General features: G+C 43.9%; 1 protein-coding gene and 1 pseudogene across 1 annotated transcript; both read left to right on the top strand.

The window, feature by feature from the left end:
* Positions 1–194,795: 194,795 nt before the first annotated feature.
* Positions 194,796–575,738, top strand: LOC126471320 (protein sickie-like). Its single transcript, XM_050099442.1, has 3 exons — positions 194,796–194,923; positions 429,460–429,577; positions 575,677–575,738. The coding sequence occupies exons 1-3, from the start codon at positions 194,846–194,848 to the stop codon at positions 575,736–575,738; spliced, it is 258 nt and encodes an 85-aa protein (XP_049955399.1). The 5' UTR covers positions 194,796–194,845.
* On the top strand, positions 341,263–341,380 carry LOC126471823 (5S ribosomal RNA; annotated as a pseudogene).
* Positions 575,739–576,716: the final 978 nt, after the last annotated feature.

The following is a 576,716-nucleotide window of genomic DNA, read 5'->3' as shown; positions in this document are numbered from 1 at the left end:
ACAGCCAAGCACGTTCGAAACACACTCATCGTCATAAAAAGAGCTGCATCCAGAGGGAACCGACCGATCTACTGCACACTTGGTGTGTGTGTTGCACATCATCAGCTATGCCAACGATTACTTTTGCGCGGTCTGCCTGTTGCCCTGCAGATTGGCAGTGGATCATCCTTAGGGATGAGTCGCGCTTCTACTTTGGACGCGGTCGCGGCCTCGGTAAGCGTGGGCAGAGCCGCGACATCGTACCCGTCGGTTGATACAAGAGGGCCCCAAACGGCCGTGCTGGCCAATGTGACAATGGGTAGCATCAACTGAACGTGCACTGTGCCCAGGAGACAGCAGGTTGCCCAGCTAGATGAGTCCGAGAAGGACCGCATCGTGGGCTGCAGAAAGCTGGCTGGTCCTATCTTCGTATGACACGCTACACCTGCCTTATGGGCGCCACCACTGTCCGTTCTTTGTGCCAATGGATACAGGAAAGCACGCATACACGAGATGTAGAATCTGGAGGTCTGACACGAATCATAAAGATCCAATGGTAATGTTAGTGCCATTTAGCGAGCTGTGCCGCCTTCTGTGCAACATTCCGTAGGTGCTAGCAGCAATGGCAGGCAGTTGCGTGACACAGGGCTCGCCGCGCCTACCGTTACGACGCCAGCCACTCACACCCCGACAGCAAAATTGGTTCAAATGGCTCTGAGCACTATGGGACTTAACATCTGAGGTCATGAGTCCCCTATAACTTAGAACTACTTAAACCTAATTAACCTAAAGGCATCACACACATCCATGCCCGAGGCAGGATTAGAACCTGCGACCGGTGCGGTCGCGCGTTTCCAGACTATAGCGCCTAGAACGGCTCGGCCACTCCAGCTGCCCCCGACAGCATCTCGCCCATCTCGCCATATCCAACCGCGGATATGTTGCCCTGCAGTCTGGCAACGGGTCATCTTTAGGGATGAGTTCTGCTTCTGCCTTGGAGGCAACGACCACCAGGGCCGTGTCTAGAAGCGCAGTAAAGAGCACCACGGAAAGTGGTTTATGGTCTCCAATCACACGTCCCGCTAGCCTGCTGTGGTAGTGTGGGGAGCGATAAACTAGGGTGCCCGTTCACAGTCAGTTATCATAATATGCTCCATTTCAGCCGCATTGTGCCGGCCGTTGTGACCGAGCGGTTCTAAGCGCTTCAGTCCGGAACTGCGCTGCTGTTACCGTCGCAGGTTCGAATCTTTCCTCGGGCATGGATATGTGTGATGTCCTTAGGTTAGTTAGGTTTAAGTAGTTCCAAGTCTAGGGGACTGATGACCTCAGATGTTAAGTCCCGTAGTGCTCAGGGCCATTTTTTTCGAGCCGCATTGTACGTGGAGGAGGTCCTGCAACCGGCGGCTCTTCCATTCGTTAACGCTCACGCCCATGCCCTATTTCATCAGGACAACGCGCCTCCTCAATCTGCTGCCACCTCCTGAATGTGCCTTGGCGCTGTGGGTACTCTGCCATGGCTAGCTGCATCACCTGATCTCTTCCGGAGAGGGAAATTGTAGGGTGTCACTGAGCGTGTTATCAGGACCCCACCTCCACCAAAAAATGGTTCAAATGGCTCTGAGCACTATGGGACTTAACATCTGAGGTCACCAGTCCCCTAGAACTTAGAACTAATTAAACCTAACTAACCTAAGGACATCACACACATCAATGCCCACCTCCATCCACCAATCTGCAGAAACTGTGCTCTCAGGTGCGAACGGCATGGAATGGAGTGTCGCAGGACTACATCTGAGGCCTTTACAACTCTATGCGGTGGCGACAGGTCGTTTGCATTCACAACCGTGGAGACATGACGCCATACGTACGTTCTGTGGTCGTGTAGCGCAATAAATGTTGGTTCTTCAACGTGGAAAGCGTAATAATTTCGTATGTGATATACTATTTGTCTGCCTGCCAACAATGGTCGCAATCTGCCTTGTCCTTCTCCTTTATCGTAATCACTATACAAGACTCTTCCTTTGCAGATAAACTATATGAAATCAATGAAAGGATGGTGAGCAGAATAAACCAATGTAAAATTTAAGTTATTTTCGAAAGTCAGTGAAAGTGCTACGCGTTCAAAGATGAAGCTTGATTTATGTACTGGGTTTTATTTTATTACAATACTTTATGTTTTTGACACTACATGCATTGAAATCTCAAAATAATAATAAATCGTGCAAATAAACTTGACGAACTGAAACTTTGCTGCTCGATGGTGGCCTCTGTGTCACACGTCAAATCGAAAAATTCTACGCCGTTGTGGTACCGAACGAGGTGGCGCACTGCTAAGATACGGGAGGCCGGTCGTTCAACACCTCGTCTGGCCAGCCTGATTTAGGTTTTCGTAGTTTATCTTAATCGCTCGATGAAAATTCGATGATGGTTTCTTTGGAAAGGACATGACAGATTTCCTTCTCCATCCTTCCTAATCCGAGCTTGTGCTGCGTCTCTAATGACCTCGTCGACGAAGCGACTTTAAACTATAGCTTTCCTTTCCATCTATGCTGCTCCTAAGATAGTGTGTGCTGTGTTGCTACTGGATTGTAAAGAAGTGTAAAGATGCCTCGTGGACTGGCGAACAGGAATTACTGACATGAGTAGAGTGTGTAGTGGAATTTAGTGACGGGATATTACGGAATAGCCGGCCGTGGTGGCCTAGCGGTTCTAGGCGCTTCAGTCCGGAACCGCGTGACTGCTACGGTCGCAGGTTCGAATCCTGCCTCGGGCATGGATGTGTGTGATGTCCTTAGGGCAGTTAGGTTTAAGTAGTTCTAATTTCTAGCGGACTGGTGACCTCAGATGTTAAATCCCATAATGCTCAGAGCCATTTGAACCATTTTTTTTATTACAGAATAATTCTATTTAAGGTGTTCTAGTTCCTAAATATTGAGATATCAGATCAAAACACACAAAAATGTTTGTGATTACTTGCTGGCAAAAGTTGAAGACTGAACTGGGCTGATCACAACAGAAGAAAACACTAATACGATGTAGCGTCTATCGAAAATATTCTGTATGCTAGTGATTTCATGACAACGACAAACATTCATGTACAAGGTGATGCAGTTGGTAACACCATCGACCGGTACTCAGGAGGAACAGAGTTCTACTCAGCTTCCTGCTACAGAGGCAAAAACGGTTCAAATGGCTCTGAGCACTATGGGACTTAACATCTGAGGTCATCAGTCCCCTAGAACTTAGAACTACTTAAACGCAACTAACCTAAGGAAATCTCACACATCCACGGCCGAGGCAGGATTCGAACCTGCGACCGTAGCGGTCGCGCGGTTCCAGACTGAAGCGCCAAGAACCGCTCGGCCACACCGGCCGGCCGCTACAGGAGCAAAAGTTCTCCCCAAAGTACTTCATAGGAACGTTAAGATGGTTCCTTTCTACAGGCAGCGAGTAATCTTTTCTGATTTGAGATAATGATCTGTTTCTAATGACTTAGACGTTGGCGAAACGTTGAGCGCCAATGTTCCTTCGGCCAACATTTGTGTAACTGTATCGAAGTCCAACTTCGAGCAGACAAGCTAAAGGACTGGTACCTTATTTAAGGACAATAACGGCGATTTTTAATTGTTTCTAGCTGATATTCGAGTTTTCATGATCATCATCAGACAACAGCCGTCTATCATAGTCATAGATCATAGTATGTAAGTAAACAAACATTAGAAACACCCATAAATTTTGTAACAGCAACATCTTAAACGAAACCCTGAATAGAATCACTAAACAAAGGACATGGCCGTAACCTCGAGGGGATTTTAAGCATTATACGCTGCTGGAATCGAGAGAATTCTTGATTAACCACGATATTGTTCCTATTTTTGGATCTCCGGTTATACATTTTCAGTTTTGCTATGCTATACTACTCTGAAGAGCCAAAGAAACTGATACACCTGCCTGATATCGTGTACGTCTCACGCGAGCACGCAAAAGTGCCGCAACACGGCGTGCCAGGGACTCGAATAATGTCTGAGAAGTTGTGCTGGAGGGAACTGACACCATGAATCCTGCAGGGCTGTCCATAAATCTGTAAGAGTACGAGGGGGTGTAGATCTCTTCCGAACAGCACATTGCAAGACATCCCAGACATGCTAACAATGTTCATGTCTGGGGGGTTTGTCGGCCAACGGAAGTGTTTAAATTCAGAAGAGTATTCCTGGAACCACTCTGTAACAATTCTGGGCGTGTGGGGTGTCGCATTGTACTGCTGGAATTGACCAGGTCCGTCGGATAGCACAATGGACACGAATGGATGCAGGTGATCAGACAGGATGCTTACTTACGTGTTACCTGTCAGAGTCGTATCTAGACATATCAGGGGGTCCCTTATCACTCCAATTGCACACGCCCCACACCATCACAGAGCCTAGACGAGCTTGACCAGTCCCCTGCTGACATCCAGGATCCATGGATTCATGAGGTTGTCTCCATACCTGTACACGTCCATCCGCTTGCTACAAGTTGAAATGAGATTCGTCCGACCAGGCAACATGTTTCCAGTCATCAGTAGTCCAACGTCGGTGTTGATGGACCCAGACGAGGCATAAAGCTTTGTGTCGTGCAGTCATCAAGGGTACAGGAGTGGGCCTTAGGCTCCGAAAGCCCATACTGGTGATGTTCCGTTAAATGGTTCGCACGCTGACACTTGTTGACGGCCCAGCATTAAAATCTGCAGCAATTTGCGGAAGAGTTGGACTTCTGTCACGTTGAGCTATTCTCTTCAGTCGTCGTCCGTCCCGTTCTTGCAAGATCTTTTTCCGACCGCAACTGTTTTGGAAATTTGATATTTTAGCGGATTCCTGACGTTCACGGTACACTCGTGAAATGGGCGTACGTACCACTTCATCGCTACCTCGCAGATGCTGTGACCCATCGCTCGTGCGTCGACTGTAACATCATGTTCAAACTCACTTAAATCTTGGGAACCTGCCACTGCAGCGGCAGTAAGCGATCTAACAACTGCTCCAGACCCTTGTTATCTTCTATAGACGTTCCAGACCGCAGCGCCGTATTTTGATTGTTTACATATCTCTGTATTTGAATACGCATGCCAATACCAGTTTCTTTGGTGCTTCAGTGCAGTGATAATCATCGTTTGTGCCTCGATTTGTTGACTATTTACCTGATGTATCGTTAGCTGTAATGTGGACTGTGCAAATAGTCACAGTCTCACAACAGTACATTAAGCTCTACACTACAAGCAGAATCTTGGACATGCCAGGCAAGCCAGATTGCAGTTAGGAACTGTGTTAGCATAATTTGCCATTGTGACGAACTGTATTGTACAAGCTGTAAGAAAACTGTGTTTACAAATTGAGAGAGTTATAAGAGGAGGTAAAAGGAAACACTTTTTACTAAGATTTACGTCACAGTTGCATATTTTATTACAGGTGACTAGTTTCGAATACTTTCGCTCACTTTCAAACCATTACCTACAATTTCAATAAAAACATGAAATACAAATTCCTTAATTCCTTACTTCATAAATAAGTTTGGAACATTATGTATGCACAGATTACAGTAGTGCAATTCATGTTACGAGATACCGAATTTGTGACGTTCGACTGCACACAATGTCGACAGAATAAATATCTGATTCCTTCGTACATCCGATCTGTGTGTCAAATGTGATATAATTCTATTGGTACATGCAAAATTCGATAGGGGTGCTTAGTTGTTTATACATTAAAGTTTGGCAGGAACCCTCAGTTGTTTATTATGTATTCATACGCCCTGTCTCTCCATGGATTACAGTATGAAAGCTAAGTACATAGATATTGTATTCATAAACGTCGCTGACATTGTCGCATTATTTTATAAATTATTGGTATCTACGGTTAGCAGCTGACTGCTTCACTGAATCATTCATTTTAAAAAGAGCAAACAAATTATTCAACTTAAATTCGCACTGTTCATTTTTTTGTTCTTTTTAAAAAGATCTATGATTCAATAAACCATTCTGCTGATGACTGTGCACACCAGTAATTTATAAAATAATGCGATAATGTCTGAGTTCTTCTATCAATAGAATATGTATTAATTTAGTTTTAACATTATAAGTTCTGGAGAGACAAAACATATGAGTACATAATGAGCAACTGAAGGCGCTTATCAAATTTTAATTTATTTTACTCATTATATGTGCCTGACTTTGTACTCTTTTCCAAGATATTTGGCTGTAACATCTCTAACACAAAGCTCAGGTGTGCAATTTAGGTATTTGAAAGCTTCGTCCACATTATGGGACATTTGTACGAAATATGGGGCAATACGCTGTTTATTATTAACAATGGAACATTTACAAAAGGAGAACACGCAAAAGGCGTGATGTTCGATTTATACGTATCTCTTAAGAAAGATAGTATCAATTAAGACAGGTGTATAGTTGTTGCAGTAGGCAATCAATATTATAGTAACTATCTATGAAGATTTTGTATGCATATAATCTTCCCCAACCTGAATCACTATCCATAAATTTCTTTCTGGGTTGCTGAGCACGACACGTAACTTAAACCAGTGTTTGGGAAACTTATAATAGGGACCAAGTCCTTAGCTCATTTTGTAATATGATGAGGACAACAAACCAGGAGAATTTTACGGAATTGTAAGATAGTTGTTAGACAGTGGGACGACTGAGAGTGGATTCACTATAGAATGAAACTATAACATTTGTGTGCTATTAGACATTGTAACATTTGTGTGCTATTAGACATTGATAACAGAACGGTATTAAAATCACTGTTGCAGAAATTTCCTTGGAGGCATTGAAATAACGAATGTTAGTTCACTGTTCACCGTGTTTACTACTAAAAAGTTTCACTGTGGGCTAGTCGATTCGTATACTGTGTTCAGGTGATGAAAAATCGTCTTTTCCTCTTCGTAGTGCCAGAAAAACAGTATATTTACACCGTGATGGTTCTTTATTACAGATAAGTTTCCCGCAGTCGTATCTTCGACGTGAAATTGACTGGTACAGGATATAACTACTGAGTCGCCTCAGTATGTATGGAGTGTCTCCTGACGCAGGTTCAAAATGGTTCAAATGGCTCTGAGCACTATGGGACTCAACTTCTGAGGTCGTCAGTCCCCCAGAGCTTAGAACTACTTAAACCTAACTAACCTAAGGACATCACACACATTCATGCCCGAGGTAGGATTCGAACCAGCGACCGTAGCGCCTGACGCAGGAAGTAATTTTGTGGTAAGCACGTCTAAGTGGCTGATCTTACGTCGTCAACTTCTGCATGATCGACATTAGGTATATTTCTTACCTCACTTAAGTTCTGTGCAATGAAGGGGTTGTTACTCCTCAAAAAACTTTCCGGTACTTAATTACAAGTATGGCCTCTAACATTGAAACCATACTCTCCTGTACGTATGCCTCGTTCCACCTTATTTGTACATCAGTAATATTACCTTGTAAGTTTGTCCCCGTTGTTCAAAATAACCCTGTATAAATTACGCCAAGCACCCGGAAGAAGGCTCGCATTCGGGTAGTGCAAGTCTTAGATCCTATTCGGCCATCTCGACCTAGATTTCTCATTGTTCCTTGAGTGAATAGTTTGCTTTATGTTGACACGAGCGATTCCTCTTCCCAGCCTTCTACTTCTTAATGCCGCCTACAGAACATAACACTCTCCTGTTTCTCCTGTTCCTCCTCCTCCTCCAGATATAGACTACCAAACACTTCTGGTCAAACAAGGCCTCGAAAACAGCTGCATAGCCACTTCTTGGACAGGTCTTGTAATGCGCATAGAAGCTGCCTTCTGCCTTCACTACTTTCAGCTATGAGCTACAGCCTCGAATGCAGTCGCAGCATGACCAAGCTCACTCCAGAGAGCAACGGAAACGCGCGTCGCTAAGTTGGTCGCGTAGTTTGTATTTCGTCGTGCCGTATCGATACACGTGTCTCCACAATAGAAAACCGCTAAACCTGACTCGAGGAACAAACAAAAAAGAGTGGAGAAGGGAAAAAGGAGGAAGAGGAATGACAGAGGAAGTCTAATTCGGTCCGTCACGTCCGGTGCGAGTGTCTGGCAAGACTTCAACTGGCGGCGGTCTCGCCCGTTGGTTTATCCAGCCGCTCGCCGGCTGGAGTGCCACTCCTCCAGACGGCCACGAAAGCAAATCAATCAGGCGCCGCTTGAGTCGCCACACTGATACTAGTCGACTCGACGGCTGGCCAACATAAACCTCCCAACAATTTAGCTTCACTGACCTGGTACAGCTTGGTCCCCCCCGCAGCCGAGACATGCGTAGCACCCTAAATCAAGTGCAGGGGATACTAAGATAAGGTTGAAAGGATAGATCTAACTTCACACCGACGACGAAAGAATTAGAAACAACTCGCAAACTGGAAGTAGTCAAAGACAGAACAGGAAATCGACCGTATCATTTTCGGAGGAAACACACCTACATACTGCTTTAGACGTTTTGATAAAAAACGTGGCCGGCCGGAGTGGCCGAGCGGTTAAAGGCGCTACAGTCTGAAACCGCACGACCGCTACGGTCGCAGGTTCGAATCCTGCCTCGGGCATGGATGTGAGTGATGTCCTTAGATTAGTTGGGTTTAAGTAGTTCTAAGTTCTAGGGGACTTATGACCACAGCAGTTGAGTCCCATAGTGCTCAGAGTCATTTGAACCATTTGAACTATAAAAAACGTGAAAAACCTTAATCTGAGGGTAATGCGGGGATCTGCACCCCACTGCTCCCAAATGAGTCCATTGTCTTACCCAGTGCGCCATATTGCTCATTCAGTGGATACCATGGTAACGGGAGGTGTGGTGTTCAGGAAGTTTCCGGTACTCATTAAAAGGAATGCTTGTCTGACTGGGGAGTTCCGCTTTTGTTGTATTATTTTCAGTCGCATTTCGTCATAGGTTACATATTTCATTAATAAGAATCTCTCACCAAAAAATAAAATTGACAATTTTTAAGGCAGGAAATAAGACTTGAAACTTCCTGGCAGATTATAACTGTGTGCCGGACCGAGACTCGAACTCGGTCCCGAGTTCGAGTCTCGGTCCGGCACACAGCTTTAATCTGCCAGGAAGTTTCATATCAGCGCACACTCCGCTGCAGAGTAAAAGTCTCATTCTGGAAACATCCCCCCGGCTGTGGCTAAGCCATGTATCCGCAATATCCTTTCTTCCAGGAGTGCTAGTTCTGCAAGGTTCGCAGGAGAGCTTCTGTGAAGTTTGGAAAGTAGGTAAAGAGCTACTGGCGGAAGTAAATCTGTGAGAACGGAGCGTGAGTCGTGCTTGGGTAGCTCAGATGGTAGAGCACTTGTCGGCGAAAGGCAAAGGTCGCGAGATCGAGTCTCGGTCCGGCACACAGTTTTAATCTGCCAGGAAGTTTCGTATCAGCGCACACTTCGCTGCAGAGTGAAAGTCTTATTCTGGAAACATCCCCCAGGCTGTGGGTAACCCATGTCTCCGCAATAATCTTTCTTCCAGGAGTGCTAGTTCTGCAAGGTTCGCAGGAGTGCTTCTGTGAAGTTTGGAAAGTAGGTGACGTGGTACTGTTGGAAGTAAAGCTGTGAGAACGGGGCGTGAGTCGTTCTTGGGTAGCTCATATGGTAGAGCACTTGCCCGCGAAAGGCAAAGGTCCAGAGATCGAGTCACGGTCCGGCACACAGTTTTAATCTGCCAGGAAGTTTCATATCAGCGCACACTCCGCTGCAGAGTGAAAGTCTCATTCTGAAGAGGATAAGACTTGTTTGTCACAAAAAGTGCATGTCTTCATTCAAAAGTCAGTTAGCTATACACTTGCTGTGACTGATGAAAATAACATGGAAATTCAATACTATCTTTCGCAGAAAGATCACGATCAGGTGGTTAGCCGTTCTCTTTCTCTAGCGTGTTATAAAGTGCCCTAATGGGTACCTGCATCATGTGAAAGACTGTGTAGAGTGCGTGTGTAGCGTAGTGTAAAAAAGAGGGTGAACTCGGAGCCTACGCCTCTCAAGAATAACAAAAGAGGCCACCAAGGTTACCGTTACTCCCCGAAATGCTGTGTACATGCTTGAGATTTAATCTAGGACATTGGAGATATTTCTTGGAATCAACTACCTCTGGGCGAGGGGCATCGGCCGTCGTAGTACGATGCATCAGATACCGCGGCAACGGAAGGAAATCTTCCGCAAAATAACCACTCAGTTCGACCACTTCGGTCTTCAATTTTATGAGTTTGTCAACAAGTCTTTCGTGAAACTCAAGTTCCAGCTATATACTCTTTGCAAACTATTCACCTCGCATCAGTTTCTTGAGAAAATCAAGTAACTAATAGTCAGCAAGAGATATGTATGAACTTTAGGGAGTATGTACAAGGTTTCCACATCCATCCGCATTGATTTCTGCCGCTATGGCATGAACAGCGTGGAGACCAAGTCTATCGTTTTAACGAGTAACTCCATAACTTCCTGCAAGTATCTCTCATACACTCCTGGAAATGGAAAAAAGAACACATTGACACCGGTGTGTCAGACCCACCATACTTGCTCCGGACACTGCGAGAGGGCTGTACAAGCAATGATCACACGCACGGCACAGCGGACACACCAGGAACCGCGGTGTTGGCCGTCGAATGGCGCTAGCTGCGCAGCATTTGTGCACCGCCGCCGTCAGTGTCAGCCAGTTTGCCGTGGCATACGGGGCTCCATCGCAGTCTTTAACACTGGTAGCATGCCGCGACAGCGTGGACGTGAACCGTATGTGCAGTTGACGGACTTTGAGCGAGGGCGTATAGTGGGCATGCGGGAGGCCGGGTGGACGTACCGCCGAATTGCTCAACACGTGGGGCGTGAGGTCTCCACAGTATATCGATGTTGTCGCCAGTGGTCGGCGGAAGGTGCACGTGCCCGTCGACCTGGGAACGGACCGCAGCGACGCACGGATGCACGCCAAGAACGTAGGATCCTACGCAGTGCCGTAGGGGACCGCACCGCCACTTCCCAGCAAATTAGGGACACTGTTGCTCCTGGGGTATCGGCGAGGACCATTCGCAACCGTCTCCCTGAAGCTGGGCTACGGTCCCGCACACCGTTAGGCCGTCTTCCGCTCAAGCCCCAACATCGTGCAGCCCGCCTCCAGTGGTGTCGCGACAGGCGTGAATGGAGGGACGAATGGAGACGTGTCGTCTTCAGCGATGAGAGTCGCTTCTGCCTTGGTGCCAATGATGGTCGTATGCGTGTTTGGCGCCGTGCAGGTGAGCGCCACAATCAGGACTGCATACGACCGAGGCACACAGGGCCAACACCCGGCATCATGGTGTGGGGAGCGATCTCCTACACTGGCTGTACACCACTGGTGATCGTCGAGGGGACACTGAATAGTGCACGGTACATCCAAACCGTCATCGAACCCATCGTTCTACCATTCCTAGACCGGCAAGGGAACGTGCTGTTCCAACAGGACAATGCACGTCCGCATGTATCCCGTGCCACCCAACGTGCTCTAGAAGGTGTACGTCAACTACCCTGGCCAGCAAGAACTCCGGATCTGTCCCCCATTGAGCATGTTTGGGACTGGATGAAGCGTCGTCTCACGCGGTCTGCACGTCCAGCCCGAACGCTGGTCCAACTGAGGCGCCAGGTGGAAATGGCATGGCAAGCCGTTCCACAGGACTACATCCAGCATCTCTACGATCGTCTCCATGGGAAAATAGCAGCCTGCATTGCTGCGAAAGGTGGATATACACTGTACTAGTGCCGACATTGTGCATGCTCTGTTGCCTGTGTCTATGTGCCTGTGGTTCTGTCAGTGTGATCATGTGATGTATCTGACCCCAGGAATGTGTCAATAAAGTTTCCCCTTCCTGGGACAATGAATTCACGGTGTTCTTATTTCAATTTCCAGGAGTGTATTTACGTCAAGGAAGCGCACGGTTTCCTCAATAAAAATACGCCCGTATGTCTGCATTAGATAGTTTAACCATTCCAGGTTCATGTCCGTCAGTGAGATTCACATCAAAGCAACCGTGAATCAGAATGTGCGACAGCAAGACTAACAGAGGTACGGACTACGCACTTAGTAACGAGTGGAGCGATAGAGTCTACGGAGAAATGGTGCTCCGGAGAGTTAACATCGTCGGCGTCACTGTAATGTCTGTTCACACGGATGTACATCAACTGCTTTCCTGAAAATGACAGTGCATGGTATTAATGAATTCTTGGAATTTTATACCGGTCTGATGCAATAAATTCACAGAAAACATTGCACAGCGGAAGACTTCGTCGTTGTAGGCGACACCAACTTTCAGTAGCAGGCTGCTTCCACATTTCTAGATTTCCGGAAGGCGTTTGGCACAGTGGCCTACAGCAGGTTGTTAACGAAGATCCAAGCATACGGAATGGGTTCTCAGATATGTCAGTGGCTCAAAGACTCTGTGATGAGAGCCCAAAACGTTGTCCTGCTAGTTTCACCAGAGACAAGATCATCGTCCCAGGTGCCCCTGGGATGTGTGAAAGGATCGTTCTTGCTATGTATGTACACTATGTGATCAAAAGTATTCGGCAACTCTTACATAGTGAGGAATTGGCCACTAGACGTCACGATAGGCAGGCACGCCAGTATAAAAGGCGACGGGGACTATTTTGTTATCAAGAAGAAAAGAGTTTCTAGATAACAGAACGCAGCATGTCATTCTCAATGGAGAGAAGTCTTCCGAAGTAAGAGTGATTTCAGGTGTGCCGTAGGGGAGTGTAGCAGGACCGTTGCTACTCACAATACGCATAAATGACCTTGAGGATAACATCGGAAGTTCACTGAGGCTTTTTGCGGATGATGCTGTGGTATATCGAGAGGTTGTAACAATGGAAAATTGTACTGAAATGCAGGAGGATCTGCAGCGAAGTGACGCATGGTGCAGGGAATGGCAATTGAATCTCAATGTAGACAAGTGTAATGTGCTGCGAATACATAGAAAGAAAGATCCCTTATCATTTAGCTACAATATAGCAGGTCAGCATCTGGGAACAGTTAATTCCATAAATTACCTGGGAGTAGGCATTAGGAGTGATTTAAAACGGAATGATCATATAAAGTTGATCGTGGGTGAAGCAGATGCCAGACTGACATTCATAGGAAGAATCCTAAGGAAATGCAATCCGAAAACAAAGGAAGTAGGTTACAGTACACTTGTTCGCCCACTGCTTGAATATTGCTCACCAGTGTGGGATCAGTACCAGATAGGGTTGATAGAAGAGATAGAGAAAATCCAACGGAGAGCAGCGCGCTTCGTTACAGGATCATTTAGTAATCACGAAAGCGTTACGGAGATGATAGATAAATTCCAGTGGAAGACTCTGCAGGAGAGAAGCTCAGTAGCTCGGTACGGGCTTTTGTTGAAGTTTCGAGAACATACCTTCACCGAGGAGTCAAGCAGTATATTGCTCCCTCCTACGTATATCTCGCGAAGAGACCACGAGGATAAAATCAGAGAGATTAGAGCCCACACAGAGGCATAGCGACAATCTTTCTTTCCACGAACAATACGAGACTGTAATAGAAGGGAGAACCAATAGAGGTACTCAATGTACCCTCCGCCAAACACAGTCAGGTGGCTTGCTGAGTATGGATGTAGATGTAGATGTAGAATGGGTCCATCAGCAGAGCCAAGTGGCTTCGAACATTGATCAGTCATTGGATGCTACCTGTGTAACAGATCCATCAGGGATATTTCAAACGTGCTCAGACTGCCCAAATCGACTGTTGGTAATGTGATTGTGAAATTGTAACGCGAAGAGACAACCACAGCTGAACCAAGTCCAGGCTGACGTCATGCGTTGACGGACAGGACCCGTATGGAACTGTGTGGTTGTAAAAAATCGCATGAAATCAGCGGAAACAATCACCCGCGAGTTCCAAGGTGCTGCTGGCAGCCAGCTGGCACAAAGACTGTGCGTGGGAAGTTAAGAAGAATGGCCTACAATGGTGGAGCGGCTCCTCATCGGCCACACATTTTTGTAGTCAGTGCTAAGCGAAGCTTCACAACGTAGACGACTGGAATCGAGTGATTTGGTGTGTTGTATCACACTATACTCTGTGGCAATCCGAAGGAAGGCAGCGCCTTGCCGCAGTGGATACACAGGTTCCCATCAGATCACCGAAGATAAGCGCTGTCGGGCGTGAACGGCACTTGGATGGGTGACCATCCGGGCCGCCGTGCGCTGTTGCCATTTTTCGTGGTACACTCAGCCTCGTGATGCCGACCGAATAGTAGCGGCTCCGGTCAAAGAAAACCATCATAACGACCGGGAGAGTGTGTGCTGACCACACGCCCTTCCTATCTGCATCCTCATCTGAGTATGACACGGCGGTCCCGATGAGCTACTTGTGGCCTGAAGACGGAGTTCCAATCGGATGGAAGGACTTAGGTTTGACGAATGCCTGGAGAACGTTACCTGCCTTCATGTTTAGTGCCAACTGTGAAGTACAGAGGAGGCGATGTTACGGTATGTGGATGCTCTTCATCGTTACGCATAAGAAAACGCTGAATGCGGAAGAATATGAACACAATTTACAGCGTTGTGTACTGTGAATAGTGGAGGAATAGTTCGAAGACCAATGCTGTCTGTATCAGCATGACAGTCCTCTCTGTCATGAAGTAGCATTTGTGAGGCAATGGCAACATTCTTGAAGTCGATTTGCCTGCTCAGATTGCTGACCTGAAACCAACTGAACACTTTCGGGATGAGTTAGAAGGTCCAGCTCCCTACGGACTCCCTTCAGATCCCAGCGTTGAGCGTCACTACCTTCTCTTGATTTGGCTGTTGAGAAAGAATTGAGATGCCATTCCTCCAGACATTCAGATACCTTATTGAAAGTGTCCCTAGCAGAATTCAAGCAGTCATAAAGGCGAAGGGTGGATACTACCCACATTAATGTCCACTAGTAGGTGCCCGGATATTTTTGATGATATGGTGTGTGGTTTAGGCATAACTTCTATTTGATGCGATGAATGGCAGCTTGCTGTAGAAGTAGAAAAACCTAAGCTGAGCAGGTGAGTTGGAAAAACAATCTTGTAACCTTCCGATACAGTATTAGTGTTGTGCTGCTTGTCACAGTCACGTCGATTAAATACATAGACGTTGCGTTGCAAAGTTATATGAAATGAAATGAGCACTTAAGGCCGGTAGTAGGGAAGGCAAAATGCCCAAGCCGGTTTATTGATAGAATTCTAGGTAAGTTTGTAACACTTACATCGATTAGGAGTAGGTTTGTTTATGTAACTGTGTATCTGCAGTTTATGAAGTGTGCATTCTGTGTTGTTTCAACTCCTTGATGTATGGCAAGAAAATTAGGGTTTTGTAATGTATATATGAACAAAGTAAAAAATATATTGAAATTTTAAATTATTATAATACGAATATTTTATAAAGAAAGTATGTTTGTTAAAAGCTGGTTCATGATTAGGGCACTTGTATTTTTAACATGTGAACGCTGTAGGGAAGTCCCTCCGCAACGAAAGAGGCACGGCGCTATGTAAAAGGTGGGTTTGGCGGTCGAACTGAGCGGCTACTTTGTGTGAAACGCACGCAGTGTACGGCTAGCCTTAGCACGGTCCACCTCGACGGTGCTGAGAGAGGCAATTGGAAGCTGCATTAGAAGGGATTTGCCTCGGATGTGGATCTGGCTATTATTTGGTGTTCACGGAATAATGGAATGGCTGTAATATGTTGAAAATCCGACGCCAAGAAGAGATCGTATATAAGAGCATTCGCACACCAAGAACCGAGAGTACAGTTACCCGCGATTTCGCATGCCACTAATGTTCGCCACTGCTTCACAGACTTCATACATTCAGATAAGTAATGTATATGAGCATGAACCAGTTAATTTGTGTGTTGTTTCAATAATAATCACATAAAGCGTCAATTCGTGTTCGAAACCACAACTTCAATCCTGATCACGAACCTACGCAGAGTCCTCACCTAAGTGCTACTAAAACCGAGTATCCTGATTCAAATGAACAATTCTTGTATTCACGTGTTTAAAAGTAATTTTTTGTCTTAAGTAAAAGGAGTAGCAAAAGTTAAAGTAAGAATAACAATTGGATACTTTATTAATGAACTACTCCAAGTGAAAATGGTAAGGTACGAAATTTACGTACAATAACTCAAAGCTTAATTAAGAGGAAAGTGAAAACCTTAGTTATTTATTTTTATTTACACGGCAGGACCAAATTGAGGACCAAATCTCCGAGGTCATGGAATATGTCAGTACATTAAATTATAACATAAAAGTAATAGCAGATAAAAATAAAATATTTGTGAACCAGAAAAATGTCAGTCCTTAAGTTTAAGTAAACGCAATCAACAAAACAACAAGAATCAGCCTAATTTTTCAAGGAAATCCTCGATAGAGTAGAAAGAGTGACCCATTGTAAGTAGGCTGTTTAGGTTTTTATGTTGGTAACGCCACGTAGCGCTCTGTATGAAAATCACCGACGGTGCTGTGTGCAGTCAGTGGCTGATTTGCATTGTTGGAATATTGCTATTGTAGTGTTGGGCAGTTGGATGTGAACAGCGCGTAGTGTTGCGCAGTTGGAGGTGAGCCGCCAGCGGTTGTGGATGTGGGGAGAGAGATGGCGGAGTTTTGAGAGCGGATGATCTGGACGTGTGTCCATCAGAGACAGTAGATTTGTAAGACTGGATGTCATGAACTGATATATATATTATGACTTTTGAACACTATTAAGGTAAATACATTGTTTGTTCTCTATCAAAATCTTTCATTTGCTAACTATGCCTATCAGTAGTTAGTGCCTTCAGTAGTTAGAATCTTTTATTTAGCTGGCAGTATTGGCGCTCGCTGTATTGCAGTAGTTCGAGTAACGAAGATTTTTGTGAGGTAAGTGATTCATGAAAGATATAGGTTATTGTTAGTCAGGGCCTGTCTTTTGTAGAGATTATTGAAAGTCAGATTGCGTTGCGCTAAAAATATTGTGTGTCAGTTTAGTGTTGATCAGAATAGGTAAAGAGCAAAATGTCTGAGTACGTTCAGTTCTGCTCAGCTGTTTGAAAATCAAATAATGTAAGGGGTTTACTAGCACAGTAATTCATTAATTTTTCTAAGGGGAGGTTTCACCATGAGGAAACTCCTTAGTTACGATTTGAAAGCGCGTGGATTACTGCTAAGATTTTTGAATTCGAGTGATAGCTTATTGAAAATGGATGCAGCAGTATACTGCACAGCTTTCTGCACAAGAGTTAAGGAAGTCCAGTACAAATGCAAGTTTGATTTCTGCCGAGCATTAACTGAGTAAAAGCTGCTTATTCTTAGGAATAAACTAATATTGTTAACAAGAAATGACAGTAAGGAATATATATATTGAGAGGTCAGTGTCAAAATACCGAGACTTGTAAACAGAGGGCACCAAGAGGTTCGTGAACTTACACCACTTATTGCCCGAACCGCCCGTTTCTGAGCCAAAAATATCTTTTTGCAATGGCAAGAAAAGTAGACTAATTTTCATTCGAACAATCATTCACTTCAGATACTCCTCGAATAGTAAAAATTGCAGCATTAAGTCTTCGAACAAGATCCTGAATGTGGGCTTTCCGCAACAATTTACTATCTATCTCAGCACCTAGCAATCTGACTGCTCAGTTTCACTAACCATATGCCCTTTCTGTGAAATTAAAACATCAGGTTTTGTTGAATTGTGTGTTAGAAACTGTAAAAACTGAGTCTTACTGTGATTTAGCGTTAGTTTATTTTCTGCAAGCCATGAACTTAGGTCATGAACGCTATTTGAAATTGGGTCAATGTTGCACACAACATGCTTTACTACCAAGCTTGTATCATCAGCAAACAGAAATATTTTAGAGTTACCCATAATACTAGAGGGCATATCATTTATATCAATAAGGAACAGGTGTGGTCCCAACACTGATTCCTGGAGCACCCCACAATTTTACCAACCGCCCCCCCCCCCCCCCTCAGACCCCACATCACAGCCATTCTCGACACTGTGAATAATGACCTTTTGTTGTCTGTTGGTGAAGTAAGAGGTGAACCAGTTGTGAGCTACTCCCAGTATTCCATAGTGGTCCAACTTCTGGAGAAATATTTTGTAATTAAAACAACCAAATGACTTAGTTAAATCAAAAAAATATGCCTAGCGTTAGAAACCTTTTGTTTAACCCGTCAGAGAAAATAGAATACAGCATTCTCAGTTGTTAAACGACTTCTATAGCCGACCTGTACATTTGATGGCAAATCGTGTGATATAAAATGATCAATTATCCTCACATACACAGCCTTTTTAATAACTTTAGCAAACACTGCTGGCATAGAAATTGTCTACATATTCTTTTCCCCCTTTTTATAAGGCGCTTTACTACTGAGTACTTTAATCATCCAGGAAACTGACCATTCCTAAAGGAAAAATTACACATATGGCTAAATACAGGGCTAACTTGTGCACCAAAGTACTTTACTGATCTGCTAGGCACTCCATAATATTTAAAAGCTAAAAACACAAAAGTGAAGATGGATACGCTTTTGCTAAATTATCCTTAGTTTATCATAAAATATAGTTTTGTAGGATTACTGTGCAAGATTGTATAAATATTATTGGCAAGAATACCTGCTTCACTGGTGATTAAAGTGCAAGTACATACATATCATTAATGAACAGATTTACAGTAGTACTGTTGGAAGTGAGCTTATGAACATTTTCCAAGATAGTGTAGTTTTGGTACACATCATGAATGATTCCTTTTGAAGTTAATTAAATCCAGCGTTGTATTATATTACCTTGCAAAGTAATTTAAGTGAATCATTAGCTTTTAGAGTTAGTTTTTATTATTGCAATAATCAAAAATCCTTGGCTAGTGAAACTATACCAGTTTATGGGCCCCCCATCATACTCTCCACCTATTAAGAAAAAATTTAACTATTACTGTTAGTAACGAAAACTGCTGTATGCAGAGGAGCTTAAACAGTGTATTTAAGATGTTTTTCGTCTTTATTTGTGTTTTTCATGTCAGTCGGGATACAACCCCTCATGTCCAAAATTAGTTCTGCACTTCATGCAGTGATGTTTCATTATTTGATTAAGTAATGGTCTTGAGTGTGGCTGTCATAGTAGGAGCTCGGTGCAATTTTGCTCCCCATAATTTACTGGTATGTGTGTTATTGGTAACTACTGCTACACACAGTACAGAGTGCCCTGTGTCAGTTTGTGGTTTGTGGTTTGTGGGATTAAAGGGACCAGACTGCTATGGTCATCGGTCTGTGTCAGTTTGTATCCTGTTCACTATTCAAAGGGAAATCTCAACAAAAGTGACTTAAGTAATTAATATCCAATTTTATCAATTATATATTTCCAAATTAATGTACATAATTAGGCTGGTGACTGTTAATTTTTTTCATTCATTTATGATTTTACCACTTCTGTTAAATACCAAGGTTAAACCCATTTGGTTTTTCTGTTAACTTTACAAAATTCGAAATTATAGTCCCATACTCTTTTCCATTAGACTCACGCACGGTCGAACTTTGAAATCCTGTCAGAGGGTAACATTAGCGTGTTTCACAGCAGGTTATTGTTATAAGTTCAGCTCATCTGTAAAGAAAAGCAGATACAGAACTATTGTAAATCTATCCGTGAATAGTAGTCAGATATATGGGATCCCCACCAGGTCGCATTAATAAGCAATTCAGAAGCGTGCTGCTGGATTTATAGCCGGTAGGTTCGATCAACACGTAAATATTAAGGAAAACGAAAATGCTCACTGAACTCAAATGGGAATCCCTGGAGGGAAGACGACGTTCTTTTTCGGGAAACATTATTTAGAAAATTTAGAGAACCGGAGTTTGCAAATGGCTGCAGAAGGATTCTACTGCCACCAACGTACATCTCGCATAAGGACCATGAACACAAGATAAGGGAAATTAGGACTTGTACAGAAGCATATAGACAGCCATTTTTTCTTCCCTCCATTTGTGAGTGGAACAGAAAGAGGGGATGACTAGTACTGGTTGTGGCACCCTTCACCAAGCACCGTATGGTGGCTTTCGGAGTATGTAGGGGTTGACAATTATTGAACTATATGAAATAAAACCGTCATAACTTCTGAACGGTTTGCGTTACGCCGTTCAAATGTTCAAATGTGTGTGAATTCCTAAAGGACCAAACTGCATAGGTCATCGGTCCCTAGCGTGGTGGTGCAGTGGTTAGCACACTGGATTCGCATTCGGGAGGACGACGGTTCAAACCCGCGTCCGGCCATCCTGATTTAGGTTTTCCGTGATTTCCCTAAATCACTCCAGGCAAATGCCGGGATGGTTCCTTTGAAAGGGCACGGCCGACTTCCTTCCCCGTCCTTCCTTAATCCGACGAGACCGATGACCTCGCTGTTTGGTCTCTTCCCCCAAACAATCCAATCCAATCCTAGACTTTCACACTACTTAAACTAACTTGTGCTAAGAACAACACACACACCCATTCCCGATGGAGGTTACGCCTATCAAACTGCACGGGTGGCACCGGGGCAAAATGGAAATTAGTGTGGTTTGGTTTAGCGAAGAACCCACTTTCATTTGGATGGGTTCGTCAATAAGCAAAACTGGCGCATTTGGGGGACTGAGAATCGACATTTCGCGATCTAGAAGTCTCTTCACCCTCAACGGCTGACTATGTGGTGTGCAATGTCCAGTTACGGAGATATTCCCTGATGGCATGGTGGCTGACTATGTGGTGTGCAATGTCCAGTTACGGAATAACTGGTGCGATATTCCCTGATGGCATGGTGAATACCGAATGGTACGTGAAGGTTTTGGAAGATGATTTCATCCCCATTATCTAAAGTGGCCCCGATTTCGACAAGCTGTGGTTCATGCAAGACGGAGCTCGACTCGATCGTAGCAGGAGAGTGTTTGATGTCCTAGAAGAGCACTTTGGGAACCGCATTGTGGCTCTGGGATACCTAGAGGCCACTAGCATCGGCCTCGATTGGCCGACATATTCTCCGCATCTGAACACACGCGACTTCTTTTTGTGGGGCTACATTAAAGACAAGGTGTATAGCAATAGCCCCAAAACCATTGCTGATTTGAAAACAGCCACTCAGGAGGTCATCGACAGCATCGATGTTCCGACACTTCAGCGGGTCATACAGAATTTTCGTATTCGTCTGCGCCACATCATCGCCAGTGATGGCAGGCATATCGAACATGTCATAACCTAAATCCGAATATCAATAGTGACGTATACATGTTGAATAAAGTGTGTACACGCCGTAGATTGTAACTAATTTGCGTTTTCTTTCACATAGTTCAATAATTGTATCCCGACACCCCCATATGTTTTTCATATTAGGTGCATTATGCTGCCACCTACTGCAAGGTACCCCGTATCAGCGACCTCAGTAGTCATTGGACGTCGTAAGAGAGCAGAATGGGCCGCTCCGCGAAACTCACGGACTTCGAAAGTGGTCAGGTGACTGGGTGTCACTTGTGTCATACGCGAGGTTTCCACACTCCTAAAGATCCCTAGGTCCTCTGTTTCCGATGTGATAGTGAAGTGGAAACGTGAAGGGAAACATACAGTGCAAAAGCGTACAGGCCGACCTCGTCTGTTGACTGACAGAGACTGATGACAGGTGAAGAGGGACGTAATGTGTAATGGGCAGACATGTATCCAGACCATCACACTGCAATTCCAAACTGCATCAGGATCCACTGCAAGTATTATGACAGTTAGGCGGGAGGTGAGAAAACTTGGATTTCGTGGTCGAGCGGCTGATCATAAACCACACATCGCGCCGGGGAATGCCAAACGACGCCTCGCTCGGTGTAAGGAGCGTAAACATTGGACGACTGAACAATGGAAAAACGTTGTGTGGAGTAACGAATCGCGGTACACAATGTGGCGATCCGATGGCAGGGTGTGGCTATGACGAATGCCCAGTGAACGGCATCTGCCAGCGTGAGCAGTGCGAACAGTAAAATTCGGAGGCGGTGTGTTATGGTGTAGTCGTGTTTTTCATGGGGGGGGCTTGCATCCCTTGTTGTTTTGCGTGACACTATCACAGCACAAGCCTACGCTGATGTTTTAAGCACCTTCTTGCTTCCCACTGTTGAAGAGAAATTCGGGGATGGTGATTGCATCTTAACACGATCGAGCACCTGTTCACAATGCATGGCCTGTGGCGGAGTGGTTACACGGCAATAACATCCCGTAATGGACTGGCCTCCACAGAGTCCTGACCTGACTCCTATGGAACACCTTTGGAATGTTTTGGAACGCCGACTTCGTACCAGGCCTCAGCGACCGACATCGATACCTCTCCTCACCGCAGCACTCCGTGAAGAATGGGCTGCCATTCCTCAAGAAACCTTCTCGCACCTGATTGAACGTATGCCTATGAGAGTGGAAGCTGTCATCAACGCTAAGGGAGGGCCAACACCATTCTGAATTCCAGTATTATCGATGGAGGGCGCCACGACCTTGTAAGTCATTTTCAGCCAGGTGTCCAGGTACTTTTGATCACATAATGTAGCTACAGATGTAGCAATTTTTCCATGTTTAAATTGGTTTGTCCACCTCTTTCGACTATTTCAAGCCATAAGCGTGCTGCAGTCGGCGATGATGATTTGCGGAGGAAACTGCTTGCTCCAAAAATTTTTCAGTCATTTATACAGTGCATGGCGGAGGGAATTTTCTACCAATGTTAACAATTTTGTGCCATACTCCGTTCCCGTATTGCACGAGGGAAAAATGACCGTATGTCTGACTTTGAACTCGCTTTAATCTACCTTATTCTAATATAAGTTCCCCGATGATCTCTGTTATGTTTTAATATGGGTTGTACCGTCCTGTTAAGATCCTAGAAGCAGATGTAAGAATATCTCAGAAGTGTCTGAGGACCAATTTCATAAGGACCGCATACCCTGGAACGTTACTGCACAATTGGTTACAGAAGGTCATTTTATACGATTTCCGTAACAAATTCACTGAATTTCCCCAGAATTGCCCTAACAAATGTAAGTCTTTGATTCTGTTTCCCTGCAACTGACATCACCTGATTGCTTCCTTTCATACTGCTTTATAGTTACCTACACTATTTGGGGAATGGCAGTCCATTCTTCCTCAGCAGCCAAAACCAGTGAAGTCAGTGTCGTTGGACGCTGGGATCTCAATACTAATTCGATCTTCTAACTCAAAGATGTTCCATTGGGCTAGTTTATTTCAGGAATATTATTGTCCACAAACAAATGCCTCACAGATGCTGCTTTACGACAAGGTTCTCTGCCATGCTGATACAACCAATCGTCTCCGAACTATTGCTCAAATGTACACAGAACACAATTTCGTCAAATGTGTTCATATTTTTCCACATTTACGTTATCTTGAGCTTAACAGTGGAACCACACCCTACTCACTGGAAACACACCCATACCGTAACACCATCTCCTCCATACTTCGCTACCGGCACTACACGTGATGGTTGGTAATGTTCTCCAGACATTCGCCAAACCCATACCATTCCATCGACTTGTCAAATGATACATCCTGGTTCAACAGTCATAAATCACCCGCTTCCAGTCGTCCAGTGTTCAGCAGTGTGCCGGCCGGGGCGGCCGAGCGGTTCTAGGCGCTACAGTCTGGACCCACACGACCGCTACGGTCGCAGGTTCGAATCCTGCCTCGGGCATGGATGTATGTGATGTCCTTAGGTTAGTTAGGTTTAAGTAGTTCTAAGTTCTAGGGGACTGATGACCTTAGAAGTTAAGTCCCATAGTGCTCAGAGCCATTTTTTTCCAGCAGTGTCGCTCTTTACACTATCTGGAGCGTTGCTTAGCGCTGACTACAGAAATGTGTGGCTTATGATGAGCTGCTGGATCACTGCAGCCCATTCTTTTCGACTGCCTACTCACGGTCATTGTGCTAGGAGACTGCTGGCAACACTTTGGTAGTCAAGAGTCATTCCTCCCGTTGATTTCATGCGGTTTTTTACAACCACCCTGCGCAGTGCTCGACGTTCACTGTGTTTCATTACATGGAGTCTGCCTGGTCTTGGTTTAGATGCGTTGCTCCTTCGCGTTTCCACTTTACAGTTACGTCACCAATAGTCGTCTTGTACAACTTTAGAAACTTTGAACTATCCCTGACGTATTTGTTACTCAGATGACCAGTCCACCATCGAAATCACTGAGGCCACTTGACAGACCCGTTCTGCTGTTATTGCTTTTCTGCTGACAACACAATGTTATGTTATGTTATGCTAGCCGGGGACCTAGAAACGACGGAGAGGCTCCGCCACCGCCGCAGCCGCAGTGGTCCACAACCCCACGACGACTACCTCAGTCCACTTCACCCCTCCTCCGCCCCTCATCGAACCCAGGGTTATTGTGCGGTTCGGCCCCCGGTGGACCCCCCCCCCCCCCCCCCCCCCCCCCAGGGAACGTCTCACAGACGAGTGTTTGCGTGGTAGAGTAATGGCGGTGTACGCGTACGTGGAGAACTTGTTTGCGCACCAATCGCTGACATAGTGTAGCTGAGGCGGAATAAGGGGAACCAGCCCGCATTTGCCGAGGCAGATGGAAAATCGCCTAAAAACCATCCACAGACTGGCCGGCTCACCGGACCTCGACACAAATCCGCCGGGCGGATTCGTACCGGGGACCAGGCGCTCCTTCCCGCACGGAAAGCCGTGCATTAGACCGCACGGCCAACCGGGCGGGTCATTGACAACACAATACTCTCCACCTAATTTTAGAATTGCGGGTCCGTGTCTCGTGACGTATATTACTCAGTTCCTCATTACATTGTGGTGTCCGTATACTTTTGATCACATACTGTATATAAATTTGAAGGATATGACATTCTCCAAAAGATTACCGATAATTTTTTGATATTGTCACGTAGAGGAAGGTGTAAGTAGATGAAAGTTCACTTAACGAAGGTTTATTCAGCACTTGCACATACAAGAGAGACGCGCGGGATTAGCCGAGTGATCTAAGGCGCTGCAGTCGTGGACTGTGCGGCTGGTCCCGGCGGAGGTTCGAGTCCTCCCTCGGGTATGGGTGTGTGTGTGTGTTTGTCTTTAGGATAATTTAGGTTAAGTAGTGTGTAAGCTTAGGGACTGATGACCTTAGCAGTTAAGTCCCATAAGATTTCACACACATTTGAACAACATTCAAGAGCGCGGAACGAACTGCCTCCGGCCAGAACACATACGGTATGTATAGAGCTACACAACATTCCAGTACAATGATTCTTGCCATTTGTGGATACTTCTAGAATGTACTCGAACCGAATGTAGAAATTAAAATTTTTCAGTTCGCGTTTGAACTCACGACCCTCCATGCAACAATCTAGTATCATAACCACTACACTACGACGATTGCGCTAGTAGGCTTCTTCTGCGACAGTATAAAGCTCTCAGGTTTCTTCTCTTATACGGGCTGTAATTAGTATACGTGCAGATATTTCTGTTCTTGACTGAGGATGGTGTACTGAACAACATTACGCCAGTATTAAGAAAATTTGTAGACTTGTAATTATAGCTATTACAAGTAGTATATTTTTTATGTTTGGTAATACTTCCATATACATGTGGGACAAACATATTTTCCCTGGGCAGCAGATCAGGTGTCGAAGTGTGGACTCGTGGACGCAAAGCGGTCAATCTATACTGAAACGCATAGTCCACTTAAAGGTAGTTATTTCAAATGGGGCTTAACTTCCGACGTCATCAGTCCCCTAGAACTTAGAACTACTTAAACCTAACTAACCTACGGACCTCACACGCATCGATGGCCGAAGCAGGATTCGAACCTGCGACCGTAGCGGTCGCGCGGTTCCAGACTGTAGCGGCTAGAACCGGTCGGCCACGCCGGCTGGCAGGTAGTTAGTGCCAGGCAGAAAATATCAATTCGTAACACTTGTGATGTTGTTGTGGGAAAACTGTTCGATGCAAAGAAAAAACAACCATCTCCATGATGTACACTGAAGCACAAAACAAACTACTATAGGCATGAATATGCAAATACAGATATATGTAAACAGGTGGAATAGAGTGCTGCGGTCGGCAACATCTATATAAGACAACAAGTGTCTGGCGCAGATGTTATATTCGTTACTGCTGCTACAGTGGTAGGTTATCAAGATTTAAATGAGTTTGGACGTGGTGTTATAGTCGGCGCACGGGCTATGGGACACAGAATCTCCGAGGCAGCGATGAAATGGGGATTTTCCCGTACTACAATTTCACGCGTGTACCGTGAATATCGGAAATCCGGTAAAACATCAAATCTCCGACATCGCTTTGCTCAGAAAAAGATCCTGCAAGAACAGGACGAACGATGACTGAAGAGAATCATTCAAAGTGATATAATTGCAAGCCTTCCGCAAATTGCTTCAGATTTCAATGCTGGGCCGTCAACAAGTGTCAGCGTGCGAAGCCTTCAACGACACATCATCAGTGTGGGCTTTCGGAGCCGAAGGCCACTCGTGTACCCTTGATGACTGCACGACACCAACATTTACGCATCGCCTCGGCTCGTCGACACCGACATTGGACTGTTGATGATTGAAAACATGTTGCCTGGTCGGACGAGTCTAGTTTCAAATTATATCGATCGGATGGGCGTGTACGGGTATGGAGACAACCTCATGAATCCGTGGACCCTGCACAGGCACTGTTCAATTTGGTGGAGGCTCTGTAATAGTATGGGGCGTGTGCAGTCGTAGTGATTGGGGCCCCTGATACGCCTAGATACGAATGATAGATGACACGTATGTATGCATCTTGTCTGGTCACCTGCGTCCATTCATGCCCATTGTGCATTCCGACGGACTTGGTTCAATTCCAGCACGACAATGCGACACCCCACACGTCCAGAATTGCTACATAGTGGCTCCAGGAACATTCTTCTGAGTTTAAACACTTCCGTTAGCCGCCAAACTCCCCAAACATGAACATTATTGAGGATATTTGGGGTGCCTTGCAATGAGCTGTTCAGAAGAGATCTCAACCCCTTCGTACTCTTACGGAATTATGGACAGCCATGCAGGACTCATGGTGTCAGATCCCTCCAGCACTACTTCAGACATTATGCGAGTCCATGCCACGTCGTGTTGCAGCATTTCTGCGTGCTCACGGGGTCCCTACGGGATGTTAGGCAGCTGTACCAATATCTTTGGCTCTTCGCTGTACTAAAGTACCACATATAAAAATATCTGCACTATAGTCCTATATAGCATTTGTTTGTATTTATGTACAAAAAGTATAAATACTGTCTAAGCGTTTACTTAGCAATCGTGCAGTGACGATATTTTCCAGTACACACAACATCCTCAGCAAACTGAGAGCCATGGTGATATTATCTGAGAAATCATTTACATATTTTGAAAGTATTTGCGGTCCCTTTCTGCTTCCTTTGGCCACATCCGATGAAGGTTAGCTGTGTAACACAACGCACTATTTTCTATGAAAAAGAAATGAACCAGTCATACTCTTGAGTAGGCACTCTGTTTAATCGTGTCTTCATTACCACTTGACTACGTCATGCTGCGTGTAACAGTGTGTGTGAAGAAATCCAGAACAACTCAGATGATAATTCCATAGAATTGCACCTACGGTCAAAACCAAATAAAGGCAGATAATTCCAGTAACAAAGAGAAAGAATCTTATATAAGGTCATCCACTGATCGTGACCGGGCCAAGTATCTCACGAAATAAGCGTCAAACGAAAAAACTACAAAGAACGAAAATTGTCTAGTTTGAAGGGGGAAACCAGATGCCGCTATGGTTGGCCCGCTAGATGGCACTGACATAGGTCAAACGGATATTAACTGAGTTTTTTTAAATAGGAACCCCCATTTTTATTACATATTCGTGTAGTGCGTAAAGAAATATGAATGTTTTAGCTGGACCACTTTCTTCGCTTTGTGATAGATGGCCGTGTGGTTCTAGGCGCTACAGTCTGGAACCGAGCGACCGCTACGGTCGCAGGTTCGAATCCTGCCTCGGGCATGGATGTGTGTGATGTCCTTAGGTTAGTTAGGTTTAATTAGTTCTAAGTTCTAGGCGACTGATGACCTCAGCAGTTAAGTCGCATAGTGCTCAGAGCCATTTTTTGTGATAGATGGCGCTGTAATAGTCACAAACATATGGCTAACAATTTTAGACGAACAGTTGGTAACAGGGAGGTTTTTTAAATTAAAATACAGAACGTAGGTACGTTTGAACATTTTATTTCGATTGTTCCAATGTGATAGATGTACCTTTGTGAACTTATCATTTCTGAGAACGCATGCTGTTGCAGAGTGATTATCTGTAAATATCACATTAATGCAATAAATGCTCAAAGTGATGTCCGTCAACCTCAATGCATTTGGCAATACGTGTAACGACATTCCTCTCAACAGCGAGTAGTTCGCCTTCCGTAATGTTCGCACATGCATTGACAATGCTCTGACGCATGTTGTCAGACGTTGTCGGTGGATCACGATAGCAAATATCCTTCAACTTTGCCCACAGAAATAAATCCGGGGACGTCAGATCCGGTGAACGTGCGGGCCATGGTATGGTGCTTCGACGACCAATCCACCTGTCATTAAATGTGCTGTTCAATACCGCTCCAACCGCACGCGAACTATGTGCCGGACATCCATCATGTCGGAAGTACCGGATGATCAAAAAGTCAGTATAAATTTGAAAACTTAATAAACCAAGGAATAATGTTGATGGAGAGGTAAAAATTGACACATATGCTTGGAATGACATGGGGTTTTATTAGTGTAACAACTATAACGGCTTCTGACATCAAATGTAACAGTTGTGTTACTAAATGTGATAGTTCTGTCACTCAATGTAACTGGGTTTTCTCTTTTGATGCTGTCAATTGTCAGGATGAGCATTCTAAAGCATTCTGTCAGGGTGAAAATATTAAATAAATTAACTTTTCTCTCTTAACAACATGTGGGCAGGGTGGGTTCTTCCTTGGCTCGGGTATGAGGTCGAATGAAACATCATTTTTACATAAGATAACTTTTATTGAAAGTTTCGTTCAACTGTATCTTACTGGGACGTTCTGGTTCGGAGAGCGGCAGCCGTGTCGTTTGCGTAGCCTTCTGCTGTGGCAGCGGCGGCGGCGGCGGCGGCGGCGGCGTCTGATTACGCGTAGCGGTGTGTATCTCGTGTCGCCGTCTCGCCCAGCTGACCGGAGACGCGCAGCGCGAGGTGGCCCGTTTAATTATTGCGAGCGACGTCGTGCATCGGATGGTGATACCTTGAATGTGGCGTCCCAGTGTTTCTCTTCTCTAAGCGGCCGCGTGTGTTGTGCGTCGACCAGCGGAGCGGCGCGGCGGGGGATGGCCAGTGTCCCGAACTCGAACCACGGACTCCCGCTTGCCAGTCTTCGGCTGTCAGGTCTTCATCCCAGCTCACAGGTGACTGCTGAGGTGAGGCCGTCTCCTTCCCGTCCTCACGAGTCACCCGGGTACGTAAAAATCAGATTTCCAATACCTTTTAACATCTGTCTTCTGGCGCCGCGGCTCCTGCTTGCTATTCCATTACAGCGGCGGACTTGGTGCGTCTGTGCATGATGCAGTCTCTTCTTGCATGACGGTCTTCAGCACCGAAACTGACTGAAAACTACTGCTACTCTTCTTTTCTTCCTTCGTCTCTCGTCTTCGTCTCCGCCCCCGTCTCCGTCTTCGTCTTCGTCCCCGTCTTCATCTGTCTTCCTCTGTCTTCATCCGTCTTCAACTGTCGTCATCTGTCTTCCTCTGTCGGGCCCACCGCGTCTCGCGTATTTATTCACTTCAGTTCACTGGAGGTGAACGACTTCACGGCCATTGCTTCTTCTGTCACGTTGAAAAGCTTCTCGAAGAATCTTCTTGACCTGGGTCATTGGCTCTTGGAATGTAGGCGGGGGCCTCTGATCGCATGTGACGACTGAGAAACACGTGAGCCGGTCATTGCCTCTTCCGTCACGTCGAAAAGCTTCTCGAAGAATCTTCTTGACGTCGGTCATTGGCTCTTGGAATGTAGGCGAGGGCCTTTGCTCACATGCGACAACTGAGAAACACGTGAGCCGGTCGGGCGATGCCCTGACGGCTGAATCGACAGCGCCCGCTTATGTGGAACTGCTGACTTCATGGTCATTGTCTCTTCTGCTGTTCTGCCCACTGAATGCGAGTATGTAACTCTCTAAACTAAACCAAGTTTTCCATTTATATTCTAATTTCTAGTTCACTTTGATTTCACTAATTTATTTACTTAAGTACCACTCAACATTCCTCCACCCTTCGGAGAAATTCGCCCTCGAATTTACCACTCAACATTCCTCCACTCTTCACACGGAAAAAGCACAAGCACTGAAAACTCTCGACTTAGAAGATTACACACGCTTCGAGAATACCTTATCACTTTACAAAAGCACTGTACGGTCATGAATCACATAGTTCTTACATAAATGGTTGTAATAAGTGTAACAAATCTTGATGACAATGAACAAACAAAAAATAGATTTTGCACTTAGAAAATTACAGAGCAACAGCTGTTTAATCTACCCTATACTAATGCAAGAATATCTATTCTACAGTATTGTTTATGTTAACAAGAGACTGTTTAATAAAGAATGAAGTACAATAAACAAAATTAATACACTAATGCTCAAAAGTAACTACTGAAGTACACCAGTTAAGAATGTGGTATCCAGTTAACAGGGATTTGATCAAGTGTCATATTATGATTTGGCTTATTTTTTCGTCTTAAATAAAAGGAAACTGTACAAAGCAGAAACACCAACACAAAGGTTCCAGATGTACCCGTTCCTAGCATTATAATTTTAGTTTTGCGTTCACCTTTTAATTTTAAGACATGTTGCATCATAACATTGGCATCAATTTTGACTTGCTGTGAGTTTATGAACATATCTAATGACTTCAGAAGGGAACTGTCAAGGGAGTCATTGAGGTAGGATAGGTTTTATGTAGGAAATGCTTGCATGGCGTTTTCTGAAAAAAGCAAACAACATGGTTATGAACCTACCAACCTAGTAAAAACAAAAATAAAGAAAAGAGGAAATACATTGTTTACTACAAGATCTACATGTTTCTACGTTCAAGACCATTATCATGTATTAATTATTCACATTTGTATATTATCCACAGTCTACTAAGATTCCACTAGGACATTCGCACTCTTGGTCGAAGATTGTATGGTGCCATGTCTGTATGTTGTGCTGGCGTGGCCACTCTTTTTCCTTTACGGGAACTTCCTCCACCCTTCGGAAAAGCAGATACTATTGTTGAAGGAATTACATCTGGAGCCCCCTTAAAAGGTTTTAAACGACTTGCATGGACAATGGTAGTTCGGGTGGGCAGTTGCAATTTAATGTTGACTGCTGACGTGATCTCAATAATTTGATAAGGACCTCTGTAGTTTGTTACATATTTCTTCGTTTTTCCTTTCGCTATGTAAGGAGCTGAAAGCATAACCCACTGACCGATTTTGTAATTTGGATATTTAGCTTGGGTATTACCTAATCTTTCCTGTCGTTCAAAAGCCTTTGTATTAGATTTTTGAACCTTTTTCCATACATCCTTCATCATTCGACTGAAATCTCTTACTGTTTCTCCGACTTTTCCGTTTTTCTGCCTGATTACATCAAAAGGGGACGGCATTTTTTTCCCATAGACCACTTCATAAGGTGACATTCCAGTTGCTTCATGCGTTTTGGCGTTGTATACCGACACGATTATTGGTAAATACGTATCCCAATTAGAATGTTGCTCGTTAATATAATAACTAAGCATCTTGCCAATTGTCCGATGAACTCTTTCTGTGCGCCCGTTGCACTGAGGGTGTAATGGAGTTGTTCGTAATTTGCGTATTCATATATCTTTACGTACTACACGAATATGTAATAAAAATGGGGGTTCCTATTTAAAAAAACGCAGTTGATATTCGTTTGACCTGTGGCAGCGCCGGCCGCGGTGGCCGAGCGGTTCTAGGCGCTTCTGTCTGGAACCGCGCGACTGCTATGGTCGCAGGTTCGAATCCTGCCTCGGGCGTTGATGTGTGTGATGTCCTTAGGTTAGTTAGGTTTAGGTAGTTCTAAGTTCTAGGGGACTGATGACCTCAGATGTTGAGTTCCATAGTGTTCAGAGCCATTTGAACCATTTTGAACCTGTGGCAGCACCATCTAGCGGGCCAATCATAGCGCCATCTGGTTTCCCCCTTCAAGCTAGACGAGTTTCGTTCCTTGTAGTTTTTTAGTTTCATGCTTATTTCGTGAGATATTTGGCCCGGTCACTATCAACTGACCGCCCTGTAGTATCGGATTACAGAATTCTTGATAAACTTATGCAGCCTGACACATCGTGTGACTGGGGGAACTACTCTGAAGTAAAAATATAATGGATCGAATCTGTGAACCACAGGCCAGTAGGCGAAAGGAGGTTTTAGATTTGTTGGACGAATTCTGGCAAAGCAAGATGCGTCTGTTTAGAAAACAGCATACGAGACGCTAAAGCATCCTATTCTAGAGTTCTGTTCCAGCGTTTGTGGACCTTATCATGCACTCGTGACAGCAGACATCGATGCATTTGAGAGACGCACTACGAAACCCGTAACAGGTGACCACGACCACAGCAAATTGTAACACAGGTGCTCAGGTAACCTTTGCGAATCTCTGGAAGAAAGGCAACACTGTTGTCTCAAAACGCTGCTCGGTGAATCAAGAGAACTAATATTCGAGGTAGTGTCTGCAGTCTCCGATGTTACCTCAAGCCTGGGGACCTAGGGAATTAGCCGACCGGGGTTGCCGAGCGGTTCTAGGCGCTACAGTCTGGAACCGCGCGACCGCTACGGTCGCAGGTTCGAATCCTGCCTCGGGCATGGATGTGTGTGACGTCCTTAGGTTAGTTAGGTTTAAGTAGTTCTAAGTTCTGGGGGACTGATGACTTCAACAGGTAAGTCCCATAGTGCTCAGAGCCATTTGCACGTAGAGAATTAGATCAGAATGATTAAAACTCGTACGAAGGTTTGAGATGTCCAATTTTCCATGCGCGAAAGGAGCAGAATAATACGTGAACGATGCGCTTTCCACTAGGACTATTGATATTTTTAAAAATTACAGGAATTCGATATACCGATATTCAAAAAAGTCATTGTCGGCCCTCGACGTATTGAAAAAAAATTATTGATATATCGACGGAAGAAAATATCGACGTGCCGGCCAATACCATATCGGCTGCACATTGTAAATATGCTGCCGGGCCGGCCGCGGTGGTCTAGCGGTTCTAGGCGCTCAGTCCGGAGCCGCGCGACTGCTACGGTCGCAGGTTCGAATCCTGTTTCGGGCATGGATGTGTGTGATGTCCTTAGGTTAGTTAGGTTTAAGTAGTTCTAAGTTCTAGGGGACTGATGACCATAGATATTAAGTCCCATAGTGCTCAGAGCCATTTGAACCATTTTATGCTGCCGGTTTTAGAGCTGTATATTTAAGTATTGATTTATTATTACATGTTCTGTACATCAACAAGCTAACAGCCTGCTTATCCCCCTCAGAGCAAGAATTGAAAGGAAAACGACGGATTTTCACGCTTGACGATAACCACCTTGCTAAAAATGGTAACTGCAGGTAAGTAGCACTATAAAGGGTTTCCGTTGGGGCCGTGTTTTGTTTCGTCACATATCAGATTTGTCTGGAACACTTCATGTCGACTTCCCTGTTTTTTGATTTCTGCAAACGCTAGCGACCTAGCAAGTGTAGTGTCAGAATTGCGTGGTGAAGTGAAATGTTGCAGTTTCTGTTCGTAGCGCCGAATACGTCAGCATTTTCCCTGACACGTCATTGCCCACCGCAGAGACCAATCTCGTCATGTACATTTTTGTTCATCAATTTCAGCAGCTGTTTTCGAATAACGCCAGCGTGAAGAAATAGCACTAGCTGCGTTAAAAAGTGTTTTTAACTCAACTGGTGTGCTGTTCCTTCACATCGGTTATCTTGTTATTCCATTCACACCGCCAGCCTCCCCCCCCCCCCCCCCACCCCCCACCCCTCACCTTCGTCTACAGTTGCTTCTCACAGTCAAAGAAAAAGACTGGACGTGATGAAAGCTCAAAAAGTAGTAAGATACTTCACACAGTGAAAGTAAAAGCGGCACCCAATATGCCCTCGATATCGATATATCGGTAACAGTAATATAGCCGGTACATATCGATACAACTCACGTAAAGATATCGATATACTATCAACAGCCATACTCTCCAGCATGTGTTTTGCACAGTCGATTGCGCAGCATGTGCGTAGATGTGCAGCAGGCTCTGAGGTTGAAATTTCTCGAAGTGGTCCAGGTCTATAACTCCGTGCATGCTTGAGCTCTCGGATGTGGGCTTTTTTTTATAATTTATTGCTCAGAGCCTCGACTTCTCTGATAGACAGGCTTGTCTTCAACTGCATAGCGTGTGTTGCACTACCACAGCCCGCCGGGTTGAGGGAGCGCGCTGTGGTCGCATCTTCCGGGGCTCTCCTAGGTCTTCCCGCACAGCTCGAGTTTCCGAGCCGTTGCTTCTTCCTGCAGCTGCGGTCGTACCAACTGCGCCAACACACGTTGTGTCTACCCCAATTCTGTTTTCACATTACTGTTGCATGCTCAGTTCAAATCAGTGAAACAAGTACAGCAAAAATATAAGCAGGGTTAGGACAAGATACGGAAACACCGCGAGAAATGCGCCCTGGAACAAAATGCGGGTGCTAGCCAAACGAGCAAGTTGCACTGTTGTATTTGACCACGAACGACATCTGTGCAGTATCCTCGATACGTTACAAGTGTCGATCGTGGTCAGAACAGTGCTCTATGTAGCTATGAGTGCAGTATGTTGGATCTAGATGAAGTCGAACTGGGCGAATTGTTGGTCCTCGTATGGCGGATACTTACGCAACGGAGGTAGCCGTAGTGTTTCGTGCTTCAAGAGGCACCGCGTCGAACACTTATTCTGCATCTAGTGAAAGCAGAAAAACACCATCCGCTAAGTCGCAAAGCGGACGAAATTGTATATTGAGTGATTGTGGCAGACGATTATTGAAGAGGATTTGAGGAAAAATAACAGGACGACAGCCACAGAAGTCACTTCAGAACTGAATGTCGTACTCGCGCATCCTGTCAGCAACAAAACAACACCAAAGCATCATAAGCAGGAAATGGCAGAGCGAGCTGAAATTCCAAATCCGCTCACCAGTGATGCAAATGCCCGTAACAGGAAAATGTTCTGTCGAGGCTAGACTGTGGAGCAACGGAAGAACTTCACTTGGTCGGATGAGTCAGCTTTCACACTGTTTCACATTTCTGACAGAGTTTACGTCCTAAGAGTTAAAAAATGGCGTGGCATAGGTCATGATTTGGGCAGCCATATCGTGTTATTCCATGGTAACTCAGTAACGTCGCATTACTGGCGTGAATTATGTGACCATTTTGGGTGATTAGGCCAACCCATGGTACAATGCTTGTTTCTCATAGGTGATGCTGCTTTCCAACATACAGGGTCGCTCCTCGCATCGTCCAGGACTGGTTTTGTGAGCACGAAGATGAACTGTCGTATCTCTCCTGGCAACAACAGTCAACATATATCCATATTATTGAGGCTTTAGGGTCTATTTTGGAGAGAAGATTACGAGATCGCTATACGCCTCCATCATCGTTATCCGAACTTGCCACTATTTTGCAGGAAGAATGGTATAAAATTCTTTTGAAAACCATACTGCGCCAATGTTTAAGCATTCCGAGACAACTGGAAGCTGTTTTGGTTGCCATGGGGTTTCGTAAACCGTATTAGGTGTGATAATCCGCTGTGTTTTTAATGTTTCCAAATTTTTGTCCATCCCATGTAGAATTAGACTTAGTTCATCCAGTGCTAAATTGGGCAACAAATTTCTACCAGCGAACTCGATCACTTGCCATGTTTCCAGATTCTTGCCAGTTCATACCCACGCAGTAAGTCCTTTGCAAAATTTCGTTACCAGTTGTTACGAGATCTTCCTCTACTTTTGTAATCGTCCGTTGGTTTTCACGGTAATGGTGATTTGGAAACTGTTCTATCTTTCCTGCGTAGAGCATACCCCGCAAGCGTTATTGTTTTTCAGTAACTATTTTGTGCAGGACGCGTAGACCGCTTCTCAGAACTTCGTCATTTGAAACGTGGTCGGCATAACTAGAATTTCAAAATTCGTCTCATATATCTTTGATGAAAGACATTGAGTTTTTGTGCTGAATTTGATGACATTTTCCAGCTCTCACATCGGTATATGACCATCGTTAGGACGATAGAGGAGTGCAGCGGATGCTTCGTCGACATACTTATGGAGTCAAATTTCCATATGGACCACATTCGATGTAATACTGCAGACGCTTTCCGAATTCTACTACTGATATCTGCACCTACATCTCCGTTAATACAGTATGGCTGGCGAGATGAAATCTGTCGCCGGCCGGGGTGGCCGAGCGGTTCTAGGCGCTACAGTCTGGAACCGCGTGACGCTACGGTCGCAGGTTCGAATCCTGCCTCCGGCATGGATGTGTGTGATGTCCTTAGGTTATTTATGTTTAAGTAGTTCTAAGTTCTAGGGGACTGATGACCTCAGAAGTCCCACAGTGCTCAGAGCCATTTTTGAAATCTGTCAACATTTTGTATTACCTGCTATTGCACTATAATTTGAGTAGATAATCAAGTCGAAAAAAAATTCTCACTCTCAAGAGACATCACGTTAACACCGTGCAACACCGGCTCTAGCTGTTAACGAAGGTAGGACAATATGGAATAAGTTGACTGATGTGTGAGTGGCAGAAAGACTACTTAAATAGTAGAACTCAGTATGTTGTCCTCGACGGCGTGTGTTCATCAGAGACAAGAGTATTGAGAGGAGTGCCCCAGGGAAGTGTGATAGGACCGCTGTTGTTCTCTCTATACATAAATGATTTGGCTGACAGGGTGGGCAGTAATCTGCGGTTGTTTGCTGATGACGCCGTGGTGTGAGATAAGGTGTCGAAGTTGAGTGATTGTAGGAAGATACATTGCGACTTAGACGAAATTTATTCCCTAGATGTGGGAAAACGTAAGTTAAAGCGGACTAGTAGGAAAAACAAACCAGTAATGTTCGGATATAGCATTAGTAATGTACAGACACTTCGTTTAAATTGAAACTACCTTTTTAATTATTTTTATTAAACACTGACCTACAGAAGTTTCTCTGACATAGACAACTCAGACTTAACCTATTTATTTATTACCCAAAATGTACAAGCCCAACGCAGTCTGACTGCTATACATTGACAACATGAAACTTCCTGGCAGATTAAAACTGTGTGCCGGACCGAGACTCGAACTCGGGACCTTCGAGTCTCGGTCCGGCACACAGTTTTAATCTGGCAGGAAGTTTCATATCAGCGCACACTCCGCTGCAGAGTGAATATCTCATTCTGGAAACATTGGCAACATGACTTCCCATAATTAACACAAAAGTATGACCCAGAATTGCAAGAAATCCTAACAATAATACAAATCCAAAAAATATGAGATTAAAGAAATATGAAGCTACCTCCAACTCTGTTGATTGCCTAAACTCATTTCAATCACGAATCCCAACAATGCAAACCCCATTCTTTTTCATAAGTCACTTATCTCACAGAAATTCTTCTTAACACGAACTGCAGTAATTACAGCAAGTAGCAACTACAGCCAGCTAAATAAAAAGATTCTAACTACTGTAGACTTTAACTACTAGGAGCCACACGGTTAACGAAAGCAAGATTTTGTTGAAGAGTAAACGATGCATTTAGTAAATTTTACCTTATTCATGTGGCAGCCAAATCCAAAAATTATATACACTCCTGGAAATGGAAAAAAGAACACATTGACACTGGTGTGTCAGACCCACCATACTTGCTCCGGACACTGCGAGAGGGCTGTACAAGCAATGATCACACGCACGGCACAGCGGACACACCAGGAACCGCGGTGTTGGCCGTCGAATGGCGCTAGCTGCGCAGCATTTGTGCACCGCCGCCGTCAGTGTCAGCCAGTTTGCCGTGGCATACGGAGCTCCATCGCAGTCTTTAACACTGGTAGCATGCCGCGACAGCGTGGACGTGAACCGTATGTGCAGTTGACGGACTTTGAGCGAGGGCGTATAGTGGGCATGCAGGAGGCCGGGTGGACGTACCGCCGAATTGCTCAACACGTGGGGCGTGAGGTCTCCACAGTACATCGATGTTGTCGCCAGTGGTCGGCGGAAGGTGCACGTGCCCGTCGACCTGGGACCAGACCGCAGCGACGCACGGATGCACGCCAAGACCGTAGGATCCTACGCAGTGCCGTATGGGACCGCACCGCCACTTCCCAGCAAATTAGGGACACTGTTGCTCCTGGGGTATCGGCGAGGACCATTCGCAACCGTCTCCATGAAGCTGGGCTACGGTCCCGCACACCGTTAGGCCGTCTTCCGCTCACGCCCCAACATCGTGCAGCCCGCCTCCAGTGGTGTCGCGACAGGCGTGAATGGAGGGACGAATGGAGACGTGTCGTCTTCAGCGATGAGAGTCGCTTCTGCCTTGGTGCCAGTGATGGTCGTATGCGTGTTTGGCGCCGTGCAGGTGAGCGCCACAATCAGGACTGCATACGACCGAGGCACACAGGGCCAACACCCGGCATCATGGTGTGAGGAGCGATCTCCTACACTGGCCGTACACCACTGGTGATCGTCGAGGGGACACTGAATAGTGCACGGTACATCCAAACCGTCATCGAACCCATCGTTCTACCATTCCTAGACCGGCAAGGGAACTTGCTGTTCCAACAGGACAATGCACGTCCGCATGTATCCCGTGCCACCCAACGTGCTCTAGAAGGTGTAAGTCAACTACCCTGGCTAGCAAGATCTCCGGATCTGTCCCCCATTGAGCATGTTTGGGACTGGATGAAGCGTCGTCTCACGCGGTCTGCACGTCCAGCACGAACGCTGGTCCAACTGAGGCGCCAGGTGGAAATGGCATGGCAAGCCGTTCCACAGGACTACATCCAGCATCTCTACGATCGTCTCCATGGGAGAATAGCAGCCTGCATTGCTGCGAAAGGTGGATATACACTGTACTAGTGCCGACATTGTGCATGCTCTGTTGCCTGTGTCTATGTGCCTGTGGTTCTGTCAGTGTGATCATGTGATGTATCTGATCCCAGGAATGTGTCAATAAAGTTTCCCCTTCCTGGGACAATGAATTCACGGTGTTCTTATTTCAATTTCCAGGAGTGTAGTTGTCGATAATTCCACTGCCCTAACATTGTCAACCAAGCATCCATCTTCATACATTTCTTTGCGTATTTTCTTATAAACACATCATTTCATCTCACTTTATAATGCATGTCCTACCAACACAGAGTCTCCACTAAGATGATTACATGTAATGTCCATACACGTCCCTATACACTCACTAACTGCAAATCCGTCCAACCACAGAATTTATTTTCGAGGGCGCAGAGCGCTCTCAGCGATATTAACACAGTCTATAGCACTGTCAACATTACAAACAGGCTACTTACATAGCCCCCTTACTCCCATCAAAAAATTTTACAAAGTGTTTTGAGCAGTGGCCAAGGCTAAGTTGTTAAAATTTTTATATTAACAGTATCAAATAGAGCAGACGCACGCAAAGGTTAAGTAGTACGCTGTTGGTCCATAAAGTAAATTCTCTTCACAGTCTCTAAAGACAGTCCTAATAATTCATCAGAAGAGAACTCTACTCCAGTTTTACGCACAAAACCTGAGCAGTGTATGAAAATGGACAAGTAAGCAGTGCACAACTGTGCAGTCTTGAAGAAGTAGCGTTGTTTCCCCCACAGAAACACAGTGCTGACTCTTGACATATAGTTTTGAAATGGTATCGTAAGATTGGTAATGGGCCACAACAGAGCAGCCCCACAGCAGTATCAGTCGAAGTCTTGAAGGATATTGATAGAATTGGTGGGTCACCACAGAGCAGACCCACTGTTGTGTTAGTAGCGATTATGATAGTAGTGGGCCACCAAAGGTGCAGACTCACTGCAGTCCTTGTAGAGATTGCCAGCAGCCATCCGTTGCAACTGTGCAGGTGCACAATCACAATTGAAGAATCTTGAGGATAGCATAGAAAGTCTGTGAGCCACCACTTTTTAGTCGGCATTGATGCGTATTAGAAATCCCTGAGCCACCACATGTGCACTCACTAGCTTTTTTTTTGTGATGTCCTTTACAACTAGCGATGATGTTAACCAGTCCCTTGCTGAATTATCAGCACACGTGCAAGCACAGACACAATCATATAGTCTCTGAGATTTGATACATACAGTATGATCAACAGACAAATTTGCGCACTAAAAAGAATCCCTACTATTTACCTAACTTGGAGAACTGTGTCTGTAAAATTACAATTTCATAGCATAAGAATACGATTAGAAATGTAAAGAAAACATCATTATTGTCAAGAACATGATAATACAAATAACATTATAGTAAAGAACATGATTATACAAATAACATTTATAGTAATACAGGCTTTACAAAATGAACAGAAATAAGCATATACACTCCTGGAAATTGAAATAAGAACACCGTGAATTCATTGTCCCAGGAAGGGGAAACTTTATTGACACATTCCTGGGGTCAGATACATCACATGATCACACTGACAGAACCACAGGCACATAGACACAGGCAACAGAGCATGCACAATGTCGGCACTAGTACAGTGTATATCCACCTTTCGCAGCAATGCAGGCTGCTATTCTTCCATGGAGACGATCGTAGAGATGATGGATGTAGTCCTGTGGAACGGCTTGCCATGCCATTTCCACCTGGCGCCTCAGTTGGACCAGCGTTCGTGCTGGACGTGCAGACCGCGTGAGACGACGCTTCATCCAGTCCCAAACATGCTCAATGGGGGACAGATCCGGAGATTTTGCTGGCCAGGGTAGTTGACTTACACCTTCTAGAGCACGTTGGGTGGCACGGGATACATGCGGACGTGCATTGTCCTGTTGGAACAGCAAGTTCCCTTGCCGGTCTCGGAATGGTAGAACGATGGGTTCGATGACGGTTTGGATGTACCGTGCACTATTCAGTGTCCCCTCGACGATCACCAGTGGTGTACGGCCAGTGTAGGAGATCGCTCCCCACACCATGATGCCGGGTGTTGGCCCTGTGTGCCTCGGTCGTATGCAGTCCTGATTGTGGCGCTCACCTGCACGGCGCCAAACACGCATACGACCATCATTGGCACCAAGGCAGAAGCGCCTCTCATCGCTGAAGACGACACGTCTCCATTCGTCCCTCCATTCACGCCTGTCGCGACACCACTGGAGGCGGGCTGCACAATGTTGGGGCGTGAGCGGAAGACGGCCTAACGGTGTGCGGGACCGTAGCCCAGCTTCATGGAGACGGTTGCGAATGGTCCTCGCCGATACCCCAGGAGCAACAGTGTCCCTAATTTGCTGGGAAGTGGCGGTGCGGTCCCCTACGGCACTGCATAGGATCCTACGGTCTTGGCGTGCATCCGTGCGTCGCTGCGGTCCGGTCCCAGGTCGACGGGCACATGCACCTTCCGCCGACCACTGGCGACAACATCGATGTACTGTGGAGATCTCACGCCCCACGTGTTGAGCAATTCGGCAGTACGTCCACCCGGCCTCCTGCATGCCCACTATATGCCCTCGCTCAAAGTCCGTCAACTGCACATACGGTTCACGTCCACGCTGTCGCGGCATGCTACCAGTGTTAAAGACTGCGATGGAGCTCCGTATGCCACGGCAAACTGGCTGACACTGACGGCGGCGGTGCACAAATGCTGCGCAGCTAGCGCCATTCGACGGCCAACACCGCGGTTCCTGGTGTGTCCGCTGTGCCGTGCGTGTGATCATTGCTCGTACAGCCCTCTCGCAGTGTCCGTAGCAAGTATGGTGGGTCTGACACACCGATGTCAATGTGTTCTTTTTTCCATTTCCAGGAGTGTATATGAGTATTACAGCAATTATGACATAAGTAAATAAATGAAGAACGAGAATATCAGCAGAAAAAATGGTTCAATTGGCTCTGAGCACTATGGGACTTAACATCTGAGGTCATCAGTCCCCTAGACTTAGAACTACTTAAACCTAACTAACGTAAGGACATCACACACATCCATGCCCGAGGTAGGATTCGAGTCTGCGACCGTAGCGGTCGCGCGGTTCCAGACTGAAGCGCCTAGAACCGCTTGGCCACACCGGCCGGCATCAGCGGAAACTTTAACTTGAGACATAAATATTAAAAGAAAACGTAACAGAATAAATAATGTCAGAACATGGTAAAGAACATGGTACAAAAACAGAGATTAGGTTTGAGGATAATAGTATTCCTCATTATAGTGAATGCAGCCTAATATTAGAAGGAAAAAATTCTACAAAATTTATTTTATCAGGTAACCACAAATGGATAGGAAGAACACAAGACGCAAGGTTACAAATAAACATATCGGAATAGCACAAAATGAAAGGACAGGATCTGTTTTCAAGTGTAAATGTGTCAAAGTGTAAGTGTAACATTTGATACTGCAATACTTGTGGTGTGCGTTTTATACCTCTGTTTCATTTTTCTCTTTTCAATAATATCCATCATGCTCGTACCTCCTTTACCTCCAGACCTTTTCCTTATAGCTTCTCAACGCACTCTTCCCAACTCATCACAATTCATTTTCTTATATAGCACACAAACTCTTAAGCTAACTTAACTCTACTGAGCTCAGATACATAAAATAGAGAATGAGGCAATGCAGCAACACAAAAAATTAACACAAACACCAACGATAAAAATGCGAATTGGCAAAGCAAGTAGCAGCATATTTAAATTAGCAAAGCAAATGCTACATTACTACTAATATAAGGCAATATGCAGCAAACAAGAAAAATAAATCAGTCGTAAAACTGGCTTAGCACAGTAGTACAAAGTAAAATTCAGTAGGACATTGCCAAACAAATAGCAGCAGCAAATTTAATAACTCATACCTAAACATGACAAAGCACAAGTAGAAAAAATATTACAGTAAAGACAGCAATGCACATAAGGGAAATATATGAGTAAGCTTACAATAGCATGTGTGCATCTGTGATCATCAAAACTGTGCAAAGCGCCTGCACAAGGAACAAGATCGATGCTATCTCCCATGTGAAATGCAGTGGTTCTATGTCACATCTTAACATTAAAGTGGTGCACCACAACAACTTAGTCTAAAAAAAAAAAAATTACCAAGTTCTTGAAAAGAAAATTATGTATGCAGTTCCTGTTACTAGTCCCTTCCCCTTCCTATTGTTCTTTCCTTTCCAAGCGCTCTTTTTTAAGAATGTGCATCATAAAATTATTATTTAATGGATCTGTTGACAGAAAGCGTTCACATTAGCATATGTATTAAATTTTATTTTATAAAATCAATGCTGCAGCGCAGCCAGAAACCAGATATCAAATAAAATAAGCAAGTATCTACAAAGAAAAGGATAAAAACACCATTCAATAGCCATGTGGAATTTCATAAGACAGCAGAAATTCTCTCAACTCTCGTAGAGAGACACTTGTATTAATCAGGTGTGTAAACATGAGAATATTTCTCATCAATTCATAAGCAATTCAGTAAGCAGCACAAAGTTCAAACTCCAAAGTGTAATCATATGTTTACAGGTACTGATGATATGTCGTGTTTCTGGTGTTTTCTGCAAAGAAATGTCAATAGCGAGGTCAATGGCATCTATTTTCTACATCTATGCGAGCGCTTGCGGGGGTGCGTGGAGCTTTAAAGTGGCTGAAGCGGCACCTGTAAAGTTGAAAGGCATCACAACAATGGGTATATTTCAAGGCGACTAGCGCGCAGCCAAGCACAGCAGAGCATTACGTCAAGGTCACATATACTCTTTACCAAAATATTTAGGACAGCAGTTTCAGCTACAATGATAGTTTCATACAAATAAAGAAATTTCACAGTTTGAAAAATTACAGGAGAAGTGTGTAGAAACGAAATCTCATCAAAAACAGTGTCCAAAAACTTCCGTCAGCATTGTGGTACTCGCATTCACATATATACTCATTTTTCATAAATCTTAAAATACAATTCTTGGTTTCCAACATTCTTTTCCACAAACAAGAGTCCCTAACTCCTATTCGTTATTCATTGGCTTATTACACATATACTTATTCTTTGACACTTCTTCAATATTTCATCATAATAAATACATAGTATAATCATATTCCTCATATAGCATCACCTTATTGATCATAACCATATCTCAACATTATAATACACATCGTCGTCGTAATAATATCATCAAAACACATCATTCAAATCTCAAAAGCGTCATAGCTTCCTCTAAAAAAATCTCTTGCTCGTTTGACTAGTGTCATCTACCTCAAACGTACTTCAAAAATCATGAGCCCATACAATACACATCACTCAAAGCTCTCGCAGTATAGCAATGGTTCCGAGAATATATGTGAACAGTTCTCAAAATGCAGACAAAGTACAATTTCATAAATGCAAAGTAATCCAACTTTGTAATTACATAGATATTTCATTTCTCTCTGTTAAATGACCAAATAGCTGTGTAATTCTGTGCTAGAGAAATATGGTACCGATGTGTAAAACTGTATAAGGAAATACCACATTAGCTAGGGATCCTTGCGCTTGCCACTCGCAGGGTACACAAAATAGGCGTACCCCCTTGAGGAATAATGTAATTGTACCTCAAATCTTACAGATTAAAACTGCAGAATTAAATATATCACCGAAAACCTTCTCTGTGTCATTCTAGTTCAAAAATATTTCTAATTATGTTTCAATTACAAAAAGTAATGACTCAAATGCTTGTCATATAGCACTGAACTGTACTTCTTGCTGTAAGAAAATTTCTGTCATCGCTTAGCGGTAAAAATGTGGCAAGTGTCGTAGTTATCGTCGTTCATAAGCAAAGGTCTCCAAAATCAATGTACTTACCTTGTCATGTACGAAGGCAAAGTGCTATCCGTATAAATGTAGTTATTACGTTCGTTGCCGTGACCTTGAAAGTACTGTACTGTAACGTATTGTTTTGTTACGAAAATAACTGTCTCACTGTAGCAATGCCACGAAAGTTATTATCAAAACGCGTTTTACTTTCCAGAAGAACGTCGAAAATCTGTGCAGACATAAAACAGATACAGCGTAAAAGCAATAATGAAAACTGTGTCACTCATTAGTAGCGTCGTAATATACTCGTGTAGCTGTCAAAGAAACCAAATGCTGTCTCATCTGAGACCTCTAAGAAAGTATTTTTAATTAAAAGTGTCTTTTCAAGTAAACCAAAATGTTGCAGTAAATCATCATTAGCAGTATATGTTCCAAGAGTGTGAGCGTTATAGTCGTGACGTAATCGTGCAACTGACAAGCGAAAATGTACTCACAATAAGACTATGTCGTCTGTTCCCAATAAAAGTGTACTCGTAAAATTACTGTCTTAATATGTTTTATAGGTTCTTGGCTGGATAGTTATCTTCAAAACATCGCTGCATGTTAACAGTTTCTAAATGTGATAAAGCGTAATAGTAACTTGAAGTGAAAAATTTTATAGCAAAGACTGAGTCAGAGAGCAAATAATTTCTCAATGGACGGTTTTATGAGAAATGTGGCGTAATCCTTTACTCTTCTTATTAAGCAGAGTTTCGGCTTCAAAGCAATTATGAAGCGGTATACGTCGGATCCTGTAAGGTCCATTGTAAATCAGAATGAATTTGTGACTCAAATGTTTCTTCTGATCAATGTGTAGTTTCTTTGCATTTGTCTTGCCTGCAGCAGAATTTATATATTTATGTATATCAATTATGTCTTTATGTCGAAGGTAACGCGTACTCGGAAAAAGTAAAAGCTCTCCGAGTCTCTTCGGTGGTTCCTCATTCTTCAGTACAAGAATAGGTGGTAAAGCAGTGGGGTCATCAGGCATTTCATTTAGTACATTTTGAAATAAGTGTAAGTATCAGTCCCAATACTGATGTTGCTTGTGATAATAAAGTCTGCAGGGCTTGTTAAATTCTTTCATAATGCGTTCAGACGGTTACAATGTGGAGAGTACAATGAAATAAAAACAGGCTTGATTTCGCAATTCTGAAGCATGCGTGACCAAAGAGCAGAAATGAATTGTGGTCCGTTATGTGAAATGACACTGTCAACGTGTCCAATGTCACGTAAGAAATTTTTAACAAAGGCGTTGACTAAAAAAGGTCCAGTGGCTTTACGTAACGGTGTGAAAGAAACAAATTTTGAAGTAAGTTCAACAGCGGTGAAAATGTACGAAAATCCATTCAATGTTTTAACAAGGCGTCCAGAAAATCAACTGCAGCTAATTCTTTTAATCTAGTAGGATTAATAAGAAACAATGGAGCACGATGTGAGATGATAGACGGTTTAGCCTTTTGAAAAAGTTTGCAAATAGACAGAACTCTCCAAATTATCTTTTCCTTATTACTAAAATAACAAGTCGTCCGAAGTATAAGGGAACATTTTCGTGGACCAAAATGTGTGTAGCTGAAATGAATGTACCAGTTGAGCTTCTTAACGAAATCTTCAGGAATACGAAGTACCTATAGTTTGTCATTGACAGTTCAAAGTTTGAAAAGTATGTTTTTTTAACCAGATAATAATGACGAATCTGTGTGTGTGTCTTTTCATGCCATTTACTTTTAATATCATTTCAAATTGGAGCCTTGTCTTGCTCATGAGTAATGTCCTTTTAAGATGCAATGACGAAGTTTTCAAAAGCATCTTTCTGAATGTAATGAATACCGAAATTTTTCTCAAGGTTGGCTTCTGTCTTGCTTTTCTCAAGGCCAGTCGGTGCACGTGAAAACGCGTCGGCAATAATGTTTTCCGTGCAAGGAATATAGACTATTGTGAAACGGAATTCTTGCAGAAATAATGCCCAACGTTTCAGCCCGTCATGATTTAATTTTGAGGACGTAAGAAACTGCAATGCTCGATGGTCACTATAAAATTTTACATGTTTGCCAGAAAGAAAGAAAGAAACGAAATTTGTCAAATGTCTTCGTCAAGCATAGATTGTATTTCTGTTTTAACACGGTGCCTATAATGTGTCGGAATTATGTATGGTCTGACGAAAAATTCTGCATGCTCACGAACACGAAATTTATACTTTTCGCATCATGCGATTGTCCGTGTCGATGCCCAGTTCTTGGAAAAGTCCCCAAAAAGTTCCACAATATTATGTCGTAAGTGTTCAGGCAGTTTAATTAAGTAAATGTGAATGAGTTCTGAGGAGCTGTATGGGTTTCACAGCTACTAATTTTTGTGTAACATATCTTCAAAACATATTACAGGGATGGAAAATTCGTACTGTTCGAAATGCTTCATCATTATGACACTTTGTTTTAGTCGATCTTGTGTAGCTTGAGACCAATATGCAGAAGGAAGGCATGATAAAAATCTCCTTCACTGTGACGGTCGCGAATAACCGATCGCATTCTTACGGCGGGTTCATTTTCTAAATAGCCACACATAAATTCTAATCTATGCTCTAATGACCAATTAGGAGGAAAACAATGAGAAAATTGATGAAGCCAAGGATGTGGATGTATGTCATTTTTAGAATTATTGAATGTTTTAAGTTATGCATTGTGATTAAGAGCTTGTAGTCAAAGTCATCGTGTCGGCGAGTCGAAAATCAGACATTGTTACGTCGTGTTGGTGGTTCCATCCTTTCAAAATCTCCGAAATACCACGTATTATTACCGTGTGACTTTTCCGTATTTCTAAATCGCTCTTCACCTGTCGCAACGCGAGTATCCTCTGATATATGTAATTCTTGTATCATCTATGCCAACTGATCTTGTACTTCCCGCATTTCTCTTTTGTGTTGCCTATTAATTAGTTTCTGACTCTGTTTAAATTTCCTAATTTCCTCGTACTCCTCTGTGTCAGTAAAGGCTACCGGTCTTGTATCATTCAAATCATCCTCTACCTTCGTAGATAAATTTGTTTACTGATCTCAAAGTTCGGGTACTTTTTCCGGTAATGTGCTGATTTCCTCCGTGTTTTTCTGAACCAAGTTTTAAAGTGTCCATTTGTGTCGTAATCGTATCTATTGTGTCCTTTAAGTTTTCGTGATTTTTTTCAAGTTGCGCAACCGTATCGGTAGAAGCAACAGAGCCAATTTTAGCCTGCAAGGTGTCATGACTTTGGTGTACAATGATCTGCAGTTCCTTTATGGCTGCTTCATGTCGTGAAAAAATAGGCTAAAAATGCTCACTAATTTCGTCAATTGTGTCTAACTTTTGAAGTTGTTGCTGTGTCTCTTTATCATTTTGTTCCATTCCATATAACTTTTGAAGCTTTTGGTCTGTTTGATCAAATTTTTGAATTAATTGCAATAACAATGCATTAGTGACTGAAACATGTTCCTTTGTGTTTTTCGTCAATGCGTTTGTACCGGAAACATTCGTATTTTGAAAAGCAGAGAGTGTGTCTTGACTTAATTGAGAAAAGCGTGTTAATGCAAAACCCAAATCTACGGTATTTGCAAGATTTTGTTCTGTTATTCCGCTTTCCTGACGCGAGTTGTTACCGACCGATCGATCGTCAACAGTTGTCTGCCCACTGATTGTTTCAGTTTCTACCCCGTTATTTACTGCCTGGTCCCTATGCACTGGTAGCAAATTATTGTCTTGAACATTTGTCAATTCGTTATAGTTGGTGCTAATAAGCTATACTTGTCGTCAATGTCATTTCTCAATTTGCTTTGCAGCCTGGTTTTAAGCTTTTCACTCCCCATGATTATCACACTATTTTACACAATAACACACAAAAAAATTTGAAAAGCAATAATAAGAGGAAACACTAAAATAGCACTAAAATAGTAAATATCTAATTAGTTGCAAAAGCGACTGCGAGATACTTAGTGCAAACCCACATGAACACCACAAATACATTGCTCATGACAATACAGTAGAGAAATAAGAAACTACAACTACAAAGGAAATTCCATACATACAATTACACGCTTGCAGTAAACAATAACTAATTTCTAATCATGCACTAATTATTCAAACTACAAGGAAATCAGAAGATTACAGTGAAGTATCATCTGCTAAGGGTCGACAGGGGAAACTATCTCTTTAGTTATTTTTATTAAACACTGATCTACAGAGGTTTCCCTGACAAAGAAAACTCAGACTTAACCTATTCATTTACTACCCACAATATACAAGCCCAACAAAATCTGACTGCTATACATTGACAACGTGACTTTCAATAATTAACACAAAAGTATGGACCTGAATTGCAAGAAATCATAACAATAATAAAATCCAAAAAATATAAAAAGGAAATAAATATGAAACTACCTCCAACTCTGTTAATTGCCTAAACTCATTTCAGTCACGAATCCCAACAATGCAAACCCCATTCTTTTTCATAAGTCACTTAACTCACAGAAAATCCTCTTAACACGAACTACAGCAATTACAGCAAGTAGCAGCTACAGCCTGCTAAATAAAAAGATTCTAACTACTGTAGCCTCTAACTACTAGGAGGCATATGGTTAGCGAAAGATAGATTTTGTTGACGAGCAAACAATGTATTTAGAAAATTTTACCTTATTCATGTGACATCCAGTTCCAAAAATGATATAGTTGTCAATAATTCCACTATCAACCAAACATCCATCGCCGGCCGGAGTGGCCGAGCAGTTCTAGGCGCTGCAGTCTGGAACCGCGCTGCTGTTACGGTCGCAGGTTCGAGTCCTGCATCGGGCATGGATGTGTGTGCTGTCCCTAGGTTAGTTAGGTTTAAGTAGTTCTAAGTTCTAGGGGACTGATGACCTCAGAAGTTAAGTTCCATAGTGCTCAGAGCCATTTGAGCCAAACATCCATCTTTATACATTTCCTTGCGTATTTTCTTATAAACACATCATTTCATCTCACTTTACAATGCACGTCCTACCAACAAAAAGTCTCCACTAATAATAACATGTCCTTACTCTTCCCTATCCTCTCGCCAGCTGCTAGTTCGTCCAACCACAGAATTTGTTGCCGAGGGCGCAGAGCGTTGTCAGCGATATTAACACAGTTTATAAAAAATGTTCAAATGTGTGTGAAATCTTATGGGATTCAACTGCTAAGGTCATTAGTCCCTAACCTTACACACTACTTAACCTAAATTATCCTAAGGACAAACACACACACCCATGCCCAAGGGAGGACTCGAACCTCCGGTGGGACCAGCCACACAGTCCATGACTGCAGCGCCAGACCGCTCGGCTAATCCCGCGCGGCACAGTTTATAGCGCTGCCAACATACAAACAGGCTACTTACAAAATACCTGGACGTAACGTTGCAAAGCGATATGAAATGGAATGAGAGTGTGAGGACTGCGGTAGGGAAGGCGAATGGTTGACTTCGTTTTATTGGGAGAATTCGAGGAAAGTGTGGATCATCTGTAATTGAGACCGCATATATGACGCTGATGTGACTAGTTGGATACTACTCGAGTGTTTGCGATCCATACCAGGTCGGATTGAACGAGCACGTCGAGGGAATTCAGAGGCGGGCAGCTAGATTTCTTACCGGTAGGTTCGAGCAAAACTTGAGTGTTACGTAGATGCTTCGGGATCACAACTGGGAATCCCTGGACGAAAGGCGACATTCTTTTCAAAGAACACTATTGAGAAAACTGAGAGAACCGATATTGTAAGCAACTTGCCGAATGATTGTACTGCCGCCAACATACACTGCACGTAAGAACCACGAAGATAAGATACGAGGAATTAGGGCTCATACGGATGCATATAGATGCTCGTTTTTCACTCGCTCTATTTGCGAGGAAAGGAAATGACTAGTAGTGATACATAGTAGTCTTGCCCACACACCATACGGTGGCTTACGGAATATCTATGTAGATGTAGATACAGCCTGGATAATGACCTCAATTCGGCAAGAAAGAGTGTTCACAAGTTTTTCCAGTCATTCCATATCCAACTGAAGCCAGTAGTTGATAATTACATGCCTCATAGCTGTCAAAGTGCGGTGATGCTGATTGCTATATTTCACACGTTGTTTAAAATAGTACCAGATATTTCCTATGGGTGTGTTGATAATTATTACTTTGGGACCGTGTCATCACAACTGAATAACAGACATTCTTTCGCCTTTATTCTATGCAGGGCATCTTCAGTGCGTGGAATACGTATATTATTTGTTTATACTTTGTAGTTTGCATTAGGAACCTTGTATGCGTAGGTTATAAACAGTTATGGCCCTTTTTCCTTATCTATGACGTAGTAATAATTTAAAGTTCTACTTACAGATGTCGTTAATGTTGATCTACAAGTTGTGTTCTACTTCCTTTATTGCATCTGTTGTCCTTATGATAACTACCATTTGGAATTTCCTTTTCACACTTTACAGCAGCAGGAGGTGAACACTTGCTCTGATGTTTGTTTTGGATGGTGTTGCCAGCTGTCGACTGTTATTGCCAACTACTGAACGTCATTTTGTCATATATATACACTGAAGAGCGAAATAACTGGGCCGCGCGGCATTAGACGACCGGTCTCGGGCACTGCAGTCATGGACTGTGCGGCTGGTCCCGGCGGAGGTTCGAGTCCTCCCTCGGGCATGGATGTGTGTGTTTGTCGTTAGGATAATTTAGGTTAAGTAGTGTGTAAGCTTAGGGACTGATGACCTTAGCAGTTAAGTCCCATAAGATTTCGCACACATTTTTTGAAATAAACTGGTACACCTGCCTAATATCGTGTAGGGTGCTCGCAAGCACTCAGAAGTGCCGCAACACGATGTGGCAGTGACTCGACTAATGTCTGAAGTACTGCTGGAGGGAAATGACACCAAGCATCCTGCAGGGCTGTCCATAAATTTGTAAGATTACGAGAGGGTGGAGATCTCTTCAGAACAGCACGTTGCAGGGCATCCCAGATATTCTCAATAATGTTGATGTCTGGCGATTTTGTTGGCCAAACTCAGAGGAGTGTTCCTGTAGCAATTCTGGACGTGTGGGGTGTCGCATTGCCTTCTGGAATTGCCCAAGTCAGTCGGAATGCACAATGGACATAAATGGATGCAGGTGATCATACTGGATGCTTAGGTACGTGTCATCTGTCAGAGTCTTATCAGGGGTCCCATATCACTCCAACTGCACATGTCCCACACCATTACAGAGCCTCCACCAGTTTGAACAGTCCTCCGCTAACATGCAGTTTCCATGGATTCATGATATTGTCTCCACACCCGTATGCGTCTCTCCCCTCGAAACAATTTGAAGCGAGACTCGTCCGAGCAGGCAACATGTGTCCAGTCATCAATAGTCCAACGTCGGTGTTGATGGACTCAGTCGAGGCGTAATGCTTTGTGTCGGAGTCATCAAGGGTACACGAGTGGGCTTACAGCTCTGAAAGTCCATATCGATGATGTTTTGTTGAATGGCTCGTACGCTGAAGTTGTTGATGGCCCAGCATTGGAATCTGCAGCAATTTGCGGAAGGGTTGCACTTCTGTCACGTTGAACGATAATCTTCAGTCGTCGTTGGTGCCGTTCTTGCAGGCTCTTTCCCCGCCACAGCGATGTCGGAGATTTGATGTTTTACTGGATTCTGATATTCACAGTACACTTGTGAAATGGTCGTAACAGAAAATCCCCATTTCCCTTAAATCTTCACAACCTGCCATTGCAGCAGCAGTAACCGATCTAACAGCCGCACCAGGCACTTGCTTTATATAGGTGTTGCCGAACGCAGTGCCATATTCTTACATATCTCTGTATTTGAGTACGCATGCCCATACCAGTTTCTTTGGCGCTATTGTGTGTGTGTGTGTGTGTGTGTGTGTGTGTGTGTGTGTGTGTGTGTGTGTGTGTAAGAGAGAGAGAGAGAGAGAAAATGCATTTACTTTAATATTGTTGCATGCACAAATGGAATGTTCTTTATCTTATCATTTTTATTAAGTTCACTAGGAGTCTGTACTGACGTGTGTCTCATCATTTATCACCTGTTTGTTCCCTCGATGGCTTTATAGATGTGGTAGTTTTCCTGCATTTGTATAAGGCATTTGTTGGGATTGTTTATTCTAATTATTTTCATACCTTGTTCCATGTTTGTAAGATGGTAGCTGAGGTGTTTTAAGTTTTCTGCAAATTTTTTATGGGATTGAGATTGAGTGATATAACACACTAGTCGAGGTGCGATGGGGTACATGTGTGCTCGTGATACGAGGAAGTTAGGCTTTCTGCCCCGTGAATATGATTTTTGTCATCTTGGAGATGTAGAAGAAAGGTGCTGTATGGTAGGAAGCTGGTGCTGAGTGGAAGGATACTGGGCCAGAATTTTACTAACTCATTTCCTAAAAACACAAACCAATTTATTAAAACATAGAAAATAATGCAAGACAATCTGAGCACTACCCCGGAATTAATTAAATTAATTTCCAACAACACAACTGTGTTAGGTATTACATAACATTCAGAAAAGACTGAATGAAATTTAAAGAAATATTTTTTGAGAACAGCATTAAGTTAAAAGAAATTGGTAGATGCTTAACATGGAGGTCAAATCAGATAACAAGCCTATAAAATTAACCTGCACGTTACACATTACATGTTTCAAAACCGTATAGAAAATAGCTAATAGGTCGTTAAAATCAGCCATACACTATCACGTGACTGTTTGCAGATAATCAGGAGGAAGACCACTAGTTTCAAGCAAGCAGAATAACCTGGCAACATTAAATTCAAATTTTGATACAAGTGGGAGTTACAGAGCCAAGCAACTTCCTATCTTCACTTAAATGTGGATAGCGATCGACACTAGAAAGTTAGACACTCTCAGTTAAGACATTTATTGTACTCAGGCCTCTTTAGCTGGACTCACAAAATGAACAACAGATACATCAAGCTATCTGGTAACACACAAGCCACTAATTAACAGTTTGCTTTTGTATATACACTGAAGCGCGAAAGAAACCTCTATAGGCATGCATATTCAAATACAGAGATATGTAAACAGGCGGAATAGAGCGCTGTGGTCGGCAACACCTACACTCCTGGAAATGGAAAAAAGAACACACTGACACCGGTGTGTCAGACCCACCATACTTGCTCCGGACACTGCGAGAGGGCTGTACAAGCAATGATCACACGCACGGCACAGCGGACACACCAGGAACCGCGGTGTTGGCCGTCGAATGGCGCTAGCTGCGCAGCATTTGTGCACCGCCGCCGTCAGTGTCAGCCAGTTTGCCGTGGCATACGGAGCTCCATCGCAGTCTTTAACACTGGTAGCATGCCGCGACAGCGTGGACGTGAACCGTATGTGCAGTTGACGGACTTTGAGCGAGGGCGTATAGTGGGCATGCGGGAGGCCCGGTGGACGTACCGCCGAATTGCTCAACACGTGGGGCGTGAGGTCTCCACAGTACATCGATGTTGTCGCCAGTGGTCGGAGGAAGGTGCACGTGCCCGTCGACCTGGGACCGGACCGCAGCGACGCACGGATGCACGCCAAGACCGTAGGATCCTACGCAGTGCCGTATGGGACCGCACCGCCACTTCCCAGCAAATTAGGGACACTGTTGCTCCTGGGGTATCGGCGAGGACCATTCGCAACCGTCTCCATGAAGCTGGGCTACGGTCCCGCACACCGTTAGGCCGTCTTCCGCTCACGCCCCAACATCGTGCAGCCCGCCTCCAGTGGTGTCGCGATCAGGCGTGAATGGAGGGACGAATGGAGACGTGTCGTCTTCAGCGATGAGAGTCGCTTCTGCCTTGGTGCCAATGATGGTCGTATGCGTGTTTGGCGCCGTGCAGGTGAGCGCCACAATCAGGACTGCATACGACCGAGGCACACAGGGCCAACACCCGGCATCATGGTGTGAGGAGCGATCTCCTACACTGGCCGTACACCACTGGTGATCGTCGAGGGGACACTGAATAGTGCACGGTACATCCAAACCGTCATCGAACCCATCGTTCTACCATTCCTAGACCGGCAAGGGAACTTGCTGTTCCAACAGGACAATGCACGTCCGCATGTATCCCGTGCCACACAACGTGCTCTAGAAGGTGTAAGTCAACTACCCTGGCCAGCAAGATCTCCGGATCTGTCCCCCATTGAGCATGTTTGGGACTGAATGAAGCGTCGTCTCACGTGGTCTGCACGTCCAGCACGAACGCTGGTCCAACTGAGGCGCCAGGTGGAAATGGCATGGCAAGCCGTTCCACAGGACTACATCCAGCATCTCTACGATCGTCTCCATGGGAGAATAGCAGCCTGCATTGCTGCGAAAGGTGGATATACACTGTACTAGTGCCGACATTGTGCATGCTCTGTTGCCTGTGTGTATGTGCCTGTGGTTCTGTCAGTGTGATCATGTGATGTATCTGACCCCACGAATGTGTCAATCAAGTTTCTCCTTCCTGGGACAATGAATTCACGGTGTTCTTATTTCAATTTCCAGGAGTGTATATAAGATAATAAGTGTATGGCTCAATTGTTAGATCGGTTACTGCTGCTACAATGGTAGGTTATCAAGATTTAAGTAAGTGTGAAAGTGGTGTTACAGTCGGCGCACGAGCGATGGGACACAGAATCTCCGAGGTAGCGATGAAGTGAGGATTTTCCCGTACGATCATTTCACGAGTGTCCCGCGAATATTAGGAATCCGGTAAAACATCAACTCTTCGACATCGCTGTGGCCGGAAAAAGATCCTGCAAGGAAGAGAGCAACGACGACTGAAGATTATCGTTCAACGTGACAGAAGTGCAACCCTTCCGCAAATTGCTGCAGATTTCAGTAGAGGGCCGTCAACAAGTGTCAGCGTGAGAACCATTCAACGAAACATCATCGATATGGACTTTCGGAGCCGAATGCCCTCTCGTGTACCCTTGATGACTGTACGCCTGAGCCCATCAGTACCGACACTGGACTGTTGATGACCGGAAACATGTTACCTGGTCGAACGAGTCTCCTTTCAAATTGTATCGAAAGAATGGACGTGTACGGGTATGGAGACAACCTCATGAATCCATGGACCCTGGGTGTCAGCAGGGGACTTTTCAATCTGGTGGAGGCTCTATAATTATGTGGGTCGTGTGGAGGTGGAGTGATATGGAACCCCTGATACATCTAGATACGACTCTGACAGGTGATACGCACGTAAGCATCCTGTCTGATCACCTGCATCCATTCATGTCAATTGTGCATTCCGACGGACTTGGGCAATTCCAACAGGACAATGTGACACCTCACAAGGCCAAAATTCCTACAGAGTGGCACCAGAACACTATTCTGTGTTTAAACACTTCTGCTGGCCACCAAACTGCCCAGATATGAACATTGTTGAGGATGTGATTCTTTAGTTTCTCCCGGCATATTTGATAATCAAAATATCCACGGGTGTACTGCCGGTCTACAGTGTCCAACGGGCACAGTATTTCGGCGATCATACATGTCGCCATCATCAGGTGAACTGACGGACTGAGCTCCTGTGAACGTGCCGGTACGGAGATCCGTACGCTATGGCTGCTCAGGGAGAACTGGGTTCGGTCGCGGCGGCGGCCGATTTAAATACCCTCCGCCCGTGGCGCACTCCCTCCGCCGTCCGCGCCCCGCGCCACGGTCGCGCGGTGGAACAGATTGCGACGGCGTCTGAGATGACGTCGGTGTAATGGCTCTGTCCGCCGTGGTCGTCACAACTATACGTTTGCTCGATTTACTCTTGATTAACCCAATCGCTGGTTCCCAAGCCTTGCTAAGATTATAGCCACAGTCACGGTTTATGAGGTCGTCATTGGTGCGAATTTCGATGGCCTCTCTAACAACGCTGTCCCAGTATCTCGACGTCTGTACCAGAATCCTCGTGCGTTCATACTCCATAGCGTGATTTTACGACAAACAATGTTCAGCGACCGACGACTTGCTCGGATACATCAGTCGAGTGTGCCTCTGGTGTTCACGGCACCGATCCTCGACGGTACACATCGTCTGACCAATATACGACTTGCCACATTGACACGGAATCTGGTACACGCCGGCCTTCCTCAAACCGAGGTCATCTTTGGCGCTACCCACCAGTGCACAAGTTTTATTCGGAGGACAAAACACAGTTCAGACCCGGTGTTTCTTCCAAATGCGGGCGATTTTCCCCGAGAGTGCGCCTGTATATCGAATAAACGCAGTGCCTACCTCCTCCCTCCTGATTTCATCCATCTCCACAGGTTTAGCTGTAGTGGTTGGGCGGAGAGCACGTTGAATCTGCCACTCTGAGTATCCATTTTTTCGAAATACAGTTCTCAGATGTTACAATTCCTGAGGTAGACTCTCTGCGTCAGAGATAATGCGCGCCCTATGTACTAGAGTTTTAAGTACCCCATTCCTCTGTGAAGGGTGGTGGCAGCTGTCTGCGTGCAAATACAGATCAGTGTGCGTTGTCTTCCGATACACCCCATGACCTAGGGTGCCGTCAGCCCTTCTCTTGACCAAGACGTCAAGGAAAGGTAATTTACCCTCCGTTTCAGTCTCCATAGTGAATTTGATGTTGGGGTGTATGGAGTTTAGATGTGTAAGGAAGTCAAGGAGTTTATCCATACTATGTGGCCAGATGACGAACGTGTCGTCCACGTAACGGAAAAAGCAAGTAGGTTTCCATTCGGATGACGACAGGGCTTCCTCCTCGAAGTTCTCCATGTACAAATTCGCTACCACCGATGAGAGTGGGCTACCCATGGCGACTCCCTCCGTTTGTTCGTAGTATTCTCCATTAAAAAGAAAATACGTGGAAGTCAAGACATGCCTAAAAAGCTCAGTGGTCTTCTCGTCAAACTTCTGACTAATAAATTCTAGTGACTCTCGCAGGGTTACCCTCGTTTACGACGTCAAAACTCACCATGATATCTGACTCATCCAACCCGAAGCTATCAAGGCGTTTAACAAAATCCACGGAATTACGGATGTGATGTGGGCATTTACCCACATAAGGACTTAATATTCCCGTCAGGTATTTGGTCAACAAATATGTAGGTGCCCTGATGTTGCTGACAATGGGGCGTAATGGTCTTTGTGAACCTTCGGAAGTCCATATAGTCTAGACGGTACCGGACCTTGGGGTAACAATTTCTTAGCGTCACCCTCCGGTAAATCTGCGTCCTTGAGAAGCGACCTCGTCTTGTTCTCCACCTTCTTTGTAGGGTCAGCGCTGATCTTCCGGTAGGAATCGTCATTTAGCAGGCTCTGCATCTTATCAGTGTAGTCCTTATGGGAGACAACAACTGTAGCATTGCCTTTGTCTGCCGGTAAGACAACAATTTCAGAGCGCTCCCTCAGATCACGAATGTCCGCCCTCTCTTTACGGGTGATATTTGACTTCATCGGCTTGGATTTCGTCAACGCACGACAAGTTTCACGACGTATTTCCTCAGCTGATTCAGGCGGAAGTCGAGCAGCAACCTGTTAAACAGCACTAACAGTTTCTGCGACCGGAGTGAACTTGGGGGTGGGAGCGAAGTTGAGACCTTTCTGTAAAACCGAGACCGCATCATCACTCAACACCATGCCACTCAAATTGATGACAGTCTTGCACGGAACCTGCAGAGATGGTTTGTCAAGGAGACGTGAGAACTTAGCTGTTTGACGTCCCGTTGCCTTCTTATGGGCGGAATCAGCTGCGACCCAGGTGACACCATCAATCCAATTCCAGGAAAAAGAAGTGAAATTACTAGCCAGTTGCAAATGTAGTTTGAGTAATTCCTGTGAGATAAACTCAAGGCTCCGGCGGGTGAATTGCACTCTCTCACGTACCAGTGCGAGGCTGGCTCGTTTCTTGATTCTCTTAGCTGCTGCAGAATCGATGTTATGCATAACCTTAGCAAAATTTGGAACAACATTCTCGGAACGACATCTCTTTAGAAAGGCAAGAGTACTTAGCAAACGACATCTACGGTGGCGCAACTTTTCAAATTTCTTCATGCTGCGGTACATCTCCTCCCCGTAAAGGTGTATGATATGATACTTGAGTTTCTCCCGGCGTATTTGATAATCAAAATATCCACGGGTGTACTGCCGGTCTACAGTGTCCAACGGGCACAGTATTTCGGCGATCATACATGTCGCCATCATCAGGTGAACTGACGGACAACGGGTGTAGACCAAATCGTAGCTCACGTTGGCACATGTGGCGCTTACCGTGGTCCTGAACAATGGATAATCATCCGCCGAAATAAAAAGATGGCTAAGACCTCGACGTAAAAATCATAGTGAAGTGCAGACGTCAGCGAAATCCACAAATTTCCTGCAATTTATTGAAGACGTAGCTGACCGCATAGTGAAAACCTTGAGTAAACGGAATATTACCATAACATACAAACCGACCTGAAAGTTACACGAACGTATAAGATCGGCCCAAAACGTTGCAAACCACTAGAAAAAAGCTGGACTATACAGTATGTGGGTATTATAAAAAGAACTGTGGAAAAAGGATGCATCAGAACAAAGGCAACTGTAGAAAGCGAGAAACAGATAGATCAGCTATTGTGGAACACGCATTGCAGCCAGGAGTCCATCTGATCAGTCTTCTTGAGACTCAGGTCCTGGCTGCCACGAGCGAGTGCTACGATAAACTATACAGAGAAGCTATTGAACAAGTCCGTAACGGTAATCGAAAGCACGAGTGTGTGAAAATGCTGTACGGGTTCCAGTGCTGAAGATCTGTACTTGTCTTCCACCGTCGAGCTATAACAGTTGATCACGACAGCAACCGACAACGTACAATTCCGCTTAGTTTTGAAGACATGTGACGCAATACCTCTGTGCCACTGCACGCAGAAACGATATTATACTGCAGTCAGTAGAGAGCAGGTGCGCGAATCGGGCCCTCATAGAAGTTACAACCTCCTTCCCACAAAGGTAGCCTGCGCAGATGGAGACTATACGTTGTAGTAAGTAATGTCGTAATACTCCTAAGTGTGACATTTCCCGCCGTGAAAGTTTACGTTTAACAACGGGTAGTGTGTAAGCTTAGGGACTGATGACCTTAGCAGTTAAGTCCCATAAGATTTCACACACATGTGAACATGTGACAAAAAAGGCGAAGTACGGAGAAAACGTGGTTGGGTGTCACTATAACTTCGTACATGTACACACCTTCTGCAAGTATGTTAATGATTAGAGTTGCGATTCTCAGTGTCAGATCCACTATGTAATCAAAAGTATCCGGACACCCCCAAAAACATACGTTTTTCATATGAGGTGCATTGTACTGCCACCTACTGCCAGGTACTCCATATCAGCGACCTCAGTAGTCAATAGACATCGTGAGAGACCAGAATCGGGTGCCCCGCGGAACTCACGGTCTTCGAACGTAGTAAGGTGATTGTGTCATACATCTGTACGCGAGATTTCCGCACTTCTAAACATCCCTAGATCCACTGTTTACGATGTGATAGTGAAGTGGAAACGTGAAGGGACACGTACAGCACAAAAGCGTACAGGCGTATCTCGTCTGTTGACTGACAGAGACCGCCGACAGTTGAAGAGGGTCGTAATGTGTAATAGGCAGACATCTATTCAGACCATCACGCAGGAATTCCAAATTTCATCAGGATCCAACTGCACGTACTATGACAGTTAGGCGAGAGGTGAGAAAACTTGGGCTTTCCGGTCGAGCGGCTGCTCATAAGCCACACATTACGCCGGTAAATGCCAAACGACGCTTCGCTTGGTGTAAGGAGCGTAAACATTGGACGACTGAACAATGGAAAAACTTTGTGTGGACTGACGAATCACGGTACACAATATGCCGACCGGATGGCAGGGTGTGGGTATGGCGAATGCCCGGTGAACGTCATCTGCCATCGTGTGTAGCGCCAACAATAAAATTCGGAGGAGGTGGTGTTATGGTGTTGTGCGTTTTTTTCATGGAGGGGGCTGGCACGCAACGTTTTTTTGCGTGGCACTATCACTGCACAGGCCTACATTGATCTTTTAAGCACCTTCTTGCTTCCCACTGTTGTAAAGCAATTCGGTGATGGCGATTGCATCTTTCAACACAATCCAGCACCTGTTCATAATGTACGGCCCGCGGCGGAGCGGTTCCACCACAATAACATCCCTTTAATGGACTGGCCTGCACAGAGTTCTGTCCTGAATCCTATAGAACACCTTTGTTATGTTTTGGAACGCTAACTTCGTGCCAGGCCTCACCAATCGACATCGATACTTCTCCTCAATGCAGCACTGCGTGAATAATGGGCTGCCATTCCCCAAGAAACCTTCCAGCACCTGACTGAACGTATGCCTGTGAGAGTGGAAGCCGTCATCAGGGCTTAGGGTGGGCCAACACCATAGTGAATTTCAGCATTACCGATGGAGGACGCTGCGAATTTGTAAGTCATTTTCAGACAGGTGTCCGAATACTTTTGAACACATAATGTATGTTACCTCGCATACGACAGTATCGTGGTTACATTTCCCAAGAGGGCAATGCTTGTCTACACGTCACACGTGCCTCTATAAACTGTCTGCGCGATGTTGGGAAACTTACGTGTCCTGCAACATCCGCAGATCTATACCCAGCAGAACATGTGTGGGACCAGCATGGACGTCAATTCTGCCCCAGGGCCAGTATCGAGGAATTCGAGGTCCAGTTACAACAGTTGTGGGCGCAGAAGGTAGAACTGCTTTATGACGGCCTCCGCCGGCCGCTGTGGCCGAGCGGTTCTAGGCGCTTCAGTGTCGAACCGCGTGACCGCTACGGTCGCAGGTTCGAATCCTGGCATAGATGTGTGTAATATCCGTAGGTTAGTTAAGTTTACGTAGTTCTAAGTTCTAGGGGACTGATGACCTCAGATGTTAAGTCCCATAGTGCTCAGAGCCATTTGAACCATTTTTATGACGGCCTCCCAACCAAACCAGTGCATGCAGAGGGGGTGCAGCGTCACATTGACAGAGGGGCTCATCCTGCCAAGTGGTTTTTAAACTTGACTTGATTTTGTAATCACTGAAATAACATCACATATCCTCTGAAACGGTGAAGTTTCATTTCGTTTCCTCCTCCCCCCCCCCCCCCTCACCGGTCTGCCAGGCTCCTTCCCTTATGGGTGGGTCACATTCAGGCAGTGTATATTTACTCAGGATCCTTCCGATAAATCTCTGCCTGACGTGAGCCTTCGCCAAGACTGAATATACTGCGCCGTTGCACCTTAAATAGCTTCTCACGGGTTCTCTTACATTCTTTTCGGTTGCTACTTCCTCCGTCACTATTTTCGTATCGTGTGGTCTACCGATATCTGGTATATTCATCTAGTTACGTGCACTACAGTATATTTATCAACAAGTACTGCTTCATATTGTAACATATTTCTGACAATGTGACGTCGGTTACTCCAGTGTTTGTATGCGAACAGCCCATGTAATGTTGTACGCCAGATAATTTGAACACAGGGTGTCCCAGGAGAAATGGTCAATATTTAGAGGTATGACAGCAACGATAATACGAAGCAAATACATTTAATAAACATGAGCTCTAAGATGAAAACCTCAAGAACTATCAGCTCTTCTTCATCTCCGATATTGTGGAACAAATGTTTTCTACTGCAAGCTCCTTGTTACCATATTTTGGGAGGAGGTAGTAAGGACCAAAGCAAGGAAAAAAGTTCAGTAAACATGAGCTCTAAAATGTATACTATAAGATCTATGAGTACTTGTTCAGCAGAATAACTGTTTTTCACAGTAGCGAAGATGAACAAGTGTTCGTATCTCTTAAAGTACGCAATTTAGAGCCGACGTTTACAACAATTTTTTTGATTCGAATGATCGATCCTGTCATATCCCTGAATATTGACCGTTCCTCCTGCAGTATCCTGTATATCGCCAACAGCAACGATCCCATCACACATCCTGGACGTACGCTGGGGGCTACATTAACTTCAAACAGTGGCCCCCCTGCTGAGAACTATGCCACTCGAAGAGTTCTAGAAGGCTACTGAGTTGTATGTATCCACATGAGGAATTAACGTAGGAAAATATGTAGACGCTAGCTTTTTCGCCCTGCGTGGGAGGTTTCCATTCATTAACATTGGTCATGAAAGCTGTACAAATAGATCCTGGAAAGGAACCTTTGTGTTAAAGGAAGAGAATGCAAGAAAAAAAAGAGAACTAGAGAATTTTTTGTAAACTAATGACCCATCGTTGTGGGAAATTTTCGTTACTTGTAAAAATCGCTTAGAGAACGTAGAATAGACTACTTCGTAACGTGAGGTGTGAAATGCGTCCGTGTGTCGTATACACGAAAGCGCTCTCTCTCTCCATCTCAAACCAATGCAGTGTTAAGTCGGCTGCAGTGTAGACGATTTACATACAGTAGCCAATCAGCGCTGGGCAGGCAGACGGGCCGATAAGAGGAACGAAAGCGAGTGAAAGTCTCGGCCGCTGGATACAATGGCCGGTCCCATTACCTAGTGTTAGACACACACAATAGCACGACCGATGCTTCGATTCACTGTATGATTCTACAAACAGAGTCGATGTATAGGCCGCGCCTACAACTGCAATTCGACTTCAACAATATGTACTACTGGCCATTAAAATTTCTACACCGCGAAGATGACGTGCTACAGACGCGAAATTTAACCGACAGGAAGAAGATGCTGTGATATGCAAATGATTAGCTTTTCAGAGCATTCACACAAGGTTGGCGCCGGTGGCGACACCTACAACGTGCTGACATCAGGAAAGTTTCCAACCGATTTCTCATACACAAACAGCAGTTGACCGGCGTTGCCTGGTGAAACGGATTGTAGCCTATCTTGATTGCTGTTTATCGTATCGCGACATTGCTGCTCGCATTGGTCGAGATCCCATGACAGTTAGCAGAATATGGAATCGGTGGGTTCAGGAGGGTAATACGGAACGCCGTGCTGGATCCCAACGGCCTCGTATCGCTAGCAGCCGAGATGACAGGCATCTTATCCGCATGGCTGTAACGGATCGTGCAGCCTCGTCGCTATCCCTGAGTCAACAGATGGGGACATTTTCAAGACGACAACCATCTGCACGAACAGTTCGACGACGTTTGCAGCAGCATGGACTACCAGCTCGGAGACCATGGCTGCGGTTACCATTGACGCTGCATCCCAGACAGGAGCGCCTGCGATGGTGTACTCAACGACGAACCTGGGTGCACGAATGGCAAAACGTCATTTTTTCGGATGAATCCAGGTTCTGTTTACAGCATCATGATGGTCGCATCTGTGTTTGGCGACATCGCGGTGAACGCACCTTGGAAGCGTGTATTCGTCATCGCCATACTGGCGTATCACCCGGCGTGATGGTACGGGCCTTTCTGGATACAGAAAATGTTCTCCAGATCTCTCACCAATTGAAAACGTGTGGTCAATGGTGGCCGAGCAACTGGTTCGTCACAATACGGCAGTCACTACTCTTGATGAACTGTGGTATCGTGTTGAAGCTACGTGGGCAGCTGTACCTGTACACGTCATACAAACTCTGTTTGACTCAATTCCCAGTCGTATCAAGGCCGTTATTACGGCCAGAGGTGTTTGTTTTGGGTACTGATTTCTCAAGATCTATGCACCCAAACTGCGTGAAAATGTAATCACATGTCAGTTCTAGTGTAATATATTTGTCCAATGAATATCCGTTTATCATCTGCATTTCTTCTTGTTGTAGCAATTTTAATGGTCAGTAGTGTAGTTACTTTCGCAAATACCTGAAGACTCCGTTTATCAGAGTTCTATGTATTCTAACTCTATCTGAAATGCTTCTTAACATAAAAAAGAGGTTTGTTTTTAAGCAACGTAAGACTTGCATCCAGGATCTCTCGCGATGAAACACTTATAAGTTTAAATGTAGAATAGACTACTACGTTCTGTTTTACATGAACTTCTACAGCCCGCATCTCGTGGTCGTGCGGTAGCGTTCTCGCTTCCCACGCCCGGGTTCCCGGGTTCGATTCCCGGCGGGGTCAGGGATTTTCTCTGCCTCGTGATGGCTGGGTGTTGTGTGCTGTCCTTAGGTTAGTTAGGCTTAAGTAGTTCTAAGTTCTAGGGGACTGATGACCATAGATGTTAAGTCCCATAGTGCTCAGAGCCATTTGAACCATTTGAACTTCTACATATACACTCCACGAGCCACAGTGAAGTGCCTGTCATAAACAACTTAGCCTTTTACCAAATGGTTAGGTTCCTTCCCGTTCCAGTTAACTTATGGAGCTGCTCTGAGTGTGCTGTAATGAGTCTATTATAACCTTCGATGTCTATACGCGAGCGATACGTAAGCGGATAAAGAATATCTCTTCATTGCTCATTTCCAATACTGATTCTGGAAACTTTGTATGTAGGGTTTCGCGGGATGACTGGCTTCTCTCTTCAGGTATCTACCAATTCATATATTTTGCATTTCCGTGACGCTCTCTGGTCAGTCAAACGAACCTGTGACTTATTGTGCCACCCTTGAATGTACACGTTTGCAATATATTTAGCAAATTGGCCGTACGCTGAAATCTACCAAATGTGGAAGATGCTGTTGGTTTACTGGAAAAGAGCATTTCAGACAGGTAATGAAGTATATGGAAACAGTAACGTTGTGCAATAAGCGATAAACTCAGCTGGTCGATACATACGGGTGTTGGATAAAAATGTGGAAACACCAAAAACACGACATATTACCATACCGTTCAGGAAATCAGTTGCCATTCTAAGTAGCTTCCAGTTGTCTCGGAATGGATAAATACAGGTCTTGAACGGTTTTCAAGGGAAAGCTGTGCCATTTCTCCAAAAAAACTGTGGCAAGCTCAGGTAACGATGACGGAGGCTCATAGCGATCGTGCACGCTTTCTCCAAAGTACCACAAAGGCTCCATAATACTGAGATATGGTGACTAGAGTTGCCACGGTAGAGGCAACAATTCATCCTCGTGCTCACAAACAGCAGTCCTGGACGATGCGATCAGCATGAAAAGATGTCCTGTCTACTTGGAACATAGCATCACCACTGGTGAAAGAACGTAGGGTGAAAATGATCACCCAAAATGGTCACATAATCCTTGGCAGTAATGAGACCTTGCAGAGTAACCGTGGAGCCCATGGAATACCACGGTATGGCTGCCCATATCATCACACGAACTCCGCCATGTTTCACTCTTGGAACGTAAACTCGGCGAGAAGTTGGAAACAATGTGAAACAATATACACTACTGGCCATTAAAACTGCTACACCAAGAAGAAATGAAGATGATAAACGGGTATTCATTGGACAAATATATTATACTAGAACTGACATGTGATTACATTTTCACCCAATTTGGGTGCATAGATCCTGAGAAATCAGTACCCAGAACAACCACCTCTGGCCGTAATAACGGCCTTGATACGCCTGGGCATTGAGGCAAACAGAGCTTGGATGGCGTGAACAGGTACAGCTGTCCATGCAGCTTCAACACGATACCGCAGTTCATCAAGAGTAGTGACTGGCTTATTGTGACGAGCCAGTTGCTCGGCCACCATTCACCAGACGTTTTCAGTTGGTGAGAGATTTGGAGAATGTGCTGGCCAGGGTAGCAGTCGAACATTTTCTGTATCCAGAAAGGCCCGTACAGGACCTGCTACATGCGGTCGTGCATTATCCTGCTGAATTGTAGGGTTTGCAGGGATCGAATGAAGGGTAGAGCCACAGGTCGTAACACATCTGAAATGTAACGTCCACTGTTCAAAGTGCCGTCAATGCGAACAAGAGGTGACCGAGACGTGTAACCAATGGCACCCCATACCATCACTCTGGGTGATACGCCAGTATGGCGATGACGAATACACGCTTCCAAGGTGCGTTCACCGCGATGTCGTCAAACACGGATGCGACCATCATGATGCTGTAAAAAGAACCTGGATTCATGCGAAAAAATGACGTTTTCCATTCGTGCACCCAGATTCGTCGTTGAGTACACCATCGCAGGCGCTCCTGTCTGTGATGCAGCGTCAACGGTAACCGCAGCCATGGTCTCCGAGCTGGTAGTCCATGCTGCTGCAAACGTCGTCGAACTGTTCGTGCAGATGGTTGTTGTCTTGCAAATGTCCCCATGTATTGACTAAGGGATCGAGACGTGGCTGCACGATCCGTTACAGCGATGCGGATAAGATGCCCGTCATCTCGACTGCTAGTGATACGAGGTCGTTGGGATCCAGCACGACGTTCCGTACTACCCTCCTGAACCGACCGATTCCATATTCTGCTAACAGTCATTGGATCTCGACCTCCGCGAGCAGCATTGTCGCGATACGATAAACCGCAATCGCGTTAGGCTACAATCCGACCTTTATCAAAGTCGGAAACGTGATGGTACGCATTTCTCCTCTTTACACGAGGCATCACAACAACGTTTCACCCGGCAACGCCGGTCAACTGCTGTTTGTATATGAGAAATCGGTTGGAAACGTTTCTCATGTCAGCACGTTGGAGGTGTCGCCACCGGCGCCAACCTTGAGTGAATGCTGTGAAAAGCTAATCATTTGCGTATCACAGCATCTTCTTCCTGTCGATTAAATTTCGCGTCTGTAGCACGTCATCTTCGTGGTGTAGCAATTTTAATGGCCATAGTGTATAAGAACGTTGGCTTCCGCGGCCGGTGTCACAGTGATTAAAATTCTACTGGGTATTATGCCGCGTCATTGCTAAAGACTAACAATAATGTGGTGTGCGTACTGTAAGACCTTCGGTACACACCATCAGATTATTTGACTTGTCGCTCTAACGAAGTAGGCGAGTGTCAACAATATGTCTCGTGGTCTTCTTGTGGCGTGTTTATCTTCGGCCGTTAGGTCAGACGATAGAAATGCCACTTGCACGCTTAGAGTAGCAGATTGACGGTGACCAACTTTAAACAGAACTTGATTAATTTTCACACATATTTATTAAAATAATAAAAATCATAAACCTTACTTAACTTGATTCTGGATGATACTTACAATTGACAATATGAAGTTCCTTTGGTCTTGGTACGTTAATCTTGTTCTCACATATCTCTGATACTTGACAAAGTGTCTATTCATTTATCTTCATGGCTATGTACAGGAATATGCCTAATCTTATTAGGCGCAGACTGAAACTTGACTATAGACTGGTACAGACAAATGCAGACTAATGCAGACTGGTATGGACTGGTGCAGACAAATGCAGACTGATGCAGACTGACTAATCGGAGGTCTGTACACTCATTATAGTACCTCGAGCGTTCAGGTATCACTGCGCGAGTGTGATCCGCGAGGAGAAAAGGTTCTACGTTAGCAGAAATCTCATTGGCTGCGTTACATATCAATACGTGGATCGGCGGAAGCAGAATTTGGTCCGTCTGTAAGACAGCGCCATCTCGTAGTGCGGAGACGGACGAGCGCTGCGCCTGCGCCGTTGTGCTTAGCGAGGCGCGCTCTATTGGGAAAGTTGTGTACGCGCTGACTACGCGGAACTATGTACACAACAAGTAATAATAAACTAAAACCGACGTTTCGGCCGAATTGCAACGGCCTTCCGCAGGGCACGACTGGTTTTGCATGGGGATAGGTGCTTCTATTTATTACAGACTATCGATGTCTGACGTTGTAGTCTATGAAGCTCCAGCCATGCATTATTGAGGGAGAGGATACAACACCTCCGGAGCTTCATACCCTACTACAACAGGCAACTGCACAGCATGCATTTATGGCTGTCAACTACGTTATCAGCGAAAGACTGGGATAACATAGACCGAATAACCCACAACCAGGCCTGCATGGAGGAGGACTTTGTCAGCAGTCAACAGAAAAAGAAATTTGAAGAGCTAACGGGAAATAATCACCACTCACAGTTAAGTCTGTATGCAGCTCGCACCGTGGTTAACATCTCGACACACATCATCAGTGAGGCAGCGTTCTGTCCAAAGGGTTAAACTTCGCAGTTATGCTCTCAAAGATTCCCACAGACGAGATCATTTAATCTGTGGAGGCGTCACTCCACCAAGTACCACGTGTTAAAGTAGAAAAGATAAGGCAGGAAACTGTAAGAATTTTACAAACAGCAAAACCACCCAAAGCTAATATCACACGTGAAGAAAGACAGGCCATAAAGGAGTTCACCAATAACAAGGATATTGTGGTCCTATATGCTGACAAAGGAAACGCTACGGCTCTGATGGACACTTCTGAATATCAAAAGAAAATGGACGAACTGCTAAGCGATCCCATTTACAGAGTACTAAGGAGTGGCCCGACGGCGAGGATAGGCAGAAATACGAAGGCCCTCGTAAAGGACTCGAGAATTGATCCTGACACAGCCAAGAGACTAATCACCAAGGTGCCTGCTCCTCGTAGAATCTACGGAGTACCTAAGCTCCATAAGGAGGGTTATCCGCTGAGGCCCATAGTCAACGGAATAGATTCACCTACGTATTATGTTGCGAAACATTTGGCACCTATGTTACGCCGTCTTGTGAGACAAACAGACTCCTATGTGAAAGACTCTTCGCACTTCATAGAACCGATTAGGGAACAGCGAATAAAGCCATCAGACATGGTCAGTTTTGACATGAAGTCTCTCTTCACTAACATACCTATTGAGGAGACTATGCGCACAGGATCGGATCCCTCCAGATATCTGCGATCTGGTGCGCTCATGCCTGTCATCTACCTACTTCACCTGGCGGGGAAAATATTACGAACAGTTAGATGGAGTGGCAATGGGTTCCCCGCTCTCTCCTGTAGGTGCGTACATCTTCATGGAAGCCTTTGAGCAAACTGCCCTAGCTTCTGCTCCGTTACGTACTGGTTGTTGGCTACGATATGTGGACGAAACATTTGTTATCTGGCCTCTCGGTGAAGCAGAACTGGGAAACTTCCTTCAGCACTTAAATAGCCTGCACAAAAATACAGGGTGTTTCAAAAATGACCGGTATATTTGAAACGGCAATAAAAACTAAACGAGCAGCGATAGAAATACATCGTTTGTTGCAATATGCTTGGGACAACAGTACATTTTCAGGCAGACAAACTTTCGAAATTACAGTAGTTACAATTTTCAACAACAGATGGCGCTGCGGTCTGGGAAACTCTATAGTACGATATTTTCCACATATCCACCATGCGTAGCAATAATATGGCGTAGTCTCTGAATGAAATTACCCGAAACCTTTGACAACGTGTCTGGCGGAATGGCTTCACATGCAGATGAGATGTACTGCTTCAGCTGTTCAATTGTTTCTGGATTCTGGCGGTACACCTGGTCTTTCAAGTGTCCCCACAGAAAGAAGTCACAAGGGTTCATGTCTGGCGAATAGGGAGGCCAGTCCACGCCGCCTGCTGTATGTTTCGGATAGCCCAAAGCAATCACACGATCATCGAAATATTCATTCAGGAAATTAAAGACGTCGGCCGTGCGATGTGGCCGGGCACCATCTTGCATAAACCGCGAGGTGTTCGCAGTGTCGTCTAAGGCAGTTTGTACCGCCACAAATTCACGAAGAATGTCCAGATAGCGTGATGCAGTAATCGTTTCGGATCTGAAAAATGGGCCAATGATTCCTTTGGAAGAAATGGCGGCCCAGACCAGTACTTTTTGAGGATGCAGGGACGATGGGACTGCAACATGGGGCTTTTCGGTTCCCCATATGCGCCAGTTCTGTTTATTGACGAAGCCGTCCAGGTAAAAATAAGCTTCGTCAGTAAACCAAATGCTGCCCACATGCATATCGCCGTCATCAATCCTGTGCACAATATCGTTAGCGAATGTCTCTCGTGCAGCAATGGTAGCGGCGCTGAGGGGTTGCCGCGTTTGAATTTCGTATGGATAGAGGTGTAAACTCTGGCGCATGAGACGATACGTGGACGTTGGCGTCATTTGGACCGCAGCTGCAACACGGCGAACGGAAACCCGAGGCCGCTGTTGGATCACCTGCTGCACTAGCTGCGCGTTGCCCTCTGTGGTTGCCGTACGTGGTCGCCCTACCTTTCCAGCACGTTCATCCGTCACGTTCCCAGTCCGTTGAAATTTTTCAAACAGATCCTTTATTGTATCGCTTTTCGGTCCTTTGGTTACATTAAACCTCCGTTGAAAACTTCGTCTTGTTGCAACAACACTGTGTTCTAGGCGGTGGAATTCCAACACCAGAAAAATCCTCTGTTCTAAGGAATAAACTATGTTGTCTACAGCACACTTGCACGTTGTGAACAGCACACGCTTACAGCAGAAAGACGACGTACAGAATGGCGCACCCACAGATTGCGTTGTCTTCTATCTCTTTCACATCACTTGCAGCGCCATCTGTTGTTGAAAATTGTAACTACTGTAATTTCGAAAGTTTGTCCGCCTGAAAATGTACTGTTGTCCCAAGCATATTGCAACAAACGGTGTATTTCTATCGCTGCTCGTTTAGTTTTTATTGCCGTTTCAAATATACCGGTCATTTTTGAAACACCCTGTATAAAGTTCACACATGAGGCTGAAAACAATGGTACCTTGCCATTTCTGGATGTGGAAGTATACAGAGTTGCCGAAGGTAAACTGGGACACAAAGTGCACCGGAGACCAACGCACACTAATCGGTGCCTGAAAGGCGGAGAGCCACCACCACCCAGCTCAAAAGTATTCTGTTCTGCATACGTTAACTGCCCGAGCCTACCGGATAAGCGATGAAAATAACATCAAAGAAGAATTAAAGGAGCTACAACACACGTTTCGTGCCAATGGCTATGATGACAACATCATAAGAAATGTAGCTAAAACCAAAGGGAGCACAACACGAGAAGAAGGCAAAGAAGAGAAGCTTCCACTGGTACACTTACCATATGTAAAAGGCGTCAGTGAACGGCCAGGCAACGTCCTCCGCCGACGAGGTTTCAAACCGATTTTTCGAAGCAGCCACAGGATCCAGGAAATGATAGGTTCCACCAAGGATGTAGTCAACAACCTTAACATTGCAGCTGTTTACGAACTACGGTGTGAGTGCGGAGCTGCTTACATAGGAGAAACAGGGTGACCTGTCAGCTTACGACTAACAAAACACTAACGCTATGTACGATTACAACAGCATAATAAATCGGCGATAGCGGAACAGCACCGAGACTGTGGACAACCTATCAGGTTCCAGGAAGCCCGAGTACTCGCGAAAGAATCGTGGATGCGAGAACGCAAAATACGGGAGGCGATAGAAATTATTAAGCAGCCTGACAACATCAACAGAGAAGATGGCTACAAACTCCCGGTGTCCTGGCTGCCGGCCATCCCAGTTCAACGGGCCGCGAGCAGTCGCGGGGCAGAAGCTACACGGGACACGGACTATCTGCACAAACAGCTGTAGAGCAACTGTCAGTCCACTTCCGCGCACACCAGGAGGAAAACTTGCCGACCAGAAGCCGAATACTGATTGGCGGACTGCTACCAATCGTTGACGACATAGACATCCACAAATAGCCTCTTTCCTTCCATCTTCCCTTACGTCATGACTAGCCAATCATATTAGAGGGCCAATTAAAAGTTTTACAACAGTGACGTCAGACATCGATAGTCTGTAATAAATAGAAGCACATATCCCCATGCAGAACCAGCCGTGCCCTGAGGAAGGCCGTTGCAATTCGGCTGAAACCTCGGTTTTAGTTTATTATTATTGTTAGTTTTTAGCAATGACGTGGCATAATACCCAGAAGAATTTTAATCATTGTGAAACAAGTCTCGTCCTACCAAAAACTTCCTCCTATTGCTCCACTGTCTAGGCATTATACGTTGGACACCACGTTTTCGTGTTACAGGCATTTGCATCGCAGATAGCTGGTTTTGGAATACCAGCTTACCCTGCAATTCCCTGCTTATGGAACTCCCATTATGTCGTTTTGGTGCCTCTTGAAACACCGAACACTTCTGCTCCCTTGGCTACGGAAGCACACATCACACGAGCACCAACAATTTGCTACGTGCAGGCGTGGCTAGCACCTGCACTTATGTCGAAGCGCGCATTTCTCGGGGTGTTTCCATATTTTTGTCCAACCCCCATATTGCGAAGTGATCGCGCAATGAGTGGGTGGTCGAAGACGTGAAACAACTGAAAAACACGTTTCTCCTCTCTGCTCGTTTTCCAGTCTCTGAACGACAGAATTCGATAAATGGTAGACCTCAGAATGGAGTGACGAAAACTGACGGTGAATACTCGTTACGAATGGACAAGCAGATCATTAATCATTTGGAGCGCTCCTCGTTACAGTGAAAGTGTATGCTGTCAAAGGACCAAGGATCGTGCGATATTTTCTGCGTAAGGGGCATATCCGTAGAAGAAGCAACACGATTGTGGCTTAATGACCAGTGGTAGACCTTTCAGTCGGACGCCTCTTCACCGACTTCTGTGTTCCAGTTATCCAACCTACAGTTCAACGTGGAATCTGGAACATATGTCATGTCGTTCCTGGCGACTCGTCACACCATTTGGAGGTGAAGTGTAGACCAAAGTGAGACTGAATATTTCTGCGATGCTGTTGCAGGCACGCGCTTTATCGCCAGAACGCCAGGGCCGACGCACCACGGACGTTTACATGTCCACCTTCAACGTCCACATCAAATATCTGTCTGTTACAGCCAGCTCACAACAACATGTTTTCGTCAGTAACCAATAAACTTCTATTCTTTAAAGAATGGCACTCCGATTTATAAAACACCTTCAAACGTCTGATTACTATACAAATGAGTTAATGTGTTAAGCACCAGGTGTAGAAGTATGAAACCGGAATTTGGTTGCAATAATTACACTATGTTGTTTGAAACATTGTGCCGTACTTTCTACATGGCCGTCTGAATGGCCACCTGTTCAAATGGTTCAAATGGCTCTGAGCACTATGGGACTTAACTTCTGAGGTCATCAGTTCCCTAGAACTTAGAACTACTTAAACCTAACTAACCTAAGGACATCACACACACCCATAACGGAGGCAGGATTCGAGCCTGCGACCATAGCGGTCGTGCGGTTCCAGACTGTAGCGCCTAGAACCGCTCGGTCACATCGGCCGGCTGGCCACCTGTACTTGAGGTTCGTGCAAAGAGTTTTACCTGAGATGTTGGAGAACATACCCTTGGCTGTTTGTGAGAGGATATGGATACAAGATGACGGTGCACCGCCTCACTTCAGTGTGGATGTTTGCAACCATCTCAGTGCTGTATATCCTGGTCGCTAGACTGGAAGGGGAGGTCCTACTGCATGGCGTGCAAAGTCACCTGATCTGAATCCCCTTGACTATTTCCTATGGAGATATTTAAAGTCACATGTGTACGAGATCCGAGTGGTATACGAAGATGGAATTAGTTGCCAGAATTGTAGCTGCCTGTGATGTGATTCGAAGCACTCCAGGGATATTTGTTAGGACGCGCCAGAGTTTTGTTCACCGATGACATGCTTGCATTGAGGTTGAAAGCTATGGGAAAGGGGCAGAAAGTGGGAAAATAGGTTCCACATGAACTGAATGAAAGACAGCACCAAATCGAAAGACCACTTGTGAAATGCTGCTCGCCAGATACAAAAGAAAGTCGTTTCTTCACATCCACTGCAAGACCAAGTCGCTTTGGAAAGAAGACAATGCTCAGTGTTTGGTGGGATTGGAAGGGTTTCATCTACTATGTGCTGCTAAAACCTGGTGATACCGTTAATTATGATCGCTACCAACAGAAATTGATCGATTTAAATCGAGTATTACGTGAAAAACGACCGGAATGTGGAAAAAGGCAACACAGAGTCATATTGCTCCGCGATAACGTTCCATCAACTCCTCTTAAAAATCGGGTGTGTGGGTGGTCCTCATGTTGCCAGGGCCCTCGTTTCTTCTTCCCAGTGAACCAGTCCCCCGCATTCGTCCATCGACAGAAGTAAACACACGTCGTGACGGATGATGCCTGTTAGGAGATCGTTCCCTGTACAGCCTTTCAGCAGCCAGAGCATTGCAATGTGCTTCCCTATGCACAAGATGCATGTCAGTGAGTTTTGCGGGACTGTACTGGTACTGTTCCATCGTATTGTACTGCACGTCTCTGAATTGCATAGAGTAATGAATGGGTCTGTCGTTAATTCATAGCACGTCCTGTCATGGGACATTGTAAATACGATACAACAGAGCCACCTTATGGACAATTAAAGTACACAAAACCTGCAGCATGATTTCCTAGTAATCAATCTCGTCCTCCTTGTATCCTTGCAGGAAATAAAGAATTTACACGTAAATCAACAGCACAGTAAATGGAAACTTGTACTAATGTTAGCTATGAACAAGCTGGAAAACAGTAATGCTAGACAAAGTGGTAGACAAGTTTATATGCATATCTCCTTAAGTTGGTTTCTTGGACCCCAGGTTCTCTATCTCAAATTGTTCAGTGGAGCATTCTCCAAGTCCTGTTAAATTTTTGAACGCTCTTACGGAAACACCCTGTAGAATGAACTTTCATCATTGATGTGTTTGAAAATTTTGTAGTAATTCTTCACCTCACCAAGCAGCATATTAGGTGGTAAGAAGACTATTCATCACATTCTACGCTATAAAAATATAATCTATGTTATTTATAGGCTAGTAATGCTTTTTGTTGCACTTGATTTAGGCCATCTCGAGGTTATGTTCAAAAACGAATTTTCGAAGAAAGCTGCAACGTATACCGATTGTAATTATTGTTCCACGGTTCTCGAAAGTGTTAGCAAATCGTATTTTCATATCAACTACTAAATAATACCGAAATCGAATCATAATCCTCCAAAATACAATATATAACGCACAAAACAGCAAAAGACAAACGAACTGATGAAGCACCATTTTAGCCGCACGTGATAGCCGCGCGGTCTACGGGGCCTTGTCACGGTTCGCGCGGCTGCCCCCGTCGGAGGTTCGAGTCCTCCCTCGGGCATGGGTGTGTGTGTTGTCCTTAGCGTAAGTTAGTTTAAGTTAGATTAAGTAGTGTGTAAGCCTGGGGACCGATGACCTCAGCAGTTTGGTTCCACAGAAACTTACCACAAATTTCAAAAAAAGCGTCATTTTAGGGTGAAGAAGGGGTTCTGACAAAGTCTTTATTATACTGAATCACCCGAACTGCATTTTTTCACAGTATGCAAATTTAACTTTATGATGATCCGAATAGGGGATGTGAACATGTCAAAAGACAACGGTGGACCGGGAAAGAGAGAAAAAATAGATATCTCGAAAATATGATCTTTACACCAAAATAAAATTATTTAACAAAAAAGACAACGATCTCGAGTACAAAACACACACAGGTTGCTCTGCATAAAAATTGCATTGTTTTTTAAAATACCTAAGATTTCGAGTATAGGCAAATGTGGCAGTACTATGACAACTTAACTGCTCTATAATATTTTAAAAATGTTCACGTGGCTTGTATAATGGCTCTACTCATTAAACTTACATGTTAAGCAGCACTTGGCGAAGACTACTAAGATTTCTGTACACCGCTTTGCAATGGACAGTTGACCCCCAGATTAGATATTTTCACATCTAAATAATCTCTATTACTTATCAAAATACATGTGACTTACTTACTGGTGTTACTGATATAACTTCCAGATTACACATCGAGCTTAATTAGATCTTTGTACCATGCACTAAAGATACAAAAATTCATAAAAATTGGTTCTATAGTATTATAAAACTCAAGTGGGTACTACTTCTGATATTACTTACAGCTGAAAGTGCACTTATCGACGAGAATAAGTAAGCAATGTTATGCCCAGACCTAAGTTTGTCAAAAACTCGTCTTACTTTGGCCAAAAACCAATATCATGCCAGGATGTTAACTTCATCTTGCAGTACAAAATATTCATTATCTTCTGCTGATAATTGTAAATCTTGCTGTCACACAGTGGAAACTACATGACACTTCAATGAAATAGCATACTGAAAAATACTAGTAATATACATTTTTATGGGTAAGAAACAAGGATCGTTATGCTTGCAGTTGTCCACTTTCAAAATCAGCGAAACATTTAAGTGACTCCCATGGAGAGTAATAACTTTACACTGGAGGGTGGGGGGGGGGGGGGGGACAAAAGTCATTGGATCGCGCCGGCCCTCCTTCAGCCCGGTGTAGTGCAGCAACTTGACTTGGCATCGACATCAACAAGTCATTGGAAGTCCACTGCAGAAATATTGAGCCAAGCTGCCTCTATTGCAGACCATATTTGCGAAAGTGTTGCCGGTGCAGGATTTTATGCTCGAACTGACCTCTCGATCATATCCCATAAATGTTTGAAGCGTGGCCAAATCATTCACTCAAACTGTCCAGAATGTTCTTCAGACTAGCCACGAACAAATGTGGTCTGGTGACATGGCGGATTCTCATCGATAAAAACTCCATCATTGTTTGGGAACATGAATTCCATGAATGGCCGCAAATCGTCTCCAAATAGCCGAACATAACCATTTCCTGTCAATGACCCTGTCCAGTCCATGTCAACACAGCCCACACCAATATGGACCCACCACTAGCTTCACAGTGCCTTATTAACAACTTGGTCTGCGCTACACTCGAATCCTACCATCAGCTCTTACCAACTGAAATCAGGCCTCATCTGACCAGGCCAGAGTTTTCCAGTAGTCTAGGGTCGACCGAGATGGTCATGAGCCCATGAGAGGCGTTGCAGTGATGTCATGCTGTTACCACAGACACTTGCATCACTTGTCTGCTGTCATAGCCCATTAACGCCAGATTTCGCCACACTGTCATAACGAATACTTTCGTGGTATATCCCACATTGATTTCTGTTGTTATTTCACACAATGTTGCTTGTCTGTTAACACTTACAAATCCACACAAATGCCGCTGCTCTCAGTCTTTAAGTGAAGGGCAGTGGCTACTGCATTGCCTGTGATGAGAGGTAATGCCTAACATGTGCTATTCTCAGCACACTCTTGAATTCAATATCGATTTCCGAAATGTAATTCCCCAAGCGTCTAGCTCCAACTACCACTCTGCGTTCAATGTCTGTTAATTCCCATCGTGAAGGCATAATCACATGAATCATCTGAGTGCAAATGACAGCTCCACTAATGCACTGCCCATTTATATCTTGTGTATGTGATACTACCGCCATCTGTATATGTACATACCGCTATCCCATGACATTTGCACCTCAGGGTATGTTGTAGTACAAAACGTTGTCACGTTCTGCTATGCAAAGTGGAGACTACATAACACTTCACCTCATATATATTCGTCATTTTACAACAAAATCGTAACAAATGCATCGTTGTGTTAAAAAAACAAACATGGGTTCTAGATACTGTGTTTAGCCTGGTCTGTTTTCTTTCCAATGCGGAGGTGGGAAGCAAATGAAAACAAGTTTTGTTGTTAAAGTGATTTATTGATTTATAGGTATACATGTACGGAAACAAAACAACAACATTATTTACTGAGTAGGGTAATGATGGTCAGTTTACAGGGTAGGGCAATGATGGTCAGTTTACAGCGTGGAGCAATGACTGATAGTGAACACCTGGAGTAATAATGGTAAATTCACAGGGTGAACAATGATGATCATAATTCAGGTTTGAACAATGATGGTCAGATTATAGTGTGGGCTAATGTTGATCTGTTTACAGGGTGGGGCAATGAGGGTCCTTTCACAGTGTGGCTGCCACTACTCCGCATATTGTTGGGGAAATGTTTGTCAGTTGACATAAAGGGACTACCATTACCTCGAATGCAATTGAGGCCATAATGGTCAGTTCATATTTTGATCACTATTACCCTAAATGCATTGTTTTATTCAGAAATTAAGAAAAATAATGTAAAAGTACGTGTCAGTTACTACAACAAAAATAATATTCCGATACCAGAAGCTGAGAGTGTATATGTCATAACCTGACAATATGTGTCAGCTGCTAGATCTAAAATACCACATTATCCCAAGTATCAAACAAAGTTGCAACAAACTACTCCATACATCAGCAATGTTACTCATAAATGTAACAAACTGCCCCATACATCATCAGTGACACACTAAATTCTAACACTTTGCCCCACGCATCACCAGCTAATCAAGTTGACACTTTCTTCAGCAAGATGCGACTTCTTCCAGCAAACAAAAGTGATCAGTCAGCATGTTAACACCAATAGATGAAAGCAAATCAAGACTTTTTTATTGTCAACGATAAGTCTAATCCTGCTCATTAATCACTTTGCTTGTTAGAACAAGTATCAACTCGCTGGAACAAGTATCAACTTGCTGGAACAAGTCTTAACTTCTTTAGTCGGTTAAGTGTGGAGCAATTTATTTCAATTTTGTGTAACAGTGGTGATGTATGCTTGTCAGAACAAGTATCAACTCGCTGGAACAAGTATCAACTTGCTGGAACAAGTCTTAACTTCTTTAGTCGGTAAAGTGTGGTGCAATTTGTTTCAATTTTGTGTAACAGTGGTGATGTATGGGACAATTTGTTACAATTTTAGCCACAAGCTATTGATAAGTTTTAAGTTTTCATAACTTTTTCTCGAAAAATTAATGCCAAGTAAATCCACATCTTCACATCTGATAACAAATTCAACACATTAGTGCTAAGAAAAAGCCAATATTACGTTTCCGAAAGACGTGAAGTTCCACAAAACTATCATTGGTACTGTGTGTCCTCATCACACTAGTAAGGAGCCGAGCTCGCATTCCATTGAAAAGCGGTTCAAATACCCTATTTGGTCATCCAGATTTAAGTTTCCTAAGATTTCCATAAATCGTATAAAACAAGGGCCAGGATGGTTCTATTCGGAAATTCACATCTGAATTATTTACTAATAACCACATCGTCAATGAGACATTAAATCCTAATCTTTTTTCCCTTCTTTTATTATCTGTGTGTAGCTTCAGAGAGGAATTAATCTGCAAAGTTGCAGATCTGAAATCCATCATGTATTTACGAGTAGGTTTCATGATGGTCTCATGAGCTGCTTCTACTTCACTGAGTGATTATTTAACCTTAAAAGGAAGAAAAGAAAACCCCATGATCAGGCTCGGAGGATCACGTGATTGTCGACCGACAGCCATGTCATCTTCAGATACTCATTATTGTATGCGCTATGGAGGGACATAGGCTGCGCACACCGCACTCCCAGCCGTTGTCGTGATTTAGACCTTGGAACTGCTACCTCTGAAACAGGTAACTCCTCAACTGGCATCACGAGGCTGACTGCATCCTGATATTTAACCATTAATTTCGCTAAATACTGTTAATCACAATTGGTATAAGAAGTTCAGGAAATGTTACAATTTTTGTGATTATGATTTAGCCATCTGGTCATACATATGATGATTTTAAAGTTCTCATCATTATTCTAAATCAGTCACTCAGTACAAATGTGTTAATGGTTTCTTATGTACCTCCGTAAAAGAAATCTTCGAGTCATAACGACAAAAGTCAAGTCCTTTGATAAGAAATAGTTTCTATTTTCTTATTGCTAATCCATTGGAAACGATAAATCGATAAAAACAGTTATGTGCTCTACTGTTATCACTCATACTGGCAATTTTTTCATATTTTTTGTTTAATTGTTTTAGTAGGCAAGGCACAATTTCATTTCCACATACTCCATTCAAAGTTTCATCTCACGTCTAGTGTGGCGCTAAAGGAATGCCGAAATGTAAACAAGATAGCTGGTGGAGTGTAAAGTATCTCAGAGCTGGTCTCTCAATGAAGCACTTCCCTGCTTGCGTTGTGTACATAAATACTGCTCGTTATCCTTCAATACCACTGCTCATTTTATGGTTCACTCCAGTCGTGCTGATGTTTGTATCACAGTAAATGTGGTGTCACCGCCAGACACCACACTTGCTAGGTGGTAGCCTTTAAATCGGCCGCGGTCCGTTAGTATACGTCGGACCCGCGTGTCGCCACTATCAGTGATTGCAGACCGAGCGCCGCCACACGGCAGGTCTAGAGAGACTTGCTAGCACTCGCCCCAGTGGTACAGCCGACTTTGCTAGCGATGGTTCACTGACAAAATACGCTCTCATTTGCCGAGACGATAGTTAGCATAGCCTTCAGCTACGTCATTTGCTACGACCTAGCAAGGCGCCATTAACAGTTACTATTGATGCTGTAAAACATGTACCGTCAAGAGCGATGTTCACCATTTATGGATTAAAGTTAAGTATTCCACGGCTACGTCCTTTTTTGTTAGTCTCATTTCCTTGACCTGTTCCAGATCTCACGCCAGCCTGCATGAGCTAAAACGCGTGTCTTTCGGCTTCCTCTCATGGTGGGTTGGCTGTCTTGCCAATCCACAACATTTGGCGACGAGGCCAATTCGCGTTCGTAACCATACTGCCCTGATTTACTTGTGTAATGGCTTCGCCACAATCTCCAGATGTAGTGTCCGAATTTTATCGCTTACTGAACCAGCAGACGCAGGCCTTACTGGATGCCCTTGGACAGCTCGTCCAGGGTCAACGTGCAATGCCAAACGATGCAGCGGCCGCCGCTCCACCGCTCACGCAGCCACAACACGCAGTTGCACTAACTTTTCGACCTTTTGATGCTGCACTGGAAAGCTGGACGGAGTGGTCACACCAATTTGGATTCCATCTCGCCGCCTACAGAATTCAAGGTAATGAGCGGCAGCCTTTTCTCCTTTCCTCCGTAGGCGTCCAAACGTACCGTGTGATAGTCAAATTATTTCCCCAACGCGATGTAGCAACTCTGTCTTATGAAGAAATTTTGTCTGCATTAGATGCATATTTCAAAGAATCAGTCAATGTAGTTGCGAAAAGGTATACCTTCTTTCGTACAAAACGTACGGCAGGTCAGACTAATAGGGAGTGGGTTGCAACCTTGCAAGGCCTTACTAGGGATTGTGCTTTTGAGTGTCAATGTGGACTCCCTTATTCAGATACTATGGTACGTGATGCAATTGCACAGAACGTTTCTGATGTTCGTATACGGGAACAGAATTTGAAACTAGTCAATCCCTCCCTTCAACAAGTGATGGACATATTGGATCGACAGGACACACTTGACTTTGCTCAGGAATCATTTGAAACTTCGCCACCCGTGTGTCAGGTTAACCAGCCCGCCGGGCGACCTGCAGGGAACAGTAAACAGTCCTCGCGCCCGGCCGTGCCAAAGCTGCCTGGCTCTCAGCCACATGTCCCGCGCCGGCAAGCAAATGCAGTGAAATCATGCCTGCGGTGTGCTACTAGACATTCGCGTGAGAATTGCCCATCACGCCAAGCTATTTGCTTTTTCTGTAATAAAAAAGGACATGTTCAGAGTGTTTGCCAGAAAAAGCTCAGATCAGACACTCACAACCATTCCAGGCCCTTTGCTTTGCGCTGAAATCGAACCAAGGATACTCAGGCTCGTGAAACTTCGCCCATGGAAATTCATGTAGTTCATTCCACACCGCCCAGTGCCACTCTCTCTAACAGTGACTGTGTTCGTCCCACAAAAAGTGTGCGTCGACATCGCTGGAACTCCCGTTAAGTCGCAAGTGATTTTGTACCAGTGTCAGTTCACGTTGCCCAAGACAGTCGCTCTTGTCGTCAGCAGGACAATAAACTTTTTGTAGATTTGGACATTAACGGCAAAGTGATACTGTTCCAGCTCGATACCGGAGCTGCAGTTTCACTGATCAATCACAACACGTACAAACAGCTGGGCACACCTCCGTTGCGTGCCGCAAATGTTAAGTAGTTATTCAGGACAAGCGATCCCTGTGTTAGGACAGTGCAGCCTTCTTGAAACATACAAAGGACAAACAAAACTTGTGTCATTTTACGTTCTTCTTCTGCAGTGAACTTGTTTGGTTTCGATTTATTTCAGTTGTTTAACTTGTCTATAGTCAATCAGGTCCTATCAGTGAACCAGACTGTGCCTTCAGACAGTGTTTCTCGTCTATGTGAAAAGTTTGCAGACATTTTTGCACCGGGCCTTGGTTGCGCTAAGAACTATAAAGCACATTTGGAACTGAAAGTAAACGCGCAACCGAAATTTTTCAGAGCGCGCAATGTTCCCCATGCATTGCATGATGAGGTCGCAAAAACATTACACGAATTGGAATCACAAGGTGTAATTGAACGTGTGCAGGATTCTCTCTGGGCATCACCCTCAGTAATTTTGCAAAAACCTTCTGGAAATTTGAGACTTTGCGTGGACTTCAAGGCAACAGTGAATCCACAACTAGTGATTGCAACTTTTCCTTTACCCCGCCCGGAAGATCTTTTTGACAAACTGTGCCCGGGTAAATATTTTTCGAAGTTGGACCTAGCAGATGCGTACTTGCAAATACCAGTGGACGAAGAATCCCAGCGCGTTTTGGTGGTTAACACGCATCTTGGTTTGTATCGCTTCCAACGACTGCCATTCGGGTGTGCATCCGCCCCTGCATTGTTTCAGCAATATCTACAAACTGTTTGTGTGTCGGTCCCTACTGCAGCAAACTATCTGGACGATATTGTGATCTCCGGAAACATGGACGAAGAACATTTAGTCAATCTCAGAACATTATTTCAGGTCTTGCGACAAAATGGTCTTCGCTTGCGGAAAGACAAATGTGTGTTTTTTGCTCGTGACTTACACTACCTGGGACATGTACTCAATGCCCAAGGCATACATCCTAGTCCCGAGCACCTCCGTGCCATACGAGACTTGCCTTCGCCGCAGAATTTGAAGCAGCTACAGAGTGTGCTGGGAAAAATTAATTATTATAACAAATATGTGCCGCATGCCTCTTCCATTTCAGCTCCGCTTCATCGCTTACGCCGTAAAGGTGTTCCGTTCGTCTGGACGACGGAATGCGAACGCGCCTTTCGCCAGTTGAAATCGGCGTTGCTTTCCAATACTTGCCTTACGCCATTCGATCCCCGGAAGCCCCTTTTGTTGATGGTGGATGCATCGGATTTCGGGATCGGTGCTGTGCTTGCGCACAAAGATGGTTCGCACGATGGCCCTATTGCCTTTGCGTCCAAATTGCTCTCGTCTGCGCAAAGACATTATTCACAGATCGAGAAAGAAGCATTGGCTCTCGTATTTGGTGTTACAAAGTTTCATGATTTCTTGTATGGTCATCAATTTACCATCATCACAGACCACAAACCTTTGACATCGCTTTTTCATCCGACCAAGCCTGTACCTCCACGTACAGCGCAGAAATTCATTCACTGGTCTATTTTCATCTCGCAGTACCGCTACGATATCTTGTATCGGTCCACTGCTAAGCACGGAAACGCCGATGCGTTGTCCCGTTTGCCTGTTGCTCAGGATAGAGCATTCGATTCCTCCGATCTTGCTTGCATGTTCATTGATTCGGAAACCGATGACGTGGTCGAATCGTTTCCGATTGATTTTCTTCGTGTAGCTACAGCCACAGCTGCCGACCCTGTCCTTGCTACCGTTCTGCGTTTTGTTGCTACGAAATGGCCCTTGTCAAAGTCACGGATCGGGGATCCGTTGGTTCGCCGATTTTTTGCTCACAAGGAGAGACTTTTTGTACGACGTAGTGTTTTGCTGTTGCGTTCTGATAATGATCAGTCCAGGGTCGTGGTCCCACGTTCGTTACAGTCCTCTATCTTACGGCTTCTCCACCAAGGACATTGGGGTATATTGAGAACGAAACAACTTGCTCGTCAGCACTGTACTTGGTTCGGAATCGATGTTGCGATTATGGTGTGTGCCGAACAACAATCAGCACCACCGCGGAAATTCTTTGCGTGGCCAAAAGCCACTACCCCTTGGCAAGGCTTACACATAGATTTTGCTGGTCCATTCTGGAAAGCTCGATGATTAGTTGTGGTAGATTCATTCAGTAATTTTCCTTTTGTTGTCCGGATGTCTTCCACGACGTCATCTGCCACCATCCAAGCGTTATCTGCTATCTTTTGCATTGAAGGTCTTTCGCAGACTATTGTTTCCGACAATGGCCCACAATTCATGTCCGCAGAATTTCAGTCATTCTGCAAGGCCAATGCTATTCAACATCTGACATACGCGCCGTTTTCGCCTCAGTCAAACGGTGCCGCTGAACGATTGGTCCGGACTTTCAAGTCACAGATGTTGAAGTTAAAAGAGTCGCATTCTCGGGAGGACGCGTTATTGCTCTTTTTGTCCTCGTATCGCTCTCAGCCCCGAGATGGTCGCTCGCCGGCTGAGTTGCCCCACGGTCGTCCTCATCGAACCTTGATCTCTTTGCTACATCCGCCGCATCAGGTTCCTGTGCAGCGGCAGACACCTGCTTTTGCCCCAGGCGACGTTGTCTACTACCGCAACTATCGAGGTTCACGGCGTTGGCTCGAAGGGCGCATTCTTCGCTGCCCCGGCCGCGCTATGTATCTGGTTTTGGGGGCCTCTGGTGAGGTGCGCCGGCATCTCAACCAGCTGCGTCTCTGTCGTCGCATGGGATCTGCCGCTCGCCGTCTGCTTTCAGCGACGGCGCCGTCCGGTCAGCGCCCTGGGGACCCATCTACTGGCTCGCCTCAGCCCCAGGTGTTACCGACGCTGCCTTCCATTTTGTCACATGGCGAAGCGCCGCAGCCTGTTCTCCCGCCGGCGACGCCCGCAGTGGACGCGTCGCTGCAACCGCCGGGCGCCTCCCTGGGTCTCGCGCCGCCGATCGCTTCCCGTGACCAGTTGTCCTCCGACATGGAACTCTTGCCCGCTCCGGACCATATGTCGTCTTCGCCCGCCGGGTGCCCCGGCCCGATGGAGGTCGACCCTTCGGCCCCTCCTGTCTCTCTACGGGCGCATACACCGCAAGTTGGCGTGCACCCTGGAGCAGGATTTCAGGCGTTTCCTAGCTCCCCTCGGTCCGAATGGCAGGGTGCGGGTGGCACAGCCTCGCCTGCAGTTAGGCTCCACACCTTGTCGCATACGTCAACATGGGGTCCTCCCCACGGCGGGCGGAAGCCTTATGCCACAACCGTCCGCCGATTTGCGGGGGAGGAATGTGGTGCCACCGCCAGACACCATACTTGCTAGGTGGTAGCCTTTAAATCGGCCGCGGTCCGTTAGTATACGTCGGACCAGCGTGTCGCCACTATCAGTGATTGCAGACCGAACGCCGCCACACGGCAGGTCTAGAGAGACTTCCTAGCACTCGCCCCAGTGGTACAGCCGACTTTGCTAGCGATGGTTCACTGACAAAATACGCTCTCATTTGCCGAGACGATAGTTAGCATAGCCTTCAGCTACGTCATTTGCTACGACCTAGCAAGGCGCCATTAACAGTTACTATTGATGCTGTAAAACATGTACCGTCAAGAGCGATGTTCACCATTTATGGATTAAAGTTAAGTATTCTACAGCTACGTCCTTTTTTGTTAGTCTCATTTCCTTGACCTGTTCCAGATCTCACTCCAGCCTGCGCGAGCTAAAACGCGTGCCTTTCGGCTTCCTCTCATGGTGGGTTGGCTGTCTTGCCAATCCACAACAGTAAACTTGGAGAACATTGAGATCTGTGTAACGGGCGTCCTACCGAGGACGAGAAAGTGGACGCCTCGCTCTGTAGTCTAACATGGCGCACACCAGTGTTTTGTTTTCCTCAAGAGTCAGATACATGGGCTACCAGTGCTAAAACAAAAACGATAGGACAGTTGAACCTTTATTAGTCCTGTGTAAATGCAATACAGCAACACAACTCTATTGAAAACTAATGCTAAAAATCACTTCATCTAAATCTCCATCTACATGGTTCCTCTGCAGTTCAACCTTAGGAGTTTGACTGAGGGCTCACAGAGCCACTTTAACACTATTTCGCGACAGTTCCACTGTCGAACAGCACGCAGGAAAAATGAACGCACAAATCTTTCTATGCGAGCTCTGATTGCTCTTACTTTATAATTATCATTTCTCACTGTGTTGGTGGGAGTCAAGAAAATGTTGTCATTGGGAAGAGAGAGTTGGTGATTCAAATTTCGAGACAATATCAGCTGCAACGAAAAAGTCTTTGTTTTAATGATTGCATCGCGCTTATCATATCCATGACACTCTTTGTTGTATTAGCAACAATTTACAATCTTTTGTTAATAAAAATTTTATATTACTTTATTGTAGTGATAAGGTAGTGAATAGCCATAATTCAGTATTTACTTGCACTGTTCTGTCCTTAACTCTGGTTTAGTCCTGAATGCCGTGAAGAATAACTACAATCACGTGTAGAGTGTCTAGTTTGGCTCTTCTTGGTGCTGGCCATAGACAGTGTCGTCATGTTGTCTTGAGATACTGTTGATTTAGTGTGTTACTGTGTTGATATTGTACGAAAGGAGCCGTCTGACTGCTTATATTTCCGTTTGGTGGATGGATGTCCGCTCGTGGGAACTATCTGAGTAATGTGTGGCAGAAGCATAAAATATGAACTCCACAAGCGCCCTCTCTGGAGGCTGGCCTTAAGTGAGCTGTGCCTGTGTACCAGCCAGCTTGACACTCTTGTATGTATAGGTGTATTCCGCTTTTTTTAAAGGACGCAGCCGTCTACGAGGACGTGCTGAAAAGTAACGCTTCCGAATTTTTATGCGGAAACTCTTGAGGGTTTTTAAATACTAAAAACATTGTTAACATTCTACATCTTTATTCTTCGTGTCTACATACTTATTTCTCAATCGTCACCCTGGCGACGAGCACACTTTGCCCAACGAGAGACTTTGCTCTGAGCACTATGGGACTCAACTGCTGAGGTCATTAGTCCCCTAGAACTTAGAACTAGTTAAACCTAACTAACCTAAGGACATCACAAACAACCATGCCCGAGGCAGGATTCGAACCTGCGACCGTAGCGGTCTTGCGGTTCCAGACTGCAGCGCCTTTAACCGCACGGCCACTTCGGCCGGCCAACGAGAGACAAGTTTGTTGATAATGTCAATGTAGAATGTTTGACTTTGTTGACGGAACCACAAAGCTTCATCATTATCAAACTGATGTCCTCAAAGGGTTCTTCAAGTGTTGGAAAGAGATGAAAATTGGATGAGGCCAAGTCGGGACTGTGTGGAGGAGGATGATCGGTGACAGTGAACCCAAAATGTCGGATTTTTGCATATGTCGCAGCGCTCGTGTGTGGTCTGTCATTATCATGCTGAAGGAGAGGATTCTCCATATATGGACGAATTCGTGCTTTCAGTTTTCTGAGGGTCTCTCACACACGGACACTGTTTTGCGTCACACGCTACAGTGCGGAGCTCTCTGGCGTCCGACGGTTGTAACTTGCGCCAGTGAAGCGGGAAAGCTGATCAAGTAGGAGGCATCACATGAAGCACCTCAACTGCAATTGACAAAAGAATAAAAGAATTACGAGGCATTACTTTTCAGCACGCCATCGGGTAACCTGTTTAGCCACAATACAAAACGAGCTCCCCTACTTCGAATATTTCGACGTCCTCCGTCAGTTCTACCTGTCTGTGATCCAACAGTACTCCAGAAAACGATGGACAAGCGTAGTGTAGATAGACTCTTTAGTAAATTTATTACATTTTCTATGTGTTCCGTCCATAAAACATGGTTTCTGGTTAGCCTTCCCCAGAACATTTTCTATATAATAGTTCACATTTATGTTAACCATAATTATGTTCACTAAGTACGTAGTGAACCAACAACTGTTAATTTTGTGTAATTTATTGTGTACCTGAAGCACAATAAATTTTGTTCAGTACTCGTGTAGAGGACTTCACACGTTTTACACTTCTGGCCATTAAAATTGCTACACCACGAAAATGACGTGCTACAGACGCGAAATTTAACCGACAGGAAGAGGATGCTGTGATATGCAAATGATTAGCTTTTCAGAGCATTCACACAAGGTTGGCGCCGGTGGCGACACCTACAACGTGCTGACATCAGGAAAGTTTCCAACCGATTTCTCATACACAAACAGCAGTAGACCAGCGTGGTCTGCTGAAACGTTGTTGTGATACCTCGTGTAAGGAAGAGGAATGCGTCCCATCCCGTATCCGACTTTGATAAACGTCGGATTGTAGCCTATCGCGATTGCGGTTTATCGTATCGCGACATTGCTGCTCGCGTTGATCGAGAGCCAATAACTGTTAGCAGAATATGGAATCGGTCGGTTCAGGAGGGTAGTACGGAACGTCGTGCTGGATCCCAACGACCTCGTATCACTAGCAGTCGAGATGACAGGCATCTTATCCGCATTGCTGTAACGGATCGTGCAGCCACGTCTCGATCCCTTAGTCAACAGATGGGGACATTTGCAAGACAACAATCATCTGCACGAACAGTTCGACGGCGTTTGCAGCGCATGGACTATCAACTCGGAGACCATGGCTGCGGTTACCCTTGACGCTGCATCACAGACAGGAGCGCCTGCGATGGTGTACCCAACGACGAACCTGGGTGCACGAATGGCGAAACGTCATTTCTTCGGATGAATCTAAGTTCTGTCGCATCATGATGGTCGCGTCCGTGTTTGGCGACATCGCAGAAAACGCACAATGGAAGCGTGTATTCGTCATCGCCATACTGGCGTATGACCAGGCGTGATGGTATGGGGTGCCATTGGTTACACGTCTCGGTCACCTCTTGTTCGCATTGACGGCACTTTGAACAGTGGACGTTACATTTCAGATGTGTTACGACCCGTGGCTCTATCCTTCATTCGATCCTGCGAAACCCTACATTTCAGCAGGATAATGCACGACCAAATGTTGCAGGTCCTGTACGGGCATTTCTGGATACAGAAAATGTTCGACTGCTGCCCTGGCCAGCACATTCTCCAAATCTCTCACCAATTGAAAACGTCTGGTGAATGGTGGCCGAGCAACTGGCTCGTCACAATACGTCAGTCACTACTCTTGATGAACTCTGGTATCGTGTTGAAGCTGCATGGGCAGCTGTACCTGTACACGCCATCCAAGCTCTGTTTGACTCAATGCCCAGGCGTATCAAGGTCGTTATTACGGCCATACGTGGTTGTTCTGGGTACTGATTTCTCAGGATCTACGCACCCAAATTGCGTGAAAATGTAATCACATGTCATTTGTCCAATGAATACCCGTTTATCATCTGCATTTCTTCTTGGTGTAGCAATTTTAATGGCCAGTAGTGTATTGTGTAAAGCCAATTCCCACTTTTCACACCAATCACATATCTTGATCTGATGATGACTTTAATAAATAAACTATGATCGACAGCATCACCTGCAGACAATCTAACGAGGAACCCCTTGATGCGAAGTTGGAGGTTAAATCTTTCGTAAGACTCATTTGAAAGTGCTGTGTTAACAATAATGGTATGAAAAATATTAACTGCTAATGATTCACTATGTGCATCAGGATGGCGAAAGAAAATGAATGTCCGCGAAGTGTAGGGATCAGCCTTCTACGGCATGTTTGTATTACACTTCAGAAAATGTTCATCGTCGACATTCAAGAAATGTTCGAAACAAATCATTAACTTAAACCATGAACACTGAATGAAAAATGGGGCGCCACAGTGATTACAAAAGTTCGCATAAGATCGAAAGCGGACTTTTCGGGAATTATCAACCCCACAGGACGTTCAGCTAGGTACCTAACTCTTAAAGAATGCATATAGAATCATACTGGTGTAACGGGGTGATGAGAACTGATGGAATGTATGGCATGGACCGAAAGCGAAACAGTCTGTCGTGCAGCTTATCGTGAAACTGGCTGTACTTTAAGGCGTAGCAGCATGTAGTGCTGTAATATGTAGTATAGGCACTGAAAAAGAAACATCCATAGGCTTAATTTGTCCAATGGCTCCAAGCAGTATGAACTGCAACGTCATGTACTTTTCAGGAAGGATAGTTTGCTCTAAAGGCGTATGATATTTATATGCAGACCAGATATCAAGCAAAAGCGAGGTATTTTCACCAGCTATTGGCCAAAAGCGGTGACGGTACCATAGTTGTAGTTCTCTTACGCCCATTTTGCCACCCTTACCTGCTGTGCCATAAATAGTCCCTACTGCTCTTTCAAGATCACGCACACGAGAAAGAATCGTGAGAGATAAGAGCACCTCCAATTTCTCGCAGCACAATAAATAGCTTTCCTGCCAATTTGCCATCCAGATTAACTGTTGGCATAATTGTATACGAATTCGTTAAGGCGTTGATGATAGTTGATCTTGGCACGACTCTCTCAGTACTTCTAATTTCCAGAATTACTTTCAAATGCATTTCCTCTTCAAATTCTGTCTCTATGCTGTTCATTTTTGGAACACAACCTACGACCAGCTTAGAGACAGAAGTGATGACACTTTCTGCAGGACCTGAGCATCATTTTGCAGGACAATGCTCAAGCACGTACAGTGCAAGCTGATACTGATTTGTTTGGCTGATGGCGCTGCTAAGTGCTATACCACCTACTACACTCCCTTGACTTAAGCCCTCGTAAGTTCAACTCGATTTCTAAACTGAAGGAAACACTTCACGGCATTCGCTTCAGTACTTCTACAAATTTGCCGGGCAATCGACCGCACCGCTCGAACTGTCAACACAACTGGCGCTGCTAAGAGTATCCTACGACTTCCAAATCGCTGGCAACAGGTTACACACAATGCTGGTGACTACTCGGAAGGTCAGTAAAACTTTGAAACACGTATCTGTTTTGTACGAGCTGTAAATAAATAGTTGCCACTATTAAAGTTCCAACACTCCTACTTTTATAATTTGAACCACACGTAAGGTGTAAAATCTTTTTCCCTTTTATCTCTAATTCCGCTAGTAAACGTGCGTCAGAATGAGATCGAGAACGGAGCACCCCTGCGCTTAGCTTCTACAAAGAAGAGAAGGGCATATTGCACGTTTCTTACGTGCGAGCCCTAAGACTTGGTCTGATTGACATCGGTCAGTTGTCAGTGTAATGCTACGCATAATCAGTGGAAATAGCCTTCCTGATACGTAACAGTCCTTAGTGTTGCACATTACTAATGCTCCAATAACTTGCGGGAATGCAGCCGGATAGCCTGCCGCGGTGTTCTAGCGGTTCTAGGCGCTCGGTCCGGAACCGCGGGACAGCTACGGTCGCAGGTTCGAATCCCGCCTCGAGCATGGATGTGTGTGATGTCCTTAGGTTAGTTAGGTTTAATTAGTTCTAAGTTCTAGGCGACTGATGACCTCAGAGGTTAAGTCGCACAGTGCTCAGAGCCATTTGAACCATTTTTTTGCAGCCGGATACCACGCCTGCCGAAGGGTTAAATTTCCTTGCAAGGCTCTCCCTCGTTGAATTTGCGCTCTGAAGGTGACAGGATGTTCATCTGTCGAAATATCAGCGATTGATGAAGACATCACCAGGCTGCATTCCCGTAGGTTGCCTAGATATTTCGTAGACCGGGAGAAACTCAAGTTTAACATTCGTAACGCCCTATATCATTCTTCGTAAATGTGATATCCTATTCTTCTGTCACATCTACTGGCTAGTGAATGAGGCATCGAGAGAAGAGTTGTTCATATCCCTGTTCGGTCATCCGGGATTGTATTTCCGTGGTGTCCCTAAATCACGTAAGGCAAGTGTCGGGATAGTTACTTTCAAAAGAATACGGCCCATTCCCTTCCCTATCCTTCTCCAGTCCGAGCTTAAACTCCGTCGCTAATGACCTCGCCGTCGACGGGATGTTAAATCCTAATCTTCCTTCCTTCAGTTTCGTAAATAGAGCAGTTTGTATTTAAACGGCAACTCACGACTCTGTATTAGGCCTGTTCACCTTATGAGGACAGATGACGAAGAAAATCTCCTCGATCTGACATGTCGGTGATCCTCACTGTATAAAGACAAGAATGTGGCAGTATGGATGCTAGAGCTATTTTTAGCGAAGTTCTCCATTCCCCGGGTAAAGTCGGGGGCGCAGGAATGCAAGCCATTTGTGCAGAGCGAGGGTCCGCCAGCTGCGCGTCATCTGTTCGCGCCGCCGTTAACCGCAGACGCGGCTGCCGCCGAAAGAAAACTTGCGACAGCCGCTTCACTCCATCCTGCTCTTTCGCCCTTCCCTCGATTCTAAATAGTAAAGCTTTTCCTAGTCGTATGTTTTCGCTAATAAATAACGAGTACTCAACGCGAGTCGAAGTACTGATTCGGTATCCCTAATATACACATCAACAAAACTTTCGCATCAACTCCGTATGTTTTGCAGGTGTGTTACTATTGTGACTGATTCTGTACCGATTGCAACGTCATCTCTGACGCTGTTCGTAAACGTACATACAATTACGAAGAGCACTACTTAAGAGTCGAGCGCCGAAATTGAATGGATTGCAGCATTTCAGCTGAAAGTGAAGCAAAAATAGAAACGCATTAGAAAGATCTGTGAAACAGTGAACATCCATCATGCCGCGAAGGTCAGTTATTGCGTCCGCATAATCACGGTACCCGTAGAAAGCTTGTCGACGAGCGAAGTTGCTCTTGCGTCAAAATGATGTGGTGCGGTTCAATTGACAAATAGTGGTGAGGACGGCATAAGACATGAACACTCGACATGTGCACAGAATGATCGATATCTACGACTTATGAGCCAAACAACCGTGGGCTGAGTGCTCCAGAACTGAATTCGGGTTTAGAAGATGCTACACGATGTCATCTATCGCATCAAACTGTTAGAAGACGATAGCACGATGCGAATCTCCATTTCCGAGAACCATAGCGAACACCACTTCGTACAGCACAACATCATGGACTATGTTATAGGTGAGTAGGAAACTGCGTGTAACGCACGCCCAGGGATTAGCGCCAGGTAGTGTTTACTGACGATATTCAGATTTTTTGGCACCCTGATAACCGCAGACAACGTTTTTGGAGACAACTCGGTGATGTCGATCGCCTTCAACACTGTGTCCCAGCCGGCCGTAGTGGCCGTGCGGTTCAAGGCGCTACAGCCTGGAGCCGAGCGACCGCTACGGTCGCAGGTTCGAATCCTGCCTCGGGCATGGACGTGTGTGATGTTCTTAGGTTAGTTAGGTTTAATTAGTTCTAAGTTCTAGGCGACTGATGACCTCAGAAGTTAAGTCGCATAGTGCCAGAGCCATTTTGGAACTGTGTCCCACATGTACAACAAGGCGATGGTGGAGTGATGTTCTAGGATGGCATTATGTGGGGCCACCGTAACCCACTCATGTTTGTTGTGGGCAGTCTCTCAGCTGTATGGTACAGGGACGAGTGTCTGCAACCAATAGGGGGACCTTATCGCCAACATATTGGTAGCAATTTCATATTGATGGATGATAACTCAGCTACCCATCGTGCTATTTTCGTGAACACAGTGATTCAGCACGCTAGAATTACCAGAATGTAGTGCCCTGTCTGTTCCCCGGACATGAAACCAATCGGACGTGTGTCGGATCGATTGAAGCGTTCTGTTTTTGGACATCTACAACTACCACGTACTCTGAGGGACTTGCGCGGAATCGCCATTGAAGAGTGGGGTAGTTTGCATCAGGGCTGACTTGACGATCTCATCGATGGTATGCCTCTACGGAACGAAACCTGCATTCGAGCTGCGGAACGTTCCACCACGTACTGACACTACTCAGGAGCACTGTGAGAAAGCCCTCATGGGAAACAAACGATTTTGTCGTTATACAGCTCTTTTATTAATATCTGGTCATATGAAAACATCGCAAATGATTATACACGCATGCCTAAGTTCCAATTTTTGTTTTATGTGCCATGAATGTCGAAATAAAGTAGTGACTTCAAACTTTTGTAGATGTGTATACGATGAGTTATACAATCCTTCCCCGATACTCACCTAATCGATAGTTTTCTTTTCCAATTCGTTGAATTCAGAAACATGTTGTTACTGTCGCGTATATGTTCCCACCATGACTAGCTAGTGAACTTAAGAGTGCGAGATAGGTTAATGCATGGCTATGACATGGTATTCATCGTGCCAAACGATTATTCAAAGCTTGTATCTAGCTCCTTGTTGTATCCTGTAAAAAGCCACAGAATTGGTAAGACAACTGCAACGTAGTTTTTAGGTAAAGGTCTTAATGAATCAGTTTGGTAACATCACATAATATACGTGGAATATACACTCCTGGAAATTGAAATAAGAACACCGTGAATTCATTGTCCCAGGAAGGGGAAACTTTATAGACACATTCCTGGGGTCAGGTACATCACATGATCACACTGACAGACCCACAGGCACATAGACACAGGCAACAGAGCATGCACAATGTCGGCACTAGTACAGTGTATATCCGCCTTTCGCAGCAATGCAGGCTGCTATTCTCCCATGGAGACGATCGTAGAGATGCTGGATGTAGTCCTGTGGAACGGCTTGCCATGCCATTTCCACCTGGCGCCTCAGTTGGACCAGCGTTCGTGCTGGACGTGCAGACCGCGTGAGACGACGCTTCATCCAGTCCCAAACATGCTCAATGGGGGACAGATCCGGAGATCTTGCTGGCCAGGGTAGTTGACTTACACCTTCTAGAGCACGTTGGGTGGCACGGGATACATGCGGACGTGCATTGTCCTGTTGGAACAGCAAGTTCCCTTGCCGGTCTAGGAATGGTAGAACGATGGGTTCGATGACGGTTTAGATGTACCGTGCACTATTCAGTGTCCCCTCGACGGTCACCAGTGGTGTACGGCCAGTGTAGGAGATCGCTCCCCACACCATGATGCCGGGTGTTGGCCCTGTGTGCCTCGGTCGTATGCAGTCCTGATTGTGGCGCTCACCTGCACGGCGCCAAACACGCATACGACCATCATTGGCACCAAGGCAGAAGCGACTCTCATCGCTGAAGACGACACGTCTCCATTCGTCCCTCCATTCACGCCTGCCGCGACACCACTAGAGGCGGGCTGCACGATGTTGGGGCGTGAGCGGAAGACGGCCTAACGGTGTGCGGGACCGTAGCCCAGCTTCATGGAGACGGTTGCGTATGGTCCTCGCCGATACCCCAGGAGCAACAGTGTCCCTAATTTGCTGGGAAGTGGCGGTGCGGTCCCCTACGGCACTGCGTAGGATCCTACGGTCTTGGCGTACATCCGTGCGTCGCTGCGGTCCGGTCCCAGGTCGACGGGCACGTGCACCTTCCGCCGACCACTGGCGACAACATCGATGTACTGTGGAGACCTCACGCCCCACGTGTTGAGCAATTCGGCGGTACGTCCACCCGGCCTCCCGCATGCCCACTATACGCCCTCGCTCAAAGTCCGTCAACTGCACATACGGTTCACGTCCACGCTGTCGCGGCATGCTACCAGTGTTAAAGACTGCGATGGAGCTCCGTATGCCACGGCAAACTGGCTGACACTGACGGCGGCGGTGCACAAATGCTGCGCAGCTAGCGCCATTCGACGGCCAACACCGCGGTTCCTGGTGTGTCCGCTGTGCCGTGCGTGTGATCATTGCTTGTACAGCCCTCTCGCAGTGTCCGGAGCAAGTATGGTGGGTCTGACACACCGGTGTCAATGTGTTCTTTTTTCCATTTCCAGGAGTGTATAAACAACGACGTTTTGGACCAAGTGTTTTTGTAAGTACTTGAGAAATATGTCGTGGTGCAAGCAGAAGGACTTGCCGAGGATCAGAAAGACATGCCGAAAGTAAAAAGTATAGCCGGTCGCGGTGGCCGAGCGGTTCTAGGCGCTTCAGTCCGAAACTACGCGACTGTTACGGTCGCAGGTTCGAATCCTGCCTCGGGCATGGATGTGTGTGATGTCCTTAGGTTAGTTAGGTTTAAGTAGTTATAAGTTCTAGATGACTGTTGACCTCAGATGTTAAGTCCGATAATGCTCAGAGCCACTTAAAAAGTATAGCCTGTACGTATTGCTTCGGTTCTTATGGTACAGCATACATACAGCTAGTGTTTGTTTATTCATTTGCTATCACATCTATCTTTTGCCACTACAGCAAAAGCAATCTGTACAACTACAACTAAAATCATATAAATGACAGAAGGAGAATAAATATTATCTTAATTAGATAATAACATAAATTCTAACTAAAAAAACTGACTTTCTTACAAATGCAAATTATAATCTGAATGTGGGTATCAGCCCACAGTATGTTCGTTTTGCCAGTGCATTGTTTCATATTCTTGTGCTCTGTAACACGTGCTTCTGGTTCCCAGACGGATTACCTGTTATTATATACGATATATCTCCTTGTTACACGGAGTGAACATTAATAAAACCGACAAACTGCAGGGACGGATTCCTGAGTGAAAATGGACGAAAAAAAATCCTATGAACATGTATCCGGAAATATACCGTTGTCACTTTAAACGTCACTGACGATTCACAGCTGGTCTGATCACTTTCCGTGTGTTCCTTGTGTGTTGCATGGTGTGTGATTGACACAGCGTACTGTAAGCAGCAGAATGGTCCGATATTCATGTCGAGAATAAGTAGGGATGATATTGGTGTACGGCAAAGCAGATGGAAACGGCCGAGAGAAAGCACTGCTGTATCAAAACAAGTAACCTCACAGACACCAACCACATCACATAACGTTTCAAGCCACTTTTGAGCGTTTATGGGATCATGGGTCCTTTCAGACAGGCGAACGTGTAGGGAAACGTTGGAGTGGTGTACACCAGATTTGGAGGACCCGGTTCTACAGGATTTTGAGATGAACCCTAATATAAGCTCCAGGCAAGTGGCCCCTCAACATGGTGTAAGCCGGAGTACGATTATGTGTATCCTGCATGACGACCGCTACTAAATGGCTCTGAGCGCTATGGGACTTAACATCTGAGGTCATCACTCCCCTAGAACTTAGAACCACTTAAACATAACTAACCTAAGGACAGCACACACATCCATGCCCGAGGCAGGATTCGAACCAGCGACCGTAGCGGTCGCGCGGTTCCAGACTGTAGCGCCTAGAACCGCTTTGCCACAGCGGCCGGCACGACTGCTACCATCCCTATTACCTGCAGTCCCATGGAGGCCACTTTGAACGTCTATTGCGACGTGGATGCGATGCATCTCTGTACTCTGTTCCGGAACGACTTGTTGTCATTGCATGCACATTTTACATTTCCAATACATATGTTCATGGGACCTTTTTTCCTCCATTTCCAGTTGGGAATCTGTCTCTACAGTTTGTTGGTTTTATTAATGTTCACCCTGTTCAATCGTCGCAAAAAACTGAGCTGTCGTCAACCAGAAGATTGGTTTGAACCGTACAGTGCTTTTCTAAGCATTTATCTATTGGAAGAGCTATGCTCTTGCCTTCCCCCGATCTTAGAACTGACTTATCAAGCCAGTTGTGTGAAGACCTACAGTACACGTGACAGCTCATCATTTTTCACATTAATAAACACTGCCGGAGGTGAAAGAAGTCATCCGGCCGCCTGCTGCAGGTCTTTTTATTTGATGCTACTTCGACGAACTGCGCATCGATGAACGCGGGTTGAAATGATTTGCCGGCCATTGTAACCGAGCTGTTCTAGGCGCTTCAGCCTGGAACCGCGCGACCGCTACGGTCGCAGGTTCGAATCCTGCCTCGGGCATGAATGTGTGTGATGTCCTTAGGTTAGTTAGGTTTAAGTAGTTCTAAGTTCTAGGGGACTGATGACCTCAGATGTTAAGTCCCATAGAGCTCAGAGCCATTTGAACCATTTTTGAAATGATTTGGACAGCGTAAACACCCAGTCCCCGAGCGAGGGCAATAGGCGACGCGCCCGGGAATAGAACTGGGGACTCCGCGATCTAGTGTCAGCGACGCTGACCCCTAGACTACGAGCTGCGGACGAAAGAACTGATGAGTGACATAAAAATTGTAGAACTGACCGGGGATTGAGCCCGTGACCCCTGTATCCACGGTGTGTGTCACTTTATTATTCAGCAATCGAGACACACCTATTGTGATGTATTACAAAAATTGCCTGGCAAATTATGTGAGCTAACATGTCTTGATACCAGCACGGGTGTTGCCTCCAGCTAGAGGCGCCTTCACGCGCCTTACGCGCTATTCTTGCAAGCTGCTTCCAAACTATTACATTGTTCTCCTGTTTCTATGTTTCATCCGAAACGTGTATGGAGCGACAACCTGGAATGGCCATCAAGGAATTCTCCGTTTACCCACGCCTATATAGATGCGCGAATATTATGTCTACTGCTCTATTGCACCTTACTACCTACAGCTTATACACTTATGAGCCAAAATCTTATGACCACCTGCTTAATAGCTTGTTTGTTCGTCTTTGAACGAATACATCACTCATCCTGCGTATCAGTGTTCCGACAGTTTGTTCCTAGGTTTGTCGAGGTAAGTGACATCAGATATCTGCGTACAGGTCATGTAAAAATGGTTCAAATGCCTATGAGCACTATGGGATTTAACATCTGAGGTCACCAGTACCCTAGAACTTAGAACTACTTAAACCTAACTAACCTAAGGACATCACACACATCCATGCTCAAGCCAGGATTCGAACCTGCGTCCGTAGCGGTCGCGCGGTTCCAGACTGAAGCGCCTAGAACCGCTCGGCCACAGCGGCCGGCTACAGGTCATGTAATTCGCGTAAATAACGCACCGCTGATTTGCGTATGCGGTGATGGCGCCCGATAGCGACCCAGATGGGTTTCATAGGACTTACATCTGGCGAGTTTGGTTGCTGAGACGTCAGCATGAGTTCATTATAACGCTCGTAAAATCACTGTAGCACGGTTCTGGCTTCGAGACACGGACAACTATACCGCTGAAAGATGACATCGCCGTCGGGGAAGACATCAGTCATAAAGAGATGCAGGTGGTTCGCAGCTGTCAACGTGTCTTCGATTACTGCCACGGGTGCCATGCAAGTACAGGAAATGCCTCGCATAGCATAATACCGTAATACCAGCCAGCGTCCATGGTCCGCTGCATGTTTCGAGCCGCCGTTTTCCTCGATTATGGCGACCTAGTGTAGCAAAAGTGTGATTCACCCGAAGAGCAGACAAGTTTCCATTGATCGACGGTCGAATCCCGATGGTCCCGTGCCCACTGCTATCGTAACTGACGATGTCATTGTGTCATATTGTGAACACGTAAGGGTGGTCTGCTGCGGAGCTCCATGTTCAACTATGTACAATGAACAGTGTGCTCCAAAACACCTGTGTGTGCACCAGCATTGTGCTCTTTCGGCAGAGATGTCACAGATCACCATCTATCCTACTTTATAGGGCAGACAAGCCTCAGAACCCCACGTTATGTGAAGAGTCGTAGACGTCCAACCATTTAGGGACTACTGGTAGTTTCACTGCCCTTCTCCCTGTTTCCATAGATGCTCTCGACAGTAGCACATGAACATTCGACCAGCTTCGCCGTTTTCGAGATACTCGTTCACAGTCTCTGTGTAATAAAATAATAAGCTGACCTTTCTCAGGGTCTTTTATCTCAATGGATTTCTCCATCTGCAGCCCATATCTTCGCTAGGGTGATCCCCGGCCGTTTCTGCTCCGCTTACATACTTTTGTTACCGCGTCAGGTGCCCACAACGCGCTGGGCGGTGGTCATAATGTTTTTACTTATCAGTGTATACTACTCTGAATTAAAGTTAAAAATGCTTTTCCGTGCAATGTTTTCCTTGTTACTTACAATTTACAGGTACGAGTTACCAGCGGATCCCCTTTGCAGTTTCATGGTTGATGTACGATATATGTACATAGTCTGGTTGGTTGGTTTGAGGGATAAAGGGACCGAACTACAGGGCCGTCAGTCCTTTGTTCCAGACGCAAACAAGGCTCAGGCTAAAACAACTCCCAAAGTACGTTTGGGAAATGAAAAGGGGGAAAATGAATGCGGAACCACACCTACAAAGAAAACGAATGGTACAAGCAAAAAACGGGGAAAACATACACCATAAGGAAAAGTATAAGATTGTATTAAAACCATAGAGCAGATGGTCTGGGCTGGCTGATCACAAGAATAAAAGAGGATGAGCCTGCCACTCTGCAACGCATTAAAATGTTCACCCCAAAGGGACACATGAATGGAAAAGAGAAACACCAAGACAAACAAATGCAAAGAAAATGTGTCAAAGACTTAAAATTGAGGGAGGGTGGAGGCCCCAGAGAGAAGGCCAAATGCCCACTCTTAGATGGCACAATAAAAACCTCCTTCACGAACAAAATGTAAAACTAAATCTACCATTGAGGCGTTGTCACCCAACACCAAAGGTAGGGTGCCGGGAAGGCTGAAAGTTCGCCACAGAGCAGCTATTACGTGTACTCAGAGCGTGCCATTCAGTATCCCAGATTGGTGGCCTGTTTGGCCAGGCAGTCAGCAAGTTCATTGCCCGGTATCCTGACATGGCCTGGTGTCCAAATGAAGGTCACTCAGCGTCCACTGGTGCAGAGGGCATAAATAGACTCCTGGATTAACAGTACCAAAGGATGTCTAGGGAAGCACTGGTCGAGAGCTTGTAGTTGCTTAAGGAGTCACTACAAATTATGAAGGACTCACCAGAGCAGGAGCGGATGTGATAGAGAGCGCAATAGATGGCAAGCAATTCTGCAGTGAAAATTCTGCAGCCATCCAGCAAGGAGCGTTGTTCATTATGGTCAATGTGGGCCTAAGCGTAGCCAACAAGACCGTCAACCAGTGATCCATCGGTGTAGATTATTTCTGAGCCCTCAAACTGGCCAAGAAGACAGGTAAAATGCCACCAGAGGGCCTCAGGTGGAACTGAGCTTCTGGGGCCTTGCAATAGGTCCAGCCATAGCCGTGGCCGAGGCATGGACCATAGAGGGGTACACAAGTGGGCCTGCAGGAAAGGTGGTAAGGGGGGAGGATACGGACAACGAAGAGAAGCCCAGTTCTAGGCCGCCGTTGCGGGAGATGGACAGCTGTGTTGGGGAAAAGCATACGGTCATTTGGGTGGCGAGGCGAACTATGTATGTGGGTGGTATAATTTGCGAGCAATAGCTGCCGCCAGAGCTGCATTGGAGGAACGCCAGCTTCCACAAGTAGGCTGTTCACAGGGCTAGATCTGAAGGCACCAGTTGCGAGGCGAACTCCACAGTGGTGGACGGGATCTAGCAGACTCAGTGTAGAGGGGGCTGCCAAACCATATACCACGCTCCTGTAATCGATACGGGACTGTACGAGGGCTTGGTACAGCAGCAGCAATGTTTGACGATCAGCACCCCAGTCGGTGTGGCTCAGGCATTGAATAAGATTAAGGTGCCGCCAGCACTTGTCCTTAAGCTGATGAAGATGGGGAAGCCAACTTAAGTGGGCATCGAATACCAGTCCCAGAAAGCGGTAAGTCTCCACTACATCTAGTAGTTGGACATCGAGGTAAAGTTCTGGATGGGGGTGGACGGTATGACGACGACAAAAGTGTATCACGTAAGTTTTGGTGGACGAAAACTGAAAGCTGTGAGTGAGGTTCAAATGGCTCTGAGCACTAGAACTTAGAACTACTTAAACCTAACTAACCTAAGGACATCACACACATCCATGCCCGAGGCGGGATTAGAACCTGCGACCGTAGCGGCCACACGGTTCCAGACCGTAGCGCCTAGAACCGCACGGCCACCCGGCCGGCCGTGAGTGAGGACCCACGACTGCGCCTTCCATATAGCTCCCTGCAGACCACGTTCAGCTGCAACAGTAGAAGCGAAGCAGAGCGAAATACAAAAATCATCAGCATATTTGAGGGGAGATACTGACGATCCCAATGTTAATGCGAGACCATTGTCGACAATTAGAAAGAATGGGACACTCGGGACAGAGCCCTGCGGGACGCCATTCTCCTGCATTTGGGAAGCACCAACACGAACTCTGAAAGTGAGGTGTGACAAAAAGTTGTGTATAAAAATCGGGAGTGGGCCTTGGAGACCCCACTCACGCAGAGTAGCGAGGATGTGGTGTCGCCAAGTGGTATCGTAGACCTTCGTGAGATCGAAAAAGATGACAATAAGGTATTATCGCCGCGAAAATGCTGATCGAATGGCAGACTCCAGGTACACCAAGGTGTCGATGGTGGAGCGTCCATGGCAAAAACCGCCCTGGGATGGAGCCAGAAGGTCCTGAGACTCAAGGAGCCAACACAACCACCGGCTCACCATATATTCAAGCAGCTTGCACAGAATGTTGGCGAGGCTGATGGGGCGATAGCTGTCAACATCTAGTGTGTTCTTCCGGGCTTTGGGACTGGAATGATTACACTTTCCCGCCATTGCGATGGTAATTCGCCATCGCTCCGAATGCGAGCATAATGCTCAGCAAGATGCTCTGCAATTACGTCGGGATCGGCAGATACAGCTCCATTTTTGAAAATTCCAGGTACACCTGCTGGGTTCGGATAGCCATAAAGTCGGCGGAGCTTGCTCCAATCCTGGGAAGGGGAGGCTCGTGTGCTAACGGTGGAGACAAAGCGTTCCCAACACTCCTGCTTCCTTCGTCTGATGAGGAGGCGAACCTGCGCTCGGAGCCGTTTGAAGGCAATCAGGTTCTCCAGGGAGGGGTGGAGCTTATGACGTTGGAGGGCCCATCCACGGTCTCTAATGGCCACAGCGATTTCCAGCGACCACCAAGGCACGGAATTCCGCTGGGAGCAACAGGAGGAACGAGGGATTACTGACTTGGCTGTGGCAACAGAGGTATTAGTGACGACATGGAGCACTTCATCGATGGTGGCATGCAACGGATACTCAATGTTGGTAGCGGATGTGAAAGTGTTCCAGTCAGCCCTGTGAAGAATCCACCTGGGCAACTGTCATGACGAGGGAAGCTGCGGTAGGGATAGGAAGAGTGGAAAGTGGTCACTACCACACAGGTTGTCATGTTTTCTCCAGTGGATAGATGAGAGAAGGCCAGGACTGCAAACCAAGGGATCAATGGCCGAATATGTGCCATGTGCCACACTGAAATGGGTGGGGGCTCCTGTATTTAGGAGGCAAAGGTCGAGGTAAGTTAGAAGGTCCTCAACATCTTAGCCATGGCCGTAAGCCTTGGCTCCACCCCATAAAGGGTTCTGGTCGTTAAGATCACCAAGAAGGAGGAAAGGTGGAGGGAGTTGCGAAATGAGTGCAGCCAAAACGTGGGGTGGTGCTTCGTCATCTGGAGGTATGTAGGCATTACAGATGGTAATTTCCTGCATTGTCCTCACTCTGACAGCCACAGCTTCTAAAGGTGTTTGAAGGGGCACAGGTTCACTACAGGCAGAGGTAAGGAAGAAAATACATATTCCAGCTGACAGTCTGTCACAGGCAGGACGATTTTTGTAGTACCTCTGGTAGCCACAAAGGGTGGGGGTGGACGTTGTGGGAAACCAGGTCTCCTGAAGGATAATGCAAGAAGCAGGTGTACAGCTTAGACGTTGATGTAACTCAGCCAGGTGGGAGAAAAAACTGCCGCAGTTCCACTGGAGAATGATGCTTTCTGTCGTCTGGTGTGGCATGGAGTGACCAAGGAGGCAAATTAGGCCTCAGCGTCACCTGTCGCCACTGGTTGCGTGTTCACATCCAGTATCATGGCATCTGAGGCGTCAGCGAGAGCTAGATCCTCAGGACATGCCAGAATCTCCACCTCATCCTCGGACGCAGAGCATTGGGAGAGTGCTGGTGTAGGGGGCACTGGAGGCTCCCCTTTCTTGGCGAACTTTTTCTTTGAAGTGTTGCCCTCTCGCCGCTCCTTAGGGGCTTTCTGGGAGGGCTTCTCAGAAGTAGCTTCAGGGTCAGAGGGAGACCATGAAGTCCTTCGACCAGCACCCAGTGGCTCTTTCCACCACTGGCTGGTGTCCACTGGGGGGCCTGTGGAGGTTAGAGTCCCAAGGGACTTCTTCCGCATTAGAGGAGCTGGAGGAGGCCGTTGCTTCTCCGGCTGGGAGAAGGGGACAAATGTCCCGGCATTCTGGAGAGTGATGGTCCAAAATTAGAAGCTTTGGGAGCAACAGAAGACGACATGCCCCCAGACAACTGGATGGGGGAGGGAGATGGGCGGCCCTGAGGGCCCACTGGAGCAACCTTAGAGGATGGGCATAACGGTGTCAGTGATGGCGACGCCGTCACAGTGGCAGCATAAGAAGATAGCATGGGCACAGGGTTTAGTCTTTTGTATTTGAGTTTAGCCTCGTGATAAGATAGCCTGTCCTGAGTCTTGTTCTCCACAATTTTGCGTTCATTTTGGAGTTCTGAGCAGTCCGGTGAGCAGGGGGACTGATGTTGTCCACAGCTCACACAGGTGGGAGGCGGCACACATAGAGTATTCGGAGGCAGCAAACGTCTGCAGTCTCTACATGTGGCACTGGAAGGGCACCAGGAGGACATGTGCCTGAATTTCCAGCACTTGCAGCACCACATAGGGGAAGGGACATAGAGGTTGACGTCACATCGGTACACCATAACCTTGACCTTTTGAGGTAATGAATCACCCTCATAGGGTCCCCTGTAAACGTGCCGGACGATATTGACACCCCTCCGTTCTAAATTGGCACGTAGCTCGTCATCGGACTGTAACGTCTACAGTGGGGTGGTCAATATGCCATCTGGGCGGTCGAACAATGGGTCAATGTTATTTTCGCAGATGAGTCCCGATTTCATCTGGACAGTGATTCTTGATGGATTCGCATCTCGAAGGAACGTGGAACACGATTACGGGACCCAAACATTGTGGAAAGAGATCGATATCTAAGAGGATGGCTGACGGTGTGGGCGGGGATTATGTTTACCACTCGAAGCCCTCTTCATCAAATTGGCAAGATTTAACTGCTGTCAGGTATCGTGACGAGATCTTGGGGCCTCATCTGCGGTTGTTGTGAGGTGCTGTGGACCCAGACTTCGTATTGATGGACGATAATGTTCGACCTCATAGAGCACAGGTAGTTGACGTTTTCTTGGAAACGGAACATATTGCACGCATGGCGTGGCCTGCTCGCTCTCTAGATCTGAATCCCTTAGAGCAAGTCTGGGTTGCACCAGCGAGACTGCTTGCATCGCGTCAACATCCACCAACCACTCTCCAAGACTGCGAGCAGCTTTGCAGCAAGAATGGGCGTTACTGCCTCTTCATGAGACTGATAATGACATTCACAGCATGTCCCGTCGTTTTCAGGCCTGTAATGCTGCCAGTGGTGATCACACACCATAATGAGCACATTAACCAGTTGTCGGAATGTGTGTGTATATCCGTTAAGTTAGAAAAAACGAAGAAAATTTTTGTCTGTCGTTACGCTTGTTGCAGTTGTTTACTTTCTGTATTCTTTACATTGTTTCTACTTTCCTGTCATCTGTTTATAATATTTTGCGTCAAAATAAACGCAAACTTGCACTTTCTGTTTGTTGCCTTAATTGTGGCCACCATTGTTTATAAACTGTGTTTTTTCTGTGTAGCCATTTTCAGATGAATTTTATTTGCTATTGACTGCGCAATTTAAGATTGTGTGTATTGATCAAATAAGGATAACTGCTAAGTAGTACAACAGTTTTAGGGACTTACAGACCCATCATACACACGCTGATAGTTGACGCTACGTCTATAATAGTTTGAAACGGAGCGTAAGTGCAGGTGCTCCTCCCGCACCTATCACGCTGTTACTTCGTTTACGAGCACCTACATGCCTACAGCAAAGCAAGGTGGTCACGATATTATCGCACTTGGCCTCGTGTGGCAGTTACCGGAAGCACACGATGACATTACAGTAAACACGTACAGTGGTGGCTAAAGAGAACACATCGCACTGTTAATGATATAAAGTCAGTTGTACATATACTGTCAAGTGATTCAGCGTGTCCTCGTGAAATATCATGATAAAAACTCACGATAACCCGACCGAAGCACCCTCACTTCCGAGAGCAATAATGTTGTGGTCGACTAATAACAGCGTTCAGCCTTCTCATATTTCATCAAAATTAGTGATGAAAAGAGCATGCAACGGATATTTTATAACTGACGCGTGGCCAGACAGTACTCATTAAATACACATCAAAAATTTTCGGTCTATGGTCATCGACTTCGACTCGCTGCTTTCATTTCGTACCTCCCACCCACAGTAAAAGGACGATTCAAGGAAACCACTGCACTGCATTTAGAACAGTTCAAGCATTGATGCAAAATTCGGTATTGATTTTCCTTTGGTTAGCAACCAATAAATGCAGCATCCATTTTACACAAACCTTTATCACAGGTAATTTTTCGTATAGAAGGACCAGTACTCTTTCTAGGGAAATGCCAAAGGCAAGAGCTACTTTATACGCCTGTAATACCTAATTGTCCAACTACATATTGTGCACTTTCGTGATATTTTTATCATGCGCTCGTACTGTACGTTAGCGTGTATCGTTATGGACGTGGACAAGTATCTGAGTGGGTTCACAGGTATGTGGAAACACGACGCCTGATTAAGATGCACTTCATGTCTTGTGTAAAGTGCACTGACAAAAAATTGCCCGTCTGTTGAACTGAATTTTAATACGCTTGTATCGAAGTTTTGTTGCAAAGTGTAGGAAATTCTTTTAGAACTTGCCTCCCTGCTTAGGCTTGCGAACAGCCATACAATGAAGCGTCAAAGAAACTGGTATAGGCATGCGTATCTCAAATACGGAGATATGTAAACCGGCAGAATACGGCGCTGCTATCGGCAACGCCTATATGACAACAAATGTCTGGCGCAGTTGTTAGATCGGTTACTACTGCTACAATGGTAGGTTATCAAGATTTAAGTGAGTTTGAATATGGTGTTAAAATCGCGGACGAGCGAAGGTACACAGCATCTCCGGCGTAGAGATGAAGTGGTGATCTTCCCGTACGACCATTTCACGTGTGTACCGTGAATATCAGGAATCAGGTAAAACATTAAATCTCCGACATCGCAGCGGCCACAAATAGTCCAGCAAGAACGGGACCAACGACGACTAAAGAGAATCGTTCAACGTGAGAGAAGTGCAACCCTTCCGCAAACTGCTGCAGATTTCAATGCTGGACCATCAACAAGTGTCAGCGTGCTAACCATTCAACGAAACATTATCGATATGGGCTTTCGGAGCCGAAGGCCCACTCGTGTACGTTTGATGACTGCACGACATAAAGCTTTACGCCTCGCATGGGTCCGTCAATACTGACATTGGACTGTTGATGACTGGAAACATGTTGCCTGGTCGGACGAGTCTTGTTACAAATTAACTCGAGCGGATGGGTGTGTACGGGTATGGAGACAACCTTATGAATCAATGGACCCTACATGTCAACAGGGGACTGTTCAAGCTGGTGGAGGCTTTATAACGGTGTGGGGCATGTGCAGTTGGAGTGATATGGAATCCTTGATACGTCTAGATACGACTGTGACAGGTGACGCGTACGTAAGCATCCTGTCCGATCACCTGCACCCCTTCATGTCCATTGTGCATTCCGACGGACTTGGGTAATTCCAGCAGGACAATGCGACACCTCACATGTCCAGAATTGCTACAAAGTGGTTCCAGGAACAATGTTCTGAGTTTAAATACTTTCGCTGGCCACCAAACTCCCCGGACATGAACATTATTGAGCGTATCTGGGATCCCTTGCAAGGTGCTGTTCAGAAGAGATCTTCACCCCATCGTACTCTTACGGATTTATGGACAGCCCTGCAGGGTTCATGGTGTCAGTTCCCTCCAGCACTACTTCAGACATTAGTCGACTCCATGCTACATCGTGCTGCACGATATTAGGCAGGTGTACCAGTTTCTTTGCTCTTCAGTGTAGAAACGGTCTACAGAACTGCAGGTGATTAATAAAAATATCACCTGACAGGCATATTGGCTGTTTTCGATAAGCTCAGGCGTGAAATAAAAGGAAAAACTTAGGCCCACTGTCTTTTGCTATGGCAATCTACATATCGTAACACAGAGTCATCATCAGGGCTTCATTGTCGTGCGGGTGCGTTTATTGTGATGTTGACACGCCAGTAACACGTAACTCTTTAGTTGATTTCTTTTCTACATCTACATACAGATTCCGCAGGTCACCGTATGCTGTGTGGGGGAGGATAATTTGGACTACTACTAATCATTTCCTTTCCTATTCCACTAGAAAATAGTAAGAAGGAGAAACGCCCGCTTATGTGCCTCCGTACAGGCTCTAATTTCTCTTTTCTTTTCTTCGTGATCTTTGGGCGAAATGGACATAGGCGTCAGTAGAATCGTTCTGCAGTCAGCTAAAACTTTCGATTCACTAAATTTTCGCAACAGTGTTCCTCGAAAAGTAAGTCACCTTCCCTCCAGGGATTCCCACTTTAGCGCACGAAGCGTCTCCGTAATACTCGCCTGTTGATGGAACCTACCGGTAACAAGTCTAGCAGCCAACCTCTGAATTGCTTAAGTTTCTTCCTTCAGTCCCGTCTGGTGGAGATCCCAAACACTCGAGCAGTTCTCAATAATGGGTCACACTATTGTCCTACGCCCGGCCTCCTTAACGCTGAAACAGAGTTTCCTAAATCTCTTTCTGTAAACCGAAGTCAGCCATTCACCTTCCCTCCACTGTCCTTACGCGCTCGTTCCATTTCATTTCGGTTTGCAACGTTACACCTAGGAAGCTAATCGACATAACTGTGTCAAGCAGTGCACTACTAATGCTGTATTCGAACATCACAGATTTTTTTTTTTCATAATTCTCTACATTAACTCATAGTTTTCTACATTCACAGCAAGCTGCCATTCATCACACTAAGTCACTCAACAAAGACAGCTTACCGTACACCACAGCATCATCGGAAAACATCCGCAGATTGCTGCTCACCCCGTCCATCGGATCATTTATGAATACGGAGAATAAGAGCAGTCCTACCACATTTTCCTGGGGCACTTCGGACGTTTCTCTTGTCTCTGATAAACACTCGCCGTTGGTTACAACGTACTGGGTTCTACGCTCGAGCACCATAGATACTGGTATAGACGTGCGTATTCAAATTCAGAGATATGTAAACAGGCAAATGCGGCACAACAAGAGACTCGCGCAGTCGTTAGATCGGTTACTGCTGCTACAATGGCACGTTATCAAGATGTGAGTTTGAAAGTGGTGTTATAGTCGGCGCGTGACCGATGGGACACAGAATCTCCGAGGTAGCGTTGAAGTGGGGATTTTCCCGTGCGACCATTTCATGAGTGTTCAAATGGTTCAAATGGCTCTGAGCATTATGCGACTTAACTTCTGAGGTCATCAGTCGCCTAGAAAAAAATGGCTCTGAGCACTATGGGACTTAACATCTATGGTCATCAGTCCCCTAGAACTTAGAACTAATTAAACCTAACTAACCTAAGGACATCACACACATCCATGCCCGAGGCAGGATTCGAACCTGCGACCGTAGCGGTCACCCAGTTCCAGACTGAAGCGCCTTTAACCGCACTGCCACACCGGCCGGCTTTTCATGAGTGTACCGTGAACATTAGGAATCCGGTAAAACATCGCATCCCCGACATCGCTGCTTCCGCAAAAAGATCCTCCAAGAGCGGACCAACGACGACTGAAGAGAACTCGAGTTTAAACACTTCCGCTGGTCACCAAACACCCCAGACATGAACATTATTGACCATATTTAGGATGCCTTGCAAGGCAGCCTATTTTCTGCGTGCTCGCGATGGTCCTACACGTTATTTGGCAGGTGTATCAGTTTCTTTGGCTCTTCAGTGTTTTATTTAAGAAGTCTTCGCGTCATTCACGGATCTGGTTATCCATTTCGTATGATCGTACCTTCGTTAACAGTCTTCATTCGGCCAATGGGTGAAATGCTATTTGAAAATCTAGAAATATGGAATCTGCCTGTTGACCTTCATCCACAGTTCGCAGGATATTGTGTCACACGAGCGATTCTATCTAAATCTGTGCTGATTTGTGGGCAGAAGCTCTCCTGTCTCAAGAAAATATATTATATTGGAACTGAGAATATGTTCAAGAATTCTGCAGCAAATCGATGTTGAGGATATTTTTCCATAATTTTGTTGGTCCGCTCTTTTGCTCTTCTGCAGGAGTTACTTGCGCTTTTTCCAGTCGCTTCGGACTTCGCACTATGCGAGGGATTCGCGATTAATGCAAGCTAAGTAATGGACCAATGCTGTAGAGTACTCTTCGTAAAACCGAACTGGGATTTCATCCGGACCTGCCGACTTATTTGTTTTCAACTTTTTCAGCTGCTTCTCTACGCCATGGACGCCTATTACTATGTCCTCCACACGAGAGTCTGTGCAACGATCAAACGACAGTATATTTGTACGATCCTTCTGTGTGAACGTTTTCTTAAATGCGAAATTTAACATTTTCCTCTTTCGTTTTGCTATCTTTCACTGCCACAGCAGACCGGTCAACGAGCGATTTAGCGATTTTACGTAGCATCAGAATTTTCCCGAGATGTTTTGCTAGGGTATTACGGTGGAAGTTGTATGCTTCGTGTACCGGACTTTTACAAACGCACAAATTACTGCTAACTTTTGCCTGTCGTCATTTGCGCCTTCTTTTTTGAACCGATAGTGACACAATCTCTGCTTCCTCAGCAATTTCAGATTTCTGTTATTAAATCACGATGTGTCTTTCCTCCCTTAATCCACTTACGTTGCACATACTCCTCTAGAGCGCGATTTACAATCCGTTTATACTTTTCCCGTAATCCCTGTACGTCCATCATGCTGGAAACAAATGATGTCCATTCATTTTGTAAGTGGGTTGCTAATAACTGCTTATCTGTTCTTTCTGGAAAAAATACCCTCCTAGCCTTCTTAATGGATTTATTAACTTCACTAACCATCATCGCTATGATGACAGCACGATCACTAATTCATGTCTCTGTACTGACACCGTCGGTAAGGTCAGGCCTGTTTGAAGCTACAAGGTCTGAAAGATTTCCATTGCATGCCAGCTGTCCAACTAGCTGCTCAAGTCAGTTTTCGGAAAAGTGTTCAAAAGTACTTCATAAGGCTGCCTGTCCGTAGCACCTGCCCTGAATCCACAGACGTTCCAATTTGTATTCGATAGACTAAAGTCGCCTCCAACTACTATTACATGATCTGGCTATCCACGCTACTGATCGTAGACTTCCTTTTAAAACTGTCATGGCCGAATCTGGTGGTCTGAAGAAACATCCGATAGTTAACTGAGTTTACCTTCACAGACTGTGAGAGACTTCGCAGACTGAGTTTCGATCTCGATAGACACAATATGTTTGTCTGTTGCAGTGAACACTCCCCCTCGTATGGTGTTTAATTTGTCCCTTTGATATAAATACTGGTTCTTGCAGACCCACGGCTCATTCTTTTTTCGGTATCCGAAATTAAAATACAAATTTAGCCAACAGTTTACACGAATATTTAACAGACAATGATGTAAGGTTTTAGTTCTTTAAAGTGACAGATGTTGACAAAAACATAAAATACTGACTAAAATGAATTAAATTGTGGCATTAAACTTGCTTGCTGCATCTCCATCACCCGGATTACCCAGTCCAACAGCGCTAGTACTCATTAAGCCTAGTAGCGTTCCTGTCTTCTTGTCATGTTTGATGGCTGGTTTACTACCCCCTCCTGTTAAGAGAATTTCTTTCTTTTCATTCGTTATTTCCTTTTCAATTTTTTTCTTTATGTATACTTATTCCTTAAATTTTTTGCAGATCTTTTGGTGCCACTCAGAGCTTGTAACAATTCACCCATTTCATTCCAGTTTTGCTTCTCTCTCATACGCTACAGCATCGGTTTTCTCATTGTCAATTATGTGACGGTTCTCCTCTACAATTTTAAGTAGAATTTCTTCTTCCTTAGGAGAAAAATTAGCCTGCCTTATCCTCTGTTTACAATTCGCTGTTGTATCAAATAGCGTACGCGATGGATTTCCTTCATAGAAATTTTCAAAAATTAAAACAAATGATATACGATAATCTACAGGGTGATTTTTTCAACAGCGCACAAACTCTAGGGACTGATCGATGAGAAGATATGTAACAAAAAAGGTCTAATGAACTTATGTCCGGAAATGCGTGGTTTCCATGCTAGAGGTCATTTATTCACCCATACATTGTTACAATGACTGCGGTCTAACCATACAGCCACAGATACAGTACATATTGAAAATGGTTTCCATGTGCCACAACGCATGCGTGTGCGCCCAGTACCTTATGTTGTGCCTCACACGTTCACATCAGCCAGCCCGCATCCGAAAAGTGTCAAAGGCAGCATGAATAGCGCTGCTCCAGTGTCTCCACATCTGGAATGGGCTCTGCTTACACGATACTTCTGAGATGACCCCATAACCAGAAATCGCATGGGTTGAGATCCGATGGACGAGCAGGCCATGCAACTTGATCCACTCGTCTGATCCATCGACCAGGAAAGACACGATTGAGATGCGCCCGTACGTTAACGGCGAAGTGGGCTAGAGCACCATCATGTGGCAGCCACATAACGCTTCCTCCGCAGACACATAATGCTTCCTCCAACAAGGGGGGGGGGGGGGAGGAGGGGGCAAAGGCACCTGCAAGAAACGTCGATAGTTCCGGCCTGTTAGGCGAAGTGTAAGGTAGACTGGTCCCAAAATACCGTCGCCAGTTATCCCGGCTCACACATTCCGGCTGCACCGATGCTGTGATTCGCTGTCACCATACATACCATGAAGATTCTGCATACTATCCCATAGATGACTTATGAAAGTTGAAGATAGCACTGCGCGTAAAGCTGGCCTCATCTGTGAATGGGCTGGATGACACAAATCCTGGAATCGTGGTTACCTAGTGAAGAAATCAGTGACAAAACTGCTTCCAATGTGGAAAGTCTGTCGCTAGTAAGCCCTGCACACGCTGTAAGCGATAAGGGTAGTAACAATTGTCATGGATAAGGTTCCACACCGTCGTCTGACCCCCCTCCCCCCCCCCCCCCCCCCGCCCCACCATTCGATTCGCAGAGAGGGAAATCAGACCCCATACAAAGTAAAAACGCTTCGTCTGTCAAAATTTTGGCAATAAGTTGCTGACATATTGGTAACAAAGTTCCTGAATTTACTGTCCCCCAGGAAAGCTGTCGGACTCCAATTATTCTCGGAACGGAGATCTGGCTAAATCACGAAGCAGAAATCTCTGAAATATTTTGCCTCACTGAGATCAATAATTAGCTTATAACAAACTATCGTTATTGAAATGACGGAGGAACATCCTGGTTACCTGCATACCTAAAGTGTATTACGAGACCGGAACTAACAATTGAAGGTAGGCCTAAAAACAGGAAAATAGAGGATGTAAATAAAGACACATTGCACAGCAGAAATGTGTTCTTTACGGAAGAAAGAAAGCGCACTTAAGAGAACTATGAATGATAAAGAGAGAGAAACGAGTGGGAAAGAGAAATCGTGAGTGAGAGCAGTTGGAATATGAAAGGAAAAAAATTCGAAAAAAAGGACACATATTTGTAAATTAATATTACATTTTACATTGTTATTGCATATTACTGCGTTTAATCTTTTGAATAAAATGTGTCAGAAGAGATGACAAAATGATTTTCTGTTGTAGCCAAATATGTTTTCACAGTTGTGCGAAATAATCGTCAGTCAGCCTGCTGAATGCCGTCTACAATTGCTCAAGCATCAACTTCGGAAGTTTCTAACGGGGTATTTGCCTGTAGAGGAAGCACATCTTCTCCTTATTTCTGATCTATATTTTGTAATACAGCACAAGAAACAATAATAGTCATGGTTGCTTGTAATTTAACTCCCAAGCCTAGCGATAACAGTGGCAGTCTTAGCTTCCAAACACCGAAACACCTTCCTGTTATATTTCTGGTACGAATGTAAGATTCATTACTGAGCCTTTGCTTTGTTCGTGAGGAAAACAGTTGGTGTCTTTAAATAAGTTTTCAAGGGATATGCACTGCCGCCTAATATCCACGATCCCTTATAGTCTCCTCTTCCGCACTGTGCCCTTACCCTACCGTAAGGTGGCTGTAATTTCGCACCTTACAAGCACTTATCTACGTACTTTAGCATGATTTACATTCGGAATTAGGAATCATTTGATAGGTTGTACATCATACAAATGAATATTTAAATAAGGCTGACATTGTCACGTACACCTTGTAAATGGTTGTTTACGCTTGTTGCATGAAAGGTTATGGATTGTTTTTATTATGAAAATGGCGTAATGAATGATTGTCTATACTAGCAGAGGTTGGAACGATAGTGGAAATGAAACGGCAGGCGTAACTCAGGTCCTGGGTGGAAAAGCCTGCACAGGTGTGTTGTTCCTGCTTAACATAGGAAGTAGCCAAGACGGACGGTCGTGTCACCTGAGTGCTGAAGCCAAATACAGCTGCGGCCGGCTGGCCAGTATTATAGCGAGGCCCAAAGGATAACAGGATAATACTTCGGAAACTCTGAAAATCTTGGACCCAGCAGAGGGGAACAAGGAAGCGTTACTTCGGAAATCACACAGGCTGGGCTATTTACGAGGATTTTTACTCTGAGAAGCGTACCATTGTATGAATTCCCAATAAACGAGTATAGGTATTTCCTTGCAAACGTCCTGCGCTGGATTGCGAAAGACTAAGATATGGTTGGTCGACATTCCGAAGAATCTGTAGAGAATATTCTGTGGTTTCGAGAATATGATTCGCCTTCTGCAGTAGCGAGGGAGGGGAGTCGAGCTTTGCTGGGAAGCCAGCGGTGGAGAGAAAGAGGCCTTCCGTATTGAACACCCGTGTTCGTCGGTCGCTCAGTATGAGCTTCTATCGATACAGGCGGACTTGCTGCCTTTTCTATCAGTATATTTTATAGTTAGTGAATGGAGCTGCATTCAATGATTAGGTGCACTTCTTCTGTCTATACTCACGTTGAGACGTTATCTGAATTCCGTTCTTGTGGCTGGGAGTTCGCGTTTCTTGTCTGCAGAACACAGAGACGAAAAGACAGTACTAGATTACACTAGTCAGAGGACCGCCTTTTGCCGTCCTAGTGTTTGAATGAGTTTTTTTTATTTTTATTTTATGGATGGAGTTCTTCCATCGTCGCAGACATGTACGAGAACCATCACTCCGACGCACCGGACGCAGTACATACGGTGATATTGCTAACTGCTTCGCCTTATTAGGGCTATAAAGCTAAACAGCTGTGATCACGTAACTTTTAATCTACTGAGGTTGCACACCACTGTAGATCATCTTTGAAAGTAGTGTCTTTAGTGTTTGATACGTAGATGACGTCAGTCATCTCGCGTTATTTATATTAGATCATGTAGCCATAAAAAGGGGCAGATTTTGGCAATTGATCAGTAGTATTAGTTAGGAAATTTATTTGTATCTCTTTATGTCCATTGGACATTGATATATAAACATTAGAGATACTTAAAGGGATTTTAATCTACAATAAGTGTATAAGCAGAAACAGCATTTATTTTTTTTTGCAGTTACTAGTTCCCTTAATCATTCATTTATGTTTATATTGTAATTTGTATGCCAAAGAGCAAGAAGGAGGAAATAATATTACCATTAAGAAATCCTAAGATTTGCTTCAGGGGGTAGTCAGACAGGGCCAAATCTTCATTTTCGCGTTCAGTATTTTCCGATGCGCACACTCATTTTTACACTTGCCTGGAGTAGCAGGATATGGCTTACCCTACCAGGATCCTACTTATAGTCTTTTGATAGTAGTCATAAAGTGGTTTGACACCTCGGAAATCAACAAAAAAAATGTTTTTCCCCATTTATAATGTTTAGGTGTTACTGATAGTGATGACCAGCTTGCGTGTGTAGTTTGCAGTGGTAAAGTCATGCGATAACATTCAAAATAATATTTGTGTATTTTATTGCATTTCTTTTTAGAAGCGTTGCGCTTCAGCCCCTGGCTGCAATTTATTGATATTTATGTTATGTCCTTTGAAGTTGTATTTTTTTGTGTTGTAACGGCACTGCTCGTTCACGACGCTGCCATTAGTTTAGCTTCTTTGTTGTAGATATTTTATCTTACCTGCCCGTTACATAATAAATGTGGTTAGCGTAAATTGTGTGTACTTTTAAGAGAGAACTGTTATCAGGGATTACTCCATCATAACGAGTGCGTAAGCGCGCTTAGTAGCACAACAGATCACTAGTTATAACAATATAGAAATGGCAGAGACACAGGGTAGTCAAGAAAGCCTATGGGATGGGAAAGAGTTAGCTTTGTCAGCAGCACAAGGCACAGGTGAGGAGAATACCGATCCAAGGGAACTTTTTGAGGATGACAGACACAGTCAAGCCCGTGGTGGGCGATCTGATAGCGAAGATGAGGAACAGAGACACACTGAGGCAATAGTAAACATATGGGACTACTATGTAGGGAGTCCAAGTGAATACGGAGCAACTAAGAATCGTGGTACATCGCCGTCAGTGATATCGTCACGAGGCAACATGTAATGGGGGCGAGGTGATGACTTTCTTGCATACCAAGAAATTGGTAGTCAGACAGGGCCAAATCTTCATTTTCGCGTTCTGTATTTTCCGTTGCGCACATTCATTTCTACACCTGCCTGGAGTAGCATCTTGGATTACTATTCATGAAAACGTCACTATCATGTGCTAAAGCGGGCCATCTTGGCACAATTTCAGTGATACATGGTTTTCCATTGATCAGTACTTGTTCTGTTATAGAAAAATAACCTTTTGTATTCCTAAACATTTCGGTTTGGTCGTATCCAGATGATTGAATTCTTACATAGGTTTAATCTAATGCACCCGAAATCTTACAAAATTTTGGAGTACGAAAGAAGTTTAGTTCAGTATTTTACGTTTCGTCCTCAGTTTCCGGAAGTTTATGTACTCTTTTGCCAATCTTGCAACAGCATTGCTTGCTGTTTTTACTACATGAGTAGCGGCTGCTGTGCTATCCCCTATGACATCACCAAGTCCAGTTAATTTGCTTCCTAGAGCATAAAATCATAAGGTTAGAAGTAGTTGGTCCATCGGTGATACAAGATTATTCCTGAAATGGAAATGTAATGCACGGTCTCAGGTTTATCAAGTATTCATTACCATTTAAAGAAACAGCATAGAAGAGCCAAAGAGAGCAATTAAAATTATAGTTCACAAAAAGAATTTACCTTTGTGATTATGCTGAATTTGATCACATAAAACGCCAAGGAGTAAGCCAGCAGTTGCTTTTGCTACCCAGAATCGCTTAAAGAAGTCCTGACTTCCTAAAGTTTCATAATAGTTTGTTGTGGTTGTCACTACTTTAGATCTCCAAGTATGTATCAAAATTTGACCGTCATCGCTATCGTAAGAGTCACTTTCAAGGAAATAAATGTAATTCCTTTTTTTCATCTGGCACGTGAGTTTAACGTGTGCCTCCGTTAAGAATGTACTGGAAGAGAATGCCACAGTAAAGATAACTACTGGTTATAGAGTAGTTTACGGATAGATGTCTCTTAACTAGACATTGTAAAAACAAATTATCGGTAAAGTTCTCGTGAAACTCAGCGTGAACAGTTTACTGGTGATGGACTGACTTCATTATGAAAACGGCGTAATGAACGATTGCCTGTACTTGCAGAGTTTGGAACGCCAGTGGAAATGAAACGGCAGGCGTAACTCAGGGCCTGGGTAGAAAAGCCCGCACGGGTGTGTTGTTCCTGCTTAACACAGGAAGTAGTCCAAGACGGACAGTCGGGACACCTGAGTGCTGAAGCACAATACAGAGGAGGCTAGCCGCTGTTGTAGCGAGGCCAGAAGAATAATCGGATAATACACTACTGGCCATTAAAATTGCTACACCACGAAGATGACGTGCTACAGACGCGAAATTTAACCGACAGGAAGAAGATGCTGTCATATGCAAATGATTAGCTTTTCAGAGCATTCACACAAGGTTGGCGCCGGTGACGACACCTACAACGTGCTTACATGAGGAAAGTTTCCAACCGATTTCTCATACACAAACAGCAGTTGACCGGCGTTGCCTGGTGAAACGTTGTTTAAATGCCTCGTGTAACGAGGAGAAATGCGTACCATCACGTTTCGGACTTTCATAAAGGTCGGATTGTAGCCTATCGCGATTGCGGTTTATCGTATCGTGACATTGCTGCTCGCGTTGGTCGAGATCCAATGACTGTTAGCACAATATGGAATCGGTGGGTTCAGGAGGGTAATACGGAACGCCGTGCTGGATCCCAACGGCCTCGTATCACTAGCAATCGAGATGACAGGCATCTTACCCGCATGGCTGTAACGGATCGTGCAGCCACGTCTCGATCCCAGAGTCAACAGATGGGGACTTTCGCAAGACAACAACCATCTCCACGAACAGTTCGACGACGTTTGCAGCAGCATGGACTATCAGCTCGGAGACCATGGCTGCGGTTACCCTTGACGCTGCATCACAGACAGGAGCGCCTGCGATGGTGTACTCAACGACGAACCTGGGTGCACGAAAGGTAAAAACGTCATTTTTTTTTCGCATGAATCCAGGTTCTGTTTACAGCATCATGATGGTCGCATCCGTGTTTGGCGACATCGAGGTGAACGCACATAGGAAGCGTGCATTTGTCATCGCCATACTGGCGTATCACCCGGCCTGATGGGATGGGGTGCCATTGGTTACAAGTCTCGGTCACCTCTTGTTCGCATTGACGGCACATTGAACAGTGGACGTTACATTTCAGATGTGTTACGACCCGTGGTTCTACCCTTCATTCGATCTCTGCGAAACCCTACATTTAAGCAGGATAATGCACGACCGCATGTTGCAGGTCCTGTACGGGCCTTTCTGGATACAGAAAATGTTCGACTGTTGCCCTGGCCAGCACATTCTCCAGATCTCTCACCAACTGAAAACGTCTGGTCAATGGTGGCCGAGCAACTGGCTCGTCACAATACGCCAGTCACTACGCCATCCAAGCTCTGTTTGACTCAATGCCCAGGCGTATCAAGGCGGTTATTACAGCCAGAGGTGGGTGTTCTGAGTACTGATTTGTCAGGATCTAAGCACCCAAACTGCGTGAAAATGTAATCACATGTTAGTTGTAGTATAATAAATTTGTCCAATGAATACCCGTTTATCATGTGCATTTCTTCTTGGTGTAGCAATTTTAATGGCCAGTAGTGTAGATATTTCATGGGCACGACTGTCTGGGTAGCTTAACAGCCTTCTTTTTAGAAATTGGAAATGGTCAACCTGGAAATATTAGATCTCCCTGTAAATGAGGGGCTATGGTTCCGTCTAGGAAGATTTTTTTGACCAAACATAGCCATGATTGTTGTGAGAACGACGCCTTCCTAGTTTAAATTCTCCTTTTCTCAACCAAAAGACATTTGAAGTCGCTGGTTGGCTCCTATCAGGATATGCAAAGTAGGTGCTTGCTCCTTCAGCGTGAGAATTCTGGTGCTGTGTCTGGATTGGCTACCAGGCCAACAGAACAATGAAGAGGGGATGAAGGCTTTTACGACCGGATGGTACTGTTGTTGTTAATTCTTCCGGGTTATATAGCCGTGGTCCATGGAATACTTCTATTCCTAACGTTTCGTCCAGTACTACGTTGGACATCCTCAGAGGTATGGCTGGTCCTGTTGAGTCCTGCCGGCAGAACTCAACAGGACCAGCCATACCTCTGAGGATGTCCAACGTAGTACTGGACGAAACGTTAGGAATAGAAGTATTCCATGGACCACGGCTATATAACCCGGAAGAATTATCAACAACAATGAAGAGGGGAGATTGAATGAGTTGAGGATAGTTCGACTGGTTTGTGCAATGTGAGGGCGGTTTCGTTTTTGCTAATTTCGCTTCCCGTACTGAGGCTTGGTGCAAACTGGTGGCCATTTTTTGCCTTCTTCATCTTCTGGTCCTCCTCTGGTGGAGAACTTCAGGTCTTTCCCTAGTGGGTGAGGTTTGTAGTTTGTATCTTGTGGTGGACTAAGAACCAGTGGCAAATTCCAGCTGTACTGACAATGGAACTGCAAATCATTTTGGACATATCATGTGTCATGAGGGTGGACTCATTGGTCCTGAGTTGGGCTTCTGACGTTTGACAATTCCAGCACGCAGTGTTGTGCCTGTGAGCCAAATTGGTTTTGCCAGACCAGCGAGCGGGTGCCCCTAACACTGAAATCTGCCAGGATTTCAGGGCTCTGATAGGGAAGATTCCTGCAGTCTGACAATCAGAACGCCAGACTGCATAGTTTGCAGATTTTCGTGGAGGCGTCAGAACATTACAGCTGCCGCAGCACACTGCTGGTCGCCCACAGCGCGCCGTTTATTGTTGCCGCCTGAATCATAGCGAAAGGGTAAAATACTGCTGCACCGGCGTACGATTGTTAAACGATATTCAGCTCCCTGCTTACAGGTGAACCGTAGTTTGTGGTATACTTGGTCCTGGCTGATTGCATTGATTATAGTTGGGCCTCCCAGTGGATTCAAGGAAACAAAATGAGATTGCATTGTAAAAATGATTAATTCAGGGGAAAATCTGTATAGCTTCCACACCCAACGTATACTTTGCCAGCCAAACACCATTCCTTTCATTATTTGTATTTATCATTTTTGTGTTAGATTTATCAGCTAGTTGTAGTTACAAAAGGATCAATAAAACTTGTCATTATTTTGTACACCACTGTTCTCATTCATACTCCCTCAATTATTCACCGCTTTTATTTTATGGTGGTTGTACGTGGGTACACTAGAAATTTAAGGTTCAGTCTCATTAAATCAATTAATTAGTTTATTAATTTGAGTTCTTAAAGTGACCGCAGGCATAAGCATCAAAACTGCCATGAATAAATTCACTAATTTCATATATACAAATTAAATGTGTAGCCCCCGATGTGAAGGTTATTGAGAAGATAATACTTTTCTTCATGTTAAGACAATAACACTTAGCGTCACTCAGACAGATATTTACGATTAAAGCAAACTACGGCTTGGAAGTCATACAACAATATCCATTATACACAACTTTGATCCATTACACGTAATGGATGTTGTTGTATGCCTTATGTGGATGATTTGAAAATCTAGTGAAAAGGTCCGAAATTAGTCATCATCAGTTCAAATGGTTCAAAAGGCTCCGAGCACTACGGGACTTAACATCTGAGGTCATCAGTACCCTAGAACTTAGAACTACTTATACCTAACTAACCCAAGGACATCACACACATCCATGCCCGAGGCAGGATTCGAACCTGCGACCGTAGCAGCAGCGCGGTTCCGGACTGAAGCGCCTAGAACCGCTCGGCCACCGCGGCCGGCAGTCATCATCAGTTAATAAAGACAAAGTCCTATGATGTATGTGTGTGTATGTGTGTGTGTGTGTGTGTGTGTGTGTGTGTGTGTGTGTGTGTGTGTGTGTTATAGAAATCATCATCATAACCTGTAATGTTACTGGGTTGTGTTTATACAGAATGAACATATTGCGTCTGACGTGTCGATAAACTGCACTAAGTGATCGCACTGGGCGAAATATAATAATGCTAACATACTGAAAGGAACATGTACATTAGGGGAAAGTTTTATTTCAAAAATGGTTCAAATGGCTCTGAGCACTATGAGACTCAACTGCTGTGGTCATAAGTCCCCTAGAACTTAGAACTACTTAAACCTAACTAACCTAAGGACATCACACACATCCATGCCCGAGGCAGGATTCGAACCTGCGACCGTAGCGGTCGTGCGGTTCCAGACTGTAGCGCCTTTAACCGCTCGGCCACTCCGGCCGGCAAAGTTTTATTTAGGATTGATCTCGATTTAATCAGTGTGTTACGTTTTGTTAGAAAATAGCTTTAACTGACATAACTAGACACAAAGAAATACTCATTTTCTTTTCTTTCTGTTACTTATTGTGGACTACGTAACAATTATTCTATAGACGCTGCTGGCTGATCTTCTTTTGTCTCTCCTTAGAGTATAATAAGTTCAGAATCGCATACGAAAGATACTGAGTTCTTTGTTCCCGTAAAAGAATGAACGGACGTCACGGACCGAATGAAGTTTAATAATTGTCCGCAATACAATATCTCAGTTGGAATAGCTGCACGACATTGTTCTCCGCTGCACGTCAGCTTATGAATACCGCTTTCTGGCGGCAGCAACTGCAATGGCGATTTCCCGCTGCATTCATTGAATCGAAACTGTGTAGCTGGAAGGTAATCCTCCAATGTCTTGATCATCTGGAGAGGGTAGGGAAGGCTTGTAGTCCATTCATAAAGAAGACTGTAATGATCTCGAATTATCAATACAAGTTTACCCGAAGGCTACTAACCACCAAGAGCCCAATCTGTATAAGGATATAACTTCAGCAACAAAATTTCAGAGGTTTATCAGTAATATTTTATGGATGATATGGTGTAAGGAACGTTTGGTCACCGATGACTCGTTACAGAATAACTGCATTTCGTTTGATTTCTTATACTCATGTTTCTTTGTATCCGCTTTACTCTCAACATTTCTGCACAACAGTGAAAATGTCGACTGTATGCGCCGTGTGAAAAAAAGACTGTCAGATTCACTCACGATATTTGCTGTTGCCGTCAACATCGCTCACTTTACTCTTCGCTCTCAAGCTTGCATTCAGTATTGTCAGGTTCAGTCTCGTTTTTAGGTAATCAGTGTTGGATTTACATTAACAGTACATGCTGCAGAATGTATAAGTTTTCTGTTGAAGAGTTCGCCGATATGCATCTCGTGTATGGTTTCATTGGATGCAGTGGAACAGCGGCGCAACGACATTGTGTTAAGCTGTTCCCGCAGCGAGTGTTGTTGCTTGTGTTTTGTGTTGTACGTTTTGCTGATACCATATTACAGACTTCTACGCTATTATAAATTTATTTTCATATAAAATAAAGTACATGGGTTAACAAACCGAATAAATCATAATTACAATATTACTCTGTAATGAGCCGCTGAAGACAAAGTTCCTTTATACCAAAATACTCAGAAAATACCCTTGAACAACCTCATAATTTTTGTCGATGGAGTTCGAGTTCATCCTGAACACGTAGCAAGTTAACCCTTTCGCAGTTAAAATTTGTTTTACATATATTTCAAAAATCAATGATGACACTTTGTCATCCGCTAGGATCATTACAACACTTTCACTACCAAAAATATTTTTAAATTGATCAGTTTTGAAAATCTGTGTGGTGGGACACCGGTGTCCAGGGTTTCATGTGAACCTAGGATTTTCAAGAATAAATTTTTGTTTGTGGAGTGATGTTATCCGAACGGCAAATATGGATAAAACTCTAAGAAGTCAATAGAAAAATACGATGCTTTTCATGACAAAAGCATGAAAATCGCACAAAAATTTTCAACATAAAACTTCAATATGGTTTTGACATATCATATATATCAGAGTTTTCTATATTCTATAAAGTTTACTGTCCAATACGCTTCCCAGTAAATACAAATTTGAAACACTACTACATTCCTACGTAATTCTGGTGGTTTGTACATAATTTGTATTTAGTGGGAAGCGTATTGGACAGTAAACTTTATAGAATACTTTTTATTACATAGTGTAGATTAAAAAATTGGTGTTACCAGGATTTGAACCGTGCCTCTACCTCGACCCTCTAGCAAATAGCGAAAGCTAACCACTTTTTTTTATCTCATTTTGTTCGTTATTGTTCGTTGCATTTGTTTTGAGTGGATGTCCCATGACACCCGTTCAAGTTCGTTGTTGATCGACGCACTCAGTTTTTTTATTACAGGGTGCAGATAATCCTCTGACCGAACACGATTTTTTTAAATCTCGTTTTGTTCTTTATTTTTAGTTGCATTTGTTCGTGGAGGACGTCCCATGACACCCGTTGATGAATATTGTTGATCCGTTTACTCAGTTTTTTTATTAGAGGGGGCAGCTAACAGTCAGCCACTTCGCACATCAGTTACATTGTAGACGCGTAAAACTTCTCTTGCGATTTTTCGGAATTGCCAGAGTGTTGCGCCTTACTACTTTCACATTATGTTGTTTCAAATGGCTCAAATGGCTCTGAGCACTATGGGACTTAACATCTGAGGTCATCAGTCCCCTAGAACTTAGAACTACTTAAACCTAACTAACCTAAGGACATCACACACATCCATGCCCGAGGCAGGATTCGAACCTGCGACCGTAGCGGTCGCGCGGTTCCAGACTGAAGCGCCTAGAACCGCTCAACAACAGCGGCCAGTTACGTTGTTTCAATGGCCTACTAAGAGTTTGAAGTAAATCCGTGATCCCAACGTCAGTTGCGGCTCCATTTTAATCGCACACTGTGATGCACCTGTTATTCGTACGACTGCAGAAGTGCACTTGCCGGAATTCAGGAACATGTACTCTCTTCTGACAATTCGCCTCGCCTGTTGCACAGTGAACGTGAGACGAACAGGTTAACATACTTTCTGAAGTCCCTACGTAACTAAGTAATTATCTGACTATAAATGTAACCACGTTCCTTCATACTGTGGGGAATATTGGTGGAAATAGATGTCGGTTGTTGGGTTCTCGAAAATTTAAAATATTAACAAATATTCGCTTCATTTTTAATCTTGCCAGTGTCAGTGCTCACTTGATGGTAGCAATGTTGAATACAAACAGTGGTGTTAAGACACAGACAATTTGTACAAGTAAAATGAAAGTTTCACCAGTATAGAAGCGATATTTGTATCTGTCTTCACACCCAGAATTTTGTCTTTTAAGCTTCGCTGCAAGAGTAAAATATCGTTAATTGAAGATGATTGTGTGACCTAAGCCACTCCCGACAAATAACATAGACAGTACGGCAGATTTTTTCGGAATGCAATGACCTTTTTTTAAAATTGTTACCATTAGCTTAAAAATGCCTTCTGAAAGAAATTACGAGCTTGCAATCGAAACTCATTATTACACAAGGTTTGGCAGGAGGAATGGTCAGTATGCAGGGATGTGACAATAACGATCATACGAAGCAAAAAATGTCGAGTAAACGTGGGCCCTAAAATTCATGCCTTAAGAGCTATGAGTAATTCTTCATCTTAGATACTATGAAACAAATCTCTTTGACTGCATGTTATTTGCTTTCCATATTTTGAGGGCATGTAACATGGACCGACACAAGAGAAAAACTGTCAAGTATACATGAGTTCCAAAATACATCCATTAAGAGCTACGAGCATTGCTCATCTTCAGTACTGTGAAACATATATCTTATACTGTGTAGAGAATATTTGAGAATTGTGCAGTAATACGGTACATGCAGGTGTTTGTAGGAAAAAATGTGCTTCGGAGCGTCAACACAAGCGGAAAGAAGCTGTGCGGAGCTGGCCGGGGCATCTCTCTTCTGTGACAACCGCCAATCAATGCGCCGGCAGCTTTCACGCAATGCGTTGCTGTCGCACGCGCACATACACACACACACACACACACACACACACACACACACAGCTGGCGTCACGCCCACAGCTTGTTATTCAATGAAATCTATATCCTGACCAAAAGCAGACTGATTAGGGGAAGTGTGGGAGGAAGGTTAGCTTGATGTAACCAATCCAAATTCTTGCCGACGGGAGTAAGCAGAAAAAAGTCGAAATAAGTGTGAGGAGAGTTACCCTAGCACCGGTCAGTGAATATAGGTCAGTTACGGCCGTACATAATATCACGAAGTAGGTCAAAGTCCTCTGTCTATAGGCACGTTAGTCGTGATGGCACAGAGACGAATGACAATAAAGTGATGAATTTCTCCCGAAATTGTTTCAACGATGACGATCATGACACGACTTCAACTTCTAATTGCCACACGCGTAAGGAAAGTAAGAACTCATTAACTCATGTCATTCGCGACGTGGAGGAAGTCTTCAAAACTGACACCATTTTGGCGGATTTCGTGTCAGGTGTCTTAAGTGTAGCTGTCTGCTGTAGGTGACTATAGCAAGAGCGTGTTTACCATAGAGCCTTGGGGTCTACGGAACTTAGCGTTTCTCACCCGATGGACGGATCACGAGCAACAGTGTCACAATTTTTTGTGAAATCCAAAACAGTGTTTAGTTTGTTTGCTTTATGACAGGTTCCGATCTATGAGGGCATGCTGAAAAGTAATGCCTCGGAATATTTTATTTGAAAACTGGTAAAGACTTTCAAATAAAACAAACTTTATTAACATTCTACATCTTTATTCTTTATGTCTACATATTTATTTCTCAACATAGTCGCCCTGGGAACGAACACATTTTTCCCAACGAGTGACCAGTTCCTGATACCGCCACTGTAGAATTTTAGACGTTATTGACGGACCAGTAGACGTTTTTACCGGACCACAACTTCACCTCTGCTTGCACCGCTTCACCACTATCAAACTGAAGTTCTCGATGGGGTTCTTTAAGTTCGGAAACAGATGACAATCGGACGTAGCTAAGTCAGGACTGTAAGGAGGATGATCGATGACAGTGACCCCAAGGCGTTGGATTGTTGCAAATGTCGTAGTGCTCATATATGTTCTGGCATTGTTATGGTGAAGGAGAGGGTGTTCCATGTATAGACGAACTCTTCGAATTCATGTTTTCAGTTTTCTGAGGGTCCAGTGATACCTTGCAGAGTTTGTGGTGGTGCCTTTAGGTATGAATTCCAAATGAATCACGCCTTGAACATCCCAGAAAACTGTTAGCATGACTTTGCCTGCTCATGGCATGATCTTGCACTTTTTTGACGTCGGTAATCGTTTGTGGGGGAACTCCACTGATGCCCTCTTGTTATCGGGGTCAAAATGGTGAACCTAGCCTTCATCACCTGTCACAACGTTATTAAGAAACTCATCACCCTCACTCTCAAAATGAAAAAAAAAGCAAAATAAATTGTTGACAGATGTTCAATCTCCTCTATTTCTGATCGGTATTGAACATTCCATGCACCCACCGTGCGCATATTTTTCTGTATTGCAGGTCTGCAACGACGGCCTGCATTCTCTCTCCTGATATGCTACACTTATTTGGGGGCTATGTCTGTGTTATCCGACGATTTTTTTCTGTTGGGTCTCGTCGGTCGCTCACTCGGAGCTTTTTTTTTTTTTTTCTTTATTGCGATTTTAAAACCTGTACAAACAGGCAGGCTGGCAGCAGCATTCTATGCTGCTCTTCAGCCGTAGAATAGACAATGAGAAAAAAACATAAGGAGTACACATAATTTACATAATGGCAGGTAATAAAACAGGAGACACATAAATACAAAACCACGGAGCCGTTCACACTCGACGATAATCCACACTACAAACTGTTGACACGATGCACAAACACTGATGATTTGGATGGCACATGTGAACGATGGAGCGGAACGGTGAACACTAAACACAAGACACGACGGCACACACGAGGAATGGATGGCAATGATCTCCAGCGCGCAAATGTCCACGTAATGTGTGTGAGTCCGGGGACCTGTCAAGAGGGGAAGCATGGTGAGGGGGAGGGAGAGGGGAGAGCAAAGATGCCAATGGCAGAGGAGATGGGAGGAGGAGTGGAGGGACGGGGGTAGGGGAAGCCCGGGTGAAGAGGGGTGGAGGAAGGGGGGATGGAGGGAAAAGGTGAGAGAAGGGAGGGAGGGTGCCCAAAGGAAAAAACACAGGAAGTGGGAGGGGAGGATCGAAGTTGGTAGGAGGGGTAGATGGAGGGGAAGAGGACATCATCAGGGAGGGGGAGCTGGTGGAAGCCACCTTGGGAGAGGGTAAGGAGGGTGGGAGATGGAGAGCAGGTGGGACGTGGAGATACAGGTGTGGCAGCAGATGGGGATGGGAGAGGATGGGTGAGACAAGCGGGTGAGAAGGATCGAGTTTATTGGAGGTGTAGAGGATCCGTATCTGTTCGAGGAAAAGGAGGAGGTGGGGGAACAGAATTAGGTCATACAGGATCCATGTGGGAGAGGGTAGACGGATGCGATAGGCGAGGTGGAGAGTATGGCGTTCAAGGATCTGAAGGGATTTGTAAAAGGTAGGGGGGGGGGGCGGAGATCCAGGCAGGATGGGCGTAACAGAGGATAGGGTGGATGAGGGATTTATAGGTGTGGAGTATGGTGGAGGGGTCCAGACCCCACATACGGCCGGAGAGGAGCTTAAGGAGATGGAGTCGGGAGTGTGCCTTGGCTTGGATTGTCTGGAGATGGGGGGTTCAGGAGAGGCGACGGTCGACGGTGACGCCAAGGTACTTAAGGGTTGGGGTGAGGGCGATAGGACGGCCATAGATGGTTAGATAGAAATCGAGGAGGTGGAAGGAAGTGGTGGTTTTGCCTACAATGATCGCCTTGCGTTTGGAGGGATTGACCTTAAGCAATCACTGGTTGCACCAAGCGGTGAACCGGTCAAGATGGGATTGGAGAAGGTGTTGGGAACGCTGCAGGGTGGGGGCAAGGGCAAGGAAGGCGGTGTCATTGGCAAACTGGAGAAGGTGGATGAGGGGTGATGGCGGCGGCATGTCCAACGTATACAAAAGGTACAGAAGGGGGAGAGGACGGAGCCTTGGGGCACACCGGCGAAGGGAAAAAAGGTGTAGGAATCCGTGTTATGGATGGTGACGTAGGAAGGACGTTGGGAGAGAAAGGAGCCGATCAGACGGACGTAGTTAATAGGAAGGGCAAGGTTTGGAGCTTGAAGAGGAGACACAGCCATAGGCACCTTCGGGGTCCAGGGAGAGGAAGATAGCGGAGCGACAGGAATTAAGCTGTTCAGAAAGGAGATGAGTGAGGTGTAGGAGAAGGTCATCAGAAGAGAAGGACTGCCAAAAGCCACACTGGGTAATGGGAAGGAGGCAGTGCTGGTGGAGATGCTGGTGGATGCGGCGGGTAAGGATGGATTCCAGGACCTTGCTGAAGACTGAGGTAAGGCTGATGGGACAGTAGGAGGAGATGGCAGATGGCGGTTTACTGGGTTTAAGGAACATCAAGATATGGGAAGTTTTCCACAGGTAGGGGTAGTAGCCAGTGGACAGGAGTACATTGTTGAGCCTGGCCAGGGTGGAGAGGAAAGAGACAGGAGCTTCACGAAGGTGACAGTAGGTGACACGATCGTGACCAGGAGCGGTGTTGCGTTTTGTGCGGAGTGTAGCAATGAGATCCTGTGTAGTGACAGAGGCATTGAGTTCTGTGTTCCATGTTGTCCAAGTACTGGAAACCAGGTGCGAGGGGGGGGACAGAGGTGTCAGTTCGATCGCGGACATCCGGGAAGAGGGAGTAGTCGAACTGGGGATCGTCGGGGATGGAAAAGACATCGGAGAGGTAGGAGGCAAAGTGATTGGCCTTACTAAGTGTGTCAGGGAAGTGGTGATCATCATGGAGAAGAGGATAGTAGGGGGAGGGTTTAGTTCTGGTAAGGCGACGGACAGCTGACCAGAACTTGGACGAGTTTATAGGAAGGGTATCATTTAAACGGGTGCATGTCTGTCGCCAGTCCCGGCGTTTCTTAGCTGCGAGCAAGTTTCGGATTGGTCGCTGGAGTTGCCAGTGGCGTCGTAGTGTGTCCGGGTCACGCGTGTGGAGGAAGGCATGGGAGAGACAGCGAGATTCACGGAGGAGGAGGATGGCCGGTGGGGATAAGGAAGGACGGCGGGGGTGGATGGCAGCAGTAGGGACGTGGGCCTCTAAGGCCTCAGACAAGGTCTGCTGGAAAAAGGAGGCGGCATGGGTAATATCATCAGGGTGGTGGTAGGTGAAGGGGTGGCTATCAACCTGGGTGGAGAGGGTATCCCGGTAGGCATGCCAGTTGGCACAGGAATAATCATGGACATACTTTGGGGGAGGGTCATTACGAGGGTTGGAGCGAGGGCGACGACCGTCTGAAATGGTGAGGAGGACAGGGAGATGGTAGCTACCAATGGGGTCCAGGACATCCACCGCTATGCGGCCAAGGAGGTTAGGGGAGGAGAGGATGACATCGAGAGTGGAGTTGGATTCGGGGTAGGTGTGCTGGGGAATGGGACGAGGTCGCTTGGAGGGAGGAGAGGAACCAATGCCACTGCCGTAACTGGGTGGTGGAATGACTATGGATGTTGAGGTCGACGGTGATCACGTAGGAGGAGAAGGTACAGTCAGTGTGGAAGAGGAAGTCGAAAGGAATAGGAGCGTTAGGGCGGACATAGATGGCAGCGCAGGTGATGGTAAGGCTGGAGAAGAAGAGACTAAGGATTAGGTGTTCGGTGGGGTCGGGCAGGAGAGGTTGGAGCCGAACCGGGATCTGGCAGTGGTGACCAATGGCAACTCCGCCACGCGCTATCGGGAAGAGATTATCGGAGCGGTGTAGGAGGTAGGGCGAAGTGTGGATGGTGTGGTGGGTTTGGAGGAAAGTTTCATTTAGGAGGAAGGCATCCACGCGGTGGGTGGCAAGGGTGTGCAGGAAGAGGTTCTTGTTGGCGGGAAGGGAGCGGATGTTGTTGAACAGGATATGGTACTGTCGCACCATGACAAGGATTTAAACGGGGGTGTCGTGACGGGAAAAGGTGAAATGGGCCTGGTTGTGGGAGTAGGTGGCATACATTTTAAGGTGGAAGACGGAACGTGCAGCGAGGGATATCTGCTGGAGGGTGTGGGGGCGTTGGAAAGGGTGGATATTTTGGAGTACGATGGTAAGGAATCTGATGATGTCCTCAGCGGTAGGGGGGGGGGGGACGAAGGGAATTGCCAGGAGGAGTGGGGGCGTCCAGAGGGCGGACAGGGACGGTGAGTTCAGGAGTGGTAGGAGGGGGTCGGGCCTTACACTTTTGGGAGTATGTAGGATGAGGGAGGTTACAAGTGTTACAGAAGGGAGGGGACTGTAGGTTGGGGCACTGCCGGAGGAAGTGTGTTTGCTTACAGTGCAGGCAGGTGGGGGCCTTGCGGCACTCAGATGTTGGGTGTGCGTTGTACCGCAAGCACCTCTGGCAGCGGAGGGATTGAGGAGGGGAACGGGAGGGGTCGACCTTGTAACGTTGGTTAAAGAGGAGGGCACCCTCCTTCAGGAGACGGTCTATGGAGGGGGCGTGTTCGGAAAAAACCCGCATAAGGCGGGTGGGGCCGGCGGAGTTGTGAATGTGGCGAACTGCACGCACCTCCAGATAGGGATGCGCCTTGAGCTCCGCCAACACCTCCTCCTCCGTGATCGTCGGACTAAGCCGTCCACTCGGAGCTCTGTCACAGACGTTGAGGTTACCGCCACCATTTCCTTCATTACGAGCATGAAAGACGCAACGTCAGACACTACTGATGTCGATACAATCATTCCCGCTCACAGCTTTCATTCTTCTACGGATTTCAATTGGAGGCACGTTTTCTGCAGTTAGAAACTCGATTACATCACGCTTACTCGACAGCATAGTTACGTTACACACCGGCATGTTACACTATACAATTCGGAGCCCCCTAGTGCCAGAGGCTTGCAACTTTAGTCAGCGAAGTAAGAAAGTCGACTGACTAGTATGCATCTGTGTGCTTCAATAGTTTAGTTTCTTGAGTTTCTGTGTGTTAATTTAATAATTAATAGCCACATTTCTCGCGTTTTCGTTTACGTCGGAAAGTAAACCAATTTTGTGATGTATTACAAGTTCCTAATCAGGGGCGAATTATTTAGTTTCACCTGAGTGATTCGGTAGTTAGGTTTTTGAATCTCCGCTTATTAATTTAGTTTATTAGACACAATTCCTGCTTTTTCGTCAGCGTCTACAGTATAGTTCCACAACACATGTCGATAGTTCGTTTATCAGGGTAGTTTAGTTTTCCATGACCTTTAGTATGGATAGGGACTGTGATTCTTGTGCGCGGATGCGAGCTGAGTTAGTGCCACTCAGCTCCAGGCTGTGATGGCTTCGGTTACACAGCTTGAGGCTGCAGTGGATGGGCAAGACTGTTGTGGGCCGGGAGTTGGGATCCAACGGACGGTCTTTGGATCGCTTTCGTAACACATTTTATGCCAATCACATGGAAGAAGACGATTTCTCAATTTGCGCATGCACGTTCCTTTCTGACATTCTCACAGCCAGCTGTCGGCGCCACCTCAGTTTACCTGAGAGCCCACGGCCCACCGAACGTTGACTGGAGTGAGGAAGCACGCTTCTGACGTTTGAGCTAAGTACAGCTATTGACATGGTACACACGTACCGTTTATTTTAGATTTTATGCGATTCTTTTGCCCTTTTGGGCGTTCTGTATTAATGTTGGACCATGCCTCTTTAGGCAGTTTGTAGTTTTAGTGTCTTCCAAAGAAGGCGTGGTTATCCGCGCCGAAACCTAGGTAAACATCTGGTTTTTATTTGCAGTGGAGGCGGATTCTTTATAATCAATGGAATATTTTTGTTTTGTACGTTCACTCATGTCAGAATTTGCTACTAATTATGATACGCTCTGTATATCTTTGTGTGGGAGAATTGGCCTTTTTTAGGGTTCCGCAACTCAAAAACACAACCCTTGTAGGATCAGTTTTGTTGTCCGTCTATCTGGCCGTCTGTTAAGACTCCTTTTTCTCTGGGGGTTCGAAGATGTAATCAAGTTGAACTTTATGTCAAATACTAACGTCTACGGTCTCTTAGCGGTGTACAAAATTTAAACTCCTAAATCGATGCAACAAAAATCTACGGCCATTTGTCACGTATTTTGATACATAATTAAGTTTGTAAGGAACCCTGAGAATGCGAGTACAACTCACACTTGTCCGTTTTTTAAATAACAGTCTGTTGTTTGTCATTGGAACAACTGAACGTCCTACATGACTGTAAAAGTGCACACGTTGTTCAGTATTTCAGCAGTGACATATGACAGATGCTGACAACTGAAGGAGTGTTTCAATGGCATCAGTCTGTGGTAAATCTGGTGGACATACTTCGCAGTAACCGACGCAGAATAAATTATTTAGAGCTTCATTGAGCTCTGTGAGTTACGCATTTCAGTTCGTCTCTCTGTGACTGTCTAAAAATCCACAGAATCCGCAACCTTGGGCGTACTGTTTTTCAGAAAAAGACTCATGTACCGTCGGTCTCGAACCCGCTCTATACAACACCTGATAAAAAGTCAGGACAACTATTATTGGACTTTAATATGGGGTGTGTCCACCCTTCGCTTTTATGACGGCTCGAAATCTGTTGAGGACACTTCCAGTGAAGTTGTAAGGTGGCTATATTTTCGCACCTTACAAGAACTCATCCACATACTTTGCCGTGATGTACAAACATAATTAGGTATCATGTGATAGGTTGTACATCGTATATATGAATATATAAAGGAGACTGACACTATCAAGTACATCTTGTAAATAATTGTTAACGCTTATTGCATGAAAGGTGATGGAGTGTCTTATTATAAAAACGGAGTAATGAATGCCTATGTGAGTAGAGGTTGGAATACCAGTGGAGATGAAATGGCAGGCAGAACTCAAGCTCTGGGTGGAAGGCCCGCACACCTATTGGTCCTGCTTAAAAACAGGAAGTAGCTAGATGGACGTCGTGGCACCTGACCTCTGGAGCACAATAGAGTGACGGCCGGCCGCAGTTGTAGTAGGGGCCGGAAGGATAACCAGATAATACTTCCGAATGCTGAAAATCTTGGACGCAGCAGACAGGAACAATGATTCGGCACCTCGGAAACCACGCAGGCTGGGGTTATTTCCAAGGATTTTTACTCGGAAGCGTACCATTGTAAGAGTATAGGTTTTTCCTCGTAAACGTTCCGCGCTGGATGACAAAAGACTAAAATATGGTTGGTCGGCGTTCGGAGGAATCTGTAGAGAGTGAGAATATTCCGTGGTTTCGGGAATATGATTCGTTTTCGGAATTACGATGGTGGGGAGCCGAGCCTTGCTGGGAAGCCAGCGCTGGAGAGACGAGGTCTTCCATTGTAAGCGCCCGTGCGTGACAGTCGCTCGATATCAGCTTTGTTGATACAGACGAATTTGCTGTCTTTGCTCTCAGTTAGGCACTGCACTATTGCGAACCTATACGATTCTGGAATTCACCTCCTTGTTGGAAATCGTCGTTGAGTAGGCAACATTCAGTAATTGAGAGCAGTCCATTTGCCTATACTTAAGTTGAGATGTTATCTGAACTCCGTCCTTGTGGCTGGGAGTCCGCGTTTTTCGTCTGCAGAACACAGAGAGGAGAAGACAGTATTAGATTATATTATTCAGAGGGCCGGCTTCTGCCGTCCTAGTGTTTGAAAGAGTTTTTATTTTGTGGCTGGAGTTCTTCCATCGACGAAGACGTGTACAACAACCAGCACGACAACGCACCAGACGCAGTACATACGGTGATGTCGCACATTTCTTCGGCGTATTAGGGCTATAAAAGCTAAACAGCTGTGATTACGTTAGTTTATTTCCACTGAGGTTCCCCACCACCGTAGATCATCTTTGTAAGTAGTGTTTTCTAGTGTTTGGTACGTAGATGATGTCAGTCATTTCGCGTTATTGACATTAGACCGCACAGTCATAATAAGGGGCAGAGTTGGGCAACTGATTAGTAATTTTACTTAGGAAATGTAAAATTCGTAATATAAAGGTTTTTTTTTAATCTACAATAAATATACAGGGTGCTACAAAAAGGTACGGCCAAAGTTTCAGGAAACATTCCTCACACACAAATAAAGAAAAGATGTTATGTGGACATGTGTCCGGAAACACTTAATTTCTATGTTAGAGCTCACTTTAGTTTCGTCAGTATGTACTGTACTTCCTCAATTCACCGCCAGTTGGCCCAATTGAAGGAAGGTAATGTTGACTTCGGTGCTTGTGTTGACATGCGACTCATTGCTCTAACAGTACTAGCATCAAGCACATCAGTACGTAGCATCAACAGGTTAGTGTTCATCACGAACGTGGTTTCTCAGTCAGTGCAATGTTTACAAATGCAGAGTTGGCAGATGCCCATTTGATGTATGGATTAGCACGGGGCAATAGCCGTGGCGCGGTACGTTTGTATCGAGACATATTTCCAGAACGAAGGTGTCCATACAGGAAGACGTTCGAAGCAATTGATCGGCGTCTTAGGGAGCACATTCCAGCCTATGACTCGCGACTGGGGAAGACCTAGAACGATGAGGACACCTGCAATGGACGAGGCAATTCTTCGTGCAGTTGACGATAACCCTAATGTCAGCGTCAGAGAAGTTGCTGCTGTACAAGGTAACGTTGACCACGTCACGGTATGGAGACTGTTATGGGAGAACCAGTTGTATCCGTATCATATACAGCGTGTGCAGGCACTATCAGCAGCTGATTGGCCTCCACGGGTACACTTCTGCGAATGGTTCATCCAACAATGTGTCAATCCTCATTTCAGTGCAAATGTTTTTTTTAAGGATGAGGCTTCATTCCAACGTGATCAAATTGTAAATTGTGCAGTCAAGTCATCAACACAGATTTTCTGTGAACGTTTGCGCGGGCATTGTTGGTAATGTCTTGATTGGGCCCCATGTTCTTCCACCTACGCTCAATGGGGCACGTTATCATGATTTCATACGGGATACTCTACCTGTGCTGCTAGAACATGTGCCTTTACAAGAACGACACAACATGTGGTTCATGCACGATGGAGCTCCTGCACATTTCAGTCGAAGTGTTCGTACGCTTCTCAACAACTGATTCGGTGACCGATGGATTGGTAGAGGCGGGCCAATTCCATGGCCTCCACGCTCTTCTGACCTCACCCTCTTGACTTTCATTTATCGGGGCATTTGAAAGCTCTTGTCTACGCAACCCCGGTACCAATTGTGGACGGCTGTGATACAATACGCCATTCTCCAGGGCTGCATAAGCGCATCAGGGATTCCATGCGACGGAGAGTGGATGCACGTATCCTCACTAACGGAAGACATTTTGAACATTTCCTGTAACAAAGCGTTTGAAGTAACGCTGGTACGTTCTGTTGCTGTGTGTTTCCATTCCATGATTAATGTGATTTGAAGAGAAGTAATAAAATGAGCTCTAACATGGAAAGTAAGCCTTTCCGGACACATGTCCACATAACATATTTTCTTTCTTTGTGTGTGAGGAATGTTTCCTGAAAGTTTGGCCGTACCTTTTTGTAACACCCTGTATAAGCAGGAACAACGTTTGTCATTTAGTAGGATTAGTTGCCTTCATCATTCATTTATGTTTAGGTTGTAATTTATAGAATTAAGAGATCCTAAGACCTGCCTGAGGGGGTAGTCAGACAGGGCCAAATCTTCATTTTAACGTTTATTATTCTCCGTTGCGCACATTCAGTTTACACCCGCGTGGAGTAGCATCTTAGAAAATGTCTGAATGTCTGTGGAGGAATGACAGACAATTCTGCCTCAAGAGACGAAACCAGAGAAAGTACTGATGATGGACAGTGGAGTTTGGAGCAAAGTCGACGATCTAACTCACTATAGAGGTGTTCCATAGGGTTCAGGCCGGGTATGTCGGCGTCCATTTCAGGAATGTTATTACTGACTAGCTCACAGGAACTAAATGGTTCAAATGGCTCTGAGCACTATGGGACTTAACATCTGAGGTCATCAGTCCCCTAGAACTTAGAACTACTTAAACCTAACTAACCTAAGGACATCACACACATCCATGCCCGAGGCAGGATTCGAACCTGCGACCTTAGCGGTCGCGCGGTTCCAGACTGAAGCGCGTAGAACCGCTCGGTCACAGGAACTGCTGTGTGACAGGATGCATTGTCACGCTGATACAGTCAGCCATCGTCTCCGAACTGCTCCTCTACCGTACGCAGTAAACGATGTTGTAAAATGCGTTCATATCGTCCACATTTAGCCTTCTATTAAGCACAGTAAGCTGACGATCCCCTAACCACGAAAGACATCCCCACACTATAACATCATCTACACGTTCTGTAGCCATTCACCAAACCCAAACAATTCCATCGGTTTGTCACAGGTTGCGGAGTGATTAATCACTCCAAACTGCTAGTTTCGAATCGTCAACCGTCCAGTGGCGTCGCTCTTTATACCGCCTCGACCACTGTATCCCATTCGTTTTAACTCCCTACGCACAGTCATTATGCTAGCTGAACTCCTGGTAGCACTTTGGAAATCGCCAGTGATTCCTTTCGCTGATTTCACGCTATTTTTTACAACTGCCCACTGCAATGCTCGACGGTCCCTGTCTCGGTTTATCTGTGGTTGTTCCTTCGCGTTTCCAGTTCATAATGAGAGGCACCCACTTGCCTTTCTCATACTGTGGCATCAAGCAGTCAGGCCTGCAAGATGAGTGGTTTGCCAAGCGAGTGGAATCTTCCTTAATTTATCGAGCAACATGAATTCTCGTATCTTACTATTTAGTTACAAATTATCCTCCTGTATGAATAATACGCAACGGAAACACGCATCTGACTATCAGTGATTTATAGAACTCTGACTGTACACTACGCACTGGCAATACCACATTTACCTTTTGTCTTTGATTTAACGGCTTTTATAGAAATTCGGGACATTACGATAACATACAATTTAATGAAAAAGGCCACCAATCTCTTTCTTTTCACTATTTGATTTATTCCTAAACACACAAATTCTACAACCTACAACAAAATCACATGAGAAACTCCGCCCAGTGGGCATGGCTTTACATTAGTGAATCTCTATACTATGGTCTCGTAATCTATTTACCGCAACAGTGCACTCCCTGGATCGGATGGTGGATCTTTTATTATACCTCACACTTCGCCTCTCACAATAATCCTCACGAAACTTTCCTCCAGATCGAGCGATACAGAAGGAACAGGCATACCCACAAATCTTTCGAAACTACCTTGCTACTCCCATGCAAAACACACATACCCAAATTACAAGACATACACAACACAACAATATGAAATATTACACAAAGAACGGTTACAACTTCATCACTTTCCGCTTTCCCACTTCAATCAATATTTATCCCAGTTTCACACGACACTGCCCCACTTTGTAATTCTACTTTCCTACTGTGAACTCTGGAGATAAACGCACGTCTTCCTGTGCAATGCAAGCCAAGTGTCGTTGCTGGAAAAACGGCCGACTCACCTTGATTCTCTCTCAGAGTTTAAATTTAGCGTCACACGGAATGATATTTCTTAAATACTTCAACTTATGATACACACGCTATTTCTTAAATATTTCAGCTTATTGTACACACGCTATTAATTCTTAGATATTTCAGCTTATTGTACACACGCTATTAATTCTTAAATATTTCAGCTTAAGCTCACGGAAGTATCTCAACTTATAACTACACGTGGGCTCTTTGTGACCGTTGGTTTACTACAATCCCCTTAAAATTACCTGCCTCACTTTGTAATTTTCCCCACAAAAGGTCCTGTGAAAGAGAAATTATTAATTCTAACTACGCTTAAATATTCCACATCCATACCATGCCTCCACTCTTTCATTACGGAGCACAACAAAAAAAACAGGTCTTTACAGCAGAAGGTTCAGCGGCAGAGTGCTGAAACATGGCCGTATTCTGATTCTCTCGCACCTCTCTCGAAGTGGGAGAAGCACCCTGCTACCTTATTGGTCAGCCACATTTCAGACGCTCAAAGCTCTGGTAACTTCCATCTCTTTGGTCTCACCAAAGGTAGCCAAAGGATCGACTCAAAGATGATCATATATTCCGATTCACCATCTGTGGTTAGCAGACGACCATACATTCATTCCTTTCACAGATCTCACCAAACTGGATGTAGGGATTTATTTTGAGGGAGTGCACATGTGATCAATTAAATAAATAAATTGTCATTCTTTCCCACACTGGTATCCGGCTTCGCTGTATTAATTGAAATTGAGTTACTTTTACACAAAAAATGTGTTGTTCTGACAAGAATTTCGTACCTATTTTCAATGTTGGGCGGTACTGTACCCTTTCAATAATATCATCATAAACAGTCGACTTGAGGGAATCGTTACTAGGGTGACATCCAGCGACTAGTCGACGTTCGAAGTCACTGAGCTTCTTTTTATACTGGCAGATCCGCCTCTGTGAAATCTAGTGTTCAATTCCTCACTACACAGCGGTGTCCCGATACTTTTTGTCGATTAGTGTATTTCAGTCCATCGAAGATGCTTCGGAATAAATCGAGTCGAAAAACGTACGGCAGAAAGTGAGTTGCGACTATTGCCCGAAGTGACACTAGCTTAGAGCTGCAAGTGCCGGTGTGCAGAACAAATGTGATTTTCAGAGTGAAAGCGTCGCAGTAGTTCGGCCTGTCCCCTCCGGCAGAGGCCCGTCGACACGTCGCTTTCCTTTGACTGGTGACGAGGAAAATTTTCCGTGTCGCCGCCCTTTAAGCCGGCGGGGATTTCACGGTTGATCGTTGTGGTGGCTTCTGCTTTAAGGGACCTTGCTCCCTTAAAGAAGAGCGCAGCCGGGGGTTGAAAATACCGAGGCTGGCCCGCGGGAACAGCTGTACTTTTTCACAACAGCCAAGTGAAGTATTCGGCATCTTTTGGCACGTCTATTTCCGAGGCACTTCATTCACATCATTAGCCACATAACGGAATGCGTACACTTTGTGTTGACGAATAGCATGCATCCTGTCTGCAGTCATTCAGACGTAAATACCGACCGATTGGATGTTGTTGTTGTGGTCTTTAGTCCGGAGAGTGGTTCCGTGTGGTTCTCCACGCCAGTCTGTCCTGTACAAGCCTTAGTATCTGCATAAGTGCTGAAACATACATCCGTATGAATCTGATTGCTGTAATCAAACCTTGGTCTCCCTCCGCAATTTTTGTCTCCCACACTTTTATCCATTACCGAGCTGACGATTCCTCGATGCCCCAACATGTATGCTGTCGGCCGATCCCAACTTTTATCCAAGTCTTTTCGTCCACTGTCCGATTCAGTACCCCACATCAGTTATCCGATACCCTCCTCCGTAGCCAAGGTCGCTAACGCGAGGCTGTGCGGTGCCGCTCGACACAAGGTAAGACGGTTCGAATCTTGGTAATGGATGAAATTTTCACTCAGTATTTGGCCGACGGGAGAAGGAGAGATGGTGACGTAAAGTTCATGATCACCTGTCCTTGTGTCAATATCCTAGATTAAATTCTGTACCTCTCCTCAATGTCTCATGAAGTGATGGCATGCGACACTGCTGATGGCGACCTGTCCGTCAGATTGGGACATAACGCTTGGGGGGCACCTTGGTGCTATTCGAGAGGAGTAAGATACGGCCGGCCGGTGTGGCCGAGAGGTTCTAGGCGCTTCAGTCTGAAACCGCGCGACCGCTACGGTCGCAGGTTCGAGTCCTGCCTCGGGCATGGATGTGTGTGATGTTCTTAGGTTAGTTAGATTTAAGTAGTTCTATGTTTCCTTCGTTAGTCGACTCGACTGAATCGAGTGGCTGTACTTTCCCATGTAGCACGCGCCTCGGCGTTATCGTATTGTATACGTTTCTGTCTGGCACATAGATAGCTAACACATACATACGAGAAAAGTCGCGGCCATTTTAGTGATCTCGATACCTTATTCTGTCTGGCATTTGTTCGAGAAAAGTCACGAATATTCTACTGTTTCCTTCGATACGTAGCGTTATAAATACGCCGAATAAGAAGCTAGTTTAGATTCGGGAGTAGAAATATTAAAACTGAAGAATGAGTAAGTAAAAAGTTCTAGTTATAGCAAGTGCAAGTGTGAAGATTAGTCAAGAGTGAGAGTGATCAGTTGATTGTGAAGTATTAGTAATAGTAGTTCACATTAATTTCTCAGTAAAAATGTTGTTATGAGACTCGCAAAAATATTTTTACTAATAACATAACAATAGTTTCCCATAAAAGTTCCACATACATAAATATCCGGATGACGTCATCATTGGAAACTCGCCCTTATGTTATACGTTGTAAGGTACATATTGCCTTGTCGCTTTCACAGTAGGTAATTGTTCACACTCCATAGAAGTGTGGAAGCGAACATTCTGGCAGCGAATGTTCTCGAAACAACCGAGCCACATATATAAGGGAAGCACAGTCGCTGCTAGGTAGTCAGAGCTACAATCGTCGCGATAACTTGGAAGTGATAAAAAGTGAACAACTGCGATTATTGGTTATTACCACGGACTTCAGTCAGTGTTCAAGTGGTTCAAATAGCTCTGAGCACTATGGGACTTAACATCTGAGGTCATCAGTCCCCTAGAACTTAGAACTACTTAAAGCTAACTACCTAAGGACATCACACACATCCATGCCCGAGGCAGGATTCGAACCTGCGACCATAGCAGCCGCGCGGTTCCAGACTGAAGGGCCTAGAACCGCTCCGCCACACCGGCCGGCTCAATCAGTGTTGTGCTTAGTGGTATTAGAAATACGTGGAGTGTGATCGTATGTGTTTTGGTGCTAAGTGTACTAGCGTTGCATTTTTCAGTGTGAATAAAGTGTTTATTCGAGAATAACTGGCATTCAGCATTTAAGGAAGGGAACCACAATTGTAAATTTTTTATATCAGGAGATGGCATTGTCTTGTATATGTGTATAATCAGTTTAAATAAAACTTTCTTAAACTTGGCATGTGACTTGATTATTTTTTATTACGGTAAAAGTAAAGATAGCTCGAGATATCTTTAGCGCCCCCTCCTTGAGGTTTTTCTGAATCCGCCACTGCTGTCACTATGACTGCAAAAGACTAAAAGTTCAACATGTGCAAAGTAAAAATCAGAAATCAGACATTCTAGAAAACTATGCCATAATGAGGTATATCTGTAGAGTGGAGCTACAGGAAATAAATCGCTTTGGAATTGGACAGCCCATGTGAACAGTGTGATAGTGTATCAGTTCGTTGTGACGACATGTGGGAGCTAAAGATTAAGGATCGTACAGAAAAATTATCACGGACACATGGTCAAACAGATTTTCGTACAAAGCAGGTAGTTTGTTTTACATTGCAATTAACATGTACGAGGGAGGATCGGAAAGTAACGCACAATAATTTTTTCTCCCCTGGTATTGCAGCTGAATGTTGAAATTTCACGACGATATACCGGGTGGTCAAAAAGTAAGTATAAATTTGAAAACTTACTAAACCACGGAATAATGTAGATAGAGAGGTAAAAATTGACACACATGCTTGGAATGACATGGGGTTTTATTATACCCACAAAAAAGTATTGCTAGACGCGTGAAAGATCTCTTACTCCCATCATTTGGTGATGATCGTGTGCTCAGCCGCCACTTTCGTCATGCTTGGCCTCCCATGTCCCCAGACCTCAGTCCGTGCGATTATTGGCTTTGGGCTTACCTGAAGTCGCAAGTGTATCGTGATCGACCAACATCTCTAGGGATGCTCAAAGACAACATCCGACGCCAATGCCTCACCACAACTCGGGACATTCTTTACAGTGCTGTTCACAACATTATTCCTCGACTACAGCTATTGTTGAGGAATGATGGTGGACATATTGAGCATTTCCTGTAAAGAACATCATCTTTGCTTTGTCTTACTTTGTTATGCTAATCATTGCAATTCTGATCATATGAAGCGCCATCTGTGGGACATTTTTGAACTTTTGTATTTTTTTGGTTGTAATAAAACCCATGTCATTCCAAACATGTGTGTCAATTTGTACCTCTCTATCTACATTATTCCGTGATTTATTCGGTTTTCAAATTTATACTGACTCTTTGATCACCCGGTACTTTGAAGTCTGTGCTACAGAGGGTATTTTGTTTTCATGTGCAGCCCTACCGAGAGAAGCCTGAACTACGAAACAAACATGGCGCGCATGTTACTGTCGTCAACTTCTGAATAGCAGCGAAGTGTTGTTCGATATTTCTGGACCAAAGGACATAACCCGAGTGAAATTCACAGGGACATGCGTGGCGTGTTTGGGGACGACTGTATGGACCGTAGCAATGTCTTAAGGTGGCGTGCATGCTTCCAAGAGGACAGCCACGGACCTACGATATTTCCGAACCGGGACAAAAACTTGATAGTGGCGCCCTCCCTCCATCGAGGGTCATAATATAAAAAAAAAAAACAGTTTTCAAAAATATGTTCACTTTGCAGCGCACGTCTTTCTGAAGTGTTTAATACATAACACATATATGCCTGAAGAAATGTAAGACATGTTATTTGGTTGTAAGTTGGCTATAATTTCGCACCTTACAAGCACTCGTCTACATATTTTGCCGTGATTTACAACCGGAATTAGGTATCATTTGGTAGGTTGTACATCGTATATAGGAATATTGAAAGAAGACTGACATTGTCACGTACACCTTGCAAATAGGTGTTAACGCTTATTGCATGAACGGTTACGGGGTGTCTTTATTTTCAAAATGGCGTAGTGAATGATTGTCTATACTAGTAGAGGTTGGAACGCCAGTGGAAATGAAACGGCAGGCGTAACACAAGCCCTGGATGGAAAAGCCCGCACAGGTGTGATGGTCCTGCTTCACACAGGAAGTAGCCAAGACGTACGGGAAGGTCGGGGCACCTGAGCGGTGCAACACAATACAGCGACGGCCAGCCGATGTTGTAGCAGGGGCCGGAAGGATAACCGGAGAATACTTGGGAAACTCTGAACATCTTGGACGCAGCAGAGAGGAACGAGGAAGCGTTACCTCGAAAATTTAGGCTGGCTTATTTCCGAGGACTTTTACTCTGAAAAACGTACCATTGTATGAGTATAGGTATTTCCTCGCAAACTTTCTGCACTGGACGACAAAAGAGTAAAATATGGTTGGTCGGCGTTCAGAAGAATCTGTAGAGAGGGAGAATATTCTGTGGTTTCGAGAATATGATTCGTCTTCTGCAGTAACGAGGGAGGGTAGCTGGGCTTTGCTGGGAAGCCAGCGGTGGAGAGACGAGGTCTTCTGTTTTAAGCGCCCATGTTTGACGGTCGCTCAGTATCAACTTTTAGTGATACAGACGGACTTGCTGTCTTTGCTCTCAGGAGATTTTATAGTTAGTGAACGGTTAGGCACTGTACTGTTGCAAACTTATACGATTCTGGACTTCGCCTCCGCGTAGGGAGTCGTCATTAAGTACGCTGCATTCAGTGATTAAGTGCACTTCTTCTGTCTGTACTCACGTTGAGAAGTTATCTGAATTCCGTACTTGTGGCTGGAAGTTCGCCTCTCTTGTCTGTAGAACACAGAGACGATAAGACAGTATTAGATTATACTATTCAGAGGACGGCCTTCTGCCGTCCTAGTGTTTGAATAAGTGTTGTTTTATATTTTGTGGTTAGAGTTCTTTCGACGTCTCAGACGTGTACGAGAACCATCACTCAAACGCACTGCACGCAGTACATACGGTGAAATTGCTAATTGCTTCGGCTTATTAGGGCTATAAAGCTAAACAGCTGTGATCACGTAAATTTTATTTGCACTGGGGTTGCACACCACTGTAGATCATCTTTGAAAGTAGTGTCTTCTAGTGTTCGGTATGAAAGTGATGTCAGTCATCTCAAGTTATTTATATTAGATCGCGTATCCATAGAAGAGGTCAGATTTGGGCAACTGATCACTACTCATCTTAGTTAGGAAATCCATTTGTATGTCTTTATGTCCGTTGGACATTGATGTATAAACACTTGTAATTGTATAAAGTGGTTTCTAACCTACAATAACATATAAGAAGAAACAACATTGATCATTTAGTAGTTGCTGGAGTAGCATCTTGGATGGTCTAAAGTGTGCCAAAGTGCAGTGCCACGCTTCTTCACACAGCATTCTTCTATTGCGCGTCACTGTACTCCGTCCTATGGAATTCAAACGTGTGTATTTTGTAATGGAACCCGTCAACCCTATATTCAGGACAGTGGAAATTAAAATGTCCTGTGGTGCCTCTCCTGCTCCCAGTCAGCCGGTTTGACATCCTACCTCACTTTAAAAAAAAAAAAAAAAAAAAAAAAAAAAAAAAAAAAAAACTCGCAATTAATACTGGGTGGGATTATTTGTGACTGGGAGAATAAAAACTGTTCAGAAAATCTGCACTCTTTATTGCCCATTAGCTGAGAACTTCCTCTTTTGTGTGACATAAAATTAAATATAGGAAACATAAAACCAGTAAAGACAAGAGACAAACAAGACAGTTCACATTTCTTCAATCCTTAGGTCCGAGCATTTTTTCTCTCTAACCTTGCTACAGCTTTACAAGGCCAAGATTTCCTTTCTGCGAAAGAATCTATTACCTCATCAAAGTTCGTTGAACATTAGATTCGTTCAGAAATAAACTTAGAATGTGTTAAAAAATGTTGAAAAACAAACTGTGATGCGTTTCAAAATTATATGAATAATCGATAGACCAACGTGCGCGAAATGCTAGACGCTTTGTGACATAAAGGCTTTTCCTTCAAGAATATGAATTTGGCGCCTCCCCCCCCCCCCCCCCCTCCCCCGCTCGCTAGATCAGGGCTTGCAGCAGGGCAGTGTGCAATGTGACCCTAGTGATTCGCTACGCTCTGGGCTACAGCTGCAACCCCGCAGAATGTCACTCATTGAGACAAAAATTTTGAACGACTAGCGTGTGCAGCTGCGAAACTTACAGCAGCAGTAGTTCAACATTTCCTGTGGTGCGATGTATGATATTATTCATGACACGCTAAAATTTCGTAAATTCAGTGCTCTTTGGGTGCCTAAGAACCTGACTTACACTACCGGGACCTGTAAATAATGACTAACTTGGATCACTTAACGTGTTACGCCGCCGAAGCGTGTGATTTTTTTAAAATGGAATCGTCACCGGTCATGTATCGTGGGCATACAACTACACGCCCGAAACCAACCAGACCTCCATGGAGTGGAAATATGCTGGTTCCCCAGTACGAAAAAGTCTCAGAGTGACTCAGTCTGCTAGGAAACTGCTTGTGACTATGTTGTGCGATATGCGTGATGTGTTATTGGTTGACTTTGCTGGACACACTACCACTGGCAATGCTGCAGCCTACATTAAGACTTTGGTTAAGTTGCGTCGTACACTCCGTGACCAAAATCACAAAGTTAATGCTGACTGTGTCAGACTGCTTCATGATAATGCTCGCCCCCATTTTGCTGTAACTGTTCGTGGGAAAATCGCCAAATTGGGTGGGAGGTGCTCCAGCATCCGCCATACCTTCCGGACCTTGCACCGTCGGACTTCCATCTGTTTGGTCCGATTAAGAAAGTCCTGGACGGCCAACGCTTTGCGACAGATGCAGAAGTGAAATTAGCAGTCCGCAGATGGCTATACTCCAACCAAACAGGCTTCTACGAACAGGGTGTATTGAAACTGGTACCACGATGGGAAAAATTTATTGAGAACGTTGGTGGCTGTAGAGGAGTAGGTAAGAGATGTAAGTTCATTTGTGATTTTTTTTGTTTCGTTACTTATTAAACTCTTTTGTAATAAAATTTTTGTGCGTTACTTTCCGACCTACATTCGTATTTCCCATTTATTTATCAGCATAATCTTTGTCAGGAGCGAAAGCTTCATCTTGCAACATCTCTACTTTAAGAGGTGGTTGTAAAAGCCATAGTGTTCATGTGAGAGTTGCATGTGGACGTGAACAACGTCAGGCCCACGTTGATAGAATTCTAATTACTTACCTTGCATCTTCTTAAGTTGACGTCCCTCTCTCAGAAGATCACACATAGTTATAGCTGACACTGGAATTGTTATGGGAAATGTGCAAGTCTGTGTTTCCAATAATAAAAAAATGTTCAAATGTGTGTGAAATCTTATGGGACTTAACTGCTAAGGTCATCAGTCCCTAAGTTTAGATACTACTTAACCTAAATTATCCTAAGGACAAACACACACACACTCATGCCCGAGGGAGGACTCGAACCTCCGCTGGGACCAGCCGCACAGTCCACGACTGCAGCGCCCTAGACTGCTCGGCTAATCCTGCGCGGCTTCCAATAATAAGTACGTAAATTCCTTTAAGGGATGCTATTAATTTATTCAACGTTGCAATGCTTGCCATAACACTGATCATAATTGTATTGTATTGTATGTTAACCGGGGACCTAGAAACGACGCAGAGGCTCCGTCCCTGCCGCAGCCGCAGTGGTCCACAACCCCACGACGACTACCGCAGTCCACTTCACCCCTCCGCTGCCCCACACCGAACCCAGGGTTATTGTGAGGTTCGGCCCCCAGTGGACCCCCCAGGGAACGTCTCACACCAGACGAATGTAACCCCTATGTTTGCGTGGTAGAGTTATGGTGGTGTACGCGTGTGTGGAGAACTTGTTTCCGCAGCAATCGCCGACATAGTGTAACTGAGGCGGAATAAGGGGAACCAGCCCGCATTCGCCGAGGCAGATGGAAAACCGCCTAAAAACCATCCACAGACTGGCCGGTTCACCGGACCTCGACACAAATCCGCCGAGAGGATTTGTGCCGGGGACCAGGCGCTCCTACCCGCCCGGAAAACTGATCGTAATACTATCATCAATGATTACACAACATTATACTTTTAGGTGAGTGACTGCTTCGCTCGACCTTGTAATCGGAACGCAGGTCACGAACTTAAAATTATTAACCGGAATACATATCACAGTCTAATAACACTGTATCATTAATAAACATCGCAAGTAATTAACGCACGTCTAGTCACGTTGCAAACTTCCGAAATCAGTGCCTTTGCACTCACGACAGCTCTTGTCGTTAGGTGCCACCCAAGTTCCCAATACCCACAGTGGAGAGTCCATCTTGTTCTTTTGACCAATTAGAAGCTAGAAAAAGCAGCGCTACCGCATAAGGCCATTCTACGATCAGCCAATGAGACGTGGAGATACTGCCCCATATGAATCTTACGAACACGACGCCAATAACACGGCTTAAGACACACTGCACAATATTACGGCTTGCCGTGGAGCAATTAACCGCAAAGGTTCCAGTCAGGCCACGACAGAGAGCTTAAATTAAATTTGTCGTTTATGAGTATCATGCTTTTGCTCTGAAATATGTATATGCGTAATTAAAATACTGAAACGAAGTAAAGCCAACTGACAGACTTCTGTAGAGGTAACGGTTGTACACTGTCAGCAGAGATGTACAGTAGACGTAACGCGTAAGCGCCCCAGCGGTTGTACACTGTCAGCAGAGATGTACAGTAGACGTAACGCGTAAGCGCCCCAGCGCGGTAAGATGAATCTAGCCAGCATTGTTCTCTATGGGCAGAGAAAACATGGGCGCGATAGAAACCATGTCTGGCCGTCTCAAACAATTAGTGTACGCTGGATGCTTGATCGAAACTGGTTCCTTTGGCAGCTGGTCAGCAGTTTTATTAGTGTCACCGTCCGCTATAAAGTGTAATGTCCGAAGTTGCGTGCGTGTGTGTGTGTGTGTGTGTGTGTGTGTGTGTGTGTGTGTGTGTGTGTGTGCGAGTGAATGCGTGCGTGTGTATGTGTGCGTGTGGAAAATTTGGAAATTTGTGGTAAGGCCTTATGGGACCAAACTGCTGAACTCATCGGTCCCTAAGCTTACGCACTACTTAATCTAACTTAACCTAACTTACGCTAAGGACAACACACACACACACACACACACACACACACACACACACACACACACACACACGCCCGATGGAGGGCTCGAACCTCCGAAGCGGGTGTGCGTGTGGAGTACCCTCAAACCGGAGCACCGACCGAGTAACCGATTGCTGGCAGAAAAGGGACTTTTTATAGTGCGAGTTGTTTAGTCTCTAGGTACAGCTCGGAACAAGCTGAGGCTTTCGCAGAAGATGAAAAAGGAAATTGTAGTGCCGAACCACCGTCGATGAGGCAGTTTGTAAACTGAAGCCATCACGTTTCATCAGGTGAACGCATCATTTATGCATTCAACGTGGGTGTCAGCACAGTATTCTTCTGTTATACGTAGTGTATTTCGCTCTGTAGAATTCGAATGTATATATTTGCGCCAGTGATTCTCTTACGTGAAACAAAGGACTATTGATATCGATACTTCCTCTGCTGCTATCGACGTGCATTGTTTTGATCGCTGATTTTGTTTGCTCTCTGTTCGGAAAGGCTTGCAGTGTGGTGTTGTGAATTTCGAAACGATTTACATTGGGTTGTGTTGTTTTGTGTTCGTTTGTGGAATATTATCGCACAAGATGCCTAGAACTCGTTGCCTCAACCGTAAACAATGTCACCACGGCAACAGATACACAGTAAATGGTGCTGCGACAAATTTTACACCAGTGGCTCAAGAATGCAACCTCTAATAACCGGCAAACAAACCACCGCCGAATGCTTCAAGAAGGAAACTTGTTTTTTGGTGCTATTGAAAATGGATGCGGTGAATCTGAATGTTTGTGTAATATTATTATTGATGTTAACATACTGTCACAGTTAATATTGGACAACGTTATGTGCAAACATTGCTTTGGTGTGCAGTGTGTTTCTGTGGTGGAAGGTGATAGTGCCAGGAAAGGCCTTGCTACGATCTTATCTCTGATATGCAGCAAATGTAACGTTGGCATCTAAAATCGTAAACAAAGTTTATGATGTGAATTTGAGGGTAGCGTATGGCATATGCTATATTGGTAGGGGACAGAAGGCAGTACGAACACTTCGTGTAATGATGAATCTTCCACCTCCTCCAGCTAAATCTGAGAAATATTATGGCTTACTGCTTGGGGCTGTAAAAGAGTGAGAAGTGCTGCATAAGAATCTATTATCGAAAATGATGGTGACAGGGACATAGTGCCCGCTTTTGATGGTACCTGGCAAAAAAGAGGGCACACTTCATTGAATGGTGTTATTACAACAATATCTGTTGACACTGGTAAAGTACTAGATGTTGAAGTGTTGAGAAAATTGCGTCACAGTTGTGTAAAGGGATTTAAAAAAAATGTGTGTGAAATCTTATGGGACTTAACTGCTAAGGTTATCAGTCCCTAAACTTACACACTCCTTAACCTAAACTAGCCTAAGGACAAACGCACACACCATGCCCGAGGGAGGACTCGAACCTCCGCCGGGACCAGCCGCACAGTCCATGACAGCAGCGCCTCAGACCACTCGGCTAACCTCGCGCGGCAAGGGATTTCAGATCACGAATGTAATATGAACTATAAAGGCTCAAGTGGAGGTATGGAAGCGCAGGGAGTTGTCAGCTTGTTTACCAGATCTATTGCCTCCCGTGGCCTGCATTATATGAGGTACCTTGGTGATAGTAAAGCTTTCCTTGAGGTTCAGAAATGTGCTCCATATGGAGCTGAGACTATTGTGCAGAAGTTAGAATGTGTGGGAGATGCACAGAAAAGACTTGGCACTAAAATTAGAAGGCTGATACAAGATATTTCAGGAAAAAATTATCTGATGGGAAGGAAATAAAAGGGAGAGGGCGACTGACAAATGCAGAAATTGACAAGCTACAGACATATTATGGCTTGGCAATAAGAAGAAACATAGGGGACTTGAAAAATATGAAGCAAGCAGTTTGGGCCTTATACTTCCACAAAATGTCCGTAGACATTAACCCTGTTCACAACTTGTGCCGAAAAGGAAGTGAATCATGGTGTGGCTACCAAAGGTCGATTGCTGGTGGTGAAGCGTATCATCGCAGGAATTCTCTACCAACTGCTGTAATGGAAGCTACCAAACCTATATTCAGGGCCCTTGTAAATGAAAACTTATTGAAGAACTGTCTTCATGGCTGTACCCAAAACCCAAATGAATGTTTTAACCAGTGTGAACGGGAAAGACTGTCAAAAACCATTTTTGTGGGAAGAAATGCACTTGCTATTGGTGTTCATGATGCAGTTTCTTGTTTTAATGATGGTGTGCGAAACAAGAAATATGTTTTAGAGAAGATGAGAATTAAGCCCGGAGTGAACTGCATCAAAGCTATATGACAGAGAACGTGTAGTGAAAGCAGACAAATCATTTATGGAGGTGATAAAATCTAGAAGAGTGCATCACAGGAATGCGGAAGAAAACTGATTTACAACATGAAAAAGAACCTGCTTATGGTGCTGGACAGTTTTAAAGAAATGCCAAATACAAGCAGACACTTTAACGGCCATTTTCCGAAAAACACAAGTTTCTGTATTTAGGTAAACGTAACATCCGAAATATATATCCTATTACTTTCAAACTGGGTATGCTTATTAAACACAAACTCCTTAATGCAAAACTTCAGAATCCAAGTTGTGGTAAAAATTGAGATAATAACTATAAAATTCGTGTTTTTTTCTAAACATGAAATTTAAAATGTAGCGGCTCATTCATTTTTTTTCATAAATTAAATAAATTCTAGAGTTTCGTACACCTGTAAGTACAGTTTGTTTACTGTGCAAAATTCATCGAAGAATCTCTCTTACTTATGAAGAAAAGTGTACCTATAGCAACAAACGCAACCAATAGAAAGTCAAAAAATGATGAAATTTCACATGAAAAAACAATTTTATTTTGTTATGTTTTTGAACTTCCACTTCTATGAGTATGAATCCTGAATCTTGCCTGATCATAAGACAAAGTTTCACGAATTTATTTGCAAAAGTATAGACAGTGGAAATTAAAATGTCCTGTGGTGCCTTTCCTGCTCCAAGTCGGTCCGTTTGACGTCCTACCCTTCTTAATAGTATCAGGCGTGAATCCTTTGTTTGTAGAGAGCACATCATAATAAAGAGCGAAAACTGGCATAGGTAAATGTACACAATCACAGAACTAAAAATTTTGCAGTAGACACGGCTCCAAGTGGTTTTACGAGCCACCACTGACTTCAATGTCAGCAGCTCGTGGGTTTGTGGTTCGCGTTGCTGACTCTTTATCGCGGGCCCCCGGGTTCGATTCCAGATCGGCTCGGGAATTTCCTCCGCTCAGAACTGGGTGTGTGCGTTGTCCTTATCGTCACCTTCGTCGCCGCGAATGTCGCCGATGTGGTGTCAATTAAAAAGGTTTGTACCAGGCTGCGAAGTCCCCAGAAGGGAACTCCCGGCCAAATATGCCATACGCACATTTCACTGATTTCAGTACGAAGTGTTGTCCTAGTAAGTACAAATATATTTGAAATGTAAATTTTTCTGTTAAATCTTACACTGAAGGCTTTCACGACCGGAAGTCATAGTTGCTAACGAATCTTCCGGTCTGTATGACGGTGGTCGAAGGAACTTTTAGGTTCCTGAAGTTTCGTCCAGAGCTGCGCTAGACGTCTTCGGAGGTACTCCTGGCGACACTGAGTCTTGCCGACTCACGAGTCAGAGGTCGGAGAACGACATACATACTGTGTTGAGCGGACGTGGTCGAGTTTACACGTGATCAGCAGAGCCTCGTCGGTGAACTTTTATGGGAAGAATGTGTGGTCCAATTAGACGATCGCCTACTGCCTCTAGCTACATATTGACTGTGAAGTGTAACTGATGAGGTGGCTCTTCAACTGGATTTGCGGTTACATCAAATTTCAGCTCAATTAGATGGGGACTTAATCGAAAACCTTATATTTTAAATACATGGTGGCTATAATTAGACTTTTGCTACTTGAGTCAGTATAGACGCTAAACTATTTACCTTATGGGTATTATATATTTATTTGCTATTTTCTTTAGTCAGTTATCTAGATACAAGAACAGACCAAATGTTGCACAGGAATTGGCATGAATATAGCAAATAATATTCTAATATCATTTCAAATTTGTTAGTATGGCTACTCAACTCTATAGGGTTGATGTTCAGACTGTGCACTGCAGGATTTGCGTTGTTAGGAATTTAGTACCAACACTTGCCGTTGGGCACCGGTACTGATTTCAGCCGACAAACGGCTGAAACACAAGCATCAGTGTGCATTACCGTTGTAGACAGTCAGCATGGATCTGGACAAGGTGAGAAGTGATTTTCTCGTAAAGCTATTTCATCAACACGACAGCAACAGCACTGCTGCTCTTCGTGAGTATTGACGCACTAAAGGAATACTGAGAGGTCCTCTTTCCAATTAACTGTCGATTTTGGCCATCAGGGTCACCAGGTTTCAAGCGCTGTGATTTCTGGCTGCGGGGTTACCTGATGGACAGGGTTTGTCAACGGGCACCAATACACATTGGAGATTGAAGACGAGATAGCGAGGGAGGTAGCCAACATCCCACCTGAGATGTTTCGGGCAGTAGTAGAGCAATTTCTGGTACGGTTCCCGGCCGTCGTGGATGCATGTGGTCGTCATGTTTAGCAACGTTTGTAACCTGGAACGTAAACATGACACGCAATTAACAAATGTTACCCTTTCACGTGGAGATTAAGCTCTGTTTCTTTCAATGGTTTATTCGATAATTCTCTGCCATATGCCCTTACAAATATTTCCACAAAGTTTCATTGTCCTACAAGTCACTCGGGTCTCGTGGAAGCCCTCTCAAGAAGCGAAAGTTCAATTACTAGGTTGGTTCATAAGTTTGTAACGTTTTTCAAAGAAAAAAAATGGTTCAAATGGTTCTGAGCACTATGGGACTTAACATCTGAGGTCATCAGTCCCCTAGAACTTGGAACTACTTAAACCTAACTAACCTAAGGACATCACACACATCCATGACCGAGGCATGGCCCCTAGAACCGCTGTGCCACCCGGCCGGCTGTAACGTTTTGCCATAAATATAACAGATACACATAACGGAGATTTTAGTCGTCAATAATATATTCTCCTCCACTATGTACAACAGTCTGCCAGCGCTCGTATAACTTTTCGATACTGTGACTGTACAAATCACGCGGTTCTGGGGCGATGAACTCGTCGAGCATTGTTCGGAGAGCATTTTCATCCGGAAAGGAAGTCCCTTGGAGGTTGTTCGATAGAAAACGGGAAAGGTGAATATCTGAGGGCACGAGATCAGGCGAATGAGGTGGGTATGAAGTGACTTCCCAACGCAGCTCCTGTATAATGTTGTTCGTCAGTCTAGCAGAATGCGGGCAGGCGTTATCGTGAAGTGGCTTCACTTCACGCAGCCTTCCTGCTCATTGTTGCCGAACTGCGTCTACAAGACGTCTCAGTTGTTGACCGTAAATGTCAATAATGATAATAACACTCTGGGGAAGCAATTCGTAGTACACCACATCCTCGCTGTTCCACCATATGCGTAACATTCTCTTATGTGGATGCGCGAAGGTTTTTGTAGGGTGAATTGCTGCTTTGTTCGGGCTCAGTCATTCCTTTCTTTTCCTTATGTTAGAATAAAAACACCATTTCTCGTGACCGGTGACGATACAGGATAGGAATGGTTGGTGTTGTTCACGAGCCAATTAATGACGAGCAAGCAGAGCTGCACATACGACCACCTACCGATCTTTGTGATTTTGGCTTAAAAGCATGCGGTACCCGTACATCCGATTTCTGAACCTTCCTCATTGCATGCAAATGTCACGCGGTGGTGGAATGATCACAGTTCATCATATTTGCCAGTTCTCGAGCACACTGATGTGGACCATTGTGGATTAATACGTTGAAACGGTAGTCATCAAACCCTGAAGGTCTTCGTGAACGTGGAGAGTCGCTAAGGTCAAAATGGTTATCTTGAAACCAGAAAACCATTTTGTTGCCGTACTCTGTCCAGTGACATTATCCCCACACACGGCGCAAATATTTCTGGCTGCCTCCACTGCTGTCGTCCCTCTATTGAACTCAACAGAAGAACATGTCGGAAATGTTCCGATTCCTCCAATTGACACTCCATTTTCTACCGTCCACAGATCCACTCACTATCTCCAGATGACAAAATGACAATATGTAAATTCAAATAGCAACAGTGAAGTACAAATAAAAAGTGACAATCGAGAAATAAACCTGTAGCAATCCGCATAACAACATGCAAAACAAAAACCCTACGAGTGCAGTACATGACCTCAGTTCATGGCCTGTAGAAAATAAACTAACGTTAAATCACAGTAAGACTCAGTTTTTACAGTTTCTAACACACAATTCAACAAAACCTGACGTTTCAATTTCACAGAACGGGCATATGAGTAGTGAAACTGAACAGTTCAAATTTCTAGGTGTTCAAATAGATAGTAAGCTGTCGTGGAAAGCCCACGTTCAGGATCTTGTTGAAAGACTTAGTACTGCCATTTTTACTATTCGAACGGTATCAAAAGTGAGTGATACTTCGACACGAAAATTAGTCTACTTTGCTTATTTTCTTTCGCTTATGTCGTATGGTATTATGTTTTGGGGTAACTCTTCCCATTCTACAAGGATATTTTTGGCTCAGAAACGGGCGGTTCGGGCAATAAGTGGTGTAAGCTCACGAACCTCTTGCCGACCTCTGATCACGAGTCTGGCTATTTTGACATTCGCCTCTCAATATGTATATTCCTTACTGTCGTTTCTTGTTACCAATATTAGTTTATTCCCAAGAATAAGCAACTTTCACTCGGTTAATACTCGGCAGAAATCAAACCTGCATTTGGATCGGTCTTCCTTAACTCTTGTGCAAAAAGGTGTGCAGTATACTGCTGCATCCATTTCAAATAAGCTGCCACTCGAATGCAAAAATCTTAGCAGTAATCCACGCGCTTTCAAATCGAAACTGAAGAGTTTCCTCATGGGTCACTCCTTCTATTCTGTCGGAGAGTTCCTAGAAAAATTAAGCTGATTTATTGTAATGCTGATTGCGTTTACTTAAACTTATGGACAGAATTTTTTCAGGTTCATGAACATTTATTTTTATCTGTTATTACTTTTATGTTGTAATTTCATGTACTGACACGTTGCATGACCTTGGAGATTTGCTCCTCAATTTGGTCCTACGGAACTTGACGTGTAAATAAATAAATAAATAAATAAATAACTTGTGAGCCACCTTGAACGTTTGTACTAACCAGGGACAATATTTTATGCTGAGGGCAGTAGCGGCTCGTAACCCCACATTCGCAGTTACCTCGCAAACTGCTCGGTTGTTAACCCATTTTTGTTAAAAAGATTTTGTTTCTTCTATCACATACTTTCTTCCATGTCACTATTAATTATGATATGTGTCACCAATAAATGTTATACTTAAGTATTTCATTCGCATCTGAATACGGCGGAATATTTAATTCAGACACGGAAAATAGCGAAATGTGATAGAAACGACCAAAAAATGAACGTAAAGATATGTTTTGTTCACTTACAACTATCTCCGTCACTCAAATGCAGCCGAGAACAATACCGGGGCACAGAGCGGCAAATTGCGTGAGCCAGTGTGATGACAAGCAAATTACCAAGGCAGGGGTGAAACCATGTTTGCTCATGGGCCGCAGTCTATTTGCAAAGGATATCCAATTACCACCGCAAAGCCTCGCGCCGTCCTAGGGGGCAAACGCAGATACTGCTGCCCTGAAATGACCAAACGGCTGCTCTGTGCTGAGCACGCAGGTGGCAAGATATGCAGGACTATGCACAATTATTCGTCCGCATTAATACCGGAAGCAGGGAATACCGAGACAAATACATACACGAACGGAACAACTGTGTGAGGCACTTACTGTGCACTTTTTTCCACAACTGAAGAACTACATAAAAATACCCTCACAAAAACATCACACGATCAGTCCCCACAACTAAATTTCCCTCTCCCCATACTGCACAACATTCACTCCATATGCCTTTCCACAACAACCCCTCTCTCTCTCTCTCCCTCCCTCCCTCCCTCCCTCCCTCCCTCTCTCTCTCTCTCTCTCTCTCTCTCTCTCTCTCTCTCTCTCTCTCTCTCTCTCTCTCCTCTCTTCCCTTCTCTCCCTCCCAAATCTGAACACACAAAACATACATCAACACACACACACACACACACAAACACCATAAACGCCAGCAACGCTTTCTCACCTGCGCACCTCACCCAGACAAACATGCCATGAAACAAATGAATACTACACAGCCACAAGAACACGCAATGGCGGTGCGTACACTGTACAAGTTCAAAAAATCGCAGAAAATGTCTGTGAAACGACAGAAGTGGTAGAAATCAGCGTGTTACCACACCACAAACAAAGGACACCAACAGCAGAACATCAAAGCCATAAGTAACACGCAAAATAATGCGATACATACCAATTTTTGTTCGGTAATGCATAATAAAAAAAATAAAAATTAGTTTTGCTGTTAGCATATGACAAGTTATAGATTGTGTAGCAGACTCACAGCTATCAACATAAACATTCAATAGCTTGATGTAAGGTATGTAAACTAATGCATACATCCACTTTTTTCCCAAAAAAAACTATAAAACCAGAACTTTAGACATATTGTAATAAACAACATACACTGCATCATCTCAACTGCGAACTATAAACAAATCATGTATAATACACACATCAAAAAAAGTTTTGCATCACCTCGGATCCGAGAGTTCCAGAACCTGTACAGATAACTGGAATAGAGGTCAACATAAATACCATTTCCGCCCTTTTTATTGCTCAAGAAATCAACACATTGCGTGTTGTACCACCATACAGCGAGACCTTCAGGGTTGGTGGTCCTGATTGCTGTACACACCGGTACCTCTAATACCCAGTAGCACGTCCTCTTGCATTGATGCATGCCTGTATTCGTCGTTGCATACTATCCGCAAATTCATCAAGACACTGTTGGAGCCGATTGTCCCACTCCTCAACGGCGATTCGGTGTAGATCCCTCAGAGTGGTTGGCGGATCACGTCGTCCATAAACAGAACTTTTCAATCTATCTCAGGCTTGTTCGATAGGGTTCATGACTGTAGAACATGCTGGCCACTCTAGTCGAGCGATATCGTTATCCTGAAGTAAGTCATTCACAAGATGTGAACGATGGGGGCGCGAATTGTTGTCCGTGAAGACGAGTGCCGCCGGCCGAAGTGGCCGTGCGGTTAAAGGCGCTGCAGTATGGAACCGCAAGACCGCTACAGCCGCAAGTTCGAATCCTGCCTCGGGCATGGATGTTTGTGATGTCCTTAGGTTAGTTAGGTTTAACTAGTTCTAAGTTCTAGAGGACTAATGACCTCAGCAGTTGAGTCCCATAGTGCTCAGAGCCATTTGAACCAAGACGAGTGCCTCACCAATATCCTGCCGATATGGTTGCACTATCGGTTGGAGGATGCCATTCATGTGTCGTACAGCCGTTATGGGGTCTTTCATGACCACCAGCGCCGTACGTCAACCGCACATAATGCCACCCCAAAACAGCAGGGAACCTCCACCTTGCTGCACTCGCTGGACAGTGGGACTAAGGCGTTCAGCCTGACCGGGTTGCCTCCAAACACGTCTCTGATGATTGTCTGGTTGAAGGCACATGCGAAACTCATCGGTGAAGAGAACGTGATGCCAATCCTGACAGGTTCATCCGGCATGTTGTTGGGCCCATCTGTACCGTGCTGCATGCTGTCGTGGTTGCAAAGATGGACCTCGCCGTGGACGTCGGGAGTGAAGTTGCGCATCATGCAGCCTACAGCGCACAGTTTGAGTCATGGTCTAACGCTTTGAGAAGTATAAATGTCAATCCATATTGATGTTTTACCGACCAGATTCGTCTGATCTGAACCCGACAGAGCACTTCTGGGATCTAGGCGTAGACGTCTGGCGTCGCATACCTCCGGAAACCTACCAAGCACATAAGACGCAGAATCACTTCTGTATTGCGTTCCAATGGGGGATCAATACGCTGTTAAGCAGGTGGACACAATATTTTGGCTCATTAGTGTTTTTAACAATCAACCACACCTGCTCGTACATCTCTTTGCTTTACTGGTGACTTGAAGCAGAACTCTGTCCTGACCGCTTTCCTGTACCTCCTCAACACTGCAGACATTACCAGACCTTCATCCTCACCTATCTCTCGCAGTACCTTGTCGACACATCATACTTAGCTCCGTACCACGCCAGACCTCCCTCCAGCGCTACATAAATCCGTTAGATAAGCTCTGTAACACATGGAAGTTACAAATTACTTTAAAGAAACGCCAAGTTTCCATATTTGGAGGCACCATTCTACTATCTGCCACCCCGATTTCCGCCTCTCTTTCTACAGCCAACTCTCTCACTAACACAGTCAAGTACTTAGGACTAATCCTAGACAGGGAACGCACCTGGAATGTACAGCTCCTCACCGTCCAAAAGAAAACCTCAGACTGGATAATATTTAAGACAGGTACCAGCATGTGTTTACATCTTTCTATCATTATCTTTACCTACAAAAGCACCATTTGTCCATTCTAAACAAATGCCGGCGTTGAGTATATCTCCACTAGTCGTGAACTGTATATACAAATTTAAATCCTTGGGAGACAAGCACTTCTTTTCTGCATCCGCCTGCCTTCCTTAATCTGAGTGCTATTCAGTCTCATCCAATTCCCACAGTTTCTTTATTGCTGTAGCCATAGAATGAAATAAATTAACCGCAAAATGCGCTCCCAACAGTGCATATCCTGCCTTATAATCACCAGCTGAAGTAAGACGTTGCGCCAGTACCTCCATATTCCACCTTCTGTGCACCTCCATGCCTTGTCCATCCAATCCAGCCGTAATATCGAAGGACTCCCACTCCTAAGGAACGTAATGTGGCCAACGTATATCCATTCTACCAGCCATAGTTAGCCATGGTCGACGCTAACTCTGCCTTTGTTTAGCCTTTCGCTAATTTCTCAGCTTCTTCCCCTTCCCCCTTTCCAAAATCACTGTCAGATGCCTTTTGCTCCTTTTAATCTCCATCATGAATATGATCGTTTAATAATGTTCTTTCGGGTATTCAGCCGAGTAGTTGGTTCCACAGTCTGGTCGGAGACCAGGCAGCGAATACGCATAAGAACACGGCTCGTAGCTCGTGCAGACGGCTAGTTAAGTTGTCCAAATATTGATCATAAAATTGAATCAACAACACAGCTGAAAACCCGGACGTACACCATTAACCAATCACGGCGAAGAAACCGGAGGGATCACAATATTATCGCTCATACACAGTCATCACACACCATTGTCAATATCGTCTCCCCGACGTACCGAGTAAAATCATCCACGTACAGAAATTTTAAAATTTTACAAAATTTTATTGATTTAGACAAAATTATTTATTTATGCATAATATTTAACTCACAGTTGTAACCTCATTTGTTTAATTATCTCTGGCTAAAGAATGGATTTTGTCCCGCTGCCAACTCACCCCTTGGTGTGGAATTGAAATGACAGTAAATAAATAAAACTCAGAGGTGTTAGAGAACTTGTATAGACGAGATGTAGAACTTATCTCCGACACGATGGAGCACCATCCCACCTTAGGATGCCGTGAGGATCATTCGACAGTTGTATGGGTCGTCGGATCTGGCCACCGAGCAGCCAGACTTCTCACGAATGGTTTTCTCTGTCCGAGCGTATATCAAGCAGCACATCCGTGCAAAACGAAGAGGGTCTCGTTAGGAGAACAGTCGCCGTTGTTGGTGCCACACACTAATTTACAGGAGTTCACAACACACCCAACAGTTAATTTTTCGATGCTTTATTGAATTATTTGGGACATGTGATCGCACATTCGATAGTATACTGTACTTCTCACAAATTATCACACTATGTAACGTCACTGTTTCTAACATACAGGGTATCTACACTACTAACCATCAAAATTGGTACACAACGAAGATGACGTGCTACAGACGCGAAATTTAACCGACAGGAAAAAGATGCTGTGATATGCAAATGATTAGCTTTTCAGAGCATTCACACAAGGTTGGTGGCGGTGGCGACACCTACAACGTGCTGACATGAGGAAAGTTTCCAACCGATTTCTCATACACAAACAGCAATTGACCGGCGTTGCCTGGTGAAACGAGGTTGTGATGCCTCGTGTAAGGAGGGGAAATGCGTACCATCACGTTTCCGACTTTCATAAAGGTCGGATTGTAGCCTATCGCGATTGCGGTTTATCGTATCGCGACATTGTTGTTCGCGTTGGTCGAGATCCAATGACTGTTAGCAGAATATGGAATTGGTCGGTTCAGGAGGGTAATACGAAACGCCGTGTTGGATCCCAACGGCCTCGTATCACTAGCAGTCGAGATGACAGGCATCTTATCCGCATCGCTGTAACGGATCGTGCAGCCACGTCTCGATCCCTGAGTCAACAGATGGGGACGTTTGCAAGACAACAACTATCTGCACGAACAGTTCGACGAGGTTTGCAGCAGACGGACTATCAGCTCGGAGACTATGGCTGCGGTTATCCTTGACGCTACATCACAGACAGGAGCGCCTGCGATGGTGTACTCAACGACGAACCTGGGTGCACGAATGGCAAAACGTCATCTTTTAGGATGAACCCAGGTTCTGTTTACAGCATCACGGTGGTCGCATCCGTGTTTGGCAACGTCGCAGTGAACGCACATTGGAAGCGTGTATTCGTCATCGCCATACTGACGTATCACCCGGCGTGATGGTATGGGGTGCCATTGGTTACACGTCTCGGTCACCTCTTGTTCGCATTGACGGCACGTTGAACAGTGGACGTTACATTTCAGATGTGTTACGACACGTGGATCTAGCCTTCATTCGATCCCTGTGAAACCCTACATTTCAGCAGGATAATGCACGACCGCATGTTGCAGGTCCTGTACGGGCCTTTCTGGATACACAAAATGTTCGACTGCTGCCCTGGCCAGCACATTCTCCAGATCTCTCACAAATTGAAAACGTCTGGTCTATGGTGGCCGTCACAATACGCCAGTCACTACTCTAGATGAACTGTGGTATCGTGTTGAAGCTGCATGGGCAGCTGTACCTGTACACGCCACCCAAGCTGTGTTTGACTCAATACCAAGGCGTATCAAGGCCGTTATTACGGCCAGAGGTGGTTGTTCTGGGTACTGATTTCTCAGGATCCATGCACCCAAATTGCGTTAAAATGTAATCACATGTCAGTTCTACTATAATATATTTGTCCAATGAATACCCGTTTATCATCTGCATTTCTTGTTGGTGTAGCAATTTTAATGGCCAGTAGTGTATAAAGCCCTGCTATCATCTGCAAACGTCATAACTCAGAAACTATTAGAAATAGAGAATCGTGGTTTATTGTAAAATGTTTAGTAACTCTCGAAGATTTTTTCTTTCTCCTTTGCTATAGTTCTGGCTTGGTGCGCAGCAAAATGGTGACAGAAAAGGTGAAGTCGTAATGTGTCATCTGGTATGCAGACTCCAAATCTCTGATAACGCTACTCCGGAATTATTACGCCAATATGGAAAGACACCTCCAGCAAAAATCAGTATAATGAAGTGGTTCAAAAACTTATGTCGGCAGTGATTACCCGGGAAAGTACCTGTTTTCAGATGAAGCAACGTTCCGCATTTCTGGACATGTGAATCGCCACAATATTAGGATTTAGGGCTCCTAAATCCAGCGTAACACACATGAGCACATCCATGATAGCCAGAAAGTTAATGTTTTCTGCTGTATAATGCACGATGCAGTGATAGGCCCATCTTTCTTCGCATAGGAAACCACTACGGAAAATTTTTATGTGGACATGATCGAACAGTCCCTGCTACCACAGATCGAAGAGCTGCAGCTGTTCATCGTCTTCCAGCATGATAGTACACCCCCGCATTAAAGTTTGAGAGTTGGATTGGTCGTGATCAATCCAACCCATTACCTCCCCGCTCTCCAGATGTTGCAGCATTACACTTGTTTTGTAGGGTTACGTCAAGAATCGTGTGTACCCAACACAGTCAGTGACTTTGCTCTCCTTCGTGCACAAATCACTAAAGCAACCAGAAATGTTGATGCTGGAATGCTAACCTGTACATGGGCAGAACTCGATTATCACCTTGCTACTCTACGAGCGACGATTGGGGGCACACATTAAAATTCTGACGTAACAGAAAAAATCTTTGAAAGCTGCTAAACGTTTTAAATAAACTAAGAAAGTTTCCAAATAATCATTTTTTAAATGACAGCGAGACTTTATGGACGCCCTGCGTTTGTAAATGTACATTATTGGCAAGTTGAAACTTTGTGTGTCGTACGAGGCCTGGACACCCCCACCCTTTTTACGGTCCGAGTCGAAGTTTCAAGCAGACACTTTCTGGATATTGCAAACGTTCACTGTTGGGGATACTCTGTTCTAGAACAAAACTATGTCATTTCTGTAATATCCTTGTGTCTCCGGTTGAATCACATAATACTGGAAAACAGTATTCTCAAGATTTGTGATGGAAATACTAACCTATTTTCATTATGGAGTGATTCTGGCGCAGCTTTTCAGACTGAAAAATTGAAACCAACAAAGAACGCAATGGAGAGGCAGAGGTATCCTCATGGTTCTTATGACAGCCAAAATGGTATGTAGTGAATCCAGTGAGTGCAGTGTGTGCAGCGACTTGCGATGAGATGTGAAAAAAATTTTAATATTATTTTTGGTGTCCACTAGACCTGTAAGTAATTATACGCCAGCATGAGAGGTTTCAATTACGATTTACTGGTGTTTTTAATTGGATTGTGTAGTGTTACTGTATAATAGTCTGATGATGAATGAGTAACTAACGAACTCTATATTATGTCCTCTCTCACATGAGTGCTAGTGTAACAGCACTGTGATCGAGGTTGTGTGGAGTTAACAGGTATGAAAACTAGCGGCGAGTTTAAGGTTTGAGTCAGTAAGTGAGGCGTGTCGGGAAGTCAATGCGTAGCACACAGCCCAGGGTGGGCACAGATCCGAGTTCGGCTCCTAGTCGGGTAGACGTATTTTCATTGTCCCAAAATCTGGTTGCAGCGTTTACTTGGTTCAAAATGGTTCAAATGGCTCTGAGCACTATGGGACTCAACATCTGAGGTCATCAGTCCCCTAGAACTTAGAACTACTTAAACCTAACTAACCTAAGGACATCACACACATCCATGCCCTAGGCAAGATTCGAACCTGCGACCGTAGCGATCGCGCGGTTCCAGACTGAAGCACCTAGAACCACTCGTCCACAACGGCCGGCCAGCGTTTACTCTGCTAAAGAGGAAATATATGTCGTCTTAACGTTGTAATGTTTCCTAGCATCACAAGTGTGTGATTCTATAACCATACCATCCTTTTCAAGACCTGTCAACTGCAGTTAATAAAGGCTTCATTTTTTAAGAAAAAGATGAAGACGTGATTATCCCTGCATCTCCGTGCATAAACAGTTACAACAATATCCACGAACCGCTGAGTACAAAACGTTCCTAAAACTTTGTTTAGACGCCTTGAACTATTTAAAAACTATTGGAGTGTCCACAAGGGCTGGATCACGAACAGTGTGGAAGTTACTTAAGTAAACTGAAAGTTTTTCAAGTGGCAGTAAAAGCCTGTGCTTTTTACTTCAGAACTATTGGTGCCAGTTTTACGATACTGTATAAAATAGATCATCAGAAAAAAACAGAGGCTCATTAATATGAAATCTTTCTGTGTCAGGTACTGAAATTAATCTGCTTTTCCTTATATGAAATTTCGTCACAAAATGTACATCGGCTCATTTTAAATAATCTCGATGGTTTCATCAAAATACTGGTGGATAAAAGAATTACGAAAGAAATTCAAACTCATTCGTATACTTTTGGAAGGCGTTGTTTTGCTGCCTTTGGTAATTTATGAAATTTTAGTTGCGCCTTCGCTGCGAGAGGCACACTGTGTATTTACAGAAACTCAAATCCACGGTCCTCCGGCATGGAACACGTAACAGTGGATGGCTGTGGTCCGCGGAAGACTTAGCCCGTTTCCATTAGAGAGGATTGTGAAACAGCCAATCTCCAGACGTCGCTTTCCGGGATCGTAAGAAGGGACAGGTTCTTCCCTCAGGGCGACGGTGTTCCCACTACATCAGCGTCACTACAAATAGAAACGCCGTGTTCCCTCTTGTGTAGGCAACCCACCAGACCGGAAATAGAAGCCGCTAATACAAACATCTGCCAATTATGTGTATACAAACAACTGGCAATCAAACAGATACAAACTACTCTGTTTTAATGTATTTCACACATACAGCTGTGTTTACGAGGTCGTTAACCGGTAAGTTGGGTGCTTGTGTGTGTGTGTGTGTGTGTGTGTGTGTGTGTGTAGCATCCAACAAGGCAACGAAAGCAAGTCCCAGCAACTAGGGGTACCGTGAGCGCAAGACTCGATAAAAACGAACGACGAACCGCCTTGTTTCCGAGTCTTTCACCTCGTTGAAATGTCCGTGAAATATTTGTGAAAATCATTTATTCTTTGTGTGAAACTTAATTTCCTTATTGTTGAATCGAATAGTGAAAGGAATGAGTAATTTTTGTTACAACCTCCAAGATTTGTAGTAGCATGGTACTGAGGATGAATGATATGACACAGAGTGTAACAAATACTGTATCGAAGTAACCTCGTGTTCAAAATAGTCTCTAAAAAGCTCGATATCGACAGGTCGTTAAACATAATCATCCCTAAATTTTATTCTTTCACGTCCGAAAACAAAGAACTTGCTTCATTTCCAGTAACTTCACGGCAGTCTGGATATTAACTCCTACTAATACTTGTAATATGGTGTTGAAGCAGATTCAGAAGGATGTAGGTTGCAGTAGGTACTGGGAGATGAAAAAGCTTGCACAGGATAGAGTAGCATGGAGAGCTGCATCAAACCAGTCTCAGGACTGAAGACCACAACAACAACAATGGTGTTGAAGGGACACGTAGTTGTTAACAAGTGAAACATAAATCTGCTCTCAAAGTACGATTGAGTTACTGCACAAGTTTAGTGTGATCTCAAATCAGATAAAATCATCTAGTAAGAAACCTCAAGTTTTCAAATAGAAGTTGACATCTTTCTCTTCGGAAAATATATTATTTGCAAGTAAAGTTCTCGTACCGCTTTTTCCTAAACCATTGCAGGTAATTCCCCGTAAGTCAAATGCCACCACCAATATTCTGAATTTCCAAAAAAACTGTTCATTATTAGAAGCAAATTTGATTACACATTGTTGGGGTATTTTATTATAGAATATTACTAGCACAACAGTTGGTAGGTATGATACTGTTTATAACGTGTGAATATTGGTGAAAAAAGGATCAGTTGTGAATGTTCCAGACGAAATGCAAAACTTTAACATCAGTTGTTTTTCTTTAGTTGTTCCGTTCCTTTTACGAGAGGGTGCTGAAAAGTAATACCTCCGAATGTCTTATGTTATAACTTGTAAACTTTTTTAAATAAAACAAACGTTATTCACATTCTGCATCTTTATTTTTTATGTCTACAGATTTATTTCTCAACATGGTCATCCTGGCTATGAACGTATTTCTACCAAAGAGAAAACAGTTTGTTAATACTATCGCTGTAAAATATTAGACTTTGTTGACGGAGCCACAACCACATCTCTGCTTGCACCGTTTCTTCACTATCAAAGTGAAGTCCTCGAAAGTGTTCTTTAACTTTAAGAAGCAGATGAAAACCGGATGTGGCCAAACCGTGACTTTATGGAAGATGATCGATGACAGTGAACACAAGCGTCGGATTGTTGCAGATTTCACATCGCTTATATGTAGTCTGGTATTGTGATGCTGAAGGAGAGGGTGCTGCACGTAAGCACGAAGTCTTCGAATTCGTGCTTTCTGTTTTCTAAGGGTCTCTCAGGCACCGACATAGTTATGTTACACACCGCCGCGTTACACGCTATAATTCGGAGCCCTCTAGAAGCACAGGTTGCAATTTGCGTAAGCGAAGCGGGAATTTTTTTTTCTTTTATTGATTTTCGGTTTCCCCCCATCTGGGGAGGGGCGGACTGACAGCAGCTTGGTACGCTGCTCTACAGCCGAGAGAAAAGTTAAACAAACAATGGTGAGAGAACAATCAATATAAAAAGGCGATAAAACGGTGAATTTGTTAATAACAGTAAAATGGCGGAAAGTTGCGGAACTTAAAAGTACAAAAACACGGCGTTAACGATGCAGAGGAAGATACACAGGAAGGTGACATGCACAATTAAAAAACACGGAGACAGTCTGGTTTCTGTTTGCACGAGATAAAAACACAATTAGCGACAGTATGGTGGCTGTTCACAACACTGACACGGGATGCACAACACTAAACATTCACTTAAGACAGCACTGTAGAGGCGACACAGCGAAAGATGGGGGGAGGGGGGGGAGGACCCGGATCGATGAAGGGAAAAAAGGGGGGAGGAGAGGAAAGGAAAAAAAAGGGGGAGCCGATGGAGGGAGGGGACATAGAAAAAAGGGGGGGCTGGGTGGACGCGAGAAGGAGTGGGAAAGGCAGTGGAGGGGAGAGCAGCAGGACTCGGGTGAGAGAAGGGAGGCAGAGAGAGGGTAGGCAGGGAGAAAACAGGATGGAAGGGGGGGAAGGGAGTCTGGGAAAAGGACAGAGGAAGGGGGGGGGGCAGGTGAGAATCAGAGTTGATAGGTGGGATAAATGGAGGGAGAGAGGGCATCATCTGGAGGGGGAATCGACGGAAGCCACCTGGGAAAAGGAGATGGAGGGTGTAAAGGTGGAGGGTAGGGGGGGGGGGGACAACAGTGAAGGTACGGCAGAGGGCGGGGTTTGGAGAGGAGAGGACAACCAGGGGATGAGGGGGATCAAGGTGGCGGGAGGTGTAGAGGATGCAGATATGTTTGAGGAATATGAGCAGATGGGGGAAATGAATCAGGTCATAGAGGATCCATGTGGCAGATGGGAGGCATACAGAAGGCAAGGCAGAGTGCATGGCGCTTGAGGATCTGGAGGGACTTATAGAATTTGTGGAGGATGGTAGAGGCATTCAAACCCCATGTTCGGCCAGAGAGGAGTTGGAGGAGTTGGAGGCAGTTGTGGGCTTTGGATTGTATAGAGCGGAGATGAGGGATCCAGATGAGGTGACTGTCAATGGTGAGGACAAGGTAGGTGAGGGTGGGGGAGAGGTGGACAGGACAGGTGCAGATGGTAAGGGAGAAATCAAGGAGCCAGAAGGGGCGAGTGGTACGACCTATGATGATTTCCTGGGTCTTGGAAGGATTGATTTTCAGGAGCCACTGGTTACACCATGTGGCAAAAGGGTCAAGGTTATTCTGGAGAAGGCGTTGAGACCGTTGAAGGGTAGGAGCGAGGGCAAGGAAGGTAGTGTCATCGGCATACTGCAGGAGGTGTACTGGAAGGGGGGGGGGGGGGGGGTTCGGGCATATCTGCCATATACAGGAGGTAGAGAAGAGGGGAGAGGACAGAACCCTGGGGCACACCCACAGAGGGGTAGCACGTGCGGGAATAGGCGTTATGGATGGTAACATAGGAAGGGCGGTGGGAGAGGAAGGAGGCAATCAGACAGACATAGTTGACAGGAAGGTCCCAGGTCTGGAGTTCAAACAGGAGATGGGGATACCAGACACCATCCTAGGCTGTTTTAAGGTCGAGGGGGACAAAAATGGCGGAGGGACGGGCGTTAAGCTGAAGGAGAGGAGATGAGTGAGGTGTAGAAGTTGGTCATCAGCAGAGAAGGAAGGTCGAAAGCCACATTGAGTATTAGGAGGAGGTGGTGTCGGTCGAAGCGTGAAAGTCGACTGGTTACTATGCATGACATGTAATACCTCAAGCGATATTGAGAGCAAAATAAAAAATTTAGGGGTATTACTTTTCAGCACACCCTCATAATGTCAATTTAGTTTACGTACTCTGTAATGCCCAATTATATCATGTTTGCGGCCGTAGTGGTCGTGCGGTTCTGGGCGCTACAGTCTGGAGCCGAGCGACCGCTACGGTCGCAGGTTCGAATCCTGCCTCGGGCATGGATGTGTGTGATGTCCTTAGGTTAGTTAGGTTTAATTAGTTCTAAGTTCTAGGCGACTGATGACCTCAGACGTTAAGTCGCATAGTGCTCAGAGCCATATCATGTTTGTAAGTATTCCTAAATTCTAATAAAAAAAGATTCCGCTGCACAAATCTAGTGCACTGTGTTTACAACCACGCGATTTCCAGATTTTCGTTGGGGTGATCTCTCTTCTAATCATTTCCAAGTGCAGAAATATTATTATAAGCCAGTCCTTGATGCCAGTAGAAAGAAACTTGTGGCCGATCTTGATAACAGCAAAAATTATGACTATGTACTTTAAAACGACATGTGATGACAATCTAACGTAAAAAGATATCATATGCGTAGTGTAACAGGCAGTGTGTTACTGAGTAGAATCTTTTTCACTTCTCTCCTGCGTGCTGCAGAGCTGTATCGTTAAATCGCTGGTTCGGCCACTTTACTGAAAACAGGAATAGAGACGTGTGTTTTGTTATCATACGCGGCAGTTAACGTGCTGCCAGTTAATGTCGAGTGTTCTCAAGGGTCCGCGTCGCAGGTTCATTAAACGCAAAAAACGCGATTCGCCAAAATTGTGTCTTATGCCATAGTTGCGATTTTAGCCCCCAGTAGATGATTACAAGATAAAAGTTGAAATAACATCATACCTGCTTTGTGAGTGCGTTCTCAATTCGTGGACGTAACGTCTACCGTTATTTTCACTCAGTCATTAAAGTACTGAAAAATATGTCACACACTGTGACATCCAGAAAACTGTCTTCGTAAAGAAAGAAGTTACCGACTGCTGTGACGATAATGAAGATATACGAGTAAGAATTGATCACCAAAGGAGCGAACAAACAAGATAAAAATAATCGAGAGGCGGACGTGTTGACTCGGCGCCAGAGACGGATTCCTCGCTGCTAAGTGAGGCGTCCTTCTGGTGGCTAACAAAAGTATACACTCCGTCGCCTGCACTGCTCTCCGGACTAAGTGTAACTGTTTACAAACTACAGCCGTATACTTCTTCGTGTAACAGACAAATGAAGCTCATAATTTCATAATGCTAGCTCCAGTTCCTTCCCGGAAGAACGTTTCCAGTAATTCTCATGCCGTAAGTCGCTTTAGTGGGTTAGAAGAGACAGATTGTGTGTGTACAACCACATTTCTGGCATTAATGTTTTTCTTTCACCAGATGGTACAGCGACTGTGATACTTGAATTGTATTGGGCGGCAGATTGTTTCAATAATTCGTACAGCCAACCTGTTTTACGTTTTTTATGATTTTGCCCCAATCACTTGAGGGAAATTCCTGAACGGTCTGTTTACAAGACCACGGTCGAATCCCGTCCATGTCCTGCAGTTCATTATCAGTCTATCATGACCTAGATATTGTCGGAAGCTCTCATATTTCTATTTTATTATTTCTTGCGTAGTTTTATTGCTTCGTCTCCACTTACGTTAGTAAAAACAGGAATTGGCTGTTGTGTAACTTAAACCAAAGGACAACTAGCACTATTACGAGCTGAATGCATTCACAATGTAAAATGTTTGTGTAAAAGTTACTTAACGTTTTCTTCATCTAAATTTCAGCTGAACTGTTAAAATTTCTAAGCACCTTACCCCACGATGAATTTATTTTGCGGGCGTGCAGTAAATGAAGAAAATACGCTGTGTACTTTTTCAACACGAGGAAGGATCAAAACTGTCGGAGGTCAGACATCAGAAAATGCTTAACTTCTGGCCAAACACATATCAAATGCGAACGAATACAAAATAGTAATGCCGTTAATAATTAATACGATGCAGTGTTCCTTCGGATATGCATGCATGTCTGAACGAACACTGCATCATACTTCTTAATAACACAGGGACTGCTGTTTCATATTTATTCACCAATACCAGGTCCTCGACTCTCAATAAATATGTCCTTATTTGATGGAAATATACATTACTTCCGAGTGCACATTGTGACACATGCAAGTTTGGGTCTGGTCGTGATTTGTGCTCGGACGGCCGAAAGGGTTAAGCTGTAAATCGGGAAATCCGGCTTCGAGCCACACTCCAACACAAATTTTCATTGTCGTCATTTCAAAATACAACCATAGATGGTTCACATTCGCAACTGCGAATGCATATCCACTGCATGTCAACCGGTCTGTAATTGAGGAGCTCATAGGTTCAACAGGCTTTAAGCACTCTGATGCAATTGGTGGTGTAATACACGTGATAGTGCTGTATTGTCGAAAACTGACATGGTGAGACCGTGGCTGTGTGCAATTAATGTATGTTAATTCTTACAAAGAAGAAAACAACAACTAGCCACTATTAATACTGCTATTTATTTAGGTAAATAGTGCCGTTACATGTTTCGAACTGGCAAGTTCATCATCAGACGGCTGTTCACGTGATTTTCAAGATACACTTTACATTATCGTACGATAATGTAAAGTGTATCTTGCAAATCATATGAACAGCCGTCTGATGATGAACTTGCCAGTTCGAAACCGGTAACGGCGCTATTTACCTAAATAAATAGCGGTATTAATAGTGGCTGGTTGCTGTTTTCTTCTTTGTAAGAATCAACCTACATTACACGTGATAGTGCTGTCAGAGGAATTTCAGGTTTTCCCTCTGCGTGTTTTGTAGATCTCTAAATGTTATAAGTAAACACGTTTCACGTATTGTCAATACTTCTAATTGGCATGTAAGGTAGAACATCACTTCATCGTTTACATTTTTCAAGGGTTTCTTTTACCGTGCGCAAATTTGTTAATCTGGACACTGGAGTTGTTGAATCTACAGCATAATCAGCCTTTCATTTCTATTATGGATTCATAATTTTCCAGCAGTATACGAGACAGCGATGTCATTTCTTGACAGATGCCGAAATAGTCTACCTACGTTCAGTGTGCAGACTTGTTTATACCTCTATCAGCTCGATCGAAACCTAATACTGAAATGTGTTCTTTTTGTCACTACACCCCTGCACGCAACACAATAAAAGTATATAGTTTATGGGTTGTTGTTGTGGTCTTCAGTCCTGAGACTGGTTTGTTGCAGCTCCCCATGCTACTCTATCCTGTGCAAGCTTCTTCATCTCCCAGTACCTACTGGAACCTACATCCTTCTGAATCTGCTTAGTGTATTCATCTCTTGGTCTCCCTCTACGATTTTTACCCTCCACGCTGCCCTCCAATACTAAATTGGTGATCCCTCGATGCCTCAAAACATGTCCTACCAACCGATCCCTTCTTCTAGTCAAGTTGTGCCACAAACTTCTCTTCTCCCCAATCCTATTCAATACCTCCTCATTAGTTACGTGATCTACCCACCTTATCTTCAGCATTCTTCTGTAGCACCACGTTTCGAAAGCTTCTATTCTCTTCTTGTCCAAACTAGTTATCGTCCATGTTTCACTTCCATACATGGCTACACTCCATACAAATACTTTCAGAAACGACTTCCTAACACTTACATCTATACTCGATGTTAACAAATTTCTCTTCTTCAGAAACGATTTCCTTGCCATTGCCAGTCTACATTTCATATCCTCTCTACTTCGACCATCATCAGTTATTTTACTCCCTAAATAGCAAAACTCCTTTACTACTTTAAGTGTCTTATTTCCTAATCTAATTCCCGCAGCATCACCCGATTTAATTTGACTACATTCCATAATCCTCGTTTTGGTTTTGTTGATGTTCATCTTATATCCTCCTTTCAAGACACTGTCCATTGCGTTCAACTGCTCTTCCAAGTCCTTTGCTGTCTCTGACAGAATTACAATGTCATCGGCAAACCTCAAAGTTTTTATTTCTTCTCCATGAATTTTAATACCTACTCCGAATTTTTCTTTTGTTTCCTTTACTGCTTGCTCAATATACAGATTGAATAACATCGGGGAGGGGCTACAACCCTGTCTCACTCCTTTCCCAACCATTGCTTCCCTTTCATGCCCCTCGACTCTTATAACTGCCATCTGGTTTCTGTACAAATTGTAAATAGCCTTTCGCTCCCTGTATTTTACCCCTGCCACCTTCAGAATTTGAAAGAGAGTATTCCAGTTAACATTGTCAAAAGCTTTCTCTAAGTCTACAAATGCTAGAAACGTAGGTTTGCCTTGTCTTAATCTTTCTTCTAAGGTAAGTCGTAAGGTTAGTATTGCCTCACGTGTTCCAACATTTCTACGGAATCCAAACTGATCTTCCCCGAGGTCCGCTTCTACCAGTTTTTCCATTCGTCTGTAAAGAATTCGCGTTAGTATTTTGCAGCTGTGACTTATTAAACTGATATTTCGGTAATTTTCACATCTGTCAACACCTGCTTTCTTTGGGATTGGACTTACTATATTCTTCTTGAAGTCTGAGGGTATTTCGCCTGTCTCATACATCTTGCTCACCAGATGGTAGAGTTTTGTCATGACTGGCTCTCCCAAGGCCACCAGTAGTTCTAATGGAATGTTGTCTACTCCCGGGGCCTTGTTTCGACTCAGGTCTTTCAGTGCTCTGTCAAACTCTTCACGCAGTATCTTATATCCCATTTCGTCTTCATCTACATCCTCTTCCATTTCCATAATATTGTCCTCAAGTACATCGCCCTTGTATAAACCCTCTATATACTCCTTCCACCTTTCTGCCTTCCCTTCTTTGCTTAGAACTGGGTTGCCATCTGAGCTCTTGATATTCATACAAGTGGTTCTCTTCTCTCCAAAGGTCTCTCTAATTTTCCTGGAGGCAGTATCTATCTTACCCCTAGTGAGACAAGCCTCTACATCCTTACATTTGTCCTCTAGCCATCCCTGCTTAGCCATTTCGCACTTCCTGTCGATCTCATTTTTGAGACGTTTGTATTCCTTTTTGCCTGCTTCATTCACTGCATTTTTATATTTTCTTCTTTCATCAATTAAATTCAATATTTCTTCTGTTACCCAAGGATTTCTATTAGCCCTCGTCTTTTTACTTACTTGATCGTCTGCTGCCTTCACTACTTCATCCCTCAGAGCTACCCATTCTTCTTCTACTGTATTTCTTTCCCCCATTCCTGTCAATTGTTCCCTTACGCTCTCCCCGAAACTCTCTACAACCTCTGGTTCTTTCAGTTTCTCCAGGTCCCATCTCATTAAATTCCCACCTTTTTTTCAGTTTCTTCAGTTTCAATCTGCAGTTCATAACCAATAGATTGTGGTCAGAATCAACATCTGCCCCTGGAAATGTCTTACAATTTATCTGCCCCTGGAAATGTCTTACAATTTAAAACCTGGTTCCTAAATCTCTGTCTTACCATTATATAATCTATCTGATACCTTTTAGTATCTCCAGGATTCTTCCAGGTATACAACCTTCTTTTATGATTCTTGATCCAAGTGTTAGCTATGATTAAGTTATGCTCTGTGCAAAATTCTACAAGGCGGCTTCCTCTTTCATTTCTTCCCCCCAATCCATATTCACCTACTATGTTTCCTTCTCTCCCTTTTCCTACTGACGAATTCCAGTCACCCATGACTATTAAATTTTCGTCTCCCTTCACTACCTGAATAATTTCTTTTATCTAGTCATACATTTCATCAATTTCTTCATCATCTGCAGAGCTAGTTGGCATATAAACTTGTACTACTGTAGTAGGCATGGGCTTTGTGTCTATCTTGGCCACAATAATGCGTTCACTATGCTGTTTGTAGTAGCTAACCCGCACTCCTATTTTTCTATTCATTATTAAACCTACCCCTGCATTACCTCTATTTGATTTTGTATTTATAACCCTGTAATCACCTGACCAAAAGTCTTGTTCCTCCTGCCACCGAACTTCACTAATTCCCACTACATCTAACTTTAACCTATCCATTTCCCTTTTTAAATTTTCTAACCTACCTGCCCGATTAAGGGATCTGACATTCCACGCTCCGATCCGTAGAACGCCAGTTTTCTTTCTCCTGATAACGACGTCCTCCTGAGTAGTCCCCGCCCAGAGATCCGAATGGGGGACTATTTTACCTCCGGAATATTTTACCCGAGAGGACGCCATCATCATTTAATCATACAGTAAAGCTGCATGTCCTCGGGAAAAATTACGGCTGTAGTTTCCCCTTGCTTTCAGCCGTTCGCAGTACCAGCACAGCAAGGCCGTTTTGGTTAATGTTACAAGGCCAGATCAGTCAATCATCCAGACCGTTCCCCTGCAACTACTGAAAAGGCTGCTGCCCCTCTTCAGGAACCACATGTTTGTCTGGCCTCTCAACAGATACCCCTCCGTTGTGGTTGCACCTACAGTACGGCCATCTGTATTGCTGAGGCACGCAAGCCTCCCCACCAACGGCAAGGTCCATGGTTCAGGGGGGGGGGGGGAGGAGGAGTTTATGGGTACATCACGAAATTTGGAAACTAAGTCTCTTTTTGCATTTACCAAAGGTAAACGTTATTCGATCTGTGATTAACTTAAGGATATGGTAATCCTGTACAGGATGTTTCAAAAAGGGCTATACAACTTTAAAAATTCATATAAGTTTATTGAAAGAAGATATAGGGCTGGGTTTAGTGTTATTTTGTTGTGAAACACATCAAGTTTTTTTACCTTAAAACTGTATGTGGCTTCCGTTGGTTATCCCATCAGAAGTCAATTTCTTCCCAAACTCGTTGTAGAAATTGCAGGTGTAACTTGCTCAGTGGCGGTGTAAATTCTTGCTTTAAGATCAAGTAGAGAAGCCAGCACGGGAGGTACACAAACGATATCTTTGATGAATCCCCATAAAAAAAAGGTTCAATTGGAGCATCACGGCCAATCCATTGACCTGTAAAGCGGTCACCGAGAAAATCCCGGACGTCAGCCAGCTAGTGCACCAACTTGGATGAAGTAAGCATTTCGTTCTCGGTCATCTTCATCGATCTGTGGTATCAAAAATTGTTGTAACATATCCAGGTTCACTATCCCGTCGGTGGTTCTCTCTCGCAAAAAAAAGGGGCCGTACACTTTGTTCTTGCTCAGTGCACAAGAAACTTTCAGTTTAGGTCTATCATGAACATGTTGCAATGTTTGATGTGGATTTTCACTGTCCGAAGTCTTACAGTTATGTGTGTTAACCTTGCCACTTAAGTGAAATGTCGACTTGTCAGAAAAGATGATTTTGTCCAAGAAATATTCAGCCTCATGTAATCGAATTAACATACCCGCACAGAAGTGCTTGCAAGCAATTTTATCAGTGTCTTTTATTGCTTGTACGTTCGTCAATCTGTATGTTTCAAACGCAAACTGTTTGTCAACACACTCCAAACAGTCGTATGTGGGATTGACAGTTCGCGAGATGCACGCCGGGTCGATTTCGTAGGGCTGTTGACAAAACGCTCAACGACGTCGTCAGATGTGTTTGGACGACCTAATGATTTCCCACGTCTTACCGAGCACCCTGTTTCTACAAAACATTTATGCCACTCATAAACTGTAGGCCTAATAGGAGGATCCTTATGGTACTCTGAACTGTTGTCTCTGACTTCGATTCTTCAAACCAAAACACACAGCTAGCACGCTGCGATCCTGCTAAGACAGCCATCTTTAACCCAACTGCCGCTAGAGGTCCTTACGGTGCGATTCGGCATTAGCGAACTACGCGAGACAAAACTAGATATATTTCCCTACAGATTGACACTACAATCACCTCTGTAGGTGCTACGAATTAATTTATATGAATTTTCAATGTTGTAAAGTTCTTTTTCAAACATATTGTTCATTTTTACATCTGTGTGAGTCTAACTCCTCGCTGGACGTTTGATCATATTGCATCCTTATTCACCACTTAGGCATGAAACGAAAAGAGGTAAGGCTGTTTGAATACGCCGGTATTTATGAATACTCTGTTTAATACGAGATTCATTAAACTTGTTTAGCGTTAAGTGAAGAAATCACCTAAAATTAAACGACATAAAGTCATAGGTATTTCATACTCCTTCTGTCTTACGGCCTATGTTGTAAGGTATGTCATATCCAGTACCCACATTCCCAGAACGACAGTACCACAGACCTCTCGGTTGTAACATATACGCTATATGATCAAAACTATCCGGACACCCAAAAAAAACATGTTTTTCATATTAGGTGCATTTTGCTGCCACCTGCTGCCAGGTACTCCATATCAGCGACCTCAGTAGTCATTAGACATCGTGAGAGAACAGAATGGGGCGCTACGCGGAACCCACGGACTTCGAACGTGGTCAGATGATTCGATGTCACTTGTGTCATACGTCTGTAAGCGAGATTTCCACACTCCCAAACATCCATAGGTCCACTGTTTCCGATGTGTTAGTGAACTAGAAACGTGAAGGGACACCTACAGCACAAATGTGTACAGGCCGTCCTCGTCTGTTGACTGACAGAGACCGCCGACAGTTGAAAAGGGTCGCAATGTATAATAGGCAGACATCCATCCAGACCATCCAACAGGAATTCCAAACTGCATCAGGATCCACTGCAGGTACTACGCCAGTTAGGCGGGAGGTGAGAAAACTTGGATTTCATGGTCGAGCGGCTGCTCATAAGCCACACATCACGCCGGTAAATGCCAAACGACGCCTCTCTTGGTGTAAGGAGCGTAAACATTGGACGATTTAACAGTGCAAAAACATTATGTGGAGTGACGAATTACAGTACAGAATGTGGCGATCCATGGCAGGGTGTGGGTATGGCGAATTCCCGGTGAACGTCATCTGCTAGCGTGTGTAGTGCCAACAGTAAAATTCGGAGGCGGTAGTGTTATGTTGTGATCGTGTTTTTCATGGAAGGGGCTTGTGCACCCCTTGCTGTTTTGTGTGGCACTATCACAGCACAGGCCTAAATTGATGTTTTAAGCACCTTCTACCTTCCACTGTTGAAGAGTAATTCGGAGATGTGCGATTGTATCTTTCAACACGATCGAGCACCTATTCATAATGCACGGCTTGTGGTGGAGTGGTTACACGTCAATAACATCCATATAATGGACTGGCCTGCACAGAGTCCTGACCGGAATCCTACAGAACACCTTTGGGATGTTCTGGAACGCCGACTTCGTCCCAGGCCTCACCGACCGACATCGACACCTCGCCTCAGTGCAGCACTCCGTGAAGAATAGACTGCCATTCCCCAAGAAACCTTCCAGCACCTGATTGAACGTGTGCGTGCGAAGTGGAAGTTGTCATCAAGGCTAAGGATGGGCCAACACCATTCTGAATTCCAGCATTACCGATGGAGGGCGTCACGAACTTGTAAGTCATTTTCAGCCAGGTGTCCGGATACTTTTGATCACATAGTGTACCTGATTCTACTGCTAGCTCACTGCACATGATATTGCCCTGCATCTGCAGTTTGTTATTAACCTGACCAAATTTGAAAACCCAGATACGTCCCCGATTAAACGTGTGTGGGACCAAATTGGACGTCAACTCTGTCCCAATCTGGGATATCGAGGACCACCTACGGAAGTTGTAGGACGGCTTATCTCGGGAGGGGATACACCGGCATTATAATATTATTCCCAACAGCATTATTGCTTGAATCCGGGCCAGACTCGTGGGTGCGACGTCATTCCAAGTGGGATCCTACCTATAACTTCTTTGTAAAGTTCATTCGATTTTGTAAACACTGAGATAACTTCCCGTGCCCTCTCAATCCGTGAAGTTTCATGTCATTTCCTCCTACCTTTGTTGGCGCTTCACTTCTTTTTGTGACGCAGCGTATAAAACAAGAAATCTTACATTTCAGACGTTGGCAAGTTAATCTAAATTTGAAATCTAGGCTTTCTTGTTACATAATTTAAAATATTAAGGAAATAGACTTATATCTGCACAGTCTTATTCATCAACACTCTACATTTATTTATGATGTATCGCCAATATGATGTTTTTTTTCGTAAATTTTGGCGCGCCATAGGAAATGAAGCTCTTACACTTCTAGACGAAAATGAACCACATCACTTTGTACCGGGGGAGGCACCTAAAACGAGACACCTAAAACAGGACACACAATATATATACAGAAATAGTGAACAGATCGATATGGGGTTTTCTATCCGTTTCCTGGCTTAAGGAGGACTGTCGTACCTGAAGGATAGTGAACCTAGAAACACGTGATGTTTCCTGTTCAGTGTTTTAATCTAGTGACTGATTCGAGACTCTTACGAAGGAACGTGCTCTGGAAATCGATACAAGCAATTTCCGCCATTTTCAACTGTTTTGTTGCTGAGAGACATGAAGTTGTGTTTTGAGCAAAATATTACGAGATCTCCCTTTTTATGTGCTTTACAATACACTAAGGTCCTCTTCTGTAGCTGAGTAATCAATGTAGATGGCTGCAATGCAGAGGACCCCAGTTCGATTCCCCGTACTGCCAACGAGTGAGAGGACTGGTTCGCGGCGCATACAGCCTCGTGATGCGAAATGAGCTGCTACATGACTGAGAAGAAGTGGCTCAAAGGTGTGGAAAGTGGCGAAATGGCCGAGAGAGGGGTGTGCCGACTACATGCCCTCTATACCACATCCACATGATGTTGAATGGCAGAGAACGACATGGCTGTGTGTGGGTACCGATGGTCTCGCCAGGGACGGGACAAGGAGTTCGTTTTTTATAAAAATAATGTGTTAAAACTATTTGGAGGATATTTTTAAATCTTCAGTTACAGAAATATATGCCGAAACAAAATTCTGTGAATTTTCAAAACTACACTACTGGCCATTAATACTGCTGCACCACGAAGATGACGTGCTACAGAAGCGAAATTTTACCGACAGGAAGAAGATGCTGTGATATGCAAAAGTTTAGCTTTTCAGAGAATTCACACAAGGTTGCCGCCGGTGGCGACACCTACAACGTGCTGACGTGAGGAAAGTTTCCAACCGATTTCTCATACACAAACAGCAGCTGACCGGCTTTGCCTGGTGAAACGTTGTTGTGATGACTCGTGTAAGGAGGAGAAATGCGTACCATCACGTTTCCGACTTTCATAAAGGTCGGATTGTAGCCTATCGCGATTGTGGTTTATCGTATCGCGACACTGCAGCTCGCGGTGATCGAGATAGAATGACTGTTTTGCAGAATATGGAATCGGTGGGTTCAGGAGGGTAAAACGGAACGCCGTGCTGAATCCCAACGGCCTCGTATTACTAACAGTCGAGATGACAGGCATCTTATCCGCATCGCTGTAACGGATCGTGCAGCCACGTCTCGATCCCTGAGTCAACAGATGGGGACGTTTGCAAGACAACAACCATCTGCACGAACAGTTCGACGACGTTTGCAGCAGCATGGACTATCAGCTCGGAGACCATGGCTGCGGTTACAAATGGCTCTGAGCACTATAGGACTTAACATCTATGGTCATCAGTCCCCACTGCGGTTACCCTTGACCGTGTATCACAGACAGGAGCGCCTGCGATCGTGTACTCAACGACGAACCTGGGTGCACGAATGGCAAAACGTCATTTTTTCGGATGAATCCAGATTCTGTTTACAGCATCATGATGGTCGCATCCGTGTTTGGCGGTGAACGCACATTGGAAGCGCGTATTCGTCATCGCCGTACTGGCGTATCACCCGGCGTGATGGTATGGGGTGCCATTGGTTACACGTCTCGGTCACCTCTTGTTCGCATTGACGGCACTTTGAACAGTGGCATTACATTTCAGATGTGTTACGACCTGTGGCTCTACTCTTCATTCGATCCCTGCGAAACCATACATTTCAGCTGGATAATGCACGACCGCATGTTGCAGGTCCTGTACGGGCCTTTCTGGATACACAAAATGTTCGACTTCTGCCTGGCCAGCATATTCTCCAGATCTCTCACCAATTGAAATCGTCTGGTCAATGGTGGCCGAGCAACTGGCTCGTCACAATACGCCAGTCACTACTCTTGATGAACTGTGGTATCGTGCTGAAGCTGCATGGGCAGCTGTACCTGTACACGCCAACCAAGCCGCGTTTGACTCAATGCCCAGGCGTATCAAGGCCGTTATTACGACCAGAGGTGGTTGTTCTGGGTACTGATTTCTCAGGATCTATGCACCCAAACTGCGTGAAAATATAATCACATGTCAGTTCTAGTATAATATATTTGTCCAATGAATACCCGTTTAATATCTGCATTTCTTGTTGGTGTAGCAATTTTAATAGCCAGTAGTGTAAATGGCTTGATGCGGCATTTTAGACTCTCAAGCAATTTTACAACATTTTAGCACTTCAGTGTATTTTAATTTGTTTGACTGTTCCTTTCAGTATGTGTAATTATTTTACCTGTGGATGCTCTACTTATAAGATCGTGTGCTTTTCTTAAGTTTTTCTGGCTTACATGCTTAAAATCAAATGTTGAAGATATTAACTCATTCGTGAAGTAATCAGACTTTTAAAGCTGTTTTATAAATCTGAGCTGGATTCTTCAGAGACTCGGGGGGTTACTGGTCAACTCTTCCTCGAGAACTAGGATGCCACTTCGCTTCATGTCTCTAAACGTGTAACGTGACACATTGTTCCCTTCGCTACGATTGTAGTTGATATTCCGTTTCGATAGCGAACTTTTAATTCGTTTCTCATAATGCGGTTTGTTTGTTGGATATTTTTCGCCCGAGCGGGAAGGGTAATTGGCTGCGGTTGCGTGTGTGCCGAGCTGCGCAGCTGCCGACTGCACGCGCGCCCCGTGACGGCCAGTTCCGCTCGGCTAGTTACAAATGGCACCGCGCGCCGCGCTGCCTCTCCCTCCTGTAGCCGGCTATGCTCGCAGCTTCGGAAAGCAACCAATGGAAAAACAGACCTCGCGTGCGATGCCACTGCCGCGGCTACTGTGCCACTAATCGTGCAGCCGCATCGTTGTCCGCACTCTCCACTACAGTCTCGTTAAGCAACTATTTCTTTTCCTCGATTTATAAACTGCACTGGTGCCCAAAATTAAAGCAACAATCACAAATTCTGACAAGTGGTTCATTTGTTCGGTATGGGTTGTGACCACCTATGGCAGCAATACAGGATTGACGACGGCGACGGGTCATACTATGAACGATGTCATCAGTCTCATGTGGCGGCAATAACGCCCATTCTTCCTGCAGAACTGTTTGCAACTCGTAGAGAATGGTTGGTGAATGATGGCGTGATGCAAGCCGTCTTCCTAGTGCATCCCAGACATGCTCTATGGGATTCAAATTGGGAGAGCGAGCAGGCCACGCCATGCGTGCAAAATCTTCCGTTTTCAAGAAAACATCAACCACGCACTATGACGTCTAGCATTATTGTCCATCAGTACGAAGTGTGGTTCCACAGCATCTTGTGACAACCGCACATGAGGTCCGAAGATCTCGACACAGTTCCTGACAGCAATTAAACCTTGCCGATTCAAATGGCTCTGAGCACTATGGGACTTAACATCTCTGGTCATCAGTCACCTAGAACTTAGAACTAATTAAACCTAACTAACCTAAGGACATCACACACATCCATGCCCGAGGCAGAATTCGAACCTGCGACCGTAGCAGTCGCGCGGTTCCGGACTGAGCGCCTGAACCGCTAGACCACCGCGGCCGGCTTTGCCGATTCACCCGTACAATTTCACGAAGAGGTGTTCGAACTGGCAGCACAATCCCTGAATCCCTGACAACACCAGCCGGCCGGAGTGGCCGTGCGGTTCTAGGCGCTACAGTCTGGAGCCGGGCGAGCGCTACGGTCGCAGGTTCGAATCCTGCCTCGGGCATGGATGTGTATGATGTCCTTAGATTAGTTAGGTTTAATTAGTTCTAAGTTCTAGGCGACTAATGACCTCAGAAGCTAAGTCGCATAGTGCTCAGAGCCATTTGAACCATTTTGAACCTGACAACACCGTTACGGATGCTCATCGATATCGGTCTGTTCCTACAATGTTTAGGTCCCGAAATCGTCTTCCTTCAGACGTGAATCCGCCGAGAATCACTCTCTAGACGAAATCGGGACTCATCGGTGTGAAGGGACTGGGATCAAGAGGAAAAGGTGTAATACCTGCACAGAAAAAAAGACTGACAAAATATTTTTACAAAATGTGTCAGAAGCCTATCTGTTTGATACACATTGAACCTTTTTGCTCTGAATGCTGAAAAATTCCGCATTTGTTACCACAGTCAAAAAGTGACGATGAAACAAATGAATGAGTTGTAATATCATTGTTGTTCTGCTCCAGTGTCATAATAGCCTTTCCGTAAAGATAATTGGCTTTTGTAATGTGTTTTATTAGTGAATTATAATAAAGAAGCAAATGAAAATGCGACGTTTTTATCATTTGTTACCAAAGCCCAACACTGACGATAAGAAATCTGATTGACGAATATTTCAACTGCAGTTGTGCTCGTATGTCATCTTTGTCTTTCTTTAACTATATTTGGCACCTATAATATGTTTTGTGAACAGAATTTAATAAATGATCACGTGAATATACGGTGTGATCAATCTGATACACCGCGCCCGACAGAAGGTTAAGCCATCGGACCACATCAATTTGCGACTGTCCTGCTTTCTTTCTTTCCATGGCCTTCCACCGTAGAGATTCTGGTAGGCGTCTTCTCTGTGCCATACTGCACTGTCTATGACTGTGTACACAGCGACTGCGGATGAGGGACTACCCGTCAAACACTACCCTGTTTGATAGGTGCCCTGGCGTCATAGTTGACATTATTGTCCGTTGACCGGAATGCCATCTTCCGTGCAGAACATGATCTTATTGACATCTGTTGACAGTTTGCGTGACTATATCGGGAATTAGACACAGAACTGGAAAATAGCGGTTTGTTGCTTTAATTTTGGACACCAGTCTACAAGTCTTTAAGGTTCAGCCACATTGATATTTAATTACACAGACGCGTTTGGCTTTTTATTTTAAGGAGGTCTCCAGAAGGTGTTTTCAAATATCACTCGAGTTTGGTTTTTCAAATATTAATTGTAGATTTAAAATATTTCTCACCTTGTTTTTTTACGTAAAACGAGAGAGCGCTTTAGTGAATATTGGGCTACCTGACGACTTTCTTGTTTTCTCTCCAGGTTCCACAGGCTGAAATCTTAAGGGGACATGCCCCTCAACGGGCTGCATTTTTAGCATTATCACACCCTCATTGTGCAAGTGGTCTATAAATGAGAGATAGCTCAAACACACAATTAAGGTCATTAGTCAAAGCATTTCCCTAAAAATCATTGAGATATTTATTATATATACTTGTTTTGTAAATAAAACTGCCTTTTCCTGCTGCTAGTTACTTTATTTATCCCATACGCGTTTCGCATTCTCCTGTTCTAAGGCAACATCAGTGGGAACTATAACTATACAGTTTTTTTAGTTATAGATTATCAAACAGTTCACTTCACTACACGCCATCCAAGCTCTGTTTGACTCAATGCCCAGGCGTATCAAGGCCATTATTACGGCCAGAGGTGGTTGTTCTGGGTATTGATTTCTCAGGATCTATGAGCCCAAATTGCGTGAAAATGTAATCACATGTCAGTTCTAGTATAATATATTTGTCCAATGAATACGCGTTTATCGTCTGCATTTCTTCTTGGTGTAGCAATTTTAATGGCCAGTAGTGTAGATGCGACAATACGGAGCAGACGATTTCGTCTAGATGTTGTGACACTCCTGCCCTCTTAGAGGTGTCCTCAGCAACTTCGCCACAGCGTGTATTACGAATCGAAACTTGGAGACATACTCTGTCAAGTCAGATGTGTCATTTTTCTGTATGTCTTGTAATTTTCACACAGCCGCCTTCTGAAACCCTAGCAGCAATTCTGAATAACCCTCTGGTCAGACTGCACTAGGTCTCCAATGAGTAGTGCGTGTGTGTGCGTGTGTGTGTGTGTGTGTGTGTGTGTGTGTGTGTGTGTGTCACACGTTTGTGAAATGCATATGCTCCAAAGACTGGTTACTTTGCACTCAAATGTCATCACGTATTGTAGACCAGGTACTGTATATTCATGTTTGACAAGTCCAGTGTAGTTTTTACACACAAATGTATTATAAAAAATGGTTCAAATGGCTCTGAGCACTATGGGACTCAACTGCTGAGGTCATTAGTCCCCTAGAACTTAGAACTAGTTAAACCTAACTAACCTAAGGACATACAAACATCCATGCCCGAGGCAGGATTCGAACCTGCGACCGTAGCGGCCTTGCGGTTCCAGACTGCAGCGCCTTTAACCGCACGGCCACTTCGGCCGGCAATGTATTATACAGTATATACACGGTGTAACGGGTATAAGTGCAGATGTTTCTACTGGTGACTGAGACGATGTGCTGAACAATACTACATCAGTATTTACGTCATTTGCAAACTGATAATTATAGCCATTACAAGTCGCAGGTTTTTAGGTTGGTTAGTACCTCCAGGAGCAAGCCATTAGTGATTGTTTTCCCCTGGGCAGCACGCCAGGTGTTGAAGTATATACGCCTGGACGCAAAATACTTAGTCTACACTGACAGGTGTAGTCCACTTAGCGGTGTGGTTACGACCATGCAGAATACATAAGGTAGTAATGCGTCTGATTTGTTTGTGGGAAGACTGGTCGACACAAAGACAAATGGTTCAAATGGCTCTGAGCACTATGGGACTTAACTTCTGAGGTCATCAGTCCCCTAGAACTTAGAACTACTTAAACCTACCTAACCTAAGGACATAACAAACATCCATGCCCGAGGCAGGATTCGAACCTGCGACCGTAGCGGTCGCGCGGTTCCAGACTGTAGCGCCTAGAATCGCTCGGCCACTTGGGCCGGCAACACAGAGACAAAATAACCAACACGCTTATGTGTGTACATATGAAACTACCTTATATAAATAGATCTGCATTCATACCCGTTACACCACCTCTTTTGAGCCTTTGAAAATGGCGTAAGCCGAAATGTATAAGGCGGAATAAAATCAATAAACACAGTGATCGAGATTAACATAAGTTTTTCGGTGCATTAAAAATTTCAGCAAAATCTCATAGAGCATTTATGCATTTTTCTGCTGACGTCGGGCTGTCAAGAAACTTTTGATCAAATTCTGTGTGTGGCGGAACGGGGATTCGGGGCCAAAAGGAAATGAGAGAAGAATTTTTTTGACCACTTGTTAATGTTTCTACTCTCTCTTAATACCGTCCGCATCTGTAGCTGAGTACTTTGCTTGGCTGACCGCCATGCAGAGGACACGGGCTCAATTTCCGGTTCTACAGGGAGTTTTCCTTGCTGGGAGGACTGGAATGGGGTCCAATCAGTCTTCTGATTTCATCTGATGAGCTACTTGAATGATAAGTAATGGCTCCAATGTCTCCAAAGCTGTCAACGGCCGGAAGAGGGTGTGGCGGCACCACGTCCCTTCGTATCGCATTTAGATAACCCCATTTGTTGGGGGTGACATGGCGGTCGGCTTACCTAGATTGGCCCATCTGAGGCCAAAACGCGGGAGTTTACTTCTTTATATTAATAGAAACAGCGAGTTTCTTGTCATATTCACATCATTATTTCGATGGGATTTGTTTTCTACCGTTGTTGGGTGTGTTTGGTACTTTTTAGCAAATTTGACAGTTTTCCTTACTGCTGCTATACATACCTCTAGTTCTACGTATTGAAATATAAATGAAACATCTGCCTCAATTATTAGTTTTTGGATGCATTTTGGATTGATCTCTCTGTTTAGTATGCTGGTCTTTTGAAAAGGGTAGTGATTTTATATATTTTTATGTTATTGTCTACCACATTTTTTCTTCTTGTTGCTGTGTTTTCTTTCTCTTATCGTTGGTTATGCCTGTCTGGAGTAGTACTGTTGTGTTTCCTGCTTTACCTGCTTTACAGTTTTTTTGTTTCGTTTCGGGTCTGGGTTACCATTATACCCCTTGTCACTATGTCACCTCTTTTCAACTGAATGTGTAACCAACAATGTGGAATCACGCCGCGTATCTAAACTATATACAAAACGTGAAATATCGACGTCTCATACACTCGCAGTCAATTTTTTCAACTGGTACACACCCTGATCCACTTTTTAACAATGCTGTTGTTAATTGTTCACCAAACTCACAGAAGATTACTACTGCCTTTTCCACCCATTAGACACAAGGGTGTGGAACACATTGTTTCACAGTTTTGCTCCCGTTGTAGGAGAACAGTAAAGGAGAAACTGTTTATATAATTTCTACCCAACGTCCACTTCATGTCCTAGCAATTTGTAAGCTTAATTTAGAAACACCCTATCTGTAAGCATATAGTTATTAGATGGCAACTGATTTGAAATTGTATTGACGATAGTCGAAAGGTGACATCTTTTATGACCACTGTGAAGATTCCGTGCACATGATTTCCTGGATTTTCTCCTAGACACATCTTCATCTACATACCTACTCCACAAGCCACCATATCGTGCATGGCGGAAGGTACCTATGGCCAACACAACGCTGTGTTGGTATCGGGATCAGCAACTCAATATATTTGTAATTTACTAAATAAGGTTTCTGTCAGTTTTACATATAATATTTTTTATTAGTGACTAGTCTCAAACGTTTTCGTTTATTCTCTCACCATTACCTGCATTCGTAATGTTTGACTGTAGATAATAGATTTGTTTTTACTTCAGATCAGTATAACAAATGTCATTTGATTGTATTATGCTTGTCTTAGTAGTCAAAATTCGAGAAATGCCTTAATTATTTATACAAAACATTTTCTTCTCATCTGCATTAACTTTTTTCTGCGTGAAGAGCAAGGTGACATAGAAATTCTGTGTAAGTTATCCTGCAACCTCCTACAATAACATAATGACGACACTTTACCGTACGCTACAGCGACTAACAAAGAAAACGAATAATTTAAGGAACTTTCGTTTCGTCGTAGTTCCCTCAAACATCAATGGCTTTGCGACATTTTAATGTCTTGGTGAAATAAAATTGGTTCAGATATGCAGATTAAGGAAACAGTTCCAATTTCAAACTTAGTGCAACTCGTCCTATGCGTCAGATCGTTTATGTATATAGAGATAAAGAGTGGTCCAGTCATACTTTCCTGACAGTATCCTTGTCTCTGATGGGCATTCGCCGCCTAGGACAACGTACTGGGCACTATTACAGAGAACGTCTTGAGGCACTCACATATCTGAGAATCTTTTTCGGTTCCTCCATATTTTAATGTCCTCAGCAAAATAAAATTTGTCCAATTGTGCAAATTAAGCAATTGTTACAACTTCAAACATATAATCTGATTAAAATATTAATCCAGTATGCGAATTGTTTAGGTTTGGGAACAAAAAATAATCAATGGAATGCGAATATGCCGGCCGGTGTGGCCGAGCGGTTCTAGGCGCTACAGTCTGGAACCGCGCGCAGGTTCGAATCCTGCCTCGGGCATGGATGTGTGTGTGATGTCCTTGGGTTAGTTACGTTTAATTAGTTCTAAGTTCTAGGGGACTGATGACATCAGAAGTTAAGTCCCATAGTGCTCAGAGCCATTTGAACCATTTTTGAATCCGAGTATGTAGACAAGGAAGTACTTCTAAGAGAGTGTCGTGCAGTTTTGAGCGAATGATTAGTGGAGAGTGTGAGGAGGCCTTACACCGCAATGGAAGCAGATTTTCTTTTTAACATGAAGCTGATGTTACGCCTGGAGAGCATTCTCCAGTTCGTACGGAATTAGTCTGTAAACTTCACGGTGATCATGCGGACCATGTGGCGGTAATCTGTGAGTACCACACCGTGAGAATAACAGGAGACGGTGGCTATAAAGAGACTTACTTTCCGAAGATAGTAGTATTTTGGCCACATCCATGTCATCTCTACATTAGGATGAGTAGTTTTAGAGCTCCTCATTGTTTAGGCTAAATTCAAGGCTCGCTGTGATACTTAACAAAGTATGTATGCAACTTCCGAACAGGTTAGCTTACTATGAACAGAGACATTGGCTGACGCATTGACATTCGTTTTCTACTGTCAGAATCTGAAGGAGAATGTACAAAACCCAGCAGCCCTCGAACGTTGTGTCTGGCACATTTTAGGACGCATACCTGCAGTAACAACATAAATATTTGAGTGTGTGAGTGACTACCATAAAGAATAATATAAACTGCAAACAAGGGCTGTGGATGAAAACAGGTAACTTCTTGTAGTACATCAACTTCCATTCTACTTTAAAGACTAATAGCGGTCGCGTTTGGACTGTCTATGAGGAGAAATCGAAAGTATATAAAGAGAAAGTCGCATTATCAAGCTACTGTTTGGACACACTCATCTCGTTCTGGTGCAAACACTTCATGTCGACACTACACGATAATGAAGCTCGTGTTATTTCACTCCGAACGCTCAGCGAGCGAAACGCAAATGAGTGTTTTCCATAAACAAACACATTGTCGTCCCCTCTCCGTCGATTTCACAGACTGGGTCTCATTATTCAGAGACTCTAATGTTTTGGAACCCCCGTACTAATTCTAATGCTCTACCGCGCTAGCACCCCTCATGTCCACTCGGTACACTCACTGCATGTGCAAATATACCGAGTGGCCAGCATATGCGAAGCAGAAATCGTTTCTTACAGAGCGGAAGGAACAAAAAATTTAATTTACATTGTTGTATTCTTCAGTTACTAGTACAGATGTTCATACAGTTATGTCAAAACGTTTCCCAACTCAACGTCAACTTTAAAAGGAGAAGAAAAAAGTTGTCTTATAGCTACAAGAAACTACAAACTACCTTTTTGGTGATATTCTGTTTCAGAGACGTTGGTGCTAGTATTCAGTACCACACAGAATTGTGTCCTAATTGGTCAAGTACTTTTTACTGTTGCTGGTTTCTTTGGGCAATGCAGAGTAGGGAACGCATAGACATAGTTGCTGGTTCAAAGCAAAAGTCAGCAGTAATCGAAGAGTACATACAGCTGCAATTGTTTCAGCATTACTCGAATCTAATGTGTTCCTGGACCTATAATATTACTCGACAAAGCGAGCTGTGGCGTCATCCGTAAAATGGTTAGGTACAGTCACATCCCAATTCAAAATAGTGCACGTCGATACCTGGCAGTGACATCGGGAAAATATATCCGCGAACAGGTGAGACAGCTTTCCCTTTATTTCACGCAGTTTGTTTAGAACAGAAAATAGAAATGTTTAAATGCGAACATTTTAGGTTAGACTTTACCGTGACTGTTATTGACATTAAATGAAACAACACGTTTACTCTTACCAGTAACTGTTTATTTATCTCCACGACGCGTTTGCATGGTTTAAACCTGCATCATCAGGTGGATTTACTGTTGTGACTTGGCAAGACAGCCAAGCCACTATGAGATAGCCGAAAGGCACGCGTTTAAGCTCACGCAGGCTGGCGTGAGGTCTCGAACAGTTAAAGGAGTTGAGTCTAGTAAAAAAAGTACGTAGCTTCTGAAACACTTAACTTTAATCCATAATTGGTGAACATCGGTCTGACGGTACATGCATCACAAGATAAATAGCAAATGATAATGGCGCCTTGCTAGGTCGTAGCAAATGACGTAGCTGAGGGCTATGCTAACTATCGTCTCGGCAAATGAGAACGTAATTTGTCAGTGAACCATCGCTAGCAAAGTTGGCTGTACAACTGGGGCGAATGCTAGGAAGTCTCTCTAGACCTGCCGTGTGGCGGCGCTCGGTCTGCAATCACTGATAGTGGCGACACGCGGGTCCGACGTATACTACCGGACCGAGGCCGATTTAAAGGCTACCACCTAGCAAGTGTGGTGTCTGGCGGTGACACCACATTTACATTTGTTAGTATGACGTGTGTGTGTGTGTGTGTGTTGTGTTACGACTTTTTGGAGGAACTTATGGCACTGTCTAGTGGAGAAACAAAACACTATTTCAGAACATGATTTTGGGTTTCTTTTGACAAAAATTGAACGTATATTTGGCTCTGGCTCTGAGAACTATGGGACTTAACATCCATGGTCAGCAGTCCCCTAGAACTTAGAACTACTTAAACCTGACTAACCTAAGGACATCACTCATCACGAGGCAGAGAAAATCCCGAACCCCGCCGGGAATCGAACCCGGGAACCCGGTCGCGGGAAACGAGAACGCTACCGCACGACCACGAGCTGCGGACTAAACGTATATTTACCGTTAGATATACGTTCAGTTTTTGTCAAAAGAAGTCATTCAGTTTGAAGCCACCTTGGCAACTTTCGCGGCAATGTAGATGTGCCAAAATAATCGGGACAACACGAACACCTAGTCCCAGAGCGAAGAAGATCTCCGCGCCGGCCGCCAATCGAACCCGGGTCCCGCCATCCTGGAGGCAGCGGCACTAATCGCTAGACCACGAGTTTGAGGAAACTACTCCTGCTAATACTCTGGAGATGAAACAGAAGTGCTGAAATGGAGCAGCAATGTAAGGTTTCGTCAAAGTCTGCGCTTGTTACTACCCAGAACTTGAGATGTTTACATATATTTTCCTTGCATTTATTTTGGTTGGCACCTGTGTTCTGAGCAGTGCGTACTGGACTCTTATTCTGGATTTCCCGTGTTTATATCACCATCCGATCGTCCAGATTTAGCTTTTCAGTATCGTAAAGACATTTTAGGGGAATGGGAAAGTACATCTTACAATGGGACTGCCGGATGCTGTGACCGAGCGGTTCTAGCCGCTGCAGTCCGGAACCGCGCTGCTGCTACTGTCGCAGGTTCGAATCCTACCTCGGGCATGGATGTGTGTGATGTCCCTAGGTTAGTTAGGTTTAAGTAGTTCTAAGTCTAGGGGACTGATGGTCTCAGATGTGAAGTCCCATAGTGCTCAGAGCCATTTGAACCATTTGACAAGGGGACTGCGCCGACTCGGCATGTCGCCTAAATTTATGGCTAAGCCGGAAATGAAAGTGACAGGAAGTAGGAGCTCCAAATCGCCACGTGTTAAAAAAATACAATTTTTGCGAGAGTCGGCTGAAGCGTAATGCATTTATGTTAGCATAGTTTTCAGACAGCGGTTGGCACAGGGCGAAGTGTACAGAACGGTAACCCGAAGACTGTGGGATTGAGTCCCTATGCAGAAGGTTTATTTTTATTTTCAGTTTTTACGTTGCTTTCACTGGAAATAAACCGAGATAATCTTCAGAATATTACATTTGATGTGATGAAACCGTATAGCCACGAGAAAAAATTTCTTGTGTTCATTGATTCGTAGAGAGGACAAACAAACCCGTAGTAACACGATGAGATTTTTCAAGATGAGTAAGGAGTGCCATCGTACAGCAATACAGTGATTCCCCTAAATGCGTTCTACTAGTGCAACCCTGAGACATCTGTTTTTATAGTCAGCTTAAGAATTTCACCAAAAAGCTCCAAAACAGCTCTTATCTCGTGGAGAGGTAAAAAGAAATCACATCCCGAGAAAACTGCATTAAAGTAAAGTTCGCTGTATGTCACCAGCTACCCTCGCCAATATTTGGCGGAATGATCAGTTCGCGTGGTATGCAGCCAAACTATGTGACGAGAGAGAACCTTTTATGTATGTAAACCAAATTTGTTTTTGTTTAGAAATTTTAAAACTACCAGTAATTGTAAAAATGTGGCGTTCATAACGTGTGCAGGATGCACAGAAAATGACTGCTTCCCCTGTTTTTACGATGAATATTACCCCAACACGTGTAAATCATCAACTGTAAAGTAATGAAGGTATACAATTTTGTACACAATATTCTCGTATGAACCTTACAATTCGCCGGCCGCGGTGGCCGTGCGGTTCTAGGCGCTGCAGTCCGGAACCGCGGGACTGCTACGGTCGAAGGTTCGAATCCTGCCTCGGGCATGGATGTGTGTGATGTCCTTAGGTTAGTTAGGTTTAAGTAGTTCTAAGTTCTAGGGGACTTCTGACTTAAGATGTTAAGTCCCATAGTGCTCAGAGCCATTTGAACCATTTGAACCTTACAATTCCTTCCTGGGTATTTATTTACAAAACAAAATTTTCTTTTGGCTTCCCTTGTCATGCTACTTACGAAAATATTGACAAATACAATATTCTGATAACTATTTCGGTTTATTCGCAGTACAAATAACGCAGAAACTGAAAACTTAAAAACAAAATGTCCCTACGTAGGGACTAGATCCCACTACCCTCTGCTCACCGTTCTGTATTGTTTCCGCTTCTTCACCCGTCCACTGTTAAGCTGCGGTAACATCAATGGCTCACGCTGCGTCCTACTTGCGCCATAACTGCTATTTTTTTCTAAACGCTTAGACATCTGGTGCTCCCAATTCTGACAATTTCATTCCTGGCCACGCCCTGCATACGCCCTAAATAAAATCGGCGATGACGAGTAGGTGCGGTCCCATTGTCAGTCGATCAAACAGTAACTATAAGCCGGCCGCGGTGGTCTCGCGGTTCTAGGCGCGCAGTCCGGAACCGCGTGGCTGCTACGGTCGCAGGTTCGAATCCTGCCTCGGGCATGGATGTGTGTGATGTCCTTAGGTTAGTTAGGTTTAAGTAGTTCTAAGTTCTAGGGGACTGCTGACCGCAGATGTTAAGTCCCATAGTGCTCAGAGCCATTTGAACCATTTTTTTAGTAACTATAATGTCTTTGCTTTCTATCGTAACACGTGTTTCGTTTGGAGCGCCTCTGCATCTACATGACTATTCTACGTTCGCAATCAAGTGCCTGCCAGAGGGTTCATCGAATCACCTCCTGCTAAGGAATATTCGCTCACCTGGAAATGTAACATTTTTGTTTCTGTTGTCAGCTGCTCTTCTTGTCGCACGTCACCAGAGAGGTGACGGAAGGGAGAGAGAATTAATGGGGTAGTGGAGAAATGGAGGGGTAAGTCGGAGGTCGTGAGTGACATTTACCCGCCAATCGCGTCCTGCGCGCATTTGGTTACCGCGTTTCTGCGATAGTAATGACTAACCATCCAGGCATTCATTTACACGGATGAGGGCTCTACCCGAGGCTATCTTCTCACCCTGCCGCGAAAATTGCCTCTTTACGCGTTACGCTGTATGATCGAGTCGTCTGTCTGCAGAGCTCGATTAGGAACAGCCGGTCCCCGTCAGCTGCGGGACGAGACTGTTTTGGCGAAAGCGCGGCGCCGTATCGTTGCCGCCCCTCCAAGTGCGCGTCGTTCGATCGGAACCGGCGTCCCTACACAGAAGCAGACGACGCTTCACTCCTTATCGCGCCGTTTTTTTCACACCCGCCTTTCTCCACCGAGAGGGGGCGAAAGATTAAGAAACGTTTCATTTGCGGCACCACCTCGGGGTTATTTGTGTGTAGACGGCGGCAATAGTCGGAACACGTGTGTGTTCCTATGTTTAGAGAGGGGGAGGGGGAGGGGCGGGCGGCGCGGTGCGCATGCGCTTCCGGTAATTCCTGGGCCGGCGGCGGGCGCCGCGCCTCGTGATTCAGAGTCGCAGTCACGTGTCTCCCGAGCCACATCGATTTGTGTGTGGAGTCCGCGGCGCGCTACCTGTACAAGTTGAAACATGTGCTATGGCCGGGTGTATACGGGCCGTCTCGAGAGCACCAGATGACCAGCATGACCTGCGGACGCAGAAACCCATCGTGCAGGTACGTCCGTCCGGCTGCTGGACACTTCCCTGCTCCGCTCCGCCGTCAGGTGGCGCGCTGCTTGCGAATGACAACATGCGCCCACGCCTACTTGCGCTGTCAAATGCTCCCGCAGCACGACAATGCCCGGGGTTCTTACGCTCACTCTGCTTTCGAAAGTCGTGTGTCAGTACTTGTATATAAGCACACGTGCCACGAAGTACCTTCCACCTGTCGTGATCAACAATATCGCCACAGGAAAATCCAGAAAAAAATACATTCGTGTTCGCTGTATTAGATCTCGAAATGAAAGGTATCGTTGTTTATTTTATTTTAGTGATAAGTGAACTTGAGCAATGATAAATCATTGCGAGATTCCCTCGCAGTCTGTTATTGTACTGTGGTATAACAAAAGTTACAAGTGCCTGGTGTCGATTCAGCGTCGCAAACAATTTTCCCCATGACGCGTAACTTTTCAGCGCATCATTGTCACACTGTGCCAGTTAGATTAGATTAGTTTTTCGTTCCATAGATCCGTGTTGAGGAGATCCTCGTGGATGTGGAACATGTCACTTTTTTTTAAGCTGAAATAACAATACTAATAGTATGAATATATACAATACATCATTTGTTTCTATTAAAAAATTCGTCAGTGGAGTAGAAGGAGTTGGCTCCTTTTAAACTGATCTTTATTTGTAACTAAATTTTTTATGTTTGCTGGCAAATTATTGAAGATGAGTGTTCCTGAGTAGTGGACCCCTTTTTGAACTAAAGTGCTTCTAAGTCCTTGTGCAGATCACTTTTGTTCCTGGTATTGTATGTATGAACTGAGCTGTTTGTTGGAAAAAGAGGTATATTATTTAGGACAAATTTCATTAAGGAGTAAATATACTGAGAGGCAGTAGTTAGTATACCCAGTTCTTTGGAGAGGTTTCTACAGGACGTCCGTGAATTTACTCCACAAATAATACGTATTACGCGCTTTTGGACTCTGAAAACTTTTGTTTGACTTGAAGAGTTACCCCAAAATATTATACCATATGACATTATGGAATGAAAGTAGGCAAAGTATGCAAGCTTTTTCACTTTCATGTAGCCTATGTCTGCTAACACTCTAATTGCAAATACAGATTTGTTAAGGCGTTTCTGCAGTTCTGTGGTGTGCTCCTCCCAACTGAATTTATCATCAAGTTGTAATCCCAGGAATTTAAGACTGTTTCGGAATTACACTGGACCGGCGCTGTTAACTTGAGGCAGCAATCTGTTATATACTTGCAAGCAAACGCGAACATTTCGTCATTCTAAAATACTGCATGCGGCTGTCCAGTCTACGATCATCTGATTATAGGCCCATTTCAGACTTCCGTTGATGTTGAAAGATATGTCTCATTTGATTTGTGTACGTTTTCATTATCACGCAACGATTGTCTCAAAATAGTTTACAAACACATTTCGGCATGAGGGCTTTCATACTTCCAGCGCAATGTTTTATTTTCAGCTTGTAATAAGACACTCAACAACGTTTAACATCCACGTCAATGTAACTGTGCTGGCGTTGTGTTTTTCAGTTTCTGTACGCTTGTTTCTTGAAGATGTTTTCTTTATTTGTATTTTTCTAGAAATTGCCATACGTACAAGTGAATTTACTTTACACATTGAGTGCTTCAGCCATGCTGCAAGAGATAATAACGGAGCTCAAAGTCTTAGTGTTAGCTGTTTTCCTGCCTTATATGAGGGCATTTTCTCAATGCAAAATTCATTACTCCTATTATTATTATTATTATTATTATTGTTCTTATTGTCTGACATTTTATCAGCAGTAAGATCACGAGGCGAATGATGTAACTTAAAACTATCAGAGGGATACATTACCCTTCGTTTGTCGTACGATAGATTATGGATAAGGCATACAGTTTTGAACATGCTGTCTTTCACTAATCGTGTGTAAGTCTCAACGGAGAAATTACACGTCCAGCCGGTCGCAAAGAACTTTTAATGCAATTGACCTAGGTTTCGACATGTCTAAGGATGTTTTCATGAGAATGAAATTTTAACAACCGTAAAGTTACATTGCGAGAATAGTCAAAGTTTCGATCAGACATACTCAGGTGAAAAGTTAACATCAGACTCATGGATAAGGCGTAGCATAATACTGTGAAGCACATCAGTTTTATATAGCTAGTCGTTTATGACTGTGTATGTTTACTAGGTATAATTTGAAACAGAAACTGCAGCAATCCTTAATTTTGTGGTAAAAATTGTTTTTAATAATACATCCATCTACTGAATGCAAGAAACTGCCACAGAAACGAAAAAAATCTTCTCCCCGTTATTAGTACAGGTTACAACGAACATCACACCTATATTACATCTACTTTACATTAGTGTGATGTCGACTGGCAAATCACTGTGGCCCCATCTGCTTGCGATATGTGGCTATTGCTTTGAAATGAAAAATTTAGAAATATAACATAGATGAGACTTATATTGAGAACAGTGCGAAGATTTTTCATGATAGAACGAGTAAGTGGTCACTGAAATGACATTCATGTTCTTCGATTGATTTTTATCTGAGTCAACAAAGTCATTCTGATCGATGTTTATTGCGTTAAACTACCCTCTGTTTCTGATTAGGCTTACCAGTCACACATTTTCCATTCCAGAGAACGACTTTATCATGGTACCAGTCTTTAGCGTGGAATGTACATATTTCGTGTCTTTAATTTCGCTTATTGTAAAGACTAATTCCCTTGTTCGTAATTGATGTGGTGCGCGCCCACAGAGGTGTCGGGAATTGTTCACCTAGGCCTTGGCACTGTCAAACGCACAGAAGGAAATCAATAGAACCGAAACGTGACTGGACTGCTAATAGTGTTTCGGCAACTTCAGTGCGTTGCCCTTAGCTCGTGCGATCAGCGCCCGAACTTTCCTGTGAGCGCATCCTTTCGTCGCATTGTGCAGTACTGTTCGGTAAAAGCTGTCACAGTGTTTTATGTACCCTGCGAATTCGTAGTAAAATTTATTTCTTATATCTATTAATGAACAGCTCCTCCTGCAAGTTTTCTTCCTATTTATCTTGCGCTTGTGGATCTGCGTAGACAGTGTACTGAGAACGCAGATCTTTCGCATTCAGGTTGAAGCATTGTTCCTTTCTTTCCTTTCCATGACACGGACCTAGACATTCTGCATCACTGCTTCTTACCAAACTTCCAGTTTTAACACAAATATAACAAATATACGAGAATATAATAGATACCTTCTCGATAATCAGCTCTTTGTGGTTGACTCTTCCGATATTCAAGAGCTCAAAGTGTTCTTAGATCAGTTTTACAATGAACGAAAAATAAACATTTTTGTAGTTTATATTTACGGAATGTGCAGCTTTCAGAATTGCATAAAAAGATCGCACTTAAAAACTGTTCTTGTCTCTTAAAGTACGTTATGCCAAATGACACACATATGTGAACTATCGTGAAATGTAAACATCATCGAGTATGTTCGCAGTAAAAGTGATTTTATTTAATTTTAATTATTTTTCTCCTTGGCCCTCAGTTATGGAGTTCTTGTAAAAATGATATTATTTTAGTTAACTTCAGACCAGCTCATGAAAAAAGTGAAGTGTAATTCGTTTCTGGCAAACATAATAATAATCATAATGTCAGAACATGTTATTTGTCATGACAGCTATGACATCAGTTGCTCCAAATATCAGTATTTCATGACATCTGATAAAGTTTGTAACACAAGTATATCAGACAGGTAGCGTCTGTGTTTATTAAACCCTCCTGGTTACAGGGTGTCTGTACTACATATAAAAGGTTTCGGGACCAGACCATCACAGTAACCTTACTGCTTAGTGATAAAAACAACAATTCTGCTTATCGTGTTCCAGCAGATACCGAAATTTAAATACATGTTCACCCTATCGTTCAGAAACATCAGTGCCGTAATGTGACTAACAATGACAGGGGTTTTAAGGCAGCAAGTATTTATTGGGCTCCTTAGTTTCATCCCAAGGAAGCGTATTGTTACATATAAACATAAACGATTTATCGTATAAGTGCAGCAGCACTCTCAAACTATTCGATTATAGTGTTGTATACAAGAAAGTGCAGTAAATGGATAGTTATTAGCAAACGCAGAACGACTTTTTTAGTATATAGACTTGGTGTTTTGAATGGCAGCTCACTTCAAATGTTGACAAATGCAAGATAGTGTCTTAACTGTCAGGAGGAGTCAGATCATATTCGAATACAATTTAGTGGAAAAGTTGCGAGGTTGTCACGTCAGAGGGGTAATACAAGCAATATGAAATGGAGCGAACACGTGATATCACTAACAGAGAGACACTGGTTACACGAGGGGATTCTGTGAAATCACAATGATAAGGAAACTACTTACAGGAAGCTACAATGACCGATTGTAGAGTAATGCTCCATCGTTTGGAATTCTTATAAAACAGACTTAGAAGAAATTCATGGGAGCGCTGTTAGCATTGTGCAGACTCGATAAAACTCGTGTGAAAATGTAACGAAGATTATCAAGGAATTTAAAGCAGGGATCATGTTGTTCTCGCGAAACCCTCTTAGGTAAATTTAGAAAATCGATATTGTGCTGCGTCCAATGGACAATGAAACTGAATGGAAAAGTTTTTCGTAATTTCATGGCAACGTAATCTAAACAACAAAGACGGCATTATAATTCGGCGCAAATGAAATCTGGTAGTTTTAGTTTAACCACACAGTACACATCTCATAGTTTTCACGAGAGTAAGATGAGAGAGGTTAGCGCACATACAGGCGTACGCATCTTTCCAACGAAAATGAAATAGGAGTATCTCCAGCTGTGTGCTGTATAATGCCTCGGCAAGTACGTGTATAGCTGCGAAACTCGCGTAGTGATTGGAGTTTTAGTACGAGAATTATTACAACAATAGTCACCGTCTACACCGTGAGCATTAAAGACCTGAAGCAAGTAGCGAAACCATGGCTCGTTTGTGGGTGTATAATTCAGAACAGGGCTGGTGGTGGTTGGTGACACTGTTCACAGTCCATGTTGTTGTTGTTGTGGTCGTCTTCAGTCCAGAGACTGGTTTGATGCAGCTCTCCATGCTACTCTATCCTGTGCAAGCTTCTTCATCTCCCAGTACCTACTGCAACCTACATCCTTCTGAATCTGTTTAGTGTATTCATCTCTTGGCCTCTCTCTACGATTTTTACCTTCCACGCTGCCCTCCAATACTAAATTGGTGATCCCTTGATGCCTCGGAATACGCCCCACCAACCGATCCCTTCTAGTCAAGTTGTGCCACAAATTTCTCATCTCTCCAATTCTATTCAATACCTCCTCATTAGTTATGTGACCTACCCACCTAATCTTCAACATTCTTCTGTAGCACCACATTTCGAAAGTTTCTATTCTCTTCTTGTCTAAACTATTTATCGTCCACATTTCACTTCCATGCATGGCTACACTCCATACAAATACTTTCAGAAACGACTTCCTAACACTTAAATCTATACTCGATGTTAACAAATTTCTTTTCTTCAGAAACGCTTTCCTTGCCATTGCCAGTCTACATTTTATATCCTCTCTACTTCGACCATCATCAGTTATTTTGCTCCCCAAATAGCAAAACTCATTTACTATTTTAAGCATCTCATTTCCTAATCTAATTCCCGCAGCATCACCCGATTTAATTCGACTACATTCCATTATCCTCGTTTTGTTTTTGTTGATGTTCATCTTATATCCTCCTTTCAAGACACTGTCCATTCCGTTCAGCTGCTCTTCCAGGTCCCTTTCTGTCTCTGACAGAATTACAATGTCATCGGCGAACCTCAAAGTTTTTATTTCTTCTCCATGGATTTTAATCCCTACTCCATTTTTTTTTGTTTCCTTTACTGCTTGCTCAATATACAGATTGAATAACATCGGGGATAGGCTAAAACCCTGCCTCACTCCCTTCCCAACCAGTGCTTCCCTTTCATGTACCTCAACTCTTATAACTGCCATCTGGTTTCTGTAAAAATTGTAAATAGCCTTTCGCTCCCTGTATTTTACCCCTGCCACCTTCAGAATTTGAAAGAGTATTCCAGTCAACATTGTCAAAAGCTTTCTCTAAGTCTACAAATGCTAGAAACGTAGGTTTGCCGCCGGGCGGGGTGGTCGAGCGGTTCTAGGCGCTACAGTGTGGAACCGCGCGACTGCTACGGTCGCAGGTTCGAATCCTGCCTAGGGCATGGATGTGTGTGATGTCCTTAGGTTAGTTAGGTTTAAGTAGTTCTAAGTTCTAGGGGACTGATGACCTCAGAAGTTAAGTCCCGTAGTGCTCAGAGCCATTTGAACTGTAGATTTGCCTTTCCTTAATCTATTTTCTAAGATATGTCTTAGGGCCAGTATTGCCTCATGTGTTCCAACATTTCTACGGAATCCAAACTGATCTTCCCGGAGGTCGGCTTCTACCAGTTTTTCTCCATAATTGCTGAGAAATCAGTGAGAAGGATTGACATGATGATTACATTCCTTTACCAAAATCTCGAGCTGCCATCCACCTCAAGTGGTTGAAATCCAGAAACTTTCGATCGAGTACTCAGTAGCCATAGGGATCTTTCCTTGGTGGGAGGGCAGGTACGCTTCATGTAGCTGTTCCAAGCTGAAGAAACCCGACAACGCTCAGGAGAGAGGAGTGCTGACCACATGCCTCTCCATACCGTAACCAATGACGCCATTGGCGAAGGTTGGATGGCACGGCGGTCGGCGGGCACGACTGGCCCGTTTACGGCTAGAATGCGGAACTTTGTTGTTTTTTACTCAGTGACGCAGTCAAGGAGTGACTACTGAATATGGTGAGAGCGAGGGCCCCAGCCGTCAGATTATGTTTTCGCTCAGCGAAAACGTGTAGATACGATTCGTCGATTGTTCCATAGAACCATATTAAGGAGAGCCTCTTGGATGCCGAACATTCAGACAAACAGAGTAAACCGGATATTTCTCCTACGTATCGGATTTTGTTTGCGATGGGAAACAAACCTAATCTATCCGTCGATTCTGGGCGTCGCATGATGGACGTGATAAGCGCGATTTGCTTGAGATTATGAAACGTCCCCATAGAAAAATCATGAATTACTCTGCTGGTAAACTTCTACGTTATTTGATACAAAGACAGCTGAGTAAAACTGAACGTACTCAGACATTTCTCTCTTTACTTATTCTGATCATCACTAAACTGACACACAATATTTTTTTTAGCGCAACGCAATCTGACTTTCAATAATCCCTACAAAAGAATGGCCCTGACTAACAATAACCTAATCCTTTCATGAGTCATTTACCTCACAAAAATCTTCGTTACTCGAACTACTGCAATACAGCGAGAGCCAATACTGCCAGCTAAATAAACGATTCTAACTACTGAAGGCACTAACTACAGATAGGCATAGTTAGCAAATGAAAAATTTTGATAGATAACAAACAATGTATTTACCTTAATAATGTTCAAAAGTCATCATATATATATATCTATCAATTCATAACATCCATCTTTACAAATTTCCTTTTTCTGGCGGACACACGTCCGGATCATCCGCTTAAAGTGACCTCTCAGAACTCTGGCATTTCTTTCTCCACATCCACAACTGCTGGCGGCTCACCTTCAACTGCCCAACGCTACGCGCTGTTCACATCCAACTGCCCAACACTACACAAGCGAATATTCCAACAATGAGTCCCACCACCCACAGACTGCACGCAACACAGTCAGCGATTTTCATACAGAGCGCTACGTGGCGTTACCAACATAAAAACCTAAACAGCCTACTTACACTGACTACAGCTACACGTTGCAAAAACGTAATTGCAGATATCTGCCGAAACACCAGAAAAAATATGCCTGACGACTCTTGGGAAACACACCTCTTATATGGTGTTCCAGGAGGAATGGTCAGCATTCAGGAATATGATAGGAACGATCATTCGAGGCTCTAAAATGCACACCTTAAAAGGTATGAGCACTTCTGCATCTTCGATATTGTGAAACAAATCTCTTCTACTGCAAGCTCTTTGCTTTCCATGTTTTTAGAGGGGTTAGTATAGAATAAAGCAAGGAAAAACTGTCCACTAAACAAGGGTTCTAAAGTGCGTACCTTAAGAACTATGAGCACTTGTTGACCTTCACTACTGTGCAACGCATCTCCTCTACTGAACATGTACTCATATCTCTTAAGGGATACATTTTAGAGTCCACGTATGCTAGACTCTTTTGCTCCAAATGATCGTTCCAGTCATATGCCTGAATACTGACCGTTCCTCCTGGGACACGCTTTGGACAACCCATTTTACACAAGAAAGAATTCGCTTGGATGTCACGTTTCTCCCACAGAAGCTTAACGATATTGTCCTCGAGGATGTGAAAGAAGTCGGCAAAACTGAAACTCATTTTCATATTAACAAAACAGTCGTTATTTAAATACAGAGAACATCATAACTGACAGCTAAAACTGACATGGGTGAAACATACAAGAAAACATGTAAAAACATTCCAATGGATCGGCAAACGAGCCTTTTGAGAGATAATTGGGAATGTACGGTTACGAGTCGCCAATGACTTCAATATAAAATATTATCCTAGTTAGAACAAATGTACGAGGGCGTACTGCGAAATAATGACTTCGAATCTTGTATGCAAAAACGCTTACAGTTTTTTAAACAAAATAAACGTTATTAACATTCTGCATTTTTATTCTTCATGCCTACATATTTATTTCTGAACATAGTCACCCTGGTGACGAACACATTTCTCCCAACGAGAGGCCAGTTTGTTGATACGACCACTGTAGAATGTTTGACTACGTTGGCAGAGCCACAATCTCACCAACTGCTTGCGCCACTTCTTCACTATCAAAGAAAAGTTCTCGAAGGTGTTCTTTAAGTTTTCGGAACAGATGAAAATCCGATGGGGGCCAGTCGGGACTATATCAAGGATGATTGATGAGAGTGAACCCATGGTTTCGGATTGTTACCGATTTCGCAGCGCTCGGTTTGCTCTGGAATTGTCATGCTGTAAGAGAGGGTGCTACGTGTGTAGACGTACTCTTCGGATTCGAATATAGCACGCTGTTTCTCCTGCATCAACATGGTCACGTTAGACATGCTACACTACTGGCCATTAAAATTGCTGCACCAAGAAGAGATGCAGATAATAAACGGGTATTCATTGGACAAATATATTATACTAGAACTGATATGTGATAACATTTTCACGCAATTTTGGTGCATAGATCTTGAGAAATCAGTACCCAGAACAACCAACTCTGGCCGTAATAAGGGCCTTGATACGTCTGGGCATTGAGTCAAACAGAGCTTGGATAGCGTGTACAGGTACACCTGCCCATGCAGCTTCAACACGATACCACATTTCATTAAGAGTAGTGACTGGCGTATTGTGACGAGCCAGTTACTCGGCCACCATTGACCAGACGTTTTCAGTTGGTGAGAGACCTGGCGAATGTGCTGGCCAGGGCAGCAGTCGAACATTTTCTGTATCCAGAAAGGCCCGTACAGAACATGCAGCACGCGGTCGTGCATTATCCTGCTGAAATGTAGGGATTCACAGGGATCGAATGAAGGGTAGAGCCACGGGTGGTAACACATCTGAAATGTAACGTCCACTGTTCAAAGTGCCGTCAATGCGAACAAGAGGTGACCGAGACATGTAACCAATGGCACCCCATACTATCACGCCAGGTGATACGCCAGTATAGCGATGACGAATATACGCTTCCAATGTGCGTTCACCGCGATGTCGTCAAACACGGATGCCACCATCATGATGCTGTGAACAGAACCTGGATTCATCCGAAAAGATGACGTTTTGCCAATCGTGCACCCAGGTTCGTCTTTGAGCACACCATCGCAGGCGCTCCTGTCTGTGATGCAGCGTCATGGGTAACCACACCCATGGTCTCCGAGCTGGTAGTCCATGCTGCTGCAAACGTTGTCGAACTGTTCGTGCACATAGTTGTTGTCTTGCATACTTCCCCATCTGTTGACTCAGGGATCGAGACGTGACTGCACGATCCGTTACAGCCATAGGCTACAATCCGACATTTATCAAAGTCGGAAACGTGATGGTACGCCTTACACGAGGCATCACAACAACTTTTCACCAGGCAACGCCGGTCAACTGCTGTTTGTGTATGAGAAATCATTTGGAAACTTTCCTCATGTCAGCACTTTGTAGGTGTCGCCACCGGCGCCAACCTTGTGCGAAGGCTCTGAAAAAGCTGATCATTTGTATATCACAGCACCTTCTTTCTGTCGATTAAATTTCGCGTCTGTAGCACGTCATCTTCGTGGTGTAGCAATTTTAATGGCCAGTAGTGTACAATTCGGAGCCCTCTAGCGGCACAGGGTTACAAATATGTAGATGTGAAGAATAAAGATGTAGAATGTTAATAACGTTTATTTTGTTTAAAAATACTTTGAGAGTTTTCTGATTAAAAAATCGAAGATATTATTTTTCAGCACACTTTCGTATTTGAAGTACACCCTCTTATTTAAGTCCCTGTCTAATTAGTTTCAAATTCCACCCGTATTCCTGGCGCAGCATTCGGAAAAATGAGGCATGCATAATCTAATGGGGAAATCGAATAATTTGCTGCCGATGTAAGACGACGTCTAATTATCCTGACTGGATAGATCGAGAAATGTCTAACCCTAATTCTCCAAGATCACCTGACCTCAGTGCTTTGGATTTTTCTATCTGAGGTCATCTCAAAAGTGAAGCGCACCGCACTCCTGGATGATGTTGAAGATCTGCGGCAGCGGACTGTACAGGCTTGGCAAGCTTTACAATATGATCCGGTGGTGTTTGGAAGGCGAGGACGACACGTGTAAGAGCTTCTTTAATAGGCATACTACACTAAACTAGTGTTGTATTAGGTTAAGGTAGGCCATGAGTGAAATTTGAGCCCAATTAGATGAAAACTTAATCGAAGAGTCTGCAGTGTAAATATATTTGTACAAAATAGGACAATATTTCATAGTGAAGTCAGTGACCGCTTGTAACCGCACATTCGCAATTCTCTCGTATAGGGATGCGTATTTACTGGAACATTTTTGCTTCAATTATCGTATCCTTTCCCCGTGTCAGCTTTCGTGACATTAATTGTGATATAACTTGTGTATGCACAGTACAGAATGTGAAATAATTCAGATGGCTCTGTGCACTATGGGACTTAACATCTATGGTCATCAGTCCCCTAGAACTTAGAACTACTTAAACCTAACTAACCTAAGGACATCACACAACACCCAGTCATCACGAGGCAGAGAAAATCCCTGACCCCGCTGGGAATCGAACCCGGGAACCCGGGTGTGGGAAGCGAGAACGCTACCGCACGACCACGAGCTGCGGACTGTGAAATAATTCCTGGGGTATTGCAGACCATCATCTAAAAGTGAAAGATTTACATTGTTTACTTATAGTAATCATATTACCGTACTAAAAATGTGCAAATTATGAATATTACGTAACACTCACATTGCATGATGGTAACTATATACATGGTGTCCCGTTTATCTTGACCACCCTAATCAACTGTTTGTCCAGATGCAAATTACAAAATATTTCAAGCAAATATTCTTTAGCCGTGAGGCGGACATCAATCAGCATGATTGCTTTGTTGTAGCTTTGTTTTTTTACAAACACATGAACAGCAGTATGACTTTTTTAATTGGCACCCTGTATTTTTATTCGGTAATTCATTTCCTCTCCTAAAGACCTATTCAAAAATGTATCACAGTGTACCATTCACTGAAACGCCACGTTATTAATTACATAACACAACACTGACTTTGAGCCTGGGATCACAAACTCGCCCACTTGCTGGAGTTGTCAGAAAACAAATGAAAACCAATTAAAAACGTAACACAAAATTGGCTTTGGCTCTCCTGTACCATTGGCCAGGAGTAGAGCATTCAAATGTGCTCAAAGTGGTGACCCTGGACACAGATACACTGGTGCACTCGTTGAATGAAAGAATTATTTACTGCTTCCACTTATGCCTGCTGAAGAGAATTACAAGCAAACACGATACATTCCTGCATGTCCTCCGGAGTTTTTGGAATATCGCGATGGACAACATCTTTAATACATCCCCAAAGAAATAAGTCCAGAGGATTTAAATGAAGAGACCTAGCAGGCCAAGTAACTGTTCCTCCTCCAATCCATCTAGCAGGATACCTTCGGTTCAAGACACGACGTGCACACACGGCATTATGTGCTGGACATCCATCGTGTTGATACCACATAAGCATTCTGGTTCTTAGCGGCACTTCATCCAGAAGAGGTGGAAGAATTCATCTGAGGAAGTTGGCATACACTGCGCCGTTTAGACTACCATTAACGAAATAAGGGTCAATAATAGCAGTACCAAGCATCCCACACCAGATGTTAAACCCTCCATTGACGCTGATGTTCCACCTGTCTAAGCCATCGTGGGTTGTCGCTGGACCAATAATGCATGTATTTACCTGTCCGTTGTTTGAGAAGGAACATTCAGCGGTAAATAGAACATTGGAGAAGAAGTTCGGCTGGTGAGGATTTGCTGTGTGCCTACTGACAGAACTGTACACGATTCTGGAAATCATTTCCATGCAATTCTTGATGTAGGTGTACATGGTGAAAAAAATGGTTCAAATGGCTCTGAGCACTATGGGACTCAACCGCTGAGGTTATTAGTCCCCTACAACTTAGAACTAGTTAAACCTAACTAACCTAAGGACATCACAAACATCCATGCCCGAGGCAGGATTCGAACCTGCAACAGTAGCGGTCTTGCGGTTCCAGACTGCAGCGCCTTTAACCGCACGGCCACTTCGGCCGGTCGTACATGGTGAGGATGGAACCGGTGACGTGTAAGAATACGATGTACACTGATTTTGAGAATGCCAATCTCGTGTTCAAGCTATCTGTGCTCACGTGTGGATTCATAACAACGGAAGCGAGAACAGTAACTTCGGCAGCTTCGTTTTGCGAGTGTTACGACGACTGCCTTGTCGTCGGTTGAAACTTCCCGTTTCCTGTAGAGTCGCAACAAGACGAGAAAACATCCTCGGGAAGGTGGGTTCTTTTCAGTACATCGCTCTCTGTACAGTTCCGCTACCTGCGTAGCATTTCGCCTCCCTTCAAAAACAATAAAAGAAACGTTATGCCGATGCAGTTCGTAGGAAGGACTGCCTTTACTGTATGCCTACTCTACACAACAGTATTTAAAAGGACTAAACTACTGTCCTAAATGTACCCCTACATAAGAAAACAGTATTGCAATTACTGTTCTGCTAACTTACATTCCCCATAGATGGATAGCATTTCTACCTTCTTTTTGTTGGTGTACATTCTACTCACACAACTCTTCAACTGACGATGGTTGACGGAATGACAGGTGTGCATTCTACTTATCTTTACATTTGTCCTATGTCAACGTCGGTCGTGGATGTGTTCCATTGCCCCGACTACCTGCGCAAAGTACTGGGAGCGTCAACGTCAATGTTGTGTTATGTAATCAATAACGTAGTGTTTCAGTGAATGGTATACTGTGATACATTTTTGAGGAGGTCTTTAGGAGAGGAAATGAATTACCGAATAAAAAATACAGGGTGCCATTAATAAAGTAATTCCGCTTTTCATATCTTTGTACAAAACAAAGCTACAACGAAGGCAATCATACTGATTTATGTCCCCCTGACGGCTAAAGAACATTTGCTTGAAACACTTTGTGATTTGCATCTGGACAAACAGTTATTTAGGGTGGTCAAGATAAATGTGACACCTTGTATATATCAGTTAATACTGTTACGAAACTGTATCCCAGCTCGATGACAAATGACAGCTTAGTAAATGGCTCCTTTGTATAAAGATATTTTCTTCCTGTTAGCGTGATTCTGTTTCAATAATTCAACGGTTATGACACTTGTTTCACAATTATCAAGAACGTCACATCTCTGCGTTCTACCCTTCGCCCGCTCTCATCTGACACTCATTGACTATGTAGTTTTAAAGGTTTTGCTGTTTCAAAAATGGTTCAAATGGCTCTGAGCACTATCGGACTTAACAGCTGAGGTTATCAGTCCCCTAGTCCGCCCCAGTAGCTGAGTGGTCAGCGTGACGGATTGCCGTCCTCTGGGCCCGGGTTCGATTCCCGGCTGGGTCGGAGATTTTCTCCGCTCAGGGACTGGGTGTTGTGTTGTGTTCATCATCATTTCATCCCCATCCGGCGTGCAGGTCGCCCAATGTGGCGCCGAATGTAATAAGACCTGCGATATGGCGGCCGGACCTGCCCCGCGAGGGGCCTCCCGGCCAATGACGCCAAACGCTCATCATCATCATCATCATCATCAGTCCCCTAGAACTTAGAACTACTTAAACCTAACTAACCTAAGGACATCACACACATCCATGCCCGAGGCAGGATTCGAACCTGCGACCGTAGCGGTCGCGCGGTTCCAGACTGAAGCGCCTAGAACCGCTCGGGCACACTGGCCGGCTTTGCTGTTTCCACTATCGAATCAAAGATTAGTATTACTTTTACGTCGATAATTAGTTAACATCTGGCGATAGTCTCGTAAACTGACTTATTATAACAGGATAAATAAATACGGTAGGACATTCATTGTTTGTGCTTTCGCCCGCATCTCGTGGTCGTGCGGTAGCGTTCTCGCTTCCCACGCCCGGGTTCCCGGGTTCGATTCCCGGCGGGGTCAGGGATTTTCTCTGCCTCGTGATGGCTGGGTGTTGTGTGCTGTCCTTAGGTCAGTTAGGTTTAAGTGGTTCTAAGTTCTAGGGGACTGATGACCATAGATGTTAAGTCCCATAGTGCTCAGAGCCATTTGAACCATTTTTTGTTTGTGCTTTCAATCATAAAATTTTTTTGCAATATGACTGCCACTAGAAGCGGCAAATTATGGGGATCAGTTTCCACGCTAAAGTAAAGTCCTTCCCAATCGAGGCAGGTATCTACAAAAGTAGTTGAAGTTACGTACTTGTATATACAATAAGCGTCGCCGTTATTGTTATGTGTTATTTCGCATCTGACCGGAAATTACTTTGTAAGTCAACCTCATAATTATGGTGCCAAAAACAAAGACAAACAGCGTTGTCGCTGTAACATGTGGTAATAATGAGGTTGACGAAGTCGGCCAGATAGAATAAGGCTGATTATGATATTTTGCTGCTGTCTTTTGTCCGTTATCAGTATCCAATTGGCGACTAATTTCAGGTGAGCAATGACAAGCGAAGACACAAAAGGTGTGTTTGTAGCACTGAAATGGAAATGCTTCTGCATCATTTGGAGTTTTGTTCGGTGCTTAATTAGAGTTCACGTTGGGCATTTTTCGGAGTTCTGTCTGCGCTATACGAATTGTGCACTGTATTATTTTGTAATAAATCTGCTAAAAAAACCATGAATTTGGAAAGAGGATTGAGGAAAGAGACAGATCTGTAGTTTAGCCCAAGTTTTTTAGATGGTGGTGTCGTTGTCTGTTGGCAAAGCAAAAAAATGTGGTATCAGAGGGAGCTTGGCTACTAGTACTGGGCAGTTTAGTTATTCAGAAAAGCATATTGCGAAATTGTGCTTAGGTTTACATATGAGATGATGGTTTAAATTGTCGTCGTCAGCGTCCCAGTGTTCCATATTTCTGTGCTATATAGTTGCAACTGGTTCCTTGTAGCCATTTTCTCAATTATAACTGACGCCGCGAAATCGTCGTTACATCATAGTATGAAAATTTAGCTTCAACTCATCTTCACGAATCGTCGCCTACCAGTTGCATTCACACTGGCTACTTCAAACTAACTGTTAACGCAACGCTATGCGTTCTCTTCATTCCTCAAGCTTTGCTATGCCTCGAGACCTCTGTGAAATACACACGTAATAATACTTCGCCGGCCGTTGTGACTGAGCGGTTCTAGGCCCTTCAGTCTGGAACCGCGCTGCTGCTACGGTCGCAGGTTCGAATCTTGCCTCGGGCATGGATGTGTGTGCTGTCCTTAGTTTAGTTAGGTTTAAGTAGTTCTAAGTCTAGGGGACTGATGACCACAGATGTTAACTCCCATAATGCTCAGAGTCATTTGAAAAAATAATACTTCCATTGTTTTTTAAGCTTTGTCTGATTATTAGAGTATTACATGCGAATGTTGTTGCAGACCACTCGCACTATTAGAACAGCCACATATGCTCTAAACGTAATGCTAAATTCAGTTTTATCTTTATACGCGACAATAGTTGTGGTAATAGTATCGCCATGTTTTTGAAGCTTATGACATATATTTTTCTATGGTTTCAAGCAAACAGCGAATGGATAAGATTACATAAATTGGTTTTTGACGTCTACTATCCCTTCCAAGAAATGAAATTTACTTTGTTATCTATCATTCTCCTTTTTCAGACTTTAGATGTAGACCGACAATTAGAATCGTGTTCCTGACGATGAGACCACCACTGTAACATGTTGGTCCATGCACTATAGTGTGTGAGAAAGCATATTATCCGGTGCTCAGTCCAAGTAAAGAATTTAGTAATGGGCATTACTCCACTTCGCGAAGATTACAAATGATAAGAAGTGTAAATATTTTAGTACTGTGTGCTCGTAGTTCTAATTGTCCAACGTAAGTGGCTGCACAGGCCGCAGTACAACACTTGGTTCGAATATGAATCGTTTCTCCTTGCACTCTTTTTCTATTTGGCACGCTGTACAGTTTACACTGTAGCGGTCTGCGAGCACTCAGTGTTTCGTGCAGACCGTGAAATGGGGCGCTACTTGGCTGGGTACTGTGCCAGCCTTATATATGCTGGACTCCTGCAGTCGGCCATCCGACCGCTAAACACGATCAGGCTCGCTTAATTGCTAGCAGTACCGCTAATCCCGCAGCCATCGACACGGAGCCGCCATTGACTCCCGCAGCTGAATCGAACGCGCCACGCGAGATGAAGCGTACTCGTATAATCCGCTTTATTTTACAAATCCACCAAGCGGAGCCCCTGCGACAACAACGTCGATTCACACGCTGCTGATTAACGTGGCGTGTAAAGGCCGGCGATGAGACGGCCCTAAAGCGGATCGAATTCCAGGCTGTGGCTTGCGTGACCGGAGCGTAGGCCTGGGAATTGCGAAACCACGTTACCTGCGCTGCTAAGACTCGCACTGGCTAGTTGACTGGCACATATAACCACAAAAAAGAAATTGTCTTTCCGATAACTATAAACATCCGAGTGAATTTAAGAACAATGTGTTTTATTATTGATGTTTGCTCCTTGTCTGTAGTCACAATTTTAAGACGTTTGCAAAAACTGCAAACAACAGTTTATATAAGATACCAAAAAGCTGGTCGCGGTGGCCGAGCGGTTCTAGGCGCTTCAGTCCGGAACCGCGCTGCTGCTACGGTCGCAGGTTCGAATCCTGCGCCGGCCAGAGTGGCCGAGCGGTTCTAGGCGCTATAGTCTGGAACCACGTGACCGCTACGGTCGCAGGTTCGAATCCTGCCTCGGGCATGGATGTGTGTGATGATCTTAGGTTAGTTAGGTTTAAGTAGTTCTAAGTCTAGGGGACTGATGACCTCAGATGTTAAGTCCTATAGTGCTTAGAGCCATTTGATTTTTGATACCGAGAAACGACAAATACTTTCCAGGGAAGGTACTGCGCTAAAATATTGCGAAAAGATCCCTTGTTCCCTTGCCGTGAAAGTAGATGTCAAGCAAAGGGTAATTTTTAATGTTGCGTAATAAATATAGCTTCTTTCGAAGCTTGCTTGTATTCTGTCCACAATGCAGACACTCAAGACTGTACGAATTTAACTTTCCCATGCCCTAGCCTTCGGAGACAGAGAACACACTGTCGAGCGCCCAAAACGCGCTACCGTGTAGGATTGGGTGGTCTGTTTTTTTTTACTTTTTTAATTTTTTTGTTTTTTTTTTTTTATTCGTGTTCCACACTCCCTAGTTTCTTCCATTTTGTTTTAAGGAGAATTTTGAGATCTATTCTGTTGAAACTGAAGACGAGGAACCCATGCCGCAACGGTCGAGAGGTTGCGTCATGTCACTCCGCGTTGTTTATTATTACTTGTGCGTGTGCTTGACTGCTATCATTCTTCAGAGTCAAATGTTCACTCAGCAGCGGAGTGTACGTTGATATGAAACTGCCTGGCAGATTAAAACGTTGTGCCGGAGCGGGACTCGAACTTGGGACCTTTGCTTTTTGTCGGCAATTCTTCTACCGAATAAGCTACTCACGCATGACCCACAACCCTTCCTCATAGCTTCACTTCTGCCAGTACTTCATCTCCTACCTTCCAAACTAGACGGAAGCTTTCCTGCGAAACTAGCGGGACAAGGTTCAAATGGCTCTAAATGCTATGGGACTTAACACCTGAGGTCATCAGTCCCCTTGACTTAGAACTACTTAAACCTAACTAACCTAAGGACATCACAAACATCCATGCCCGACGCAGGATTGGAACCTGCGACTGTAGCAGCAGTGGGACTAGGATTCCTGGAAGAATGGATATTCCGGATAGATGACGTGTGTTTCCAGAATGAAATTTTTACTGTACAGGGGTGTGAAGAGTTCAATTCAGTCAAGAGTTTGGACATGTTGAAAAAGTGAAGCATAGATTTAATTTCTTAAATAATAGTCCTTTTTCTAAAGATTCAGACACGACGTACCTTCGTGCCAAAGAGGCTATGAAAAACCTTAAGGTGACATGATATGTTGAAGCTGAAGTTAATGGAAGATATAAATGGACTGTTAACAGCCGATAGCAGTGAGGAACACGTTTAAGTGGCAATAAGCAACACATCTGACACGAAGCAGTTTCTCGACCACTGCGTCACCGGTTCCTCGTTTTCAATTTCAACAAAAAAGGTCTTAAAATTCTTCTTAAAACAAAAGGAAAGAATCTGCGGGGTGTGCGTGAAGAAACACGAAATGCGAAAAAATAAGGACCGCTGTAGTATAGGATACAGCGAAATATATAACGCAGTTATTTCGAGAGATATTTCTGCTACAGTTCATGAGATTAGATGCCTACTGAATGTTCTATGACCAACAGCTGGTTAACAACATTGTCTTGATGGGAAGATGAAAACGTCCCGTTGACAATGAGGTCATTAGTGACGGAGCACTAGCTTGGATGCAGAAGGATGGCAAAGGAAAACTACTGTGTTCTTTTCAAAGGAACCAACCCAGCATTTGCCTTAAGCGATTTAGGGGAACCACGGGAAATCTAAATCTGCATGACCGGACGAGGACTTGAACCTCGATATTCCCCAATGTGAATCCACTGTCGTAGCACTACGTCACTTCACTCGATTCTTGATGAGATATTTTAGCAGATTACGAACTAGTATTTGCCAGGACGACAATTCTAAACGAAGCCGTCCATTGGCCGATAAATCCGTCAGGGTTTCGTCAGTGAAAAACACCTTGGAAGCTTATGCTCGCATTAGCTCAATGATAGTACATGTTCATGTTTTTTTCCTTACAGCTGTTTCTTTTTCTCTTTTTCAAGTAATAATCACCCCATTTGCATGTAGTTTGTCTTATGTCCTATATTTTAATACGAACTAGAAGTACTTTGTCTGAAAAGAAATCCAGCTTTCAATAATTCCCCGCCGTTTCCATGAGAAAGCATATTAGTGTGATCTTACTTGGGAATAAATTAATCCTTAATATTATTGTTAATTCTGTTCCAGTTGACATTTCGAAAGCAATCCCGTTATTAATACATCTTTTTCAATTTGTAGCACTTTCAAGATTTTGGAGGCAAAACGATATAACTCAGATCTACAAAAGCTTTTGTTATTAAATTTTGCACGATGTAGCGGTAAATGTTGTTGTCATGGTTACATGTAAACCAGTGTTGCATGGATAATACAAATGAGCTATAAGGAGCAGGTTGATCTTTGTCATACTTGCTGAGACCTAAAACTGAGAGACTGGTGGAGAAACGTCCTACACAGGTGCAAAATTTAAGAAAATTACCACGGAGAAGCAGGGAACTAAAATTTTGTTCAGCTGATGTCCGTAGATCGTTTTCTGCACGGAAGATGAACGGACAACCAAGCCAGCGATGACGCCAGTGAATCCATCAAACGGTGTAATATTTGCCGTGTAGTCCCACATCCACAATCGCTGTGTACACCATCACAAACGGTGCATTGTGGGATGGAGGAGACGCCTACCCGATTCTTTGCGGTTGAAGTCCATAGGGAGAATGGAAGCAAGACAGTCGCAAACTGATGTGGTCCGATGGCTTAATGTGAATAGTTCTGTTGTTTCTCGGTTGTGGCGACAGTGTATAGAGACTGAAACTGTATCTCGAAGACCAGGGCAGGGCCGAGCAAATGTGACATCAGAGAGAGGGGATCCTTATCTGACTGCAAGGGCACGACGGTACAGCCTTAGTACTGCATGGCAACTGGCATCTGAAGTCGCAGCATCCACTGGACGTGTTGTATCGAGGCAAACGGTTTACAGAAGGCCTTTATTGTCGGAGAACTGCTATATGGGTATCTCTGACGTGTCTTCATAGAAGGGAACGTCTATAGCGGAGCTGTCAACATGGCAGCCGGACCTCGAACAGTGGGCCAATTTTCTTTTCACAGTTGAGTGGCGATTTGGCCTGGAGAGTGATTCTTAACGGACTCGCATCCGGAATCAACGTGGAACACGATCTCCGGACCCAAACATTGTGGAAAGAGACCGATATCGAGGTGGGATCGATATTAGTCTGGGCAGGGATTATATTGACCACTCGAACATCTCTTCATGAAATTGTACGGGTGAATCGCCAAGGTTTAACTGCTGTCAGGTATCTTGGGACCTCATGTACGGTTGTTGCAAGTTGCTGTGGGACCAGACTTCGTATTAATGGACGATAATGCTCCACCTCATAGAGCACGGGTGGTTGATGTGTCCTTGGAAATGGAAGATACTGCACGCATGTCCTACTCGCTCTCCCTATTTGAATCCCATAGAGCATGTCTGGTATGCACTAGGGCAGGGCTTAACAACTGGCCGGTTTTGAGGGCGAGTACTCGCGTCTGCTCAAGCACGTGCTCGCGAGCAGGTGCAAGGTCGCGGGGAAGGGAGGGAGGGGAAATGCGCGCGCACTTATGAATAGGACCGCAGCGTGCCTATTGAATTCGCGCCGACTGTGTAACGTTAAAAGTACTACGATCAGCTCTAACAGTCACTTCGCTGGTTAAGAATCATGTCAAGTCGCCGTTGTGTAACCCCAACCATGCTTTCGTAGTTCAACCCCCATTGGGAGGAATTGTATCTGTTTACAGAAAAAGATGGTGTTGCAAAATGTTTTGTATGTCACAAAACGCTGAATTCTTTTAGGAAATTTAATTTGCAGCGACATTATATGTCGTACCACGCGAAAGACTACGGAAGTGGAAAATGTGATGGACCAGATCGTGCACAGGAAGTTATTAAACTTAAAAGGAAGCTATCCGAAGAAGATGTGGATGACGAAGAAAGATCAACTGAGGCAGCTCTCAGAGTGAGCTACAAAATTGCTTTGTTTTTAGCAAAATCCCTGCGCCGCTTCACTGATGGCGATTTAATAAAAGATGTTTGGTAGTTGCAGTGGAACATTTGTGTCCATCTCAAGTTGAACAGTTTCGGATTGTGCCATTATCTGACATGACCATTATGCGTCGCATACAGGACAAGGCAGACGACGTCCAGAGCCAGCTTGCAAATATCTATAAAGACTTTATGGCGTATTCTCTAGCTCTGGACGAAAGTGTTGATATCACTGGAACAGCGCAGCTTTCCATATTTATTAGAGGTGTTAATAGAGATCTTCAGGTGAGGAAGGAGCTCCTCGATGTAGTAGCCATGAAGAACACTACAATCGGAGGTGATATTTTAAGTAATGTTGAAGAAAGTCTTGAAAATATAGGATTGTCGTGGAATTCTTTAGTTTCAGTGTCTACAGACGGTGCACCAGCGATGACAGGGAAAAAATTAGGTTTCGTTACGCTGTTGAAGGAGAAAATGCAAAAACTGACCGTGCCGAATGAAATAAGGGGCGTTCACTGTGTGATCCACCAGGAAAACTTATGTGCAAAGAGTATCACTCTAAAAATGTGATGAGTGTTGTTGTTCGTACAACCAATTATATAAGGAAGCATGGGCTACAACACAGACAGTTTAAAAGCTTTCTTGAGGATGTAGAAAGCCAGTATGGTAGCCTGCCTTATTACAACGAGGTCCGCTGGCTTAGTCGTGGCGAATTATTAAATCGAATTTTTGCCTATTAGATGAGATAAATATGTTCATGGAAATAAATAACATGTGTGTTCCTGAATTGAAAGAGCTTTCATGGAAATGTGATCTCGCATTCTTAGCAGATTTAACTAGCCATCTGAATGCTTTGAACATTTCACTACAAGGCAAAGATCTGCTAATTACTCATTTCATAGATCGAATACGAGCTTTTAAAATGAAATTGACACTTTGGGTGAGTCAGCTGGAAACAGGAAATCTAGCTCATTTTCCTAAATTATCATCCATGCAAGATGTTCACAAAGACTGTGAACGTTATTCACATAGTTTAGTTGCCCTTATGGAAGAATTTGATCAACGCTTTCAAGATCTGAGAGCACTAGTGATTTTGATCTGTTCTCCTCTCCATATTCAGCGAATATTGAAGAGATTCATCCTGAGCTGCAACAAGAAATTATTGACCTGCTGTGTGACAGAGAATACAGAGACAAATTTCAGAACAACAAAAACATTTTGGAATTTTACAGACACTTCCCTCAGGATAGATTTCCTCATTTGCACAAACTGGCGGCTACAATAATATCAATGTTCGGTTCCACGTATGTTTGTGAATAACTGTACTCTGCAATGAAATGTAACAAGACGCGCCTGAGAAACGCATTGTCTGATCGAAATTTAAACTGCACGCTGCGCCTAACGATGCACAAGAACAATTACTCCGAACACAGACGCAATTGTAAAGGCAAAAAGTACAAGATAACAGAGAATCCCACACTTCAGTGACACCTTTTGTTGTGTAACAGTTCAGAAATTAATACGAATGTAGAGGCATATACTAAGCTAGTAAAATTATGTGGCATGTGTACATTCTCCTTTATTTGTTTCATTTGTCGCAGTAATAATTCGTGAGTGATATCCCTGCAGGTGGCCGCGGATTTACATTGACTGGCGGCAGCTGTTGTGTGCCCCACGTGACTCTCCCCACTCTCCGCTCTGGTCCGGTAGTGGGGGTAGTGTGCTCGCGCTGCTCCGTGCTCGCGCCTTGCTGCTCACAGCTTGCTCCGCGAGCACGTATGTTGTGAAGCCCTGCACTAGGGAGACGGAATGTATCACATCAGCATCCACAAACCACTCTCCAACACTTACGAGTAGATCAGCAGGAAAGACGGGAGTTATTGCCTCAACATGACATCATTCACAGCATGCCCGTCATTGCCGGGCCTGTATTGTTGCCAGAGGTGGTCACACCCCATGCTGAACACATTAATCAGTTATCGGAATGTGCGTTCAAATCCATTAAGTTGGAAAAAACGTAGGACAATTTTGTCTACCGTTATGCATGTGCAGTTGTTTATGTTCTTTATTTTTTACATTGTTTCTACTTTACTATCACCTTTTTACACTGTTTTCTTGAAAAATAAACGCAGCCTTGCGAAATTTCCATTTTTTGCTTTTATTTTGTATATCAGCATATTAAAACAGCTTCTTTCTCAGTTACATCCTGACTTAGGAACTTAATTCCGGTACCTATTGTGCGTGCGAGTTATACTTAACGAGGCTCTGTAATGAAGAATCTATTGTACACTGCTGAGCAACTTAATTAGAGGTAGCTGTCATGCTGCGGACATAGACGGACTGTAGCTGCCATGTTGGGTACAAAGCGCACCTGTCGGCTTGACGAATAGGTTAGTTAAGTGGGACATGTGACATGATGTTACAGGTAACCATCTGCACGTGCAGGACGGTCAGCACACAGGATCTCAAAAATACTTGATCGGAGGCAGACTTACCGCTGTATACGTAGAGAGTGAGAAACAAAGTTTAGAATGTAATATGATGTCGGCAATGTGGTCATTAGAAATGACATATTAGCACGTTAGGAGAATATTGTTGGGAAGCATTCGATCTGGACCTATTGAACGAATTGTCCTAAAAATAGCTGGAAGTGATTTACGGAAGTCAGAAAATGCGTAGATCGAGGATTTGTCTCCGCTCCTCTTGTGTCTATGATAAGAAACACGCATATGGAATTTCATCTAGAAGACGTGCACCTCGGTTGAGGTGAAACGAGCAACAATAATCACAAGTCAGAAGTTGTGTTTATCTAGTTCTAATTGTTACAATAAACCAGTGTGGCATAGTGGCTCAGACTCTGGGACGAACTGTGCTGAAATTTGTATCCCGCCATACTGACTTAGCTTTTCTGTCGTTTCCGTTGGAGGAACATGGGTGGAATGTAGTTTAACGTTTCCTAACGAGTTAGTATATCATCTCTAATGACCACTGTGTCGACGTGAAATTACATTCTAAGCTTTATTTCTTCCTCTCTACGTGCTTCATGGTAAGGCTGCCCCTGATAAGTGCTTTGAGATCTTGTGTGTTGACCAACCTGTACGTGGCAGATGGCCATCTGGTAACATCAAAGCCGTATGCCCCAGTCAGGTAGTAGCCTATTCATCAAGTTCACAGATGCGCTCTGTGCCCAATATGGCAGCTGCATGCAATCTACAGCATGAAATTAGAATTAACTTTTTAATACCGTCAACTGCTGACGGGCGTTGATATATATCAACGGGGACAGGTGAAAATGTGTGCCCCTACCGGGACTCGAACCCGGGATCTCCTGCTTACATGGCAGATGCTCTATCCGTCTGAGCCACCGAGGGCACAGAGAATAGCGCGACTGCAGGGACTATCTCGCGCACGACTCCCGCGAGACCCACATTCTCACCTTGATGTCCACACACTACATTCGTAGTGTCCCACCCCAACACACTCATTACTCAGGGAAGACATTCTTACCAAGTCCCGTAAGAGTTAGGGGAATGTGTGTGCATCCGCACAGAAGGAGAAGGTCACGGCCGGTATTACCAGAACTATATACTATATGTATATGGTGTCTGTTCTTTCGGACACCATATCAATATACTATAACCTCCACCATGTCCCTCCTAAGACACATCAGGTACACTTTCTCTGATGTTTCGTGCTTGCAATGTGTAGCTGGAGTCAGCCCAAACAAAAACTGCTCAGCACGTATTTCTTTCGACGCCCGATGTCGACGGAAATCTTCGGTTTATTTACTGACATACACAAAATGATTTGTGTGCATTCAACAGAGATGTTCCAAATTAGGTTCTTCTTTTTCTTTTTCTTAAGAGGTGGAGCCCCTCCACGCCCACACCGGCATGATGGCCAACTCAAAAGGTCTACTGCCGTCTCTGTATAAGGGTTAGTTTTCACTAAAGTGAGGTGTTGCAGGATGTGGATACTGCGATGTCTGAATACGTATGGTTAAGGGTAACCATCAATACGCGCTCATCTGGAGATAGATTGGGTCGACAGTCGAACGAAGGGCAGCGGTTTGAAGGGCTGAGGGGGGAAAAAGTGCCAAGGCAAGAGCCAAGGGGGTAAACACCTGCAATAGTTAGGTCGGGTAGCAAAAGCAGTAGCGGATGTCCTGCTGCCTGCGACAGGTCATGCATGGGTAGGCTTTGTTAGTAGTGCGTATCATGCATGTCGATACCTTTGACGTCGTGCGGTGCTGTTACTCGGCGGCTGCCGCTGGTGCTGGTGTCGATCTCTCGGTCAGCGTCAGTATACCTGTAACACTTAGGTTCATCATCGTTTTGTGTCCCACAGGTCATATATCAGATGCACAGCGTAAGGCGATTTGTTTGTGCGTCAGTGTGCGAGCTCGTCGGTTTCACTGCGGTATCCTTTTGGTCGGCTTTAATGGCAGCTGGCATATCCAGTCAACGTTGCTGATATGCAGGGACTTGCCGACGTTTGTTGCTTGTTGGTATATGTTAGCTTGCCATAGGTGGTTATGCCCTAGCTAGTAGTGTCTTTGGCCGCTTATGCTTCCACCTATGGTTGTGATCATAGTTTCCCAGAGTAAGGATGAAAGGATTGTTCGAGTGTCTCGAGTTCCTGTATAGTCGGATGGCGTGTTTTTTGAATACTTCCCAAATTATGGCAGTGCGATAGTTTTTTGTCGACATGTGTTAACAGGGACAATAAAACGCGAAGTAGCAGCAGCGACGGCATCGTCCTGGCCCCCGTTGATTGTTACCAGCAGCGCTGCTCAGTCGCTGCTGGAATACTGGTTATACTGTTTTACTGTCCCCGTTAATACATATCGATAAAATGAACACCGCACTAAACTACTTTGGCACAACTCAATCGAATTGACAAATAAAATTCCTCTTTAATAATCGCTTTGTTTAAAGTAGGAAACAATTCCGACAACAGCGGGCCTCGCATTAAAGACGTGACGAACCATATATATACATATATATATATATATATATATATATATATATATATATATATATATATATATATATATATGGACCACCCTATATATATATATATATATATATATATATATATATATATATATATATATATAGGGTGGTCCATTGATAGTGACCGGGCCAAATATCTCATGAAATAAGCATCAAACGAAAAAACTACAAAGAACGAAACTCGTCTAGCTTGAAGGGGGATACCAGATGGCGCTATCGTTGGCCCGCTAGATGGCGCTGCCATAGGCCAAACGGATATCAGCTGCCCCCCCTTTTTTATTACATATTCGAGTAGTACGTAAAGAAATATGAATGTTTTAGTTAGACCACTTTTTTCGCTTTGTGATAGATGGAGCTGTAATAGTCACAAACGTATAAGTACGTGGTATCACGTAACATTCCGCCAGTGCGGACGGTTTTTGCTTCGTGATACATTACCCGTGTTAAAATGGACCGTTTACCAATTGCGGAAAAGGTCGTTATTGTGTTGATGTATGGCTATTGTGATCAAAATGCCCAACGGGCGTGTGCTATGTATGCTGCTCGGTATCCTGGACGACATCATCCAAGTGTCCGGACCGTTCGCCGGATAGTTACGTTATTTAAGGAAACAGGAAGTTTTCAGCCACATGTGAAACGTCAGCCACGACCTGCAACAAATGATGATGCCCAAGTAGGTGTTTTAGCTACTGTCGCGGCTAATCTGCACATCAGTAGCAGACAAATTGCGCGAGAATCGGGAATCTCAAAAACGTCGGTGTTGAGAATGCTACATCAACATCGATTGCACCCGTACCATATTTCTATGCACCAAGAATTGCATGGCGACGACTTTGAACGTCGTGTACAGTTCTGCCACTGGGCACAAGAGAAATTACGGGACGATGACAGATTTTTTTGGACGCGTTCTTTTTAGCGACGAAGCGTCATTCACCAACAGCGGTACCCTAAACCGGCATAATATGCACTATTGGGCAACGAAAAATCCACGATGGCTGCGACAAGTGGAACATTAGCGACCTTGGCGGGTTAATGTATGGTGCGGCGTTATGGGAGGAAAAAAAAATTCCCCCCCCCCCATTTTATCGATGGCAATCTAAATGGTGCAATGTATGCTGTTTTCCTACGTAATGTTCTACCGATGTTACTACAAGATGTTTCACTGCATGACAGAATGGCGATGTACTTCCAACATGATGGATGTCAAACACATAGGTCCCGTGCGGTTGAAGCGGTATTGAATAGCATATTTCATGACAGGTGGATTGGTCGTCGAAGCACCATACCATGGCCCGCACGTTCACCGGATCTGACATCCCCGGATTTCTTTCTGTGGGGAAAGTTGAACGATATTTGCTATCGTGATCCACCGACAACGCCTGACAACATGCATCAGCGCATTGTCAATGCATGTGCGAACATTACAGAAGGCGAAGTACTCGCTGTTTAGAGGAATGTCGTTACACGTATTGCCAAATGCATTGAGGTTGACGGACGTCATTTTGAGCATTTAATACATTAATGTAGTATTTAGAGGTAATCACGCTGTAAAAGCATGCGTTCTCATAAATGATAAGTCCACAAATGTACACGTAGCACATTGGAACAACCGAAATAAAATGTTGAAACGTACCTACGTTCTGTATTTTAATTTAAAAAACCTACCTGTTACCAAGTGTCCGCAGCTCGTGGTCGTGCGGTAGCGGTCTCGCTTCCCACGCCCGGGTTCCCGGGTTCGATTCCCGGCGGGGTCAGGGATTTTCTCTGCCTCGTGATGACTGGGTGTTGTGTGCTGTCCTTAGGTTAGTTAGGTTTAACTAGTTCTAAGTTCTAGGGGACTGATGACCATAGATGTTAAGTCCCATAGTGCTCAGAGCCATTTGAACCATTTTTTTTTTGTTACCAAGTGTTCGTCTAAAATTGTGAGCGATATATTTGTGACTATCACAAAGCAAAAAAAGTGGTCCAACAAAAACATTCATATTTATTTACGTGCAACGTGAATATGTAATAAAAAAGGGGGTTCCTATTTTAAAAAACGCAGTTGATATTCGTTTGACCTATGGCAGCGCCATCTGGTTTCCCCCTTCAAGCAAGACGAGTTTCGTTATATATATACATACATATATATATATATATATATATATATATATATATATATATATATATATATATATTCTTAGCAAGTCACTGCATAATACATGGATACATGGCAGAGGGCACTTATATTTTATTCGTAACTGGAGTGAGGAAAGAACGGCTGTATACTCACCTAAAAGCCTTAATTTCTCTTATCCTGTTTTCATGACCTTTAAGAGGACAGTTTACTTAGAATAATATTGCTCTTTTTATCTCTATCTATAGAAGATTTCCATTTAAGTTTCCTGAGCATCTCTGTTAAATATTCACGTCGACTTTAGCGATCTGTTACCGGACAACGCGTCTATGAATTCGTACGATGTCTGCTGTTCGGCTAAGTACACATTTGTATGCTAAATCATGCGATTGTCTATAAGGCACTGTAGAGGGACTGTTTATAGACATGTAGCTAGAAAATGTATACAGACCGTCTAGATACTTTGTCTCGTGTGCACACTCGAATGCCTTGTTCGTCGATATTTGCTAAATATGGGTGACCTTGTTGGGATCTGGGCTTGTGCAGTAATAATAACGGATCGTGAGAAAAGTCGAAAGAGTAGACATTGGTTGAAACATGAACTGTTTGCGGAGGGGCCTCGTTTCGACTGTAGTTTTCTTTCGACTTTAAAGTAAAAGACAGTATGTTTTTTTCAACATCACTCACTGATACTTAATATTTTTTGGCCAGCACTTACATAATCAGCTTTTTCTTGTTGCGGTTTTTATATTCGGAATGACTAGCTTCCTACAAACATGATGCTGTGTGAAAATCTTCAGTCAGCTACAACATTTTTACCGTTGGTGGCCACATCATGGTAAGTGATGTTTAAAAATGATAAAAACAAGAATAATGAAAACCGTCGCAAAGAGAATAACTGGAAGCCATGTACACGAAACCCCCACGCTACCAAATGTTGCGCAATATTTTCTAAGAATTGTCTCATGTCTCCGATTTCAAATAGGAGTAAAAAATTCTGCGGTTTTGCTGCAAAAGCGAGCCTATAGACAAGAAACGTCTCTGACTGTCTATATACAAAATCTCTGTCTAGAAACAAAATTCGCTCGATTTTCTACACTAGTCGGTACAAGGCCTAAGCACCCCAGCACTAGCGTCTTGGATAGGATTTCGCAATAAACCTAAGTCCTACCTTCGTTTTACCTGCTACTGATTTCACGTGTTTGTTTTGTTTCATATCACTTCGAAGCTTTGCTCATAGATAACTGAACAATGTGACTGGTTCCAGACGCTTGACGCGTTTCTTTTACTCGGGTACTATTGAGTCCTTTCGCCGTGTTATAGGTATTATTTTGCACTAATTCATAATAAAGAGAGCCACCATTCAGCACCCCAAGTAGATATACTTTCTAACTTTTTTCTGAATTTCCTAACAATCATTGGCTTACAATGCTTTCCTATGGAAAATATCATCTTCAGCAAACAATGTGAGAGAACTCAAAACCTTTTCTAATAAATCATTTATTTGTATTGTGAACATTAGTGGTTCTCTTAATCTTTCTTGGATCAAACGATGTTACACTCGTCTCTGTTGAGCCTTCGCTGTCCAGTGTAATGTACTGGTTTGTAGCGTGCAAAACCTCATTGAGCCCATCATGTATTTCAGATGACAGATATACTATCTTATTTTAGCTATGAGCCTACTACCAACTTCCCTCCTTTACCGAATCAAATATTCCTTGATGCCTCAGCATGTGTCTTGTCAACCTGTTGCTTCTTTTTGTAAAGTATGGCCATAAAGCTCTTTTCTGCCTAATTCGATTTATCATCTCTTCATTAGTTACCCATTATAATCGTCTAATCTTCACCATTCTTTTGCAACACCAGATCTCAAATGCTTTTATTCTCTTCTTGTCTGTAGAATTCATAGTTCAAATGGCTCTGAGCACTACGGGACTTAACATCTGAGGTCATCAGTCCCCTAGAACTTAGAGCTAATTAAACCTAACTAACCTAAGGACAACACACACATCCATGCCCAGGCAGGATTCGAACCTGCGACCGTACACCCTTCCCCCCCCCCCCCCCCCCCCCGGCCGGCAGAATTAATAGTCCACGCGTTTCACTTACAAATAAGGATGCACTCAGACAAATAATTTCAGAAAGGGCTTTCTAGCACACAAATTTATACAAAATTTTGACATATTTCTCTTTTCCAGAAAATCCTTTCTTTCTATTGTCACTCTGCGTTTTATAATACCTCACTTTAGTCAGGATCAGCTATTTTGGTACCTAAATGTCAAAACTCTTCTAAAACTCTTTGTATCCCATTACTTAATCTATTTCCCTCAGCATCATCTTATTTAATTCGTCTTTATTCCATTAGTTTTGCTTTAGCTTTGTTGGTGTTCAGCTTGTAACCTCTTTTAAGGAACGATCTATTTCGCTCAGTTGATCTAAGTGATTTGCCGACTCTGGCAGAATTACTATGTCATCACAAACCTTATGGTTTCCTTTACTCCTTGCTTATTGTAAAGATTGAATTGCAACGGGGTAAGCTACAACCGTGCCTCACTCACTTCTCAACTGTTGCTTCCTTATTGTACCCTTCGCCTCTTCTAGCTGCAGTCTGGTATTTGTACGAGTTGTAGATAATGTTCCGATCCGTGTGTTTTATTCCGATAGCTTCAGCATTTCCGGTCAATACTATCAAAAGCTTTTTCTAAGTCTAAAAGTGGTATAAACACAGGTTTGCATTTTTAAATATATTTTCTGCAAGAAGTCACAAGGTCAGCATTGACTCGTATATTCCTACATTTCCCCGGAACACAATTTAATCTTCCCCCAGGTCAGCATATATTAGTTATTCCATTCTGCACTAGATAATTCGTATTTGTGTTTTAAGCATATGACAAATTCAACCTCGTACTGTGGCCCGTTGTGGGCAATGATCGCATAATTGCCCCTACGCCGCAGTTCAATTGAGGCCCTCATAAAAGAGTTGAATACGTTCATGCACACAGTAAAAATCCAATGGACGCTCGAACTATCAAAAGAACTAGCCTGGACTGACAAGTTGCGATAAATGTTGGTACGCGTTGGCGATAGGAGAAATAAGCAGCGAGAAACATGGTACAGCGCAGATCAAACGCGACGTCTTTGCGTGGACTTGAACGTCCGCAGAAATTTATGCAAGAGGGGATAAGATTCTAAAACTGCCATTTTTTATGTCAGAAAACTTGAAAAAATTATGTCATTTACCAACAAAAATAAGCAGCAAAAATTTCACTAATTAATAATTCTCAAAGCGAAGAAACAGCATATGCCACCATTGCTTTCTTACAAAACTACACCACATCTGATAATGTTAATGGATTTTATTACATTATTTTCATGCCTTTTACTTTTTAAAAGTTGAGTGACGTAATTAATGATTAATGAAATGTGTCTTGGAAGCTAAATTTTTTAAGATATTTGGGTAAAATGTAAGCCAGACCATCGTTCGACGAAATGTATGTGCGAAAACCTTTACACAGTCACACATTTCCCTGCGCAGTCAACTCTTAACAGCCTAAGATTGAACCAAAATGAGTCTCTTCCCCCTCCCCCTCCATTTTGACAAATTACTGGGCGGGCATGGCAACTTGACAGCTGAATACGTAATTCTGTGACTGTGTCCTATGCCATGTTGCGCCCCTTTGAGTTCGAGAACATACCATTTCTTGCGGTGGATATATTTTTGACCTTGATTTTTCATACCTTTTTGATTCCTCCTAGCGCAGAAAATGTTATTTTTGATTTAGATTGAAGCATTCTGGTCCATAGATGAGGTAAGGATGAACACACTTACAGTATAGCAAGATTGTCTTTTTCAGAGTTCCGGCTGAAAAATTGAATGTGGCCTCAGCAAAAAGTGACAGGTCTTCTTTCACCAGGGACAAATGGTAAAGTACTGTTGCGATTAAGGGCTGCAGTAGGCTGAGGGGGTGTACTTGTGGGAATCGGGGAAAGGAACTGGGTAGGCATCCTGCAGCGATGTTTATTTTGTACTGAGAACAGGAGATGAAATTTGCAAGCCAGTGTTGGAATGATCCCCCTCCGGACCTCGATAAGGACTCTCTGAGAAAGGGACAGAGAGTAGTTTGGGGACAGTATTTTAGCAATTTTCTGTGAATCGTCACATCCTCCTTGAATGCAAGACCACCACTCCGAAACCACCACTGCGCTGAAGAAAACGTATAATTCCCCGTGAACAACCTGTGTTAGAATTCTGTACCCCATATTCCAAAAGCGGACACGCTGAAAAATATTTTCCCTGTTAAGCATCGGACTGGAGATCTGTACGTTCAGTTCGTCAATGTACCACGCTGTCGTTCCAAAGCTGTCCGAGTGGTCCGACGAACGTTCTACCGACCTGAGAAAACTTGCGTGGCCCTTGAGGTCTTATTCTACATTTTAAACATTAATACTTGAACTGCGTCTGCCTTGGAAACTGATTCGAACGCTATCCGTAAGTTATGGGCGGCTTTTCGTGGATCACCGATCAGCATGGCACCATATTGATTGCTCACTCGATGCCAGTCAGACTCGCCGTTGTCATCACAGTAAGAGACTACGCTACGCAATATGCTCACTCGATGCCAGTCAGACTCGCCGTTGTCATCACAGTAAGAGACTACGCTACGCAATAATACACTACTGGCCATTACAGTTGCTACACCAAGAAGAAATGCAGATGATAAACCGGTATTCATTGGACAAATATATGATACTAGAGCTGACATGTGATTACATTTTCACGCAATTTGGGTGCATAGATCCTGAGAAATCAGTACCCAGAACAACCACCTCTGGCCGTAATAACGGCCTTGATACGCCGGGGCATTGAGTCAAACAGAGCTTGGATGGCGTGTAAAGGTACAGCTGCCCATGCAGCTTCAACACGATACCACAGTTCATCCAGAATAGTGACTGGTGTATTGTAAAGAGCCAGTTGCTCGGCCACGATTGGTCAGACGTTTTCAATTGGTGAGAGATCTGGAGAATGTGCAGGCCAGGGCAGCAGTCGAACATTTTCTGTATCCACAATATGCGGTAGTGCATTATCGTGCTGAAATGTAGGGTTTCACAGGGATCGAATGAAGGGTAGAGCCACGGGTCGTAACACATCTGAAATGTAATGTCCACTGTTCAAAGTGCTGTCAATGCGAACAAGAGGTGACCGAGACGTGTAACCAATGGCACCCCATATCATCACGGCGGATGATACGCCAGTATGGTGATGACGAATACACACTTCCAATGTGCGTTCACCGCGGTGTCGCCAAACACGGATGCGACCATCATGATGCTGTAAACAGAACTTGGATTCATCCGAAAAGATGACGTTTCGTCATTTGTGCACCCAGGTTCGTCGTTGAGTACACCATCGCAGGCGCTCCTGTCTGTGATGCAGCGTTAAGGGTAACCGCAGCCATGGTCTCCGAGCTGATAGTCCATGCTGCTGCAAACGTCGTCGAACTGTTCGTGCAGATGGTTGTTGTCTTGCAAACGTCCCCATCTGTTGACTCAGGGATCAAGACGTGACTGCACGATCCGTTATAGCCATGCGGATAAGATGCCTGTCATCTCGACTGCTAGTGATACGAGGCCGTTGGGATTCAGCACGGCGTTCCGTATTACCCTCCTGAACCCACCGATTCCATATTCTACTAACAGTCATTGGATCTCGACCAACGCGAGCAGCAATGTCGCGATACGATAAACCGCCATCACGATAGGCTACAATCCGACCTTTACCAAAGTCGGAAACGTGATGATACGCATTTCTCCTCCTTACACGACGAATCACAACGTTTCACCAGGCAACGCCGGTCAACTGCTGTTTGTGTATGAGAAATCGGTTGGAAACTTTTCTCATGTCAGCACGTTGTAGGTGTCGCCACCGGCGCCAAGCTTGTGCGAATGCTCTGAAAAGCTAATCATTTGCATATCACAGCATCTTCTTCCTATCGGTTAAATTTCGCGTCTGTAGCACGTCATCTTCGTGGGGTAGCAATTGTAATGGCCAGTAGTGTAAGTTGTTAGTTGTTGTTGTGGTCTTCAGTCCTGAGACTGGTTAGATGCAGCTCTCCATGCTACTCTATCCTGTGCAAGCTTTTTCATCTCCCAGTACCTACTGCAACCTACATCCTTCTGAATCTGCTTAGTGTATTCATCTCTTGGTCTCCCTCTACGATTTTTACCCTCCACGCTGCCCTCAAATACTAAATTGGTGATCCCTTGATGCCTCAGAACATGTCCTACCAACCGATCCCTTCTTCTGGTCAAGTTGCGCCACAAACTTCTCTTCTCCCCAATCCTATTCAATACTTCCTCATTAGTTATGTGATCTACCCATCTAATCTTCAGCATTCTTCTGTAGCACCACATTTCGAAAGCTTCTATTCTCTTCTTGTCCAAACTATTTATCGTCCATGTTTCACTTCCATACATGGCTACACTCCATACAAATCTAATTTCAGAAATGACTTCCTGACACTTAAATCAATACTGGATGTTAACAAATTTCTCTTCTTCAGAAACGCTTTCCTTGCCATTGCCAGCCTACATTTTATATCCTCTCTACTTCGACCATCATCAGTTATTTTGCTCCCCAAATAGCAAAACTCCTTTACTACTTTAAGTGCCTCATTTCCTAATCTAATTCCCTCAGCATCACCCGATTTAATTAGACTACATTCCATTATCCTTGTTTTGCTTTTGTTGATGTTCATCTTATATCCTCCTTTCAAGACACTGTCCATTCCATTCAACTGCTCTTCCAAGTCCTTTGCTGTCTCTGACAGAATTACAATGTCATCGGCGAACCTCAAAGTTTTTATTTCTTCTCCATGAATTTTAATACCTACTCCGAATTTTTCTTTTGTTTCCTTTACTGCTTGCTCAATATACAGATTGAACAACATCTGGGAGAGGCTACAACCCTGTCTTACTCCCTTCCCAACCACTGCTTCCCTTTCATGTCCCTCGACTCTTGTAACTGCCATCTGGTTTCTGTACAAATTGTAAATAGCCTTTCGCTCCCTGTATTTTACCCCTGCCACCTTTAGAATTTGAAAGAGAGTATTCCAGTCAACATTGTCAAAAGCTTTCTCTAAGTCTACAAATGCTAGAAACGTAGGTTTGCCTTTCCTTAATCTTTCTTCTAAGATAAGTCGTAAGGTCAGTATTGCCTCACGTGTTCCAGTGTTTCTACGGAATCCAAACTGATCTTCCCCGAGGTTGGCTTCTACTAGTTTTTCCATTCGTCTGTAAAGAATTCGTGTTAGTACTTTGCAGCTGTGACTTATTAAGCTGATAGTTCGGTAATTTTCACATCTGTCAACACCTGCTTTCTTTGGGATTGGAATTATTATATTCTTCTCGAAGTCTGAGGGTATTTCGCCTGTCTCATACATCTTCCTCACCAGATGGTAGAGTTTTGTCAGGACTGGCTCTCCCACGGCCATCAGTAGTTCCAATGGAATATTGTCTACTCCGGGGGCTTTGTTTCGACTCAGGTCTTTCAGTGCTCTGTCAAACTCTTCACGCAGTATCATATCTCCCATTTGATCTTCATCTACGTCCTCTTCCATTTCCATAATATTGTCCTCAAGTACATCGCCCTTGTATAGACCCTCTATATACTCCTTCCACCTTTCTGCTTTCCCTTCTTTGCTTAGAACTGGGTTTCCATCTGAGCTCTTAATATTGATACAAGTCGTTCTCTTATCTCCAAAGGTCTCTTTAATTTTCCTGTAGGCGGTATCTATCTTACCCCTAGTGAGGTAGGCCTCTACATCCTTACATTTGTCCTCTAGCCATCCCTGCTTAGCCATTTTGCACTTCCTGTCGATCTCATTTTTGAGACGTTTGTATTCCTTTTTGCCTGTTTCACTTACTGCATTTTTATATTTTCTCCTTTCATCAATTAAATTCAATATTTCTTCTGTTACCCAAGGATTTCTACTAGCCCTCGTCTTTTTACCTACTTGATCCTCTGCTGCCTTCACTACTTCATCCCTCAAAGCTACCCATTCTTCTTCTAGTGTATTTATTTCCCCCATTCCTGTCAATTGCTCCCTTATGCTCTCCCTGAATCTCTGTACAACCTCTGATTCTTTTAGTTTATCCAGGTCCCATCTCCTTAAATTCCCACCTTTTTGCAGTTTCTTCAGTTTTAATCTACAGGTCATAACCAATAGATTGTGGTCAGAGTCCACATCTGCCCCTGGAAATGTCTTACAATTTAAAACCTGGTTCCTAAATCTCTGTCTTACCATTATATAATCTATCTGATACCTTTTAGTATCTCCAGGGTTCTTCCATGTATACAACCTTCTTTCATGGTTCTTGAACCAAGTGTTAGCTACGATTAAGTTATGCTCTGTGCAAAATTCTACAAGGCGGCTTCCTCTTTCATTTCTGTCCCCCAATCCATATTCACCTACTATGTTTCCTTCTCTCCCTTTTCCTACACTCGAATTCCAGTCACCCATGACTATTAAATTTTCGTCTCCCTTCACAATCTGAATAATTTCTTTTATTTCATCATACATTTCTTCAATTTCTTCGTCATCTGCAGAGCTAGTTGGCATATAAACTTGTACTACTGTAGTAGGTGTGGGCTTCGTATCTATCTTGGCCACAATAATGCGTTCACTATGCTGTTTGTAGTAGCTTACCCGCATTCCTATTTTCCTATTCATTATTAAACCTACTCCTGCATTACCCCTATTTGATTTTGTGTTTATAACCCTGTAGTCACCTGTCCAGAAGTCTTGTTCCTCCTGCCACCGAACTTCACTAATTCCCACTATATCTAACTTCAACCTATCCATTTCCCTTTTTAAATTTTCTAACCTACCTGCCCGATTAAGGGATCTGACATTCCACGCTCCGATCCGTAGAACGCCAGTTTTCTTTCTCCTGATAACGACATCCTCTTGAGTAGTCCCCGCCCGGAGATCCGAATGGGGGACTATTTTACCTCCGGAATATTTTACCCAAGAGGACGCCATCATCATGTAATCATACAGTAAAGCTGCATGCCCTCGGGAAAAATTACGGCTGTAGTTTCCCCTTGCTTTCAGCCGTTCGCAGTACCAGCACAGCAAGGCCGTTTTGGTTATTGTTACAAGGCCAGATCAGTCAATCATCCAGACTGTTGCCCTTGCAACTACTGAAAAGGCTGCTGCCCCTCTTCAGGAACCACACGTTTGTCTGGCCTCTCAACAGATACCCCTCCGTTGTGGTTGCACCTACGGTACGGCTATCTGTATCGCTGAGGCACGCAAGCCTCCCCACCAACGGCAAGGTCCATGGTTCATGGGGAGGAAGTTATAAGTTATATATATAACTTATATATATATATATATATATATATATATATAAATATAAGTTATAAGTCGTAATTCAATTTTTCGCTAGTGTCAGTAATACAGGGCGTCCATAATTAAGTTCCAGTTTAAAAATGTTATAGAGAGAACCACTGCTCAGAATGACGTCAGATTTGAACAGCATATTATTGACGTGGGGGAACCGTCAAGGAACGAAAAATAGTTTAAGGAAAATTTGATTGATAGATGGCGCTGTAGGCGTCAGAATATGCAGACCAACAGACGCGCGGTATACAGCTGTTCCTCGGTTTGCGACTGAGACGCCGAACGTGGCTATCTCCATGAAGGATCGTGTGCTGCCGCTAAAGCTCATTTATAAGGACACTGATTGTGCGCCAGGAGCCCTGAAGGAGCTCCGGACACTCAAGGGTGTGAAGAAAGGCATTGGTCCAATGTCTGCTAAGGGTCTGGACAAAATGATTACAAAATTGGAAAAGACAGGTTCTTTTGAAGTACAGTATGGCAGAGGAAGGAAAGCAGTTGATGCGACGTCTGTCGAAGATGTGACTACAACATTGCACGAGGGCTCGAGCAGTGGTGTGCGAACATGCAGTGCACGGGGAATTCCAGAAAGTTGGACATGCCTGCGAGCACGGTACATGAAATCCTACGAAACATCCATCCAAAATCATCGATGTTCAGGAGCTGCTTCCTCCCGATCAGCCAGCAACACAAACTATCGCTCTGGAATTTCTTGCTAACATGGAAGTGGACAATGAATGATAATGGAACAATCTGTGGGCATGTCAATTCACAGAACTGTAGAATATTGGCGACGGAAAATCAGCGCGCAAATCAACCAGTACCGCTAAATACTGCAAAGGCTACTGTGTGGTGCGGGTTGACGGCATCGTTTATCGTAGGGCCGCATTTTTTCGAGGAGTTGAGTCCTGCGGGTCGTTACCTGTACCATAACCGGTAAACGCTATGAGAGCCTTTCGCGCACCAACGTCATTCCAATCGTGCACAGGCGTGGATGTGTGGTGTGAGTAGGATGATTTTTATGCAAAATGCTCCTCTGCGCATAGCACAGCCAATGAAGCGGCTGCTGCAGAAGTATTTTGGAAACGTCAGAATTATCGGCCGTCATTTCCCTACAGACTGGCCGTCCAGGTCAACTGATGTTAATCGCGTGAGTTTGGCTGTGGGGGGGGTCTCTGAAAGATGTGTTCAGTGCTCCAACTACGAATGTAGCTGAACTGGAGGCACACATTGCGCACCGCATTCTGAAAGGGACTCTCGAGACACTCCGATCTGTTGTGGAACATGCTCTTTCTCGATTTCAAAAATGGTTCAAATGGCTCTGAGCACTATGCGACTTAACTTCTGAGGTCATCAGTCGCCTAGAACTTAGAACTAATTAAACCTAACTAACCTAAGGACATCACACACATCCATTCCCGAGGCAGGATTCGAACCTGCGACCGTAACGGTCGCTCGGTTCCAGACTGTAGCACCTAGAACCGCACGGCCACTTCGGCCGGCTTCTCGGTTTCAACTTACGGCAGAAAACGGTTGACAGCATATTGAACATGTCTTGCGCCAGTCTCACTACAATTTGAAACCGATGTCATTTTGCATTTGATGTGGTTTTTGGACCCAGAACAATTAAAAACCGATTTCATTTTGCTTTTTGTGCCGTTTTTGGCCCCAGGACAATTGAAAATTGATTTTTCCCATCAGGTGTGGTACGATCATACCGTGGTGAATGGGCTTACCGAACAGTGCCACAACTGTTGACTGCCGAACTTGTGCAGTCATGCACTTTGAACAGGTGTAATGTACAACTCAAATCATGATAGTTTCTGAGAAGCTCATACATTCACTACGGCAAGTGATCATACTTCTTTTTGCAAGTACAGACAAAGAAATACTCTATCACCCTGTTTCTGCTGATTACGCTCGCCGCAATTATTCACCGACAGGCATGCGGAATTCTATCGTCATGCGAATGGTGGCAGGGGTAAAATACAGGGAGCGAAAGGCTATTTACAATTTGTACAGAAACCAGATGGCAGTTATAAGAGTCGAGGGACATGAAAGGGAAGCAGTGGTTGGGAAGGGAGTAAGACAGGGTTGTAGCCTCTCCCAGATGTTGTTCAATCTGTATATTGAGCAAGCAGTAAAGGAAACAAAAGAAAAATTCGGAGTAGGTATTAAAATTCATGGAGAAGAAATAAAAACTTTGAGGTTCGCCGATGACATTGTAATTCTGTCAGAGACAGCAAAGGACTTGGAAGAGCAGTTGAATGGAATGGACAGTGTCTTGAAAGGAGGATATAAGATGAACATCAACAAAAGCAAAACAAGGATAATGGAATGTAGTCTAATTAAGTCAGGTGATGCTGAGGGAATTAGATTAGGAAATGAGGCACTTAAAGTAGTAAAGGAGTTTTGCTATTTGGGGAGCAAAATAACTGATGATGGTCGAAGTAGAGAGGATATAAAATGTAGGCTGGCAATGGCAAGGAAAGCGTTTCTGAAGAAGAGAAATTTGTTAACATCCAGTATTGATTTAAGTGTCAGGAAGTCATTTCTGAAAGTATTCGTATGGAGTGTAGCCATGTATGGAAGTGAAACATGGACGATAAATAGTTTGGACAAGGAGAGAATAGAAGCTTTCGAAATGTGGTGCTACAGAAGAATGCTGAAGATTAGATGGGTAGATCACATAACTAATGAGGAAGTATTGAATAGGATTGGGGAGAAGAGAAGTTTGTGGCACAACTTGACCAGAAGAAGGGATCGGTTGGTAGGACATGTTCTGAGGCATCAAGGGATGACCAATTTTGTATTGGAGGGCAGCGTGGAGGGTAAAAATCGTAGAGGGAGACCAAGAGATGAATACACTAAACAGATTCAGAAGGATGTAGGTTGCAGTAGGTACTGGGAGATGAAAAAGCTTGCACAGGATAGAGTAGCATGGAGAGCTGCATCAAACCAGTCTCAGGACTGAAGACCACAACAACAACAACAGCGAATGGCTCTGAAGTAGAGCACAGAAGGTCACACTGTAGTTCTACTAACTCCACACCCCATTCATCTGCCACGATGCACGCGACTGCCGTCGAAAACATACGTGACTCTCCCAAAATGTTAAGCTCAGTCTTATGCCCCATTATTTCTTCCTGCCAAACAGGAAAGCACACCAATATAAGAAAATGCCACCCAATGGGGATGTTCCATCAGGCACACAAAATCTCACCAAGACAATGCGTCGAGATAAAAGACTAACCAAATTACAATACACCCTTCTACTTCTAAAAAAACTGATGCTTCAACTCCGTCTCCATGATGCATGATGTCACTGATAAATTTACCAATGACTCGATTTCGTGCCCAGCAACTAGCCTCGCCTCTACACTAGTTGTGAAGCTGATATCATGACATGTACCTACAATGCGTTGTGTAGGTTGTAAATAAAGGCAATTTCTCAATTGAAATAACTAAGATTTAGTTACTTAGCAATTTTATCTTATGATATAACAACAAACAGGTTTCGATTAAAGCCGAGTACCCCACACAGAACAATATAGATATTAAAATATGCAATGCTACAATATTCTTTTTTGAGGAGATTTTAAATGCTGTTAAATAACATCTTTCCACCACAAAAATTATAGTGACGTCTATACTTCGATAGATAAAACAGTTCCGAATATTAATCAGATGGAAATACACGCACCTCTTTGCACGCTATCATTTGCAAGAAACCTCGTTTCGATGTCTTGAACAGTTATGAAATACGACGGGTGTTACGACCATATGATTCAAGTTTCGCATGGCCAGAAAACTGAGTGCAATACTGGCAACCCTCCCGTAAATACACACTGAAGAGCCGAAGAAACTGGTACACCCGCGTAGTATAGTGTAGGACCCCCACGACCACGCAGACGTGCCGCAACACGACATGGCATGGGCCCGACTGATGTCTGAAGTAGTGCTGGAGGGAACTGATACCATGAATCCTGCGGGGCTACCCATAAATCCGTTAGATTTCGACGGGATGGAGATCTCTTCTGAACAGCACGTTGCAAGGCATCCCAGATATGATCAATATTGTTCATGTCCGGGGAGGTTGGTGACCATCCGAAGTGTTTAAACCTAAAAGAGCGTTACTGGATCCACTCTGTAGCAATTCTCGAAGTATGGGGTGTCGCATTGTCCTGGTGGAATTACCCAAGTCCGTCGTAATCCACAATGGACATGAATGGATGCAGGTGACCAGACAGGATGCATATGTACGTGTCACCTGTCAGAGTCGTATATAGACGTATATCACTCCAACTGCACACGCCCCACACCATTACAGAGCCTCCACCAACTTGAACAGTCCTCTGTTGACATACAGATTCCATGGATTCATGAGGTTGTCTCCCTATCTGTGCACGTCCACCCGTTCGATATAGTTTGAAACGAGACTCGTCCGACCAGGGAACGTGTTTCCAGTCATCAACAGTCCAATTTCTGTGTTGATGGGCCCAGGCGAGGCGTAAAGTTTTGTGTCGTGCAGTCATCAAGGGTACACGAGTGGGCCTTCAGCTCAGAAGGCCCATATTGATGTTTCGTTGAATGGTTCGTATACTGACACTTCTTGATGGCTCGGCATTGAAATCTGCAACAGTTTGCGGAAGGGTTGCACTTCTGTCACGTTGAACGGTTCTCTTCAACCGTCGTAGGTCCCGTTCCTGCAGGATCTTTTTCTGGCCTCAGCGAAGTCGGAGATTTGATGTTTTACCGGATTCCTGATATTCAGGGTACACTCGTGAAATGGTCGTGCAGGAAAATTCCCTCTTCATCGCTACCTCGGAGATGCCGTGTCCTATCGCTCGTGCGCCGACTATAACACCACGTTCAAACTCTCTTAAATCTTGATAACCTTCCATTGTAGCAGCAGCAACCGATCTAACAACTGCGCCAGACACTTGTTATTTTATATAGGCGTTGCCGACCGCAGCGCCTCATTCTGCTTGTTTACATATCTCTGTATTTGAATAGGGATACCCATAACAGTTTCATGGGCGCTTGAGTGTAAAGACCAATGTCTTGAGAACAGTTATATATATCATTCTGCTCTCAGCTTTATATACAATTTCGATAGGTTATCTACATTTCATGCGCTGCAATCAACGATGTGAAACGAACCATAGGCAAAGTATATGCAAAAATCTTAAAATATCGTGCAATACTTTACTTTATTTGATGTAGGATAGTAAGTAAGAGAATATAAAGAAAAGAAATTCAGTTCTTGAATGAGTGATATCATGCTGCATGATGTGAAAGCATCAAATTTTTTCGCAAAATAGTTTTCTTAAAATCGGATGATAAGTATTTTATTAGCGGCCCACATGTCCGCTCAACTTCGTCGCTGAAAGTTCGTGAACGGAATCAACAAATGTGGAGCGAAAAAGTTATTGTTGTGGTTCCCATCCAATTATTTATTTATTTAATCGTGTCCAAGCTATAGACAACTCACATATTACATATACACACAAATACAAATACAATACACATGTGTATAAGTAAAACAAACCCAAAATGGGGAGTCACATTACAATATAGACAAACATAGTATATATATCATATCACGTCCCGCCAAAATTCAGCGCATTTAACTGCCACTGCCGTAGCGTTTGCCAGATCTTCTTTCCTGCACACTTCCCCCACGTTGCTGCATTCCAGGAGGTGGTCCATTGTTTGGGTCTGTCCGCACTGGCACGTGTCCGTCCCGTCTCGGTATCCCCATTTACACATATTTACGTTGCATCTGCCCACCCCAGTTAGTAGGTGGTTGAGGGTTCTCTATAATGGCCATTTTAGTTCATTTCCAGAGGCCAATTGTTCGTTGGGTGAGATTAGAGGTGCCTGGTCTCCCGTAGGCAGTGTTGCTTGCCATTTTGACAATCTGGCCTTTTGTTTTGAGGTTTCGAGCGGTTGAACTGAGGTGAGGAAACTCCGTCTTGATTTTAGACGTGTGTGGGGGGGTTTGTCCGAAGAGAGGATGGCGCTGGTCGCGCAGCTGCTTGAGGCGCTCTGCTTCGCTTGCTATAGCTCGTCTGATGTTGTGTGGAGCTATGCCACTAAGCAAATAAAGTTGGCTAACCGGGGTGGGTCTTAGGCATCCCGTGATTACGCGACAGGCATCGTTCAGCAGAGGATCCACTCGTTTCGCATGCGCTGATCTTTCCCAAACTGGGGCAGCGTATTCAGCAACCGAATAGCAGAGTGCAAGTGCCGACGTACGTAAAGTATGTGGGTCGGCACCCCATTTTGTGGAGGTGAGCTTACTCAGGAGGTTATTTCTTGTTGATAGTTTGCCCCTGACCTTGTCTACATGATGTCTGTAAGTAAGTGTGCGATCAAGGGTGACGCCTAAATAACAAGGAGTGCTGCTGAACGCGATCCGTTGGTTGTTCCACGTGATGTTTAGGGTATGTTTGGCGTCTCGGTTTCGAAGATGGAATAGGCAGGATAATGTTTTTGCTGCGTTCGGGCGTAGGCAGTTGGCTTCGTAGTATGGCGTTAGACCGTTGAGGGCATTCGTAAGGCTAATTTCTATGTCGTTAAAGTTCCGACCCTGCACGGCTATTGCAAGATCATCCGCGTAAGCAAAGCTCCTAGTCCCTGGTGCGAATGGTTGATCATTCACATATGTGTTGAAAAGAGTGGGTGCGAGGACACTGCCTTGGGGTAGTCCATTTTTCTGGATACGCCATCGGCTTCGCTGCCCTCCTAGGTTTACGATGAACCGTCTGTTGCTGAGAAGAGTTGATATAATTTGTATCAGCCCGAAATCATTAGTCATAGCGTATATTTTAGTGAGCAGCAGTTTGTGATTTACAGTGTCGAATGCGGATGAGAGGTCGACAAGTACGGCTCCAGTAATTAGACGGTTCTCGTACCCATGCTCTATAAACTGGGTAAGATTCAAGACCTGTCCAGTGCAAGTTTTCCCAGGGCGAAACCCCGCCTGTTCCGGAATTATCTGATGATCAATATTAGGCACAAGTCGATTCAGCAGCATGCGCTCGAACACCTTGTACAAGCAGCAAAGTAATGTTACCGGTCTGAAATTTTTTGGCTCGTCTGATGGTTTGCCGGGATTTGGAATGGCTATGACCTTGCCCTTTCTCCAGATTTGCGGGATGTTGTTTAGCCGGATACAGGTATTGAAAAGTAGGAGCAGCCAGTTTTTCGTGTACTCGCCAAATTTAAGGATCTGTTCATTCCTAAGGTCGTCTAGCCCTGCTGCTTTGCCAGGTTTCAGAGATTTAAGTGCGGACTCTAGCTCTTCGATGGTAAATGGACTGCTGTAGTAGTTCGTGTCACTTTCACCACTTCTTATTGGGATGGTTTTTGCTGGAGTCTTCGTTTTCCCATTAAGAACGAGTTGGTGCGCTATTTGGTTGGCTGTTACTCTTGGTGCTTCCGTTTACTGCTTAGGGTAATTATTTAGCTTCTTAATTGTCTTCCAGGCAATCCGGCTAGAATGTTTCATGTCTACACTTTCAATTAGATGTTGCCATTCTTCTCGGCGCTTCTCGATTAGCTGGTCGGTAAGTGCATTTGCAAGTTCAAGAGTTTCTTCAGAGAATGGGTTCTCCTCATACTTTTCCTTATATGCATCGTATAGTTGCCGGCTGTCTTTCGTTAGGCCCGATACAAAATCCGTTCTGCAGCCCCTAGGGATAGACTTTCTTGATACATTCTGGACGATTTCTATGAACTTATCGTAGTTGCTGGGTGTTGGTTCTAGAGTTTGCAGCTTTTCGTCGATTCCAATTGCGTAACCTTCCCAGTTTGCCCTCTTGAAATTAAATCTTCGTCGAAATGGAATCCGCACTGGCACCACTGCTGAAGTAACTGAGTTTGATGGGTCTATGTTGGGAGTGTGGAGTAGGACCCAGGACATCTTTCACGCACTCAGTTACCAAGTTCTCGCTGACGAAGACGAGGTCAGGGTTGTATCCCCTCTGCCACCTGCCGCTGTTAAAAGATCTGCCGCTGTTAAAAGATGGGGGGAGTTTGGCGTCGTGTATGAGACAGAGTGATTCAGCATCTGCCCATGTCTCCACCTTGAGTCCGTCTTCATTAGATTCATTGTATCCCCAGCGTGTATGGTGATTATTGAAGTCACCCATTACAATACTGCCCGTGGGAAGGGGAATATTGCGTGGCAGGTCATATTCGAATGGCATATTTGGAGGCTTATATATTGATGTTATTGTCATATGATTAGTCTCAACTCTGAGAAGTTCAATGTTGTTTTTGTCTGAAAGTTGAAACCCGTCGTAGGCTACTCCCTCTCGTATGAAAATTGCACTTCCGTATTGATCGTCAGGCCGTTCGATTGCCAGTTTCATGCCCGCAATTTTAGGTCTATTGCTGTTTTGGCCTCGGTGCGTTTCCTGTAGGCATAGGACGTGACATTCGTTCGATCTGCACAAATCAGCCAGTATATCCTGTTTGGCAGGTGATAATCCCTCCACATTTATGGAGATGATAGTCAAACGTGGTCTTAAGAAGGACCGATTATGAGAGTCGTCATGCATTTTGTTCTTTCTTGTAATGGCTTGGTGGTAGCAGAATCAGCAGGACTACAAGTAGTCCTCCCAGGGCCGCGACGTGGACGCTTCTGCCCATCCAGTGTCAGTATATGAGAGCAGTATCACTGATAGACTCTTCCTTTCCTTGAGTTATTACGGCTGTGAACATACGTAGGAAAGTAGGTTTATGGAAGAGTAACAATAAAAGAACACAAAGTTACTGAGATGAATCGAAAGTGACACTTCGCTTTCGTCATAGGCTTCTATTATCCTACTAAAAACTCCAGGAAAGATGTAATTTTTAGGTGTGAAACAATATTGATATACACGTGTGTTAATCTGTCAGTGATTCATTTCTAGAGGAGTTTCAAAGCGAAAAATGTAAGCTATTAGAGTAACTGTATTTATTTCGTATCGGGAGCGGTGAAACCCAGAGAAGCAGACAATATCGTCACGCCCAGCCCTCCTGGAATATTAAGCATAGGTGAGCCGGCCTGAGCGACAGAACCAGTTCACAGGTAGCGGCTTCCAGGCGCTGGTAGCTGTATAGGGCGACTACCAAGCCACGCTCTGCACGGAATGCAGTGAGCACGTTTGTAGCAGTCAAAGGATTAATGAACACATTGCTGTTGGGATCCGCACTGTTGTTACCCTCCAGTTACTGAATCGCCCTAATGTTAACAAAAGCCATGCGAAATTGCCTGGTGCGTTTCAGAATGTATTGCTACATTATTTAGTTAATGAACTGAATCTGTAACAACTATTCGCCTGTCATCCTGCTTCTACCACATGAAACAAATGAGCGTCCGCAGTGGCCGAGTGGTTTAGGCGCTTCAGTCTGAAACCGCGCGACCGCCACGGTCGCAGGTTCGAATTCTGCCTCGGGCATGGATGTGTGTGATGTCCTTAGGTTGGTTAGGTTTAAGTAGTTCTAAGTTCTAGGGGACTGAAGACCTCAGATGTTAAGTACCATAGTGCTCAGAGCCATTTGAACCATGTTTTGAAAAAAATGACTACAAAGACATCATAGAGACATTAAAAAAAATTCCGAAATGTTGGTAGTTCTTGAAGTTGTTTTCTTAATCAAAATTAAGACCAAGTATTCTCCTGCTATTGTACACTCCTGGAAATTGAAATAAGAACACCGTGAATTCATTGTCCCAGGAAGGGGAAACTTTATTGACACATTCCTGGGGTCAGATACATCACATGATCACACTGACAGAACCACAGGCACATAGACACAGGCAACAGAGCATGCACAATGTCGGCACTAGTACAGTGTATATCCACCTTTCGCAGCAATGCAGGCTGCTATTCTCCCATGGAGACGATCGTAGAGATGCTGGATGTAGTCCTGTGGAACGGCTTGCCATGCCATTTCCACCTGGCGCCTCAGTTGGACCAGCGTTCGTGCTGGACGTGCAGACCGCGTGAGACGACGCTTCATCCAGTCCCAAACATGCTCAATGGGGGACAGATCCGGAGATCTTGCTGGCCAGGGTAGTTGACTTACACCTTCTAGAGCACGTTGGGTGGCACGGGATACATGCGGACGTGCATTGTCCTGTTGGAACAGCAAGTTCCCTTGCCGGTCTAGGAATGGTAGAACGATGGGTTCGATGACGGTTTGGATGTACCGTGCACTATTCAGTGTCCCCTCGACGATCACCAGTGGTGTACGGCCAGTGTAGGAGATCGCTCCCCACACCATGATGCCGGGTGTTGGCCCTGTGTGCCTCGGTCGTATGCAGTTCTGATTGTGGCGCTCACCTGCACGGCGCCAAACACGCATACGACCATCATTGGCACCAAGGCAGAAGCGACTCTCATCGCTGAAGACGACACGTCTCCATTCGTCCCTCCATTCACGCCTGTCGCGGCACCACTGGAGGCGGGCTGCACGATGTTGGGGCGTGAGCGGAAGACGGCCTAACGGTGTGCGGGACCGTAGCCCAGCTTCATGGAGACGGTTGCGAATGGTCCTCGCCGATACCCCAGGAGCAACAGTGTCCCTAATTTGCTGGGAAGTGGCGGTGCGGTCCCCTACGGCACTGCGTAGGATCCTACGGTCTTGGCGTGCATCCGTGCGTCGCTGCGGTCCGGTCCCAGGTCGACGGGCACGTGCACCTTCCGCCGACCACTGGCGACAACATCGATGTACTGTGGAGACCTCACGCCCCACGTGTTGAGCAATTCGGCGGTACGTCCACCCGGCCTCCCGCATGCCCACTATACGCCGTCGCTCAAAGTCCGTCAACTGCACATACGGTTCACGTCCACGCTGTCGCGGCATGCTACCAGTGTTAAAGACTGCGATGGAGCTCCGTATGCCACGGCAAACTGGCTGACACTGACGGCGGCGGTGCACAAATGCTGCGCAGCTAGCGCCATTCGACGGCCAACACCGCGGTTCCTGGTGTGTCCGCTGTGCCTTGCGTGTGATCATTGCTTGTACAGCCCTCTCGCAGTGTCCGGAGCAAGTATGGTGGGTCTGACACACCGGTGTCAATGTGTTCTTTTGTCCATTTCCAGGAGTGTATAAGTGATAGACGTTCACTCCTGTCAATAATGGGACTGTATCTTTATATTTTTTTCGACACTTCGACATAGTTGCGAAGACGTATTAGCGTTTTGTAGCTCCATTTATGTCACACCGGAGATTATCCAGTGAGAATGCCCACAACCTATGGAGCACGCAATTCCAAGTAGTGAGTACTGTTGCTGGGTGTACACAGGTAATCCTCGTTCTTCCCACAGTAGGCCGTTAAGTTCAAAATGGTTCAAATGGCTCTGAGTACTATGGGACTTAACATCTGTGGTCATCAGTCCCCTAGAACTTAGAACTACTTAAACCTAACTATCCTAATGACATCACACACATACATGCCCGAGGCAGGATTCGAACCTGCGACCGTAGCAGTCGCTCGGTTCCGGACTGCGCGCCTAGAACCTCTAGACCACCGCGGTCGGCGGCCGTTAAGTGATTCATTCAATTTTTCGTACGTAGGAAACGAAAATACATGTTAAGATTGCCCCTGTACTCTTTTGTCACTGTAATTTCAGTTTTTATTAAAACTTCTGCAATGACTGGATGAGTAAAGTTGTTATTGCCTGGTGTTTCTTACGACTTTCTATCTTGTATCTCCGCAATTTATCTATGGGTAACGTCTCCTTATTGTAAGCCTCATTTGTTTGATAACAGGTACTGCGACATTTCAGTTTCTTTCTTCTTCTTGTTTTTCTAGTATTGCTCTCCAGAAGTGCTTCGTGTCACCATCCGTGTGTGCAGTGCTGATTGGCACATTAAATGCAGCAGAAGAACGGCAATGGAAGTAGTAAGATATGCGGGAAAGAAATAGTTTACGTATTCCCAAGCAAAAACAAGGGTACGTTTTTACGAGGTTAGCGATAGAAAGTAGGCTGACAAAATATGAAACAAATGCATAGCCGAATGCTAATTGCGTTAGTACACTAGCAAAGCTCTTAAGAAATTCGATGTATACTACGCTGCTAAAAGCATTAATACAGATAGCGCAGAACTGCCCTGTTTTATATGGTAATCCACAAATCAAGTCGACCAGCGAACACATTCGAATATACATTCGAATTAGCTTAATGATTCTTATTCAGTTTTTCTCTTTTTTAAATTCGTTATCCATTCAATAGATTGAGAATTATGGAAGCATATGATTTGAGAAAGATTCAGTATTTAATCAAAAAGCTGGGGGAGATAATTCAGCTTAGTAAGAGCGATAATAAACTAACTGTGAACTACCTCAACACGGAACAGCAATCATTAAGCCTTGAGGAGGATAATGCCGACTATCTGTACCACAAATTCAGGGATATAACAGGCCACGTGCTAGATATGGTTTCTTTTCATTGGAGACAGTGATGAATACGTAGTACCCACCATCATTCAATAAAAATATTGCAAACTTACAGCGAAAGTAGAGGCAGCTGCATACTACTTTCAAACGCCGAATTCTTGCTGGCAAACAAAATCTGAAAACAGGGCTGAAAAAGCGTGAGAACTGCTGTGAAACAAGTGTTTACTGAATTCGAAACAAGATGTTACCTGTCACGATGGCACTGAAATAGGTGAGTAAATGATACTTAAATACTAACTGTCGTCTTTCGAAATTACTACGGGGTAGACCGTTACGGCACAATGTCTACGTTGGTTCAAAAATGTCTCTGTGCACTATGGTACTTAACATCTGAGGTCATCAGTGCCCTAGAACTTAGAACTACTTAAACCTAACTAACCTAAGGACATCACACACATCCATACGAGGCAAGATTCGAACCTGCGACCGTAGCAGTCGCGCGGTTCCGGACGGAAGCGCCTAGAACCGCTCGGCCACCGCGGCCGGCTGCGTCTACGTTGGGCTGTACATGGATGCTAGAATAACAGATTAGGAACATTTGAGCAGATTACTGAAAATCCACTGAAAACGCTCGATTGAGGAAACACCGCTGAACCACATGAGGCCGCCTTACAGTCTACATATATTATGCAGAATAACTGCCCCTGTTTCTAGTTAACAGCCTATCGTTGGTCACTGAAACACTCGGGCATCCCATATTTCTGGAAAAGGACGCAGGCCATCCAGTGTATAAGATAAGAAGGATCACACGCCAGCTTAGCAAAACTAATCGCCTATGTCACTGATGTTAACTTCCCTTAGAATTGTGGATCTTATTTTGTGCATCCATATGATTACGTCTGTAGTTTTAAGGATGGTCGCAGTGACGCGTAAATGGTGAGAAATCCCCTTGTGTACGGTAGCCATCATCATGAATTGGACTTGTCATTCATGCTCTGTTCGTCAGTCATTCACCATGAAGTATCGGTAGAAGCAGCAACAGAGACCATCTTCTGCCCCCAGGCACAATAAAAATAACAAGGAAACTGTCACATCCCAATTAATAAGTATTGAGAATTGTTAAGCATTATTAACCTACCTATTTCTCTTACTGCTCATTAGTATTGATACTGGTAAGAAATGAGGACTGCTATGCTTTCGGCTACCAAGTTTCGGCTACTTTTCAAGTTCAACCTACTACCCACCTTTTACCAATGAAGCGGGATCTTTTTTACGAAACGTGGTCACTGTAAGGAATGGGTCCTTGCATTATTAGTGCGTTAAAACAATGGACTACACACTGTGATGGCATTATAATGGTGCCTTAGATAAGTCTGACATTATAAGATTATAGTAGCCTTGTAAATAATTGTGGAAAATAAAAAAATCCAAATAGGAATGTATCTACAGAAAAGTATGTATGTTAGAAAACACACACACACACACACACACACACACACACACACACAAGACTAGCTAAATTATAGTAATATCACATGCTTAAACAATGTCCCATACTTGTGACATTACCACCACCACTGGGTATAGGACTGGAATGATGGATGTATGCACTTTGACTGAAATAAGCAAAAAAAAAAAAAAATACGTTTCATGATCGTAAACAATTAACTCTCTCGTCTCATACCATGAACAACAGGAGGCGTATATGCAATCTGCTGTGGGACCAGATATGCGTTTCTTCTTCTTTGCACTGATCACCAAAGGCAGCATACACCAGTCTAATCAGTCTAATTACAACACTTATACAAGGAGTTGCTTCCACCTTAGTGATCTACTGATTGGGAATTATTATTAACATTCCATCACCACCCTGGTACACACACATACACACACACACACACACACACACACACACACACACACACACACACACACACATACACACACCACATGGAAAAGTTCGCTGCAGACACTTAAAAAAAGATGAAACTCTCGCATATTAACAGCATAATTATTCCGTATATGATCGATCTGCAGTCTATTATAGTATTCCTAGAATGTCTCTATTAACCATAGATAAGTGTGTCATCTCGCTTTTATACTGCACTGTAATCCTATTTGATAGCATGTGTCCATCATTTACGTATTATTGAAACATGTTACATTTATAGCAAAAAAATGGTTCAAATGGCTCTGAGCACTATGGGACTTAACATCTGTGGTCATCAGTCCCCTAGAACTTAGAACTACTTAAACCTAACTAATCTAAGGACTTCACACACATCCATGCTCGAGGCAGGATTCGAACCTGCGACCGTAGCAGTCGCGCGGTTCCGGACTGAAGCGCCTGGAACCGCTCGGCCACAACAGCCGGCACATTTATAGCAGTCACTGCACAAGCGCAGATATTACAGCTAGCGGTCACACATCATCAATCTCAAGTGTTTGCAAGCACAGAAGCATATAGATTTATTTTTTCAGTTTTAATAATAATTTTTATCATTTCCACCTGCCAACATACATCGCGAGGTATCAAATGCAAAATACAGATTTCCAGTATTCGCTTAACAATATATCCTCTCATCATTAGTGCGTTGTATAGTAATCTCTCTCAATTTAAGCTAGTAATAACTATGCATTTGTAAATAACATCTGTACATACACAGAGTAAAGGGACAAAATAATGTGATTACCTGCTACAACAGTGCTAAGGTGATGTGGAAGACTATGTTTCATGTCGTCGTTACACAGCAACAGTACTCCAATTTATGTTCCTATACAATGCACAAATACCGCCACCATTGTCAGGGACCTCGAGTAGGCCGCTAGCCTGTCTCTCATTTAAGTTTCCAAATGCTGACACTATTACAGCAATCCCACAAGTGTACTATCACAAGCAGCCTAGATGTTTTCTGTAGGGCATGCTACGGAGAAAGACAACAGGTTTAGTAGATAACCCTAGTGTGTATACAAAAAATATGGCACATAACACTGGCATACCACCTGATGGTATGTGGTGGACAGTACATCAGACATTTGTAAATATTTTTGTAGTATATGTAATCAACTTACACATTAAATAATTAAGATTATAGATGGACAGAACACAAATCTTCCTTTGGCACATGTTATCAACTTTTAACCCAATAACACTGTGTATAGAAGTAAAGCTTCCACCTCTTAGAATCATTACCAACTAGCACTGATACTTCCTTCGAACATGATATGACTCATTTACCTTTTCCATCTGTACCTAAACAGTGCTTGCTCTTCCTCAGAAGTCTAAAAGAAATAACTTAGACACATATGCTACCTAAAGCTTTTCTTGGATGATGCAGCTGGCTATATGAGGCGTGCTCTGACAGTGAAATGTGCAACACCTGCATACCCCTATACAGCATGTGATGGAAAGTATATTAACCCCCATCCATGCTCCATTCATGTGGAAAGAGTGATTTTGGTAAACCTCAATATTAGCACTAATTCCTTGTTTCGATCAATTTACGAGACATATGCAGGAGAAGGTAATCCATTACCTGGAATGTACTCTCTAGAGTTCTCTGTAGTTAACATGCCTGTGATGCATGATGCCTCCCTCTAGTATCTGTCACAAAAGTTACGTCACGCCAAGTAAACGAAATAGTGTTTCAGGTCTTCAGTTAATATGGATCATTAAGGTCTCAGGCTGACTTAAGAAATCGGTCCAATAGGTGCTTTGTAGGCTGCTTCATTCGCGGGTAAGCCAAGAATCTGCTTTTCCTACTATTTGTCTTGGGTGGACATTACACTTTATGTAGATTCAGATGGCTACTGCTAGATATTTTACAGTTGTTAATACCAACAGTGATTTATTACCAATAGTGTAATAGAACAGTAGTGAGTCACTCTGCCTATTTATTTGCAGGTCATTTGCACATGTTGAATATCTCAAAGAATATGTTCTTGTTAAACAAAATCATATCAGCTAAGTCTTTATTAGTACATCTGGTTCCACAACATTCAGTTGCATCATCAGATACACCTGAACAGAAAAAGAGAGATTGAAGGAAAAATTTTAAAAATTTTGACAAGAGGTCAAGTGAAATCAGTACATAACTTTCATGATACTTTAATGCTAAATGTACGAAACGGACAATAACCCTCAAGGGCACTGGGCACACAATAAGCAGAATACTTTCACTCAAAGTATCTACTGAAAAAGTAGAGATTACAGGAGCCCCCATCACTCCGTCATGTTGTTTTAAAATCTCCGTTAAGGGCGGTAGTCAAAATAAGAGTGGCGAAGTGAAGGAAAACACCATGGAAAATGATAGTTTCCTCGCTCTTACAGTAGCTCTGCATTGTGTGTTGCCACCTTGTGGTAAGATGATGTTGTATTAAGCAATAACAGTCTATGATTGCTACACTTAGCAATGTACAATGAAGGCTGCTTATTTGATCATTGCTCTGTAGAACTGTTATATCTGGCTTTCATTATTCTCGCCATTAAAACTATATTCTTAGAGATGTAGGGCACGTGCATATAAATAGGCAAAATAACCCACAACTGTTCTATTATGTTATTGGTGAAAAATCACTGGTGGCATTAACAACTGTAAAATACCTAAGAATAACTTGTCTGAATCGTCCTTAAGTATAATGGCCATATAAGACAAATAACAGGAAAAGCGGATGGTTGACTGAGGGAAATTTTATCCATGAAAGAAGGGGGATTCAAACACTTATTCAACCGATTTTTAGTATTTCTCGTCAGTCTGGGTCCTTACCACATCATATTAAAAGGAGATCTGATACACTACTTTGCGTACTTGGTGTGTCTCTTATAATAGATGCTACAAAAGATGCATTGTACGTTACAGAGATGTTAATTACTGAGAACTCTAGAGAGTGCTTTCAGGTAATAGCTTACCTCCTCCCGTATGTCTTGCAAATTGACTGGTACAAGGAATTAGAGCTAATACAGAGATCTACTGAACACGATTCTTTCCACACGATTAGAGCATGGATAGGGGTTAATATACTCTACACCACATGCTGTAAGGTGGCATGTGGGTATTACACATCTGATCTTCAGTGCACTGCTCATACAGCCAATTGTGTCACTCAGCAAAACCTTTAGATAACATATATGCTATGTTATTTATTTGATACTGCAGAGGGTGTGCAAGCGTGCATTTGGTACAGACAGGTGAGGTAAGTCAATCGTATCCTTCTCTAAGGAAGAATCCTTCCTAGCTGATTAGGATTCCAAGAGGAGGAAATTTTACTTCTATATGCAGGAATATTGGGTGTCAAAGGAAGATGTGTGTTCTGCCTGCAACGTAATTTTAATTACTTAACTTGGAAATTGGTTACATAGACTAAAACACTATTTACAAATGTCAGATGTACTGTCCTTCCTATGTTATGATATGGCATGCCAGTGTTACATCTCTCATGCTTGGTATAGACACTGGTATAGTCTCGGAATGCTGATGTCTCTGCTGCATGGAATCCCATTTAAGTTCATGAAAAATATGTAGAGGCTGCTTGTCATAATACGCTAGTGGGCTATAGAACTCTGATCACTGCAATAGTGTTAGCAATTGGGAACTTAAATGAGAGACAGGCTAATGCCCTATTGAAAGTCCCTGTCCTTGGAGGTAGTATTTGTGGATTGTATAGGAACATAAGATAGGGTATTGCTGGTATGGAATGAAGACATAGAACATAGTCTTGAGTGCCACCTCAGCACTGTTATAGCAGGTAATCACATTCTTTTGTTCCATTTATACTGCGTGTTTACAGATGTTACTTAGAAATGCATAGTTATTACTAACTCAAATTGAGAGAAAGTATTATACAGTGCACTGTTGACAAGAGGACATACTGTTAATGAAATGGTAAAAATGTATGTTAAGTATCTGATTCCATTTTATACCCCTCCACCTATGTTGAGGGTGGATGTAAAAAAAATTGTTATTGAAAATGAAAATGAAAATCTATATGCTTCTGCGCATGCAAGCACTTGATACTGATGATGTTTGAACACTAACTGTAATATCTAAGCTTGTGCCGTGACTGCTATAAATATAACCTGTTAAAATAATGGCTAAACGACGTGAACACATGCTGTTAAATAGGATCACACTACAATATAAAAAAGAGATGACATCACTCATCTATACCTAATAGAGACATTCTAGGACCATTGTAATACCGGGTGGTTATATGGTTCAAATTGCTCTGAGCACTATGGGACTTAACTTCTGACGTCATCAGTCGCCTAGAACTCAGAACTACTTAAACCTAACCAACCTAAGGACATCACACTCATCCATGCTCCAGGCAGGAGTCGAACCTGCGACCGTAGCGCCTAGAACCACTCGCCTCCCCCCCCCCCCCCCCCCCCGGCCGGGCCGGGTGGTTATAATTAAACTTTCCCTATTTAACACATTATAACACAAACTAATTACCGCACGAGTACCAAACGTGGTAGCATTAATGTCCAGAGTATGGGGTGCATGACTTCCTTGCGTCACAGCGCCACCGTCCGGTTCCAAATATGGCCTCCAGGTGTCATTATCAGTCATCGTGATTCATAATCTCACACACCTGTACTTGTTAACGTCTCAACATGAGCTAGGACAAAAGGAGCAGCGCATTATTGTTGAAGCTCTGTTTTCAAAACAACAGTAATGCTGCAGCTACACTTCGAGAATATCACTGGCTGAAAGGATTACGGAAGGGTCTTCTTTCTCCACCTGCTGTGCGGAGCATGAAGAAGAAGTTCAAATCAACTGGAGAACTGGGCGTCGCTCCGGGAAGAGGCTGATGACCGGTTGCACCACAGGTGGTTGATGAAATCATTGTTGGTATGGCAGACAACGCTGCGCGCAAATCCCGATCGTCAGTTTAGTGGGCGCGATGTGTCGCGACGGTTGAACTCCTATGATCCACTATACGGAAGGTGCTTCGAAGCATTCTCAAATGGTATCGCTCGTGAAATTCACCTCCTTCTCCGAAACACATTTGGAAACGATCGAATTATGAACCTATCGTTTACAAATGCTTGTCCAGCATGATCGCCTGAACTCACTCCCTGTGATTTCTAGTTACCTGAAGGACAGTGTTTACCAGGGGAACATTCACACATGTGCTGACCTGAAGTGCAGCATATCAAGAGAGGTAGCCAGCATAACTACGGACATGCTTCGTTCTGCTGTGCAGAATGCAATCCTGCCTTTTCGGACTCTTCTGGACACTGATGGGCGCCAATTGAACCCTTTTGTGGCTGTAATGGTAGCGGTATATAATGGTATGATGTACCGTAGCAGCACATTAAAAGTGCAAAGCAGCACATTTTAATTGATTTTTCTGCATTATGTCTCCTCCCCACGTCCTTGACATTAATGTTACCGAGTTTGGTCCTCGTATGGAAGTTAGTTTCCGTTTTATAACGTGTTAAACAGGGAAAGTTTAATTACAACCACCTGGTAGATCACAAAAAAAACAATTTTCAGTATTAATTAATAGTTTTTGGCCCGCTGAAAACATAATATAATTTTTATCTGGCACTAACTCTCGGCATACGGATAGACGCAGACAATATCGCAGATTTTTGCACTTAATTTTTCACGTGAAAGTGGCTTATTTAGTTTCATAATCGAAAAAGGTCTTTCACACAAATATGTCGACCGAAATATTGCAGCACTTGTGCAACCTTATTTTGGAGACTTCGAAATCTACCTGAAAAAAGCAATGTAGACATCCTGGGCAGTTTTAACGTAAAAAGATTTTTAATTTTAAACTGGAATTACCTTGCAAGTCACTCAGTTACATCTGCACATGCACACGAGTGCTTTCAACAATGAATTCTTCAAACCTCGCACTTTCTTTGATACCAGTGAGCTTAGTGAACTAGATCGTCTTTGTCAGAATATGTCCCTTCTACAATGCGGTTTTCGCTTTAAACCCATTCCCATCAAACCAGATAGAAGTTACCTTGCAATGTCTTACTAAGGGCAGTGTGCAGTAAAGTACGCTTAAAACGCGTAGTCTACGATTCATTCCAGAAGTTGTAATTTTCGTTTCTGCACTCCTTTTTCTTTCACAAATTCAACGATAGCGAGTTTTAAATCATTCCAGGCATGCTCCTTGGCTTAACCAATGTACTTTGCATTAGTATATGAAGTATCCATACTCTTCGTTCTGTTCCACTCAAAACTGTTGCAACTCACTGTTGTACTGCTGAAACACCAGTTTCTTCACGTTCTCCCTGCCAGAAAATTTAGCACAACGTGCTTCTTGATATACAGAACAATGAATCCTGTCTGTCGACCGTTGTAATTTTTTGTTCTTTCATTGTCATCTAAAACTTTAAATTTTTTATGTTTGGTACTATGATGTCGTTTCACCCCAACAATTACAGAGGAATATCACTGCTGGATATAACGTACAAGATTCTTTCTAAAGTCCTTTTGAACAGGGCAGAGCCGCAATTGGATCCGCAAATCGGGGAATACCAGGGAGGTTTTAGAAAGGGTAGATCATGTTCGGAACAAATACTAAACCTCAAAAACATCCTGGCTTACCAAAAATCAAGGGCAAAGACATACGTAATCTCCTTCATTGATTTCAAAAAAGCATATGATTCGATTGATAGAGAATCTCTGTTATCAGTCCTGGAAAAAATGGGTTTGGATAAGAAAACAACTAATATTATAAAAGCGACCCTTACGAATACATTTTCGAAAGTTAAATTTATGGGCGAACTATTGGAACCCTTTGAAATAAAAACGGGAGTGCGACAGGGTGATGGGCTCTCACCGTTGCTGTTCAATTGTGCTCTTGAGAAAGTAGTCAGAGAATGGAACACAAATATTAAGAGTGGTATAAGACTGGGTTGCAAAAAGAAGAACCTTAAAGTAAATTGCATTGCTTTTGCAGATGATATGGCCCTGTTTGCTGAAACAATGGAAGAAGCACGGGAGAAACAAGCAGCTAAAATTGGTCTTCACATCTCCTCTGAAAAAACTAAGATATTGACAAACATCAAGCACTCATGTAAATACCTCAAAGTTCAAGAACAGAAGATTGAAATAGTAAAAGAATTCAAATATCTCGGAGAATGGATTACTTGGAATGCTGGGGAAAGCAAAGCAATGGAATCCAGAAAAAATAAACTTGAATTGGCCTTCCAACTAACAAAAAGTACATACAACAAAAAATCCCTTTCATGGGGGTCCAAAATTACACATTACAAGACAGTGATTAAGCCAGAAGCACTGTATGCAGCAGAAACACTTAACATGAATTTCAAAGGCCAAATGGAGAAACTTGAGATAAAGGAAAGAAAAATTTTAAGAAAAATCATTGGGCCAAAATTTCAAGACAATAAGATTATATACATTAAAAATGAAACTCTCTACAAGAAAATTGAAAAACTTTCAGATTCTATGCGAAAAAGGAGAATAAATTTTTATGGTCATCTTCTCAGAATGAATTCCAACAGATTAACTAAACAAATCTTTGACTTCTTCCGTAACCGAAAAACGAAGCCCAACTGGTTTAAAGAAACTGAGAAAGACCTAGTGGAATTAAATATTTCAGAAAATTCACTTATTGATCGAACTGCTAAATTAATTACTAAAGATGAAAACATAAGGTTCCAAGACAAATCCACACAAAAGTCCAAATCCTTCATCTCGGAAGAAGAGAGGAGAAGAAGATCAGAAAGAATGAAGAAATACTGGGCCCTAAGAAAAGAACAACGCACAAAGAAATGATTGATCCAGCGTACCCCAAAGAGGGTGAAACGAAAGAAGAAGAAAGATGTCGTTTCGTAGCAAGTAAGCAGCATCCATCCCTTATGCAAACTGAAAATTCCTCTCCCTCCCTTCTGTCATTCTCATTCATTTTAAACGATTATAGCGATAGATCGCTAGGCTGTCTCTTTCTCTGCAAACAGCCACTGGCCGGCCGCGGTGGTCTCGCGGTTCTAGGCGCGCAGTCCGGAACCGCGCGACTGCTACGGTCGCAGGTTCGAATCCTGCCTCGGGCATGGATGTGTGTGATGTCCTTAGGTTAGTTAGGTTTAAGTAGTTCTAAGTTCTAGGGGACTGATGACCACAGCTGTTAAGTCCCATAGTGCTCAGAGCCATTTTTGAAACAGCCACTGGACCTGTGAACGTCCTGCATACCCCGAACAAATATTGATGGTTAAACAGCGCTGGCACCACGATTCTTACGAATTCGGAGTTGTGGCGACCGCAGAATGCCGCACCGCAAAGCTAAATGAAATGTCGCGCTGTTCCGAGTACGTCCGAGAAGGACCGAGCAAAGCCGAATGACAGCTGTTGGTTGGTTGGTTGGTTGGTTGGTTGTTTTGGGGAAGGAGACCAGACAGCGTGGTCATCGGTCTCATCGGATTAGGGAAGGATGGGGAAGGAAGTCGGCCGTGCCCTTTCAAGAGGAACCATCCCGGCATTTGCCTGGAGTGATTTAGGGAAGTCACGGAAAACCTAAATCAGGATGGCCGGACGCGGGATTGAACCGTCGTCCTCCCGAATGCGAGTCCAGTGTCTAACCACTGCGCCACCTCGCTCGGTGTGTGTTTCTCTGTAAAACACCCTATAGACCAATGTAGGAGAGTAGTCATCATCGTCACTGAGTGGGCGAAACGTCCCTGTCACATGAGTCTTGTAGTAACTGACTGGTCTTCCAATGATTCTGCGAACATAAAGAAGTAGAAAGAGAATGCATCATTACTTCCCAGTAACATGCGTCCTGTAATTGTTGAACGCCGGCCGCGGTGGCCGTGCGGTTCTGGCGCTGCAGTCCGGAACCGCGAGGCTGCTACGGTCGCAGGTTCGAATCCTGCCTCGGGCATGGGTGTGTGTGATGTCCTTAGGTTAGTTAGGTTTAAGTAGTTCTAGGGGACTTATGACCTAAGATGTAGAGTCCCATAGTGCTCAGAGCCATTTGAACCATTAATTGTTGAACCTTGAGATTGTGCGAAGACTAACCTTGTTCTAACTCTTAACACATCCTGGGGGGGATCCGCTTCGAGTATGTATATTTTTCTTCTAGAACTTCCTCGTTGAGCGTTTGGGTGCTGACGATTTGAAGAGTGATAAGGTCAGTGTCATTCCTGACACCGCTGAAAAGTACATTTCTTTTTCCAAAACAAGCAAGCCAAGAATATCGCTCCACTTCCTGGATTCACTTCGCTTCATGCCTGAGTCTCTTGATAAACTTGCTGAGACAGTGCGTCAGGAGGAATACATGTCACCAGAGCAGCAGATCCTGATGATGCAGACTATCAACTTATGGAGAAAAAGAAGGTCTTGTGATAAGAATACCTTGATTCAACGAAGAGACTTCACGAAACAGCCAGCCGGTATGGCCGAGCGGTTCTAGGCGCTTCAGTCTGGAACCGCGCGACCGCTACGGTCGCAGGTTCGAATCCTGCCTCGGGCATGGATGTGTGTGATGTCCTTAGGTTAGTTAGGTTTAAGTAGTTCTAAGTTCTAGGGGACTGATGACCTCAGATATTAAGTCCCGTAGTGCTCAGAGCCATTTCACGAAACAACATTGCCTGACATAACCGAATTCTCCAGTAAATCTACAAACACAATCGATGTGGAATATGAGTTTGCAGTGAATGTTTGGTAAGACTTCGACATCCATGATTTATACATGACCATTGATGTATACTTGCTCTCAGATATTTTCGAGAAATTGTGGAGGGAATGCCTGGACACATACTGTCTGGAGCCTGCCTTCTGTTTCACCATACTAGTGCTTTTGTGGCACATAATGTGAAGAACACATACCAGCGTGAAACTGTTGACTGACTACTCTTCTTAGAATGTGAGATTCGCATGCGACTTTGCCAGTGCATTCACAGGTATGTCAAAGCGAATAAATAGTTAGTGAACGAGGAGAAGTACAGGCCATCTGATGATTTAACTTACATCGTTTATTTGGATGTAAACAACCTCTACAGTTACATCATGCAGTAAAGTCTACCATTTGGAGTATTTCAATGTCTCACTGAGGAGAAAATCATCAAATTGAAGGAAAAGATCCATGATGTGGCTGTGGTTGCTTGTGAGGAATATGTTCCGGATGTAGAACAGGCGTATTCCGCCCATTTGCATGATGAGCACAGTGATGTGCTACTGTGCCTGGAGCGCCTAATCCCATAATATGGTTCCAGCCAGAAACTATTCATAATGCTGGGAAAAAGCAGCGATATATTCTGCACTATGGAGACCTCCAGCAAAGACTCAGGATGTGGCTGGAATATACACACATTAAAAAAAGTTTTGCATCAACGCGGTTCCGAGAGTTCCGGAACCTGTACAGAAAATTGGAATAGAGACCGACATAAACATCATTTCTGTCCTTTTTGTTGCTCATGAAAACCACACATTGCAAGTTGTACCACCATACAGTGAGACTTTCAGAGGTGGTGGTCCAGATTGCTGTACACGCCGGTATCTCTAATACCCACTAGCACGTCCTCTTTCATGGCATACTATCCACACGTTCATCAAGGTATTGTTGGTCCAGTTTTTCCCACTCCTCAACGGCGATTCGGCGTAGATCCCTCAGACTCGTTGGTGGGTCAAAAAATGGCTCTGAGCACTATGGGACTCAACTGCTGAGGTCATTAGTCCCCTAGAACTTAGAACTAGTTAAACCTAACTAACCTAAGGACATCACAAACATCCATGCCCGAGGCAGGATTCGAACCTGCGACCGTAGCGGTCTTGCGGTTCCAGACTGCAGCGCCTTTAACCGCACGGCCACTTCGGCCGGCCGTTGGTGGGTCACGTCGTCCATAAAAGCCATTTTCAGTCTATCCCGGATATCTACGATTGGGTTCATATCTGGAGTACATGCTGGCCACTGTAGTCGAGTGATGTTGTTATCCTGAAGGAAGTCATTCACAAGATGTGCACGATGGGGGTGCGAATTGTCGTCCATGAAGACGAATGCCTCGCCAATATGCTGCCGATGTGGTTGCACTGTCGGTCGGAGGACGGCATGCACGTATCGTACAGCCGTTATGACGCCTTCCATGACCACCAGCGGCGTACGTCGGCCCCACATAATGCCACCCCAAAACAGCAGGGAACCGTCATCTTGCTGCACTCGCTGCACAGTGTGTCTAAGGCGTTCAACCTGACCGGGTTGCCTCGAAACACGTCTCCAACGATTGTCTGGTTGAAGGCATATGCGACACTCGTCGGTGAAGAGAACGTGATGCCAATCCTGAGCGATCCATTCGACATGTTGTTGGGCCCATCTGTACCGCGCTGCATGAAGTCGTGGTTGCAGATATGGACCTCGCCATGGACGTCGGGATTTAAGTTGGGCATCATGCAGCCTATTGCACACAGTTTGAGTCGTAACACGACGTCCGCCACGCTGGGTAGCCGTACGGTCTGGAACGCCTAGCCGTAGTTCGCGTGGCTCCCTCTGTAGGAGGTTCGAGTCCTCCCTGGGGCATGGGTGTGTGTGTTGCCCTTAGTGTAGGTTAGTTTAAGTTAGATTAAGTAGTGTGTAAGCCTATGGACCGATCACCGTAGCAGTTTGGTCTCATAGAAACTTACCACAAATTACCACCACACGACGTCCTGTGGCTGCTCGAAAAGCATTATACAACAAGGTGTCGTTGCTGCCACGGTTCTTCCGAGCCATAATCCGTAGGTAGCGGTCATCGACTGCAGTAGTAGCCCTTGGGCGGCCTAAACGAGGTATGTCATCGACAGCCGGCCGCTGGTGGCCGAGCGGGTCTAGGCGCTTTAGTCTGGAACCACGCGACCGCTACGGTCGCAGGCTCGAATCCTGCCTCGGGCATGGGTGTGTGTGATGTCCTTAGGTTAGTTAGGTTTAAGTAGTTCTCAGTTCTAGGGGACTGGTGACCTGAGATGTTAAGTCCCATAGTGCTCAGAGCCATTTGAACCATTTTATGTCATCGACAGTTGCTGTCTCTCTGTATCTCCTCCATTTCCGAACAACATCGCTTTGGTTCACTCCGAGACACCTGGACATTTCCCTTCTTGAGAGCCCTTCTTGGCACAAAGTAACAATGCGGGCGCGATCGAACCGCGGTGTTGACCGTCTGGGAATGGTTGAACTACAGACAATACGTGTCGTGTACCTTCTTCCTGTTAGAATGACTGGAACTGATCGGCTAATAGGTGCTGCTCATGCATGGTTCTTTACATCTTTGGTCAGGTTTAGTGACATCTCTGAACAGTTAAAGGGACTGTGTCTGTGATACAATATCCACAGTCAACGTCTATCTTCAGGAGTACTGGTAACCTGGTTGATGCAAAACTTTTTTTGATGTGTGTATAAGTACCACTCATGGTACGTTCTTCAAACAGTGTTGCTGATTGAAGGACTACTTCGCTGTAAACACCGAAATGAGGACTCTTAGGACATGTGATTGTGAAAAAGATTTTTACTGGTTAATAAACAATTTAATTTTCGGGAAAAGCATGGAGAATGTTAGCGAATACCCCAACATTTATTTAGTTTACCAGTGTATAAATGTTTTGGAGCAAGAAATTACGTCGTTAGATCAGACGTTAAAGGGGTCATCCATCTTCAGTAAAGGACTAGTCACAGCCGTTACAGCGCCAACCATGACCACCAGCGGCGTACGTTGGCCACCCAAAACAGCAAGGACCACCTTGCTGCGACAATCATCGGTGAAGAGAACGTGATGCCAATCCTGAGCGGTCTATTCGGTAGTGCAGTTCACGAAGCCTGTCTATATCGGTATATGCGTTCTGTAGCTATCCAAACTCCACATGTACCGATTCTATTATGAGGTGGCAAACCCAAACTTGTCAATCTCAAACTACTTTATATGGATAGAGATAGAAATATCTACTGGGTGAAATGCCGTGATCCACACAAAGTAATTAGACACAACCATGAAGAATTCGACATGTCTGGATATGCATCCGATAATCCTTTTGGAATAACACCAAAAAACAAGAATATTACCAGCCTGATGAAAGAGATGGCGAATGGTTCGTAGTTTTTGGGGCTCAGATCGAAAATGTACGCATACCGCATAGACGCATTTGCAACCCAGAGGCGGTCTAAGGGTGTGCATCGTGCAGCCCCAAAGCCTCTCACGATTGAGGATTGCAAGTGGTACATGCTCCAGGGTGGTGTTGCAGCTTCACGTATTGTGCACCAGGTAATGTTTCAATCACGAGCCTATGAATTACTTAGTGCACTGCAGCTAAAAGGTCCATCATGTCATGACAACAAATGGCTCACCTGTCAGTGTTTATCAGTTGATAAATTGGGGTTTGTAATAAAGTTCAGACCTAGTAAGTCTGAATACTGTGTAGACAGTAATTACCGTTGCAGTTGCCCCGTTAATTGTCCGAAATGGATGAGGGAGAAACCAGCTGGTATTATTACTAAGAATTTTTCGGCACATAGCGAGCTAAGAGTTGTGTAGTACAGGTGCAGGTGTGCTGTCAACGCAAGACAATCAGGAGCAGCACGCGCCGCTCTCCCCACGCCAGAATTCGCTTCTGGAGTTTTCCGTGCAGTCTGTTGCTTGGGGTATCGAGCGCCGCGCGGCAGGGGGAGCTGCCCCATCTGCCTCAGGGAACGCGTGTAATGTGATTAATACGCCTGCGGACAAAAAAGGTCACCACGTTATTTACCGTCCGCCTAATCATTACTTAACACACTCGATTCCAGAGTTATTTTACACTTTTGATGCGCAAATTAAAGGACATTCGGTTGGAGGTATGCAGTTCACAGCCTGCCACTTTGTGTTGAAATGCGCGCATCACATCAGTCTCCCGCATCCCTCTCCCCTCCCCCCCCCCCCATTCATATCCTCTCTCTGTCTCACTCCCTGTCTTGTTCTCCCCCTGCCTCTCTTGCAGCTTCCGTTCCGCCCATACATATACCGCATTTCCCTTATGTTGCACCGTGCCTTCCCAGCTAATGGTATCATTTGTTGTAATTATGGACACCGAAAACAAGCACTTTCCGGAAGGGACGTAATGGAAAGTGTCAGCATTAAATATTGAAACGCATTAACTTTGTTGGCACGATAAATGCTGTGCAAAACCGTAACATAAATTGAAAAAAATCTTGATTTATATCAGTCCATAACTGCGAAAGTGTTGCCGGTGCAGGATATTGTGCACGAACTGATCTCTCGATTATGTCCAATGAATGTTCGATGGGATTCATGTCAGGCGATTTGGTTAGCCAAATCGTTCGCTGGAATTCTCCAGAATGTTCTTCAAGCCAATCGCGAACAATTGTGGCCCGGTGAAACGGTGCATTGACACTCATAAAAATTCCATCGCTCTTTGGCTGCAAATGGTCTCCAAGTAGCCGAACATAACCATTTCCAGTCAATGATCTGTTCAGTTGGACCAGTCTATTTCATGCAAACACAGCCCACACCATTATGGAGCCACCATCAGGATGCACAGTGCCTTGTTGACACTCGAACCCTAACATCAGCTCTTACCAACTGAATCGGGATTCATCGGTCGTCTCGAGTCCAGCCGATATGGTCATGAGCTCAGGAGAGACGCTATAGGCGATGTCGTGCTGTTAGCAAAGGCATTCGCGTCGGTCGTGTACTGCCTTAGCTCATTAGCACCAAAATTTCTCCGCACTGTCGTAACGGATACGTTCTTCGTAAGTCCCATGTCGATTTCTGCGGTTATTTCACGTAGTGTTGCTTCTGTATTAAGACTAACAACTCCACGCAAACGCCGCTCCTCTTGGTCGTCAAGTGAAGGCTGTCGCCCACTGTATTGTCCTTGGTGAGAGGTAATGTCTGAAATTACTATTCTCTGCACAGTCTTGAAGCTGTGGATCTCGGAATATTGAGTTCCCTAACGATTTCCGAAATGAAACGTCTCCACCTACCATTCTGGGTTCAAAGTCTGTTAACTACCGCCATGCGGCCATAATCACGTCGGAAACTATTTCACGTGAGTCATTTGAGTACAAATGACAGCTACGCCAATGCACTGCTCCTTTTATACCTTGAGTACTTGCGTACGTGATACTACCGCCATCGTTATATGTGCATATTGCTATCGTATCACTTTTTTCACTTCAGTATACTATATAGGTCTCAGAATGGCTCCTTTAGGTAGCCCTTTAGTTGCGATATCTGGGCCAAAGACTGTGTTACGTTGTTGTCATGTATAAAGTGTTCTTTCGGACCGAACTGCTTAGATACAGTGGATAGTATTTCAAAAAATGGTTCAAATGGCTCTCAGCACTATGGGACTTAACATCTATGGTCATCAGTCCCCTAGAACTTAGAACTACCTAAACCTAACTAACCTAAGGACAACACACAACACCCAGCCATCACGAGGCAGAGAAAATCCCTGACCCCGCCGGGAATCGAACCCGGGAACCCGGGCGCGGGAAGCGAGAACGCTACCGCACGACCACGAGATGCGGGCGGATAGTATTTCTGGTAGCGCTATAATACGAAATTTTTGAATCAGGAATGTTATCTGCACGTTGCCATACGTTCCAGTTGCATCGAGGAATGCCGCTGTCAGATATCCTTGTACCAATTTAGCATCCTGATGATAACAATATGATCGGAGACGGAGAGCAGGCTAGTATTAGGGAAGGATAGGGTCTGGATCGCGGGGTCCCGGGTTCGATTTTGGGACGGGTTGGAGATTTTCTCCGCCCGGAGACTTGGTGTTTCTGTTGTCCTCATCATTTTATCATAATTCGGGAAAGGTGGCGAGACTGGACAGTGTAAAGATTGGGAATTTGTACGGGCGCTAATAACCACGTATTTGAGCGCCCCATAAACCAAATGTCGTCATCATCAAGAATAGAGTAGGAAATAGTCCTACCGTTTCCAAGGAACCATGCTGGCATTTTGCCTTCGTCGATTTAGGTAAATCGCTGGAATTCTAAAGTTTGATGGCAATACAGGGATTTGAGCCACCACACTCGCGAATTCGAGTACAGTATGTTAACCAATACTCTTCCTCGCTTGGTCCGTTACAGAAATAGAAATCCATATTGAATAAAAGATAATGATGTTTGCTTTTGCGTTTAATTTAGGTATACTTTGCTAGTAACATGAGTAGTAAAACACTAATATGATCACTTTCATACAGCGTAAGCCCCTTTACTATTTCACAATTATTAAGTGGCCGTCATGTAGCCGTACATATAAACAAATTTTGAATATTAAACCTGTACACAAACTTACTGCACGTCATTAAGATTGAAATTGTTCCAGTAATTTATGGAATTAACTAACTAATTAACCGTGGAATGTCAATACCAGGTGTGATGTCTCTCGTGGGAATGCGAAATGTCCGACGGTTTCCCATACTACAGATCAGGCCATTGATCAAAGATTGCGTTAACGCCTCTCATGGTGATGCTACATCCCCATGTTAGTCAGTAATTGATCGCGTTGGTGAATTTAGGGCTTAAGTCCTTCATCCATGAGTGTCCAGTGATTATTCAATCGGATTTAATTCCGGAGAGCAAAGTAGTTACTCTAGACGTCTAATATCCTCAAGGTGCTGGTTGTCGTCCATTGTGTGCTCTGGCATTATCATTCATCAGATGGAACCCTCGGCCATATCAATCACTAAAAACTACGTACAATCATTACAGGAACCCATGACTACGGACCACAGCCGTCACAATAACGTTGGGCAACACATGCAATAGGCGAACGTGTTGCTAACAAGATGCTGCTCAAAACCAGAAAGCTACCGCTCCCATATCGATCCCTTTCTGCAATACTGACTAGACTGTAACCGTCCTAGAGTCTTGCGGGAAGTCCAACTGGCGAAAATCACTTTACTGACTAAACTGCAGGTAATCTTTTAGCAGGGCTCTACCGTATTGTTTCTGGTTCCATTCACGGTGGGCAGAACACCACGTTTACCTACCCGTATAGTATCTTTGTGTGACGGAATGCATCTGGAGGCTCGCCAAGCAAACAGAACAACCTCTCGAAGTCGATAATACACTACGTGGCAGGATATTCGAGTATGTGTCACCCTTACTGCCGACAGGTATCTGCCCTGATTTGACACACTCGGATGGAAGGCAAGGTAACGTCATGGCACTAGTTTGTGGCACTCAGTTGACCTCGCTCATACTGCTGATGACTTTTCCTTCGTGCCAGATTCTCATCCACCACTATGAAATGACGCTGTACTTCACGTTAATTCCTGCTTTATATCGCCCTGACATTGACCGACTTTTAATCTGTGAATCATCTGCTCAGTGCAGTGTTACGTAAATGTTTTCGTTGTGCCATTCCACTTCCGTACCACGTAAATACAGTTCGCGAAATGCGAAGCACTAAACCTCTGCCTACACGGAATAAGTTGTCTTATACTGGTGTGTCATATAGTCCTATTCACATGTTTCCGTGTTATCCCACCGCAGTTCAGCTTGTACAACGAAACAATGGTGCAATGTTGTTTTCTTTCGTATAACTCAGAGATACCTTAACATATGGACACTATAATTTACCTTATTAACGAGAACGGTTCTTACTGGGGAAACAGATCCGCAAGAAACAAGACATTCATTAACAGTGAAAGCTCAACATCTTCATTTAATGTCACATTATAACGCCATAAGATACTTGAGACTGTTGACGGATGATGCTGTCGTAAATAGACACGTCACAACGCAAGAGAATTGTAGCGAAATACAGGAAGAGCTGCAAAGTATCGACGTTTGGGGCGCAGGCTGGTAGTTGACTCTGAACATGAACAAATACAACAGGTTGCGCCCAAATAGGCGGAAATCTTCGCTGTTGTGCAGTTGCACAGTTACAGAACAAACACTGAAAGCAGTTACATGCATTACATATGGGCATATGCGAACCAACGATTTATTTATTTGCTTATTGCTTGTTTAACCTGACCGGATTAGGGTCTTAAGGGCCTCTCTTACATCTAACCAGGAACAATACATACCTAAGTTATTAGAAAACCGTTCCAATAATAATAATAATAATAATAATAATAACAATAACTGACACTGATAATAATAATAATAATAATAATAATAAAAGGCACTTAGAATGATACAGATTATATTAGCACATTTTAAGCTCCGTTTCGTATTATGAGAAGCAGAATGGATAAAGGAAAAGGAAAAGATTGAAATAACAGTGACAGTGGCTTTTAGGAAAGAACGGAATATAAATAGAGAACTCTGCCAACAAGACATAGGGAAAAGTTGTATGGGAGTGAGCTGCACAGAATGTGGGAGAGATGTCTATTGCCATGAAAGATAGACTATTACTTGTTTTTTGAAGTTTGGAAGGAATAGAATTAAAAACAGCCGACCAGTTGCAAAGGATAATGTAATCTTTACCTAGGTTTCGATAGATTTAAATCTATCTTCTTCAGAAGGCGGCCTGAGTACAATGAACACCGTAAAAAGGTATGAAACATAAGTAAAGAATAGAGTTTAATATATATTAGGAGAATCTTGTATTACAAAATATGAGAAGGATTCCTGGTACTTACAGTATTACATTAACATGGAGTGATATGTCATTGTCGTTTTTACAAACATCTGCATAGCTCCATTAGTCCTAATAAAATATAGCCCTGAGAATAGGGTTTGTCAGACAAATAAAAATAAGTACATGGAAGTTGGAGAGCGCATAAGCGACTGGGTAAAATCGGCCAGCGTAGTAGCACTGCAGCCAGGGCAGGTGGCGCTCAGGTCGCGAACTATGTACCGATTGGCGTACTGAAGCAACATGTAAAATATCCATATTAATTGCGTCCTTAGATAGAGTGACAATAAGTAAAAGGAAAGCATTTAACACTCCCGTTATGACATTGTGGGAGCCTTAGGAACAATAACGTAGATACATACATCAAAAAGGCAGGTGGCGCTTACGCTATAAGTTACATGCAGTGCCATATACAGCCAGAATATAAAAGTTATATTATCATATTAGTGAAGCACATAGATCGTATATAAATCAAAACTTTAAGAATAATCAGTAATGGCTCTTAACACATAAATTACGAAACCTGGTCAACAATCCAGTTAATATACATTCTCAGGGAGCCAAGGTTTTAGAATAAGAGAAAATCACATGAGGGCCGATGTAGTGGCAGCCATACATCGTGAGAATACCACATTACATAAAAGGTAGTGAGCTTAAAGATTTGAAAGTGCATTATAGCTTCCTGAGGAAATAGACCACTGAAGTTATCAACATTAATGTTATATAATAAACAGTACGGGTTTAAAACCTTCGAAGAATTGTCTACAGGCAAGGTTCAACTGATCGTTCAGTATGTTACCGTCTTTGAGCTCTAGATGTTTAAAAATAAATAACTCTTCCCACAGATCTAGTATCCGTCCTTTGACTTGTCTGTGTAGGATAACCGTGTCTTCTAACTGTTTGGGCGTATGGCCTGCTATCAAGAGGCGTTCAGCGAAAGTAGAGTTGTGAATATTCGCTCCTTTTTTACCTAATAGATGTTCTTTATATCGTGTTTTCACAGCTCTGCCTGTTTGACCAATATACACTCCTGGAAATTGAAATAAGAACACCGTGAATTCATTGTCCCAGGAAGGGGAAACTTTATTGACACATTCCTGTGGTCAGATACATCACATGATCACACTGACAGAACCACAGGCACATAGACACAGGCAACAGAGCATGCACAATGTCGGCACTAGTACAGTGTATATCCACCTTTCGCAGCAATGCAGGCTGCTATTCTCCCATGGAGACGATCGTAGAGATGCTGGATGTAGTCCTGTGGAACGGCTTGCCATGCCATTTCCACCTGGCGCCTCAGTTGGACCAGCGTTCGTGCTGGACGTGCAGACCGCGTGAGACGACGCTTCATCCAGTCCCAAACATGCTCAATGGGGGACAGATCTGGAGATCTTGCTGGCCAGGGTAGTTGACTTACACCTTCTAGAGCACGTTGGGTGGCACGGGATACATGCGGACGTGCATTGTCCTGTTGGAACAGCAAGTTCCCTTGCCGGTCTAGGAATGGTAGAACGATGGGTTCGATGACGGTTTGGATGTACCGTGCACTATTCAGTGTCCCCTCGACAATCACCAGCGGTGTACGGCCAGTGTAGGAGATCGCTCCCCACACCATGATGCCGGGTGTTGGCCCTGTGTGCCTCGGTCGTATGCAGTCCTGATTGTGGCGCTCACCTGCACGGCGCCAAACACGCATACGACCATCATTGGCACCAAGGCAGAAGCGACTCTCATCGCTGAAGACGACACGTCTCCATTCGTCCCTCCATTCACGCCTGTCGCGACACCACTGGAGGCGGGCTGCACGATGTTGGGGCGTGAGCGGAAGACGGCCTAACGGTGTGCGGGACCGTAGCCCAGCTTCATGGAGACGGTTGCGAATGGTCCTCGCCGATACCCCAGGAGCAACAGTGTCCCTAATTTGCTGGGAAGTGGCGGTGCGGTCCCCTACGGCACTGCGTAGGATCCTACGGTCTTGGCGTGCATCCGTGCGTCGCTGCGGTCCGGTCCCAGGTCGACGGGCACGTGCACCTTCCGCCGACCACTGGCGACAACATCGATGTACTGTGGAGACCTCACGCCCCACGTGTTGAGCAATTCGGCGGTACGTCCACCCGGCCTCCCGCATGCCCACTATACGCCCTCGCTCAAAGTCCGTCAACTGCACATACGGTTCACGTCCACGCTGTCGCGGCATGCTACCAGTGTTAAAGACTGCGATGGAGCTCCGTATGCCACGGCAAACTGGCTGACACTGACGGCGGCGGTGCACAAATGCTGCGCAGCTAGCGCCATTCGACGGCCAACACCGCGGTTCCTGGTGTGTCCGCTGTGCCGTGCGTGTGATCATTGCTTGTACAGCCCTCTCGCAGTGTCCGGAGCAAGTATGGTGGGTCTGACACACCGGTGTCAATGTGTTCTTTTTTCCATTTCCAGTAGTGTAGTATGAGGGGCAGTTATTACAGGTTAGTATGTAAATACCTGAATTAGAAAACCAATCGCTGGCAATCTCTACTGACTGTATAAGATTTCTTTTTAAACTGTTATCTGTAGAGAAGGAGACATTACAGTTATATTTTTTATTTAGAAGACGTTTAATCCTATATGATATGTTACCCAAGAAAGGGATGGAAAAAAATTTTTTAGTTTCGGTGGTATCTGTGGGGAGGTTATTGCTCAAAGTCGAACAATTTTGAGAAATTTTCTTATTGAGCAGGTAATCGATCATATTCTGGTTGTACCCATTATTAACAGCGATTGCTTTGATGACATTCAATTCCTTCAGTTGATCCGCAGGTGATAAAGGGGTGGTTACCATTCGGTGAATGGCCTAATGAAAAAACGCCAGTTTATGAGATTTTGGATGAGTTGAGTCAGCAGGAATGACATTATCTGAATATGTTTCTTTGCGGAAGATATTGAAATGGAAGGTATTATCTTGTATGGAAATTGTTAAATCGAGAAAATTAAGTTCACGTTTATCATTTTGAAGTTCTTTTGTGAAGGAAATTCATCTCAAGTGACAAACGCTACAAGAGAGGGATTGTGCGTCACGACGTGGTTTACTCCTGAAATTCCAAGAGCGTGCGTTCCTCTAACATTCGGCCAATATTTTGCTTCCTCGTACACATATCTCGCACGAACACCATGAAGGAAAAATTAGAGGCCGCGCGGTTAGAGGCGCCATGTCACAGATTGCGCGGCCCTTCCCGCCGGAGGTTCGAGTCCTCCCTCGGGCATGGGTGTGTGTGTTCTTAGTTTAAGTAGTGTGTAAGTCTAGGGACCGATAACCTCAGAGTTTGGTCCCTTAGGAATTCACACACATTTGCACATTTTGAAAAATTAGAGAGATTCGCGTTCACGCAGGGGCTTACCAGCAGTTCTCGCGCCCCTTTAGCAACTGGAACAGAAAAGAAGGGAGGCCGCAGTGGTACACAAAGTACGCTCCACCGCACCCAATAAGGTGGCTTGTGGACTATAGGTGCAGATGTAGAAATACGTGTAGTTATAGTATTCTAGTTAATAGAGGTAGTGCAATGCGCTTGAGAAGACGAATTGAATATCTTTTGACTACGGGATCGGTCATTTGTCAATGGAATCAGTTAACTATATAGCAGTATTTATCCATAGTGAATTAAGGTGTAACAACGATATAAATCTAGTTGTGGTGAAGGCAGGTCGTATACAGTCGTAACAAGAATCCTGAACAAATATAATTCATCGTCGCAAGAGACTGTTTACAAAATACTTGTCGACAAAATCCTGGTATTGTTGTACGGACTGAGACATTTGCCAGGTTGTAGGTTAACGAAACAATTGCTGATGATACGAAGAAGAGCTACGCAACTCGTCTTTGCTCTCCTGCGCCAGCGGAAGGACGTCACAGAAATATTCAGTGGAATCCACCACAAGAAAACCGTTATGCGTTGGCCAGAGCCTCGCTGTCTAAACTCCAAGTTTCTACATTCTAGTATATGTAGAGAATCATATTACTTTCTCCAACTTAAGTCCCAAGGATAAAATTGGAAATTATGGTGCCGCGCGGGATTAGCCGAGCAGTCTAAGGAGCTGGAGTCATGGACTGTGCGGTTGCTCCCGGCGGAGGTTCGAGTCCTCCCTCGGGCATGGGTGTGTGTTTTCTCCTTAGGATAATTTAGGTTAAGTAGTGTGTAAGCTTAGGGACTGATGACCTTAGCAGTTAAGTCCCATAAGATTTCACACACATTTGAACATTTTTGAAAAAATGGTGTTCACAGAAGATAGTGACGATTGTTGCACCTATAATCCGCGAATGGAAAACGAAAGAGGAAAATTATTCTGGTTTATAACGCACCCTTTGTCACTTTTCGCACGGTGTCTGCGGAGTACGGATCTTGATGCAGACGCAGATTATTTGTCTTCTAAATCGCAGTTGACAACCTGTTGCCTGTCTACTAGCGGTTGATTGAATGATTCCCTCTATTACATATATTTCTTTCCATCCTGCACTCCATAAAATATCAGTCACTGTTCACTCCTGTAATTCGCGGGATTTGTATGCGGCACATTATTGTGAAAATCGAGTTAATTGCCTTTCAAAATCCAATTTCCCTCTAAGATTCTCGAGCGGCTTATTTGCGGTTCTCCAAAGTGATTTCGTCTGTGGTGCGGCTAACTGATGAGATAACAGTCACTAATGATGCGAACTATTTTTAAATTTCTCAGTTCCACAGTTTGGAAGCAACGTCTCTTCAGCTCTGGAAAAGTTTACACGTTTTTAGGAATATTTACAAAGACAGTAGACATTCTTTTACTCGTCGATCGAAGCATGTTAGAAGTCTAGAAATTGTTTAAAATAATCTTCCTTTAGAGCGAGTTTAATCTTGTGGGAAAAGGAAATGTGTGTTGGAGCAAAACCTGGCAAATACAGTGGATGTTCGCTCACGCAAGCTGACTTTGAAGCTGAAAACTGCCTTACAGACAAGGCCCAGTGTGCGGGGTCCTTGTCACGCAACACATACCAGCTGTTGGCCGCTCCTCTGTGGCAGTTCTTGCCTGGAGCGGCGAATGGAAGCCAACAGATATTGTATTACAACTAATATTACTCGGTGCCATGCTGCCATCAGGAACTAATTGGCCGATGTACTAGAGCTTGATTAGACAGTTTTTAAGCAATTTTTATTGTTTTAGTGCAGGAATTTGATAGCCTAACTATAGACTTTTGAGGAGATGATGGTCTATTTGGCAATTTTTTCTTTGGGCCGGACCAGTAACACCAGGTTTTATCTTCACTTCCAGTTCGTTGCAATGTCACAAATTTGATGAACTCTGTGTGTGAAATTTGGGCACTATACATTGTTTTCTGTGGCCTAGTGATACTGAATACACCATAAATCTGAAGTCAGTTTTCTCTTCTGAAAACTTTTGGTGAGTTTTATTTGGCCGTTTTCTTGGAAAAAGGAACCTCGACATTAAGAAGCTCAGCGATTATTCATTTCTTCTTGGCTATCAAATACCAACTTTCTTCATGTATGCATCCCTCCAGAATAAAACATGGCTTCTGGAGAAACATGCTTCTTAAAGGGATTACCTTTCCTCTCAAGAAGTTGGAAAAAGAAGATCACATGTCCACGTCTGTTGCAATGTCTTATAATTTGCAGCACAATTTCACCGTATCTGTTTGCTTTACAATTCTACGTTTCACATGTTACAGACGCGAGCCCTTCACTTTCGTGCTGCCGCTTCGAGTCTTTCGCACTAAAACGCTAGATAGTTTTATCTGCAGTTAGAATGTGCACAACTATATTAATGATAGCTGCGTTTGTGACAGCATATTAATCTATTAAAACACGATATAACTAATCACTGCCGGCCGGGTTGGCCGAGCGGTTCTAGGCGCTTCAGTCTGGAACCGAGTGACCGCTACGGTCGCAGGTTCGAATCCTGCCTCGGGCATGGATGTGTGTGATGTCCTTAGGTTAGTTAGGTTTAATTAGTTCTAAGTTCTAGGCGACTGATGACCTCAGAAGTTAAGTCGCGTAGTGCTCAGAGCCATTTGATCCATTTTTGAACTAATCACTAAATTGTATTTTTACTAGCCATCACACATTTCGGTGACTTAGAACCATCTTCCTGTAATAAACTTAAGATTTTAGTTCATCAGCATGGCTCCCATGAATGTGACGCATTTAGATATGCTGCAGTACTGTCATGAAACCGTCAAGTAGGTTTGTCGTTGGTAAGGAAAGTGAAAGTTTTCCATGTGTTAGAAAAGAGCACCTCGGCTGTGGACGAGACTTTCTAGAAACAATTCTACGATCAATCCAGAAATACTATTCGAGAATGTAACATTATCAGAGAGGGGACAGCACATCTGCAATCGGCCGGCCGAAGTGGCCGTGCGGTTAAAGGCGCTGCAGTCTGGAACCGCAAGACCGCTACGGTCGCAGGTTCGAATCCTGCCTCGGGCATGGATGTTTGTGATGTCCTTAGGTTAGTCAGGTTTAACTAGTTCTAAGTTCTAGGGGACTAATGACCTCAGCAGTTGAGTCCCTTAGTGCTCAGAGCCATTTGAACCATCTGCAATCTACCGATCCTGTTTATCTTACGTTTTGTTACTGTCAGTAAGGAATCTTCCTCTTCCCGTGTGGCTGGAAATGTTGGCTGTTGTCACAATGTCATATCTACAGTGGTCGTCGTCCAAGTTAGCATTATGGCGAAATAACAGCGCTGGTCGTGCGTCCTCCGCTAGATCACGCAAACAAACTTTTACAAGAAAAATATTCTAGTTCTTTACAATATCACATCATCATCTACACTGACACTCGGAGAAACTTACCTCGAACCTAGCAAAGAGTGTTCCGTGGAATCAATAAGATCCTCTGCTGTTACTGTTGTTACGTTAAATGACGAGCGACAGATCATTTTAGAAATGCATGTTGTAATTAATGGATGATATAGCTTTGACAAACGACGAATAATATCGGGCGGCATGTATCCGAGTGAAAAGTCTTTTCTACAGAACGAAGCAGCCGAGCGGATAGCGTCGTCTACACGTTGTGAGTAGCACAGAAAGTAAAAAAGAAGTCAATTTATTATAAGGGGTACTCACATGGAAACGAGACAGACGGAACAGAAATAAGTAAACTGTTTATTATTCCAAAAGTAATCTCCATATGTGTGTGTGTGTGTGTGTGTGTGTGTGTGTGTGTGTGTGTGTGTGTGTGTGTGTGTGTTTGGTCTTGAGTCCAAAGACTGGTTTGATGCAGCTCTACATGCGACTCTATCCTGTGAAAGCCTCTTCAACTCCGAGTAACTCCTGCAACCTACATCATTCTGAATCTGCTCATTGTCTCCTTTTACGGTTTCTACCCTCCACGTTTCTCTCCAGTACGACATTGATGATCCCTTGATGCCTCAAGACGTGTCCTACCAACCGATCCCTTCTTCTAGTCAAATTGTTCCGCAAATTCCTTTTCTCCCCTGTTCTGTTCAGTACCTCCTCATTAGTTACGTGATCTATCCCTCTAATCTTCAGAATTCTTCTGCAGCACCACGTTTCAAAAGCTTCTCTTCTTGTGTAAACTGTCAATCGTCCATGTTTCACATCCATACATGGCTGCACTCCATACAAATACTTTCAGAAAAGACTTCCTGACACTTAAATCTATACTCGATGTTAATAAATTTCTCTTCTTCAGAAACGCTTTCCTTGCCATCGCCAGTCTACATTTTATATGCTCTGTACTTCGACCATCATCAGTTATTTTGCTGCCCAAGTAGCAAAACTCGTCTACTACTTTAAGTATCTCATTTTCTAATCTAATTCCCTCAGCATCACCTGATTTAATTCGACTACATTCCATTATCCTCGTTTTGGTTTTGTTGATGTTCATCAAATATCCTTCTTTCAAGACACTGTCCATTCCGTTAAGTTGTTCCTTAAAGCCCTTTACTGTCTTTGAGAGAGTTACAACGTCATCGGCGAACCTCAAGCTTTTTCTTTCTTCTCCCTGGATTTTCATTCTTACTCCAAATTTTGTCCTTGGGATCCTTTAATGCTTTTTCAATATACAGACTGAGTAACATTGGTGGTAGGCTATAACCCCGTCTCACTCCCTTCCCAACCACTGCTTCTCTTTCATGCCCCTCGACTCTTATAACTGCCATCTGCTTTTTGTACACATTGTAAATAGCCTTTTGCTCCCTGTATTATTTTACCTCTGCCACCTTCAGAATTTGAAAGAGAGTATTCCAGTCAACATTGTCAAAAGCTTTCTCTAATTCTACACATGCCATAAACGTAGGTTTGCCTTCCCTTAACCTAGCTTCTAAAATAAGTCGTAGGGTTAGTATTGCCTCGCGTGTTCCTTCATTTCTACAGGATCCAATCTGATCTTCCCCAAGGTCGGCTTCTACCAGTTTTTCCGTTCGCCTGTAAAGAATTTGTGTTAGTATTTTGCAACCGTGACTTATTAAACTGATAGTTCGGTAATTTTCACATCTGTCAGCGGCTGCTTTCTTTGGGATTGGAATTATTATATTCTTCGTGAAGTCTGAGGCTATTTCGCCGATCTCATACATCTTGCCCTCCAGATGGAAGAGGTTGGTCATGGCTGGCTCTCCCAAGGCTATCACTAGTGCTAACGGAATATTGTCTACTGCTGCCGCCTTGTTTCTGCTTAGGTCTTTCAGTGCATAACTGACAATAAATTTGCCCCACTGTGAGACAAGACGGCCAGTGTCTTCAAGGAACTACGGAACTATGATTGTACCCAGGCGTACACCTGGCCATCCGAAGCAAATCGACAGCACGAATGTCTTTCCTCAGGGCTCCAAAAGTATGTAAATCGCATGGGGAGAGATCGTTACTGCATAGAGGATGTGTAAGAGGCTTTCCAGCGAAATGTCTGCAAAACTAATACTGAACTACGTCCGAACAGGTCTCAGAAGGTACCGACTGACCGCCGTATCATCGTCAGACGATAGGCGTCACTAGATGCGTGTATAGAGGGGCATGTAGTCAACACACCACTCTCCCAGCCGTTGTCAGTTTTCGTGACCAGAGCTGCTACTTGTTAATCAAGTAGGTCCTCAATTGGCCTCACAGGGGTTGGGTGCACCCCTCTTGCCAGCAGCACTAGGCAGACACATACTGTCATCCGTCCAAGTGCTAGCCAAGCCAGACAGCACTTAACTTCGGTGATCTGAAAGTAAACGGTGTTACCACTGCGGCAAGGCCGTCGGCGAAACCTCTGCAGCATAGTCGATAAAACCTTGGCAACATGTGGGCTGGCATTGTCCTGGAACGGAGCAATGCCGTCCATCAACCCGCTGTTCATAGACTTTCTGGAACACGGCGCCACAATTAACGCACGGCGGTACGCAGGCACCTTTGCAAAAATCGAAGCGCGCCATCAAACCCAAACGCCCAGCAATGTTGACGGACAGCATTATTCTGTTGCAAGATTATACCCGCCCACATTTTGCCAAAGTTGTTTCGCCTACGCTGCAGACGTTCCGCTGGGAAGCCCTTATACATCCCCCACACAGTCCCGATCTGTCCCCATACGATTTCCATATTTTTGGGGCCGTGAAGAAAGACATTTGCTTCGGACGAAGTGATGCACGTCTGGGTACAATCATGATTCCGTAGACAACCGCAAACATTTTTGCTTGAAGACATCAGCCGTATGTCTCACAGTGGGGTGCATGTTTTAACAGTTACAAAGATTACTTTGAAATAACAGTTTACTTTTTTCCATCTATCTCTTCATTTGACTACGCCTTATATGTTACTGTATCAGTCTGGGAGACACTTGAGCGATAGTCCATTTGAATACCGGTTATCAGCGTCCCTAGTGCAGCTACATCGGAGCGTACTTAGTTTGTATTTCTGTGTCTCTAGTTCTCGGAAGTAACAAGAGATTTCTGCCTCTCTGGCTACGAGCGCAGTTTATAATGCAGTAATATCTACATCTACATCCATACTCCGCAAGCTACCTGACGGTGTGTGGCGGGGGGTACTTTGAGTACCTCTATCGGTTCTCCCTTCTATTCCAGTCTTGTATTGTTCGTGGAAAGAAAGATTGTCGGTATGCCTCTGTGTGGGCTCTAATCTCTCTGATTTTATCCTCATGGTCTCTTCGCGAGGTGTACGTAGGAGGGAGCAGTATAATGCTTGACTCCTCGGTGAAGGTATGTTCTCGAAACTTCAACAAAAGCCCGTACCGAGCTACTGAGCGTCTCTCCTGCAAAGTCTTCCACTGGAGTCTATCTATAATCTCCGTAACGCTTTCGCGATTACTAAATGATCATGTAACGAAGCGCGCTGCTCTCCGTTGGATCTTCTCTATATCTTCTATCAACCCTATCTGGTACGGATCCCACACTGCTGAGCAGTATTCAAGCAGTGGGCGAACAAGCGTACTGCAACCTACTTCCTTTGTTTTCGGATTGCATTTTCTTAGTATTCTTCCAATGAATCTCAGTCTGGCATCTGCTTTACCGACAATCAACTTCATATGATCATTCCATTTTAAATCACTCCTAATGCGTACTCGCAGATAATTTGTGGAATTAACTGCTTCCAGTTGCTGCCCTGCTATATTGTAACTAAATAATAAAGGAGCTTTTTTTTCTATGCATTCGCAGCACATTACACTTGTCTACATCGAGATTCAATTGCCATTCCCTGCACCATGCGTCAATTCGTTGCAGATCTTCCTGCATTTTAGTACAATTTTCCATTGTTACAACCTCTCGATATACCACAGCATCATCCGCAAAAAGCCTCAGTGAACTTCCGATGTTATCCACAAGGTCATTTATGTATATTGTGAATAGCAACGGTACTACGACACTCCCCTGCGGCACACCTGAAGTCACTCTTACTTCGGAAGACTTCTCTCCATTGAGAATGACATGCTGCGTTCTGTTATCTAGGAACTCTTCAAATTAATCACACAATTGGTCTGATAGTCCATATGCCCTTACTTTGTTCACATATTGGAGTAGGTGGTACTTTGTTCATATATTATCCGATCAAAAGTATCCGGACACTCATTCTTAATGCGAAACTAAGCACTAGCTATCACGAAAGAGGACCGATCACTATAAAAGGAGGCGGGGAGTATTGTGTTGCCAGTAGAGAAACATTAGCAGCAGAATGGGCCGACCAGGAGATGTCAGTGACATCGAACATGTAGTAGTCATTGGATGCCACCTGTGTAATAAATCGTTCATTGACATTTCAACCCTTTTAAAGTTGCGCATGTCGACCGTTCGTGGTGTGATTGTGAAATGGAAACGCGAAGGAGCAACCACAGCTAAACCATGACCAGACCTCATGCACGGACGGACAGGGACCGTCACGTTTAGCGGGAAGTGGTTGTAACAATCACATTAAATCAGCAAAAGGAATCAGTCGTGAGTTCCAAAGTGCTAGCAGCAGACGATGGTCGAGCGGCATCTCGTATGCTACACATTTTTGTCATCAGTGCTAAGCGACGCTTGAGGTGGTGTATAGAGCTGTCCAGTGGATGATTGGAAACGTGTAATTTGGAGTGATGAATCACGTTATATCGTGCGGCAATCTGATGGAACGGTTTGGGATTGACGAATGGGTGGAGAATGTTACCTGCCGTCATGTGTAGTGCCAACACTGTAGTATGGAGTAGGTGGTGTTACGATGTAGAGTATTTTTGTTCTAGGGTGTGGTCGCTTTATTGCCCTTCAGGATATGCTAAATGTGGAAGGATACGAATACACTCAACACACTTTACAGTATTGTGTACTGCTTGCAGACAGGAACAGCTCTGAGAAGATGATGATTTGTATAAGCATGATAAAGTACCCTGTCGTATAACAGCATCTGTGAAGCAATGATTTGCGCACAATAACATACGTGATATGGAGTAGTCTGCCCAGAGTCCCAACCAGTCAGGTAGCTGAGTGGTCAGCGTGACGGATTGTCAGTTCTCTGGGCCCGTGTTCGATTTCCGCCTGCGTCAGGGAATTTTCTCCGCCCAGGGTCTGGGTCTTGAGCTGTCCTCATCATCAGCCTCTCATCCTCATCGACTGCAGGTCTCCGAAGTGGCGTCAAATTGAAAGGCCGGCACCCGGCGAACGGTCTCCCCGACGGGGGCCCCTAGCCGTACGATTAAATAAATAAATAAAGTCCCGACCTGAACACAGTGGAACATTTTTGGAAGGATTTAAAACGTCGACATCGCTCTAGACCTCAGCGTCCAACATCATTAACTATCGTTTCTTGAGGAAGAATGGGCTGTCGTTTCTCCACAGACATCCAGACACCTCTTGAAAGGACTCCTGCAGAGTTCAAGTCATCAGAAAGGCGAAGGGTGGACACACACAATATTAACGTCCACTAATAGGTGTCCAGATACTTTTGATCAGATAGTGCTCATTCTGTATAATGTAGAGATGTAGGTACAGGCAGTTTATCATGTTTGCTCAATGTATGATTTGATAAGTGAAATGTAGTAGGTGCTGTTGACAGACACTCGTTCACGGAGCAATACACAGCAGAAGCGGCGGCGAGGAGAGCATGGCACATGGCAGCCCGTATCCGGCAAAGGTGCGGGAGCGCCCCCAGCCTCGAGCTGAAATGGCAACGTCGGGCCCGGCGGAAATTGTCTCGAGCCATGGCGACTCCTTAGCCGCACCCCGCTCCTCCCACGCTGCCGCTTCTTTCTGATTACACTTCACGACAAGGCCTTCATAAGAAGTGCGCCATTCTGTGAGAGGGCTGCCACGACTCATCAGTGAAGTTTAGGGAATATTGTCGTAACTAATTCCTTTCGTTTTCTGATATTTCGTCCGTTAATCGTCCAGTTATCTTTTGAGTCGAAATGCTGACAGTACAATCTGCTTGCCCGGTTCATTTCACTGTAGACAGCTCCACAACGAGTGTGCCTCATACACTAACAGCTGCAGAGGTATACCTTGAATGCACCGCCCCCCCCCCCCCCACCCCTTCCACATGCACATGGACCTCTTGCTCACAAACCCTGTCCAGAAGTTTAGGCAATATCAGGGATAGTTGAATGCTAAACACGCGAATTCCGTACACTATCGAATTTGCAGTCACCATCACGCTTTCGCAAACCCTTCGCCAGATGAATTTTGATAACTTCTTTGATAAGCAGACCTTATAAGAACAATGTCGATGGCAGTACTGAGACGCTGTCGTGTTCCATAGGGTGCCCCGGCTCACTGACACACTATTCGCGTTCTCTGATTTGTCAAGCTGTAGCAGGCTGGTGTAATGTAAGGGTTCCACTTCATTTTGTAGAATAGTTCGTGTCGTATGTCTGACGTGTGACAGTCGACACGCATTCGTGACTGTGGACCATGCCCCGAAGAAGTAGCAGGTCGTTCTTCACGCAACCGTCTTCAGTGCTAGGCGGAAGATTACTTTAACAAATGTCAGACATATTTTAAAATAAAAACTCGCTACTTAGCAAAATCGTGTCGTTGAAACTGTCTTTAACATGGACTTCTTATGTGTGCGTATGATACGAACATTGTATTTATAATAGCTGTAAGTTATAATATCACTGATGTCCAAAATTAAAGCAACAAAAAGCTATTTCCCCGTCTTGTGTCTAATTCACTGTATAACCTTACAAAATATCAACAGATGTCCGTACAATCGTGTTCTTCACGGAAAAGGCGTTCCGGTCAACGGACTGCCACGCCAACGATGACCTATCAAATGGGGTAATGTCTGCCGGACAGCCCCACATCCACAATCTCTGTGTATACACTCACAGATGGTGTAGTATGGGGCAAAGAAGACGTCTACCAGACGCTCTGCGGTGGAGGGCCATAAGAACAACGGAAGCAGGATAATCGCAAACTGATGTGGCCCGATGAGTTAATGTGAATTGTTCTGTTGTTTATCGGATGTGGCGACAGTTTATAGACGCCTAAATAGTATTCCGAAGACCAGGGCAGGACCGACCACATGTGAAATCAAAAAAAAGGACCGTTATTTGTACATAAGGGCACGACGGCACCGCCTTAGTACTGCACAGCAACTGGCATCTGACCTCGTAGCATCCACTGGACGTGCTGTATCGAGGCAAATGGTGCACGGAAGACTTCTGCAGAGTAGCCTTTACTGTCAGAGACCTACTGTATGTGTACCGCTGGTGCGTCTTCACAGAAGTGAACGTTTAGAATGGAGTCGTCAATACGCCACCTGGACGGTGAACAGTGGGCCAATGTTCTTTTCGCAGATGAGTCCCGATTTGTTCTGCAGAGTGATTCTCGAAGCATTCGCATCTGGAGGGAACGTGGAACACGATTTCGGGACCCAAAAACTGTGTAAAGAGGCCAATATCGAGGAGAATACTTAATGGTGTGAGGAGGGATTATGTTGACAACTCGAACACCTCTTCATGAAACTGTCATGTATCTCGACGAGATCTTGGGACCTCATGTGCGGTTGTTGCGAGCTGGTATTGGCCCAGACCTCGTACTGGTGAACGATAATGCTCGACCTCATAGAGCACGGATGGTTGATGTTCTCTTGGAAACGGGAGATACTGCATGCATGGCGTAGCGTGCTCGCTCTCCCGCTTTGAATCCCATAGAGCATTTTTGGGACGAACGTGAGATACAGGTTGCATCACGTCAGCATCCGCCTATCACCCTCCAAGACTTGTGAGCAGCTGTGCAGGAAGAATGGGCGTTATTGCCTCAACGTGAGACTGATGACATTACTCACAGCATACCCCGTCGTTGTCGATCCTGTATTGCTGCAAGAATTGGTCACGTCCCGTGCTGAGCGCATTAACCAGTTGCTGGAATGTGTGTGTGCAAATCCGTTAAGTTGGAAAAAAACGAAGAACATTTTTGTCTACCGTTATGCTCGTTATAGTTGTTAACATACTGTGTTCTTTACAATGTTTCTACTTTACTGCCACCTTTTTACACTGTTTTGTGGCAAAATAAATGCAACCTTGCAAAATTTCCGTTTGTTGCTTTAATTTCGGACATCATTGTATTATAGAGGTCTGGCTTTGCTAAATAATTATTTTTGTTCTTTATCCCAAACCAGTTTCAAAGCAGTTTCGTAACTGTCAGTGAGTATTCCTTGTTTTCTAATCTGATGCATTGTTCGAGAGTTGTATGTTGTAAGAAATCGGATATGATTTCCTTAAAGTTAATTAAAAATTTTTTTAAACGTATTCTTATTAGAAATTGAGTGTTATAAGGCGTTATGAAGGAAATCTGGCCAGAAAATTAAATTTTAAAATTGGTAATAGAAATTCGAATGATCCGAAAACGAGAAATCTGGAAAATTACAAATTTCTTTGGTTACTGTTTATATTGAAAAAAATGCCTGATTTTTTAAGGTCTGCCAGCTGAAATGTCATATGTAAAATCATTCACGGAATTAATGTTCTACATAGTCCTTTGAACATACCTCGTTTCCGAGGAAAAACTGTTCCATATTGTTATTTAAACTTTAAATTAGGAACTCTGAAATTCAAATTTTCTCATTAAAATAAGCAGAAAAGTTAATTAATTCTAGATGAGACATTTAATATGAATAAATTAGTGTTCAATGACCAGAAAAGGCATCACAGAAACTTTAACTGTTGACGAAATGTGAGAAACTATTTTCCAAAATATAGTTTTAGTGAGTGCATGTTTTTGTCCTACATATGATTCTCTAATAGCACACAGCGATGAACAACTGCGATGAAATATATTTGACGAGTAAAATAAAAGGAAAAGTAGTAGTGTTATACAATGCCGGATCACTAAGAATACATTTTAGTAGTAACCATGGACACAAAGAATCAGCTATATCCACAAGAATTATGGCAACTCGAAACTAAAATTTTTGTTGTTGGCAATACCGTGACAGCAAACTGCCGCAGTAATTGACTGTATATGATGAGTGCAAAAACCTCAGAACAGGTTATGCAGAGCAATTAAGCATTGTGTCCGGCGACAGGAAGTTAATTATAGCTAACTTAACCCGAGGCTATTGTGTTGCGTGGCGCATTTCCGGGTACAGAGCGGCATCCGCTGCAGCAGTCCCGTCCAGTTCCGCACGCCCCCTCTCACCCACCCCTCGACTTGCCGGATGATTAATTGAGTTGCAGAGAGGCCTTGTAGTATTTTAAGAGCTATTTCTTCCGAATTATGACCTGTTTCTATGGCGTAAAGCGTAGATTCTTAGCACCCTAGACAGGGAGTTAAGTTTGACCCTGATCGAATCATCGCGGAGCAGTGAAGGCCATTAATCTAGTACAGTTGTTCCCAACCTATCTTAGACCACTACCCCTGAGTCCAATCAGATATTAGCTAGTATCCCCGCCCTCTTCCCCCCCCCCCCTCATCTGTTGCCACCGGTCTCCCCCACATTATCACAGTTAATACCAACCTTACCACCTAACTAAACTGTAGTATGAAACACTTTTATTTTGAAAGTGATAAAAGATGAATGATATTAGTTTCTGAGTGTGTGTGTGTGTGTGTGTGTGTGTGTGTGAGAGAGAGAGAGCTTCTTCTCAGAAAAAGCCGAGCGGTTCTAGGCGCTACGGTCTGGAACCGCGCGACCGCTACGGTCGCAGGTTCGAATACTGCCTCGGGCATGGTTGTGTGTGATGTCCTTACGTTAATTAGGTTAAAGTAGTTCTAAGTTCTAGGGGACTGATGACCTCAGATGTTAAGTCCCATAATGCTCAGAGCCATTTGAACCATTTGCAACCCCATTTAAAATCAAATAAATTCAAATGGGTGCACTATACTTCGTAAATCACTTCATTGCTGCAATCCTTACTTCTGAACTGGCAGAAATTGGCCGACTTCAGGCTGTTAATGCTTTGTGTCTAACCACTTTAATAATAATAACAATAATAATAAAACTGTGTACAATACTATAGTAGCCCTCATGTAGTTAGAGTTGTGCCGTGTTGTCAATTAATTCATTTATCTGTTTCGAGTCGAGTAATGAAGCAATTTCTGGACTAGTGCAGGTACTATCTACAACTTGGAGAAGACATTTTCTTGAGATATTTAGCATTTGTTACGTATATGTCTCACTTTTATCATCAGCGATGTACGGGACAAAGCACAACGTATGTGTGTAGTGGGCGGACTATGTAAGGAACCTGTAACTTCCACCGCATTAATACTAGTAATTGAGAAAAAATAATTACTGATAACTTATATAACCATTGTTAACGTCTTACGAAATTGTGATAATATTAGGTCTACAACTTTGCTTCCGCCGTTTTGCAATAGACGGCAGTAGCGGCAAGTGGGGTTCGGGTGGTTGGTCATAGGTGTAATATAATAAGCTTAGGCATCTGTAAACATGATGCCATAAAAAATGGTTCAAATGGCTCTGAGCACTATGGGACTTAACATCTGAGGTCATCAGTCCCCTAAAACTTAGAGCTACTTAAACCTAATCAACCAAAGAACATCACACTCATCCATGCCCGAGGCAGGGTTCGAACCTGCGACCGTAGCGGTCGCGCGGTTCCAGACTGAAGCGCCTAGAACCGCTGTGGCACATCGGCCGGCTAATGCCATAAAAATATTAGTCGATTTGTGATTGCATCATAAGGCTATTCTCGATTAAGTACGTCAACTTACGTACCCATTTCTCGCCATTTGCGGGAAGTTTCACTTTTCTGCTTTAACATTAAGAAATCTGCGGCTGTGGCTCTTAAAATGCTGGGTAAGACCAATGGTGAGGGAACTATTAGTGGAAGAATATGCAGAGAATGTTTTCAACGCCTTAACAACGGTGATTTTGATGTCGAAGACCGGCATGGTGGGGAAGACAGAACGTTTTCGTAGCTACTGAAACATACTAAGACAGTCTCAGGACATCATTATCGAAAGCAATTGATGCGTTCGAGCCCAGCAGTTAAACACAAACACAATACAGCGATAGACACGTAAAGGTAATTTTGCAGCAGATCAGTGCTCGACCCCGTGTCGCAAAACCCGTCGCAAAATATACCTGGAAACGTTGAAATGAGAAGTCCTACCCCTCCCGCCGTGTTCTCCATACGTTGCTCTCTCTGACTATTATCTTTTGCGATCAGTGGCATACAGGCTGGCTGACCAGCACTTCCGATCATACGAACAAGTGCAAAATTGAACCGATTCATGGATCGCCAGAAAATACGCCCAGTTCTTCCGCCACGGGATTCGTATGCTATTCGGAAGATGGGAGAATGTAGTGGCCAACGATGGGCAATACAATGAATCATAATTTTTTTGTAAGTTTTTCACAATAAAGCCCCGAACTTCGAGAAAAAACGGCGAAAGCAAAGTTGTAGACCTAGTAGTAATGATCTTTTGAAAATAATTTAGTTTAGTGACTGAAACAGAATCGGATGGTTTAGTTTTTACCTCTCAGAAAATTTCATTTTACCTCTCATGAGGTAATTACCCACAGGTTCGGAACCAGTAATCTAGTAATCGCCCAGGCAACATACCGCCTTAAGAGCAAGAGCGACATGCAAATGTTAAAGAAACTCTAGTGGGAGGCAGTACAAGGAATGTGTTGCGCAGCGCGGAGATTCTAACATACAAAATCTCAGTACTAGTCAAGAAATAGAACTTCTTCAGACATACATCTCGCATAGCGACAGAGATAGTAGCACTGGAGAAATACGGTCTGCATAGAGAGCTGCTGCCAACTTTCCTTCCCTCGTACCATTTATGAATGGAATAGGGAAAGAGGTAAATGATTATGGTACACTATTTACCCACCAGCTCTCAAGAGAAGAATGTGTGGTCATTTAGTTTTCGGCGTATAAATGTTAATGTAGACGTAGAATTCGTTTCCTCGCACACGTTTCTGTGAATGCATAACAGCTTCCAAATCTGTGTTCCAGAAACGCAAATAGTATACCGAAAAAGTGTATTTGTTTTGCAGACAGATGGCGTATCCTACTTTCGTCTACTTAGTTAAAGACTACTTCATGGAGCAGTCAGGTCATCCGGCAAGCATAAGATGCACGATGAGCAAAGATTCATCATATATGACCCTTTAAATGAAATCTGATGAATCCAGAAAGAAAGAACGTTCCATACTAGTGTACCTCTTATAATCAGAGAGGCGATCCCTTAAAAAAAATAGTGTTAGATGGTACATGTACAAACATATTTTATCCCCTTTAGGATCACAAATAGACAAGTGTGGGTACCAGCAAAATATTTATTACAGTAGGAAGTTAAGTATATGGCCTACTTCTGAGGCCCTTGTAGCTATGTACTATCTTTCCAATCCGTTGTGCAAATAAGGTTGCCGTGGCGTACTAGTTGTCAAATACCTTATGCAAATATGGTTGCTATCTGTTTTTCAAAAAATGTAGTGATGATTTTCCGCAGCTCTTGGTTTGAAATAAGAGCGCTGCCTTGCCAAACGTGTGTTCACTTCCAGTCAAAAATAAAGGTCGTTCGGTCCCATGTTCCAACTGTGACAAAGATGGGTAAACTACGCCCCACGAAACTGAAGGCCGAACAAGACCAGATATTATTGTAAAGTATATCAACATCTGAGAATAAAATACTAGGTACGCAGATAATTCCATTTCAGGTTGGTCATTTATGTGATTTTGATGCAACGGCTTTAATGATGAGTAATGGTTCAAATGGCTCTGAGCACCGTGGGACTTAACATCTGAGGTCATCAGTCCCCTAGAACTTAGAACTACTTAAACCTAACTAACCTAAGGACATCACACACATCCATGCCCGAGGCAGGATTCGAACCTGTGACCGTAGCGGTCGCGCGGTTCCAGACTGAAGCGCCTAGAGCCGCTCGGCCACTCTGGCCCGCGATGAGTAATGAAGGTCAATTTTTATTCCAATGTTGTTGCTGGGGACATTGCTATTCTTTCGTCGTTATGACTTATTATATATGACGAATTTCTTTAGAGTTTATATGGCGGAAAATCGTAATTAATGGTGACTGCTATTATACACTGGTATGCAGAACTTAAAGACGAAAGTAGCTTTCGCACGATGTGTCATTGCCAAGTAACATAGCTCGATGAAACTTGGACCACTCATTTCTTTGTGTGGTCCAAGTTTCATCGGGCAGTGTTACTTGGCAGTGATATATCATGCGAAAGCTACTTTCGTCTTTAAGTTCTGCATACCACTGCATAATAGTAATCACCATTATTGTTACAGAACAGTACACCGATCAAGGTGGCGCAGTGGTTAGCACACTGTACTCGCATTCGGGAGGTTGACTGATCAAACCCACGTCCGGCCATCCTGATTTATGTTTTCTGTGATTTCCCTAAATCGCTTCAGGCAAATGCTGGGACGGTTCCTTGGAAAGGGCACGACCGAGACCGATGACCTCGCTGTTTGGTCCCTTGCCCCACATCAACCAACCAATCAACAGTCCAGTACAGTACTGAAGGTAAATGAAAGAAATACGCTATGGAAAGAACTGAAATGACACTTTTATTCATAGACAATAATTACAATGAAGTCATCGCGATTCATGATGGTCCTTGAGACATTACAAAAGGATGTACATGATTCGTAATACGGAATGTAATCACCACGCCATTACGCTGGCCTGGGTGGCCGAGCGGTTCTAGGCGCTACAGTCTGGAACCGCGCGACCACTACGGTCCCAGGTTCGAATCCTGCCTCGGGCATGGACGTGTGTGATGTCCTTAGGTTAGTTAGGTTTAAGTAGTTCTAAGTTCTAGGGGACTGATGACCTCAGATGTTAAGTTCCACAGTGGTCAGAGCCATTTGAACCATGCCATTACACCTAGACCACCAAAATGATAAATAATCGGAAGTGTTGCTGGGTGCATTATGTGTTCTCATCCCTCGCAATAGGAGGGTACGACCAGCATTGTCGAACACGATCATTTTGTTGGTGCATGTCTTGTGGTGTGGGGAGGCATAATGTTGCATCGGCGTACTGACCTCCAAATCTACGAACACGGTGTACTCACTGGTCAACGTTATAGTCACACTGTATACCGTCCCAATGTGCGCCTTTTCAGGGGTGCATTCGGTCCTGACTTCCTTTTCAAGGATGACAATGCGTGACCGCATCGAACATTGCAGGTGGAGGAGATATTGGAACGAGAGGATATTCGCCGAACGAACTGGCCTGCCCGTTCACCGACTTAAATCCCATCGATCACATGTGATCTGCGTTGGGAAGACGTATTGCAGTACTTCCACATACACCAACGACCATCGAGCGGTTGTAAACTGCGCTGGTAGAGGAATGGAACGCCCTTCCACCTATCAACTTTTAAAGTCATTGTGGTAAAAACAAATTACAAAAATGTTCAAATGTGTGTGAAATCTTATGGGACTGCTGAGGTCATCAGTCCCTAAGCTTACACACTACTTAACCTAAATTATCCTAAGGACAAACACACACACACACCCATGCCCTAGGGAGGACTCGAACCTCCGCCGGGACCAGCCACACAGTCCATGACTGCAGCGCACCGACCGCTCGGCTAATCCCGCGCGGTAACAAACTACATAAAACTGAATAGTGCAAACAGAAACAATAGCAAAAGGAAACCATGGCGGGCAAGAGGACTAAAGGGGAGAAGAATGGGGGTAGAGGGATGGAGGAAAGCGGAGGGATGGAGAAGATGTTAGTGGGGGAGGGCAGATGATGGTAAACCGTGTGTAACTCTTAAATACAACGTATCTGAAAAACTGTGAACATTAAACCTCTAGAAATGGGAATAACATACGAACCATTAGCATTAACAGGCGAGGAAGTTGCACATCCTATAGTCATATTAGCTCTATACTATTTTTCACTGAAAACTACCGATTAAATTTATAAAATTTTTAAGAAATCGCAGGCATTTCCTAACAAGGTTGCTTCCCTCCCATCTACGACTGGCCTTATCGCATTTATTTCCTTATAAACTTTAATTTGAGCTGTCAGTTTGGGTCCACCAGGGTTCATTACTAAAAGAACCAATGCCTCTCTAGGTGAGAGAATTTCACTATGTGACTTTAGTTTTCCTATTCACTTTTTTTTAATGTCATTCGTGGGATCCATGTCGACACTGTCCGTCCCATTTCCTTGGAAAAAAACTTTAAAGTTTCGACAATAATAGAGTTGTGGTGCAGACGGTTCCCAATGGAATTACACATCAGTTAGCATATTCTGTGTTAAGGGAGCGCGAATATGTTCGCATGCCAAAATGTTTGGTGAGTAAGGCGACACGAGGGCTGAGGCAGCTTGTTCTCCAATTTTCAGTCGGTCTTTTAAAGAGGAACATATTTGTCTTTTTTTTATTTTATTTTATTTTATTTTTTTATTTTGCTCCGACAGGAGCATCTTCCCGCTGGTTCTTATATTCACATGACATTTTCAACCTAAAATACAAAATAGTTATTAAAATGAGAGACCGTATAAAGTAAGGAAAAGCTAGACATCTGTACTGTCGAAATCTCCCTGCACAACGACAGTACCGAAAAATTAAGTCTACCAGTGGACTGAAACTTGTCCCAGTTTCTGCAGTAGCCCTCGTTATTTCTACGATCCAAATTATTCCTACAACTCCCTTGTATTAGAAAATACTACAGACGCTAATCCAAAAATGCAATGAATTAAATACGAAATATTATAGCTCTTCCCGTTAAGGTTGTATTCAGCTAGCTCTACTTGTAAACAGATGTTTCGCAATTCACATTACGCTTTAAAGCAGTCTCTCTTCTGAACGAAGTGAAAATGAGCGTAAGGAGAGCAATAAGACAATCTTTCAATGACTTTGAAGGTAAAATTTTGTCAATCGATCTGAGTAAAAACCCTATGAGGTTCTGGTCTTAGATACGATTAATAAGCGGCTCGAAATCCTCAGTTCATTCACTCAGTGACCATACTGGCACCGAAACGGAAAATAACACAGAGAAGGCCAAAAAACTGAAATCGTTCTACCGAAATTGTTTCACCACGGAACAATATAACACGAAGCCTTCTTTCAGTCATCTTCAGATGAGCAGACGACTACTGAAGAGCCCATGGTCATTCACGGTGTTTATGCCAAATCTCGCGCATGCGAAATATACTGGTGTTTTCGGCGCATACGTCAGATGATGACATATCGTGGTAGAACGTCGACAGGGTCCGCCTGAACACCCAAAAATTATTAGGAAAAGGATCGTTATTGTATACAGTGCGTGTAAATATTCTAGTAGAAAGCGCCGAAAGCTCTTTAAGACTGTTCGCAGATGATGCGGTTGCCTAAAAGAAAGTAGGAACGCTAGTAAGACAGAGTCGATTTGAGGAATCACTGTAGATGAATGGTGCAGTTTCCTGCAGTTGACCCTGAACGTGAGTAAATATAGCATATTGCACATACGTAGGAAAAGATATCCACTACTGTACAACTACACTATTGATGGCAAACCGTTGGAAACAGTGTCCATCGTAAAATGTCTATGAATAACTACCGAGCGGGACATTATGTGTAGTGACCAAAACAAACAGTAGGAAAAGCAGATACCAGACTGAGATTCGTAGGAAGAATCTTAAGGAAATGCAACTTATCAATGAAGGAAATGGCTTATAAGGCGCTTACTCGGCCAATTCCTGAGTATTGTTCATCAATATGGGATCCTTACCAGGTAGGTCTGACAGAAGAATAGCGAAGATCCAACAAACGTTTGGCGCGTTTCGTCACGGGATCGTTTAGTCGGCGCGAGAACGTTAGCGAGATGCTCAACAAACTCCAGTGGCAGACCTCACAAAAGAGGCGCAGTGCATCACGGAGAGGTTTACTATTGAAATTTAGCGAGAATAATTTCCTTGAAGGTTCGGAGAACATATTACTTCTTCCTACAAACATCTCACGAAATGACCACGACGATAAAATTCGAATAATTAGAGCCAATACAGAGGCTTACCGACAATCTTTCTTCCCTCGCAGCATTCGCGAGCGGAACATGGTAGGTGGGGGGGGATCAATTAGTGGTACCAGAAGTACCCTCCACCAAATTCCGCTAGGTGGCTCGAGGATTTTAATGTAGATGTTCCATAAACTACATACAGTGCGCTGTCGTTTGTTATACATCATCCGTCCAAAACGTTCCGAGACTGATTTTGTTCCTGGCGTATTAGCAACGTCAGCGCAGTACACGGTAACTATAGTGGCAGCTTGAACTGGAAACAGTATGTGCGAACATGCAGTGTTAAGTAGTGGATGTGCGACCGTTGTTTTCAAAACATTGTTGTGACACAAATCGCAATGTAGCAGAATCTCTAAATGAAGTGTTCAAGATATTCTACAGAATGTTCTGAAGAAGAAAAAAGTGTTTGCCAAGTGTGTTCCGTACTCCTGGACTCTCGAATAAAAGCAACGAACCGTGGACGCCTGGTGCGATTTCACCGAAGTGCAAAAATCAGAAAAAAAATCATCTGGAGTGACGAGACTTAGTGTTATCAATACGAACCTTCCTCATATCTACGAAGTGCAGAATGACTCTCTGATGATTCACCAAGACTGAGGAAGTGCGAATGTGAGACAGTTTCACAAGACTGCATGAACTTTCTGTGCTTTGAACTAAAGTGAGGGGAGGCTATGAAGAACACCTGAAGCATTAAAGCCACCATATTAACGAATATCTATATTCTATTAATCTAGTCTCGAAAATTTTTGGTTTGACGAGGTAGCGCCTTTTCGCCTTCTTTCCGCCAGGAGGCTTGCAATTTAACTCTGACTTCCATTATAAGTTTAAGTAAACAACACAAACTGCAAAGTCTTAAAGCTAGTGAAAAGCAGACGATTGAGCATTAGAATGAAGATGATTTAGCGAGCGACTGGGAAAAAAGCAGCAGTGTCTAGAATTTAATTATCGTGGTACACGTTACATTCTCATTCCCTCTTTCTCTCGGGTCCACACACACACACACACACACACACACACACACACACACACACACACAAGTATGAAGCATATTTGCTCACACATTAAAAGTGAAAGGACAAGAGGGGACAGGAGACGGGCGGGGCGATGGCGGAAGGGTGAGTAGAGCAATTATCAAATATAAGACCTGGTTGCTGCGGTGGCAGGGGTGGAACGGAGAGGCAGTTCTCTGCAGTTTGTGTCAGAGGGAGAATCCATATTTTAAATGACGTTGACGATGTTGCAAGTATCTAAGTTCTTACGACCGCACAGAGTTAAGGAATATCACTGTTACTCACAGAGACATACTGTCAACAGCCATTCCCGTTTTGCAGTTGCTCCGACCGTAATTATTCTTACGTAGAAGATAGGACAGTGTCTATAGCGCGTCCTCATAATTACTACGTCTGCACTGTGTATGGAAATATCGTTTAGTTCGATTGGTACTACATCAGTCTTACAGTTCTTCTCTCCTTAGAGTCCGTGTGGCGCAAGATTTTGAATTGCCCCTGCATTGCTTCTTTCTCCCTCATCCTTAGCGTCCAAGCCGATTCTGAAGAAGGAGCCTGAGGCCCCAAAATTTGCAGGTTATGGAATTTGTTGCCCGATTAATTTTGTGTTCTATTTCTAACGTGAGTTTCAGATTCTTCGTGGACAGAAACGCGATTATTGGGAGAACACCATACACTGGTAGTGTGCAATATCCATGCTGGCGTTGATAGTCGGTTAAGGAGAGTTGTAAAAGTCGATGTGTTCATAACTATAGATAATTCTGGCAAAGGTGTGTCTAAACAAGAGACAGTTTAGTGTGTATCCGGCTGATCTCTCTATATGTCTGTAAACCCGTAGCCGGCCGAAGTGGCCGTGCGGTTAAAGGCGCTGCAGTCTGGAACCGCAAGACCGCTACGGTCGCAGGTTCGAATCCTGCCTCGGGCATGGATGTTTGTGATGTCCTTAGGTTAGTTAGGTTTAACTAGTTCTGAGTTCTAGGGGACTAATGACCTCAGCAGTTGAGTCCCATAGTGCTCAGAGCCATTTGAACCTGTAAACCCGTCGAACAATCCTGCTGTGTTCTATGCCTGTAGTCATTCTTAATTCTTTGAGCTATTTCACTGATGACGGTGTCTCTTCTCATATCCAATGCTTAAATGGTCACGTGTTGAATTCCACTACCGAAGTTGCTGCCATGGAAGACAGAGACGGATGACACAAATGTCTGAGTGTCTTCTGGCATTAAGTCATCTGCCAAGCTATAAAAAGTTCTGCCGGTTCTTTTGAGGTACAGTAGCATTCTTTTCAAGGAAGATTAGGGTTTAATGTCCCATCGACGACCGCGACGTGTTTGGTGAGGGAACACAAGCTCGGAATTTGCCGATGTCCGTTTTCAAAGCAATATTTGTGGCATTTACCTTAACAATTTGACTACCAATGGGACGTATGTGTCCTACGATAGGTGTTCAGAGAACCGACAGGAATTTGTTGCATGACAAACTGCCTGTTGGCTTCTGTCTCGGGTTCTTCGGCCGACGTTCGTCTGATGACTTTTTCTGACGTTTCGCCAGCACGAGCGGCTGGCATTGTCAAAGCTTCACCCTCCATTGCTGGTGGCGGACTGAAACCACCAGCAGTGGAGGATGAAACTCTGACAATGCTAGCCACTCGTGCTGGCGAAACATCCAGAAATCATCAGAGACAGAATCCAACAAGTAGTTTGTCAACAAGTGTCCACGAAAACCTTAATAATTTTGAATTTGTTGCTTGTTTTTCTATGTATGTATGTGTGTATGAGTGTCCCACTACTAGTAGTTAACAGAATTCTTATAAATACAGATAGCACCTGTGGGTTGTGCTGTCCTAAAGTTTCTTTGGTAACTGTCGTCGACTTATTGTCACATCGAATTAGTTCGCATCTGCAGATAAGCAACCCAGTTTCCTGATTCACAAAGCGGGTTTCCTTCGCGCCTTCCCGGAAACATCGCATCAACGACTTGCACATACGAACTGACGCTTTCCACATCACAAAAAAAAGCCCGTATTGAGAACCTGTAGTGTCAGTTACTAACTTAGGATGCTCTGTCCACTGATGTGTGTCTGTTTTCAATATGTCTTGTATTTCTGCTCAGTCGTCTTCTGAAACACTGAGGGTAATTACAAATAATCCTGTATGTTCTATCCCCACCCCCATTTGAAAACGAAACGGCCGTAAACATGCTTTTCATACTGCTACTCCTGATTAAGGCATTAACTGAAATAGCCTTACATTAATGTTGCTACTCACCATATAGCGGAAATGCTGAGTCGCACATAAGCATCAATAAAAAGACTCAAAAAAAGCTTTCAGCAAAACAGGCCTTCATCAGAATAGATAACACACACACACACACACACACACACACACACACACACACACACACACACACACACACACACACGCAAACGCAACTCAAACACATGACCACAGTCTCTGGCTGTCAAGTCCTTAAGCTGTGTGTGTGTTGCCTGTTCTGATGAAGGCCTGTTTGGCCGAAAGCTTGGTTTGACAGTCTTTTTGTTGTGCCTTTCTGCGACCCAGAATCTCCGCTATATGGTGAGTAGTAACTTCCCTTTTCACAATATTCTCATTATTCCATCCTGGATTTTCCACACATCAATGTGTTTGAAGTAAAATTGGTAGTCAAGGGGTTACGGGGTTTAGGAAAATGTACGAGTAAATTAGTCTCGTTGCACGGGACATGAACCGTCGTCCTGCGGAATGCGATTCCAGCGTGCCAATCAAAAGCCAGCTCAGTCGATCGGGTTGTATATTACTAAACTGCTAATTCGGTTCATGGTCAAGGCGCGCTGTTCCAGTTGAAGGTTGCCTAGCTAATGATTTCCAGGGCCAACAAAAATTTGATTTACTATCTTTACTATAATTATTTACCGAATTCAGAAATTTTAGATGTTGACATAATCTTCTCATTGACACAGATAATCTAATGTTAAACATTTAACAAAATAAGACTAGTATTACAATTAGAGCCGACCGGGGTGGCCGAGCGGTTCTAGGCGCTACAGTCTGGAACCGCGCGACCGCTACGGTCGCAGGTTCGAATCCTGCCTCGGGCATGGGTGTGTGTGATGTCCTTAGGTTAGTTAGGTTTAAGTAGTTCTAAGTTCTAGGGGACTTATGATCTCAGAAGTTATGTCCCATAGTGCTCAGAGCCATTTGAACCATTTTGAACAGTTAGAAACTGTGTGTCTCTTGAAACATCTTAACTCACGGCACACAGAGACCTAGACTATAGGTCTGTTCATCAATTATTTGACAATGAGAGCTCTGCGAACTGATGAAAGGGATAAGTTTATCGCTTACTACACTCCTGGAAATTGAAATAAGAACACCATGAATTCATTGTCCCAGGAAGGGGAAACTTTATTGACACATTCCTGGGGTCAGATACATCACATGATCACACTGACAGAACCATAGGCACATAGACACAGGCAACAGAGCATGCACAATGTCGGCACTAGTACAGTGTATATCCACCTTTCGCAGCAATGCAGGCTGCTAACCTCCCATGGAGACGATCGTAGAGATGCTGGATGTAGTCCTGTGGAACGGCTTGCCATGCCATTTCCACCTGGCACCTCAGTTGGACCAGCGTTCGTGCTGGACGTGCAGACCGCGTGAGACGACGCTTCATCCAGTCCCAAACATGCTCAATGGGGGACAGATCCGGAGATCTTGCTGGCCAGGGTAGTTGACGTACACCTTCTAGAGCACGTTGGGTGGCACGGGATACATGCGGACGTGCATTGTCCTGTTGGAACAGCAAGTTCCCTTGCCGGTCTAGGAATGGTAGAACGATGGGTTCGATGACGGTTTGGATGTACCGTGCACTATTCAGTGTCCCCTCGACGATCACCAGTGGTGTACGGCCAGTGTAGGAGATCGCTCCCCACACCATGATGCCGGGTGTTGGCCCTGTGTGCCTCGGTCGTATGCAGTCCTGATTGTGGCGCTCACCTGCACGGCGCCAAACACTCATACGACCATCATTGGCACCAAGGCAGAAGCGACTCTCATCGCTGAAGACGACACGTCTCCATTCGTCCCTCCATTCACGCCTGTCGCGACACCACTGGAGGCGGGCTGCACGATGTTGAGGCGTGAGCGGAAGACGGCCTAACGGTGTGCGGGACCGTAGCCCAGCTTCATGGAGACGGTTGCGAATGGTCCTCGCCGATACCCCAGGAGCAACAGTGTCCCTAATTTGCTGGGAAGTGGCGGTGCGGTCCCCTACGGCACTGCGTAGGATCCTACGGTCTTGGCGTGCATCCGTGCGTCGCTGCGGTCCGGTCCCAGGTCGACGGGCACGTGTACCTTCCGCCGACCACTGGCGACAACATCGATGTACTGTGGAGACCTCACGCCCCACGTGTTGAGCAATTCGGCGGTACGTCCACCCGGCCTCCCGCATGCCCACTATACGCCCTCGCTCAAAGTCCGTCAACTGCACATACGGTTCACGTCCACGCTGTCGCGGCATGCTACCAGTGTTAAAGACTGCGATGGAGCTCCGTATGCCACGGCAAACTGGCTGACACTGACGGCGGTGGTGCACAAATGCTGCGCAGCTAGCGCCATTCGACGGCCAACACCGCGGTTCCTGTTGTGTCCGCTGTGCCGTGCGTGTGATCATTGCTTGTACAGCCCTCTCGCAGTGTCCGGAGCAAGTATGGTGGGTCTGACACACCGGTGTCAATGTGTTCTTTTTTCCATTTCCAGGAGTGTATATTTTCGGTTTTCATGCAGTACAACTGTAGCGTCAGAAATGACGTTTTAATTTATTACTTCTGTACCACAGACTCAATGCGCAAATTATTTTTCAGACAGTGTCCGCATACAACACTGAAAGCACCTGCAAATTTATATCATTGTACGACACGTAGTTCAGGAGATACATCATAAACATTCAGTTGCGTGGAAGACTGACTTCTGTTAAAAACGAAGCGCAAATAAGCCACACCATACATGTCCAGTGTTCGGTAATGAGAGCACTTATCGACTTCAAAGAAATTTTAAACCTAATTTCAAACCTTTTCTAAGCTTTTTCTCGCTTACATGCTTAAAGTCAAATACTTAACACATTAAAATTCATGTGAAACGTAATTAGAAGTGTGAAGCAGCCGTTTTATACATTGGAGATCGATTCTTTATAGACTCGGAAGTTTACTGGTGGTTGTGTGAAAGTGTAATCTACAGTTGTACCGTAACTTGGTATTGTTTTGTATTTTGTTACATGACTTTTAAGATATCTCAAAACATTTTTATTTTCGACGATCGGCTGCACGAAACTGTAGTTGTACATAACAATCAAACGACACGGTTCCGTTCAGTTTGTAAGTGCTGAGCGTTTCCGCTGTCGGCAGTTGTCCCTCGAAACGATTGTTAGGGACAGTCGATAGAGGGCGCGCTTTAGCGTTGCCGCTAAGTTATTTTGTCTCCCAGGAAATACACAGTGGTCCACAATATTTAGACTCGGATAGGATCAACAAACAACGGGCTGCACGTTGCGCGGAGCTCAGGGGCGAGGGCGGCGAGAGGATATCGATTGCAAGACGCCGCCTGCTTGCCGGCTTCCGGCACTTCCGCCACCTATGCTCTCCATTTGTTCTGAACTCCAAACACTGACCGCTTACTCCAACAAAGACTTAGTTACTCTTCTCTGGTCCTGCTTGGAAATGTAGCCATCCGCCCCACGCTCTTTTTTCTGGCACAAATACTCAGACGAAGAAATTGTTGCTATGTTGTACAAGACTTGTGCTCTCGATGGTGAAATAAAAAAATAAGTAACGGAGTAAATTTAAGCAGATATGCTCGCCGAAGAAGATCGCAAGACAATTTCTGCTTTCGGTAATGTTATAATACTAGTCCCATACTCAGGAAACGAGCGCCGCATCTGAGGTCATCAGTCCCCTAGAACTTAGAACTACTTAAACCTAACTAACCTAAGGGCATCGCATACATCCATGCCCGAGGCAGGATTCGAAACTGCGACTGTAGCGGTCGCGCAGTTCCAGACTGTAGCTCCTAGAACCGCTCGGCCACCCCGGCCGGCCCGTTGACTTCCTCAGACCTATTATGGCGTGTCAGTTGTGTATCCCTGTTGCATGGATGACTGTGATGAGTGTTTGTACAGTGTAGTGTTGGGTCTGTCTTGTTTTGGATGAAGGGAATGGAGGGGGTAAAACCTGGTGCCGGAACATAGCGCACTCCTCTCGAAAAGCACCACGGGGGCCACCCAGAGTAACGTCCCCATCCGCCTAGCGGATCTCCATCAACAGTGTCACATGCTCTCACTTTATGAGACACTGCAAATGAGTTTGGAATTTTATTCAGGATATTGGCACAAAGACTGGTCATCAGAGCCTTTACCCCACCTTCTCTACCGAGCGAGGTGGCGCAGTGGTTAGCACACTGGACTCGCATTCGGGAGGACGACGGTTCAATCCCGTCTCCAGCCATCCTGATTTAGGTTTTCCGTGATTTCCCTAAATCTTTTCAGGCAAATGTCGGGATGGTTCCTTTGAAAGGGCACGGCCGATTTCCTTCCCAATCCTTCCCTAACCCGAGCTTGCGCTCCGTCTCTAATGACCTCGTTGTCGACGGGACGTTAAACACTAACCACCACCACCACCACCTTCTCTCCTCCCCATGCCGGTCAAATACTGGCAGTGAAAATGTCACCCTCCTCCAGTATTCGAACCCGCTTACCTCTGAGTCGATGATCACTGCACAGGCATGTGATAGCGGCCTCGGCTACGGAGGCACGCTTATTGATATATTACGCTAGCAAAAATTATGGATAAAGAAATAAGTAAGATCGAAATTAATAATTAAGGACGATCGTCACGGAAAAGGACAATAGGCGTGATAACTTTCACTGTGTCGGATTTTCCGTATAACTGGCACCTCTTCTACAGCCTGCTGGAATAATGGGGGGGGGGGGGGGGAGGGGAAGGGGTGATTAAAAAGAAAAAAAACGCACAAGTAGTTCCAGTCTTTCAGGAAGGTCACAGGGCAGACCTGTAGGACTACAAAGTTAACTCATAACTCACTGGCGGCTTTTTTTTTTTTTTTTTTTTTTTTTTTTTTTTTTTTTTTTTTTTTTTGCAGAGTTGTGGAACATATTTTGTTCTCGCGCGTATGATCAAGTTTCACGAGACTGTACTACACCTCTGTAGGAATCAAAATGGATACTACAAGCTGATGCATGAAACTCAGTTTGCTTTGTTCATTCACGACAACGGGAAGGCTACAGATAGGGAAGTACAGGGTGATGCCGTGTTTCTGTACTTCTGGAAAGCCTTCAACACCATCCTCATACCACGCGACCGCTACAGTCGCAGGTTCGAATTCTGCCTCGGGCATGGATGTGTGTGACGTCCTTAGGTTAGTTAGGTTTAAGTAGTTCTAAGTTCTAGGGGACTGATGACCTCAGATGTTAAGTCCCATAGTGCTGAGAGCCATTTGAACCATTTTTTGATTCGCCATTCGCCTCTGCTCCGCTTATGTACTTTTCTTATCGGGTCGTTTACTCCAACGCCACCAGGCGAATTTAGTCTCTCGGTGGGCAATGGTCATAATGTTTTTGGCTCATCCTGTATGTGCTGATGGAATACTGCAACGTCTCTACGACTAGAACGAAGTCTCTCTCTCTCTATCTCTCTCTCTCTCTCTCTCTCTCTCTCTCTCTCTCTCTCTCTCTCTCTCTCTTCCCCCCCCCCCCCCTCTCTCCCCCTCTCTCTCTCTGCGGGAACAGGCCTTGGCTCGGCAGGCTCAACAGTACCAAACGACCTCCATGGCATCCTCAACTGTTAGGAGCCACTGGATGCTGATATGGAGGGGCATGTGGTCAGCATACCGCTCTCCCGGCTGTTGGCAGTTTTCGTAACCGGAGGCGCTACTTCTCAGTCAGATAGCTCCTCAGTTGGCCTCACAAGGTCCTGACTGCACTCCTGTTGCCAACAGTGCTCGGCAGACACAGATGGTAACCCATCCAAGTGCTAGTCAAGCCCGACAGCGCTTAACTTCGGTGATATGACGGGAACCGATGTTACTACTGCGGCAAGGCCGTTGGCAGAACGAAGATTACGAACCAAAAGTAACTTTTGACGTCTTTCGTAATTGCGAAGACATCTCCATAAATGAAAGTAGTGTCTGTAGTATCTAGTGGAAGTGCTGCTAGCCCGTTACTGTTCATGACACATGCAAATTTTATGGTAGACAACGTTTTCAACTCTCTGAGAGTGTCCGCAGACATTGGTGATAAATGTAGAGATGTAATATTATTAGAAAATTGAAATTTCCTGGCAGATTAAAACTGTGTGACGGATTGACACTCGAACTCGGGACCTTTGCCTTTCGCGACTGAAATACCCAGCCACAACTCACGACCCGACCCGACGGGACGTGAGTCGTGCTTGCTTAACTCAATCAGTAGAGTGCTTGCCAGAGAGAGGCAAAGGTCCGGAGTTCGAGTCTCTGTTCGCCACACAGTTTTACTCTGCCAGGAAGCTTCACATCGGGGCAAACTCCGTTGTAGAGTAAAACGTTCAATCATTAAAAATTTTTTAAGAAATGTAGGAAGCCTACGAGAAAAAAATGAACCGTGGCATTATCGAAATAACGGTTTTTTAATTTAGTGTTCCTTGTGCAAGGCGCCATCCACAGTAAAAAGAAATCAACACAAAAAACCGTTGGAATCTTTTTACACCGTTCTAAAATTTCAATGTCACATTCGTTTTGGTCAGCATTGTCAGAAACGTGGTACCCATCGTGCACAATTTCTCGCCTAATGTCATTTAAGTAAACTCAAAATGCCATAATCAGAAGAGCTGGACCTGGGATCTAAGCCGGCCAGGGTGGCCGAGCGGTTCTAGGCGCTACAGTCTGGATCCGCTACGGTCGAAGGTTCGAATGCTGCCTCGGGCATGGATGTGTGTGATGTCCTTAGGTTAGTTAGGTTTAAGTAGTTCTAAGTTCTAGGGGACTGATGACCTCAGAAGTTAAGTCCCATAGTGCTCAGTGCCATTTGAACCATTTTTTTTTTATCTAAACTTCGCTGCTCCTAAAAACATGTTCAGTGTTGCAAGAAATGCACCACTTCCCCATGAGAAAACGATTATTGTTAATGACCATAACGGAAAGAAATAGATTAACGTCTTACCGATTTCCACCACTAACGAAGTGGGAAGGCATGAGAACATGCGGTATTGATGTCTGGAGTACTGCGCCCCTCTCTGGACGCTGGCCAGCACACTGCAGACGGTTGTGAAGGGCGCCGTACGGCGAGGACGGCTTTGTCCTGTAGACAGGCGTTGAGTATTTCAGTGATCGTGCGTCGCCTTCAGTCTCACTCGCCGTCTATCCGGCCAGAACGTGCTACTCACACCAAATCACACTTACAATTAATTTGATGCGCACAGTCGAGTCAAATTTTATAACCGCCTTTTACAGATGACGCGCTATTCATTAACATGCAAAATGCCTTACCGTGGGAGAGCACAAATAACGCGTCGCGATAGGACACTTGTACACATATCTCTCATAGCTACGAGGGGAAGGTGAAAAGTGCTCGCTTTAGATGTGAAAGCTGTTTCGACATAATTCCCTTTTAGAGCAATGTATTTCATCCGACATTATTCAAATGTGTAGATTACATAGACGAACTGCGATTCTAGAAGACAGGCATATTACTCATCTATGTGTCCATAGCCACTTAGTGGACCCAAAAAGATCTGTACAAATTACTATACATGTCGATAATAAGTGGCTATCAGAGAGCGCCAATCTAGAGACTGTGAGCTTCCAGTTACTCCGGTTACATTTGTAAACTCAGGAACCATTGTATTACTCTGTTGTTGTTGTTGTTGTTGTTGTCTTCAGTCCTGAGACTGGTTTGATGCAGCTCTCCATGCTACTCTATCCTGTGCAAGCTTCTTCATCTCCGAGTATTTACTGTAACCTACATCCTTCTGTATTACTCTGATGAAGCAATTTTATTTTTTACATTCAGGCCCTTTCTCATATATTTTTTTTATAGTGTAGGACTCTTACGTTGAATCCGACAGTTATTGTTTTATCCTTCGCAAGGTAATCAGTCTAAATAACCCCTTTTACATCCTAAAAAAGCAGCAAAAACCTTGCAAGATGAAAACGCAAACAATGGAAATTATCGCTTTACCATGCCAAACCTTGGCAACTGATGAAAACGACTTTACCTTTTTCGAAGCCGGGCATCCCTCTTCCATCATGAACTATTGCAAGAAAGTAGTCCTTATACACTCCTGGAAATTGAAATAAGAACACCGTGAATTCATTGTCCCAGGAAGGGGAAACTTTATTGACACATTCCTGGGGTCAGATACATCACATGACCACACTGACAGAACCACAGGCACATAGACACAGTCAACAGAGCATGCACAATGTCGCCACTAGTACAGTGTATATCCACCTTTCGCAGCAATGCAGGCTGCTATTCTCCCATGGAGACGATCGTAGAGATCCTGGATGTAGTCCTGTGGAACGGCTTGCCATGCCATTTCCACCTGGCGCCTCAGTTGGACCAGCGTTCGTGCTGGACGTGCAGACCGCGTGAGACGACGCTTCATCCAGTCCCAAACATGCTCAATGGGGGACAGATCCGGAGATCTTGCTGGCCAGGGTAGTTGACTTACACCTTCTAGAGCACGTTGGGTGGCACGGGATACATGCGGACGTGCATTGTCCTGTTGGAACAGCAAGTTCCCTTGCCGGTCTAGGAATGGTAGAACGATGGGTTCGATGACGGTTTAGATGTACCGTGCACTATTCAGTGTCCCCTCGACGATCACCAGTGGTGTACGGCCAGTGTAGGAGATCGCTCCCCACCCCATGATGCCGGGTGTTGGCCCTGTGTGCCTCGGTCGTATGCAGTCCTGATTGTGGCGCTCACCTGCACGGCGCCAAACACGCATACGACCATCATTGGCACCAAGGCAGAAGCGACTCTCATCGCTGAAGACGACACGTCTCCATTCGTCCCTCCATTCACGCCTGTCGCGACACCACTGGAGGCGGGCTGCACGATGTTGGGGCGTGAGCGGAAGACGGCCTAACGGTGTGCGGGACCGTAGCCCAGCTTCATGGAGACGGTTGCGAATGGTCCTCGCCGATACCCCAGGAGCAACAGTGTCCCTAATTTGCTGGGAAGTGGCGGTGCGGTCCCCTACGGCACTGCGTAGGATCCTACGGTCTTGGCGTGCATCCGTGCGTCGCTGCGGTCCGGTCCCAGGTCGACGGGCACGTGCACCTTCCGCCGACCACTGGCGACAACATCGATGTACTGTGGAGACCTCACGCCCCACGTGTTGAGCAATTCGGCGGTACGTCCACCCGGCCTCCCGCATGCCCACTATACGCCCTCGCTCAAAGTCCGTCAACTGCACATACGGTTCACGTCCACGCTGTCGCGGCATGCTACCAGTGTTAAAGACTGCGATGGAGCTCCGTATGCCACGGCAAACTGGCTGACACTGACGGCGGCGGTGCACAAATGCTGCGCAGCTAGCGCCATTCGACGACCAGCACCGCGGTTCCTGGTGTGTCCGCTGTGCCGTGCGTGTGATCATTGCTTGTACAGCCCTCTCGCAGTGTCCGGAGCAAGTATGGTGGGTCTGACACTCCGGTGTCAATGTGTTCTTTTTTCCATTTCCAGGAGTGTATTTCCCGATGATTTTCGGTTTTCAGGCAGCTTCATTTACCTTACTGTTTTTCATTTTTGTCGTAGTAAGTCACATGAAAAAATTAACAGCAAAAGTTAGTTAAGGGGAGGTTTACTGTGTTTGGCCCGAAAAAGCATGTTCTTTGAGAATTTTTTCTCGAGATGTGTTATAGATATCAATGTCAAATTTGATCAAAATGTTTATTGATATTGGCTCTATAAACTGAAATTTTTTCGACCGGAAATGTAGAAGAGCAAAGACGGAAATGCCGTCGGAACGAAACAAAATTTCGATGTAGACCTCCACGCGCGGTATGTCACAGGTCAGCCGGCTCATATGAAATCAAAATTGAGTTGACGTTAGCGAAGTATATAAGATTCTTTGGGAATCGTACCTCGCTTAAATTATTTGGACCATAGGAAACAAAATGGCGACCATTTGAAAAAAAAATAGGGTTTTTTTATCGATTTTTCGACATCGTCGGCCAAGTAAAAATATTTGTAGTTGATGGATCGGAATAAAAGTGGTACAACTCCTAGACAGAATCATGCCAATCGGTTTCGTAGATTTGAAGTTACCATACCGCGCGATAAAAAAAAATCATTTCGAGAAAAACGCATTTGAAGTTTTGACGACATATAAATGCAATATTATGCAACGTACGTTCAATTTGCTATTCCGGGTCCATAAACTAGTTCTTCCTCTTCTCATAGTGGTCGTTCTGCTCGATCTGGGTCATCCTGCGCTGCTCCAGAGCCGCTCGTACGACCGGCGACAAGCGGTTTTCGGCCGCTTGAATCTGGTGGTCGTCCGAATGCTGGGCGAACTGCGTCGAATAGAGTCCCAGGGTGACGTCCATCGTTGTCATGGTCTTCAGAATTGCTGAATACCCTTCGTTGAAGCTGCGCACTGCCAGGAAAGTCGCAATCTCCACAGTCTTCGCACAAGAATGCAAATGCTTGGGGGCTAACTTCCAAACACACGCGTTCAAACTTTCATTTGAATTTTGTGTGTTTCCTCCCAAGCACCGGTACAATAACTCGTCCTCCGAAAAGGCCTCGTAGATCGGATGAATCACTTTTTGAACTTCTTTGGAGACCGGCTGATCGTGTTGATGTTCGTCTAGATGTCCGGTAGCGCCGGCCGTTGTGGCCGAGCGGTTCTAGAAGCTTCAGTCTGGAACTGCGCGACCACTACGGTCGCAGGTTCGAATTCTGCCTCGGGCATGGATGTATGTGATGTCCTTAGGTTAGTTAGGTTTAAGTAGTTCTAAGTTCTAGGGGACTGATGACCTCAGATGTTAAGTCCCATAGTACACAGAGCCATTTGTCCCGTAGCCTCTGCAGTGCGCCACTTGCAACAACTAGTTTCCCCAGCCGGACAATTTTGGTGTTCTGGGTGGTCATCTGTTGAACACTCGTGGAAATACGTTGCCCAAGTTGCTTACTCCATCTGTTCCACCGAATTGGAATGCCGTCGGATTGCCAAGCCGTAGTACTTCGTAAGCTCCTTGATAACTTTATCAGTAAGCTTCCCTTGTCCTTTTCCTCCGATGCCTTTGTTTTGTTTCTTCGCATTTCTAAGCCGCGTGCCCATTCTTTCCTCTACGTGTCCTACGCATTCTTTCTCCTCGATGATCACATCTGGGTACGGATTCAAATCAAGGAGGCCTTTGAAAGTTTTTGTATCACCGTCTCCAATATCGTACTTGCACTTCACGCCGAATAACTCTTCCGAACGACAAAATATCTCCTTCACGGCGTCGACGTCCATTTTGCACGCGCTTCCTGAATGATTCGCAAGGCATTGTTCTTCATCAGACTCCTACTATTTTTCATACTCCGCAGGTCTAGTGACGTTCTCTTATCACAACAACCCTGAGAGAACGATGACTTTACTTGACAATCTAATACTTTCTTGGAATATTTGCCGATTAGCGAAGTTATTCCGAGCAATGAGGATAAGCCACGCTCCTTCCATGATCCATCGCCTGAGGCTGATAAATGAGTTTGTTCCTGACCCGTCTGTCCGTTTAGCCCAACTTCCTCAGATACTACTCTCGTCCTAACGACCTCAAATACAGCCTTCGCAGCAACGTACACATTTTCCAGGCAATTGTAGTACAGAGTAGTAGAGAAGCCAACTGACACATCCACGAGCCTACAAAATAAGTTCACGCCGCGCATACCTTGTCCTAACAGACGCATAACGAACGTAAGGCGAGGATTCACTTCATACGACTGGTTCACCGACGGAGATGATTTGAAATGACGTACGGGACACTTGCATCGTATAGTCAGCTTGAAACCAAGGCCTCGTTCACTGGTCCGCGAGAATTTGACGTCACCGTTACAGGTCTTGCACTTAAATATTGTTGATAAAAAGTTGAAGACTGCCGAAAAGTCCAGCATCACGTAGGAAAATCCAGGATCAATCTCGAGGGCATCGTAGTCAGCGAATTTCAGCTTTTTCGCGGATGTGCTCGCGAACGTAGTCTCGTGCTCAGCCGTGTGCTGGTTCCCTTTGAATTTCCATGGCCTCTCAATCCAGCTACGGTCTCTCCAGGGTTTTCGCGGCCTTTTTGTCGCACACGTGTGCTCGTTTACACGCCGGGAACACAGACTAATCTGATCCAAGAAGCGAATCTTACGTAGGAATCTATATCGCAATATTTACCGACGGTCGGTAAATGAAGTAGACACGCAACGCCATCTAGCGATCGCTAGAGTCCGTTTTAGTCAAGGGCACATACGAGGCTGAGTGAAATGAAAATCTTAAATTTGTAATAACAAATAGAAATTTCGCGCCGTTATCCTGTAAGTTGGTAAGCGTGCTGCGAACAGCGTGCAGAATGGCCTCTAGGTGGAAGCATATTGCAGATGCACTCATACCGTCGCAGTATCAGTATAAAGATGGCCACCCCACTTGCGACTTGCACAAGGGAAGAACAGCGTTCTGTTATTCGGTTTTCATCGACGAATAAAGGTTCAGTACGGTGATGCATGTTTGTCACAGCAGCAAGTCTACGAATGGAGGAGGAAGTTCGCAAATGGTGTGACTTCAGTGGAAGATGCTCCTCGTCCAGGTCAGGCACAACGAGTTGTGACTCCACAGAACAATGCAGCAGTTGAAGCGATAGTGAAGGAAAACCGCCGAGTGACACTGAATGACACTGAAGCATGTTTACAGATTAGTCATGGGTCAGCACACCACATTGTGCATGATGTGCTCCAATTTCACAAAGTGTCTGCAAGATGGGTGCCACTGCAGCTGACTCCTGAAATGAGAGAAAGACGTGTTGATGCTTGTGAAGAACTTCCTCGGCGCTTTGAACCGTTACTGGGGGCTAAAACTGGGTTCACTTCCACCAACCGGAAACGAAGAGAGCGAGCAAGGAATTACGCCATTCCTCATCACCAAAACCAATGAAGTTTCGAACAGAACCATCAGCAGGGAAGGTTATGCTGACTCTCTTTTGGGACGAATAAGGCGTCATTTTGGAGCATTACATGCCTAGAGGGACCACTGTCACCAGTGCATGATACACAGATCTCCTAAAAAATCATCTGCGGCCTGCAATCAAATCAAAGCGACGTGGATTGCTGTCAGCAGGTGTCCTTTTGCATCGTGACAATGCAAGGCCCCACACTGCCCATACAACAGTTGCAACAATCACAGACCTGCATTTTGAGTGTCTTCCTTATCCACCATACTCACCAGACCTTGCCCCAAGTGATTTCCGTATGTTTGGACCACTCAAAGACGCAATGGGAGGAAAGAAGTTCCGTTCTGATGAAGAGGTGCGCCACGACGTGCATGAGTGGTTGCGCGGACTACCAAAATAATTTTTTTCTAAAGGAATTTATGTACTTTGTAAGCGCTGGAGGACTTGCATTGAGCTTGGGGGAGATTATGTTGAAAAGTGTTACAGCTTTGTACCTCTTCTGCACAATAAATAATATTTAAAAAAATATTTAAGGTTTTCATTTGACTCACCCTCATAGAATAGTGTTTTGCGGCTACAAAGTCGAAATTCCCGAAAAAAACTGGTGCATGAAAAAGGCCGATTTCAGGCAGCTGCATTTTTTGCTAAACCGCATTCGGAAAGACCGTTTCAGGGGTGGATTCTAAACACTTTTATGGATCCAAAAATGCAATTTTAAAAAATCGAATTTTTGAACCAAAAGATAACCTCCCCTCAATCGCACAGAAAACTCTATTAAAGCAGTCGTCTACAAGAATGCTCTTCATGTTTGACTTTGACGTTCCATTCCTTTTATTTGGCGATGAGGGTGAGGCATTTAACGTAGATGTGGCAGTATTTGAATACTGATGCTCTGTCAAGAGCAAATCGGCCTTAACACTTCGCTACTCATAATGCTTAGTAAGTGAGGGTATGTCTGCATTGACTTCCTCCTCCTCCTCCTCCTCCTCCTCCTCCTCCTCCTCCTTCTTCCTTCTCTTATTCTTCTTCTTTTTCTTTTCGTGTTGACCGTCTAAGGACCACGTTAATTCCCGTCAGATTCGTTTCTTCTGGTCTTTCTCCTCGTCCAGTACCCCTTCATTTTCATACTTCGCATCCTTCTTCGCTCTTCTGCCCACGATGATTTTGTTAAGGGTCTAGCACCGTCCTCGAAACCTGTGAAATCCTGAACTTTTTATTTAAAAAAGCCTGTTGTATATCTCCAGCTCCTGTACGCTTATGCCGCCATGCGTGGCCGCGCGGTTTGAGGCGCCATGTACGGATTGCGACCTCTCCCGCTGGAGGTTCGTTGTGTGTGTTGTTATTAGTATAAGTTAATTTAAGTAGTGTGTACATCTAGGGACCGATGACCTCAGCAGTTTCCTATCTTAGGAATTCACACACATTTGAACATTTTGTACGCTTATTCCTTCCACATCCCTTTGTATCTGTTGGGTTCTCTTGTTCGCCAGAAACTTGTTTGTTTACTGTTTTAATCTCCCCTGGTCCATTCTAAGGATATGTCCGGAGAAAACGCTCCTTCTTTTCGTGATGATGTCCGAGATTATCTTGGTATACAGCTCTTGGTTCGCTCGTTTTCTAAACTGAGTATCTTCTGTTCGCCGAGGTCCCAGTATGCTCCTGAAAATCTTTGGTTCCACCAATTATAGTCTCTTAAGTACTCATGTTTTCACTAGGTTTAGAGTTCCTGCTGCGTCTAAGACTTCAAGTCGGATCACTGTCTTACAGTGTCTCAATTTTACATTGATCTAAATATTCTTCTTATTGTAGGTGTTGATAGTTAGTTTTTGTGCTAAATTCATTTTGCTTATTCGTGTTCCCTTTGACTTTTCCTGTCAGCGCAATTTCTATTCATCCTCCCAGGTATTTAAATTTCTCCATCTTCTGCATTTTCCCTCCTATTGTTGGTAGACTGGTTTGATTTTCTAAACGAAATGTTTTTGACCCAGAACTATTTCCGCTGACAAACTATTTTCCAACTTTAACAGCTCACTGCCACAAATGTGGCTAGGTTTAATGCTTCCTGTCAGTCAAAATTATGGTTACGCTGACAATAAGCGCCAAGTAAATTAGATACATTTTAAAAAGCATCGCGGGAAAAATGCCACCTAGTGCAAAGCATAGTGCCAATATTACACAACTGCTGTCTTCGGATTCATGTTTTGACTCTAAAACAAGGCTAACATTAAATTTTGCATTGTGTGGTAAAAACTTTCGTTTTCACGTGTCTTGTTTCTTTATCGTTTAAATGAGTTTTTATATGCCTAACAGTTGGAAATTTTCCTGCTTCCTTTACTTAAGCACGTCGACAGTTATATGTTTCAGATGATGACTGGATAGACAGTAATTCACGCGCCACATGATCATATTACTCGACACTATCTCACTTTTGGAGCCTATAATGTTTTTAGCGTGTATTATTCCTATGAACAGCGTTGATCCTCTATGAGATCGAAATGCTTTTTGCGAAGGATGATGATCGCGGTGCGCCTTGAATGCGAGTCAGTGTAAGACAGTGTGACACCGACGCCAAGATTTAATTGAAATAAGTGTGTGTGTATTTCGACTGTTACTTTAAAATACTAGACATAATAAGTGTCGAATTCACATGTTTGAAACATATCAAGTGGTATTATCAATAAATAGTAAGATTTTACGTCGTATATGGTGCAATTAACTTCACCTGACAACCTATATCCAAAATGTGGCATAACGCCCGAACGGACGATAGTGAGGTGCAAAGTCTGCTGTTATACTAATGTCACTGAGACAAAAATGCAAGATTAAATCGTAAAAAATACACTAGTAAAATTTTTTTGAATTATTCACTAAGCCAATAATATATCTGTCTAGAGCTATTTACGGTTGCAGTGCACGGAGTTTATACAGTGAATGTTAAAACTATTTAAGCACCCACATGTTTCTGCTTTGAAACTTGTTCAGGGGTACCAACAAGAATTTGACTCATGATTCAATACATATTTACTAACAATTTGGAAATTCGTGGTGCGGACTTATGGGACCAAGCTGCTGAGGTGCCGGCCGAAGTGGCCGTGCGGTTAAAGGCGCTCCAGTCTGGAACCGCAAGACCGCTACGGTCGCAGGTTCGAATCCTGCCTCGGGCATGGATGTTTGTGATGTCCTTAGGTTAGTTAGGTTTAACTAGTTCTCAGTTCTAGGGGACTAATGACCTCAGCAGTTGAGTCCCATAGTGCTCAGAGCCATTTGAACCATTTTTTTGCTGCTGAGGTCATCGGTCCCTAACCCTACACACTACTTAATCTAACATAAACTAACATACGCTATGGACAACACACACACACCCATGCCCGAGGGAGGACTCGAACCTCCGACGGGGGGAGCCGCACGGACCATGACAAGGCCCCCTAGACCGCGCGGCTACCCCGTGCGGCAATTTACTAACAATTCCATTTGGTAATAAATATAGAATTTAAATAAAAGTAAAAAAGAAAGTTACTGATAACGACATTTTAACCAGAGATCCTACACACACAGCTACCGGCGTCTAAACGAATTCTCACGAAATGTTTTCTTCTTTAGAAGTTTGTCGTACTCCTTTAGGAAATTGAGGTCTGGGCACTGACTTTCAAATCCTGTAAGTATAAAGAAAATCAATGGCGCCGGTCCATAAGGTCATCTTCTTAGATGGTAGCTCATATTTACACTTAGGGCCGTAAAATTTATACAAACGGCTGTCTCATAAAAATACAAAACATACAGAGTGCACAACAAATCCGAAAATAAGTAAACTACAACACCGACTTTCACAAGTCTTGAAAACGATGTTCCAACACCGGAAAAGCATTACGGACGTACGAATCGAGAGATTGCTACGCACGAAACATCGCGTCGAAGGTGCCTAGCCAATCACGTGCGGTCTCACGTGTGGTTTCTCTCTCTCTCTCTCTCTCTCTCTCTCTCTCTCTCTCTCTCTCTCTCTCTCTGTATATAGGGTATCTTACCATCACGAGACGGAATACCGACTGGTGGCGGCCACGTGATGCTGTAACGAATGTCTGCAAGCGGAAAATGGATCAGAGACGAACGGGGAATCTAAGGTGACGATACGGGCCACAAATGGGGAAATCCACTGACGTAAGCGGCTTCCACAAGAAGCAGATCGTTATGGTGGAGAATATCACTCTATTCAGAATGAAATTTTCGCTCTGGAATGGAGTGTGCGCTGATAAGAAACTTCCTGGCAGATTAAAAACGGTGTGCCGGATCGAGACTCGAACTCGGGAACTTTGTGGGCCGCGGGCAAGTGCTCTACCGACTGAACTACCCAAGAACGAATCAGGACACTTCGTCGCAGCTTTACTCCGCCAATACCTCTTCTCCTATTTTCATTACTATCGCTGTATATATCATACATTGCTATTGAGAGAAATTACAAAACCAGAACATTAGAAAACACGATCTTCTGACTGGCATTGTGTGCCCCACCACGAATTCCTTTTGTGTGGCAACAACCTCTTCATCTTAGACTAGCACTTGCAACCTACGTCCACAGTTAATTGCTGGATACATTCTAATCTCTGCCTTCCTTTGCAGTTTTTACCCTCTACAGCTACGTCTAGCACCATCGAAGATATTCCATAATATCTTAACGGATGTCCGACCATTATGTGCCTTCTTCTAATCAGTGTTTTTCATATATTCCTTTCCTCGCCAGTTCTGCGGAGAACCTCCTCATTCCTTACCTTACCAGTCCACCTAATTTTCAAAATTCTTTCGTAGCACTGTATCTCAAATGCTTCGATCCTTTTCTTTTCCGGTTTTCCCACAGTTCATGCTTTACTACCGTACAATGTTGTGCTCCAAACGCACATTCTCAGAAATTTCTTTCTCGAATTGATGTCTGTGTTTGATACTAGCAGACTTCTCTTGGCCAGGAATGCCCTTTTTGCCAGTGCTAGTTTGCTATTGTACCGATTTCAAACCCTACTGTGAGTTAGCAAAAGAAATTAGGACATAAATAAGAACTTTTAAAAAAATATCTTTTATCTGTTTATTGTCTATAAACATACATTTCTAATAAACATGAAACGAATTTTAATTGAAGTGTAGTTAGTAATGAATTACAAATGAAAGAACAGATTTTTTTGTCGGACTTATTAACTTGAGAAGGATAACAGACTTTTTTGTCATCAACACGTTCTTCAATGTTGGGAGAGTAGACAGTAGCTGCTATTCGAATACAGTTGTCGAAGTGTTCATCAATCAATATGTTTCCTTACATGTTTTTTTATAAACTTCTTACTGGGAAAAGAAACCTTACTCAGATATAGCGAGTTGAACATTACTTTCATTTCGAGAAGTACCTGGACCAAAATTGGGTACTTTTCTGTAGGAACAAGAGGCCAAATATTTTCAGACGTTGAAGGAAGCCATTCTAAAAAATCATTTTGAAAATCAGTCAGTTCCAACTCTACTGCAGTATTGTCTTCTTGCAAATCAAAATACTCCGTGACACAAGTGGTGAACACTTCAGCATTAGCCCCTATAAACGGCGATTTCACAAACTGTGTAACGATTGAAATGCTTTAGAAATCTTGGAAGCTTTTTTTGAACTGCCTTGTCAAATCTAAAGGAACTTCAACATATTGTTTGCTGGCATGCGGCCCGATAACCTGAAGTGATGCTCTGGGATACCATTGCTTTTCATAGCAGCACCCCTTTGCTTGTCATCTGCGGCAGCCTTACAGCATAGCGCTACGTCGACGATATTCAGCGCCCAGTTTTGTTGCCCTTCATGGCAAGCCATCATGGGCTTACATTTCAGCAAGATAATGCCCACCCTCACACGAATAAAGTTTCTACTGCTTGTCTTCGTACTGGTCAAATCCTATCTTGGCCAGCATTTTCGCTGGCTCTGTCTGCACGGTTTACGAGTAATCATTACGCCTTTTGAGTCACAGTAAAGCATATCACACAACGACATAAAGTCGAATTTCGTAAGTACTCGGTTTCTGTGGTCGTCATCACCACGACTAGAGCTAAACGCCAACAAAATCCATCACGGAACCACTTCACGCCAACGTAATAATCAACAGCTCTTTTATTAACACTGGGAGGTAGCCGTTGCGTAGTCTTACCAACCACGAAGACTTCTCTTAGAAACTGTATCTAAGGCATTAATTTCAAAGTGAGGTACAGACAAGCAACATTTGGAATGATTGTGGCAATTAATGTTGCCTAATCTGGTGAAATAAGTCCCAGACGAATGGTGGTGTGGGTCGGTCGAGTACATGGTCTATGGTTAGCTGAAACAGCTGTCTAGGTCAGTCCAATCAAGAATGAATTTCTTCACGAATGAATGAATCGACTCAGTTAATTCCATCTGAAATTCTCGGCCAATTTCGGTTTAAAATGTGCGGAAATTCCTGTTGAACATCGCAGATTATTCCCGTTTCACCCCCTTTAGTTCAGATAGGTGACAGCGCATCACGTAACCTTCAAAATGGCGGCTATAACGGAGGTGCGTTCCAACCAGAGCTGTCATTTAGTTCCTTTTGGCTGAAAACCAGAGTATCGCGATATTCATAGGCGCTTGCAGAATGTCTACAGAGACCTGGCAGTAAACAAAAGCACGGTGAGTCGTTGGGAGAGCTGTCCCTCATCATCGCAACAAGGACGCGCAAACCTGTCTGATCTCCTGTTTACCGGCCGGCCGCACACATCTGTGACTCTTGCAGTGTTGGAACGTGCGGACACTCTCATTCGAAGTGACTGACGAATCACAGTCAAACACCTCGTTGCTCAAAACATGGCTCTGAGCACTATATAATTAACATCTGAGGTCATCATTCCCCTAGAACTTAGAGCAACTTAAACCTAACTAACCTAAGGACATCACACACATCCATGCCCGAGGCAGGATTCGAACCTGCGACCGTAGCAGTCGTGCGGTTCCGGACTGAAGCGCCTAGAACCGCTAGGCCACCGCTGCCGGCCTTCCTTGCTCAACTGGACGTCTCTTTCGACAGTGTTTTGCCACACTCGTCCAACAGATGGGGTACTCAAAGATGTGTGCCCGCTGGGATCTTCGCCGCCTAACTAAAGATCATAAAGAGCTTTCATCTGTTTGACTCAATGAAGGATGGCCAAAATAGTGAGGAATAATATGGTGTACTGGAATCTTCAACAAAACCAACCTTTTTTTTCGCCAGAATCGTGTTGCATTATTTATTTAATGCCCCTCGTATTTTAACAGACATCACTATAGCTCTGTTCCTGTGAACAATCATTCCGTGGTTATTGTTGTTTTCGTCTTAGTGTTATATCGTTTCGTGTTAACACTCCTCGTTTCTTTGATCCTCAGTTGCACTTCCTCCCCTTCTGGTAAATGCTACTCTCTCTGCGACGTCCTGTCGGTTTCATCTATTACATTTCCATGTCTCCCCAACAGACAGAATTCTAACTCGTGTTTTGACCCTTCAGCACATCACACAGTATTCAATCCCTGAGTATTTCGTTTATACTTTTGGCACTTGACGTGCACCATCTTTCTTTTTTAGGTGTAGCTGTGTATCGCACACATTATGATGGTCTGTGACCGGATATGTAGATGTCGTTCATCTGTAATCTTTCCTTGTTGTTAGAAAATACTTCGTAAACATGCCTTCCAGTATCGCTGGTGCCCCATTTTTCTTGACGCTCTCTCACTAATTTGTTTTTTGTTTGTTTTTTTAATTTCTAATTTGCTGTCAGTAAAAAGTCCTGAAGTGTCACGGACCTGCTCTCTGCGTAGTCTCTAAAGTTGGTACGCCGCTCTTCTATAATTTACGATGTAATCAGTGGGCCATATCCCTAAAAATACTATGAGAACATCTGCTGGGGTTGCACGGTGGAGCCGTGTATGATGTAGCAAGGCCCTTCTCTTTGCCCATTGTGACAGCTTCTTAGTGCTCCAACAGTAGTTACTTGTTCCACAATGACAGCGAGACTGTAATCGTGATATATTCTGATCAGCTACAAAGGCAGTGAAATCTTTTTGTACTATATTTATGACAATGGTAAGGCTTTTGGTGCTGATGTTTTAAGTTTGGGCTAGGAAGCTTTACTTTTCATCTTACATAATGCCTAAACACCTATATGTTTCTACTCTTCTGACAGCCTCTCGCCCGATCCTCATCGCAGATTTTTCCATCATATTTATAGTCGCCCTTTAGTAGTATATGACCATTTTGCTAGCAGCAAGTTTTAGTTTACCTTTAAGACACCATTTCTACAGTGTTTCCATTGCAGTCTTTACCCCCTGTCCCGTCTGTGCTGAAGATCGCCCTGTCACGACTAGAAGCAGGTCCGTATAAGCTACACATCCTGTTACTTCTGGCGCCGCTGTCATTGTTTGTAACAGGGGCGCTCTATGCCGAGATACCAAAATATGAATCCCAAAATAGAGTCTTGTCGACATTCTTTCGTTATTGATTTCTACATTGTCTTACCCGAGCAAGAAAATCAGTGTTGGAAAATCGTTATACTAAACGTATTCGTTTAAAAGGTGACTATGGTTTTAAAAAAAGAACAGAATATTATCTCTTATGTATTGAAACTTCCTGGTAGATTAAAACTGTGTGCCGGACCGCGACTCGAACTCGGGACCTTTGTCTATCGCGGGCATGTGCTCTACCATCTGAGCTACCCAAGCACGACTCAAGCCCCGTCCTCACAGCTTTAATTCCGCCAGTACCTCGTCTCCTACCTTCCAAACTTCACAGAAGCTCTCCTGTGAACTTTGCTGAACTAGCACTCTTAAAAGAAAGGATATTGCGAAGACATGGCGTAGCAATAGCCTGGGGGATGTTTCGATTCTGGAAAGGTCCCGAGTTCGAGTCTCGGTCCGACACACAGTTTTAATCTGCCAGGAAGTATCATATCAGTGCACACTCCACTTCAGAATGAAAATCTCATTTGGGAAACATCCCCCCGGCTGTGGCTAAGGCATGTCTTCGCAATCGCCCTTCTTCCAGGAGTGCTAGTTCTGCAAGCTTCGCAGAAGAGCTTCTGTAAAGTTTGGAAGGTAGGAGACGAGATACTGACAAAAGTAAAGCTGTGAGTACCGGGCGTGAGTCGTGCTTCGGTAGCTCAGATGGTAGAGCACTTGCCCGCGATAGGCAAAGTTCCCGAGTTCGACTCTCGGTCCGGCACACGGTTTTAATCTGCCAGGAAGTTTCATATCCGCACACACTCCGCTGCAGAGTGAGAATCTCATTCTCTTATGTTTTCTTTGTCACGCCAATAACTCTCCGATTGTCCTTTGTAGTTCCGTACCATCACCTGAGTCTCCCATCTGACGGTAAGTGTGATTCTTAGCGGACTGTAAAGTGACCGAAAGAAATAGGATTTTTTTTTTAGGTGGAGGGGTTGGTCTGTGGTATAGGGACGTGCACCCCACGTGGACAGGGAAAGGGTGGGCGCGAGGGTTGTCAACATGCAGGAGAGTCCGGAGGGTTGGCAAGATGATGGGGGCCCTCCGCGCTGTAATTGACCAATAACCCTAGCCACTTAACGTCGCCTTAAAACACCCAGAGTGCGCCGTTTCAAATGTTATTAGTTTCCAATTGCCTGCTTCGTGGCAAATAAAAAGCACTCGTAGGTTCGATTGCGTGGCTCAAATGGACAAAAACTTGTCGTCAACGGTCATTGTAATTTGCGAAATACAACCGGTATTGAGAGCAAATAACGAAGACAGTTCCACGTAATCTTTGTCGTCAAACTCTGCAAAGAAGTGGAAAATAGTGCTACTAAATATTCTAACATTCTGTACGTGAAAGAAATTTTCGACCAACGATTGTAAAACAAAATACAAGTGTGGAAAGGAGGAAATGGAAGAAAAAAAAAGAAAAATTCTGTGCCTGAGACGATAATAAATACACAACCTGCGCAAAAGAACTGTTTCAGATCTAACAATTCAAGTGACAAGCTGATGTTAGAACACGCATTTAAATATGCCTTGAGTTGTCATTAATTACCAGAATAACTCAGCTTTATTTACTGTTAGTGAGGAAGCAGCTGGGAATAACATTAAGCGCTCGACATATTTATTTCTGCCTGTTACTTAAAGAAATCCTCACTGTCTTAAAATATATCGTCGGTGAGTTTTCTGTACATTTTTTGTGGAGACTGTCTTCCGCTGCAACTGTTATAATATTTTTTTCCGTTAATTTGTTTTATACTTTTAAAGTTCTTGTAACATGTACGTAATACCTTTATTGACAAAGCATCTTCAGCGGTCATGTGTAAACAACACTAGTGCATAGTAATCGTAGTTCTTTTCATTCTTCATGACTTGGAAAAATGTTGATTACGAAATTCGTATTCTGCAAAAACGTCCAGCGTTTTCTAAACAAATTTTTTGAAAACATCTAACTTTCATTTCGTTGGAAACAGACGCTGGTTTCGTGCTGCTTCTGAAAGCACTAAGTGAAGCTATAGAATAAGTGCAGTATAACTGCTTCTTGATAGAATGTAATGAAAATTTCGCCTTGGAATAAAATTACATATACTGTTAGACCAGGCTTTACTCTGCACTGAATTTCTCTGCACTGGACTCTTGCATCGGTGTGGGACACAACTGTGAACGAGCATTTAGTATTAGAGGAAAAGGTATGGGACTTGGGCTGGATGAAAGGAATGGACCTTTGGTGTGGTCTGTTTACAAAGGCGGTAAATCACAATGCACAAATTACCGAGGATAAGCCTGTTAAATTTCTGTTACAAACTGTTGGCTAAAATTATAAACGAGAGATTGATACCAGTTGCAGACGTACAATATGGTTTTAGAAAAGGCAGCAGATCACATCCTAACTGTCTTTTTACTTTGGCACAATCAACTAAGAGATGAAGAGAATTTAGAATACCACCTCATCATGTTTTTATCGAATATGGAAATGCGTTTGAGAAGATTAAAAGAAATGCGAGTTCTAGCACATCTGATTACTGCAGTTCAGTTATAATACAAAAACAATAAAAGGAGGATCTTTACTGTAAGGAATGGGAGAGAATCTGTCGATATTAACCAAGGAGTCAGACAAGCCAGCTCTCTGTTCCCCACACTTTTCAATTTTTATGTTAACCACACATTTCATAAATGGTGGATACATTAAACTACACATTAAGAAGTGATAATTTTAATTTCACGACGCTGAAGAACAGCTTAATAGGAGAATCTGAAGGAGAGATTCAAATTGCAGTACATAAGTCAAATTGCCGCGAAGTACGGAATGAGAACTTCGACAGCTACAACAAATGCGATGGCATTTCAAGTATTGGGACCCATAAGAGCCAAAATTGTTATAGATGGTCAAGTAACTGAAAAACTAAGAGAGTTTTAATGTCTAGGCTACAATTTTAAGTTTCCGAAGTCAGACTCCAATAATATGAAGACCTTGTATGTGGTAGCCTCCACAAAGAGTCTCTGATCTGCGAAATGTCCGTAATGAAGTGGAGTGAAAACAACTTCTATTAACTCGTCTCTGCCTCTAACATTGCAAGAATAACACCAAGGATACGGTACAGATTGTAAAGAAAGCAGATTCCCTATGTGGTATACTAATGATATCAAAAAACTTTTAAAAAATCATATCAGTTAAACAGCAACTGCTCCACGGAAAGCCCAAAGTAAAGCGTAAAAATGCTACCAGCGATACACACATTTGGCTGTCAAACAACCAATGTTTAAGGACCATTTGCATCTTATTCTTTTGCAAAAACTCTCTCTCTCTCTCTTTATCTCTCTCTCTTGCTCTCTTTCTCTATGAAGGGTTCTGCAACACGCACAGAAACGAGGGTATACAGACACTTTTTGTCAAGACATGACAGGACGTAACGGAAGCCTGTACGTTAATTCTGTCCTACAATGTTAGTTCTGGAAGTAAAGTGAAGTAATAGTGGGTGTCATAAGTCTACCAGGAAATTTCGTTGCAGAGTTCAGTTCACTGTAGAGTGACTGTTCTATTGTCCCGTACACAGACGTATGACTAGACACCAAACACCAAAACGCTCCCAGTGTAAACCAGCAATACTGATAATAAATAGGAAGGTTTTACTAAAGAAAAGCGTTAGGAACAGAAAAATAAGAATAAATACAAAATTGGAAAAGCCAATAACATTATTCTGAAAGTAGATTGAACGATTTTAAAGCGTTTACGCACTAACGTCTCTCCGCCTTTACGAATGGCAGATTGTATCCAGATGGTGACTAAGCTGTTTGTATGCGACCTTCGCCGCTGGCAGCGCCGACAGAATTATAATCAACCACTTTTGTCTTAACCGAAGGACATTACTGCTGGCTCCTTTTTTATTTTCTTCCTGTTCAGCTTCAGGTTTTCTGCAAAGTCTTCCTTCTGTGCTGCAGCTTTCATTCCGAGACCAACCAGACGTTCGTCATTGGTCGATCCTGTCGTATTTTAAAACGTTTTAATCGATTTTCCACACTCCCAACCGCTTAACACTTAGCCTACGGCTGAAGTAATATTACGGCGCCTGCGGGAAATGGGAATATGCGGCGGACGTAGTATTACGTCCCGCCAGTTATTATGACTTTTTGCGGTGTCAAACGTATATTTACGCTTCCTGTCGGGTCTGTAGGCTTCGTAGTTTTTGCTTGATTTTAGCAGCAACGTCACTGGAAAAATTCGACGTTTTTGAAACCTTTTTCTTGTCACCTAGGCGTTAACCGACGTACAAATTCTCCCTACTTTTTCCTTTTGTGAGATTTTATGTTGATTTTGTGTTCAAAATTTGCAGTGAAGAGGAGAGACGTCTGGAGAAAATGATCTGCCAAGTCCTTGACAAGTCTGCAGGTGATGAGAGCGAACTATCTGATGACGATTCAGATTATACTTTGATCGTATTATTTTCGCAAATTGTGTTGTTATGAAGGATTTTCCTGCAGGCAAATCAGAAAATGAGTCCGAGCATATAATTCCAGAGAGTGTAATGTTGGACTATGTATCTCTTCATGTTTCAATTCGTATCCCACTGTACTACACTATTAACGCTAACTTTTTCTTTGTTCTTGTGTTTTGTGTGTTTCTTCAGATTAAAATTGGCTGTAAAAGAAATGTAAAAAGAAAGATCAGTTGTTTGCTTACTGGGGTATATACAGAGTGACAATTATTGAACTATGTGAAATGAAATCGTCATAACCTCTGAACGGTTTGCGTTAGCACGTTCAAACTGCACGCTTGGCCGCGGGGCATGATGGGAATTAGTATGCACATGTTAGCGACAAAGCCCACTTTCATTTGGGTGGGTTCGTCAATAAGCAAAATAGGCGCATTTCGGGGACTGAGAATCCGCATATCGCGATCGAGAAGTCTCTTCACCCTCAACGGGTGACTGTGTGGTGTGCAGTGCCCAGTCACGAAATAATCGGTGTGATATTCCTTGATGGCGCGGTGACTACCGAGCGGAATATGATTTCATCCTCATTATCCAAAGTGACCCAGGAATTAATGGAAAATAAGTTGTGATAGGTAAAATCAACGCTTCAGCTATAGCGTTCCTCCATCCAGTCACAGGAACGGGACGAATTGGTACTGACCTATCTCCGGTTAAGGCGTTGTCCTCTGAGAGATTGCTTTCTACTCCAGCGAGAGATCCACCGGTTGATATTGCATGTTACGAATGCATTTCAGTACGCCACATTTTAGGGAGTGAATTTTATGTTCTGACGATGAGAGAGTGTGATAATTGTTAAAATATTGTGAATTGCCTAAAATCAGTCCTGAACTATTAGGTCGTAGGTTTTAGTGTGTTTAGGAGTGGACTTTGCATACATTTGTAGTACAGTAATCAGTAAGGCACATGAATGCTCTGTTGTGTTTTAGTCTCTTCTCTGGATATTTGCTTGCTTGCATACTTTTACCTGGTTTCAAGAACTTACATAATCAAAGCTTTTATTCGTAAAGAGAGGATAAAGGACACACACAGACACAAAAACACACACGCGCGCGCACACACACGCACACGCGCGCGCACACACACACACACACACACACACACACACACACACACACACACACACACACACACACAAAGAGAGAGAGAAAGGATATTACAGAGCGTTCCAAAACTATTTAATTAGAAACTTTTTACGATGTACCTTCTTAATAACATTCGTCCCTAAATATTTTAGTCCTAACACTTGACGATCTAAATGTCGGACGCCCAGTAATTTCCTTTCATCGTTAACGTTATTGATTCACGGCTACCAAAGACGTGTCATGCACGGGCGTTGCCTTATATGAGATATTAATAGGAGAACGGAAATAATACCCAGGATGACGTAAAATTCATTTCACACTTATCCAGTTATACAGAAAAATTTGTGCAAAATAATAATAATAATAATAATAATAATAATAATAATAATCTGAGGTCATCAGTCCCCTAGAACTTAGAACTACTTAAACCTAACTAACCTAAGGACATCACACACATCCATGCTCGAGGCAGGATTCGAACCTGCGACCGTAGCGGTGCTGTAATAGAAGTTTAATATATTTTGTTGTTCCATTTTCAAATGATAGCATTCACTTTATGTGTGTAGCATTTTTTTAAGCTACAAAACTTAATAAGGAAAAGCAAAATTTTTTCCAAATGTGAAAAACTGCTTCTACGTACAATATGGTCATGAACCTAGCAGCAAAATATTCTGTTCAAATTTAAAAATTTGCAATCGATAAAATGTTGTCAATAATGTATTTAATAGCCTTTGTATTACATTATTAATCTGTTACACACCAATAATCAGTAAGTGAAATCAAATTAAGAAGAAGTATTATCAAAAAACGCTTACACTTTAAAAACGTTCTCAAGTAGAAGGTGCTGCCAACTAACACAAATTTCAATTTTCAAGACAGAGAATATTGTTAAGACATTAAAGAATCTCAGTTCATTTGCAAACTCACATGTTAGAAGACCTTCTTCCATTTCAAGGTACAAGATGGTGCATGAACGACGAAGTATGGTTTAACCGTTCACACTATTCTTAAAAATATACCAAATTTCACTCACCATAAAACTCTCTAACTGAAGATTTAACAATATTTACAAAATAGCTTTAATATGTTACATGTAAAACTCGCAATATTTAGAAACGCTGCTCGAAACACAACCTCATATTGTAGCGTTGCTCTTGGGGGGCGAAAGAAAGAGAATTGTTATTTTATATTTTTTTGAAAAGTGTCGAAATAGTGAATATTTTGGTGGGCCACTTGGCAACAGAATCAGGGACTGATTACACTATTATAATAACATACGTTGAGCATTAAATACCTGAATAAGTGCAGCAAAGTGTTTTATTTGAGATCGTCCGGAAGAAACATTATCATTTCTGTGCATTTTTATAATCACGATGTAGTCATACCCGGAACAACACTAAGGGACCAGAAGATTTATAGACTTTAGAAGAAATGCAACACTACACAATTAAAAAAAGAGTTTATTCAGAAATAATAGGAAAACGATAATGTTCCTTGTGCCTGATGCTGCGTTCGGCCCATCAGCGTGATCGTAATTTCTGGTGATGAACTAACGCAAAATAATTATCATTGAAGTAAATAAGGAGATGGAAATCATCAAGGTTAATTTACTAAAATAAGCACACTTATCTTTAACACACTTTTTTTTGGTGCTACGTACCTTTTCATATTAAATTACAACAGATGACCATTGTGGTTAAATACTTTATACATAACAGTTAAAATGCCCTCTTGATGCTGTTTGTTCGTAATCAGTTACAAGAAACTACATGTTTTCTGAATGTAAAAATAACAATTAGCACATTTATTGAATATTTTCACATAAAATATAAAATACCTATGCGGAACTCAGCAAGTCCGCGTCCGCCTTTCATAGAATACAAACAGTAAAAGGGGAGGCGCCCAATGCCTCATTTGTCTTGAAACAACAGAATTCTTTTTTATATCATTAATCGGTACATGTACAGTCGTAAAGTATCCGAACGACCTGAATTGCATTTCGCCTGATTCGCATGCAGCCCACATAATGCAGCTGTCTAGCAGGTCCTCTAATCGCTCCATGGTACGGTCGTTTGACCATTGAAAATGGTTCCAACAAGTCACCACTAGAAAACACTACTCTGTATCGCAATAAATCAAGATGTAAAGTAATACTACGATACTACAAATATCAGGGAACACCTTATCACAGATAAGACTGTCCTTAAGGCTTGTAAGCTCACATTTATTACAATAAATGACATACCTGAAACGTTACCACTCTCATTATTACGTCAGATAGGTAATGCACGTAGTAAGTTCGTCGTATTCATGATTTGCTCTTCAAAGTAACATACCGTATTATTATTTAATAACACAAAATGACATTAAAAATTTAAGTTATTCACGAGCAGCTAGTTGAGAAGATGTATGTACTTCATATGACACGACGAACCGTCTCGTTCTGCATATGGATTCAAACCCAGGTCATGCAGACTAAACAAAGATTTCGTGACTGACGGAAACTAACAGTCATTCCTGATTAGGAATACAGAGAGTGATATACTTCGATTTTAGACAGTATCAATTAGCAAATACCAACTTTAAGTTACATAACGCAAACATTTGTAACGGACGCGAATTCCTACCCAGCACCTATTGTCCCTGTTAACGAACTACCAGAGATGTTAAATATTGCTTCTTAGCAAGTCACTTACTTGAAATGCCGTGAGGTAAAGCTTTGTGTTGGACAGGGATTCGAACCCAGAACGTAATCGGATAGATATCGAAGCACAATCAACAGTGAAATATTGCATTTTCTCGGCAGTAGCTAGATGTTTTAACTGAAATGACGAGACGAAACATTAATTTTTTCCCTCCCAGGACTCCAACCCGGCACCTATCGCTGTTGTATTCTAGAGAAAACGAACGTTAAATATAGGTTTGTTGCACCAGCAGCGACATGTGAGCATGTTTGAACTAGAACTAATATGACGAAGAGTTCAGTGCTGACTGGGAATAGAGCTCCACACATATCGTTGATGACTACACACAAAGATAAGTCAGCTATCGAATTTTTCTCCATCAGCAGCTCGGAATAACATCTTGAACTTACACTGATCTCGCAAATAGTTCTGTGTCTCACTGGGAATAAAAACCGTCAAATATCGTTAGTGTTGACAACGAATGAAAATACATTAAACATCGAAATTATTATCCACCAGCGGATGGGTGTTCTCATGGTAGAGCTTGATAATACATAATGAAATCTTTAGTGCCGGGCCAGGATTCGAACCCATTAACGCGCAGTATGTGGAGATGTTGAGGAATCTGCAGTTTTGAACAAACGACAAATTGTAGTCGACTTGTATTGTCACGAAGGGAACAAATTCCGCGTTAAGGGCAGTCTGAGTTGCATTCCCAGTTCAGAACCGATTTTATCGACATACAGAAACTCAGATAAAAGATGGAATAAGTGTCCTGTGATCCTACATAGCGTTTGTTTCGTCACTAGAAATAAATAACTAGTATAAGAAACGTCACTGGTGATACAGTTTCTACATGTCGCCACTCCAGACTTTATTGTGGTTCAACCTAACGTCTACTTGGTAGAGAAGGAATATCATTTTTAATGTGAATTTCAGACCACAATGCCATTATATCTTCTTCACATGGTGTAGCCAGAAAAGAATGGAATCTGTCTCTTCCTATCTAAAATCACTGACTGATGTTGGAACCGAACCCAGACCATAGATTTATGAACCTCTCATCAGCCCAACAGACCACCAAAACCTCTTCTGAGTGCCTCATTTTTCTATCATAGCGCCGTTGTGCCACACTGGCTGAGAATTGTGACACACAGGCTCCCTGTATCAATTTGCAGCATGCTCAGTAAATTCATTTGCTTGGTTGACCGAATCACCATGAACTAGCTGCCTCGGCTACCCAGTGCATACATTCAACTTTATTTTGTAATCACCAAAATAAAATCACGTAACTGCCACCAACGCAGAACTGCCAACAGTGTAGGATGCAGAAATTTAAATAGGAAGTGTTCCTTTCCACTTGAGGTACTCTATTGCGCTATCTGTTTGTTGAAAACGTCGTGCAGTGCAAAAGAAAAGGTTTAACTGTTTGTCTCTCGTAAGTATTGACCTGGCGATATGCATTATCCCACAGCGCTGTGGAATGCAGAAGTTCTGGACGAGTTCTTGTTGACTTCAGGAGCTTTTATAGCTACGTGTCAGCTAGTAGCGTAATGGTAAGTGCGGGAGTTCGAGTACGTTCACTGCCATATTTTTTAAAACGCAATTCTGTCCGCCCCGGTAGCTGAATGGTCAGCGTGACAGACTGTCAATCCTAAGGGCCCGGGTTCGATTCCCGGCTGGGTCGGAAATTTTCTCCGCTCAGGGACTGGGTGTTGTGTTGTCCTAATCATTATCATTTCATCCCCATCGACGCGCAGGTCGCCGAAGTGGCGTCAAATCGAAAGACCTGCACCAGGCGAACGGTCTACCCGACGGGAGGCCCTAGCCACACGACATTTCCATTTCCAAAACGCAATTCTGCTGTCTGCTAAAGTTATCATTCTAATGGAACTTGTAACATAATTCCCTTCACTTCTCAACCCAAAATAGTCGTTTGTGGAAAAAGGACTAACTTCTGCGACATTTTGTTCATTTCAGGGTTAACAGACAGCCAGACAGTAGATGCATCTCGAAACTCTTGTATTATGTATGGGTAGAGCGCATCGTGCCAAAATACGTCGGAAAAGTATTTTCTACATTAGCTGTCGTCTGGTAGTGGCATTTTATTCTTTTTCAAACCTTGTTTGACAGCTTTAACTCAGAACGAAATTAAATTCCTTTAGCTACGACAATGTTTAAATAAATCGTCTTAACGGCACTAAATCGTGGTTTGTGAATCGTTTACCCGCCGTACCCTGCCGCATTTCGCTGGCTGGAAGGCAAAAAGCTTACTGACAAATTTCACAGAAGGAAAAGAGGGACGAAATGTCTCCCACTGGAAGGTCATGTTGTTTTATTTAAATGATTACAAAATCAGGTAAAACGAACAGTCAGGTTGTCAGTATAAGAACATTACTGTTGTCAGTATGATGTTGCACTGCCCAGGGCCTGTAATGATAAAGGGCCCGTTTAGGTCAGGCATATTGTATATATAAGTGACAGAGAGAGCACCACTAAATTCTAATCCGTATGCATTGCATACACACATAAATTGTTACAGTGTACTTATGGAGCCCAATGAGTGAATTGCGTATTTTCCGGTGAGAAAGAGCACTGGTAAACAGTCTTCGCTACATTAGGTTACTTTAAACTGGTGTCACTCTGAGCTAGAATTTTTGGTCAGCGACTAAGTGTAAGGTCAATGAGTCGGATGCGAGTTTTGCAACTGTGAAATACTTTCCTACATTATAGAAGCGAATGTTAAATTTGAACTAATATTGTGAAAATTTTGTACTTGGATAGCTTAGAATGAAAATCTTTCTGTTTATTGCAAAGGAAAACAATTGATTTTCTAAAACATTGTCTGTCATACACAACTTTAAACAGGTCATGTCGACCAAATCATATGGAAGAACTGACAGCGACGTATATCGGAAGGCAGTAGATTTCTTGCCTTTTGGTTTGGCAGTACTCGATAGCCATTTCTAGGCGCAAGTAAATGAAGAAAGGCAGCGCGTTTTTGTTATCAAGTAACGTCTTCGTCAATTACTTTAGTTTTAATGTAATCTACGAGTAATTACTGATGTTTGATATTAACATGAAAAAGATTCCGTAGACAGGGAGAGAACCGAGTTGGGTTCGTATTTCTGTCACAGAACTTCACATCATGCACTTAATCTTTAAATGCATGCACACTTTGTTACTTCAGAATAGAGGTATATCAGACATCTTTCGTGGTTAATTAACAGGGACGAAAGGGTCTTGACAGAAGTCCCAGTGTATTACAAAAATTGTCGTGTTTTATTTTCAAGTTCAGATTTGGTTACTGGTATTGGCAAAAACTTCGGTAATTCATGACTCTTCACGGCTAGTCATCAATAAGATATGATTAGATTACATTACATTATATTAATTCTTGTTTCATAGGTCATGAATACGATATTTCGTAATGATGTGGAACATGTCATTTTAATGAAAGATTTCTTTACATACCATTATTCAATTTCTTTACCATTTTTACTCTCTCTCTCTCTCTCATTCTTTTTGATTTTTAGCTCTCTCTCTCTCTCTGTCAAACACACACACAGACACACACACACACACACACACACACACACACACACACACACACACACACACACACACACACACATACATACACACACACACAATCTTTTTTTTCATTTGTTTATTGTGCTCGACTATCGGCGAGGCACGAAAGCGTCTGTGAATGAATTTTGAGTTTTGAGTACACTTACGAAAGAAATATAAAAACAACTATGAGAGGTACTGATTTATGATGCTTAGTTTGCAGTCAGTTCTGAGTATTATTAGTAACTACGCTCCAGTCCCTAAACTTAGTTACAGAAATGCGAATCAGACGCATTACGTATTCCAAGCCGTTGCAGCCGCGACTTGGAGACACCAGCTATGGTCACTTCCCAGCCCACTGTAGGATCACATCGGTTCGTCTTCTTCCTGCTGGTATTGTAACGGAGATTTGGCAACAAGGCAATGTATGTTTGGCAACTCTGTGATCGACGAGTTACTTCCTGGTGTGCACTGAATTAAGCCTCAAAGTTCACTTGATTTTACCTGTCATTTCCATTGAATAATCTGAGTTATTATCGCTTGAGGTGTAACAAAAGATTGTAAATTTACGGTTTTCTGCCCTGTAAAGTCGTTGCACGTGGAAATCGCAACCAATCTCGTCCCTCAAATAGTGGTTTACGAGTTCTAGCCACTATTGGCCTCGTAAGAGGAAGCTCAGGCACATACTTCTTCGCCAGCGCAATGGTAACGTGCTGATCTGTGAAAAAGCGTCTGTTACGGTTCGCTGTTCCAGTCTCACTGAGTCTGGCGTTTTTATACCTTCCGTGAAAGAGCTACAAACAGCCAGATCAAACATCGATAAGGAAATCGCAAGAAAATACTTTCGGCTCATAGTGCAATGGCGAAAAACTTACAATGCTGCACAACAGGTAACGTCTCTTTCCGCTGCTAACAAGCAAATTTTGGGTTTCTAGGAATACATAACTTTATTTATGAAATGCCACATTTGCATACCTCTAGAGTATGACACAGCATAACAATTAAACAAAGACCCAATCAAAATCTAAGTGAGTAGTATTTTACCAATTCGTGACGACAGAGGCTCGCTTGTGTACAGATACTCAGTTTTATTAAAACAGACTTTCGTCGTAAGGTTATCGTGGGTAGTTTTATTTCATTTTTTATAATACAATTCACAGTTTTCGTAAGGTTTCCTTTAATGTTGTTAAAACAATAGTAAACATGAGAGAGAAATTAATCATCAACGATATATGCGAATTCTCTGATGCTATCTATAACAGTCTGACAATGCACATGCAGCTTATTGATTACATGCATGTAGAAAACTTGTTCTGAGTTAAAGCTGTCAAACAAGGTATGAAAAAGAATAAAATGCCACTACCAGACGACAGCTAATGTAGAAAATACTTTTCCGACGTATTTTGGCACGATGCGCTCTACCCATACATAATACAAAAGTTTCGAGATGCATCTACTGTCTGGCTGTCTGTTAACCCTGAAATGAACAAAATGTCGCAGAAGTTAGCCCTTTTTCCACAAACGACTATTTTGGGTTGAGAAGTGAAGGGAATTATGTTACAAGTTCCATTAGAATGATAACTTTAGCAGACAGCAGAATTGCGTTTTAAAAAATTTGGCAGTGAACGTACTCGAACTCGCGACACTTACCATTACGCTACTAGCTGACACGTAGCTATAAAAGCTCCTGAAGTCAACAAGAACTCGTCCAGAACTTCTGCATTCCACAGCGCTGTGGGATAATGCATATCGCCAGGTCAATACTTACGAGAGACAAACAGTTAAACCTTTTCTTTTGCACTGCACGACGTTTTCAACAAACAGATAGCGCAATAGAGTACCTCAAGTGGAAAGGAACACTTCCTATTTAAATTTCTGCATCCTACACTGTTGGCAGTTCTGCGTTGGTGGCAGTTACGTGATTTTATTTTGGTGATTACAAAATAAAGTTGAATGTATGCACTGGGTAGCCGAGGCAGCTAGTTCATGGTGATTCGGTCAACCAAGCAAATGAATTTACTGAGCATGCTGCAAATTGATACAGGGAGCCTGTGTGTCACAATTCTCAGCCAGTGTGGCACAACGGCGCTATGATAGCAAAATGAGCCAATCAGAAGAGGATTTGGTGGTCTGTTGGGCTGATGAGAGGTTCATAAATCTATGGTCTGGGTTCGGTTCCAACATCAGTCTACACCATGTGAAGAAGATATAATGGCATTGTGGTCTGAAATTCACATTAAAAATGATATTCCTTCTCTACCAAGTAGACGTTAGGTTGAACCACAATAAAGTCTGGAGTGGCGACATGTAGAAACTGTATCACCAGTGACGTTTCTTATACTAGTTATTTATTTCTAGTGACGAAACAAACGCTATGTAGGATCACAGGACACTTATTCCATCTTTTATCTGAGCTTCTGTATGTCGATAAAATCGGTTCTGAACTGGGAATGCAACTCAGACTGCCCTTAACGCGGAATTTGTTCCCTTCGTGACAATACAAGTCGACTACAATTTGTCGTTTGTTCAAAACTGCAGATTCCTCAACATCTCCACATACTGCGCGTTAATGGGTTCGAATCCTGGCCCGGCACTAAAGATTTCATTATGTATTATCAAGCTCTACCATGAGAACACCCATCTGCTGGTGGATAATAATTTCGATGTTTAATGTATTTTCATTCGTTGTCAACACTAACGATATTTGACGGTTTTTATTCCCAGTGAGACACAGAACTATTTGCGAGATCAGTGTAAGTTCAAGATGTTATTCCGAGCTGCTGATGGAGAAAAATTCGATAGCTGACTTATCTTTGTGTGTAGTCATCAACGATATGTGTGGAGCTCTATTCCCAGTCAGCACTGAACTCTTCGTCATATTAGTTCTAGTTCAAACATGCTCACATGTCGCTGCTGGTGCAACAAACCTATATTTAACGTTCGTTTTCTCTAGAATACAACAGCGATAGGTGCCGGGTTGGAGTCCTGGGAGGGAAAAAATTAATGTTTCGTCTCGTCATTTCAGTTAAAACATCTAGCTACTGCCGAGAAAATGCAATATTTCACTGTTGATTGTGCTTCGATATCTATCCGATTACGTTCTGGGTTCGAATCCCTGTCCAACACAAAGCTTTACCTCACGGCATTTCAAGTAAGTGACTTGCTAAGAAGCAATATTTAACATCTCTCATAGTTCGTTAACAGGGACAATAGGTGCTGGGTAGGAATTCGCGTCCGTTAAAAATGTTTGCGTTATGTAACTTAAAGTTGGTATTTGCTAATTGATACTGTCTAAAATCGAAGTATATCACTCTCTGTATGCCTAATCAGGAATGACTGTTAGTTTCCGTCAGTCACGAAATCTTTGTTTAGTCTGCATGACCTGGGTTTGAATCCATATGCAGAACGAGACGGTTCGTCGTGTCATATGAAGTACATACATCTTCTCAACTAGCTGCTCGTGAATAACTTAAATTTTTAATGTCATTTTGTGTTAAATAATAATACGGTATGTTACTTTGAAGAGCAAATCATGAATACGACGAACTTACTACTTGCATTACCTATCTGACGTAATAATGAGAGTGGTAACATTTCAGGTATGTCATTTATTGTAATAAATGTGAGCTTACAAGCCTTAAGGACAGTCTTATCTGTGATAAGGTGTTCCCTGATATTTGTAGTATCGTAGTATTACTTTACATCTTGATTTATTGCGATACAGAGTAGTGTTTTCTAGTGGTGACTTGTAGGAACCATTTTCAATGGTCAAAAGACTGTACCATGGAGCGATTAGAGGACCTGCTAGACAGCTGCGTTATGTGGGTTGCATGCGAATCAGGCGAAATGCAAATCAGGTTGTTCGGACACTTTTGAGCATGACTGTACATAGAGATTTATAGGCACCGCGCAAGAACGGCAAAGATAAAGAATAACAAGTTCTGTCGGTGTTATGCGATGGTTCATTTCTTTTAGTTTACAATTGTTCGATAACTTTAGGCAATCAGGCGTTTACTATTGAGCGTATATTAATGTTTGTGAGGCGAAAATTACTAATATTACAATATCCCACAACAACAGGGACAGTAGAAAATGCCGGAAACTGCGATTCCTAGTGCTTCCTACATGTGATCCGAAAATTGGTCACTAGTTGGAACACCGACCAGGAAACATCGTGTGCTCTTAGGTACACTATCCTCTAGGTACAACGCTCTCCCCTATCGTTGACGATTATGAAACAAGAAGAGACCCTGAACATGAAATAACATGAAAAATGTGAAATCGTCTGTTTTCTGCTTAGCTAAGTACGAAGTTACTTTTCTTTCGCCCTGTACATTAATGTACCGAATATTAAATTAGGGTAAACTTACCCGAAACGGCTTAAACTGCGGTACAAACCACATTTTGAACACAATATTCTAGCAAAAAGACTGTCAGTGTGCTCAGTTAATTCGGCCAATAATACGCTGCAGTTTTAGGTATTTAATGTAAGACGGAAAGTGTCTCGCTGTACATGCACTTCTGATAACTTGTTTCGTAACACATGTACTTTTCAGCGTAGAATTGAGCAAAGTCTATAGCTACATATTCATAGACAAGATGGCATTAGCCCTCTTTACGGCAGAAGTATAGGTAGTTGGTTTCAGAATCATAGTGGACCAAGTAGGTTGATTTTCGGAGAGGGAACCAAACAGCGAGGTCATCCGTCCCATCGGATTAGGAAACGATGGCGAAGGAAGTCGGCCGTGCCCTTTCAAAGGAACCATCCCGGCATTCGCCTGAAGTGATTTACAGAAAACCTAAATCAGGATGAAATTAGAATTATATTAATACCCTCAGCTGCTCACGGGCGTCGATATATATCAACGGGGACAGGTGAAAATGTGTGTCCCGACCGGGACTCGAACCCGGGATCTGCTTACATGGCAGATGCTCTGTCCATCTGAGCCACCGAGGGCACAGAGCATAGTGCGACACAGCGGGCCGGGGTGGCCGAGCGCTCCTAGGCGCTACAGTCTGGAACCGCGCGACCGTTACGGTCGCAGGTTCGAATCCTGCCTCGGGCATGGATGTGTGTGATGTCCTTAGGTTAGTTAGGTTTAAGTAGTTCTAAGTTCTAGGGGACTGATGACCTCAGAAGTTAAGTCCCATAGTGCTCAGAGCCATTTTCAACGAACTCCGTTCTTCGTTTCGAGGCATTACTCTAGGAAGATGGCATCATGATGTACTTTATCAGTCCAAAAGCCAAGTAGTGCAAAGAAAAAAATTGTTTAATGACACCTGCCATACGTGCCGCCAATACGTTATGCATACTTCAAAAACATTCTAGTAAAGTTGAACACACATTCCAGAGATGTAACTACGCAGAGGATAATGATGACATTGACTATAATGTTAAGAAATACTTTAATACGGGAGGTCTGTATGTTAATGTAATAATAAACAATTATTTTTATATTTTGTGAGATAAAACCAGTGTTGAAAATAAATCTTTTGTCAAATAAATGTTTCAAATGGCTCTGAGCACTATGGGAGTCAACTTCTGAGGTCATTAGTCCCTTAGAACTTAGATCTAGTTAAACCTAACTAACCTAAGGACATCACACACGTCCATGCCCGAGGCAGGATTCGAACCTGCAACCGTAGCGGTTTCGTGGTTCCAGACTGCAGCGCCTAGAACCACTCGGCCACTTCTTTTGTCAGATACTTCCCTAAAAGTTTCAGAGGGAAAATGAACCAAGTTTCGTGCATCGTTAAATGTTATTCTTCTAAGCAATAATTGTAACGGTTTAGTGGATATAAGCGTGATAGTCCAGTTAGTCCATCTCCGTAGCTGATTAGCCAGTGCGATTGAGTGCTATGCAGAAGACCCACGTACTGCCGGCGATTTTCCCTTGGTGGAAAGACTGGAACGAGGTGCACTCAGCACCGTGGGGCGACTTGAGGAGCTACGTGATCCAGTAGTAGCAGTTCCAGGTTGCCAAAAGTGAGAAGTGGCATTGGTATTTAGTTGAATCGACTAACTTTAAACATTTGTGATTTAGGCCCTATCGTGTTACCGAAATTTAACAGCTGGGAGAGCAGTACGCAGACCCCACACCCTTCCATACCGCATCCAGTTACGCCAGAGGATGATACGGCGGTCGGTCGATACCGACGGATCTGCCAGGGCATGTCGATGAAGTTTACGAATAACCCTGCTGATCACTTACCGAGCATAATTAAGCACTGGAAACGAGTTAAATCACATGATAAACTAATTCAAGTGCCCCAACTTTTCAGTTATTTATCTCAAAATTTATGTTGATAGACTTAGTCCACTCCAATAATGAACCCTCCAATTACTGCGTTATTCCACAATAACATGTATCGTTTCTGCTGGTATTTGTATGATCTACACTATAGGGGCATTGAATACCAGGCAATAGGTTTTAAGCCTTTAGTATCTGAAAGCTGTCGTGAAGCAAATGCACGAAAATGGTCACTGTGTGTCAGAAGTACGGGGAGAAACGCGGGTTGCAGCTCACAGAAAAAGGGCACAGCAGCCTCTCGCCCTTACCGGATCGATTGTTTCATCCACTTAGTTGGTGCCAGATCCTCCCCCTATTTTCCTCCTTACTATCGGTCCTTATTGGACAACTGTAATTTTTTCCCAATGTCATTAGGGTGTTCGACGCTTGGAGGTCTCCTCTCCCAAAGCCTCAATTTCTTTTATATCCAAAGAGCACGCGCGTGTACACAGCAGAGAAATTGCGATGTCAGGCGTGAGCACACACCTGCATGTAACTCATTCAAAATGTGAACTGCAATGCAGAAACCCATAAGTGTGTTAGACGCAATAAGTGACGAGTATATAAATGTCCGTTTTCCTGATTAATTTTCACATATGCTGGTTGTAATATTGATGAAGGTATACTTGTCTTAAAACCTTCTTAATAACTTACGGACTACGGTGTTAGAGGTCACGTGGTTCCGTCTTTAGGTGGAGACTCTTTCTAATTAGAGTTCACTGTTTTCTTCTGCAAATATAAAACAACCAAACAATGGAACGATGATTAATTTCACGAATATATAAACGGAATTTAACTACTGAACATTCATCTACATACACATGATTACTCTGCAGTTCACACTTAAATGTTTGCAGAGGGTTCGTAGAATTACTATCAGACTATTTCTTGACCGTTTCGCTCACGAATATCACGTGGGAATAGTGAACACCTAAAACTGCCCGTGCGAGCTGTGATTTCACTAATTTTATTACGATGGTCATTTCTCCATATTTAGGTGGCATCAGCGAAATGTTTTCGCGTTCTAAGGAGCAAGATGGTGATTGAAATTTCGTGAAAGGATGTTACCGCAACGAAAAAAATAGTTTTCTTTATTTTTACCACCCCAAATCGCGTAATATGTACATGATACTCTCTGGCCGACTTTCCGTCAAACTTGCGTGGTAAACATACCATTCCGTGCGGCAGTGTTCCATAAGAGTGTGGACATGCGCAGTTTAGGCAGCCTCCTTGACAGATTTGTTGCATCTGCCAATAAAACGCAATCTTAGGTTACCTTCTCCGCAACTTCTTCTGTGTTATGGTTCCAATTCAAGTTGTTCATAACTGTAACTCCATTGGTACTTAGTTGAATCGGCACCCTTTTAACTTTTGTGATATAGAGTATATCATGTTAACGAAATTTAACAATTTTTGTATGAATGTGGAGGACCTCACACTCGTTATTGATTAGAGTCAGTTGTCACTTTTCGCGCAATACAGATTTCTTATCTAAATCATGTTGCAATTGGTTTTGTCTTATAACTTTACTGGGCGGTAAACGGCAGCATCATTTGTAAACAACGTAAGAGATCTGCTCAAGTTGTTTACTGAATCGTTTATATAGATTAAGAACAGCAGAGGACCTCTTCCAAGTGCCGTGTGGTTTCTGTACAACACGTAAATAGCCTTTCGTTCCCTGTATTTTACCGCTGCTACCCTCACAATTTGAGAGTATTCCAGTCAACTTAATCAAAAGCTTTCTCTATGTCTACAAATGCTATACACGAAGTTTTTGCCTTTCCGTAACCTATCTTCTAAGAGAAGTCGTAACGTCAGTATTACCTCACGTATTCCTACATTTCTCCGTAATCGAAACTAGTCTTCCCCACGGTCGGCTTCAGCCAGTTTTTCCATTCTTCTGTAAAGAATTTGTGTTAGTATTTTGCAACTATGTCTTATTAAACTGTATGCTTAACTAAGAGGACCCTGCCATTTTACTTTAACTCACATTTTTATGTTGACTTTGTACTTTTATATTTGCTGCTGGCTGTATTTTCAATGTTGCCTGTACTCAAATACATAAATAAACAAATAAATAAATAACTACCTAATAACACTGTCTCACAAAGCACTCCAGTGCAGATAACGGACGTCTTTTAGAAATTGGAAATGTGCTCCGCCGTTAAGATGTGCTCACCCAATGCCGATTTTCCATCATGGCCGAGTCTTACGTTGCGTATACACCTTGTGATCAAAAGTGTCCGGACACCTGGCTGAAAATGACTTACAAGTTCGTGGCCCCCTCCATCGGCAATGCTGGAATTCAACATAGTGTTGGCCCACCCTTACTCCTGATGACAGCTTCTACTCTCGCAGGCATACGTTCAATCAGGTGCTGGAAGGGTTCTTGGGGAATGGCAGCCCATTCTTCACGGACTGCTACACTGAGGAGAGGAATCGATGTCGCTCGACGTAGCCTGGCACGAAGTCGGCGTTCCAAAACGTCCCAAAGGCGTTCTATAGGATTCAGGTGAGGACTCTGTGCAGGCTAGTCCATTACAGAGATGTTATTGCCGTGTAACCACTCCGCAACAGGCAGTACATTATGAACAGCTGCTCGATCGTGTTGAAAGATGCAATCGCCATCCCCGAATTGCTCTTCAACAGTGGGAAGCAAGAAGCTGCTTAAAACATCAATGTAGGCCTGTGCTGTGATAGTGCCATGCAAAACAACAAGGGGTGCAAGCCTCCTCCAAGAAAAAGACGACCGCACCGTAACACCACCGCCTCCGAATTTTGCTTTTGGCACTACATACGCTGGCAGATGACGTTTACGGGGCATTCGCCATACCCACACGCTGCCATCGGATCGTCATTTTGTGTACCTTGATTCGTCACTCCACACAACGTTTTTCCACTGTTCAATCGTCCAATGTTTATGCTCCTTACACCAAGCGAGGCGTCGTGTGGCATTTACCGGCGTGATGTGTGGCTTATGAGCAGCCGCTCGACCATGAAATCCCAGTTTTCTCACTTCCCACCTAACTGTCAAAGTATTTGCAGTGGATCCGTATGCAGTTTGGAATACCTGTGTGATGGTCTGGATAGACGTCTTCATATTACACCTTACGACCCTCTTAAACTGTCGGCGGTCTCTGTCAGTCAATAGACGAGGTCGGCCAGTACGCTCTTGTGCTGTACGTGTTCCTTCACGTTTCCACATCATTATCACATCGGAAAAAGTAGGCCTAGGTATATTTAGGAGTGTGAAAATCTCGTGTACAGACGTATGACACAAGTGAAACCCAATCACCTGACCACGCTCGAAGTCCATGAGTTCCGCGGAGCGCCCCATTCTGCTCTCACGATGTCTAATGACTACTGAGGTCGCTGATATGGAGTACCTGGCAGTAGGTGGAAGTACAATGCACCTAATACGAAAAAATGCATGTTTTTGGAGGTGTCCGAATACTTTTGATCACATAGTGTATGTTCAGTGCAGCGTACGGTGTTTCAGGCTAATGTATTGCTTGCCGCTCACGCAAGGAAATCGATGTAGTTCAGATATTCCAAGACCAAGGTTATCTTTCACGCTGCCTAAAAGATGCCTTATTTTTGTAATTGGTCAAAAGATACGGTTGATTCTTTTCTTCTTTCGAGCTCGGTCGATTCCTGCACGTTGGCGATACACCTATTGTTAAAATACAATGACACACGCAACGTAGTTCACACAGGCAGAGCGCACACCCTTTCTTCCCTTAGGCAACTGCTGACTGTGGCTATACGAAGGGCATCGGGCCACAGAATTAAAATACGAGGGCGTGCTGAAAAATAATGCCTTCGAATTTTTAATGTGGAAACTTTTAAAGCTTTTAAAATAAAACAAGCGTTATTAACGTTCTACATCTCTATTCTTCATGTCTACATATTTCCGGCCCTCTTGCGCTAAAAGGGCTCCGAATTGTATCGTGAAACATGGCGGTGTCTAACGTAACTATGTCGGTGCATGTAAACAAAGTATTGTAATCGAGTTTTGAATTAGAAGAGTACGCGCACACATGGGGCACCTTCGCCTTCAACATGAGAATGCCAGACCACACACGAGACCTGCGACGTCTGTAACAATCCGACACCTTGGGTTCACTGTCATCGATCATCCGCAATACAGTCCCGACTTGGCCACATTCGTTTTATATCTGTTTCAAAAATTTAAAGAACACCTTCGAGGGCTTCACTTTGATAGTGATGAAGCAGTGCAAGCAAAGGTGGGGTTGTGGCTCCGACAACAAAGCCAAACGTTCTACAGTGACACTATCAACAAACTGGTCTCCTGTTAGGAAAAATATGTTTGTCACAAGGGTGACTATGTTCAGAGATGAATATGACGACTAAAGATGTAGAATCTTATTAACGTTTGTTTCATTTAAAAAGCTTTAAGAGTTTCCACATAAAAATTTCGGAGGTATTACTTTTCAGCACGCCCTCGTAGAACAAATTTTCCAACTGATTAATAGAGCTGACCCAGTGTTAGAATATTAAGCTAGGAAAGAGAGATGCGTAGGAAGAACGAGTGTCTATAAGCCTTCTGATTGTCCCGCCTCGTTCATTTCGTCGTAAAGATTTCGAGACTAGATTAATAAAAAAATAGACACACGTTAATATAGTGGTTTTAATGCTTCAGGACTCCTACATAGTCTCCTATCACTTAAGTACAACGCACAGAACAACCATATGAAACTGCCAGAGAAGTCCTTCTTTGGGATGTTGTTCAACTCGTGCGTCACATAGGCTGGCACATCGGTTATGTCGTCAAGTCATTGACCGTGTGTGTGAATTCTAGCACTTTGTTGTTGTGTGATAGGTTCATACTGGTAACGGTAAGTCTCGATACCCATGATGACTTTTTTTCCGGAATAGAATTTTCCAAATTTTTCATTTCAGTCAAGTCGCGGCAGGCATCCACGTCACCGATTCTTTTTTCCCTGGCTGTTCACAGCTGGCAGTTTATTATACTTCAAGCTGCTACCGTAGTTACTTCACTGACGCCGCTTACACTTACACGCCAGGAATAAATCAGTCTCGGAACTTTTTCGAAGGACGGTGCATGTGGAAGAAAGGAATACGTTGACTGACTTTTCCTGGAACGGACGCTCTCCGAATTTTATTTAACAGGAAATATTTCCGTGACGTTCAACGCCTCAGTAGTAGCATTTTCCTCTGACCACTTCGGTAAAGCTCTCAAGTTTACTGGAATCCGCGACAAGACGCGACTTTCTTTGACTCTCCTCTACTAATTCTAAACTGTAAGGGTCACCAATTTAAAGCTATAATGAAGTATCGGGCGAATCAGTATTTACTAAACTACTTCTTTTGTCGATGAATTATTGTCCTTAGTATAGTTTGTATGAATATCAATCAGTCTGGCATAAGCTTTTCTTACGACTACTTTGATGTTAACGTTCCACGTTAGGTAGTTCCTCACGGATGCTTCTAAATATTTTGTAGTTGTTATTCCTTCCAGTGATTTATTCCCAATAGTGTAATCGTACATTAATTGGCTTCTTCGCATAATTAAGCAGAATACGTTATGTTTATTTACATTGAGCGTCAGTGCCCGTTCCTGCAACAGTCGTTCGTTTTCTTGGGTTCCACGTCGGGGTAATTTCTTTTATGTGCTGAGATATTCAGGCAACTAAGTTTTTTCAACGGGATAATAAACTTATAAATATACTAAACTAAACTCCGTACTTGCAGTGGATCCTGATGCAGTCTGGAATTTCTGTGTGATGGTCTAGACAGATGTCTGCCTATTACACATTACTACCCTCTTCAACTGTCGGCGGTCTCTGTCAGTCAATAGACGAGATCGGCCTGTACGCTTTTGTGCTGTACGTGTCCCTTCACGTTTCTACTTCATTATCACATTGGAAACAGTTAATCTAGGAATGTTTAGGAGTGTGAAAATCTTGCGTACGGATGTATGGCACAAGTGACAACCTATCACCTGACCACTTTTCAAATCTGTGAGTTCCGCGTAGCACCCCACTCTGCTCTCTCATGATGTCTAATGACTACTGAGGTCGCTGATATGGCAGCCTGGCAGTAGGTGGCAGCACAATGAAACTAATATGAAAAACGTATGTTTTTCGGCGTGTCCGAATACTTTCGATAAGATAGTGTAATTTCCAATGAAACTTATTGCAGGAAGAGGGAAGGAAGTTTTAAATGTGAAGTATACATCCGTGTATACCTTCAGTTTGCGCTAGTATTTCGACTACTTATTTGAGCCTCTGTTCCCTGCATATCGGTACGATTTAATCGTTAGGTGTTTTCCTTGATTTAACGAAGGCTTTTGACTGTGTTGACCACAAAATATTACTGCAGAATTTGGACCATTATGGAGTAAGGGGAGTAGCTTACAATTGGTTCGCCTCTTACTTTAAGAACAGAAAGCAGAAGGTAATTCTCCGCAATATTGAGAATGGTAGTGATGTTCAGTCCCAATGGGGCACTGTTAAGTGGGGCGTTCCCCAAGGGTCGGTGCTGGGGCCACTGCTGTTTCTTATTTATATAAATAATATGCCTTCTAGTATTACAGGTGATTCAAAAATATTTCTGTTTGCTGATGACACCAGCTTGATAGTGAAGGATCTTGTGTGTAATATTGAAACGGTATCAAATAATGTAGTTCATGAAATAAGTTCGTGGCTTGTGGAAAATAATTTGATGCTAAATCACAGTAAGACTCAGTTTTTACAGTTTCTAACTCACAATTCAACAAGAACCGATTTTTTTGATCAGACAGAATGGGCATATTATAAGCGAGACGGAACAGTTGAAGTTCCTAGGCGTTCGGATAGATAGTAAGCTGTTGTGGAAAGCCCATGTTCAGGATCTTGTTTAGATACTAAATGCTGCTCTATTTACCATTAGAACAGTATCTGAAATAAGTGACACTTCAACACGAAAAGTAGTCTACTTCGAATATTTTCATACGCTTATGTCGTATGGTATTATTTTTTGGGGTAATTCTTCTGATTCAAAAAGGGTATTTTTGGCTCAAAAACGGGCTGTTCGAGCTATATGTGGTGTAAGTTCGAGAACCTCTTGTCGACCCCTATTCAATAGTCTGGGAATTCTGACATTGCCCTCACAGTATATATTTTCTTTAATGTCGTCTCTTGTTGTCAATATTAGCCTATTCTCAAGAGTTGGCAGCTTTCACTCAGTTAATACTAGGCAGAAATCCAATCTGCATGTGGAATGCACTTCCTTGACTCTTGTGCAGAAAGGAGTGCAGTATTCTGCTGCATCCATTTTCAATAACCTACCACAAGAACTCAAAAATCTTAGCAGTAGCCCAAACTCTTTTAAGTCTAAACTGAAGAGTTTCCTCATGGCTCACTCCTTCTATTCTGTCGAGGAGCTCCTGGAAGAGCTAAAATATTAAGCAAATTCCAGTGTTACATTGTTGATTTTCTTTATTTAAACTTACGACTTGTCACCTGAATATGTTTTTTTATATTTCATTTTATCTGTTTCTAATATCGTGTTATAATTTCATGTATTGACTCGTTTCATGACCATGGAGACTTCCCCTTAATTTGGTCCCACGGAACAATAAATAAAAAAATAAATAAAAAATAAAAGTATGCGTAAGTAATGCAGTGTGCTTTAAAATGTGACATGTAGCTTATCCTGTAAACACAGTAAAGAGCAGGTTCCGTAAAAAACATGTGTATTTTAGATTTTCAGTGTTGCTCGGGTATCCGTGCAGTGTCGGGTCAACATTAACTCGGTTTATGCGAAGGCCGCTGTATGTCCAAAGATCCTATATCTGCATCAAATTCTGCAAACCAATGTGAAGAGGGATCTTCCCATTGCAGCAGTTATTGAGGCTGGTTCTCATTCCGTCCGCGTATGCGGCAAAGACAAAACGATTGCTTAAAGGCTTCTGTGGGCGCTGTAATTAGCCCTATCTTGTGTTCGCGATCACTATGGGAGCGGTACGTAGGGGGTTGTAGTACATTCCTAGATTCATCACTTAAAACTGGTTCTGATAACTGTAAGTAGGCTTTCACGGGATTGTTTGGGTATCTTCTCCAAGCATTTGCCATTTCATTTTTCTCAAAATATCCGTGACGCTCTTTCCTGGATGAAACAAACATGTGACCATTTGTGTTACCCTTCTGTGCAGTCCTGTTAGTCCTATTTGGTAAGGATCCCACACACTTCAGCTGTATTCGAAGAGGGGTCGTACCAGTGTTTTTGAAGTAATTCCTTTTGTAAACTCATTGCATTTCCCTAGTATTCTATCAATAAACTGAAGTATCTCATGTGCGCTACCTGCGACTGTGCCTGTGTGATCATTCCATTTCATATACCTAGAAATTGTTACTCCCAGGTATTTGTATGACCTGACCGATTGGAAATGTGACTCAGTGATATTGCAGTCATAGGTTACAACATGCTTTTAGTATTGTGAAGTGCAAAATTTTACGTTTCTGATTATTTAAAGCAACCTGCCAATATTCGCACCACTTCGAAATCTGGATGTTTGTGCAGCTGTTTACAGACACTACTACGTTATACGCCAACGGCCTTGCCGCTGTGGTAACACCGGTTCCCATCGGATCACCGAAGTTAAGCACTGTCGGTCTGGGCTAGCACTTCGATGGGTGACCATCCGGTCTGCCGAGCGCTGTTGGCAAGCCGGCTGCACTCAGCCCTTATGAGGCAAAACTGAGGAGCTACTTGATTGAAAGGTACCTTCTCCGGTCTTGGAAACTGACATACGGCCGGGAGAGTGGTGTGCTGACCACATGTCCCTGCATATCCGCATCTGGTGACGCCTGTGGGTGAGGATGACACGGCGGCCGGTCGGTACCGTTGGGCCTTCGAAGGCCTTTTCGGACGGACTACGTTTTAGATTGATGAGACAAAACATTATCACCACTTGCTGAATAGCTTGTTTTTCCGTCTTTGGAACAAAATGCGTCGCACATTCTGCATGGCAGGGATCCTACAGTTTGTTGGTAGGTTTGTGGAGGTGTGTGGCATTAGATGTCTACGCACATGTCATGTAATTCGCGTAAATGACGGGCCGGTGATTTGCATACGCGATGTTGGCGTCCGATAGCGACGCAGATGGGTTCCGTAAGATTTACATCAGGCGAATTGTCGCGGAAACATCAACGTGAGTTCACTATAATGCTCCTCCAGCAACTGTAGCACAATTCTGGCTCCGAGACTGCTGAAAGATGACATTGCCATCGCGGAAGACATCAAGCATGAAGGATTCAGGGTTTCGTAGCTGTCAGCGTGTCTTCGATTACTACCACAGAACTTGTGTAAGAGCAAAATACTGTCTCCCATAGCATAATATTGCTTCCATCAGCCTGAGTCTGTGGCGCGCTGCACGTTTCGAGCCGCCGTTCACCTCGATGATAGCGTTTCTGAAGACAACCATCAACCTAATGTAGCAAAAATATGATTCACCCGAAGAGCCGACAAGTTTCCATTGATCGACGGTCGAATCCCGATGGTCCAGTGACCACTGCAATCGTAATTGATAATGTCGTTGGGTCAACATGTGAACACTTAGGGGTGGTCTGCTGCAGAGCTCCATGTTCAACGATGTAAGTGTGCCCCGAAACACTTGTGTGTGTACCAGCATTGTGCTCTTTCGGCAGAAATGCCACAGATCACCATCTAACGTACTGTTCTGTGAAGAGTCGTGGACGTCGAACCATTTAGCGTCTAGTGGTAGTTTCACTGTTCTTCTACCTCGTTCCGTAGATGCTCACGACAGTTCCACGTGAAAATTCGACCATATTCGCCGTTTTCGATATACTCGTTCACAGTCTCTGGCTAATAATAATCTGACCTTTGTTCATAAATGGTTCAAATGGCTCTGAGCACTATGGGACTTAACATCTATGGTCATCAGTCCCCTAGAACTTAGAACTACTTAAACGCCCGCATCTCGTGGTCGTGCGGTAGCGTTCTCGCTTCCCACGCCCGGGTTCCCGGGTTCGATTCCCGGCGGGGTCAGGGATTTTCTCTACCTCGTGATGGCTGGGTGTTGTGTGCTGTCCTTAGGTTAGTTAGGTTTAAGTAGTTCTAAGTTCTAGGGGACTTATGACCACAGCAGTTGAGTCCCATAGTGCTCAGAGCCATTTGAACCATTGAACTACTTAAACCTAACTAACCTAAGGACAGCACACAACAACCAGTCATCACAATCTGACCTTTGTCAAAGTCGCTTAGCTCAGTGGATTTCCCCATTTCCAGCCCATATCTTCGCTAGGGTGGTCCCCGGCGGTGTCTGCTCCGCTTACAAACCGGATGATCAAAAAGTCAGTATAAATTTGAAAACTTACTAAACCACGGAATAATGTAGATAGAGAGGTAAACATTGACACACATGCTTGGAATGACAAGGGGTTTTAGTAGAACCAAAAAACAACAAAGTTCACAAAATGTCCGACAGATGGCGCTGGGCAGCAAAACTTCAGTCACTGCGCATGACAATCGTGTATAAAAGGAGCTGTAATGAGAGAGAGAATCAGATGCGTCAGCAGTCGCAGCATGTTGACGTTACCTGAAAAGGCGCTTTTAGTGAAGGTGTATTACCAAAAGGGGGAATGTGCTAGTTCAGCGTTACGATCCTATCGCCATAGGAAGGGGATTCGAATGGGTAAAGGTCCGTTGACAAATGCAGCTGTGGCGAGAATGATTTCGAAGTTCGAAGCCACGGGTTGTTGAGAAAATAGACCCCGTAGTGGCCGACCGAGCACAAGGCGTAATGCTGCTGCGACAGTTCAGGAAGAAATGGAGACTGTAGAGGGTTCGTCTATGCACGGGGAAGTCAGCGCTCATGCACTCGCACGCCGCACCGGCATTCCATACACTACTATTTGGTTGGCACTGAGGCGTACCCTCCGATGCTATCCGTTCAAAATCCATCGGCATCATGAACCGTTACCTGGCGATTTAGTGAAGCGAAGGGCATTTGCGGTGTGAGCGTTTCACAAGGTGGCGGAAGATGACGATTGGTTGAGTAACGTGTTGTGGACCGACGAAGCTCATTTCGCGCTCCGAGGGTCTGTTGACGCCCACAACTGCAGAATTTGGGCTACCGAAAATCCTAGAACTGTCGTGGAAGCTCCATTGCACGACGAGAAAGTCACGGTATGAGTTGGATTTACCACATCTACCGTTATCGGGCCTTTTTTCTTCGAGGAAATGCGTGATTCTGGTTTTGTAACTGCTACCGTGACGGGTGAGAGGTACGCCGATATGTTACAGAATCGCATCATCCTCAGCCTGGCTGATAAACACCTGCGGGAACGTACGATGTTTATGCAGGATGGCGCTCCACCCCATATTGCCAGACGCGTGAAAGATCTCTTGCGCGCGTCGTTTGGTGATCGTGTGCTCAGCCGCCACTTTCGTCATGCTTGGCCTCCCAGGTCCCCAGACCTCAGTCCGTGCGATTATTGGCTTTGGGGTTACCTGAAGTCGCAAGTGTATCGCGATCGACCGACATCTCTAGGGATGCTGAAAGACAACATCCGACGCTAATGTGTCACCATAACTCTGTACATGCTTTACAGTGCTGTTCACTACATTATTCCTCGACTACAGCTATTGTTGAGGAATGATGGTGGACATATTGAGCATTTCCTGTAGAGATCATCATCTTTGCTTTGCCTTACTTTGTTATGCTAATTATTGCTATTCTGATCAGATGAAGCGCCATCTGTCGGACATTTTTTGAACTTGTGTATTTTTTTTGGTTCTAATAAAACCCCATGTCATTCCAAACATGTGCGTCAATTTGTACCTCTCTGACCACATTATTCCGTGATTTATTCATTTTTCAAATTTATACTGACTTTTTGATCATCCGGTGCTTTTGTTACCGCGTCATGTGCCTGCAAAGCCGACAGGTGGCATCCAACGTCGAGGCTGACAGTGGTGCTAATGCTTTGGCTTATCAGTACAGATAACTGCATCATCTGCGAAAAGTATGAGATTACTATTGATGTTCTCTGTAATGTCAATAATATAAAACATGAACAGCAAGGCTCCCTAGACACCTCCCAGGGGCACACCCGAAGTTTCTTCTGCATCTGTCGATGACGTTCATCTAAAACTAGAAACAGCAGTATGAATGCTGTACGTAACGGATGATATTACTTTCGACAAAATTCCACGACAAGGCGGCAAACTGTTTTCGCTGGAAGCGGAGAGCAGTATGCTTCTATAACCACGACAGCGAAGAGTGCAAGCGGTGCACGTGAAGAAAGGCGGGAGGGAAATGGCTTCATTACCCGGAGCAAACAGGAAATTGCTTGTCAGTAGGATCGCCGACTAGAAGGTGATTAATTACCTCGATAAAGAAAAGTTGCCGGTGTGTGTGTTTGTGTATGTGTGGTTGGGTGGCGGCCAGAGAATGGTGTTTGTGTTGAGCGACTCTTGCACTTGGCGCTCCTGTGAAGGAACAGAGCGGGCTAGGGGCGCCTCGCGCGTTATGCCTACAGTGCGAGCGCGTGGGGACGCTAGCTTTGATGTGCAACAAAGCACGTCCAATTAGCGACGCCACGCACTTGAATTTTAAACGTCGCCGTGAGACGCGCCTGTGATGTGCTGCCGGAAATTGGAAACTCGCCTCCTGAAAAGCGCCGCATTTCCCTCCATGTAGCGGAGTCCGGCGCTGCCTCCAGCGTGTCGCCGAGGGGTGACACGTGCGCTGCCCAGAATACCCCACTGTGCGGGGAACATGACGTCTAACTAGTCGCAACGCCATGTAGCATTTTCATCTCTCGTCTCATTTCCTCTTCTGTAGTGCCCGTAGCGTCGGAAATGTTTTTATCTCGGAACAGGTTCTTGTCAAATACATACGCGTTAAAACTCAGTAGAACTTTTCATAACCCTTATTCTGTCATCGGGCGCGATACTCAGGAATGATGGAGAAAGATCCAATAATCCCCCTACTCAAATTCTGAAACTTGCCCCTTAGGTAAAATAGTACGAGAATGTTGCAGGGGCTTCAAAAAGGAAGTTACACACTGTTGTGTTGGCAGAAGAGCCAACACCGTGGTACTAGTGGAGGCCGAAATGCACGCGTTTTAGCTCACGCAGGCTGGCGTGAGGAGGGAAGGACTATACTGACGTGAGGTCTGTAACATGACAAGGAATTAGGATTCAGAAAGCGGACGTAATTAGTTTGATACTTAACTTTAATCCATTAATGATGAACGTCGCTCTTGACGGTACATGATTCACAATATTATCTGTTCAGATTATAGTAACTGAATATGGTGCCTTGCTAGGTCGTAGCAAATGACGTAGCTGAAGGCTATGCTCAACTGTCGTCTCTGCAAATGAGAGCGTATGTAGACAGTGAACCATCGCTAGCAAAGTCGGCTGTACAACTGGGGTGAGTGCTAGGGAGTCTCTCTAGACTAGACTTGCTGTGTGGCGGCGCTCGGTCTGCAATCACTAATAGTGGCGACATGCGGGTCCGACGTATACTAACGGACCGCTGCCGATTTAAAGGCTACCACCTATCAAGTGTGGTGTCTGGCGGTGACACCACACACACCGTAATGGCAGTCCAAGTAACTTCAATTGAATGCTGCAATACACTTCAAAGAGACACAATACATGACTGCTTTACAATGTAGTCAGTAAATCTCTGTGAACAACAGTCAGAACGTTCTACCAATCGTCCAATTCCTCGGTGACAGAGATCTGCTCATTGGTGACAGTCATTCGACAATCGCTTGCGACGGCGCGGTTCCTTTCGTCCTTTTACCTGCACCTACCTGTGAAATCGTTGCAGCAGATCGCCGGTGGGGAAAATGGTTCAAATGGCTCTGAGCACTATGGGACTCAACTGCTGAGGTCATTAGTCCCCTAGAACTTAGAACTAGTTAAACCTAACTAACCTAAGGACAGCACAAACATCCATGCCCGAGGCAGGATTCGAACCTGCGACCGTAGCGGTCCTGCGGTTCCAGACTGCAGCGCCTTTAACCGCACGGCCACTTCGGGCCGGTGGGGAAGCTGAGCAGAAACCTAGCGTACTGCAACTCGCACCAGGCTGCATACAACGTAACTATTCCAAGAATCGGATAAAGGTCTTAATTTTGAATGAAAGGTGGAGTACTGGCAAAACTTCGGTATATTCTGAACCTTGAGAATTACACGCTCACTGCCAAGCCCCTGCTAATCTTAGCCCAGTCATGCACATAACTCTTTCATTCACGTTAGCAAGTTTATGGTAACGTATTTCCCTAAATCTGAACAGCTACTAAGCACGGATTGTTCTTAATGAAAATGATCGTCATACTATTAAGTGTGTCGGTGTCCATTACACTCACGTTCTTAGTCTCCGATCTGACCAATATGCCACTCGGAATTACTGTCTTTTCTCATACACAAAATTACTTAAAAATCCTTACTTTCTAAAAAAACACGCCGAAATAAATATGCCTTCACTTTAAACCACTTTTGAAACATGTAGCACAACAAAAAACAGCAAATTATAACTTCCTTCGGAGCTTATACTACACACGAGCATACCATTGAAAGGCTAGGCTCCGACTCTTAGACTGCTGTAAGCATTCTGTATCTCGAAGAGAAAAGACGCGCGAAGAATACTCCGTTCTGATTGGTCAGTTTTCTTTAAGGCCAATAGAGAAACATTATTCTCCCGCGTTAGTCCGCGCTTTTCATGAGTAACCAATAAAAAAATAACACACTTTCGAACTGTACCTTTTCCCGAAATAAACATTTAACATTCTGATATTTTGTTTATACTTTACGTTGTCAACTATTTTCATTTGCTCTGGAATTAGTTTTCCTTTTATCATAAACTTACTTAACATACTATGATACAAAATTCCCCATCGTCTGCATTCACACTATCTTAAAATTTTCTCACGCCAGTTCTTAAAGCGTTTATCAGTAGAACAATGATCTACATATTTACTTTAGACCACATTCACACATCATTCACACTACTAAAAGCAAAAACTGTACAAACATGAGCAACCAAAAAAACCTTCAAGAAATAAACAGAACAATACACAAAAACATTTTCTTGACCTGTTTCTTGCATGTCGCTGTGGACTACTTCCACTAGCAGATGAAAATTAGAACTACGTACTCGACTAAATCCCCTTCAGATCATCTGTCACTGTGCACGCATGAGTCATTCTCCCGATACACAGGCTCTAGACGGGAGCGATGTAAGATGCCACGCCTCACGCTGTGTGAACGTCCTCGTCGTTGGAAAATCTCTTTCCCTCAGATATTCTTGCATCTTGCTGGAAACATGAAGTACAATATCTGGACTTCGCGATCAGCATCACACACATCCGTTCAAATGGTTCAAATGGCTCTAAGCACTATGAGACTTAACATCTGACGTCATCAGTCCCCTAGACTTAGAACTACTTAAGCCTGACTAACCTAAGGATATCACACACATCCGTGTCCGAAGCAGGATTCGAACCTGCGACCGTAGCAACAGCGCGGTTCCGGACTGAAGCGCCTAGAACCGCTAGGGCCTCACGTCTGTGCGGCCTTGGTCAAATGTTGGTACCATTTCACTGTAGCTGGACACGACATTGCATTTGTTCCACAAACCCCAAGAATTTCATGCTGAATAAGTCTGCAGCTTAGACATTTTGCTCACAAGACTCGTACTGCCCCGCGAAATTCAACGATGGAGTACTTTTCCAGATGCCACACCATTTCATTCACGCATTGTACTGCACCTGTTATCCGTACTGCAGCAGAGCTGTGTCAGCAGGACCTCAGACCATGTACTCTCTCCTGACAATGCACCACTCTTATTGCGCAAAGGTCTTAAAGTGGGACAATATGTCTAATTTACTTTCTGAAGTCCCTAGCTTAATAGGCAGACGAGTCCTATGCGATTTGGAGAAAGACAAATGACAGCGAAATTTTTCATTTTCGTTTTAACTCTTTGTTGGAACAGGCTCACCATTACATTTACATTTCTTGTGAGTGGTGTGAGAAGAATAGAAATAGATTCCTACATTTGGTCGAATAATGACAGTTCTGGTTTCGTATCAAAAAGTAACAAGAAAACCGCAAACGACATAAACTCACCCACGACTAAATCGCCCAATGGTGAAATGGACATATTACAGTGACTGAGGTGTGTTTCGTGTAAAGTTTAAATGTGACTGTTGACTTAAAAGTATGGTTCAAATGGATCTGAGCACTACGGGACTCAACTGCTGAGGTCATAAGTCCCCTAGAACTTATAGCTACTTAAACCTAACTAACCTAAGGACATCACACACATCCATGCCCGAGGCACGATTCGAACCTGCGACCGTAGCGGTCGCGCGGTTCCAGACTGTAGCGCCTAGAACCACTTAAAAGTATATTCTGAATAAACGTACTTGGCATTAATCATGACCCATGAAACAATTAGGATGGAAGAAATATACTAGCACAGACAAAGAGAGCATTCTTCGCCAAAGAAGTCCAATGAAATCAAACATAGAGCTCCATATAAATTTCGGAGAATGTACATCTGGAACACAGCATTGTACTGAAGTAAATTATGGATATAGTTGGGCTCTACCAAAACTACAGTTCGGTAGTTTTGGTACAGCACATAAATGACGTAGTAAATGGTAGGATTGCCGGTAGTATTGGTAGAACTGTAGGGAAAGAAACGTAAATGAACATGTAAGAGAGACAGTGGGAGCCGACGATATATCATTGGTTTTTAATTTGTTTGTTTTGCACATAATTAGAACCACACCTCATTCAGTTAGACCATTGTGTATTTTATATCCTTACAGAACGTAAATTGCATTTTATAAGTAATAAAAATCAGTTGATCGCATAATTTCTGCGCTTTCGTGCAGCCAAAGCAATTACTTTTGATGCAAGTACTGTTTACAAGAACAAACATAATATATATATACAATTATTGTTGTTATTTTGTACTCAACAGAACATTCTTAATCGTAATCAAAGGCAAGAGTTTTCTGTTGTTATTGATACATGTAAAAGTTGTTTATGAATTACAGAAACATGTTTTATGTAAGTTCGACGTATTATTGAAGCGACGTTTGATATATTTTTGTGTTTTTTTACCTCTTTGTTGAGGAAATTGCCTTTCCTAGCGCTACATCACAAATCTGTATTGTTTCCTTTATTTGTACTACAACAGTCCTCTGTTTCACGTTACAGATCAACAATTTTTGAATAAAATCTTAATTAAACATTGACAATTTCAGTTTTGCTACAAATACTGTTTATTCTTAAGTAACAGATAGGAGGATAACTACGTAGGTTACGCGCCCTTTTTATGTATCCTCACTCAGTTTATAAATAGATTTTTAGAAGAATTTAGTAAGACACTGACAGCATACATAAAGAAATCAACTGACTTAATGTACAGGTAATGCAGGTCGATCTTAACTGACCATCGCTACCCTTGCTTATGGCTATTTACGGTAGCTGACGGCAGTTTAACAACTCTAATTGTGGGCTATGGGAAAACTAGAAAAGAAAGTAGTCGAAGCGTTTGAGATGTGGTGCTACAGAAGGATGTTGAAAATTAGGTGGACTCGTAAGGCAATAAATGAGGAGGCTCTTTGCAGACTCGACGAGGAAAGGAAAATATGGAAAACACTGACAAGAAGAAGGGACAGGATATGTTTTAAAGAGAAAAAAACTGCAGAGGAAAACAGAGATTCGAATATATCCAACAAATAATTAAAGACGTCTCGTGTAGGTGCTACTTTCAGACGAAGAAGTTGGCACAGAAGGAAAGTCATGGAGAACCACATCAAACCAGTTAGACGACTAAAAAGAAAGGAAGTCGTGGAGAACCACAGCAAACCAGTTAGACGACTAAAGCCCAAATAAAAACTTTCTTTCTTTAAACACTTTTTCGCCATCCTTCTGTCAGTCTGGGCATTTAAGATAATGGTTTATCTTTTGCGAAGTTTTTAATAAAAACGTATCAGTCTCTTAGGCTCTACATTGCTACAGTTCTACAATATGACTTGCAGACGTATTGTGGGGAGTGGCCGTGCAAAAAACAGAGGTCTGCTGCTAGTTGTGGAGTTCGGTCACTGACGGTAGGAACAGCTTTGAACAAGATGTGAATTCGAGTGTTGCAGGCACTGGATCTGTGTTTACATGGCGACATCCCACAGATTACACAGGCTTCGCACAAAACTGCAGAACAGACTACTCCTGAACACGATAAGATCACTTAGCTTGGACGCAATTGGGTATCTACGGGGTGTCTAAAACGTGCCCGTAGCCCTCTTTACTCTTTACAATAAATAGTTGTTTTACTGGTATCCCTGGTTTGAAGCTGAGGTTCAAAAAATGGTTCAAATGGCTCTAAGCACTATGGGACTTAACATCTGAGGTCATCAGTCCCCTAGACTTAGAACTACTGAAACCTAACTAACGTAAGAACATCACACACATCCATACCCGAGGTAGTATTCGAACCAAGGCATCGCGTTGTTGAGAAAGAGAAGTGTACGAATGTTTAGTGCTGGCCATTATTTCGACTCCACATCAGGATGGATTTCTCCTACACGCCGATCAGGGGCCGGAAGCTGGTGTAGTAAAACGCCGAAACTAGTCGCATACATAAATTACGTTCAAAATATAGACGGGTGAAGGTGTTTTTCATTTTATATTTTAAAAGCATTTTTGTCAGTAATGCGTTTCTCCAGCATTGCACTGTTTCAGTTGCTAAGCGGTGGCTGATATGAGTGGACACAGTTCCCATTATTGCGAAGCGATTATTGATATGAGTGTGGGTTCACGAACATCTATAGACATCCTAAACAACGACAGATATAACGATTGCATTTATAGATCGCTTTGATAAGGTCCGCCTCGTACATCAACCCTACTTCATTTTAAGAAATAAGATTTTGTTTCAGCCAGTGTGAAAGACAGCTAGCGTAGTGGGGCAAGGAAAAACGAGGACAAACGTTTGCCGTCGTCGTTCAGTCAACTGACCAACCGTTAAAGGAAGCCATTCGTACAATAGCAGTGAAAAGCCGCATTAAAAATATTTACATCTATATCTACATCTACATCGATACTCTGCAACTCACACTTAAGTGCCTAGCAGAATGTTCATCGAACTACCTTCACAGTAATTCTATATTATTTCATCCTAGAACAGCGCGCTTGAAAAACGACCACCTGTATCCTTCCGTGCGATCTCTGAGTTCCCTTATTTTATTATGATGATCGTTCCTCCCTATGTAGGTCGGCGTCAACAAAATACACACATCAAAATAACTTTGCATCACCTCGGTTCCGAGAGTTCCGGAACCTATACAGGAAATTTGAACAGAGATCAACATAAACATCATTTCCGCCATTTTTATTGCTCATGAAAACCACACATTGCATATTGTACCACCATACAGCGAGACCTTTAGAGGTGGTGGTCCAGATTGCTGTACACACCGGTACCTCTAATACCCAGTAGCACGTCCTCTTACATTGATGCATGCCTGTATTCGTCGTGGCATACTATCCACAAGTTCATCGAGGCACTGTTGGTCCAGATTGTCCCACTCCTCAACGGCGATTCGGCGTAGATCCCTCAGAGTGGTTGGTGGGTTACGTCGTACATAAACAGCCTTTTTCAATATATCCCAGGCATGTTCGATAGGGTTCGTGTCTTAAGAACATTCTGGCCATTCTAGTAGAGTGATGTCGTTATCCTGAAGGAAGCCATTCAGAAGATGTGCACGATGGGAACGCGAATTGTCGTCCACGAAGACGAATGCCTCGCCAATATGCTGCCGATATGGTTGCACTATCGGTCGGAGGATGGCATTCACGTATCGTACAGCTGTTACGACGCCTTCCATGGACACCAGCGGCGTACGTCGGCTCCACATAATGCCACCCCAAAAAAGCAGGGAGTCTTCACCTTGCTGCACTCGCTGGACAGTGTGTCTAAGGTGTTTAGCCTGACCGGGTTGCCTCCAAACACTTCTCCGACGATTGTCTGGTTGAAGGCATATGCGACATTCATCAGTGAAGAGAACGTGATGCCAATCCTGAGCGGTCCATTCGGCATGTTGTTGGGCCCATCTAAACCACGCTGCATGATGTCGTGGTTGCAAATATGGACCTCGCCATGGACGTCGGTAGTGAAGTTGCGCATTATGCAGCCTATGCGCACAGTTTGAGTCGTAACACGACGTCCTGTGGCTGCACGAAAAACATTATTCAACATTGTGTCGCTGCTGTCAGGGTTCCTCTGAGCCATTATCCGTAGGTGGCAGTCATCCACTGCAGTAGTAGCCCTTGGGCGGCCTGAGTGAGGCATGTCATCGACAGTTCCTGTCTCTCTGTATCTCCTCCGTGTCGCAACAACATCGCTTTGGTTCACTCCAAGACGCCTGGACACTTCCCTTGTTGAGAGCCATTCCTGGCACAAAGTAACAATGCGGACGCGTTCGAACCGCGGTACTGACAGTCTAGGCATGTTTGAACTACAGACAACACGAGCCGTGCACCTCCTTCCTGGTGGAATGACTGTAACTGATCGGCTGTCGGACCCCCTCCGTCTATTAGTCGCTGCTCATGCATGGTTGTTTACATCTTGGCGTGGGTTTAGTGACATTTCTGAACAATCAAAGGGACTTTGTCTGTGATACAATATCCACAGTCAACGTCTATCTTCAGAAGTTCTGGGAACTGGGGTGATGCGTGAGTCACGCCCGGTACTCACAGGTTTACTCCTGTCAGTATCTCGTCTCCTACCTTCCAAACTTTACAGAAGCTCTCCTGCAAACCTTGCAGAACTAGCACTCCTGAAAGAAAGGATACTGCGGAGACATGGCTTAGCCACAGCCTGGGGGAGGTTTGCAGAATGAGATTTTCACTCTGCAGCGGAGTGTGCGCTGAGATGAAACTTCCTGGCAGATTGTAAAGCTGTGAGTACCGTGCGTGAGTCGTGTTTCGGTAGCTCAGATGGTAGAGCACTTGCCCGCGAAAGGCAAAGGTCCCGAGTTCGAGTCTCGATCGGGCACACAGTTTTAATCTGCCAGGAAGTTTCATATCAGCGCACACTCCGCTGCAGAGTGAAAATCTCATTCTAGCAAGTAGTATGTTACTTGACTCATCTTGGAACGTGCCGCCGGCCGATGTGACTGAGCGGTTCTAGGCGCTTCAGTCTGGAACCGCGCGACCGCTACGGTCGCAGGTTCGAATCCAGCGTCGGGCATGGATGTGTGTGATGTCCTTAGGTTAGTTAGGTGTAAGTAGTTCTAAGTCCTAGGGAACTGATGACCTCAGATGTTAACTCCCATAGTGCTCAGAGCTATTTGAACCATATTTGGAACGTGGCCACTCGGAATTTGAATTATAAGACTCTCCCTGACGCATAACACCTCGCTTGTAGCATCTTCGGCTGGAACAGGCTGAGCGTCTCTGTGACGTTCTCGCACTGACTAAGTCTGTCCGTTAAGAAACGTGCTGTTCTTCTCAGGCACAACTGTATTTCCTGTATTAAACCTACTTATTAAGTGTCTCACACTTGGGGCAGTAGCGTAGAAATGGTTGAACAATGAGTTCTGTAGGACACCGTCTTCCATGCTTAAACTACACTTTCTTAGGAATCTTCCGATAAATCTGAGTCTGACATCTTTCTTCTTCACGAATAGATTTGGAAAAGTGGAAATTTATGGTAAGGATTATGGGACCAAACTGCTGAGGTCATAGGTCCCTAGGCTTACACACTACTTAATCTAACTTAAACTAACTTACGCTGAGGACAACACACATATCCATGCCCGAGGGAGGATTCGGACCTCCGACGGGGGGAGCTTCGCGAGCCGCGACAAGGCGCCTCAGACCGCACGGCTACCCCGTGCAGCCAAATAGATTTTAGTGGTCTTCCCACCTGAAAGCAATTTATGTGGCTCTTGAGCACTATGGGACTTAACTTCTGAGGTCATCAGTCCCCTAGAACTTAGAACTACTTAAACCTAACTAACCTAAGGACATCACACACAACCATGCCCGAGACAGGATTCGAACCTGCGACCGTAGCGTTCGCGCGGTTCCAGACTGTAGCGCCTAGAACCGCTCGGCCACTCCGGCCGGCAGAATTTATATGCTGCGTTTATAAAGCACCCGCTACTTTCACAACCTACATTTTCTTGTTCTTTACTGCTTTCCAGAACGTATTAGAAAGTTTAATTTTAACAGAGAAGAAACAACACATTGTCTGATGCTGACTAGAGAAGGATTCTTCCACTAAAATGGAGAAATTGATCTGACAAGTAGCAGATACACGGTCCAGTCACATTAATGTGACAGCTGTCTATGTTCACCATCAACGTGCAATAATCACTCACTGACGGCAGATGGCAGCAGTAGCAGTTGTGTCGTCGGGACGTGGAAAACAGTGCAGGTATTGTCGCAGTGCAAAACGGAGCGATCTATTTGACGTCTAAACGGGCCAAGGGTGGATGCATTTCCGAAACGACTAAGTTTGTAAACTGTACGCGTGCCGCCGTGGTCATCATACACCGTGCATGGCAGAAGGGCGCTATCCAAAACCGGCGCCGAGGCAACTGTGTTTCACCAAGGGATATACATGACGGGTGAACGACGGCTGCGGCGGGGGAACAGACGTGCAACTGACAGTCGAAATGAACCGAGGTGCTAGCAACAGTATCTCCTCAAGACAGTTCAACGACCGTTGCTGCGTATGGGCATCCGGAGCAGGTGCCTGTTTCATGCGCCCATGTTGACTGCTGTTCACCGGCGACGAAGGCTGGAACTGACACGCCAGTATGGCAACTGGACCCCACTGAGTGTCGACAGGTGCCCCATTCAAATGAACGACTATTGTGCTCCATCCGGAAGATGGCCTAAAACGTCTGAAAGGAAACACAAGAGCCGGAGGACGGAGCTTTAGGGTCCGGGGAATATTTTTACTACAGCTACATCCATACTCCGCAAGCCACCTCACGGTGTGTGGCGGAGGGTACCTTGAGTACCTCTATCGGTTCTCTCTTCTATTCCAGTCTCGTATTGTTCGTGGAAAGAAGGATTGTCAGTATGCCTCTGTGTGGGCTCTAATCTCTCTGATTTTATCCTCATGGTCTCTTCGCGAGATATACATAGGAGGGAGCAATATACTGCTTGACTCCTCGGTGGAGGTATGTTCTCGAAACTTCAACAAAAGTCCGTACCGAGCTACTGACCGTCTCTCCTGCAGAGTCTTCCACTGGAGTTTATCTATCATCTCCGTAACGCTTTCGCGATTACTGAATGATCCTGTAAAGAAGCGCGCTGCTCTCCGTTGGATCTTCACTATCTCTTCTATCGACCCTATCTGGTACGGATACCACACTGGTGAGCAGTATTCAAGCAGTGGGCGAACAAGTGTACTGTAACCTACTTCCTTTGTTTTCTGATTGCATTTCCTTAGGATTCTTCCAATGAATCTCAATCTGGCATCTGCTTTACCGACGATCAACTTTATATGATCATTCCATTTTAAATCACTCCTAATGCGTACTCCCAGATAATTTATGGAATTAACTGCTTGCAGTTGCTGACCTGCTATATTGTAGCTAAATGATAAGGGATCTTTCTTTCTATGTATTCGCAGCACATTACACTTGTCTACATTGAGATTCAATCGCCATTCCCTGCTCATGTGTCAATTCGTTGCAGATCCTCCTGCATTTCAGTACAATTTTCCATTGTTACAACCTCTCGATATACCACAGCATCATCTGCAAAAAGCCTCAGTGAACTTCAGATGTTATCCACAAGGTCATTTATGTACATTGTGAATAGCAGCGGTCCTGCGACACTCCCCTGCGGCACACCTGAAATCACTCTTACTTCGGAAGACTTCTTTCCGTTGAGAATGACATACTGCGTTCTGTTATCTAGGAACTCTTCAATCCAATCACATAATTGGTGTGATAGTCCATATGCTCTTACTTTGTTCATTAAACGACTGTGGGGAACTGTATCGAACGCCTTGCGGAAGCCAAGAAACACGGCATCTACCTGAGAACCCATGTCTATGGCCCTCTGAGTCTCGTGGACGAATAGCGCCATTCCCCGAGTGGCCTCGTCGTTCTGGAAGACACAGTGGATCATCACATGTATGCATCTGTCCTTCGGGGCCATGGCCGCCCCTACATGCAGTTGGTTTTTCCTCTGTACGATGGTATCTACCAGCAGTTCAATCCAACGTGTCACACAGCTCTCAGTGTACGTGCATGGTGCGAAGAGCACCAGGATGGGTTTACCGTACTCCCCAAGCCACCAGACTACCCGCCCGGATTTAAAGCCAGTCGTGAATCTGTGGGACCACTTCGATCGGGCTGTATGCGTCATGAGTCCTCAACCGGGAAATCTAGCGCAGCTGGCCAAGGCACTGGAGTCGGCATGTCTCCACATTCGTATCCTTGGTACCCTCCAGAACCTCGATGACTTTTTCTGTGTGTCTCGCGCTGAAAAAGGTGGTTATTCGGGCATTTGACAAGTGTTCATATTTATGTGACTGGACAGTGTAGTTGTTATACAGGGTGATAAGTATTTAAACCGACAAACTCTGGGAGGTTGTAGGGGACATAAAAACAAATATTTTCCCCTAATGTCATTTTTTCCTATGGGGATTATTTAAACCGGTGGAGGCCGTATTACGCTCTTCAGTTGTTATAGGCCGTATTACGCTCTTCAGTTGTTATAGGCCGTATTACGCTCTTCAGTTGTTATAGGCTGTATTACGATCTTCAGTTGTTACAGGCCGTATTACGATCTTTAGTTGTTAGATGGCGTATTACGCTCTTCAGTTGTAAACAACTGCTGTGCACCAGTGTTCTAGCGCATTGTCTCTGTTTACTAATGGAGCGATACACCTGGAGTGAGTACACTGATATAGTTGGTGCGTACTACATAGCGCACCACAACAGACGAGCTGCAGAGCGGGTTTATCAACAACAATACCCTAATCGCCGTATCCCGCATCATACGACCTTTGCTGCTGTGTACCACTGTCTGCGTGAGACCGGGTCATTCAGCAGATTACCTGGACAGGGACGCCGTCGCACGGTAAGAACGCTGCAATTTGAGGAAACTGTCTTGTAGCATGTGGAGCGGAGCGGGATCCTTCAATTAGCACTCGTGCAATTGCATGTAACGTGGTGACGAATCAGACGAATGTAAGAACAGTCCTTCGAGAGCCATTGTTACTTCCATTTCACTTACAGCGTCTCCACAACCTGGAACCAGTTGATTATCCACCCAGAGCACAGATTTCGCAGTGGTACCTGGAACAGTGTGAAATGCATCCTACATTTCCATCCTCTGTGTTGTTTTCCGATGAAGCAACGTTCGGGCGTGATGGATTCTTCAAGATGCACAATTCGCATATTTGGAGTGAGGATAACCCACATGCCACAAAAAGCGCTCATCAAGTGCGGTTCTTCGTTAATGTGTGGGTCGGTGTTGTTGGGGACTATTTAATTGGGCCGTATCTGCTACCTAGGCATGTGCGTCGATTCCTGGACCGACGGTTCCCAGAAACGTGGATTGGTAGAGGTGGTCCTGTACAATGGCCTGCTCGATCCCCAGAAATGTCCCCTCTGGACTTTTTTGTGTGGGGAGAGATGCGCAACCTTGTTTACGCAAGTCCTGTTGCATCAGAAGAGGATCTGGTTGCCCAGATAGTAGAAGCAGCAGGAACAATTCAGGATACTCCTGGGGTTTTTGCCCGCGTCAGACAGAACGTGATGCGGCGGAGTAACCTCTGCTTACGTGGCAATAGAGGCATTTTTGAAAAGCTACTGTAATTGAAATTGGGTTGTGTTAATGTGTTGTCTCTTGGTCATAAAAAATGGAAAAGTGTTTGTTGGTTTAATTAATTTGCCGCCAGAGAAATCTTCCTCTACCGGTTTAAATACTATTCATAGGAAAAAATGACATTAGGAAAAAATATTTGTTTTGATGTCCCCTACAACCTCCCAGAGTTTGTCGGTTTAAATACTTTTCACCCTGTAGATTATGATGAAACCCGAAAAAATACGTCATACTTAGGTAACGCACTGTGACATGAATAAGTGCAGAAAGCTGCAGTGGGCGTGCCCGTCATGCTGGGAATGAGGCTAGAGCGGTTTCCCCAGCAGACGCTGGCTGCAGACAGCTTCCAGGAAGCGCTGGCAGCGGCACAGGAACAAAAATATCAGAAGTCTGTCCGCGTCACCTTCCCCGTAAGCGAGTCACCGCAGCCAACAGCAACACACGCCGGCTCTGCCTCTAGGCTGTGCGTGTGTGTATTACGCGTCACGCAGCCGCAGCCGCCGTTGGCCGAACAATAACTCCCACGCGCGCGCTGCGCCCACGTGGCCACACAGTGAGCTGCAAGCTGCGCACGTGCCCTCGTGCCCCATTTGACAGGTACCCTGCTCGTTTCGTGACCTGTGCCTACTTTGCAGTATAGCATCGACCCATTCAATTCCGCTCCCCTGTACAATATCCCATTCATGCAATACGCATGCGTAATTTAATATAACCCACTGTAAAGAATGGCTCAGTAATCATCCATATAAGGCACGTAAACACAACGCCAACGAATGACAGCCAATAGCTTTGTTGGACGAGATATGCTTCATTTGTACGGGCGGCAAATGGGAGCCAACGCAGCGGTTGGCCTTGGTTGCGGTTCGGTCTGCCGGCAGTAACATCAAAGCGTTGATGTGGATGCCGGGTCGAATGTTCGTTGGTTCAGTAGCGCTAGGACGGGTGTGTATTTAAGTTTTTCAGGACAGCCGCAAGTCGATCTATGCTTTATTGTTCGGTTTCGCTTTTAAATTTAACAAGATCAATATCAGAAACTCTGGAGTTTACAGTGAAGGTATGGTAGCTGGCTGTTAAATTAAAAAGCGAAACCGATCAGTAAAACACACGAGTGCGACTTGTGGTTGCCATGAAAAACATAAACAGTCGCTGTTTACCTTGCAGGAAATACTGGAGTATGGAGTGGAATATGGAGAGAGCATTAAAGCTGATAGTGTTTTATAGTGAACTACAATGTTTATGGACCCCTACGAATTGTGATTATAAAAACAAATTGAAAATATTATAGGTTTGGAGGGAAGTAAGTGGGCCATTAGAAAGAAATTTGTTCGTTGCCGTTCTTTTTTGACACATTAACCCCGTGAACTACAAAGAGAAACAAACAAAAGTGGGAGTGACCATGTGACCATTAATCTTTCTTCTTCAAGTACAGCTCTCCTAAAAGCGGTGTCATCTTTGGAGATTTTAAGGCCTACACTCTTCAAAAACAATTCGAAATCTGTAGTTTTCATACGGAAAAATATGAAATTGCCCATATTCCAATTCAGCTTTAAGGAAGGCACTAATTTTGTCCACCTTAGCGCTCCCTACGTTTTGAAAGAGAGGTTGACCACCAGCGCCGTCTCATCTTTTTCTGATAATCAGTTTCTTCCAGTAAAATAAATGCTGTACATGTGAATGACTGCTAGATTCTCTTCTTCCATCATAATATCGGCAGGTGAAATAGTAAGTAAAACGGTTGTTGATAACAATAACACAGCGGGAGCAACGTCGGCAAGTTGTCAGAGCCAGTTGCGATTCCAAATGGCCGAATCCCCTGGCCCGAAGCCCTTCGTTTGGTTAGGATGAGAAGCCGAACGCCAAAACATTCGCGACCAACGTTCGGTCGAACCCAGTGTCTATCGTTCGTTGGTCTTCGCTGGCCTAGTGTGTACGCGCCATAAGTAAATCTCAGCCAACGAAGCGGTTGGCTGTCGTTCGTTGGCCTTCTTTGGCCTAGTGTGTACGCGCCTTAAATGCGATGACCGTTTTAATTCATTTCCGTTTGATCCCGTACCTAATGACATCGCCATAGACGGGACGTCGAAACCCAGTCTTTCTTCCTCCTTAAGCTTCGGGAAATTGGGGTTAAAATTTCCGACGTGAGAACTATTGACAGAGATGAACCTCGCGATTTCACATGTTTAGATGGACAAGTGCGCATACAGTCATTCGCCGAACAGATTATCCGACAGCCGTTCTTGGGCGTGCTTTCCGCTCACGCTAAGTAATAGTAAGGGGCGTGCCCTGTTTTCCTTTGTATAAACGAAAAAGAAAGAAAAACAGAAGGTGCACAACCATTCTCATAGTCCTTTCTTATACTGTCATTTGAAAACTCTTTCAGTGATTTTAAATATAGCATGGGCTTCTTTTCTATACTCTCAATTTTAAAAAATCTGTGTTATTGGTGACAAATATAGTCTTTCGGACACCTTCAACAAAATTTGTGACCTTCCGTTTTGATTGTGAAAACTTGATGCCAGATCGACTGCTCAGTCAAGTTTATGCGCCCATAGGGCCACGTACATGGGGGTGTGGTTAATAGTTGTCCAATCAAAAGACGATAGATCAGGTTTTACCTTTTTTCTGTAAAGCTACACCACTTTTCTGTTGACCTAATATTGCGACAAATTTATGATCATCACCACTATAACGTATTGTTTTCTCACATGGACCGTAACTAACCAGTTGTTCAACGTAAGGTTGCATGTATGCGCTTGGCCTTAAAATGATAGTATAATCGGTGTTGCATCACTGTACATAATAACGAAACAATGACACGAGGTGTCATAAAAAACTGTGTGCGATCCTCTGGACGAACAGTCCGGGACGGCAAAGCTGGCTAGTAGTATCGTCACGTGTCTGTTGATCTGACAGAAATGTGTGAAAGAAGTGAATCGGAAGACGCTCTCGGAGCAGTGTCGCTGCCTCCTTGGGCGGGTTCCTACGTCGTTATTGCGTTTTGGTTTTAACTGAACCATTACCACTGTCAGTCCCCTCTAGTTCCTATATATGAGTGTATTAAATTATGTACAGTTGATACGCCTGTGAAAATAAGATGGGGTGACCAGTTGATCCATTAGCCAAAAGAGACTGTACGCATGCACATAGTCTTTTCTCAGTGCCTAGGTAAGAATGTAACGTAACGCCATCTGTATCAAACTTTCGTGCATTAAGAGGGGATGAACGGAAAAGTAAAATTTATTTAAAAAATCGTTACAGCCATTTTTATTAATGTACAAATCTAAAATTTTGCATGTGTAAAGCAAAAGATCTGTGTTTTAACGGAAAAATATAATAAAATATGTAGGATTACTATTTCGCCATAAATTTGAATTTTGAATTTTTTTATTGTCTTTTATACAAAAAGCCATAACTCAAATTCTAAACATGCAATTAATATGAATATTTTACTGTAGTGTCCTGAGAATGTTATAAGACCACTGAACTACAGTTATTAATTTATAGTACAAATTGCATCATTAACAGAGTTTTTAATTTTGCACATCAAAAATTAACTTTTTTTCTACATACAATCATCTAAAAATCAGAATGTATTTGCAGGATCTCGCATTTTTTAGTTCCACAGAGACAGTAACACGCTGCGAAGAGTTCCTGAAAATTTCATAGCATTAGACCACATGCTTTTTGAGAAAAGGCTTCTAATGACGTAAAAAATGTAAAACAGAGAAAATGAGGTTCACAGATTTTCTTCTCATACTTCCACATGTAATAAGCTTACTTCAATTTTAAAATCTTCCATACTGATACTCCCCATCCTCCAGGTTTCTCTTCTCTCCTCTTCGAACCTGCCTGGCCTGTACTTGCAGGTTAGCTGTTAGCTTTCTTGACCCAGCTCTCGTCGATGGTGTAAAATGTTTTTGTTGTAAACACACCAGAATCTATACCGAGTCTCTTCAGCACTTCAATTCTGTCATTACTTCCGTTAGTGTAACATAAAACTGCATCATAGACACCTATTTGAGTACTTCAAGTCCACAGAATGTGTTTTTTGAGCATCTAATCTACATTAAATTACTGAGGCTTTCATTTGCATTTTGTGTCTTTCCGTGAAGGCACTTCCTCAATTTTATGTGAATACGTCTCGTTTCTGTTATTGAACTTACACCAATCGTCTTTTTTGTTGGCAAACCGATTTCCATGAAACCTCCGTTTCCTAAACAGTGTTTTTCCACCACCCTTTATGCATAAATCTTGACTTCCACGTGTAAAGGTTTGCGAATTCAACCTTCCACCTACTAATATGTGTTAGTATTGTCAAAACGTAAGTAAACCACATGCAAGAAAGTATTCAGGCAAAGATATAGATGACATCCAAAGATATGGAAAGAAAATAGCCTTCACACCGACAAGGATTCCGCTGAAGCAAGCAGTTTCCCAAATGTCGGAAAAGGTGGGAGTGGTCGCCAGTGCAGAGTTAATCAGTTTAACAGTTTAAAGGCATTTATAAAGCTGCTATCACGCTAAAATTCACACACAAAATATATTAAACTGTGTAGATCAAGAAAATAATATTTTTGAAAAATCGATTTTTTTGGACCAAAATCCATTACATTACATTACATCCTCCACCCCCCTTCTTCACAATGATGTTGAAACGTATCGATAAAGCAGTGATTTATTTATGCAGAAACAGAGTATTAGTTAGTGAGTCAGATGTTTCTTAGCTCATATTCACGGCAAATGCTCCAGACCTCTGCAATCTCTGCTTTCAGCTGTCGAGGGAGAATGGGCTGCCACTCCTCGGCAGACATTCACACATCTCATAGGTAGTGCCTCGGAACACTTTAAGCCGTCATAAAGACGAAGAGTCGAAATACCCCATATTATTGTCCAATAATGGATGTCTACGTACTTTTGATCAGATATTGTATTTATCCACTTATGAAATTTGTTGCCAGTAGTTCATTTGAATTTGAGAGTAATGGAGTCTTACACAAATACAGTGCTAAAGGGAAAATGATTTGCAGGGCCCTGTAGCTCTGTTACAGATATGATAGAAATATATATCCACAAAACTCTTTAATAAGCAGTGAAATACAACACATACGCTATCTACCAGCTAAAATAAACATTAGACACGAAGAGGAAGTGTTTTCTGATACAGATATTTGTCTTTCCTTCTACACTGTTTAGGAAGATCTCAAGAGCAAAAACATAATCAGTTACAGATAGGTAAATCGAAAACATGTAGCAACATACATATGATGGACTTTGAGCCATACTTGCTGTACCGGTGGCGTGGTGCAGTGGTGCAGTTCGGTTCTCACTGCAGCCATTTTTTTTTTTTTCATTTTATTTTATTCCTCGCTATGTTAAACTATTAATTACAAAATTTAAATATATTTTAACAGTTCATTGTACATACGTAAAGTTCATATATTCAATTTAGTTATGATTACTACCCCTGCAAGTCGAAAGGCCACATGTCGTGGTAAAATAGGCTAGTATACGAGGAAATTTAGTATGAAAGCGTATGAAAAAAGTTAGATTTGGAGGTGTGATGTACGCGATGCACTGTTCTGCTTTCCGTGTTTGTTATCCGAGAATGATGATGCATGACTTACAGTGGAAGTGAAAGATTTAGGACATATTGGTAAATTAATAATAATAATATAAAAAACCATAGCGAAAGTCATGAACACAGAAACAGCATACTTTGTCTTAGAGCTTTAGGTAAAGCTAATCTCACAACAATATTAAGTCATAATATTTTCGTAATATTGTAACACAATGGTAAAACTTCACGAGCCACCACTGGGCTTACCTGCAAATAAACAACTAAGTTTCTTTACTCTAATCACTGTCTCTCCCACTTACCTATCGCTAAAAGTATGTGAAACTATTTAATGAGCATTTGTCGCCAAGTTTAAAATTTTTGAAATAATTGTCCTCTACTATAGCCTTACGACCGTAGCAGTGGTAATATAGCTGATTTTCCACATGAAAATCTGCTGCACGATTTTCCCAACGACTTTCATTACAGTAGGAATTTTAAAAAATCTCAGGACATACCTACAGCACTATTACCACTATTACTTTCACGTGGACGTAAAAGAAAAAATCAGTCCTAGAACAATGAGAAGACTTACAAACATGGCAACAATGAACCGTAAACTTATTTCTACAGACATGCGCCATTAACTGAAAGGTTCTGGTGTTGAAGTTTCACCTGTGACAGTGAGGAGGAGGCTGTTTGAATGTGGTTTAAAGGCATGCCGACCAAGGGAAAAACAGAAAATCACACCTACCATGAAAACCAAAAGATTGCAGTGGGCTAAACAACTTCAGGAGTGGGCAAGTGAGGACTGGGATAAGGTATGTGCAATGACATGGTAAATTAAGTGGGTCGAATCTCTAAAGTTAGGAGTTTTGGCTTGAAATTGTGATGTTTCATTGATACTGAAGAAATGCACATTTGAATTTTGGTACTGTTGAGGTCTCCTATGCTACTATTCTCAACGTTTGTAACTTGCAATTTTGTACACATGCTTCAGGTATGCTTCAGTGATGAATCTGTATTCACTGTGATGGAAGAAAGCAGCCAGTATGTTCGTCGCAGACCTGGAGAACAGTTCAAAGCTGAGTGTGTGCAGCAATGTGTGAAACATCCAACTTCCGTTATGGTCTGGAGTATGATGTCCGTGAAAGGTCTTGGCAGATTACACATTGTTCATTGTTGAAGGGACAATGAGGCAAGAAAAATATAAGGAAATCCTTGAAAAGGATCTTCCCCCCTCCCTCCCTCCCCCCCCCCCCGTAAATGAGTGGTTTCCTAATAAAGGTGCAATTTTTATGCATGATGGGGCACCTTGCCACAATGCCAAAAGTGTTTCCATGTACTTGGAAGAAAAGCAACTGAAAGTGTTACCCTGGCCAGCGAATAGGCCGATATGAACCCAATTGAAAATGTATGGGCTATTGTGAAACAGAGGATAAGGAAATTTACAATAACCACCAAACAAGATCTCGTGGAGAAACTAGAGGAAACCTAGTACCATGACAATGATGTTAAAATGTCATGTGAACAATAAATAAAAACTACGTCAAACAGGGTAAAAATGTTGAATAAGAACAAAGACATGCATATGAAGTATTGACGGTAGAAATATAATATGTATGTGGATGTAAATGTGTAACAAATGTAAAGATTTGGAAAAAATGTCTTTAGTCTAATAATTTGAACACGTCTGTAAGTGCTGATATTTACACTCCTGGAAATGGAAAAAAGAACACATTGACACCGGTGTGTCAGACCCACCATACTTGCTCCGGACACTGCGAGAGGGCTGTACAAGCAATGATCACACGCACGGCACAGCGGACACACCAGGAACCGCGGTGTTGGCCGTCGAATGGCGCTAGCTGCGCAGCATTTGTGCACCGCCGCCGTCAGTGTCAGCCAGTTTGCCGTGGCATACGGAGCTCCATCGCAGTCTTTAACACTGGTAGCATGCCGCGACAGCGTGGACGTGAACCGTATGTGCAGTTGACGGACTTTGAGCGAGGGCGTATAGTGGGCATGCGGGAAGCCGGGTGGACGTACCGCCGAATTGCTCAACACGTGGGGCGTGAGGTCTCCACAGTACATCGATGTTGTCGCCAGTGGTCGGCGGAAGGTGCACGTGCCCGTCGACCTGGGACCGGACCGCAGCGACGCACGGATGCACGCCAAGACCGTAGGATCCTACGCAGTGCCGTAGGGGACCGCACCGCCACTTCCCAGCAAATTAGGGACACTGTTGCTCCTGGGGTATCGGCGAGGACTATTCGCAACCGTCTCCATGAAGCTGGGCTACGATCCCGCACACCGTTAGGCCGTCTTCTGCTCACGCCCCAACATCGTGCAGCCCGCCTCCAGTGGTGTCGCGACAGGCGTGAATGGAGGGACGATGGAGACGTGTCGTCTTCAGCGATGAGAGTCGCTTCTGCCTTGGTGCCAATGATGGTCGTATGCGTGTTTGGCGCCGTGCAGGTGAGCGCCACAATCAGGACTGCATACGACCGAAGCTCACAGGGCCAACACCCGGCATCATGGTGTGGGGAGCGATCTCCTACACTGGCCGTACACCACTGGTGATCGTCGAGGGGACACTGAATAGTGCACGGTACATCCAAACCGTCATCGAACCCATCGTTCTACCATTCCTAGACCGGCAAGGGAACTTGCTGTTCCAACAGGACAATGCACGTCCGCATGTATCCCGTGCCACGCAACGTGCTCTAGAAGGTGTAAGTCAACTACCCTGGCCAGCAAGATCTCCGGATCTGTCCCCCATTGAGCATGTTTGGGACTGGATGAAGCGTCGTCTCACGCGGTCTGCACGTCCAGCACGAACGCTTTTCCAACTGAGGCGCCAGGTGGAAATGGCATGGCAAGCCGTTCCACAGGACTACATCCAGCATCTCTACGATCGTCTCCAAGGGAGAATAGCAGCCTGCATTGCTGCGAAAGGTGGATATACACTGTACTAGTGCCGACATTGTGCATGCTCTGTTGCCTGTGTCTGTGTGCCTGTGGTTCTGTCAGTGTGATCATGTGATGTATCTGACCCCAGTAATGTGTCAATAAAGTTTCCCCTTCCTGGGACAATGAATTCACGGTGTTCTTATTTCAATTTCCAGGAGTGTATATTGGTGACTGAGGACGGTGTCTGAATGACATTACATCGGTATTTACGTCACTTTCAGGCTAATTATTATAGGCATTACAAATCGTATGCTTGTAAATCGGGCAGTACCTCCAAGTATATGTGACAAAAGCAAGCCATTAATGCTTATTTTCTGCTGGACAGCTGGTCAGGTGTTGAATTGTGGACGCGTGGACACAAAATAGCTGGTCTACACCGACAGGAGTAGTCCACTTTGTGGTGTAGTAACGACTGTGCAGAACATATTACGTAGTAAATTATATGACGTGTTTGTGGGAAGACTGTTCGACGCCGAGAAAGACGTGTTGAGGTACCACATATAAAAGAATCTCCACTTACGCTCCTTACATCCCGCATGTAATTAAAGTTCTGAAAGTTAAATATATTACTTCAGCGTTAATTGTGGAGTTCTTTTTCAGTAGAAATTCACTCCAGTTACACGGTGAAGGATATGAAATTTAAAGTACAAAATCTTATTATAACGAGGACGTACCAAACTATAATTCGCAGTATGCAGATATGAACTGAGAAAGACTATGAAAACGTAGACCGCAGCACAAAATGACCGATAGAACTAGCCGCCATTGTACAGGTTTCATCAGCCAATTTTATGGTTTCATTGGCCCTCCTAGCGCCCAAAGTGATATGGAGATGAAGAGTATCCAGTCTTTCGATATAGCTTTCACCCCCATAAAGTGCTTCTCTACTGACAAGACGTCGGCAGCTCATGGTCTAGTGGCTAGCGTTGCTGCCTCTGGATCACGGGGTCCCGGGTTCGATTCCTGGCCAGGTTGGGGATTTTCTCCGCCCGTGGACTAGGTGTTTGTCGTATCCTCATAATTTCATAATCATCCTCCTCATCATTCGTGACAGTGACTGGGGTGGACTGAGAAAAAATGGGATTTTGTACGGGCGCTGACGTCCACGCCGTTGAGCGCTCCACAAACCAAACATCATCATTATCCTCCTCATCTACTGACAACACAATACTGACCAGCACGTTTTATACTGGCGGGTTCGCCACTCGTGAGGGCTGGTGATCAATTCCGCATCACGTAGAGGCGTCCGGATACTTAGGATCAGATAGTGTACACTACTACGAGATGGTTAAGGCTGTAATTGAAGTACTTAACTGCTTAAACGTATGCCGGCACGATGCGCGTGTGTGAAACCAAAACGCAGTTCTGATTACTCTGTTTTACGTATACTCAATCTTTTGCCTAAGGGTGGAGTTACACTATAATCTCTAAGGGGCAACTGAATTAAAATTTACAAAATTTGTTAATCCTTGGTTTCAATCAACGCAAAATTTCCAGTTTTTCTTGTGGGAGAAGTCCTTCACATTCTGTGAGATCTACATTACGGATTTTCCGGTTTGAATTTCACCTCTGTACATCTGTACATTGTTTTTTGTTCTCTTACGTCGAAGGTGGGCTTCAAGCTTTGTTGTCTTAGAAGAAAACGGCAGATGGGAGCTTTTAACGACCCTTCGAAAGGGAAGAATGTCGACAGCGCCCTTAGAAAAAAGAAAAAAATCCTGTCATTTACCTTAACCGATTTAGGGAAACCATGGAGCCAGTTGTTGTGGCCGAGCGGTTCTAGGCGCTTCAGTCCGGAACCGCGCTGCTGCTACGATCGCAGGTTCGAATCGTGCCTCGGGCATGGATGTGTGTGATGTCCTTAGGTTAGTTAGGTTTAAGGAGTTCTAAGTTCTAGGGGACTGATGACCTCAGATGTTAAGTCCCATAGTGCTCAGAGCCATTTTTGTGAAACCACGGATAACTTAAATCTTGATGGCCGGACGGTGACTTGAACCGCTTCCTGCCGACTGCGAGCTCAGTCACTCACTACAACGTCACCTAACTCGGGTGGTTGCCTTAAATACAGAATTTAGGTGCGCCGAACAAAAACTGCATTCATGTCGGCTACAAATTAAACAAAAGTATTTACAATTCCATGGTTGTTAATATGCTGTTCGTACCTAAATTTTATCGTACAAACTGTTTGGTAGCATATTTACAGAGCCACACATTTCTGTTCATGAGGAGCATTCTTGTAATACAGTGGCATATCTCAAGGTCACGGTATCGAACAATATGAGCAGAGCCTGACGAGTACGAAGAAAAAAAGGAAAAGGAACCTGAGAAAAAGAACCTAGCGCAGTCGATAGAAGAACCACGGCAGAATGGAAAAAGGAGCGTTCCATTTCCGCGCGTCGTTCCGAAATATTGAGTGTGCATTGCTTTGTGCGCCACGCAGCGAGGAGTGGTGCATTCGATATCGGCGGACCGTCGCGGAGGAAGCGACGGGAACACAATGGCTGCAGCCACCGCCCACGCCGTCCCACGCCACTCTCTGCAGCTTACACGCCCATTCATACTGCCCAGCCACAGTTACAGCTAGTTTTTGACTCGGGCCAGAGAAGATCAGCAGTAACACACTGGCCTCCAGTGTGGAGAATCGCCATATCGTGTGCCTAAACACGTTCTGATTTGCTTACCAAACTCACTGGTGATGCAAACGTTAGGCACTGATGGATAATCTACCATTTATCGCATTCTCGCATACTGAATACCGAGGATGTTTCAGCAATTTGAAAGAAATTTTTCGACTTATCACTTTACGCTATACATCCGAGAGTATATGCGATGGTAAGGTATAATTTTTTTGACCTAGATGGGGAGACTTTGTTTCAATATTGTACTGTACGTCACGTTTTCTCGGTTAATTAGTTCTGTTCTTGAAGTAAGAACCTGGGACGTACGAAAAATACCCACTACCTCTTCAGTACACTTAAAACATTTTCCAGACACAATTTTCTGTAGATTATGGAATAGGTTGAATTCACAGGGTGCCACATAAAGAGCGTTCACTTTTCCTGCGTGGTGCATTTTTAATCCTCGAAACGAGACCACAAATTCGAGTTTCTTAACCAGAAGAAACTATCACCAAAGCGATTTCCTATTAAGCTAGACAAATATCAGTCTGTTTTTCATTTATAAAACTTCTGACAAATCTCGCTCAGTTTCAACTTAGTTACTTAAGTTGGAACGGAGACGATATACAATCAGTTTGGCTCACTTATATCTAGTGGGAGACAAACATTCTCTACACTAACCAAAAATTGCAAAGTCAAACGACACCCAGTTCATGCGATTCATTTAGCGTGTTCAAATGTAAGTATATTTTAAATAATTACCTTCTGCGGGACTCACAATATTCCAAAGAGGTTACAAAGCAACAGAGTTCAAATACTTCCTTGACAAAAGAAGAATCTTTACTAAGCCACTTCATTATTTTACAAATCAATCCAGAAATAATTTGCGTTAAATTGTGCAATTAATAATATGAATTTTAAGTATGCCATAATTTCAAATTTCAAATATTTCTAAAACTAAATTAATTTTTAACCGTTAGTACACATCGATTGTAACAAAGTAATTTCTTTTTATACATTTTTAACCTGAAATATAATACATTGTATACAAAATCAAATGAAATTCTTTCAGTGAAACTGCCGAGAATGTTCACGTATACAAGAATCTACAGTAAACATGGTATCGGTTATTTCTATAAGAAAAAAGGCTAGTGTTAGAGGAGGATGTCCCACTACAACACCATAGCATGTATGAGTTCCGTCTTTTCTTTGTTGTTTACTTTTGTATTGTGCCTGTCTTCGTTAGTGTCCTACGCTGTTCAAACGGGTAAATGGTCTATGAAACGATCCGTGATGTGTGCTTGTGTGCGTTAGGTCTGGACCATCCGTCTCTGACCACGCCAGCGCTTCATATTCCCAGTTAGGATGGTTGCAGCTAGACACGTTACGTGGCTTCCGTACCGTGTATCTACTTTATCGACTCCTCTGTATGTATCTACGACAATAAAAGCTCAAGGACCTCTTATCTCATCATAAGTCGAACACAATGCCTCACTTATCTACACTCCTGGAAATTGAAATAAGAACACCATGAATTCATTGTCCCAGGAAGGGGAACCTTTATTGACACATTCCTGGGGTCAGATACATCACATGATCACACTGACAGAACCACCGGCACATAGACATAGGCAACAGAGCATGCACAATGTCGGCACTAGTACAGTGTATATCCACCTTTTGCAGCAATGCAGGCTGCTATTCTCCCATGGAGACGATCGTAGAGATGCTGGATGTAGTCCTGTGGAATGGCTTGCCATGCCATTTCCACCTGGCGCCTCAGTTGGACCAGCGTTCGTGCTGGACGTGCAGACCGCGTGAGACGACGCTTCATCCAGTCCCAAACATGCTCAATGGGGGACAGATCCGGAGATCTTGCTGGCCAGGGTAGTTGACTTACACTTTCTAGAGCACGTTGGGTGGTACGGGATACATGCGGACGTGCATTGTCCTGTTGGAACAGCAAGTTCCCTTGCCGGTCTAGGAATGGTAGAACGATGGGTTCGATGACGGTTTGGATGTACCGTGCACTATTCAGTGCCCCCTCGACGATCACCAGTGGTGTACGGCCAGTGTAGGAGATCGCTCCCCACACCATGATGCCGGGTGTTGGCCCTGTGTGCCTCGGTCGTATGCAGTCCTGATTGTGGCGCTCACCTGCACGGCGCCAAACACGCATACGACCATCATTGGCACCAAGGCAGAAGCGACTCTCATCGCTGAAGACGACACGTCTCCATTCGTCCCTCCATTCACGCCTGTCGCGACACCACTGGAGGCGGGCTGCACGATGTTGGGGCGTGAGCAGAAGACGGCCTAACGGTGTGCGGGATCGTAGCCCAGCTTCATGGAGACGGTTGCGAATGGTCCTCGCCGATACCCCAGGAGCAACAGTGTCCCTAATTTGCTGGGAAGTGGCGGTGCGGTCCCCTACGGCACTGCGTAGGATCCTACGGTCTTGGCGTGCATCCGTGCGTCGCTGCGGTCCGGTCCCAGGTCGACGGGCACGTGCACCTTCCGCCGACCACTGGCGACAACATCGATGTACTGTGGAGACCTCACGCCCCACGTGTTGAGCAATTCGGCGGTACGTCCACCCGGCCTCCCGCATGCCCACTATACGCCCTCGCTCAAAGTCCGTCAACTGCACATACGGTTCACGTCCACGCTGTCGTGGCATGCTACCAGTGTTAGAGACTGCGATGGAGCTCCGTATGCCAGGCAAACTGGCTGACACTGACGGCGGCGGTGCACAAGTGCTGCGCAGCTAGCGCCATTCGATGGCCAACACCGCGGTTCCTGGTGTGTCCGCTGTACCGTGCGTGTGATCATTGCTTGTACAGCGCTCTCGCAGTGTCCGGAGCAAGTATGGTGGGTCTGACACACCGGTGTCAATGTGTTCTTTTTTCCATTTCCAGGAGTGTATTATCCTAACTGTGCCCATTCATAAAATAAAAAATTTCGTAAACACCTCCCCTGTTACTGCTCTTCCCATTCGAAACAGCTACCCTGGACTCTACACACAATTCCATGCACTGTTGAATTTAAAGAAAGCGTTCTTTTGTCAATCTCATAACTTTTCCCCAAAAAAGTGTACTGTCTGTTTCCGCCTGTCAAACAGTAAAGTAAATACTTCCATCTTCTCCCAGTCGTACGTCATTCACCTTTCGTTCCAGACTCAGTCAAGCCACTTCCTTTCCTCCTCGCTTTATTATTCCATTTTGTCACGTTCCTCTTTCTCTCCCCATCTGTGAAGCCTATTGCTATCAGTTACTCAGTTCAGAACTACACTATGTGATCAAAAGTATCTGGACACCTGGCTGAAAATGACTTACAAGTTCGTGGCGCCCTCCATAGGTAACGCTGGAATTCAATATGGTGTTGTCCCACCGTTAGCCTTGATGGCAGCTTCTACTCTCGCAGGCATATGTTCAATTAGGTGCTGGAAGGTTTCTTGGGAAATGGCAGCCCATTCTTCACGGAGTGCTGACCTGAGGAGAGATATCGATGTCGGTCAGCGTGGCTTGGCACGACGTCGGCGTTCCAAAACATTCCAAAGGGTTCTGTAGGATTCAGATCAGGACTCTGTGCAGGCCAGTCCATTGCAGCGATGTTATTGTCGTGTATCCACTGCGCCATGGGACGTGCATTATGAACAGGTACTCGATCGTGTTGAAAGATGCAATCGCCATCCACGAATTGCTCTTCAACGGTGGGAAGCAAGAAAGTGCTTAAAACATCAATGTACGTCTGTCCTGTGATAGTGCCGCGCAAAACAACAAGGGGTGCAAGCCCCCTCCATGAAAAACACGACCACACCGTAACACCACCGCCTTCGAATTTTACTGTTGGCACTACACACGCTGGCAGATGACGTTCACCGGGCATTCTCCATACCCACAGCCTGCCGTCGGATCGCCACTTTGTGTACCGCGATTCGTCGCTCCACGCAATGTTTTTCCACTGTTCAATCGTCCAATATTTACGCTCCTTACACCAAGCGAGGTGACATTTACTGGCGTGATGGGTGGCTTATGAGCAGCCACTCTACCACGAAATCCAAGTTTTCTCACCTCCCGCCTAACTGTCATAGTACTTGCAGTGGATGCTGATTCAGTTTGGAATTCCTGTGTGATGGTCTCGGTAGATGTCTGCCTATTACATATTGCGACCCTCTTCAACTGTCGGCGGTCTCTGTCAGTCAAGCCGGTCACTAGCAGAGCGGTTCTAGGCGCTTCTGTCTGGAACCGCGCTGCTGCTACGGTCGCAGGTTCGAATCCTGCCTGTGATGTCTTTAGGTTGGTTAGGTTTAAGTAGTTCTAAGTCTAGGGGACTGATGACATCAGATGTTTACTCCCATAGTGCTTAGAGCCATTTGAACCATTTTCTCTCAGTCAACAGACAAGGTCGACCTGCACGCTTCTGTGCTGTACGTGTCCATTCACGCTTCCACTTCACTATCACATCGGAAACAGAGGACCTAGGGATGTGTAGCAGTATGGAAATCTCGCGTACAAACGTATGACACATGTGACACCCAATCACATGACTACGTTTGAAGCCCGTGACTTCCGCGGAGCGCCCCATTCTGCTCTCCCACGATGTCTAACGACTACTGAGGTCGCTGATATGGAGTACCTGGCAGTTGGTGGCAGCACAATGCACCCAATGTGAAAAACGTAAGTTTTTGGGGGTGTCCGGATACTTTTGATCACATCGTGTACCTGGCTCCAATGTGTCAGTTGTCCTACTTTTCCTGAGCTATCATAAACTAGGCTTTCTCTACTGTAGCTACTACTGCTTTTCCCGAATTATACGTGTTTTATTCCATCTTAAATATACAGGGGTACGACAAAAGTACGGAAAGAGCGCGAGAAATGAATGCTTGATCGTAAACACAGATGGAAGCCAAGCCTGCAGGTTGCGCTGCTATAACTGACCGCAGATGGCACCTGTGCGATGTCCTTAATACATTGCAAATATCAGTCGTGGACAGAACAGTGTTCTGTGTGGTTGTGACTGCATTATGTCTAAGCTAAGTGATTCCAAATGAAGGGAAATTGTTGATGCTCGTATGGTGGTTTATTCAGTTACCAAGAGAGTCAAAGTGTTTGGTGTTATGGTGGGTGCTTCTATTGCCAAAGTAGCCGAAGTGTTCGGTGTTTCAGGACGTATCCTAGCGAAGATTTGTACCGGGAAAAAGGGAGGAATATCGGGCAAAAACGTGTGTTGAGCGATCCTGGCGGACGGTCATTGAAACTGGCTGAGACGAAAAATGAAGAGGACGACAGATGAGGAAGTACTTCCAGAACTGAATGTCTCACTCGTGAACCCTTTCAGCGCAAAACAACACGAAGCGAGCTCCGTAAACGGAGAAATGGAGGGCGAGCTGGAATCCTAAAAACACTGAGTGATGGAATCGCCCGTAACAGGAAAACGTGGCGACGAAGCCATTAAAGCCTGACTATGGAGCAATGGAAGAGTGTCATTTGGGTTGGGTTGATTTGGGGGTCATCGGTTTCATCGGATTACGGAGGATGGGGAAGGACGTCGGCCGTGCCCTGTCAAAGGAGCAATTTAAGGAAATCACGGAAAACCTAAATTAGGATGGTCGGACGCGGGATTGAACCTTCGTCCTCCCGACTGCGAATCCAGTATGCTAACCATTGCGCCACCTCGCTCGGTGAGTGTTATTTGGTTGGGTGAGTCCAGTTTCACACTGTTCCCAACTTCTGGCCGAGTTTAGGTCCCACGAGTGAAACATAATGGCAGTTCGGTGATGATGTGGGCAGCTATATCGTAGTATTCCGTTTGCCCCCGAGATTGCATTTTTGCCAAGGATTATGTGATCATTTTGGATGATCAGGTCTATCCGACGGTACGATGTTTTTTCCCCAATGGTGATGCTGTGTTCGGAGATAACAGGACCCATGTTCACACAGCTCACATCGTCCAACCCTGGTTTTGTGAGCACATGGATGAATTTTCACATCTACCCTGGCCACCACAGTCACCAGACCTCAGTACTACACTACCGGCCTTTAAAATTGCTACGCCACGAAGATGACGTGCTACAGACGCGAAATTTAACCGACAGGAAGAAGATGCTGTGATATGCAAATGATTAGCTTTTCAGAGCATTCACACAAGGTTGGCGTCGGTGGCGACACCTACAACGGGCTGACAGGAGCAAAGTTTCCAAGAGAATTCTTATACACAAACAGCAGTTGACCGGCGTTGCCTGGTGAAACGTTGTTGTGATGCCTCGTGTAAGGAGGAGAACTGCGTACCATCACGTTTCCGACTTTGATAGAGGTCGGATTGTAGACTATCTCGATTGCGGTTTATCGTATCGCGACATTGCTGCTCGCGTTGGTCGAGATCCAATGACTGTTAGCAGAATATGGAATCGGTGGATTCAGGAGGGTAATACGGAACGCCGTGCTGGATGCCAACGGCCTGGTATCAGTAGCAGTCGAGATGACAGGCATCTTATTCGCATGGCTGTAACGGATCGTGCAGCCACGTCTCGATCCCTGATTCAACAGATGGGGACGTTTGCAAGACAACAACCATCTGCACGAACAGTTCGACGACGTTTGCAGCAGCATGGACTATCAGCTCGGAGACCATGGCTGCAGTTACCCTTGATGCTGCATCAGAGACAGGAGCGCCTGCGATGGTGTACTCAACGACGAACCTGGCTGCACGAATGGCAAAACGTCATTATTTCGGATGAATCCAGGTTCTGTTTACAGCATCATAATGGTCTCATCCGTGTTTGGTGACATCGCGGTGAACGCACATTGGAAGCGTGTATTCGTCATCGCCATACTGGCCTATCACCTGGCGTAATGATATGGGTTGCCATTGGTTACACGTCTCGGTCACCTCTTGTTCGCATTGACGGCACTGTGAACAGTGGACGTTACATTTCAGATGTGTTACGACCCGTGGCTCTACCCTTCATTCGATCCCTGCGAAACCCTACATTTCAGCAGGATAATGCACGACCGCATGTTGCTGGTCCTGTACGGGCGTTTCTGGATACAGAAAATGTTCGACTGCTGCCCTGGCCAGCACATTCTCCAGATCTCTCACCAATTGAAAACGTCTGGTCAATGGTGGCCGAGCAACTGGCTCGTCACAATGCGCCAGTCACTACTCTTGATGAACTGTGGTATCGTGTTGAAGCTGCATGGGCAGCTGTACCTGTACACGCCATCCAAGCTCTGTTTGACTCAATGCCCAGGCGTATGAAGGCCGTTATTACGGCCAGAAGTGGTTGTTCTGGGTACTGATTTCTCAGGATCTATGCACCCAAAATGCGTGTAAATGTAATCACATGTCATTTCTCGTATAATATATTTGTCCAATAAATACCCGTTTATCATTCGCATTTCTTCTTGGTGTAGCAATTTTAATGGCAAGTACTATATTTAGTCACTGTGGTCTGCTTTGGAGAGAAGGGTGCGTGATCGATATTCCCCTCCAACATCATTACGTGAACTTTCCATTATTTTGCAGGAAGAATGATATACGATTCCTTTGAAAACCATACAGGACCTGCATTTACTCATTCCTAGACCACTGGAAGCTTCCAGTCGTCTAGGAATGGTAACTGCTTTCGTATACCTTGTTCGACGTGGTGATGTATTGTGTTTGTGGTTTTGCATGTTTTTGTCCACCCCCGTAAATATTTTATGTTTTATGGATACCATGTAAAAAATGGAGACCACCAGGATAGATGTAACGGAGGCCCTGTAGTGCTAATCTTACCAGAATCACTACTAAATAAATAAAAATATAGTGCCCGTGAGCTCCCCATCACTGCAGTCTTGTCCAGCGCGCTTTACACTCAAGCAGAAGTACTTTATGGGTCATCTGTTAATGCACCAGTTCGTACTTTAATGCCTTACATTTTGCTATTTCCAAATCACGTTTGTGGGTATCATCTTTGCCTGATTAAAGAGTATCCTTTTTCTTTTCTTCACAGTGCAGACCTGTTCGCACATATTTTACGCTTAGTTTTTCCATTGACTTGCCTAATTCCTCCATTATCGTTTCACTCTTGCGAGGTAATCAGCAAGATAAGGCTTTTCTGCAGCGCCTAAAAAACTTGGTCGTAACGTTTGCAGCATGTGAGATCGACTTGGTCTTTTCTTGACGCAGGGCTGTCGAGTACCGTTCACAGCCTTGATGCTGCTTCATTTGTGGTGTAAACGGGAGGACCCATTTCTAACCCGTAGCAAAAGGTCTTCGCAAAAATTCAGTTCAGTTCCTTTTAAAACGGTATGTGTATTGCTGAGAAATCCGTTTTCGCGTTTGCTTCTGATCAGCTTTGAACAAATGTTGCATCCATAATGCAGAAATCTTCCTCATTGTCGGTAATTCATGCAGAGTGTACCGTACTCTATCTTCTGATTCACATATAATTGCCACTCTTGCGTTACCACATTGTTTTTGACGTAGGCCAGGTTGAAGAAAAGAATGTGACATTTTAATTCAGTTATCGATTTCTTCATTGTTCACATTGAAAGAGCAAGCTCGATATAAGCCATCATCTACTAATAATTGCCAACAAAGTGTCAAAACAAACAATTAATAACGATGTGGTATTCTAGTTAATATATATGAGCGAAACATACCTACGAAGAGAACTTCATAAATTACATCATGGTTGTTTATGAATGTAAAATTATTTATTTGAACAACTGACTATCACAGTTTGGACCGTGTGGACATTATGAAGTGGTATATCTGTGGTTCAGCACAGGTAAAAATGTAAAAATATCTTACATGTATACATGTTGTCGTCACATCCGAATGTTTGGTCTTTAATGTTACCTTTGTTAACATCTTTTTCGTGAATCAGTTCGGATCACAACTCGCTTGCACGATACACTGTGTAGACGACTAGTGATTTGACGTAAAAGATGCTAACAACGGTAACATCAAAGACCCAACATAGGGATGTAACGACGACATGTATCCACGCCAGTTGTTCTTTAGATTTTGACATATTGTATCTTTTCTTCTTTATAAAACTCTGGGTGTGTAGTGTAGAGCGTATGTACACGAAACTAATCACAGAAAAATGCGATTACTTGAACCCTGTATTGTGCAGTCGAGTGAACAGTGGTGTGTCGCCTCAATAATACGCCAAAGTAAAACCACTGAAATTTAAATGTCAAATGAACTACTAAATTTTGTATGAATGAATTATCTGAATTACTTTAATAAGGGTCCACTGCTGATTTACGTAGCTAACATGCGACATAGAACTCGTAATTCGAAAAATGTTTCACACACGGATATATCACAGTGTCGACCGAAATGTATTTTCTATAATAAGAAAATAACTTCCAAACTGAATGTAAGCTATCTGATCTAATCACTGATTAACCGTCTAATAGCACTGTTCGTTATGTATGGTGTAGCTGTATGAGTATGGTCCTGATCTAGTCTTGCACTTACCTCCGTATAGTAAAAAATTTTTCTCTCGAAATTGGAATACAGCAGTGCGGACTCAAGCAACATTGTATTTCTTGCATGGACATAATTCTTGGTCCTAATGCTCTACAAAATGATTTTTTTAAACCGTTTTATAGCAAAGAATTACTTTATAACTTCAATGTAAAGATCGTGAACAGTATTTACCTGATACAAAAATGACTTTTTTTAGAAACAGTTCTAACAGGTTGATTATTCAAAAAAATTACTTTACACAAAAGGTTATCTACCAAAAATAAATTGTTCTTTCACAGAATGTATGTGTGAGGGAGGAGAACTAACTTCCCTAGCTTTGAGCAATCCATGAGATATGTTTCAACCACATTTCGGTACGACAATTACTTTTGCAACAGAGTGCTACGACGTGTAAGTATGCAGAACTGTGAATTTACCTTAAATCAGTTCTTCACACAACTCTTTTCAAAATTAGTAAATACTCTCATCATTGTCTGATTCAATCATTTCCAACAAATCTATATTCCATATTTAGCCGCGCAATTCCAGATAAAAATTCTCTGACCGTTTAGTTCCGCGACTGCTTCCCAACACAGCTCGACTGATAAATAGTGCTCTCCCTGTGAGTACCTACTGCCAGAGACGGTGTAACAACACAACCAAATATTGTGGATCAACATGGGTTGCTCTCAGACATGTGCATATAGATATGTGAAAGCAAGAAGTTAACAATTTTGTAATAGCCAAGATGACTTGCATCCTCACTGTATGCTAAAGCACAACTATACCACTTGCTAACGATCACACCGTCTAAAATAAATAAAAGGCGACCATGATGTCATTTACACAATTTTACATGACTGTGATGCCCAACTACAACATGTTACGATTACTTTAATAAGCTGTGTAAACAAATAAGTTTCTTATAGAAGTTCATACTTGACTTAGGTTATTGCTCAATATATACCAGCGAAAAATGTCGTTAATATCATTGTTTCCTCTACGTCATACCGAGAATTTTTCGTCTTTGTCTTGTAAATCCCTTAGGTTCTAGTCATCACGATAACGTGTAACTCCAGATAGGACAGGATTCAGCTGTAACAGAAGCAAAAGTAAGTCATCAACCACCTCGTTTTTTACAAGTAAATAGTACATTTTTCTTGACGCTGTCTCTTAATTAATGGTGTTTGAACTCCATTAAATCTCTCCGTTCTGTGAAGAGCTCTGGGCAAAAACAAAGAAAGCGGTAGTTAACAGTAATTATTACGACAACTTGACCCCCGGGGCTTCGAGGGATGTTGACTGCAGAGCCAGCGTTCACTTAGGGCGCTCCCCGGCCCGTCAGAACCCGCTGGAAGGCTGGAGTACTTCTGGCTTTGCAGCCATCATATTCAGCTACTACAAGCTCTTCTTAGAGCAGTTGAGAAGGCAGCTGTGGTACGATACGTAATGTGGTGTGAGGTACCGGTGACAGATGGTTTATTCTGTACATGTACAGTGAGAAAGACCGCCTAAATTCTGGTCCTTCTCCGCGGTTGGCTGCTGCGTTCGGAAGTAGCGCGTCAAAATCACAAACTTCTGTTATTAATATTACAAAAGCTAATCAGTGTATTTACTTGCATTTCATGTTAAAGCATCTCTCAATAGCAGGCTATTATTCCATTGTTTCACAAGTGTTAATAACCAGCAGACTAATAAACAACTGCTAAACAGAAAGGCAGGCCAACAACTTCGGAGATTTTTGGATCGCGCCTTACTTGAATGGCGGGCGAAGTGGTTCGGCTATAAGATAAGAGCTGGTTCGACGGTCTCTGAGGACACACATGTTGTCTGCCGTGGTCGGTATAAATTAAGACTTAATTAGCAATGTCTAGTTTGTAAATAAAAGCTGATTGGATAGTCCGGTATCGGTTGAGAACTTAATTAGCAATCTCGGATTATTTGGACATGTAACTGAAAATGATGGGATGGTAACTACGCAGTTAATTGTTGTTTATTTTCTACGAACGTGTGAAAAACTGAAATGATTTGTGATCCATGAAGTGGAATATAATTGTGCAGTTTCTCGTATTCTGTTAACAAAAAGCGAGTGGCATCCCGTATAAACAAACTAATTGGAAATTTTATTGTTCAAACAATTCCTCGCTAAGAGATTATTACAGGCTCAAGATAACGTATTCAGGACCTACGTACTGTTTTCTGCGCAGGGGCAACACCTATAGAACACTGCAGGTTGGTGAACATTAATTATAACTTCCGCATTCCACTCAGGGCAGTGGAAGCAAATAGGCACGTCGCGTGTACTGCAATCTTAGTACAAACGATATCAGTGACACGTCATCTGTGGTAACACGGAGGAGATATGAAGGAGAGAAATTTTCGAGGGAAGAGTTTTATCACACGCACGTATATATCACCCTCTCTCTCTTTCAACACGCCGTAAGCTGACAACATATCCCCACCCAAAAAAGGAGACGATGAAACGCCTTTTGTAGCTTTCTAAACGAAATAGTTTTGGATGGAAACAAGGCGAAGAATAATTTATTTTCTTGGATTAACAATGTTTTATCTTAATATAAATGCGTATGGTAAGGAAAAAACGCATTATGTTGTATACATAGTGTTATGTATGAGGCGGAACTATGGGCCTCATGGGAAAAGGGTGACCCAGCTGAATTTGACTCTTAGTCTGATCACGAGGTGTGGCCATTAATTGCACGCGTTGATCATGTAGGTTGGCGTGAGGATCAATGAACTATACTTGACGGGATGTATCTGGAACATCTTAGGTGATTAGAAAGTTAGTAGACAGGAATACAATTATATATAGGGTTATTACAAATGATTGAAGCGATTTCACAGCTCTACAATAACTTTATTATTTGAGATATTTTCACAATGCTTTGCACACACATACAAAAACTCAAAAAGTTTTTTTAGGCATTCACTAATGTTCGATATGTGCCCCTTTAGTGATTCGGCAGACATCAAGCCGATAATCAAGTTCCTCCCACACTCGGCGCAGCATGTCCCCATCAATGAGTTCGAAAGCATCGTTGATTCGAGCTCGCAGTTCTGGCACGTTTCTTCGTAGAGGAGGTTTAAACACTGAATCTTTCACATAACCCCACAGAAAGAAATCGCATGGGGCTAAGTCGGGAGAGCGTGGAGGCCATGACATGAATTGTTGATCATGATCTCCACCACGACCGATCCATCGGTTTTCCAATCTCCTGTTTAAGAAATGCTTCTGCTTTAGCCTTTTCCGTAAGATTTTCCAAACCGTCGGCTGTGGTACGTTTAGCTCCCTGCTTGCTTTATTTGTCGACTTCCGCGGGCTACGCGTGAAACTTGCCCGCACGCGTTCAACCGTTTCATCGCTCACTGCAGGCCGACCCGTTGATTTCCCCTTACAGAGGCATCCAGAAGCTTTAAACTGCGCATACCATCGCCGAATGGAGTTAGCAGTTGGTGGATCTTTGTTGAACTTCGTCCTGAAGTGTTGTTGCACTGTTATGATTGACTGATTTGAGTGCATTTCAAGCACGACATGCGCTTTCTCGGCTCCTGTCGCCATTTTGTCTCACTGCGCTCTCGAGCGCTCTGGCAGCAGAAACCTGAAGTGCGGCTTCAGCCGAACAAAACTTTAAGAGTTTTTCTACGTATCTGTAGTGTGTCGTGACCATAGGTCAATGAATGGAGCTACAGTGAATTTATGAAATCGCTTCAATCATTTGTAATAGCCCTGTACTTAGCATTAATTCAGCATCAGCGGTGAACGTCGACCTTGACTTTGTACAATAACATTTACAAGTGCAGTTATAGACTGAACTGCGAATACGTCTTTACAATTCTAATTGCTTCACACATATAGATCAGTTGTCAATGCATAAACTGTAAGTGGCGGCTGGCTATGTCGTAACTGCTGACTTAGCTGAAAGCTATGATAACTAACGTCTCTGCACATGATTTCTGAAGCTATAACAAGTGAACCATTCCTATTAAAGTCGTCTGTAGAACTGGCCAGTGCGCTAGCTCGTCTCGTAAGACCAGCCGAGTGGCGGCGCTCGGTCTTCTAGAGTCAACAGTGGCGACTCGCGGGTCCGGTGTGTACTGACGGACCGCGGCCGATTTGAAGCCTACAAACTAGCAAGTGTGGTGCTTTGCGATGACACCACACATAGTACCAGTATGCAGAAAGTACCAGGTTACTAGCTTTTATTGTTTCAGGAGGTGCAAACATGTGTCGCAACAGCACCACTGAAATAATTGCATGCCACTCTTGAACATACACTCCTGGAAATTGAAATAAGAACACCGTGAATTCATTGTCCCAGAAAGGGGAAACTTTATTGACACATTCCTGGGGTCAGATACATCACATGATCACACTGACAGAACCACAGGCACATAGACACAGGCAACAGAGCATGCACAATGTCGGCACTAGTACAGTGTATATCCACCTTTCGCAGCAATGCAGGCTGCTATTCTCCCATGGAGACGATCGTAGAGATGCTGGATGTAGTCCTGTGGAACTGCTTGCCATGCCATTTCCACCTGGCGCCTCAGTTGGACCAGCGTTCGTGCTGGACGTGCAGACCGCGTGAGACGACGCTTCATCCAGTCCCAAACATGCTCAATGGGGGACAGATCCGGAGATCTTGCTGGCCAGGGTAGTTGACTTACACCTTCTAGAGCACGTTGGGTGGCACGGGATACATGCGGACGTGCATTGTCCTGTTGGAACAGCAAGTTCCCTTGCCGGTCTAGGAATGGTAGAACGATGGGTTCGATGACGGTTTGGATGTACCGTGCACTATTCAGTGTCCCCTCGACGATCACCAGTGGTGTACGGCCAGTGTAGGAGATCGCTCCCCACACCATGATGCCGGGTGTTGGCCCTGTGTGCCTCGGTCGTATGCAGTGCTGATTGTGGCGCTCACCTGCACGGCGCCAAACACGCATACGACCATCATTGGCACCAAGGCAGAAGCGACTCTCATCGCTGAAGACGACACGTCTCCATTCGTCCCTCCATTCACGCCTGTCGCGACACCACTGGAGGCGGGCTGCACGATGTTGGGGCGTGAGCGGAAGACGGCCTAACGGTGTGCGGGACCGTAGCCCAGCTTCATGGAGACGGTTGCGAATGGTCCTCGCCGATACCCCAGGAGCAACAGTGTCCCTAATTTGCTGGGAAGTGGCGGTGCGGTCCCCTACGGCACTGCGTAGGATCCCACGGTCTTGGCGTGCATCCGTGCGTCTCTGCGGTCCGGTCCCAGGTCGACGGGCACGTGCACCTTCCGCCGACCACTGGCGACAACATCGATGTACTGTGGAGACCTCACGCCCCACGTGTTGAGCAATTCGGCGGTACGTCCACCCGGCCTCCAGCATGCCCACTATACGCCCTCGCTCAAAGTCCGTCAACTGCACATACGGTTCACGTCCACGCTGTCGCGGCATGCTACCAGTGTTAAAGACTGCGATGGAGCTCCGTATGCCACGGCAAACTGGCTGACACTGACGGCGGCGGTGCACAAATGCTGCGCAGCTAGCGCCATTCGACGGCCAACACCGCGGTTCCTGGTGTGTCCGCTGTGCCGTGCGTGTGATCATTGCTTGTACAGCCCTCTCGCAGTGTCCGGAGCAAGTATGGTGGGTCTGACACACCGGTGTCAATGTGTTCTTTTTTCCATTTCCAGGAGTGTATTTCCTCCAATGAGACATAGTAGCCAAGAAAATGATAATCTCTTTGTAGCAATTTGCATCTGTTCGCATACGGCACAGTGGAATACATGATGTAACATGACAAGAAAACTGTTACGAAATTCCGAAAGACTGAGGGCGTAAATAAATGTAATGTTGTTGTTGTGCTCTTCAGTTCGAAGATTGGTGTGATGTATCTCGTGCAGGCGTCTCCATCTCTGCGTAACTATTGCAAAATACACTGACGGAAAAAAATTCTCAACGCTAAGAAGGAGCTGTGCGACGTTAGCGAAAGTTGGTAGGCATATTTCGACATCTGAGGGTTGATGTCTATTCAAATTTCGAACCAGTCGCATAAGAGTGGCGCTAGTGGTGGCACTATGAGGATGAAAATCAGGTTTGCTTCAAATAGGCGCTGTAACGGTCGTGAGCGTTTCTTACCTTTCAGATTGGAAGTGGTGAGTTCGTATTAATCAAGATTGCCTTTAAAGCGACAAAGACGCTGTTATCAACACCTCGCTGAGTTTGAACCTGGTCGTGTAATAGGGCCACTAGAATGTGCATATTCCTTCTACGATACTGCAGAAAGACTTGCCGGGAAAGTAGCCACTGCGCATGATTACTGGCAGCGGTGGTCACGAGAATGTACGAGCACAAGAGGATTGGTCTGTGTGTGGCCACGTAGCACTAGCGAGAGGAACAAGCGTCGTGTTCGGCGTGGGGCTCTAGCACATCGTACTTCATCCGCAGCAGCGATTTCAGCAGCAGTTGGCACCACAGTGGCACAACGAACTGTTACAAATTGGTTATTTCAAGGACAGCTCCGAGTCAGGTGCCCTGTAGCGTGCATTCCACTGACGCCAAAACGCCGCCATTTGCGACTACAGTGGTGTGAAGCGAGAGCTTATTGGAGGGCAGGGTTGCGGACTGTTGTGTTTTCTGATGAAAGCTACACTACTGGCCATTAAAATTGCTACACCAAGAAGAAATGCAGATGATAAACGGGTATTCATTGGACAAATATATTATACTAGAACTGACATGTGATTACATTTTCACGCAATTTGGGTGCATAGATCCTGAGAAATCAGTACCCAGAACAATTACTTCTGGCCGTAATAACGGCCTTGATATGCCTGGGCATTGAGTCACACAGAGCTTGGATGGCGTGTACGGGTACAGCTGCCCATGCAGCTTCAACACGATACCACAGTTCATCAAGAGTAGTGACTGGCGTATTGTGACGAGCCAGTTGCTCGGCCATCATTGACCAGACGTTTTCAGTTGGTGAGAGAATTGGAGAATCTGTTGGCCAGGGCAGCAGTCGAACATTTTCTGTATCCAGAAAGGCCCGTACAGGACCTGCAACATGCGGTCGTGCATTATCCTGCTGAAATGTAGGGTTTCACAGTGATCGAATGAAGGGTATAGCCACGGGTCATAACACATCTGAAATGTAACGTCCACTGTTCAAAGTGCCGTCAATGCAAACAAGAGTGGACCGAGACGTGTAACCAATGGCACCCCGTACCATCACGCCGGGTGATACGCCAGCATGGTGATGACGAATACACGCTTCCAATGTGCGTTCACCGCGATGTCGCCAAACACGGATGAGACCATCATCATGCTGTAAACAGAAGCTAGATTCATCCGAAAAAATGACGTTTTGCCATTCGTGCACCGAGGTTCGTCGTTGAGTACACGATCGCAGGCGCTCCTGTCTGTGATACATGGTCAAGGGTAACTGCAGCCATGGTCTCCGAGCTGATAGTCCATGCTGCTGCAAACGTCGTCGAACTGTTCGTGCAGATGGTTGTTGTCTTGCAAACGTCCCCATCTGTTGACTCAGGGATGGATAAACCGCAATCGCGATAGGCTACAATCCGACCTTTATCAAATTCGGAAACGTGATGGTACGCATTTCTCGTCCTTACACGAGGCATCACAACAACGTTTCACTAGGTATCAGAAATCGGTTGGAAACTTTCCTCATGTCAGCACGTTGTAGGTGTCGCCACCGGCGCCAACCTAGTGTGAATGCTCTGAAAAGCTAATCATTTGCATATCACAGCATCTTCCTCCTGTCGGTTAAATTTCACGTATGTAGCACGTCATCTTCGTGGTGTAGTAATTTTAATGGCTAGTAGTGTAGTTCTGCCTCAGTGCCAGTGTTGGGCGTTTGTTGGTTAGAAGGAGACCAGTTGAGGATATGCAGCCAACGCATCTGCGCTCTAGACACACTGGACCTACACCTGGAGTTATGGTCTGGGGTGCGGTTTCGTATGACAGCTGGTCTAGCGGCTTTCTGACGCCCCGTGACTGCAAATTTGTACGTCAATCTGGTGGTTCAACCTGTTATGCTGCCATTCTTGAAGAGCATTCCAGAGGATGTTTTCCAAAAGAATAACGCTCGCCAACATATCGCTGTTGTAGCCCAGTTCAGAGTGACGACATGTTGTCTTGGCCTGCTCGATCCCCAGATCTGTCTCCAATCGAGTACACACGGGACATCATTTGACGTCAACTCCAGCGTCATCCGCAAACAGCTTTAACCGTCCTTGTATTGACCGACCAAGTGCAACAAGCATGGAGTTCCATCCCACAAACTGACATCCGGCACCTGTATAACATAATGCATGCACGTTTGCATGCTTGCATTCAACATTCTGGCAGTTACTCCGGTTATTAATGTACCAGCATTTCACATTGGCAATTGCTTATCTTGTGCTTACATTAACCTGTGATCTTGCAATATTAATCACTTAAATATGTTATCAAGCAAATATATTCCCGAAATTCCACTACTCTACATAAATTGTTTTTTGGCGTTGCGACTTTTTCCCCCTCAGTGTATGTCAGTATATACCCGCTTGTTGTAGTCGGGCCTTATCATATAATGAACCGTAAGCAGACGAAAGGCCTAGTATTATTAGATTATACAATCAGCGGTCATTTATTGGAATGTTACAACCGACCGGTATCTGTGAGTACCTGACCGGAGCATTTTAAGGCTGAACGACGTCGTAAATCTAGATTAGTTTTATCAAAGTAGTCCCAAGGAAAATTAATCTGGCCACGATTGCGACCACTTTAAACTCTTATTCAACTAATTATTGAATTTTATTCGTCGGTTGGAACACTTGTCATGTCAGGTTAACCGAAGAGATAGAGACGATTCAAATAAATGGTCATGGATTTGTTTAGTCAGAACGAGAGCGTCGCAGAAATGCTTAACAACATAGCAGTGGGGGACGCTACGAGAAAGACCATGTGCAGCACGGAGAGCCCACGTTCCAATAAAGGTCAAGAAACGTATTACTTAATCCGCGAAACGACAGGAGAAATGTAAATGTCGTGTGACTAGGGCCTCCCATCCGTTCGCCGGGTGCAAGTCTATCGATTTGACGCCACTTTGGCGACTTGCGCGTCGATGGGGATGAAATGATGACGATTAGGACAACCCAACACCCAGTCCCTGAACGGAGAAATATCTCCTTCCCAGCCGGGAATCGAACCCGGGCCCTTAGTATTGACATTCTGTCGCGCTGACCACTTTTTTGTTTGGTTTTCTTTTGTTTTTTTATAGCGCTCCTTTTTTTAGGCTGATCACTTCTTTTTTAGTAAAAAATAAAATAAAAATAAAAACGCGGTTCCTCCGCTTTATGGTCCAACAATGCGACCACTAATTTTTTTTTCTTTTTTTTTGTGGAACAGGAAGGCAGGGTAAACAATCTTTATTCATACACTTGTGCTGTGAAAAGTATCGAGACAGCAAAAACAATTTGGAAACGATAAAATCAACGTAAAGACCGCCCTCTTATTGTTTTTTATTTATTTATTTTCTTTTTTAACATGAACAAAGTAAATGACAATCCTAGTACCGGGCGGAAGTGAAAATGAAGTTATCATCTGCATCACAATCCCTGCAGCACGCGGTGTCGCATCATAAATCTGGCAGAAAGCCATATAATCTTGACCATTTCTGCCATTGTGGGCGGCATGTATGTCTCCTGCGCCGACCATTCGGAGGACCATTATCTGAGGCGGTTTCGGTGTTTACCATCGTTTTTTTTTTCCCACGTTAACATACTCGTAATCCAGTCATAACTGGCGCCAATAGGTAGGGGCCAGTTTTCTTCTCAGTGTGCAATATGCCAATTTATTTGAACCGCGCAGTACTGTCTCTAGTCATTCTGCTGCAGGAGTCTTCTCATTTCTGGGACACCCCAGCTGTCGGGCGGACTGTAAAAAAAACTTCCTAAAAAATTGGAAAAGTAAGTCCTGTATTTCGTATGATTCCGTATGAGCTCGTGTTGTTCTTGTAAATACATCCAATAATCCATCACGGACTTAATATCGTACGAATACAAATATTTCGTCGCATGTCCAGCGATCCAATTGACCGTATACGTCTTTTGTTTGGCAAAAAAGGTCTTGTCCGGTAGAAAAAGTACATCCGATGTGATTTGTGTGTAGTTAGTGCGCCGAAGGAAGGCCAGTATTCGACGCGTCAGCATCCAGGCGACCCTCGCTACGTCACACACTAAACCATGTTCTTCCGTTGCTAACAGTCCACAGTTTGTGAAAAGAGGAGAATCGACCATATGAATTGTATGTAATCGACTCCTGGTCACAAGTTTACGGTTTATAAGAATATATCACATCGATCTCGCTGCTGTTGACAGTAATGGAGTATGCACTGCACACCAAATGTGGTTCCACGTTCTCTACGGGTATTTGAATTCCATTATGTTGCGGCCATGGTGATCCACCAAGCACCTATAGATCTCCCGAGTCGTGGGTATTCTCGTCGAAGGTACTTTCAGACGAACATAACTATAATCAATAAGAAATGAGGCAATGTGTGCAAGAGAAGGCGAAATGTTGCCCACCGCTAACGGGGGTTCGTACGAAGGCGGAACAAATACTTCTGTCAGAGCTGACGTTATGGTATGATTTCGTTGTTGCCAATTTCGTATCATCGCTCGCATGTAAAGCGCCAAAGCTTTGTTTCGCACGTTTGTGAGGTTGAGGCCATCGTTCCGGAACTGTAGCGTTAACGTGTCATATTTGATCTTAAATAACATCCCAGTACTAACATAATAACCAAAGGCAGCCATGAGGCGGTCTGCAATACCCTTCGGTATTGGTAGGATCTCCGATAAATGGGGCAGTCGTGACGCTGTATGAACGTTGGTGTATGCCACACGTTGGATCATGGCAAAGGCTCTCAGTGAGTTGTTGCGTATCGTCAGACGAACATTCTGCAGAAGCCGCCGTGAACTCGCCGCCGCTGACCGCTGTAGTGAACGGGTAAATGTGATCCCCAGACATCTCAGCGATTCCACCGTCTGAAACGGTCCCGGTACGTCTTCCAGACCCCGTCCAATGTGCATAATTTTTGATTTCGTCATGTTAACGACACTGCCTGCCGCCGTCCCGTATGAGTCTGGATGTTCAACATCCACTCAGCTACCGGGGGCGGACGACAACAGGAGATAAGGTAGCTGATTCAGGTACACTGCGCCGGCCGAAGTGGCCGTGCGGTTAAAGGCGCTGCAGTCTGGAACCGCAAGACCGCCACGGTCGCAGGTTCGAATCCTGCCTCGGGCATGGATGTTTGTGATGTCCTTAGGTTAGTTAGGTTTCACTAGTTCTAAGTTCTAGGGGACTAATGACCTTAGCAGTTGAGTCCCATAGTGCTCAGAGCCATTTTCAGGTACACTGCACTGTCTAACCAAACGTGTCTGGGCATCCCTATGCAATGCGGAATTGACCACTGTCACGAGGGGCAGGCCCGCCAGTATAAAATGAGGCAGAGAATATTGTGTTGTCACTAGAGAAGCAATAACAACAGAACAGGTGGATCAGGAGAACTCAGTAACTTAGAACGTGGGGTAGTCATTCGATATCTCTTGAGTAAACGATCCATCAAGTACATTTCAACCATTTCTAAAGCTGCCCAAGTCGACTGCACGTCATGAGAGTGTGAAGTGGGAACGTAAAGGATCAGCCACTGCTAAACCAAGACCAGTAAGACCTCATGTACTGACGGACGGGGACAACTGAGCGATTTGGAGGTTGGTTACAAAAAATCACTCGTGAGTTCCAAAGTGGTACGCTCTAGCCCAATGACTGTGCGCTCAGAGTTAAAAATAATGTGGTTCAATGGTCGAGTAGCTCCTCATAATCAACACTGTTGTGTTGGCAGAAGAGCCAACACCGTGTTACTAGGGGAGGCCGAAATGCACGCGTTTTAGCTCACGCAGGCTGGCGTGACGAGGGAAGGACTATACTGACGTGAGGTCTGGAACATGACAAGGAATTAGAAATCAGAAAGCGGACGTAATTAGTTTGATACTTAACTTTAATCCATTAATGATGAACGTCGCTCTTGACGGTACATGAGTCACAATATTATCTGTTCAGAAGACATATAGTAACTGAATATGGCGCCTTGCTAGGTCGTAGCAAATGACGTAGTTGAAGGCTATGCTCAACTGTCGTCTCGGCAAATGAGAGCGTATGTAGACAGTGAACCATCGCTAGCAAAGTCGGCTGTACAACTGGGGCGAGTGCTAGGGAGTCTCTCTAGACTAGACCTGCCGTGTGGCGACGCTCGGTCTGCAAGCACTGATAGTGGCGACACGCGGGTCCGACGTATACTAAAGGACCGCGGCCGATTTAAAGGCTACCACCTAGCAAGTGTGGTGTCTGGCGGTGACACCACAAACACATTCCTGCAGTCAGTGCTAACGTAAGCTTGAGATGGTGTAAAGAGCGATGCCACTCGACACTAGATGACTGATATAGAGTACTGAAACACGCTATACCCTGTGTCAATCTGACTGCTGGGTTTGGGTTAGGGGAATCCGTGGAGAACGTTACATGCTACCATGTGTAGTGCCAAGAATGAAGTACAGTAGAGGTGGTGTTAAGGTAAGGGGCCGGCCGCGGTGGTCTAGCGGTTCTAGGCGCGCAGTCCGGAACCGCGCGACGGCTACGGTCGCAGGTTCGAATCCTGCCTCGGGCATGGATGTGTGTGATGTCTTTAGGTTGGATAGGTTTAAGTAGTTCTAAGTTCTAGGGGACTGATGACCACAGATGTTAAGTCCCATAGTGCTCAGAGCCATTTTTTAAGGTAAGGGGGTGTTTTTCGTGGTTATGGTGTGGTATCCTTATTGCACTTAAGAAAACGCTGAATGTGGAGAGATATGAACTCATTTTACAGCATTGTGTACTATGTACAGTACAGGAACACGCTGGAGACGGTGGTATCACCACAACAATGCACCCTGCCATAAAGAACATTTGTGAGGCAATGGTTTGTAGATCATAACATTCCTGATATGGACTGCCCTGACCAGAGGCCCGACCTGCACCGAATGGAATACGTGTGGAATGAGTTGTAATGTGTACTTCGCTCCAGATCGCAGCTCCAACATCATCACCTTCTCTGCTTTCGGCTCTTCAGAAAGAATGGGCTGCCACTACTCCACAGATATTCAGACACTTCACTGAAGGTGTCCGCAATAGATTTCAAGCTGCCACAAAGCCAACAGGTGTCCGAATACTTTCCAGCAATGTACGTACCATCTGCCAAATACCGCATGATAGCTAACGAACTACTACAGATGTACAGTGTTGGTAGAAAGAGATTTCCCGTAAGGTGCAGTTCGGGAGCGCTAAAAAAGACGCAGTACGTCATTAAATTATGGCTTTTAGGAGACTTTTTCCATTCCAGTTGATGAGAAGGTTCCCAAATTCTAAAAGTTTTTTTTTCATTCCAGTTTCCGTAGTCATATATTTTTTAAAAGACAATTCCATTTCCCTTCCGGCCTTACGTATGGTCACTGACATAATCACTGTCGACATTGCGGATCAACCCGGGTTGAGTAACGTTCTGTACGACGTATTATACGTTTTTATGTTTACATATGTATAACTCAGCCGTAGTATTTTTTTTTAAATTATGACAAATATGTAACGTTATTCTCGCTTGTGTTTACTACAACAGCGGTCACGTATTAAAATGACAAATGTACACTGATCATCCAGAACATTATGACGACAGACCTACTATCGATCTAAACTCGTCCAGGCGATAGCAGCGTCACCTGGCGAGAAATCACTGCTTGTCAGACACACGCACGGTGTATGCCGTATCAGTGAGCTTGCTGTCCGAGTGTAGAATAGGGGCGGCCGGAGTGGCCGGGCGGTTCTAGGCGCTTCAGTCTGGAACCGCGCGACCGCTACGGTCGCAGGTTCGAATCCTGTCTCGGGCATGGGTGTGTGTGATGTCCTTAGGTGAGTTAGGTTTAAGTAGTTCTAAGTTCTAGGGGACTGATGACCTCAGAAGTTAAGTCCCATAGTGCTCAGAGCCATTTGAACCATTTTGTAGAATGGAGAAGGCGCTCGATCTACATGACTTTGTCGTGTGTCGTGTATTCGAGGAGTGCTGTGGCGAGTGTCCTCTACACGTGGCGAAACCAAGGTGATACCACGACGGGCTGCGAATTGTGGCGGCGACGACCCATGCATGTGTCAATGTTAACACCACGACACAGACAACTACGACTGAAATGGTCATGTGACCATCAGCACTGGACGTTGGCGCAGTGGCAAAGCGTTGCATGGTCTGATGAATCCCGATACCTTCTTCATCATGCCTATGGGGCTGCGTGAATCCGTCGTCTTCAAGGGGACCAGCTCCTTGACACCTGTACTGCGGGATGGAGACAAGCTGGCGGCGGCTGCATTATGCTCTAATGAACATTCACGTGGGGAACCATGGGTTCCAGTGGAGCTCGTGCAAGATACCATGACGGCCAAGGAGTATCGCACAGTGGTTGCAGACCATCATAACGATCATGTTTCCCGACGGTTGTGGCATTTTTCAACAAGATAATGCGCTACGTCACAAGGCCGAGAGTTTGATGGCGGGGTTCGAGGAACACAGTGGAGAGTTCCAGTTGATGTACAGGCCCCCCAGCTCTCCAGATCTGAACCCGGTCGAACACATCTAGTATGTGATTGAATGTGATCGTGGCGTCAGTGCTCATCGGCCCTCCCCCCCTCCCTCCCCCCTCTGGCATGTACGGGAATTATGTGGCTAGTGTGTGCAAATGTGGCGCCAACTCCTTACAGCGACCTACCAACGCCTCATTGCTTCCGTGCCCTGACGCGTCGCCGCTCTTATCCGTGCCATAGGTGGACCTACCGGCTATTAAGAAGGTGGTTATAATGTTCTGGCTGGTCTGTGTATAGTTTTGTCGACAACCTGAAGTTTTAATAATCTCTTCCTGAATTTGATTGCTTTTTAAAGTTCTTGTTTCTGTTGCTTGTCCAATATACGAGGGATGTAGAATAAAGGGTGGAACTGAATTTTTTTCCTTCCGTTAAGTGCCTGCTTGCAACATCTGTACGCGCGCCGTTAAAGGATGTACTGTACTCTAATCCTGGGGTTCTCAAACTTTTCTCGTCGCGGTGCCCCTTCTGAAGCATAACTTATTTTACCCTCCTCCAACCTACTTTTCTTCTTCAGCATTCTTAAAATAAACACTTTCTTCCTTAGAAAGATATTACTATCTCGAGCTCGAAGTGATGCGTTAAGACCATTTAGTTTCTTAAGAATTTGACCAAGTAGCACAGTTTTAGAAGCCATTTTTCATCCAGAAACAGAACCACGATCGTAGTACTGCTGTTCAGTGGGAAAAGACGAAGTTGTTGCTTCAATGATGACCGATGACCTCAGCAGTTTGGTCCCTTAGAAATTCACACGCATTTGAACATCCAAAAAGGACGTAAACACGAGTAAAAATGCACGTGGTTCAAAAAGCGGAAATTTTCATGATTTGCGTATTCATTGTGATGCGTGTGCTTGAATTTATGAAGAAAGCAGACCCAGAATTCATTGTATCTCCAAAACAGCAACCCCCAGATCCCCTTCCAGCTGCGGTAGATATCAGTACCTCGTGTTGATTAATGCCATTGCGGAAAATGTTAACGCAACAAGTAAGCTGATACTAAGGGTATTAACACGTCCATTGACCTTCTTGCCCAATGGAGATAATCATTTCGAATCTGCACCCAGAAATTTTCGAGAGACTTCGATTTTAATTCATTTCGAAATATTCTGTCACTTGAGAGTTCTCTTAGCTCATCATGTTCTACTGTTGATAAAAGCCTGGTTAGTGGGTGTTTGATAGTATCGAATGGATTGTGGACCTAGTCGTAATTAGATGAAGGTTCTGGAAATTTATCCTCGAATTGTTGACGAAGGTTTTCGAGATGTACTATGCCTACTCTACTATTTGCCTACATCCAACTCATTTTCCTTCACGAAATCATTCAGACAAAACAACATCTCGCAGTTACCCTTCTCCATCTGTGGACTTTAGTCTTCTCTTAAAATAAGCGCTTTCTCCCTTAGAAAGATGATATTAATATTTCGGGCTCGAAGTGATGCGTTAAGATCATTTATTTTCTTAAGAATTTGGCCAAGTAGGACAGTTTTAGAAGCCATATTTCATCCAGAAACAGAACCACGAGCGTAGTACTGCTGTTCAGTGGGAAAAGACGAAGTTCTTCCTTCAACTCCACAACGCGATGAAGAACTTTACCACGAGATGTCCAACGTACCCGGGTGCAATGAAAAGAAGCTAATCGTGAGTAGAACGCATCTCCTCGTAAAGAACGGTAAGTAGCCTACTGTTTAAAGCTCGTGCTTTCACAAAATTTACACCACTGATGGCATCATTCAGCTCTTTATCATGCAGTGTGTGAATTTTAGACAAGGAGAAACAGCACACTCTCTTGGCATGAACCCCTTTTCAGTTTCACTAAATGCTGCCGCACCATCAGTGCATGTAGCAACACAATTCGTCCATAAGAAACGTAATTCACAAGAATTAAAATATCTTCATCTCTAGTCCTCCATTTAAGAGCTTCACTAAATAGAAAGTCCTCGTGCATTATATTTTCATAACAGTAGCGTACAAAAATACTAAGCTGAGAGAGATTTCCGATATAAGTACTGTCACCAAGTTGTAGGGAGAATTTTGGGCTATCACGAAGACGCAGTACTAATTAATTTTTCACGCCATCGCCTATCGCACCAGTACGACCACCATGACACATCTGATAGTGGTATTGACATCAGACTCTTGCCAAATCTTTCAACACGCATTTTGACGGCTGCAGAAAGATATAATTTATCGCCAGTAATGTGTGGTGATTTGTCTTTAGCACGTAAGTAGGATATGTCTTGAATGCTCGCAGGGCATTCTTAGGAACTGGTACCAGTTTTTTGAGGATCTGACGTTTCCTTTTAGTTGTTGCTCATGACGCTAAAATATTCGATGGGTTTACTCATATGGTTTGGATGTTTTGCCTGCAGGTGTCTTATTAGTTTTATACTTAGTTTTATACTCTTCGAGCTGTCGTGTACATTGTGGTCTTCCTCGTTATTCTAAAGAATGCTTGTAAAGCCTCATGCCAGATAATTAAGTTGATATTTACGCACTTTGGGTTTTACGTTCAGAAATAACGTTGCTGATAGAAACATAGGAAAACGCGTAAGAAGGATGTACTTTGATTAAATTCACATCTTTTATTAGAACTGCATATTTTCGGAGGAGAAGACACTCGGTGAATCACTACCATGGGAACTCTTATTACCACTGCGAATCTGCTCTTATCCATAGGAATGGCGGAACTCGTATCACTTCATTTTAAATGTGGTTAAACACGTACGAGTATTCAACTTATACCTAACTTATTATCTTCGAACTAACTTGGGAAGTCTGGCTAAAATTGAGTGGACAGTCATAACGGATGTATCAATCTACAGGGTGACAATTATTGAACTATTTAAAATAAAATCGTCATAGCTTCTGAACGGTTTGCGTTAGGACGTTCAAACTGCATGGTTGGCCGCGGGGCATGATGGGAATGCGTGAGTATGCGCATGCATGTTTTTAGTTTAGCGACGAAGAACACTTTCACTTGGATAGGCTCATCAATAAACAAAATTGGCGCACTTGGGGGACTGAGACTCTGCATTTCGCGACCGAGAAGTCTCTTCACACTCTACGGGTGACTGTATGGTGTGCAATGTCCAGTCAAGGAATAATCGGTGCGATATTCCTTGATGGCATGGTGACTACCTAACGATACGTGAAGGTTTTGGAAGATGATTGCATCAAAAGTGACCCTGATTTCGCTATACGTGGATCATGCAAGACGGAGCTCGACCCCATCGAAGTAGGAGAGTGTCTTATGTCCTGGAGGAGCACTTTGTGGACTGTATTCTGGCTCTGGGGTACCCAGAGGCCACTGGCATGGGGCTCGATTGGCCGCCATATTCTCTGCATCTGAGCACTTGCGACTCCTTTGTATGGCACTATATTAAAGATAAGGTGTACAGCAATAACCTCAAAACCATTGCTGAGATGAAAACAGCCATTAAGGAGGCCATCGACAGCATCGATGTTGCGACACTTCAGCGGGTCATGCACAATTTCGCTATTCGTCTGCGTCACATCTTCGCCAATAATGACAGGCATATCGACAATGTCATAATCTAAATCCGAATATCTGTAGTGACGTTTACGTGTTGAATAAAGTGTGTGCAAATGGTTCAAATAGCTCTGGGCAGTATGGGACTTAACTTCTGAGGTCATAAGTCCCCTAGAACTTAGAACTAGTTAAACCTAACTAATCTAAGGACATCACACACATCCATGCACGAGGCAGGATTCGAACCTGCGACCGTAGCGGTCGCGCGGTTTCAGACTGTAGCGCCTAGAACCGCTCGGCCACCCCGGCCCGCAAGTGTGTGCAAGCCGTAGTTTGTAACTAATTTACTTTTTTTCATATAGTTCAATAGCTGTGACTCTTTATTATAGTAGTCAACGTTGCGAAGAAGTGGCATCTCATTATCAAGCGGCTTATTGTCATCAGTGGTTGTCAAGCGCTTGGTAAGTAGCTACCGTATTTTAACGGATTATAAGATGCTGCCGACTATAAGACACACTTTAATTTTAAGCACTTTTTAAAAAAATAATATTTTTACTATTTGTGCTATTAGACTGCAAAATCAGACTAAATAAAGCATTCTTAGTTTATAAAACCGAATAGACCTTTAAAATCTATGAAACTCGTCATCTGAACTTTCTTTTTCTTCTTCATCTTCTTCGTCGTCATCGTTGTCCTTTCCATATGTAAGATGGCCTTCACAGCCATCGAGAGCGTTACTTACGGCGCACTTCGTGAAAGATTTGACTATAATGTCTTCTCTCACTCTAGACCACGACTGTTTTATACAATGCTATACTTGTTTGATTGTAGGTCGTCTTAAAGCTCCCTTCGGCGTGAATTCATGTTGGGTTTCATCCATAATCGATTTGTTCCATTCCTTTCTCATATACACTATAAATGATTTATTTATCGAGACATCAAGAGGTTGCAATTGTGAAGTAAGTCGTCCTGGAGTAACGGCAAGCTCTGTATTCCTTTGTCTCAGTTTCTCTTTCACAGAATTTTTCAAATGACTGCTAGACTGATACAGCACAATACGCAGGACAATTCGATACGCTACACGTCCAGAGTTGTTACAGAGTGGCCCCACGAACATTCTTCTGAGTTTAAACTCTTCCGCTGGTCACCAAACTCCACAGACGTCAACATTATTGAGCATATCTGGGATACTTTGCAACGTGCTGTTCAGAAGAGATTTCCACCCCCTTGTACTTTTACTGATTCATGGACAGCCCTGCAGGATTCATGGTGACAATTCCCTCCAGCACTACTTCTGACATTAGTCGAGTCTATGCCACGTCCTGTTGCGGCACTTCTGCATGCTTGCGGGAGCCCTAGACGATATTAGGCATGTGTACCAGTTTCTTTCGTTCTTCAGTGTGAAAGAACATATGTAGTTGTCTATGGTGTGTGTACGGTGGATACCGTGACACCTTACTCCATAGCAAATGCAGGCTCGCGTCGATGTGTGCGTCATTTGGAAACAATGTGTTAAGTACGATGGCGATGCTTGTTGGCAAAACGTCATCACTGCTGTGGTCTACAGTTATGACCCAGAGATGAAGCGGAGCAGCACAGAATGGATGCAACATTGTCAACCCCCACCACAAAAGGGACGAGTCCATAATTCAGCCAGTAAGGCCACAGTTTACACCTTTTTTCATTACCAGTTTCAAGACACACTACAGTCACTGCAGATCACTCTAAGAACGTCCTGAAGCAACTGATAAAGGATCACATCGCCGAGAAACGAAGGAACCTCACTGGACAATCTGAGATTCATCACGACATTGCCAGGCCACATGTTGCTAATGCTGTTATCGAGATTCTGGCACAAAAACGTGTCTCTACGTTGCTCCATTCACCTTCCTGTTCCGATCTGGCTCCCTGTGACTTTTTCTTAGCTCGACGGTCAAAAATGGACTTTAGAGACGTAGGTTCGACAAGGAGACCAAGGCAGTGAAAGCTTTGGAGGCGACCCTGAAGAGAATATCAAGGAATAGCTTGCTGTACGTCTTCTGGGAATGGCAAACGAGGTGGGACAGGTGCATTGCATAGTCTGTATGAGTGACTTTTTACAATAAATTGTTGTATGGGTATTAATGTCAGTCTTTATTGAGCACCCCTCGTACAGATAGGATAACTTTTCAGGCAGTTTACAACCCTGCCTCACTCCCTTCTTAATTCCTGCTTCCCTATCGTATCCTCTCACTCTCATAACTACAGACTGGATCTGTAAAAGTTGTAGATCAAATCCTTCTATTGAAGAACGTCCACTCTTAATTTTCATTTAATAGTATCTCGCAATAGGTGTTAAAATACAGGGTCCCCCTCGAAACGCTTAACATTTCGTAAATGGTTCTTGATATCGAAACACAGTTCTCGTCAAATTATAGTAAATGAAGGGGCTACTATTTCTTCTTATGTTTGACCTTCATAACCATTTTATTTGTCAATATGTTGAAACAATTTCCGGTTTTTCAAGAATAACTATGTTCTGATATGACGGTATTCTGTAACTCTTGTCATGAGAGCTATAGTTATGTAACGCTTCTAAGTGCTTCAAAACACACATTTTCCCAAATAAACACCAAATATGTTAAATTGTGAAGCCAAAGTTAGGTGGTGCAGCACGATTCAACTTCGTTTTTTTAAGCAGTTTACGTAGCACAAAAGTTAATATGCCCACAAAAATACAACAAGAAACCGATGCGATATTTATTAAACCACACAACCCACTTCAGTCCCAAACCCTGCCAATTATGTATTTTCAGTTAATGTTTGGACTGCTGTTAATAACTCATCTGATTTTGTGGGCTGATATGTTTCTGTGGCTAAATGCAAATTTATGTCTTCGAAGAATACTAGCGGCTGCACTTTGTCTTTCGTCAAGCTGTAATAGAATGGTTAGGTGCCCCGTGTGTACTATCCAATATGTTTAAGTCAATGATGTAGGGAAAACTTAATAATTTTTTACCAGAACACCATGGAAAAGTAATTGCATAAAATATAGGAATTTAACAGAGTATGTAGTTTAGTTTACTCCAATATCTCATTACCACAAGTACACAAAGTATTATTGCCAATTCCTGTCGTAAACGTCTGCAGCCATAAAATGTGCTAGACGGCGTTTATGATCCACGTGAGAGATTGCCTTCGTCGGAGGATTCGGGAAAGTTACCCCGAAATGCCTTCCACGTACGAGCTGCCCTCCTTACGGCTATACTATCGCGATAGTGGCAGTGCTTCACCCTCTCGTAGTGACACATGCAGAATTTTTAATGAGTAAGAAGTAATAATGTAAAGTACATTGACGAGAAAAATATTTTCGATACATGACTACTAAATTTCATAACTCTGGCACAAGGTGGCGTGCCATCGGACTTTAAAACAAAAATACTCTTCACCTTAATTTCGTGTGATTCACTATTAGCAAGAAAACCTCTGATAAAATACGAGAAACGGCAACGCTGCGGAATGAGGAGCCACGTACGGCGAAGAAAAATAACTTTATTACAGAAACGGAAGTAGATCAGTGAACGTGGATTTGTAACATAGGATGTCCGTATCGTGTTTTGAAGCTGCTACAAGAACCCATCTGATACTGTTTAACTTGGTAACACTCCTCCAGTCAGTCATGGCTACCGTTAGTACCAATATGTGGTGAAATGATCGATCTGACATTATTCAGCATTCAATGGTAAGTATCTTCCCACATGGAAACCGTTTTGGCACCTATTGTAAAGTAATGCAAATACTTTCAGTGTTTTTCACCGTATTTTGCTACAATTTTTGGTTATAATAAATTAATGTAAATACTTTCAGTGTTTTTCATTGTATTGTACTATAATATTTTGTTTATAATATTAGTGACCTTTCTAATAACAGACATTTCTGTTTGTCACGAATGAAGAGTGATGGACAATGACTTAAAATTCCATATCGAAATTAATTCATACGTATTTCTAATTAAACGTAAATGCAGTACACCAAAACATTTGTGACATTAAAACTCGAACTTTTTGGTAGTAAGAGCTATAAAACATATGTTATCGTAGATTTTCTTGAAAACGATAGATCGTACCTCATATCACATTCTGGAAAAAGGTTTTTTTTGAAGGACCATTGTAATATGGTGAATAGCTTGGACGTGAATTTCGAATACATACACATCAGACTTAATGTTGGTCATCAAGTGACTAACAGCGCACTATAATAATATTGAAACTACATGGCACTATCTCATAGAACCTTGAAAAAGTTGCTTTTAGAGATATTAGAAACTTAAGCGTCACACATTTATGGTAGAAGGACGTCACTGAGGCGTAACGAAAGTTACCAACAAATAACGCGATTGGCAAGACTCAGTAAAATGATTTTTAGTCAGACTCATTGCTAATGAGCATCTAGTCAGTTCCCTCCTGTTCACAGTAGCCACACGACCATCTAGAGGAACTGCCTGATCCTATATGTAGGATGAAAACTACAGGCTACTCGACGCAATGAACACACCAATCGCTGCTTTGCAATGTGATACACATCCCAGTAAAAGTTCACCTGCAAATTCTTCATTGGTCCCACAGTCATAAATAAATTACGCCCAGGAAAGCACCCAAAGGTTATTATTAATAGAATATCCGTACTGTCTTTAAATATTCCTCTTTGATATCAAAGTGTCATTTCATTTATTGTTTAAATACCTCAAAGTGAGTTATTAATTAGTCTTGTAAAGGGTATTTCAGATGACGTTCAGAGTAGATAATTTTGAGCGTATAAAAATAATTAAATTATATCTTCAGTAGTTTCATACAGATTCACCATCTAGTATACTCAAGTGTTTGACTTTGTTTGATTGCTATTTATCAATGTTAAGTGCATTATTTGTAGCTGAACGTAATTAATGTAAATTAGCTTTCAAACTTCGGAAGTATGAGAAATTCATCAGTACAACACATGACATCCTCTGGTTAGGTAAAACCAGGGAAAGATGTCCGCCATTGTTTCTTCGCAGTGGCCCTATTCCCATTGTGGCAGACCCTTTGTGCGGAAGTGTTCTCCAGATAGGGTGAAACATCGAGTGACACTGAGCATTTGGATCGCGCGAGGAGGTGTGACTAGATAGCGTAATGGTAAGGTTAAACCCCTGTTTCTGGATACAGTTTCACTTGTCACTGTAGATAGCAAGCAGAAAGCTTAGCCTGATTTGCAGCTAGAAAAAGAACCACGGATCATTAATCACCGCGGATATCGAAAGATCTGCGTGTAAAGTCGTCCTTTTCTATGATGGAATAAGATGAACGAAACTTAAAATTTAACGCAGTCGTTTAGCTTATGGCTACTAAAAGTATTTATTGCGACTCAAATTTCGACGTTTTATTATTTTCAAGCGTACCGAAAACAAGCAGCAACAGAACGTTAAAACTGAAAACATAACTGATACACAACTAGGATGTTAAAGCCCGTTCCACGACTTTAAGTCGTGACCAAGTGTCTGTATGCACATGGTGAAAATCACGCGCATGTGCACGCGCAAGCGTGGCGTGTGGAGTTTGGTCAATTCTAAAATCGCGCGTGGCGTGTGCGCGGCGTGTGCGCGGCGTGTGCGCGGCGTGTACATTAGTTCCAGCAATGTTTCGTGCCAAAACCAAACGCGTATTATTATCGCTACTACAGCAGCAGGTACTGCAGCTATGAACACGAACCTACATAGAAGAAAACTTGGAACTTGGGTCAAAGAGTACACGTATTGTCAGAATCACGGTTCTTTGATTAAAGAGTTGCGAGAGAATTACCCAGATGACTATTAAAACCATTTAGGAGTTGACAGTGAGACATTCGATATATTATTGGACATCGTCAAAGATAAAATCATCCGGAGGGACACAGTGATGGTTGGTTGGTTTGGGGGAATGAAGCAACGAGATCATTGGTCTCATCGGAATAGGGAAGAATGGGGAAGGAAATCGGCCGTGCCCTTTCAAAGGAACCATCCATCTACATCTACATCTACGTGATTAATCTGCTATTCATAATAAAGTACCTGGCAGAGGATTCAATGAACCACTTTCATGCTGTCTCTCTACCGTCCCACTCTCGAACGGCACGCGGGAAAAACGAGCACTTAAATTTTTCCGTGCGAGCCCTGATTTCTCTTATTTTATCGTAATGATCATTTCTCCCTATGTATGTGGGTGCTAACAGAATGTTTTTGCAATCGGAGGAGAAAACTGGTGATTGAAATTTCATGATAAGATCCCGTCGCAACGAAAAACGCCTTTGTTTTAATGATTGCCACTCCAATTCACGTATCATGTCTGTGACACTATCTCCCCTATTTCGTGATAATACAAAACGAACTGCCCTTATTTGTACTTTTTCGATGTCATCCGTCAGTCCCACCTGATGCGGATCCCACACCACACAGCAGTACTCTAGAATAGGGCGGACAAGCGTAGTGTAAGCAGTATCTTTGGTAGACCTGTCGCACGTTCAAAGTGTTCTGCCAATGAATCGCAGTCTTTGTTTTGCTCTACCCACAATATTATCTATGTGATCGTTCCAATTTATGTTATTTGTAATTTTAATCCTTAAGTATTTAGTTGAATTTACAGCCCTCAGATTTGTGTGACTTTTCGCGTAATCGTAATTTAGCTGATTTCTTTTAGTACTCATGTGAATAACTTCGCACTTTTCTTTATTCAGGATCAATTGCCACTTTTCGCACCATACAGATATCTTATCTAAATCATTTTGCAAGTCGTTTTGATCATCTGATGACTTTACAAGACGGTAAATGACAGCATCATCTGCAAACAATCTAAGACGGCTACTCAGATTGTCTCCTATGTCGTTAATATACAGCAGGAACAATAGGCGGCCTATAACACTTCCTTGGGGGACGCCGGATATTACTTCTGTTTTACTCGATGACTTTCCGTCTATTACTACGAACTGTGACCTTTCTGACAGGAAATCACGAATCCAGTCGCACAACTGAAGCGTTACTCCGTAGGCACGCAGTTTGATTAGAAGACGCTTGTGAGGAACGGTGTCGAAAGCCTTCTGGAAGTCTAAAAATATGGAATCAATTTGACATCCCCTGTCGATAGCACTTATTACTTCATGAGTATAATGAGTTAGTTGTGTTTCACAAGAACGATATTTTCTGAATCCGTGCTGACAATTTGTCAATAAATCGTTTTCTTCGAGGTACTTCATAATGTTCGAATACAGTATATGTTCTAAAACCCTACTGCAAATCGACGTTAGTGATATATGCCTGTAATTCAGCGGATTACTCCTACTTCCCTTTTCGGTTATTGGTGTGACTTGAGCAGTTTTCCAGTCTTTAGGTACGTATCTTCCTGTGAGCGAGTGGTTGTATATAATTGCTAAATATTGAGCTATTTTATCAGCATACTCTGAGAGGAACCTGACTGGTATACAATCTGGACCGGAGGCCTTGCCTTTATTAAGTGATTTAAGCTGCTTTGTTACACGAAGGATATCTACTTCTATGTTTCTCATCGTGGCAGTTGTTCTTGATTGGAATTCAGGAATACTTACTTCGTCTTCTTTGGTGAAGGAGTTTCGGAAAACCGTGTTTAATAACTCTGCTTTAGTGGCACTCATCAGTGACTTCACCGTTGTTATCGCGCAGTGAAAGTATTGATTGTGCTTGCCACTGGTGTGCTTTATGTATGACCAGAATCTCTTTGGGTTTTCTGCCAGATTTCGAAACAGAATTCCGTTGTGGAAATTATTAAAAGCATCTCGCATTGAAGTACGCGCCATATTTCGAACTTCTGTAATACTTTGCCCGGCATGACTTAGCGATGATAAAATTTTGGAAATTTGTGGTAAGGTCTTATGGGACCAAACTACTGAGGTCATCCATCCCTGTAGTAATGAGGAAGAGCATTTCTGCAGAGGACCGTCTTATAGCTACTTTCAGATTTTCAGCAACAGGTCGATCTGTGGAAGATTTAAAATTTATCACAGGAATTTCCGCATCGTCGCTGTCTAATATAAAACCAGAGACATTAAAAGCATTTTATGGTGCGCTACAGCCAGAGGTTATCAAGGTAAACAATTATAAGCGCTTGTTATGATATTGATGATATTATTTACGAAATTGATGATAATTACATAGAAAAAACTCCAAAAGCATGCAATTTTTAGCGAAGTTATTACTCAAAAACTACAAAAAAATCTTGTCACCTTATTACCCTGTGGTCATACATTTACCATGTTGGTCGTCTAGTACTGTGAGACCTTGTACATGTAGATGGAGACGGGGAAAAAGGTGTTGAAGCATGGTATTGCGCTGCAACATTCTGCTATTACATACATTTTTCTCACAGAACTCATTCTATGCAGTCAAAGTTTTCAGTAAACCTAGCTTCAGCAATGAATTAATTAAAGATTCAGCATATACTGCCTGTATAGTGTCCATCCGTTGTAATTTCTTAACTACATTAATTCCAGTAGCTTCAAGTTCGTTCAGAACATCTCTTCCGATCTACTGCAGAGCACTGGTGCGTGTTTTCATCGTATCAAATGTAACTGATATATTACGCTTTTTTTTCTTTTTTTTTATGAACATATGTGTGTAGGTTCTGTTTCTTGTTGTTCTGCCTGTAAAATCAGAAATATTACATTACTTTTTTTGCTTCAGAGAGGCAAAAGAGGAATGGATGGACATTGCCAAAGGATTTGAAGAGACATTAGGTAGAAAACGTATACCATCTCACTCTGTAGCACATTATTCCAACTACAAGAATTTCTAAAGCGTCGTTTTAAACGCTTTGGTAAATGCAAATTACGAGTTCTTATATACTGATGTAAGGAAAATTGGAAGAGTGTTTGATGGCGGAATTCTTGAGCGCACAGAATTCTTTCACGCTCTGAAGTAGGAACGATCAAATTTGCCACGTAACGATGAAACAATAATTTTTTGGATGATGAACCTTTTTCATTTAAATAAAACTTTTTAAAACCTTCTTCTCAACGAGAATTAGGTCACGAGGTAGAATTTTTAACTACAAATTATCACGTACTCGAAATGTCGTGGCAAATGTTCTTGGTGTAATTTCGAGTTCTGCATGCACCAGTCAGCATGAATGGCGAAAAATTAAAACTATGTCATTTTGGCCATCTGCGCGTTGCCAGTTTCTTTACGTAGACAAAGTAACGGATACATTTCTGCTACAGCATTGGGCAGGGAAATACATCGTGGACTGCACTTTACGCAACGGTAACTGGCGAAGAGTTGCGGTGGAGCTGCCTATTTTGCAATCTACAGTTTCAAGAAATCCATCTATACGAGCAAAAGACAGTTGAGAAGTTTATAAGATGTTTTTTGTTTCAGAAGGAAGGATACCCAGGCAGGAAGCCACCTTACATGTTAGAAGAGCCTAAAATGAGTGCCGGCCGGGGTGGACGAGCGGTTCTAGGCGCTACAGTCTGGAACTGCGCAACCGCTACGGTCGCAGGTTCGAATCCTGCCTCGGGCATGGATGTGTGTGATGTCCTTAGGTTAGTTAGGTTTAAGTAGTTCTAAGTTCTAGGGGACTGATGACCTTAGAAGTTAGGTCCCATAGTGCTCAGAGCCATTTAAACCTAAAATGTTTCTCATTATACAAGAGACTGTATAGTACAAGGTACAATGTTCTTCTAATGTACTGTAGGAAAGTCTATTGTTATAAAAAGCACTCCAGTTGCCTTACTCTAACTATATAAATACACAGCTGTTTACTTAGCTTTTCACGTTGTCATTCAGTGTGTTGACTATCGCCATCCATTGTACCCTCGTTGACCTCGTCATCGTCAATTCCACTGTCATCATCCTCCCAGATAGAGAGAACTTCATCCACACCCACAGAAACATCCGCATTCGAACTGCTCCCAGTTGGCAGCACTTAATCGACAGTAAATAACAGCAATTCGCAATTCGTAGTACCACAAAGTTGGTACATACATGTCATCGAGAGACCTTCCACTACTCTTACTGCCACACTTTTCTTCAGTTGAAATGAATCCGTAAGGTGTTTTTTTTTCTTTTTTTTTCTTTTTCCAACAAAGTCGCGGTTCGCTTCGGGGAAAACTGCTCGGCAAAGCGCAACCATATATCATACGTTTCAGTTTTTAAATTCTTATTTATACAGAGTGAATATTAATAAAACCGCCAAATGTAGGGTCGGATTCTTGACTGTAAGTGGAGGAAAAGTGGTCCTATGAACATGTGCCCGGAAATGCAACGTTGCCACGGTAAATGGCGCTTACGAGTCAGATTCCTCTGACCACGTGCCGTGTCTCTAACCAACGGGTGACGATTATGCAGATTGATGATGCCAGCTATGGTAAAGGTTGCTTCATCGGTAATGAGGACTGATGACAGAAAGCCCGTTATTGTGATGGTCTGTTGCAAAAACTATTGAGAAAATGCTTCCCGTAGAGAGAAATCCGCTGCGGATAATCCTTGCACTCTGTGCAGGTTATATAGCCGGCCGGTGTGGCCGTGGTGTTAAAGGTGCTTCAGTCTGGAACCGCGTGACCGCTACGGTCGCAGGTTCGAATCCTGCCTCGGGCATGGATGTGTGTGATGTCCTTAGGTTAGTTAGGTTTAAGTAGTTCTAAGTTCTAGGGGACTGATGACCACAGAAGTTAAGTCCCATAGTGCTCTGAGCAATTTATTTTTTTTTGTGCAGGTTATAGAGATAGCAGCGGTTGTCATACAGGATACACGTATTCGTACTTTGGCGTGCACTATGTAGGCAGACCATTTGTACTAGGGTTCGTCTCAGTATCCGTAGAGCCCGGTCTCCCAAATCTGATGTACGCACAGTCCGCCGCCTCCACGCAAGTTCGCCTGTCTGGAAGGATCCATGATCACACAAACGCGCAAAAAGGGCATTAAATGTTGTGTAATGTGGTTGGTGCCTGTGAGGGTACTTGTTATGGTACAGGCGTGCTGCTTCTCCACCTTTTCCATTTGCTGGGCCGTACACAAACACCATCTCGACTTCTTCCCAACATGAATACCGGATCATTCTGCTGCTTACAGTACGCTGCGTCAAGCATACAGCCTGCAACACACAACGAACACACTGATCGTGATTAAAGAAACTTTCATTCGCCAGCGCTATCTACCATGGCAACGATGCGTTTCAGGACAAATGTCCGTGGTGCATTCTTTATTTCATATCAAGTCACGAATCCGTCCCAGCAGTTTCCTAGTACTACACTACTGGCCATGAAAATTGCTACACCACGAAGATGACGGGTTACATACGCGAAATTTAACCGACAGGAAGAAGATGCTGTGTTATGCAAATGATTAGCTTTTCAGAGCATCACACAAGGTTGGCGTCGGTGGCGACACCTACAACGTGCTGACATGAGGAAAGTTTCCAACCGATTGCTCTTACACAAACAGCAGTTGACCGGCGTTGACTGGTGAAACGTTGTTGTGATGCCGCGTGTAAGGAGGAGAAATGCGTACCATCACGTATCCGACTTTGATAAAGGTCGGATTGTAGCCTATCGCGACTGCGGTTTATCGTATCGCGACATTGCTGCTCGCGTTGGTCGAGATCCAATGACTGTTAGCAGAATATGTAATCGGTGGGTTCAGGAGGGTAATACGGAACGCCGTGCTGGATCCCAACGGCCTCGTATCACTAGCAGTCGAGATGACAGGCATCTTATCCGCATGGCTGTAACGGATCGTGCAGCCTCGTCGCTATCCATGAGTCAACAGATGGGGACGTATGCAAGACAACAACCATCTGAACGAACAGTTCGACGACGTTTACAGCTCGAAGACCATGGCTGCTGTTACCCTTGACGCTGCATCACAGACAGGAGCGCCTGCGTTGGTGTACTCAACGACGAACCTGGGTGCACCAATGGCAAAACGTCGTTTTTTCGGATGAATCCAGGTTCTGTTTCAGCATCATGATTGTCACAGCCGTGTTTGGCGACATCGCGGTGAACGCACATTGGAAGCGTGTTTTCGTCATCACCATACTGGCGTATCACCTGGCGTGATGGTATGGGGTGCCATTGGTTACACGTCTCGGTCACCTCCGGTTCGCATTGACGGCACTTTGAACAGTGGACGTTACATTTCAGATGTGTTACGACCCGTGGCCATACCCTTCATTCGATTGCTGCGAAACCCTACATTTCAGCAGGATAATGCACGACCGCATGTTCCAGGTCCTGTACGGGCCTTTCTGGATACAGAAAATGTTCGACAGCTGCCCTGGCCAGCACATCCTCCAGATCTCTCACCAACTGAAAACGTCCGGTCAATGGTGGCCGAGCAACTGGCTCGTCACAATACGTCAGTCACTACTCTTGATGAACTGTGGTATCGTGTTGAACTGCATGGGCAGCTGTACCTGTACACGCCATCCAAGCTCTGTTTGAGTCAATGCCCAGGCGTATCAAGGCCGTTATTACGGCCAGAGATGGTTGTTCTGGGTACTGATTTCTCAGGATCTATGCACCCAAACTGCGTGAACGTGTAATCACATGTCAGTTCTAGTATAATATATTTGTCCAATGAATACCAGTTTATCATCTGCATTTCTTCCAGGTGTAGCAATTTTAATGGCCAGTAGTGTACATTGGAAACGGTGCCCCGCAGACCTGCTGCCATGACGGCCCGGATGGCGTGTTGTGTGCCTACCCTCTTGGCGGCGAGCGACGCTGTTCAACGACGCCTAGCGCCGTACGCTATGAGATGCGGACATGGATTGCTATGTGAAATATGCTTGTTATGATCCATTTTCTACATTCTTTTCAGATACATCCCGTGATTGGCGTTTTTGTGGAATTTATATCAAAACTGCACTTGTAGACTTTTGCCACCCCCCCCCCCCCCCCACGCCCACTGGATAAATTCCAACGACAACCAAATCCTTGATCACAATCCTTGTGTGCTCTCGTGCATCTATAAGCACATGCCACACGCTTCACACTAAAACACACTCCATATCCCCTCCCGGCGTAATTACAACAAACTTCCACAGCCTGATAACGAAATATGCTCTGCAGTCTATCCCTTCTATGAGATTACCCCGCTCATCCATTCCCGATTTCGGAACTCTCCTCCCTTATCATCCGTCCACTTTCTCTCCTTCGCATGACCTTTGCCAGCCCACATCCTATTTCTCTGTACCCTGAATCCCATGTTTTCCCAACAACCATACCGTCCCTTACCTGCCTCCATAATCCAACGCACATGCAACCATATTCACTGATGAACCGAAACATTATGACCACCTGTTTGATAGCTTGTTTGTCTGTCTTTGGAACAAAATATATAACTAATACTGTGTATCAGGGATCTGACAGTTTGTTCGTAGGTTTGTGGAGGTATGTGGCATTAGACGTTTACGCACAGGTCATGTAATTCACGTAAATAACAGGCCGCTGATTTGCGTACGCGGTAATGGCGCCCGGCAGCGACCCAGAGCCGGCCGTGGTGGCCGAGCGGTTCTAGGCACACCAGTCCGGAACTGCGCTGCTGCTACGGTCGCAGGTTCGAATCCTGCCTCGGGCATGGATGTGTGTGATGTCCTTAGGTTTAAGTAGTTCTAAGTTTAGGGGACTGATGACCTCCGATGTTGAGTCCCATAGTGCTCAGAGCCATTAGCGACCCAGATGAGTTCCATAACTTTTATATCAGGCTAATTTGGTCGCCGAGACATCGACGTGTGTTCACTATAATCACCTCCAACCCCTGTAGCACGGTTGTGTCTCCGAGACACGGACAATTGTACTGCTGGAAGATGACATTGCCCTCGCGGAAGACATTAAGCATGAAGGGATGCAGGGGTTCACAGCTGTTAGCGTGTCTTCGATTAGTACCACAGGTCCCACGCAAGCGCAGGAGAATGCCTCCCATAGCATAGTACTGCCCTCGCCAACCTGAGTCCGTGGCGCATTGCACGTTTCGAGCTACCGTTCACATCGGTGACAACGTTTGTGGAGATGACCAGCGACCTAGTGTAGCGAAAATGTGATTCACCCGAAGAGCCGAACCGTTTCCAATGATCGCCGGTCGAATTCCGATGGTCCTGTGCCCATTGCAGTCGTAATTGAGGATGTTTCTGGGTCAACATGTGAAAACGTAAGGCGTGGTGTGCTGCATAGTTCCACGTTCAACGGTGTACGATGAACGGTGTGCTCCAAAACACTTCTGGGTGCACCAGCATTTTTCTCTTTCGGCAGAGATGCCACAGATCACCATGTATTCTACTTTACAGAGCAGACGTTCTGTGAAGGGTCGGGGACTTTCAACCACTTAGCGCCAGGCGGTAGTTTCACTGTCCTTCTATCTCATTCCTTAGATGCTCGCGACAGTAGCACGTGAACATTCGACCAGCTTCGCCATTTTCGAGATACTCGTTCACGGGCTCTGCGTAATAATAATCTGCCCTTTGCCAAAGTCGTTTATCTCAATGGATTTCCCCATTTTCAACCCATACCTTCGCTAGGGTTATCCCCCGTCCACGTCTGCTGCGCTTACATACTTTGTTACCGTGTCACGTGCCCGCAACGCCTCCAGGCGGCATCCAACCTCGCGGTGGGCAACGGTCATAAAGTTTTGGCTTATCAGTGTATATTCATTATTTCTCCGAATGCAGGTCCCTCCCATCACGCGGTACTGAAGTAAAATACAGTACAGTGTTTGTCTTAACTTTCTGGCAACCCATTGTCTTCAAATGCCAACAACGTTTTCATAGGTGTTACTTTAAATGTCATCAATGAAAATCCTCCGTTTATGTGATTTAAAACATCTGCATACAGATCATCTTTTTAAGATTTTCATTTCATCGTTGTATCGTTGAAATTTTTTAGCTGAAGAGCAGAGCATTTTTCCGCTGCCAGCCTGGGCAATGTCCTCTGGGTCGAAGGTATGAAATGGTAATAAAGAAAAAAATTAATTTGCACTGCTGCAAACAATGTTCCAGCACATCATGACTTAACATTATAGCGTGAGTTATAATATCCCACGTGAACACTACTTACGCTTTCAGTGTCAATGTTCTATTACCCTATTTTTAATTCAAGTGTATTTCACACGGTGACAATGTTTGCTTTCAATATCCTCGAAACAGATAAAATTTCGAAATTTCAATCGCAACAAATATTTTCAACAGCCATAAGTGGAATGATTACATTCAATAGATACATAAATACTGTGGACCCATTCCTCATTAAAGTTTTGAAAATTATATACTCTTCTTCATTGTGTTATTTCACACCTTTGGTGCTATTTACGAAAGTTATCAATGCATAAACTGAAGCACACATTCGTGGCCTCCGGAAAATGCAACATTACTGGTTTCAGCAGCAGTGTTTCTCACTGTATTATTAAGATAGTAGCTGCAGCTGGGTGAGTTCGGACGGTGAAGCTATCGGTATTTTCTCTAGCTGAAGACAGTAGGCCTCATTGCATATGAGGTTCTACGATATTACTCTGTACTATACTATATTAGATTGTCCTATGTTATACGATACTGCCTGTGTGGTCCATAAGGCAAAGATAAATTGCGTATTCACCCGGGAATACAGTAAAATTTAATTAATGATAGCTTCATTCTGTAGGAACTATCACCACAGATATTATGTGGAAAAACGTCTGGACTAAACTGTCTCTAAGATACGTGTTTTATTGAGTAATTGTATGATGTATGTGTGTGAAATGTCACATTATGGATGCATACGATTGTTAACTGCAAGAACTGAGTTTTCTCGCAGGAGCATCTCGGTCTTCATGAAGTTAGCTAGGCAGTCATGGAACGGAAACTAGTTCGGTAATTTCTCTGTGACAAGCAGATTGTGCATAGGAGACATAATTGTAATATCAGTAACCATAACTGTTCGTAGCAAAGTTGAAGTTAACGAAAACTTTGCTGAGCAAAATCCTCATTCATTTGTATATCTTATTTTTGTGTGAACAGTATTTCATGCCAGGCCACTGTAGGTATAATAAAAATAAATTGTCATTCCAAGGGCAGTCTTGGAACGGAAACTACACTCCTGGAAATGGAAAAAAGAACACATTGACACCGGTGTGTCAGACCCACCATACTTGCTCCGGACACTGCGAGAGGGCTGTACAAGCAATGATCACACGCACGGCACAGCGGACACACCAGGAACCGCGGTGTTGGCCGTCGAATGGCGCTAGCTGCGCAGCATTTGTGCACCGCCGCCGTCAGTGTCAGCCAGTTTGCCGTGGCATACGGAGCTCCATCGCAGTCTTTAACACGAGTGGCGGCCAGCGTCTTGAAGGTCATTCCAAGACCCTGACCGCAACCCACACATAGGTGGTGGTAATTTCTCTATCCTTTTCTTTCCTATCTTTCTGTTTACTCCTTCTTAAATTCAAAATGAAATTGTTTTCCATTTCCGTATTATTTATATTATTTGTAATGTATCTAAAAGCAGCACAACGAACAAAAACGAACAAATAACGTAAAAGCCCGCCTCCACGTGGCAAGACTTGGGCAACAGTGTGAGTGGGATCGGGAACAGGGGAGGTAACTCACATAACCACTCCTGGGCCCGAGCCCAGTCACAGTGGCTAAGAGGCTTAATACGACCCACCATAAGCAATTAGAAGGTGGGTCAATAAATAAAGAGCAGCAAGTGAAAAAAAAAAAAAAAAGTCTTTAACACTGGTAGCATGCCGCGACAGCGTGAACGTGAACCGTATGTGCAGTTGACGGACTTTGAGCGAGGGCGTATAGTGGGCATGCGGGAGGCCGGGTGGACGTACCGCCGAATTGCTCAACACGTGGGGCGTGAGGTCTCCACAGTACATCGATGTTGTCGCCAGTGGTCGGCGGAAGGTGCACGTGCCCGTCGACCTGGGACCGGACCGCAGCGACGCACGGATGCACGCCAAGACCGTAGGATCCTGCGCAGTGCCGTAGGGGACCGCACCGCCACTTCCCAGCAAATTAGGGACACTGTTGCTCCTGGGGTATCGGCGAGGACCATTCGCAACCGTCTCCATGAAGCTGGGCTACGGTCCCGCACACTGTTAGGCCGTCTTCCGCTCACGCCCCAACATCGTGCAGCCCGCCTCCAGTGGTGTCGCGACAGGCGTGAATGGAGGGACGAATGGAGACGTGTCGTCTTCAGCGATGAGAGTCGCTTCTGCCTTGGTGCCAATGATGGTCGTATGCGTGTTTGGCGCCGTGCAGGTGAGCGCCACAATCAGGACTGCATACGACCGAGGCACACAGGGCCAACACCCGGCATCATGGTGTGGGGAGCGATCTCCTACACTGGCCGTACACCACTGGTGATCGTCGAGGGGACACTGAATAGTGCACGGTACATCTAAACCGTCATCGAACCCATCGTTCTACCATTCCTAGACCGGCAAGGGAACTTGCTGTTCCAACAGGACAATGCACGTCCGCATGTATCCCGTGCCACCCAACGTGCTCTAGAAGGTGTAAGTCAACTACCCTGGCCAGCAAGATCTCCGGATCTGTCCCCCATTGAGCATGTTTGGGACTGGATGAAGCGTCGTCTCACGCGGTCTGCACGTCCAGCACGAACGCTGGTCCAACTGAGGCGCCAGGTGGAAATGGCATGGCAAGCCTTTCCACAGGACTACATCCAGCATCTCTACGATCGTCTCCATGGGAGAATAGCAGCCTGCATTGCTGCGAAAGGTGGATATACACTGTACTAGTGCCGACATTGTGCATGCTCTGTTGCCTGTGTCTATGTGCCTGTGGTTCTGTCAGTGTGATCATGTGATGTATCTGACCCCAGGAATGTGTCAATAAAGTTTCCCCTTCCTGGGACAATGAATTCACGGTGTTCTTATTTCAATTTCCAGGAGTGTATATCTTATTTTTGTGTGAACAGTATTTCATGCCAGGCCACTGTAGGTATTATAAAAATAAATTGTCATTACGAGGGAAATTTATTTACCAACCATGCTATTGCCATTGTTTCGCACATATAATACAATTAGACACGAGGAAAGTTCAAAGAATAGTGCTGGAAACCATAATCAGGCCGGATAGTTGCGCTCTGAATGTCTTGTCTCTATAAAAAAAAATAATAAAAAGGTCACCAGTCCGTAAGCTTACACACGACTGAACCTAAATTATCCTACGGACAAACACAAACACCCATACCCGAGGAAGAACTCGAACCTCCGCCGGGACCAGCCGCACTCTACATGACTGCAGCGCCTTAGACCTTTTTTTTTATCTCATTTTGTTCGTTTTCGTTTGTTACATCTGCTCGGGACGGATGTCGCAAGACATCCACTTCAGTTGGTCGTTGATCCATTGATCCATTAACTGAGTTTTTTTATTAGAGAGGGCAACTAACCCTCTGACCGAACACGCTGAGCTACCAGACCGGCTTGTATATCTTATTTGACCGCGCGGCATATCTATCAAAGTGTACAGTATATACTACTATACAGATTACACTTTCGCATGTTGTGGGCTCAGTTGTAAGGCTGGACGTTACTTTAACATTATTACGTCTTTCCTGTTAAGAAATGTCGAACAGCTCGGGAAAACGTCCATTAAGGTGACGTCATGGAATTAACCGTAACAATGAATATTTGACAAAGTAACTATCAAATCAATTTATGCCAAACGGTACAACAAAATTCTTTTCGGTAAATCCCATTCAAATTCCAAAATACTGCTCTTGTTCTACAGTGAAGATCGTTTCTGAGTCAATTCTAGTACCTGAAGATTTAATTCGGTTAAACGCCCAGTCGACATCACTATTTAAGGTAAACGCGAATTCCACTAACAAAATTTCGGAGGCTGTTCAGGGATATTGCAAAAACGCCATCGCAGTAGTGGGAAAGCCTATAGTATGTAGTCTCCAAACGTACAATACAGAACACAAATAATGCAACAACACTCAGATGAAACGCGCACACTTTTATCGAGGGTATTTTATCTATTCTGTCAGTACGCAGTATAACACGTAATAAATCAAAACTGTCACTTACAAGTAGTGTCCAAAATGCGGATCGCCACGATCTCGGCAGAGTGGAATGCGACGCTCCATTGACTGTGTTATTGGCTCAGTTACCGGGATGTGGCTGCCGTCGTGCGAGAACAGCTTAGCACGGCGTCGTTGTGCCGCTCTCCCACTGCTTACAGTGAGCCCTTACCCAACGTGCTTATCTGCCAGCTCTTCATCAGTTAACTTATTCCCACTGCTATGCATCATTGTTAATGTTCGTCTAACACTGCGGGCAAAACAAACCCGAGACAGAACAGAGCAGTACTGAATGCAAGATGGAGGGCGAAGAGTAATGTGAGCCTTACTGTTTTCAACGCAAGTGCTGTGAGTGAAAGGAACAAGCCTGTTTCAAACAAGACATACAACACATGTCGGCAGCATCTGAACCGCTGTGTGAATTTTTCCTGTGCAATCCATATAGAAGGATAAATGATGATAAGAAATCAAACGAAATGCAATTTCTCAGTAACGAGCCACCAGACGCGACAGTTCTCTTATACCAATGCTGTCAGAAAATATCGCTGAAAAGCCTCCGAAATTGTATCGATGGTTTTCGCGTTCACATGTCTGTACTCTGCACTAATCTCGTAGCCGGCCGAAGTGGCCGTGCGGTTAAAGGCGCTGCAGTCTGGAACCGCAAGACCGCTACGGTCGCAGGTTCGAATCCTGCCTCGGGCATGGATGTTTGTGATGTCCTTAGGTTAGTTAGGTTTAACTAGTTCTAAGTTCTAGGGGACTAATGACCTCAGCAGTTGAGTCCCATAGTGCTCAGAGCCATTTTTGAGCCACTAATCTCGTAATTTTTTAAGACAGCACAGGAAATCGGCCACAAGCCTTTCATAGGACCCATCCCGAAAGTACCCTTAAGTGATTTGGAAGTACCATCGGATTTCTATACTTTGATGGTCAGACATAATTATGAATCTCGCTTGTGCCAAATTCGTATCTAGTGACGTTAGCACTGCACCAGTTTATTCTTTGTACGGACGGCGATTTCAACACCACTGCTGTAGAATACGAGCCCACTGTAATAATACTTGCGTCACCTTGCTACTGACATACAACCTCGTTTTCGTGTATAAACGTTACTTACAAGCACGAGAAGTTTACAAACTCATATTTCAGGCTTGCTCAGTGCCGAGCTAGCTGTTACCTGAAGGTATGAGTGCCATTTTCTTCTCCTTGCAGTGTCCACTGGGTACTGGCCCAATGCAGAGGATACTAGTGAATAGGAACGTAACGTACATGTCAAAAATTAGTCCGTTCCTGTTAATATTAAGGTACAGTACGCAGGCCTGCAGTCGTATCTATGGATTCCTTTTATTACTCTACAAAAATGTCCATCGATCGTTCGCATAGGACGATGCGCGTGGCGATTTTACACTACTGGGCCAGTCCAAAACATTACCATCGTAGTTGACGTTATGCCAGCTCGGAACCCAAAGACATTTCTGTTGAGCCATGCATCCATACCGACACTGCCATAGTGCTAGTAATCACAGATTCAGTTAGCAACTACGTGATAATTACCTATTATTCCTTCTGTCGATATCTTATAAGCCACTATACCGTATGTGACTGAGGCAGTATGATTTTGTTTTTTATTGGTTCTCATTTCTTACAAAGTTTGTGAGTGCTGTACAGAGGAACAACAATTTTCACACAGGGATTCCCATTGTAAATACACGGCGAGAAAAAAATAGTCCACCCTTTTAGAGATTTCCAGTTAATTCAAGATTTATTGTTACAACAGTGCATACGGAGCACATGAAATGATTACATTTACAGATCAAAAGCACAAGCCGTTCTGAGGTACCGGTTATCTACCCAAGCTGAATCACCAATATTAGTACGTGGTGTAGCCTCCACGAGCGGAAATGCAGGCGCTGTGTCTGACATCCGGTCGATCGTACAGATAGCGAATCTGTACTGGGATACATCATGCCACGCCTGCTCGATCTGTTCAGGTAGTTCTGTGAGAGTTGTTGGTTGATGAGTCGCACGAGTCATTCCTCGTCCCATCCTATCTCAAATGTGTTGGATTGGAGACAAGTCCGGAGATCGGGCTGGCCAGAGAAGTTGCTGCACGTCTTGCAGAGTACGTTCAGTTACACGGGCAGCATGTGGACAAGCGTTATCCTGTTGGAACAACACATCACCTTCCTGTTGCAAGAACTGCAAAAGAAAGGGTCTAACAACATTCTGCACTTACCGAGCGCTGGTTAGCGTCCCCTCCAGAAACACCAAAGGTGAACGAGAGCTGTAGCTTATCGCACCCCAGACCATAAGGCCTAGGATGGGACCAGTGTGTCTTGGACGAATGAATGCACTCTACGGGGTAGGGACGACCAGGTCTACGTCGTACACTCAAACGACCATCACTTGCCTGCAGGCAGAATATGCTTTCATCGCTGAAGGCCAAGTGACCCCTTGACGGCACCAGTGGAGCCGTGCACGTCGATGCTATGACGTGAATTGAAGAGGGGCGAGAGGTGTGCGTGCCCGTAGTCCCATTGCTAATAACAGGCTCGCAACAGTTCGTCTAGACACGTTTCGCTCACAAGCCCTCTTATCTGTGCTGTGGTAGTTGTACGATCTGCCACTGCTGCCCTTACAATACGGCGATCCTGGAAGGAGACTGTACTGAGTGCATGTCCAGAACCTCGTCTATGTGTGTGAAAATGTTCACATGACCACTGATGTCAGCATCATTGCACAACTGACGCAGCAGTTCCAACTTGTGTGGCAATTCTCCAGAAGGACCGTCCCACCTCTCGGAAGGTCATTGTTTGACCCCTTTCAAACTCTCGTCTCCGTGGCTTGGTTGCCTACTAGCATCACACGCTATCACCACACTGAGCCTTTTGGTTGTGAGCATTCCTTATCGAAGGGTAGACACAGATGGTGGTCTGATAGTTATGCCACTACGCTATCTATTGGCTGACGACGCTGAAACCATTATCTGTACATCTATTATACTCAAGGGGCACATGCCGTCATCGGATCATAATCGGCGTCGTCTTTCCAGGTGTACTAATTTTTATTTCCGGCAGTGTAGATGGTGGGCACTTCTATGATGATCTCGCAGTGACTAAACAAAGCACGCAGATCTACTTTCAATCTTGTCTTATCCCCCTCCTCCCTCACTCTCTCTATCTATCTATCTATCTATCTATCCCCCCCCCCTCCCCCCCCCCTCTCTCTCTCTCTCTGCAATCCTTTTTGGCAAGGGTCCGCGACTACGAAGTTAGTGAACGATATTCGAGAACTGCTCCTACACATCGATCTGAGTGGAATTTTTATACTGTTCTGGAATTCTTCCAGTGAATCACATGAGACACTACTACGACGACGTGCTGAAAAGTAATGCCTCCGAATTATTTTTATGAAAAGCCTGAAAGATGTATAAATAAAACAAACATTAATAACATTGTAGACCTTTATTCTTCATATCTACGTATTTTCGGCCCTCTGCCGCTAGATAGCTCCGAGTTGTAGCGTGTAAAATGGTGGTGTGTAACGTAGCTATGTTGATTACGTGATGGAGAAATAAATCCATTGTTGAGGCAGGCGACCATTCATATTTGGCACAACTTTGAAATATAGAAATTTCTTGAGCGCACAATGTACGTGTGTATGTATGTGTCTATGTCGCTGTTTGGAAAACTGAAAGCACGAATTCGAAGAGTTCGTCCGCACATGGAGCAGCCACTTCTTCAGTATAATAATGCCAAACCATACACGAGTGCTGTGACATCTCCAACAATCCGACGCCTTGGGTTCACTCTCATCGATTATCCCCCATACAGTCCCGACTTGGTCCGTTTAGATTTTCATCTGATTAGAAAACTTAATGAGCACCTTCGAGCACTTCACTTTGGTAGCGGCGAAACAGAAGTGAGGTTGTGACTCCGTCAACAAAGTCAAATGTTCTACAGTGGCGGTATGAACAAACTGGTCTCTCGTTAGGAGAAATGTGTTCGTTGCCAGGATGACTAAGTAGAGAAATAAAATATGTAGACATGAAGAATAAAGATATAGAATGATAATGTTTGTTTTATTTAAAAAGTTATAAGAGTTTTCACATAAAAATACGGAGGCATTACTTTTCAGCACGCCCTTGTATTTTATCATCATCATCTTTTCATGGAACAGGCCTAGTGTCGTGTTACAGTCTCCTCCCATCTCTTGTGTGGCCAGTTCACTGATCTCTTTCCTCTGCGTATACACCTTTTAGAGCTGCCACATTACGACACTAAACCTTTTTCATTGAATTAAATACTTCTTCTGTGTCACTGCAAAGAACTTCAGTGACATAATGTATGGAACTTGATCATCTATTAACAACATGCGCTACAAAGGAGGAGAGATTCCACAAACATCTACCAAATGTAAGCAAACATATACCTCAGGTTCGTGTGTTTACCAGTGTTCTTGATGGCCATCTGTCGGCGTTCAACAGTGTAACGATAAGACAAATTACTTGCGAAGCTAGTCAGACTTTGTTTCTCACTAAAGCCACCAAACTGTTACTTTAACGATCGTGTGAAGCCCTCTAAATCTGTTTTCACAAACATTATAAAATGTAAAACTTAAGTTTCCCCCCAGTATATCAAATAACCAAATAACGTACGGAAATTCAGCCAGATAGCGTCAAGCGTTGGTTACTTTGATCTGCGTGGTCAAATTAGTTGTTCACAGTGTGTGTTGTCTTTTCGTTATACGCCGTCCTTTGTTTCCTGGTTGCAGCGCCACCAACTGAGGAATGAAGTTGCTGTGCTCAGCGATCTCTCGTTCCATTTGTACCTTGAAAATCATAGATTGTTCACTAGAGATCGGAAACGGAGCGAATACAAATCTAAAGCTGCTGGATGCATACTTTACAAATCGAGGCGCCGCTGTTACATCAGTGCTAACGGACTGCCTTCGTTCCTGCTGTAGTTCCGCGAATATTCTAGTCTGAATCTACGGCTATCGATTGCTTCATAAGCGTCGACTCGTTCTCTCTTACTCAAGTATGCAGGAGTGTAACGCTAGTCGTGACTCATTGTTAGTACGCAAGATGAGTACACGATCTTGCAGCTGTGAAGTAGCACTGACAAAGCGAAATAACCGATTGTCGGGACCAGATGGCCTTTAGCGAAGCTGTTTCGTGATACTATGGAGGGTGTAAGCACTCCGTCTTCAGGCCACGAGTGGCATACCGGGACCATCCGACCGCCGTGTCATCCTCAGTGGAGGATGCGGATAAGAGGGGCGTGGGGTCAGTACACCGCTCTCCCGGTCGTTATGATGGTATTCTTGACAGAAGCCGCTACTATTCGGTCGAGTAGCCCTTCAATTGGCATCACGAGGCTGAGTGCACCCCGAAAAATGGCAACAGCGGCCGCGCAATATTAGCCGAGCGGTCTAAGGCGCTGCAGTCGTGGGCTGTGCGGCTGGTCCCGGCGGAGGTTCGAGTCCTCCCTCGGGCATGGGTGTGTGTGTGTGTCTGTCTTTAGGATAATTTAGGTTAAGTAGTGTGTAAGCTTAGGGACTGATGACCTTAGCAGTTAAGTCCCATAAGATTCCACAAACATTTGAACATTTGGCAACAGCGCATGGCGGCCTGTATGGTCACCCATCCAAGCGCCGACCACGCCCGACAGCGCTTAACTTCGGTGATCTTCCGGGAACCGGTGTAGCCACTGCGGCAAATGGAGGGTGTAAGACGAAAATTAATTGACTGAGTGTACAAAATTGTAAATGTATTCCATTAGACGAGAACTGATTTGTGGAATAAGTTTCATGCTGTAATTCACGGTTCAGATGAAAGACATATAAATTTTGGCCAATGCAATCAAAATGGTTGTATTGTTGTATATTTCTTCTCCACCATGAGAAAATATTCATGTAGCCTCAAACGAAAATTGGTACAGAGTGAAGTCACTGTTACAGTTATGAGCCAAAACATTATGACCACTGCCGAAAGCGAGACTGAATGCCGCCTGGTGATGTTGTGGGCACGTGGCGAGGTAAGGAACGTACGTAACCGTAGCAGAGACGAATGGAGAATCACGCTAACGACGGGACTGGCCGCAAATGAGGAACTCCACTGACGTAAGTGACTTCGACAAGGTGCAGATTGTTATAGGCCGGGAACCTGGAATGGGAATCTCGAAAACGACGAGGCTGATCGTCTGTTCGCTTCATTATCTACGGAGAGCGGTTGATAGACGGTGAAACGATGAGCAGGCGACAAGAGATTCATCACAGAATGTGGGTGTCGGAGGATGCCCGCTTGTAAAGCAGCACAAGTCGTGATCTGTGGCATATCTCACGTAAGAATACGAAGCTGGCGCACTGTTCACCGCGCGAAGTTAAACATGCGACGTCGCAGCAGGCGATCCACATGTTGTCCCATTTTATGCAAACGCTATTCACAGTAACGATTGTATTATGCATGGAATCATCAAGATTAGACCGTGGATCATTATAAAGGTGTCATCTGGTAGGACGAATGATATTTTACACTACTGGCCATTAAAATTGCTACACCAAGAAGAAATGCAGATGATAAACGAGTATCATGTCGTTTTTGGAAACCCAGAATCTACTATTTAGGAATCAACATGGATTCCGGAAACAGCGATCGTGTGAGACCCAACTCGCTTTATTTGTTCATGAGACCCAGAAAATATTAGATACAGGCTCCCAGGTAGATGCTATTTTTCTTGACTTCCGGAAGGCGTTCGATACAGTTCCGCACTGTCACCTGATAAACAAAGTAAGAGCCTACGGAATATCAGACCAGCTGTGTGGCTGGATTGAAGAGTTTTTAGCAAACAGAACACAGCATGTTGTTATCAATGGAGAGACGTCTACAGACGTTAAAGTAACCTCTGGCGTGCCACAGGGGATTGTTATGGGACCATTGCTTTTCACAATATATATAAATGACCTAGTAGATAGTGTCGGAAGTTCCATGCGGCTTTTCGCGGATGATGCTGTAGTATACAGAGAAGTTGCAGTATTAGAAAATTGTAGCGAAATGCAGGAAGATCTGCAGCGGATAGGCACTTGGTGCAGGGAGTGGCAACTGACCCTTAACATAGACAAATGTAATGTATTGCGAATACATAGAAAGAAGGATCCTTTATTGTATGACTATATGATAGCGGAACAAACACTGGTAGCAGTTACTTCTGTAAAATATCTGGGAGTATGCGTGCGGAACGATTTGAAGTGGAATGATCATATAAAATTAATTGTTGGTAAGGCGGGTACCAGGTTGAGATTCATTGGGAGAGTGCTTAGAAAATGTAGTCCATCAACAAAGGAGGTGGCTTACAAAACACTCGTTCGACCTATACTTGAGTATTGCTCATCAGTGTGGGATCCGTACCAGATCGGTCCGACGGAGGAGATAGAGAAGATCAAAAGAAGAGCGGCGCGTTTCGTCACAGGGTTATTTGGTAACCGTGATAGCGTTACGGAGATGTTTAATAAACTCAAGTGGCAGACTCTGCAACAGAGGCGCTCTGCATCGCGGTGTAGCTTGCTCGCCAGGTTTCGAGAGGGTGCGTTTCTGGATGAGGTATCGAATATATTGCTTCCCCCTGCTTATACCTCCCGAGGAGATCACGAATGTAAAATTAGAGAGATTAGAGCGCGCGCGGAGGCTTTCAGACAGTCGTTCTTCCCGCGAACCATACGCGACTGGAACAGGAAAGGGAGGTAATGACAGTGGCACGTAAAGTGCCCTCCGCCACACACCGTTGGGTGGCTTGCGGAGTATAAATGTAGATGTAGATGTAGATGTAGTCATTCGACAAATATATTATTCTAGAACTGACATGTAATTACATTTTCACGCAATTTGGGAGCATAGATCCTGAGAAATCAGTAACCGCAACAACCACCTCTGGCCGTATAACGGCCTTGATACGCCTGGCCATTGACTCAAACAGAGCTTGGATGGCGTGTACAGGTACAGCTGCCCACACAGCTTCAACACGATACCACAGTTCATCAAGAGTAGTGACTGGCGTATTGTGACGAGCCAGTTGCTCGGCCACCATTGACCAGACGTTTTCAATTGGTGAGAGATGTGGAGAATGTACTGGCCAGGGCAGCAGTCGAACATTTTCTGCATCCAGAAAGGCCCGTACAGCACCTACAACATGCGATCGTGCATTATCCTGCTGAAATGTAGGGTTTCGCAGGGATCGAATGAAGGGTAGAGCCCCGGGTCGTAACACATCTGAAATGTAACATCCATTGTGCAAAGTGCCGTGAATGCGAACAAGAGGTGACCGAGACGTGCAACCAATGGCATCCCATACTGTGGTGTCACCGCCAGACACCACACTTGCTAGGTGGTAGTATACGTCCGGTAGTATACGTCGGATCCGCGTGTCGCCACTATCAGTGATTGCAGACCGAGCACCGCCACACGGCAGGACTAGAGAGACTCCCTAGCACTCGCCTCAGTTGTGCAACCGACTTTGCTAGCGATGGTTCACTGACAAAATACGCTCTCATTTGACGAGACGATAGTTTAGCATAGCCTTCAGCTACGTCATTTGCTACGAACTAGCAAGGCGCCATATTCAGTTACTATTGATATTGTGAATCATGTACCGTCAACACCGACGTTCATCATTAATGGATTAAAGTTAAGTATTCCACCAGCTACGTCCGTTTTTCTAAATTCTAATTTCCTTGCACTGTTCCAGACCTCACGTCAGCCTGCTTGAGCTAAAACACGTGTCTTTCGGCCTCCTCTAGTAACACGGTGTTGGCTCTCCTGCCAACCACAACACATACCATCACGCCGAGTGATACGCCAGTATGGGTTGGCGATGACGAATACACGCTTCCAATGTGTGTTCACCGCGATGTCGCCAAACACGGATGCGACCATCATGATGCTGTAAACAGAACCTGGATTCATCCGAAAAAATGACGTTTTGCCATTCGTGCACCCAAGTTCGTCGCCGAGTACACCATCGCAGGCGCTCCTGTCTGTGATGCAGCGTCAAGGGTAACCTCAGCCATGGTCTCCGGGCTGGTAGTCCATGCTGCTGCAAACGTCGTCCAACTGTTCGTGCAGATGGTTGTTGTCTTGCAAATGTCCCCGTCTGTTGACTCAGGAATCGAGACGTCGCTGCACGATCCGTTACAGCCATGCGGATAAGATGCCTATCATCTCGACTGCTAGTGATACGAGGCCGTTGGGATCCTGCACGGCGTTCCGTATCACCCTCCTGAACCCACCAATTCCATATTCTGCTAACAGTCATTGGTTCTCGACCAACGCGAACAGCAATGTCGCGATACGATAAACCGCAATCGCGACAGGCTACAATCCGACCTTTATCAAAGTCGGAAACGTGATGGTACGCATTTCTTCTCCTTACACGAGGCATCTCAACAACGTTTCAGGTTAGAAACTTGCCTCATGTCAGCACGTTGTAGGTGTCGGCACCGGCGCCATCCTTGTGTGAATGCTCTGAGAAGCTAATCATTTGCATATCACAGTATCTTTTTCCTGCCGGTTAAATTTCGCGTCTGTAGCACGTCGTCTTCGCGGTGTAGCAATTGTAATGGCCAGTAGTGTATGTTAGACTAGGTCGATAGTCGTGTCCGAATACGCTGTCATCCACACGAACGGCCACTCGAAAAATGCAGTGCGCCACGGATGCAGCCTATGGGGGTGCAGTATAATGCTTTGGTGGACATTCACGCTGGCCTCCATGGGACCTGTGGTAGTAAACAAACACACCACGACAGCTGTGCACTATGTGAACATAATTGAGCCCCACCTTCATCCTTTCATGCTTGATGTCTTTCCCGACGGTGGCGACATCTTGTAACAGGATAAATGTCCGTGTCACAAGGACAGAATCGTGGTACAGTGCTTTGAAGAGCATAATAGTGAACTCACGTTGATGTCTTGGCCACCAAATTCGCCTGATCTAAACTCCATGAGGCACTTCTGGAACGCTGTGCATAGTTATATGGTACCACACCCTCCGAAAATTTAGAAAGGACTTCTCGAATACATGCCACACAGAATTGCTGCTGCATTACGTTACAGAGTGGACCAACGCGCTGTTAAGCAGGTGTTCGTAATGTTTCAGCGCTTCAGTTTGTATCCCTGTGCCCAAAAAGAGAACTATTTCAGTATTATTTTGGTCATGCCAACTTGAGTTTATGGGCTAACAACGAGTTCGTTAGCTTATCATTCGTTTCTGTAAATTTTTCGAATACTGTTATAAATTTATTTTAATAATTTATCACCATTTAGATATTGCCCTTCATCCTTATGTCATATTTTCTGGTACTGTCGTTACAGATCCACATTTCATATTTTCTGGTACTGTCGTTACGGACTCGGTAACACTTTGAAAGTGTGTGTTTGTTAAAGTAATTATTAGACATCCACTAGATACTAAATACACTCCTGTAAATTGAAATAAGAACACCGTGAATTCATAGTCCCAGGAAGGGGAAACTTTATTGACACATTCCTGGGGTCAGATACATCACATGATCACACTGACAGAACCACAGGCACATAGACACAGGCAACAGAGCATGCACAATGTCGGCACTAGTACAGTGTATATCCACCTTTCGCAGCAATGCAGGCTGCTATTCTCCCATGGAGACGATCGTAGAGATGCTGGATGTAGTCCTGTGGAACAGCTTGCCATGCCATTTCCACCTGGCGCCTCAGTTGGACCAGCGTTCGTGCTGGACGTGCAGACCGCGTGAGACGACGCTTCATCCAGTCCCAAACATGCTCAATGGGGGACAGATCCGGAGATCTTGCTGGCCAGGGTAGTTGACTTACACCTTCTAGAGCACGTTGGGTGGCACGGGATACATGCGGACGTGCATTGTCCTGTTGGAACAGCAAGTTCCCTTGCCGGTCTAGGAATGGTAGAACGATGGGTTCGATGACGGTTTGGAAGTACCGTGCACTATTCAGTGTCCCCTCGACGATCACTAGTGGTGTACGGCCAGTGTAGGAGATCGCTCCCCACACCATGATGCCGGGTGTTGGCCCTGTGTGCCTCGGTCGTATGCAGTCCTGATTGTGGCGCTCACCTGCACGGCGCCAAACACGCATACGACCATCATTGGCACCAAGGCAGAAGCGACTCTCATCGCTGAAGACGACACGTCTCCATTCGTCCCTCCATTCACGCCTGTCGCGACACCACTGGAGGCGGGCTGCACGATGTTGGGGCGTGAGCGGAAGACGGCCTAACGGTGTGCGGGACCGTAGCCCAGCTTCATGGAGACGGTTGCGAATGGTCCTCGCCGATACCCCAGGAGCAACAGTGTCCCTAATTTGCTGGGAAGTGGCGGTGCGGTCCCCTACGGCACTGCGTAGGATCCTACGGTCTTGGCGTGCATCCGTGCGTCGCTGCGGTCCGGTCCCAGGTCGACGGGCACGTGCACCTTCCGCCGACCACTGGCGACAACATCGATGTACTGTGGAGACCTCACACCCCACGTGTTGAGCAATTCGGCGGTACGTCCACCCGGCCTCCCGCATGCCCACTATACGCCCTCGCTCAAAGTCCGTCAACTGCACAAACGGTTCACGTCCACGCTGTCACGGCATGCTACCAGTGTTAAAGACTGCGATGGAGCTCCGTATGCCACGGCAAACTGGCCGACACTGACGGCGGCGGTGCACAAATGCTGCGCAGCTAGCGCCATTCGACGGCCAACATTGCGTGTGATCATTGCTTGTACAGCACTCTCGCAGTGTCCGGAGCAAGTATGGTTGGTCTGACACACCGGTGTCAATGTGTTCTTTTTTCCATTTCCAGGAGTGTACTAAAATAAATTTACGGACACAGACACACACACACACACACATATATATATATATATATATATATATATTCACCGCTGACTGATAAGTGATTACATTGGTATGTAGGAATCGTCAAGCCCAGTGGTTGCTTATGTCATTTAGGCAGGTCGGACGTTTTGTGTCATTTTATTTTGCACTTGAGAATGGCTGTAGAGCTGAAATCGTGATTGTGTGAAATAAATGAATAATAAAACTTCCTGCAGATTAAAACTGTGTGCCGGACCGAGACTCGAACTCGGGACCTTTGCCTTTCGCGGGCAAGTGCACTACCAACTGAGCCACCCAAGCATGACTCATGCTTCGTCCTCACAGCTTTACTTCCGGCAGTACCTCGTCTCCTACCTTCCAAACTTTACAGAAGCTCTCCTGCGAACCTTGGAGAACTAGCACTCCTGAAAGAAAGGATATTGCGGAGACATGGCTTAACCACTGCCTGGGAGATGTTTCCAGAGTGAGATTTTCACTCTGCAGTGGAGTGTGCTAGTTCTGCAAGGTCACAGGAGAGCTTCTGTAAAGTTTGGAAGGTAGGAGACGAGATACTGGCAGAAGTAAAGCTGTGAGGACGGGGCGTGAGTCGTGCTTCGGTAGCTCAGATGGTAGAGCACTTGCCCGCGAAAGACAAAGGTCCCGAGTTCGAGTCTCGGTCTGGCACACAGTTTTAATCTGCCAGGAAGTTTCATATCAGTGCACACTCCACTGCAGAGTGAAAATCTCATTCTGGAAATGAATAATAATTTTAGTCTAAAGGGGGAAATTCCTTTAAAAAAGCTGAAATGTTGCGAGCCCGCTGTTATACAAGCGAAATAGTGTAGACGCTCTCCTTTCTGAGAGAGACGTGTACACGACAATAGATTCAAGTGACGAGTGGGTAGCAGCGGAGACTCACGTGTCGTGCCTCCGAGCGTACGTAGACGGCGGGTTCGGAGATGACGTCGTAGGACTCGCTGGCCAGTTTAAGGCGAATATAAGGAGCACATTCCCGATTTCGAACGTTCACTTCTCGAATTATCAGCCTTCCAGCATTCTGGATCACTATAGTCTCCCGTATAAAAGCCTCAGCGTGGTACGATGTGATGTAATGCGATACGATGTGATGGTTGCAGGTGTACACGGACTGGGCCAACCACTACCTGGAGAAGGCCCGCTGCAAGCGCCGCGTGCTCGACCTACAAGCCGATGTGGTGGACGGCGTGCTGCTCGCTGATGTCATCGAAGCTGTCAGTAAGTACCTCTTACTCTCATAGTACTCTCCTTCTCAAAACAGGGAGTATTCAGCTACGTAGCTCCGGCCGCTAGGGCACGCTAGTATGTTGACACAGGGCGCAGGAGCAGCTGGTTACAATCATGGCAGTGAAAGTTTTCACCTCCAACTTTTACCCAATAAAGAGACGAGAGATCGTGGCCTAAAGCATTATGATTAGTATATTTGCCAGTATGACGGGTTGAATTTCAAACTTCACTACAGTGTCTCACAAGCTGAGGGCATATAGCACAGTTTATGGTGATTTATCCATTGGAGACGAACGTTAAGCTTGTTGGCTTCCCTGGTACTATTCGTGAGGACCGTTCCGTGGTTGCAGCATAGTAACATGGAAATCAGTCGATGCAGGTTATAGGTCTTTTACGAGGGTGAGTAAAATGAAAACCTTAAATTTGTAATAACAAATCAAAATTTCGCGCCGTTATCCTGTAAGTTGGTAAGCGTGCTACGAACAGCGTGCAGATTGGCATGTAGGTGGCAGCATAGTGCAGATGCACACATACCGTCGCAGTATCAGTATGAAGATGGCCGCACCACTTGCGACTTGCACCAGGAAAGAACAGCGTTCTGTTATTCGGTTTTTGCTTAGTGAAGGTGTGAAACCTACTGAAATTCATCGACGAATGAAGGTTCGGTACAGTGATGCGTGTTTGTCACAGCAGCAAGTCTACGAATGGAGTACGAAGTCCGCAAATGGTATGACTTCAGTGGAAAATGCTCGTCGTCCAGGTCAGGCACAACGAGTTGTGACTCCACAGAACATCGCAGCGGTTGAAGCCATAGTGAAGGAAAACCGACGATTGACACTGAATGACATTGCATCATGTTTACAGATTAGTCATGGGTCAGCACACCATATTGTGCATGATGTGCTCCAGTTTCACAAAGTGTGCCACGGCAGCTGACTCCTGAAATGAGAAAACGACGTGTTGATGCTTGTGAAGAACTTCTTCGGCGCTTTGAACGAGAAGGTGATGGCTTCCTTGCAAGAACCGTTACTGGGGGCTAAAACTGGGTTCACTTCCACCAACCGGAAACGAAGAGAGCGAGCAAGGAATTACGCCATTCCTCATCACCAAAACCAAAGAAGTTTCGAACAGGACCATCAGCAGGGAAGGTTATGCTGACTCTGTTTTGGGACGAATAAGGCGTCATTTTGGAGCATTACATGCCTAGAGGGACCACTGTCACCAGTGCATGATACACAGATCTCCTAAAAAATCATCTGCGGCCTGTAATCAAATCAAAACGACGTGGATTGCTGTCAGCAGGTGTCCTTTTGCAACATGACAATGCAAGGCCCCATACTGCCCGTACAACAGTTGCAACAATCACAGACCTGCATTTTGAGTGTCTTCCTCATCCACTGTACTCACCAGACCTTGCCCCAAGTGATTTCCGTATGTTTGGACCACTCAAAGACGCAATGGGAGGAAAGAAGTTCCGTTCTGATGAACAGGTACGCCACGCGGTGCATGAGTGGTTGCGCGGACTACCAAAATAATTTTTTTCTAAAGGAATTTATGCACTTTGAAAGCGCTGGAGGACTTGCATTGAGCGTGGGGGAGATTTCGTTGAAAAGTGATACAGCTTTGAACCACTTCTGCACAATAAATAATATTTAAAAAAATATTTAAGGTTTTCATTTGACTCACCCTCGTAACTTTGGTTGGAATGGCGCTTGTGGGTCCCCATGGCGCACAGTCAGCAACGAAGAATCAGAGAGCACATTACTACAAAACAACAGTGTAAACGTACCAGACAAGGCTACACATAGGTCCTAACCGACATCGACGAGCTTCTACGTACTAATAGGAATATATCCACGTTAACTCGTATGAAAGAATTTGGATCACTACGCTTCCATTTTCGAAGATCATAGCTCGCTCGTTCCCCAGACCTCAGTCCCCTAGACTTTTGGTTATGGGGGCAGTTGAAGGAATTGGTCTGGTCTACGTCCGCAGCTCGTGGTCGTGTGGTAGCGTTCTCGCTTCCCGCGCCCGGGTTCCCGGGTTCGATTCCAGGCGGGGTCAGGGATTTTCTCTGCCTCGTGATGACTGGGTGTTGTGTGATGTCCTTAGGTTAGTTAGGTTTAAGTAGTTCTAAGTTCTAGGGGACTGATGACCATAGATGTTAAGTCCCATAGTGCTCAGAGCCATTTGAACCAGCCATTTCTGGTCTACGCCACGCCAATGAATGACGTGCGGACACCACAGGGTCGAGTATTCAGTGCGTGCCAACAGGTACAATAACAACCGGGTATACTTCAAAAGATACGTCATCCCTTACGTCGGAGGGCAGAGGGGTCCACTGTCATGAATGGATGCTACTTTGAACATCTCCTGTAAACATGTGTTTATCGCGGAAAGTATGCATTTCCAGACCCATGATTCGTGGATTTATCTCAGAAAGTCTGCATTTCCGGACCCATGTTCACTAGACTTATTTTTCTTGTTTCGATGGGTACTATCACCTCTCAAAGTACTAGACACTTTTTTTAACACCCTGTACAAAGAAAGGCTGCGCAGCGCATTTACTCATGCAGAAATTGCGTTGCAATGTTTTTTGTTTGTGACAAGATTGCTTTAAGCCTCGCGTCAGAAATCAACAGAGGCGGGATCATGGCTCATCGATACTACAGTATATCTTTCTTCGACATTGATGCTCGCGTTGATCAGGATCCCACTACTGTTATGCAAATATAGAGCCGATGGGTTCAAGAGGGCCATACTCAACACAGTACAGGATTTCAACGGCCCCACGCGACAACCGCCCGAGAGGACAGATGCAATGGAACTTATTGGTAGACTAAAACTGTGTGCAAGACGGGGACTCGAACTTGCTTTTTGCGTCATGTGCTCTACACTCAGCACTTGCCGGTGAAATTCTATAGTTCCAAGTGCCGGACTGGCATACAGTTTTAACCAGTCGTCGGCCGCGGTGGTCTACCGGTTCTAGGCGCGCAGTCCGGAACCGCGCGACTGCTACGGTCGCAGGTTCGAATCCTGCCTCGGGCATGGATGTGTGTGATGTCCTTAGGTTAGTTAGGTTTAAGTAGTTCTAAGTTCTAGGGGACTGATGACCACAGATGTTGTCCCATAGTGCTCAGAGCCATTTGAATCATTTTTTTTAAGCAGTCAAGACATAAGAAATCAGTGCATACTCCACTGCAGAGTGAAAGTTCATCCTGGAGACAGCCATACTGTTCGCTTGGACTTGCAGTACCGTACAGCCACGTCACTAACCTTGATTCAAGAAATGGGCTTCTTTGTAGCAAAACGGCTATCATTACGGACAGTGCGACGATGTCTGGAACACAGCAGTATATCAGCACGGTCACCATCATTGTGGCTTTCTTTGACACGGTAGCAGGGAGAGGCGCCGATAGTGGCGACAGTGGTGTGCCTAATGGCAACACTAGACTCACGACTAGCTCCATGCAGTCTTTTCGGCCGCATCCCAGTTCGGCGTACAGCATCACGATAAACTTGTGCATGTTAACGAATATGGCCATATTGCATTCGTCCTCTTTATATGGTCCCAGCACCTCGCTTTACGGTGTCAATTACCATAGATTACACGACACAATCACCTCTGGTTGGCATAGCCGGTACTTTGGACAACAACTGTTACATTTGTGATGTGTTAAGGCCGGTGGCTGTGACATATCTCTGACGTCCGCATGACATAGTTGTTCAACAACCTAATGCAAGACCACAGTATAGCGGACGGTATGAGCGACCTCTTTGGTGGCAGGTGCAGCTGGCTGTGCTAGGTGAGGATGCATGGCAGTACACCTACCTCCCATGGCGTAGTTGCAATGGAGTGGCAGCAGGTGCAAGACATTACCCTTCATGAAAGTTAATGCTGGTTGAATTAGTGGTTTACTCCATTACAGCAGTGGAGACGGAGCGCATTTACTCATTCATAAATTGCGTTGCAATGTTCATTTTTTGTGACAAGATCGGGTTAAAGCCTCGCGTGAGAAGGCGAAACGTCTACCATCACATGTCAGAAATCAACCGTGGCAGGATCATGGCTTATCGATACTACATCCCACTACTGTTATGCAGGTGGTCAGTGGCCTCCGTGAGGTAAGTGGCCACTGCTGGTGTAGCGTGTAGCCCGCCAGAAGGGCGGCTCACTGCATGTTCCCCATGGCGATGACGGCAGCTGGCGAGAAGCTGCGGTGACTTCAGTAGCAGAGGCGCTAACTTGGGGTGGGGTCAGCAGCCAGTGGTGGACCGCAGAAAGTGGTCTCAGATGCTAGCCTGCTTCTGCAACTAGGTGGTAAGCGCACTGGGGTAGGTGGTCAAACAGTTTCCTCTGGCATGGATGATGACCTTTGGCAGATTGCTGTCACCCAGCAGGTGACTCGCCAGTGGAAAGCCGCTAAGTCGTTAACAGTCAGACTTCACACAGGCAGCGGCCACCAGCTGCCTATGATAGAATAACTGTTTCCCTCCAAGCCAGGGTGCAAGGCCCGGCTCTTTAACAACCGTCCTTCTGTCATAACAGCTACTTCACAAACCTGGTGGTACTATTAAGGGTGTTGCAACTTCTCTTTCAGAAGCCCTGTCCGGTGACTTTCACATCATCATCTTGCTGAATACTGGTTCTTGGACATTTTTGACCTGACATATAGTTACCGTGCTGACTTGCGATGCCCTCCTTATGAAGTCGTTCTGCTGAGTAGTCACAAGAGCTGAGTGCTGCACCAGGAGGGACCTTGGCACAACAGTATGTTTCCAGTGAGGTCCTGACCTATCACGACACAGCGTGCTCGACTGGTGTTCTGGTCAGCACGTTCATCAGATCTATCGTTCACTGAAAACATCTGGTCATGGGTTGACGAGAGACTGGTGCGCCATCACAAAACAACCAGTGCAATAGACGAGCTCTGACTCAGGACTGAAGCAAAACGGAATAACTTACCAGTACCTGTCGTCCAAGATCCGTTCGACTCGATGCACAGCCGTGTTAGAGCCGTTGTTCTTGCCAGAGGTGTCAGCACATTGTACTAAATTTCACGCCCTGTGTATCCGCACATCACCTGCAAATTTAGTCATGTAGTCTTCTTCTTGCTGTACTGTATACCCACAATAAGTAAAATTTTGTTATTTGCTATCCTTCTTTGTGTTCCCATTTGAAACGGCTGCGGTGAACATAGTAGTTGGCTATGAATTTTGATCGAGAAAGAGTAACTGGCTATAAGAGAGAAACACATCGAACATTTTTTCCGTCGATTTATGCACGGTATTACCTTCCTTCTGGCTCTGTGTATCAACCTAAGACGCTACCAATATAGCTTATAGTATGTGTGCCCTCTTCCGCAGCTAATTAAATGCTGAAACATCGGTGAAAATTCATCATGCAGTCCTGAGGCACTGAAGGCAACATTTAGTTTCACTATTTCTGAACTATGGTGAACTGTTGCTGACACGGTTCGGAGATAATTGATCTGTTACTTAGTCAAAGCCTAATCTACAGAATAAAGTTGGTTTCAGTCAGATGTAGTCTTTTTGGGTCTCACTTACATTAGTGTATTATTGCTGCCATCTGCATGTCTTTGAAGCCGAAGCATAGAAGATTAAAGTGAAGTGACCTACTTCTAAGAACGATGTTGTGTTCTTAAGCCTACGAATAGGAACTAAACTGTGCTTCTAAGAAAAAGGATAACAACTATTACGTTCAAATGGTTCAAATGGCTCTGAGCACTATGAGACTTAACATCTATGGTCATCAGTCCCCTAGAACTTAGAGCTACTTAAACCTAACTAACCTAAGGATATCACACATATCCATGCCCGAGGCAGGATTCGAACCTGCGACCGTAGCAGTGCAGCGGTTCCGGACTGCAGCGCCTAGAACCGCACGGCCACCGCAGCCGGCAAACTATTACGACACTGTGGGAAGTGTCGTACCATTTAAAAAGTTTTCGTTACATCGGCTCTCATCTTGCAATCGGTGGAAACAATTCTTTTGAGCCCAATCAATAAAACAAATTCCCAGGCCATCACGAAACCTCCACTGGATTTCACTGTCGCTATAACATGAGCATGCCCGAATTCGGCAGGATGGTTGTTCAAATACTGGTCCAGCCATCCTCATTTATGTATAGTGCCTTTCCTCTGAGTCGCTTAGACAAATGCCACGGTGGTTACTATGGAAAGGACAAAACCGAAACCCTTCCCGAATGTGAGCTTGTGGTCCGTGTCTCGTGACCTCAAATCGGTGTGGACATTAAATCATAATCTTCTTTCCTTCCTAAAACAAGTAAAGGTAAATAATGCTCCCAGGCATCCTTCTGCTGTGTCCCCCAGAAGATAATGGACACAGTCATACATAGTACTAGTACCCACGTGCAACTGAGTTACTGCTAGCTTGTAACAAAGGACCCACAAGGCGAGACTCATTTTATACTGACATGTCCTGACATAGGGTAGAGGAAGCATATCAGAACGTTAAACGTGTCAAGTCAGTGTGCAATATCCGACCGGTTAGGAATAGAGACAGAAAGACTTTCAGTGATGGCAGATAACTACTTGTATCAGCGCCAAACGCTGTCACAAGGCACCTACACTATGTGATCAAAAATATCGGGACACCTGGCTGAAAATGACTTACAAGTTCGTGGCGCCCTCCATCCGTAATCCTGGAATTCGATATGGTGCTGGTCACCCTTAGCCTTGATGACAGCTTCCACTCTCGCAGGCATACGTTCAATCAGGTGCTGAAAGGTTTCTTGGGGAATGTCAGCCCATTCTTCACGGCGTTCTGCATTGAGGAGAGGTATCGATGTCGGTCGGTGAGGCCTGGCACGAAATGGGCGTTCCAAAACGTCCCAAAGGTATTTTGTAGGATTCAGGTCAGGACTCTGTGCAGACCAGTCCATTACAGGGATGTTATTGTCGTGTAACCACTCTGCCACAGGCCGTGCATTATGAACAGGTGCTCGATCGTGTTGAAAGATGCAATCGCCAGCCCCGAATAGCTCTTCAACAGTGGGAAGCAAGATGGTGCTTAAAACATCAATATAGGACTGTGCTGTGATAGTACCACGCAGAACAACAAGGGGACCATGAAAAACACGACCACACCGTAACACCATCGCCACCGAATTTAAGTGTTGGCACTACACACGCTGGCAGATGACGTTCACCGTGCATTCGGAACGCCACATTGTGTACCGTGATACGTCACTCCACACAACGTTTTTCCGCTGTTCAATCGTCCAATGTTTACGCTCCTTACACCAAGCGAGGCGTCGTTTGGCATTTATCGGCGTGATGTGTGGCTTACAAGCAGTCGCTCGACCATGAATCCAAGTTGTCTCACCTCCCGCCTTACTGTCATAGTACCTGCAGTGGATCCTGACGCAGTTTGTAATTCCTGAGTGATGGTCTAGGTAGATGTCTGCCAATTACACATTACGACCCTCTTCAACTGTCGGCGGTCTCTGTCAGTCAACAGACGAGGTAGGCCTGCACGCTTTTGTGCTGTACGTGTCCCTTCACGTTTCCTCTTCACTATCACATCGGAAACAGGAGACCTAGGGATGTTTAGGAGTGTGGAAATCTCGCGTACAGACGTATGACACAAGTGACACGCAATTACCCGACCGCGTTCGAAGTCCGTGAGTTCGGCGGAGCGCCCCATTCTGAAAAAAAAAAAAAATGTGAAAATATGTGGGAATTCCTAAGGGACCGAACTGCTGAGATCATCGGTCCCTAGACTTACACACTACTTAAACTGACTTATGCTAAGAACAACACACACACACACACACACACACACACACACACACACACACACACAAGCCAGAGGGAGGACTCGAACCTTCGGCGGGAGGGGCCGCGCAATCCTTGACATGGCGCCCCAAACCGCTCGGCCACTCCGCGCGGCCCCCATTCTTCTCTCTCACGACCTATAATGGCTATTGAGTGTGGAAATCTCGCGTACAGACGTATGACACAAGTGACACCCAATTACCTGACCGCGTTCGAAGTCCGTGAGTTCCGCGGAGCGCCCCATTCTGAAAAAATGGAGAATCATGCTAACGACGGGACTGGCCGCAAATGAGGAACTCCACTGACGTAAGTGACTTCGACAAGGGGTAGCTTGTTATAGGCCGGGAACCTGGAATGGGAATCTCGAAAACGACGAGGCTGATCGTCTGTTCGCTTCATTATCTACGGAGAGCGGTTGATAGACGGTGAAACGATGAGCAGGCGACAAGAGATTTTACGTCAATGATTCATCACAGAATGTGGGTGTCGGAGGATGCCCGCTTGTAAAGCAGCACAAGTCTTGATCTGTGGCATATCTCCCGTAAGAATACGAAGCTGGCGCACTGTTCAGCGCCCGTAGTTAAACATGCGACGTCGCAGCAGGCGATTCACATGTTGTCCCATTTTATGCAAACGCTATTCACAGTAACGATTGTATTATGCATGGAATCATCAAGATTAGACCGTGGATCATTATAAAGGAGTCATCTGGTAGGACGAATGGTATTTTACACTACTGGCCATTAAAATTGCTACACCAAGAAGAAATGCAGATGATAAACGGGTATTCATTGGACAAATATATTATTCTAGAACTGACATGTGATTACATTTTCACGCAATTTGGGAGCATAGATCTTGAGAAATCAGTGCACGGAACAACCACCTCTGGCCGTATAACGGCCTTGATACGCCTGGGCATTGAGTCAAACAGAGCTTGGATGGCGTGTACAGGTACAGCTGCCCATACAGCTTCAACACGATACCACAGTTCATCAAGAGTAGTGACTGGCGTATTGTGGCGAGCCAGTTGCTCGGCCACCATTGACCAGACGTTTTCAATTGGTGAGAGATGTGGAGAATGTACTGGCCAGGGCAGCAGTCGAACATTTTCTGCATCCAGAAAGGCCCGTACAGCACCTGCAACATGCGATCGTGCATGTTCTTGCTGAAATGTAGGGTTTCGCAGGATCGATTGAAGGGTAGAGCCCCGGGTCGTAACACATCTGAAATGTAACGTCCACTGTGCAAAGTGCCGTGAATGCGAACAAGAGGTGACCGAGACGTGCAACCAATGGCATTCCATACTGTGGTGTCACCGCCAGACACCACACTTGCTAGGTGGTAGTCTTTAAATCGGCCGCGGTCCGGTAGTATACGTCGGACCCGCGTGTCGCCACTATCAGTGATTGCAGACCGAGCGCCGCCACACGGCAGGACTAGAGAGACTTCCTAGCACTCGCCCCAGTTGTACAACCGACTTTGCTAGCGATGGTTCACTGACAAAATACGCTCTCATTTGCCGAGACGATAGTTTAGCATAGCCTTCAGCTACGTCATTTGCTACGACCTAGCAAGGCGCCATATTCAGTTACTATTGATATTGTGAATCATGTACCGTCAACACCGACGTTCATCATTAATGGATAAAAGTTAAGTATTCCACCAGCTACGTCCGTGTTTCGAAATTCTAATATCCTTGTCCTGTACCAGACCTCACGCCAGCCTGCGTGAGCTAAAACGCGTGCCTTTCGGCCTCCTCTAGTAACACGGTGTTGGCTCTCCTGCCAACCGCAACACATACCATCACGCCGAGTGATACGCCAGTATGGCGATGACGAATACACGCTTCCAATGTGCGTTCACCGCGATGTCGCCAAACACGGATGAGACCATCATGATGCTGTAAACAGAACCCGGATTCATCCGAAAAAATGACGTTTTGCTATTTGTGCACCCAGGTTCGTCGCCGAGTACACCATCGCAGGCGCTCCTGTCTGTGATGCAGCGTCAAGGGTAACCTCAGCCATGGTCTCCGGGCTGGTAGTCCATGCTGCTGCAAACGTCGTCCAACTGTTCGTGCAGATGGTTGTGGTCTTGCAAATGTCCCTATCTGTTGACTCAGGAATCGAGACGTGGCTGCACGATCCGTTACAGCCATGCGGATAAGATGCCTGTCATCTCGACTGCTAGTGATACGAGGCCGTTGGGATCCAGCACGGCGTTCCATATTACCCCATATTACCCTCCTGAACCCACTGATTCCATATTCTGCTAACAGTCATTGGTTCTCGACCAACGCGAGCAGCAATGTCGCGATACGATAAACCGCAATCGCGACAATCCGACCCTTATCAAAGCCGGAAACGTGATGGTACGCATTTCTTCTCCCTACACGAGGCATCTCAACAACGTTTCACCAGGCAACGCTGTAAATTTTTCGAATACTGTTATAAATTTATTTTAATAATTTATCACCATTTCGATATGTTAGACTAGGTCGATAGTCGTATCCGAATACGCTGTCATCCACACGAACGGCCACTCGAAACATGCAGTGCGCCACGGATGCAGCTTATGGGGGTGCAGTATTATGCTTTGGTGGACATTCACGCTGTGGTAGTAAACAAACACACCACGACAGCTGTGCACTATGTGAACATAATTGAGCCCCACCTGCATCCTTTCATGCTTGATGTCTTTCCCGACCGTGGCGACATCTTGTAACAGGATAAATGTCACAAGGACAGAATCGTGGGACAGTGCTTTGAAGAGCATAATAGTGAACTCACGTTGATGTCTCGGTCACCAAATTCGCCTGATCTAAACTCGATGAGGCACTTCTGGAACGCTGTGCATAGTTATCTGGTACTACACCCTCCGAAAATTTAGAAAGGACTTCTCGAATATATGCCACACAGAATTGCTGCTGCATTACGTTACAGAGTGGACCAACGCGCTGTTAAGCAGGTGTTCATAATGTTTCAGCGCATCAGTTTATATCCCTGTGCCCAAAAAGCGGACTATTTCTGTATTATTTTGGTCATGCCAACTTGAGTTTATGGGCTAACAACGAGTTCGTTAGCTTATCATTCGTTTCTGTAAATTTTTCGAATACTGTTATAAATTTATTTTGATAACTTATCACCATTTAGATATTGCCCTTCATCCCTACGTCATATTTTCTGGTACTGTCGTTACTGACTCGGTAACACTTTGAAAGTGTGTGTTTGTTAAAGTAATTATTAGACGTCCTCTAGATACTAAATATTAAAATAATTTTACAGACACAGCCACACACACACACACACACACACACACACACACACACACACACACACACACATATATATATATATATATATATATATATATATATATATATATATATATATATATATATATACCGATGACTGATAAGTGATTACATTGGTATATAGGAATCGTCAAGCCCAGTGGTTGCTTATGTCATTTTGGCAGGTCGTACGTTTTGTGTCATTTTATTTTGCACTTGAGAATGGCTGTAGAGCTGAAATCGTGATTGTGTGAAATAAATGAATAATAAAACTTCCTGGCAGATTAAAACTGTGTGCCGGACCGAGACTCGAACTCGGGACCCTTGCCTTTCGCGGGCAAGTGCTCTACCAACTGAGCCACCCAAGCATAACTCACGCGCCGTCCTCACAGCTGTACTTCTGCCAGTATCTCGTCTCCTACCTTCCAAACTTTACAGAAGCTCTCCTGTGAACCTTGCAGAACTAGCACTCCTGAAAGAAAGGATATTGCGGAGAGATGGCTTAACCACAGCATGGGGGATGTTTCCAGAACGTTATACGTTCCTCATATAGTCTACCCGCTACATACATATCTTGGCTTTTCTGCAAGTTGTAGATAGATAGTACCTGCATAAGTCCAAAAGTTGCTTCATTACTCGCTTCGAAACAGATAAATGAATTAACTGACAGCACAACACAGCAGTAACAACATAAGGGCTGCTATAGTGCTGTACACAGCATTATTGTTCGAGTGGTTAGACGCAAAACATTAACAACCTTAAGTCTTCAAATTTCTCCCGGTTCAGCAGTAAGAAGTGCAGCAATCAAGTGATTTATAGTCAGTATAGTGAACGCGTCTGAACTTCTTTGATTTTAAAAGGGGTTGTGTGCAGGTCAAGCTAGTGCCGCAATGGAGAGCAGTAATAAAGGATAGGTATGTTTTGTAACAAGTGTCTACAGTCACTGTGGATTGTTGCTTTCTTATCTGAGAAGAAAAGGGGTCGTATTTCCTTCATCATTCATTCTAAAACAACCACACACACACACACACACACACACACACACACACACACACACACACACACACACACGCACACAATAAATATCATTCATTTTTCATCATTTTAAAAATAATAGTATTCCAATAAAAGTCTTTCATTCTGCATTTTAGTTAGATGCTAAAGTTCGTGATAATGTGGGGGAAGGGGCGCGGGGGGGGGGGGGGGGCAACACACGGCAGGGGGTGGCCAGCGATACTAGTTAATTTCTGATTGCACTCAGGGGTAATGGTCCAAGAAAGGTTGGGAACCACTGGGCTAGACGGTGTATGGAGTTACCAGTTAATTCTCTGAGCTGACACGTCTGCCTTGGGACAATTGCCCTGAGTATTTGCAGGTGGCAAGCTCCTCCCATTACTGTTGACATCGTGTAACTTACTTAAGTGCTACTGTCTGTGGCTGCCACCTGCCTTATGTCGGTTTCCAGTCTTGGAGTGATCTAGCTGGTTTCCAACAGCATCAAGCTTAACAATGAATAACTTAAGTCGTCAGTACGTGACAATGCTCCCACCTTACGTCATACAAATAGTTCCTAATTGCATATCCATCTGCCAAACGCAGATATATGCTAGCGGCACGGCTCCTCTCAACATAGTTATTAGAAGTACCTCAAGACAGTATTCTGACTCATCCCTAATCATCACGAAGAAGAGCCACATTGGACATTCTACAGGTGATCATAGTCGTCGTTCACTGGATTCAGGATTACACCAAAGTTAAAGACCCCTCAATGGCTCAAATGGCTCTGAGCACTACGGAACTTAACAACTGAGGTCGTCATTCCCCTAGAACTTAGAACTACTTAAACCTAACCAACCTAAGGACATTACACACATCCATGCCCGAGGAAGGTTGGTTCAAATGGCTCTGAGCACTATGCGACTTAACCTCTGAGGTCATCAGTCGCCTAGAACTTAGAACTAATTAAACCTAACCAACCTAAGGACATCACACACATCCATGCCCGAGGCAGGATTCGAACCTGCGACCGTAGCGGTCGCTCGGATCCAGACTGTAGCGTCTAGAACCGCACGGCCACTCCGGCCAGCCCCGAGGCAGGATTCGAACCTGCGACCGTAGCGGTCGCGCGGTTGCAGACTGAAACGCCTAGAACCGCTCGGCCACGGCGGCCGGCGACACCTCAGTGCAAGTTAGTATTGTACTACTGTCACAAACCAATTCTTGGTGCAGTTAATTATCTGTATAGTTTCTGTTAATAAATTATTGTTAAACTGTGGTGCCATCGTTTTTCCACAAACGTTCTCCACACCTACTTGGCCCGGTGATGAGGCTGCATAGTTGCTTAGTTCCTGCGTGCTTGCAAGCCACCTCAAAACAGCAACTACTTTCGGTAGTAGGTGTTCCATTCCTACCACATTGTTGAATATATTCCGTCCTGATATTTATACTTAATTATAACGTTACTACCATGGACATGGGTACATAAAGCTCCTGATAAATCTCTCTGACGGATAAGCAAACTTCTGGACGCTAAAATAGTGTCCCAAAGGATTTCACTTGGTGTATGCAGGGTTGCCCCAGCATATTTCGGTCACCACACTTACGTGCAGGTTTCGCGAGCCAGCTACGGCCTCTGCTTGACCTAGGAGATTGTTTGTAACCTGAAGAGGCAAAGTACTGTGTACAGTCAAGCCACCAGCAGCCGCCGTAGCGTCCCAACCTCATCACTTCGTGGCGTGGAAGTCACAACACACAGCTCTATAGTCGCGGGCACTAAGTTACTTCCGCGCGGTCATATGCTCACGTGATGCCCGCCAGGTCCTGGGCCGCTTCAGATGCTGCGTTTCCGCCAGTCGCTTCAAGGACTACTCATTCTGACTGCCCCCGAGCCCATCGCCCCGTGGGATCGTGTCGTTACGGCGCCTTGCGGCTCACCAGCCGACTGCCTACGAGCCCCCAGCCTCGTCGGATCGTGTCGTTGCCAGTGGGCTGCCTGTGACACCCACACCTCATAGGACCGTCTCGTCTCAGCACTCGCTGCTCATTAGGTGACTGCCTACCAGTTTCCAACCTTACGGGACTGTGTGGTTATTAATCTTCCGTGCACCTCAAGACATTACTGTTCTCAAGTTGTATAGACATTCATTCTAATAAATTGTATTTACACTGAAGAGCCAAAGAAACTGGCACACTTGTATAATATCGTGTAGAGCGCCCGCGAGCGCGCATAAGTGCCGCAACACGATGTGATATGGACTCGACTAATGTCTGAAGTAGTGCTGGAGGGAACTGACACCATGAATCATGCAGGGCTGTCCATAAATCCGTAAAAGCACGATGGGATGGATATCTCTTCTAAACAGCACGTTGCGAGGCATCACAGATATGCTCAATAATGTCCATGTCTGGGGAGTTTGGTGGCCAGCAGAAGTGTTTAAGCTCAGAAGAGTGTTCCTGGAGCCACTCTGTAGCAATTGTGGACGTATGGGGTGTCGCATTGTCATCCTGGAATAGCCCAAGTCCGTCGGAATGCACAATGGACATGAATGGATGCAGGTGCTCAGACAGGATGCTTACGTACGTGTCACCTGTCAGAATCGTACCTAGACGTATCAGGTGTTCCATATCACTCCAACTGCACACGCCCCAGACCATTACAGAGGCTCCACCAGTTTTAACAGTCCCCTGCTGACATGCAGGGTCCATGGATTCATGAAGTCGCTATACCCGTACATGTCCATCCGCTCGATAAAATTTGTAACAAGACTCGTCCGACCAGGCAACATATTTCCAGTCATGAACAGTTCAATGTCATTATTGACGGGCCCAGGCGAGGGGTAAAGCTTTATGTCGTGCAGTCATCAAGGGTACACGAGAGAGCCTTCGGCTCCGAAAACCCATATCCATGATGTTTCGTTGAATGGTTCAAACGCTGACACTTGTTGATGGCGCACGCAGAAATCCGTAGCAATTTGCGGAAGGGTTGCGCTTCTGTCCCGTTGAACGATTCAATTTAGTTGTCGTTGGTCCCGTTCTTGTAGGATCGTTTTCTGGTCTCAGCAGTGTCGGAGATTTGATAGTTTACCGGTTTCCTTATATTCGCGGTACACTCGTGAAATGGTCGTACGTGAAATTTCCCATTTCATCGCTATCTAGGAGGTGCTGTGTCCCATCGTCGGTGCGCCAACTATTACGCCACGTTCAAACACACTTAAATCTTGATAAACTGCCATTGTAGCAACAGTATCCGATCTAACAACTGCGCCAGATACTTATTATCTTATACAGGCGTTGCCGTCCGCAGCGGCCCAGTCTGCCTGTTATTTGTAGCTACAGTCATGCACTGTCAGTTGCATGACATGACGTCACACAGATAGGTTGATAAATATTCAGTTCGACTAATTATTTCCCTTCTTACTGTTAATTAGATACATCGGGGGAAGGGCAGGCATAACGGCCACACCAAGATTGTGCCATATTTTTAGGTAATTTGTATCCGATTTAGAAACAGTTGCACGACGAACAATCAGACTGTCCTCCAACCCGCCGTTATGCCGCAATTTATGCCTAAAGAGTCATGCAGTCTCTTTTAAAATGTAGGAGGCATATCCCGATAGTTAGTACAGTCATTTCTTTAACGCTGTTGGAAAACTGCAGACAATATTCACTACTACCAATGACTTCACTGCTAATAACTTCTTCTTCTCCTTTCATTTCATTACCGTGAGGGAGACCTGTTATTTTCTGCAGCCTTGGGAGCCGTCTTTAGCTGTCTGACGACAGAGAAGTGTCATGAATGTGTTCGTTACTGAAAACCGCCCCCTACAGGTACAGAACAGGGAGGTCACAGTGTCCCATTGTCCACACAGCATGCATGGAGGAAGGCGACTTGGGTTCCATAAAAAGTGCATTGTGCGAGGCGCTGTAAGAAGTCCTTTTTGGTGAAGTAAGACCTGAAAGCCAGTACAAAAAGTAGTATCTTACAACCGTGGGACTGTGCCACACAGTAATGTTCATTTCAATCCGAGTAAGAAGGTCTTGCTCATAGTACACTACTGGCCTTTAAAATTGCTACACCAAGTAGAAATGCAGATGATAAACGGGTATTCATTGGACACATATATTATACTAGAACTGACATATGATTACATTTTCACGCAATTTGGGTGCATAGATCCTGAGAAATCAGTACCCAGAACAACCATCTCGGGCCGTAATAACGGCCTTGATACGCTTGGGCATTGAGTGAAACAGAGCTTGGATGGCGTGCACAGGCACAGCTGCCCATGCAGCTTCAACACGATACCACAGTTCATCAAGAGTAGTGACTTTCGTAATGTGACGAGCTAGTTACTCGGCCACCATTGACCAGACGTTTTTAATTGGTGAGAGATCTGGAGAATGTGCTGGCCAGGGCAGCAGTCAAACATTTTCTGCATCCAGAAAGGCCCGTACAGGACCTGCAACATGCGGTCGTGCATTATCCTGCTGAAATGTAGGGTTTCGCAGGGATCGAATTAAGGGTAGAGCCACGGGTCGTAACACATCAGAAATGTAACGTCCACTGTTCAAAGTGCCGTCAGTGCGAACAAAAGGTCACCGAGACGTGTAACCAATGGCACCCCATACCATCACGCCGGGTGATACGCCAGTATGGCGATGACGAATACACGCTTCCAATGTACGTTCACCACGATGTCGCCAAACATGAATGCGACCATCATGATGTTGTAAACAGAACATGGATTCATCCGAAAAAAGACGTTTTGCCATTCGTGCACCCAGGTTCGTTGTTGAGTACACCATCGCAGACGCTCCTGTCTGTGATGCAGCGTCAAGGGTAACCGCAGCCATGGTCTTCGAGCTGATAGTCCATGCTGCTGCAAACGTTTTCGAACTGTTCGTGCAGATGGTTGTGTTGCAAACGTTCCCATCTGTTGACTCAGGGATCGAGAAGTGGCTGCACGATCCGTTACAGCCATGCGGATAAGATGCCTATCATGTCGACTGCTAGTGATACGAGGCCGTCGGGATCCAGCACGGCGTTCCGTATTACCCTCCTGAACGCACCGATTCCATATTCTGCTAACAGTCATTGGATTTCGTCCAGCGCGAGCAGCAGTGACGGGATACGATAAACCGCAATCGCGGTATACTACAATCCGAACTTTATCAAAGTCAGAAACGTTATGGTACGTATTTCTCCTCCTTACACGAGGCATCACAACAACGTTTCACCAGGCAACGCCGGTCAACTACTGTTTGTGCATGAGAAATCGGTTGGAATCTTTCCTCATGTCAGCACGTTGTAGGTGTCGCCACCGGAGCCAACGTTGTGTGAATGCTCTGAAAAGCTAATCATTTGCATATCACAGCATCTTCATCCTGTCGGCTAAATTTCGCGTCTGTAGCACGTCATCTTCGTGGTGTAGCAATTTTAATGGCCAGTAGTGTAATTATTTCAGCAGAATGCGCGTTTTCCCCTCTATGTCTGCGTGAAAGACTTTTGATTGAGCGGGATTGGAAATCTGTCATGTAGTGGGAGAGATTTTCTTCTTCCTTCGTGCACCTTAGTACGATTAGTGAACCATGGTAAAATCATCAAAAGAAGGAATTTGTTAAATTTGTTTATAAAATTATTAGTAGTTGTAAGTCGCACGGCCTGCTTCAACTGACCGGCGAGATTCCTACGCTGGCAGATGCGGCTAAAGTTTCTGTGTGTCAAGCAAGAACACACCTGCGGTAGAGAGGCCAAGGCGAACACTTGCTTCAGGGGCGCCAAAGGGTATACTTGCTGCTGGAACGTCGAAAAATATGTGTGCTTCAGAGGTGCTGGAGAATATACTTGTATGTGAGAGAGAGATGTTTCCGGCTTAAAGCAGAGTACGGACGTCTAGCTGGACACAGAATTTGCAGACATTACCGCAGCTATCTTCCTCACTCACACTGCTTAGGTGCGCTAAGCAAGACCCGGCGATAGAATTGCCGAGGCGAAGGGGACACGAATGTAGTTTATTTGCATCAGGGTTTAATCGTGCAGTTTTAACATCCGCAGTCAGTTAGTTGCACCCATCATGCACTTCGGTGAATCTATTGGTCTTCGTTCTTGCTTTTCCGGGGCTATGAAGTTACTGGCCATATCCACATTTTATTTTGTGTCTTGTGGCAATAAAGGAAATTGTTAAAGTGGCCGCCAGTTTCCTTTTGTAGTTGGGTGAGTCCCTTCATAATATATCTTTGTGTGGTACCCATACGTTCATGCTTAGTTGGGCCACCCCTAGGAATTTTCATTTAATAAGACTTTATCTATTACGTGACATTGTTCTCTGAAACTTGTGTTTCCCGTCCCTTTAGATCGCCGGGTTGGTTGGTTGTTTCGAGGAAGGAGACCAGACAGCGGGGTCATCGGTCTCATCGGATTAGGGAAGGACGGGGAAGGAAATCGGCCGTGCCCTTTGAAAGGAACCATCCCGGCATTTGCCTGGAGCGATTTAGTGAAATCACGGAAAACCTAAATCAGGATGGCCGGACGCGGGATTGAACCGTCGTCCTCCCGAATGCGAGTCCAGTGTCTAACCACTGCGCCACCTCGCTCGGTGCTAGATCGCCGGGGATTTGACATTTAGGATCTTAGGGATATCCTAAACAGCTTACACTGCCTGATATTTTTTATTCTCATTGGACTAAAGGAAAGCACCTAAACAATTAATAATCCGAAAAATAGCTATTGTGTTCCAAAAAAATGGCTACATAAATTCTTCGATTCCTGGTACCTCATCAGATTCTTTCTGAGATAGGGAGAGTTGACACTGGGTTCCCTCAGCCCTTATGAGGCGGAATGTGGCGCTGCTTGGATAAAGAAACAGCAGGGTTCATCTACTGGCAACAACTGATGACGAGATTGGCGGCATACTAATCTCACGCCCCACAATCATATATAGATCACTCCTTGTACTGCCTTCTAGGCGGCACACAGTCAGTCGGAACAGGACTACGACCTAATCCGTGAGTGGTATTTCTTTTTATTTTCCTCAAGAAATTATTCATCATTACTAACGAAAAATAGTAAAATGATTCAAAAATTTAGGCACAGTTCTCGTCCCTTCATTTTCATCCTCTCCAATAACAAAATTGCACATCCTGCACACAGAGCCTCCACCTCAATCTTGGAAACCTTTTCTCGAAACCGACAAATCGCCCGTTTCCAGACATTCTGGTCTCCTTGTTAAAATTTTGAGAAAAATTATTCCTGTCTGCCAGTTCAAATACTGCACATAGCAAGTCCTGTACTATCATGTCAAAAAATGCGGTCAAATCTCGTCTTCAACAATAGGAGTTGGTCGCAAATTTCGTTTCCTTGTTTTGAGTTAAAGCTGGACTGAAATTCTCCAAATACTTCCTTGTTGTCAGTAGTACGTAGATTTTTTTTTTAAAACTCTCCTCTTCAACATATTCCTTCTCGCTCGGTAGGTGGTTGCAGTAGTTTCCTTCACCACCTGTATTCTTCTCTCCATGCCACGTAACACCCATGAGTGACTGTCTCCCTTGCGGTTACAGGTGTACACCATCTCTGTATGGAAAAAAATAGTTTTTATTATTTGGTAACAATTATTTTTTATTATTATTATTATTACTATTATTATTAAGTAAGTGTTATGTTAATTATTAATATTATTTTATATTATGATACATGTTTATTATGATTACATTCAATATCTTTTCATGCAAATAACAATAAAAACGAAAGGAAAACACACAACGGCAGTCATATTGGCCACTGGCTACCCATTTTGCCCGCCTAGATGCCATTTCTCAGAAGTTTTTGTTAGTCGGCGGCGACCACCAGTGGATCATTTTTGACAGGGGAATTTTCCGCTACAGAACCACTTTTTCAACACACTTATGTTAGAAAAACCTAGCTTGTTATTAAAATTAATAATTAAATAATTATTAACTACATAATTATACAAAATAAGGATCCCAAAAACACACAAACCGTGGCTGCGAGACGACGTGATATCTTGGCTCCGATTTACGATGTGTAACCGAGGTATTTTCAACTGACACCTGCATGCATCATGCCCGAGATTTACGTAAAACTGTTATTAGTCACGTCCTGTATACCAGCACAACGCTCTGATAATAACAGAATATTCAAACATATTAAACGAGATTTCGTCTTGTTATGTGCGTTACTGCACATGGCTAACAGGAATTATTTCAATACACAGACGCTGTTGCATACTGAAGCACAGTGGCACTTGCTATGTGGAGAGACGGGGGACATCGGTGAGCAGGTCCCTTCCAGAAACCCCACGCCGCTGCTCCGGTCAGTGCTGTGAGATTAATTTCTCTTGGGAGATGGACCTCAGAAATCAACCTCCCCTACGCCCAGAGCATCGAAATAATGTACACAGCCCCTACGACTCCCCTGTAGAACGTGACACGTACAGGAGTGAGTTCGCGTTTACCTTCACACCGAACTTAGTCCACATTTATAACTCCTCATCTCTCTCCTCTGAAAGCACTAATTCATTACATCTGATTCCGACTCGCTCTAAGCTTCTGAACGATAATGAATGTGGATGAGATTTTGAATATTTTGGCGGACGTATGGAGGAAAGGTGGAAATGATTAGAGTAACTTTAGCCTCCATGCACCTCATAAGACACAGGTTACGTCTGTAATTCTTTTAAGTGAATCGTACTAAGTTATTGTCTTAATAGGATAAAATTTGGCATACTTTGTTTACTGAAAGAGTACACAGGCCGAAGCCGAGTTCCACTGACCAAATTTCGGAAGTTTTCAGGGATATTTTCTGGGTATTTTGGTACAAGGGACCCTGGATCACCCTTAGCTCGTAACAGAGTGATTACGTAATTATGATTTATTCGATTTGTTATCCTAGTTCCTTTATTTCTGTAAAAATAGTTCCACAACAGTGAAAAAGTCAGTAATATGCAGTCATCAAAGCGTACAACACCAACACGGTATGCCCGCATCTCGTGGTCGTGCGGTAGCGTTCTCGCTTCCCACGCCCGGGTTCCCGGGTTCGATTCCCGGCGGGGTCAGGGATTTTCTCTGCCTCGTGATGGCTGGGTGTTGTGTGCTGTCCTTAGGTTAGTTAGGTTTAAGTAGTTCTAAGTTCTAGGGGACTTATGACCACAGCAGTTGAGTCCCATAGTGCTCAGAGCCATTTGAACCAACCAACACGGTATCCGGTTTCTCGGCGGCTCGTCGGTAACAGACGCAGAAGTGGTTGCCGTCACTGCGGAGATAACTCTTTCGTTGCATTCTACACGGGGTACATATCTGTCAACTTTTCGTCAGTAAGCCGGCCGCGGTGGTCTCGTGGTTCTAGGCGCGCAGTCCGGAACCGTGCGACTGCTACGGTCGCAGGTTCGAATCCTGCCTCGGGCATGGATGTGTGTGATGTCCTTAGGTTAGTTAGGTTTAAGTAGTTCTAAGTTCTAGGGGACTGATAACCACACCAGTTGAGTCCCATAGTGCTCAGAGCCATTTTTTTTTTCGTCAGTAAAGCTATTCGTACTGCTGTATATCACTGTCAACGTGCAACAAATACTAAAGGAAAAACGAACCGCAGACAGAACCGAGCAATACTGAATGCACGCTTCAGGGCGAATAGTAAAGTTGATCCTACTGTCACCAACAGCAAGTACCGCGTGTGAAAGGTACAGTTTTATTTCCAAACAATACATGCAGCGGACACCGTCGAAATTTGCACAGATGAACAGTTGTTTACAGCGCAATAGAGACACAATGATAAATGGGGATAAGAAATCCAACTAACTCCTCACAAGGGAACCTCTTCATCGCACTCCCCTCAGATTTAGTTATAAGTTGGCACAGTGGATAGGCCTTGAAAAACTGAACACAGATCAATCGAGAAAACAGGAAGAAGTTGTGTGGAACTATGAAAAAATAAGCAAAATATACAAACTGAGTAGTCCATGCGCAAGATAGGCAACATCAAGGATAGTGCAACCTCAGGAGCGCCGTGGTCCCGTGGTTAGCGTGAGCAGTTGCGAAATGAGAGGTCCTTGGTTCAAGTCTTCCCTAGAGTGAAAAGTTCAATTTTTTGTTTTCAGACAATTATTTTGCGAAGCTGCTCAGGTACACTGAGCAGTATTGTTTACGTGATTGTGTGTCAATTATCAAAGTTCAGGCACTCACACATAATCAACTTCGCTCTCCAAAATTCCAGGACATGTTCAGATTTGCTTGGACATATGCAGGATTTGACGGTCTACACATGGAAAAATTTGAAAACGTTAAAAACATACGTTTTGACAGAGCACAGGGAAAGCTGTGCGACTGTGAAACTGTTGGATTCATTTGTTGCAGTTTATGTGACAAACTCTTATGTTTTCATCACTTTTTTGGGAGTGATTACGACATCTACAAGAAAACCTAAATCGGGCAAAGTAGAAGAATCTTTTTACCCATTCGCCAAGTGTACAAGTTAGGTGAATCGACAACATATTCCTGTCATGTGACGCACATGCCGTCACCAGTGTCGTATAGAATATATCAGACGTGTTTTCCTGTGGAAGAATCGGTTGACCTATGACCTTGCGATCAAATGCTTTCGGTTCCCGTTGGAGAGGCACGTCCTTTCGTCTACTAATGGCACGGTTTTGCAGTGTGGTCACAAAACACAGACACTCAACTTATTACAGAGAACAGAGACGTCAGTGAACGGACAGATCATAACTTTGCGAAAATAAAGAAATTAAACTTTTCACTCGAGGGTAGACTTGAACCAAGGACCTCACGTTCCGCAGCTGCTCACGCTAACTACGGGACTACGGCGCTCCTGAGTCCTATGTTGCGCATAGACTACTCAGTTTGTATATTTTGCTTATTTTTTTCATAGTTCCACACAACTTCTTCCTGTTTTCTCGATTTCTCTGTGTTCAGTTTTTCAAGACCTATCCACTGTGCCAACTTATAACTAAATCTTAGTGGGGTGCGATGGGGAGGTTCCCTTGTCAGTTTCGATTTGAAAGCGCCTGGATTACTGCTAATATTTTTGAATTCGAGTGTTAGCTTATTGAAAATGGATGTAGGAGTATCCCGCACACCTTTCTGCACAAGAGTTAAGGAAGTCAGATCCAAATGCAGGTTTGATTTCTGCCGAGTATTAACTGAGCGAAAGCTGCTTATTCTTGGTAATAAGCTAATATTGTTAACAAGAAATGGCAGTAAGGAATATATGTATTGAGAGGGCACTGTTAAAATGCCCAGACTCGTGAAAAGGGGTCGACAAGAGTTCGCGAACTTACACCACTTATTGTCCAAACGAATCGTATCCTGTTAGAATTGGAAGAGTTACCCCAAAATATAACACCATACGACATAAGCGAATGAAAATAAGCAAAGTAGACTAATTTTCGTGTAGAACGATTACTCACTTCAGATTCCGATCGAATAGTAAAAATTCCCCCCAATGAAAATACTTTGAACAAATCCTAAACCGTAATTCACTACGTACGTTGCAGGTGTTTTTGTATCTTTTTTAGGTAATTCTTTTGCAGCATCCCTTTTGAATCCCAGAAAAAGTTGAACATAACCTTTTCGGCTGGTGAAATGGGCTTCGCCTTTTTTTGCTGCGGCGCCAAGGGCCTCACCCCACAACGCCTTGATCGCTGTTTCGTTTGTGGCGGGAAGTTGTCGTCCCACGTTTCCTCCACAGTATCAAATCGGCGCTCAAAATCAGTTGGATCTTTTTAAAAACACTAACATCGCTGAATAAATTATTTCCAGGAATGCATTTAGTCATAATTCTACAAATGCGGCGCCTATCTTGCACCAAACATTCCCATTATTAATTTTTCATGCAAAATGTGTTGTACTCTTTCTTCTGATATTTCTATCATGGCAGCTATCCATGCTGTCAACTGCAGCTGCAGTTTTTGGATGTACCTTGCGTGTATCAGCTTCCCGTATTACTAATACGTAAATATCAGTAATAAAGGGGTAAATTTTTTTGTAAGCATTCAACAACTTTCAGTTAAATTCTTTTGGCGATAAACCATACAGAGCTAAAATGTTCATGATGATTTCAGTTTTTATATTTATCCATCTGAACGAATAACTCACACCATGACTGTTTTAAAAATGTGTGTTAACAATTCTTTTCTATAGATCAAACTGGTCATGATTAATGTTGTTGCGCAACATGTACGAACATAATGAAAACACCACACGTTATACTTCGTGTGGCGAAGATGAAATCTCTGACACCGGGCAGCGCAAAGGGATGCTGGTGGTACAGTAACTACGTGTCAGAAAACAGTAATCGTGTATAGACCTGCAGCAATACTGAGGCGTTGCCATAGACACGTATTCAAAATCGAGTTACATGATTGGTCGTGGCAGATGCGCAGGGCAGCCGCGTCTGGTCCACTATAACTGTGAGGGCTGTTCTTACCCTGTATGGACTATATTACATTTCACGAGTGAATTAGTCGCATCCTACCGTCCAATCCCAGTTCCCCTTCCTCCCCTCCCACGCCATCCAGACTGGGACACGACTGTGTACTTCAAACAAAGACTACAAAATGAGTAGAGAAACATAGAATGGAATAATCGTTTTCTTTATTCCTTACCGATGAATACATTAGACGTGAACAATTGTGCCGGCCGTGGTGGCCGAGCGGTTCGAGGCGCTACAGTCTGGAACCGCGCGACCGCTACGGTCGCAGGTTCGAATCCTGCCTCGGGCGTGGATGTGTGTGATGTACTTAGGTTAGTTAGGTTTACGTAGTTCTAAGTTCTAGGGGACTGATGACCTCAGCAGTTAAGTCCCGTAGTGCTCAGAGCCATTTGATTTTTGAACAATTGTGTTTTGCGTTAGGTGTTTCGCGGCGATGATTGTAACGAATGTGTATAGATTCCAGACTTGTATTTGACGAAGAAGCTAGTGAGAAGGATGAGGATGTAAGTGTTGCCTGTAAATAGCCTTCTTGTCTCCATTAATATCACGGGAGGAGCTGAGCCTATATGTTCTCGTCCTGCTGAATTTTCAACTTCGACGAAGTCGCAGACCTCAGTCAATGAAGCACTGCAGAGAAGTCTGGAGCATTTGTGCACCATTTGGTCATCCGAAACTGTACGTCACTATATCTCATCCCTCTCCCAGGCAAACAGAGGAACGGAAATTTTACGCCACCACCATTCAAAGCAACTACCTCTGAGTCGAACGCAACGGCACTAGCGTGCGACACTCGCAATAGATATCGATGAATATCACCTTCGGAACTATAGGATCTTTTTTTGCACTTGCTTCTTCAACTGTATATTATTGCTTCTATCAACGAATAATCCAGTTCTTAAAGTTGATAAATGTCGGTCACGCTGGAATACCAATACGTAACAGTAATTAGAAAATTTGCCTGCCTTTGTAGAGATCTAATGTAGGTAATATTTACGCTGCTTTCTGTTTAAAATTATGATTTCCGGGGAAAAATAGCGAAATCTGAGATACGGCGGACGAATGCTAAAGAAGAAAATTGTTTTAATTATTTGGGATGCAGAAGAAGCAGCTTTTCGAGGTGGAAAGGAGATGTGAAAGCAAGAATTGTAATGGCAAAGGAAACTTCATCAAAAAAATATTTTTGGGTCCTTAGAAAGTGTTTCACGTAGTGTGTAGCCTTGAATGATTATCAAACAACGTAGAAGTTACTTTGGAGAGAGCTAGAAGGAGCAAACTGTAAAGACAGTATGAGAGATGACAAAGTTTTGAAAAGGGAGAGTGAGGTAAATTTATTAATAACGACTACCAAGAACAGGAAACGAAACTGTCTGTAGCATTCAACGAGAACAGACTACCTAATAAAGGATGTCTGAGATGGATTTGTGAATAGACGAAGAAAAAATCAGCTAACACACAATAGAATTAATCAGCCACTTGGAAAAATCTGAAAGGACAACAAGAAGAAGAGAACAATGAAAAATGCTGTGTAAGTAGCGATTACTTTTCCCTTGCAGCAACACACATGCTAATTATGATAATTTTCAAATAATACTTTAGTGATGACGTAGATATTCTGTACACACTACTTGACGTAAGGATAATAGAATAATCGAATGGAAGATCTTTGGTTTTATAGCAGACAATAGGCGGTGCGGTATGAAATGAAAACAGTAATTGTTCCTTAAGAATAACAGTACAGGGGGAGGAAATCAATGGCGTGTCGGAGGGGAACCTCGTCCTTTCGAAGTACAACTTACAGCTCTCACGAAAAGAATCGGCGGCTGTAAATGGTTATTCGTTTACACTGGAAGGAATACTGCCAGTTGCTTTATTGGCTCTCAAGCCAGATCCACAAGGGCCCTCAGTTTCCTAATTACGATCTTTGAGCGATGCAATTAATCTTTCCATTGGAGACACAGATGAAACCCTTCACCGGACCCGCTAGAAGTGACAACGCATGGAACGGACAGCTCGCCTTCATTCATTTTGATCCGTAAAATTACTGCCGCCAGCAGAAAGAACTTGTATAAGAGGATTACGCTCTTCAGCTACCCTCGTCTCCTGTGGCGACACCAAATTAATCATAATCGGAAACGGGGAGATACGCTGTAAGCTGCAGTTCTCAAAAGAGTCCTGGAACAAGCGTAGATGACGGAAGGCACGTGCTTTCACCCGAGCAGTTTCCAGATTCAGAATATACCACAGTACCTCGTACATGTCAACTACATCCCCGGTCTGGGTGGTAGCCCTGACATTTTTAGACTAAAGAAGGGAGAGAGATGGAGACAGCTTATAAATATAGCTGTGTAGTGCTACACGTCTATACGCACCGCTGATTTACCGGTACAGTTCCAACAGGATATACACTCCTGGAAATTGAAATAAGAACACCGTGAATTCATTGTCCCAGGAAGGGGAAACTTTATTGACACATTCCTGGGGTCAGATACATCACATGATCACACTGACAGAACCACAGGCACATAGACACAGGCAACAGAGCATGCACAATGTCGGCACTAGTACAGTGTATATCCACCTTTCGCAGCAATGCAGGCTGCTATTCTCCCTTGGAGACGATCGTAGAGATGCTGGATGTAGTCCTGTGGAATGGCTTGCCATGCCAATTCCACCTGGCGCCTCAGTTGGACCAGCGTTCGTGCTGGACGTGCAGACCACGTGAGACGACGCTTCATCCAGTCCCAAACATGTTCAATGGGGGACAGATCCGGAGATCTTGCTGGCCAGGGTAGTTGACGTACACCTTCTAGAGCACGTTGGGTGGCACGGGATACATGCGGACGTGCATTGTCCTGTTGGAACAGCAAGTTCCCTTGCCGGTCTAGGAATGGTAGAACGATGGGTTCGACGACGGTTTGGATGTACCGTGCACTATTCAGTGTCCCCTCGACGATCACCAGTGGTGTACGGCCAGTGGAGGAGATCGCTCCCCACACCATGATGCCGGGTGTTGGCCCTGTGTGCCTCGGTCGTATGCAGTCCTGATTGTGGCGCTCACCTGCACGGCGCCAAACACGCATACGACCATCATTGGCACCAAGGCAGAAGCGACTCTCATCGCTGAAGACGACACGTCTCCATTCGTCCCTCCATTCACGCCTGTCGCGACACCACTGGAGGCGGGCTGCACGATGTTGGGGCGTGAGCGGAAGACGGCCTAACGGTGTGCGGGACCGTAGCCCAGCTTCATGGAGACGGTTGCGAATGGTCCTCGCCGATACCCCAGGAGCAACAGTGTCCCTAATTTGCTGGGAAGTGGCGGTGCGGTCCCCTACGGCACTGCGTAGGATCCTACGGTCTTGGCGTGCATCCGTGCGTCGCTGCGGTCCGGTCCCAGGTCGACGGGCACGTGCACCTTCCGCCGACCACTGGCGACAACATCGATGTACTGTGGAGACCTCACGCCCCACGTGTTGAGCAATTCGGCGGTACGTCCACCCGGCCTCCCGCATGCCCACTATACGCCCTCGCTCAAAGTCCGTCAACTGCACATACGGTTCACGTCCACGCTGTCGCGGCATGCTACCAGTGTTAAAGACTGCGATGGAGCTCCGTATGCCACGGCAAATTGGCTGACACTGACGGCGGCGGTGCACAAATGCTGCGCAGCTAGCGCCATTCGACGGCCAACACCGCGGTTCCTGGTGTGTCCGCTGTGCCGTGCGTGTGATCATTGCTTGTACAGCCCTCTCGCAGTGTCCGGAGCAAGTATGGTGGGTCTGACACACCGGTGTCAATGTGTTCTTTTTTCCATTTTCAGGAGTGTTTATTACGTATATACAGGGTGTCTAAAAAAAAAAAAAAAGTGTCACATATTGGACAGTGGTCAAAAATGGAAGAGAAGTGATTAGTAATGTTTAGTTTTATTTACAGATGGGACAGGAGTCACAACACATGGCATAGTAAATTACAACAACACACGTGTGTGGGCAGATACAAGTCCTGGAGCGAAGGTGGAGGCGAGGCATTAGAATCGCTTCAGTATCAATGTATGGTGAGTAATTGTCGGTAACAGACACACGGGGCTATACGTTTCACCAAGCAGATTAACAGATGCTATGTGTCATCGATTTCTGCACGAGGGCAGCGTTACTTTAGCACATTACACTAGCAGAAAGATAACGACTTTGGTTTGTGCACGACGGTGCTCTACGCCATTTTTTTCTGATCTTGCGACAGTGCCTCACCGCAACGTTTCATGGGCCGATGTATTACTCGAGGATGCCCGGTAGCGTGGCTTTCCCGTTCACCTGCAGATTCCATTGGATGTCTGGCAATGGGTCATTTAAACACCTTGCTGGAGGCACAATCCGTCGCCAATATGCAGGTGTTACAGGGGCGTGTGAACAATGCATGCGACTCAGTCCATATGGGGCCAAATGCATCTGAAAGAGTGGGTGATTCACTGCGAAGAAGGGTTGAAGGATGTGCCAGGATACGTGGTAAACGCATGCAGCACTGACTGTAGTGTCTACTTCCACGTGATAGATGGGAATGAGAGGACAGATTGGCCACATTTCAGTTTCTGCTGGTATCTGTAAATATCATTATATGAACTTTTCTTCTAGTTTTGACCAGTACTGTCTCCTGTAGGAATATGCGACACTTTTCTTGTATACAGGGCGTCTCATGGGGAATGGTCAATATTCGGAGTAATAGGAACAATCATTCCATGGAAAAAAATTTAGCAAACGTCTGCTCTAAAATGCATAACTTAAGAGCTGTGAGCACTTCTTCATGTTCGATGCTGAGAAACAAATCTCTTTAACTGCAAGCATTTTGATTTCCGTATTTATGGAGGGAGTGGTATGGACCGAAACAAGAGAAAATGGTCTTGTAAAAATAGGTCCTAAATGCATACCTTAAGAGCTAGGAGCACTTACTCATTTCCGATACTGAGAAACAAATCTCTTCTACTGCAAGCTCTTTGATTTCCATATTTTGAGAAGTGGTAGTATGGACCATAACAAGAAAAAGTCCAGTAAACATGAGCTCTGAAGTGCATATCTTAACACCTATGAGCATTTGTTCAGTAGAAGAGACATGTTTCAAAGTAGCGAAGTTGAAGTAGTGCTAACAGCTCTTAAGGTACGCACTTCAGAGCTCATGTTTACTGCACTTTTTTCTTCTTTTGCTCCATACTGCCACCTCTCAAAATATGGAAAGCAAAGCGCTTGCAGTAGAAGAGATTTGTTTCATATTATCGAAGATGAATAAATGCTGATAATTCTTAATGTTTTAGTTTTAGAGCCCATGTTTACTAGACCTTTTTGATTCCGGTGATCGTTCCTGTCGTACTCCTGAATATTGACCATTCCTCCAAGGACGCCGTGTACTGGGTGATCAAAAAGTCAGTATAAATTTGAAAACTGAATAAATCACGGAATAATGTAGATAGAGGGGTACAAATTGACACACATGCTTGGAATGACATGTGTTTTATTAGAACCAAAAAAATACAAACGTTCAAAAAATGTCCGACAGATGGCGCTTCATCTGATCAGAATAGCAATAATTAGCATAACAAAGTAAGGCAAAGCAAAGATGATGTTCTTTACAGGAAATGCTCAATATGCCCACCATCATTCCCCAACAATAGCGGTAGTCGAGGAATAATGTTGTGAACAGCACTGTAAACCATGTCAGGAGTTATGGTGAGGCGTTGGCGTCGGATGTTGTCTTTCAGCATCCCTAGAGATGTCGGTCGATCACGATACACTTGCAACTTCAGGTAACCCCAAAGCATATAATCGCACGGACTGAGGTCTGGGGACCTGGGAGGCCAAGCATGAGGAAGTGGTGGCTGAGCACACGATCATCCCCAAACGACGCGCTCAAGAGATCTTTCACGCGTCTAGCAATATGGGGTGGAGCGCCATCCTGCATAAATATCGTACGTTCCAGCAGGTGTTTATCAGCCGGGCTGGGGATGATGCGATTCTGTAACATATCGGCGTACCTCTCACCCATCACGGTAGCAGTTACTGACGTTTTGCTGTCCAGCGCCATCTGTCGGACATTTTGTGAACTTTTTTTTTGTTTTTTTTTTTGTTCTAATAAAACCCCATACCATTCCAAGCATGTGTGTCAATTTTTACCTCTCTATCTACATTATTACGTGGTTTATTAAGTTTTCAAATGTATACTGACTTCTTGATCACCCTGTATATAGTTGTTCGTGGCGGTACGCTTTTGGGACAATGCTGAATTAAGTTTTGTACTTCACCGTAAATTTTTTCAAGGCTTAATTTATAACTTGCCAGTTATTCCTTACGTTGTTGAATTTCGTATCTAATAGTGGCAAGTACCAGAACTGCATAAAATAAGTTGACTGAAGTATGTTCTAAAAATGGTTCAAATGGCTCTGAGCACTATGGGACTCAACGGCTGAGGTCATTAGTCCCCTAGAACTTAGAACTAGTTAAACCTAACTAACCTAAAGACATCACACACATCCATGCCCGAGGCAGGATTCGAACCTGCGACCGTAGCGGTCTCGCGGTTCCCGACTGCAGCGCCAGAACCGCGCGGCTACTTCGGCCGGCCAAGTATGTTCTATGTGCACGCATTCTTTCTTCGTTTTTCCGCATCTGTGCTCTTAAACTTACTCTACGGCAACTGAAAATTGTTTTGTAGATATTTAATCTCCTTTGCCTGACTCATCTAACAGAATTTCCCACTATTTTGAGGAAGTTTGAAAGAAACTGTAGCATTGCTATACGTGTATGTATTCCTCAGTATACAAACATAGGACCGCAGTTGATGAATAATTAGGAAGTTGTTGAGAGCTGTTAATTAAATTTTAGTTCGGATTAAGGGGACAAACCAAGGACGAGGCCAACGTTCAATCTAAACGTTCACTCCATCTTACTGTTACTCGCTAACGACCCTCCCCGGCTTCGCACGGTTGTCACTAATAAGGGAAACTCCCTATAGCCCCCCCCCCCCTCTGCCACCGTAGATTCAGTGGTAAGATGACCTAGTGGATAGCCCGTTAAAAATTGAAGGCAGATCAAACATGAAAACAGGAAGAAATTGTAATGAACTGTGAGAAAAAGAAGTAAAATATAAACAGTGAACGGTCAAATCTAAAGATGTACAACATCAGGACTGTGCATATTTTAACACCTATCAGCATTTGTTCAGCAGAAGGGACATGTTTCAAAGTATCGAAGGTGAAGTAGTGCTAACAGCTCTTAATGTACGTACTTCAGAGCTCATGTTTACTGGACTTTTTTTCTTCTTTTGCTCTGTATTGCCGCCTCTCAACAGATGGAAAGCAAAGAGCTTGCAGTAGGAATGATTACTAGATGGGCATTCTATACGTAAAAGGGTGACTGACGTTTAAGACCATGATGCACAAATTTTAAAACGAAAATGCTTTTGTACTCAAACAAATGTTACACATAATTACGAACTATGCAGGAAAGATAATCCAGCAGCAAAAGAGAGTTTTTTTAAATCTCGTCAAGGAACAAGAGTGGCAGGATGTTTATAGTGCCGATAGCATAGATGATAAATATAATGCTTTCCTTAACACGTTTATCACGCTCTTTGAGAGTTACTTTCCATTAGAACGTTCTAAACGGGGTACTAGCAATAAAAAGCAGCCCGGGTGGCTGACTACTGGGATACGGATATGATATAGAACAAAGCGGGAACTATATATGAAAATTTTAGTAGAAGTCACAATCGAGCTATAGTAGCCCCTTACAAACAGTACTGTAAGGTGTTTAAAAACGTTACTAGGAAGGCAAAGAGTATGTGGTAAGCAAACAGAATAGCTAATTCACAGGATAAAATTAAAACCATGTGGTCAGTTGTGAAGGAAGTGTCTGGTCAGCAGCACAAGGTCAATGATATAAAGTCAGTTCGTAGTAAAAATATTTCTATTACTGATAAATCAGATATATGTACAGTATTTAACAATCATTTTCTGAGTATTGCTGGTGAGTTAAACAAAAATTTAGTTTCTACAGGGAATCATATAACTCTCTTGGCAAATGCCTTTCCGAGACTGACGTCTGAAACACCTCTGTGATACAGACAAGGGGGAGATGGAATCAATAATTAAATCACTGGCGACTTAGGGCTCCATAGTTATGATGGAGTGCCTAGCAGAATATTAAAGTACTGTGCTGTAGATGTTAGCCCTCTATTTAGCCATATTTGTAATTTTTCCTTTAGGAATGGCCAGTTTCCTGAACGATTAAAGTACTCAGCAGTAATACCGCTTTATAAAAAGGGAGAAAGGGATAATGTAGACAATTTTAGACCTATTTCTATGCAATCAGTGTTTTCTAATGTTACTGAAAAGACTGTGTATGTAAGGATAATTGATCATTTTATATCACACGATTTGCTATCAAATGTACAGTTAGGTTTTAGAAGTCGTTTAGCAACTGAAAATGCTGTATTCTCTTTTCTGTATGAGGTACTGGATGAGTTAAACAAAAGATTTCGAACGCTAGGCATATTTTTTTTATTTAACTAAGGCGTTTGATTGTGTTGATCACAAAATATTGCTCCGGAAGTTGGACATTACGGAATGTGGGGAGTAGCTCACAAATGGTTCACCTCTTACTTTAGCAACAAACAGCAAAAAGTCATTATTCACTGTGTTGAGAATGGCTGTGATGTGGGGTCTGAGTGGAGTAGTTCGATCAAGTGGTGGGGACGGGGGGGGGGGGGGGGGGGGGGGTGCCCCCGAAATCAGTGTTGGGGCCATGCCTGTTCCTTATTTATATAAATGATATGCCCTCTTGTATTACGGGTAACTCTAAAATACTTCTGTTTGCTTATGACACTAGCTTGGTACTAAAGTAAAGGATGTTGTGTGCAACATAGGCTCGGATTCAAATAGTGCAGTTCATAACATAAGTTCATGTCTTGTAGAAAATAAACTAACGCTAAATCACAATAAGACTCAGTTTTTACAGTTTCTAAGACACAATTCAACAGAACCTGATGTTTTAATTTCACAGAATGGGCATATGATTAGTGAAATTGAACAGTTCAAATTTCTAGGTGTTCAGTTAGACTGTCTTGGAAAGTCCACGTTCAGGATCTTGTTCAAAGACTTAATGCTGCCATTCTTACTATTCGAACGATGTCTGAAGTGAGTGATCGTTTTACACAAAAATTAATCTACTTTGCTTATTTTCATTCGCTGCTCCTCGGAGTATTGCACCTCATCATCGTATGTCGTATGGTATTATACATTTTGGGATATCTTTTCCCATTCTCAAAGGGTATTTTTGGCTCAGAAACGGGCGGTTCGGGCAATAAGTGGTCTCAGTTCGCGAACCTCTTATCGATCCCTGTTCACGAGTCTAGGTATTTTGATATTGGCCTCCCAATATATATACTCCTTATTGTCATTTCTTGTTAACAATATTAGCTTATTCCCAAGAATGAGAAGCTTCCACTCAGTTAATACTCGACAGAAATGAAACCTGCATTTGGATCTGACTTCCTCAAGTCTTGTGTAGAAAGGTGTGCTGTATACTGCTGTATCCATTTTCAATAAGCTACCACTCGAATTCAAAAATCTTAGCAGTAATCCACACGCATTCAAATCGAAACTGAAGAGTTTCCTCATGGGTCATTCCTTCTATTCTGTCGAGAAGGTGATTCTTGTTGTATTGTTGATTGCGTTTACTTGAACTTATGGCCTAACTTTTTCCGGGTTCATAAACATTTTATTTTTATCTGTTATTGCTTTTATGTCGTGATTTCATGTTCTGACAAGTTCCATGACGGAGATCTGCTCCTCAATTTGGTCCTACGGAGCTTGACGTGTAAATAAATAAATAAAAATGGAATCGTTGTCACGGTGTTGGGCTGCAAAGGGGGAGGCCCATGCTCAAATCCCCCTTGTGCCTCTTTTTTTTTTCTTTCACAAAATTATGAACTGTCCGTTCAGTCATTGACGTTTCTGTTCTCTGTAGTCAAATTTGTGTCTGTGTCGTGGTAACGTCCATTTGCAACAGCGAGGTGTAATGAAGGGCTCTCCAGATGTAGTTCCACACAGGTACCACATTTTATGACTCTTGCGTTCCGTTTTAGGAGTCTTGACTCTTAAATTCCTTAGTTGTGAGATCGTACATACCCGTTTATTTGTTGTTTTCATTTCTGTGAGAGGTCTGTACGGCATCTCGCCTGCTCCCACTATTGATCACATTTACTTGCGACGGAAATATATCCTTACCACATGTCATTGGATAGTATGACAATTACCAAGTCTACAGAGAGCGAACAGACACGTCAGTGACGGACAGACAGTTTATAAATTTGTGAAAAAGGAAAGAGGGCAGTAGGGATATTTGAACACGGATCTACCGCTCTGTAGTCCAACACCGTGACCACACAACCACGACGCCTTTGTCGTTAGGCTGCGCTCTATGTTGCACATCTTGATCTTCGAACGATCACTGCTTATATTTTGCTCCTTTTTTTCACATTCAGTATACTTCCTTCTAGTTTTCGTACTTGACCAATGTTCAGTTTATGACGCGCTATCCACTGGGGCATTTTACCACTAAATCTGAGGCGGGTGCGGTGGAGAGTTCCCTTGTAAAAATCTAAGGTCGGAGAACTTGTCTGGAAAAGTGGCAATAAATTACTAACAAAATTTTTCTCGTGAATCAGTTTATCTATTAGTGAAAACCGCATCAGAATCCCTACAATGGTTCTGTCGACTAGTCTTCACATACAAACAGAAAAACGCCTCGGGGGACTTTAATTTTGTAATAAGTATAGATAAGACAATCATAGCTCTCTGTGGGGGAAACGTACACGTGAATGGGCTGCCCGCCAACCCCTGTTATAGACAGCTTGGTGATTTAGAATCTACACGTGACAAAAAAGAATAACTGACTGCCAAATTATGATACTGACTAAAAATGCGAAGCGGTCGTATTGATTGCAGGCTCTGAGATGTAAAAGCACTCAAGTTTGAGCTGATATTGATTTGAGGCCTTACACCGTTCAGCTATCCCAACAAATTGTGGTAGGTTAGTGTATCATGGGCAGCTTTATCTGAAGGCTTAATGACGCATGCGAATTCTTGAGACACCAGTATTTCAGCCTACATAAAGAATATTCGTAGTAGTGGACTGATGGAGCTCAAAAAATGGCTCTGAGCACTATGGGACTTAACTTCTAAGGTCATCAGTCCCATAGAACTCAGAACTACTTAAACCTAACTAACCTAAGGACATCACACACATCCATTCCCGAGGCAGGATTCGAACCTGCGACCGTAGCGGTCGCGCGGTTCCAGAGGATGGAGCTCAGGCAATGGTTTCAGACCACAGGTCTCACCCAGCTACTTCTGGACCCACAATTCACTACACGACATTTGGCTAAATAGGTATCATGAACATCAGAAACTCAACTGCTTCTACTGCAATTTATGTAGGAACAATAAATTGTAGAACTCTAGGATCGGAAGGGAGATCAGTGGAATCAGAAGAGGATTTAAACGAGATGAAATGGGATATAGCAAAGTTATCAGATGTGTGGCGAAAAAAAGAAGACCAGATTGAATTAAAATCAAGTAATATGTTTTACAGCAGAGGAAAGGGAAACAGAGGACATTCAAGTGTAGGCTTCATTATGGAAGAAGAAAGTGAAAATATTACTGAATGAGTCTCATACAGAATAGCAAGACATTTTGTAAAATAAAAAAAAGATATATTCCATAGAAATCATGAAGTCTATGCAGCAACGTGTTTGCATTCTTATAAGGAGTAAGAAGAGTTCTACTATGAATTATAGACGCTGATAAGAGATACAAAATTGCAGTCCAAAAGGACACTGTAGGATTTCAAATGGTTCAAATGGCTCTGAGCACTATGGGACTTAACATCTGTGGTCATCAGTCCCCTAGAACTTAGAACTACTTAAACCTAACTACCCTAAGGACATCACACACATCCATGCCCGAGGCAGGATTCGAACCTGCGACCATAGCAGTCGCGCGATTCCGGACTGAAGCGCCTAGAATCGCTCGGCCACACCGGCCGGCTGTAGGATTTCAATGAGATTATATAACAGAAATTGAAGAACAGTTATTCAGCAAGAAACTTCGGATATGATGTCACAAATAATAGATATACAGCTGTAGAATTTGACGAAAGAATGTGATTGTGCTTGACACATTCTTCCAGAAGAAAAACAATGCCAAGTACCAAGTGGAACTAGAAATGAAACTGTGTATATTTTATCAAAAAATAAAGAAATTTTGTCACAGTAAAGAAATTATAGCTTCAGAACTTAAAGTGATTGTAGAGTCGTAAAATACTGAGTCAAAATACACAAAAATGTAGAACGAAACAGCTTCCTGAGGTAGGAAGTCATAAATATAGGTTATGATAATTTATTTAAGAACAAGGAAGCTGCAACTTTAGAATCTTAAATAATTAAAAGTATGCACACGTAGACGAAAGGGACAATTATCTAACAAAGGTGCGTATGCAAATAGCAAAATATGTAGCGGATACAAAAAGAGCAAAAGAAACGAAAATCAAAATGGAACTCTGCAGTTATTAATGAAAAGGCGAACGTTTCATGCAAGCGGGAATACGAACATGAATTAATATACTGAATTAAACAAAACTATTTTAAAAAAAACTTCCAGATAGTGCGGGAAGATACAACGCAAATTTGATAAGAGAAACAACTAAAAATGGCAAGAGTATGAAGAAAACAAAACAGAAATTTATAAAAATCGCACGTCGTCAGTTAAGATGCAGACGGTACAGTAATAACGCAGTAAGTGTGACGAAATTGTAGAAACATTTCAAGACTTCTACGTGGTTGTGTAGCTCAAGAGATAAACTGTAAGCATAGATAGGTAATAGTGAAAATACTGATATCCTGGGAGAAATGACAAATGATGTGTGCAAACTGCCTCAGATAATAAATAGAAGAAACGTGCATGGACATGCTGATGTTTCGACGCAAATGGTTAAAACTAGATATAAAGTAATACTAAGGAACTTGCAAAACACTTTACAGAATGTCTGACAACGATGGCAATTATCAGATCTTCACTAAAATTACCACAAACCGCGTGCAAAGACAAGGCCTTTTACTCAAGAAAGCAATAATCTGGCTTAAAAAGTAGATATAGCACAATGGCTCATTTGCGAGTAGTTAACGAAATTTTATAACAGAGCAATCAGTGTAGGTGGTGGTGGTGGTTAGTGTTTAACGTCCCGTCGACAAAATCAGTGTAGATTTCATGGATTCTGATAAAGCGTTGGATTCAGTTTCTACAAAACATGTACAATAAGCAACAAAGCTCTGGTTCAGTCTTTAATTGTGTGCTGAAATATACACTGAAGCGCAAAGAAACTGGTATAGGCATGCGCATTCAAATACAGAGATGTATGAACAGGCAGAATACGACGCTGCAGTCAGTAACGCCTATATAAGACAATAAGTGTCTGGCACAGCTGTTAGATCGGTTACTGTTGCTACAATGGCAGATATCAAGATTGAAATGAGTTTGAATGTGGTATTATAGTTGGCGCACTACCGAGGGGACACAGAATCTCCGAGATAGCGATGAAGTCGCGATTTTCCCGTACTACCATTTCACGAGTGTACCGTGAACATCAGGAATCCGCTAAAAGTCCGCATCTCGTGGTCGTGCGGTAGCGTTCTCGCTTCCCGCGCCCGGGTTCCCGGATTCGATTCCCGGCGCGGTCAGGGATTTTCTTTGCCACGTGATGACTGGGTGTTGTGTGATGTCCTTAGGTTAGTTAGGTTTAAGTAGTTCTAAGTTCTAGGGGACTGATGACCATAGATGTTAAGTCCCATAGTGCGCAGAGCCATTTGAATTTTGAATCCGCTAAAACATCAAATCTTCGACATCGCCACGGTCGGAAAATATCCTGCAAGAACGGGACCAACAACGATTGAAGAGAATCGTTCGACGTCACAGAAATGCAGCCCTTCCGCAAAATACTGCAGATTTCAATGCTGGGCCATCAACAAGTGTCAGCGTCCGAACCATTCAACGAAACATCATCGATATGGGCTTTCGGAGCCGAAGGCCCACTCGTGTACCCTTCATGACTGTACGACACGAAGCTTTACTCCTCGTCTGAACCCGTCAAAACCGACATTGGACTCTTGATGACTGGAAACATGTCTGGTCGGACGAGACTCGTTTCAAATTGTATCGAGCGGATAGACGTGTACGGCTGTGGAGACAACCTCATGAATCCATGGACCCTGCATGTCAGCTGGGGACTGTTCAAGCTGGTGGATTCTCTATAACAGTGTGGGGCGTGTGCAGTTGGACTGATATGGAACACCTTATACGTCTAGATACGATTCTGACAGGTGACACGTACGTAAGCGTCCTGTCTGAGCACCTGCTTCCCCTCATGACCATTGTGTATTCCGACGGACTTGGGCTATTCCAGCAGGAAATGCGACATTCCACACGTCCAGAATTGCTACAGAGTGACTCCAGGATCACTCCTCTGAGTTTAAATACTTCTGCTGGCCACCAAACTCCCGAGACATGAACATGATTGAGCATATCTGGGATGTCCTGCAACGTGCTGTTCAGAAGAGATATCCACTCCATCGTACTTTTACGGATTTATGGACAACCCTGCAGGATTCATGGTGTCTGTTCCCTCCAGCAGTACTTCAGACATTAGTCGAGTCCATATCACATCGTGTTGCGGCACTTCTGCGTGCTCACGGGGACCCTGCACTATATTAGGCAGGTGTACCAGATTCTTTGCCTCTTCAGTGTATATACGACAGCAGACTTCATCGTGTAATGTTAAATTCAGAACTGAAAGATGGCTCATCAGCAAAAACATTCTCGACACTCTTAGAATAATTCTTTGAACCTCTAAATATGGAAAATGACAAAGAAATTCTTATTAATGGAACTAACATCACAATTTAATGCTGGGAAAGTAACCTGACCTAACGTGACCTAACAAGTGTATCTATACACACAGCGCACCGAACACTCCTAACGATGGGCCCCCGCAGCCGAGGGCCCCCGCATATGCACTGGACGTTGGCGCAGTGCTAGAGCGTTGCTTGGTCTGATCACGATACGATCTTCATCATGCTGATGGGAGGCCGCGAATCAGTCGTCTTTCAGGGGAACACCTGGACTGCAGAATGGAGACAAGCTGGCGGCGGTTCCACTATGCTCTGTGGAGCATTCACGTGGGTATCCATGGGTCCAGTGGAGCTCGTGCAAGGCACCTTGATGTCCAAGGTGTATCGTGCACTGGTTGCAGACCACGTACACCCCTTCATGACGATCACGTTTCCCGATAGCAGTGGCATTTCTCCGCAAGATAATACGCCATGTCAGAAGGCCAGGAACACAATGACGGGTTGCAGTTGCTAATCTGGCCGAGAACTCGCCAGACCTGAAACTGATCGAACACATCTAGGATGTGATTGAACGTGGCGTCAGAGTTCATTGCCTCTCTCCCCGGAATTTACGGGAATTAGGTGACTTGTGTGTGCAGATATGATGCCAACTCCTTCCAGCGACCTACCAAGGCCCCATTGCTTCCATACCACGACGCGTCGCTGCTGTTGTCCGCGCCAAAAGTTGACATGCCGCCTATTAGGGAGGTGGTTCAAATGTGTGAAGTCCTATGGAATCAAACGGCTGAAGTCATCGGTCCTTAGACTTACACACTACTTAAACTAACTTGTGCTAAGAACAACGCACACACCCATGCCCGAGGGAGCACTCGAACCACCGGCGGGAGTGGCCGCGCAATCCGTGACATAGCGCCTCAAACCGCGCGGCCACTCCGCGCTGCAGGACGTGGTCATAATGTTCTGGTTGATCAGTGTATGGCAACATACTGTTTGCCTCAGGTCACATAAACATCAACAGCGACTGGAAGAACTTAATAGATAGTTTGTAAGTAGGCCAGAAAATCAATTAAAATCCAATAAAAAAATGAGTCAGTAGTACGAAAAAATGGAGTCGTAGATAGAATCAATTGATATCCTTTTGTATTTAGCTTGGTTGAGACAACAACTGAATGGAAGATAAGGGAGATAAACAAAAGAATAAAAAATAACCTTGCGCACTTTTAAGGTTTCAAGATCGAGGTTTCACTGCGTCTGAAACACTGAAATACATTCACTGTGTTATAACAGTTCTTAATTGTGGCAGTGATTTAAGTGATAAAAAATTCAAAAACTTAGGACTGCTCAGCAGGAAATGAAGAAGTATATTTCGGGAAATCTTAGGAGAGACAGAAAAGCAAACAAATGGCCCAAGGAACAGACTGGAATGGCAAACTTTATTACGACAGCCATCAAAATGAAATGGAGTTGGACATGCCGTGTAACCAGACGAATGAATGTAACTCTTTTCAAGGGGAAAGTAACTACATGGGAAAGTCTAAGGATGTCTGTATTCAAAAGTAGATGTCAAATGATTGATAATGATGGTGGTTTCATGTGATGTCAGAAAAGATATTGTTGTTTGAACTTTGTCAAAAGCTTTCTACGAATCACTGGCAAAGTGGTAATTAATAGTGATACGTATAATTTCGGTTGTAATTTCCGATTTGTTTAGTACGATGTCTTGTTACTTCGCCTAATGAAAATCCAATTTTTTATGTATGCGGCTGGTTATAATGTATTGAATATTTTGAACTTCGCGGTGATGCGGCTGATAGTTTATAGGTTTTAACGTCTCTATTCTCACGAAGTAAAAAAATTGTAATGCTGTTCCAGTGCTGCTAAATTGTGTTCTTCTGTAAAAATTCAGTAAAAATTTTGTTCAAGTTTCCTTTACGCTACTTTCTTCCAGCTATAATCATTTCTATTGATGCGCCACCTCTCCAGGCGCTTTAGTCTCCTCATATGGTTTTATTATATTCACATTGCTCATAATCAATGTAAATGTCGTATGGCATTGTTGGCTGGAGCCCGCCGAAGTGGCCGAGCGGTTCTAGGCGCTACAGTCTGGAACCGCGCGGCCGCTACGGTCGCAGGTTCGAATCCTGCCTCGGGCATGGATGTGTGTGATGTCCTTAGGTTAGTTAGGTTTAAGTAGTTCTACGTTCTAGGGGACTGATGACTTCAGCAGTTAAGTACCATAGTACTCAGAGCCATTTTGTTGGCTGGAGTATTCCACGAGGTGTGTTCAGCCGACTATTAGAAAGGGCGTTCTTCCTCCGTGAACATGGCCCCCTTCCTTGCGTTTATGTGAGAGTTGTGTCGTATATGTATCCGCAGAGTGTAGCTGAGTATAGTGGATGTGTGGATAGCATAGTGTTATGATTGCACTCGATGATGATGATGGTGAGAGAAGGAAGAAACTCATTGCCGACACTTAGCCTACTCCACTGGAAAAGCACCAAGAGGCCGCTGGGCTTAACGTCCCTATCCAGTGCACGTATCACCAACATTGTCACATGCCCCCTCTTCATGACACACTGCGAACAGCGTTGGAATTTAATTCAGGACATTGACTGGTGAGGAGAAACTTCACACGCCACAACCTCCCCTCACCTTGCCAGCCAAATATTTGCGGTAACAAATTCATCCACCACCAAGATTGGAACCATATTACTTCCGAGTCGATCGTCACTGCACGGGCGTGCGTTAGCGACCTCGGGTACAGAAGTGAGCCGTTCGTAATATCACAGGAATTGCAGCACAATAGTTCCGTTACCCATATTTGCCATCGAATATTTATTACGGGCACTTTGCTTCGGCTCCTTTGTAGATAGATTCTGGAATCTCACTCCCCTTGGTATCGTATCCGTACTTGCATAATTTACACACCACCGACTTACTCAACTTCAACGTCTGAAGGTAGCTTCTGTCTCTTTCTCCACTCCATTATCTTTTCATTGTCAACATACTGATGATGGTCCTAGAACCCGTCGCATTTTTCGATAAAAACTTCCCAGCTGTTAATGCCTATTCTTCGAGGTGACGCTTAGCACTTTGTAAGCACCTGCACATATAAACAGGATTATGTGTAATATACATTTCCACTTCGAATGAAACTTCATTTTCAAGTCAAACGGGAAGAAAAAAATTTAGAAACTTTCATATTGCATTTCCATTTAATCTAACGAAATTGGTGTAACCTGGCCTCCTTTTTACTCCATCTGTGAACATCGTTATTAATAATCAAAATAAAATATTACCACTGTGATATTATTTGTTTTAGAGGTTACAAATTTACAGTTCATGGCTATAATCAGCATTCCACAAGCTAGAGACAAAAAATTAAAGAATTGAGGTGAAAAGCGTATCATTTGAAGCGGAATATTCTTTAAAGCATTCCTCTCTTGCATACACGCACTTGCTTTGATGTTAAGACAAATGTTCGAAACGTTTCTGGCTTTTACTGGTGGGCATTGCACCATTTCTTCATAATTCGTGATACTGTCCCATTCAGTATCATTTTTAAGAAAGGTGTAAATCAGCAGGTTCAATCTCGGGCAGTGGCGGATGTTCTATTGTAGTAATCAAATTCCTTGCGCTGCAGTTTTTAGCTAATAATGGTTAATGTCCAGAGTTGTTATCGTGTACGGCTGGTCCCGGCGGAGGTTCGAGTCCTCCCTCGGTATGGGTGTGTGTGTTTGTCCTTAGGATAATTTAGGTTAAGTAGTGTGTAAGCTTAGGGACTGATGACCTTAGCAGTTAAGTCCCATAAGATTTCACACACATTTGAACGTTATTGTGTAGCAAAGCTGAATTACTACACAACTGGTGCTTTCGACGTTTTATTTTGACAAATTATTTCTATTGACCTCGACATCAGTGCGAAAGTAATCTTCCTTTTCCATCTTCTTCCACGTGATAGTGTTATAAACTACACCCAAAGCTTATTAGTAACATTCTGGTACTCCGATGAGCAGTTGTAACTAACACCTATGTAAACTTAACACATCTCCTTTTCCTTGGTTTTGACGACACAAAATTGTTGGTTTTAGTTATTTGTTCACTTTACTGACTTCTTGTCTCACCGCTGTACATAAATCACAACATTTCATCCCTAGTTGTGATTATTCTCATCTGCATGTGCTACTGCAACAAGATCTTTCGTCATTGCCACAGATTCTTTCTGTTCAGGAAATAGAATTTTCGGATCCATGTACAGGTTGTTTAAAAAAATCTAATATTCTAATAGGAAATACACTACTGGCCATTAAAATTGCTACACCAAGAAGAAATGAAGATGATTATTGAGGTTGTGTTGACATCGGAACGAGATTAGTGATTCCATGAATTATGACCAAGGTAAATAACGAAATGGAGTGCAATTTTTGGACGTGAAAAATGACTAGCAGAAGATGATTCTGTAACAAGTGTGGAGGAAGAGCTGGAGTTATCCAAAGCATAAACCATGATGTTCTGTGGTCAATTCTGCGTGATCAATTATTTTGTCCATATCACTTCAGTAGGAGGGCAACAGGTATTTGGGACACAAACTGACCATCGAGCATTGGTTTGCCTGCATATAATGACAGAGGTTAAAGAGATAGGGCAAAACCAGAAGGACACATAGACATAGATACTGCACACCTCATCCTTTACATCACGGTGGAATAACTAACGAAAGCTGCACATTGATAAGGCAACGAATTTGGATGAAATGGGGTTGACAAAATAAACATTTCGAGACCAAACCTAAATCATTGTTTCCGTAAGTATTCCTATTCCCTACACAGCTAAAAAACTCCAAATACGTGTCGTTGAAGATTTCTTCGACTCGCTTTAGACACTTACTTTGACAACTCGAGGTCAAGGTGTAGAGTATCTGCCACCAGATTCTATCGTTATCCCAGTCCCAGCACGGTACTATATCCCAACTAGCACCCTGCAGTTTCACTGAAAGGAGCAACAATGATATAGTTGCAAGAAGAGGGCCAAAAAGAGAGAAGAAAAAGTCCACGAATCATAGAATATGAAACTAGTCAGTTTCCATTGAATCAGTACGGTTTAATCTTACTCTAACAAGCCTCTATATCATTATAGCAGTCCCGAGGGACGCGGGATGTGGTGATCAATTTCGATCGTATCTTAGTTTCTCAAGAGAGACATTTTGGATTCGTAGGGATTGGCTGAGATATATTTCTGTTGTGGAATACTGAAAGAACTCCATGTTCCATGCGCGGGCTTGGAGTTACGTCAGTAGTTTCCTGAAACTATTTCTAGCAAGGGGAACCTGCTGTAAGTCGGAAATCACAAGTTGAACGATGCAATTAACAAAATCGACGCCTGTATCCGTAATCAATTTCAGGCTCCAGCTTTCGAGAAAATGCGTTGAATTACTTGGTTTCCATTGAAATTATTGCCAGATCGTAAGACATTGCTTTTCCTAACGACAGTCATACTGAAAATGTGTCCGCGGCATATCCGCGAATCACTCCCGGTGAAATCGTTTTCTAGTTTGTTGTTCGCTTAAGGCAAAAAAAAAATTAACGATGTCAGTTACTGAAGAGGAGAGCCACACAAATAATTTCCCTTGCTCTTTGTTTATGATTCGAGTTGCAGTCGTTGCATCTGGATATTATTCGTAACTATGCTTAAGAACCAAATCATACCTACACAAATGCTAATAAAACTCATTTGCCTATATAGGCTGAAAACGGTATAAGCTGCCAAAATTATACAGGTATTGCATCTTCGTTTGCTTGACAAAAAGTCTTAACGAAATATCGTTGTACCATGTTCTTTATTTTCGTGTTCCTGAAAGACAGATATTTGGAGGACTTACAGTAGACCTATTTCTGTTTACATTTACAACATTACGTCGTGGTAGTAAAGAAAAGCTAACATCAAATAAAACGTGTTTCCCGTAGTAATCAACCAGTTACTATGTAATTCGATGTGCATTAATTACAGCCAACTGTTACCTGTTTTTACAACAATACCAGAACGAAAATTGAATTCAGATTATTTTGCTTTTGTTCAACACTACTGTAACGAAAATGAAACCCACGGACTTTGTCTCCAATTACATTAATACTACAATAAGTGTTCAAAATGCTCACTATTCGATTCGACACATGCTTCATTACGGCGAACCCAGTTTCCTCGCAGTCGTTCACACACATGCACATTTGTCTTTATGGCACTGGCAGCATCGAAAATGCTCTACGTAAGTTCCTCCGTATTATTTACTTGCTGAGCGTGAATAACCTCATTCATATGGCCCAAAAAGTAAAAGGCCATTGGATATAAATCAGGACTGCGTTCTGGCCATCGTCGTGGACCAAAATGTCCTATCTCTCGTCCTGGAAATCGTCTATTCAGATATCTTCGTACTCTGTGATTAATGTGGGGTGGAGCACTGTCGTGGCGAAACCGCATGTAATGACGTACTGTGAACGAAATATCTTCTAATAAAGGTGGTAGCAATGTATCCTCTACAAAGGTTTGGGAACTGTTACCAGCCAATCGTGCAGATAAAACGTAAAGCCCCATAATGTAATTATCGACTATACCCACCCATACATTTACGGAAAAGCTGCGCTGGAAATGTGTTGGTGCTACTTGGCGCGGATTGTATAACTCCACTTCTGTATGTTAAGGAAATTAGTTATTCAGTCGCTAGTGAAACACGCTTCGTCTGTGACGAGGATTTTGTTTACAAAATCATCCTGCGCACTTTGTTACAAAAACCACTCTGAGAATTCTCGTCGCGGGGGGAAATATTATTCTTCCAACGCTTGTACCCGCTGAATGTGGTACGGCAACAGATACTCCACTTTCAAAGTGCGTCGAACGACAGTGTGCGATACACCCACTTGGTGGGTGATGCTTCTAGTGCTCTGAGTAGGATCATAGTGGATGCTATCCAGAATTTGTCACTTAGCTTCCAATGTACGTTCTTCGCGTTGTAGGCCTCTGCCTTGCCAGCCAGTGTGGCCGAGCGGTTCTAGGCGCTTCAGTCAGGAACAGCGCTGCTGCTACGAGCGCAGGTTCGAATCCTGCCTCGGGCATGGATGTGTGTGATGTCCTTATGTTAGTTAGCTTTAAGTAGTTCTAAGTTCTAGGGGACTGATGACCTCAGATGTTAAGTCCCATAGTGCTCAGAGCCATTTGAACCATTTGAGCCTCTGCCTTCTGCGCGGGGCAGTAAAGAGCCAGTGCTCTCAACCTATGCAAATTTAATTCGTATGGGTACGTTATATTCTGTCATGATTTATTTGATAATTAAATGAACGCATAACAGGACAGACAATACGTTTAGCATACAGAATTAAAAGGTAAAAAAGTAAAGATAACTGCTGTACTATATTGCAAAATAATCGAGTAAAAGCAGAGAATTATGATGATACAAACCTCTGGTGAACAGCAAAAAATGTCGATCGTGCAGGAAGTCTTCGTTGTGGGAAGCTTTGTCGCTAAATTCGTACACCTGCTCCAGCAACACCTTTTGGCTCGCCATAAATTAAATGAATGTCGCATTCCACCCTAACGTTTAACAGAGTTACAATAATGTCTGCACAGGTAACTCGACGACTGTCGACGATCGGCGTATTACAAGGACTCAGCTATGCAGTCCATAATGGCCTATGTGTCTGCGACTCACGCTCGCGATGTCGATTGCTTACATAAGTGCACCTGTGTTGGAGGAAGGAGCAGAGCAGGCATCCCGTAATGTTTGATCCTGTTTAATGAATTCTCTCAGTCTACTGCGCGTAATATTTACACAAGTCATGTCTAATCCGGGTCCACTGTCCAGTGTCTACTTGTCCGAAAACGTTGTCCCGAGATGAACTTTTTTTACTGGGACAACCATAGAAAATAGACAAACATGTTACTAGACGATTGAAATGAATTGCTTGTGTTCTACTAACAGTATTCTTTTTTGGCAACTATAGACAGCTAATTAGAAATTTATATTTGAGCCAGAGAGCAAGAGTAAGAATAGGAGGTGTGATGAGTGAAGAAGTAGAACTGGGAAGAGGTGTAAGACAAGGTTGTTGTTTATCACCAACGCTGTTTAATATATATCTGGAGGAAATTATTGGTGAAAGTTTTGATGGAAGGAGAGGAGCTTGATTGGCGGTGGGAGAGTGGAGTGTATAAGATTTGCAGGCGACATAGTTGGGATGGCAGAGAGTGCAAGAGAGATGGAACAAATGTTAGATGATCCAAAACACAAAATTAGAAGAATATAGAATGAAAATTAACGAGAAGAAAACGAAAAGCATGGTAACTGGAGAAAGGGGAGAAAATACTGCATGAAAATAGGGGGAGAGGAAATAGAGGCAAGTGAATAACCTCAATTACTTGGGAAGTGTAATAATGGATGATATGTATTGCTCAACAGAAATTAGGAAAAGAATTACAATGTCAAAAGAAGGATTCAAGAGGAAACAGAAATTACTTTGTGGACCACTATACAAAAATCTGAGGAAAAGACTTGCCAAATGTTACATCTGGAGCGTTGCACTATAGGTGTGGAGACCTGGACATTGAGGAAGGAAGATGAAAGAAGATTGGAGGCACTGAATGTGGATATGGAGAAGAATGGAAATGGGAAGACCGAGTAACGAATGAAGAAGTGTTAAGAAGAGATGGAGAAGAAATAAACATGCTGAAAGTTATCAGAAAGAGAAAAGGGAATTGGATTGGACATTGTTTGAGGAGGGACTGTTTATTGAAGGAATTAATGGAAGGAATGGTGGAGGGAAAAAGGGGAAGAGGAAAAGAAGATATCAAATGCTGGACAATATAAAAGGAGACAAATATTGAGAAATGAAAATACTGGCTACGGACAGACAAAAGTGGAAGGAGCTTAACCCATGACAAGACCTGCCGTAAGGCAGAATACCGTACTACTACTATATTGTTTACTCCCTCTATTTTAGGTATTTCGGCCCCCAGTTAAAGAAGTGGCACTTGTCACCACCGTCCCTTGCAGCTCATGGAACACATTGGCTGGGCAGACATATTTGGCCTGTCACTAGTATCGTGGAGAACTGTCAGTGTTTTAGAATACATTTGGTTACATGACCATCGGTTTACAACTTGGAGCGATTGAAAATTATCGTGGTAAATTCATTCGATATTTTCTTGCAATTTAGATTGATTTCTGCCTGTCGCTAGTCTAATGGAGAACTGAAAACATTGTAGAATACATTTGTCAACTATATTACCTTCGATTTACCTCCTGGAGTGGTTCATAATTATTCTGGTAAATTCACTTTTTGTCATCGGTACACATGCGACAGCATGTAGACCAACAGTTCCGAAATGTCAGGCATAAAAACAGTATTTTCCCGGGACACACACCTCGGGTTCTATTGGTGATAAACAGGTAGAGTCAAGTGTTTTGGATAGTCCTTGGGCTAGGGGCCATTTGTATACGCAAGAGAAGGGTTATCTTTCTGTGATTATCTTGCAATTCAGAGTCAAAATTTAAATATTACACACTTCCTCCAGCTTAGGCAAAGAGAAAATGGGTTGGTCCTTCTTGCATTAGATGTAGTCTACGGTGCGGCTTAAGAGACTTACGTAGGCACCCTTTATTTCATTGGCAGTTCCTGAAAAATAAAAAAAATTAAAGCTTTTTTTACCATTTTGTGGCCGTGACTTGCGGATATATAGATAATTAATCACAGCAATGTGCTCAAATGTTAATGGTATATTCTCTAGGCATTTGTCTAGACATGCTATCTTCCCATTATCAGAAATATTTACTCGTTAACTAGAAACACAACTAAAATATGGTTTTTAGTACCAAAACCTGGTAACGGATTCAAAGATGGCTTTGCACAGCAAATGGCTGTAATTTTTGCGATATATTCTTAAAGTACAATCTCGAAAAATCTTTATCAGTTTCCGAGATATAGGGGTCCAAAGTCACCGTTGTATTGTATGGAACTGGGGACCTAGAAACGAGGGAGAGGCTTCGTCCCCACTGTAGCTGTCAGTGGTTCACAACTCAACAACAGGCGACAGCAGTCCACTCACCCCACCGCCGCTCCACACCGAACCTGTTCGGCCCACAGTGGACCCTCCCCCCCCCCTCCCCCCGGGAACGTCACACACCAGACGAGTGTAACCCCAATGTGTGCGTGGTAGAGTAATTATGGTGTACGCGTACGTGGAGAAAGTGCTTGCGCAGCAATCGCCGACATAGTATAACTGAGGCTGAAGAAGGGGAACCAACCCGCATTCCCCGAGGCAGATTGAAAACCACCTTAAAAACCAACCACAGACTGGCCGGCACACAGGACCTCAATCCGCCGGGCGGATTCGTGCCGGGGACCGGCACGCCTTCCCGCCCGGAAAGCAGTGCGTTAGACCACACGGCTAACTGGGCGGGCTAAAGTCACCATACTTGTACACATAAAAAACGCTCATAAAATCCGATGAGAGGGGAAAAGGTAGTTTATAAAGTGACGAAGCACGGAGAAATATACTGGAAAGCGTCTCTGTTATCATTAAAATTGTTGCAGTACTGAAGCACATGCAAAATTTTTGTGCATATGTTTTCTTTGTGAATACAACAGATAAACATAAGACATAAATTAATCAGCACCACCCCATTATCTAAAGAAGTCTGACTATCCTCGGATAGTTTTTCCACTACACGCCAGTAGACAATACATCAGTAGCACTTTGTCTCCTTGCAAGTATACCGATCCAGGCTGAGTGAGGCCGATATGGTGTAGAGGTGGTGGAGTTGCAGGTTGTGGAGGTCATAGTACTGATCAGAGGTGGCTAGGAAAACCCCACTGCAAGATTAAACGTATTTGTATTTAATCTTGAGCTACAACGTCGAAGCGCTGTGATTCCCTTGGATTTTGCCTCTGCAGAAGAGTGGTCTGCTGGTGGTTGCAAATGATATTGAAGGGCCGTGGCTGCAGGATGGCCGTTTGGGGTCCACATCCTGCTTTGTTGACACTGGTTACCTCACTCAGCAGTGCATGACTCGAGTTAGGACTGCAGGCAGCCCTTAGCGAACAGTGCCAGAGACATGCACTCCACTGAATTTTCATAGGCGGCTACTGCTACCGAGTTAAAAGCTCGCCTGGTGTGGCAGGATGGTGGCAACACTGCCCTGACTGTGAACTGCTGCCCTCCAAAAGGCAGAAGCTCGCTGCTTCTGTGGAGCCTAGGAGACAGTTCATCCATTGTTCACAAGTGCTGATTTAGAACTGTTAAGTTAGTCTGGTGGAGCTGACTGTCCAGACCGGCATTGATTGCTCGCTGGCTCATAGCATGAAGGAAACTGAGTGGATCTGATGTCATGTAGGGTGCTACCAGAGTGCATGTAACTGTGCTGGAAAAAGAGGGTATTTATAGTAATAAGCAGGGCACTTGTTGTGCCATTACATTGCTTCCAGACACATACAGATCATCACCTCTGTGTCTCAGTGATGTGGAAATACTCAGCAGGCTGGTCCATCGTTGCATGGTCTTTCTGCGATGTCACCACGATTATGCAGCTTGGCCCTACTAAGTCCACACTAGTGACGAGTGGGGCAGGGAATAGGTAGGAGGGGTGGGGAGGGCATGCTGGTCTGTGTGTGTCTGCATACATTGGTTCACACAAATGAGAAGCAACCACTCGAGACAGAGAGTCAGACAGAGAAAGAGAGAGAGAGAGAGAGAGAGAGAGAGATAGAGAGAGAGAGAGAAAGAAAGAGAGAGAGACAGAAAGTGAGTCTGGTATCAAATTCCAAAGGGATAGAGCGACATGATGCTTTTGCAGAGGATTAGCACAGTCCAGCACCTGCGGCAGCCCCTGACTGGTGGGATGCATCGTGTGATGCGATTGGCCCAACAGTCAGATCGCGATCTGTGACAGTGTAATTACGTGTGGTCATTGTTTCATGACAATAATGGTTACGTGATCAGAATAAAAAAGTGCTGCAATTGTTTAAGTATTCCATATTGCCGTGCCACCCACAAATTGCTTAAATAAACAGTGTTCCATGCACTGTAGTCAATTTCCTAACAAATTCGTTAAATGAACTATATTCCATACACTGTTTTGTACCTCATAAATTGTTTAAATAAACAATATTCTGCACATTGCTTGTCTACCAGAAACCATTTGAACTATTTTCCATTCACTGCAATCGATTTCCTGCCAAGTAGCCAATCAATCAATATTTCCAGAAGAGGGCAGTGTCCACCAAGAAAAACTGTCCCACACAAAAGGTTATCGATTTAATTAATTAGCAAAAAAATTGATAGAGTGGAAGGGGACTATTCATATAACTCAGGCCTGACCTGAAGCAGCTTGCGTTCAATGACAGAATACCAGGAGGGGAAAAGTGACATAGACCTGAACAATAGGTTAAGGAGAGGGGAGGAGTGCACAAAATTCAGAAAGTGCACTCATATTGGTGGGGACAGGGAGGTGGATAGAGAGGGTGGAGTGGGCAGGTGGCAGTGAAGATTTCCAAGGGAGTAGGGTGACATGTAGTTGCTGGACAGGGTACTACTTGCACTTTCCACACCAACAGCTCTGCATAGACTGAGCACTTTTCCTACGAGTTTTTTTCTGGATGGGGAGGGGGGAAGTGTGGGAGGGCTGGGGGATTTCCCAGCAGGGGGAGGGGTAATCAATTGGTCAATTTAATTAATTAGTCAATTAATTTGATATCAAAAGTGTGATTGTATTGGCAAGGGGGAGGAAGAAGTGTTGGGGATTTGCCAGAGAGGTGGGGGGGGGAGTAGGCAGAGGAGGAGGGGTGAGGGGTTTCTTAGAATGACACTTAGAATGACAGTTTATCCCCAGAGGGTCGTAAATCAATTAGCATAACAATAGGTTAAGGTCATAAATCAATCAAGTTTGCCCCTGAATATATGCTTGCCCCTGAATGTATGCAACCTGCACAAACAAATTGTCCCACAACAAACTTTACCCTACTACTTACAGGACCTTCCTGCCAACATATTTCAGGGATGCTTACAGGAGCTGTACGGGCATTGGCGACGTGCCTAACTGCCGAAGGTGACTTTTCAGGGACCATATTGATCTTTTCTAGTGTACGCATTAGCTGTAAGGCCTTCAATTTGAAAGCCGGTAAAAAAAAGGAAGAAAGAAATGTGTACATCATAGCTGTTATTCAAGCCAAAAGCCAATAATAAAATAAAAGTATATGTCGTGTTACGTGGCATCTCGAGAGACATCTTCATTCTTGTGGCTGCCTACACTCTAGGTGTCAGTGTCAAATCTTAATGTCTATGGTAGTACATACTGTGACAAACGTGCCTTTATACATTTTTAAGCTATCATAACTTTTGCAATATTTGATGCAGACAGCAAGATGTTTTAGAGCCTAAAATTTGTGGGGACATTATCCATAGGTGAGGAAACTGCACAACAGATCAGAGAAAACGGTCGTCTTAGCTGCCTCTGCATCTACAAAACTGAATAAGAACAGCGGGTGATACCTGACTTCTCTATTTACGTGGTGTAAGAGCCATTTAAATTCTTCTTCACTTTAATGTTACATGTGATTTTGTGCTACAGGTGTGAATAACTGCATTCATGGATGTAACAGTTAAAAGAAAGCCTAGTATCCTGTGACATGCAGTCAGACCTCTGCGTCCATGGTTGTAGGACCGAGAATATGATTATACTGGTGGAGAAAAGGGCTGTGAATGACCGCCAACTGTGGGTGGATGAGGGAATGGATGTCAAGCAGACTGTTTCTATAAGAGGAGCTGTAGATAGCATGCTACATGGATTAGAGATCATGTGTGGACTCTAACGACCTAGTCGTCGTGCACCATGAACGCAAAAAAAAGCGGCATTATCATTGTCATCTTAAAGTGCTTAAACTATCGCTATAATGAGTACCATGAATCCTATTCGATACTAGATCAACTATTAGGTGGCAGCACTATAGAGAACGGTGTCATTAGTAGCTACAGACGGATACCAATGGCAACACCTGTAATTAAGACAGAAGCCAATCAATTTATATCACAGTTCTGATTTAATGATAAGCCTAAACGTTGAAGAATTTTCTGGCATTCGTCTGAGCTCTGAAAATCAAGCAGCAGATGTTGAAACCCTTCGGAGGCTAAAAGACGGATAGAACCAGGGGATAAATCTTGGCAGTTTCATTTTATTAAGATGCAATTTGTAGCCTATAAAGGTTATCAAAGTTGCGTTTCATGTTGCGAAAGTTATTGTGAAATAAAAGTTGCATTTATTTCGGTCGAAGCGAAGTTGTATCGGCGATTCTGATTTTCGAAGGCGAGTGTTACGTGAGGTACCGCAGACGGATGTTATTATTAGATGTCAGTCTTGTGTTAGTTTACAGAGCTGATAGGTAACTGGTGGAAGTGTCTGTCAAAGAAACAGACTTGACGAGCCTCTTAAGGAAAAAAATAACCATCTTGTTGCCGCGGAAACTGAAACGTTTGATTTTCCGTGGTCATTTGTACCTTGTCATTTTGAAATCTTATCCTGAACGTTAACTTTTCTGAGATTTCGTAGGCGTTGTAAGTAGCCAGCTTGAAAGTCAAGTATAAACTGTTAACGACTCGCCGTTTTCATCCCAATGGTCAGATCAGCAGTAATTTTGCGTGGACTCAGGTAAGTGTAGGGCTCAAATCAGTGGTTTAAGACTTGTGACTATTTAACATTATTTCATTTGTCAGAGCGAGACTGGAATCTACTTCACAAACGGTAGGAAGTTCATCCAGATCTGACGATCAATGTTTCTTTCGCTTACTTTGCAGTAATTAAATTAAACTCGGCGTCGTGTGCTTCATGCATCTCCTGGACTGTGGGGAAGTTCTGATAACTTGTACGGGGTACTACTAACATTAGTGGTATGACACAGTAAATAGTACCTCTTACGCTGGTCCTCTGGAACTTTCGGAGTTGTGCACGCGTGTTCTAGCAGGGGCACTGCCTTGCTTTAGGTCGTTCAACAATGCCCAGGTGCATTGGCTTTCGCGCGGAATGGTTGCATGCAGTTAGTCGTACCAAAATTAGTCACACATTTCACTGATTTGATGATAAACGAGTTCGGAGGTCTCCTAGCGATCGGTAGGGCAATAACGAACTAATAATCTGATTTATTCGCAGGGGGAGGGGGGGGGGCTTCGTACTTACACTATAACTCAATGGGCAAACCAGTATTGTCCGTTGGCATGACATATCATTTTAATCTTTATAAAGGCTACCGTGAACTTCGATACCGTCAATGATTAATGTGGAAAAGAAGTACATGAAAATCAAACTTCAGTGTGAAATTGGAATAAATGTAACTGTTGGATGCTTGGGTCTAGGCATTGTTAGGAAGAATGTTTCGTACAAAATCAATAAACGAAGTGAAATGGTATGTCCTGTCATCCATTCAATGCAACATTTTTCCACCTAACTCTGAGAAACTGTAACATTCTTCAAGTAAAATAACAAAAAGCGCCTCTTAAGTGAGCTGTTCACTTTCCAGACAGATTAAGAAAAAGATGAACGAAAGTAGGAAGAGGAGGTTACGATAGGTGGGCGTGATACAGAATTTCTATGCCCTACCGCACAGTTGATGCATTTTGGTCGTAGTTTATTCCTCCGTTGTTTTACACTAACGACCCTTGTAGGCCATCACAGCATTCCTTTTCAGGTATTGTTAAAATAGCCTGCTATTTTAAATATTTCGGCACTTTTGGCCGTATCTGACTCAGTGAACAACGCTTATTGTACTTTCATTTCATCTAGGAGACATTTGGAAAGATTCCATAACTCTTTCAAGATATTCACCTTGCACATCAGCTTATCTTCTGAGACAATTCCTCATCAGCTCTTGTTTTGGTAATACGTTGGGGGTTCACACTAATAGGGTAAAACCAGAAGAACAAATAGGCATGCAGACCAGACACCTCACTTTTTACATCACCGTGGAGTAACTTGAAAAAGTTAAGCATTGGTAAGCCAATGGATTTAAATAAAATGGTGGTGAAATAAATTCAACATTTGTTCCATAAGTACCTCCGTTTTGAAATTGCCCCTACACAGCTAACAATCGCGAAAAACGTTTAATTGAGGATCTCTTCGAATCGTTTCAAACACTTTGGTAACTCGAGGTCGCAGTGGGGAGCGTCCGTCACCCAATACTATCGTCATCCTGATCCCGGTGCGATGCAGTCCCCAACTAGCATCCTACTATTTATTCGAAAAGCTCAGCGATGATGTAGTTTCTGTAAGAGAGTTAAAAAGAGAGAATAAAAATATACACAGATTGCATGGCATCGGTACGGCTTAATCTTACTTGAACAAGCGTGATAATACTACAGTAGTTCTGTAGGACGCAGGAAGTAGTGTTTAATTTTGATAGTATATTAGTTTCTCAAGACCGACATTTGGGGCCCATAGCGTTAAAGCGCGTGCCTGCTAACAGAGAGTCTCCGGGATCGGTGAAACCACAGATTTTCAGTCTTCTTTTTAAAGTAGCCTTTCTCTCTCAATAATGTGATCAAGTCCACGTTAAACTGTAGGTTCCCTTTCGGGGTGTGATAACTGGCTAGGTTAGGGACGCGCAAGTTACCGAAATGGCGACCAATAGAAAAACTTTTACCACGCCATTGAGCCACACAAAATTATAATTATTATTTATGTATTTGATTAAGTTTGTGCGGAACCCACAAAGTGCGGGGACTCCTCGCACTTGTCCGGTTTCTTACATAAGGTTGCAAAACTGTGTCCAGAAACTGACGATTAATTTCTTTACTCCACTGGCCCACAGCAATTTCCGTATCTTTCTTACCTCGAAATTCTTTTACTAGAGATACGACACATTCAGTTTGACCGGTACTCATATCTAAATCAGGGCTGCATTCAGGAATTATAGTGAGGTTTGAAGTTGAAAGAATGTTGGTCTTTCCAATAATACATCAAACGTAAGCTTGTCATTGGTGCTGATGTATTTCGTTATACAATGCTTCCAAATTCTGTGTTTGGGTTCTCCTACTTACAACTTGCCCAGGCATTTAGCATCCAGTCTCAGTCCACATGTCGGAAAATTTGAACATCATATCTCCAGTTCTCTGGTTTTTATTCAGCGTTTGAAGTCTTTTTGTCTCAGGCTCACGGATTTGCTCGTTAGTTTTGATGGTGTGTCGCTTCTTACCAGAAATCCTCTTGAAGATTCTTTGCAGTTACTTGATGATAACTTGGACGGAGAAAGAATTAAGGTTTGTCGGCATGTGTTGGCGTCGACGTATTTTTTTTATTTCATGACAAATACTTTGAACAAGCTAACGGAGTGGCTGTGGGGAGTCCATTATCCCCCATACTCGCCAATTTGTTTATGGAAGATTTAGAGGACACAGCACTGATGATGGCGTTCATAAAACCAATTTGTTTTTCTAGGTACGTCGACGATACTTTTATGATATGGACACGTCGGAGGGATGCTTGGATCGTTTCCTAGATCATTTTAATTGTCTGAATCCCAATAGTAATTTCACGATGAAAGTTTGAAAGGTTTTAGATGTCTTGGTCTACAGGAGGCATGATGGGACATAAGGGCATAGTGTTTATTGTAAGCCCACGCAAAGGGACCGATATCTTCACGCGTCGTCATCCATCGTACCAACGCAGAGGGGTCATAAGTACATTGGTAAAAAGAGCTCATGCCATCTCGGATGCAGATAGTCTGCCACAAGAACTGGATCATCTAAAAGCAGTGTTCAGGCAGAATGGTTATACCGACAACCAGATCCGTTGTGCCCTGCAGACTGGACCTTCGTGGCAACCAACAGAAGATAAAAGCAAATCGATGGCTTTCCTACCTTTCGCGGGAAGCATATCTTCAAAAATTAAAAGTATTTTAAAAATATTTGATATTAAAAGTGTTTTCCGTCCGCCAGCTAAGACTAGAGCACTATCTGGCTCGGTGAAGGATGATTCTGATTTGAGGAAGGGCAGTGTCTACAAAATTCCCAGACATTGCGGGAATGCCTACATTAGACAAGCGATTCGTACGGTCCAGACCCGATGCGTCGAGCGCCATCGCCTCAAGCGTTTATTTCAGACAGAAAAAACTGCAGTTACAGAACATTGTGTTACTGAAGGACAGAAAATTGTTGTATGATGAGACACATGTGGTTGCTCCTGCGTCGCGTTATTGGGACTGTGTAGTGAAAGACGTTATTGAAATCCCACTATTGGGGCTGTGTAGTGAAAGACGCCATTGAGATCCGGCTATCCATCAATATCATAAACAGAGATAAGGGATAACCTTTAAGTAAGAGTTAGAACCCTGTTTAGTTTAATATTTAAAAAAACAATGGTCTTTGTTTCATACATCAGAAGGTGTCACCTGAGTTTGACATCGATTTCTCGTTTCCGCTAGTTTTTACCACCGGTGCATTGTCGTGCTTTGCGCTATGAGGGCAGTTACGTTCACGCACACGCGGTGAAGCTACAGGCGGTTTACCAAGGAGCCGCCAGTGCGGTTTGATTTCAGTTCCGGCGAGTTAGTGCGACGCCTTACTCATCTGAAGATCGCGGCCAGGTGCATCGCCGAAATATTGTGTCAAGATAACGTTATGTTCCAGCTGGAGACCCGATATGAGTATCACCAGTTACTATGCCGGGAAAGTTTACGGAACCACATAATGAGATTGTATTTGAAAACAGAGCACAAAAATTCGAACATGTGCTGTTAGCAACTACGCTAACTCGCTTGGTATGACACCGTGTGTGCGAACTGACGCAATAGCATCGAACCTCTGACTGTCACTTTATCGGAAGCTATTGAGTGTTGACAGCTAAGACAAAATACGTGTCCATTTATTTTCGCCTTTCTTTCAGAAGTGAAGTTGCGACTGTGTCAGAGAGCGATCTACGGCGGCTCCTCCTTGTAAGAAATAGTTTCAGGAATTTGCTGATGTAACACCACGCCCGCACATGGAACGTGGATTCTTGTAGTATTTCAGCACCAGAGACACACCTCGGCCAATCTCTACGGGCTCTAAATGTCTGTATTGATAAACTAATGTGCTAGCGAAATTAACCACTACGTCCTACATTCCTCAGAACTACTGCGATGTAATCGGGCTTGTTAAAGTAAGGTTAAACCGCACTGATTCCATGGAAACTGGCATGTTTTATTTCCTGCAATTTGTGGACATTATATATTTACTCTCTTCCAGAAACTGTATTGCTGAGCTTTTCGAAGAAATTGCAGGATGATACTTGGGGATTGCATTGCACCGCGACCGGGATGATGACAATATCAGGTGAATGACACTCGCTGCTGCGACCTCAAGTTACCAAAGTGTTCAAAACTATTCGAAGAGATCTTCAGTTAAACGTCTTGGGTTTTGTTAGCTGTGTGGGAGAGATTCCAAAATGGAAATACTTACAGATGAAATAATGTTTAATTTATTTCATTAACCTAATTTCATCTAAATTCTTTGGCTTAGCTATGCTTAACTTCTTCAAGTTGTTCCATGGTGCTATAAAGAATGAGGTGTCTAATCTCTATCCATATTTGTTCTTCTGGTGTTGCTCTGTTTATGTGACCCCAACATAGTAGTAAAGCATGAGCCGATAAGCAATTTTCTCGGGAGACAAGTTGATGTGCACATTGAGTATCTTGAAAGCGTTACTAAACCTTTCCGATAGCCTCCACGATGAAATGAAATTACAGTTAGCGTTGTCCACTGAATCAGATGCGCCCACAGGTGCTGTTATATTTAAATAGCTGTTGTTTTAACAATTACACCTCGATAATTCACATATGAATGTTGTTATCGCCTAGAGCGGTCGTTAGTGTGAAAAAGCGGGAAATAAACTACGACCAAAATGTGCCAACTGCGAGGTACTGCATAGAAATTCCATCTGACGCTTAGCTACGGTAACCTCTTGTTCCTGTTACTTGTATTCCTCTGTGTCATTGGTTGTATGAAAGTTGAAACTCTCATTCATCAGGCGCTTTTCGCTGTTATTGACAAAGCATCACCAGCATTTATATTGCAATCGTTAAGATTAGATGATATTTTTGGTTTCCGTTCTATAGAATGAATGACAGTTTTGCTTAAGAATGACATATTTGACACATTAATGTCGGCATTTTTTGTTCCTTGTTTCACATTTCCATAAAAACTGCTTCTCTTTTCATGTTATCAGAATCTGAAATCGAGCTCGAGTTGCAATGATTCACTTGTTTAATTATTCTCGCGGCTTTTGAGTTCTATTTTTCGTCCATTGCAAATAATTCCTGGTTTGCTTTTGTCGTTTGAAACTAGAGGCCGGCCGCTGGTGGCCGAGCGGTTCTAGGCGCTTCAGTCTGGAACAGCGAGACCGCTACGGTCGCAGGTTCGAATCCTGCCTCGGGCATGGATGTGTGTGATTTCCTTAGGTTAGTTAGGTTTAAGTAGTTCTAAGTTCTAGGGGACTGATGACCTCAGAAGTTAAGTCCCATAGTGCTCAGAGCCATTTGAACCATTTTGTAACTAGAAGTACGCCACGCGGGATAGCCGCACGGTCTGCCACGCCTTGCCACGGTTCGCGCCGCTCCACCCGTCGGAGGTTCGAGTCCTCCACCCGTCGGAGGTTCGAGTCCTCCCTCGGGCATGAGTGTGTATGTTGTCCTTAGCGTAAGTTAGTTTAAGTTAGATTAAGTGGTGTGTAAGCCTAGACACCGATGATCTCAGCACTTTGGTCCCATAGGAACTTACCGCCATAACTAACTAAACCATTACTATAAGTTTTTTTCGCAGCATATTCAATATGATTACAAAACGTGAACATCCACAAGCAGTGCTATTTTAGCTTTTCATTTGTGTTATTATGTATTAGAAGTGGTGGCAATGAAAGCATTCATAAGGAAAACTATTTTCAGGTACACAATATTGGGTTACATTTTACTTACTTCAGCGGCGACGTAGTGTGTTAATGTTGGCAACGCGGCAATCGATCTGTGCGAACGCACTGAGTAAGTGGATCAACGTTTCTTAATTAAATCATGCTGGAATGTGGATGGATTAATGTCCATTCGTAATAGAGTCGCATGTTCGACATATTAAAAACCTTTGAACCTCATACCTTTTCACATGATTTAATTAAAAAACATTGATCCACTTACCTCCTCCCATCATTAATTAAAAAACATGGATCCACTTAATCAGCGTGCTCGCACAGATCGACTGTACGTTGCCAACATTAGCCCACTACGCTGCCGCTGCCGTATGATAAATTTTACGCAATACTGAAAGTAAAGTTATTTACTCATAATTTTAATAGTGTCGGTGACGCTAAAAAAGTGAATCGCTTCCACCGAATGAGTTTCTTAGTTTGCTTAAGGCAGAAAATAAAAAGTATCCACGATAGCTACAGAAGAGGAGAACCGCCGAAATAATTTTCCCTGCTCCCTATTTATGATGTTCGATTTGCTTTCGGTGCACCTGGATATTACTCGTGACTATACTTCAAACGCAAACCACAGTTACAGAAATGCGAAGAAAACTCATTGGCCTGTACTAGGTATTTCTGCTCCCAACCAAAGCAATGGCAGCCGGCGACACCACGTCTTCGAAGAGCGAGCTTTGTCAGTTCATTTACATCGCGTGAGCAAACGCAGTTTGCCTGGCACTAGTCTAATGGAGAATTGGGAAAGTTGTATAATATGTTTAGCAACTTTGTAACCGTCGATTTACTTTCTGGCTTGTTTCAGAGTTTTCCTGATAAATTCATTCGATATCTTCTTGTCATTTGGATTAAATATTCTGAATATTCTCATTTGAGGGATGACAAAGAGGTATAAAATTTATAGTTCCGAATCCAGGAATCTCGTTCCAACAGAAACTGCAGCTTACTTCACCAGATACGTTGTGAATCCTCTATGTTCGTCATCATTGAGACAACAAGGTAGCGCTGTTTGACGGAGTTGTATGCTAGCTTAGCGGTAAAGTGCTTTAGTTTTTGGTTGTAATCTCGCTGGGACATGATTTTTACCTCTTCTGTGAAAGAGCCACTAGAAGACAGCACGACAATCAGTAAAGAAATCCTAAACAGCTTCTCCCTCACAATTTTTGTCGTTATGTGGATTCTATGGTGAAAAACAAGCAGAATTGCACACTTTTGGTGCCTACTTCTTATGCTGCTGTCAACTGTATTGGCGTAATTACGGCACTGAATGTTTTTTTTAAATTGTAATTTGTTATTTATCCGCTCTATCACTACGTTATTATACTTTCGTGATAGTCATTTAACGTTACTTCAGTATGTTTATGAACTGAACGTAGACACGGTCCGCTTTGAAGCCGAATGTGCGTATTATCCTGCTAATTCGTGATGATTTGGGATACTTTGTTTTATTAAACAAGACTTTTTTCATAACGTTATCACAATAAGCTGTAATTCATTTGTATTAGTACAGTAAATAACAAATAGCGTCATTTCGTTAGTATGCTGAAAAAAACTGAAAACAGTCTGACAGTCTTCGGATAGCTTTAGACTTCACGTCCATAGACAATATGTTGGTAGTACATCGTCTGCTTGCCTGCTATATTGTGGTAACAGACAGACTACCCAGTTCTGCATAACGATGAGGCAAGGTGTCTCGCAAATTCTGTCACCGACTGTACATGACCATGTTGTTCCTTGGAACATGTTTCCACATTTTGAGAACTCTTTAACTTTTCACAGTCTTTTTCTAAATTCATAAAAAGACTGCCGCACATGATAATTGAACGCCTTCATTTTTTATGTGATAATAAAACGTATGAGACTTCTATTACAGGGCTGGGTAAAGGTAAAAGTCTAAGAAATGTTCCAAAGTACAATCTCCTCTATTTTAAAATCTTTGGCTGAAGAGTGAATTCAATTGTTACCAGTGATGGGTCGCCCACAGCTCCTGTGGACCGGGAAGGATGAATGGCAATAAAAAAACGTGAATCCTTCCATCTTACTAACTCTTCCCACCACAAAATTCTCTGTGTTATCTGCCAGCGCGATATTATGAAATTCTATACTATTGAATTTTCTGTCATCTTTAACTTCCAGTTTCATCAACAGTGGCTATATAATTTCCATAGGAAATTCTTGATGAAGGCTTTCTGACAGCCAGAAAAATACATTTTCATGTCAATCTGCCGATGTGATACAGTTCCTAAGACATTTGAAGGTGATGACCTCTTGTAATTCTTTCCCGTCGAGGTACAATTTAGCAGTTTGTCTCTTTCCCCGTGAGCACGCCATAACTTCAGTTTATTTTATAGTACTAGCTCAAGCAAATTGCCCCAACAGTGAACTGTTTTGTTAATTCACTGAAGCACCAAAGAAACTCGTATAAGCATGCATATCCAAATACAGAGATAGGCAGAGGACGGCGCTGCGGTTGGCAACTACTATGTAAGACAACAAGCGTCAGGCGCAGTTGTTAGATCTCTTACTTCTGCTGAAATGGCAGGTTATCAAGATAAGTGAGTTTGAACGTGGTGTTACAGTCGGCGCACAAGCGATGGGACACAGCATCTCCGAGGTAGCGATGAAGGGCCATTTTCCCGTACGACCATTTCACGAATGTACTGTGAATATTAGGAATCCAGTAAAACGTCAAATCTCCGACATCGCTGCAGCCGGAAAAAGATCGTGCAAGAACGGGACCAACGATGACTGAAGCGAAACATTCAACGTGAAACAAGTGAAACCCTTCCGCAAATTGATGCAGATTTCAATGCTGGGCCAGCAGCAAGTGTCGTCCTGCGAGACATTCAACGAAACATTATCGATACGGGCTTTCAAAGCCGAAGGCCCACTTGTGTACCCTTGATGACTGCACGACACAAAGCTTTACGCCTCGCCTGGGCCCGTCAACACCAACAGCGGACCATTGATGACTGGAAACATGTTGCCTGATCGGACGAGTCTCGTTTCAAACGGTATCGAGCGGATGGACGTGTACGGGTATGGAGACAACCTCATGAATCCATGGACCCTACATGTCAGCAGGGGACTGTTCAAGCTGGTGGAGCGTCTGTAATGGTGTGGGGGGGTGTGCAGCTGGACTGATACGGGACCCTTGATACACCTAGATACGGCTCTGATAGGTGGCACGTACGTAAGCAACCTGGCTGATCACCTGCATCCATTCGTGTCTCTTGTGCATTCCTACGGACTTGTGCAATTCCAGCAGGACAATGCGACGCCACACACGTCCAAAAGTGCTACAGAGTGGCTCCGGAAAAACTCTTCTGAGTTAAAAAACTTCCGCTGGTCACCAAACTCCCCAGACATGAACATTATTGACCATATCTGGAATACCTTGCAACGTGCTGTTCAGAAGAGATGTCCCCCCCCCCCCCCACCTCTCGTACTTTTACGGATTTATGGACAGCCCTGCAGGATTCATGGTGTCAATTCCCTCCAGAACTACTTCAGACATTAATGGATTCCATGCCACGTCGTGGAGCGGCACTTCTGCGTGCTCGAGGGAGCCCTAAACGATATTAGGCAGGTGTACAAGTTTAAGTAGTTCTAAGTTCTAGGGGACTGATGACCATAGATGTTAAGTCCCATAGTGCTCAGAGCCATTTCGACCAACCATTTCACCTTATTGTAGCAGTGTTCGACATTGTGTTACACGTTCTCGCTCGCCGATATTGGCTCCAAGCAACATTGAAACGATTACATCCAATCGGTGTGGTTGATTTATGGATTATTCTACGAGACGAACTGACGATACCATTTCTTCGCACAATACTAATTTCGTGCTGTCACACGTTGAGCGCCACTTCAAAAAGTGCGCAATGAACAGGTTTCTAAACCTGGTCGATGATGCGACCAATGAGACAGAACACAAGCTTGGCTTGAGGTAAGATCAAGAAGGAAGTTGACCGTCTCCTTTGTGAGGAAGCCACACGCAATTTAAATCTGGCCTATCTTCCCAGTGCTAGTTCAAAAGAAAGATAAGGAAAGCCATTGGGAATAGAAAATCTGAGGTATATGAAGCACACATTGTTCAAACAGCCACCTACTCATCAGAACCAGCATCCTATGACTTTCTAGATCTTAAGAAATTTGTGCTAGAAAACGTGTTGCGTCCAGTGAAAAGGTTATGGCTGCCGAGTATTGTAATTTGCAGTCCATCCCGAACCGCAAATCGTGGTTGGAATCTATTTGGTGGAACAACGAAGCACTAATTGCATGACCTAAAAGGTGACTACGACGGAAAATAAGGGCATTTTGATCGAAACACGGAATTTCGTAGCCAGATAGATATATTTTTGCCTTGCTCTGAAAGATCACCTTTAATCTATGTTTAGTATCTTTATGTTGATATAATAAGTTACTGACATATAAATTGAAGGTTATGTACTTTGTATATTCTTTAGAATTTTTTGTAGTTTTTACCTGAGTCAACAGTGATAACCATGACGCTATGCTGTTGAAATCTCGAAGGCGGCTCCTTAGACATGGTAATAATGAAATGACAGTAAAATGAAAGCGATAATGACGGAAGCACTACTTTCACAAAAAAAAGACAGAAATGAGTTTTAAAATTTCTGATTAACCACGAGTATATTTTAGTTGAACATAATTCCAGGCAATGTTTTATACTAAATGTAACACTCAAGATATTTGTTGTAAGGATTTCCCACTGATCGGGTATTTCATTCCAGGAATTAATGTTCTACACGTTTTTATTACAAAGCAACGTCAGGAGTAGGGTGAAGATAACCGAACTAGCCTTAGCGACCACACTGCCAACGGGAATATTTAACATATATTGTTAGAACAAATATCGAAGAAATTCCATTGGTAATTTCAATTATATGTTTTATTGCCGTAATTTTACAACTGCGAATTTCACAACCCTCCCTTTACTGTCTTCTGGTTCCACCTGGAGAACCGCTACCAAAGTCGAGCAGCACCGCTGCCAGTATTCCTGGCAATCGGCGCGTCTGTTCTCAAGAGCGAACCCTGCGCCCGGGCTCTAAAAATATTGCCTTTGATTGCCGTCTGAGCCGGGATTTATGACGGCTGTAAATGGATGCTGCGTAACGAACAGGAGGCTGCCTTCACAATAGAAATTAACAACGCGCAGTACTAAGGAGAACTGGAGAACGCGCTGAGCCGCTGAGACAGGTTCCTTTGAAATGCAACCACCAATTAGGAGATAGTTCTCGCCACGGCGGAAAAATTCTGGGTGCCGAAGAAATGTGAATCCTGAAAAATGGGAGAGCACAACGACATCAAAGAAAGTGAGGCGAGCTTCTGTTGCCAGCTGCAGGCGTATAAACTTAACCTGATTATGTCTAACACTAAATTAAGTCTTTAAGTCGAAGCAGTACGGTGTCATCGTAACTAATGGGTCGTACACCGATTATACAGCTAATAACTTTATAGTATATATAAACTTATTAAGAGTTCGTACTCATAAAATACGTGAAATACACATTATTGAGGTCCGTCCAATAAAGATGGATACCTTGTTGATCTTGTGATCTTCAGATTAAGGTCACCATAGTTCCCCTCAGTCACTCGGCGAGAAAACCAGGATGATTTCTTCGGGTAAGAAATCGGTGATTTCTTTCACCATCCTTGTCCACATTTGTGTAAATAATATGTTTGTTTTAAGAATTGTGTTTTGTCGGAGCATTCGATGGCTCTACGGTGATAACCAAATGCTGTTGTTTTTGTTGGTTCAAATGGCTCTGAGCACTATGGGACTTAACATCTATGGTCATCAGTCCCCTAGAAGTTAGAACTACTTAAACTTAACTAACCTAAGGACATCACACAACACCCAGCCATCACGAGGCAGAGCAAATCCCTGACCCCGCCGGGAATCGAACCCGGGAACCCGGGCGTGGGAAGCGAGAACGCTACCGCACGACCACGAGATGCGGGCTGTTGTTTTTGTTGTCGTGGTCTTCAGTCCGAAGACTGGTTTGATGCCGCTATCCGCGCTAGTTTATACTGTGCAAGTCTCTTCATGTCTGCGTAACAACTGCACCTACTGAACCTATTTACTGTATTGGAGCCTTGTCATAAATTTATTTTTCCTCCACTTATTTTCAGTACCTCCTCACTAGTTATGCAATTTATCTATCTAGCTTTCACCAGTCTTCTGCAGCACCAAATATTAAAATCTTCTATTCTCTTCCTATCTAAACTGTCCATTGTCTAAGTTTCACTTCTGTACAAGGCTATACTCGAGACAAGTACCTTTAAAAAAGATTTAAGTTTTTACTCCATCAGCTTTCGTTTAACGATCCCGTCGACATCGAGGTCATTAGAGACGGAGGACAAGCTCGTTTTATGTCATGGACGGGGAAGGAAATCGACCATGCCGTGTCAAAGGAACCATCCCAGCACTTGCCTGGAGCGATCTAGGGAACTCATGGAAACCCGAAATGAGGATGGCCGGACAGGGGTTTCTAACCGTCGTCCTCTCGAATACGATTCCAAGGAGCTAACCACTGCGCCATGTCGCTTGGTTTCTGTTGTGTGCATAGTTCCGCGTAGTCAGCGCGTACACAACTTTCCCATTACATTGCGCCCCGCTAAGCACAACAGCACAGGCGCAGCGCTCGTCCGTCTGCGCACTACGAGATGGCGCTGTCTTAGAGACGGACCAAATTCTGCTTCCGCCGATCCGCGTATTAATATGTAATGCAGCCAATGAGATTGCTGCTAACGTAGAACCTTTTCTCCTCGCGGAACACACTCGCGCAGTGATACCTGAACACGCGAGGTATTATAACGAATGTACAGACCTCCGATTAGTCAGTCTGCATTTGTCTGCACCAGTCTGTACAGTCTGCATTAGTCTGTACCAGTCTATAGTCAAGTTTAAGTCTTCACCTAAGAAGATTATCATATTCCTGTACATAGCCATGAAGATAAATGTATAGACACTTTGTCAAGAATCAGAGATATGTGAGAATCAGATTAACGTACCAAGACCAAAGGAACTTCCGGTTGTCAATTGTAAACAGCATCCAGGATCAAGTTACGTAATGTCTATGCTTTTTATTATTTTAATAAATGTGTGTGAAAATTAATCAAGTTCTGTTTAAAGTTGGTCACCGTCAATCTGCTACTCTAAGCGTGCAAGTGGCATTTCTATCGTCTGACCTAACGGCAGAAGATAAACACGCCACAATAAGACCCCGAGACATATTGCTGACACTCGCCTACTTCGTTAGAGCGACAAGTCAAATAATCTGATGGTGTGTGTACCGAAGGTCTTACAGTACGCACACCACAGTTTCCATTCTACATTTTTGCGAAATGCTTTTCTTGCTACTGCCATTCTGCATTCCCCTCTTTTTCGGCCATCAACAATTATTTTGCTGGCCAAACAGCAACAGTTATTTAGCATTTTTAGTATCTCATTTCCTAATCTAGTTTTCACAGCATAGCCTGACTTATTTAGACTATATTCTACTAGCCTTGTTTTACATTTTTGATTATGTTCATCTTATACCCACGAGACGCTATCTATCCAGTTTAACTTCTGTACCAAGTCTTTTGCCGCCTTTGACAGAATTACAATATCATGTCCACATCTCGAGGTTTTATTTCTTCCTCCTGAACGTTAATTCCCTTTCACATTTTCTCCTTGGTTTCTTTCTCAACTTGTTCTACATACAGACTGAATAACATCTAGGATAGACTACAGTCTTGTCTCACTCCCTTCTCAATTGTTGCTTTCATATACTCCGACTCGTATAATAGCAGTCCGTTTTCTGTAAAAGCTTCTGATATCCTTTTGATCCCTGCATGTTATCCCTGCTACTTTCAGAATTTCAGAGAGTCAACAATGTCAAACGTTGTCTCTAAATGCTATAAATTTAAATTTGCTTCCTTTAAACCTATCTTCTAAAAGAAGTGTTAGAGCCGGTACTACCTCTAATGGTCCTACCCAAACTGATTTTCACCCAGGTCTCCTCTACCAGTTTTTCCATTCTTATATAAATAACTGAAGTAAATATTTTGCGAATATGACTTACCAAACTGAGAGTGCGGTACTGTTCACACCTATCAGTACCCACCTCTTTCGGAACTGACAATCTTACGTTCGTCTTGAAGTCTTGAGCCTGAGGGCATATCACCTGTCTCGTATGTTTCACCTACCAGGTGCGACATTTTTTCATGGTCGGCTCCGCAAAAGATGTCAATAATTCCGAGGGAATGTCGTCTACTTTTTTACTTAGGTCCTTCAGTGCTCATTCAAATTCTTCTCGCAGTATTATATCTACCATCTCATCTTCGTGTACTTCTTCTTCCGTTTCTATTATATTGTCATCAATTTAATTTCACTTGTATAGCCCTTCTATATATTCCTTCCACATTTCAGCTTTACCTTCTTTGCTTAATGTGGGCTTGCGTCTGAGACCTACAGATTCATCAGGTGGTCTCCTTTTTGTGAAATTGTCTTTAATTTTCCTACAGTCTGCATCTACCTTTCCCCTAGTCCTGCATGCTTCTAGAGCCTTGCAATTTTAGGCTAACCATAACTGCTTAGTCATTTTGCACTTTCTGTAATTCTCATTTCTTAGACATCTTTATCGCCTTCAGCTTGTTTGATTTGCTGCATTTTTCATTTTCTCCTGTCGTTATTTGTATTCAATATACCGTCTGTTATCCGAGGACTTCTACTGCTCCTTATTTTTTGCATGTTAGATCCTCTCCTGTTTTCACTATTTCTTCTCTCACATATACCCATTCATCTTCTGTTGCATTTCTTTCCCTTGCTTCTATCAGTTATTGCCTAATGCTCCGTTTTAAGCTTCCATCAACGTCTTGCTGTTTCAATTTGCCCAGGTTCCATCTGCTTACTTTCCTAAATTTCTGCAATTTTTCTTTCAGTTTTCATCTATAGTTCATGATAAATAAATTAATTTTACAGTCAACATCTGCTGTGACCAAGTTTTGCAGTGCAAAATCTTGTTTCGTAATCTCTGTCTTATTATTATACAATGTGATACTCCACCGCCTCCATGTGTCTTTCACATGTATTACCTACTGTCATGATTTTAAATCAAGTGTTTGCAGTGATTAAATTATGCTCTCTGCAAATTTCTACCAGGCAGCTTCCTCTTTCATTCCTTTCTACAGTCCATTGTCTACTAGTTATGCTTCTCTTTCTATCCCTACTACCGAATTACTTCTTCCCCTTACAGTTTGATTTTCGTTTCCCTTAACTATCTGAATAATTTCTTTTATCTCATCATATATTATATCAGTCGCTTTGTCATCAGTAGAGGTAGCAGGCATAATGTTGGGTGTTGGCTTCGTGTCTATCATGGCTACGATAAAATGTTCGCTATGCTGTTCATAGTTGCTTACAAGCAGTCCTATTTTCTTATTCATGATTAGAGCTACACTCATATTACCCACATCATGGCTACGATAAAATGTTCGCTATGCTGTTCATAGTTGCTTACAAGCAGTCCTATTTTCTTATTCATGATTAGAGCTACACTCATATTACCCACATTCCATTTTGTTTTGTTATTATGTACTGACCTGACCAGAAGTTCTTCTCTTCCTGTTACCGAACTTCACTAACTCCCACTTTATCTAATTGTAACTTATCCATTTTCCTTTCTAAATACTCTAACCTACCCACATGATCAAAAGATCTAACATTCGACACTCTGACCCATAGAAAGAGGGTTTTGTTTTCCTGATGGTGGAATCCTCATGAGTAACTCCTGCCCAGAGAAACTAGTGGGGGACTCTTTATCTCTGGGATATTTTACCCAAGAGAATGGCATCACATTTAAGACATACAGAATGGATGCCTTCACTCTTTAATCTACTACTTGCCCTCACCTACTTGCTAGTAACCCTTTCTCCATGGACAAGTCACTGCGATTGTATCCTTTCATCATAGAACTACAGTTCAGCAAAGTACACAACAACGTTTCACAGAATTTGTAAAGTACAAGGAACAGCGAGAAAGAGCGCAAAATGATAATGAACGATTAGCAATGAAAAGTACATGAAATAGTTCATGGCAAATACATAGCATGAGAAAGAGTGGGGCTACCTTTCTCATAAATAATTCACTAGGAGTTAGTTTGTGCAAAATGAGCGTGGCATTTTTAACAGTGACTAAAACTAAAGTAAAAATATATTTTTTCTGAAATTTTTGGAACACTATACATGTCTACTGAACCCAATGTACGAAAAAAAAATGATAATAAAGAACTAGGCTGCATAGTAAACAAAAATCCTCTTACACCAGCACAGTGCACCTAGCCAAATAAGTTCTTCAGTGACTGGAGGACTAAGTGGTCTGAAATACAAAACGTTGGAACACTCACCATATTCAATTAATTAGACATCCTCTCACTTCCTCCTATTCACACATTTAAAGAAATATGTGCCTAGCAAACTTTTTCAGTCCTGTGAAGATATTACAGCAGCTGTAAGTACTTATTATTAACTGATCCTCTCTCACCTCACACAAAAAGCATCTTTTAAATTTTTTCCTATGTAGGAAATCCATAAGTTTTAGATTTACTGTTTTCCAATCCAAAGATCTTCCCTTAGACCTGGGCAAAAACCAGTAATACAGCCCCCAGATGTAGACTCCAGTCCCTAGGTAATGGGGATTACATCATGAGAGAGATAAAAATATAAGAAAAATATAAAATAATTAATTTAATACTTTCTACATTTTCAATTTGTTAATTTTTAATTTTTCAGTTCCTTAATTTTAAATTTTTAAATGGCCTTAATTTTTTAATTCCTTAAGTTTTTTAATTTCTACACTTTTATATTTATACATTTATATTTTTAAACTTCAAACAATTTTTATTTTTATAAATATAATTTTTTCCCTAATACATACAAACCAAATTTGCACACCAATCCCAACTTCTTGTACTGTCTTCAAGATCTACATAATTACTGTAAAGAAAATGAACTTAGAGGATACTCAAATTTAAAAAGACATGATCTTAATTTATCTATTTAAAATAATGAGAATGACTTGAAGTACAAAACTTTAAAAGAACTTTGAGAAATTTGTAAAACAAATATTTAAAAACGATTCTAAAGTTAATAAACAACACTTAACCAAACTTAATGAAAATTCTAAGTATAACATTAATAATAAGGTTAATGGGTTGGAGAATAAAAATGTAAATGAACTTCAAGAAATTTGTAAATGAAAAAATTTAAATACCTGTTTTAAATAAGGAGAATAGTACTAATAATAATGATAATAGCATGGAGAATAAAAGTTTAAGAGAACTTCGTGAAATCTGTAAAGCAAAAAATTTATAGGCATATTCTAAAAATTAATCAGTCTTATTGAAAATAATGATAACAATAACAATGAAACGATCGATAATTATTTTAAGGAGCTTACAGTAGATAAATACCAAGAAATTAAACAAAAAAATTGTAAGAAAATTTTTTTCAGCTGTTAACTGTGTCAATCTCGATTCTGACGAATTTAAAATTGGAAAACTGTAGAGAAAAGATCAATGTTTGAAATTTAGAAAAATAACTTATGAAACTAATAATATTGATAACATTTTCGAATCAGACATTTTTAATGAAATAAAGAAGATGAAAGTACTAAATTTAAAAATATTTTGATATGAAGAACAATTAAAGTAATCACATGATTTTAATGAGATCAACAGATTTAGAAAACTATTACCAAAAATCAACAAATAAATTATTAACTTAAATGGTAGAAAACACTCGAGTTGGGCTTTATATTTCGTAAATAATTCTGAAATTGGTATTAATAGAAACGACCTAATTTTTGGTTCATGATACATCCATTTACCAAAAGAAATTGAAGGTAAAAAAGGTGTAATTAATGTAAAAAATGACGACCAAACTTGTTTTCTATATTCAATGAAATCGGCTTGACATCCATCAAAAGATAATGTATAAAGAGTTAATAAATATCTAAACTTTGGACTAGAAAGAGATGAACTTTTCGAAATAGAGAAAATTAATTTTCCTGTGAAATTAATAAATAATGGATAATTAGAAAGGAAATAAAATATTTCAATTAATGTTTTTGCATTTGTGATATATCCTCTATCACACAAAATATAAATAAGGAAAAACATGTTAACCTTCTTTTAATTTTAAATGAAAGTAATTTGCACTACAGATGGATAAACTATTTATCAAAATTAATTAGTTTCCAACCAACTAAAAATAAATCAAAAATTTATACCTGTGATAGAAATCTAACGTTTTTAATTCTTATGATAAATTGAACATCCACGAAAACGACTGTAAGGAACAAAAAGAATTAGAAATAGTTATCCTTGTAAATGGACAAAAAATTAGGTTTAAAAATTATGATAATTCATTAAGAGTACCATCTGTAATTTGTCAATTTCGAAAGATAATTACCAAATAATAGTACTTGTCAACCAAATACTAATAAAGCTTATATCAACAAATATCAGAAACATTTACCTGCTTCCTTTAGTTATTATATAAAATATTCTAAAGGTGATTATAAAGCCCCCATAAAATAAGTCAATGCCGGTGCATCACAAGAATTTGTAGGAATGTACACCAAGAATCTATAGAAATTAACACATTACATAAAATTTATCAATAAGAATGAAAAACTACGGTATACTAGAATAAAAGAAGGATTTTTATAATAAATATTACAATCTTCCAAGACTGCCCCTAAAAATGTTTGCATTACATAGCAATGCTCTGTTACTGGTTTCTCCAGGAGTAAATTGCCTTTCACAGATAAAACTGTTCGAATTCTTAAAATTACTTTATTTTCAAAATTCGAAAGGTTTTATCTGTGAATGAGATTGACTGTTGTAGGAAAAAAGCAAGAGGCCATTGATCCTTAATGGAAAAATTTCGAGGAGTTCCCCGCAAAGATTGCCATAAGAATTTTAAAATTCAACATTTATTCCACTATATGTACATGATTTAACAAATTATGACATCCTTTTCTATAAAAGAATTACAATAAAGATATAAACGCCATACCAAATAGCGAACAAAAATATATTTCTTGTATTAAAATGCACACATCGAAAAAAGTTTTGCATTACCTTTAGTTCTGAGGTGCCCAAAACCTGTGCAGAAAAATGGAATAGAGATCAACATAAACATCATTTCTGCCTGTTTTATTGCTCATGAAAACAACACATTGCATGTTGTACTACCATACAGCGAGATCTTCAGAGGTGGTGGTCCAGATTGCTGTACACACCGGCGCTTCTAATACCCAATAGAACGTCCTCTTGCATTGATGCATGCCTGTATTCGTCGTGGCATACTATCCACAAGTCCATCAAGGCACGGTTGGTCCAGATTGTCCCACTCCTCAATGGCGATTCGGCGTAGATCCTTCAGAGTGGTTCGTGGGTCACGTCGTACATAAACAGCCCTTTCCAATATATCCCAGGCATGTTCGATAGGGTTCATGTCTGGAGAACATGCTGGCCACTCTAGTTGAGCGATGTCGCTATCCTGAAGGATTGTCGTCCATGAAGACGAATGCTTCGCCACTATGCTGCTGATATGGTTGCATTATCAGTCGGAGAATGGCATTCATGTATTGTACAGCCATTACGGTTCTTTTCATGACCATCAGCGGTGTACGTCTGCCCCACATAATGCCACCTCCACAACAGCAGGGAACCTGCAGCTTCCTGCACTCGCTGGACAGTGTGTCTAAGGCGTTCAGTCTGGCCGGGTTGCCTCCAAACACGAGAGCCACCTCCACAACAGCAGGGAACCTGCAGCTTCCTGCACTCGCTGGACAGTGTGTCTAAGGCGTTCAGTCTGGCCGGGTTGCCTCCAAACACGAGATGACGATTGTCTGGTTGAAGGCATATGCGGTACTCATCAGTGAAGTCAACATTATGCCAATCTTGTGCAGTCCATTTGGCATGGTGTTGGGTCCATCTGTACCGCACTGCATGGTGTCGTGGTTGCAAAGATGGACCTCACCATGGATGTCGGGAGTGAAGTTGTGCATCATGCAGCCTATTGCACACAGTTTTAGTCGTAACACGACGTCCTGTGGCTGCACGAAAAGCATTATTTAACATGGAGGAGTTGCTATCAGGGTTCCTCCGAGCCATAATCCGTAGGTAGCGGTCATCCACTGCAATAGTAGGCCTTGGGCGGCCTGAGCGAGGCATGTCATCGACAGTTCCTTTCTCTCTGTATCTCCTCCATGCCCAAACAACATCGCTTAGGTTCACTCTGAAATGCCTGGACACTTGCCCTGTTGGGAGCCCTTCCTGGCACAAAGTAACAATGCGGACGCGATCGAACCGCCGAATTGACCATCTAGGCATGGCTGAACTACAGACAACCCGAGCCATGTACTTCCTTCCTCGTGGAACGGCTGGAACTGATTGTTTGTCGGATCCCTCTGTCTAATAGGCACAGCTCATTCATGGTTGTTTACATCTTCGGGCAGGTTTAGTGACATCTCTGAACAGTCAAAGGGACTGTGTGTGGGACACAGTATCCACTATCCACAGTCAACGTCTATCTTCAGGAGTTCCGGCAACCGGCATGATGCAAAATTTTTTTTGATCTGTGTGATTGAAAATGTTTAACTTTAAAATTTAGGCATACATTGAAATTGTTTTTGTCACGTGTCGATAAATTCTCGTCTCATTTTGAAAATCAACAATTTAGAGAAACATCAAAATATTTTGATGAAGAGTAATTAGATTTGATTATTATTAATTAGTAAAAATGAGTTTGCCGATATGAATATATGAATACACTCCAAAGAAAGGATAAAGCAAACTTACCTAAAAAATAATATTTTTATTTGAGACTTAATAAAGCCCATATAGAAACCATTTCCATGTGAAATAAGATCAGAAAGAAATTAATACTTAAAATTTAGAACAATGTATGTAATTAGGTAGTACAAACAATTTTTAATAGCAGTAGATATTTTGAAAATTTTACAGACGCGTTTATTACTTCTTATAAACTTGATCTTTCTTGATATTTTACAGACACAGGTTTACCATTGGACAATATGTTAAAATAATTAAAATTAAATTAGAGTTATTAGGTAATTATGATACAGTTCTAATGTTAGAAAGAATTTGGGAAGGTGTTTTTTGAAGTATTAAGAGATACACCAAAGTTAAGAGTAATTATATGAAAAGTTAGACCCAATGCGGCGCGCGCGCGTAAGTCGACCCGGGCAGCTAGCGGAGCTATTGCTCGTGGCAGCACCGGTGACGTCAGGTGACGGCAGGAGCAGGCGCCACGTTTGAAACTGCCGCTCCCGCGTCGCGCATCTGTCTTTGCTTTCTTTCGACTTACGTGCGCGCGCCACATTGGGTCTATCTGTTTAGCTACTGATAATGTCATCATGCCTATATAAGCGAGAAACTGTAGCAGCCTCGGCGATCAGTGAACTCCTGACGACGATGGCGGAGATGGGCATCGGATGCTCGAGGATTTTATTGGAACTGACGCGGTTTGAAAGCCGAGAACGTTTTGTTCATGTATGCCATTGCGAAAGACTCCGAAGACACACAGTAAAATATATGATTTCCACTTTACCCCAAGATCGATTTCAACATAGAAACTATTTTCAAGTGGTTCCGACACGCCAAGTAACTAGCACCTATCAGTATCTAAAATCAAACCACACTATATAAAAATGTTTTATGTCAGGTTTCATGGCTGTTTAACGGAGGACGAGCTGTATTTCTGTTCGATAACATCGTATCATTTAAAGTCGTCTAACGAAAATGCTGTCTTTCGACATGTTAGTTATGCATTTGGTGTATTTCGGGCGGAAGATAAGAATCTAAGGGATATGAAAGAAGATTTACAGTTTCGTAGTTCAGTCTTTTATGGACCTGAGCAAAAATACCAAAAATTCATGGAAAATGATTGTCCACCTTCGAGGAAATATTGGACACGTCCTATCCCTGCTCCATGCCCTGAAGTATATGGTGATTATAATTAAACATTCAAACCGCTGTAGAAATAACACCACTGATCAAAATGACGTCAAATTGCAGCGGAATATTATCGGAGAAGGTGGAAAACTTATGGCAGAAGAAAAATGAAGAAAAATAATTAGTCACAAAATGTAGAATAGATGTCGCTGTAAGCACCATAATTTAATAGTGGACGACTACAAATCACAAATGAATCGTACAACAATGCCTAAGTTGTACGTTTGACATTAAACAAACTGTACTACCCAGTGGACAAGGGTGTACAGGTGTGATACTGTCAGTTACGTAAGTCCGTACACCATGGCAAGGTCGTACCACATCGGATGGGAAAAATCGGTTTTTAATCATCCTGAGGCCAAAAACCGCTTTAAAAGTATGACTCACATCGGCTTTTAATTGTCCTGAGGCCAAAACCACCATAAAAAGCATCAATCAAAATCAAATCTGATTATTAATTTCCATGTGACTAGCGCAAAACATGTTCAATATGCTGTCCACCGTTTTCTGCAACAAGTTGAAATCGAGAAACAGCATATTCCATAACTGACTGAAGTGTTTCCTGGGTCACGTTCAGAATGTGTTGCGCAATGCATGCCTTCAATGCAGCTAAGTTTGCAGTCGGAGCACCGAACACAACATCTTTCAGATAGCCCCACAACCATAAGTCACATGGGTTAAGATCAGGTGATCTGGACGGCCAGGCCGTAGGAAAATGGCGGCTGATAATTCTAGGATTTCCGAAATAGCACTTCAACAGCTGCTTAACTAGATTTGCAATCTGCGGAGGGGTGCCATCTTGCATAAAAATGAACCCATCCACACATCCACGCTGTTGGGGAGCTGGAATGACGTGGTTGCGCAAAGGACACTCATAGCGCTTACCAGTGACGGTACAGGTAACAGGACCAGAAGCACCTGTCTCTTCGAAAAAATATGGCCCTCTGATAAAGGATCCGGTAAACCCGCACCACACAGTGACCTTATCAGGATGAAGTGGTACTGCTTGATTAGCATGTGGATTTTCCGTTGCCCATATTCGACAATTCGATGTATCTTGTCATGTGGAAGTGGGCTTCGTCTGTCCACAAAATCTTCCACGGCCAATCATTGTCCACTTCCATGCGAGCAAGTAATTCTAAGGCAAAGGTCTCTCTTCCTGGCAAGTCAACAGGAAGCAACCCGTGCACCTGGGTGATTCTGAATGGTTAACAAAGACGGATGTTTCGTAGGATTTTACGCACTGTGCTCACGGGTATGTCCAATGTTCGCGCAATTCTCCGTGCACTACACGTTTGCACAGCACCACTTGTCTCCTCCTGCATCGCTGTCGCCACTGCTTCCACTGACGTCGAATCAGTTCGATTCCTCCCGCCACCATGTTGCACTACAAACACACCCGTCTTTTCGAATTTCCGAATCATTTTCTCCAGACCCACGGCAGTCACCGGACCAACGCCTTTTTTCAAACCCTTCAGTGTCCGAAACTTTTGCAGAGCGACGTGTGCACAGTCATCGTTCTTGTATTACAGCTTTACAAGCATAGCGCGATCCTGCATTCAGACAGTAAATGGCGAACGTCGCACGCGGAAGGGGGAAAAATCGTGTACCCGGCTTGTTTATACCAACTTCAATGGGTCGTGGGCATGACAGGTGTTTTCATTTACGTATTCTGATACATACAGCGCCATCTATTGATCAATTTTCACACTATTTTTTTCTTCTGCCATACGTTTTACCCCTTCTCCGATAATATTCCATTGCAATTTGACGTCATCCTGGTCAGTGGTGTTAATTCTACAGCGTTTTGAAAATTTAACTTTAATTATAATCACCCTGCACCTTACCTTCTAGAACAGCCTGAGTCATCGATTAAACGCCCCTCTCAGGCTATTGAAAACTTAATTAAAGGACGCATACGCTATGCACCCTCAGGGATTGCTCAAGTTCTCTTTCCACGTAAGGACTCTAGAGAATTCAGAATTAATTAACAAGCAATACAGTCATGTACAAAGCATGTCTTATACTTTCATTACACTATTCTGTATACATTGTTTTCTTTCCCTGACAGACTTAAATTTGGAAATTTGTGGTAAGGGCTTATGGGATCAAACTGCTGAGGTCACCGGTCCCTAAGCTTACACAGTACTTAACCTAACTTAAATTAACTTACGCTAAGGACGACACACACACACACACACCCATGCCCGAGGGAGAACTCGAACCTCCGACGGGGCGAGCCGCGCGAACCGTGACAAGACGCCCTAGACCGCGCGGCTACCCCGTGCGGCTGACAGACTTAGCAGCCCAAGAAATTCACTGTTGCTCTTAACAGCAACTGATGCTGACGTGCTTCAACAAGTATCAGGAGTCAATTATACAGACTTAGCCAGGTGTCTCTGATTCACGTTGACTGCTACACTACTGCCATTAAAATTGCTACACCACGAAGATGACGTGTTACAGACGCGAAATTTAAACGCCAGGAAGAAGATGCTGTGATATTCAAATTATTAGCTTTTCAGAGCATTCACACAAGACTGGCGCCGGTGGCGACACCTACAACGTGCTGACATGAGGAAAGTTTCCAACCGATTTCTCACACACAAACAGCAGTTGACCTGCGTTACCTGGTGAAACGTTGTTGTGATGCCTCGTGTAAGGAGGAGAAATGCGTACCATCACATTTCCGACTTTGATAAAGATCGAATTTTAGCCTATCGCGATTGCGGTTTATCGTATCGCGACATTGTTGCTCGCGTTGGTCGATATCCAATGACTGTTAGCAGAATATGGAATCGGTGGGTTCAGGAGGGTAATGCGGAACGCCGTGCTGGATCGCAACGGCCTCGTATCACTAGCAGTCGAGATGACAGGCATCTTATCCGGATCGTGCAGCCATGTCTCGATCTCTGAGTCAACAGATGGAGACGTTTGCAAGACAACAACCATCGGCACGAACAGTTCGACGACGTTTGCAGCAGCATGGACCACCAGCTTGGAGACCATGGCTGTGGTTACCCTTGACGCTGCATCACAGACAGGAGCGCCTGCGATGGTGTGCTCAAAGACGAACCTGGGTGCACGAATGGCGGTTTATCGTATCGCAACACTGCTGCTCGCGTTTGTCGAGATCCAATGACTGTTAGCAGAATATGGAATCGGTGGGTTCAGGAGGGTAATACGGAACGCCGTGCTGGATCCCAAGGGCCTCGTATCACTAGCAGTCGAGATGACAGCTATCTTATCCGCATGGCTGTAACAGATCGTGCAGTCACTTCTCGATCCCTGAGTCAAGAGATGGGGACGTTTGCAAGACAACCATCTGCACGAACAGTTCGACGACGTTTGCAGCAGCATGGAATATCAGCTCGGAAACTATGGCTGGGGATATCCTTGACGCAGCATCTCAGACAGGAGCGCCTGCGATGGTGTACTCAATGACGAACCTGGGTGCACGAATGGCAAAACGTCTTTTTTCGGATGAATCCAGGTTCTGTTTACAGCATCATAATGGTCGCATCCGTGTTTGGTGAATGCACATTGGAAGCGTGTATTCGTCATCGCCATACTGGCGTATCACACGGCGTGGTGGTATGGGGTGCCATTGGTTACACGTCTCGGTCACCTCTTTTTCGCATTGACGGCGCTTTGAACAGTGGACATTACGTTTCAGATGTGTTACGTTCCATGGCTCTACCCTTCATTCGATCCCTGCAAAACCCTACATTTCAGCAGAATAATGCAATATCGCATGTTGCAGGTCCTGTACGGGCCTTTCTGGATACAGAAAATGTTCGATTGCTGCCCTGGCCAGCACATTCTCCAGATCTCTCACCAATTGAAAAAGTCTGGTTAATGGTGACCGAGCCACTGGCTCGTGACAATACGCCAGTCACTACTCTTGATGAACTGTGGTATCGTGTTGAAGCTGCATGGGCAGCTGTGCTTGTACACGCCATCCAAGCTCTGTTTGACTCAATGCCCATGCGTATCAAGGCCGTTGTTACGGCCAGAGGTGGTTGTTCTAGGTACTGATTTCTCAGGATCTATGCACCCAAACTGCGTGAAAATGTAATCACATGTCAATTCGAATATAATGCAATTGTCCAATGAATACCCGTTTATCATTTGCATTTCTTCTTGGTGTAGCAATTTTAATGGCCAGTAGTGTATATTACTACCTTACACATAAACAGGACTGTGGCACGATAGAGTTATCACGAATGATTTCCACGAGCCTCTGTTTCTCAGTAGCACATCTTCACGTATCGGCATTGATTTAAGCCCCTAACGTCGAAAAATATTGAGGATAGCGCTAACCATAAGGTTGCCATTTACGTAATATTCCAAGTGTATGTACAGGTCTTTCGTAGTTATGCAGCTCAGGAAATGTGGACCGCTGTATCATCGAAACTAGATGTGTCTGAATGGAGGAACTCTTACCCACGCCCCTAGCGCTTTTGTTCCAGACTAGAACAGAAATTCCCTCACTATCTCCAAAATCGCGAAATATTTCGAAACCGTTACACACTTACAGATAAAACTGCAGAAAATAATGATTTATTTCGTAACAACTGAAAAACGGAAAGGAAATTTCTGATATACAGGAGCGGATAGTTCCCAAATTGTGCCACGATTGCTCCAGAACGGATAGTGCATTAAGACGAATTGTTAACAGCACATAATATTCTTCTAATATTAGTTGTAGTATAGTAATAATCTTCTTATTAGAAGAAGAAATACGCCGGGAAAATTTCAGAAGTCAGCACATAATATTAGTTGTTCTCCAACATCTCCAACGTTCACTGCAAGAAATGGATTTTAGTGGCTGACTAGTGATGCGAGGAGTTTGTTCAGTCAGATGGGTAATGCATGCTTCCGATAAGACACTCACTGTCGGAGCAAGCTATTTCGCTACGTTTAACTGTGTATGGAAATAGATTAGATGCCACAAATCACAGTTCTTCGTACAGTTTTGTAAAACTAACGTTTTCCATCTCTGTGGTTGAAAACAGTGTCAGTGAGATCTCGGAGCACTATTGGACTTAACTTCTGAGGCCATCAGTCCCCTAGAACTTAGAACTACTTAAACCTAACTAACCTAAGGACATCGGACACATCCATGCCTGAGGCAGGATTCGAACCTGCGACCGTAGCGGTCACGGGGTTCCAGACTGAAGCGCCGAGAACCGCACGGTCACACCGGCCGGCATGGAATTAGTCCCAAGAACTATAGCTGTCTGTGATGTCATTCGAAACACACCAGGGATATATGTCAGAGTGCGTCAGAATCTTGTTCGCTGATATGATGTTGCAGTAAAGTTGATGGCCGTCAGCTTCAGCACATTTTGTAAGATGCAGTACAAGTCGTACGTTCATTGTGTCAGTGGTGGTATAGTTCAAATGACTCTGAGCAGTCTGGTGGTATTTGCGGTTAACTGTAACTAATGTACATAAAAATGTACACAGTAATGTGATTATATTTCCCTTTATCTCCTTAAGCTGCTTTCTCCGACCCCAGATTTTCTGCCTGAAATTCTTCGGTGGAGCATCCTTCATGTCCTGCTAATTTCTGTGCGCTCTTGCGGAAACACACTCTGTAAAGAATGAGAAGGGCTTTTGTGAATTAACTGCTCGAGTTAAAGAATGGAATTACATCAGGGTTCATTGAGCGCTCGAATGCGAGCGTATAAACTTGTCACAAATGGCGGAATTTTAATATGAACTTCACGTTTATTTATTGAGTAAGACCGAATTTGAATCCCTGAAAGATGTTTAGCATGCAAGGAATTTCCTTCCCATATGGTTTCATATCTCCGCAGACATTCGAATGATGCACGGTTGTGAATATTTCTTAGTCTTTCAACCAGCATACCTAACTTTTACACTAAACCGCCAAAGACACTGGCAAAGGCATGCATATTCAGATACCGAGATATGTAAACAGGCAGAATACGGCGCTCCAGTCGGTAACGCCTATATAAGACAACAAGTGTCTGGCGCAGTTGTTAGATCGGTTACTGCTGCTACAATGGCAGGTTATCAAGATGTAAGTGAGTTGGAACGCGATGTTTTAGTCGGCGCACGAGCGACGGGACACAGCATCTCCGAGGTGAGGTAGCGATGAAGTGGGGATTTTCTCTTAAGACCATTTCACGAGTGTAACACTAATGTCAGGAATCCGGTAAAACATCAAATCTCTGATATCGCTGCAACCGGAAAAAGATTCTGCAAGAACGGGACCAACGACGCCTGAAGAGAATCGTTGAACGTGACAGAAGTGCAACCATTCCGCAAATTGCTGCAGATTTTAATGCTGGGTCATCAACAAGTGGCAGCGTCCGAACCATTCAACGAAACGTCATCGACATGGGCTTTCGGGGCCGATGGCCCACTCGCGTACCCTTGATGACTGCACGACAAAAAGCTTTACGCCTCGCCTGGGCCCGTCAACACCGACAGTGGACTGTTGATGACTTAAAAAATGTTGCCTGGTCAGACGAGTCTCGTTTCAAATTATATCGAGTGGATAGATGTATACGGGTATGGAGACAACCTCATGAATCCATGGATTCTGCATGTCAGTGGGGGACTATTCAAGCTGGTGGAAGCTTTGTAACGGAGTGGGACGTGTACTGTTGGAGTGATATGGGACCCCTGATACGTCTAGATACGACTCTGACAGCTGAAACGTACTTAAGCATCCTGTCTGATCATCTGCATCCTTTCATGTCCATTGCGCTTTCTGACAGACTTGGGCAATTCCAACAGGACAATGCGACACCCCACACGTCCATAATTGCTACAGAGTGACTCCAGGAACACTCTTCTAAGTTTAAACACTTCCGCTGACCGACAAACTTCCCAGACATGGACATTATTGAGCATATCTGGAATGTCTTGTAACGTGTTGTTCAGAAGAGATCTCCGCCCTCTCGTATTCTTACGGATTTATGGACAGCCAGGATTCATGGTGTTAATTTCCTCCAGCACTATTTCAGACATTAGTCGGGTCCTTGTAACGTAGTGTTGCGGCACTTCAGCGTGCTCCCGGGGGCCCTACACGATATTAGGCAAATGTACCAGTTTCTTTGGCTCTTAATTGTATATTACATCACAAATTTAATTTCAGCTCGAGATTTATGGTACGCAACGTTTTATATTTTCAGACCAATTTAGGAAATTAAAATATACGGAATTATCTAACAATGTCCTGTAATACACTACTGGCCATTAAAATTGCTACACCACGAAGATGACATGCTACAGACGCGAAATTTAACCGACAGGAAGAAGATGCTGTGATATGCAAATTATTAGCTTTTCAGGGCATTCACACAAGGTTGGTGCCGGTGGCGACACCTACAACGTGCTGACATGAGGAAAGTTTCCAACCGATTTCTCATACACAAACAGCAGTTGACCTGCGTTACCTGGTGAAACGTTGTTGTGATGCCTCGTGTAAGGAGGAGAAATGCGTACCATCACGTTTCCGACTTTGATAAAGGTCGTATTTTAGCCTATCGCGATTGCGGTTTATCGTATCGCGACATTGCTGCTCGCGTTGGTCGATATCCAATGACTGTTAGCAGAATATGGAATCGGTGGGTTCAGGAGGGTAATACGGAACGCCGTGCTGGATCGCAACGGCCTCGTATCACTAGCAGTCGAGATGACAGGCATCTTATCCGGATCTTGCAGCCATGTCTCGATCCCTGAGTCAACAGATGGGGACGTTTGCAAGACAACAACCATCTGCACGAACAGTTCAACGACGTTTGCAGCAGCATGGACTATCAGTTCGGAGACCATGGCTGTAGCTACCCTTGACGCTGCATCACAGACAGGAGCGCCTGCGATGGTGTACTCAACGACGAACCTGGGTGCACGAATGGCAAAACGTCATTTTTTCGGATGAATCCAGGTTCTGTTTACAGCATCATGATGATCGCATCCGTGTTTGGCGACATCGCGGTGAACGCACACTGGAAGCGTGTATTCGTCATCGCCATACTGGCGTATCATCCGGCGTGATGGTGTGGGGTGCCATTGGTTACACGTCTCGGTCACCTCTCCTTCGCATTAACGGCACTTTGAACAGTGGACATTACATTTTAGATGTGTTAGGACCGTTGCTCTATCCTTCATTCGATCCCTGCAAAACCCTACATTTCAGCAGGATAATGCACGACCGCATGTTGCAGGTCCTGTACGGGCCTTTCTGGATACAGAAAATGTTCGACTGCTGCCCTGGCCAGCACATTGTCCAGATCTCTCACCAACTGTAAACTTCTTGTCAATGGTGGCAGAGCAACTGGCTCGTCACAATACGCCAGTCACTACTCTTGATGAACTGTGGTATCGTGTTGAAGTTGCATGAGCCATCCAAGCTCTGTTTGACTCAATGCCCAGGCATATCAAGGCCGTTATTACGGCCAGAGGTGGTTGTTCTAGGTACTGATTTCTCAGGATCTATGCGCCCAAATTGCGTGAAAATGTAATCACATGTCAGTTCTAGTATAATATATTTGTCCAAAGCGGTTGGGTTGGGTTGTTTTGGGGAAGAAACCAAACAGCGAGGTCATCGGTCTCATAGAATTATGGAAGGACGGGGAAGGAATTCGGCCGTGCCCTTTCAGAGGAACCATCCCGGCATTTGCCTGGAGCGATTTAGGGAAATCACGGATAACGTAAATCAGGATGGCCGGACGCGGGTTTGAACCGTCTTCCTCCCGGATGCGAGTCCAGTGTGCTAACCACTGCGCCACCTCGCTCGGTATTTGTCCAATGAATACCCTTTTATCATCTGCATTTCTTCTTGGTGTAGCAATTTTAATGGCCAGTAGTGTATTATAGGAATTTTTTTTGTGTTGAACGAGGTCTTCGGAAGTGGAATATTAATTGTCACAGAAGTACGCCCCACTCCCAGCTCTGGACAACATCGTGACATGAAATCAAAGATACGGGTAAAGTAGTTAAATTCATATGTCAGAAATATGGGCTGAGCTAGTGGTCCTTTATGACACACAGCAATAGCTCGGTTACAAATTTACCGAGTTTTATGAGTTTTGTTTCATACACAGAAAAAAATTTGTCACGAAATTTGCCAATTTGATGCAATTTTCTTAAAATCCAAATAAACAAAATAAGAATGAAGAGAACACTAAACTGCATTAATTATGGTAGCTAAACAAGAATTTTACACACTTATTTCCGCATCTGTACAGTGGATCCGTAATGATAAGGAAACTGGTCACAACACATTTGAAATATGATGCTGAAAGCAAGGAAATTAGTTCAAACTGCTAGACAATTACTTTCAAGTTCAGTGATATGAAAAATAACACATTTAACACAGTTAATATGGTTCAAATGGCTCTGAGCACTATGGGACTCAACTGCTGAGGTCATTAGTCCCCTAGAACTTAGAACTAGTTAAACCTAACTAACCTAAGGACATCACAAACATCCATGCCCGAGGCAGGATTCGAACCTGCGACCGTAGCGGTCTTGCGGTTCCAGACTGCAGCGCCTTTAACCGCACGGCCACTTCGGCCGGCCACAGTTAATAGTTTCTTATTAATCGCCAATTCAATCCACATTTCAAGTCACAGCCTTTCACCAAGACTTCGGCATACTCATCAACAAATGAAATAGAAATACCTCGAAATTAATTCGATGACTGTGAATTCCTTGACATCAGATCAGTTGCCTAATCTGCGACTGGCTCGTACTCAAACCCGAACTACGATATAAGTATGTAGACAGTGTGACATATGGAAGTTTCTGTCGGCCTGGGAAGCTTGCACGGACACCTGAATGGGTCGTGAGGCGATCACACCTTGTTTGCGTCTCGCCTGTTGTACTGCTTGCGAGCGAGCGCTCGTTTGTTAGGCGTACTCCGAATTTATCTCCCATAATGGCATTTTGCTATCGGCAAGCCATGATTAAATCAACTATTCCACTGGATCATGAACGACCAAAAGCTTACCGAGCGAGGTGGCGCAGTGGTTAGCACACTGGACTCGCATTCGGGAGGACGACGGTTCAATCCCGTCTCCGGCCATCCTGATTTAGGTTTTCCGTGATTTCCCTAAATCGCTTCAGGCAAATGCCGGGATGGTTCCTATGAAAGGGCACGGCCGATTTCCTTCCCCATCCTTTCCTCACCCGAGCTTGCGCTCCGTCTCTAATGACCTCATTGTCGACGGGGCGTTAAACACTAATCTCCTCCTCCTCCTCCTCCGACCAAAAGCTTATGAAATAGAACGGTTTATTCGGGACGAAGTGCGTCTCCCGCCGCAAGATGTTCTTGGAATTCATTTTTCGCTCCTTAGTACCAGTGTGTACATAAATCTGGCGAATGAAGAGCTGTGCTTAAGTTCCGATATCGGACTGCCATATAAGGGCTGTTGTGGTTGATCACGCTGGTTTTGGTCTCCGAACGTTGAGGGTTTTCGAACTCCCTTTTCAGGTGCCGCCTGTACGTTGTGGTGGCCGCCTTTACACCTTACGGCAAAGTTGTCAGTCATGTTGCTGAAACGTGGAAGACGTTCGAAACCTGCTGTGCCCTCAGTGGTGTCCGTCAGATAAAAATTAAACTGAGGAAACAAGTGCCTTCTTATTTGGTTATTGTCGGCTGCAGGGTGGTCGTCATTTACGATGGCCAGCCTCACTCTTGCTCAGGTTGTGGCCACGAAGGCCGTGTCCGTTCTGAATGTCTCCGACGTAGACTGGTTCAGACGCCGACTGGAGACGTCGCTCTCCCTGTGGCGACCACTGTATCACCTCTGCCTTAAGCGTCCGCGGCGGGGCTGTCTGCTGCGCCCCCTCTGAATCAGTCGGCACCTCTCGACGACGCAGTGGACGTTTTGCCTGTGCCTTACATTGCCGTCGGAGGCAGTACCAACAGACGATGGCGTCAGTAGACGCAAGCCGTCCGTCCCGACCTCATGGCTGTTAATCGTGAAGCTGTACTAAATTCTCTTGTCTGCCGTCTGGCCGCACGTCGGACAATAGCTATCCACCATCGGACATGGAAACACATGTTAGGAAGCAACTTGTCCTTCCACTCTCCAACCTGCATGTCATCCTGGGGGCACCGAGGTGGCCATGAGTTCTAGATCTACAAGCTGAGCTGAACCAACTAACTGTTCGAGTCAATCATATGTACCACACAGAAGTTGCTACATAAGGTCGAACTCCTGCGTCTGCACTCGGGACACCTGGAATACAAGAGGATACATAGAAAGAAGGATCCTTTATTGTATGATTATATGATAGCGGAACAAACACTGGTAGCAGTTACTTCTGTAAAATATCTGGGAGTATGCGTGCGGAACGATTTGAAGTGGAATGATCATATAAAATTAATTGTTGGTAAGGCGGGTACCAGGTTGAGATTCATTGGGAGAGTGCTTAGAAAATGTAGTCCATCAACAAAGGAGGTGGCTTACAAAACACTCGTTCGACCTATACTTGAGTATTGCTCATCAGTGTGGGATCCGTACCAGATCGGTTTGACGGAGGAGATAGAGAAGATCCAAAGAAGAGCGGCGCGTTTCGTCACAGGGTTATTTGGTAACCGTGATAGCGTTACGGAGATGTTTAATAAACTCAAGTGGCAGACTCTGCAAGAGAGGCGCTCTGCATCGCGGTGTAGATTGCTCGCCAGGTTTCTAGAGGGTGCGTTTCTGGATGAGGTATCGAATATTTTGCTTCCCCCTACTTATACCTCCCGAGGAGATCACGAATGTAAAATTAGAGAGATTAGAGCGCGCACGGAGGCTTTCAGACAGGCGTTCTTCCCGCGAACCATACGCGACTGGAACAGGAAAGGAAGGTAATGACAGTGGCACATAAAGTGCCCTCCGTCACACACCGTTGGGTGGCTTGCGGAGTATAAATGTAGATGTAGATGTAGATGATCTGTCACGCTTTGGCGCTGGCACCCCATTTGGGTGCTTTGTGCCATCATTGAACTTCCTCAATAATGTCAACCCCAATAACCTACATATCATAAGGGCTTAAGGACAGTGAGCCCGCAGTCCTTATAAGATATAGATAAAGATATTGCTACCATTCTACCTGTCACATAGAAGCCTTGCCACTGAGTTGAAAGCACTTAAATTTCACCACCCACCCACCCACACACCCACCCACACACACACACACACACACACACACACACACACACACACACACACACACACAAAGTATGATTACATTGAACCAAATGTCTCTGCAGCAGACGACTTTCACCACGTCGTTCGTGCATTTGCGACAATTCTCGCAAATTTGATAGAACTGCTTCTATCTAATAGCGGGCCGCGGTGGGCGAGCGGTTCTAGGCGCTTAAGTCCGGAACTGCGCGACTGCTACGGTCGCAGATTCGAATCCTGCCTTGGGCATGGATGTGTGTGATGTCCTTAGGTTAGTTAGGTTTAAGTAGTTCTAAGTTCTAGGGGACTGATGACCTTAGATGTTAAGTCCCATAGTGCTCAGAGCCATTTTTTCTATCTAATAGCGTGGCAGCATATGTATCTCGAGCGAAAAATTAATCCCCCAAACACAGTCCACACATATTATGGAAGTGGATGTACATTGAGGCGACAAGACTAATGGGATAGCGATATATACATATACAGTGGCATTAGTACCACGTACATGATGTATAAATGGTCAGTTCATTGGTGGAGCTGTCATTTGTAGTCAGGTGATTCATTTTAGGTTTCCGACGTGATTATGGCCGCACGACTGGAACGAGCAGCGTATGAACATGCAATGGTAGCTGGAGCTACACGCATAGAACATTCCATTTCGGAACTCGTTAGGGAATTCAGTATTCCGAGAACCACAGTTTCAAGAGTGTACTGAGAATACCGGATTTCAGACATTATCTCTCACCATGGACAACACAGTGACCGACAGCCTTCACTTAACTACCGACAGCATCCGTGTTTGTGTGGAGTGGTCATTGCTGACAGACAAGCAACACTGCGTGAAATAACCGTCGTTATGAATATAGGATATACAACGAAAGTATATGTTAGGACAGTGCGGCAAAATTTGGCGTTAATGATCTATGGCAGCAGACGACCGAAGGGAGTGCCTTTGTTAACAGCACGACATCGCCTGTAGCGCGTCTCCTGGGCTCATGACTGTATCAGATGGACCCTAGACGGCTGTAAATCCGTGGGTTGGATAGATGAGACCCGGGTTCAGTTGGTAAGAGCTGATGGTAGGTTTCGAGTGTGGCACAGATCCCACGAAGCAATGGACCCAAGTTGTCTACAAGGAACTGTGCAAGCTTTTGCTGGCTTCATAATGGTTTACAAGGAATCGACTGGGTCCTCTGGTCCAACTGAACCGATCGTTGTCTAGAAATGGTTATGTTCCGCTACTTGGAGGGCTTTTGGAGCCAGTCATGGACTTAATGGTTCCAAACAACGGTGAAAATTTATGGATGACAATGTGCCATGTCACCTGGCCACAACTGTTTGCAACTGGTTTGTGGAACATTCTGGACAATTCGAGTGAAAGGAGGTCTGACACAACATTAGGAGGTAACCCATGACTTGTGTTACCTCGGTGTATGTACTTAACACATCTAGTTCCAAAACACTAGTTCGATTTCCACTAAACTTGTTATACTTATCACTCACTATCTGGAAAGAAACCTCTATGGGCGTAAGAAAAGGAAGAGGTAAGACCCCTTCTGATGACTGCCTCCATCGGATATTTGCACAGGGTAAGGACGCTACTACCGATCATGCGCTGACCTACGACACCCCGGCACTGGATGACGCGACGTCTCTCGCCGCCACCGTCACCAGTCAGCACCCACCTAAGGACATCGACCGTTCCCCGCCTCCGTCTGGTGCAGTCGCCCCCCTTGCAATGCCTGACGTTACCTCTGGGCGCACCTCGATAGCCACTGAACCGACCCGGTAAGACATCTGTCTCCTGAGCGGACAACGTTGATACTGACGATGGGCGTTCTGGAGGTGTGCAGACCGATGGAACGCCTTTGGTTGGGTCGTCTCCCTCATCGTCACAGTGATGTGCCTTTCCACAGGGGCCTAACAGGGACATCCTCGCGCTTCCTTCATGTCTGCATTGCCCTCCCCCCTGGCGATGGCAGCTTTTCACACTTATTACAAAGCTACTGTCAATACCAATACCATTTGAGGGCGACATAAACTGGCATTGCTCCATGAAGTGTGTCCTGCGGACGTTTACGGTGCCCTTCTTCGTGAGATGCATGTTGCAGCCCTTTGTGCTCCCCATGGCTTCACGGCACACATCTCCCATGCTTCCTCCACTCGTATTGGAGTGGCAATCCTATTAAGTGACGGTATCCTCGCTGATACTCTTGCCTATCTCCCTGATACCAGAGATATGGCTCTCCCGATTGGTGGCGTTAGGTTCATCAACGTCTATGCGCAACCTGATTAGGGGCGCCACCGCAAACGTCCCACTTTCATCTTGGTGCCGGTCACGCCTCTCTTCCTGGGTTGGTCGGATGCCTTAATCTTGAGAGGCGACTTCCATCCAGGCAACCAAAGATCAACTGTCGCGTCACTCTCCGTGCGCGGTGCAGGCGGCAGCTGTCCAGCACCTCAACCTTGTGGACTCTTGGGAGCATGTTTATGATGATCGTCCGAGGGTTTACGCATTTCGCTAACTATTCATCCAGTCGCCTCAATCGCGTTTATATCTTCCGCGATATTGTCGGTGAAGTGCAAGCTGCTGAAGTCTGGCCTGTTACGTTCTCTGACATGACGCGCATATCTGAGCTGTCAGTCTCTGCCACCAAAGAATGTGTTATGGCCAAGGCTGGAAACTGAACACGATCTGTCTTACTACATCCGACTGCTTGCAGCTTATCGAGACCACGTGGACAGCTTGTCGTCGAGCCGTGATGCATACCAGTCTGCCCTGTCATAGTGGGTCCTCAGCGCAAAGCCTGCTGTCTGCGAGGCCTTCATTGGTTACAGAATGGAGGTCACGGCGTGGTGGGGACGATTCGAAGATTTCTACTTCACCATTCTCTGGGACTCTACTATGATGTCGTATTCGCCAAAGCGTCAGACGATGGCGAATCGTGCCAAGGCACAGCTCACTGCCCTCTCTCGACGTCAACTTGAAGGAGCTATGGTCAGGGCGCGCACATACGATGGGTTAGCACAGGAGCGTCCGTCTATGTACCACTTGATAACTGAATGGTTCTACTGTCCGAGGACTCTGATTGATGTTTTTACGACTGATGACGGGTGGCGCTTAGATACACAACGCGATATACGGTCTGCCCTCCATGCTCATTGTCTATGCTGTACTCTGCACAATGTCACCCTCCTTCCAGCATTACTCAACTGTCCTTTGGATCGATTCCTGGGGATGCAACGATGGATCTGCTTGCCGTTGTCACAAAGGATGAAGTCAATGATGTTATCCAGACGAGTTCTACAAACAAGAAAAAAATGTGGTTAAGGCGACCGCTCACGACAAGCAGGAAAGCTGGGTTGGGATACCCGTTCCTCAAAAATTTTCATCATTGGTGTGCTTTGTACCTCTATACCACGTTCCTTACGCTTTCATTGGTTTCTGGAAATTTCATTGACCAGAGAATAACCAGTATTAAGAGTGGAAAAGGCGTGGATCAACACGCCATTGCCGTAACACCGCAACTACATGGTTGGTTAAGAAAGACATTAGAAAGAAAATTGGAGAAAAAGCATTTGCATTTGAGATTGTGCACAACTGGACGATACTATACCTAGTATAGCTGATATCAAGAAATTCGCAGTCAGTGAATTAATTTCTAAGTATTTCCTACAGATTTGGATCGTCAACAGTGTCTTTTCTTTCACACATGCGTGAAAGAAATAGATATACCCACTATGTTCGACACATCGCTCATGACGCCGTGGATAGGTGACTAGGGTATTTCTGACCATATACGGGTCATCCATGTGACAATTGTTCGCAGAATAGGCAAGAGACGTGATATCAGCGCATTTGATCGCGGGCACATCGTTGTTGAACGGTAAATCAGACATTCCACCTTCGAAATCACGCAAGCACTGGGATATTTGCACGCCGCCGTCTCAAGCTGGTAGCGTGGGTATCTCGATCTGAGGAAATCCTTCGCCGTTAAAGTCAACTGCCATGGGTGGATGACTATGTGTTCTGTGCAGTTATGAGTATCGGAGCTAAGTGAATCGAACATGGGCAAAGTGTTGATGCTTGTATGGTGGGCGCTTTTGTAACCAAGATAGCCGAAGTGTTTGGCGTTCCATGAGGCACTGTATCGAAGATTTGTACCACATACAGGGAATGCAGAAAAAAATCAACCGCTAAGTCACAACACAAACGGAAATGTGTGCTGAGTGATCTTGGCATACAGTCATTGAAGAGGATTGTGATGAAAAACAAGAAGACGGCCTCTGAAAAAGTTCCTACAGAATTGGATGTCACACTCGCGAAACTGTCAGTACTAAAACGACCCGAAGGGATCTACATAAGCTTTGAACTGCAGGGCGAACTGGAAATCCAAAACAATGAAATAAAGGCCAGTAACGGGAAAACATATTGCTGAAGTCATAAAATCTGGACTATGGAACAGTGGAAGAAATCCATTTGGTGGGATGAGTCTTGTTTCACACTGTTTACAGCATCTGGCCGAGCTCACATCGCAAGAGTGAAACGTGGTGGGGATTCGGTGATGATTTAGGCAGCCATATCGTGGTGTTCCATAGGCACCACCGTTAATCTGCAAGGTCGCATTACTGCCAAGGATTATGTGACCATTTTGGATGATCAGGTCCATCCCATGATGCTGTGTTCCAAGACGAAAGGGTCCCCGTTCACACAGCTGGCATAGTCCAGCTCTGATCTTGTGAGCACATGGACTAATTTTTGGGTCTTCACTGGCCACCATAGTCACCATATATCAGTCTTATTGACCTTTTGTGGTCTACTTTGGGGAGAAGGGCGCGTTATTGCTGTCCACCTTCATCATCATTACCTGAACTTACCACTATTTTGCAGTTAGAGTGGTACAAAACTCCTTTGAAAACCATACAGGTCTTTATGTATCCATTCCGAGACGAATAGAGGCTGTTTCGAATGCCAGAGGTTTTTCTACACCGTATTAGGCGTGGTAATATGTTGTGTTTCTGTTGTCCACCCCTGTAAATCAGGTTAACCATATGGTGGCGATATTTTCGATTCAGTGATACTGACGCTGGATACAATGAGGCCTATGAAACATCTGTCATCATCTCACGCGGGCGCATGGTACAAGAACCTTTTGTCCAATCGCGCGCATCAGTTTGTTCGCCTACAGTATTACACCTTTGCCTAGGTGACCAGGAATGTCAAGACAATGCACACACCATCACTCAGAATTGTATGAGGCTCACTGTCCGAACATGAACTTGTTTGTGGGTGGCCCGTGCCACCGCCCAGCCTCTCTGCCCCCGGTACATCGACTCCCGCTTCGTCCCTTTTCTAGTTCACCTGAGCTCAGTTCTTTTGAGCATATCTAAATAGCCAACAGGAGACATACGTGCCTCTTGCACCCAGCTCCCTCTATCAGTACAGACATAAGATTTCGAGAAGTCCATAGCACGGCGCGTCAGTAGGACGAAACGGCGTGGTACGCGCTAATAAGTAGTTGTCAGCTGTCTCTAACGCATTGAGTGAAGGCTAAATTTTCCTGCTTAGGCGGTATTTATTTGCACCTCTTCTTCGTCACACAACTGACTTCGGATTTTTAAACCACTATCGAGTGTCACCTAGGAAAAGTTGCCACACGGAAGAAAGTGGTGGTGTATTCTCATGATGTGCTACCGTTCGTGTTGGTTCAGTGATTATACACTCAGATTTCTGTCTAACCATCACGAACAATTTGAAAACTACACATTTAATGCAGTTAATAGGAAGACGTTACCTGCGATTACATTCTGCTAACTATGGGAGGTTATGACTTTGAAGTGGACTATGTCTGTATGGTGTTACGTGACAAAGCCCTTTTCCTCTGTGGTCGTGACTACAATTTGCTTTATCGAATAATTGGCGATCCGCCAAGGCTTCGCAGGGATGTCACTAAGTATCTACGAACGGACGACTTCTCTGGCGTAGCGATAACAGAATACTCCTTCCTTTCTCGTGAATCAGTCCGTCTGTTAGCGAGAACCTGTTAAATATTCATACAGTAGTTCTTGTGATTAGCTTGTCCATACAGTTAGATAAAGGCGGCGGTTGCCTTAATTAAGTAATAGTACAGATGTAACCTAGTCAAGCAACGTGCCTATTTATTTGCATTCCTTTTCCAGGGTCCGGCCGGCAGGTCGCTCGGTTCTAGGCGCTTCAGTCTGGAAACGCGCGATCGCTACGGTCGCAGGTTCGAATCCTGCCTCGGGCATCGTTGTGTGTGATGTCCTTAGGTTAGTTAGGTTTAAGTAGTTCGAAGTTCTAGGGGATTGATGACCTCAGATGTTAAGTCCCATAGAGCTCAGAGCCATTTGAACCATTTGAACCTTTTCCAGGAAACAGAATAACACATACTGTAAAAATTAAGTATTCATTTTTCGTTTCCTCTTAGTTTATGATTTTTTTTCTCTCAGATGCTCCTCGGCACAACACTGCCCTCATTACCACACAGTCACCACTTGCGATCAGGTCGGTGCGCAACATGGCTAGGTCTGTGTGCTCATTTGAACACTGAACACAAATGCGTTGTTCCGCTTATGTGCTGCCTACAGCGCCATTGCCGCAGTGTTAAATGCACGTAGTTGTGGAAGCGGGGAATCAGTACCTCAGCTACAAGCGAGGCGTCACAGGTCTTTCCCACTGCGAAAGGTCACACGTCATGAGGCAGACATATCCTCGAAAATAATTCTCGTAGTCAGATACCGCCCTTTGTTTTGCGAAATTCATTATGACAGACCTTAATACGAGGGCGAGCTGAAAAGCAATGCCTCCAAACTTTTTTATTTTAGTTTCAGCATCGGTTGAGCCATTACATTTCATGCATATTACTTGGTCGAATTTCCGTTTCGCTGGCGCAAGTTGCAAACTTCTGCCACTAGAGGGCTCCGCATTGTAATGTGTAACAATGCAGTGTGTAACGTAACTATGTTGGTACGTGAGAAACAGCGTGCAGTAATCGGGTTTCGAATCTGAAGAGTTCGTCCACACATGGAGCTCCCTCTCCTTCAGCATGTCAATGCCAGACCACACACGAACGCTGCGACTTGCGCAAAAAACCGACGCCTTGGGTTCACTGTCATCGAACATCCTCAAAAAAAAAAAAAAATGTTCAAATGTGTGTGAAATCTTATGGGACTTAAGTGCTAAGGTCATCAGTTCCTAAGCTTACACACTGCTTAACCTAAATTATCCTAAGGACAAACACAAACACCCATGCCCGAGGGAGGACTCGAACCTCCCCCGGGACCAGCCGCACAGTCCAAGACTGCACCGCCCCAGACCCCTCGGCTAATCCCGCGCGGCTTGCTGTTGTTGCTGAAAGGAAACTATACTATAACAACGCAGGAATTGTACACCACACTACCACAGTGTCTTCTTCTTCTGACATTCCAGGTTTAGGCCTAGGGCCTGTTCCGGCCTGACCATCTCTTCGTCGGTCTTCCCACACTTCTCTTACCCCATGGTTTGTAATCTGTTGCTAGTTGGGTTAATGGTGACAAAAAAAGTGTGTGAAATCTTATGGGACTTAACTACCAAGGTCATCAGTCCCTAAGCTTACACACTACTTAACCTAAATTATCTTAAGGACAAACACACACACCCATGCCCGAGGGAGGACTCGAGCCTCCGCCAGGACCAGCCGCACAGTCCATGACTGCAGCGCCCTAGGCCGCTCGGATAATCCCGCGCGGCGAACATCCTCCATTCAGTCCCTTCAAGGACATCACTTTGATAGTGATGAAGCTTTGCAAATACGGGTGAGGTTGTGGCTCTGTCACCAAAGTCAAACATACTACGATGACGATATCAACAAACTGGTCTGTAGTTGGGAGAAATTTGTTCGTTTCCATGGTGTCTATATTGACGAATATATATGTAGACATGGAGAACAAAGATGTAGAATGTTAATAAATCTTGTCTTATTTATAAAGCTTTAAGAGTTTTCGTTTAAAAAATTCGGAGGCATGACTTTTCAGCACGCCCACGTAGGTCGGTATTTGTTAATGCAAATATGAAAGATAAATCATGAGTTTTGATGCTGTTTATAGGATAATGTAGTTAAAGCTCTAACCGGACGACCTGAGCATAGATTTCACATTCTATCGACAATCAAGATAGCCAGAGTGATCTTACAGACGTGGCTTGTACAGAGGAACCACAGAAAATTTAGTTCATAATTACAATTATTGTCCTCACTGCTGCTTCATAGTCCAGTAACAAAATATTTCACTTGGGTGTATACTACAACAAATTTACTAATAGTGTGACTATCTTCTCGGGAACTATAAACAGTTAAATTGAAATAACCAAACATTGCTGCACTGGTAGACATTTGTATCTAATAGACAATAATAAAAAATTTCAATATTTGTATGTAACAGACATTGCTAACAGTTATGGGTGCGGCTTTATTTAAATATGAAGAAAGCCTAGGGTTTAACATCCCATCGATGATTAAGTCATTAGGAATGGTGCTCGAGATTCCGATTTGACAAGGATGAGAAAGGAAATATACTGTGTCCATTGCAAAGGCAGCATCCCTGTATTTGCTTTAAAGTATTTAAGGAAACCATTGGACACTGAAATCTGGATGTCCGGATGTGACTGCTGCCTAATGCGGGTCCTGTGCTTCAACCAGCGCTCTACTTTGCTCTGTTTCTGTAACCGTAGACCTCATCATCTATCAGAGAATGACTTCTTGGGTAAGTCAAACATCGGACAAAGAGGTTATTGTGAACGTATATGTGAAAGTCGGCAACATACATCATTGGAATTAAGTTTACGAGCGTTATCATTCTCATACGTAATGGTTTGTGCTAAATTATTTACATGCTCTACTGAAGACAAAATTTTACACCCTATTGTTTGTTCTAACATTCCACAAGTCGTAAAGCTGACAGTAACATACCATACAATGTACTGCATTTTGGACGTGGATGTCTGTTATGATACAATAAAAATACACAGTGGGTTTCAAAAAGATGCAAGAAAAATGCTGGTGCTAAGGTAAGGTGTTAAATTCTTTTTTTAAGTAAATAAGCTTGGAAATTCAAATAATGAACAGTGTCATTTTACTGAGAATACACTCCGGAATTAATATTTTTCCTAACTCATACTAATATAGTATCTTGCACAACGAATAGTTGCTCTGTTTAGACCTTAGCACTCGTCTGATGTTACGGCATTTCTACAATGAAAAGGTTTATTTTTGACAATGACATATATAAATGTCGGAAGATTTTGAAGTCTGACATATGCTGATGCAAAATCTTGTGCAGTACCACTTGAAAATGGCCCAAAGGACGAAATTGCATTTTTGAAATAAACAATTTCTGCAGTAAACGTAGAATATGATGGCCTTTAAAAAATTCTACATGACTGTGAACCCCGACCATGAAAAATTAATCACTCTGTTTGAAGTCGTCTGAATTTAAATACTAAGTATTATTGATAGGATAATGCCATGTTACTTTTAAAGAGCTCATGTCACTCCTATTCCTATAAAAGGGTAAACAATTACATTCTAATATTATTAAAGTCAGTGTTATGCAGAATTATGAATCTAACGTAATGACGTTTCTCAAAGAAAAGGATCGTCTCTGAAAGAACCTGTATGGGTTCAGGAAACACAGGTCGTGTGAAACATTGGTCCCTTTTCATATAATAACCTATAAATGGTAAACACAAGAGGGCAAATAGATTTCGGACTAAAGGAAGACATCTACGCATTTCAGAGAAGTGCTGCTAGATTTATTACCGGTAGGTTCTAACAGTACTCAGGTATTACTGTGATGCTTTGTGAACCCAAATGGGAATCCCGGGACGGAAGACGACGCTCCTTTCGCGAGGCACTGTTATCGAAATTTAGAGAACCGGCAGCTGAGGCCGACTGCAGAACGATTCTACTACCACCATCCTACATTTCGCGTAAGGATCACGAATATAAGATGCGAGAAATTAGGGCTCGTGCGGACGCTTAGAGCCAGTTCTTTTTCCCTCGTTCTGTTTGCTAGTGGAACAGTTAAGGAAATGAATAGTAGTGGTACATGGTACCCTCCTCCGTGCACCGTACGGTGGTCTGCGGAAAATGTATGTCGATGTAGAAGAATGTTAACATTGCTGACTATAATGCTCGTAGGTGATTTTCCTTTCGCGTTTTATGGATGAAGAAAATTGACCTTTTTGTTAAATCGACTTTGCTTAAAATTTGTTTCTTGTTAAGTGCTAGCTAGCTTCGGTCAAGTTAGCATCTCATTCTTTGTTTTCTGTACGGTACACTAGAGGCACATGTGAGTTGTTAGTGTGTTGATAACATTGTCTCCTTGCATGTTACGTTGTTTAGCAGACAGTAATTCTTTGTTAGTTCAATATAATGAAAAAGCGAGTTTTCTTGCGAATACTGTCCACAACTGTACCTGGCCACAAAGGTTTCTCGGCTGTTGCAAAATCTGAAGTATGGATATTTGGATCATGCGCAGTAGATATTTAGCAGAGTTCGCACTGATTAATTTCCAGCTATTCTTAAGTCTAAAGAAATTTGTGGTTGAAACCGTTTTGACTCCAAAGGTTATCTTATATCAACTGTAGGTATATACTTTGCAGATCTTCAACAACTGCTCTTCACTGATGGAATCCACGAATTGGAAATGCATTGGATATCGTTAGTGTACTTTTCGTAAGACGGATATAATCTAATATGTGTGCATTTTCAACTAAAATAATACACTATTTCACAGTCGGTCTGAGAACATGACACCTGTTCCTTGTCGAAACGCAACCAGAATATTGATGCAAATGACCGTTTTAAGAGCCTAAAGATATGAGAACACCCGACAGAAAAACTAGTCACCCCCAGGACACATTGCTCTCATAACGTGTAACACCGCCTATAAACTCGATAACGACATCACCAGTTTCCTCAGGTATGCTATACACTACTGGCCATTAAAATTGCTACACCAAGAAGAAATGCAGATGATAAACGGGTATTCATTGTATAAGTATATTATACTAGAACTGACATGTGATTATATTTTCACCAAATTTGGGTGTATAGAACCTGAGAAATCAGTACCCAGAACAACACCCTCTGGCCGTAATAACGGCCTTGATACGCCTGGGCATTGAGTCAAACAGAGCTTCGATGGCGTGTACAGGTACAGCCGCTCATGCAGCTTCAACACGATACCACAGTTCATCAAGTGTAGTGACTGGCGTATTGTAACGAGCCAGTTGCTCGGCCTGGTGAAACGTTATTGTGAAGCCTCGTGTAAGGAGGAGAAATGCGTACCATCACGTTTCCGACTTTCATAAAGGCCGGATTGTAGCCTATCGCGATTGCGGTTTATCGCATCGCGACATTGCTGCTCGCGTTGGTCGAGATCCAATGACTGTTAGCAGAATATGGAATCAGTGGGCTCAGGACGGTAATACGGAACGCCGTGCTGGATTCCAACGGCCTCGTATCACTAGCAGTCGAGATGACAGCCATTTTATCCGCATGGCTGTAACAGATCGTGCAGCCACGTCTCGATTCCTGAGTCAACAGGTGGGGACGTTTGCAAGACAAAAACCATCTGCACGAACAGTTCGACGACGTTTGCAGCAGCATGGACTATCAGCTCGGAGACCATAGCTGCGGTTACCCTTGACGCTTCATCACAGACAGGAGCGCCTGCGATGGTGTACTTAACGACGAACCTGGGTGCACGAATCGCAAAACGTCAGTTTTTCGGATGAATCCAGGTTCTGTTTACAGCATGATGATGGTCGCATCCGTGTTTGGCGCCATCACGGTGAACGCACCTTGGAAGCGTGTATTCGTCATCGCCATACTGTCGTATCACGCAGGGTGATGGTATGGAGTGCCATTGGTTACACGTCTCGGTCACCTCTTGTTCGCATTGACGGCACTTTGAACAGTGGACGTTACGTTTCAGATGTGTTACGACCCGTGGCTCTACCCTTCATTCGATCCCTGCGAAACCCTACATTTCAGCAGAATAATCCACGACCGCATGTTGCAGGTCCTGTACGGGCCTTTTGGGTACAGAAAATGTTCGACTGCTGCCCTGGCCGGCACACTCTCCAGATCTCTCACCAATTGAAGACGTCTGGTCAGTGGTGGCCGAGCAACTGGCTCCCCGCAATACGCCAGTCACTACTCTTGATGAACTTCGGTATCTTGTTGAAGCTGCATGGGCAGCTATACCTGTACATGCCATCCAAGCTGTGTTTGACGCAATGCCCAGGCGTATCAAGACCGTTATTACGGCCAGAGGTGGCTGTTCTGGGTACTGATTTCTCAGGATCTATGCACCCAAATTTCGTGAAAATGTAATCACATGTCAGCTCTAGTATAATATAACTTGTCCAATGAATAGCCGTTTATCATCTGCATTTCTTCTTGGTGTAGCAATTGTAACGGCCAGTAGTGTAATACTTCATACGCTGAGCTTATTTAGGCATTGGTCTGTGTGCGACTTTATCTATTGAAATGGCATCTCTGTCAGTATGCATCCTTTTCTTTATTGGATATAATGTCGATGAAGGTAAGGCACTGGACTTTCAGGGAGAAGCTAAAGTCCTCTTCAAACAATCCTAATCCAGGAGTGCTGTGGTTCCCGTAAGTCGGTCAAGGCAAATCTGAGATGGTTTCTGTGCAAAGTACACACTCGATTCCGCCCCCAACGAACCGGTTGTCGATAAAATGATAACCGACATCTTCCTTCCTTTTCCTTCATCCTTCGGAGTGGCACATAGTCTTCGCCACTTTCGTCTGTTATAACAACAAGCTCAAAAATTTGTTGTGGCGTAAGTTTGGACAGCTGCCCCCCGAGTGGCAGAGTGGAGACCTGGCGCGTGGCGCGTGGGCCTTAAGAAGCGGCCGTGGGCCGCGGCCGGAAGCGGGCGTGGGCGGCGCCGGCGCCTGCCTGCTTGACCCCAGCCAGCTGCTCCTCTCCGTGTCGCCCGTCCCAGACTCTTCTTCTTAGCCCTCCACCTTGTCGATCTCATAATCACGAACTCTGTAGCACACAAAAATTCTTGTTCCGAATAGGGAGCTATTGCCACTAAGAAGTGTGAAGTCTACATCTACATCTATATGATTACTCTGCAATTCACATTTAAGTGCTTGGCAGAGGGTTCATCGAACCACAATCATACTATCTCTCTACCATTCCACTCCCGAACAGCGCGCGGGAAAAACGAACACCTAAACCTTTCTGTTCGAGCTCTGATTTCTCTTATTTTATTTTGATCATCATTCCTACCTATGTAGCTTGGGCTCAACAAAATATTTTCGCATTCGGAAGAGAAAGTTGGTGACTGAAATTTCGTAAGTAGATCTCGCCGCGACGAAAAACGTCTTTGCTTTAATGACTTCCTTCCCAATTCGCGTATCATATCTGCCACACTCTCTCCCCTATTACGTGATAATACAAAACGAGCTGCCCTTTTTTGCACCTTTTCGATGTCCTCCGTCAATTCCACCTGGTAAGGATCCCACACCGCGCACCAATATTCTAACAGAGGACGAACGAGTGTAGTGTAAGCTGTATCTTTAGTGGACTTGTTGCATCTTCTAAGTGTCCTGCCAATGGAACGCAACCTTTGGCTCGCCGTCCCCACAATATTATCTATGTGGTCTTTCCAACTGAAGTTGTTCGTAATTTTAACACCCAGGTACTTAGTTGAATTGACAGCCTTGAGAATTGTACTATTTATCGAGGAATCGAATTCCAACGGATTTCTTTTGGAACTCGTGTGGATTACGTCACACTTTTCGTTATTTAGCGTCAACTGCCACCTTCCACACCATACAGCAATCTTTTATAAATCGCTTTGCAACTGATACTGGTCTTCGGATGACCTTACTAGACGGTAAATTACAGCATCATCTGCGAACAACCTAAGAGAACTGCTCAGATTGTCACCCAGGTCATTTATATAGATCAGGAACAGCTGAGGTCCCAGGACGCTTCCCTGGGGAACACCTGATATCTCTATGATTTGCCGTCTATCACTACTAACTGCGCCCTCCCTGACAGGAAATCACGAATCCAGTCGCACAACTGGGACGATACCCCATACGCCCGCAGCTTGATTAGAAGGCGTTGTGAGGAACGGTGTCAAAAGCTTTCCGGAAATCTAGAAATACGGAATCAACTTGAGATCCCCTGTCGATAGCGGCCATTACTTCGTGCGAATAAAGAGCTAGCTGCGTTGCACAAGAACGATGTTTTCTGATACCATGCTGAATACGTATCAATAGATCGTTCCCTTCGAAGTGATTCATAATGTTTGAATACAGTATATGCTCCAAAACCCTACTGCAAACCGATGTCAATGATATAGTTCTGTAGTTCGATGGATTACTCCTCCTAACCTTCTTAAACACTGGTGCGACCTGCGCAATTTTCCAATCTGTAGGTATAGATCTATCGGTGAGCGAGCGGTTGTATATGAGTGCCAAGTAGGGAGCTATTGTATCAGCGTAATCTGAAAGGAACCTAATCGGTATACAATTTGGTCCTGAAGACTTGCCCGTATCAAGCGATTTGAGTTGCTTCGCAACCCCTAAGGTATCTACTTCTAAGAAACTCATGCTAGCAGCTGTTCGTGTTTCAAATTCTGGAATATTCCATTCGTCTTCCCTGGTGAAGGAATTTCGGAAAACTGCGTTCAATAACTCCGCTTTAGCGGCACAGTCGTCGGTAACAGTACCATCGGCACTTGAGGACGCGTAGTGGGATTGCCAATAATAGTAAAATATACGTAATGATTTTGAAGACTGGGGGAGAAATGCGGTACACCGATCATGAGAGGATACTCAGAAACCCATTTGGTGTAACATACGTCTGGAAATGCATAGTCTTCGATTTGGAGGCTAATACCATATCAGAAAGCAGTGAAGAACGTGGGTGCAATTTTGGATGAGCATTTCAATTGGGCAGAGGATACTCTCTCCATATGAAGGAAGAATTCCGCTTGCCTCTATGCCCTCAATAAGTTTTTAAACACAGGACGTGAAAAGTACACTCGTGCAATCAGTCGTTCTGTCGATCCTCCACTATTGTGATGTAAATCAGGATGGTACAAGTAGTGAAGGCACGGGACTGTTAGAGCTAACCGCGATTGCTTGTGTGCGTTACATCTGCAATATTCGTCGATATGACCATGTGTGCTCTTTATACGCCCAGTGAGAGTAGTTGCGGCCAGACAAGTTACGGGGCTGCAAAACCCTATGTCTGCTTCTCCGGCTCCTCAGTGCCCAAGATTAAACGATTGTCGAGCAATCATAATATAAGCAACAGGTCTCACTTATCTAGTATCATAGCTTTGGCTGTTCATAAAACAAAAACATTGGCGAACTCTTTCGCTGTCGCAGTTGTCCGTCTATGCAACAAGTTTCCCTGCATTCTTCGCGTAAATTCCATGTGCTGCTACTTTTAAGGAAAAGTTGAAATTCATCCTGCCATCCTCATAGCGCTTCCCCAAAATTAACGTATATCACCAACTTCCTCTGCGTCAGAAAGCAAAGCCAATGCTCCTATGTTCTCCCAGTTATGCTTCTTTCCCTTTAGCTTTCCCTATTAGTCACGCCATCTCTTCTTCCGTTATATTTCTTAAGTGTGTGTAATCATATTTGTCTTTCCCTTCCTCGTCCATTCCTTTTTCCATCCCCATTGCTGCTAGCACCCGTAAATAAAAACCTACGTTACTATAATCTCTGATTATTGTCTCCCAGTTATGATTCTATCCCTTGGGATTTTCCTATAGGTAGCTCCAGGTTCTTTTTCCTTATATTTCTTAATTGTGTGTTATTACGTTTATCTTTCCCTTCCTCGTCCGTTCCTTTCTCCATGTCCATTGCTGCATGCGCACACAGTTAAAAATCGACCTTGCTGTAATCTCTGATTATTGTTGTCTTTACCATGTACAAGTTTAAATTGTGTGTATGTTTTTCTTATATGTACTACTGTAATTTTCATTTTTCTAAATTTAGTGTAACATGCTTAATGTAATATATGCAATATAAAATGTGTAGAACACCTGCTTAGGTTAAGAGAGGGGCTGATGTCCCTAATCTTGCCAAATTAAATAAATTTGTAAATAAATTTTATTCATATGATCAGTAGCCTGTACAGCACGCACCACAAATATTATAACTCTTGAATTTCCGGAATCACGAAGTGTAAAGTGGATGTGATCTTCTACCCACCGGCCGTGACGGCACCACTTCTGCGATCTGTGAAAGATGGGTGCAGTTTTTTGTCACTGTCATCAAAGTATTATAGGGGAAACATCACGCACTGTAAAAGAAAAGTTACTCCAACAGCGACGGCACACTCACCTTCTACAACCCAACAAATCTGTGGTGGGTGAACATTGTATTTCTATTGTTCATTCCATAGATTACGGAAACGCGAAGATTTTGGACACTGGCTCGTCTTATTGGCCCTCAGTGGTCAAGAAAACTGTCTAAATACAAATGGCGCACAACCTCTTTAACAGAGACGAGGGATTACAACTAAAAATTCATAAACCTTTTATTTCATGTATTCGCTCGCAAAGGAATTTTTGCTCTCAATCTTCGTTTTCTGGCATTCCAACACCCGCCATCAATTTTAATAATGAGCTACCTAATTCATAACCATTCGGATTTGCTGACTTGGCTCTTGCAACTTTTCTACCTTAGGCCACTAAGGTGGCTTTGTGCCGACTGTATTATCTGTATCTACAGTATAGCTTCGAATCATGTGGTTTTAGCATTTGGGCGTATAGAGAGGCACGCTTGGACAAACAGAATTCTGTCACCCACTCTTCTTGAAGACGGTGGTGTAGTTCATAGCTGAAATATCGGAAGACTAAGTATTCCTCTCCTGGATCCAACCCCGAAATAAAACTAGCATTGGTTCTTATATTCATAAGAACCAATGGTAGTGCTAACCTCAGCTGCACTCATCTACGACATGCCCGAAATCCTGATGATAGAATGCCCAGATAAGTAATCCTGAATGTGTGGTCAAATTATGGGCGACTGCAGCATGGAACCGGCCGTTCTTCCCTCCTCTGCTGGTGGAATTCCCTTTGGTAGTGCAAAGGACCATTAGCTCACAACGACATGGTGATCGTACCCACTCCCGGCCACCATTGATTGGACCAGGAGGGCCATTTGCATGATCCCTCCAGACAACGAACCTCCCATTTTTGGACTTTTAAATGCAGGGGCATATGAAACATGTGTTTGCAGGGTCCTTCCAAGAAGATGAAATGGAACAACACATTCATGCTGCCTGTGACGCCAGTCGAATGAAGCTGAGCGCATTTGAACAAGTGTGGCAGTTTTTGTTCCGGCTACAGGTCCGTTGGGGACAGTTCCAACCAGTCTTCTGAGCAATATGACAACATTTTTTCCCCGGTAATGTACTGTGCAGACTCTTGTAGGTTATGAATAAAATGGCACCCAGCACGGCAACCGTACATTGGCCGATATACCTTCGTAAGTTCTGTTTGTTTCACAGGTCGTCTCCCAACGTTTCTTCTCTTTGTAAACAATCAGTTCTTATATAAAATTTTGAAAGCAGTATAGATATTTCTCTAAATACGCATGCCGTCAAAGCCTTTGAACTGATAGAAATGGTATCTTTAGAAAATGGTTGCGAAATCCAGAAATACCTATAAAGCGAACGACGGTTTAGGCTGGGAATTGCAGCTACCCTTTAATGTAAACGTGATAATGTAGTGCACACGTGTATAACTCTTCTGTCGTCTCGTTATTGGAGGCATCTTTGTGAACTAACAGCTCTAGCTGGGAATGAAGAGAAAAAATAAAAGTTGCATCCTGAATGCGGTTGCGTAAAATTCAGTGAAAACGATTATTGCTAAGCAGTACAATGGTGTTACGGGCTTACGAGCCTATAATATGTGAGCCGATATTTCATCCATTGTCTACAGCGTTACGGAATGAAGTGTAGTACATACTAAAGCAGATCGTAATCACATCCAGGTTGAGTATCGTTGAGCTTGCGTTCTAGAACGAGATAGATGGTGGTATACCTAAAGGTCGAGCTCCGACAACCTCTATGCGAGAAAATGATCATTGAAGTTATCTCGCAGCATCTAGAAGCAAATGAATGGATTTTTTCTTCTCTGCTGCTCAAAATATAATTTACAGTGCCTGTGAACTATGTTTTGTGACGTTATTACTATATTCAACCTATGGTAATATGACTTCGTTTTAAGTTTCATAGTCTGTCCAAGGGTATGACGACCAGTAAGCACCCCTAACACTTTATATCATTATCAGCCGAATCGTATCTAACGTAACGTCTGCAGCGTTATGAGACGCTATTTTTTAAGCACTGCAAGTAAAAAAAAATCAAGATTCGAAAAAAACTTCTTAAATATTCCAGTCAAACAAGCGAATTGTCTAATCTGACAAGTCGAAACATGTCCTGAAATTTTTCGTACAGGAGGAACACGCCGGAAGAAACACAGTGTCAAAAAAAAAAAGGTTCAAATGGCTCTGAGCACTATGGGACTCAACTGCTGTGGTCGTAAGTCCCCTAGAACTTAGAACTACTTAAACCTAACTAACCTAAGAACATCACACACATCCATGCCCGAGGGAGGATTCGAACCTGCGACCGTAGCGGTCGTTCGGTTCCAGACTGTAGCGCCTTTAACCGCTCGGCCACTCCGGCCGGCTCACAGTGTCAAAACTGTAGCAACTAAGATACACTACAAGTATTTTCAAAAACAAAATCTAAAAATTGCCAAATTCGTAGCTCGTCAGGTGGTTGGAGAACTGTACACCCCTACCGTAGTTGTAGTAGACAGCGCATGCGCAACATGGCAGGCGGATGTCCTTGGTTGTCGGCAAATTGGTAAACAGATAACACGGCACAACGTCATCGTAATTTGTAAAGCGATTTTCAGTTTTCGTTGATAGTTTGCGTGTCACACTTGTTCACAATTACTGTTGTTGTTGTTGTGGTGGTCTTCAGTCCTGAGACTGGTTTGATGCAGCTCTCCATGCTACTCTATCCTGTGCAAGCTTCTTCATTTCCCAGTACCTACCGCAACCTACATCCTTCTGAATCTGCTTAGTGTATTCATCTCTTGGTCTCCCTCTACGATTTTTACCCTCCACGCTGCCCTCCAATACTAAATTGGTGATCCCTTGATGCCTCAGAACATGTCCTACCAACCAATCCCTTCTTCTAGTCAAGTTGTGCCACAAACTTCTCTTCTCCCCAATCCTATTCAATACTTCCTCATTAGTTATGTGATCTACCCATCTAATCTTCAGCTTTCTTCTGTAGCACCACATTTCGAAAGCTTCTATTCATTACTATTCATTATTTTACATAAAAACTGATTGTTTACAATGTGAATAAACCTTTGGAGACGGTCTCTGACACAATAGGTCCTACTAAGGTATATCGGCAAACACACGGTTGCCATGCTAGGTGCCATTTTATTCATAACCTACAGGAGTCTGTACAGTACATTACAGTGAAAAAATGTTGTCGTATTGCCTATAAGATCTGTTGGAACTGTCCCCAACGGACGAGCGGATATCAACACTGAAACCGCAACAAAGACTGCCACACTTGTTCAAATACGCTAAGCTCCAATCGACCGTCGTCACAGGCGGCATGAATGTGTTGTTCCATTTCATCTTCTTGGAAGAATCCTGAAAACAATAGAGATAATACTGAACTAATTTTCTTTGTGTTCTTTCATATATGCTTGCCAATAGTACCTGTCTCTGTACAGGTTGCAGAGTTTCACTGCAATATGGAATCAAGTAACGTTTTAAACTTCGCAAAGATGAAATATGAAGAACATGGTATGCAACGAAAATCACCTACTTCCTCTGACGAACTACATATGTGTTACTTATAAGTTAATTTCTTGGATATTCATTTGAATGATGCCGACATTTCATTAGAAATGTGTCAACATTAGAAGAAACAAGGAATAACTTTGGCCGGCCGGAGTGGCCGAGTGGTTCTAGGCGCTACAGTCTGGAACCGCGTGACCGCTACGGTCGCAGGTTCGAATCCTGCCTCGGATATAAATGTGTGTGATGTCCTTAGGTTAGTTAGGTTTAAGTAGTTCTAAGTTCTAGTGGACTGATGACCTCAGTAGTTAAGTCCCATAGTGCTCAGAGCCATTTGAACCATTTGAATAACACTGATGATACAGTGAATTGTGGTTCAAACGACGATCATTGTGTTAATTAAAGTCCAGAACAAAAATGCAATACCTTCCAAGTTGAAAGAAAACATGTACAGTAATAGGTTTCAGTGACAAAGGGAAGGCTGTAACTTTTTCGGTTAAACGAAGCAGAGAGAAAGTGCTTAAAGTCAAGCACAGTGCAAAGCCGGTTTCGTTCGGAAAAATGTGAACATAAACTGTATAAATGGAAGAAAGATTAACACAAAGTGCGAAATATTGCACCAAAATGAAACCGCAAAAGTATGAAAGGAAAACTATTCGAAATATTTAGAACTGTTCGTGACAGTCAGTGCACCATTACTGATGGAGATCTATGAGACTGTGCCCTCAGGCTACATAGATTCAGGAAATTATACGGAAAAGGAGGTCACAAAATTACGAAGTTTATTGAAAGTAAACTTGTAGAAATGCTATTAATGGGCGATATTATAGAGAAATTCGTAGCTGACGTGAAGACGAATCATCTTTCATCCCTTAAAATGCTGTGTATACATGCAGTCAGTCAGATTTTGTGCAAACCGTACTTTACTATTTCGAGCGCAGTCGGTGAATGCTATGACATATTCATACACAACAATGCCAATGATAATTATCAGTTGATTAAAGTTTGAGCTACTTTATGTCTGTCTTCACGAAACTCAAGGGAAATTAAGGTCTTTTCAGCTGCAAAAATCTGGTAATCAACGTAGCAAAATCTGCAAAGAATGAGAGAATAGTTATCAATACTAAATTCGAAACGTCTTCTTACCGGTTGCAGAAATTAATTCGTTGCTTTTGTTGGACTCCTGACCTGGATATTACGACAGCTCTGTCTGTAGGAGGACTACAAAAATACTGTTAATATAATTCGGATTCCACTCGGAACTAATAGTGTGATTCAGTCTCTCGGTAAATAAATGTTCCCACATTTTAAATATAGTTTCCAATAGTATTGTTAAACGCCAGTCATTTGTGCATTGTCAATTTTCATCACCATATTTTAAGAATTTGATCAAGTGTGCCTGGTACACAGCATTATATGCAGAATGGCATCGACCATTTCTTTCTCCATCCCAATTCCGTCTAAATAAAACTAATAATTACAGTGAAGTGCCTGAATGCATTAATTTTTCTTTTATCAGGAGTGCCTGATGCGAGGAAAATGTTTGTTTTTATCATCCAACAGACACTCCGCATTTTTTGGACGACTGCAGGGAACAAACAACGAAGTGCTTCATTGTTAGTAAAATATACATTATTCAAAAATTATAATAACGACTGTGGTTCAGGATTTGTTATAAAACATTTCATGTCAACAAATTAAAGTCCCGATTGATGGAAGTCGTCTGTAATGTAACATCATACACTGCCTTGATTTTCCAGTCAGTAGTGTAACAACTATATTAACAGCAGTTTTGCTGTTGATATGAACTGCAAGGTATTCAAAAAACTAATGCTTTACGACATTTTTGGTATGACTTAAGTGCTTAAAATTCACGTGTGAGCGCTTTATACTGCACTGCGCTACATTCTCGTGTCGTTGCTTCGTCTGTTGATTCGCCGACTCTCGAGTTAGGCAGGAAGGGTGTTACAGACCACTGTTATAAGCAGTTCTACATGCGGCAAAAATGTGTATCTAAATTTTTTAAATACAGGGCGTACGTAAAGTCCGGGAACACTTTCAATTATTTATTGCACAAGAAATAAACATTATACAGATGTCATACATATTGCATTTTGAAGAGAAACTCTGAAAGTTTTTTTTTTTTTTTCAGACATTCTATACGGCAGGCATCAATACGGTAATCGAATTCTTGCTATACACGTCCCAGCATGGCATCATCGACTGTGGCAGTCGTTTCCCGCATTCTCTCCCGAAGCTCTGCTACTTCACGTGGTAGAGGCGGTACATACACCAGATCTTTAATGTGCCCCCACAGAAAAAAGTCACACGGAGTGAGATCTGGTGTTTTTGTCGAACTCCGACACACAGAAAGCTCGCTCCGCACCTGAACTCCCCCCTGTTTGTGACTAGCGCTGAGTATCGGCAGATTATCAAACTACGCTTTGGCGGTATACATGGAAAAAAAACTTTCAGGGTTTCTCTTCAAAATGACATATGTATGATATCTGTACAATGTTTGATTCTTGTGCAATAAACAATTGAAAGTGTTCCCGGACCTTATGTATAGGCTATATGTGCAGAACTTCTCAGCAGCTAAAATTTAGCAGCGCATTTCTTTCGGTGTATTCTTCCCGTGAGAAAAATACCAGGGCAGGTGTTAGCATGTCTGATTGGACCATGCCCTTGTAAATGTATAACCGCCTGTCGAAGAAGGTTAAAATATTTTTCTTACAAAATTTTATGAACTGATTACCCAAGACAAGGCACAACAATTATATCTTGACAGGTACCTTTTTCGGTGCTGTCCCTTCGGCAGAACTGTTTTACTGAAAAAGTGCGAATGTTGATTTCATCCAAGAAAAACAATTGCCATTTGGGCTATCTTGCGTAGTTTTATTCTATAAGTCCAGTTTGGAAACAGTGTTTTGCTCTTTACCCTCTACTGTTCGTCTGTTCTGGCGCCGCTTTTAACGGATCAAATTGGCAAAATTTGTTTTTCTGATTCTTCTTAACTACGACAGGAAAAATGTTAAGTTTCAACAGATTTGGTTGTTCCATGCGCTGCTCACAATACGGGACACGTAGTTGCCTCATAACTAATTTATGCCGATAGGACACTTTAACATAGTTTGTTTAGTTCTATTACTTTTCCTTAGTAGGCTATATTTGCAATTAACATCGCATTGCATCCCTTATTCTGTATTTTACTCACAGTAGTCTTGAAAAAAAATGTTCCGTCTTCTTTCCCATAGTCCCTCCTCTGTTCCTGGTGGAGAGTTAATGTAATGACGTTAAAATGAATCATTCGCACTTTTTTGTGAAGGCGTTTTCTATGCTTGAAGTGCTAAATGACACCGAGCAGTACTTTGTGCTTAAACACAGCTGTTGCTTCTGAAGAGACCAAGCTAATCTTCCCACAAGCCGGGTCTGCACTTTGATTTGTAGAGCAACAATTACAGCGGTTGTGCCACTTGGGTGTCGAGTTTGTCCATTTGACGCAAACATACACAACACTGTTACTTAACGTACAGTCTTAGACAATAAAACTGACCGCCGGCCGACCGCCACAGAGACTAAGTCCGAGTCATTCACTTAAGGTGGCCAATAAAACTGACCGCCCCTGACAACTCTAAGTCCGGCCATATGCACAATCTGGCAACACTGTAAGATGTGGAAGTGTTAGCAGGAAGTGTTGGCTACTTCCGAGACGTTGTCGGACTACGTGAGCCCTGGGTCCAGTGGCAGTCGGCTTTCAGCCGTGTTACCGTGCGGACGGGCTCGGCGCGCCGGGCAGTGCTCCGCAGGTGTTATTGTTTACCCGCTAGCGCGCGGTCGCGTCGTTGTCTTGCCGTATAGTACCTGTACCGACCCGACATGGCGTTCTCATATCGAAAAGCTACAATCAAACTAACGTTCAACGCATCGTACACGAGACCGAAGGCCCATGAAATTGAACGGTTTCTGCGAGACATCATGCACATCGAACCACAAGAACTGATAGGAATTCATCTGTCTATTGTAACCAGCACAGTGTACCTCAAACTGATTGACGAAGCGGCCTGCGACAGATTACTCCAACGATCTGCAAACGGCTTTCGCTTCTGTCACGCAGACGGTAACGTGAGCGTGGTAGGAGTTGACCATGCTGGTCTGGGGGTGCGTACCGTCCGCATCTTTGAACTACCGTTCGAAGTTCCTGCCAACCTAGTCGTTGATGCGCTGCGGCCATACGGCACAGTTCTGAGCCACACAGAGGAGAAATGGAACACATTCGAAACGTACCCTGTCCTTAACGGGGTACGACAAGTGCGCATAGAACTTAAGAAGCACGTTCCATCGTATGTTTTCGTTGGTGGCTGCCGCGCAATTGTTATATATGATGGACAACCGAGGACCTGTTCGGGCTGCGGCCAGGAGGGCCATGTTAGAACTGAGTGTCTGCAGCGCCGCCTCGTTCAGGTGCCCCGCAATGAACTTCCCCAACGATCCACTATGACCTCTCTCCCGCTAACATATGTGGAGGCGGCACGACATGATGTGATGGATGATCAAAACCTGCTACCTCCTCAAGCCGCTGCCAGCTCCGTTGGAGAGTCAGCGCCGTCGACGACGCCGCAGCCCAACGGTGCAGAGGTTCCTACAGCCTCCGCCCACCGCAGCGTCGTGGGCACCCAGCCACCGTCACTGTCGGAATCGGACACAGGGGTTCCTAGCGACCGAGACTGTGTCGAGCCCCGCCTTCCAATGGATGTCGAATCACGGACCCGAAAGCAAAAATCACCCAAGCGACTCAAGAAGAGGCGATTGTCAGCTGACGAACAGGACAGGAATGTGAAGCCGGCGGAAGACATCGACTTCGTTGACTCGCCCACAGTTGCAACGGACTCCAGTGGCATCATTCACCAGAAGGTGCCTGAAGACAAGGAACACTCTCCTAAATCTGGTGGCCCAGAAAACGAGGCGCACTGCGTCGACTCCCAAAATGTGGGCTCCTGTGAAAGCGTCCAGCCACCAATGACATCACAATCGTCTCTTGGTGATTGGGCAGACGATATGGAGGCAGATGATGCACAGCAAACATCGATATTTCCACCAGAGCCCTTGACTGACATTGAGCCCAGAGGGCTCTGCCAGTCAGGGACTCCTACGGCACAGTAATGCACAGCATGCAGATGGATGGCTGTGTGGTGTGTGGTGTGTGAGATCACTGTGGGATTGCACCGGCACACTGCCTCCGCCACTTGATATGTCTCAGTCATACCGTGTGGGAACAGTCAACGTAAATGGTGTCCACTCCACTGTCAAGACCCGCATGTTACACGACATGATCAGAGCGGCAGACTTGGACATTGCCCTTCTCCAGGAGGTCCGTCCCGAGCTGTGTTTAGACCTATATGGCTACACCACGTACAGCCTACCCGTAGGTGATGGCGCAGGAGGAACGGCCATCCTTCTCCGAGATGGCATAGACGCGACGGACGCGACGTACTTGCCGAACGGGCGAGGCATCGCACTCACACTTGGCGCAGTGCGCCTCATTAACGTCTACGCTCCCTCCGGTAATTCGCACCGTGGTGACAGGCATGTCTTCTATTCGGAGGAGTTGGCCCCACTTTTGCAAGGAAATATGGACCATTACATAGTGGGCGGCGATTTTAACAGTGTCCTGCGGCCCGAGGACCAGATACCGCATTACGTCCCATGCCCGGCTCTACAAGCATTGATACGTGACCTCGCGCTCCACGACACATGGCTCTTACATCATGGGACCCAGAGTGGATATACGCACTTTACCAGCCATTCTGCCAGTCGTCTGGACCGGATATACGTCTCGCGTGCCCTCCGCACAGCAACCCGTGATGCAGAACTCTGGCCGACGGCCTTCACGGACCATCTCGCGTACATCTGCACTGTCACCTTGCCCCGACAACTCACAAGACGCAGCAGGGGCCCGTGGACGCTGAACGTCTCCCTCCTTCGCGAGGAAGCGTGTCGGCGAGCAGTCACTGACACGTGGCGTCGATGTATCAGGCGCCTGCCTATGTATGCTTCCACGTTGCTGTGGTGGCTGGGATGTGTCAAACCTGCCCTCCGAAAGACCTTGATGGCCTACGGGCGTGACAGATCGAACTGGCAAAGGGCAACATCGGAATTTTACTATACAGCGTTACGTGAGCTGGCGACGCAACCGCCGTCTCCCGAACGTCAGATGTCCGTACAACGCATCAAAGCTCGTCTACTTCGCATCAGGACAGAGCAGCTCGACGGTGTCCGCATCCGTGCGCAAGTGCAAGACTGTATCCCCAGCGAAACAGCGTCAGTGTATCACATTGTGCGCGAGAGGCGCCACCGCAAACGTCAGCTCATTACGGCGGTAAACACGGAGGACGGCGGGCGCGCAGTGACACAAACGGACATCGCGCACACGTTAGCCAGACACTATGGGACCTTGTACATGGAAGATCCGCGACATGTACGTGATTATGACGAGCTGTTGCACGATTTTCCCGCCCCTCGGGGCGTGGCACCCGATGCTAGTCTGCTGTTGCCCATTACACCCGACGAGCTGACATCGGCCTTGGCACGTGGAGCACCGAACAAGTCGCCTGGACCGGAAGGTTTACCCCTGGAATTCTACCGCACTTTTTACCACCTTATGGGTGACAAGTGGCTCCAAATGTTTCAAGACCTGATCCGCCCTGATTTCACTGTCCCCACAGAATTCACAGAAGGCATCTTGATCCCAGTTCCGAAACCGAATGGTGGTTGTAGGTGGCAGGATTTTCGCCCACTCACATTCCTCAACAACGACTACAAGATCTTGGCCCGTATCCTCCGCGTGCGTCTCCACACCGCTATCGGGAAAGCCATGTTTAGGTGGTGTCAGCAACATTCATACGGCGTTAGGAGCATACCGCGACGTAATTGCTTTGACGGCGGCCTGCAAAATACGAGGCGCCCTTGTCGCCGTAGATTTTGACCACGCGTTCGACCGCGTCGATCACGGCTTCTTACGCGCAGTTTTGCAACACATGGGTCTCTCTCCGGAGTCTGCACAGGTGGTCCTTCGACTGGTCCACGGAGCGCGCTCCCGCATGATGGTCAACGGTTATCAGTCTGGTCACATTGTTGTTGGACGGTCAGTGCGACAAGGGTGCCCCCTGTCGGGCATATTATTTGCTGCAGCGCTTGAACCAGCTTTACATGGTCTACGGCAGCGATTAACTGGTATCTCCTTGCGGGACGTGACCTTTTGTTGTGGTGTATTCGCCGATGACGTGGTGTTCCAGGCCAGATCAGAGGATGAAATGCATATGGCGCTACAGTGGCTACGCCAGTACGGGGCGGTCGCTGGGAGCGTCATCAACGTGAAGAAGACAAAATACATGGATGTCGGAGGGGGGATTTCCCACACAACGGCGGTGCCCTTTGACAAGGTGCCCGTACTCAAGTGTTTAGGAGTGTAATTCTATAGCAATGTCCGCCGCACGGCGGCGGCTACGTACCGCCGGCTCCTACACCAGACACGTGCTCTGCTGCAGGACAACAAACTGCGTCGCTTGGATATGCTCCTCAGAACGCGTTATGTCAACACCTATCTTGTCTCAAAACTGAATTATTTTGCGCATATCCTTCCCTTGACAGCTACGATGGCCGACAGATTTCAAGCAGCATATGGACATTTCGTAAGCACCGGTCTGGTTTTTAAAGTCCGATACGCCACCCTGACACTGCCGCAGCGGGCGGGCGGTATCGGTTTAATTCACGTATATAACCGTGCGCGATCGCTTTATCTCAACACTATGCGTCGCACATGGACCTCTGCCCACGCCCCTCTGACGGGCACCCTGATAGCGGAAGTGGCACCACACTCTCTGCATCCCCCGGTTTCTGTAGGACACATTTCACCGGCACTCACCCACATCAGAGACTTCTTTATTGACTTCAGCTACTTACGGTCAGAACTTCCGACGACACGGAAGCCCAGCACAAAAGGCTATTATCGCCTCTATCAGCAGCGGCAACCTGTAAATACGGTCACCCACAGACATCCTGAAGTTGCCTGGAACACGGTGTGGCGAGCGGTACACACGCCTTTTCTACCTACGACGGTGCGTTCATTGTGGTACGTGGTTGTGAATGGAAAGTTCGCTACTCGTCAGAGGTTACATTCCATACATCTGATGGACGACCCCTTGTGTCCGACATGGTCAGTCGCTGACTCGGATGCACACCGTCTGACGTGTGCCGCAACCAGCGAGTGCTGGCTACTGACGCAGCGCATGCTGGCATTACTCTTGCGGCGATTGCCGGAGTCTATCTCCCCTGATGACGTATTGCGCCCCGACGTCGTATACTTTCCATCAACCAGAACGAACGCCGTTAACTGGCTAAAAGGCATGGCCGTTTACTACATATTTTGTGATGCTCCCAAAGGCACACTCGACTTTTGACTCTATTGATGACGACACATGCAGCTTTCAGCCGCCACCCGAAGTACAGAACTCGTTTCGCAAATTATTTAGGTTCATTATTTGCGGATCCTCCTGCTCACTGGGGCGTTCCGGGTATGAGACGCTGAAAATGAAGAAGAATCCTGGAGCATATTGATCCTCTACGGACGGAATAGGGGGGAACCCCTCCCAACAGACGAGAAGACGACTCGGACGCTCGGCTACGGCAGTTGTAGGATCTTTCTTTGTAATGAACCAAAAATAAATCTATAATACAAAAAAAATGTTATAAAAATTAAAGAAATAAATAAATAAAAAGAACAACATCGACAAACCCACTCCATCCTCTTCCTGATCCTTCGATCCTCGAACTCGAACACGTTGCTTGGGCGTGGCGGCGGGATGGCCAGGCTTCGGGTGTCGACCCCTGCCCTACTCGTCGTCATGCTCCTGCAGCGGTTCATTAGTAAAAAAAAAAAAAAAAGTGGCAAGCGTCGTGCGTTCTAAGCTTATAGTCGCATGTTCGCGTCCAACTGTAATTTTTTTTTTTTTTTTTTACCACAGTCGGTCTAAAGTTATGAGTCTGACTGAACATCGAAGATAATTCGCTTAACATTCTACCCACCAGCAATAACAAGTATTCCAGAAACAATTCCGCAGGACAGCTCGTGGCTGCGTCGCAACAGCTTACGCTCGAGCGTTTCCTCGCGCTGAAGCGGCTACCGGCCACCGGCCAGACGCCACACGCCGCCTGAACTCCGGCGCCGCCCAGGTGAACGCGGCGCGACGCTGTCAGTGTGTGTATCAACTGTCATTTTCGAATTTGAAGTTCTAGTTATCATCTTGCAGTTAAGCATTGGATTTTGCATACTTGAAAATCATGAACTACAGTTAAGCATTGTAAAATTGAGTCGCAACTGGAAATAGGTGTAACATCTGCAACACAACGTTTACTTTTGGTATAACAGAGGGGTGAATGCAGAGGAGGCAGCTTGGAAGATTTGAATTGTGTATGGAGCGAGTGCTTTTGGGAAAAATACGCCAGAAAAAGATATTCTTGTTTCAACAAAGATTGTTCTGGCATGAATGATTTTCCACATTAAGGAAGTCTCGACTACTGATATATGTGACAGATTACCATTTTACCATCATGCGACATTTGCATTCAACAGGCAAAGTTCAGAAGTCTGGTGTAGGAGTACTGCATGCTCTAAATCGAAACAACAAAAATCAACGGAGTGACTATTATTGAACGTCATCAGGTCGCTCATTGAGCATTCGTATGCAGTACTATTACTGGTGACGTGTTATGATGCCTTTATCGTTAACTTCCTAAGAAGAAATGAAAGGCTGAGCCCCTCCAAAAGACATAAACTCGAGCAAAGAGTAGTGTGAACATAATATTTTATCGGGAGGACGACGGTTCAATTCCGTCTCCAACCATCCTGATTTAGGTTTTCCGTGGTTTCCCTAAATCGTTTCAGGCAAATGCCGGGATGGTTCCTTCGAAAGGGCACGGCCTCTTTCCTTCCCAATCCTTCCGTAACCCGGGCTTGCGCTCCGTCTCTAATGGCCTCGTTGTCGACGGGACGTTAAACATTAACCACCACCACCACCACCATAATATTTTACATCTGATAGTTCAAAAAGTGTGTTTTGGGCTACGAATTCTGCCCCAAGGGCAGTATGCAACACAGCTGGAAATTGTTGCCATCAACTGAGACACCTTTCGGTCTCAGCGTAAGAAAATCGAGCAACACAACTACATCACATGTGCTACTGCATGATAACGCACTTCTTGATTTGAGAAACAAAACTATCCAGGAGATTGTAATTAAAGTCGTCTCTCAGGCACTTGTAATGATAGAGAAGTCCTCTCTCAAGCACTTGTCCCTCTCGTCATATATTCGTAAAGATTTACCTTTCCCGCTCTTGATCGATCATTTCTAGACGAAAATACTCTTAAAACTACTCTGGTATAATGATATCGTTGGAACCAGTAGGTGTCTACTGGCGTAGAATTTGTAAACAACTTTAGCATTGTCAGATCGTTTTAGATATCGTGAAAGAAAATTCTTTTGCTGATTAATTTCTCTTTGATGATTACTGTTGCGTTTAGTAAACTAATGGAAAATTCAATTAAAATATTCACTGTACTAATACAAATTAAATTCAGCTTACTACAGAAACATCACGACGGCAGACTATCTTAATAAAGCATTAAGTATCTGTAAGACGATTGAGACTATTTTAATACGAATTAGTAGGACATTACCGACTTTTGACTTCGAGAAGATCCGTATTTACTTCATTTCCTGTATCATCCGCAATTATTATGAAAAGTGGCATTTCATAGATATAATTATGTATTCACAACAACAAAAAATATGTCGTCATTATGAATTTGGCAGTACCGTAAGGTTTTCGCTCTGACACTAAGGGTTACTGAAAGTAGCAAGGCGCGTTGTCTTACGATTCCCTTATTGCGTTTGTATCTGCCTGCTTGTAGCTCTGCTACAAAAGAATTAAAAATCTGGCTTTCAGAGAGTCTCGAAAGGCGAACGAAAGCAGCTTGCTCCTGGTAGCCAACCATGTTTCTTGGGAACAGGCTACTTCCTAAAATGTGAAGACATTCTTTTGTATTTGAATTGTTGGCAAATGTCAGTCAGACGTGTGCCGTTGGTCTAAGCGTTTCGGTGTGTTGAATTTGTACCAATGATTTTTCTACAGGTTTTTTCTGTCCCAAATAGAGAGTTGAAGTCTCCCATTAGTATTTTCACGTCATCTCGGTGAATTTTGCTCATATTATTTTCGAGTGTGTTCCACAATTTTTCGACATTTTCGGTGCTTTCCTTATTTTCGATGTTGGTGGGGGCATGTGCATTTATGAGTGTATATTTTTTATAGGGGCTGTGAATGAGCATAGTCATTACTCGATTGTTGATGGGTGTGATTTCTTCGACAGAGTTGTTGATAGATCTGTGTTCGAGAAACGCAATGCCGAAGATTGGTGCGAGTTTCGCTACCTTTTGTTGTATTTTGAAGATGCCGTGGTTTCCGTAATGAAAGTTTTAATTGCCAATTAATCGTGGTTCTTGAAGAGCAAGGATGAGAATTTTTTGGCGGACGATTTCTTTTGTGAGATTATTTAGGTTTCTTGTTTGGATCAATGTATCGATGTTTAGTTTTCGAATGAATGTTTTCTGCTTATAGGGAAATTTGCCAGAGATCTTCGATATTCTCTGCCGTGCTAACCTGGACTGCCCAGAGTGCGAAAATCCAACTGCCTCCTATCGGTGGCCAAGTTGTGTACCACCTGGGGTAAAGTTAGCTTTGCTTGCATAGTTCATGTTTTCTTGTGTTTCATTGGTTTGGCCTGGGTGATACCAGGACCGGACAGGACCAGAGGGTGTTGAAGCCTTTGGAAGCAAATATTTTCAGCCAAGCTCATTGAGCTAACAGACGGTGACCAGAGTAGCGGTGATTTTCACTCAGATGTGTCTGGATTTTGGGTTCAACGGATTGAGTAGCCGTTCAGGACTGTGTTAGTATTTGGTTCACCACAAGTATTTGATTTCCTCAGTACCACCCATATGGGGGAGGGTTTCCCCTATCGGCCACACGGGATTTTTATTATTATTATTATTATTGTCATTATGTCATCAGCAAATCCGATATGGTGTATCTTCCCTCCACTGAAATAGATGTGTATTGTTCGATTCAGTATTTCCATCACATAAATATGGGTTATAATTACGTTACATTGCTGCTAGTAGACATATTTCTCACTTTTTCTTAGACAGTTGCTAGCTGTTACTCCATCATAGGAATTTATGTGCGTAGCATTGTTGCAATACAGACGTTCAAATTATCCGATTTCTGTAATTTCATTTCGACGCAAGATCGTCCTAATCGGATTCAGCCAGTCAGTCTTAATGTGGCTATCCGACTACGACTCTCATCATATGATAGACTGGGTGAAGCACATTCTTAATCGGACTGTTGAATCCAGATCACTTATCTATGACAGGGAATGAATTCTTAAACACTGTGGAAAATAATAATCCAATGTGCTTATTACAAATAAGTTATTTAAATATAAATATATGAACTAACGACATAAAAATGTATTTACAGGAGCGGAGACCCATCCATCATAGTAGAGCAGTGCGAGATTGGTTTCAGGGCCAAGAGAGGATAAAGCTGTTGCCGTTTGTTCCACGATCACCGAACATCAACCAGATAGAGAATATGTGGGCAGAGGTAACAAGGTCATTGCCATGTGTCTCTACAAATGCAAACGACCTTTGGACGGATATAGAAAACGTATGGTGGGAAGTAAACCATCACGCTACACTGTGGACGACTTAATGAAATCAATTCCCCTACGCCCTCGAGAAATCTTACGTAATAATCGTGGGTGGGTTGGTTACTGTAAGTATACTCGTCCACAAAGCCCCTGTGGACAATTATCTGATAATCGGTCAAGCTTTGTTTTGTCGCAGCTCTTTAGCATACATCAAGTCCATTTACCTTCAGTCCCCTTCTTACAATTCTTGCAGTGCAAAGTAATTGAAAAATCTCATCCACTCGACGCCTACTGAAGAACTGACTGGTGCATATGTTGTTCAACACACAGTAGTTGTCTCCCTCACTGGAATCAATGACTGTTTGTGTGGTGTGTGAGTGTGTGTGTTTTCGTGTTAACGCACGATGTGAATCAATACTATTAACATTAGAGAGACAACCAACTATAAATATTGCATCAAATATGACTGTAAAGTATTTTAATGCGATGGGAAGCTACAAACTGAATTTTTACCCATCCCACGTCCTGCGTATTACCTTAAGTAAGATGTATTAACTCCATAGTATCGTTAGCAGAGACAGTGCGCTCTTGTTGTCGAGGCTCGCGAAAAGTGCAGCGATTAGCAGTGCCCAATGCCGCCGCGATTTGTTTATGTTGGCTGAGCGTGGACACTGCAGCAGACGCTTCGCCCTAAACAGAAAGAAATCACCTTGGCTCTGACTGCAGTGAGCGGATATCACTGCCTGCGTGTTCATATAGTAACCAACGTGAGACTCTACTCACAGGTGCCATGGAGCAATTGCAACGGGTATCATGTCATTAGTCATCAGAATATTAACTAGTGATGAAACGTCTACTCTATTTGAATCCCAAGACAATAGGAACCTTCTCACAAAGGAATGTGAGGTGATATCAAAATTTATCCAACATACAAAAATTAACTGCAGGGCTTTCATGTATGCAGTAATAGCACACAAGGAAATATTATGTCTTGGAAGCGTATAATTCATTTCCTCTTCTCATATTAACGCCCTTGTTTTAATATGAAGTGAGAAAATGAACACGAAAAACTAAAGTTCCTGAGAACCATATAAGTCATTTCCTCTTCTCATATCACAACTTTTGTTTTAGTATGAAGTAAAAAAATAAACAGTTTAGAGTTCTGAAGCATAATATGACACCAGATTCTTATCGTAGGCGCTATCGGAAACGCCAAAAGCAGGGAGCTGTCCATTCTTTTGTACAACAGTCTGTTTCCTTTCATGTATTTATTACTCCCGCTACGAGATTCTTATTTAAGGACTTGCGGGCATCAAGTTCTTCAGCAGAACAAGCCTTATGTTATTGTGCTAATTACGGTATGGAAAAAATGCAACAAAGACGAGTTCCGCTAGAGCAGTGAGGATATTTGCTCATGTGTGTATTCAGCAATGACTGCCAGCTGCCACAACACTTCACAGAATCCTTGCGGCAGGCAACACAACTGTGCGTGCACTTCAGACTTCATTCAGTGAGACGTCAGGAGATGGATGAAAACGTCAAATTAACGTCGCTTTCCGAGTCGTATTCAATCCAGAATGAGGTGTTATTAAGGTAGTTGAGCGTTCTAGCAATTCCACTTTTATGATTCCCATATGAGTATTTCGATAGCCAAAAGAACCCGTTAGTGTGAAACTAACGGGAACTGCATTTTATCAAACTGCAAGAACTTGAGACAATACGTGGACTCTTCTCTTCGCTGGGTGACCTATTACTGTTATTTTGCATTCTCTCCGTCCTAGTCGTAATGCAAATGGAACTTCAGAGGCGCTTTCCGATATTCTTGACAAACATCAGTAACCTGTAATCACTGAGAGTCACAACTGCGTGATGATAATGGTTCAGGTTGTCAGTAGTTGTGGTGGTGTTATGCTGTCAAACTGCTTACAGTAACTTCAGAGGCGCTTTCCGCTATTCTTGACAAACATCAGTAACCTGTAATCACTGAGACTCACTACTGCGTGATGATAATGGTTCAGGTTGTCAGTAGTTGTGGTGGTGTTATGCTGTCAAACTGCTTACAGTAACGTATGGCGCACATAATTTAGCGCTGACTACCTACTTAAGTAAAGATAGTGTTGTGGCGTCATCGCTTGTCTTTATTTGGCCTCAGCTTGAGTAATCCGATTCAACGAACATAGTACTCCAATCGCATGCTTCTAATACAGTATGACTGCAGAGATTATCGTGCGGGTATTACATTAATTCTGCAATGAAATGCTTAACAAATCTTACCCTCAGCTATGCAACTGGAATGACTCATTACACAGGTACTCCATGTTGCGCTGATTAAGTGATCAGTTCGCTGCAATCCTGCTTGTACTGTGCGTAAATACTCGTATACTTCAGAAATGGTTCAAATGGCTCTGAGCGCTATGGGACTTAACTTCTGAGGTTATCAGTCCGCTAGAACTTAGAACTTCTTAAACCTAACTAACCTAAGGACACCAGACACATCCATGCCCGAGACAGGATTCGAACCTGCGACCGTCTCGGTCCCGCGGTTCCAGACTGTAGCGCCTGGAACCGCTCGGTCACCCCGGCCTGCATACTTGTATACTGATCATTCGTTATTTGACTAAATATGAACTACAATCTAATTCGCATGTATATGTCATGGGTTAACGCCGGCACAAAGGTATGACTAAGGGTTGGATGCCGTTGAAGTCCTGTTACATTAATGGCAAGACAATTGCCTCAAAAAACAATTGCATCTTAAATATCGAAGGACCGACGACCACACTGTCACAGCGCGTTGAAATACAGCAACGACGGGAGATGAAAATTTGTGATCGACTGGGCTTCGAACCCAGACCTCCTGCTTTCTAGACAGACGTTCTGATCACTGGACTATTTTTTTTTTTTTTAATGTTTTGAGAATACTTTCAGCACCAGGTAGGCGGAGGCAAAGAGGGCAGGGGTCGAAGATCCGGTCCTGTCATGGTCCTTCAACAAGGTTCGTATGACATTCCGCTCCCAGTTGTTAGTGGCCATGCGCTTGGGATTCGCCCTTAACCTCAGACGGAGTTGGAGACTCTCTTCAGTTACATCTAACTAGTGCGCATCTGTTGCACTATTGTAAGAACCGAGATGCAGTATTTTGGTATTAAAATTTTGTAAATTTGTGGTAAGAACCTATGAGACCAAGCTGCTTAAGTCATCGGTCTCTAAGCTTACACATTACTTCATCTAACTTAAACTAACTTACGCTATGCACAACACACACACCCATGCCGGAGGGAGGATTCGAACCTCCGACGGTGGACACTATGATGAGACAGCAGTCAACGTCTCTGCAGCACCTATCTACACACGCTCCTCGTCAGACGCAAATTTCCATTTTTGTCGCATACCACATTCGCGGTACCCCCCCCGGTCATTGTTCCACTAGCTTGCGTCCACACTGTATTCCCGCGAAGGTCGGACGATGTCGTACGTCTAGCACTGAAAACTTTCGATGACCCGTGGAGACCCAAATAATTATACAGGATGTTGCAGGAGGAATAGTAAATATTCTAGGAGACGGTAGTGTAGAGAAATTGTTGAAATAATGACATATAACATGCGCCCAATTTTTATTGAACATACAGATAGCTGGGTTCAATGCATTTTCGTTTCGTATGTTGGTCCTTACAGGACTCAGTTGTCTACACTTCCTTGAAAATGAGCTTCCAGCGTCACTGGAAGAGGTTCATTTGGCTACAAGAATGTGTATGTTCCTCCAGCATGACGGGGCTCCTCCACATTCCAGTCGTCAGGTGACACATTATCCAAACCTAACATTTCCTGCAAGATGGATCAGTAGATATGGGCACTTTTCTTGGCCTTCATGGTCCCCAGACCTTCTCTCTTTCGATTTTTGCTTGCGGGGATGGTTAAAGGCGAAGTATACAAAGACAAAGTAAACCCAAGAACCAATCTGATCGTTCGCATTATGAATAGAGCAGTCCTGATAAAAGAACGCAAAGACGACCTACACGTGGTGTTATCAAGAGAAGTCAAATGTTCATTGAAGTTGGTGAGGGAATTTTTGAAAATCAACTTTGAATGTCCTCGTTGCCTTTGCTTTGAGTTTGTTAGGCTTACGTACTAACAGCTGTATCTCTGTACACAATAAAAAGTGGACGCATTTATATGGAATTTTTTCATGCAATTCGTCTGTACTCTCACCTGCTAAAATATCTAATATTCCTCCTGAAACACTCTGTATATGGATATATGTGTGGTGTCTGTTCTTTCGGCCATGTCCGAAAGAAAATGCTTCATGGCATTCTGCAACGACCTTCGGCCGCAGGGGCTGATAGAGATTTCAGAGATGCTTGGCTGTCTGAATAAAAGTAGATGCTACGATTTTTGTAGGGTCTACTCTAATTCTCCTCCGTGCACATGCTGATAAAAGATGTCATGTAATACTGTGGTCATCTTCCCTAAAGAGATTCTAGGTAGTACACCAGACCCGGTACTTTCATCTGTTTTCGACCTGTCAGTAAACCACTATATTATGTCTCCTGAACGGTGTAGTGTTTCGTTCTTTCACTGCTCCCTGCTTCCAACTGTTATATGGCAAGGTTTATTGAAACAGCTAGAGGTTATTGTATAGTTAGTCGGCATTTCCCCAGCCATCGCCATACTGATTTGGGATTCCGTATATTCTAACTATATCCAGTTATTTACAATTTTTAGCCTTTATGTCCCTGCTGCGGCCTTCATTTTAAGCCACAGGTGTAAGGCGGGCATGTCTAGCCTAATATCCATCCCAAGAGTGGATGTCCTGATAATTCCGTCTGTTTGTGAAAGCAGGCCAGTCTCTGCACTTTGCCAGACTTCCTAGCAGCCACCTTCTGTTCGACTTTGTTCGTATTATATGACAATAAATTATCATTGGTATTTTTGCAGAGGTGTATATCCAGTACGTACTGGGTTTAGACCCCAGTTTACCCTACAGCAGCTTCTAGTGCTTATAAGATTATCTTTCGCAGTGGAATATATTCTTTATGTGAGGTGTTCATAATAGTTTTCCATCCAGTGCTACCTCTAGATACACTACAGCCATCTCTAAAGTTTCATCGAGAAACATAATTTTTCAGTATATGTGCTGGACATGCTTCCCCATAAATAATACTACACCAATTTTCGTGCAGCTTGTCTTTAAATACTTTTTCACAATGTTCAGTGCACATAGGTTTAACAATACTATCAAATTTTCTAAGTCTTACTGTGAATAAATCGTCTACTTATTCTTTTCAAGAGTAGTCTCTCGCATTCAGCTCATCTATGAGTTCATTCACCACTAGGTTCTTCATCTCTAACCATTTACTCGAAGGTCGTATTACTAGAACCCCCTCGACATCCAGGAAGATACAGACAGCATCCAGAAAGGGTAGTGCTTTTTCCACCTTCCCAAGTTGGTGAAGTGTTACCTCACATGATTTGCTTCGTAAGTATTATGAAAATGTGGCAGTTAATAGATAAAATTACGTATTCACAACAACAAAAAAGTAAGTCGGCAGAAAATAAAAGTGGCATTATGGATTTGGCAGTACCGTAAGGTTTTTCGCTTTGACCCTAAGGGTTACTAAAAGTAGCAAGACGAATTTCGCTAGAGCGTTGTCTTACCAATCCCTCATTGAATTTGTATCTACCTGCTTGTAGTTCTGCTACAAAAGAATTAAAAATCTTGTGTTCAGCGAGTCTCGAAAGGCGAACAAAGGCAGCGTGCACCTGACAGGCAAGCACGTTACCTACGAGCTAGCGAACAGGTGGGGGGTCTTTGACGTACTTACTGACTCAGTAGACGCTATGGCAAATAAATCGCAACATAAGAGACGAGAGTAGTTGTATTTCCCGTGAGGAACCACTTTCGTTGACTCAAAAGCATTAACTGATATCCTTATGTCACGTCTCAAGAGAAAATCACTTACGGTATTCAATTGAAATGACACGATAATATCATGTGAATTTAGCAGGATAGTTCTGTGCCATCAAGGTAGTAACTCGTCGGTCACAGAGTTGCCAAACATATTCTGCGCTGTTGCCAAGTTTCAATTATAGTGCCAGGAAGGATACCAGCTGATATGTTCTGTGAGTGACTTCGGAAGTGACTATAGCTTCATCTCAAAGTTGCGGGTGGCAAGGGCCGCAAGATCCTCATTATATGCCCATGAGTCTTATTCGCATTTCTGTAACCAGGTTTAGAGGCTAGAGTGCAATTACTTGTAATACATCGATGCACTGAATGCAAACTAAATGTCATATATCAATAACTGCGACAATTATTTGTGTTTTACTGTCTTAATCGGATCGAAACCTCGAAAGCGTATTCACCAGACGCGATTCACACTAGGACAGAGAGAATGCTAAATAACAGTAATAGGTCACCCAGCGAAGAGAAGAGTCCACGTATTGTCTCAAGTTCTTGCAGTTTGATAAAATGCAGTTCCCGTTAGTTTCACACTAACGGGTTCTTTTGGCTATCGAAATACTCATATGGGAATCATAAAAGTGGAATTGCTAGAACGCTCAACTACCTTAATAACGCCTCATTCTGGATTGAATAAGACTCGGAAAGCGACGTTAATTTGACGTTTTCATCCATCTCCTGACGTCTCACTGAATGAAGTCTGAAGTGCACGCACAGTTGTGTTGCCTGCCGCAAGGATTCTGTGAAGTGTTGTGGCAGCTGGCAGTCATTGCTGAATACACACATGAGCAAATATCCTCACTGCTCTAGCGGAACTCGTCTTTGTTGCATTTTTTCCATACCGTAATTAGCACAATAACATAAGGCTTGTTCTGCTGAAGAACTTGATGCCCACAAGTCCTTAAATAAGAATCTCGTAGCGGGAGTAATAAATACATGAAAGGAAACAGACTGTTATACAAAAGAATGGACAGCTCCCTGCTTTTGGCGTTTCCGATAGCGCCTACGATAAGAATCTGGTGTCATATTATGCTTCAGAACTCTAAACTGTTTATTTTTTTACTTCATACTAAAACAAAAGTTGTGATATGAGAAGAGGAAATGACTTATATGGTTCTCAGGAACTTTAGTTTTTCGTGTTCATTTTCTCACTTCATATTAAAACAAGGGCGTTAATATGAGAAGAGGAAATGAATTATACGCTTCCAAGACATAATATTTCCTTGTGTGCTATTACTGCATACATGAAAGCCCTGCAGTTAATTTTTGTATGTTGGATAAATTTTGATATCACCTCACATTCCTTTGTGAGAAGGTTCCTATTGTCTTGGGATTCAAATAGAGTAGACGTTTCATCACTGGTTAATATTCTGATGACTAATGACATGATACCCGTTGCAATTGCTCCATGGCACCTGTGAGTAGAGTCTCACGTTGGTTACTATATGAACACGCAGACAGTGATATCCGCTCACTGCAGTCAGAGCCAAGGTGATTTCTTTCTGTTTAGGGCGAAGCGTCTGCTGCAGTGTCCACGCTCAGCCAACATAAACAAATCGCGGCGGCATTGGGCACTGCTAATCGCTGCACTTTTCGCGAGCCTCGACAACAAGAGCGCACTGTCTCTGCTAACGATACTATGGAGTTAATACCTCTTACTTAAGGTAATACGCAGGACGTGGGATGGGTAAAAATTCAGTTTGTAGCTTCCCATCGCATTAAAATACTTTACAGTCATATTTGATGCAATATTTATAGTTGGTTGTCTCTCTAATGTTAATAGTATTGATTCACATCGTGCGTTAACACGAAAACACACACACTCACACACCACACAAACAGTCATTGATTCCAGTGAGGGTGACAACTACTGTGTGTTGAACAACATATGCACCAGTCAGTTCTTCAGTTGGCGTCGAGTGGATGAGATTTTTCAATTACTTTGCACTGCAAGAATTGTAACAAGGGGACTGAAAGTAAATGGACTTGATGTATGCTAAAGAGCTGCGACAAAGCAAAGCTTGACCGATTATCAGATAATTGTCCACAGGGGCTTTGTGGACGAGTATACTTTCAGTAACCAACCCACCCACGATTATTACGTAAGATTTCTCGAGGGCGTAGGGGAATTGATTTCATTAAGTCGTCCACAGTGTAGCGTGATGGTTTACTTCCCACCATACGTTTTCTATATTCGTCCAAAGGTCGTTTGCATTTGTAGGGACACATGGCAATGACCTTGTTACCTCTGCCCACATATTCTCTATCTGGTTGATGTTCGGTGATCGTGGAACAAACGGCAATAGCTTTATCCTCTCTTGGCCCTGAAACCAATCTTGCACTGCTCTACTATGATGGATGGGTCTCCGCACCTGTAAATATATTTTTATGTCGTTAGTTCATATATTTATATTTAAATAACGTATTTGTAATAAGCACATTGGATTATTATTTTCCACAGTGTTTAAGAATTCATTCCCTGTCATAGATAAGTGATCTGGATTCAACAGTCCGATTAAGAATGTGCTTCACCCAGTCTATCATATGATGAGAGTCGTAGTCGGATAGCCACATTAAGACTGACTGGCTGAATCCGATTAGGACGATCTTGTGTCGAAATGAAATTACAGAAATCGGATAATTTGAACGTCTGTATTGCAACAATGCTACGCACATAAATTCCTATGATGGAGTAACAGGTAGGAACTGCCTAAGAAAAAGTGAGAAATATGTCTACTAGCAGCAATGTAACGTGATTATAACCCATATTTATGTGATGGAAATACTGAATCGAACAATACACATCTATTTCAGTGGAGGGAAGATACACCATATCGGATTTGCTGATGACATAATGACAATAATAATAATAATAATAAAAATCCCGTGTGGCCGATAGGGGAAACCCTCCCCCATGTGGGTGGTACTGAGGAAATCAAATACTTGTGGTGAACCAAATACTAACACAGTCCTGAACGGCTACTCAATCCGTTGAACCCAAAATCCAGACACATCTGAGTGAAAATCACCGCTACTCTGGTCACCGTCTGTTAGCTCGATGAGCTTGGCTGAAAATATTTGCTTCCAAAGGCTTCAACACCCTCTGGTCCTGTCCGGTCCTGGTATCACCCAGGCCAAACCAATGAAACACAAGAAAACATGAACTATGCAAGCAAAGCTAACTTTACCCCAGGTGGTACACAACTTGGCCACCGATAGGAGGCAGTTGGATTTTCGCACTCTGGGCAGTCCAGGTTAGCACGGCAGAGAATATCGAAGATCTCTGGCAAATTTCCCTATAAGCAGAAAACATTCATTCGAAAACTAAACATCGATACATTGATCCAAACAAGAAACCTAAATAATCTCACAAAGGAAATCGTCCGCCAAAAAATTCTCATCCTTGCTATTCAAGAACCACGATTAATTGGCAATTAAAACTTTCATTACGGAAACCACGGCATCTTCAAAATACAACAAAAGGTAGCGAAACTCGCACCAATCTTCGGCATTGCGTTTCTCGAACACAGATCTATCAACAACTCTGTCGAAGAAATCACACCCATCAACAATCGAGTAATGACTATGCTCATTCACAGCCCCTATAAAAAATATACACTCATAAATGCACATGCCCCCACCAACATCGAAAATAAGGAAAGCACCGAAAATGTCGAAAAATTGTGGAACACACTCGAAAATACTATGAGCAAAATTCACCGAGATGACGTGAAAATACTAATGGGATACTTCAACTCTCTATTTGGGACAGAAAAAACCTGTAGAAAAATCATTGGTACAAATTCAACACACCGAAACGCTTAGACCAACGGCACACGTCTGACTGACATTTGCCAACAATTCAAATACAAAAGAATGTCTTCACATTTTAGGAAGTAGCCTGTTCCCAAGAAACATGGTTGGCTACCAGGAGCAAGCTGCTTTCGTTCGCCTTTCGAGACTCTCTGAAAGCCAGATTTTTAATTCTTTTGTAGCAGAGCTACAAGCAGGCAGATACAAACGCAATAAGGGAATCGTAAGACAACGCGCCTTGCTACTTTCAGTAACCCTTAGTGTCAGAGCGAAAACCTTACGGTACTGCCAAATTCATAATGACGACATATTTTTTGTTGTTGTGAATACATAATTATATCTATGAAATGCCACTTTTCATAATAATTGCGGATGATACAGGAAATGAAGTAAATACGGATCTTCTCGAAGTCAAAAGTCGGTAATGTCCTACTAATTCGTATTAAAATAGTCTCAATCGTCTTACAGATACTTAATGCTTTATTAAGATAGTCTGCCGTCGTGATGTTTCTGTAGTAAGCTGAATTTAATTTGTATTAGTACAGTGAATATTTTAATTGAATTTTCCATTAGTTTACTAAACGCAACAGTAATCATCAAAGAGAAATTAATCAGCAAAAGAATTTTCTTTCACGATATCTAAAACGATCTGACAATGCTAAAGTTGTTTACAAATTCTACGCCAGTAGACACCTACTGGTTCCAACGATATCATTATACCAGAGTAGTTTTAAGAGTATTTTCGTCTAGAAATGATCGATCAAGAGCGGGAAAGGTAAATCTTTACGAATATATGACGAGAGGGACAAGTGCTTGAGAGAGGACTTCTCTATCATTACAAGTGCCTGAGAGACGACTTTAATTACAATCTCCTGGATAGTTTTGTTTCTCAAATCAAGAAGTGCGTTATCATGCAGTAGCACATGTGATGTAGTTGTGTTGCTCGATTTTCTTACGCTGAGACCGAAAGGTGTCTCAGTTGATGGCAACAATTTCCAGCTGTGTTGCATACTGCCCTTGGGGCAGAATTCGTAGCCCAAAACACACTTTTTGAACTATCAGATGTAAAATATTATGGTGGTGGTGGTTAATGTTTAACGTCCCGTCGACAACGAGGCCATTAGAGACGGAGCGCAAGCCCGGGTTACGGAAGGATTGGGAAGGAAAGAGGCCGTGCCCTTTCGAAGGAACCATCCCGGCATTTGCCTGAAACGATTTAGGGAAACCACGGAAAACCTAAATCAGGATGGTTGGAGACGGAATTGAACCGTCGTCCTCCCGATAAAATATTATGTTCACACTACTCTTTGCTCGAGTTTATGTCTTTTGGAGGGGCTCAGCCTTTCATTTCTTCTTAGGAAGTTAACGATAAAGGCATCATAACACGTCACCAGTAATAGTACTGCATACGAATGCTCAATGAGCGACCTGATGACGTTCAATAATAGTCACTCCGTTGATTTTTGTTGTTTCGATTTAGAGCATGCAGTACTCCTACACCAGACTTCTGAACTTTGCCTGTTGAATGCAAATGTCGCATGATGGTAAAATGGTAATCTGTCACATATATCAGTAGTCGAGACTTCCTTAATGTGGAAAATCATTCATGCCAGAACAATCTTTGTTGAAACAAGAATATCTTTTTCTGGCGTATTTTTCCCAAAAGCACTCGCTCCATACACAATTCAAATCTTCCAAGCTGCCTCCTCTGCATTCACCCCTCTGTTATACCAAAAGTAAACGTTGTGTTGCAGATGTTACACCTATTTCCAGTTGCGACTCAATTTTACAATGCTTAACTGTAGTTCATGATTTTCAAGTATGCAAAATCCAATGCTTAACTGCAAGATGATAACTAGAACTTCAAATTCGAAAATGACAGTTGATACACACACTGACAGCGTCGCGCCGGGTTCACCTGGGCGGCGCCGGAGTTCAGGCGGCGTGTGGCGTCTGGCCGGTGGCCGGTAGCCGCTTCAGCGCGAGGAAACGCTCGAGCGTAAGCTGTTGCGACGCAGCCACGAGCTGTCCTGCGGAATTGTTTCTGGAATACTTGTTATTGCTGGTGGGTAGAATGTTAAGCGAATTATCTTCGATGTTCAGTCAGACTCATAACTTTAGACCGACTGTGGTAAAAAAAAAAAAAAAAAAAATTACAGTTGGACGCGAACATGCGACTATAAACTTAGAACGCACAACGCTTGCCACTAGACCACGGGCTCACGTAGTCCGACAACGTCTCGGAAGTAGACAATACTTCCTCCTAACACTTCCACATCTTACAGTGTTGCCTGATTGTGCATATGGCCGGACTTAGAGTTGTCAGGGGCGGTCAGTTTTATTGGCCACCTTAAGTGAATGACTCGGACTTAGTCTCTGTGGCGGCCGGCCGGCAGTCAGTTTTATTCTCTAAGACTGTACACAGAAGTATACGCAACATGTTTACTTTCTCTGTCATCGGTTGCGCCACCTCTGTGTCGAATTTATTCATTTGACATAAACATACACAACACGATTACGTATGCTACACATGTTAAACTGACACTCGTATACATTGTTGAGCAACAAGTCCTATCATATGAAAAACAATGTTTCAATGAGAACGACGCAGCCTCTGTACATAAATTTTTCTTGTCTCACGAATATATCGTTACCATAATCAGCCTGAACGATGATGGCACATCGTATATTGATAGCAGATTACTGTGGTAGCTACAACCGAAATCGTATAATGTCATGTAACCATACTGAACCGTAACGCTGTTTGTTTACTCTGTCTGAACAGCTTGTGAGTTTGCCTGATGCTATTGAAAAACACTACACAACCAGAAAGAATCGCCCACGTTTTTTTGAAACATCCTGATTGCCCTGAGTCATAAGAGGAGTCGAAACCAGAACCTTGCCTTTCTGAGCTAGCCATGCATGATTCACTAGCCGCTCACACAGCTTCAGTTATGTGTGTATTTCTATACCAATTTCAAAAGATCGCAGAAGCTTCTCTACATACCTTGCTGGATTAGCACTTCTGGAGGAAAGTCAAATCTCACAGAAAGCTTCCAGAGAGTACCACAGTTCTGCTCCGCATTACATGGTTAGCAGTAACAGCAGCAAAAAAAGCAGGACTAATGGCTTCGTGACATGCATATCCACTGACTTGCAGTTTCACACAAAAATGTAACTTCATTGAAATACTGTGTGGACATAAATCGTGTAAACCTTGCCATCAGTAGTCGTTGCCATGTCTTACATCCCTAAAAAATATTTAGTAAGCTTAGGGACTGATGACCTTAGCAGCTAAGTCCCATAAGATTTCACACACCTTTGAACATTTTGAACATCATACACATCCATGCCCGAGGCAGGATTCGAACATGCGACCGTAGCGGTCGCGCGGTTCCAGAGTGAAGCGCCTAGAACCGCTCGACCACACCGGCCGGCTAAGTGCGATTTAATACTGTTCGTGCATAATAGACTTATTTGAGCCTTCTAGTGACAAATGGATAGTTAGAAAAGTAGCGCCCCTCGTACTCTTGCGGATTTATGGACAGCGCTGCAGGATTCATGGTGTCGGTTCCCTCCAGCACTACTTCAGACATTAGTCGAGTCCATGCCACGTCGTGTTGCGGCACTTCTGCGCGCTCGCGAGGGCCCTACACGATATTCGGCAGGTGTACCAGTTTCTCTGGCTCTTCAGTGTATGACGACATGCTAAGGATATACCATAAAAATAACCACTATTTACCTACAAAGTCACTGTGTCTGTCTAACCATTAATATTACAACAGTATACATAATTTGATATCTCTCTGACAAAATACTTTTGTATTTCTATTGCAAATAAAACCGCATTTTCTTGCTGCACTGTAATTGAGTCCTCTCCGACGCGTATCGCCTTTTTTTTACTCTACATGATCTTCAGTGGGATAGTTTGTTGGCATTTGCGTTTCCTCGCATCTGGTCTGGAGGTCACAGTACCACTTAATTTCCGGAACATAAGCACACTTTTGTTTCCAAACTTCTTCGTCATGTTTACCGAAATATTTATGTCTTTAATAGCACAGTTTTCGAACAAATATCTATAACTAGTCGCAAAAGAGTAACAGTGCACCACAAAAATAAAGGTAAACATGATGAACAGTGTGAAGAAAAAGTTTGGAATATAAAAATGTGCTTAAGTTTCGGAATTTCATTGATAGTGCGACCTCCAGACCAGATGTGAAGAAACTCAGTTGCCAACAGACTATCCCACTGAAAATGCCTTAGAGTAAAAAAAAAAAAAAAAAAAAAAAGCGAAACGCGTCTGAGAGGAATAAATTACAGTACAGCAAGAAAAGGCGGTTTTATTTACAAAACAAATATTTCCGTGCCTCCTGCGGAGGATGGCCAGCCGGCCGGGGTGACCGAGCGGTTCTAGGCGCTACAGTCTGGAACCGCGCGACCGCTACGGTAGCAGGTTCGAATCCTGCCTCGGGCATGGATGTGTGTGATGTCCTTAGGTTAGTTAGGTTTAAGTAGTTCTAAGTTCTAGGGGACTGATGACCTCAGAAGTTAAGTCCCATAGTGCTCAGAGCCATTTGAACCATTTGAGGATGGCCACGCAAACAAACTTGTTAAAATACTTTAGTTTTGTTACTGGTGCGAGATAGAGTTTCAGTTTGCACTTAATGCTGTAACCATAGCACTCTTTTCAGAACTGATGTTATTTTGTACTTGCTTTTTGTGTGTTTATCAGTATCTCAGATAGGAAGAGTGGCGAGTCACGATTTCGTGCTGGTCCGTTGCTTATTGGTGACCGCCTACCGACAAACTGGTTTTCTCTGATGTGAACTAAATACGTTGTTCTCTCTGAGACCCAGCTTCCGTATACGGTAACCAAAAATAGACACCCCGTCGTTTTTCTTTTACTCGAGAAGGTAGATCTAATGGCTCAAACCTGTGTTGGATGAGGAGAAGGTGTCCGTAAGAGAGAGACTCACTGCTTAATTAAGAAGAAGAGAGCTCAAGCACATATCGTCGACATCAAAGTCGTTAGTGACTAATTCTAATAGTGAAGGATCAAAAAGGTGCATGCCGCGGCGTTCGCGAAGGAACTGTTCCTATGTTCTGTTGAAGCGATTAAGATAGTTGTTCCAAGCTGTTGGCAGCTTGGTTCAGTAAACACCAGCCAATTAAAAAATAAATAAAATAAAAGAGACTAATCAAAATACCGTAAAGAAAGAATCGAGAAAATTATTTTATGAATCAGCAGCGTCTGTTGCTCGACAACGCTAAGTGTATGACGGGAACAGCAAGGCTCTCAGAATTTCAGGGTTCTGATGGCGTTAGTATCAGTCGAAAATGGACGAATGTCACAAAACTGGCAACAGGTGGCAACAGCTTCGGGGTCCAAGCGTCATCCTAAAACAAGGATGTCTCGTCGGCTTTCCAACCCTGGATGAGGGGAAACAGAACTTGTTCCGCCTGACAGTGAAAGACTGTTAAGTAAAAAATTATAAGCGTATCATTGCAAAAATACTCCACTACGACTGCAGTAACCCCTTTCTGTCCTTTTCCTTGCAATCCAGGCCTCTCATGACTTATTTTTTATAAAGCTGGTATGTCTCGTTTAGTATTTGCGAGTTGTTCTTTTATCCTTCGCTAGGTGATCCATAAGAAGAATCCCTTCCGAATTCCAGAACTCTTCCCATAAACTGTCTGCGAAGATACCAGGGCACAGGTCTACCGTTTTCCGTCGAGTGGTTTAATTCCTGTTTCATTTCCGTCCATAAGAAACAATCATTCAACGGCTCGGTATTCCACTCCAGCAGTCTGAACTAACGACAACACAACTGCTTTAAAATTACATTATACAGGGTGGTCCATTGATAGTGACCGAGCCAAATATCTCATGAAATAAGCATCAAACGAAAAAACTACAAAGAACGAAACTCATCTAGCTTGAAGGGGGAAACCAGATGGCGCTATGGTTGGCTCGCTAGATGGCGCTGCCATAGTTCAAACGGATATCAACTGCGTTTTTTTTAAATACGAACCCCCATTTTTATTACATATTCGTGTAGTACGTAAAGAAATATGAATATTTTAGTTGGACCACTTTTTTCGCTTTGTGATAGATGTCGCCGTAATAGTTACAACCGTGTAAGTACGTGGTATCACGTAACATTCCGCCTGTGCGGACGGTATTTGCTTTGTGATACATTACCCGTGTTAAAATGGACCGTTTACCAAATGCAGAAAAGGTCGATATTGTGTTTCTGTATGGCTATTGTGATCAAAATGCCCAACGGGCGTGTGCTATGTATGCTGCCCGGTATCCTGGACGACATCATCCAAGTGTCCGGACCGTTCGCCGGATAGTTGACGTTATTTAAGGAAACAGGAATTGTTCAGCCACATGAGAACCGTCAACCACGACCTGCAACAAATGATGATGCCCAAGTAGGTGTTTTAGCTGCTGTCGCTGCTAATCCGCACATCAGTAGCAGACAAATTGCGCGCGAATCGGGAATCTCAAAAACGTCGGTGTTGAGAATGCTACATCAACATCGATTGCACCCGTACCATATTTCTATGCACCAGGAATTGCATGGCGACGACTTTGAACGTCGTGTACAGTTCTGCCACTGGGCGCAAGAGAAATTACGGGACGATGACAGATTTTTTGCACGCGTTCTATTTAGCGACGAAGTGTCATTCACCAACAACGGAAACGTATACAGGAATAATATGCACTATTAGCCATTGGAAAATCCTCGATGGCTGCGACATGTGAAACATCAGCGACCTTGGCGGGTTAATGTATGATGCGGCATTATGGGAGGAAGGATAATTGGCCCCCTTCTATCGATGAGAATCTAAATGGTGCAATGTATGCTGATTTCCTACGTAATGTTCTACCGATGTTTTACTGCATGACAGAATGGCGATGTACTTCCAACATGATGGATGTCCGGCACATAGCTCGCGTGCCGTTGAAGCGGTACTGAATAGCATATTTCATGACAGGTGGATAGGTCGTCGAAACACCATACCATGGCCCGCACGTTCACTGGATCTGACGTCCTCGGATTTCTTTCTGTGGGGAAAGTTGAAGGATATTTGCCATCGTGATCCACCGAAAACGCCTGACAACATCCGTCAGAGCATTTTCAATGCATGTGCGAACATTACGGAAGGCGAACTACTCGCTGTTGAGAGGAATGTCGTTACACGTGTTGCCAAATGCATTGAGGTTGACGGACATCATTTTGAGCATTTATTGCATTAATGTAGTATTTACAGGTAATCACGCTGTAACAGCATGCGTTCTCAGAAATGATAAGTTCACAAAGGAACATGTATCACATTGGAACAACCGAAATAAAATGTTCAAACGTACCTATGTTCTGTATTTTAATTTAAAAAACCTACCTGTTACCAACTGTTCGTCTAAAATTGTGAGCCATATGTTTGTGACTATTACAGCGCCATCTATCACAAAGCGGAAAAAATTGCCCAACTAATACATTCATATTTCTTTACGTGCTACACGAATATGGGGGTTCCTATTCAAAAAAAAAGTTTATCCGTTTCACCTATGGCAGCGCCATCTAGCAGGCCAACCATAGCGCCATCTGGTTTCCCCCTTCAAGTTACACAAGTTTCGTTCTTTGTAGTTTTTTCGTTTGACGCTTATTTCGTGAGGTATTTGGCCCGCTCACGATCAATGGACCACCCTGTAGACTGTATACACTATCATAAATACATGAAGAACCTAATTAATTAAACTGTTTTGCTGACCACGTTGACTGTAAGATTTACCAACATAACAGAAACGAAATTTAACTGTTATTTACACTATTTTAGTACCAGTCCGAGAAATTGTTACCTTTCCTTCGTATCTGGAATAAGCTGGAACCATAACAGACAACGGTAAGCCTCAGACGTGGTTAACCGGTTCGGCTCATATTTGGCAAATTTCGTGTGTACTACCTAAATTGAAGGATTCTAGGACATTTATTTCAACAGAACCTGTTTTCGAGAAAACTGCCGCTAATGTTTATGACGCGCAATCGACCAGAACTGACAGATAACTAAAAACTGAGTAGTTCTCAGTAACATACGTTCTGTCCGCAAACGCATATTTTCCTAGAAATCGAGGAAAGGATCTTTTTCGACTGTTGCTCATGTACCCATAAGGTTGTTTTTGTTGTAGTCTTCAGTACAGAGACTCATGCAGTTCTCCACCCCATTCTATCCTGCGCAAGCCTCTTTATCTCCAAATAACTACTGCAACCTACATTCTTCTGAATCTTCTTACTGTATTCATCTCTTGGTCTCGCTCTACGATTTTTACCACCGACGCTTCCCTCCAGCACTAAATTAGTGATCACTTGATATCACAGAATGTGTCCTACCATCCGATCCCGTCTCCTAGTCAGTTTGTGCCACAAACTTTTTAATTTCTTTGCTCCCCAATTCTGTTCAGTACCTCCTCATTAATTATATGAACTACCCACCTAATCTTCAGCAGTCTTCTGTAACACCACATTTCAAAATCTGTTCTCTCCTTGTCTAAACTGTTTAGCGTCCATATTACACTTCCATACATGGCTACACTCCACACAAATACTTTCTGACACTTAAGTCTGTACTCGATGTTAACAAATTTCTCTTCACTATTTCATCTCCCAAGGCTACCCATTCTTCTTCTTCTACTGTATTCCTTTCCCCTCTTCTTATCAATAGCTCCCTAATGCTTCTCCTAAAATCTGTACAGCCTCTAGTTCCTTCAATTTATCTAGGTCTCATCTCCTTAAATGTCTACCTTTTTGCAGTTTCTTCAGTTTTAATCTACAATGCTTAATCAATAAATTGTGATCAGAATCCACATCTGCTTCTGGAAATGTCTTACAGTTCAAAACTGGATCCGAAATCTCTGTCTTAATATTATATAATCAATCTGAAACATTCCGGTGTCTCTAGGTCTCTTCCACGTAATCAACTTTCTTTCATGATTCAAAATTCTACCAGGCGGCTTCGTCTTTCATTCCTTTCCCCAAGTCCATATACAAAACAATGGTTGAAATGGCTCTAAGCACTATGGGACTTAACATCTGAGTCCCCTAGACTTAGAACTACTTAAACCTAACTAACCTAAGGACATCACACACATCCATGCCCGAGGCAGGATTCGAACCTGCGACCGTAGCAGCAGCGCGGTTCCGGACTCAAGCGCCTAGAACCGCTCGGCCACAGCTGCCGGCAGTCTATATTCACCTATTGTTTTTCCATTTCTTCCTTTTCCTACTGTCGAATTCCAGTCCCCCATAACTATTAAATGTTAATCTCCCTTACCTATCTGAATAATTTCTTTAACTCATTATACTTTTCTTCCACTTCTTGTTGGTATATAAACCTGTACTACTGTGGTGGGTGTGGGCTTCGTGTCTATCTTGGTTACAATAATGCGTTCATTATGCTGTTCATAGTGGCTTATCCGTATTCCTATTTTGTTATTCGCTGTTAACGTTGCGATAACGATTCATAGCATAATTCATGATCAAGTTTTAGCGCCGATTTTTCAGACAATGTTATCGTATGCGTGCTTGCATCAAAATTAATTCCAGAAAATGAAATATTTTAAAATGTAAACCAAGTTTATTTTTCTTCGAATCTTCGGACGGAACGATGTATTTACGGAAAGACTGCTTTCGTTAGATGCTCTTTGTGCCTTGGGTGTATTTACTTTAAATGTTTATATGATATGTACCATCCAACTAGTTGTTCGAAGGAAATTGCGGACATGTAAGAGAGTGAGTGCAAGAGTCATAGTAAAGCGACCAAAATCAAAATTTTAATTCTTTACTAATCCAAGTCGTTTGAGAAATTATTCCACCTATTTCGAAAGGGATAAAACAAAAAAAATGCAAACTGCAACTGGGACTCCAACAAAGGTTCGCCGCTCCGAAGAGAAAATACGCGTTTGTTGATAAAAAATGCTTAACTTTCTATTTTCTGTGCATCCCGTCAATTCTGAGTCGATTGCGGGCCGTGAACTATAGCGGTAATTTTCTCAAAAACGCGGCGTTGTTGAGGGAAAATATCTTAGTCTTTCATTTCAGGTTGTACACAGACGACTTACAATACATGAACCGAATCGGTTGGTCGTGCCTGAGGCCTTCCCCGTGTGAGAGCTATTGTGTCCGTCCATTACATCGTTGGGAACAGAAATTGCTTGAAAAGCGACCAAGGTGTGCACAAAAGAAAGAGCCATTTCATCAAGACAAAACTACAGCATGTTCGGCATTGGCCATATTGGCGAAAGTGCACAATCGGAATTAGAACTGAAATATCCAGAATAAGAATTTTTCCTTGAAGCGAGTTACGCAAACGTGAATGTTGCAGACGATTTAATACAACCATTAAAGAAAATTTTTCTTTCGTGCTAATATATATTGCTGAGGAGTATTCAAAACACACTATGTAAATTTTTAATGCTTATACATAGGTTTCCAGCGTAGTTAGCTTCTAATAACTCTTGTTCCACTAATAACTAATAACCTCTAACAGCTGTAAGTATAAAAATTGGTGTTGAAAAGATCAGCGTATATTTTACATAAATAACATAAGCCTGATATAGCGTAATAAAGTCGTTTAAATCCAGTTTTCTTGAAAAATTTTAAGGTTGAAACGCAGTTTGGTACTGAAAATTGCTTCTCATCTCTTTCGCAATATGCTGCAGGACTCTGTGATACACATCTGATTGTATAATACGTCAGAAAGGCGTATGGTACAATCCAGAAATCAAGGAAGCAGGTAATAAAGAGCAACCGCAAAGGATGGATTATACAGGTCTGACGAAATTGAAGACAGTTTAAAATAGATGAAAACCCGAAAATCACCAGGACTAGATGGAATAGTACCGAACTGATTAAATACGAGGGAATTCTCTTAGGATTAAGAATGCTGCGGCTTTTTGACACGCACTGGATAAAATATGTGATTACAGAGGAATGGAAAATAGTGCAAGTTTTTCAATGTACGGGGTGGACCAGTTTAATACATAACGGGGATAGAGATATAATTCAGCAAAATGTTTTAGATAAATGTTATAGATGGCTAAGAGGGTCACTATTTGCTTCTCATAACTGTGAGCTTGAACGTGATTTTCAAGGCGACTTGAAGATGAAAGAAATTTCTTAATGAGAACTCTAATTTTTTATTTAAGATTTGAAAAAATCGGCATACTTTACGTATAAAATGATACATTATTCATGGTCATCGCAAGGTTCAATGAATGCCAAATAAGCAAATATGTTTTTAGTTCTAATAGGGATTAATTCGAAAGAGAGGAGCGATCCAACAATATAGACTGTCAGATCCAAACTGGACGTGGCGTAAGGATTCAAATGGCTCTGAGCACTATGGGACTTAACAGCTGAGGTCATCAGTCCCCTAGAACTTAGAACTACTTAAACCTAACTAACCTAAGGACACCACACACATCCATGCCCGAGACAGGATTCGAACTTGCCACCCCGGCCGACCGGGCGTAAGGAGTCACGTATCATTATTAATAATCATGATCTGGAAGGCACCTACCGAAGGTTGTTCGGAGGTTGAGTTTTGTTTCACCGAAACCCCTATTTGTGACGTCGGATTTGCAAAGAGCGAAGAGAGATTTGAACTTTAAGTTTTAATTGAGGTGTTTATTGGAAATGATAAATACATCACAACGTGTAAGTGTTACTTCGACATTTTCAAGACAGAACAAATATAAATAAATCATAGAGCATTGATTTAAAAGCCGCTGAGTGCATTCCCTCGCCTCTCATTCCTGTGGTTGCCCCTTCCAGTTTGTATTTAACACTGTATGTTGCTATATCCCTCTTCTATCCCGAGTTAATCCCTACTAGACCTAAAAACATATTTTTTTATTTGATCTTTATTAAACCTTGTAATAGTCTTGAATAATGTATCATTTTATACGTAAAGCTTTCCGCTCTTTCCAAATCTTAGGTCAGATACTGGGTTCCCATTAAAGAAAATCACTTTAATTTCCAAATGACCTTGAAAATCACGTTCAAAGTCCCAGCCAATCGTAGAAATGCTTGACACCTTTTATCTAAAACATTTTGCTGTACCTCATATTCTTCCCGAGTTATTCCCCACTATAGATTAAAATGGTCCACCCCGTATAAGAAAGGCGAAAGAAGTAATACATCTAACAACAGAAGTAAAAATATTCTCAACACTGCATACAAAACTTACAGCAAAAAATAAATGAAAAGGTTCAATATATCTCGGACGTCATTTTAATGGACGAACATTATACCGTACATAAATGATGTGTTAGTACTGAAACAGATAATCCGAAAGAGACGAGAATTTAATCTGGAAACCATTTGTGGATGAGGAAAAACCATTTGACACATTTCACAGAGATAATCTGCGGGTAATAATGCAAAAAATAGGAACTCCTAAACACCTTATCCAAATCGCTGAAAGCCTATATATGGTAACCAGAATTAGAACTGGCACTGATAAAGAGATGAAGTCCGAAATACAAACAAATCAAACAAATAAAGCGTTAAAGAAGGGTGTAGCTTGTCTCCAACATTATTCAGTATCTGTATAGATGAACACGATCAGAGAATGGAAAACACATAAAACACCATCAGGCGTAAGTATTGGGAAGCATAAACATACTGACAAATAATGCCTCCCAATTTCTTATGTTAAAATTCTTAAATATTTTTAAATAAAATAAACCTTGTTAACATTCTCGGTATTTATTTTTCTTGTCTACATACTTGCAGCCGTATGTCGATACAGGGCTCAGATTTGTAGCGTGTAACATGGAGGTGAGTAACGTAACTATGTCGGTGCGTGAGAAACAGCGTGCTGTAGTCCCTTAGACAACTGAAAGCACGGATTCGACTCACTGTCATCGATCATTCTCCATACAGTCCCTAGTTGGACCCAGTAGATTTTTATCTGTTTCCAAAACTTAAAGAACACCTGCAGGAACTTCATTTTGGTAGCGATGAAGCCGCGCAAGGGGGAAGATTGTGGCTCTGTCAGCAAAGTCAAACACTCTTCAGTGACGGTATTAACAAACTGGTCTCGCACTAGGGGAATGTCTTCGTCGCCAAGGTCACTATATTGAGAAATAAATATGTAGACATGAAGAACAAGGAGTAGACATCACAGAAACTAAATGAGGCAAGTGTCAGCTACAGGTTGACTATATCTGCAAATGAAACTGAAACCGTGGCTATTATCGGTTTTGACACTGTACGAAAAAAAAGCAGTCCTCAGTAATAAAACGATAGCACAGATAATCCGTTTCAGTTATTTAGGGCCGGCCGAAGTGGCCGTGCGGTTCCAGGCGCTGCAGTCTGGAACCGCGAGACCGCTACGGTCGCAGGTTCGAATCCTGCCTCGGGCATGGATGTGTGTGATGTCCTTAGGTTAGTTAGGTTCAACTAGTTCTAAGTTCTAGGGGACTAATGACCTCAGAAGTTGAGTCCCATAGTGCTCAGAGCCATTTGAACCATTTTTTAGAGTTATTTAGGATGCGACATATGATGAAGATATGGATACACAGAGAAAACTTATCCTTACCAGTGTATATGAGGAACAGTAAGAAGAACATTTAAGGGTAAAAGAAAGAAAGAGAGGTAACTAAAATTTTATATTGTCATGGCGGTTTCCACTTTTTATTATATGGGACGGGAAAGTTGGCGCTGAGTAATAAAGATTTATGGGAACTAGAAGAGTCAAAAATTACATTTTGAAAATTTGTGAAAGGCTGCACTAGGAAAGACAAAATTACAAACGAATTAATAAGTGAATAATTAGGGATGTAGCCAATAACACAATAACACAAATTGCAATCGAGTACAAAGAGAAATGGAGAGACCACGTGCTTCGTATGTCACCATTAACCCAACTAGCAACAGATTATAAGCCATGGGGCAAGAGAAGTGTGGGAAGACCGACGAAGAGATGGCTAGGCCGGAACAGGCCCTAGGCCTAAACCTGGAATGTCAGAAGAAGAGGCCGGCCGGTGTGGCCGTGCGGTTCTAGGCGCTTCAGTCTGGAACCGCGTGACCGCTACGGTCGCAGGTTCGAATCCTGCCTCGGGCATGGATGTGTGATGTCATTAGGTTAGTTAGGTTTAAGGAGTTTTAAGTTCTAGGGGACTGATGACCACAGATGTTAAGTCCCACAGTGCTCAGAGCCATTTGAACCATTTTTTTGAAACTCTATTTTTTAAAATGTTTCCTCTAATCTGTAGTGCTCTCCTGGTTTTAGGAGTCAGTTAATGTTGTTTGTACCAAACAAAGCTTTGATTTTGGAGTTGAGTTCGCAAGAGGACTCAGCTTTCCTATCACTTGGGATATAACGCTACAGCCTAGAGTTATCAGAATACGAAAGATTTGTTGCACCACTGATGGCGGAGGATTTGTTATCTATTGGGATAATTTGGAATTACTTGTAACTACAGAGTTGAGTTTGTAAAGATAATTCAGTGGTTAAGCTTGGAGGCGTTAATTCCAGAATTTTAAGGTCTGATCACACCTGTGGTGAACAGACGTCGACCACATTGCCGCTTGATCCAACTCAAACGCAATGTGAATTTCGTAAATGCGATGCCTCTTTCACTAGTTTCGACGTACCGACATCCATTCTCTCCGTCTTCACTACCGTTGAGGTCTTCGCTGTCACCCTGGCAATGTCCCCTCACGCGGTTCTGTCACACGGGCCAGGTAAATCGTGGTTCTTTAAAGATCTTGTTTTTCCTTCGCCTCCTCCTTTCTCATCACTTTCAGGATGAAATCCCAGCTTGGAACCAGTAAAGTAGATTTGACGAGACTATAATTATATTTTATAAATTAGTTTCACTAGTTGAAAAAATAATACTTAATTGAACATGTTTTTGTTTCAGCTAACCACAAAGTCGCAGACATTAACAGAAAACCCAAGAACTCTTCCCAGATGGTGAGTTGAATGTCGTTCCGTAATTTATATATTTATATAATATTTTTGATGCTACTAAACGCTATGTTTCGTAAGTTTAACTTTTATAGTGAAGTGTACACAAATAAACTGAACGAGGCATTTGACTCTATCAGACATTTCACTCACATACGTTAAAGGATTTTCATTTTTTAGCTGACGTCGTTAACTAGAAATTTATGGAAAAATGATAAATCACGAAATATTTATTGCTTTAATAGTCGTATAGCATTTCATTCTGGAAACATTATCAGTGAAAACTGCACGTTTTTAGCCCGACTGGTTAATATTGTCAGACACTGAAAATTTGTGTTTTCGTTCTTGGCTACATGGTATTTTCAAAATACATTTAGAAAATAATGAGTTACCAGAAGTGGATTTAAATGTTTGCCCATTCACTGAAGTATTAGGCGCGTCGTGTATGTGTGTGTGAATTGCTAAGGGATCAAACTGCTGAGGTCATCGGTTCATAGACTTATACACTATTTAAATTAACTTATACTAGGAACAACACACACATACACACATACACACATACACACACACACACACACACACACACACACACACACACACACACACACACACACACACACACACACATGCCCGAGGGAGCACTCCTACCTCCGGCAGGAGGGGCCTCGCAATCCGTGACATGGTGCCCTAAACCGCGCGGCCACTCCGTGCGGCGCGTCGTGTATGTAAGTTGAATACTTTCGTGAGATGCGCCACAAGTGCTTGTTGATAAACTTCCGTCTAGGTGAACAGACTGCAATCTGCATATCAAGAGATTTAAAAATGATTATATATATTTTTATGTATTTCCCTTCAGAAGTGTCGGAGTAGGATTAGGTTTTCCGTGATTTCCCTACATCGCTCCAGGCAAATGCCAGAATGGTTCCCTTGAAACGCGCAGCCGCTTTTCTTCCCCATCGTTTCGTAACCTGGGCTTGTGTTCCATCTGTAATG

This window comes from Schistocerca serialis, chromosome 3, assembly GCF_023864345.2.
Source record: "Schistocerca serialis cubense isolate TAMUIC-IGC-003099 chromosome 3, iqSchSeri2.2, whole genome shotgun sequence".
NCBI lineage: Eukaryota > Metazoa > Arthropoda > Insecta > Orthoptera > Acrididae > Schistocerca > Schistocerca serialis.
Note: the sequence above shows the minus strand (reverse complement) of the source record. Positions and strands in the feature narration are given on the sequence as shown.

Coding starts and splice junctions, on each gene's coding strand:
- LOC126471320 (XM_050099442.1), top strand. CDS start 194,846: ATGGCCGGGTGTATACGGGCCGTCTCGAGAGCACCAGATGACCAGCAT. Junction 194,924..429,459: donor CGCAGAAACCCATCGTGCAG/GTACGTCCGTCC, acceptor TGATGGTTGCAG/GTGTACACGGACTGGGCCAA. Junction 429,578..575,676: donor TGATGTCATCGAAGCTGTCA/GTAAGTACCTCT, acceptor TTTTTGTTTCAG/CTAACCACAAAGTCGCAGAC.